Here is a 576716-nt window from a genome sequence, read left to right as displayed (position 1 = left end):
CTCTAGTTCATATCTCATTGGTGGTTTCTATTAGTCTAGATCAGGACAGTGTGGTGGTTTGGAGCTATGTACTTCAGAGAAACATATTCTTAAATTTAGTCCATTCCTGTGAGTGTGGACCCATTGTACGTAAGAGCTCTTCAAGATGTTCCCTCAGTTAAGGTATGGCCCAAAAAATCAGGTTGGGCTTTAATCTGGATTACTGGAGGCCTCTACTAGAAGCAGAGTGAAAGACAGAAGAGACAGAAGGAACCTCCAGAAGTGGAGAGCTAGGGGAACCCAGAAGAAAAGGGAGAGGCCAGGAGTGGCCACCAAGAGCAGTGCCCTCTGGCAGAGGGCCGAGGACCACCAGGGGTCAGCCCTAGGGTGCCAGTGTTCAGGAAGAAAGCATCACTTGGTGACACTTTGATTTTGAACTTCTCCTAGGCTCGAAACCGTGGGCCAATAAATTTCTATTGTTTAATACAGCCCATTATATGGTATTTGCTTTTTTTTTTAAAGATTTATTTTGATTAATTTTTCTCCCTCCCCCCCTGTTGTCTGCTCCTTGTGTCCATTCCCTGTGTGTTCTTCTGTGTCTGCTTGGATTCTTGGCAGCGGCATGGGAATCTGTGTTTCTTTTTGTTGCATCATCTTGCTGTGTCAGCTCTCCGTGTGTGCGGTGCCATTCCTGGGCAGGCTGCACTTTCTTTCGCGCTGGGCGGCTCTCCTTACAGGGCACACTCCTTGCGCATGGGGCTCCCCTATGCGGGGGACACCCCTGCGTGGCAGGGCACTCCTTGTGCGCATCAGCACTGAGCATGGGCCAGCTCCACACGGGTCAAGGAGGCCCGGGGTTTGAGCCGCGGACCTCCCATGTGGTAGACGGACGCCCCAACCACTGGGCCAAGTCCACTTCCCCAGATACTATTATGATCTCCATTTTACACATGAAGAAACTGAGGCACAAAACAGGTTAAGTGACTTGACCACTGTGGTGGTTTGAAGCTCTGTGTTCCCCAGAAAAACATGTTCTTACATCTAATCCATTCCTGTGGTTGGGGACCCATTATAAATAGGACCTTTTGATGAGGTTATTTCAGTTAAGGTGTGGCCTAGCCCAGACAGGATGGAGTTTATCACTAGAGTCTTTTATAAGTGGAATGAAATTCAGACACAGAAAGAGAAAGCCACAGAAGCAAGAAGCAGAAATTCATCAGAACTCGGAAGAGAATGGAGAGGTCAGGAGTGGCTGCCACGTGCCTTCCCATGTGACAAGTTAAGAGCCCAAATTGCCAGGAGCCAGCCCGGAACCCACGATTGTCTTGATGACACCTGGATTTGGACTTCTTCCCAGCCTCCAACCATGAATGAATAAATTCCCATTGTTTAATCTGACCCATTTCATGGTATTTGCTTGGGCCGCCTAGGAAACTAAAATTGCTAGCTATGTGGCTAGTAAGTGACAAAGCAGTCTTGCCACAGAGTATGTGATCTAACTACTCCGCTCCACCATCTCTTGCTTCATTAGCAGGAGTAATTTTGATCCTCTTTGTTATTCCACAAATTTGTGAAGGGTGAGCTTTCCTGAGATGTTGCTCTTCGCCATGTGAATTCTTTCTGCAAATGTCGGAAGAGGAATGCTGCTCTCTTGAGGCATTGTAGTTGTAGGAAAGAAATGTCAGAAACCATACCTCAAAAACAGACTAACATTCAGCAGAGAGCTTCCCAGAAGAGTCTTTTGCATTATTAAAAATTCTCTTTACTCCAGGATTGTTTCTTGCCTTTTTTTTTTAAACTGCACTGTCCAAAAGTACAAGCACATTTGTCGATAAGATATTGCTCCCTTGTCTTTAGAGTCTAAAGTTGTGAAAAAGTCTGCACTCAGCTTGTTTCTTTCTCCTTTGCAGAGAAGTTTCATCTGCAAAGAAGTTTGTAGAATTCTTTTTCGAAATTGAAACGACTTCCACTTTTAAATTTGGTCATACTATTTATTTTGTCCTGAATTTCTCTCCTTAGTCTTGCCAGATTTTCCCCCCTTAATTCTCATGGAGTTTTAGATGACCTATTTTGTGAAGTCCATGTTTAATTTAGTTGAAAGTTTGTAGTAGTTTCACCCTAAAAATTCTTTTTGTATTCTGAAATAAATACTCGCGAGTTCTATCGTCACCTGCTATTTTAAATAGTGTGTTCTTTTTTAAATGTTCCTTCCAGAAATTTCCTGTAAGCCCCCAGTCTTTTTATGTTTTTTCTTGCTTCATTTTTGAATACAGCCCTAATGAGATCTGTGTTTTTGTTTTTTTGTGTCCCCACTTAGAAGTTGAGCTGGATGGCCAGGAGATGGTAGCATTCATTCTCTTTTTATATCTTTGTAGACTGAGAGCCATGGGTGGGTGTAAAGCCATGCTCTGAAAATTTTGCTTTTCTTCCTTTTAAGTTTTCTCTGAATTTGTTTCAATCCCTGTCAATGGGACAGATAATTTTGGTGTGCCCTGTAGTGATGACATTTTAGATGGATTCTTGTTTTCAAGACAGATGATCTCCCTCTTCTTGGTAAGCCATGTTCTTTGGTAAAAAGTTGGAATAAAATGATTCCTGGCAAAGGATTGGCTTTTTATTTTCTTGGTAGGAAGGCTGCTTTCTTTCTAGCACAGGCCCTGATTCACAGTATGAAAATTGGGCTGACATCAAGGCCATAGCTCAGTTTAGGAAGACAGATTTGAAGAATAATCCTCAATCCTCATTATTCACAAGGTTATGTATTTGTGAAATTGCCTACTGGCTAAAACTTATTTATACCCAACCCCCTCTCCCCCCAATCAATATTTGAGTTGTGTATTAGTCAGTCAAAGGGGTGCTGATGCAAAATACCAGAAATTGGTTGGTTTTTATAAAGGGTATTTATTTGGGTAGGAGTTTGGGTAGAAGTTTACGCCATAAAGCGTAAGTTACTTCCCTCACCAATGTCTATTTTCACCTGTTGGAGCAAGATGGCTGCTGACATCTGCCAGGGTTCAGGCTTCCTCGGTTCCTCTGGGCTCAGCTCCTCTGCTTCTCCACAAGGTCAGCTGTAGACTGTTAGGTGAATGGCTCTGTCTCTCTCTCCCTGGGGCTCCAGCTTCAGGATCAAACTCCAATACCAAAATCCAACATTAAGAACCCTCAGCTCTGTCCTTTGCCATGCCTTTTATCTGTGAGTCCCCACTCATCAAGTGGCAGGGACTCAACGCCCTACTTGATTACTTAATCGCGTAAACCTTTGAATCCAATATAATCTCATATGCCCAGAGGAAAAGATGAGTTTACAGACATAATCCAATATGTCTTTTTGGAATTCATCAATAACATCAAACTGCTACAAGGTGCTTCCATAGTGATTCATACATGGGCACAGAGTGGTGAAAATTTTGAGTGCTGTGAAGTACTGTCTTGTGTTCCTACATTCAAGAAGGCTGTGATGTGCCTTTTGGAGAGAACACACGAGTTAGACAAACTTCAATCAGGCACCAGCTCTCATGCTGCTGGCCATGAGCTCATTGATAATGAATCAACACCTAATGAGCTCTAACTACCTGCCCCTCCAATACAATTTGTGATTAGACAGGCTTAAATTTTTTGTTCGGATTTTTGTTTCAACGTTGCTTTAAAATGTTCTGAAGGCAGCGGTACTGTTTCCAGATGGGATTAAATGGGGGCAGTCTCTAAAAGGCTGGTGAAACAAAGAACTATTGAGGGAATCACTGCATGCAAATTTAAGGAGCAAGCAAAAGATATCTTTAAAGAGAAACACACACTAAAAATATGGTTATGATTTGCTCAGTTGAGAAAATTTGTGACCAGAAGCTTACAGCGCTCCAATCCAGTTTTTCCCATAGGGGCAATAATTCAATATTTGATAATTCAGTCAATTCAGTAAACACAGAGACTTTACAGAATACAACTATAGCAAATAACAAGAATCGATTGGGAAGTGGATGTGGCTCAAGCAATTGGGCTCCTGTCTACCATATAGGAGGTCCAGGGTTTGATACCCAGAGCCTCCTAGTGAAGGCAAGCTGGCCTGTGTGGGGAGCTGACCCATGCAGAGTGCTGCCCATGCAGGAGTGCTGCCCCGTGCAGGAGTGCTGGCCCACGTGGAGAGCTGGTACACAAAGATGATGGAAAAAAAAGAGACACATAGGAGACACAACAGACCAGGGAGCTGAGGTGGCACAAGAGAATGATGGCCTCTCTCCCACTCTAGAAGGTCCCAGGATTGATTCCCAGAGCTGCCTAATGAGAATACAACAGACACGGAAGAACACACAGCGAAAGGACACAGAGAGCAGACAAGGGAGGGAGGAGGGGAGAAATAAATAAATAAATCTTGAAAAGAAAAAAAGAATTGACTATGCATGTATATTGTAGGCTATTCTCTAACTTTCCCTTCACTGCTGATCTGTGGAGGGAAAACTTGAGGCTTGCTGGGTTTTTGTATCCTGACCACTTTTTGGGTTATAGGTTTTTGGAGACGAGAGATCAGGGGTAACCTTAAGAGCCTTCTCCTCTTCCTCTGACAATTCCACAAGGTGCTTTTTAACTAGAAGAGGATGGTTTGGCTCTCTTAGCTGTACTTAATTTAGCCTGAATGATACTTGTTTTAGTTTGCCACAGGGCGGCTAATGCAAAGTACCAGAAATGGGTTGGCTCTTATAAAGGGGGTTTATTTGCTGGAAAAGCTGACAGCTCCAAGGCCATGAAAAGTCCAAATCAAGGCACCATTGTGATGCCTTCTCACCAGAGTCCCCTACTGTTGATCCTGGCATGTTGCCACGTGGTGAATCAAGATGGCGGCTGATCTCTGCTGAGGTCCCTGCCTTCCCTCCAGAATCTACTGTCTCCTGGAGCTCGGCCACACGCAGCAAGGAATAGGGTTTGTCTCTTTCCCGGCTTCCTCTTTGGCTCTCAGGGCTTCTTTGCATTTATGTAGCTACGGGCAAATCTAGGGTCCTCTCTTTCATGGTACAATCAAAATAATATGATGGAGCTCTCCTTTCCAGTGAGCATCTCTGTTTATATCAGCTCCAGCAGGAGGGCAGAGGCCCAAGCTGGCTCAGCCTTCTTGACATAGTCCAGTCAAAAGCGCCTCACAGCCATGGGAATGGATTAGTTAGGAGCCAAGAGTGCCTGCAACTGAAAGCAGGAGAATTGCATCCAGCATCCATGTGGAATCTAAGCCCCCTCTTGATATAGATGTGGAGGGGACACCACCATTCCAAGGTCCACAGGATGGAGGAATAGAGTATGGATTAGAGTGGACTTACTGATATTCTATTCATGAACTCTTGTGATTAGTAATTGAAGAAAATGTGGCATTGGTGTGGAGAAAGTGGCCATGGTGGCTGCTGGGGGTAGGGAGTGGGAGGAAGGGATGTGATGTGGGGGCGTTTTCAGGGGTTGGAGTTGTCCTGGGTGGTGCTGCAGGGACAGTTACCAGACATTGTATGTCCTCCCATGGCCCACTGGGTGGACTGTGGGAGAGTGTGGGCTATGGTGTGTACCATTGACCATGAGGTGCAGCGGTGCTCAGAGATGTATTCACCAAATGCAATGAGTGTCTCATGATGATGGAGGAGGTGGTTGTTATGGGGGGAGGAGTGGGGGGAGGGGGTGGGGGGTATATGGGGACCTCATATTTTTTGAATGTAACATTAAAAAAATAAATAAAAAACCCACATAATCTTCCTCTTTTTGGGATTTGTAAAAGAATTTCAAACTATCACAGATAAATACTTCATAAACATTCTTTATAGTTTGTGTGTAAGGTTGGGACATTTTCTGGTGTCAGTAGAGATTGTTTTATTTAAATTTTTTTGTTACTTTAGTTCACTTAATTGGCCATTAGGGAAAGTTTTAAATAAATGTGTTTTTTCCCACCATCCTTCTCGTGAATCATCTGTGATACATTGAAGAGGGCTTTAATTAAAACTTGACAAAATTTTTTAAAAAAAGGTTATTAAGCTTAAGTTATCAAGGAGAAAGAATCATCTTATTTAGTACATTTTGCCCACGCCATAATTCCCTCATTAACTGAGGTATTGCTTTTTTGCATTCTCATCCTTAAGTAAATTTATTATTACCCTTATAAATATAATTTTTAAAAAGTTTTTTTTATTTTTTACTTTTTATTTATCCCCCCCATAAATATCATTTTTATGTCCCCATCATGACCAAAAAAAGATTTCACAAATTCTTAAAATTGTTGTAAGTAGTTTTCTGTTGGCACAGGCCACATGATAAGTTCAAATATGGTACACATTTTTCCTTATTGCTTATCTTTTTACCGATATTTAATTTATTGACTAACTTACCATTATATTTTACAAGTTATGCATTACTGGAGTTACTCTGGATAATAAACTCTGCACAATTCTTCTAATTTTCCATTATGTCATGCTTATTAGTTTTCTGCTTCAATCCTATTCTAATTTTTCTTTGAGTTATTACTATTAGAATTAATTTTGAGGTATTACCAGCCTAATAGTGATACAAAATACTCAAATAATATTCATCATAAATACCAATTTTAAATGAGGTTTACAAAGAAATCATGCAACAAAATATTTTACCTAAAAAATGTTGGAGAAGCCTGCATCTTAATTTATAAGCATTTGAATTAAAAATGGAAAGACTGTCTGATATAAACTGAACATCCAATTTGTAAATCAACATTTCAAATTTATAAAAATACTTTGTAATTATTTGGATGGTTTGACTAAGATGGATAGCTAAATTAGAGAGTTCAAGTTAAAAAGATCTACATTGGGAGAAGCAGATGTGGCCCAAGCGATTGAGTTCCCACCTACCAGATTGAAGGTCCTGGGTTTAGTTCCTGCTGCCTCCTGGAGAAGACAAGTAAGACAGCGAGCTGGCACAATGGGCAGGCGTGGTGAACTGATGCAGTAAAATGGTGCAACAAGGAGACACAAAGATAAAGACAATGAGAGAGACAACAAAGCAGGGAACTGAGGTCACTCAAGCGATTGAGTGCCTTTCTCCCACATGGGAGGTTCCAGGTTTGGTTGCTGATGCCTTCTAAAGAGAAGATGAGCCGACACAGAGAGTGCACAGCAAATGGACACAGAGAGCAGACAGTGAGTGCCAAAACAATGGGGGGGGGGGGGGGAGGAATAAATAAATAATCCACAATGGGATAAATAATATCACAGATGAAATGTTAGTTCAGGCGGAATGAATTCATCTTTCATCTGAGGTAAACCTGTTATTCATGTTTTTCTTTTTCAGATGCTCTTTTTAGATGAAGGGACAGGGAATAAATCATTTGAAATAGGCCACATGGTCTTAGCACCTGAGCCAGGGTAAGCCTGTATCATTGAGTATTGTTTAGCTACTTAGCCATTCTCCCTTCTCTAAAGCTCACTGCCTGGAGATTTCATGAGACGGTAGTCTGATTTTAATGGATTATCCTCTAATGGGCTAAAATACCCCGCCCCCAAAATTTAGCTTTTGTGCATGCAATCAGCTAAATTTCAGAACTGTTTTTGTGCTAAAAAATGAGTTATCCTTTCTTTTATTTTAATGATTGTATTTTCAAAGTGTAGGATGCTGCATTAGTCAGCCAAAGGGGTGTTGATGCAAAATACCGGAAATCTGTTGGCTTTCATAAAGGGTATTTATTTGGGGTAGACGCTTGGCCAAAAAGAGTAAGTTACTTCCCTCACCAAAGTCTGTTGCCACATGTTGGAGCAAGATGGCTGCCGACATCTGCGAGGGTTCAGCCTTCCTCTTCCCCCTGAGGCTCCATGGTCCCAGCTTCTTCTGATCTCAGCTGTAGGCTGGCATAAAGCTCGTCTCTCTCCCTGGGGCTCTAACATCAAAACTCCGTCTCTCCTTGGCCGTGTCATTTTCTGTGTGAGTTTCTGCACACCAAGGTGGTGGGGACTCCACGTCCTACTGATGTGGCCAAATCAAAGCCTTCATCTTGGTTTGATCAAGTAAAAGCAAATCCTCTGAACTTAATGCAACCAAAGGGTATCCCTAGCCCAGAGGGAACAGACTGGCTTACACACATAATCAGTGTTCCTTTTTGGAATTTGTCAATAATATCAAACTGCCACAGATGCTTAGGTCAATGAGTTCTGCTCCTCGTCCTGTGTTCTGTCTGTCCATGAGTGACACCACCGGCCACAGTGTTATCAAGGTGAAGAAAAAGGGGTCCTCCTAAACATCTCCCACCTCTTCACTCCATTTATGTAACTCATCATCAACCCTCGTGGTCTTAGCTTTCAACTGTCTTTTAAATCCAGCCCCCCTCCTGCCTTTTTTTTTCTTTTTCCTTCTTTTTTTTTTTTTTTGCCTAAACCCTGGTCCCAGTTTCCATCATCTCTCATCTGAACTACTGCAGTAGACTCCCAACATGGTCTTCTCCCTCCCCTGGCCTCCCTTCAAACCATTTCCCCCACTCTCCATTTCAGAAACTATGGTGACCTACTAAAAATGTAAAAATGACCATCGACCCAGTGCTTACATCGCATCGGTGGCTTCACCTGGACTGTACGGTAAGGGTCGGAATCTTTAACGTGACCCTCTAGGCTGGAGTTGGCACGGTACCTCTCCTCACTCTCTCACTTTGTGCCTCCAGGTACACAAAACTCCTGCAGAACTGCAGCCACGCCTGCCTCCCACAGACAGAGGGTCTTTTCAACTGTTGCTCCATTTACCTGGACTGTTGCACAGATTTGTTTAATAAATCCCTGGGTGATTACTGAGGTCTTCAGAGAGGAAAGAATATCTGAGCAGGGATACTGAGGATGAATGATGGGAGGTCACTAGGAGACAGGGGTGATGACGGCACTGAATTAGAGCTTCAAGACCTTGGTTAGAGCGTGTACAAAAGTCTGGAGGAGTGAATAAAATTTGCCAAAGCTATATTTAAAAAAAATTAAAATCATAAACAAATAGAGAGTGAACATTTGACAAAGATTTTAATTCATTAATTATTGAGGGAACCAGTAAGACCACAACTGATTCAAAGGAGGATTTAAAAAACATACATATATATAGAAGCAATCAGGGGTGGGGAAATGAATTTACAAATAGTTGCAAAACTGGCTAATGTCCACAGGACAATAATCAACTGCATTTCCACTAGACACAATTAATTTGCATTTCTATAGGTAAGACACCTTTGCATTATAGCAAGTTTTCTGTAACTTACAGAGTTGTGAAATAGCTCAAACGTGATTAAAGGTAAAGAGGATCCAGAAGGGCATGTAAGTCAGGCACCCAGAAATCTTTTTGCCTGTCAGGGCACCCAAAATTTTTTTTGCCCATCTTAAAGTCTTTCACAGTTATTCCCGACGTATTTTAGGTGCAAAGAAGTAAAAATAATGTAAATTTTGTGAAGTATAACTACTGAAGTGAGGAGTGAGAGGAAATAAAATGAGATTTTGACAGGGCTAGCTCATGACAGAACTTTCACATCATTTGAAATATCTTGGATTGTATCCTGAGGATGATAGAGGAGCCACGAAGGATTTAAGTGGTGGGCTTTCTCACATTTTGCTTGCATTTCATTATTTATTTGTTTTTTTAAAAGATCTAGTTTTTATTTATTTCTCTCCCCTTTTCGACCCCCGCCCTCCCAGTTGTCTGCTCTCTGTGTCCATAAGCTGTGTGTTCTTCTGTGTCTACTTGTATTCTTGTCAGCGGCACTGGGAATCTGTCTCTTTTTGTTGTGTCAGCTCTCCGTGTGTGTGGCGCCACTCCTGGGCAGGCTGTGCTTTTTTTCACACTGGGTGTCTCTCCATGCAGGCCATACTCCTTGCGCGTGGGGCTTCCCTACGCAGGGGACACCCCTGCGTGGCACAGCACTCCTTGCGCACATCAGCACTGCACGTGGGCCAACTCACCACATGGGTCAGGTGGCCCTGGGTTTGAACCCTGGACCTCCCATGGGGTAGGCAGACACCCTATCAGTTGAGCCAAATCCACTTCCCCATGGCATCTCTTTTACCACAGTCTGTTCAGAAGTAGCAAGTCACTAAGTTTAGCCACATATAAGAGGTGGAGGATTAGGCTCTACCTTTTGAGGGGAGGTGTTTCAATGCATTTTCAGACATAATTCAAACCTACCACACCTATAACGTATCCTCACCCATTATTTAGATTACCACAGTTGTATCAAAACTGTGCTTATGCATACCTTTTGATTAATTCCTATTTTAGCAAAGAATACAGATTGTTGTTCCCATTCCATGACCACTATGGGTTGACAGTTACAGGATAAATTTATATTGCTATACCCACATAGAGCAATATCCATATTGTGTTTCTATATATCAGTGCACAGGAGTAGGTGCTCCTCTTTTAATTTACAGGAGTGGCAGTTTTATTTACATCAGGTTTAAATTTAGAGCACACTGGAGGTTTTTAACTGCACTCTCTCTCCTGCATACACCATGTACTAAAAATCTATCAAATTCACAGATCTGGCTTTTGATTTCATATTAAAGCTATTTCTGCCACATAGTTGCTTATATAGAGCCCTAAAAGTTAGTAAAATGACTATGCCTGGATTTGGACAGTTTATCTGGATTTTGCTGAAGGAGATTTCATTTTGTGTTGATGTTTGGATGTAAACAGGTTCTCTGTAGGTCCTTGTGTATAGAACTTGTACAATTTCACTTTTGACGTCTCTGTATTAACTTCACAGCTAAAGTACCCTTTTGGAAAGAACTTGCACTTGTTTAATATGCAGGGTTGTTGCAAAACCTCAGCTCCTTGGCTGGGCCTTTATGCCAAGTACCTGTGAGCTTGCTGACAGCGGTTTCCTGCTAGGAAACAGTCTCCTATCCTATTTACTTCGTCTTGACTCAGACCATCCCTCAGAGCAGTAGTTCTAACTCTTCAGGGTGCCCCTAATTATCTGAAGGGATACGTCAAAGTTCTCAAACTAATCTCAAAACAAAAATCTATCTTATTTCACCTTTATTAAAATATTAAGTCGTAACTGTTAATTCAGAAAAGGAGGTTGTTAGAGGGCATGGTTGTCTAAAAACTGAAGAGTAGGGGGTCAACTCTTACACTGTTGGGGATCAGCGCCTGACAGGTGAGGGATGGGCGGACTCCTTGCTTGATAGTGCTCTCTGACTTGTCTTTTGTGGTATTTTCTGGAAGGTTCTAAGAAATAGTTGTATGCATCCACTGTTAAAATCTGAGCAAGAAGCTTTGTTTAATGTTGGCAGATGGATCAGGTGTAATATTGTTTGATAAAATTTTGCAACACCATGAAAATGACACTGAAATGTCCTTGACTTTCCAGGTCTGGAAAAAAGGTTGAACTCCCTGCATGCATACTCACTAGTTAGTACATTGTTGAGATATAATATTAAATACATCTCACAGATGGATCTAAAAAAGAGGTACTAATGTAGGGATTTGATTTTAAAAATTTTATTACTTTGTATTTCAAAAGTTTAAGCCTTTTTTCCTGGAAGCCTCGTGTCTTAATTTTGTCTGATGCTACGTTATGTTTCTTGAGAGGTTCTGAAAATCCCCCAACCTATAATGAAACAAATCTCCTTTCATTCTGAAGTCCCCCCAAATAACTCGCCCTTGAAGCGCTTTTTATTTTTATCACTGATGAAGGCATTTAGATATCCAAGGAAGGAATTAGGGCTTATCAGTACCTCAGTTTGCCTGAGATGCTAGAACAAAGATCACAGACTGGTTTTAGTTTAACAACAGGAATCTACTGGCTCACGGTTTTCATGTTAGTAGAAAACCAAGACGCCAGCAAGGCCACGTTTCTTCCCCAAGGCTACTGCGCTCCCCGCCTGGCGCAGGCAGTCCCTGGGCCTCTTGACGTCCATCCTGGCTTTCTGTCACGTGACAACGTCCTCTCCTTTCTTGATTCTCCATAAGGTCTCCAGGAATCTGGATGAAGAGACCCACCCTCATTCTGTGGGCCAAACTCTAACTAATAGCATCTTCCAGAGGCCCTATTGACAATGAGTTTGTACCCACAGGGACATGGAGTAAGATTAAGAACCTGTATTGTGGGGGTACATAGGTCAATTTACCACCATGTTTATCTGCTTAATCCAAGATCACTCAGGGACTGAAGGGAAGGGGATTGGAAACAGATGGACTTTCAGGTTTCGTTCAGTAGTTTTCGCAAACAGCGAGCTGGTTCCAAGTGTCCTCCAAGGGTGAACATTAGGGCTTTATTTGAACTCAGGTTTAATCACATTGACACCGCTCCATTCTGATATATAATAATTAATATTTCTGACTCCTCATCCACTCCTGTGTGCTCAGAGCGACTGGGCTTGCCTAGCACAAGTCAGATGGGCACCGAGACCCTGAGTCTCCCTTGGCCGAGACCACCGAAGGGTCGTGCTGCATACTGGGTGGAGGAGGCAGTGGGCCGACATCCTGTTCTACTGGCCAGTCAAAACTGCATTCCGAGGAGCATGAAGGGAACAGTTTAGAAGGATGGAAATGTCCTGTACCTTGCTTGTGGAAGAGGTTACATGACTACGCATTTGTCAAACTCATAGAACTGTACCTTTTAAAAGGTGAATTTTCTGGGTATGCATTATACCAGAGAGAAAAATCAATTCTAACTGTGTTTTAATACATATTTTACTCTCTGTTTTCCAGTTATTTGTAATGACACAATAAAAATGGTTATTAAAAGGCTTGAATTTAGAAAAAAGTGCATCCATAATTCTGATTTGATTATGGGAGCTTATCATCTAAAGTAATTTTCTCTCTCTCTCTCTCTCTATATATATATATATACTGCTGAAAATTTGAGTTGGCTGAGGCCCAGTAGGTTCCCAAACTTTGCTGCACATTATAATTTCTTGGAAACTTAAAATCCTGATGCCTAGAATTTCAGGCATCGGGATTTTTTAGAAGATTCCCTGATGATTCCAAGGTACTGCCAAGTTTGTGAACGATGGCTGTAGGCTCTTCATTGGTTCTCAGCATTGGACGCACATTGGAATTACCTGGCAGAGGGCAGGCTTGAAAAGGGACTATCACCTGGGTTGCCTCATCTCCCAGTTAGGATTTAAGTGGCCTGAGCATTGGGATTTTCCAGAACTCTCCAGGTGATTCTAATCTGCAACCAAAGTTGAAAAAAATATAAGTTTATATAATGTGCCCTCTGAGGCTGTGTACAGCTTGCTATTCCCCTGCCACTTTTCTAGAACAGTGGTTCCCGAAGGGTGGGCCCTCGGCCATGAATATTTCCTGGAAACGTGTTCCCAGACTTGTTGAACATGGAGCTCTGGGGATGGGGCCCGGCAATCCGTTTAGTAGCTCCTCCAACGGATTCTGACATACCATAGAGCTTGAGAATCACTGCTCAGTAAGTTTCAGGGGCTATTGCTCAGGGCCTAGCACGAGTTTCTCCACTCCTAAAACCTGGAAGAGGCTTCCCTGTGGTTTTGGCCATTCTAGCATCTGGTATCCAGGTTAGAGAGACTAGACAATTATTTTAACAGTCTTGATAGATTTGATTGATCCTAAGCCCAAGAGGCATTTTGAATGGTGGAGAGTTCTAAGAATGGCTGCCCCCCCCCACAGTCTATTTGAACAGACAATGGAAAATATGAACAATGGTAACTTTTGGAGGCATCTGATTATACCATATTGCTATTAATGTGGCCTTGTTCCCTTTGATTCTGTTTTAGAACCTGTAGGTATACCATTGCTAAACTTGCTTTGATTGAAAAAAAAAAAAAAAGGTGAAAGCTCATCTTGAAAGCAAGCCACATTTGTAATAGAATGTCCAGAGACTTCAATGATTCTTTATCACAATGTTCTCTATGTTAACATTGCCCTAATTTTAGATTTTATTGTGACAAGACTCCATAGAATATTTGAAAAGACAATTTGTCCCAACTGCATTTTACCCTGATTTAGAAAGACATAAATATGTGTATCTTAGCAAAAAGAACTATATAAAAGAATTTTATTTTATGTATGGATAGGATGGGAAATGACTCCAGTCACTTAAAGTCTGTGGTATGAGATGATGGTGGAAACCAATAACCTTGAAGTGGAGCTATCTTATGCTTTGTTAAAAACAGGCATGAATGGTAAAATTGACTAAATATAGATTCTTGATAAATGAAACTCTAATTAAAGATAAAAATTTGAGTATCTCCAATGTTGTAAGTATGATATTTCACCTCTTTCTCCAATCTTAGAGCTACTCAACATTTAATATTTAAAATATATAATTAACAGAATATAGCAATAAAACATTTCTTAGATGTAGTCCCAGCCATGTTCTTAAGTTTGTAGATAAACCACAAAGCCTTTCTTATCTATTTGGACTGGAATTGCCCTAACACAGTCTCATTTCTTTCTTTGCATTTCATCTAATCCTATCTGCTTATTTGTAGGCCAGTAACAATAATTAAAGAATAAAAGATTTGAGTAAAAGACTTTGGTGAATGAGCTGATGATTAAAATAAGGTTAAGTTTTTGAACTGTTGCAATGATCTTTTTAATTTTTATTTTTTAACAAAAAGGTCCTGGAAGGCCAGAGTGTAGAATTTAAATCCTCATGCTCCAAATAGTTTAATCTGAATATTATTTTTGAGCAAATAAGAAAAACTAATGAACAATTAGATTACTTTGTTAAAATAATTCTTTGTATTGAATGGCAGTTGAGATTAAGAAATGGAGGGAGTAGAATAGTTTTTAAAATCTTCCATGGGTGGTAAAATTCAGTTTAGGGATTGTTCGTATCAGTCGGAATGAGAATCTTGGGTGGTGAGAGTTTCTATTCTATTTATTTCTTATGTTGAAAGTTTTCCAAATTTAGTTGAGGGCCATAAGTTTTATAGAAATAGTCAGAGCAACCTGAGAATACCTTCTCTAAAAGGGAGGTTCTAGGATTTGCAGTGGCAGCTGCAACTTTTGGAGGACCTATAGGAAAATTTTGCAGGGAGACTCAGGGTCCTGGCATGGTGGTGGAAATGTGACTATGTAAATAGCAGGTGCAGGATTTGCTGACCCTTCCAGCGCACACAGAATTCAACAGCCCAATTCTGCTACCTCAGAAACAGTTTAATTAGAAACAAAGGGATGCGGGTTGTTTTGTGGAAGCTAAAATAAGGAATGAAGTCAACTTATAGCCTTTGCAATTGGGGATGCTGATTTTTGCTTAAATTTAACTTTAGACTTCCTTTTATTTCAGCATGCTGACTATGACCAAAGAATTTGGATTTTCACCCTTCCTTTGTTGAGCCACGGCTATGTATAGTTGTTGCAAAGAAGAAAGGATGTGTGTGTGTGATGTGGATGTGTGTCTGGGCATGTGGATGTGGACTGTGCAGTTGAATGCTTGACAGGGTAGTGTGAAAAAGAAGAGGATAATGAAGGAATCTGAGAAATAGGACTTTGATAAACTCTGTGACTTGCTTACTTTTTGTACCCATAAATGAGTCAGATAATTTTATGGCATGTGAAATGACTCAGCTACCACATGCATAGAGCTATGCCTGCAGGAAGGAAGCAGTTTGCCGGTGACCTGTTTTATATCTGTACTTCAAGAAGCGCTCACATTGCATTAACTCTTGAAAGGATTAACTCTCTGAAAACAAGAGCTGCTTTTCTGCCCTGTTTTCTGGTGAGATAATAAATTACGTTTATAGAGTCGGGGCTAGTTCCTTTGAAACACTTCTAACATTTTTAGGTCCTAGTTTTTCATGATCTGTGTGTCCACCCTTTTTTATGCCTGTACTTCGTGTCACTAATAACAGATAAACCAAGGCCACAAAGGAAAAACAAAACAGTAAACACTGGCAGTGTACCTCTGAAGTGTGTTGGAAAACAAGATTGGAATACATGTCTTTGCATCATATTTGAGCCTCTGAGAACACTTGGTTATGGGTTTTTGGCTTTTCAAGTGGGCTCTTAGTTATGTGTTTGTTATCTATTGGTGCCTAACAGATTACCTTGAAATTTAGCAGCTTAAAACGATAAGCATTTCTCACCTCGCACCGCTTATGGGGGTCAGGAAGCAGGATTGGCTTAGCTGGGTGGTTCTGATTCAGCCTCTTCTGAACGGCTGAGGCAGGGCTGGCAGCAGGAGGCCTCAGTTCTTGGTCTGGGGCGTCCCCCATGGGACTGAGTGTCCTCATGACATGGTGGCCGGCTTCCCGGAGAGAGCCATCCAAGAGCATTGCAGCTCCCACAGTGCCTTGCATGACTCAACTTCAGAAGCCACACACGGCCATGCTCACAATATCCTTTTGGTTACACAGGTCAACCCTAGTATATGTGGAAGGCTGTGAGTACCAGGAGATGGAGCTCATTGGGGCCATCGTGGAGGCTGGTCATCACAATACTCATTTCCAAAAGTCAGGAAGAAAAATGAAACCGGGGTTGCCCTCAATTGTGGGTTTGGAATCCTCTAACAGACTGAAAAAATTGACTTCTTCTATTTTAGGAAGCATATGATCCTGTTATTTCAAATGTCATGTTTAGGAGTTTGCATTCTATTATGGCTTTAAAATAGAGAAAGGAAGTAGGACATGCATGTAGCTTATCGGTCAAATCATTTAGGGATCAGATGAGAACTAACAATCTACTACAGGTCAGGTACTTTACATAAATTATCTCATTGATTCCTCAACAATCCTTTGAGATGAATGGTATTACTCTCATTTTTCAGATTCAAAACTTATGGTCCAGAGAAGATAAATAGTTTGCTTGCTGCCACACAACGACTAAGTGGTTGAGTCCTTATTCAAATCCAGGTGTGTTTGATACTAAAATTTGTGACTTTCTTATTATATCATATGCTAATGGACGGTATCTTCAGGAGGGAGGGCACCAGTGCCTGCCATCCTCACCGGTGAATGCACAGTACTCCACAGGCACATAGTAGGCAACTGATGAATATTGCTGAATAGATGAAATGAATCAATTCCTGGCTATATTGAAATGACCACCTGAATTGGTCAGCCAAAGGGATGCTGCTGCAAAGTACCAGAAACCTGTTAGCTTTTGTAAAGGGTAAATATCTGGGTAAAAGCTTATAGTCACAAGGCCATAAAGAGTCCAGCTCAAGGTTATTTCCTCACCCAAGGTCTGTTGCCACATGTTGAAGCAAGATGGCGGGTGACGTCTGTGAGGGTTCAGCCTCCCTCTTCCCTCTTAAGGCTCCATACGTCCAGCTTCTTCTGATCTCAGCTGTAGGCTGGCATAGGGCTTGTCTCTCTTCCCAGGGCTCAGCAGCTCTGGTCTTTTCATAGGGTCAGGTGTAAACTATCAGGTAAACGGCTCACCTCTCTTCCCTGGGCCTCTGCATTGTCTACAGAGCTCTCTCTTCCTCTGTGTTCTTCTGAGTATCTACTTCTCTGTGTGTTTGGTCCATTTATATAGCCCACTAAGGAGGTGGGGACTGTTACACTCTACTGACATAGTCAAATCAAATCCCTAATGTTAACATAATTTAATCAAAGACATCTCAGCTGAATCTAATACAATCAAAGGGTATCACACCCAGAGGAACAGACCAGTTTACAAATATAGAATCTTTTTGGAATTCATGAATAATTTCAAACTGCCACACCATCTGAGAGATGCACATGCGTTTTGATCCTCACAGAGGGCGCTTTAAGTAAGTTCAAGGCTTTAGACCTAGCTGAATTGCATCCAAAGATGTTTGAAAAAGTCTGGCTATAATTAGATAAAATAATATAAACATAAACATATCCATCTGTGTCTGACACATATTAGGTACTCAAAAATGGTTTTATTTCCCACCCTGCAATTGTCAGAATTTTGCTCAAAAAATTGCAAATTCAAGAAAACATGTAAATTTTCTAAAAAAATGAAAGATAGGAAAATAGCCTTTTTTTTCCAAAAAGGGGAAAATATTGATTCTGCAGACTGATGGCCAAGTTTGTCTGCAATTTATGGCAAGATTGGAGAGTAGGTGCTCTTAGGAAACAGTGCTTACTGGGAGCCAGCACTGGCATACTGGCAAACACACCCCATCCTGGGCTGCCTGCTTTTTCCAACTTTCCTGTTTTGCCTTCCGCAGCCTTGCCTCTTGCCACATCCTCTTTCACTTCTACCATATCCACTCTCTTCGTAGGTAATCATATCTAGACTCATTGAAGGAGTGAGCAGGTAACTGAGCCTGGGACCCTTAGGTAGAGGTATCCTGCACTAACTAATAGGAAGAGGGATCCTGAGTCAACCAATAGGGTAAGAGAGGTTTCAACCAATAAAATCCATAGCTTTAATTAATAGTCAGCCAATCAGCACCTTTTATAGTCAGCCAATCAGCATCTTCCAGTTAGGCTACTCTATTTACATAATATGCTAATCTGGTTTTCAAACCCCAACCAGTGCCCTTGCTTGGAACCAGTAACTGACCAATCAGAACGTCACATCTGGGACTCCATCCCCAAGGGCAGTCACACAGCTGGACTATATCAAGAGTGGCTCCAAAGCTCTGAGTGTGCATTCTAGCTTTGTCCTGGCCAGAGGAACATCCAGCTGTGAGTGCTGAGCCAAGCTGCTGAGCCGAACTGTGACAATGAACACTGAGCTGTGAGATGTAACACGGGACAACACGACAAGCTGATCTGCAATGACGAACATCAAGTGGCGAGTCGAGCTGCACTGCTGAGCTGTGTGCTTCCACCACTGCCTTGGCCAGGCTTGTGCCCTAGCCCAGGTTGAGCTGTAACACTGACTGGACTTCCCCTGGTGCCTCAGCCGGGCTTGTGCCTCTGCGAGGCTTGTGCAGCAACATCAGGGGACATTTCCATCATTGCTCTGACCAGGTTCGAGTTCAATACTGAGCTATGATTAAATACAGTTTGTACTGAGGTCACGTTTCTTCATTCTGAAGTCCATCTGAACCAGAGAATGAAAGTGGCGACAACGCTCATGAATTTAAATAGTATATCCATATGCTGCTAACTCCCAAAATATGTTCCCATGCTCTCAAGCTCCAGACCCACCTACCCAATTTCCTACTTGATATTTCTATTGGGATGTCTAATAAGCAACTCTAACTTAGCATGACCAAGCAGAGCTTTTGATTTTCTCCCTACTCCTTCCCATCCCCAGTCTTCTGAATATCAGTATAATACAATCAGTACTTATGAAGAGCTAACCACAGGCTAAAACCTGTTGTATTTTATATTTATTATTTAATGCTTACAGCCATTATTTCCATTTTACAGAAGAGGAAACTGAAGTTCACAAGTACAAAGACATTAAATAACTTTCCCCAAATCACACAGGTAGTGAGTGGTAGAGCTGGCTCCAGGGTTTGCAATATTAACTGTTTCAGTATACCACTTCTCAATGCCTTTTTACCATCCAATTAGTTGCTTAAGCCTGAAGCCCATTGCTTTCACTCATCTCTCACATCCAATCCATCAGCATTTGCTGTCAGAATTATCACCAAAAGGTCCTAAGTTCTTCCATTCTGAATTAATACAATTGTCTCCACAGCTGGTCTTTCTGATTTCTCTACTGATCCTTTATACTCCATTTCCACCAGGCCATGGCATTTCACATATAAATTCTTTCACTGGTCATCCAGTTACGCTTACAGCAAAACTCAAACTCCTTTCAATGGCCTTTGTTTTTTTTTTGTTTAAGATTTATTTTTTATTTATTTCTCTCCCTTCCCCCCACCGCCGCCAGTTGTCCGCTCTCTGTGTCCATTCACTGTGTGTTCTTCTGTGACTGCTTCTATCCTTATCAGCGGCACGGGAATCTGTGTCTCTTTCTGTTGTGTCATCTTGTTGCATCAGCTCTCCGTGTGTGAGGCACCATTCCTGGGCAGGCTGCACTTTTTTCGCGCTGGGCGGCTCTCCTTATGGGGCGCACTCCTTGCACATGGGGCTCCCTTACGCAGGGCACCCCTGCATGGCACGGCACTCCTTGTGCGCATCAGCACTGTGCAAGGGCAAGCTCCACACAGGTCAAGGAGGCCCGGGGTTTGAACCCTGGACCTCCCATGTGGTAGATGGATGCCCTATCCATTGGGCCAAGTCTGCTTCCCCTTATATTTTTTTAATGTGACATTTTGTGTGATCTACTTATCTTTTAAAAGTAAATAAAAACTATATTAAAAAAATAAAATAAAAGACCAGCTAGTATCTGCCAAAGGGTCTTTGAGTGTGCTGTCCTTTTGTGGGAACACACTCGATGGTCACAGGCTGATTAGTTCTCTTTAAGGTCTCAGTAAATGATGTCACCTCTTACAAGAAGTCTTCCTTGACCACCAGACTTTGCACACTGACCCAGGCCTTGCTCACTCTTTGACATGGTCTTACATGGTTATAGGATTACTTGTTTACTACCCATCTCCCTCCACAGAATACAAGCTAGTGAGGGCAAAGGCTCAGTCTCTTCTGTTCACCACCACATCTTAGTGTCTAAAACAGCCACTGGCACAAAGGTAGGCATTAATTAAAGATTTGTTAGAATCATGAACTCTATTTCCTTTTAAAAATAGACTAAATAAGCTGATAGTTCTGGAAACTATTATAAGCATAGTGTATTTTATATCAAAATGTATTTGACCAAAGCTCCATCAGTATCCTTGCATCCAAGCATAATGGGTAGAGAATTGATGGATGAATTGCTTTCCCCTGGTGCTATCTGTTAGAATTTCCCTTAGCACTTTACTCAATGAATTCACAGAGGATATGTATGTCAAATTTTCAGAGAAGACAAAGCTTGAGATTAAGATGTTCAGAATTTTAGAAGGTCAAACAGGCAGGAAAATGGACAGACACTGTCGCACCTAAAATTGAATTGGTACAAATTTAAAATTATTGCTCTCATTTTAAAAAATAAGGTTGATGAAGGATCTGATAAAGCTCTATTCTGTAAGGAATGCTTAAGGAAACTGGAGATGTTAAGTTTTGAAAAAGAGAAGATTTCGGAAGATATGATAACTTGTCTGTCAGTCTTTTAAGGAATTAGATTTATTTTGTACAATCCTATCACCTCAAATGAAATCAGAGCTTGGAACTTCCAAGGAAAGCTATACTTTGATCAGGAGGAATAGTCTAACAGAGTTGTTTACAGTGGAATGAGCAGCTTAGAGGTACTGATCTACCTTGTTGCCATACAAAGCATTTAAATCTGCTCTAGGTGACTATCTGCCAGGTAGATTGATGGAAGGTAAACGGCATGCTTCTTAAAGACCTTGACAATCTCAGTCCTGGGAATTTATGAAACTACGGTCCAGTTTCTAGAAGCTTAGGGAAGCCAAGAATCTGACCCCAAAGTAAGATTTGGCAAGGTCAATGATGCTGAGTTTGGCAAAGGCTAATCACTGTGTCTGCAATTCTTTCACACCCCCATCAAAACAGAGACCAGCCTTAGTGAGTCACTCCAAATGAATAGCATGCAGACTTGCCAGGCTAGGGTAGAAGTGGTGAAACAGCTTCCACTTGGCTTGCTCTTGGGATGATCACCCTTGGAACTCAGCCTGGGTACCAGTCCAGAATTATACTTACTGAACAATCTGGGTCAAGGCACTTACCTCTCCTAAATTTGGTAGTCACCTTAAAAGGCCACATGTAGGTGTTTTAGAGACTTCTCCATCTAAAATCCCAGCTGAGGAACAGCATCAATGTCCAGTCCTGTGAGTGAGCCAACCTTCAGATGGTTTCATCCCATTGCCTTTGGGCCAACCAAACTGATGCTACATGGAACAGAGATGGGCTGTCTCCACTGAGCCTTGCCTAAATTGCAAGTTTGTATGCAAATTAAGTACTGACATTCTTTTAAGCCACTAAATTTTGGGTAGTTTTAGTCAATAGCAATAGATAATTATAACCCCCTGACCGTTGGTGACTGCAGAAGCTCACAAAATGGAGAGTCTTCTGGATTCATGGAGAAGTAACTTCTAGTTACTAGAAGAGCTGGTAACTCTGGGGCCTCCACCTAGGGTCCAGGAGAGTCTTTCTGATCTAGAGTTCATATCTAGATCTGATTTCCTGAGCCAGAAGATGGGTCATAAATCCTGGCCCCAAATGGTCTCTCCAGTACTCATGAAGCCTCAAAAGCATACTTTCTATGGGTCTGGAGCAGTAGTGAGAGGTACTTCCTGGGTCTCAGAGGGAAAGACTCTATCTGGGGATGAAGGTATCTGTCTAGTTTGGGTTTTTCTCAAAGTAGAGCCTGAGAGAAGAATTTGGGTGCTTATAGCTTACTTGAGAAGTGTTCCAGGAGAAGGTGTGGGGAGAGACTGACAAGGAAAGAGGAAAATGTAAGTGTTATCAAGATTATTGCTGTAGACAACAAGGAAGGGGTCTTCTGAGACCTTCTGAGAAGCAAACCTTCCAGTACAGTCCTCCTGAGGACAGAAGCCAGGAGCATTTACCAGCCTGCCCTGTCTCCCCTTGGGCTGAGGGTTGCCCCTGAGAGCACACTTTGGGATGTGCTTGCACATGGGGTGAGCAAGCTTCTACAGCATCAGAAAGGCCTTTCGACAGAACACAAAAAGGTGAGCGACATCCTTGTAATGTGAGACTTTGTCTTCCTGGGGAGAGACTGAGCTCACATGGATTTCAGCAGAGGCTGGAGCTCAAGGTCCCCACGAGGATGTGCTGTAGGACAACAACAGATTTCTGCCACAAAATCAAAAGAGGAGAGCACACTGGAATTGGAGTCAAAAGGCCTGGGTTTCCGTCTACAATTATACTTACTGAATCATCTTGGCCAAGGTATTTAGTTCTCCCAGATCTGCCAAATGACGATATTTGAATGGAAGGTACAGAGCCAAGGACAGCATGTCACCAGGAGAGAGGAACTGGCTGGTGGCCATGGGACCTCAGGAGGAGTATTTACCATGGGAAGGCTCTGTAATCTGTGGAGAACAGGGACTTTTAATCCCTGAGAGTGAGGCCTGTTGGCAAATTCGTGGTGACTGATCTATAAATCAGGATGGAAACGTAATATTTAGAATGAGAAAAGTGAAGGTCACTGGAACTGGACAGTGGTATTCTTAGACCAGGGCATAATAGATTTTGTGGGCAAGCTAGTTTGGAAGTTAAATCAAAGTCAGAATGTTAATTGGGAATAGGTTCCAAATAAAGGTAGCTGGTTTTATAGTTGGAATTTTGGAGTATTAGAGTAAGGGTAGTCTAATGTCCCTTTTCTAAAATAGGGATATCCAAATGCCATCATCAGCATTTCTGACTTGTCCAGTCATTGGCAAATGTCTGCAAACTTACTTTATGCATGCTTCGTGTAGCAGTTTGATAAGGTTATGAATTCCCAAAATAGATATTGGATTATGTTTATAATCTGATCTGTACCCTACCCTTGGTGGGTGGGGAGTCACAGATAAAAGGCATGGCAAAGGACAGAGTTGAGGGTTTCTGATGTTGGAGTTTTGATGTTGGAGTTTGATGCTGAAGTCTTAAGCTGGAGCCCCAGGGAAAGAGACAGAGCCATTAGCCTGATAGTCTACAGCTGACCTTCTGGAGGGAGGCAAAGCCTAGAGAGCCTCATAGTCTACAGCTGAGCTAGTGGAGAAAACAGAGGAGCTGAGCCCAGAGGAACCCAGGAAGCCTGACCCCTCACAGACCTCAGCAGCCATCTTGCTCCAACACGTGAAAATAGACTTTGGTGAGGGAAGTAACATGCTTTATGGCCTGTAACTGTAAGCATCTACCCCAAATTAAATACCTTTTATAACACCCAGCAGATTTCTGGTATTTTGCATCAGCACCCCTTTGGTTAATACACTTAGGATTTAGCTGATTTCTATAAATTTGTATATCTCCATGCTATGTATTCTGTTGATTTTGCTGTGTAACTCTCAGAAGCCAAGTTTTAATTAATTATCTTTTTTATTACCCAACTCTTCAGGGTGCAACTCATCAGCTATACTGCCTGACAGGGTTATTGTTGTAAAGTTTAAATGACATTGTTAAATTGATAAACAGTGTTTGTGTTACATCTCATGTGATTGGATCATGGATCCCAGTAGGTAGCAATGGACTTTGTCAAGAGGAGGAGGGAGTTTGACAACCAGTGAAATAGAAAATATATTTTAAAATTTCTGATGTGTTGATGAGTTACGAGTCATTTGTAATCATGAATAGAAGGACTTGCATTATTTTATTTTAAAATAAAACTAATTTTATTAGCCAAATGCTGTGCTTAAATCTAGACTACTGTTGATAAAATGATAAATTCATCTCTAAAGCATTGTTAAAAATTTTGTTAGTCTATTAAAGATAAAAACAAAACATTTTTCAGTTTGGGCTTATTGTATATCAAAGAATAACAATTTTAAGAAGCTACATGTAAAAGAAATAGCTCTACTTTGAAAATTGGGAGGTTTAAGTACTTGCCTTTTTGTACCTGCTAAAATGTTTGACTTGGGCCAGTTAACTTTTCTGGGTTAAAGTTTCCTCTACTGTAAAACAAGAGGATGATTAGATCAGTTAATTCTATGTGACCTCAGTTCTAAAACTTTTTGTTACAAGTAGGTAGGGGTTTTTAAGGGGTGGGAACAATAGGAGTCTGGTAACTATTAAAAATGCAATGAGAGATGGGAAGGGCATGGACCATTAGATAAGGGAAATCAACTCACCAACCTTTATTCCAGGAAGTTGATAGCTTACTAATTACAATTTTCTGCACCTAAATGTAGGGCAAATATTTGAGGAAAAGTCCATGGGAAGGCCCTAATAAAGGTGACAAACCATCCAAGTTTGCCTACGACTGAGAAGTTTCCTGAAATGCGTGGGTTTCTATACTGAAAATGGGGAAAATCCCAGAAAACAGGGACAAGTTGGTCATTCTCCTCCCAATACGCAATCTACATGATTTCATTATAGAGTCCAAGCTGCCCCCACTGTTGATGGAAACCTTAAGCCACACAAATTGTGCTTCTACAAGGCCCAAGAATGTTTAAATGAGGAATACATTTAAAAAAAATATATTTTTATTGCAGAAGTTGTAAACTTACAAAACGATCATACACGTGTAGAATTTCCTTATAACAACCCTTTACCAACATACCACATTGTTGTGGAACATTTGTTACAGATAATGAGATAATATAAACTATTACCACTATGTTCTATGATGTACATTTGTCATATTTTTTCCATATCCCCCAATTATTAACCCAGCACATCTTTGGCATTGATGCAAGAATATTAAAATATTGCTGTTTATTATAGTCCATAGGTTACATTAATTCTAGTTTTTCCTTCCTTCTCCACGTTCCCACCACCCTGCAATAGTGACGTACATCCGTTCTAGTTCACAGAAGGACATTTTTGCATTTATACTATTAACCACAATTCTCATCCACCTCTAGCTTCACTATGTTATTCAGTCCCTAGAACTCTCTAGTTTTCTTTCAATGGACATTTACATCTTTTCAGCCACAAGCCCATGTACAAACCAGCTGCTACAGTGAGAAATACATTTTAAGAGTCACAGGATGGAGAATGTGCAGAAAGAGAGATAGACCAAGAGCTAAAAGGACAGAAACAAGCTTTTCCCCAGTGTTCTGTGTCTACTTACCTGCTCACTCCTGTCTCCAGGATAACTGAGTGCCTTCTAGTGTGAAGCACAGTCCTGGTATCTGGGAATTAAATAAAAACAAACAAAAAACAAATAAAAGAACAGAAACCCCTCTCTCATGAAATTTATGTTAATCTCCGCTGTTACTAAACTCGTCTTCCCATTGCTGCTCCCAAGTGCTGTCCTCTAAGTGCCTCCTGCATCTGAGCCCAAGGCCAGTACTTGGTACCCAGTCAACAAATATGTGTTGAATTGAATTTCTATTCTCCACTTTGTTTTTCTGCCTTTTTTTTTTTAACCTCTTCTCCCTTCATTGCCTCATAGGATTCCGCTAGTATTTTCTCTCTAGGACTCAAAGCACTGGGCAAACATTGCCTGAGCTCTTTGGAATTCCAGAGGAATTTCCCTGATAGCGATTGTGCCTGTCACTGGGGATGGCCTCCCTTGGTTCCCTTACATCCCATTGCTGATGGTTCCTTTGTGCTCCTGCAGCAGATCAAGTCACAGTTTAATAGTTCTCAGGGCTCATTTTGGGCATCTGCGGGGCAGGAGTCTCCTGAAATACGTGGACTTCAAGGGTTCTTATCGGAGGCAAATTCAGATCCAAGTAACCGGCGCAGTAAATATGCCAAGTGCACAGGGCCTCCGAAGGTCTCCTGAGGACAGGGGCAGGCAGAGCCACCTGGACTTGTGATTTTCCAGTCCTTCTGGAAATTTAGGGGAGGTCATTATTGATTCTGTTTTGGAGTTTGGCAGCAGGAAGGGATCTTGGGATTTGACTCTGTCCCAGTGTCATGACATTGAAAATAGGACAAAAACAGTAAGACATTTATGACAAAGCTATTTGCTCTCTGCGCAATGCCTGGAATCGGAAAAGCTAAAAATATTACTAAGTTAAAAAAAAAAGCCCAAACTCTAATTAATTCCTATCACATTCCAGTGAGCTAGATGAGGGTTATGCTAATTCTTTTATATATAAAGGACAACTGAAACCCTTAGTTATTAGCAAGGGTCACGCATCAAATTAATAACAGCCAGACACTCACACAGGCATCAAATATACCTGCCACAAAACATTTCTCAGTCTTAGCAGGTTGTGCACATTTGGAACTGTCTGTCGGACTTTTCTCCAATTATAGGGTCACGAGCCATGTGCTAGGTGTGCTGTTTTATTTAATTTACTTGTCATCGATTGGTTTGACCTGATATTTGCATTGTTAATAGCCCTTAAGTTTAGATCAGTCTAAATGATCGCCCCCATTTAGGCAGGCCATTTGTTGATAGATTGCCTTCCTGAGATTGAGCAAACTGCTGCTCATGGGCAGGAAATGTCCTTCAACTTGGAAATAGCAAGTGGAAAATTAATTATCCTGTTAACAAAGTAATAAAAACAGCCAGTCCTCTAGGGTGTGTGTGTGTGTGTGTGTACATGTCTTTTTTATTTTTTAGGAGGTACGGGGAATTGAATCCAGAATGTTGTACATGGGAAGCAGGCGCTCAACCCCTGAGCTATATTTGCTCCCCAGTGAGAGTTACTTTTTTCATTTCTTTTGTTTTTAGTAGGTTCCAGAGCTTGAACCCGGGATCTCACACATGGAAAGCAGGTGCTCAACCATTGAGCTACAACTGCTCCCCTGTGAATGTATTTTTGAATGTCTGTGTTTTATCACTTAGATTTTATCACGGGTCATCAGCAACTCTTTAAAAAAAAAAAAGAAACTGCAGGGACTTGATAAGAAAGATGCAGTAGGAAGCATTTAGCCAAGATAGAAATTAATCTTACTAGTCACTGCCTTGGAGATAGGCACACTTAAACAAAAGTCAGTCTATCATATCTATCATCTATCTATCAATCTATTATCTATCTATTCTATCTCTTATCTATCTAGCTATCATCTATCGTTTGTATTATACATTCATATAGTTCAAAAACTAGAAAGTATAAAAAAGTTCACACTTACCAGTCATCTTCCTAGTCCTTATCTCCATCTGCCAAGACCCTTCAGTCATAGGCAAGCCACTTCTCTTAATTTCTTACGTATCTGGATCTTCAGTGGTTTAAAAAATTTATATAAAAGCCAGTTAAAATGTAGTTTCTTTTCTCCTCCCTTTCACACAAAAGGTAAGATATTACATATGTAAATATATTTTAAGATTTTTTATTATTTATTCATTTCTCTCCCCTTCTCCCGCTCCCTCCCCCCCGTTGTCTGATTTCTGTGTCCACTCGCCCCGTGTGTTCTTCTGTGACCACTTCTATCTTTATCAGCAGCACCAGAAATCTGTGTTTCTTTTTGTTGCGTCATCTTGTGTCAGCTCTCTGTGTGTGCGGCATCATTCCTGGGCAGGCCGCACTTTCTTTCGTGCTGGGCGGCTCTCCTTACGGGGTGCACTCCTTGTACGTGGGGCTCCCCTACACGGGGACACCCCTGCATGGCAGGGCACTCCTTGCGCGCATCAGCACTGCGCATGGGCCAGCTCCACACGGGTCAAGGAGGCCCGGGGTTTGAACAGCGGACCTCCCATGTGGTAGGCGGCCGCCCTATCCATTGCACCAAGTCTGCTTCCTGTAAGATATTATAGACACTCTTTTACAGCTTGCTTTCTTTACTTAACAAAATCTCTTTTTGATCTTTCCAGGGCAATGTATAGAGACCTTTCTCATTCCCCCTCCCCCAAATTTGTGTGGAACTTCATTGTATTAGATGAGTGTTTTCCAAACTTTCACTGTAACAGAATCACCTGGGGAGTTTATGAAAACAGATTATTGAAATCTTCCCCAAGTCTCTGATTCACTGGGATAGGGTCTGAGAGTTTGCATTTCTAATAAGTTCCCAGGACATGCTGATGCTGCTTGTTGGGGGATCATACTTTGGCAACTACTCTACTCTAGAGATGTTCCATAATATACTTAGTTTATTGATAGAGAATAGGGATTTTCCAATCTTCTTCATTATAAACTCTGCAGCAATGAGTATTCTTGTTCATGTATCATTTCACACAGGCATAGGTATTTCTGTAGGAAGAATTTCTAAAAGTGGAGCTTCTGGATCAAAGGTTATATACATTTTAAAATTTGAGATATAGTTCCAAATCAGTGGTGCTTCCAATTTATACTTCTACCAGCAATATAGGAAAGTGCCTATTACAACACGCCAAAAAAGTTTATCATAAAAACTTTTTTTTCAACTCTGATGGGTAAAAATGGTTTACTTTGCATTTCTTTTCTTCATGTAATTAAGGGCAACTTCTATTTCTTTTTTGAGATGTACTCTCTAGAGAAAGTTATTGAATTACTCTAGAGCTTAGTTTCTTTATCTGTAAAATGGATCTATTAGTAATTCTTAGGAATTAGCCAGCCTAAATTGTTATAACCCTGTAACTTTATTTTGATCCTAAATCACCAGTTCAAATCCACCTCATTCCCCACATGCTTTCATTCATGTTAATTTATTTATTCATGAAATAGTTATTAAGCCGATACACTGTGCTAAAGTACTAGGGATAAAGAAAGAGATGTAAACCTTATCTCAAGACATTCATTTCTAGCAGGAGAGACCAACTTGCAAACGTTAGGCTACTATAAACAATGACTACAATGAAGCTTCCTACAAGCTGAGGAAGGTCACCTGGAAGGGGAAATCTGCTTTCCCTGGGCAGTCAGCAAAGCTTCATGAAGAAGGCAGATTTGAGCTGACACCTAACGATGAGGAAGAGTTTGTCAGATGGATGGAGGGGTCCCAAGAAGAAGGAACAGCCTATAGAAAATCAAAGAGGCCTGAGAGAATAGAGGAATGCAGGGAACCACAGAAATGTTATCACTTAAAGAGACGTAATGGGAAAAGGGTACTCTGATTTTCTGGTTCACAGGTGGGGTGGGAGAAGGACCTCTGTCCTTCTAAATTGGTTCATTCCAAGCCCTGGACTACAGTATGAATGTTTCCCTCATATTTCCAGTATCCAATTTCCTCCTTATTAGTCTTCTTTTTACCATGGCGTTTGTGGTTTGAACTCAAATAGAGATTTATTTGGGACCTTGTTGCATGAGCTTGCCAATTTAATGTTCCATTTGTAGCCACATAATTCTTAATGAGAGAGTCAGAGGTTAATAGAAAAATAACATAGATGGAATACATCTTGTGCTGTAACTTTAAGAATGTACTTCTCAAGGACTATTTGTGTAGGTGAGAAGGTCCCCAGAATGTATTTTTGAGTAAAGAGGACATATAAAGATATAGCAAGAGTTGTTTCTGTTATTTTTCATCCATCTTTGTGGCTATCTATCTGTCTATCCATCTATCTATCATCTATTTATCTGTCTATCATCTATCATCTATCTATATCTGTCCACCCAGCCACCCATCCATCCTATTTATTAGACTATACAATTTATCTCTTTTACATTATTGTATCACTAATATTGAATGATATTTCTACATCATTAAACTCTGAACAGACACCACTTTTAGGCAGCCATTAATGGTTCCATTGGGTAAAAGAATCGCACTTTAGTTGTTTATTCTCCTGTGTTAGACATTTGGGTTTGTGCATTTCTGTGTATCTGAAGAATGATGAAAGAAACAAGCCAAATTATTAACAAAGTTCATCTTGGATAGTGGAATAATGGGCAAAGGTAATCTCTGTAATAAAGAAAAGTTTGATAAAAATAAGCCAGGTGTAAGAAAGATATTTCAGCTACAGTAGCAGCAACAACAATAATGACAATAGGAATAGCTTGTATCCATTTACTATTGTGTCTATCATTGTGTTAACTTCGGGAGTCTGGAATGTTTCAGACATGTACTATTTAGTTTTCCAAGGGACACACTATGAAGTCTGTGCTATTACCAACTCTCTGACATGTAGAGAGAAATTTTACATTTCAATAGAAAATTATAGCATACCCCCTGTGGGTTATATTTTGGTCATGTTCATTGTATTTTTTTAATATAGGTTTATTTTATTTATTTATCTCCCCTTCCCCCTACCACCGCCAGTTGTCTGCTCTCTGTATCCATTTGCTGTGTGTTCTTCTGTGTCCACTTGTATTCTTGTCAGCTGCACTGGGAACCTGCGTCTCTTTTTTGTTGTGTCATCTTGCTGCATCAGCTCTCCATGTGTGCGGTGCCACTCCTGGGCAGGCTGCCCTTTTTTGTGCAGGGTGGCTCTCCTTATGGGGCATACTCCTTGCGTGTGAGTTCCCCTACATGAGGAACACCCTGCATGGCACGGCACTCCTTGTGTGCATCAGCACTGTGCACAGGCTAGCTCCACACAGGTCAGGAGGCCCTGGGTTTGAACCCTGGACCTACCATGTGGTAGGCGGATGCTCTATCAGGTTAGCCAAATCCTCTTCCCTGTTCATTGTTTTTGAACTATTATGCACCTCTTTGTAAATTGCAAATAGCTGATGGGTATGCACATACAATCTCTGTCTTGTCTGATAGAGAGTTAACTGACTTCTCCCACTGTTATCTACCTGTAAATTGGACTGGATCCTGTTACCTTCCTCAAATTGTCAAGGCTTACCAAACTTTTAAATCTTCTGGTTTCCTTCCTTCAATATCTGGCTACAGTCTTACCAAATGAATGTTTCCAGTTTTTCTCCTTCCTTCCTGATTTGGCATCATCAAGAACTAAATCTTGACTACTCAGATTCTTATTGGGACTCTAGGTTGCCTTGTAGCTGGACTTTTCTCCCGGAATCTGAAGATTACACTGTGAGCTAAAGCCTGATGATTTGGCATATACCTTGAAGGTCTCATCACCCTAGCAGACCATGGGTGGGCCAGACTTCTCCCAGGAGTTACTGTCTAGGTTGATAAGGAAATCTGGCAAAATGCTCAAGTCATGCATGCTCTTGTATGAGAGGTAAACAAGACTGGACAATATTACCAAGAGCACTGGCATTATCTTAGCTGCAAGAAACTCCATGAGCAGTGTTGCATCATTAAAAGATTTTCCTCTACTGACCTCTGGTAATCCATGGACTAGGTACCCTCAGGGATTAGCTCTTTAGTTAATACTACCTTTTATGGATATTTCTTTTTTCCATTCTGAGCATCCCTTTTTTAAGAAGGCTGGTTTTTCAGACCCTATAACAACTGACCTTTGCCACCACTTCTCAACAGATGGGTCCGCTGGTTTTGCAAGAACACCACCAAGTGACAATATCTTAGATCCTGCTTCATCCCATTCTAGAATTTTATGATCATCTCTGTTCAGTGATACATATTATTCATTCATCTTGAACACAGGGTGGACTAACAATGTTGAACTTTACTTGAGCCCTGAGCTCCTGGAAAACAGTGGTGGTTAAGAAATACCCCCATCCTTTTGGTTCTGGGAAATGGATTATTGAAAATAACTCCCTTCCCCCATATGACTTAGATAAGACTCACAGAAGACAAGGCCAGACACAGACCTTCCAAATTCCTGCTCTTTATCTCATAAATGATTAACTGAACTGTTTGTCCCCGCTGACCAATCTGAATAAAATTCTTGTTAACTTGACCGAGGTTTCGTCAGACTTCTCTCCTTCCTGCAGGCCTCTGAACTCTGGCTACCCTAGAGCACTGGAACATGGGGTAATTCTTCCTTAATGGCTGACCTTAGGGAAAAACATTCCTTCATCAGCTGTCCCCATCATACCATTGCCTCACCCCACTCCCTCACACCCTCCTCTGTCTGGCCTTGATTACCTCTCCCCATAAAGGAAAGTCCTTTTATGCCTGACTTTGAGATGCTTGCAGATCTCATGGTTGGAGCCTTCTCCCTATTGCATTTGTTGCCCCCACCCTGTCACTCTGTCCTTATTGCAATAGTCATTTTAAAGAAAGTCTCTCCTTTACCAAAATCTGGATTTGTTTTTCATTTGAACCTACAGAAATTTTCAGGAAAAAAATTGTGCAAGACTTTGAAATGGTCAAAAAAAAAAAAAAAAAAAGAAAAAGAAGATTACTGAGTGTCCTGTTAGTACAACTTTCAATTCAGAGTTATCTCTGCCTTTCATTGTCTTTGAGCTAATTAAAAACTTTGTATATTGTAGCAATCTGATAATAATCATGAATCCTCTCCAAAGAAATGCAAGTAAATTGTGTCCGGAATGTAATTGATTATTTCCCTAAGGATAGACCTGTTTTACATCTGTTGTAAATTCAACTCAGCATGCCTTACTGCTTATACATGTTTTGTTCTTTGAATTATCCTTCTAACTGGTTGTTACAGCTTACTGGTTCCTCATTAATTACTGAGTTAAGTAAAAATCTTTCATTTTATGTCAGTGGGTGAGTCATGATTTTGCCGTTTTTGTTTTTTAATTTTCCTTTAGCTGATAGAGGAGTTGGTGCAGCTTATCTTAGGATGCATAGCTAGCAGAGACTTGTCTCGCACACAGGACCATAAAGCTTATGCTCTTTGTCACCTCCACATACTTGGAAGCAAAAAGGTAAAATGGAGAACAAAAACATGTTGCTTTGTTAGGACCAATGCACTCATGGTTGAAGCCATCGTTTCCTATGTGGAACTCAAACTGAAAAGAACAAGTGAATGAGAAACTCATTTACAAAGAGGTGGAAAACCTGTATTTTGCCTGGAATAGGTTCTGCCAAAAAAGCCTCTCCCAGCATTTGGGAATCAGAGCATTTAGCAGAGAAATCAGGTTGCACTGCTGAGCTTAAGGACATTTCCCAAACAAAGTCTACTCTGAATATGGAATTCTTAATTAACATTCAGAGGGGGTGGCCTCAAGGGCTATGTGCCCAGGGTGCTGTAGGAATTGCTTTGTTTCAGTAGAGTTCCCTAGTGTTAAACAGTTGGATATCTGCAGATTAAGTGCAAACAATACTTGGATAGACAATTGAAAAAGTAAGTATTTGATGCTTTCTCCAGCTGCTGCTGACAGATTAGCCGGGATGTTTTCCAGGCTCCTTCACTGTAGCTGATACAACTTTTTGAGAGAGGCACGTGAATTTCTACATTATTGAATGTTGATTTAGCTGGAGAAAGAATGTAGAAATATGGCTGTTCTTCTTTTATTGGTTGTGGGTCTACTGGTCTAGGTTTTGCTTGCTTCACATTGCTCCTGAGGATGAGGCAGGTTAGTGCAGGGAAAGGGAGGACTTGGGCCACAGCTGAAGACCCGGCAGACAACATGGTGGCAGACAACATGGCCGGGAGACAACATGGCCGGTAGACAACATGGTGGCAGACAACATGGCTGGCAGACAACATGGCCGGGAGACAACATGGTGGCAGACAACATGGCTGGCAGACAACATGGCCGGGAGACAACATGGTGGCAGACAACATGGCGGGAGACAACATGGCCGGCAGACAATATGGCCGGCAGACAACATGGCCAGTAGACAACATGGCGGGAGACAACATGGCCAGTAGACAACATGGCTGGCAGACAACATGGCTGGCAGACAACGTGGCCGGGAGACAACGTGGACCTGAGATCCCACCCAGAAACTTCCTGAGGGATCCTGTGAGACCAATCAGGACAGCAAACAGACTTTATTATTATTATTTTTTAAAGATTTATTTAATCTGCTCTCTGTGTCCATTCACTGTGTTCTTCTGTGACTACTTCTTATCAGCAACACCGGGAATATGTGTTTCTTTTTGTTGTGTCATCTTGTTGTGTCAGCTCTCCCTGTGTGTGGTACCATTCCTGGGCAGGCTGAACTTTCTTTCACGCTGGGCAGCTCTCCTTACGGGGCACACTCCTTGCACATGGGGCTCCCCTATGCGGGGGACACCCCTTCATGGCAGGGCACTCCCTGCATGTACCAGCACTGCGCATGGGCCAGCTCCACATGGGTCAAGGAGGCCCGGGGTTTGAACCCTGGACCTCCCATGTGGTAGGCAGACGCCCTAACCACTGGGCCAAGTCTGCTTCCCTAAACAGACTTTAAAAACCCCTGACCTAGGGTCACATGTGCACCTCAACCTGCATTGGGCCCATGGTCCATGCTTCAGACTATGTACTTTTCTCTTTTTCTTGTTTCTTCGAAAGTTCTTTACTCCCTTCCCTACCCTATGGCATGTCCTTAAATTCTTTTATTCACGGTAAGTCAAGAACCTGGAAGACTAGAAAACAGAACCATCTGGTACCATGGGGAGGAAGTAGATTACTACAGAGAGACATTCAGTTAAGAGAAACAGTTCAATCCAGTTCCAACCAGGGTGCTGGATCCATCTTCCCTCAACCGCAGCAGAATAGCCAGAGGGTTTTACCCCTTGTCAGGTAGGGTCTACACCCCCTAACCAGCAGGAAATAGTTACAGGAAGTGACCATCACTCTTCAGCACCCCCTTAAGAATAAGGGTGGAAACCTTCTGAGGGGGAAGTTGAGGCAGGTTAGTTTAGGGAAAAGAAAGACTTGGGCCACAGCTGAAGACTTAGTAGGCAACATGGCTGACAAAAAACATGGCCAGCAGATAACATGGCCAAAAGACATTGCCTGGAAACCTCCTGAGGGAGCCCATGAGACCTTGGAATGAGAATCTCATTTGGAAAGAGAATATCTTTTGGAATGAAAATCCCATTTGGGGTCAAGGGAAAGCCCTGGATATCCTCAAAAGGCTTCACCACTGGCCCCCTGAGAACTGACAGATGGGGCAACCAATCAGAACAGCAAACAGACTAAAAAGGCCTGACCTGGGGTCCCACACGTGCAACTCACGTTGCAGTAGGCCCATGGTCCATGCCTCGGACTGTGTACTTTTCTCGTTTCCTTGTTTCTTAATAAACTCTTTACTCCCTTTCCTAACCCTATGGCATGTCCTTAAATTCGTTCATGGGACATAAGCCAAGAACCTAGAAGCCCAGAATCCAGATCCATCCGGTTCTATGGGGAGGAAGTATATTACCACAGAGAGACTTAATGAAGAGAAATGGTTTACAGTGGTTATTCTGGTTGTATCTGGCATCCATACCACCTTCTTTTGGTCTGTGGCCACCATGACCCTGCCTCTGTCTACTCCCCTGGGCTATGAGTGGCTGAAGCCCTTCAGGATTACCTGCTTTCCCTTGACACACAGATGGGTCAAATGGGGATTTCTGACCTGCTCAGCATGTGGATGTTATTCCCTTGGCAATGTGACTGTTCAGGGGTCCAATCAGAGTAAGTCTGACAGCTTTTGATCAACTTTTGCCCATTCCCTGGATGTGTTTGAGAAAGATCTGTTTCTTTCTGCTGCAGTTTCTTTTATCCACCAGGGAAGCTGTCTTGAAGATCAAGTCCACACAGAGAGGAGTGTTGAAAGGATCACAGCGAAATAAAACTAAAGCCATGATGAAATTGCACTTACAGCCCATTTGACCTCTGGACTTTACATTGACCTGCACCTATAAATTCTCTTTATTGTTTGAATCTATTTGGTTTGGGTTTCTGACTTGCAAAGGAGGATCCTTACCACCAAATGAGGGTCTTTCTGGGGTCCCGGCTGCTTGTTCTTTACCTGGTGCTGCATCATGGATGCAGAGGGAGTGCAGAACATGACTGTGGCTTGAGTCCCATCCTCGCTGGAAGAGCTGGAATTATGCTCACCGATCCTCTCTGGGAGCCCTTGGAATCTGTTCAGTCTTGGGAATTCTTCACCTGCCTCATCCCTAGCAGTCAGCGGCATAATTCCTGGCTAGCTTTCTGTATGTGATCTTCCTAGGCAGGAAACTTCCAGAAAGAGAAAGAGATTGGTCTCAATTTTGGGAAAACTGGAACACTCTGGGCAGATGCTAGTGTTTCCTGAAACTTTCTTTGGGAAACCCAATTTCAGAGATTTGTGGAGGGTCATACTTTTCAATTTTTGTGCATTTTTGCTTTAAGCCTGTCTCCCTTACTAGCTTGATAAGTTCCCTGAGAGTGATACTGAGCAAAAGTGGGTTCCTGTCTCCTGATGCATCTTTAAAGCCAACTCCTGAGACCCTGGGGTTTCAAAGAGAGAAAGCATCTATTTGGTTGTGTAAGAAAAGGAGAACAGTGACCTCATGTCCCCCAAACTTCCTCCCCAATCTGCAGAAATTCCAACATTTTGTAACATTGGGGTGTTAATGAATAACTGGGATGAAACTGGACCCAGGTTCCTTCTTTCATTAAACATGAAGGGGCTGAACATGATGGGGCATAGAATAGCAAACAAGGGTTGGTCACAAAGTTGCAATCATTGTCAGAGATTAAGGATTTGGGTATACAGAAAAAATGTCTGTCACAAGGGTTTTTCATATGACTTTTTATTTAAAAAAAATTTTTTTAGGAGGTACTAGGGATTGAACCCAGGACCTCATACATGGGAAGTGTGTACTCAACCACTGAGCTACATCCGCTCCTCTCATAAGGTTATTAAACAAAGAAGGGTGAACTGGGCACCGTCCCAATAGTAAGGATATATGAGGGTGAGCCTAATCTTTAAACAAGGGTAAGGCCAATCTAGAATTGCCATCACAAAGGTAAGCATCCACAAGTGGGAGGCTAGGTCTGGAGTAACCATAAACAAGCCTACACAACTCTAGCTACCTTCAGTAATTTCTGGTATCAACCTTTGTGTATTTTATAATATAAAGGCATCTATCTGTGTAACGATTTAGTGATCATAATTATTTCTTAATTCTTTTTTTTCAAAAAATATTTATTTCTTCCCCCCCACCCCCCAATGTCTGCTTTCTGTGTCCATTCACAGTGTATTCTTCTGTGTCTGCTTGGATTCTCATTAGGCGGCTCCAGGAACCAATCCTGCGACCTTTCAGAGTGGGAGAGAAGTGATCGCTCTCTTATGCCACCTCAGCTCCCTGTTCTTCTATGGCTTTTGTTGTCTCTCCTCTGTGTCTCTTTTTGTTGCATCATCTTGCTGCACCAGCTCTCTGTGTGGGGCAGCACTTCTGCATGGGGCGGCGCTCCTGCGTGGGCCACTTGCCTTTACCAGGAGGCCCTGGGCATTGGACCCTGGACCTCTTACATGGTAGACGGGAGCCCGATTGGTTGAGCCACATCCATTTCCCCTATTGGTTAATTCCTAACCCTCGGTTACCAGAGCAGTACCATGCTTGTTTCATTCACCCTGCATCCCCAGTGCCTACCAAAATGGCTGGCCCTTCAAAAACACTCCATTTTTATCTATTCAATGAATAGGACAGGAATATAATGGTATAGAATTTTGGTAGGCTACTTTTCATACTCTTTCGGTGGGGGGTTTTCATTTCAGAGTTCATGATTATAATTATAGGTTCCATTGTTTCCCTAAATTAAGCTTGTTGAAAAATTTACCCCCTCATCCAATTCTTTTTTTAAAAATAGATTGTTAATTTATTTTTAAAAGATACATAGGTCACACAAAATGTTACATTAAAAAAATATTGGAGATTCCCATATGCCCCACTCCCCCACCCCAATTCTTTTGTTTAACCCTTTCTTTCCTCTGAGTTCAAAAGGAACTCATCATTTGAATTCTTTACGAGAAGATTATTAAGTTTGTAAGCGTTGACTGAGTGTTGAGTGGATGAAATCTCTGAATCATGGATAAAGAAGTGAACAATCTAAATACCTGGCATCCCATGTTAACTAGACATTAAAACTTCTGTATACTTTATCTAAGATTTATAAACCTACAATATTCGTTGTGGAGAGCTAAGTCACATTGATTCTTTTTTTCTTTCCATCATGAAATAACGTGCAGAGCCAGGCTCTGTGCTTTTGAGCAGCCTACCCACTTTTGGTATTATTGGTTCAGTTGCAAAAAGCTGAACCTAGTAAAGATAGAACAAAGAAAAATGCCCCTGTTAGTGCCTTTTCTTTACTATAGGATATTAGCTGAAATATTAACGTTTTTCCATAGCTGAAGGGACAGAAGCCATGAATCCAATTCTACTAACTTCCTAGGAAGACTAGATAAGAACGGTTCAATTATAGGTTGCTTATTTATCTAACTCTCTTGGCAGGGTTTGCTTTTGGTGAAACAAATCACCTGTTGAAGGAAGAAAAAAAAAAGCCATTTAAGTGATTAAAATCTACTTCAGCTAATTTCCTCTAACTTATTTGGAAGCCTGCAAGAGCTGATAATTGTAATGAATAGACTTTGAGCAACTTCTGCCATCTCAATTCTTTTTGAGGTCCTTTGTTGGGATAACAGTTTACAAGGTAGTCTAGTCATGGAGCTTAAGCATGAGCTTTGATGCTTCAGTATATGGAACCCAACTCTGTCATTACTAGTGCTGTGAAGCAGGACAATTCCTACTTTTAAAAAAACTCAGTTTCTACATTTGCAAAATAATTTTTAAGATGATTAAATGAACAAATACCACATGCTAAAGTTACAAATGTAAAGTGTTTAACAGTGTCCAGCATATGCTTAAACTTAAACACGAAACGGGCAGGTCTCATTATTGAAAAGAAGCTTTGAAATGGGAAAGCTGGTTAGATAAGGAGGGAGTACAAAAACCAAGAACAAAAATAAAAGTTAATTTCCTCTTTTTAAATTAACGTTACCAATTGCTGTAAAATTAAGCATATGAGTAATAGACATCCGCTCTGTCATCAAGAAAATGCTAGAAACAGGCAACTTTTCAAGTTCTTGGTACCAAACAACTTCAGTGTTATATATACGATACACTTGGGATTCTTCTTTATAAAGGGTATTTTATCATAGGGGCAGAAGGTATATTATTTCTTGAATAAGAACATTTATTTCTAGGGAGAAATTAAAATCGATGAATCGAATGCCAATTTATCTTTTCCTCTGGTGTTTCTAAGAATGTATCAGTTAAAGCTGAAAGTATGAAATAGTAAAATAAGTAATTGCAGGCTTGGTGAATGTAGATGGTATAAGAAAATATGTTGTGTGTTTGTGAGAGAGTGAGAAAGGAAAGAGACAAAGATTACTAGCGTCTTGATATGGAGTATATATGTGGGGTGAAATCATATATAGCATTGTTATTTTGTAGGCATATCATTAACCTTCTCAATTTTTGCCATTTTTTGAGGCTTAAGAGTATGAACAACATTCCTAGACGAAAAAGTCAACCTTTCAATTTCTGTGCAGAGGAGATATTGGCCTTTTAATTCAAAACTGAGTTAGGAATGCACTAGAAATTTTTCGTGTGTGTTGAGGGGAGCAAGTCAGTTTATTGCCTCAAGATAATTTGTTCAGGCTAATCTTAAAATTAATTTGCATTTTTGAACACACATCAATTGTTTCTGCCATTAAAAGGAATAATTAAGGCTAAATTAGATGGATTTAGGAGTATGCAAAGAATCTATACTCTATATGGAGTATAATAAAGAAGACCCACTTTTACTTACTCAGTGTTGTGCTTTGAGTTTAGATTTAATCTCGTTTGTTGTGAAAAGCTATGCATTTTCCCCTTGTCTCAAAGGGTTTAACCTAGACGGAAAAAGTAGCCACATGTCACTGAAGGAACACAGTCTGGTACCTCTATTCTCCCTTTAAAAATATTTCTTAATTTCCTAACAATGCACTGATTAGATACCACAGAAGCTTCTCCTAGAAAATGAGGAAACACACTGATTAGAAGTAATACATGGTATGGTCACAGTGGGTGCCACAGGAGTGACCCTCTTGTTGTGTTTTCCTGCTTTATAATTTCTGTTTCTGAAAACACGTGCTTTTAGCCATCATTCCTGTCTTGGCGGCTCACCTTGTCTTTATCTACTTTCCTTTACCTGAGCTCCCTCCGGGCTAGTTTCTAAAATGCCAAATGATCACCAGCATCTTTTTCCTTTGGCTGAGGGGAGAGGGACAGAGAACAGGAGAAAGCAGAGGGCTTTTTATTTTTCTTTCTTTGTTAAGCTAGAATGGAAATGGGCTTAAAGAAGTTCTGCTCATGATTTGAATTCTTGGGTCTCCAATCTATTTAAACTGATGTGTTTCCATTTGGGAAAGAATCCCCTTCTACTGTCCTTCTTCTGGGAAAGAAAGTCATTTAGTGCCTGCTGAATCTATGTCATCAAGGTACTTGAGAAGTGTGGGTATATATGGGGGGTTATTTTGGCTCTTTGTGCCACATGTTGTGAGGGCTGTGAGGAGAAAGAGTAAGAGAAAGGAATTGGGTGCCTGCAGTTTTAATAAACAGCTGGGAATATTGATGTGGGCTATGGGGGGGGGGGTGACTCTTTGTCTCTCTGGAGATAACCTTAACCTAAGCTGTCTGTCTTGACTTGTGGGTGTGGGATGATGAGAAGCTGCAGTCCTGCCCTTGGTGACCATGGCAACGACTCCAGTCCCAGGAAACAGTTTATCAATGCGAACTCTATAAACTTTAAATATTCAGGGGAAATGCAAACCAAATGTGCTAAAAGTTTATCTAGAATGTATGAAGTCCATGCTAAAAGCTTACCTAGGATGTGGAAGATGTATACTAATTAAAGCCTATTGAGAACTGAAACAAAAGAACCATTTGGCCTTTCCTCTCTGTATAAAAGGGATTGAAAAATCTTGTTTGGGCCTTGGGTTTTCAACAGAAAGCTCCCGAGTCTGGCCGGCTGTCAATAAACCATTTTTCCTTCTCAAAATCATTCCTGAGTCCTGGCCTTTCTATATGCAAATAATTGAACCTCTCTCAAATTCTTCAACGCTAGGAATAGAAACTCTTGAAATTGCACATCCGAAAGTAGCATCTGGCATAGTGGGAACAGTAGAAGCTCTGGGCATTCTGGAAGAAGTAAAGGCGAGCTGGTCAGGATTCTTAAAATTTTAACTCCAGGCCTTAATAAGAGAACCATCGACAAGGAGCACTGAGATTTGCTTGAGGCTGTCAAGGAACATGGTCAATAGGTTGTAAAGCCTGAGTGAAAAACATGCAGACTGTGATAGAAGAAACTGGAGTCTGAGATTGCCACAAATTAGCTTGAAAGCAGTGAGTCTAAAAGTATGGTTCCTGGAGAGCAGCATCAGCATTCCCTGGGAACTTGTTAGAAATGCACATTCTTGGTCTTCAATCCCAAACGGCTGAATCAGAAACTCAAGGTGGAGCCCAGGAATCTGTTTTAAGATGCTGTTCAGCTGATTCTGATGCATACTGAAATTTGAGAGCCATTATGACGGGGTATTGGGGTCACTTTTCCTTACTGAGCTCTCAGGTGGCAAGTCTAGGGTTGGTGCAGCTACACAGGAATGTCATCAGGGACCTAGGCTCCCTCTAAGCCTTGAGCTACCTTCCTTAGCATGTGGTTATCATTCTCACGGATGCAAGATAGCTGCTGCAACTTCAGCCATCATATCTTTATTCCAGGCTGGATGAAGGGAAATGTAAAGGAGGAAAGAACAAAAGACTTTCTCCCACAAAGGCTCTGACTTTTTATTCTGGAGATGTTGACTTACGTCCTATTGACCAGAACTGTGTCATTGGAATCACTACCAAATAAGAATAGGTATGGATTGACTTTCAACTATGGGAATGTATTAGTATACAAGCTTAGCGTTCTGAGGCCATAAAAATGTCCAAATCAAGGCACTGTCAAGATGGTACCTTCTTCTTGAAGACCTCTGCCAGCGATCCTGGACTCCTCGTTCACATGGCAAGGCACATGGATCACCTGCTGGTCTCTCTTGTCTCTTCCAAGTCTCATTGCTTCTACCTTCTTGCTTCCTTGCCTTTCTCTCTTTCCCTCTCTTTGTATTCATCTCATATATAAGGCCCACCCTGGGCCATGTCTTAACTGAAGTAACCTAATCAAAAGCTTCTGCTCACAATAGATTTACAACTACAGGAATGAATTAACTTTAAGAACATACTTTTCTGGAGTCCATACAGCTTCAAACCATCACACCTGGTAATAGCAAAATGGTTCCAGGATTTCCAAGTGATTCAATTACACACAGAATTAAAAGAAAGTGAACACATAAGGAAATTTAGGCTTGATTAGACCACATTCATTTAAATGCCCACTTTTGAAACAATCATTATGGCCAGAGTTACTGCTTAGCTTTGAACTGGATTAGTGCCACAGTTGAAAAATCATTATGGCAGGTGGGCTAAAATTGACTTAGGCTAATCATGACTCATTCTAGTATCTTGGTTCCATGCAAACAATAGGACAGGAATGGAATCAACTTTTGGGGTGTGCCTCACTATTCCACATTGGATTTCATTCCAATATTCTCTACTTTCTTGAATAACCTCACTATCTACCCTGATATACAAATTTGAAAGCTAGAAGTAATCTTTTCCACCTCTTTCTCTTTCATCCCTCACATCCAATCCCATCATGATTATATATTGCTGAATATACCTTCTATATTTCTATGCATCTGTTCACTTTTCTCCTTCAGCACCAGTCAAGACTACCAACTTCTTTCAAAAGGACAACTACAATAACCTCGTTGGTCATCCAACTAAATTCTATCCATTCTTCAATCCATTCTCCAAATCTTGACTGGAGATAATTATTTACAAGGAAATCATATTATGTCATTTCATATAAAAATGTTTAATGAATTATATCATTGACATGAGACAGTGGCCATGGGAGTTGCTGAAGGCAGGGAGAGGGAAAAAGAGGTGTGATATGGGGGCATTTTTGGGACTTGGAGTTGTCTTGAATGATATTTCAGGGACAGATGCAGGACATTATATATCTGCTATAACCCACTGAATGTACTGGGAGAGAGTGTAAACTATAATCCATGCTGTGTAGCAGTGCTCCAAAATTTATTCATCAAATGCAATGAATGTACCACACTAATGAAGGATGTTGTTGATGTGGGGAAAGTGGGGGATATGGGGAGTGGGGCGTATGGGGACCCCCTATATATATATTTTTTAAAGATTTATTTTATTTATTTCTCTCCCTTACCACCTCCCCCCTCCTGCCCCAGTTGTCTGTTCTCTGTGTCCATTTGTCTTTGCTTGTTGTTGTCAGCGGCATGGGAATCTGTGTTTCTTTTTGTTGCGTCATCTTGTTGTGTCAGCTCTCTGTGTGTGCATTGCCATTTCTGGGCAGGCTGAACTTCCTTTCGTGCTGGGCAGCTCTCCTTATGGGGCCCACTCCTTGCGCGTGGGGCTCCCCTACGTGGGGGACACCCCTGTGTGGCACACAGCACTCCTTGCGCGCATCAGCACTGCACATGGGCCAGCTCCACATGGGTCAAGGAGGCCTGGGGTTTGAACCGTGGACCTTCCATGTGGTAGACAGACACCCTATCCACTGGGCCAAGTCCGCTTCCCTATATTTTTTAATGTAACATTTTATGTGAGCTATGTATCCTTGAAAAAGAAATAAAAATATATTAAAAAATGTTCAGTGACTGCTCATTTCTCTTAAAAGTCCAAAACTTTAAACATAAACTATGAGATTTTTCAGTGGCCAGGTCTTGCATCTCCAACTGCATTTGAAATCGTGCTGTTCTTTGTCCTCTGTACTTGCTTTCTCTCAGTTACTCTAATGTGCCATGGTCTCTCACAACAAGAATTTGCCTCCTGGTCCCTTCCCAACCTTACCCCCCACATCTCCATCAGCCCTTCACTTAGTCAATTTCCATACTTTTTTCTTCATTGCCTCAAGAAGGATTCTTCCTATTATAAGGTCTCAGGGCATCCTATATTTTCACATTATATTGTTATCATGATTATAAATTAAACATTTATTGTGTGCCCTCTTACTTGCCAACTGAATGCTCATGAAATCAAAGACTCATCTTTTGCTTCTTTTGGGTTTGTTCTCAGTAGTATTTGGAGAGTCTAGTATGGTGTCAGGCACATAGAAAAATAAAGGAAGAAATTATTGGCTGAATGAATGAAGTGTACACATCTTTTAAAACAAGTCACTTCAAAACGCATGGAAGTTTAAGGCCAAGAGGCATATTTGTAGACAGGCTCTGCAATTAGCTCGTGCTTCCCGTGGGACTTTGAAGCACTTCAGGTAGATTTGTGGGGAAAGTGATACAATAGCCGTCTAATGTTAATACTTGGTGTACAGTTATGCTTTGGAGGGGACTACAGGAATGAAAGAGCCCTTTTACTTAATGGGTAATGTTAAAACGTGTTGACAGACATTGGGTAATGTAGTCAGAGAAATCCAGACATGGAGTCTGAATGCTTGTGCTTCTCTGCGTTAAATGCGTGACCTTGTACAAATTGTTAACTGCTCTGGACTTTGGTATCCTCATATATATGATGAATTGTGCACACTAAAAGCAGTTAGTCTCTAATATCTCTTTCCAATCTATTCATTTGACCTCTTAGTTACTAAACAATAATTTAGTCAACATCTACTCTGTGCTCTGGCTTGGCTGGAAAATCTCTGAACAAAGCCAACAAGATCTCCACCCTCAAGAACTTATCTTCTGGTCTACGACTCCAAACCCTTCTTGGTATGGTTTTAGACAATGATATGATAATAAATATTTAACAGCTGGCTCTTGGGGAATGGGGATGACCAACCCTTTGATTTGCAGTGCTTGCCAATTTCTGTGGTGTAAATGCTTCCACCAAGGCCAGTTTCAAACCACCAACCTGAGGCCCTTGAATACAGAGTTGGGAAGAGATGCACACAATTGTCTCAAGAGCCATTGTTGTTTTTTTTTAAAAGATTTATTTATTTTATTTATTTCGCTCCCCTCCACTCCCCACCCCTGTTGTCTGTTCTCTGTGTCTGTTTGTTGCATCTTCTTTGTCTGCTTCAGTGGCATGGAAATCTCTGTTTCTTTTTGTTGTGTCATCTTGTTGTGTCAGTTCTCCGTGTGTGTGGCACCATTCCTGGGCAGGCTGCACTTTCTTTCGCGTTGGGCGGCTCTCCTTACGGAGCGCACTCCTTGCGCGTGGGGCTCCCCTACACGGGGGGGACGCCCCTGCGTGGCAGGGTACTCCTTGCGCGCTTCAGCACCATGCATGGGCCAGCTCCACACGGGTCAAGGAGGCCCGGGGTTTGAACCGCGGACCTCCCATGTGGTAGACAGATGCCCTAACCACTGGGCCAAGTCTGCCACCTAAAGAGCCATTGTGAGCTGGCTCTAGGTCACCCCTGGTTTTAGGGAAGGAATTCTTCCTTGATAGCAGGAAGTGCTGATTCTGTTCTTTATATTCTAATTTCATTTTACAATCACACTGATTGGTCAAGAATACAATATTAACTGCATACTAAGTGTGGCCAGTAAACTTGACCACCTTAAATCTATTTTGGGTATAAGATAGGAATATACAATATACAATTTAACTTTAAAAGTATTTTCCTTTGTCAGTGGGAAAACTGCTTAGAGTGAATTAGGGCTGGTGTCTTACAGTGCCTGTGTGCTTGAAACTGGACTAGCTTAGATGTTGAGATGCAAATGTTCTAGTCCAGATTATGCATTGATTCAACATGGCGCTCCAGGGATTATTTCTATTCAGTGGAGGCGTTTAGATTCTAAATCTGACTGTGGGTAGTAAACTAGTAGGATTGACTTGCTCACCCATTGAAAATGGAAATAATCTTTGAGGTCATGAATAGCCTGCAAATATGCTGTTGAGGAAGATCAATGTGCTTAGCTTTAAAAATATTTGCCATTTTTGGTTAGTAAACTACCTAGAATCCTTTTTGAAAGATAGAAAATTGGTCTTATAATTGCAAGCTAAGCGAAATCCAATTGATATGCAGCCAGGGGTAGCTTTTAGAATCATAATTAGACTTGGCAAAGACCTTTTCATCACCAGGCATTATCTAATCATTTGTGTGTGTATGAGTGTATGTGTATTTGTGGTGATGGCGGGGTTTTGTCATCATGAATAAAGATCCTGCATTACCAAGCTAACAACTCATCTATTAGACAGAAATAGCTTTTAGCTCATGGATTTCATACCCAAAATACTTGAAAATGAGAAAACCATATGATACTTATCCTGTTTCCTTTCTTGAAAAGGAAAGCCCTTAACTCTGAAAGCTTTTATTACTAAAATTATTACTTATTTGCAACGGTCAAAATTGGATGAAAATGATCAGTCTAAACAATGACCAAGTTGAGCCCATTTATATCTGCAGAAGGATTATACATATTTGTGGTGATCTGGGTTATTTTCTGGCCCCTGGGAGTCTGCCATTCCAACTCCGGTTGAGCTGAAGTTGGTTGTTCTTGAATGATAGCCACTGAAAATTCTATCAATAAGAGGTGTCCAGTGTCACAGAGAGTAGTGCAAAACAGGGGCAGGTGGCAACAGTCTGCAGAGTTTGATTCTGGGTAGTCGGAGTTTAAATTTGCCTTAGAATAGAAGCAAATCAGCAACTTGAATACCCAAACATTATACCATCTAGCTGGTAGACTTAGTCAAGGTCAAGCAATTAATATGGTTGGCTTTAGCAGAGATAGGAAACAGAGGGGGTTTTATTCCTTGAAATTTTTTTACATTCCAGCATAAGCAAAGGAAGGCAGGATGGCAAGTGGAGTAAGGAAAATTGTACTAGAGTGAAATGAACCAGTCATTGGTCAAGTGACTAAAGTGAGAGTCTGTAGACTTGAGAAGCAATGTGTGTTGGGAGGGGGATTTCAAATTGCTTCCACATTTGTCTCTACTAAAGATTCAGTATTTTGAATGTGCACCTATCCTTAGGGGAAAATTGGGCTGCTTGGTATATCATCAATCCAGCAAGATGAAAATATCAGGAGACGCATATTATGGTTCATCGTGTTGTTGCTTCTAGTCTTGACCTAAACTAGGAAAAAAAAAGTGAAAAGGAGCAAGAGTAAATTTTTGCCCTTGCTCTTTGCAAAGTCAGTTGGAGTATAATAAAGGAAAAGTAATTATTGACAATATTAGGTTATCCCATTAAATTATAGTCACAGAGTTTCAAGCTGAGGAAGAGGGATCTTATAATATTTTCTATTTTTATATAATACTTCTAGAGAAGCAGCAGAGCAGTAATGGAATGAAAAAGATTAAAAAAATACTAGGAAAATAGGAAATAATGACTTGGTTAGAATCTAGTCGTTTGAGAACTAAACAGTTAAGATATGAACCCATCCAAATAAGAGAATTCAGCCTGTCCATCCAAAGGCAGAAGAATAGGGTTCCTTCTTACAAGTAAAGAAAATTCCAGGTGGTTTGTGTGTTTTAGTTTGTACCCAGAATGACCTGTTTTAGTTGATCCAAAAATTACCCTGTGACTTCCCCAAGTTATTTGATCTTATTTTCTAATACAGCTTTAAAAAACAAATTTTATATTGAGTATCTATTTATTGATCAATGCATGTGATATAGTAGGAATCAAAATTAGGGAACATCTCCTGAGTTTTCTTAAACTCTAGACTGCTGGGAATGAAGTTTGGACTAGACAGCAACGAGAACTGAAGGGAGCAGATGGCAATTTATGTCACATCCCAAAGACCCGCTGCAACATCTTCGGTTAGCTGGTATGTTCCAGACCGCACAGGAAGGAAAGCTGTCCTTGTGCTTCTCTTTCTTTCTGTCTTTTTTTTTTTTTTTTTTTAAGTTTTCATATATTTCTTTCTTTTTTCTAAAGATTTATTTATTTATTTATTTATTTATTTATTTATTTATTTATTTCCCCCCTCCCTCCCCCGGTTGTCTGTTCTCTGTGTCTATTTGCTGCGTCTGGTTTCTTGGTCCGCTTCTGTTGTCGTCAGCGGCACGGGAAGTGTGGGCGGCGCCATTCCTGGGCAGGCTGCACTTTCTTTTGCACTGGGCGGCTCTCCTTATGGGGTGCGCTCCTTGCGCGTGGGGCTCCCCTACGTGGGGGACACCCCTGCGTGGCACGGCACTCCTTGCGCGCATCAGCACTGTGCATGGGCCAGCTCCACACGGGTCAAGGAGGCCTGGGGTTTGAACCGTGGACCTCCCATGTGGTAGACGGTTGCCCTAACCACTGGGTCAAGTCCGTTTCCCTGTGCTTCTCTTTCTTAAACATTACCAGGACAATCTAGAGACAGCTCTTTGCAGCTCGTCCATTGAGAAGAGTGTTTGTGAAGGGTGGTTGAGTGGGGGTTACATAGCATATCTTAGTGGCTCTCTGGGCTTCTAGTGGATTGTAAACATGGCTCCCATGCTTCACCTATCCCTGTATCGACACTCTGTACCCTGGGACTTTGAGTTTTCTCTCTATAAAGAGACAGAATCTGTTTCCCATCAACCTGAGCATGCCTCGTGAATTGCTTTGGATAGTAGAATGCCAAGAAGTGACAGCATGCTGTTTCAAAGCTTAGGTCTACAAAATCATTTTTTTCACGGTGATTTGTTTGTTCTCTTGGGTTCCATGAGAACTCTGCCCAGAAATATGACTGACCTATTCTGTTAGAGGATGAGGGGCACAGACTCGTGAGCCCCGGAGGTATGAGACAGCCAGCAAGGGTTAGTGGAGATCCCTAGCTGACAACTCCAGATGTGAGAGCAATAAATGCTTGATGCTATATGTTGCTGACATTCAGTGACTTCTTATTGCCCAGCAATACTGTGGTAATAGGTGACTGACTCAGGGCCCTAATTTCTAGGCTGAACAAACATATGGAGTTCTGATTAATTCTTGAAAACTGATGCTTTTTTAAAATAAGTGGAGCAGATGTGACTCAAGCAGTTGGGTACCTGCTTCCCACACAGGAAGTCCCAGGTTCAGCTCTCAGTGCCTCCTAAAGAAGATGAGCAGATGCAATGAGTAGACACAATGAGTAGATGCAACAAACACATGCAACGAGCAGGGAGTGGATGTGGCTCAAGCGATTGAGCACCTCACTCCCACATGGGAGGTCCTGGGTTTGGTCCCTGGTGCTTCCTAAAAGAAAACGAGCAGACACAGAGAGCAGACAGCAAGTGGAAACAACGAACAGACAGACGAGAGAGCCATCTTGGGGGTGGGTGGGGAAAAAACAAAAAAGTAAAATAAGCAAGAAGTTCTTGAAGTGACTGGCTTGCATAGCCCAAGAACTTCCCATGAGATGCTTATCAACTGAGTTTACTTGACCCAGGGTCAAGGGTTTCAGCTCTCTGCCTGGTAGCAGCACTATGCAAATGTACTTGTATCTCTCCCAACCTGATAGATGGACAGATACAGAGAGGTTACCAAGTTAATACTTACACCCAGCACCTCCTCATATCAGTATTCCAGAATGCCAGCAAAGACTTCTCATCCCTTGGAGGTAGGAAGTAACTTATTACCGGCCAATGACATGTCTACATTGGTCATAAAGGTGGAATGAACAAATTATTTATAGGATCTGTTTTGGGAATTTAAACACATACTCTTCATTTGCCAGGCTCTGATGTATTTCTGGTACATATCAGGGTGCCATACTGTAAGACTGCCATCTCATTATCTTTTGATTTTATTGTTGCTTGTTTCTTCTTCTTATTGGAGAAAACAATGGAATTTTGTGAGAGCTCCAGGGGGCTCTTAAACTTCAGAGGGACAGACTTTTACCACTTAAGGAAAGGAAATTGGATTGAAAATAGAGGCTACTTCTGATTCATTCAGAGGATTTTTTTTTCCTCTCCATCATCTTATTTGCTTAGTGATTTGCTCCTACATGGCTCTTCAGAACCCACTGTGAGAGGACTTGGCTTCAGCTGCACTGGAGCTTTTTCAAATATTTTTCAAGGGCAAACATCCTCCCCACAGGTTTCCTCAGCTGCAATGATTGTCTTGTCTGGGGATTGTATTCTGATTAATTTAACTTTAGCTTCCTTAGTGCTTCAGTGGGTTCCAAATTTGTCATGGTTTAAAAAAAAATTTCTCCTGGGAAGTTTTGTAAAAGAAGTTGGTGGGAATTGGATTTAGGATTTATTCTGTGGAGTGACCTTTAGAAGGTGGCAGGGGGCTGAGAGGCACAAAGAACAAGCATGGAAGGAATGCCAAATGCCTTCTGATTCATGCCCATAGGTCAGGCATAACTCAGGAGTTTTGCAGAAATTGCGGTGATTGGTACCCTACATGGAGATTTTTTCCTTCTTCCAAAGGAGCAGAAAGCAGTCAAAGGCATGCAATAAATGGAAGCAGCCAGCAGGGGGCAAGAGCACCATGCCACAAGCCACAGTCTAGTGTCGCTGGCACCAGGAATTGTGCACTGTTCAGGAAACCAGCAGGTTCTGAACTCTGTGCAGCACTTCCTCCTAGCTCTTCCAGGACGTTTACTTTCACTAAGTCTCATTTCTGATGGAATGGGCGGCAGAGCCAGTTGGCCTGGATTTGAATCCTGGCTGGCCTACCCGCTAGCTTTGTCACCTCTTAGTGGCTTGGTTTTCCTCATTTGAACAATAGGAAGAGAACAGCTATTGTGAGGATGTAGTGAAGATGTTGTGAGACCAGTTGAGTTAACTTATATAATGCATTGAGAACAGTGCCTGAGACTTAGTCAGTACTTGATAAATATTACCTAATAATAGTAAAGCTACCCCCTTTGCCTTCTGCCTTCCATCTGCCTGAGGCTGAATGTAAAAGTGAATTAATAAGGCAATAGGTTTTCATTCTCCAAAACTCTTCTCAAGGAACCCAACATCACTGGTGTGCTATTTCTGCCCAAATTGCGCATGCCAAATCTAATCATGAGAAAACATTAGACGAACCCAAATTGTGGGACATTCTACTAAATCATAGACGATGCACTTAAAAAATGACAAGGTCAAGAAAGACAAAGCACAGTGAGACAAAGCACTGTCTCAGAGTGTAGGCTACTAAAAAGACATGCAAGCAGCACCTGAGCTGGAGTTTTGTTTTCTTCTGTAAAGTACATATTAATGAAACTTGAATAAGGTCTGTAGATTACCTGGTAGCTTTCTATCAATGCTAATTTCCTGATTTTGATAATTGTAGGTTATGGAAGAAAATATCCTTGCTTTTAGGAAATGTATACTGTAGTATTTAAGAGTAAAGAAGGAATCATCTCTGCAAGTTACTTTCAAATAGCTAAAATACATATGTATAAATATGGATATATATGTGGATACACATATACATGTCTACAGTATACATAGGAGAGAGAGCATACACAGTATACTAACATTAGGGTTAACAGGATGAAGGGAAAATGGTAATTCTTTGTACTATTCTCTCCCCCCCGCCAAGGGGGCTCCCTTCATCTGTCTGCACATTGTCCACTTGCTGTGTCTGCTCACTGTGTCTGCTTGTTGTCTCTGCTCATTTGTCTCTACTTGTTGGTCCGCTCATTGTCTCTGCTCATCATCTTTAGGAGGCACCAGGAAAGGAACCTGGCACCTCCCATGTGGGAGGTGGGTGCCCAGCCGCTAGAGCCGCATCTGCTCTCCGATAATTGTGTCTGCTTGTTTGCCATCTTGTTGAACCAGCTCATTGTGTCAACTCGTTGCATCTGCTCATCTTTAGGAGGCACTGGGAATTGAACATGGGGCCTTCCATGTGGGAGGTGGGTGCCCAACTACTTGAGCCACATCCGCTCCTGTACTATTCTTGCAAGTTTTACAATAAGCCTGAAGTTATGTCAAAAAGCAAAGTTAAAATGAAAAAAACAAAACAAAACAAAACCCTCATTTCAGAAACTTCCCTTTCTAGGAAGTTTTCTTTGATGCTCCCCTGTCCACTCGTAGGTCTGCTGTGGACTTCCTGAGCCTGCTCCCAGCTCTCTGTCTGAGCACCTATCACACTCATTTATGACCATTGGTTTATACCATTAAGCTGCGAACAAGGGCAGGGAAGATGGCGCTCTATCTCGTTGCTCACCTTTAATCACCTGAGCCTAGCCAACACCTGGCACAGAGAAGAAGTCTGTTATGGATTTGCTGAGGGAATAAGGTCGGGGAACTTGGCCTTATTTCCAAGGTTTCATTTTTCCAGGGGACGCATGCGGATTCTAGGCTGGCTTTTTAGGTTTTGCAGCAGGGATGTAGCACAGGTATTGGGAGCCAGCGTACCTAGCTGAAAGTCAAGTTCTGTGCCAGTGTGCATGAGCTCAGCCTCTCTGTTCATCCCTACTTCAGCATTGTGATTCTCTAGCTTACAGACACCGTGTGGATAGAACATGCTCCTTGAAAGAAAGGCAAATATGCCATGGGCTCCCACGATGTAGGCATTTAAGGGAATTCGAAGCTGTAATGGAATTAGTAGGAAACAGCATGCCTGTGTTTCTTGCTTGTTGCCCTTTTTATGGGTGACATTAAGAATTTTTCAAGGGCAAGTTTGTCTATATTTAATGAGCTGATAGAGTGTGACTCCACGAAGGAGCGACTAGCTCCCGTCTTTGCGATCTCCACGTTAATTTTGTCTCCTATGACGGTATGCATTGCAGTAATTGCTCCACCACTATTTTGGGCTAATATTAACATCCCAGCTAGACCTTTTGCCATTTGACAAAGCTCACAATGCAACAGAATCTCAGTTTAACTGTTGTCTTTACCAGAAGTCATAGAAGCCTCACTAGAAAGCCTTTAAATGTGTGCACGTGGCTCTAGAAAAGAAATGCAGTTACACATGGTAAGAAATGCAAAACCCAATCAGTTTTCCACCGAGGTTTTTTATTTATAACTTTGGTGAACTGGGATCGTAGCTTGCATTGGCTTTAGTTCAGGAAGGAATCTCTCTGCGGAAGAAAAATTGGCTGGAGGATCACCGGCCTGTGTGAATAGGTGAGGAAAAAGTGTAGCTCCTCACATCTCAAATATAACATCTCATGCATTCCACCCACCAGAAATTCTAGAAGATACTATCTTCTAGAAGATACTATGAAAGGTAAGCCTCCTACTGCCTATATGTAAGTGTGAATTTATTTAATCAGGGATTTTCGATTGCTTTTCCCTCTGACACCTAATGGAGAAAATGAAACAGTGAGTGGTCTCATTTGCAGGGGGTTGGGAAGGCAAAGGAAAGGATAGTTTTAGAGAAAGGATATTTTGGAAAATGTTCTAACCGGGGTGAAATACTGAAGTCGATGGTTAGGACAGCTGGAAACAATCTCTTGGTTCTTGGAAATTGTGAGATGAATGCAGCGACAGAGGCTGAAGTGGATGAGGTTCCGGAAACAGAAGGATGAAGTGGCAAGACAGATGTTTACCACTCACCATTGGAGCCAGGAGTGCTGCAAAACACCAGATAACTGCCAGTCGCAGTCCTTTACTCTCTGTGCTGGCTTATCTTTGTTGGAGAGAGGAATTCTGGCTTACACATCCGTGTCTATCCTGGAATCGAGTATACCTATGTTAGTCTAAAAAACATTTATTTAAATAAACACACAATATTCCTGCCATCTTTCCCATACTTACCAGTATTTGTTCAGGACTTTACCTCCTAGAGCTCAATGTCCCAACAAAGTTTGCAAAGCACTTGGCTCAAACTAACTTACACTGAACTTTAAAAATAAAATGAACACATTCCAGAGCAACCAACTGCATAATTCTGGTATATGAACCATCACTTTAACTGGCTCATTTATCTAAATGGCACTCAAGCTCACATTGGCACTGCAGAATTTTAAGACAGATGATGGCTATTTCTCCACATCCTAAAAATCCTATAAGAACAGGGAAGCAGGCCAGAATGCTTTCATTCCTGTAAAACTTCCTCTGGACTTCGGGGCATCACAATGGCTGTGTGTCATTGTCATACTCTTCTCTACCCAGCTGATGTGGGCCACCTAACTCCTAATGACCGATTGCAGTTATTCACGTACTTATCTCCCCTCCTAGGTTTCTTCAAGTTGACACCTATTTTATTTATCTTTGTTCCAAGACATGGCACATAATAAGTGTTATGACTGTTTATTGGCTAAATGAATGAGGTTTTCACTCTTAAGTTCCAGGAGTTAGTGATTAGCTCAGTAAGTCAAGCTGGGAGTTTCCTGGGAGTCAACCCAATGCCCAGCACTGGGCTAGATCCCCTGTCAGGGTTGAAAACTGAGGGAAACACTGGTTGGAGAGAAGATTTGGGCAAATGCAAAGGTGGGTTATTTTTGTAGGGGAAAATAAACTTAGAAAGACAAATAATAGCTGGTAGAATGGTGGAAATTACTGAAGAGGGGAGACATTCACACTACTATGGGAAAACATTGTTAGGTTAAGGAACGTGAGTGGGAAATATACCTTTTAAGAGGTGATGATGCATGGGTTTTGGGCTAGAAATGGAATGTATTGAAAGTAGAATTAGATGAACATGAGTCATCGGCAAGAAAAAAGAATGTTGTGCTCAATAGCCACTCGAAGGTGCGGCTTGGTGAGGAGGAAAGAGCCCCATGCTCTAATGATCTGCGAACTACAACGGAGGGGGAGTGGGCGAGAGGGGTGGCATCTGGGAGAAGTGTGTGCAGGGCTCTTTTTGCTCCTCGTTGCTACATATTTTTCACTGTGTCAGGACCCTCCTCCCTACAAAGTGGGGCATCTTTCACTCCATGCAGCAATGATGAGCAATGAAGGTTCATGAATTTTCTATTTAATGATGCGGCAGCAGCTGCTACAGCTAAAGGCTCACAGCTTGGTACTTCAGCTGTGTACCAGTCTTTGACCCAGTGTGACTCTTTAACAAATATTTTATTATGGAAATGCTCAAACACACAAAATGGAGAGATGGTACTCAGGCAACCATGAACGAGCCTTAACAAATACCAACATTTTGTGATGCCTCCTTATCTTATGTATTTTAAAGCAAAGTATTGACATATTTCATGCATCAATCCATCAATATGCAACTCTAAGCAATATAATTATTATATGTTATTATCACATCCAGTATTGCTCTTTTTTTCAGGATTACTCTTACTATGCTCACGAGAAACCCTTCTCTAAGCAGTCTTTTCTACTGTTGTCAGTTATGCTGAGGCCATTGTCTTCCTGGGAGAAGCAGCAGCTACTACACCTGTTCTCTTTGTACTAGCAAAGTCTTCCAATTGCAAAATACTAAAATGAATCTCCTGGCCTTTGCCTTTATCCAGCCCATACCTGATTATCTTAAGTAGCAGAAATATGTGTTCTATCTGTAAACTAATCTAGCATAGTTTTCAAGCCATTTTCCTCACTACTGCGTCATTGGGGTTTTTACATCTCAACTGTGAGTTCTTTGAGACTTCCATGCAGTGAGAACACGCCAAATGTTTGCAGAAACATGTGGAATAGCCTGTTCTGCTTGTCCATTTTAAGGGGGATAAAGGAAGCTCATTCTCCTAGTAGCTTTTATGATGTAAACTGGGATGCTGGCAATCACAGCATCTAGCTTCCTTAGGTGCTCTCTTTGCCCCTCATTTCTTGTAGAGAGTATCAGGCCTATCTGTATGGGATGGGATAAATCCTCCAAGTGAATAAAAGGCATTCTAGTCCCAAGTATTTATGATCTACTTGGCAAGGTCAAGCAGACATGAAAAGATTTAACATTCCATAAGGATCCAAACAGGAATGTTCAGCTGTAGCATTCAAACGAGTGGGAGGCAAAACCAATTGGGAATAGTCCTAGGTGTTTTGGAGGAAGCGAGGTTTTACTTGGGTTTGACAGTCAGTTACAACTGACAGGGGCTATTATGGTTAATTTCATGTGTCAACTTGGCTAGATTATAGGGTTTGGTCAATCAAGCACTGTTGATTTTTACTGTGAGTGTATTTCATAGCTGGATTTAAATCATTGGTCAGTTGCTTGCATCTGTAACTGACTACGTGGACAATGGAGAAAGGAAGTTGCCTTCAGCAAGGAAGAAGTCTTACCCAATCAGTTGAAGGCCTAAAAGGAGGACTGATGATTTCGGCAGTCAGAAAGAAGCATTTCTTTCTTGACTTCAGCCAGCCAGCTTCTCCTGAGGCCTTCAACATAACTGTTACTGGAGTTTCCACCTTGCAAGCTGTCCCATGAAATTTGGAATTGCCAACACCATGGTCATGTGAGCTAACTCCTATAATAAATACTTCTGTATATTCTCTGGACAACCCAGACTAATGCTGATGGGAAGGAAGGTGAAGAGTGTTTGGGAGTGTGATGGGTGGGAAGGAAAATAGGATCTTCAAAGGTGTGAGAGGTGAAAGCACAGACCATATCCAGGGAAGCGTGTATAAATCAGTAGAGCAATCATTTGTGGTGAGCTGACCACATGTCAACACTTTCCCACCTGATTTAAGGGCAGTTCTGTGCATGTTGAGTGTGTCCACCTCACGTGTCAACTACAATGGCCTCAGGGCTTTCCTTGTTACCTAGAAAACCTGCTTGACCCAGAAGGGATTGTTCAGAAGCGTGGTAGAGTCAGTGCTTGTGGAGGCAGCTCTTAACCATCAGGATGGGAGGCAGTGGAACATTGTCTTGTGACAATTCTGAGATGTGTTCTGCATGGTTCCTCAGTGAGTCCTCGCAGCGGTGACCCGCTCACCACACATCTTTGCACTGGCTGCTCCTTGCCCACTCCACCCCATTGTCCCATTTTCCTGCTCTCTGAAGATCACCTCCAACATGAACTGCCAGCACCCAACTCCTTGTTGCAAACTCTGCTATTGGGGGAACTGAAACTAAGACAACTAGACTGCTAGAAACAAGACAATAGTCCAGGGAAATAGAAATAATCTTGGGAGGGTCAGTTGATGTAGACTTTTTATACCTTCTCACTAATTTTTTAAAAAGTTATTCCTATTTCCCTATTTATTTCCTGCTTGCTTTTTCATCTAGAAAAAGTTAAAAGGAAACTCGTATTTTTAGACGCCAATATCCATGGAAGTAGATGTGCCCTCCCGTTTATGGTCCTCACAGATTCTGACTTTCCTCATTTCAGTGGATGGTAACCCAAAAATGTTGCATTCACCTCTGACTCTCATCTCTCTTCACAGCCCACATCTAATCTGCCAGCAAATCCTGGCCATTTCTTTTCTTTTTTTTTTTTTTTAAAGATTTTTATTTATTTATTTATTTCTCTCCCCTTCCCCTCCACCCCAGTTGTCTGTTCTCTGTGTCTATTTGCTGCATCTTCTTTGTCCACTTCTGTTGTTGTCAACGGCACGGGAATCTGTGTTTCTTTTTGTTGTGTAATCTTGTGTCAGCTCTCCATGTGTGCGGCACCATTCCTGGGCAGGCTGCACTTTCTTTCACACAGGGCGGCTCTCCTTACAGGGCACATTCCTTGCACGTGGGGCTCCCCTACACGGGGTACACCCCTGCATGGCAGGGCACTCCTTGCGTGCATCAGCACCGCGCATGGGCCAGCTGCACAAGGGTCAAGGAGGCCCTGGGTTTGAACCGTGGACCTCCCATGTGGTAGACGGACGCCTTAACCACTGGGCCAAGTCCACCACCCAATCCTGGCCATTTCTGACCACGTCCACACTGCTCTGGTTTAAGCCACAGCTCTCCCTCACCTGGATGGTTGCAGAAGCACCTTATCCCGGCTTCGACCCGTTCTCAACAAAGCTGCCAAAGTGAGTCTATGGATGTGTAAATCCGATCGCGTTTTTCTTCTCAGCATCGTCCTATTGTTCCCTTCCAACTTTGAGGAAAAGCTCAAGTTTTAATGACTGAGAAGAAGTCAAGGGTCTTACATTGTCTCACCCCTTTTCTTCTTTGACCTTTCCTCTCACTACCCACCTTCTTGAGGGTTCCATCCCATCGGCTTCATGGTTGCACCTCAAACAAGCCAGCACGCCCCCAGTTCAGGGTCTTTGCCCGGATGTCCTCTCTCACGGATGGGGACAGCCACATGGCACCCCCTGTCCCCTCCCCCCCTCAGGTCTTTGCTCACCTGTCACCTTCTCAGCAAGTTCTTCCTTAGCTTCTCTATCTAAAATTACAACCCTGACCTGGACATTCCCTTCCCCTTTCCCCAACTTTATTTTTCTCTTTAGTACTTTTTTCTGTGTAATAGTTACATATTTTACTTGTTTAATTTTTTTGTATTGCTTGTTTGGAGTAAGCACCATCAGGGTGGATTTTTTTTTCTTCGAGGGGCAAGGGGAAACTCTTTTGTTCATTTTTCCTTTCCAGATCAGAATGGTATATGTGTGTATGTGCGTGTTTGTGTATTTTTATATATGTGTGTGTGTGTGTAAAGGTATGTGTATATACACATGTGCACACTGATGTACGGTGGATGTCCAATAAATATTTGTTTCATGAATAGATTAAAGAATGGATATGTGACCTTGCTTAACCTCTCTGAGCCTGTATTTCCTCAGCTGAAAAAACAATGGGGATGCAATATCTAACTCAGTGGAACAAATAAGACAATGCATTTAAAGCTCTTAGGAGATAAAAGGAGCTTGAGAGAGAGTAGGGATTATTATTTGTCACAACTTCTGTTCTGATTTTTCATTCAAAAACCAGAGTCTTTGGATGTATGTTTTAAGCCAAGGGTGGATCCTTTTAGGAGTTTTATAAATTATGCTTAAGGTAACAAAAAATCACTTCTTTTGCAATTCATTTTTCTCAAGAAAGCATATGGAATCCTTTGGCACTTTTGACTTGTTCTAGGGCTCCAGACTTGCCTACAAGCTCCATACGAACTGGTACCTAACCTATGTCATACACTGCAATGCCATCAGTGCTTGAGCCAGTACCTGGCTTTTAGTAGGCTCTCAATAAATAATCCGCTGAGGAGGCGGGTGTAGCATAGTGGTTGAGCACCTGCTTTCTATGTTCAATGTCCTGGGATCAGTCCCTGGTACCTCCTAAAAGTTATATATATATATATGTTAATGAACAAACAAAGATAATGCAAAGCTTTTCTTCCACTTAGGCCACCCAGGAGGAAGACTGTGATCTAGCAAGATCCAAAGACTGCTTCCCCCTCATCCAGAAACCACAGATGCCAACCTCCTCCAGCATTCCCGACTCACCCCTCCCTGGCTTGGACTCTGTGCTCTCAGCAGCTACCCTGGTATGCTGCTGCCATTCTCTGCACATGACGGACCTAGCACCTGCTCTTCTATTATTGAAGACAGTCCTGGGAGAGAAAGGCAGGACATCTTCCAGCTCCACAATGTCACAGGCTTCCTGGAGGGAGAGATTGTGTGTACCAGGAGGAAGAAAAGGAATGGACTGGGAAGAAGTGTTTGAGATGTTTGTGGAAGAGATGGGGCAGGTATTATGAGTGGGAGAGATGGTTATGTACCACAGTGTCCTCCAGAGTTTTAAGATGAGAGAATACCATCTACTATAATACAAAAAACCCAAGAATTCTTCCTATGGGCGTTTTCTACTTTTTAGAGAATAGTTGCGCGTATTTGTGGATAACATTTAGGGTAGAAACGAAGACTGGTAGTTTCAATGATTATATCTGGCTTGGCTTTCTCTCACATTCTAGGATTTCACTGCTAGTAAAACCAGTAATGTGTGTACTCTGATGAACACCTGCCAGTTCAAATCATTTGTCTATTATTTGGGGGTGGAGAGTGGGGGTGGCTTTTAAAAGGAGCCTATTAACTGCGAATTTTGGAAAGAATGTATCATGATTTTATTGTTAGACTTCATTATATGAAATTACAAATAAAATACGGTTCCAGGCAAAGATAAAAATGGAAAATGTGGCTCCCAGGCTTAGCCTTATAACTTTTTTAGGCCCTGATCCTAACTGATTGTAATTATTACTTTAATGACAACCTGGGTCTTTTTTTGTTTGTTTTGTATTTAGATTTATTTTTATTTAATTCTCTTCCCTTCCCCCCTCCCCCATCATCTGTTCTCTGTACTCTGTGTCCCCCCCCCCCCCCCAGTCATCTGTTCTCTGTGTCCATTTCCTGTGTGTTCTTCTGTGTCCACTTGCTTTCTTGTCAGGTAGCATTGGGAATCTGTATCTTTTTGTTGCATCATCTTGCTGCATCAGCTCTCCGTGTGTACAGCACCACTCCTGGGTGGGCTGAGCTTTTTTCGCATGGGGCGGCTATCCTTGCTGGGTGCCCTCCTTGAACATGGGGCACCCCTACGTGGGGGGCACCCCTGCATGGCACAGCACTCCTTGTGCATGGCAGCACTGTGTGTGGGCCAGCTCACCACATGGGCCAGGAGGCCCTGGGTACTGAACCCTGGGCCTCCCATGTGGTAGGCAGTTGCTCTATCAGTTGAGCCACAACCGCTTCCCAACCTGGGTCTATTGATTAGGGTATGCTGTCTGACATGACCAATAGATCTCAAATACATAATGCCTTAAACATAATAGAAGCTTATTTCTTGTTCATGTAACAGTAGTGGAAATATGAACAAGCCAGCAAACAGCTCTCTTCCATGTAGTCACTGGAAGATGCAGTCTAACAGATGCTCTGCCATGTTTATTATAGAAGTCCAAGGTGACAACAATTTTTTGGGTTGGTTTGATTTTTATTTTGCCTTTTTGTTCAGTTCATAGAAGGGAAAAGGGAAGATTCTTGCATACATAGAAAGTTTTTCTGTGCCAAGTTTGGAAGCAGGGCACATGACTTCTCACATTCCATTCATTAGAGTTCACTTGCATGTCACAGCTAACTTCAAGAGGCTGGAAAACGTAGTTGTGTCACTTGTTGGGTTCCCTAGCAAGAAAAACCCAAGTCAAGGACTAAGTGCTAGTGTTTTTTGTTTTTTGTTAGTTTGTGGTTTTGTTTTTAGGAGTTACCAGGGATTGAACCTGGGACCTTGGATGTGCAAAGCACACTATCATCCACTGAGCTGCACCCACTCCCCCTAATGTTTTATTTGAGATATGTAAGTCTAGGGGAGCAAGAATAAGAGAAAAAGGAAGTGAGGTAGGGAAGGAAGGCAAGCAATGCAAGCTACTGCGTCCGTATGCTGGCTACTGCTTCACAGCAAGCTGAAGGAGAGAGGTCACACATCAGGTGAACCTGTTTGGCCTCACAGTGTGGTGAAATCATGACTCAGAACATACCACTGGAGCAAGGAGAGGAAAGAGAACTTATCCACCTGCACTCTTCATCTTCTGCCCCTCACTGGTCAAAGTTTGCCACACAAGGAGTCAGTTGCTCAGCAACATAGAGTTGCATTATCCAACTATTCAACAGTTTCTCAGAAGCCAAAACCAATACTATAACGTGTGGCATTTCATCTGACTCTGAGTGAGAAAGTGGTGGAAGAAGACAGAGACTCTGGTAAGTGGCTAGTTGGCCTCGTGTAACAAAACTCAGGGGCCTTCCCTGAGTAGGTTGTCTGGGAGGCAGCTGTTTGGAAAACAAGTAAAGTCAATATAATTTAAAAAGTTGTAAAACAATGCATCTTATATAGTCTGTCCTTTGCACCATTCAGACGATTTTGTGCCCATCAATTATATCTTGTTAATAAACTAAAATATTTGAACAACCCTTTTTCTGAGAACAAGAACCTATTCACCCATGTCCTACAGTCATGCCAGATGGCTCTGGAGTTCAGTGCCTTACCACTGGACACTACTTTGGAATTTGAGCTCCTGAGTGTGATGGAAATGGACTCAGATATGACTTCTCTACACATGCATCTTCTGTCCCTTTTATTGAACCTGTCGTTGGTGTATGTCTAGGAGACTTGAATCGCTGCACTGTCCACGTGCCAGCTTGGCCCTGAGCTTCAGCAGAGTTGTAACACTCTCCAGTTCATTGGACTTACCCAGGTCTGCTGAAAGGGAGGGGAGGACGGTCAACCACCACACCAAGGAACCAAGAAAGTCTACAGCAGCAGGCATGAGAGTCCCATCCACGAGCTGTGTGAGATCAAAGCCCTCTCTCAATTGAGAGGTGGAGCGGGCATCACCATCCCAGAGTCCTCAGGATCGAGGAATAAAATATGGACTAGAGTGGACTTACCGGTATTCTACTCTAGAATTATTGTGATTCTAGCAATGGAAGAAATTATGTCATTGATTTGGAGGCAGTGGGCACAGGAGTTGCTGAAGTCAGGGAGAGGGAAAAGGAGGTGTGATATGGGGGCATTTTGGGGACTTGGAGTTGTCCTGAATGATATTGCAGGGGCAGATGCAGGACATTATATATCCCACTGGGTTGGGTTACGGACTGGGAGAGAGTGTAAATTACAATGTAAACTATAATCCATGCTGTGTAGCAGTGCTCCAAAATGTGTTCATCAAATGCAATGAATGTACCACACTAATGAAAGAAAATTGTTGATGTGGGAAAAGTGGGGAGTGTGGGGAGTGGGGTATATGGGAAACTTCTATATTTTTTAAAGTAACATTTTGTGTGATCTATCTATTTTTTAAAAATAAAAAAATAAAAACAGAATCTATTACCTCTTTCTGAAAATGGAGGTAAAAGCAAAACCAGTCACAGAGTCACCTTCAACTTGAAATTTCCTAGAAGAGCTAAGGCATGCGAGTCCTTGAAAATCAATTACAGTCCCTGCTGCTGCAGCTGGTCTCTAGGCTATAATTGATATTCATCATCACCATCCTCCATAATCCATTATAAAGTCCCCTCACTCTCTGCCGGCACTTCCACTGGTAAGCTTGCTTAGTGGAGTGACACACACCTTCATTCTGAGGATTCTGAGCTTTTGCTGCTCTGCTATTATTGGGTTGTAGTTGCTACAATTTTCCAATGACAGATATCACTGGACATGGCAATACTTAGAGATGTCTTAGCGAATCCCCTACACTCACATATATGTGAATGCATTGGGGTAGAATCTCTTCACAGGAATCAGAGTTGATCATCTCAGCCAATAGAGTAATTCAGTTTTTGACTGCCACTGTCATGAAGAGTCTAAACTAGCCAGGTGGTAGATACAGTTTCTGGTTCAGTGGAACCACCATTATGGCCCCTGGCAAAAGGATCAGGGTGGACCTTAGGAGAACCCAGGGTTGAGCGGCAGGAAGGACAATACTGCAAGAGGGTTTTTGGGTTTGATAATGGGAGAGGGGACCTCTACTTCTACCTCGTTGTCCATTTACTTTTTTTTTTTTTAAGATTTATTTATTTATTCATTTCTCCCCTCTGGTTGTCTGTTCTCTGTGTCTATTTGCTGATTCTTCTTTGTCCACTTCTGTTGTTGTCAGCAGCATGGCAATCTGTGTTTCTTTTGGTTGCGTCATCTTGTTGTGTCGGCTCTCCGTGTGTGCGGTGCCATTCTTGGGCAGGCTGCACTTTCTTTCGTGTTGGGCAGCTCTCCTTATGGAGTGCACTCCTTGCGCGTGGGGCTCCCCTACACGGGGGACACCCCTGCATGGCAGGGCACTCCTTGCGGGCATTAGCACTGCACGTGGGCCAGCTCCACACCGGTCAAGGAAGCTTGGGGTTTGAACCGTGGACCTCCCATGTGGTAGACGGACGCCCTAACCACTGGGCCGAGTCTGCCGCCTCCATTTACTTTTGTATTTAAGGTATTGTAGACACAGTACCATGTGCCAACTATTGGTTTAACTCAGACTGCATTCTGGAGTTCTGTGTCTTAAATCTGCAGAATGTTCTTCCTGAGCTGAACTGGCATTTTAGCTTAGCCTTTAACAGACTATTCCACTGTTCTTTTAGGTTGGCTGCTTCTGAGGGATGAGATAAAACACGCGGTAAGTAATTTCCCATCATCATGAGCCGATGGTATCACCTCTTCGATTCAGGTAGTGCTCTGTGGACTACTATGCCTATTGGTATGCCACTGTAAGTTCTTAATGGTGGGGTTGATGGAGGCACTGTGGAAGTGGGGGCAATCCCTTTGGTTATGAAAGATGTTGACTTTAGCTAACTTATACTTTCTTTCCCATGCCCATCTTTCCAATATAATCATATTTTAATTTTTATAAACCCATTTTTTATTATTTCATCATTTTAAGTATGGAAATATACTGTTGAGCCAAGTAGTATAAAGATTTCTATTGCATTTTTTAAAATGCAGGGGTTTTTAAAGTTTTTTGGAGAAAGTTCCCCTTTTTCTTAGTTTTTTTTTTTTTTTTTAACATCTTAGTCTACGCATACCCTTGAACAAGTCTCAAAGAACACACTTCTTAGTATACATTTCCACAGGGTCATACTAGTCATCTATTTTTGTTCTTGGTTATAACCTCTCTTCTACCTTACTCAACTTTTGGCTCCAGTATGGACTTGACGCTCTCCAGGCCTGTTACACAATTTTTGTCCTTAGAGTTTCCTGTGCCATCATGCTAGAATTTCTTTTATCTCCTGTGTTCTTGTCTTCCCCAGTTCTTTCTTTCCCTTGGTTTACTACTTGAGCTTTGTGAAATGTGTTTTACAGGAGTTTTCTGAGAATGGGCACGCATGAGATTATCTTTTTAGAATTTTTTTATTCACCCTTCAAACTTGAAAGATAATTTTGCTGGTTATAGAATTCTCGGTTGGGTTTATCTATGTTTAGAATTCTAGGTTGAAAATATTTTTCATTCAGTGCTTTAAAGACATTTTTATTATCTAGCTTCCAGTGTGCCCTTGAAAGTCTAATGTAGCTGTGATTCCTGATTGTTTGTATGCAACCTGTCCGTTTCTCCAACAGTACCCTCACTGACTTTGTTTTATTTTAAATTTCAGTCATTATGGTAGAAATTTGTGGGTCTTTTCAACTGAGAAAACTACGTCCTTTTGTTCTTGAAAATTTTCTTAAATTCTTTTTTGTTATTATATTATTATTTTTTATTTATTTCTCTCCCCTCCCCCCAGTTGTCTGCTCTTTGTGTCCATTCACTGTGTTCTTCTGTGACCTTCTATCCTTATCAGCGGCACTGGGAATCTGTGTTTCTTTTGGTTGCGTCATCTTGTTGTGTCAGCTCTCCATGTGTGTGGTGCCATTCCTGGGCAGGCTGCACCTTCTTTCGCACTGGGTGGCTCTCCTTATGGGGCGCCACTCCTTGCGCGTGGGGCTCCCCTATGCGGGGGACACCCCTGCATGGCACGGCACTCCTTGCGCACATCAGCACTGTGCATGGGCCAGCTCCACACGGGTCAAGGAGGCCCGGGGTTTGAACCGCGGACCTCCCATGTGGTTGGCGGATGCCCTATCCATTGGGCCAAGTCTACTTCCCTTCTTAAATTCTTATTACATAATTTCTATCTGACTCTCTTCTTTACTTTCTCTCTAGAATATCTATTAGTCAGATTTGTACCCCATGGGTTGATACTTTAATCATCTTGTATTTTATTTCCCATTCTATTTTTCTGTCTTTTTATTCTATTTTATGGGATATTTTCTAAACTTTGTCTTTCAATTTTTACAATGAATTTTAATTTCAGTTATATATAAATTTTAAATTATACATGATTTTTTAAGAGTGGTTGTAGGTTTACAGAAAAATTAAGCAGAAAATACAGTTACTTTATTACCCTTCCCCCACAATTTTCCCTATTATTAACTTTTTGCCTTTATGTGGTACATGTAATTCATTAAACAATATCGAGGCATTATTATTAACTAAAGTCCGTAGTTTACATTAGGGTTCACTCTCTAATTTGTAAAGTTCTGTGGGTTGTGACAGAAGCATAATTCCATCCCCCATTACTGTATCATACACTACAATTTCACTGCCATGAAACACCCCCATGCTCTCCCTCTTCATTCCCACCACTCCCCTCCAATTCCCTGGAAATCATTGAACTTTTTCCTGTCTCTAAAGTTTTGCCTTTTCCAGAATGTCCTTCTAGTTGGAATCATAGAGGAATTATGTAGACTGGTCCATTCACTTGGCAGTGTGCGTTTACCTTTCCTCCCTATCTTTTCATGACTGGAACGTACATCTCCTTTTATTGCTGAATGGTATCCCATTGCATGGATCCAACATTTATCCCTTCACCTGTTGAAGGACATTTTGGTTGCCTCTAGTTTTTGGCAATTATGTTGCTGCTATGAACATTCATGTGTGGGCTTTTGTGTGGGCCTAAGTTTTCAACTCATTTGGGTAAATACCTTAAGAATGTAATTACTGGATCATATGGTACCACTGTCTAGCTTTGTAAGAAACTGCCAAACCTTCCTCCAAAGTGTCTGAACTATTTTGCGTTCCAACCAGGAATGAATGAGAGTTTCTGTTGCTCTATATTTTTGCCTGCATTTTGTGTCACTGTTTTGGATTTTAAGAATTCTTATAGGCATGTAGCAGTATCTCACTGTTTTTTTTTTTTGTAAATTTGCAGTTTCCTAATGGCATATGATGCTGAACATCTTATCATATGCTTATTTTTTATCTTTATGTATGCTTTGATAAAGTATTCATATCTTTTGACAATTTTATAATGGGATTCTTCATTTTCTTATTATTGAGTTTCAAGTGTTCTTTTTATATTTTAGATATTAGTTCTTTATAAGCTACATACGTTATCTGATATGTGCTTTGCAAATATATTTGTCCAGTCTGTTGTTTGTCTTTCCATTCTCTAAATAGACTTATCATATATATTTTATTTACTTATTTATTTTTAAATTTTTAATTTATTTCTCTCCCCTTCCCCACGCCCCCCCCCCCCTCCCCCAGTTGTCTGTTCTCTGTGTGTTCTTCTGTGTCCGCTTATATTCTTGTCAGTGGCACTGGGAATCTGTGTTTCTTTTTGGTGCATCATCTTGCTCATCTTGCTGTGTCAGCTCTCCGTGTGTGCAGTGCCACTCCTGGGCAGGCTGCACTTTTTGTGGTGCCTCTCCTTATGGAGCACACTCCTTGTGCGTGGGGCTCCCCTACGCGGGGGACACCCCTGCATGGCAGGGCACTCCTTGCGCGCATCAGCACAGCACGTGGGCCAGCTCACCATATGGGTCAGGAGGCCCTGAGTTTGAATCCTGGACCTCCCATGTGGTAGGGGGACGCTCTATCTGTTGAGCCAAATCCTCTTCCCCTTATCATATTTTAATCTCTAAGAAACCTTCCTTGATTTCTCATTATTGCTTTATTGTTGCATTTTGTTTTTATTTCATGTATGGGATTGCTTCCCATTTTTCTCCAAGGATGTTAATTAGCATCTTCAATTTTTATTGTTCTTGTTTCTGCATTATCTTTGTTTCTTCTGGGTTTGTAATCTTTATTCTTTTTATTGATTTTTCACCTCTTTTATTCATGTCGGATACTTTTCTCCAATATCCGGTGATACTGGATTTTCTGATGATATTTAAGGGTGGAAACTTTACATAAGTGTGTGAGTGATATAATGTGGCGTCATGTGTGATTGGGTAGCCAGTTAGTTTTTGAGGAAGATGCACAAATGTCACGGAGTGCTCTAGATTCTTTAGAGAAGGCCTGCCCCACGCATCTTCCCAGGGCACCCAGGTTTGGCTGTTGCCTTTCTAGAGCTGAACAGGGGCAGGGGGCTGGGATCTGTCTGGTCAGGGAGTGTTTATTAGTGGAATATTTCTCTTTTCAAGAAAGGATCTTGCCCACACCCTCTTCTGTGCTGTGTGTCCCTTCAGAATCTTGAGACTTTTGGTTTAGTTTCTTCAAACAGCAGATTTCCAGACTCATAAGAGCGTGAAGGGGTGGGAGTCAGTGTGTTAATCTGGGAACCTGATGCCCCTTTTAATGAGTTTCAAACAATCTCTGTTTTTCATGCCCCCTCCTCACTTGTACCGTTATATACCTGCTGCCTCCAATTTTAGGACTATATCAGGGATAGATGGGACAAATCCATTTCCCTTTTTTATTGACGTCCTGTTCCTGTGTGTGTCCCACCCCAATAAATTATGTATTACTCTCTTTTTGTCTTCATATATCTGTTTTCTAATTTTTTTGAAGGTGGATATTTTCTTTCTTTGTTGCTGTCTTTTTTATCTTTAGTGTTAATTCCAGATGAGAAGAGGGCTGAAATGCTTTCATTCTAATATCTTGAAGTTGAAAATCCGTGATAAGTTTGAATTTGGATATATTTGGATAACATTTTTAGAAAGACATGATGATCTTAAAAATGTTCTCCTTAATCAACAGTAAATGAATAAACAAAATAATATGTCAATAATTTAGTAAACCTTAAGTTTTAGCTGAAGAATCTGAATACTATTCTCTTGGAAGAGAAAAATATGATATTTTATTATTGGATAGAAATTTAAGGGATTAACTAATCCAACTACTCCCATTATATAAATTATATAAAAGGAAAATGGAAGTCTGGAGAGAAAGAGTGGCTTAATAGTGGCAATAAACTAATTAATGGCAGAATCTGTGCTAGATTCTAGATTTCTGAAAATTTCCATTATAGTAAGCCACTTTTAAGTAAAAATCAGAGTCTACTTGTAGATGCAAATCAAATTAGGTTCAAGGCTGCAAATTTTGGCTGTTCACCCTTTGCCACTATAAAAGTAGAATTGTGATTTTTTTTTGATCCTGGAAATAGTTGCAATTTTTCATGTAGAAGCAAGGGAAACATTCATCTTTAGGCAATAATTGCTTTCCAGCCCTTCAGGGCCTAGTTCAAGCCTCACTTCCTCCAGCAAGCCTTCTCTAAATTCTTTAGTTTATGGCAAGTTTTACTTCTCTTAACGCCCACAGAAACTATTAGCTTTCTTTTTATTATTTCCACTGCAAACACTTTTTAAGAGAACATAATAAGTAAATGAAAAGAAAAGAAAATCAACTAAAACCCTGCCATTTCAACAAATTAAACCATTTTCATTTTTCAAAATTATATCCAGCTTTTGTCTGCATAAATCTTTTGCACATTGTCGGATATTTTTGAAATTGTGGAATAGATATACTTTTTTGGTCATTTTAATCATTTATAGTAATTTCTCCAGTTGACATCAATGTATAATCATTTTTTCAAGTTGCCACATGATTTTCATAATTGTATTCTAAACTGCTACTCATTGCCTCTTGTATATTTCACACACATTTCATAATCAACGCATGCAAGACTGAACTTAGCTTTTCCATTCAACATTATACAATCTTAGAGAAAGTCTTACTCAATTTTTCTCTCTTTGATTTACTATCTCCCTAGTTATATTCACTCTATAAGTTCTAATCCTTCTAGTGCCTAAATATTTCTTAATTATGAGCTCTCTTTTTCCAACTTCATCACTAGTTCCTTTGACTCACCTGTCCAATGGTAGTATGCTAGCAGTAGGTCTTTACTTCTTCAGTCTTCCTTATGAATACGATGGAATTTTTCTACAATGAAGATTTGTCCTACTGTTTTTACTTCTCTGCTTAAAACATTCAATGAATTCCCTTTGTCTGTGAAGAGGTGGCAAACCGGTGAAGCATGGACTTATTGAAGCTTGCAGATGTGTTTTGTTTGGCTAGCACTGTATTTTAAAATAGTTTTCTTGGTTGTCAGTCTTTAAAACTAAGGCATTTCACATAAAAATATAGATGTCTGGTTTCTCTTGGGGAGTTGAAAATCTGGCCACAAAGGGTTTGAATCCCAGTGTGGCAACAGAAGACAGAGGCTGAGTAAAATCTTTTCCTTTAGACAGGGCAGGTACTCTCCAGTTTAATAGAGACCCCCCTCAATCTGCTTTATTGGTGTCATTTACTTGGCTCCTGTGGATCCACAATTCTCCAGGCTAAAACCTAACCTCCTTTGCATGACATGAAAGAGTCTTCATCATAGGCCCTGCTGCTTTCTTTAGACTTTTTTCTTCTGCTGGTCAAGAAATAAATGGCTCCTCAAATGTCTCTTGGAAAACTCTCCTTCTTTTCATCCCTTATCACCTTATCGTCCTCAGGTCAGCCTTTCCGATCCTGAGCCTAGTGCGTAGCTGAGTGATCTGGAAAGGAATTTCACTTCCCATCCTATTTTATAGCTAGTTTTCTATGCTCAGGCTAGGAACCCAGAGCAGGGAGCATCGTTTATTTATTTAGTTAGTTATGTCTAGTTGTTTCTTTTTTGTTCCTTCTCCTGCCCTTTTTTTGTTTGGCTCACCTCCTTTTTTCCATTTTCCTAGCACATTGTCAGTTTAATTCATTTACAGAGACATTGTTAAAAGCACTGGCTGCTGGAGGGGATTTAGTGATGAGTGAATGGTTCCTGCTGTGATAGATTTTAAATCCTGTTGGGACAAATGGACATCTGGTGATGACAGCAGGACCAGACACTCTCACTGAGGTATAGGCAATGTGCTGTGAAAAGGCAGAGGAGGAGGTGTCTACCAAATTCTCGTAAAGCCTCCTCCTCTTTGGGGAAGGTAATGAGAAGTGATGCTTGTATTTAAAAGGGATTTCTCAAAAGGATAAGGGACTGATATATTTCTCATGACTGTCTTACATTTTCTTCTCATCTCTCTCTACATTCTCTTCTGATCTATTCTGTAGCAGTTTGGTATTACTTCTGAATTCCAAAAATAGATACTGGAGGATGTTTATATACTGGCCTGTTTCTCTTCATGTATTAGATTGTATTAAATTCAGAGGTTTCACTTTTACTTGATTAAATTATGAATTAGAGTTTTGATTGGGCCCCATCAGTAGGATGTGGCCCTAAGAGAAAACCATGGCAGAGGAGAAAGTTGGAGTTTTTTTGATGTTGAAGCCCTGGGAAGTGAACACACAGGAGAAGAACACAGAGGAATAGAGATGGCTCCATAGACACGGCAGAGGCCCCAGGAAGAGAGAGCCTGATAGTTGACAGTTGACCTTGTGGAGAGAGCAGAGCAGCTGAGCCCAGAGAGGTATGAGCCCTGGGAGAAAGACAAGACTTATCCCAGCCTACAGCTGATATTAGAAGAAGCTGGGACCATGGAGCCTTAAGAGGAAGAGGAAGGCTGGACACTTGTAGATGTCGGCAGCCATCTTGCTCCAATGTGTGGCAACAGACTTTGGTGAGGGAAGTCACTTATGCTTTATGGCCTGGTAAGTGTTTCCAGAGTGTGGGAGTCAAGTTGCCTGAGTTTAAATCCTGCACTATTGTGTTATATCTTTGTGACCTTGGGCAGGCTACATAATCTCTCCATGCCTCAGTTTCTTCATCTTTAAAATGAGAGAAGTAATAGTACCTCCTTTGTAGGACTGTTGAGAATGTTAAATAAGATATCCATATAAAGCATGTTGCACATCGCCTTACCTTACAAAGACTATAAGCACGCAATAAAATTTAGCTATTGTTAGCATTATTATTCATTTACCTCCCACATGCTTCCACACCGTGTTGTGGTGACTTCCAAAACTTTAAATGTAACAATTTTAGCTAATATTGTTAAAAGAAAGTATGGTGCAGTAATTGAATGTGCAGATTCTGGAGTGCGACTGCTTGGGTTCAGATCTGCCCCTTCCTTTTCAAACGACGTATCTTCTCTGCATTTGTCCTCTCATCTGTAAGATGGACATAATAGTACTATCTACAATACAGGCTTATTGTGAAAATTTAATGAGGAAATTCACATAAAAAGCTCAGAGCAGTGTTGGTCATGTAGTAGGTACTTGAATAGATATTTTTTTAATTACTTGTTTTAATTGAGCTGGGATTATAGTCTTATACACATTATCTCAGGTATCCTGAAATATCTTTACAACATAGAAGTATAATAAAAAATCCTCATTGTGCAGCTGGGGAAAATGAGGCATGGAGAAGTTAAGTAGTTTGCCCAAGCATTCCCTCACTAAGTCAAAGAGATAGGATTTGGAGCCAGGTATTTCATACGCACCATCACTCTTCTACATACAAAATCCACACATTTCGCTGCTTCGGGGGCATCTCTCAGAGGTGGTCTCCCAAGCACTTTTCATTCAACGTTTCTAAAATCAGCTTCATCTTATCCTCTTTTGAACCTGGCCCCTCTCAGTGCTCTCTATCTTTGTAAAATGAGGGAGTTGTGCTTGATTGTTCCTTCTTATCTACACCTACACTATCAACCAGCAATGCCTGTGGCTCATAACTCCTGAATGTCTCTTGTATACGTCCATTTCTCTTCATTTCCTTGGCCACCACCTTCATCCAAGTTATCATCATTCCTTTTTGAGTGAATGTAATTACTTTCTAATTGAGCAATATCATTGTTTAATGAGGCACAGACAATGATTTTCACCTGGATTCCTTTTAGAGCATGCTCTAGCTTCACTGGAAGAATGACTGGGATAGAGGATACTCCTCAAACTCTCTTCCCACACTCATTGCATCACAGTTATGGGTATTAGGTAATACTGAACCTTAGGGCAAGGGAGAAGGTTTTATTTATGAGCACAGGAAAATAATTTTGTGGTTAAATACCTAGTAGAGAGGGGGGAGAAAAAGAGAGAGAAAAGGGAGGGGGAAGTAGGGGTGGAGAAGCAGGAGATGGAGAGAAGATGGGGATCAGTGAGAATTCATAGGATGGAGACAAGCAGGCATTTTCAAGCTTTAATAGTGACCATTATTTGTATTGCTATGAAGTAAATCTTCCCCTTTTTTTTCCCTTATGAATTTTTTCAAAATCTGTTAAGAACTTTGTAAGAGTATACCTATTCTGAAGGAACTGAGCCCAGAAGGCAGTGGAAGACATGAAAAATAGGCCTGTGGGAATTTTCAGAAATTTTGGAGCTGAGCCTTGGCCTTCTACTAGGCAATGGAAATGTTGGGGCTCAAGACAATTATTCTTACATCTCCAAAGGGACTAGGTGTCCCAGCTGACATCTGATTTATATTTACACACACAGAGTCAGTAATTCCTGTATGAGAAAATGGTATTCCAATAGAGGCCTGTAAGTCTAGAGTTTCTTCTCTTTTTTGGTGTGAAAATTCAGACAAATAATTAATTGCTTTAATTTCAGGATTCAAGGCCTTTAAATGAATCAGAAACTGATTTAGAAATGGCATTCCAAGGTGCAGGATTTTATTTACAATTCTGTCTCCAGCTGGGTTTCCAGGTAAGTTGAAAATGGGAGATAACTTAATTTCTCTGTGACTTTACATCCCTCATCAGTGTGAGGGATTTAGGTCAGCCATTGTTCCCTAAAATTTCATCTATATATAACAATATTTGCAAGAGTTTCCACATTTCTATCCACTTCCCAAGGAGGCTGATAGGTAGGATGACTGTATTCTGGTTCTTCTCTTAGTAGTCCCAGTTTATTTCTGCTTCCTTTCATAATTATTAATAGTACCCCTTTCCCTTTTCACTCTCAAAAATATCCAGGATTAGATGTTAACATTTATAATTACTTTATAATAGAAGTTCCTTGTATAGAATATGCTAAGTTGAATAATTTTAAATAGGTTTCTTAATTTTAAGACATTACAGACCCTTTAATAGACTAATTTACTCCAAAGGAAGAAGTATAGTTTCCAACATTATGCCCTTGAAATTCTTACTTTGCTTCTTATGTCAATAGTTTAAGGGAACTTATTTTGGGAAAGAGTTTTAAGTCATGCTAATTCAACAAAAACTTAAATACTCTATGCCAAGCCCTGGAAGAGGCAATGAAGAAATGCAGAGAAAGGTAGAACTCATCTCTGGCCCAGAGTAGCTTGTGGTCTGATCTGCAAGTGAGATGAATGGCAATGAGGAGTAAGACAGTGCCCAAACAGTTGCAATTCAAGGTCACGTTTCTGCCTTAATATTCTACTGTGGTACTATGTAATTAGAGACCAAGATAAGGCAGAATAAATGGAAATCTTAAATGAGTGGTGTAATCTGTAAGCACTATGGCCTACGAAGTTTTCTTAGACCAGGCATTGAATGGATATGTTTGACATATCTTTCAGAGTATTCATATAATGGTCCAGAGAAGTTGTATTTTAAAAATTTAACTTGAGAAGTAGGTTTACAGAAAAATCATGCAAAAAATTCAAAGTTCCCTTATACCCCATTCGCCTATTATTAACCCACTGCATTAGTGTGGGACCTTGATTACAACTGATGAAAGAATACTATAATTGTACTATTAACTGTAGTCCACAGTCCACACTAGGATATGTTTTTTTCCCAATGTACCATCCTATTATTAACATTATTGTGTCTTGCATTATTGTGGTACATTTATTATAATTCATGAAAGAACATTTTTATAATTACACTACTAACTATACTTTATTTTTTATTTTTTTATAATTTATAATATGAATCACTGTGTTGAACAGTCTTATGTTTTATCTTTTCATTTTTATCCTGGTAATACATATATGACCTAAGATTTCCCCTGTTAACCACATTTACATGTACAATTCAGTGCTACCAATTACAGCGACAATGCTGTGCTACCATCACCATCATCCATTTCTAAAACTCTACAACTAACCCAAAATGAAATTCTGTACAAATTAAATATCAACTCTCATCCCCCACCCCAGCCCAGACCCTAGTAACCTATATCCTAGATTCTAACTCCAGGAGTCTGCTTATTCTAATTATTTCACATCAGTGAGATCATACAAAATTTGTCCCTCTGTGTTTGGCTTATTTCACTCAACATAATATCTTCAAGGTTCATCCATATTGTCGCATAAACCAGGATTTTACCTGGGACCCTATGCTTGGGAAGGAGACAATTAACTACTGAGTTACACCTGCTCACCCATTCCTTTTTAATACCGAATAATATTCCATTTATATATATATATATATACACACACACACACACATACACATATATATGTTCCGTACACTTACCACCTTTTGTTTATCCATTCATCAGTTGATAGACATGTTGGTTGCTTCCATTTTTTGGCAACTGTGAATAATGATGGTATGAACATGGCTGGGCAAATATCTGTTCAAGTCCCTGTGTTCAATTATTTTTAGGTATATATTTAGTAAAAGCATTGCCAGATTATATGATAATTCTATTCTTAGCTTTCTGAGGAACTGCCAAACTATTTCCGATAACAGCTGTATCATTTTACATTCCTACCAGCAATTGATGAGGTCCCTATTTTTCCACATCCTCTCCAAAACTTGTAATTTTCTGTTTTCTTTTTTTTGAACCGTTGTGTATGAAATTGTTTCTCATTGTGGTTTTGATTTGCATTTCCCTAACGGATAATGATGCTGAGCATCTTTTCATGTGCTTTTTAGACATTTGTATATCTTCATTCGGGATATGTCTATTCAAATCCTTTGCCCCTATTAAAAACTGGGTTGCTTCTTTGTGAGTTTTTGTTGTGGTATTTCTTTATATATTTTTATATATTCTGATGTTAAGACCTTATCAGAGAAGTGGTTTCAAAGTATTTTCTCCTATTGAGTAGGTTAGCTTTTCAATTTTGTGATAAGGTCCTTTGATGATGTCCCACTTACTTAATTTTTCTTTTGTTGCTTGTGCTTTGTGTGTAAAGTCCAAGAAACCATGGCCTAGAATAAAAACCTAAAAATGCTCCCCTATATTTTCTTCTAGGAGTTCTAGAATCCTGGTTTATATTTATGTCTTTGTGGTTATTTGAAGTTCTTTTATGGATTTCAAAAAGAAAAAGATTATGTTCTTGAACTAATCCATTCCTGTGGATATGGTGCCCTTTTGATTGGACTGTATTAGTGAGGCATGACTCAGGTTGGGTCCTTACCCTCTTTTGGAGCTTTATATAATTGAAGACACAGGGAGAGAAACACAGAGAAAGTAAGCTGCCATTTTTGAACCTGCCATGTGAGAAAGGAAGAGAGGATCACTAGGTTCCAGAGCTTAAGCACAAAGCCTGAAAGAGGCTTGGCCCACAGACCAGCTCAAGGCTAAAGAGATGAGCCACCTGCCTGATAGTCCACAGCTGAACTTGGGAAGAAAGTGGAGCAGCCAAGACTGAGGGAAGAGCCCTGGAAAGAGACAAGCCCTATGCCTGGTTGCCCACAACTGAGCTCCAGGAAATGGTAGATTCTGGAGGGAAAGCAAGGACCTCAGAGATAGGCTGCCATCTTCAACACAGGGCAGGACACCAGGATTACCTGTAGCTGACTTCGGTGAGAAAGCATCTCTGATGGTACCTTGATTTGGACATTTCATGGCCTCGTAACTGTAAGCTTTACCCCTAATAAATTTCCCATTGTAGAAGCCAACTGATTTCTGTTACTTTTCATCAGCAGCCCTTTGGAAAACTGCATTAGTCAGCCAAAGGGGTACTGATGCAAAATACCAGAAATTGGATGGTTTTTATAAAGGGTATTTATTTGGGGTAAGAGCTTACAGATACTAGGTCATAAAGCATAAGTTACTTCCCTCACCAAAGTCTATTTTCATGTGTTGGAGCAAGATGGCTGCTGACATCTGTGAGGCTCAGGCTTCCTGGGTTCCTCCCTTCCAGGGTCTTGCGTCTTTCTGGGTTCAGGGTTCCTTTCTTCCTGGGGTTCCAGCTTAAGGCTTCAGCATCAAACTCCAATAACAACCCCCCCCAACTCTGTCCTTGGCCATGCCTTTTATCTGTGAGTCCCCACCCACCAAAGGGCAGGGACTCCACACCCTACTGACACAAGAGGTTTACTTGATTAAGTAATATATAAACCTCTGAATCCAATATAATCTCATATGCCCAGAGGAAAAGATCAGTTTACAAACATAATCCAATATTTCTTTTTGAAATTCATCAATAATATCAAACTGCTACACAAACCAAGACACGAATTGTTACCAGAAGAGTGGGCTTCATGCTGCTTGCAATTACCAAAAATGTTGGAACAGCTTTATAAATGGGTGAGGGTGTTTTCTGAATTTTGAAATGCTTGATAGAGAAGACCTAGATTGCTTTGAAGAGACTGTTGGTAAAAATACAGATTCTAAAGAGTTCTGATAAGACCTTAGGTGGAAATGATGAATATGTTATTGGAAACTAGAGGAAAAGTGATATTTGTTTTAAAGTGGCAGAGAACTTGGCAAAGTTAATTTTTGATGTTAGACGGAAGGCGGAATTTGAAAATGACAAGTTTGGACATTTAGCAGAGATTTCCAAAGTAAATGTGGAGCACATGCCCTGGCTTCTCCTTGCAGCTTATAGCAAAAGGCCAGAGGACAGAGAGAAACTGAGAACTGAATTTCTGGGCACAGAGAAACGAGAAACCTAAGTTTTGGGAAATTCCAAGCTTCCAGAAAACAAGTTCCATATGATGACTTATTATAAATAAACATGGAACTAGGCAGCCATTTCCTTGCAATTCATGACTGGAAATGCAGTTATCCAGCAAGGACTTGTGGAAAGTCTAACTGTCTGATGACTTGGACTCCCATTTCCTACATGCTAAACCAACAGTCTTTTTGTGAGATTTGTATGAATGAAATCACTGTTGTCTGGACTAAAAGGGACAGGGAGGGGAGAGACTGAAGGAAAAATACCATCAAGAGGAAAGCCTAGGAATGTGAGGTCTAGATTTAAGGCATCTTCTTGGGCCAAGAAGGGGACCCCACCCATGTTTGTGGAAAGGGTGAGTTTTCCCTGGCATTTGAAGAGGGTAGGTTTTCCAGCCTGTTGTTTAGGGACAGTTTGGCTGCCCCAGTTTACAAAGTGGGTGGAGTACCTTCCCTGAAGATTAGAGAGAGTTAGGTAACCACCCCACTCTTCTGGGGGGCTTGGACTTGTTTACCAGAGATGAGGGAGAATGTTGCCACCACTCAACTGTACTAAGGGGGTCCGAGACAGTCCCATGGTGATTGGGGATATTGTGGCCATACCTCAATATTCTTGGATGTTGAGGTCTTGAATTTGGCTGCCATCTGGATACCTGATGAAGGTGGAACCAAGAAGATGGCCATTGGCAAGTCTGTGGAAGGGGTGGGCTCCAATGAGGCCCTGAGGAGAAGAAGACATTGTTCTAAGGATGAATCTCAGACTTTGAAATCTAATGGAGTATGCCCTGTTGGTTTTTGGAACTGTTTGTGACCTGTAGTTCCTGTTTGTCTCCTAATTTCTAACAATGATAATGCAAATATTTATCCTATGTCTGTCCCTCCTTTGTAAATTGGAAGCAGGTAACTTGTTTTCTAAGTTTCACAAGACTGCAGACAGAGGGGAATTTTGCCCCAAGACAAACTGCATGTATATAGTTGATTTTTTTAATTAGATTTTGTACTTGATATTGCTTCTGAAATTATTTAAGGTTTTTGAAATATTGTGATGTAATGAATATATTTTGCATATGGAAAGAACATGTCTTTTTGGATTAAGAGGGTAGAGTGTGATGGTCTGAAGTTCTTTTATGAATCCCAAAAAGAAAAAGATTATGTTCTTGAACTAATCCATTCCTGTGGATGTGGGGCCCTTTTGATTGAACTATGTCAGTGAGCTGTGACTCAGGTTGGGTCTCCACCCTCTTACAGGAGCTTTTTATAAACAGAGACACAGAGAGAGACACAGAGAAAGGAAGCTGCCAATTTTGATCCTGCCATGTGAGAGAGGACTAGAGGATGTTAGCAGCCAAAGCTTATGCACAAAGTCTGCAGGAGGCTGGGCCTATGGAGCAGCTCAAGGCTGAAGAGATGAGCCATATGCTTGGTAGAACACAGCCAAACCCAGGAAGAAAGTGAAACAGCTGAGACTGAGAGAGGGGCCCAGAAGGTGACAAGCCCTATTCCTGGTTGCCCACAGCTGAGTTGTGGAAGATGTTAGATTCTGGAGGGGAAAGCAGGGACCTCATCTAAGATTGGCTGCTATCTTCAACAAATAGCAGGACATCACTATTACCAGTAGCTGACTTTGGTGAGAAAGTATCTCTGATGGTGCCTTGATCTGGACATTTCATGTCCTCAGAAATGTAAGCTTTTATCTCTAATAAATTTCCCATTATAAAGTCAACTCATTTTTGTTACTTTGCATCAGCAGCCCTTTGGCAAACTAAGAAAGTCTTTGATCCATTTTGAGTTAATTTTTATATGTGGTGTGAGATAGGGGATTCCTTATTATTCTGCATATAGATAACCAGTTCAGAGAACCAGTATTTTTATGAATATGAAGACCATCTTATTTTAAATTCCCATGTCTTAATAGTATCCAGGAAGATATGAGTGATAGGGCTACTTTTAAAAGTACGTAAGAAATATTTCAGAGAAGGACCCTCTAAGTAGACACTGTGATTAGAAAATTACCCCAAAATTAAATTTCCAGTAGACTTTTTATGGTTAATTATGATAGCCAACACTTTTCTGATAAACACTTACATAGTAATTTATTTACATATTAGTTAACTTATTCCTAATAACAATCAGGTTATATTAATATTCTCCATTTTAAATAGAAGAAACTAAAGCCTGAAGAGGTTAAGTAACTTATCAAATATTTCAGAATTGACCAGTTGACCAGGAAATAGAGATTTAAGCTCAGTTGGTTATATTTTAGGGCCTGTATCCTTCTTCATCACTAAACATACATGTCATCATATATTTGAGGGTTTTTTTCCCCCTATAAATAACATGGAAAATGTTACTAGTGTGTGAGAGAGGTGATTGTGCACATAGCTTCCCATTTCTGAGTTCAGTGACCTACATTAGTACCCTGAAATCAGGCATGGTGAGAGTATTTATGCCATGTAAATGAGTAAGTGCTGCGAATCAGAGCTCCCCCACCCCTTACACACCAGTGGTCTACCACCATTTATCAGCACACCTCTGGTTATAGGCACTGTATTTATTTATTTATATACTTTTTTATTTAAAAAATTTATACTTAGATTACATAAATGTTACATGAAAAATATAAGGGATTCCCATATGCCTGCTCCCTAACCCCCTCCCCCAACATTTTCCCACAACATTAACAACATCATTCATTAGTGTGGTACATTTATTACAATTGGTGAATACATTTTGGAGCATTGCCACTAAGTTGTAGTTTATACTCTCTCTCACCCAATTCTGTAGGTTATGGCAAGATATATAATGGCCAGTATCTGTCACTGCAATGTCATTCAGGACTATCCCTAAGTCCTGAAAATACCCCCAAATTACAGCTATTTTTCTCTCTACCTCCCCTCACAACCTCTAGTGGCCACTGCCTCCAGAACAATGATAAAAGTTCTTCCATTGCTAGAATAACAATAAATCTATAGTAGAATAACTGTAAGTGTACGCTAGTCCATTGTTCATTTCTCAATCTTGAGGATTCTGGGATGGTGATGCCCATTCTTCCTCTAATTGAGAGGGGCTTAGATCCCATGGGACAGATGGGTGAGACTGTCTTGCTTGCAGTTGCAAACTCTCTGTTCCTTGAGATGGTCATTGTCCAACATCATCTCCTTATTTGTTGTCCTCAGTGAGTCTAATGAGCTGGAGAGTAGGTACTGAAAATATGTTGAGGTTCAGGGCTCAGCTGGTACCTGGACATGTCAAAGAATTAAGTCTCTTACACATACATTTACCAACTCTAGTACTACCTATAGGTTCAAAGAAGGGGCAGAAGAGCCATATGTAGGGAAACCACAACTGAGTCCAACTCTGTCACACTGGGAGCATAAATTCCAAAGTAAGGCCCATTAACAGGGCACAAAAACTCCTGAGCTGTTTGGAAGTGTCTGGGTGTCTCCAGAACCCTCAGGAACCCCACAATTTGAGGCAATAAGATATTGCTTATAAGATACTGCTGAGATGTACATAAGCATAACCTCTTAAATGACCTCCTGACTCACTTTGAAGTCTCTTAACCATAAAAACTCATTTGTCTTTACCCTTTTTCCCTTTTGGTCAAGGTATTTGCATTGCTAGTTGGTACTTGATAGTAATCCCTCAGTGCCAGGGAGGCTCATCCCCGGGACTCATGTCCCATGTTGGGGGAAAGATAATGCATTTATTTATTTATTTTTAAACTGCCCTTTTTTTTTTTTTTTTTAAGATTTACTTATTTCTCTCCCCTTCCCCCCTGGTTGTCTGTTCTCTGTATCTATTTGCTGTGTCTTCTTTGTCTGCTTCTGCTGTTGTCAGAGGCACGGGAATCTGTGTTTCCTTTTGTTGCATCATCTTGTTGTGTAATCTCTCTGTGTGTGCGGTGCCATTCCTAGGCAGGCTGCACTTTCATGCTGGGCAGCTCTCCTTATGGGGCACACTCCTTGCATGTGGGGCTCCCCTATGCAGGGGACACCCCTGCGTGGCATGGCACTCCTTGCACACATCAGCACTGTGCATGGGCCAGCTCCACACGGGTCAAGGAGGACCAGGGCTTGAACCATGGACCTCCCATGTGGTAGATGGATGCCCTAACCACTAGGCCAAGTCCGCTTCCCAGGTAATGCATTTATATGATGACATTTGAGCAACAAGGAGGCTCCCAGGAGTTAACTCTTAGGCACCCTATAATACTAGACTAAGTTTCAATTTCAAAAGTAAAGGTTTATAAGTACAGTCATCACTATTAGGGGCCGTCAATGTTCCATCCTCCTTCACTAGTCACTGCCTCTGTACTCAAGGGATTCTTGCAGTCCTATTAGAGAATGTGGCAGAGCTCCCCAAGATAGGAATTCTATATTCTTTTTATTATTGTGTGAATCTCTGCCCAGTACGACAATACCCCATGAACACTTGAACATTCGTATGCCTTATAGGCATGCCGCAGGTGAACCTCTTCCCATGCATTCCCCATCTCTGATACCCTACACCAATGATCCTCCCTGCCACAGTTGTAATCCTTCTGTAATCCAAAACTTCAAAATTGAAGCAAAAAAATAACCAAAAACAGTTCATAGGCAAATGATAGTTTTAAAAATAATGAATAAAATATAAAGTAAAAAGTTTGAAACAATAAAAAAATATAAAATATAAAATAAAATTTTTTTTAATGTTTTTGTCTTTCTTCACTGTAAGATCTGTTGTCTTGTATGTATGTATAGTGACATTTACTTCCATTTATTTCCCCAGTGTCTTATTTTTTCGTAGAAGCTTTAGGTTACAGAAAAGTCAGGTACAGAATATAATGATTCCCTTATACCCATCATCCTCTCCCTTTTCCCCTTTCCCCTATTGCTAACATTTTACATGTCGATGATACATTTCTTACAATTGATGTCCAAATATCAAAACATTGCTACTAGCCATGGTCAATGAATTACATTATGGCTTGCATTTTGTACTGCACACTTTTATAGGTTTTGTTGATGTTTAACATGGTCTGAATATATCATTGCAAGATCATGTAGAACAATCCCATCTTCCCCAAAATGCATCTATTCTATTCCTTCCTCCCCCTCCCCTCAGGACCCATGGTAACCACCAAGATTAACTCATTGAAGGAAAAGATTCATAGTTACTTGCAACAACATTGAGGGCTTGAAATACTGGCCTGTCCTCCCCTATTAGGCACTGCCTATGCTCCTGAGAGACTCCTGCTCCTCTATTTGAGAACATAGCAAGGCTCCCCAGGATGGGAGTCCAACACCTTCCCACTCATTATGTGGGTCTCCATCCACTGAAGCAACACACTATGACAAGAACACTATATACTCCCTAGAAGCCTGCCCCAGGTGCACCCTGTCCCACATGCCCCCCACATTCAACACCTTAAACCAGTAACCCATACTGCCATATTTGTTAAAAGAAAATTCCCAACATTGTAGTTTCAACCACATACCTGCAAACTTCCCACAATCTTCCAGTCCAACCTATACTCCCCACCTTTCCCTCCTCACAGAGCAGCACCACCCAGCCCAATAGCATCACTGCACCACTGTTAAGCTGATTCACTGCACAACTACAGCTCTTTGAGCATTGTTGTTAATTACTTGGGGATTTGTTGGCCCTATTTATATCTTGTCTTGGCATTTTCGTTAGATGAGAATCCATTTTGATCTGAATTGGAAGAGGAAATACAAATAAAACCTCATGATTGTTCAATTATTGGATCTCAGCAACTTTTCAGAAAATTCTGGTACTTTTACAACTTTAGGAATGGTTATTGTTCAACCCCAATTCTGTTTATGTTTCTTCTGAATTTCTGAGACCCATTATTGCATATCTCTGATAATAATTCCCACTTGGAATTCCCATTCTAGTTATGTATGTATGCACATTTTCTCCCTATAAGACTATGATATCTATGTCACATTAGCAATACAAAACCTGGGAGTGCCTAGCTTAGTCTTTTACCAAAGTGATTGAATTCAGTGTTAGCTTCAGTTTCCTGACTGTGAAGGCAACTGCCATACGATGGTTTGGCTTAAAGTATGGATTTTATTGGCTCATGTATTTGAGGGTAGGAGAAGTTCAAAATGAAGGTGTCATCAATGTGAGGCTTTCTCCTGAAACCTGTGGCATTCTGGGGGTGGCTGCCTGCAATCCTTTGCACTTGACTTTTCTGTCATGTGGCAATCTACATGGCAGCCTCTTCTGGTCCTTGGTGTCATTGTCTTCCAGCTTCCGGTTGCTTCCTGTGTTTTTCCCTCTGACTTTCTCCAAAAGGCCTTCAGTAATAGGATTTAGATGTATCCTGAATCAGTTGGGCCACACCTTAAATGCAGTAGCCCCATCTAAATGTCCTATATGCAATGGGTTCACATGCACTGCTGTGACTCTAGCAATGGAAGAAAGTGTATCACTGATATGGAGGCAGTGGCCACGGGAGTTGCTGAGGGCAGGGAGAGGGAAGAAAAGATGTGATGTGGGGGCATTGTCTGGACTTGGAGTTGTCCTAAATGATATTGCAGGGACAGATGCTGAGCATTATATATCCTGCCATAACCCACTGAATGTATTGGGGGAGAGTGTAAACTACAATGTAAAGCATAATTCATGTGGTGCAGCAGTGCTCCAAAATGTATTCACAAATGCAATGAATGGGCCACAATGATGAAAGAGGTTGTTGATGTGGTAGGGGTAGAGTGAGGGAGGTGTGGGGTATATGGGAACCTCATGTATATATACGTTTTTTCACTTTTTTTCTCTATTTTTAAAAAATGTTACATTCAAAAATCATAAGAGGTCAATTCATGTAACTAATGAATTTTTTTTTTGAGAGACCAGAGCCAGGGATTGAACCTGGTATCTCACATGTGGGAAGCTGATGCACAATCACTGAACCAAATGGGCTCCCCTGGTTGGTTTTTCAAGTTTTTGCTTGCTGTTTATTTTTTTTTTTTTTAGGAGGTTCCAGGACCTGCCATGTGGGAAGCAGGCACTCAATCACTTTAGCCACATCTACTCCCCTTACTTGTTTCTTGCTTTTATGAGTAGGCTCAAAAGATTTGCCTTCTTTTTGTTTATTTCTTTAATTATTTTTTATTTTTTACTTTTAAAGAAGCTTTAGATTACATAAATGTTACATCAAAAATCTAGGGTATTCCCATATGCCTCATCCTCTCCCCTTCCATACTTTCCCACATTAACAGTATCTTTCATTAGTGTGATATGTTTGTTACAATAGCTGAACACATATTGAGGCATTGTACTAGCCAAGGATTATCTTTTACATTATAGTTTATACTTCACTCTACACAATTTTATAGGTTTTGACAAATGCATAATGGCCTGTATCTGTCATTGCAATGTCATGCAGGACAATTCCAATGTCCCCCAAATGTCCCCATGTTCCATCTATTCTTGCCTTTCCCTCCCCTCAGAACCTCTGGTGGCCACCACTGTTATATCAATGATACAAGTTCTTCCATTGCTAGAATAATCATGTCTACTTTAGTCCATTGTTGCTTTCCACCTTTATGTTTGTTCATTCCTCAGTCTTGAGGATTTGGGGATGATGATGCCCACCCTGTCTCCAATTGAGAGAAGGCTTAGATCCCATGAGGTAGATGGATGGAACTGTATTGCTGGTAGTTGCAGACACTCTTTGCTTCCTGGGATGGGCATTGTCCATCATCATCCTTTTTTAGTTGTTGTGGGTGTGTCCAATGAACAGAGGAGTAGGTTTTACAACTCTGCTGAGATTCAGGGTTCAACCAGCACATAAACAGGCAGAAGATTTAAGTCTCTGGGACATATATTTAATGAGTATAGTGCTAATTATAGGGTCAAATAAAAGGGGCAGAAGAGCCACGTGTACAGAAATTATAAATGAGTCTAACTCTGATATACTGGGGAACATATATTCCAAAGTAAGGCTCATTGGCAGGGTGCCAAATTCTTGAGATTATCTGCCCTGCCTATAGTGTCCAGATGCCTTTAAAGCCCTCAGGAGCTCTGCTGTTTAAGGCAGTCAATTAGATCCTGCTGAGAAATGCATAAGCATATTATCTGGAATAACATCCAAACTCACTTTGAAGTCTCTTAGTCATAAAAACTCATTTGCATTTAATATTTCCCCCTTTTGTTCAAGGTCTTTTTCTAGATTCATTGGTGCTTGGTAATAATCCCTCAGTGCCAGGGAGGCTCATCCCCAGGAGTCATGTCTCACACTGGGGGGAAGGTAGTGCATTTATATGCTGAAATTGGTTGAGAGAGAGGCCACATTTGAGCAACAGTGAGGCTTTCAGGAGGTAACTCTTAGGTAATATGTAATACTAGGCTAAGTCTCAATTTCTTGAGAAAAGGTTCATAAGTATACCTATCAATATCAAGGGTTTGGTGTAATGGTCTGTCCTCCTTAGCTAGGCACTGCCCATGTACTTTAGAGATTCTTTCCACTCTATTAGAGAATGTAGCAGGACTTCCAAGGTGGGAATTCAATATTCTTTCAATTATTTTGTGAGTCTCCACCCACCAAGACAATGCCCCACGACCACTTTTACATATTCATATACCTTAGAGACATGCCTCAGGTGCACCCCTCCCCACACATTTCCCCATCACTAACACCCTGCACCAGTGATCCTTTCTTGCCACAGTTGTGACCTTTCTGTGATCCAAAACTTCTCCCCAAACAAAGCCAAAAAAATAAACAAGTAAAAATAATAAGAAAAAATAAATAAAAAATAAAATAAAATACAAAATAAAATAAAAAAGTAAAATAAAAAATAAAAATAAAATAAAATAATTTTTATTGTGTCTTTCAGCACTGTAAGATCTGTTATCGTTTATGTGCAGTGAAAATTTCTCCCATAGTGTCTTATTTTTTTACACTTTATCTTCAAAGAAGCTTTAGGTTACAGAAAAGTCACATAAAGAATTTAGGGGATTGCCATATACTCAAACCTCTCTCCCCCTCCCTGTCTCCCCTATTAATAACATTTTATATGTGTATGGTACATTTGTTACAATTGATGTACAAATATGGAAGTGTTGCTACTAACCATGGACAATGGTTTACATTATGGTTTATATTTTGCCCAAACACTTTTATAGGTCTGACAAATTTTAAAATGACCTTTATCTGTCATTGCAAGGTCACACAGAACAATTCCATTGCCCTAAAAAAGTCCTACTTTCCATCTATTCTACTCTTCCCATCCCCTCCCCTTGGAACCAGTAAGTTTCAATTTTTTGAAGAATTAAGGTTCATAGTTACATGCAAAAACATTGAAGCCTTGATATTTTGGTCTGTTTTCTTTTATTAGGCACTGCCTATATTTTTGAGAGACTTTTGCTCCTCTAGTTGAGATCATAGCAGGACTCTCCAGGATGGGAGTTTAATATATTGTTGTTTCTTTTTTTTTTTTAAGGTTTATTTATTTATTTATTTATTTCTCTCCCCTTCCCCCCCACCCCCCCACCCCGGTTGTCTGTTCTCTGTGTCTATTTGTTGCATCTTCTTTGTGTGCTTCTGTTGTTGTGAGCAGCATCGGAATCTGTTTCTTTTTGGTGCGTCATCTTGTTGTGTCAGCTCTCCGTGTGTGCGGTGCCATTCCAGGGCAGGCTGCACTTTGTTTCACGCTGGGCGGCTCTCCTTATGGGGTGCACTCCTTGCGTGTGGGGTTCCTCTATGCGCGGGACACCCTTGCGTGGCAGGGCACTCCTTGCGCGCATCAGCGCTGTGCATGGGCCAGCTCCACATGGGTCAAGGAGGCCCGGGGTTTGAACTGTGGACCTCCCATGTGGTAGATGGATGCCCTAACCACTGGGCCAAGTCTGCTGCCATATTGTTGTTTCTTGTGTGGATCTCCACACACTGGGATAACATGCTATGACAAGATGAACACTTTCATGCTCCATAAAAGCCTGCCCCAGGTGTGCCCTAGCCTGCATATTATCCCACCCCCAGTGCCCTGAACCTGTTTGTTTCAAGACCTGTACTAAAGTAACGATTGGTTTGATTTGTGCATCTAGTTTAAAACTATTATCTTTTTGGAACTTTCCTCCTTTAATTTTGACTTCATAAATTTTTTGCAATTCATCATCTTTCTTTTCTCCCCCAGGCACATGACAATTAAAAAAAAACTTTTGATTTTTGAATACTTAGAAGACACCTATAAAAATAACACAAACTCCGTAGAGAAAACTCTAACATATCCCTGCAGCCCAGATACCCAGATGACCAATTTTAACATTTTGATCACATTTTATGTAACATTTAATCTATCTATCCAGCTATCTATTTATGTATCAATCCATTTTCTGAACACTTGAGTGTAGGTTGTATACATCTTGCTCTTTGAACTCTTACTACAGCTTAAGAGCTGGCTTATACCCTTTTGTAACCACCTTAAGTGAAATTATCAAGTTCAAGAAATTTTACACTGATATAAAGCTTACAGTGTATATTCCAACAATTTTTTCATATATCCCAATAATGTCACTTTGAGCCTCTTCTCCTCCCTTGCTAGAGCCCTTCCAGGATCATGTATTGCATTTACTTGTCATTTTTTTCCTTAGTTACCCTTTTTCTTTTAGTTTTGGGACCATACATACAATATGAACTTTCCTATCTCAATCCCTCCCAAGCAAACCATTTGATGGGATTAATCACATTCACAATATTTCAGTACCCTCACCATCTTCCATTACTAAAACTTTTTCACTTCTTCAGACATAGCACCCCAAACCCATCATGCTTTTACTCCCCATTCCCCATGCTCCCCACCCATGGAAACCTGACTTTAAATTCTGTCTCAATGAGCTTGCATTTTCTCTGGCATTTTCTTTGTAATTACCATGGGGCTTATATTTAACACCCTAAATATATAACAATCTTGTTTGCTTTGATAACACCTTAACTACAGTAGTATATACAAACTATTTTCCTCTATCCCTCTGTCCCCCCATCTTTATGTAGTTCTTGCCAAAAAATTACATGCCTATGTATCATGAGTCTTAAATCATTGAGTTATCATTACATTTTATGCATTTGCCTTTTATATCCTATAGGAAGTGAAAAGGTGGCGTTATAAACCAAAATTACAATTGCTCTGGCATTTATATTTATCCATGTCATTACCCTCACCAGAGAGCTTATCTTCATTTGGCTTTGACCTATTGTCTGCTGTGCTTTCCTTTCAACCCGAAGAACTCTAACTCTTTTTTTTAAGGAGGTACCTCATACATGCAAAGCAGGCACTCAACCACTGAGCTATACCTGCTCTGCAAGAGCTCTCCTTAGCATCTCTTGTAGGGCTGGTTTAGTGGTGACTAGTTCCCTCAGCTTTTGTTTATGTGGGAATATCATAATCTCTTTCTCATTTTTGAATATGTCTTACCAAATACAAAATTTTGGGTTGGCAATTATTTTCTTTCAGAACTTTTACTATGTCATCCCACTGCCTTCTTACCCCTATGGTTTCTGATGAGAAATCAGCAGTTAATCTTATTGGGGCCCCCTTGTACATAACACATTGCTTTTCTTTTCCAATTTTTGGAACTCTCTCCTTGTCCTTGACATTTGACTAATTTCAATGTATCTGGGCATTGTTCTCCTTGATTTTATCCTGTTTAGGGTTTGTTGGACTTCTTGAATATATATATTCATGTCTTCTGTTAAATTTAGCATGTTTTCTGCTATTATTTCCTTAAATATTCTCTCTGCCCCTTTCTTTCTTCTCCACCTAGGACTTCCACAAAGCATATTTTGGTGCTATTTTCTTTATACTTCTTTCTGCTCTGCAGATTGAATGGTTTCAATATCTTTTCTTCAAATTCTCTGATTCTTTCTTCTGCCAGCTCAAATCTACTGTTGAACCCCTCTAGGGTATTTTTAGTTTCTGTTACTGTGGTCTTCAGCTCTGTTAAGTTTTTCTTTTCATAATTTCCATCTCTTTATTGATAATCTCTTTGCATTCATTTGTCATTTTCCTCATTTTCTTTATTTATTTGTCTATGCTTTCCTTCAGCTCTTTGAATATATTTAGGACCATTTAAAAAAAATCTGCCTTGAATGTCCCAGCTCTCATGATTCAATCTTCTCCTATGCCTGGGCCATTGTTTACTTTTTCTTTGTAAGTTTTATAGCCTTTTATTGAAACCTGGAGATATTGATATTTTAATGTGTTATTGAATTTAGACTCTGAGGTGTCTGCTCCTTCAGTTTGTATCCACATAGTGTTATGTCAGAGTGTTCCCTGAATGCCAGGACCTTACAACAAAAAAGGAAGAAAAAACAAACAAAACACCTTTCAAAGCACATGGACCTGTGCTAGTGCTCTCTTTCTGTGCTTATCAATAAAGTGATCTACTGAATAGCTCCAGATCAAAGCATAGGGACCTCCCTGGTCCTTTCTGTGTATGCATCTTGTCTTGGGTATGCACTTGTGGCCCTAAGAATTTCTCCATTTTGAATGTCTCATCTTCCTTAGGAGACAGTTTCCTCATGGTCCTGGATACTGCACTGAAGCATCTCACTCCATCATCTTGATTGGGATGGGGGTGGGGCAAATAACATTAAAAAATTTTTGAACATGGATTCTATTTTGGGAGTTTTCTTGGTCTTGATGGTTTAAATTTCCTCTATTTTTAAACTTAAAAAAGTGGTAGATTTATTTTCCTTTGAGAAATAAATATTGAATATTGTTTATAGAAGATATGCTTTAAGAATGGTGACAGGGCAGATTTAGTTTTTTTCCCTTGCCCATAATCCCTCTGCTTACTACTCAGAATGTGTTCCATGGACCAGCAGTATCAGTGAAACCTCAGAGTTTGATAGAAATGCAGTATCTCAGCCCTACCGAGTAAGAATCTGCATTTTAACAAGATCCCCGGGAGATTTGTATGCACATTAATGTTTGAAAAAGGCCGATCAATTGAGCCTTTTTTCCTGAAATTCACCCTGCTGCAAAAGCAGCTGACTATAATGTATTTTCCAATGCAGATCACAGTTTGGGATTCTGATTTGTTTGATGGCTTAATGTTTATTGACTGCACCTGGTGTGCTAGATGCTGCAAAGAAAACAAACCACCCATCCATTGTTCTAAGTTACTTTACTCTAAAAGACACAATTTGCTATTTTTTCTTTCATTTGCACTTAAAAAAAATACACCTGCATTGAAAGAAGACAGGCAGAGGAGACAGTCTGTTCAGAGTCCCATTTAGGGTCCCAATGTTGGGGGGCGGGATGCAGCTCATTGTTCAAATAGGAATAAATGAGGGTTGTTTATATATACAGATAGAAACTGAATTCATCAATCATGTAGATGTTTGGGCTGGGGAAAGCAAGCATCTGGATGGCTGATTGAATTTTGTGTAGACAAAGTATGTGGACAATTCCTTGCATTTTTCCCTTCCCCAGATGTTTTAACATTGTGTTGATGTAGCCCAAGCCCATTGCTCTCATGCATTTCATGAATTCTTAGTAGAAAAATGTTCTGAAAGCATTGGTGTTAAGTCTAGATTCCATTCCATGTGAAAATTATTGTCTTTTAATCCTAATATTTGGTCAAGTTTTCCCTCCTGTGTTAAATTACCATTCTATATATTTGACATAGAAGACATTCTGAGTCACTATCATTAAGATGTGATGACACGAAAGTTAGGATTTGGACTTAAACAGAACTTCATTTTTAAAAATTTGGTAAACCCTTTTAAGAAAAGAAAAGATGGAAGAAAGGAAGGAAAGATATGAAGAAAGATATGAAGCATCAACAGAAATGTAATGAGAGTTTTCAGGAATCAGCTATTTAATCGTCTGTTTCATCTAATCATTACTCCAAATGTCAATGACCACAAGCACACTGTATAGAGAGATTATTATTGTCACACCCTAAGCCTGCAGTGAGGTCACCTGTTGGATCAATCAATAACAACTCTGCTCCATCAGGTAATGAATCTAAATGAGAATTGCCATTGTTAATCAGGTATCTTGAAATCCTTGAACAGGGCACTGTGAGAAATGATTGCTGACTATTCTTTTTTGTTTAACCTCTGTGAGCTTTGTTTCCCCATATTTTAAAATAACAATTTTGGCTCAGGACACTTAAAATGGTCAAATCCTTTCAAAATTCTTCCTACGGAGGTTATTCCTGGGGTAAGGATTAGGAATAATGTCCTTTCTTTCTTTGTAGAGATATACCTAACACATTTTAATTTTTTCTCAGAGGACCATGTTTCCAAAGAAGACTTTGGTTTCAGATTTCACTTAGGACTTAGTTCTTTACCTTGCAGAATGGTAGCATTTAAAAATTCAGCAAAAATATGCAGTGTTCTTTACGGTATATTAAACAAAAGTCAAAGCTATGGAAAATTACAAGTACTGGTGCAAAAGGAGATGTTTTCTGCTTTTTTTGAAAGTTAGTTAACAATGACAAATTTTTTAGGAAAAGATGCTGAGCTAAACTGAGGTGATGGGGAAGTCTTAAAATTTAAAAGGTGGTTTGTACTTAAAAATGACTAAGTTTTTTGTGTTTATGAATATTATTTGTTTTATGTATTTATTATATTATGTATTTTTAAAATGTATTGAGATGTATTACTAATACATAAGCAATAAGTGTATAGTAATAGTTGTGAACTTACCAAAAAAACATATAAAGCATCATATAGGACTCTCATACCTCCCCCTACCACCAATACCTTGCATTGTTGTTAAACATTTTTAACTAATGATTAAAGAGCATTGTCAAGATTAAAGAGCATTACTACTAACCAAAGTATTTTTTATATCATTTATATATGAACCTACATAAACAATAAGTATATAATAAAAGTTGTGAACTTACAAAGCAAACATGCATAACATCACACAGGAGTCCCATACATTAAACATCCACCAACATCTTGCATTGTCATGAGACATTTACAATGTCATGAGACATTGTTACAAATTAAGAAAGAATATTGTCAAAATTTTACTACTAATCATAGTCCTTATCTTACATTTGGTGTATTTCCCCCCCCACTCACCCTATTACTATTTTTCAAATATATTTTTTTATGATGGAAGTTGTAAACTTATAAAACAATCATGCACATGTGAAAAATTTCCAAACAACATCCCTCTATCAACACACCACACTGTGGTGGAACATTTGTTACAGGTAAGATAATCTCATCTGATTATTACCACATCCATAGTGTACATTTGGCACACATTTTCCATACTGCACCATTATCAATACAGCAAATCTTTGGCATAGATGCAAGAATATTACATTATTACTGTTAACCACAGTTCATAAATAGCTCCAGTTGTATTTTTCCATGCTTCTCCATATTCCCACCACACTGCAGTAGTGATGTACATTTGCTCTAGCTCACAAAGGATACTCTTGTATCTGTACCATCAACCACAATCCTTATCCACCTCTTGGTTTACTGTGCTATTCAGTTCCTAGACTATTCTCTAGCACTCTGTCAATTGGCACGTACATACCTAGATTAGCATTTTCAGCCACATTCCCATTTATAAATTAGCTGTTACTCACTATGTGTTACCATCTGCTCTATACATTTTCGTACTTTTACAGTAAAGCTAAGTAAAACTTCTATGTACTTTAAACATCAGTAGTCCATCTCAGTCCTCCTCTTATCTCCTTTAAGAATCCACCATCTACCACCAGGTCTTGAAGATATTTTCCTACAATTACTACTAAAAAACTTTATGGTTCTTGCTTTTATTTTTAGGTTTTTGATCCATTTTGAGTTAATTTTTGGATAAGATGTAAGATAGGGGCTCTCTTTCCTTCCTTTGGCTATGGATATCCATTTTTCTGTTCTGCCTGAGCTGTGTGGGTTTGACAGGCTAGTCAAAAATCACTTAACTGGGAAGCAGACTAGGCCCAGTGGTTAGGTCATCCACCTACTACATGGGAGGTCTGTGGTTCAAACCCTGGGCCTCCTTGACCCATGTGGAGCTGGCCCATGTGCAGTGTTGATGTGCACAAGGAGTGTCTTGCCACGCAGGGGTGTCCCCCGCATAGGGGAGCCCCATGTGCAAGGAGTGCACCCTGTAAGGAGAGCTGCCCAGTGTGAAAGAAAGTGCAGCCTGCCCAAGAATGGCGCTGCACACATGGAGAGCTGACATAACAAGATGATGCAACAAAAAGAAACACAGATTCCTGTGCCACTGACAACAACAAAAGTGGACAAAGAACATGAAGCAAATAGACAAAGAGAACAGACAACTGGGGTGGGGGGGGGGGGAGGAGAGAGAAATAAATAAATAAATCTTAAAAAGAAAATCACTTGACCATACACGTGAGGGTCTGTTTCTGAACTATCACTTTGGTTCCATTGGTCTATGTGTCTGTCTTTATGCTAGTAACATACTTTTTTTTCCTTTTTTTAACCTCTATAGCTAGGTAATAGGATTTAAAGTCTGGCGAATGAGAGTTCACTTTTCCTTTTTAAGATGTTTCTGTCTATTCAGGACCCCTTACCCTTACAAATAGATTTGAGAATCATGTTTTCAAGTTAAAAAAAATGCTGATATAGTTTTTATTGGGATATACGGATTGAATCTGTATATCAATTTGAGTAGAATTGACATCTTAAGGATATTTTAGTCTTCCAATCCATAAGCATGGAATGTTCTTCCAGTTATTTAGGTCTTTTTCAATCTCTTTTAATATTGAGTTGCAGTTTTCTGAATATAAGTGCTTTACATTGTTGGTTAAGTTTATTCCTCACTATTTGAGTTTTATCTGTCATATTTTATTTTCACCACTCTTTTGACACTTTTAGTTACTTTTAATTTTTTAAAATTTATTTTGCTCCCCTTCCCCCCCCCCCCACCCCATTTCCTGCTCTCTGTTTCCATTTAATGTGTGTCTTCTGTGTCTGCTTGCATTCTTGTCTGGCGGCATTGGGAATTTGTGTCTCTTTTTGTTGCATCATCTTGCTGTGTTAATTCTCCATGTGTGTGGCACCTCTACTGGTGGGACTGCGCTTTTTGCACAGGGTGGCTCTCCTTACACATGGGGCACCCCTACTTGGGGGCACCCCTGCTAGGCATGGCAATCCTTTGTGCTCAGCAGCACTGCACATGGGCCAGCTCACCATGGACCAGAAGGCCCTGGGTATCAAACTCTGGACCTCCCATATGGTAGGTGGATGTTCCATCAGTTGAGCCTCATCCACTTCCCTTTAGTTACTTTTTAAAAATATAATCTTAATTTCTAGACTTTTTCAGGTCTCTCTCTCCTGTCTTTTCTTTTCAGGCTCAGCATACCCTTTAGTATTTCCTGAAAATCCTGTCTCTTGGTTAGAGATTCTCTGTTTCTGTTTATCTGTGAATATTCTAAACTTGGCCTCATTTTTGAAAGACAATCTTGCTGGATATGAGATTCTTTGCTGGAAGCATTTCTCTTGTAGTATCATACCACTGTCTTCTTGCCTCCATAGTTTCTCGTGAGAAGTCAGCATTTAATCTTATTGGGTATCCCTTACATGTTATGCATTGCTTTTCTCTTGCTGTTCTCAGAATTCTCTTTTTGCCTTTGGCATTTGACATTCTTAATAATATGTGTCTCAGAGTTGGTCTATTCAGATTTTTTTTTTTTTGGATGGGAGTACATTCTACTTCTTGGACCTGGATGCAGTTTTTCTCTTTAGCTTAGGGCTTCCTGCCCTTTCTCCTTTGCTGGTTGTGCAGTAGGAGCCAAGGATATAGTTGGTGCTATAAGCTGTGGAGACTTAAGCTGCCCTCATTGCACCAGGGACCAATGAAGCTTCTCCCAACTTTCTCCTTTGCCAGGGGTAGAGACAGAGTCACAGCTGTGTGGAATAATCCAAGGCACGCAGGCCTAGACTTCAGTTGCCCAGAGAGACTGATGAAGCTTCCTGCCCCTTTCTCCCCTGCCTGAGGTGGGGATGGAGCTGCAGGTGTGGGCAGCAATCTATGCAGTGTGGGTCCAAGATGACCACAGTTGCCCTAGTAGACTTCCAATTATTCAGTCTGTGCCATCCAAAGGCACCTGCAGTTACCTCGATAGGCTGGTGCAGGGCCCACCAACTTCTGTCTGCCAGAGGTGGAGTTGATACCTAGTCTAGGGCTGCAGGCAAATCTGGGTGAAAGAAACCAAGTTCCTACCATCACTGTGATTTTCAGTCCTGGCTTCCACTCATGCTGGGGGCAGAGTAAAAATGATGTCCACTGGCCTCCTTCTGACTTAGACAGGTTCAAACTTTAGCTGTTCTTAGGGTTATATAATAGCCAGCTGAATTTACTAATCAGTAGCTGAAATCGGTGGCCAACCATCTCCTCCTGGGAAATGGAGCTTCCAATTCTAGCCACAGAATAGCTCCTGGGGTGGCTTGCACTGCCAGAGTAGGATAATCTCTGGCCTCTGTGGCTTGGCCAGTAATTTCACAGAGAATTTGGCACAGGTCCTCCAGCTTCATCCCTGCCAGAGGTGGGTCTGGTGTGTAGGCTACAGCTGCAATCTGATCTGGATGGAAAGAAGTTACTCCCCATCAGCACCATCATTTTCAGTCTGCCCTGCTTCCCCTTGTGCCAGGCACAGAGTTAAGATGGTGGCCCCTGGCCTCTTTCTGACTTGGACAGGCTCAAACTTTAGCTGTTCTTAGGATTATATTTTAGTCCACTGAATTTATTCATCAGTAGCTGAAGTTGTGCCCAAACCATGTCTTCCTCTCCCATTTTTGGGAAGTAAAGCTTCCAGTTCCAGCCACGGAACAACTCCTGAGGCAGCTTGTGCCTCCAGTGAAGGATGGGCACCAGGCTCTGGGGTATAGAGGACTCCACTTACCAATGTTCTCTGCAGATGGGCAGTCTCCTTCTTCCATTCCTTCAGGATGTGGCAGGATGCTCTTCTGGCCACCTGGAGCTCCCAAACAGGTGCTTCAGCTAGCTCCAGAGAGCTCTAGGTGTTTACTAACTGCCCTGTAGCAATAACCAACTCTAGGAACTCCTTACTCTGCTGCCATCTTGCTGGTTGTCTCCTGCTTTTATATTTTTGTGGATTCTGTCCTTTATCATTTTTTAGCATCTAAAATTTCAAAACTTAAAATTTGCCTCTCCCTCACAACACTCAGAAAAGCCTGTGCTATTATTTCTGTTAAGTAATTTTTTAACACTAAACTTGATGTTAGAGTTAACAAAGGTGAGCCATTCACTCTCACTTTTGGTGTTTTAATTAATCTCTCTCATACTCCAAAAATGAGACTATGACCAAGATAGGACAGTCGTAAACTGATAAGATGACTTTTTTTTGTCTTTCTGATTTGACTGGTAAGATAAAAATGTTGTTAAACAACTTAGCCTGTGTTTCAGGATATGTGGAGGAAAAATGAGGAGTCACAGTATCTCGGTTTTGAGTCAACTGTCCATTTCCAGAAGCCTTCCTGTCTGTCCAGATGAGTTCTGTATATCTTCCAGCATGAAAGTAAGTACTTATTCATCTCTTTTGGTTGGGTAAATGTTAGATATTTTCATTGTTACCATCTATGGCATCTATGAACCACCAAGTCCATTTATTTTATTGCTGCAAAACAAAACATCCCAAAATATAGAAATATAAAATAACAACCATGGATCAAGAATTCACACAGGGTGCCATCTCACACAGAGATGGTTTATCTCCTCTATATAAAATCTGTTGCCTCAGCTGGGAAGACTCAGATGGCTGGCAGGGTCTCAAACAAACAGGGGCTGGAATTATTTGGAGACTTCTTCACTCACATTTCTAGTACCTGGACCAGATGAAAACCCAGAGATTGGCTCAGCTGGAGCTGTTGACAGAACCATAAACATGTGGCCTCTCCATATGGACTCGACTTCTCAGAGCATGGTAGCTGGGTTCTAAATGAGTGTGTTCTAAGAGTGAGAGCTCTAAGAGAACCAGTGGAACTGCATGGTCTAGCTACCAAAATCACATGTCACTTCTGCTCTATTCTAAGGATCAAGGCAACCACAATCCTGCCCATATTGAAGGGGAGGTACTATAGATACCACCTCTTGATGGGATGAGAATCAAATAATTTGGAGACAGTTTTAAAAACCACCATGACACCCAATTCATAATATTTTTCTAAAAGACTTTTCCTTACTTATCAACTCAAAACAGCAGAATATACCTGGTACTTTATGATGGGAAACCAAAGAGCTAGAGTCCTGTATTTGATTATAAACTCAAACACAGACTCTTAGCAACAAATTCCTTTGTGTCTCTCAATATTACCCAATTCATCTGCTGTACTGAGGGTTGCACTGCAGTATTATTGATGAGTTCCAAAAAGAAATATTGGATTATGTTTGTAGACTTGTCTGTCCCTCTGGGCATATTAAATTATATTGGATTCAGATGTTTACTTGATTTAGTAATGATTAAGACTTTGATTGGGTGGATGTGTCATGATGATGGGAACGAGTGTTGTTGGGGGGGGGAGAGGGGGGGTGGGGGGGGTGGGGTTGAATGGGACCTCACATATATATTTTTAATGTAATATTATTACAAAGTCAATAAAAAATAAAAAAATTAAAAAAAAAAAAGAAGAAAGATTAAAAAAAAAAAAAAAAAGACTTTGATTGGGCACATCAGTAGGATGTTGCATCCCTGCCCCCTTGGTGATTGGGGACTCACAGAGAACAGACATGGCAAAGGACAGAGTTGGGAATTTTTTGAGCTGGAGCCTGGAATGTGAACATATAGGAGAACACAGAGGAATAGAGATGGCTCCTTAGACATGGAAGAAGCCCTGGTGAGAGAGATGGAGCCATTCACCTGATAGTCTACAGCTGGCCTTGTGGAAAGAGCACAGCAGCTGAGCCCAGAGAGAAACAAGCCCCAGGAAGACAGGAACCCAGGAAGCCTGAACCCTGTCAGACATCAGTAGCCATCTTGCTCCAACACGTGATAACAAACTGGTGAGAAAAGTAATTTTTTGCATTATGGCCTGGTACCTATAAGCTCCTACTCCAAATAAATACCCTTCATAAAAGCCAACAGATTTCTGGTGTTTTGTATCAGCACCCCTTTGGCTGACTCATACACTGAGAGTTCCAAAAAAATGTTAGGAGGTAAAATTAATTGCCAGGAGGATTTCCCATGAATTGTGTTTTTTCCAAGGCTCCTTGTAGTCAATTAGGCTGTTTCATTAGTGTTCTTTCTGATGTAGCTTTCATTAACTGCAGTTCTATTATCTGTTCATTTGTGGCATAAAATGGACCAAATGCAGAGGATTGCTTTTGAACTGAGCCAATGTTTCATGAATATTAGAACACAAATCAATGCATATTGATTGCATTTATATAGATGGATGTAATAGCATTTGACCTCAACAAAATGTGGTTCATTTCTTCAAAAAGGATGTGTAAGGCATAAAGTAAAAATAAGAGGCACTTAGGATTTCAAGAGATTGAACTCTAGATACTGAGCTAATAAGTTCATTTCTTCAATTTCATTAAGCTGTATGAACAGATCCTATACTTTCTAAAGTATTTGCTTCTTTGTAAATAATCATGGGCAGGGGGCCAGAGAAAGATTATAGCACTTTCATAATCATCTCTTTATTTTTCCCCGTTCCCCTCCTTCTGCCCTGCTGTTTTTGCTGTCTGTGTTGTCTTCTCTTCTCATTTTCTCTCCTCTAGGATTCACTGGGATTTGATCCTAGAGGTTTCTGAAGGGGAGAGAGGTTCCCTGTCAGTTGTGCCACCTCAGTTCCTGGTTTCTTCTGCACTTCACCTTGACTCTCTCCTTGTCTCTCTTTTTATGTGTCATCATCTTGCTGTGTGACTCACTTGTGTGGGGCACTGGCTTATCAGGTGGGTACTCCTGCGAGCACCTGTGAAGGCACTGGTTCACCACGCAGACCCTTGCGCAGGCACTGGTTTGCTGTGTGGGCACACTTGCTCTTCTTCTTTTTTCACCAAGTGGCCCCAGGGAATGAGCCCAGTCCTCCCATAAGGTAGGCGGAAGCTCTATCACTTGAGTCACAGCTGCTTCCCCATAATCATTTCTATTGACACTGTCAGCAAATTTGTAGTCAAAGATTATCATCCCAAGTTTACAAATGAGCAAATTGATGTCAGAAATTTTCTGTGACATCGCCAGATTCACTATGTTGCAGCGTGAAAACATTTAGACTCCTCAATCATGATCATCCCTGGAAAGTCACACCTGCTTCTTCCCAGCCAAATTGAAGTATTCCTTCTCTGTGCTCTAATATCTTGAAGTCTAGCCATATCTACAACTTTGTGTTATAATTATAGTCTTATGCATTTGTTTATCCTCATATGATTTGGGGGGAAGGACTTTGTCTCATGTATCTGTACTCACTAAGGATTTGACCCAAAGTGATCAATAAATGTTTGTAGAAATGAGGCATGACTGAAGTCCTGTAACTCTAAAACCCTACCTATGCAGGTGCATTTCAAAGAAGAGGTGTGTTAGTAGCATAAAGTGAAGAAGAGCTGAAATCTATGCATAGGATGCAAAAGAAGGTCTATACTTAAACACCTGTGACTCATCTGTGGCAATGATGTAAGTCAGCAACAAGGCATGCTGGAACCATGGGAGAATGGGCCAGTGAGGCAGAAGGAAACTGACATATATTCATATTGATTCTACAGGGAGACATCTTAGAGTTCAATGCAGAGGGACCTTGGGGCATGGTAATCCTGAGCTTGCTTCTGGCGGGTGCTGATAATGGAAAGCCCTGAATTGATTGGAAAATAGGGTGTGTTAGTCTGCTAAAGGGTGCTGATGCAAAGTACCAGAAATCTCTTGGCTTTTATAAAGGCATTTATTTGGGGTTAAAGCTTACAGTTGCAAGGCTGTAAGAAGAGTCCAATTCAGGGTTGCTTTCTCACCAAAGCCAGTTGCTATGTGTTGAAGGAAGATGGTCATTTATCTTTGGCTGGTCTCTCCTGGCAGAGGGCTCATTTATTTCCAGGCCTTCTGTATCTATCTCAGCCATAAGCTCTCTTCCCAAGGTCAGCTGCAAACTATCAGGCAAATGGCTTATCTCTCCTACGGTCCCGGTCACTCAAGCCTTCTCCTTTCTGCTACATGGCAGGATAAAAAATGACAGAGTTTTTTTCTTCTGTGTATCAGACCCAGCAAGGGGGCAGGGACTCAACCTGAGTCATTGACATGGTCAAATTAAAAAAGCCCTAATCTTAACAGGTAGTCTAATCAAAACAACTCAGCTGAACTTGATGCAATCAAAAGGTATCACACCAGAAGAATAGATTAGTTTATACACATAATCTTTCTCTCTTGGGGGTTCATAAATAAACTCAAACTGCTACATAGGGTAAATCTTGGATGAAACCAGGGGATTGGATATGCTTTTGTTTAATGGATTGTGGTGTCATAGTATTGGTAATTATTGAATTCTGGCCATAATCCCAGACACTTGAATCTATGCCTCATCAACTGCTCTTATCTGCAGATACAAAGAATAGGTTCCATTCCCTCTAACCAACAAGAATGTTAGGACCCCAGCAAAGTACTCTCAATTTCAGTGATTCAGTTTCAGTGAGATGCAGTTCTGAATGGAAGAAACCAGGGCAGAGACCATGTCTATATTGGTCACTGTTATAGTCCCTAGCCCCTATTCCAGAGGTTGACTCATAATGGACATTCAATGAAACCTTGTTGAATGAATGAATGTAGGGTGTGAATGTGCAGTACTCAGGCTTCAGCCCAGATTCTCCAGATGTTAATTTAGTGGCAGTGCCACCCATTTCAAATAGTTTTGTAGTAGTTATTTTATTCATGCCACAAATATTTATTAAGGGCCTACTGTGTACCAGCACATTTCTGATTCGTTGCATACATAAATGAATAAAACAGGCAGTGATGCCCACCCTCATGTAGATTATAGTCTAATAAGCAGTAGAAAGGGTGATAACATAAAAATAAATGAATTGCATAATTTCTAAAAAGTGATAAATTCTACGGATGGGTTAAAATTTTAATTAGGGTAGTTAGACTAGGGGTCATTGTGAAGGGCATCATTGAACAAATACTTGGAGGAGGTGAGGGAGTCAACCAAGTGAATATCTGGAAGAAGAGTGTCCCAGGCAGAGGAATTCCCAAAGCTGGAGTATCTCGGGCATATACTTGAAAAACCGAGGAGTCAGTGTGCCTCAGCAGAGTAAGGGGAAATTATTAGGAATATTAAGCATTGTGGTCAAGAGTTAATGAAGTGGGGCTCAGATCATATAGAGCTTTGGAAGACATGAAAGGACTTTGATTTTATTCCCTTTGATACTGTAGACTTTTATCAGTCAAAGTGATCTTTTTTAAAACCAATGTTGTTGATGTGGGAGGATTGGGGTGAGGGGGGTGGAGGGTATATGAGGACCTCATATTTTTTGAATGTAACATTAAAAAAAAAGAAGAAAAGCAATGAATAAAGACTATCACATGTAGATGACTTTATAAAACAACAACAACGACAAAAAACCAATGTTGAAATAGATATGGATGATGCAAGTAGAATAAGGCAGACTTATCTAATGTAGTGTTCGAGACAGGGATGATGTTGCTAAGACAAAAGTGAGAAGTGGTTGTATTTTGAATATACTTGGAAAATAAGGCCAACAGGACTGATTAGATATGGGGTGAAAGAACAAAAGAGGAGTGAGAGATGAAGCCAGACTTTCAGGCTTGAGCACCTAAAAGATACTACATTTTTAGCTGGATTCTTTTATGTGAAGGAGAGCTTTTTTTTTTTTTTTTTAAAATCAACTGGGGATGAACTGCTCTTTCTACTAAAAGCTTAATTCTTTCCCTTTAATTACCAAGTATCCAAATAAGAAGTTGGTTTAATAATTACTTCTAATTATGGAAACTTTTTGTTTTTCTTAAGAGAGGGTTTTTGTTGCTGTTTGAAAGGAGAAGTAACTGTATGTTTGTTAGCTGAAGGGAATGATCCAGCAGGGAAGGAGTCATTGGTGGTATAGGAAATAAAGGGGAGAACTACTGGATTGAGTCCTTACAGGCGAAAGGTGATGGATTTCAATACACACAGGGAGATTGTACAGAAAATTCATTTATAAACAGAAATGCAGAATAAGGGGAAAGATGCTGGTAGGTGGTTAGATGTGTTTGGGAGAATCTGTGGAAGTTTATTCTGATTGCTTGAATTTTTTGAGTGAAGTAGGAGCAAGGCCAAGAATGGGCTGCACAAAATAGAGACAAAGATGGGGCGAGATATTGGTAATGGTAAGTCCTAGGCAGGAACAGTGGAGCAGTGGAGGGCATAACCTTTGATGAAGAGGCAGCCAAGGCACTTGGAGGTCAAAGTGTTGGAAGGAGTATTGATTTGTACATTGGCACTGGTAAGAAATGAGACAATAGTACTGGGCAGAGGGAGAGTGAACCAGGAGAAGGAAGTGTTACAAAAGGATATGGAGTCACCTGTGGACAGTAGATGACAACATTGAGGCGTACTGTGTGATTTCCTGTGATATAAAATTCAAAGCTAAGGATTTAAAGGGTGAAATGAGAATGAGGGGTCCAGAAATGGCAATGAGAAGCAGAGACACTGCCTCACTTCTAGGACCAGCGAAGTGGGCTGTAGGAAAGCTATTTCCTCAGGAGGGAGCCAAGTGTCTAAAATAATTTCATTAGCAATTTAATTATGATGTGCCTTAGTGTGGGTTTCCTCACGTTGCTTGTTCTTGGGATTTTTTGAGCTTTGTGCATTTGTGAATTAGACCAAATAGTTTTTCAGTTTTTATTCCCTTCTGCTCCTTCAGGATTTCCAATTAGAAGTATCTTAGGCCTCTTGAAGTTTTCTCATGGCTCACCGATGCTCTGTTCTTTTTAGTTTTTTTTTTTTTTTTCTTTTTCCCGGTCTTTTGTTCTGTCTGTGTTTCAGTGTTGGATGGTTTCTGTTTCTACTAAGTCTACTAATCTGTTCTCATTGATGTGTAATATGCCATTAATCCCATCCAGTTTATCTTTCTTTTCACGTAATTTTCATCTCTAGAGTTTGGTTTGTGTCATTTTTATATTTTCCATATCTCTTCTACCACATGGTCTAGTTTCTTGAACTTGTGAAATACAGTTATAATAACTCTTTTAGTATCATTGCATATTCTACCATCTGTGTCACACCTGGGCTAATTTTTGTTGTCTTTTTTTGTCATCACATGTCATATTTTCCTCATTTTCCCAACCTGATAATTTTTTTTTTTTATACTGAGCTGGAAGGTAGGGAGGGGGGGAGTGGACAGGTGTCCAGTCTCAGAACTTCTGGAACTGCTTCTTGGTGCCAGCAGCTTTGGTGACCTTGAGCGCATTGAAGTGTACAGTCTTGCTCAGGGGCTGGCACTCGCCCACCATGATGATGTCACAGATCTGGACATCCCTGAAGCAGGGGCACAGGTGCACAGAAATGTTCTTGTGGCACTTCTCAAAGCGGTTGTTCTTGTGGATGTAGTGGAGGTAGACCCTGTGGATGATGATGGTCCTCTGCATCTTCATCTTGGTGACCACGCCAGACAGGATGCGCACTTGGGTGGAGACATTACCAGTGAACGGACATTTCTTGTTGATGGAGGTGCCCTCAGTGGCCTCCCTGAATGTCTTGAAGCCAGACCAATATTCTTGTAGTAATATGGGAGCTTCTCCTTGCCAGTTTCTCCAAGTAGGGCCCTCTTCTTGTTTTGGAAGATTGTTGGCTGCTTTTGGTAGGCACATGCCATCTAAATGTCTGCCATCTTCCCCGCCACTTGAAAAAAAATGACCCAACCTGGTAATTTTTTATTGTATATTAGATACTGTGAATTTTACCTCCTTGGGTGCTGGGTGTTTTTTCTAGTCACGTAAGTGTTAAGTTTTGTTCTGAGATACGGCTACTTGAAAACAGCTTGTAATTTTACCAGGTCTTGCTTTTAATGTTTATTAGTTGGAACCAGAACAGTGTTTAGCCTGTGGTTAATTTCCCCCACTACTAAGGCAAGATCCTTTGGGGTACTCTACCTGGTCGATGCCCAGTGAATTTTAAAGTTTTCCAGTCTGGCTGGAGGGACCAGGCACTAGCTCTGGCTCTGAGTGATTCTAGGTACTGTTACTTCTAATCTGCAGGTGATTCTTTCCCTAGCCCTAGGTAGTTTCCTCACACGCGTACACTGATTAGTACTCAGCTAAAGCCTGGAGGGGGAACCCTCTGTGGTCCTCCCTCGTTCTCTCTCTGTGTAGTGTTTTCCTTGCTTGTTCTCACCAGGTCCACAGCTTTGTCTCCTCAACTGAGGCAAGCTCTAGCACTCTGCCTAGCCTCTCCCTGCTGTATAGCCTGGAAACCCACTCCAAGCTAAAGGGTGGAAGGGGCAATTATGGAACTTGCTTTACTTGTTTTCCATCTCTCTAGGATCACTGTACTTTGTTGCTGATGATCACTCTCCTGAAAACTGTGTTTCATGTATTTTATCTGTTTTTTTTTTTTTTGCTGTTTCAGGCAGATGGATAAATTCTATTGTGCTGAAAATAAAACAGACTTTAAAAGAAAGGGGTGCAGAGAAAATTTGTGGAGCTATAGTTGCATTAATGCAGGAGTAGCACCAAAAGAGGTTCTACTTGAAGGGGTGAGCTGGGGGAGCACCTTATATGGCTGCTTGAGACAGAGGAGAGGTGTGGGGGAATGGGGAGGGGTGAGGAGACATGACTTAGGGTTAGTGCCTGTGTCCCGTGAGCTGCATGGGCTACGGGGTCTATGGGGTTGTTTGGGCAGGGAGTGCTTGAGGGCCAGTTTATAATCAGCAAGCAGGATGTGGATGGAGGATTGTAGCCATCTGAGGAAGGTCGGCAGGCCTTGCAGGTGTCAGCTTGAACTCTCTGTTACAGTTCTTCCTCTCAGGCTAGGGCAGGCGGTTTTATCACTACTGCAAAGGATTGTTGGTATGCCAGCTTGCTTCAGTGAACCTCTGTTTCTTCTTTATAACTCCCTGGAAAAGATGGACGCTCAAGCAAATCGAGAGGGTTAGTAAACTCATTTACCATTCCAATCTCACAATTCCATCCTTGACCTCTTGGCCAGAGTAGAAGTCAAAGTATAATGACTTTGTTATGGTTCAACTCTTCATTTGCTGAAATGGTATACTAAAATTGTACGGATCAGCTAATTTGATTACCTGACAGAAAGCAGGGTCGTGGGGGCAGGGGACTTGGTAAGAGTAATTCTGGAAAGAAGTGGGGCTAAGGAAGAGGTGGAGGTAGGTTAGGCCAGCCTGAGAGGACTGGAGATTGGGAGAGGGCTGGTAGTCCCAGTCCACTCTGCATGGACCAGCCTGGGGAAAAGCTTAGACTTTTAGATCTTAAACCACTTAAAAATATGAAATTATCAGCATAACAAATAGAGTTGTTCATCTTAGGATGCTCACGTACCTTTTATTTGCCCAGCACAAATCTAGACAAGGATGAACAGCCTGTTTGTTTTGCTTTTGGTGATGGCTACAGTGGGTGTGGTGATGAGAAAGCACTGCATTTGTAATCAATACAATACTTTTATCATCTCTATCCATTTGAAAGAAGCAATTTCATAATTTGGAATAAATGATGGCTTTAAGGGGGTGAGGAAGAAGAGGTTGGATTTTCAGAGGTAGAAACCCAAATCTCAATAGAGAAATAATTACTGGAAAAAAGTTCTACTGACAAAGGAAACTGTCCCAAAGTTCTATAAAGTGTTGCTATAATAGTTCATTGTTTCTGTTGGGATAAAGGACAGTAACCCCTTCCCCCAACCCCCATCTCCAATTACTACCAAGCAGTGAGATTAGGAGAAAGATCAGAACGATTATACAAACAAGGAAGATACATTATCTTCAGTGCTACATGAAAGTATTTGAGGCTTGTACACACATATAACCAGAAGGTTACCCCACATAGGGTAGGATTTTCTTGATTTTTCTCTACCTACATTCTGTTAAGAGTAGAATGCCCTACTCAGATGTTATATATCCTCAGTGAGACTTGGGAACTGGTATCTTCTTTCTGGACATGATGAGCTATTCAATTTACTGTATCAGTGGAGGACTAGGAAAGAAGGTACCAGAAACCAGGAGACTGGATTGAATATGCCCACACATAATCTTATTGGTGCCCTGAAATGTAAGTTAAAAGGAAGAAGTGGGAAGTAGGATTGATTTTCCATTTCATGGTTCCATTCTCCGTGGGTAGAAAGTACTTGGACTGCACAGGCTGGCGCACAGCAAGTGGGATGAACTGGTGGGTGTCTTCGAGTGGTTCTAACTCCCCTTCAGCAACGCAGGTCACATTAAAATAGCTCTGGATGTAGCTGGACAAGTCCTTCAAGCCCACTGACTTGGTCACCCGTGGTCCCCTTATGGGCACCATTCTGAAAAAGACATCTGGGGGGGTGGATTTTTCCAATGCAAAGCTGGCCATATCTGTGCAGGTGATGTCCTCCAGCACATGTGTGCAGGGCTTTTTACTCCAGATGGGCCCAGGGAGGGTCACATCTCTATTCACATATGGCCTATGAGGCAGCGTTCCATGGAACAGAGGCTGGTTTGTATCAAAATCATGTACAATGTGACTTTCAGGCCTGGCATTGACATTATTCATTCTAACATCCTGTACTCCTCATCAGTAGTAGGCATAGGGTTACGAGCTGGCCTGATGGATATTTGGTATTGCTGTGATATCTGATGGGCAATCCTAGTCCTTACGGTGTATCTATGTTGGCATCAACCCCTCTGCCAAGGTCTCTATGTCTGATAGATCATAAAGGCACAATTTGCAGGGACTCAAGTCAGGCATGAAATCCTGAAATATGCTGGAGTAAGCAACATGATGAATGTTTCTTTTTTTTTAAGTGTCCAAAGAAATGTACAAATGAAACCCATGTACAAATGAAAATTCTTGACTCTACTAGAATATTTCTAATCTTTGTAATAAATGCTCTGGGAAGTGCTATAAGAAGTGGGGATTCAGTCCTGGGTAGACCTCAAATGCCTAAAGAGTCTGAAAAATTGACTAGGGTGTTCATTTGGTAGCAGATCAAGCACATGCATGCACACTTTATTGCTTTTCAGTCAGATACTCATTCAGCAACTATTTATCGAGCTTCTATTTTTGTACTGTGCCACATACTTGGGAGTGAAGACGAGTAAGACATTCCCGGTCTTTAAAGGTTTTTATCTAGTAGGATGTAATTGCAGTGGTAATTTTCACTTGCTGTATAGATTTTAAAATTACCTTGGCTGCACGGATCGGATCACGGAAAAGCAGAGCGTGTGAATTGTGAAGTGAGTTTTATTCTCTCCCTTTGGAGAACCAATACTGTGTAGGTAGATCTGAGAAAAGTAAAGGTTGGGAGGCATCTGTGTTATTAAGAAATCGAGTTCTGAGCTACTTTATGCCTTAGGGACACAAGTATTTTGCTTTCCTGGAGTGGGAACAGATCTGCCTTCCACTCTCCTGATTTTTTTTTTTTTTCCAGGCAGTTCAGAACATTTTTAGGTTCTGACTAACACCAAGGTGATGCCTTCACGTTCCTCATGTCATCTGATAGTCACACTGTCCCCCAAGGGAAGTTAGCCAGGTTGTGGGTTTTTTTTTTCTTTTCAGGTAGTGGTTTTATTTCCAAGCTACAGACTTAAGTTCATACACGTTAAGTCCCTTGTCCAAGGTCACACAGTGATGAACTCCTGGAACAAGGACTCAGATTTAGGTCTTCTGAGCCTAAAGCCAACTAGCCTTATTTCAGCTGAAATTGAAGTTTTCTGAGGAAGACGGCTTTCCAATGTTGCCCCTACCAATTTTAGGAGCGGCAAAGAGTGTTGTTCCCACAACCCCCTGCCACCTTCTTTCTCCTCTATAGCAGGCTGCGGATAAGCAGGACGGGCAACGAGAAATGGAGATGACGTGTCCTGTAGTCTCTCTTTCTCTTCTTGAAATTTTGGTTTTGAAGGGGGGAAATACTTCCCAAGCTGTGGTCACCAGAGAAGTTTTTTTAAAAATTCCTTTATCTCACAACAAAGAGATAAATGTCACATTCCCCTTTTACAACTGAGGAAACTGAGTCTTGGAAGGTTGAAATAACGTGCTCCTGGTTCCACAGTGCTCCTGTTCAAGTCACGCTGGCCTTCAAGTGACATACTAGACCCTTAAGCAGGGAAGCTGGAGGAAAAAGGGTAGCTAGGTTAGCAGGGGAAGTGAGAAGAGCCAGGTGAATTAGTAGAGATATCAGAGGGGGAGGGAGAGAAATTGTCAGCGCTTTGCTATCTGTGGATATTTTACTCACTTCTGGCTTCTCCCCCTGGCAGCATCATCTTCTCTCTGTGTCCTTCCTTCACCTTAGAAGTTACATAATTCTGTGCTCTTTATGTGGATACAATTATAGGAAACGTCTTAAAAATACCATTTGCTAGAGAAGAAATTATTTTAAGCCATGTATTTATATAACATACATTACCTTAGTGATTAAGTCCTAAAATTAAAATTCCAAGGAAGATTATTAATTCACAGTGATAGGAGGGTTGATCGCATGGCTGACATCACTTCTAATGTCTTGGATCCACATCCTACCCTTTGAATAAGGAGCTCAAATGGTTCGAGCAGCTGACAGGCTCCTTTTGCTTCCTGGCTTTTCTCCAGCCATGTGACCTCAGCAAAGTTCTTAACCGCCTCTAACTTATATCCTTACCTACAAAACAGGGGTAACTTCTACCTTACAGGGATGCTGTAAGAATGAAGCAACATATGTAACCTGGAGTCTGAGTTAGGACCTTGTGTAAAATAAGAGGTCAGAAACTCTTTTATTCTCTTTCTTCCCTGCAGGTTGGAGGATTGGTTTCAATCTTGTTGCCTCATTTTGCAAATGAAGAAATAGAAACAGAAGTGAAGGGTCGACCAACTTTCCCAGCAGATCGCAGTTCTATTAACTCTCAATTTGTTGTACTTGCTACAGACTATGTTAATCTTGGACCTCCAGGCAACGATAAAACCTTTGTAGGAGGGAATAAGCCTATTTTTAGGTTGTGAGAGGATGCTGATTCTGCGTTTGACATTTTCAGAAGCCCGATGTTTGAGTGGGAAAAGCACTAGCTCTCCTTCCGGCTCACTCACTGGTAAGTTGTGTCAAGTCATTCAGCTACACGGGGCTTCAGTGCTTCTGAACATCTCTTTACAAAGGAGATGTCTTCTTCCTCTCTTCCAGGACTTATTTTCCTTCTCGTTCTATTGTTGTAAACTTCTCCGATTCCACCACTAGACCCAGTTCACCCATATCTTGCACAGTGTCTATTCCAAACCCTCATGTATTGGTAATCAGAAAACTAAACTGGATCAGCTTTGGTATGAGGTGGCATGACGATGTTGAAATTCACGGCAAAGCTATTAAAGACTTACAATAACTGAATGCATACACACGCACTCACAAAATACCAGTCAAAAGAGTGTAATATGATAGTAGGGTTGATTGTGTCCTTCCCAAATGACGTTTACAGGTGGACTCTTCCCAGGCTCCCCTTAAACATGGTAAAAACAGCTCTGGTTGGATTTATTAGTTTGTCACCTCTCTTTTATCCTGGTATGATATTACCATGAGAATTGGAGTCTGTTTATTATCCTGCACTGTTTCCACTGTGCCTAAAAAGGTACCTCACAAATGGTAAGACTTCAGCTTGTATTTCTGAATGAATCATGACTGAACAAAATGTCGTCACTTCCATCATTCTAGTTGCCTACAGAACGAGAACTCCAGGAAGATGACAAGGCTCTAGCAGTTGTCACCAGGAGGTTGCTGTACAGGCCAGATACCAGCTCCCTTGTGGGCATGAGTGGTCTGCTAGAATAGTTAGGTGAGTTGGAGCTCACAACCCCCATGTGTGACCTTCCCAACAGATCGTGGAATTCTAGTAGGAACCATCTTAATAGGTATCTCCCATATTAACACAAGAGTGATGAAAATAGAAGCTTGATGTAATAACGCTATGTCAGAATGACATGGCTCTAAACCAGCATTATAGAGGCAGATAATCAAGTTGCTTTTCTTTAAATTTGTTTCCAGTTTGTCTCCAATTCTGATTGAACCTAGGTGTTCCCTTCCTCTTATCTAAAGCTTTTCTAGCCTTCACACTGTAGTCACCCATGTCAACTTCCATATCTTCTGATTTACCTTATACTCACTTGTCCAGATTTTCTTCTTTTCAGTTCCACGTTACATTCCTTACTTTTTTACTCATCCTGTGAAGATGATGAGCCTCACAAGGTTTTGTCTCTCTTTACTCCCAACTGTTCAAGGCTCAGCTTTCACCTACTAGTTCCAAGAGATATTCCTTCTCCATTTTCTCTAAGACAGCTGGGGATTCTGCACAGTAATTTTCTCTTGCAATTATTTGTAAATAATTTCAAACTATTTACAGAATCATTTATTTCAGATACAGATACTGGATCGATGCAACTCCACAATGAAACCAAAGCTCATTTACACTACTATCCTGAAAGATTGCCCCTCACAGAACACAAGAAAGTGTCTCTAGCTTTCCAACTTCCTTTCATCGTTCTTTACTCCCCATTGCAAAGTAGCTCTCACATTCCCTGTAGCTTCCTGAAATGGATCAAATTTATGGCATAGGCATTTGTTGAAGAGATGGTTGCAGCCTTGATATGATTTGATCAGTTCTGCTGAGAGATAATCTGCCCCCAATAATTCACTCTTATTTTACAGGTCACTCAAGATTGTACCTTTAGAGATATATGACTTTGAAATCTTTAGCAAGTCTCTATTTAACTAAAATTGAGGAGAGGGAAATAATTATTAAAATATTAAGCACTGGAACACTATAAATAATTTTTATATTTTTATACTTCTATAGAAAGACTTTATATGTATTTAAAAATTCATATGGTTTTAAAACATAAACATTTTTCCATATTGTTCTATAGAATGTCATAATCATAATTTTAATGGTCACATTATATTCCACTGAGTGGATTGACTATGACTGAGTTAACCATTCCTTTGTTATCTATTGCCTCCAGTGTTTCATTAATAGTTATGTTATAGTTAACTTCATGAATGTACTTTTCTCCATAGTTTGCATTTTTATTTCTAATAGTTTTATTGACTTTTAAAAAATGATAAATATTCATTAGAAAAAGAAACAGCAATATGGAAAAGTAAGAATACAAGAGCAAAAATATCCATCCCAAATCTCACCACCCTCATATAGCCATTATTAATATCAGGTGAATTTTATTCCAGATAGTTTTCTAGGTGGAGATTCCATTTTATAATGTTAAGGGCCTAATTACCCCATAAAATATGTTTCCATTTGGCTTTCCACATCTAGATTCAGGAGGCTTATGCCTCCAGGCAATCAGGAGCTGAGACCAGTGATTATCAGCCTTAGTTGTATGTTGGAATCTCCTCATGGGCTTAAAATGAAAAACATACTGATACCTGGGCATCTTACTCTCAAAATTTTAATTGCTACCAGGTAAATTGGTCAGCTTTGTACCTCATTGGTGATGTATTTTTAAAACTTCCATAGCAAAACAATAGTTTTGAAGGTTAGGTGATTTTGACAAAGGAGTTTTACCAAGCATTAAAAACCTGGTCTGATGGATTTGATCATTCAACTTTATTTAAAGGAATTCCCACACTGACAACGTTCCGGCTTGGTGGATTTAGGGGAGAGAGGGACAGTAGCTGAGGGAGATTGAAAAAGTACGTCCTCTTCATATTTCCTGATTCCACTCTTTGAGGCTCGATCTTAGCATGAAGAGTGGCTTTAGAAATATCCAGAAATTAGGGAACGTCTAAGGACATCAGGTCAAATTGAGTCACTTCCCTGGAGAAAGTGAGGGGAAGCTTTGGCAGCTGGAAGAACTCTAGCCTTCTGCTCAGAGGCACCTGCAGCACTGTCAGGGAGCACTGGGACAGAGGCGGTGGCAGAAGCAGGGAAATGGTGAGCCTTGTGGAGCTCCTGCTCGCCAGGTTATATGCTTGAAAAGGAGAGGACAGAGACTGCTCCTGGTGCCCTGGGGAAATGATGCAGAGGAAGTGAAAAGACTGAAGGTCTTCTAGGGAAAGAGGCGACCTGACCAGAGGTGAATGGTCTTGGGCTCCATGCTGTGGGGTGGCACAGAGTTAGCTCCTCCCCATCCTGAGGCCAGTCTCACATTGTCCCAGTGGTCAGAGCCCAGGGAAAAGCCTAGTCCAGCTTTTACAGCAGAGTCTTCAGAGAACACCATCAACACCTGAAGACTTCGTCCTTCTCCACTCGCGTAGCCACAAGGTCCCGTAAGCCACTCTTCTAACATACCCAGATGCTGTCTTGGAGAAGAACAGGGGTAGAGGGGCACAGTCCTAAATATCTGAGCATTTGCCTGGATCGTCTAGGCTGGGAGTAAGTATAAACTAATGTTGTTTGCATCATCGAGTCACAGTGAGTGGACTGAGTCGGGCAGTGGGATTGCAGAAGACATTGCTTTGCAGTGCATGGGCAAGCCAACTCCTGCAAAGTCTGCCCTCCATCATAGAGCAATCAATTTTAATCATCAGCAAGTTGACTACTGGAGAGCCTTTCAAATCAGTACATGCAAAGGTCAAAGAGTTTTAAAAATTGTATGGCTATTTCTTCAGTCTGTATCTATTTATTCACAACTTTTAAAAAAGTGTTTAAGCTTCAAATGATGTCCACTAGAAATGAGAGCAATGGATGTTTTCTGGCATTTGACCTCCATAAAAACCAGGATTTTCTTTAAAAAGCTTTATGCTGCACTCTGATACTGTGAGGTCAGTTTCTAATGTGCTAATGCTCCATTTCTTTAAAAACATTAACCACAGAACTACCAAAATACATTAGCTTCATGTTTAAATGTCATCCTCATTCTATTTGAACCATTATCACCATTGAGAGCAAGGGTGATTGTCTCAGCTACTAGACGCTTTCAGAGATCGAAAGACTGGATTTAGGAGACTTTTTCCCCCTTCTTAATCCTTTCCTGGCTGCAAATGTCTACGGGCCATGTGGTTGTTTCTTAACATTGTCTGGTGGATCGATATGATGCTTTTATGCCCTTTAGATTAGAAACTTCTGGCTTTAAATCCCCTAACACACACTTTAGGATTAGAGCTGAAGTTTTCACGTGCAGCCGTGACCACCCCGTGCTGGGCCACGCTTCACAGGTCACACCAGCGATTACTCAGGTGCAGTAGGAGCCTGGCAACTTTAAAGGGTAAGCCACGGGGCCTCTCCATCATCTCAGCAGCCCTGTCCTCCCTCCCTCACCGAGTCAGGTATAAAGCGCGTGTCAATGTAACCACAGCACGCCAGACGAAAGGCTGCCAGGCAGGCATTACATTTAAACCTTTAGGGAGAGCGGAGGGGAGCAGCGTGGTGGCTGCAGAGGCTGTGCAGCTCTTTTCTTTGCAAGTTTCTGTTTTTGTTGCAAAACAGTGCAGGCTGGCCACATGTGAGTCACCCCACCCAGTGCAGAGGACACTGTGGCAATTAGAGGGAACAAAGGCTGCGCTTGTGGTTATGGCTACTGGCTTCATATTGCAAGGCTACCGTGGGATGGTTTATGATAAAGTTCAGATCAGTCCAGTTAAAGACTCCGTGGGGTGCAGAAAAAGGGCGATTTTTCAACACATTCATCAGGCAAGTGACTGAGGGCTGATCCTCTTGACCTTGAGATGGTAATATTTTCCTGGTCGTAAGAGCCGTAAAACTGGACCCTGGATTATCATTGCTTGGTTTTTATTTTTTATATACTTTAAAAAAAAGAGTATATAAACGTTACATAAAAAAATATAGGAAATTCCCATTTGCCCTGATCTGTAGCCCTCCCACATTTTCCCACATTAACAACGTCCTTCATTAATGTGGTACATTTGTTACAATTGATGAACACATTTTGGAGCATTGCCACTAAGCGTGGATTATAATTTACATTATAGTTTACACTGCACAATTTTGTAAGTTATGACAAGATATACAATGACCTGTATCTGTCATTTCAGTATCATTCAGGACAATTCCCAAGTGCCGAAAACACCCCCATATTATATCTATTTATCCCTCTCCTTTCCCTCAAAACCTGCAGGGGCCACTGTCTCCACATCAATGATAAAAGTTCTTCCATTGCCAGAATCACAATACATTTATAGTAGAATACCAGTAAGTCTACTCTAGTCCATCATTCATTCCCCAATTCTGATGATTCTGGGATGGTGATGCCCACTCTGCCTCTGATTGAGAGGGAGCTTAGATCCCATGGGGCAGATGGATGGGACTATCTTGCTTGCCAGTTGCAAGCAACTGTTCCTTGGGATGGTCATTGTCCATCATTATGTCCTTGTTGGTTGACTTGGGTGAGTCCAATGAACTGGAGAGTAGGCGTTGGAACTCTGTTGAGATTAGCACTCAACTGGCACATGGACAGTTTTAGAATATGCTGGGCACATTTTCTTCTGATTTTTAAAAACATTCAGCTCTCTTAAAAATACGTGATGGGCTTATGAATGATTGTATTTATACATGTGGATCGGGCATGTGTGTTTGAAGACAGGGAGACAAGAGAGAAAGCTGATTTAGCCCAGAACGTCATAGGAAATAGATTTTATTAGCATGGATTTAATTTGTTTGTTAATGCTTTGTGTTCTATTACTCTTATATTTTGAATGGCAGGCTTGGGCTTGATAAGCCACCCATGAGGAGGAAGCCCAAACGAACCCCTATGGAGAGACTTCGTGGAGAGGAACTAATGCCCCGCTGGAAACCAGCGTCGACCTCCGCGTGCGAGTGAAGAGCCTTGCAGAGATTCCAGTCCCCACCTTTGGGTTTTCCAAGTTGAACCCCACATGGCATGTAGCAAAGAGACTTTCTCACTATGCCCTGTGTGAATCCTGCCCCACAGAAACTATGGGAGGTACTTTAAAAAACGATTCTTGTTGTTTTCAGCTACTACACTTTGGTTGATTTGTTGCACAGCGCAGGAACTAGGACACCAGAGCTTTATTGAGGCTTCTTTGGAGAACTATGGGTTGCTTTTGACATTTTATTCGCATAAATATCCTTCTTTGTATGGGATTCCTAAGTTGACAAGACACCACTATCCACCTGACCACTTTTTTCCTGTAAGGTTAACTCCTTTTCATGCTTCTAAACTATTTGCAGATAGGACCTTTTCTGGGAAAACCTCCTTAAAACTCTTGGGTTGAATTAGATGCCATTTCTCTGGGCTCCCGTAGCAATCTGCCAACAGTGATCACACTCTGATGTAGTTGGCAGTTTACTTCCTTTTCTTCATACTAGACTGCCAGTCTCAGGCAGCATGGGCCCCTTTCCCTTGACTTTCTTTGCATTTATAGAGCAGAACCCCATTTTTGGCCCAGGTGCTTCATAAATTCTCACTATGGTATTGTGCGGTCAGGACTCAGTTGACATGCCCTGACTCAAAGCATGATGGAAGAGCGGGAAAAAGTTTCTAGAAGTAGGGCCGCATGAAATATTAATTTCTAAATGAAATTCTAGACAGAATATTTTTAACAAAATCCTGAAGTTTCCTTCTTAGAATGTGTGTAAATCTTTAGCTTCCTCCATAGGACATAAAAGAGTCATTACTATGAGTTGGCATCTAGAGGGACTGTGAGGTGTTTGATTGTTGGTGGACTTTCTCCAGAAGCATTAGATCGCTCATAGGACAGTATTACTGGGAGTCAGGAGCAATACATAGGCTGGGGCAGGGGTTCTTAACCAGGGGTTCCTGAGCTTGAAATGAGAAAAATCAAATTATTATCTTTGTTTTCTCTGACCTCGAACTGAAATCTAGCATTTCCTTCACTTATGGATATATGCAATAAATAAATTACAGTAGTATTCATTTCATCTGACTGGCAAAGGGATCCATGGAACAAAAAAGGTTAAGAACCCCTGGGCTAGGGAGAGTAGAATCCCATAATATTGCCTTCTTAACTTTTGGGTGAATGGAAGGCAAGCCACAGTCTTCAGTTCTTCATGATCTCAACACTTCATAAACTTTAGTGTGCCTCAGATGCACCTGAAGATCTTGTGAGAAATACAGAGCCCCAGGTCCAGGGTGCAGACTCTCAAGCATTAGATTGGAGATGAGCCTGGAACGTATATTAAAAAAAAAAAAAAAAAAAAAATTTCAAACTTACAGGAAAGTTGCAAAAATAATACAGAAACAACAAAGAGAACATCAACATACCCTCCATCCAGAAATCCATATTTACCAACTTAGCATTTTGCTACATTTTCTATATCATTCTATTTATCATTATCTATCTATCTATCTGTCTGTCTGTCTGTCTATCTATCTCTATCTCTATCATTTATTTTTTGAACATTTCAGAGTAGGTTGCATATATCAAGCTCCTCTAACACTTAACATTTCTATGTACCTTTCCTGAGAACACAAACTCTCACTTAGTTAACCACTTTAAGAATAGCTATGAAGTTCAGGAAATTTAACATTGATATAAGGTGTACAGTCCATATTCCATTTTTTTGTATGTCTCAATAATGTCCTTTTAGGTATTTCCTCCTACATTTTAAAATCCAGTCAAGGACCTTGTATAGCATTTAGTTGTCATTGTCTCTCTTTTTTATTTTTTTTAAATTAAAAAAAAAATGTTACATTAAAAAAATATGGGCTCCCCATATACCCCCCTTCACCCCACTCCTCCCATAACAACAACCTCCTCCGTCATCATGGGACATTCATTGCACTTGGTGAATACATCTTTGAGCACTACTGCACCACATGGTCAATGGTCCACATTATAGTTTACACTCTTCCCCAGTCCACCCAGTGGGCCAAGGGAGGACATACAATGTCCAGTAACTGTCCCTGCAGTACCACCTAGGACAACTCCAAGTCCTGAAAATGCCCCCACATCACATCTCTTCCTCCAAATCCCTACCCCCAGCAGCTACCATGGCCACTTTCTCCACCTCAATGCTACATTTTCTTTGATTACTAATCACAATAGTTCATGAATAGAATATCAGTAAGTCCACTCTAATCCATACTTTATTCCTCCATCCTGTGGACCCTGGAATGGTTATATCCACTCCACATCTATATTAAGAGGGGGCTTGGATTCCACATGGATGCTGGATGTAATTCTCCTGCTTTCAGTTGTAGGCGCTCTTGACTTCCTGGTGTGGTGGTTGACCTTCTTCACCTCTCTGTTAGTAGGCTGGGGTAAGTCCAATAAACCAGAGGGTAGGAGCTGCAAGTCTGCTGAGGCTCAGGGCCTGGCTATCACATGGACTGTCCAGAGATTCCAGTCCCCTGAGTATACACTAAACCCTAACACCAACCACAAGTCCGGTAAAAGTAACAGGAGAGGCTTGTGAACAAAGATTGCATCTGAGTCCAACTCCATCACACTCAGGAACACAAACTCCAAAGTAGGGCCAACTGACATGGCACTGAACTCTATCTGCCATGACCATAGAACCTGTAGGTCTCTGTAGCCCTCAGAAGAACCAATACCTGAGGTTGTATCTACTTTATCTGTCTCTGGGATTCTGCTGAGGTGTGCATAAGGGCGACCCATCTGATGACCTCCCAGCTCTTTTTTGGAGACTCATAGCCATATAATCTCATCTGTCTTTTCCATTTCCCCCTTTTATTCAAGGTCAAAAAGCATTTTTAACTCCTGATATTACATGTAGGCTGAGATATTCTGCTGGTCTGAGTTGACCCTTTTATTCAAGGTTGTTTACTAGTTACATCATCTGCTGGTACTTGGTAGTAATCCCTCAGCACCAGGGAGGCTCATCCCTGAGAGTCATGTCCCACACTGGGGGGTAGGCAATGCACTGACATGCTGAGTTTGGCTTCGAGACTGGCTACATTTGAGCAACACAGAAGCTCTCAGGAGGTAACTCTTAGGCACCCTATAGCTCTAGGCCTAGTTCTTATTTCAGGCTCACAAGCTTACAAGCATAGTCATTAGTATCAAGGGCTCATTGTTGGACCATCCTTTTTTGTCTTTGCCATTGCACTTGGGAGATTGTTGCTATTCCATTAGGAAATGTGATAGAGCCTCCCTGGCTAGGAACTCAGCACTCCCTCAGTTGTCGTTTTTAACTGTAACCACTATTAAAGTATCCAAACATTTTTATGTACCCTGTATACAAGCCCTGGAGAACTCCCTCCCAACCATGTGCCCCCTATCAATAACATTCCACACCAGAATTCCTCCCCTGCCATTGTTGAGATGGAAATTTTATGTTATATATGTTATCACAATTTTTTAAGCAGGAGAAAGACTAAAGAAACAATGACACACACACACATCAACAATGTCATTGTCTCTTTAGTCTTTCTCTTGTTTAAAAAATTGTGATAACATATATAACATAAAATTTCCATCTCAACAACTACTAAGCATACCATTTAGTAGGATGCATCACATTCACAATATTGTGCTACTGTCACTACCATCTATTATCAAAACTTTTTCTTTACCCCAGATAGAAACCCTGCACCCATTCCTCACCACTGCCTCTCCCACCCCCACCCCTGTATGCTACTTTCTGTCCCTATGAATTTGAATAATCTAGTGGAATTATACAATATTTGTCCTTTTGTGTCTGGCTTACTTCACTCAACATTATGTCATCAACCTTCCTCAATGTTATAGCACATATCAGAACATTATTCCTTTTTACTGCTGAGTACTATTCAATGGTATGTATAAAGCACATTCTGTTTATCCATTTATCTGTTGATGAAACTTAAGTTGCATCTACCTTTTGGCTATCATGAATAATGATGCTATCGCTATTGATGTACAAATATCTCTTCAATCCTGCTTTAAATTCTTTTGGGTATATATCTAAAAGTTGATTGCCATGTTGTATGGTAGTCCTATGTTTAACTTTTTGAGGAAGCACCAACCTGTTTTCCTCAGTGACTGCATCATTTAGATTATAACAATGTGTGAATGTTTTAATTTGCTAAATGCTGCCAAAGCAATATTCCAGAAATGAGTTGGCTTTTACAATGGGATTTATTAGGTTAAAAACTTATAGTTCCAAAGTCATGAAAGTACTTAAATCAAGGCATCATCAAAGGTACTTTCTCATGGATCTACAGGCATATGGCAGGACACAATGCTGGTCAGCTCATCTCCTCTGTGCCTTGCTACCTTCAGCTTTGGGTTCTTCTGGCTGTGGCTTTTCTATTTCCTGGGATCATCAACTTTTGGAGGCTTCTCTCTGACTCTGCAGCCTTCTTTCTATCTGTGGCTTTTTAAAAAAGATTTATTTTTTATTTATTTTATTTCCCCCTCTTACAGCTTGTTTGCTGTCTGCTCTCTGTGTCCACTCACTGCATGCTCCTCTGTGTCTGCTTTTCTCCCTTTGTTGTGTCATCTTGCTGCACCAGCTCTCTGCATGTGTGGGCTGTCAGCTCTCCATGGGGTGTGGGCCAGCTTGCCTTCACAACGTGGCCCTGGGACACAAAATCTGGGCCTCCCATATGGTAGATGGGAGCCCAATCTATGGAGCCACAGCCGCTTCTCTGCCTGTGGCTTTTTATTCCTCCGTTTATAAAGGATTCCAGTAAGAGGATTAACACCCACCCTGGGACATGCAAAGGCCTTTAACTGAGGAATTTAATTAAAAAATTCTACCCACAACAGGTTTACACACACAGGAATGTATCAGCTCCAAGAACAGGATTTTCTGGGGTCCACATATGCTTCAAACTCAATGGGAGTTCCTGTTTCTTTGCATTCTTGTCAGCACTTGTTATTTTCATGTTTGCTAGGGAGTATGTAATTATGATTTTGATTTGCATTCTGGAATGTGCATTTTTAATAAACTCCATAGTTGATTGAGCTACAGATCATCTAGGGGCACAACTTTGAAAAGCAAAACAAAACAAAACAACATAGTAAACTGAAGAATAAAATTTCCTTCCAGGATACATGATGGAAATTGGGCCCAAGAAACTCTGAAAGGTTCTTGTACCAATTAAATGAATTGCCAACAGAAACTAGATCCTTGAATTCCTAGCTGGAAGTATGTTGAAGATTATTTGAAAATTACTATTAATATCTGACTTTTCTGGATTGGATTTAGGATTTACTTTAATGCTTTGATGACATGTAACATATTTAAAGTTTGCAGTGAGAATGAAGAGTGAATTTTGGGTGCATTTCCTCTCATGTTCCCTTTCTCTGTTATCCCTAACCCTGGGTAACTATCTCTTGATTATCTCACTATTTCTCCCTAACTTTAATGTGTGTTTCCTCCTGACTTGATGTTGCCATCACATGATAAGTCCAGAAAATCTCCAAGAGAAATTTAACTCAAGAAAGAAAGATATTGTAGTTTACACTCTTCCCCAGTACATTTAGTGGGCTACAGCAGGATATATAATATCCTGCTTCTGTCCCCGCAATATCATTTAGGACAACTCCAAGTCCCGAAAATTCCCCCACATCTCATCACTTCTTCCCCCTCCCTGCCCTCGGCAACTACTGTGGCCACTTTCTCCAGATCAATGCTACAGTTTCTTCCATTACTAGTCACAATAGTTCTATAGAAGAATACCAGTAAATCCACTCTAATCTATATTTTACTATAATCCATGTGGTGCAGCAGTGCTCCAAAATGTATTCACCATATGCAATGAATGTGCCACATGATGAAAGAGGTTGTTGATGTGGGAGGAGTGGGGGAGTGTGGGGTATGTGGGAACCTCTTATGTTTTTCAATGTAACATTTTTTTGTGATCTGTGTATGTATTAGTCAGCCAAAGGGGTGCTGAGGCAAAATACCAGAAATTGGTTGGTTTTTATAAAGGGTATTTATTTGGGGTAGGGGTTTACAGATACCAGGCCATAAAGCATAAGTTACTTTCCTCACCAAAGTCTATTTGGAGCCAGATGGTTGCTGACATCTGCAAGGGTTCAGGCTTCCTGGGTTCCTATGTTCCTGGGTTTGCTTCTCTCTGGGTTCAAGGTTCCTTCCTTCCTGGCACTGGCTTCTCTTTCCTCTGCATGCTGCCTTCCCGGGGTTCCAGCTTAAGTCTTCAGCATCAAACTCCAACATGAGAAACCATCAACTCTGTTCTTTGCCATTCTAATCATAACTCAATCATGCCCAGGTGCAGATCTGATTAAAAGCATAATCCATTATTTCTTTTTGGAATTCATCAATAATATTAAACTGCTACAATATATCTTTAAAAAAAAAAAAGAAAATTTAATTAAAAAAAGAAGAAAGTAAGAAAGATATAACTGTGATGTCTAGAAGGCTTGTCCCAATCCAAGGGACATACAAAGATTCCTGACCTACAGGACTGTGATTTACAGCATTGGTGCTTTTATAACTTTTTGGCTTTTAACCTCAATAATTGAAAATATAGTAAAAAATCAACCAGAGAAACTATAATTAAATACCATACTTTAGCCCTGTTTTTGCAACTGGCCCTCTGCTTTGGTGGTCAAGACATTTATCATCAAAGTTTTATATTTTTAAATGATGTGATTTATAAATGACTATTCTCTGGTTTCTTGTTTTCATTTAGTGTATTCTAGTTTTAAACTCTATGAATGTGAATATTCTAATTATTTCATATATATGAGATCATACAATATTTGTCTTTTTCTGTATGGCTTATTTCACTCCAGATGGTATCTTCAAGGTTCATCCATGTGGTAGTATATATCATGTGGTATATATCCATGTGGTAGTATATGTAAGTTCATTAAGTTTTATGGCTGAATAATATTCTATTGTATGTATATACCGCATTTTGTTTATTCATTTATCTGTGGGTGGACACTTGGATTGTTCCCACCTTTTAGTTATTATGAATAATGCTGTTATGAACATTTGTGTACAGATATGTGTTCTAACCCCTGATTTTAATTTTTAGGGTTATATACTTAGAAGTGAGATTGATGGATCGTATAATAATTCTATACTTAACTTTCTGAGGTACCACCAAACTGTTTTCCACAGTAGTTGCTTCATTTTACATTCCCACCAACAATAAACATATGTTCCTATTTCTCCACATCCTCTATACACATTCATTATTTTCTTTTTTATGAGTAGTAGACATTTTAGTCAGTGTTAAATAGTATCTCATTTTGGTTTTGTTTTGCTTTTCCTTGATGGCTAATAATGGTGAACATCTTTTCATGTGCTTATTGGCTATTTGTATTTCTTCTTTGGAGAAATATCTTTTCAAGACTTTTGCCCATTTTTAAATTGGGTTGTTGGCCTCTGTGGTTGAGTTGTAGGATTTCTTTACATAGTCTGGATATTAAACCCTTATCAGATATGTGGTTTTCAAATAGTTTTTCCCATTCTATGAGTTTTCTTTTACTTTCATGATGAAGTTCTCTGATACACAAAATGTTTTAATTTTGAAGTAGTTTCTTCTTTCTATTTTTTATTTGATTACTCATGCTTTGAGTGTAAAGTCAAATAAACCATTGACTAATGCAAGATCCTGAAGATGCTTCCCATTGTTTTCTTCTAGGAGTTTTACAGTTTTGGTTCTTATATTTAGGACTTTGAAGCATTTTGAGTTAATTTTTGTATGTGGTATAAGGTAGGGTCAGCCTACATTCTTTTGCATCTGGATATCCAGTTTTCCCAGCACCATTTGTTGAAGAGACTATTCTTTACCAATTGAGTGGACTTAGCACCCTTGTCAGATATCAGTTGGTTGTAAATGTAAAGGTTGATTTCTGGTGCAGTGATTGTTTACTGCTCTTTGTAGTACATTTTAAAATAGGAAAATATGAGTCCTCCAATTTCTTTCTTTTTTTTTGTCATCATACAATTGAGTGTGATGTTAACTATGAAGGTCCCTTAACCTTTCAAATAAATTTGATGATTAGCTTTTCCATTTCTGCAAATAAATCTATTGGAATTTTGATTAGGATTGTGTTGAATCTATAAATTGCTTTGGTTCTAATTGATATTTTTACAGTATTTAACCTTCTAATTCATGAATATGGAATTCTATTCCATTTACTTAGCTCTTCTTTAATATCTCTCAGTAATATTTTGTAGTTTTCCATGTACAAGTCTTATGTCCATGGTTAGATTTTATTCCTAGATACTTGATCTGTGAGTTGCTACTGTAAATGGAATTTTTTTTCTTGATTTTCTCCTCAGATGCTTCATTGCTATTGTATAGAAACACCACTAATTTTGCATTTGTTCTTGTGCCTTACCACTTTGCTGAATTCATTTGTTAGCTCTAGTAGCTCTGTTGTGGATTTTTGAGGATTTTCTTTATATAGGATAATGTCACCTGCAAACAGGGAAAGTGTTGCTTCTTCCTTTTCAATCTGGATGTTTTAATTCTTTTTCTTGACTAATTGCTTTGGCTAGCACCAGTATAATGTTGAAAAATAGTAATGACATCTTGTTTTAGGTCTTTGGGGGAAATGTTTCAGAATTTCACCATTGAGTATGATGTTAGCTGTGGTTCTTTCATATATGTCCTATATCATGATGAGGAATTTTACTTCTGTTAATAATTTTATAAGAATTTTTATCAAGAAGCAGTGCTGGATTTTGTCAAGTAAGTTTTATACATCAATTAATGTCATCATGTGTTTTTTTCCCTTCCTTATATTAATGTGATGTATTACATTAATTGATTTTATTATGTTGAACCACACTTACATACCTGGGATCAATACTACTGGATCATGATGTATACATCTTTTAATGTACCATTGGATTTTGTTTGCTAGTATTGTTTTGAAGATTTTTGCATCTCTATTCCTAGGGGATTTTGTCTGTAATTTTCTTTTTTTTGTTTTATCTTCATCTGATTTATCATTCTTATTTCCTTCTTTCAGTTCCTTTTGCATTCTGTTTGTTCGTTTTTTGTTCCTCCATTTGTGAGGGTAGTTCTCTGATTTGAGATATTTCTTCTTTTTTTAATGTAAGATTTAGAGCTATACATTTTTCTCTCATCTTGCATTTGCTGCATCCCATATGTTTAGGTATGCTGTGTGTGTGTGTTTTTTTAACAAATCAATTTTATTGATGCATATTAATAAAGCATAAATTCATCCAAAATGAACAATCAATGGTATTTGGTATAATCATATAGTTGTGCATTCATCACTTAATAATTTTTAGAGCATTTTAATTATTCTGGTAATAATAATAATACCAACCAATCAAACAAACAAAACTCATCACCTCTCAATCTATGCTTCCCCTACCATACATAACTGCTATAATGTATCCTTCTTTCTAGATTATTTATATTTCTATTTTGTAAAAACAGCCATATATATGAGATATCACACATATTTGTATTTTACATGAGGTTTCACTGTGTTATACAGTGCCATGTTATATTTTTTAGCTTTCCTTCTAGTAATATACATGTTGTATTAGTCAGCCAAAAGTGTGCTGATGCAAAATACCAGAAATCAGTTGGCTTTTATAAAGGGTATTTATTTGGGATAGAAGCTTACAGATACTGGACCATAAAGCATAAGTTACTTCCCTTACCAAAATCTATTCCCATGTGTTGGAGCAAGATGACTGCCTACATCTGTGAGGGTTCAGGCTTCCTGGGTTCCTCCCTTCCAGGGTCTTGCATCTATCTGGGTTCAGGGTCCCTCTCTTCCCAGGGCTTGCGTCTTCCTGGGCTCAAAGTTCCTCTCTTCCTGGGGCTGGCTTCTCTTTTCTCTGTGGGCTTACTTCCCAGGGCTCCAGCTTAAGGCTTCAGCATCAAACTCCAAAGTCAAAACTCCAACATCAAAACCTTCAACTCTGTCCTTTGCCATGTCTTTCATCTGTGAATCCCCACCCACGAAGGGGTGGGGACTCAATGCCCTAATGACGTGGTCCAATCAAAGCCTTAATCGTAACTTAATCATGCCCAGATACAGAACAGATGCAAAAATAGTACAATATCTATTTTTGGAATTCATAACTGTATCAAATTGCTACGCATATCCTTAGACTTTCCCTTTCAACCACTCTCATATCCATATAATAGCTCTGCTAGTCACAAACACCATGATATGCTTGAACCATTTCCATTCATTTCCAAAGATTTACAACCTTTTAACCAATTCGATACAGATTAACCCTCAGTTTTCCATTCTCTACCCTCATTCTATTTTCTGGTTACCTATATTCTAGTTATTAACTCTATGAGTTTACACAATATATTTAGATCATAATAGTGCTGTCATACAGTATTTGTCCTTTGTGTCTGGCTTTCTTCACTCAACTAAATATACTCCAGTTTCATCCATGTTATCATATACTTAATAACTTCATTTTTTTCTCACTGTTGCAAAATATTGTGTGCATACACCACAGTTTGTTTATCCATTCATCAGGTGATGGACACCTGGCTTGTTCCCGTCTTTTGACAATCATGAATAATAATGCTGTGAACATTGGTGTGCAGTGTCTATGCTCTCAGTTCTTTTGGGTGTATACTTTGTAATGGCAGGTCACACAGCAAGTATATTTTCAACTTCCTTAGGATCTGCCAAACTGTCCTCCACTGCAGCTCTACCTACTATATTTCTACCAACAGTGAATAAGTATTCCTACCTGGTCACATCCTCTCCAACCCTTATGGTTTTCTGACTTTTTAATAGTGGCCAGTCTAATAGGTGTGTAATGATAGCCCTTTGAAGTTTTGATTTGCATTTCCCTAATCGTTAACGATGGTGAGCACTTTTCATGTGTTTCTTTGCCATTTGTATTTCTTCTTTGGATAATTGTCTATTCAAGCCTTTTGCCCTTTTTTTAGTTGGGTAGTTTCTCTTTTTAGTGTTGAGTTGCAGTATCTCTTTTCATATCATGGACACTAATCCCTTTTTGGATATGTGATTGCCAAATATTTTCTCCCATTGAGTTGGCTACATTTTCACCCTTTGACAAAGTCCTTTGAGGTGCAAAAGTGTTTAATTTTGAGGGGGTCCCATTTATCTGCTTTTTATTTTGTTGCTCATGCTTTGGGTGTAAGATTTAAGAAACTATCACTTACCACAAGTTCTTGAAGAGGTTTTCCTGCATTTTATTCTAGGAGTTTTATGGTTGTCACTTTTATATTTATGTTCTTGATCCATTTTGCATTAGTTTTTGTATAAGGTGTGAGATAAGGGTCCTTTCTTTCTTTTGGATGTGGATGTCCAATTCTCCCAGCATTATTTGTTGAATAGACTGTTCTGGCCCATTGGGTATGCTTAACAGCCTTGCCAAAAATCACTTGACTGTACAAGTGAGGGTCCATTTCTGAGTTCTTGATTTGGTTCCTTTGGTTAATCTGTCTGTCTTTATGCTGGTACCATGCTGTTTTACTACTGTAGCTAAGTAATGTGCCTTAAAGTCAGGAAGTGAGAATCTTCCAACTTCATTCTCTTTTAAGACATTTTTGGCTATTTTGGGTCCCTTGCCCTTCCAAATAAATTTGGTATTGGCTTTTTGATTTCTACAAAAAAGGCTCTCTGAAGTTGGGGGGGATTTCATTGAATCTGTAAACCAGTTTGGGGAGATTTTACATCTTAACAATATTCAGACTTCCAATCCATGAACATAGAATATCCTTCTATTTATTTAAGTCTTCAGTTTCTTTTAGAAATACTTTGTGATTTTCCAAATACAGGTCTTTCATGTCCTTGTTTAAGTTTAATTCCTAAATATTTGATCGTCATAATTGCTGTGATAAATGGAACTTTTTCTTTAATTCCTGAGACTGTGCATCAGTAATGAACTCACCTATTAATTCCAGTAGCTTTGTTGTGGCTTTTTCAAGATTTTCTAGAAGTAGGATCATAACATTAGCAAATAGTGAAAGTTTTACTTCTTCCGTTTCTGTTTGGGTGCCTTTTATTATTATTTATTTCCTTACCTAGCGTAATTGCTCAAGCTAGAACTTGTAGCCCAATATTGAATGATAATGGTGACAGTGGGCAACCTTGTCTTGTTCATGATCTCAGCAGTAAAGCTTTCAGTACAATGCTAGCTGTGGGTTTTTAATATATGCATTTCACCATATTGAGAAAGCTTCCTTCTACTCTTATCATTTGGAGTGCTTTTATTTTTTTGTCAAGAAAGTATGCTGTATTGTGTCAAATGCCTTTTCTGCATCAATCGAGAAGATCATGTGGTTTCTTCAATTTATCAATGTCGTTATTACACTAATTGATTTTCTCATGTTGAACCATCTTTGCATATGTGGGATAGAACCACTTGATCATGGTGTGCTATTCTTTTAATATGCTTTTGGATTTGGTTTGCAAGAATTATGTTGAGGATTTTTGCATCTGTATTCATTAGAGATGTTGTTTTGTAATTTTCTGTTTTCAGAGTATCTGGCTTTGGTATTAGGATATTGCTGGCTTCAAAGAATGAGCTTGATAGCGTTCTTTTCTGTTCAACTTTTTGGAAGAGTTTGAGCAAGTTCGGTATTAGATAGTTTTTCAGTGATTTGTAGAATTTACCTGTGAAACTATTTAGTCCCAAGCTTTCATCTTGGGGAGATTTTTGATGACTATTTAAATCTCTTCACTTGAGTTTTTATTTTTTTTTTAGGATTTCTATTTCTTCTATGGTCATTGTAGATGGTTCATGTGTTTCTAGGAATTTTTCCATCTCCTCTACATTGTGTAGTTTTACGCATACATTTGTTCATAGTATTGTCTTATATCTTATTTCTAAAGGGTCAGTGGTAATGTCCCCCCTCTCATTCCTGATTTTATTTAATTGCATCATCTCTCTTTTTTTCTTTTTCAGCCTAGCTAAGGGTTTGTCAAACTTGTTGATCTTTTCAAAGAACCAAGTTTTAGTTTTGTTGATTTTCTCTTGTGTTTTGTTCTTGACTTCATTTATTTTTGCTCTGATCATTGGTATGTCTGTCCTTTTGGCTTGGTTTAGGATTAATTTACTGCTCTTTTTTTAGTTTGTCCAGGTGTGCATTTAGAGCTTCAATTTTAGCTCTTTCTTGTATTTAAATCTAAGTATTGAGGGCTATAAATTTTTCTCTCAGCACTGCCTTTGCTGTGTCCCATATGTTTTGATGTGTTGTGTTCTCATTTTCATTCATCTCAAGATATTTGCTGAAATTTCTTGAAATTTCTTTTTTAACCTGCTGATTATTTAAGAGTGTGCTGTTTAATCTTCATATACTTATGAATTTCCCCCTTTTTTGTCCATTATTGATTTACAGCTCCTGTTATGATCAGAGAAAGTGTTTTGTATAATTTCAAACTTTTAAAATTTATTGAGACTTGTCTTGTGACCCATCATATGGTCCATCTTGCAGAAGGATCCATTAGCACTTGAAAACAATGTATATCTTGCAGATTTGGGGTGCAATGTTCTATATATGTCTGTTAAATCTAGTTCATTTATTACATTATTCAAGTTCTCTTTCTTTTTTTTTGACATTTTTAAAATTATTTTTTAAAATATTACATTCAAAAAATATGAGGTCCCATTCAACCCCACCGCCCCCACCCCCCACTACCCCCACAGCAACACTCTCTCCCATCATCATGACACATCCATTGCACCTGGTAAGTACATCTCTGAGCATCACTGCACCCCATAGTCAATGGTCCACATCATAGCCCACACTCTCCCACGTTCCATTCAGTGGGCCCTGGGGGGATCTACAATGTCCCGTAATTGACGGTGAAGCACCATCCAGGACAACTCCACTCCCGAAAATGCCTCCCCATCTCATCTCTTCCTCCCATTCCCTGCACCCAGCAGCCACCATGGCCACCCTTCCCACACCCATGCCATATTTTCTCTGTGGACATTGGATTGGTTGTGTCCATTGCACATCTATGTCAAGTGGGGGCTTAGATTCCACATGGATACTGGATGCACTCCTCCTGCTTTCAGTTGTAGACACTCTAGGCTCCATGGTGTGGTGGTTGACCTTCTTCAACTCCATGTTAGCTGAGCGGGGTAAGTCCAATAAATCAGAGTGTAGGAGCTGAAGTCTGTTGAGGCTCTGGGCCTGGGTATCATATTGTCAGTCCAGAGATTCAAATCCCCTAAATATATCTTAAACCCCAGCACCAACTACAATTCCAGTAAAGTAGTATGCAAGTCTTGTGAAAAGAGATTCCCTCTGAGTCCAGTTCCATCATGCAGAAACACCAGCTCCAAAGAAGGGCCATCTGCCATGGCAGTGAACCCCATCTGCCATGACCATAGAACCCGTGGGTCTCTTTATCTCTCAAAAGAACCAACACCTGGGGTTGTATCTACTTTATCTGTCTCTTAGACTCTGCTCAGTTGTGCATAAGGGAATTCCTTCTGACAACCTCCAGACTCTTTTTTAGAGACTCGTAGCCTTATAAACTCATTTCTCCTTTCCATTTCCCCCTTACATTAGGTCAAGCAGCATTTTGAAGTCATGTTATTATATGTAGACAGGGATATTCTGCTGATCTGCATTGAACCTTTAATTCAAGGTCGTTTTCTAGTTGCATCTTCAGCTGGTATGTGGTAGTGATCCCTCGGTTCCAGGGAGGCTCATCCCCGGGTGTCATGTCCCACGCTGGGGGGAATGCACTGCATCTACATGCTGAGTTTGGCTTTGAGAGTGGCCACATTTGAGTAAAATGAAGGCTGTCAGGAGGAAACTCCCAGGCACAATGCTACTCTAGGCCTTGTTCTTATTGCAGGTGTATAGGCTCACAAGCATAGCCATTAGTATCAGGAGCCCACTGTTGGGCCCTCATTCCTTCCTGGTTGGGAAGTTTTGGATCACAGAGTGGTTCAACAATGGCGGTGGAGGAACACTGATATGGGATGTTATTGACAGGCTATATATGGTTGACAGGGAGTTATACAGGGCATATGTCCAGGGTACATGGTAATGTTTAGATATACTAATAGTGGAAACAATTAAAAACAACAGCTGGGGGGGGTACTGGGTTACTGGCCGGGGGGTCTCTGTCATGGTCCCTGGGGGAGCAGCAGCAGTCCCCCAGGTGCAATGGTAAGAACCAAGTTCTCTGTTTCTTTTAACTTGGCTATGTCCTTACATCTGAGGTGAGTCTCTTATACACAACATACAGATGGCTCTTTTTTTTTTTTTAATTCATTTTATCAGTCTATGTCTTTTGATTGGGGAGTTCAAGCCATTAACACTTAGTGTTATTACTGTAAAGATATTACTTACTTCATCTATTTTGTCCTTTGGCTTCTCTTTAAAGTCTCTCTAATTTGCCCTTTCTAATAATCTTCATTTCTATACTCTCCTTCAAGTCTCTCACCCTTGTTTTTTTCTTTCATGCAGCAGGAATCCCTGTAGTGTCTCTTGTAATTCTGGTCTTTGGTAACATATTCTATCAGTTTTTATTTGTCTGTGAAGACTTTGACCTGATCCTCATTTTTGAAGGACTGTTTTGCCACATACAGAATTCTTGCTTAGCAGTTTTTCTCTATACCTTAAATACATCATACCACTTTCTTCTCAATCCTGTGGTTTCTGATGAGAGGTCTGCACTTAATCTTATCAAAGTCCCTATGTCTGTGATGCTTTGCTTTTCTCTCACTGCTTTCAGAATCCTCTCCTTATCTGATATGTGTCATTTTGAATAGTAGGTGTCTCAGTTTAGGTCTATTTAGATTTCTTTCTGTTTTGTGTGTGTGTGTGTGTGTGTGTGTGTGTTGCCCTTCTTGGATATTGATATTTATGTCTTTCATAAGGATTGGAAAGGTTTTGGTCATTATTTTTCAAATATTCTTTCTCCCCCTTTTCCATTCTCTTTCCCTTCTGGGACACTGATAATGCATATGTTTGTGCATTTCACATTGTCTTTTAATTCCCTGAGACCCTGTTCAGTTTTTTCCATTCTCTTCTTTTTCTCTTCCCTTGTCTTTTGCAGTTCAGATGCTCTGTCTTTGAAATCACTAATTCTGTCTTAGAACATTTGAAATCTGCTCTTAAGTGTCTCTAATGTATTTTTAAACCTCAACATTGTGGCTTTCATTTCAGTAAGGTCTGTTACTTTCCTCTGCAGGCTTTCAAATTGTTCTTTATGCTCACCAGTATCTTCTTAACATCCTTTATCTCTTAAGTCATATTTTCTTTCAATTCTTTGAATAAATTTAGGGTTGCTGTGTGATTATCATTGATTAATTGTCTTAAATCCTGTATCTCTTCAGGGTATTTGGTTTGTTCCTTTGGCTGGGCCTTCTCTTTTTGTTTCCTAGTATGGCTTGTAATTTTTTCAGCTGTCTAGGCATCTGAATATGTTGCTGAATTTACTCTGATGTCTAATTTCTCTCTCTTGCCTATTTTTTTTCCAGAGCTTCTCTTTGATATTTGGTCCAACTTATTCTAAGTCTTTAAAATTGCCCAGCTTAAGTTGTTAAAATTGTGCCAGGTACTCACTAATGGGATGCAGATGTTCTCCCAGGAGTTGGGGCACAGAGAGAACTGAAAGACGTTTTTTTTCCATGAAATTTCCTGACCAAGGGCAGATGGTGTATGTCAGTGCACCTTTTCACAGACATGTTTCAACCTCCATTTTCCTGTGATTTGGTCTGGCCAGAGCTGAGATTCATTGTGGACTTGCTGGAGAAAATCACCTTCCCCCAATTCCTCTTCCCTTTTCCCTTGTGACAGTTGACTGGGAGAAATATCTCTATTCCCCTGTTAGTCAATTGCACTGAGCAGGGTTCTACCCCTGCTTAATATGTTGGAGGAAGGGGAGGGCAACCCTTCCTGGCTACTGCTGGCATTTGGTAACATACGTTTGTTGTTTGGAGTTCTTCATCTCTCTGTCCCTCGCCCTCCTGGCAGTTATGTAGCCCATGCTGGTCTTCTGATCCTCAAAGTAGGGTCCTCAGACAACTTTTGGCTCAATCTCCATTGTTTTTGTGAAAGAGTTCAGCCCTGCCTGCCTAAACTGTTGCCATCTTCCCATAATTCTCCAGCATGTTGTGTTTTTGCTTTCTTTCACCTCAAGATATTTCCTCATTACCTTTGTGATTTCTTCTTTGAACCCTTTGATTGTTTAAGAGTGTTTTCTTTGATTTATATGTATTTGTGAGTTTTCTAGTCTTCCCCCCCATTTATGGATTTCTAAATTTATTTTCATTTTGGATGAAGAAGATACCTTATCTGATTTCAATATATTTAAAATTATTCAGACTTGTTTTGTGACCTAACATATGCTTTATCCTGGAGAACGACCCATGTGCACTAGAAAGAATATGTTTTCTTCTGCTGTTGTGTTAAATGTTCTATGTATGTCTGTTCTAATTGGTTTATAGTATACTTTAAGTCTTCTATTTCCTTACTGATCTTCTGTCTACCTGTCCTATCCATTATTGAATGTGATGCAACAAAGAGTTCTCTTAATTGAGAACCATTCAGTTCCCCTTCACATCTGGGAAGTTTTGCTTAAAAAATTTTTGGACCCTCCTGTTAAGTACATATATATTTATAAGTGTTATATTTTCTTGTTGAATTGACCACTTTATCAGTAAATACTGATGTTCTTTGTCTCTTGTAACAGCTTTTTACTTGAAGTTTATTTTATCAGTTATTAATAGTGACCCTAGCACTCTTTTGATTATTCTTTGAATGAATAATTTTTCTATCCATTCAATTTCAACATACTTGTGCCTTTGAATTTAACATGAGTCTCTTGTAAACAACAAATCTCTGCCTCTTGACTTGAGATTTGAATCCATTTACATTTAAAGCAGCTACTGATAACGCAAGATTTTCTTTGCTATTTTGGCTTTATAAATCTTATACTTTTCTGTCCTTCAATTCTTCTTTCAATGCCTACTTTCATATTTATTTGATTTTTTGTAGTGTGGCATTTTGAGTACCTTCTCATTTCCTTCTTTACATATTTTAAATATCTTTTTAAAAAGTTTTATTTTTTAAAATTTCTCTCCCCTTCCCTGCCCCCACCACCAGTTGTCTGCTTACTGTGTCCATTCTCTGTGTGTTCTTCTGTGTCCACTTGATTCTTGTCAGTGGCACTGGGAATCTGTCTCTTTTTTGTTGCGTCATCTTGCTGTGTCAGCTCTCCGTGTGTGTGATGCCATTCAGGGGCAGGCTGCACCTTTTTTTGCACAGGGCTGCTCTCCAAAAGGAGTGCACTCTGCATGTGGGGCTCCCCTACACAGGGGACACCCCTGCATGGCACGGCACTCTTTGCATGCATCAGCACTGAGTGTAGGTTAGCTCACCACATGGGTCAGGAGGCCCTGGGTTTGAACCCTGGACCTTCTATATGTTGGAGCCACATCTGCTTCCCTTTAATACCTTTTTTGTTGTTATCATGGGGCTTAAATTTAACATCCTAAATCTGGAACAACATTTGATTTGGTACTAACTTAACTTCAATAGCATGCACACACACTGTTCTTATTCCCTTTTGCCCCCTCCCATTTTTTGTCATACTGTCAAATAATTATACCTTGATCATTACCTTTCATGCATTTCCATTTTAGGGCCTGTATGAAGTAAAAAGTGGAGTTACATATAAAAAATATAATATGATAAACCGGAATTTTAATGACCTATATAAGAAACTTTACCATAGATATATATTTATTTATGCTGCTTCAGTCCACTTTCTAGTATCCTTTCCTTCCTTTCTTTCAGTCTGAAGAACTCCCTTATCATTGCTTTTAAGGCAGGTCTCATGGTAACAAAACCCCTTCCTCATTTTTTTTTTTAACCTGCAAATGTTTTACTTAATCTCTTACAATTTTTGAATGACTGATATAAAATTCTTGGTTGACAACTATTTTCTTTCAGCAGTTTAAATATTTTGTCCCACTGCCTCCATGGTTTTTGATGAGAAGTTGGCATTTAATCTTATTGGGTCTTCTGTGTACACATATATCTTCAATTTTCTTATCCAATGTTCATATCTTTCTCCTTGTACTTGGCATTTGAATTTGACTAAAATGTGTCAGGGCTTGGTTATATTTGAATTTATCCTTTTTGGGATACATTGGGGTTTTTGAATATGTGTTTTAATGTCTTTCATTAAATTTGAGATGTTTTATTTCTTGAATATTCATCTCCTTTCTTTCTTTCTTCTCCTTCTGAGCAGCCTATAATGAATATATTAGTATATTCATATTAGTATATTCACTTGATAGTGTCTCACAAATCTCTTAGGAGCTGGCCTCTTCTTTTCCATTCTTTTTTCTTTCTGCTCTTCAGTCTGAATCACTTCAGTTGTGTCATCTTCAAGTTCACTAATCTTCTCCAAACTCTAATCTATTGTTGAAACCTGATAGGGAATTTTCATTTCAATTATTTTGATCTCTAACTGCCACATTTGTTTGTTTTTTAAAAATTTATTTTTTTTTAAGTTTCATATTGTTAATTCATCATTTTCCTGATATTCTTTAGTTCTTTCTCTTTGTTTATCTTTTTAAGCATATTTAAGAACATTTTAAAAAAGTCTTTTTCTGGTATTTCCAAAGTTTGGTCTTCTTCATTGATTGGTTCTGAAGTTTTGATTTGTTCCTTTGGATGGGCCTTCACTTCCTGTTTCTTTGTATCATTTGTAGCCTTTTGTTGCATATTGTACATTTTAATATTTTAATGTGTTAACTCTGGGAGTCATTCTTTGAGTTTTCTATTCCTTAAGTTTATATTCAACTAGTGTTATGATAGAAATTTCCTTGAGAGTCAGGATCTAACCAAAGCAACTAAACCTGTAAAAAACCATACATTTCACAGACTTTGCAAACTGGCTTTTTAATGACTGGTGCTTGCTTTAAAAGTTTGGCTCTCCTATCAAGAATATCAGACTGAGGTGTAAGTGCAACATCCTCTCTGTCTTTTCTGAGCCTGGGAATTGAACTGGCATGTGATTGTGGCCTTAGGAATTCCTAATGCTTCTTTTACTTCCTGTGAAATAGGCTTTTCCCTCTCTTGGGTGATCTATTGTGTGTCTTAAAGCTGGTAATCCTCCGTCCCAGGAAATTACAACTTAGTTGTTTCTTACACTCCTTTAGCTGTCTGCACACTGCTTCTTGCTACAGGACATGTTCTTGGAGTGTGACCCAGAGATGAGTGTCCTGGTTCATTCCTTCAGGCTGCCAGCTGATTGACAGTGATGTAGGTACCCCAGAATGCACATAGGGGCTATTCTTCTCCCTCTGGAGCAGGGTCAGCACCCACAATGGAAGCATAGGCTGATTCCATAACACACAAAAAATGGTGCGAGAGGATCATCGAGAACACCAAAAGTTTCTCCTAATGGTTTTAGTTGCATTTTCTTGATTTGGCACTCACAAAGTTATTGCTACTCTTTAAATGTTTTCTGAAGTTTTTGAGGATGAAGGCTCTGCCAATTTTTGCTACTTGTTCAAAGATTCTATGTGGAAATGAAACCTTGGACCATCTTACACCGCCATCTTGGTCAACTGGATGTCTGTCTTATTTTACATAAGAACCAGTAATAAATTAATGAGAAAATCTTGAAGTGAAAATGATTCTGCCTCACTTTAGTACCTAAGTTTACAAAAACTCTCAATTAACCTTGTAGGGGATTCCTATATGCCCCACTCCTTACCCCTCCAACACTTCCCCACATTAACAACATCCTTCATTAGTGTGGTACATTTATTACACCCGATGAACACATATTGTAGCATCACCACTAAGCATGGATTATAGTATACATTATAGTTTAAATTCTCTTCAACACATTTTTGTAAGTTATGACAAGATATATAATAGCCTGTATCTGTCACTGCAATGTCATTCAGGACAATTCCAATGTCCCCAAAATGCCACCGTATTACACCTATTTTTTTTTAGGATACATTATGTTATATAAATGTTACACACAAAATATAGAGGGTTCCCATATGCCCTGCTCCCCACACTTCCCACATTTTCCCACAGTAACAGCATTCTTCATTAGTGTGGGACATTCTTTGCAATTGATGAACACATTTTGGAGCATTGCCACTAAGCATGGATTAAAATTTACATTGTAGTTCACACTCTCTTCCACCCATTTCTGTAGGTGATAGCAAGATACATAGCTTTCAAGGTTCTTGAAAAGGGGAATCATAACTTGATTGTTGTATGTATTCAAGAAATGTTTGTTGTTGATGAGGAAGAACATGGCTTTCTTGAAAGTCAGGTTGAAATAAAAGAAATAATCCCATAGACTTCTCCTTATCTTAGTTCCCTTCAATTTTTAGAACATTTTATCAAAGTTTGAGTTTGTCTCCAGAACTTTTCCTCAGACATTTTAGAGTAAGGTTTACTTAATTTACTTATTTGTATAAATCATTATTAATTTTTAATAATGTAAATAAATATAATTTATTATTTTAAAAGAAAACAATAGCTCTTTTGAAATTTGTTTCCCTGAGGAAGAAGCAGTTGTAAAGTTTAAAAAAATCCCTGTGTAACTTCATTTATTATGCCAAGAATCCTAGAAGAATTTCTCATCCATTCCTGCTATTGGTGACTATTTACCTGTACTTAAATTAAATGCTCAAATCCCAGTTAAATTATTTGGACCAAGTCATGGAAAAATTGTCATGTTGCCTAAAAATCTATATACATAGCAGATGCTCAGGAAAGTGACTTATATTATTTATAAATACTACCCTTTTTCTAAAGAACTGACAAAATACTATATAACAGATGAAAGTAACTAATCAAGGAAAACTGAGTAAAGATAAGGATAAAGGTATAAACATAAGGTAAATCTAGGGTGAAATTAGAACACAGAGTGTGTACTATAAGATCCTTCAGGAATGTATCCAAAATTTGCCTCTGAGTTTTCTCACTATCAATAAATTAGGAAAACAATCAAGATATGCAATATATGCATCTGTAAGATTAAACAAACCAATTGCTTGTTCGTTGTTTACCTGTAGTAATTTTACCTGTAGGTCATCCTTAGGAGGACATAGCATGAAATTATGAGTGATGTTCTCAACAATAGTCCCATAGTAAAGTTTGTCACTGTGTGTGGATGGGGTAATAGCAGTGTGATTCAGTAAAAGCATCTTTCCCTTGAAAGAGAGTGCAGAGAAAAAGCTGCCCCATTATATAGCTCTAGAGTGGAATGGTTGTATCTGAGGATAAATTGAATGTTAGAGGAGTGGATGAACTACTTGTCCTTCGGATAATTCTCCAAAAATATTATTGAACAAATTTTTTATAAGTCTTGAGTGTCAGTGATTTTGAGATTATGCTCTCTGACAAGCACTTGGACTGGAAATATTCTCTCATGCTTACTGTAATATTAGTGTTCAGCTGTTCTGAGGATAGTGTTGACCTTCTCTTAGGTCATTTGAGAAGCTTGATTTGGAGGAAACCAGACCACCTCACAAGGGTGGCCTATGAAAGTTCCCAAGGCAGGGGCATGCTTTTCTTTTGAAGGGATAAAGGATCTGCTCTAACTCATGAACAAATGGTTAACGAAACCCCTTAGATTTAAAGGGCATGGCAATTTCTAATTTCAATCTGGAAAATATTTCCAAATGTCTACTTTAGCCATAAAGAAGTTTTAGCAAAGTGTTCACAGAATGTTCAAATTTTAAGTGAATTTCTCAATTGAATTTTTCAAAGTAAAGGAGTTTTCAAAATATATCCATTAATAACTGAGTGGGTTGACTTGCTCTCAGGTTTGGAGAATGACTACCTTGACCTTTCGGTTTTTGAGAAATTGGTAACATGCCCGTCTTTCTGACAGTGATTACAAAATCAGTGCAAATGACTATGGAAGTCATGCCTGCATTATAGTAATAGGAAAACATATTCAAATGGGGACTCAACTACTTAATATATGTGCAGAAGTTTTCCACCAAAGAAAGTCTATTTATATCCTCTCTGTCATAGGAAGAGCAGCAGGTACGCTATGTTTATTTTACAGGTGGCTCTTCTTAGGGAATAATTTTTAAATGTGGCTTTTTCAACACAGTTATAAAACAAATGTTTCTGTTTGTCTTCAATTCTTTTTTAAAAGTAGTTTTATTGAGATATATTCACATAGCATACAATCTATCCAAAGTGTATAATCAATGGATTTTCATATAATCACAATGTTGTGAATTCATCACCACAAAAATTTTAGAACAATTTCATTGCTCGAAAAAGAAAAACTCCACACCCTTTAGCAGTCACCTCTCAATTCCACTATCCTTCCCTCACATAACCACTAATCTAATTTCATATTTATAAATTGATTTATATTTACATTTTACATAAATGGAATCATACAATTTGTACAATTTGTAGTACTTTGTATCTGCTTTCTTTCACTTATAATGATTTTGTCTGATAATAACATTAACAAACATTATATCAATATCAAAGAAAAGCCTTATACATGCAATATTATCCATATCCATATTTCACATGAAGTTTTACTATGCTATACTGTCCCATGTTATCACATTTTTTAGTTTTCCTTTTAGTAATATATATGACATTAGACTTTCCCTTTCAATCACTGTCATACCCATGTAATAGTACCAACAGTTATAAACATTACGTTGTGCTTTCATCTTGTCTATTCATTACCAAAGATTAACACACATCCTTTTTTTTACAAATTCTGCACAGTAACCCTAAGCTTTTCAATTCTGTTATCGGTGACATATATATTGCTATATACCCAGTAGTGGTATTGCTGGGCATGTGACAAATCTATATTCATCTTCTTTAGAAACTGCCAAAGAGTCCTCCAGAGTGCTTGTACTATTTTACATTCCCACCAACAGCGAAATAGTGTTCCTATCTCTCCACATCCTCTCCAACACTTGTAGTTCTCTGTCTTTTGAATAGTGGCAATTCTAATAGGTGTGAAATGATAACTCAATGTAGCTTTGATTTGTGTTTCTCTAATTGCTGGTGATGGTGAACATTTTTTTCATGTGTTTTTTTTCTCCATTTGTATTTCTTCTTTGAACAAATATCCATTGAAGTCTTTTGCCCATTTTTTAACTGGGTTGTTTGTTCTTTTATTGTTGAGTTGTAGCATCTCTTTACACATAATGGATATTAAACCCTCATCAATAAGTGATTTCCAAATATTTTCTCCCATTGAGTCAGTTGCCTTTTTATTCTTTTTTTGTTATGGATATCCAGTTCTCCCAGGACCATTTGTTGAAGAAACTCTTTTCTCCCTTTAACATGGACTTGATAGGTTTGTCAAAAACCAGTTGGCCATAGAGATCAGGGTTTATTTCTGGACTCTCAATTTATTCCACTGCACTGATAAGTCTATCTTTATGCCAGTACCATGCTGTTTTGACCACTGTAGCTTTGTAATATGCTTCAAGATCAGGCAGTGAAATTATTCCCACATCACTCTTTTTTAAGAATGCTTTTAGCTATTCAGGGGCATTTTCCCTTCCAAATGAATTTGGTAATTGCCTTTTCTATTTCTGTAAAGTAGGTTGTTGGAATTTTGATTGGTATTTCATTGAAATGCTTTTAGCATTGTTTTGTAGTTTTCTGAATATAGATCCTATACTTCTTTAGTTAAATATTTTCTAGGTATTTTAGTATTTTTGTTTAAATGGAATTTCTCATGAGCAACTAAAGAAAAAATAGGTAAATGGAACCTCTTCAAAATTAAACACTTATACACCTTAAAGGACTCCATCAAAAGGATAAAAAGGCAACTGACTCAATGATTTCTTCCTCAGATTGTTCAATCCTAGTGTACAGAGACTTAATGATTTTTGAGTGTTGATCTTGTACCCAGCCACTTTGCTGAACTCATTTTTTAGTTAGAGTAGCTTTGTCATAGAAATTTTAGAATTTTCTAAATGTAGAATCATGTCCTCTGTGAATAGTGAGAGCTTTGCTTCCTCTTTTCCTATCTTGATGCCTTTAATTTCTTTTTCCTTGTCTAAATGCTATAGCTAAAACTTTGAGCACTGAATAACAGTGTGATAGTGGGCATCCTTGTCTTTTTCCTGGTATTAGAGGGGAAACTTTCAACATTCCTCATTAAGCACAATGTTGGCTGTGGGTTTTTCACATATGTCCTTTATCATATTAAGAATTTTCCCTTCTATTCCTGTTTACCAAGAAAGGATGCTGTATTTTGTCAAATGCCTTTTCTGCATCAATCAAGATGATTATGTGGTTTTTTTTCCCTTTAATTTGTTAATGTGGTGTATGAATTTAATTTCTTATGTTTGAATCACCCTTGCATACCAGGAATAAATCTCACTTATTCATAGTGTATAATTCTTTTGATATGCTGTTGACTTCTATTTGCAAGTATTTTGTTGAGAATTTTTGCATCTAAGTTCATTTTCTTTTCTTGTTGTATCTATCTGGCTTTGATATTAAGGTGATGTTGGCTTCATAAAATGTGTTGGGTAATTTTCCCTTCTCTTCAATTTTTTGGAAGAGTTTAACCAGGATTTGGTGTTAATTCTTGAAATGCTTGGTAGAATTCATGTGTGAAGCCATCTGGTCCTGAAATTTTCTATGTTGGAAGATTTTTGTTGACTGATTCAATCACTTGAAATGTACTGGTTTGTTAAGTTTTTATATTGCTTGTAGCATCAGTGTTGTTTGTGCATTTCTGTAAATTTGTCCATTTCTTCTAGGTTTTTTAGTTTATTGGCATACAGTTTCTCATAATATCCTTTTATGATCCTTTTTATTTCCGTGGGGTCAGTCATAACTTCTCCCTCTTTCATTTTTAATTTTATTTATTTGCGTTTTCTGTCTTTTTTTCTTTGTTAGTCTAGCTAAGAGTTTGTCAATTTTTATTGATCTTCTCAAATAACCAGCTTTTGCTTTTGTTGATTTTCTCTATTGGGTTTTGTTCTCAATTCATTTATTTCTGCTCTAATCTTTATTGTTTCTTTCTTTCTGCTTGCTTTGGAATTGGTTTGCTGTTCTTTTTCTAGTTTCACCAGTTGTTCATTTAAATCTTAGAGTTTAGCTCATTCTTCTTTTTAAATATAGACACTTACAGCTATAAATTTCCCTCTCAAGACCGCCTTCACTGTATCCCAGAAGTTTTGATAAGTTGTGTTCTTGTTTTCACTCATTTTAATATATTTACTAATTTCACTTACAATTTCTTCTATGACTGACCATTTTATTCTTTGGTTTTCATAAGTCATATTTTATTTTTGTCTGTCTTTTTACTCTTTTTGTTATCTTTTCTGATATTCTTTCTTCTATATTTTCCTTCAAGTCTCTCTCCCTGTCTTTTTCTTTCAGGCTGTAAGGCTCTCTTTAATATTTCCTGCAAAGGTAGATTCTTTTTTACAAACTCTGTTTGTGTCTGTTTGTTTGTGAATATTTTTAAGTTACTTTCATATTTAAAGGACAGTTTGCTGGATAAAGAATTTTTGGCTGGTAATTTTTATCTATCAGTATCCTAAATGTATTATACCACTGTCTTCTCACATCCCTGTTTTCTGATGAGAAATCTACACTAAATCTTACTGGGTGTCCCTTGATGTTATGGTTTGCTTTTCCCTTGCTGCTCTGAGAATTTTCTCTTTATCTTTGTCATTTGCCATTCTGAGTAGTATGTGTCTTGGAGTAGGTCTATTCAGATTTATTCTGATTGGGGTATGCTACACTTCTTGAACATGTAAGTTCATTTCTTTTGTGAGAGTTGGGAAATTTTCAGCCATTATTTCCTCAAATACTCTTTCTGCCCCTTTTCCCTTCCCTTCTTCTAGAACTCCCATGACATTTATGTTGTTGAGTATTACATTATCATTCAACTTCCTGAAACCTTGCTCATTTTTTTCCTTTCTCTTTTCTGTTTTCCTCTCTTTTCAATTTTAGAAGTTCTGTCTTCTGTATCATTTAATCTTTCTTTTATAATTTTTGCTCTGCTGTTGTGTGCCTCTAATGTGGGTTTTTTTTTTAAGTACTGAGGATTGAAACTGGGATCTCATACATGTGAAGCAAGGGCTCAAACACTGAACTACATCTGCTCCCCTGTAATGAGTTTTTTTTAACAATCAATTTTATTGATACATTTTAATAAATCATAAATCCATTCTAATCAACAATATCCAGTTGTATTAGTCTGCCAAAGGTGTGCTGATGCAAAGTACAAGAAATCTGTTGACTTTTATAAAGGGTATTTATTTGGGGTAAAAGCTTACAGTTACAAGTTCCTAAAGAGTCCAACTCAAGCCTGCTTTCTCACCAAAGTCTTTTACCACATGTTGAAATAAGATGGGTGATCTCTTCCTGGTGTCTTGGGCCTTCTCCTCTGCTCAGCCTTTCAGTTTTCTTCAGCTGCAAACTATCAAGCAAATGGCCCATCTCTCTTTCCAGGGTTTTAGCCATTTGAACCTTCTGTGTCGCATGCCAGGACCCAAGGACCAAGTTCTCTACTCTTCAGTGTGTATGGAGCTCTCTTTCTTTTCTGTGACCTTTATGGAGCTCTCTCTCTTCCCACATGTCTTCTTGAGTGAGTGTCCATTTATATTGGCCCACAAAGGGAGCAGGGACTCAACCCTGAGTCATACCCTACTGTTGTGGCTAAATCAAAGGCCCTAAATTGATTTTATTAAGTAAACCTAAAACCTTTGAATTTAACACAACCAAAGGTTATCATATCCAGAGGTACAGGCCATTTACAAACATAGTCTTTCTTTTTTGGGGGGATTCACAAACATAATCTCAAACTGCCACAGGTATAATCACATCATTGTGAATTCATCACTTCAATCATTTTTAGAGGATTTTCATTATTCCAGTAATAATAATATTAATACTGAAAAACAAAAAGCAACTAACAAAACAAACAAAACTCATCACCTCTCAATCTCTCTGTGCTTCCCCTGCTGCACAGAGTTGCTGTTCTGTTTCCTTCTCTCTAGTTTATTGGTATTTATATTTTGTAAAAACTTTTATATATGCAATATCACCCATATTCGTATTTTACATGAAGTTTCACTATGTTATAAATTCCCATGTTAAGTTTTTTTAGCTTTCCTTCTAGCAATATAAATGTCCTTAGGCTTTCCCTTTCAACCTCCGGAATACCCATATAATAGCTCTACTATTCACAAACATGTACATTTGCTCAAACAATTTCCAAATTTTTACAAACTACCTTTTAACCAATTCTGCACAAATTAATCATTAGCTTTCCTTCTCTAACTTCATTCTATTTTCAGATGACCTATATTCTAGTTGTTAATTCCATGAGTTTACACAATATATTAATTATTTTGTTCATAATAGCGCAATTGTGCAGTATTTTTCCTTTTGTGTCTGGCTTGCTTCACTCTACATCCAAGTTGTCATATACTTCACTACTTCACTTTTTCTCAGCACTTGATAATGTTCTGCTGTGTGTGCACATCACAATTTGTTTATCCATTCATTAGTTGATTGACACCTGGATTGTTTTCAACTCTTGGGAATAAGAATAATGCTACTATGCACATCAGTGTGCAGATATCTATTTATGTCACTTCGTTCGATTCTTCTGGGTAGATACCTAGTAATAGTATTGTTGGGTCACATGGCAAGTCTATATTCAACTTCTTTAGGAACTGCCAAATTGTCCTCCAGAATGGCTGTACCATTCTGGATTACCACCAACAGTGAATAAACATTCATATCTCTGCATCCTCTACAACATTGACAGTTTTCCAACTTTTTAATAGTGGCCATTCTAACAAGTGTGAAATGACACCTCATTGTAGTTTAGATTTGCATTTCCCAAATAACTAGTGATGCTGAATATGTCTGCATGTGTTTCTTCACCATTTGTATTTCTTCTTTGGATATTTGTCTTTTCAAGTCTTTTACCCATTTGTAAATCAGGTGCTTTCTCTTTTCAGTGTTGAGTTATATGTTCCTTTATATATCATTGCTATTATACCCTTATTGGATATGTGATTGCCAAATATTTTCTCCCCTTTGACAAAGTCCTTGGAGATGCTAAGGTGTATAATTTTAAGGGGTTCCAATTTATCTGTTTTTCCTTTTGTTGCTTGTGGTTTGGGTGTAAGTTTTAAGAAACTGAGTGGGATTTACAGCCTTGTCAAAAACCACTTGGCTGTAAATGTGAGGTTCTATTGCGGAGTTCTTGATTCAGTTCCATTGGTAAATCTGTCTGTCTTTATGCCAGTACTTTACTGTTTTTATCACTGTAGCTGAATAATATACTTTAAAGTCAGGAACCGAGAGTCCTTCAATTTCATTCTTCTTTTTAAAGATATTTGGCTATTTGGGGCCACTTCCCCTTCCAAATAAATTTGATTATTGGCTTTTTCATGTCTGCAAAAAAAGTCTTTTGGGATTTTTATTGGAATTGTTTTGAATCTGTAAATCAGTTTGGGTAGAATTGATATCTTAATGATATTTAGCCTTCCAATCCATGAACACGGAATGTCCTTTGATTTATTTGTCTTCTCCAGTTTCTTTTAGAAATGGCTTGTAGTTTTCTGAATATAGACCCTTCATGTCCTTGGTTAAGTTATTCCTAGATATTTGATTATTTTAGTCACTCTTATAAATGGAATTTTTTTCTGATTTCCTCCTCAGATTTCACATCAGTGGTGTATAGAAATGCTATTGATTTTCTCATATTATTTTGTATCCTGCCACTTGGCTGAACTCCTCTGTTAATTCTAGTAGCTTTGTTGTGGCCGTTTCAGGATTTTCTAGATATAGGATCATATCATCAATGAATAGTGAAAGATTTACTTCTTCCGTTCCTATTTGGGTGCTTTTAATTTCTTTATCTAGCCTAATTGTTCTGGCTAGAACTTCTAGCACAATATTGAATCATAATGGTGACAGTGGGCATCCTTGTCTTGTTCCTGATCTCAGTGGGAAAGTATTCCATCTTTCTCCATTGAGTACAATTCCAGCTTTAGGTTTTTCATACATGCACTTTACCATACTGAGAAAGCTTCCTTCTGTTCCCATCTTTTGGAGTGCTTTTATCAAGGAAGGGTGCTGTATTTTGTCAAATGCCTTTTCTGCATCAATTCAGAGGGTCATGTAATTTTTTTTTTCCCATTTATCAATGTAGGTTATTATACTAATTGATTTTTGTGTGTGTGTTGAACCACCCTTGCATATGTGGGATAAAACCCACTTGATCATGGTGTATAATTCTTTTAATGTGCTTTTTGATTTGCTTTACAAAAATTTTGTTGAGGATTTTTGCATCTATATTCATTTAGAGATATTGTTCTGTAATTTTCTTTTTTCATAGTATCTTTAACAGGTTTCGGTCCTAGAGTATTGTTGGCTTCATAGAATGTGTTTGGTAGCATTCTTTTGTGAACACTTTTTTGGGAAGAGCTGGACAAGATTGATAGTAGATAGTCTTTGAACGATCTGTAGAATTCACCTGGTCCCAGGATTTTCATCTTTGTGAGATTTATGATGACTGTTTCAATGTCTTCAATTGCAATTGGTTTTTTGAGTTCTTCTATTTCTTCTAGGGTCATTGTGGGTGGTTTATGTGTTTGTAGGAATTTGTCCATTTCATCTACTTTGTCCAGTTTTTGGTATACTGTTGTTCATATTATCCTCAGATAATAGCTCTTATTTCTGCAGTGTCAGTGGTAATATCCCCCCTATCATTTAAGATTTTATATAATTATATCTTCTCTCTTTTTTTTCTTTGTCAGTCTAGCTAAGGGTTTGTCAATTTTATTGATTTTTTTCAAAGAACCAAGTTTTAGTTTTTCTGATTTTCTCTTTTTTTAGTGCTAGATTTCATTTACTTCTGCTCTGCTCTTTTTTTTTAATTTAAAGATTTATTTATTTATTTATTTCTCTCCCCTTCCCCTCCCACCCTGGTTGTCTGTTCTCTGTGTCTATTTGCTGTGTCTTCTTTGTCCGCTTCTGTTGTTGTCAGTGGCACGGGAATCTGTGTTTCTTTTTGTTGCATCATCTTGTTGTGTCAGCTCTCCGTGTGTGCGGCACCATTCCTGGGCAGGCTGCACTTTCTTTCGCACTGGGTGGCTCTCCTTATGGGGCACACTCCTTGCACGTGGGGCTCCCCTATGCGGGGGGGCTCCCATGCATGGCACGGCACTCCTTGCATGCATCAGCACTGCGCATGGGCCAGCTGCACATGTGTCAAGGAGGCCCGGGGTTTGAACTGCAGACCTCCCATGTGGTAGATGGATGCCCTAACCACTGGGCCAAGTCTGCCACCTCTGCTCTGCTCTTTACTATTTCTGTCCTTCAGTTTGGCTTGCTGTTTTTTTCTACTTCCTCCAGGTATGCCATTAGATCATCAAATTTTGTACTTTCTCTTTTCTTAATGTGAGTATTGAAGGCTATGAATTTACCTGTCAGCACTGCCATTATGGTGTCCCGTAAGTTTTGATATGTTGTGTTCTCATTTTCATTCGTCTCAAGATGTTTGCTGAATTCTCTTGCAATTTTGTCTTTGACCCACTGATTATTTCAAGGGTGTCATTTAAGTTCCATTTATTTATGAATTTTCTCCTTTTCCATCCATTATTGATTTTAGCTTCTTTCCTGTATGATCAGAGAAAGCATTTTGCATAATTTCAATTTTTAATAATTTATTGAGACTTGTCTCATAATGCAACATACTGTTTATCTTAGAGAAGGATCTGTGAGCACTTGAAAATAATTCATATCCTGCTGCTTTGGGGTGCAGTGCTCTATATATGTCTATTAGGTCTAGTGCATTTATCATATTATTCAAGCTCTCTGTTTCTTGATTTATCCTCTCTCCAAATATTCTATCCAATACTAAGAGTGGTGTATTGAAGTTCCCATCTATGATTGAAGAAACACCTATTTTTCCCATCAGCTTTGACAGTGTGTGCCTCATATATCTTAGGGTACTCAGGTTAGTTGCACAAATATTTAGTATAATTAATTCTTCTTGTTGAATTGCCCCTTTTATTAATAAATAATGACCTTCTTCTTCCCTTATAAGAGTTTCGTATTTAAAATCTACTTTGTCTGATACTAGTATTGCTACTCCAGCTCTTATTTATTACTATTTGTGTGGAATAGCTTTTTCCAACCTTTCACTTTTAACCTGGTTGTGTCATTGTGTCTGAGGTGGGTCTTTTCTAGACAAAGTATAGATGGCTCATTTAAAAAAAAATCCATTCTATCAATCTATGTCTTTTGATTGGAGAGTTTAAGCCATTAACAGTCAATATTATCACTGTAAAGGCATTGCTTACTTCATCCCTTTTGTCCCTTGGCTTTCTATTGTCATATCATATTATTGTCTGTCTTTTTACCCTTTAATTTATATTTCCTAATAATTTTCATTTCTATACTCTTTTCCAAATCTCTCACCCTGTTTTTTCCTTTCAGGCAGCAGCACTCTCTTTAGTATCTCTTGTAATTCTGGTCTTTTGGTAACATATTCTATCAGTTTTTGTCTGTCTGTGAAGAATTTGAACACACCTTAATTATTGAAGGAAAGCTTTACCACATACAGAATTCTTGGCTGGCAGTTTTTGTTGTTCAGTATCTTAAATACATTATACCATTTTCTTCTTACCTTCATGGTTTCTTTCTTTTTTTAAAAGATTTATTTATCTATTTATTTATCTCCCCTCCCCCCCCACCCCAGTTGACTGTTCTCTGTGTCCATTTGCTGCATGTTCTTCTTTGTCTGCTTCTGTTGTTGTCAGTGGCATGGGAATCTGTGTTTCTTTTTGTTGCATCATCTTGTTGTGTCTTGCGTGCTGGGTGGCTCTCCTTATGGGGCACACTTCTTGTGTGTGGGGCTCCCCTATACAGGGACACTCCTGCATGGCTCGGCACTCCTTGTGCGCATCAGCACTGTGCATGGGCCAGCTCCACACGGGTCAAGGAGGCCCGGGGTTTGAACTGCGGACCTCCCATGTGGTAGATAGATGCCCTAACCACTGGACCAAGTCCGCTTCCCTACCTTCATGGTTTCTGATGAGATGTCAGCATTTAATCTTATTGAGGTTCCCTTGTATGTGATGCTTTGCTTTTCTCTTGCTGCTTTCAGAATCCTCCTTTGATCTCTGATATTTGTCATTTGAAATAGTGTCTTTGGGTGAGTCTATTCAGATTTTTTCTGCTTGTGTGTGTGTGTGTGTGTTGCCCTGCTTGGATATTGATATTTATGTCTTTCATAAGGGTTGGGAAGTTTTCAGTCATTATTTCCTCATGCATTCTTTCTGCCCCTATTCCATTTTCCTCTCCTTCTGGTACACCAAAAATGCCTGTCTGTGCATTTTGCATTGCCATTCAATTCCCTGAGACCCTGTTCCATTTTTTTCAATCTCCTTTTTCTCTTCTCCTTTCTATTACAGTTCAGATGTTCAGTCTTCGGTGTCACTAATTCTGTCTATGAGCAATTCATATCTGCTCTTATGTTCCTCCAAAGTATTTTTAATTTCATCTATCATGACTTTCATTCCCATAAGATCTGTTACTTTTCTTTGCAGATTTAAAAATTGTTCTTCATGCTCACCCAATGTCTTCTTAAAATCCTTTATCTCTTTAGTCACATTTTCTTTCAATTCTTTGCATTCATTTAGGAGAGCTGTGCCATTATCATTGATTATTTGTCTTAAATCCTGTATCTCTTTAGGATATTTGATTTGTTCCTTTGGCTGGGCCATCTATTCCTGTTTCCTAATATGGTTTGTAATTTTTTTGCTGATATCTAGGCATCTGAATTTGTTGATATATGTATGCTACTGGCCAGTTGACAGGAAGGAATATTTTTGTTCCCCCCTCAGTCAGCTGCCATGAGCCAGGGTTTTTACCCCAGCGTAATATCTTGGGGGTGGGAATCCTTCCCAGCCTTTGTGGGGATTTGGTAACTCATGTTTGTTGTTTCAGGATCTTCCTTTCCCTGTCCCTCACCCTCCTGGGAATTGTATAGCACTGTCCTGGTTTCTAACCCCCAAAGCAGATCCCTCAGGCAGCTTTTGTCTCTCTCTCTCTTGCTTTCTTTCTTTCTCTTTCTTTCTCTCTCTCTCTCTCTCTTTCTTCCTTCCTTTTTTCTCTCTTTCTCTCTCTCTCTTTCTCTCCTTTTCTTTTTTTTGAGAGATTTGAGCTCTGCCTGCCTAATTCAACACTATCTTCTGACAATTCTCTAATGTGTTTTTAAATTTTACCTATCATGGCTTTCATTTCCATGAGTTCTTTTATTTTAATATTCAGGTTTTCAATTCTTTTTTGTGTTTGCCCAGTGTCTTCTTGATATCCTTTATCTTTTTTAGCCATATTTTCAATTCTTTTTTGTGTTTTCCCAGTGTCTTCTTGATATCCTTTATCTTTTTTAGCCATATTGTCTTTCAACTCATTCATTTGCTTTTGGAATTTTTATGAATCTCATTGGTTAGTTGTCTCAAATTCTGTGTCTCATCTGGGGTTTGATATATTCTTTTGTTTGGACTATTTCTTCCACTTTCTTAAATGGCTTGTTGTTTTTTGCTGATGTCTAGGCATCTGATTATGATGGTGCGTTTACTTGATGTTCAATTTTGGTTTTACAAAATACTTTAGTTCAATTTTAGTTTTACAAACTACCTTTTAACCATCCTACTCTGGGTCTTTATGATTGTGCCTTTCAGTTGCTCACATCTGGGCCCTAGACCCAGTAATGGTTTGCAGACCCACTGCCAATGGCCTTGGGGAAGGAGGTTGTAAAGGCCAGAAAAAGCCTCTCTTATTTACTTCTAATTTCCTAACGTGCAGTTTCTTGATTGGCCAGCAGATGGCGCGCTTCTGCAGGCATCCAGGTGCAATTCCTGGTGGGAGTGTGTTCACTGCAACACAGATTAGATCAATGTTACAAGGGTCCTGCCTGGAGGACAAATTAAACTTTCTCAGATACAGTTCACCAACCTTTGCTGGCAGCCCTCTCTCTTTTCCTGGGAAGAAAATAATCCCACTCCCCTCTGCATACTCAACTACCAGTCCCAGCCAGTTGGGAGGGAGGGTCAGATACTTTTAATCCCATGCTGGCTCTCAAGGCAAACAATGCCGTGGTCCCTCCTGGCAAGGACGGGCTCCTGGGACCCCGCAGACCAACTTCGTGCGTCATAAGCAGAGTCAGCCTTGAGCTGTGTCTCTCTCTCCCCTGTTTCTTGGGGAGGTCAGTCCCTGTAGCCCCCTCTATGTGTAGTCACCAGCCCAAGGTCTGAGAATTCAAAACTGTTTATAGGGTGGGGGAAGGTGCTGGCAGCTGCGGTTCCAGCTTTAACACAGTTTTGCCGTAGCTATTCTTTACCTTTGCCCCTCTCTCTTTGGGGTGCTTTCCAGCCTTCACTTGGTGTCCTAAATCTTAGAAAAAATTTCCCAGGCTGTTTCTACCTGTTCTCTATCTATTTCTTCTGGGAAGGCAGAGAGTCCCTTGCCTTTCTAGTCTACCATCTTCTCAGAAGTCCCTTAGCTTCAATTCTTGCCCATTGATTCTCAAGCCTAAGAGACACTCATAGTAACAGATTAAACAATTAATCCATCAAGATATGCGGGGCTAGATATGGTTTCCATATGTGTGATAGAGGAGCTAGGCTGCTACTATTTTCCTTAATGAAATTAAAACCATATAATGAAGTATATCTATTTTGTCCTCTCTTTACTGGACAACTCTATCTGCTCTTATTTATTGATATTAATCAGCATACCAAGAATTGATATGGAAAAATCCAGATTGGTTTCTATCATTTTCCTACTTCTCTACCGAGTAGCTCAGTATTTAGTCCAGACCCCTTTGGCTATACCTGGGCCTGCAACCAAGTACAATATAATATTTTACTGAGAAGTGTTAGCTGGAAATAGTTTTTTTTCCCTGCCTTACCCCCAAGGGGCGCTAGTAGAAGGTACTAAAAGGATAATTTGGTTGAAGGGTAAGGGGAACTCAACATCCCTGTAGCAAGCTTACTGTGACATCAGCCAGGATGGTCCTGTGTACTCTCTCTACTGGCCTTTCATCCTGCCCATTGCCATCTTCAGTCTTCTTAGTTCTGGATGAAGGGCTGGGCTAACCTTTGTACTCTGTACTCACCCATCTAACAGCCTACCTCTGCTCTTGTTTGACAATGTATCCCTTGAGGATCTGATGGAATGGAGTTTGCACTGTACTTCAAACATGGGAAGGGCACATATATATGTCTGTATGTATATGTGTCTTTGCATTTGTCAAAATATGGTTTAAAAAGTAATGTAGCTTGTGAAATGTGAATATTGTACAAAGACATCAATGGTTATTGGCAGGTAATTAACACTTGAAAAATAAGTTGTTCTGATGTTTTTAGATAACAAAAACCAAAAATAGATGAATTGAAAAGCAAATGTCAGCCTAGAGTTGAATGTCACACCCTGTCTTTCCTCCCTCCCTGCCCATGGTTTTGAAATCTATCACATTTTTTTCTGCCCCAAAACAGAACTGGATATAGGAAAAAATATCTAGGGCATAAGAGAGTCACCGTAGACCTGAAAATTTCCATGACCCAGAAGCAGACTGGACCTTCGTAATTTCTGGGGAAGAGTTAGTATTTGAGAAAGATGTGAAAGGTGGGAATTTCAGGGGGAAGGTAGGCATGTGGGAGCTGTGTGTTAGAGACGGGCTGGAGGAGAGAGTGGCATCTGGCGGAACATTATCCTGCAGGCTAAGAAATGTCTGGTGGGCACGTCAGTTCTGTGTAGTGAGACTTGAAGCTTTTCTACAGGGCAAAAGTACCGGTTAATAACCATTGGGGTCATGAACCCTGACTTTTCACTCTCCTCCAACTCCATCTACTTGGAATTTTAGCACATGAATCCACTTATGGAGAACACCTAGTAAGGGGAATAAATGAGGAAGCTCACTGACTCCCCTTGGAGATTGAGAGCCCATTGTCCAGGCCACTTTGAGACTTGGACAAGGAAGGGATCCCCTGCCTGGGTCCATTTCCTCAGCCAGTGGTTGTCATGAAAAGTTTTTTCTCAATGAAGATTTTCTAAATTGGCTGAACTTTTCCAGACAGTCCCCAAATTAACAGTTGTTCCGCATTAATAAGGACTTACGCTGCTCAAGCATCTCTGTGCACTCTGTCCTTTTTACCTAGCTATGCCATCTGTCACTGTAATACTTGTGTCTTCGAGTTTTGAACCATAATACTTACATCTCATCAGCTTCCAAATGGTTCCGTGATCTGTCAGCAGTGATCAAAACAGTGAAATGAGACATGACAGGACACTTCCAAGGAATTTTGAAAGGAGATTAAGAAGGAAAAAGTTGAACCCTGGGGACATTAAAATCATCCCGTCTTGAGTCACTCTTGCTAGGTCTCCAAAGTTGATGAAGAGGGTTTTTAATCCTGTTTAAGTTAAAGTTCATCTATCTGATTTTAATTTGGTATGATGGGCAGATAGAGGCATACTGCACAAAACTTTAGTACATATACTGCCATGTATCCAGGAAGTTGTCTTCATGTAGGAAACTAAGCAACAGAAGGGATAGGGTGCATGGTGAGAATGGGGATGGAAGTGCTGCGATGTGTGTGTATGAGAGTGAGGAGCGTGGAGGAAAGTTCACCTTGAATAGTGGAAAACTTCAGAAATGTGGGTAAGGTCATTAACATTTATCTTCCAGGCAATAGGCTAATGCTTCCACACATACTATGTTAGTTAACCCTTTAGAGAACTCTATGAGGTTAAGTAGCCATAGGGTAAGTAGCCAGATTCCTATTATTTTTAATAGGTGGGGACATAAACATTTTTAACAGAGAAAGAGTTTAAGCCTTTATTAAGGTCATACATACAATCAGTGGATCAATGATGTGACCTTGGGCAACTCAATATGTGTCTCATTCTAGACTCTATGCTAGTTCCATAATAAATGAGGGATGCAGGTAAGATTTTTAGCTATCTTTTTGCTGAACCCCATATTCCCAGAACAGTTTTTGGGATGGCTCCAATTCTCAGAAACTATTATCTAAATCTAGCCAGCAAAAGCTTTTCCAGCCTTATTTCCTATCATTTGAAAAACATTTATTCTTTCTTTACCGCTGTGGCAGTCTGCCTGGAAATAGGTGCAATGTATCATTTTCCACAATAATGGAGGTGGACTAGGAATTACCTATAATTTGTTTCTCCATCCAGGCACGTCAAACTAAGTTATGATGAAAGTGGAGCAGCAACCTTGATCACCTGCTGTTTTATAGCTGATATGATTGTTTTTATGAAGCCCGTAACGTTGTTGACGCTATGGTTTGTGAGGATCCTGGTTCTTGTCTCAGCAGAACTGTATTACAAGAGTTGAGTCAATTTTGATTGCAGAGGATGGGAGGATGGCTTGCAAGTGACGGGGTTTGAGAGAACTGAGCAGAGCCTGCTCCTGTTGTCCCGCACAGACAGGCTATGTCGGAACCACTGGCCAGTGCTCTGCTGCTTCCATGAATTATTCTGTTTTCTGTTTGGTAAGGGGGAAATGTGTTACAGCCAAGTCATTCTCAGATGTAAATGGAAGATGGAATTCCCTTTAGACACTTTTATTTGAAGAGAAAACAGGGGTCAGGGTAGTAGTGGGCCTCATGATTTGGGGAGATATTTTACAGCAAGATCCCACGACTGTTTTCACTTGGCTGAATCTCTGTAGTAGAAGGCAAGACATGCGGGGAAGCACGGAATAGCATCAGCAGCCCAATCATGGCCCTTAGGTACCTAAGTTTATTTGAACACATATTAAAGAACACCCACATTTGCCAAACGTACGCTCTCGAGTCCACGGTGAAATAAAGATGAGTGAGACACCATGGACCCAAAAAGTTCAGATAGACAGACCCGTACAAATTTTAATGTATCCTGACAAGTGCTATAATAATGTATGAAAATGCAAATGATGGGAATTCTAGGGAGAAATGATCAGGGAAGCTTATCAAGAGGTGACATGGGAAGAGGACGTGACTCAACTGAGAGAACGTCTGCCTACCCTGTGGAGGGTCCAGGGTTCGATCCCCAGGGCCTCCTGACCCGTGTGGTGAGCTGGCCCACAGCAGTGCTGCTGTGCACAAGGAGTGCTGTGCCACACAGGGGCACCCCCACATAGGGGTGCCCCATGTGCAAGGAGTGCGCCCCACAAGGAGAGCCACCCCGTGTGAAAAAAGCACTGCCTGCCCAGGAGTGGTGCTGCACACACAGAGAGCTGACACAGCAAGATGAGGCAAGGAAAAAGAGATGCAGTTTCCCAGTGCTGCCAGATAAAGCAAGCAGATGCAGAAGAACACACAGCGAATGGACACAGAGAGCAGACAACAGAGGGGAAGGGAAGAGAAATAAATAAAATAAATCCAAAAAAAAAAAAAAGAGATGACATTCTTTGAGCTGCTCCATGGTGACTGAGGCATGAAGTTTACCATCAAGACAAGGATGTGAGGTGATAGAAGGATTGAAAGGTAACTGCTAAGGGGTGGGGGGTTCTTTCTGGAGTAATAAAAATGTTCTAATATTGATTTTGGTGATGAATGCACAACGCTGTGATTATACCAAAACCCACTGAATGTAGACTTTAGATGGATTGTATGGTATACAAATATATCTCAATAAAATTGTTAACAAAAGACAAGGAAGGGGATAGTATTCTGAGTATAAAAACCAGCATGGCAATAAGTATAGAGACATGGAAAATGATGGGTGGCACGTGGCAGGTGTTTGTGGGAGAGGTACGGCTGGAAATTAGGCCTGGCAAATTTAAGCTGGAATAATATAGTAAAGTCAGGCTGGGAAGTCAAGATGGAGAGTTTGGACTTGATGCTGTGGCTCATAGGACACAAACTCAATGATCTGAATGGGCCAGACAGGTACCAGCAAAAAGGGAAACTGACCAAGTGGAGGCTGTGGTCACTTGGGCAAGGGAGCTGGGACTCTGTTCCCACAGAGAGTTGTTTTTCGGGCACACAAACCCTAAATAGTCAGGTATCAAAAAATTTTTTGGAAATACCTGGAAGCCAAAGAAATCCAGTCTTAAGATTTGTGTCTGTCTATCTGCTGCTGGTTTGTAACAACAGCTGGAAACAAATGGGAACCACAAATATTTACGCTCAATCCAGTGTGGCCATTCTGGGAATTGACTGGGAGAAGCAAGATGACACTTGAGGCAAGGAGACAGTCGGACAACTGGAGACTGTGGGAGAGGTGGTGAAGCTGTGGACCTCAGGAATTTGCAGCAGGGAAGAAGAGGAAGTGGGATGAGAGCCTTGAGACATTTGGTGATTGGTGGATGTGGGGTGAGGATGTGGATGCCATCAAACATGACACAAGGAGGTAGTGAAGATGTTAACTGAATGGGAAGGCAGTAAAAAGAGCTGCTGACATGGGCCTATTTATTAATGATCTCATTTTGCTTTTTGCCTAGTCTACATTCGTGTTTTTTTTTATTAAAAAAGTTTCTTTTTAACCATATATTCTATTTCGTTTCTGCCTATTATGCCATATTTCTTGAAGGAATGATTTGGGGTGGAGACAAACTAAATTGCCTTTTTGCCTTCTTCCCATTAATATTCCAAGATGAACCATGGGCAATTAACTGCTGGATTTCAGATTCTTTCCTGTATAGGATTAGACATATTGATATGAGTTGAAGCAATGAGCTGGAAGTATTTTAATCATTGATGAGTAGCAGAAGAGGGATTTAAGAGTCTAATTCTTTTTAAAATAAAAGTTAATGCTTTTTGTTTTTCTCACCTCTATTCCCCCCACCCTGCATTTTATATACTGCAACAGTGAGTCAAAAACACTCTTATCTTATTCAGAAGCCCTGATATCAGCAGCAAATTTGCATGAATCAAGAAAGTTATGTCTTAAAATAATACCAATGCTAAAGGTGAAAAAAAGAATATGGGGTTTGGTCTTGTAAATATGAATATGATTAAGCATTTTTTTCTCTTCTTCATTTTTCATTAATAAGGAGACCTTGACTCTGTCATTTAACTAAGCAGCATTCATTTGTGTATCTTTCAGAACACTAGAGTAACAATTGAGTCACTTTTTGAAATTAGATGAGATGGAAGTGTCTGGACAGAACTTTTTTCTTAATTTTTATTTTTTTTTATTTTTAAAAGATACTTATATTACATAAATGTTACATTAAAAATGTAGGGGCTTCCCATATGCTCCACTCCCTACTCCTCCCACACTTTCCCACATTAGCAACATCCTTAGTTATTGTGGTGCATTTGTTACAATTGATGAACACAGATTGGAGAATTGCCACTAAGCATGGACTATAGTTTACATTATAGTTCAGACTCTTTCCCACATATTTTTGTAACTTATGACAAGATATATAATGGCCCGTAGCCATCACTGTCACATCATTCAGGACAATTCCAGTGTCGCCAAAAATGCCATTATATTACACCTATTTTTTTTTTTAATATACTTAGATTACATAAATGTTAAATAAGAAATATAGGGGATTTTCATATGCTCTGCTCTCTACACCTTCCACATTTTCCCATATTAACAACTTCTTTCATTAGTGTGGTACATTCATTACAATTAATGAGCACATTATGGAGCATTGCCACTAAGCATGGATTAAAGTTTACATTGTAGTTTGCACTCTCTCCCTCCCAAATCTGTAGGTTAGGGCAAGATATATAATGGCCTGTATCCGTCATTGCAATGTCATTCAGGACAATTCCCAAGTCCTGAAAATGCCCTGTATTATACTTGTTTTTCCCTCTCCTTGCCCTCAGAAACTCCAGTGGACACTACCTCCACATCAATGATATAATTTCTTCCATTGCTAGAATCACAATAAGTCTATAGTTGAATACCAGTAAGTCTACTTTAGTCCATAGTTTATTCCTCAATCCTGAGGATTCTGGGATGGTGATGTCCACTCCACCTCTAATTGAGAGGGGGCTGTAATCCTTTAGGGCCAATGGATGGGACTCTCTTGCTTGCAGTTGTAGAGTCTCTCAGTTCCTTGGTATGGTGGTTGTCCATCATCACCTCCTTGTTAGTTGTCCTTGGTGAGACCAATGAACTGGAGAGTAGGTGTTGCAACTCTGCTGAGATTCGGGGCCCAGCTGGAACATGGACAGTCAAGGATTTAAGTCTCTTGGACATACACCTATCAACTCTAGTACTTTCTAGATTCAAATAGAAGAACAGACGAGCCATGTGTAGGGAAGCCACAATTGAGTCCACCTATGTCATGAGAGTGTAAACTACAATGTAAACTATTATCTGGGCTGCACAGCAGTTCTTCAAAATGTATTCATCAAATTCAATAAATGTACCACACTAATGAAAGACGTTGTTGATGTGGGAAAGATGGGAGGGGTGGGGAGTGGGGTATAAAGAACCTCCTCTATTTTTTTTTTAATGTTTAATACATTTTTTTGTCTTTATTTTTTTAATATTACATTCAAAAAATATGAGGTCCCCATATACCCCATAATCCCCTAACCCCACTCCTCCCCCCATAGCAACAATATTCTCCATCATCATAAGACATTCATTGCATTTGGTGAATACATCTCTGAGCACCGCTGCACCTCATGTCAATGGTCCACATCATAGCCCACACTCTCCCATGGTCCATGTATGGGAGGACATACAATGTCTGGTAACTGTCTCTGCAGTATCACCCAGGACAACTCCAAGTCCTGAAAATGCCTCCACATCTCATCTCTTCCTCCCATTCCCCACCCCCAGCAGCCACCATGGCCACTTTCCCCAAACCAATGCCACATTTTCTTTGATTACTAATCACAATAGTTCATGAATAGAATATCAGTAAGTCCATTCTAATCCATATTCTATTCCTCCATCCTGTGGACCTTGGAATGGTTGTATCCACTCCACATCTATATCAATATAAAGAGGGGGCTTAGATTCTACATGGATACTGGATGCAGTCCTCCTGCTTTCAGTTGTAGGCACTCTTGGAACCATGGTGTGGTGGTTGACATTCTTCAACTCCATGCTAACTGAGTGGGGTAAGTCCAATAAAGCAGGGTGTAGGAGCTGAAGTCTGAAGTCTGTTGAGGCTCAGGGTCTGGCTATCATATGGTCAGTCCAGAGATTCAGGTCCCCTGGGTATATATTAAACCCCAGCACCAACTACAGATCTGGTAAAAGTAACAGGAGAGGTTTGTGGACAAAGATCACATCTGAGTCCAGCTCCATCACACAGAAACACAAACTCCAAAGAAAGCCAACTGACATGGTACTGAACTCCATCTGCCATGACCATAGAACCTTGGGTCTCTGTAGCCCTCAGAAGAACCAATACCTGGGGTTGTATCTACTTTATCTGTCTCTGGGACTCTGCTGAGGTGTGCATAAGGGCAACCCCTCTGATAACCTCCTGGCTCCTTTTGGAGACTCATAGCCATATCAACTCATTTGTCCCTTCCATTTCCCCCTTGATTCAGGTCAAAAAGCATTTTTAACTCCTGGTATTATATGTAGACTGAGATTTTCTGCTGGTCCGAGTTGATCCTTTTATTCAAGGTCATTTTCTAGTTAAATCATCAGCTGGTACTTGGTAGTAATCCCTCGGTGCCAGGGAGGCTCATCCCTGGGAGTCATGTCCCATGCCAGGGGGAAGGCAACACATTTACATGCTGAGTTTGGCTTCTAGACTGGCACATTTGAGCAACACGAAGGCTCTCAGGAGGTAACTCTTAGGCACCCTGCAGCTCTAGGCCTTGTTCTTATTTCAGGTGCACAGGCTCACAAGCATAGTCATTAGTATCAAGGGCTCATTGTTGGACCTTCCTTCATTTTTGGTCTTTGCCGCTGCACTTGGGGGATTTTTGCTGTTCCTTTAGGGACTGTGATAGAGCTCCCCTGGCTAGGAACTCAGCACTCCCTCAGTTGTTGTTTTTAATTGTATCCACTATGAAAATATCCAAACATTTTTATGTACCCTGGATATATGCCCTGGAGAACTCCCTGCCAACCATGTGTCCCCTGTCAATAATTTCCCACACCAGTATTCCTCCCCTGCCATTGTTGAAGCTCTCTGTGATCCAAAACTTCCTGAAAAGTGAAGCCCAATATATTGCCAGTTCCATTAATAGTAAAATGGAATATAGCAATGAGTTTAAAGGTTAGATAGAGAATACATATTAATTTGGAAAAATTAAGGTAAAAATAAATTGGGATATCAAAAAATTAAAAAATGCAAAAGCTTTTATTTGATATTTTGCCTTCCATCACTGCAATAAGTGTTGCCCTGTATGCAAATTGGCAAGGCAACTACTTCTGTCTTTTCCTCAGTGTCTACATCCTATCTTTTTCTTTTCTTTTTTCTAATTATTAAGCTTATCTTCACAAGAGTTTTAGATCACAGTAATTCATATATACAATATACAGTATTCCCACATATCCAACATAAAACCTTTTCCCTTTCACAGCAGTAATCTTTTTACATATTCATACTACATTTACTGAAACTGATGTACAGATATTGAGACAATAGCTTTCAAACAAGGTAACATTTGTGTTTACATTACAGTTTATATTTTAGACTATACAATTTTCTAAATTTTTAGTTATCTTATGTTTTACATTATGATTTACATTTCAGCCTATCAGCCCCTATATATTTTTGGTTTAATTTTACATGTCTTATATCCATCCTTGCATACTCTTGTGAAACACTTCTATTGCCCACACAGTTACATTGGTTCCATCTATTCAATACCTCTTTCCCCCTCCCCTTAGGGCCCACAGTGACCGTCAATCTTCCTTGCTTGAAGGGCCATGTTCAGAGATACTTGCAACAGTGTTTAGGGCTTGACATGCTCAACTGCCCTAATGCACTGGGAACCACCATTTCTCTTGAGAGATAATACAGTTCCCTCTCTTTGAGGGCATCAGTCCTCCCCAGGATGTGGGTATACCTTCACTCTCATTATATGGGACTCTATCCAATGATATAACCCACTATGGGAAAATGAGCATTCGCATATTCCCTAGGAGCCTGTCCTGCATCAGATTATCCCATTTAAGCATCTTAAACAGGTAACTTTCCTTATTATATTTTTAAAAAGGTTTTCTCAGCATTATACTCTCAACCAAATACCTGACAATCTCCTAAATTCGTATGTTGCCCCACCCTCCCTGTAATTTCTTGGGCAATATTACCCACCCACCCATCCCTAGCCCCCTTCAAGCCTGCAAAGCTCCACCCAAAGGTAACCCTATGCCCCCATTTTATCCCTTCCTTGTACAAATACTTACCTCCAGTTATCATAGATTTCAGCCATGTAGGTGTCAGCTTACATCCTTCCTCTGCCCCCCAATTTCCTGTAAGCTTATCATCCAGTCTCTAGCTCTCTGAGGCAGCTTGGTTTAATTATTTCATATCATTGAGGTCATGTAGTATTTGTCCTTCTATGCCTGGGTTGCTTCACTCAACATAAGGCTCTCAAGATTCATCCATGTCATCACGTGTGACTGCAGTGTATTTGTTCTTAAAGCTGAGTAGTATTCCATTGTATGTATATACCACATTTTATTTACCTATTCATCTCTTGATGGGCATTTGGGTTCATTCCAACTTTTGGCAATAGTGAACAATGCTGCTATAAAAATATGGAACATTTCATGAATTTGCGTGTCATCCTTGCGCAGGGCCCATGCTAATCTTCTCTGTATCGTTCCAATTTTAATATATGTGCTGCCGAAGCAAGCACCTCCTCTATTTTTTAATGTAACATTTTGTGTGATCTATATATCTTTTAAAAATAAATAAAAATATATTAAAAAAATAAAAAGGAAGCCAATAAAATAGCCAAATACAGTTAAGAACATGAAATAATGATAGTTTTTAAAATAAGAAAATACAAAATTTTTTTTTTAAATTTTAAAGAATTGGGAGAATAGAAACTAATGAAAAAATATTAAAAAAAAACCTTTTTGACATTTTGCCTTTCATCACTGTAAGATCTGTCATCCTTCATGTACAGTGACATTTTCTTTCATTTATTCCCACAGTGAATACTATTTACATTTTGTCTTCAAATAAATTTTAGGTTACAGAAAAGTCACATACTGAATACAGGAGACTCCCATATACCCCAAACCCTTCCTTTTTACCCCCTCCCTCTATTAATAACATTTCATATGTGGATGGTACATTTGTATAAATGTTGTGCAAGTATTGAAACATAGGTACTGAACATAGGTTCAGTACCAAAATGCATTATGGTTTGCATTTTGGACCATACATTTTTGTAAATTTTTATGTGATTTAACATGGCCTTTATCCATCATAGCAAGATAATGAGAATATTCCCCCCCCCCCCCCCAAATGCTCCCTCTTTCATCTATTCTATTCCTCCCTCTGCCTCCCCTTGGGATGGACAGAACTTTTTAGGGGTAATGCTTCCATAACTTGTTGAACCGCCTTTTTCTGATATTTTAGTTTGTGAATTTGATATAAAGTTAGAATAAAAAAAGGAAGTGATGCCTCTGTATTATTTTCTTCCATTTCAAGAGTTATTTTCTTGCAATGAAGATTTTAGGTAGCTTCTCCATTGGAAATTCTAATTTTGCAGGAGTCTTTTGTATATGTTGATTTGCTCATAGGACCATTGTGAATATAAGAGAGTCTGGTTTCTTGGATGATGGAGTTGTGACATGGAGAAGTGAATGGGTCACTTTCACACTACTTGGTGGATTTATGGAAAAGCTGAGTCTACTAGAAGATCTCACCTCACATACTGAATTTACTAGAGAAGAACTTCCCAAACGTCTCCTATGCAGAATGTTGTTTGTTGTTATCTAACCAAAGTTAGGTCCTCGTGTCTGACAAATCATCAAAGGTCATTCCTACTTATCTTGGCCTGTTGCGTCACACTTAGGTTTTTAATGCTGCACCAACTAAACTGGGTAAATTCTCGTTATAGTGGGCAAAATCCGATTATGCTGAAGTGTGGTGAATTCAGTAGGGTTTCCAGGTAACTATGACACCAGAAGTAAGCAGAAGCTCCAGCCTTCTTTTTTTTTTTTAAGATTTATTTTATTTATTTATTTCTCTCCCCTCCCCACCCCCCACCCCAGTTGTCTGTTTTCTGTGTCTATTTGCTGCGTCTTGTTTCTTTGTCTGCTTCTGTTGTTGTCAGCAGCACGGGAATCTGTGTCTCTTTTTGTTGTGTCATCTTGTGTGCCAGCTTTCCATGTGCGCAGTGCCATTCCTGGGCAGGCTGCACTTTCTTTTGTGCTGGGTGGCTCTCCTTATGGGGTGCACTCCTAGCGTGTGTGGCTCCCCTATGTGGGGGAAACCCCTGCGTGGCACGGCACTCCTTGTGCACATCAGCATGTGGGCCAGCTCCACATGGGTCAAGGAGGCCTGGGTTTGAACCATGGACCTCCCATGTGGTAGACGGATGCCCTAACCACTGGGCCAAGTGTGCAGCCCAGCTACAGCCATCTTTACAGATCCTGTGAACAGTCACAGGATCCTGCTCCATGGCTGTGTTTCTGAGATGGTCCAGCAAGGATCCCTGGGATATGCAGGGATCTCCATGATCTGTGCCAGCATTATCTTCCTCCTACCCTGGCAGGAAAGAAGCAGTTACTCAGGAAGTGTGTGTGTAGGATATAACAGAGCCTACATGCACCTGGAAAGACGATCAGGTCCTAAACGCTTTTAGTGCCTTCAGTGCTGGGTCATTGGTGATTTGGCAGAGAATGGAGAGCAGAGTCCATTTTTTCTCTTGTAATGGGACTGGTGCTCCTTTCACATTTCCATTTTAAAAAAATTTTAAAGTGGTCAACGTTGAATATTTTTTACCAGGCAATATATATACATGGTAAAAATTCAAATAATACAAATGATTTTTTAGTGGCAGGAGCCCTAGAAAGGGAGAAGAAAAGCGAGATTTTATTCCCGGTTCTGCCACTGACTTATTTGGTGGCATTTGGCCAATTCCTGGGCATTTCTGTACCTCAATTTCTTTACCTGAAAACTAGAAATGGGAATCTTTGTCTGATAATCCCATAAAATTGTTGAGAAATTCCTTAATAATCTGATGTGTGAAAATGTGTAGGTGCATAGAAACAGATTAATTTTTACTGTGATCTCCCCTTGTCTCACTTAATTGAGTACGAAGCTAATGTTTACTGCATACTTGGTATAGGATGGCATTGGTCAAAGGGCATTAAATTGTTGACTTTGTTCTCAGAATAGTTTTACCAGGTATTATTACTTCAATTTTACAGGGAGAAAATTGAGGCACAGAAAAGCTAAGTAACTGGCCAAAGTTGATTTGGACCCCTCTCCCTGTCTCTTTCTCTCCTCTTCCTCACTCCCTTTCTTTCCCTTTGTCTTTATATGTATGTATGTGTATGCTCATATAATATTTAATATAAACATATTTATGAACGTAGCCTGTTCTTTTACTTAATATTTTATGCGTAGCGTGGTGTTTATGTCGTTATATGGATATGATCTTTTTTATTTTATTTCATTTATTTATTTATTTATTTGTTTGTTTGTTTGTTTATTTATTTATTTATTTCTCTCCCCTTCCCACCCCCACCCCAGTTGTCTGTTCTCTGTGTCTATTCACTGTATGTTCTTCTGTGTCTGCTTCTACTGTTGTATTGTCAGCGGCACCAGGAATCTGTGTCTACTCTTGTTGTGTCATCTTATTGTGTCAGCTCTCCATGTGTGCAGCGCCATTCCCGGGCAGGCTGCACTTTCTTTCGCGCTGGGCGGCTCTCCTTATGGGGCGCACTCCTTGTGCGTGGGGCTCCCCTATGCGGGGGACACCCCTGCATGGCAGGGCACTCCTTGTGCACATCAGCACTGCGCATGGGCCAGCTCCACATGGGTCAAGGAGGCCTGGGGTTTGAACCATGGTCCTCCCATGTGGTAAACGGTCTGCCCTGTCCGTTGGGCCAAGTCTGCTTCCCTGGATATGATCTCTTAAAACACATTTTCTAATGATTTCAAAATGTAAGTCTGTGTGTTACTTAACGATTCTCCCCGGCTATGCATTTGTTTCCTTTTTTTTCTTTTTGTCATTATGCATACGCCAAATTTCCTTTTACATAAATCTTTGTGGGCAACTGTGATTATTACCTTCGTGGAAAAACCTCAAAAATGGAAAAAAGTCAAAGAGGATGGACATTTTTTAAGGTCCTTGATAAATATTGCCACCTTGCCCTCTGAAAAAGTTGTGCCGATTGATTCTTCTTCCAGAACTCTATGTATTCTATTTTCATGAAGATGACAAAGCAGGTATGGAAGGCTAGATTAAGACGGAAACCCGCAGGTCCTCCTGTTCAGCATGTGTGGCGGTGTGTGCTGGGCTCACCAGCACCGTAGACAAGGAAAGAAACGGCGGCCTGCTTGTCCAACGGCACAAAGAAAACTAATGGCTAAATCCTAATCTTTCCATTCCTTCTCTGGAGTTCTTTCCAACGTAACGTAGCAAATAGTCCATGATATTTGTTAATGACAAGCAGTAGATGAGGCTGGAAATAGCAATGGGGGGTGGGGTGGGAACATTATCTTTCCGCCCTTTTACAGAGCTGTCACTAAATGTTACTCTTCCATTTTCTGATTGCTTTATTCTGATGTCCTCAGGAGCTACCACATATCATTAGAACTGAATTAGTCTTGTGCCAAGCAGCAATTCCAAGCAGCAGTGGGAAAACTGAGAGGAGGAAGATGGGGAGATTTCAGGCCACATCTATAAAATTCCCTGTAACTGTCTTCAGTGGGATGAACACCAGTTATTTACAAATGACAGTTTGCTGCACAAGCAACCTAATGCATCATTAATGCAAATAGAATTTTAATTTAAAAAACACCTATAATTCTGCCACTACAAGTCAAATTGTTTTTATTTTTTCATTTCATATGAAATACACTTTTTGTATATGTTAATATATTTTAATGATGTCCTAGTTAAATTTTGTATTTTTTTCCACCTCACAAATCATGTATTTTTTTACATATTGCTACTTTTTCTGCAAAATTATATATTTATATAACTGCCTAAGCAAGTGCCCTTCCGTAATTTAATTGTGTTCTCCACTTTTTAGCGATTTAAGTTATTGCCAGATTCTTGGTATCATTACCTAATGCTGCTAAGATATATAGATCATGTATACATATTTCCTTTTTTAGTTACGTCTTTCGTAACTTCTCAGAAGGAGGATTACTGTGTTTAAAAGTCTGAACATTTGTGTGGGCTTTAAAACATACTGGGAAGTGCTTTCCAGAATGGTTGGATAGCTGGATTATGTCAATGCATACTACAAAGCATTTTCAGATACAGCACAATACTCAATGATTTGTTTTAAAATGTTTAAGCCAGCAGGGTTGAAATATTTTCAAGCCATGTGCTAGTCGGCCTCAGGAGCCATGGCCGCCAACGCCACAGAGGTGTGCTTGCAAGCGTCTTTAGACAGGTGACTTGTCATTTTGCCCTGTTTTGGGGAGGATGCTACAAGAGGAATGGCTGTTTAGCCAGCTCCGTTCCCAGATCTGACTGGTTCTTAGCTGACCTCCAAGCGGGTTTGGTCTGGACTTGTTTTTCCTGGACTTCCTGCTTTGCAGGAGCTAGGGGAAGACCTGCTCAATTCATGTACGTACTTGCCTGCCCTCATCCTGGGCATCGTTTGAAGTCTCCTGGCTATTTGATTTGGAATTAGTTTAATATTTCCCAGGACCATCCTGCATTCAATAAATGGTTAATGATTAGCTCACCGGGTAGCCATTCTGATGATTTCTCTGGTGTTAATTAAGTAGTTTTGATGAGATCCTTTTAAAAGAACGTAATAGTTTCCCAAGCACATTTTACCAAACTGCCTCACTGAGTAAATACTATTAATAGATATTGGAAGATAGGGATACTGGGAAGAGAAAACGAGCTCAATTTTGGCATTCAATTTGAGATCCTAGGAAAACATCCAATGGAGGTGCTAGGCATGTAAAAAGCAGGCTTGATGCCTTGTAAAGCTGTGGTGAGAAAAATGGGATTTGGAATTCAGAGAGAGATGGTAGGTAGAGTAGTTGTGATACTTTAAAAGAGAGAAAAATTAGATGGCATAGAAGTTAAGAATGTGAGCTCAGAGGTTAGATGGACATGGGCTAACATTTTGATTCTGCCTTGGGCAGCTTACGTAACCTTCAAGCCTCAGTTTCTGGGTCAACATAATGGATTTAATAACATTTACCTCATAGAATGGATATGAGGATATGAGAATTGAATGACATGTTTTTTACTAGGAGTTAATAAATATTAATTATTGTTATAAGATTGCGGACAGAGCCTTTGTAGCTTAGCATAGGAGGATTCAACAAAATACATAAGGAATAAATGATCAGAAAGAGAGAAGAAAGTCGGTCTATTCCAGTGTACAGGGAGCCAGGGAAAGAGAGACTCTTAGGAAAGAAGAAATGAATAACAAGGTCACACATGAGAGAGAAGCCAAGGAAGGTCAAGTTCAGGAAGTTCTTGGATTTGGTGATTACGAGGTCTCATGACTTCCAAGAGAATGGTTTTGATTGAAAAAACTGGTAATAAGTTCTATTTTAGGGCATTAGTTAGCAGTAGGGAATATTTCCTAGGATCTATTGGACTCACAAAAAGTTAAGATATATTGCAGAAAAGAGAAGACAGGTCAAACCATTTGCTTTGTGAGTATCATTTGATGGTCTGTGGACCTGGATTTTCCATGTGCTGTCTAGTCCTACATATACCAAAAGATTGTGACCTCCATGATCATAAGAAGCTGAGATGTACTACTGGGTACAGGCTGCCTCATAGCCTGGCGTTACATCAGTTTCTGATTTAGCTGCAGATAGATTTTCTCTCTTTGGTCACATTTCAGCTGCTTATGGGAAAACAGGGAAGAAATCAGCAGACATAGGTGGGGCCAGTTCATTTAACAGAGCGCTGGTAGCGCTTAGCGTTTAGGTATCTACCATACATGCTCTTCTTAGAGCCAGTTCACCTGCAATTAAAAGAAAGTTAAGTTAAATTGTTCCAAACCCCTCATTCTGTAGGGCCAGTTAAAAAGTTATCTGTTGGAAGTGGTTTTCAAACCTCTTTGCTCTTAGTTTTACTATTGCTCTGGTAATTGCAAACATTTTGCTGAAAATTCTGGTAGGACAAGCTCAGTCAACTCTAAATGGGAATGAGAGGTAAACTAAAAGTGCAGGCTTTTTTTCACATGACACAGGACTATGGCAGGTATAACATTTTTCATAATTTTGGAGAATTTGATTTAATCAGAAATAAATAAGTAACCAACCCGAAACATAACAGCATTGGAAAACAGATGATTTCTCTGCTCTTTCTCTCTCACTCTTGCTTTCATCTTTGTCCCCATAATTCGAACCTCTTTCTGAGGCAAACTATTTCAGATGTTGGACACTTTTTTTGTGCTAACATTTGTTAAAGAAATGCCCCCATTTTGGTTGTTTCTGGGTCTTTTCCATTCTTTTGTTGCTGACGACTCCCCTGAGCATAGCATACATTGCAGTTCAGATGTTAAGTCACCTAACAGAAGCACAATAAATGTCTGATACTGACAGACATATAATTAGTATATCCCTGAAAAAGAACATCGATTCACATTTTCTGCACGAGAACGAGTGCCATTTTGGAGGGAAGTTGTGCCTCCTTTAAAATATAGGAAAGAGAATTCAGGTCTGGCATTAGAGAAGATGCTCAATAAATTTTGTTTTAGTTCTCTCTATAGAGCTTTGTATCTCTACAATTCATTTCAGATGCAAGTGACAGAATATTTGATTGAAAGGGGATTATACGATGAAGAATATTTATTATCTATCACAGTAAATTCAGAGGAAGCCTGTTTCAGGACTGGAAAACTCAAAACCTTGAGGATGTCATGGATGTATGTCAGCCTCTCTTCAATGACCATATTCTCAAGATGGCTGCAGCAGTTCCAAGCATCATAGTCTTATATAGCCAGAACAATAGGCAGGGAGAAGAAAGGCTTTGAACTGGGGTTCCTTTTAAGAAACAGGCAGTGGGAAGAGGATATGGCTCAACAGATAGAGCCTCCGTCTACCATATAGGAGGTCCAGGGTTTGATACCCAGGGCCTCCTGGCCCATGTAGCAAGCTGGCCCACGTGGAGTGCTGCCACATGCGATGAGTGTCGTCCCACACAGGGGTGCCCCCATGCAAGGAGTGCAGGTCCATGCAGGAGAGCAGTCCACCCAGGAATGGTGCCACCCACACAGAGAGCTGACGCTGCAAGATAACACAATGAAAAAGAGACACAGAGAAGAGGCAATATGAGATGCACTGAACTAGGGAACTGAGGTGGAGCAAGAGAATGATGGTTTCTCTCCCACTCTGGAAGTTCCCAAGATGGGTTCTCAGAGCTGCCTAATGAGAATGCAATAGACATAGAAGAACACATAGTGAATGGACAGAGAATAGACAATGGGGGAGAGGGGGGAGAAATAAGAAAAGTAAAATAAAAATAAAATAAAATAAAATGTGTTGGGTAATTAAAAATAAAAAAGAAATAGGTAAAACTTTCCCAGAAGATTTTCCTTTGTACCATTGGCCACGGTAGAGTAGCATTTTTCTGTTTAAGCCAATCCTTATTAATGTAGATGAAATCAGCATGATTGGCTTAGATTTATTAACTTTCAGTTTTTGGAGCTGGAGGAGGAGTCACTTTCTTTGGACATATGGAAAAAAAGTGATGGTGGGAATGGCTGCAGAGTAGTCAACCAGTAGGATCTTCCACATGATTTCCTAAGAAATAATTTGTATAATTGCAAGTAACTTTTTGAGTAAATTCTAAATATTGATCTCTTTTGTTCTTCAAGGTATATTTGGTAAAAATTGAGGGGCATGGATTTTCACACCTGCATATCCATAGCGGCATATGGTTGAATGCTTTTGAAATGAGTTAAGATCGGTTCCATTTTTGGAAGAGTTGTAAAATGTGATTCACAAGAGAGTCATGATGGAAAGACCAGGAATTGTGTTACAAGAAGAAGGTTAACAAGCCCAATAGTCAGAACTAAACAACCACAATTAAAAACTGGATGATAAAGATAAATGGACTGTTTGCTTATTTCTTCTCAAAGACCATCAGAACACATTTCTAGGCTCCCTCTGCCTAGAGGAACCCATGTCAAATCTTGGTGTGTATTTCTGTCCTTCTCTCCCATTTCTCAGCAAGCTCTGTTCTTTCCCCCCATTTCCCAATAAATTCTCTAATTCTTTTCACTGGCCTAACTTAAAAAAAAAAAGGAACACATTTCTTGATTTTGTATTCTTTTATTTCTTCCAGTATTACAAGGTGAATTAGGTATCACTTTTTCCATGTTGCTAAGCTGGAAAGAGTAGTAAATGAAATGGAAGGAAAGTACTGCAGTTTCAGAAATGATCATATTTTTATCTAAACTTATAATCCATTGTTTGGAACTAGAATAATAAGAAGGGAGCACAGATCTGTAGGGGAGAGGGAATTTTAAAAAGAATGTTGTTTTAATTGTCCTTAGGAAAGTTAAAATATGTAGAATGTATTATTTTGAAGACTGCAAAGTATGATGCATCACATTTCTTGTCAGATATTAGTTTAAAGAATGTTTCATTTTCAGTGCGTCTTTGAGTTAAATTGGTTGAACATCAACTATGAGTCTGGAATTCACAGGAGGTCTTTGGAACAAATTAAAAAATTAGGAAGTAGCCCCTGATTTTAATGTAGAGTCTTGAGAATGGCAACATTAAGTAGGAAATCCAGTTCTGGGACATTTTATTGCCTTGTGGTTTTGAGACTGAGGTTTGCAGTCAGACGGCATGGGCTCAAACCTTGGTATTGGAATTTTCTTACCAGCATGTCCTTGGGTTTGAATTCTGTTGTTCAGTTTCTTTATCTGTAAGCATATAATAACAGTATCTCCTTGATAGGGTTATCTCTAGTTGGAACACTTGCTATTTCATAAATAAAGGGAGATAAACTGAAGAAATGTACGCTGATAATACCACTGAGGTGGCAGGAGGAAAAAACAAGGGAGAGGAAAGGAGAAATGGAACAGTGGGTCACATCATATTTTTCTGATGAAATATATCATTAAGCCACAGAATATTAGACCTTAATATTGTGGCGATCAGCCTCTTTAGTTTAATGATGAGGCATGAATTTACTGTCTTATTTCTCCCAAAAGGGACTTGCTTCACAATTTCATAGCCTTCTTCCCATAGACTCTCAGCCCACCACGCAGCCGTTGGGTGGACTAAAATGAGATGATGAACATAAAAGTTTCTTTACATAGTAGGTCTTGGCAATAGAAGGTGATAACAAAGTATTCCTCTTACCTCCTTCCCTCTCTCACTTCCTTCCTTCCAGTTAGTGAATATTAATGTAAGGAAGCCACTCCGTGTTAAGTATTAAATCAGTCAGACCTTTTCCCCTGCAGATTACAGGGGGTTAGAATTTCACACCTCTGCCAACTTCAATCGGTCTTGGTAATATTAGGCAGCTTCTTTTATTTTGTTTTAGAGGCTTAGAAAAACTTCCTTGTCAGTGCATTTTTTTTTTGCTATGTCTTCACTTAAGCTGGGCCAGAAACTTTATCCAGCACTTCCTAAATGTGGAAAAAGAGAATAGTGTGCTTGGATGGAACAGTTCCAGATGCCATCTGGCTAATTTAGAATGTTCTGTCTTCAAGAATGAGGAATAAAATCGCCTTCTCACGGAGCTACTGGGACTCTCTTAGAATGTTTTATGCAGGTGTAAAGATCCTTAGTTTTGAAAGCAAAATGGACCTGGTTTTGCCTTTTGCCTCTAAATAGTTTCCAGAAGGGCTGCGGTATTAGTTTGTTAAGAGAAATCACTGGCTAACTCCATCAAGGTTGTTGATGGGCCTGTTTCCCAGCAGTGTCAGAGACATTTACTTCTTCCCAACCCCTTTCCTTTTTATTTATATTGAAGCTTTGGTCTATTTAGGGAATATGGGAGATGAAGGAAGACATCTGGCAATGTCATTTCCCAGCAAAGACTGAGAATTTCATCCAAGAAATCTTACTAGCCCAGTTCTGAACTGCCTATGTCCCCTCTCCAGGAGCAGACATTCTCCAGGGGGACAGGAGCCAGCTGTAGAACCCTTCAGTCCGTATTTTATTCCTTTATGAGGCCTCCTTTCATTTTCAATCCAGGCAGAATTTAAGAATTTCTTGCATGCAGAGTCAGCCAATGAGCTGAGTAAACAAGTCTACAAATCCTACCTTGTGCCCTGCTCATTCAAGATTATAATTTTTATGTTGAAAGAACTAACTCTAAGGCACTATATTATATATTGTGAAACTATCATTCCTTGCTCTAACCTACTATCTCAGGAAGTAGACTGATGGGTCAATTAATGAAAATAAACTTCTTTGCAGGGATGGAAAGGAGGGAGTTGGGAGGGAGATAAAGACAAAGGAAGAATCCGAGACTAGAAAGCAAGATGGACATTTCCGTTTTGGAGCTTGAAATGTGTCCTAAGCTTGGCTGCATCAGCCTTTAAGCTCTGCTATTATATGACAGAATATAGGAAAGATAGTAAAAGTGAGTTCACGGACTGTGCTTGCAAAGGAGATGAGAACATGGGTCTTTTTCAAATATTACTAAGAAAATATGTCATGAACACCAAAAGTTTGGGGCCTAAAAGAAGTTAGGAAGAATCAAAACATAGCACATTTTAGATAACAAAAGAAGTTAGGAAGAATCAAAACATAGCACATTTTAGATAACCAAAAATTTAGTGGATGTAGAAAACATGTACGCTGGTGATGAATATTTTCTGGTGAAATGTGTGACAAACTGGAGAACCATTCGTTAAATTATCCATAGTGGTGATTGTGATTTTTTTTGCCACTTCAAATCCTCCCCGTCCTACTTCTTACTCCAGTCACTACAGTGGTGATCAGGTTGACGCAAACTTTGAATGATTTCATGAAAGAGTAACCTGACAGTGTCTTGTTATGGGCCAATGCTATATACTTCTCACTTCCTTTTCTGGAGATCCTTTAACATCAGTGGGGCGAACAGCTGATCAGCATTCTCCTATGTGCAAAGTAGAAGTGCAGCAGAGTTATTACCCACAGGGCCATCCTTGACCAATGTGGAGGAGCTGCTGGGTAGTTTCTTACCCAGGCAGACAGTTCTAAGATGGATTTCATAAATGTTCTCAGAAGGTCCCAGAGAATTGAACACCTGTTGTCCATAATGGTGGACAACAAAATAGCACATACTTGCATTGACTTAATCCCTCCTTCTGTGTCCCCAACCCCTTCCTGGAACTTTTGTGCTTGCTCTCTGCAATCAGTTCCAAGATATACTACAAAATTTTGCTTTGGGTTCTTCTTTCTGGGGAGTCCATGAAAAGATGATGTATCAATGGTGATCTTTAGGTATATGTTGTGTCCCAGGTGCTTTACAACCATTTTCTCATTTTGTCTTTACAGAGTCCTGTGAAATAAAATGAATTACCAATTCATAGATAGGGAGGTTCAGAGTTTAACTGTCAATTATTGAGACACTGCTAATATGTGAACTTAGGAATCAGATCTTCATTTTTGTAGATCCAAAACTTGTTCTTGTTCTTTCATGTAGACGTTTCAAAATCAAATGCCTTCAGGGACCAGAAATGTAATAGAAATGTATGAAAGGATTTGTGTTTAAGACAATAAAAAATGGCAGCGATCACAACAAAATGAAAAACATATGCCATATCTAAATGTCTTTATTTATTTTAATTTTTAAAATATGTATCTTTTTAAAAATACTTAGATTACATAAATCTTACATAAAAAATATAGGGGATTCTCATATGCCTTACTCCATACCCCTTCTACATTTCCCCATATTAATAACATCCTTCATTAGTGTGGTGCATTTGTTACAATTGATGAACATATTTTGGAGCATTGACACTAAGCAGGATTATAGTTTACATTGTACTTTACACTCTCTCTCTTGCACATTTTGGTAAGTTATGGCAAAGTATATAATGACCAGTATCTGTCATTGAAATGTCATTCAGGACAATTTCCAAGTCCTGAAAATGCCCCCAAATTACATCTATTTTTCCCTTTCCTTGCCCTTAGAACCTCCAATGCCCATTTTCTCCACATCAATGATATAAATTCTTCCATTGCTAGAATCACAGTAAGTCTATAGTAGAATAATAGTAAGCCTACTCTATTTCATTGTTCATTTCCCAATCCTGAGAATTCTGGGGTGGTGATACCCACTCACTCTGCCTGTAAATGAGAGGGGGCTTAGATTCCATGGGGCAGATGGATGGGAATATCTTTTTTTTTTTTTAATTGACAAAATTTTGGAAGTTCAACTCAATAAAATATAATATAACCTCCAAAAATCTTTCAGATATTCTGTTTTTTTTTTAATTATTTATTTATTTTTAAAAATTACATTAAAAAAAAATATGAGGTCCCATTTAACCCCACCGCCCCCACCCCCCACTCCCCCCACAGCAACACTTGTTCCCATCATCGTGACACATCCATTGCACCTGGTAAGAACATCTCTGAACATCACTGCACCCCATAGTCAATGATCCACATCATAGCCCACACTCTCCCACGTTCCATCCAGTGGGCCCTGGGGGGATCTACAATGTCCCGTAATTGTCCGTGAAACACCACCCAGGACAACTCAACGTCCCGAAACCAGCTCCACCTCTGATCTCTTCCTCCCATTCCCCAAACCCAGCAGCCACCATGGCTACCCTTCCCACACCCATTCCACATTTTCTCTGTGGACATTGGATTAGTTGTGTCCATTGCACATCTATGTCAAGTGGGGGCTTAGATTCCATATGGATACTGGATGCACTCCTCCTGCTTTCAGTTGTAGACACTCTAGGTTCCATGGTGTGGTGGTTGACCTTCTTCAACTCCATGTTAGCTGAGTGGGGTAAGTCCAATAAATCAAAGTGTAGGAGCTGAAGTCTGTTGAGGCTCTGGGCCTGGGTGTCATATTATTAGTCCAGAGATTCAAATCCCCTAAATATATCTTAAACCCCAGCACCTATTACAATTCCTATAAAGTAGCATGGAAGTCTTGTGAAAAGAGGTCCCCTCTGAGTCCAATTCCATCACGCAGAAACACAGGCTCCAAAGAAGGGCCATCTGCCATGGCAGTGAACCCCATCTGCCATGACCATAGAACCCGTGGGTCTCTTTATCCTTCAAAAGAACCAATACCTGGGGTTGTATCTACTTTGTCTGTCTCTCAGACTCTGCTCAGTTGTGCATAAGGGCATTCCTTCTGACAACCTCCAGACTCTTTTTTAGAGACTCATAGCCTTATAATCTCATTTCTCCTTTCCATTTCCCCCTTACATTAGGTCAATCAGCATTTTGAAGTCATGTTATTATATGTAGACAGGGATATTCTGCTGATCCATATTGAACCTTTAATTCAAGGTCATTTTCTAGTTTTATCTTCAGCTGGTATGTAGTAGTGGTCCCTCTGTGCCAGGGAGGCTCATCCCTGGGTGTCATGTCCCTCACTGGGGGGAATGCACTGCATCTACATGATGAATTTGGCTGTGAGAGTGGCCACATTTGAGTAACATGAAGGCTGTCAGGAGGAAACTCGGATGGGAATATCTTGCTTGCAGTTGCAGACTCTCTCAATTCTTTGAGATGGCCATAGTCCATCATCATCTCCTTGTCACTTGACCTGGGTGAGTCCAATGAACTGGAGAGTAAATATTGCAAATCTGTTGAGATTCAGGTCCCAAATGGTACATGGACAGCCCAAAAATCTAAGTCTTTTGGACATACACCTATCAACTCTAGTACTAACTATAGATTCAACTAAAAGAGACGGTAGTGCCATGTGTAGGGAAACCACAACTCAGTCCAACTCTGTCACACTGGGGAGTATAAATTCCAAAGTAGGGCCCACTGGCAGGCCACAAAACTCCCAAGCTGTCTGCCCTGCCTATAGTGTCTGGATGTCTCCAGAGTCCTCAGGAGCCCCACAATTTGAGGCAATATTTACTTTGGCAGTCAATGAGATCCTGCCAAGGTGTGCATAAGCATAACCTCTGGAATGACCTCCTGACTCACTTTGATGCTTCTTAGCCATATAAACTCATCTGTCTTTACTCTTTCTCTCTTTTAGTTGAAGTCTTTTAACAGTTGCATTGTTAGTTAGTGCTTGGTAGTAATCCCTTGGTCCCAGGGAAGCTCATCCCTGGGAGTCATGTCCCATGCTAGGGGGGAAGGTAATGCATTTATGTGCTGAGTTTGGCTTAGAAAGAGTCCACATTTGAGCAACAAGAAGGCCTCAGGAGGCAACTCTTAGGCACTCTATAATATTATGCAAAGTTTCAATTTCAAAAGCTAAGGTTCATAAGTACAGTCTTCAATATCAAGGGCCCATCAATGGTCTATCTTCCTTCACTAGTCACTACCCCTGTACTTGGGAGATTCTTACTGCCCCATTAGAGAATGAGGGAATTCCCCAGGTTGGGAATTTGGTATTCTTAGGGTTATTGTGTGAATCTCCACCCACTGTGACAATGCCCCAAGAACACTTGAACACCTTCATAAGCCTTATAGGTATGTCCCAGTTGAACCTCCTTCCATGCATCCCCCATCATTGACACCCCACACCATTGATCCTTCCCAGCCACATTTACAATCTTCTGTGATCCAAAACTTCTTCAAAAATGAAGCCAACAAAATAACCAAATACAACTAATAGGAAAATGAAATAATAATGATGGTCTTAAATACATATCAGGGAAAAAAGCTAAACAACACATGTAGACTGGAGGTTACATGTTTCCTACTTCTGTACTTGATTCTTTTTGAGGGTAGTAGAATAAAATGAAGGAATCCCAGAATTTAATGAATATTTTTCGGTTTTAGAATTATGATTAAACATAATATTATTTTCTAAAACTTGCTTCATCCTGTATAGCTAAACATGGCATTTTTTAGTGTTGTTTTTAGAATCCACCTATTTTTTGATACAATTCTAATGTGGATATATACAACCATTTTTAAGTGTATAAGTCAATGACATTAATTACATTTAATGATGTGCTACCATCATCGCCATCTATTATGAAACCTTTTTCATCTCCCCAAACAGAAGTTCTACGCACTATTCTTGCTTGTATACAAGGAGGGGGAGAGGAATGACATTTTTGAAAGTGCAATTGTAGTCATCTTAACAACATATTTTCAACTAGAGCATAGGGAAGGCAGTGAAAAATACCATTTTCTTTAAGGTCTAAAATGTTAGTTTAGTGTTCCAGTGTCTTTCTTATCTTGGATCTTATCATAAATAAAGCATATCTTTTTGTTTTAATCCTTTCTATGAATGAGGAAAGGGCATAGACTCCTGTGAGGAAGAGGTAAAAATGGACAGTGATCAACATCAGGATAGAAAAAAAAAAATCACTGCAGGGAATTAAATATGTTGATATCTCCCCTTCCGTTTCCCATGGAGCTCTGGGTAAGGCACTTTACCACTTTGGCCTTTGCAGTTACTCACTTGGAAGAATTATACCGTTCTCCACATATGTTGGGATGCCACCAAGAACTACTGTCCTTGCTATTGCAAAGAGGAATGAGTGACTGCATAAACACATGCCTTACATACAGCTATTATGCTGAATCTCTCAGCACATTTCTGAGCCTTTCATTTATTATTTGTTTATTGATTTGAACTTTTTTTCTAAACTTGTAGATATCAAAGGTAGAACTTGACTTTCTCTTCATTGGATGTACTTCATCTGTTTAAAAGTACGTGATTTAGAGGATTGGAAATTTCAAAATAATTACAAAGGAAACTAAGTGTCACTTTCTTTGGTCATTTGGTTAGGTACAGCACCAGAATTTCAAAACAATGGTTGTAGTTTAGCTTAATTCTCTATAGAAAGTATTTCTGATCTTTCTTATAAAATCTTTTACCAAGATTAAGTATAAAACTTTCAAATATTACAGTTAATGTTGTTGTGCTTTCTCTTATCTGATACTGCATCCATACATTTAACAGACATTTAGGTAGTTCCTATTATGTGTCTTAGATTTGCCTGAGCTGCTATCAGAAACACCACAAATTGGTTTTGGCTTAATAACAGGACTCTATTGGCTTAGATACTGAAGCTAGAGAAGTCTAAAATCAAGGTGTCAGCAAGGTGGTACTTTTCTCCCCAAAGTCTGCAGCATTCTAGTGCTGGCTGCTGACATTCCTTTGGTTTCCTTGGTCTATTTCAGTCCTCTGTCACATGGCAATGTCCTTTCCTTTTTTTGCATCTTTGACTTCCAGGCTCTCTTTAAATGGTAATGTGGATTAAGATACACCCTCTTTCGGTTAGGCCACACCTTTACTAAAAATAACATTTTCTAGAGGTCCTATTACAATGAGTTCACACCCACAGGGATGTGAATTAAGAGGAAAACATGTGTTTGTTGGGATACATAGTTCAATCTACCATCTATATGTTGCATGCTATGCTAGGGTTTAAGATGGAAAGGTAAGTGAAATGCAGTGCTGTTATTTAAGAAGTTTAATGTTCTGAGGAGAAGAAAGACCTCCACTCTTATAAGAGAAACAAAGTTACACTGCAAAATGGGAATCAATGGGTTAAAGTTTGCTTGTTCATTTTTGGGCATGCAGATTTTTAAAAATAATTAATATAGATACTTTATATTTGCGGCTTGTCTTCAATCCATGACGGTCCTCACCATTCCTTAGCTCTTGCTTTACCCTTAGTGCTTCACTCATTTGCATTTCTTGTCTTGCTTCTCTGTTGTGAATTTCTAACCCCTGGGTGCCATGCCAGAGGCCATTACAGGATGTAGTGGAGGAAGGGATGGCAGAGCGGTCATTACTCCTATTGTGTATCAGAAATGGCTTCATCAATGACACAACAGCTGTAGTGAAAAGAGTTACAAATTGGTAGGTAAAGACATCTGGAGAAAATGAGAATGGTATTCCAGCAGAGTCTAAAGTATGAGCAAAGTCATGGAGACTTGAAGTAGCAGAACCTTTTGGACTGATTAGGAGTACTTCTGTGAGCCTGAAGCACAGATAGACTGATGTGGTGAGAGAAAGCCCTGGGTAGGTGGCGCGAGGTCTAATCCACGTATACCTGCCTTTGTAGAAGCATTTTATTTCTGGTGTTGTGTTATAAGCTCTCTGAAGGCAGGGATTGTATTCTACACACAAGCTACCTTCCCCGAGGTGGCTCATTCAAATAAAAATCAGGTGGTCGATCAACATTATGAAGGGTTTTACTCACTTAGATGGATACCAAGAAAAGGGGGTAGAAATGTTGATATGGGCCTTTTGGTTTTAAAAATACAGAGAAGTTCAAAGAATAATGTAACAAATATTGTTCAGGTAATTATTTGTAAAGAACATTTTGAGGAAGTTCTCTTTAAAATTCAGGGCATAGTAAAACAATGAGAGACTTAGTCAAGACCTGAATCCATTCTAATAAATTACATATTTTCTAAGCAGCTAAACTGAGAATGCATAGAACTAGACCGATTTCAGCATCCATTTACTCTACTGCAGTTCCAGGAGGCATGAGAATGCATTGAAGTCCTTTCATGGGCCAGAATACCCAAAGAAGAGTTTCGATTTGGTATTAATTAGCAGCGCCTTAACCAGGTTATGGATGGGAAGCTATTAGTGGGCTGATAAAGTCTGGTCTGGACCAGGTACCCCTCTTCATCCTGTTCATTTAACATCCCTTGCCAACACATTTTGTGTTGGTCGAGATCGACTATAACTGAATAAAACACTTTTTAAAATCAAACTTATGTGTCAACTCCAGAATATATGTGTGTGAAATGATACCAAGTTCAGTAAAGGTCAGTGATGGGTTTTACTCACTAGACAGAACAAACCAGGTGGATATCTTTAGTGTTATCTTTCTTCTCTCCTTTGGATTATGGTACAAAATTGTCCAATGCGGAGTTGAGATTTCTTGCAAGCAGATAATTTGCCAAGACCCTTTGTAAATTGTGTAAGGCCTGCAGCTACTTTCTCTAATACCCCTTCTACATTTGTAATAGAAATGGGTTTACGGACTCATTCTTCTCTCCATTACCTAAATTTTAGGCAGAGGAAGTATACTTTTTTGGTGTGAATGTGACCTGAAACACATTTTCCCCATTGCATAACTTTTTCTTTCTCTCTGGTTTCTTTCTTGCCTTCCTCTATCAAGGATTTTCTTTCAACTGCTAGAGCAGAGTTAAAAAACTTCCCACTTACTGAGAGTTTTGCTTTATAATGGTTTCAAACCCACTACATGTTGGGGATTGTATCCTTCCAAGTCAGCACTCACTATGCTTTTTACTTCTTGGATAACTGGGTGAGCAACACATTTAGGAATTATATTCGACAATCATTTGAATGAACTGGCCTAATGAAAATAAAGCATGAGAAAGTCATTTGAAAAATAAAAAGCACAATGCAAATAAAAGCACCAGTTTTAATGATAATAATAATCACTGGCATAAGATATGTTTAAGTATATATCTAAAATCACTTGTTCTTTGACTTTTTAGTGTGTCCAGTATACAGGTAGCATTTCCGGTATTTATCTTCTGAGGTCTCAAATGCCTTACTGTTAATCGTAAGAGTAAAAGTACTGGTTGTTATTGTCATCATAAAAGTTTAATGAATCTACAGGATGCAAAATAGAGCCTTTTACAATTATGAAGGTGGTAATTTGAAGCCAGAAATACCAGTGTTGACAGTTCCGCCTCTTTGACAATACATGGAACTTGTATAACAGCTGTTTATTTGTCCTCTTTTGAACTGACATGATGGCAATACATAAATACCCCTGCTCTTGCCTTACTTTGAAGACTTTAATAGAATCTAAAACACAGCTGACATGAAGGGAAGCAGACGAGGAGCCAGAAGAGAAAGCACCCAGTTTCTTTAAGATGTTTCTTTACAGATGACTTGCTGGTGATTGCCACCAGAGAATTTCAGGGCAAATAGACTCCATTAGCATTATTTCAGAAGAGCTGAGATTTGACTTTGTGATTTTATGTAACTTTTAGAGATGAAGGCTATAGCAGAAAGAGTATAGATTTTGGAGCCAGACAGCCCTGAGTTGAAATCCTAGTTCTGCAACTCACTACTGGTTGACCCTTCAACTCCCATACTTCCTGAGTCACTGAGCCTTCCACTTCCTTTGTTCCTGTTCCTTCTCCTTTTTAGCATTTTCCTTCACTTTCAGGGTAGCTGGGACCTTGTGATGGAGTGCTTTAGTCAATATAATCTACCACCTACTTAACCTCCTTGTACATTCACCCTGTGAGCATAGGGCCATTCAGACCTTCACTTTTGTGCTCCTGCAATGCTCACTGTAGCTGGAGGAAAGCACCCCAGAACAAAACACAGAGCTTGCTATTAACCTCTTCTCCTCCCCGATTTCAATGGGGCTCCCAGGATCACTAGGAAATTCATCTTCATGCTTGTAGTCAGTTCCAGCCAGGAGGTGGCTGTCCTAAATCTTTACTATTCTTGAATTTCCCATCACGCCTGCTTCAATCTCAGCAGATGATCTTGTCTCTTACAGCACAGAGAGTATTGTGGGTCTTTCAGGTGGAAACTCTTTAACCTTTAAGTGAAACACTTGAAAAATGTTCTCCCCTCCTTCTTCCCTGCCTCAGAGGATGAGGTAGGCTAAGCCCTTGCATGCTCGCCATCTGATCTTCTCCTCTTGTCTTCCAGAATCATGTTCCTTATCCTTCTCTCTCCCATTTTTCGATACTCTCTTTCTCTGAGGGCATTCGCTTCATAGCCTAAACCATATTGGAACAAAGAATTCCTCTATCAACTCTATGTTCTGCTCTAGCTGCTGCCCCATCACTCGCCCTTTGGTCCCTGCTGAGTTTCTGGAAAGCATTGTCAGTTCCAAGAACACCGTCTCCAATGTCCACTGGAGACCAGACAGGTAGTCGTGGACACTGTGCTCCCCAGAGCACTCCTTTTCCTGAAGCTGACACTGTTCTGCTCTTCTTTGCTGTCATATGGGAATGGAGGTCCAGTTTGGCCAAAACTTCTGATATTTTTCCAAGGAAAGCAGGAAATCGTAATTTCTGCTTGCATTTCCCAATGTTCAAAACCCATCTGTGGGCTGAATTTGGAGTATGAGTCCTTAGCTTTTTTTTTTTAATACTTGGCCTACATTAACCTTCTTTATGTCTCATCTTATTGGATCAACCTTTTGCAATCAGTTTTCTGCCCCTCACATTCTTTTGAAACTGCTTTAGACCAGCACTTTTGAAAGGCTGGTATGCCTATGAATCCTCTGGGGATAAGATGAAAAATGCAACAGTGAATTCTGAGTCAGTACTTCTAAGGCAGGATCTGAGATTTTTGCATTTCTAGCAAGCTTCTCACAGCAGCTGATGCTGCTGGTCCGTGGACCGCACTTTAAGTAGCATGACTTTAGAGGATCTGCTCATCTTCAAAGATTTATCTCAAGATAAGCCCTTTAAGTCTTAGCCCTGCCCTCACCACTGGTGGAATTGACCCTTCCTTTCTGTGTGCATCCACTATATCCAATCTGACCTCTATAAAGACGACTGTCATTTTTTATTTCATTTACGTGTTTATGTGCCTACCGATTGGTCTATAACCTCCTCATGGCAAGGGACAGGTCTTGCTTCTTTTTTCCCCCAAGTCCCACTGCAGGGCTAGGAACATGGTAGGTAAATAATAACTTTGTCATTTGCTCTTATTTCTCATCAGGAAGCCTCTAGGAAGGTATGTGTGTGTTTCTTCTCATAGGATTTAGGTTACTGTGCATAGGGTTCATTATGTCAAAGTCTTTTTCCATGAAGGCTTACAACAGGTTCCCAAAGAAAGATATTTTGATATATTATTCTTCATACAGACCTCATAATGTCATCTTTTCAATTTGTGTTGCCAATTTGGAAAAAAAATATTAAATTCCTTCAATTTTTATCTTTTGAGTGTTTTCAGAATTTCAATTGGCCAATATAAGGGACATCTGGAAGTTGTGTGTTATCTCTTATTAAGGTTTGGTAAATATCATCCAGGGTTTTTCTTCTCTAAAAGCAACCTGGTAGCTGTTTGAAAAGACTGGGTCTTGTTTAGCAGGAGGAAACCACAGGTAATGGAGGATAATGGTGCTTAGTATCGAGTATGAATATTGTTGTATTTATAGACATTTCTTTACTGAAAACAGGTTTAAACAGGTTCTCTCTCCAGTGGTTTAATACAGTGCAGCGAGGTTCAAAGATTCCTGAATCTTGTGTTATGGACTGAATCCTGATCCCACAAAGACACATTCAAGTCCTGACCCCTGGCCGTGTGGATGTGAACCTACGTGTAAAGAAGATCTTTGAACATGTTATTAGTTAGGATGGGGCCAACTGGAAGCAGCCTGGGTCTTAGTACAATCTGACTGGAGTCCTTATAAGTACAGGAAATTTAGATGTGAGGAGACAGATGGGGAGAGAAGTGGCCATGTGATGGGGGCAGAGACTGAGTTAGGGGTTTCTGACAAGCCCCCACCAGAATGCTACATGTTTCAGAGAGAGCACCGTCCTTCCAACATGTTGTCTGGGCCTTGTAGCTTCTAGAACTGTGAGACCATAAGTTCCTGCTGTTTAAATAAACCTGTCTATGGATTTGTTAGAGCAGCCCTGACAGTCTGAGACAACTTACCTCAGTCAGACTCATCACGCCAATCAACCACTTAGTACTCATGTGGATTGCTTAGCATGGGACGAACACTGTGACAAATACCAAAATGGTATTTTTGAATGCCTTTACAAAGTTTTCTATCTACTAAGCATATAGGCAGTATCATAAAGAAACCAGCCCTGAGCTAAGGGAAGAGCCTTAAATTTGTTGAGGATCTTCTATGTGTTGGATGCTATTCAAGGAGCGTGATAGATTTTATATTATTTAATTCTCACTCCAAAGCATTGGCAGGTAGGAGTATTAGCACCATTCAACAATGGAAGAAATTGAAACTCTAAAGAAGTTAAATAATTTCTCCGAGCTCCCAAGAGAGTAAGTAGCAGAGCCAACATTTCAACACAATTCTGCCCATCTCCAGAATAAGAACATTTTCAATTATAACAGGGATACTAATAAAACTTGGCATGGGAAATTTAATCAAGTCTTCTCTACCTTCCAGCTTCTTTCCATATTTGGTTTCTAGGCTCAAATGGGAACTAGATTTTCCTGCTGTCAGCAGTGGATAGGAGAAGGGGGAAAAAAAAAAATGGAAAGGGACTGTTCAAAAGTGGAATGATGGCAAGAGATTTTGATTTTTGAGGACTGCATAGTAGTCTAGCCCAGGGTTTCACGATATTAGAAAGCCTCAGAATCATCTGCAGAGCTTGATGAAATACACTTTCCTGGGTTCCATCTCCAAAGACTGATTTATTAGGTCTGGGCTGAGGGCCCTAAATTTGCATTTCTAACAAGCTCCCAGGTATTGCTGATGCTACCTGTCTGTGGAGCTCACAGACTCATTTTTAAAAGGAACATTTACTTATATATTCAGCTAACAAATATTTATAAGTTTTTACAAGCCAAGTATTGCAACGGATACAGGCCATAGGGCTTGCCCTGGCCAATTCCTTGTTGTTGGCTAGTAACGTCGTATCTAATTTCTCAGGAATCCAGTGATGTAACTCATTCACTCAGCACTTCTGGATGTGAAATCGCCTCTTCCAAGGGAAAGCATTTTTAAGGATTGTAATATGAATTTACCGAATTACCTTCCAGAAAGAATTTTCCGATTTATTACCCAAGAGCAAGGGATGAGAATGCTTGTTTTAAGAAACCCGCATAGCCATTGGGTATTATGATTTCTATTTGGGTGCTTGTTTCCTTCCTATTGATTTTGTAAGAGTTCTTTATCTATCATGGATATTGACCCTTTAGGCCTAATGATTTTTGAAAACTACATCTAAGTTTGTGCTAAGTGACCTTGAAAAAATTGCCTTGTGACTTCCCAGATCACAAAGAGCACCTCAGCAGCTCTTGATTGCCATCCAAGAGAAACAAGGTACTAAATGATTTTTAAAAAATGAACTCTTAGAGAATGTACTAACAAATGCTAAATAGATTTTGATGGTCGTTTCAATCTTTGGGTCACTTCTTTTTACCTGCCGCACTTTGAATGGAAAATGTACAACACCTTAACACATGGCAGAATAGAATACCAAGAGGTCCTTGCTGACAAACCGAAACACCGGGAGAGTTCTTTTCTGTTTATATTCAGTAATGCAAGCAAACTGAAAGAGACAGCCCGCACTGACACTAATGCATCATTGAGCTGTTTTGTATTCATAACTTTTCAATGATAGCACCTTTCTTTAATGCAGTATTGATTCAGCCAAGAAATGTTACTCGATTACTTTCCTGTGCTGTTGAATTAGGTTAAAAGGACACCGGTATAGTTTTGAACTGGCGATTGAAAATTTTGTAAACTAGTAGCCCTTAAAATTTTCCAAAGGTTACTCACCAGAAAGTTGACTGTTGGTAGGTGGGGACAGTTGAGTTGGCTACCAAGTACAATGGTATTTTATAGTGGAGAAATGCTTGCGAAGCAGGAAGCCTGTTGGTAACTCTCGAATTTACAGAAGCAGGCATTTGCCAATTCTGTGCATTCCAAATTTGACTCATTTTCTTATTGCCATGAAATGTGCCAGAAAAGGCAGAACACAAAACTCAATACCCAGCAGGTTGTTACAGTCCCAGAAGCAGGGATTGTGACTCGTTTTCTCTCAAAGTTTACTTCTGCTGCATAACACTCCCTGAGAGAGCTCTACGATGAGTGAAAAGAAGGCTACACTAATGTGATAATGGATGTTCTGATGAAAAAAGTACTGGTTTGGTAAATGCAAATCCACAAAATGATGGCAAATATTTATAGTTTCCAGCATAATAATATTTTGTGCAATGGGATTTCAAGTGTAATATATGTACACTCGAAGCTGTTCCATAAACATAATTTCCTGGTAGCTAAACCACATTTTTGGATACTTCCCTTTGCTGACCACAAATAATGGATTTGTTCGGAGCCCGAACCCTGTCTTTTCTATGGGAGGTTTTCATCTCAATCCAAAGATTGTACTTATTTACTCTTCAAATGGAGAGACAATTTCCAAAGACTCAGAAAGCTTGTTGGGCAATAAGCCATGGTCATACCTTGTTGTTGCAATAATGACTTGTGATGCTTGTTATTTTCATAGCTTGATGCATCAGCATACCTTTCTTTTCACTTTTTCTAGTGTTTCCTTTGTCTCTAAGTTAAGTGAAGAGAACACAAAGGTGGTTCTAGAGCAATTTTCCACGTGTGGGGATGATATACCTATGCTCCCGGCATGCCTAGGTTTTCCAGCTCTTCAAGAAGACTTTCCTTTACCAAGACATATTTGTTGGTGTTGGCATTTAGAGTATCATTCTTCTGTGTTGAATCTTAAAATCAGATACTTCAGAAAGAAGTTGGAGTACTATTAGACATTTGCACTTTAGCATAAATCAATTTGTCGGTCATCTGTTCCTGAAAGGGGCTTTAGAAGTTTGTGGAAACCCTTCAAGGCCCAGTGATCTGGGGTGGGAGGAAAGCACTGGAGGGGGATTTTAATGGTGGTGGAGGAGAATATATCTGATATTGGAGGGAGGTGGTATTTGGAAGACTTGGACACAAACTTTATATTTAATTTTTCCTAAAATAATTTCCGAAGGGAATATCTCAGATTAATAGAAATGCCCAAGGCAGAAGGTTAACAGTCTTGACTTTCACTCCTTGTTCTATTGTCCATGAATCTTGAGGCACACAATCTAACCTGTCTCCGTTTACGTAGATGACAAATGGAATAATTTGTTCACTCGGCTAGCTTTGTTTTCTGTTTCAAGTTCCCTCTTTTCTACCTGCATGCTGTTTTCAAATGGAGTTTCTAAAATGACTTCAACTATGGTACTCTCCTACACTAAAAAACCTTTAGTAGATTTCAGTTGCCTGGAGATCACAGCCCAGACATTTTAAACAAGGATAGAGGGTCCCCTCCACCCGTTGCCAACTTTGCTTTAGCCTCCCTTTCCAGACTTATCTCCCACTCTGCTCTTACTCAGAAATTCCCATTCTCAACCCCGTCTAAATGGACCTGCTCTGTGTCAAATAACCTTGTATTTTCTGGCTTCCACATCTTTCTTCCCCTAGTATCTTGCCTCAGGATGCCTCCTCCTTACATATCACAGTTTTACTTATCCTTCAAGCCCAGCCAGGTCCACCTCTTATCTGAACACTTCACCTTGACATGACCTTCTCATTTAGGCTCTTGGCTCCTTAAGAGAAGGGAGACATTTTATACAATTCCTGTCTTATCTAACAATCGGTTGATGATAAATAAAGACTGCAACACTATTTAATGAGACTCTAATTTATGGGGATACTATTTTCAAAAATATTAAATCTGCATGTCTTTCACACCTCATAAGTCATATGGCTCCTCACTGTTTGAAAAATGGAATTCACTGCTCCTGGGTAGGGTAGCTTCTGGTTCATACAAAAATATCTTGACTCAGCTTTGAGTATCAAACTAAAATTCCCAGTGAGAGAATAATCACGAAAGCTTAGTTTTGTTGGAAGATTAAAAACAGTGTTCTTAGTTACTAAATTTTCCAGTTACATATAAAGAGTAAAGCTTGGAGGACTTTGCAAAGATGCTTAATTGAAAGTGCAAACAGGATCCAAGATATGACATAAAGGAATTTCTCTTTCTGCATAAATAAGGAAAATCCTATGTAGCCTAGGGGTGGAGGCTAAACCTGAGAAAACGCTAGAGATGATGAGACCAGGTTGAAAATACTATGAGGGAGGAAACGATGTGGGCCATGGGTGGAGGCTGTTGTCTCTTTGTAGATAATTTAAGTTGTCTGTGTCCTGACTTGTAGGGGTGGGACAATAAGAGGCTGCAGTCCTGCCCTTGGTGACCATGGCAACAACTCCAGTCCTGAGATACAGTTTATCAATGCAAACTCTATAAACTTTAAATATTCAGGGAAAATGCAAACCAAATGTGCTAAAAGCTTATCTAGAATGTATAAAGTCCATGCTAAAAGCTTACCTAGGATTTGGAAGAGATATGCTAATTCAAGCTTATTGAGCACCGAAACAAAAGAACCATTTAGCCCTTCCTCTCTGTATAAAAGGAACTCAAAATTCTTGTTAGGGGCTCGGATTTTGGAATGAGAAGCTCTGAGCCCGGCCGGTCATAAATAAATCATTTTTTCTTCCCCAAAATTATTCCTGATTCCTGGCTTTCTATATGCAAATAATTGAACCTCTCTCTACTTTTACAGCATTTGAGATTGAGAATTCACATCTATCCCTTTCGAGGGCCACAGCTTTATCTAAAATTTATTTTTATTATTTGCTACTGATATTTTTTTTGTCAGAAGTTTTACAAAAGGTGCAAACCATTTTGTTTGTTCAATTTAGCGCCTGCATAAGAGAAAGCCATGAACTTGACAGTGACATTTCAACACCAATTAACAAACATGAATTCCATTATTTGACAATAAATACCTAAATTTGCATTCTAGCACCCCGTAAGTCTTCCACTTTCCAAAGGGTCATTCGTCTGTAGCCCTTTGAATTTTATAACATTCTATCTTCGTGATTCTAACAGCCACCCCAGCAGTTCTCCCTCTCCCAAGAAAATTTCCAGTAAGGCACAACCTAGAATGGCTTTTTCTGACTCAGGGTCATAAAGCATCCCTTACTTGGACTACTCCTTTAACAGAGGTATTTCTAGTGATGAGGTATTTAGAACATGGTTTTTGTGGTCCTTGGATTACATATTTTCCCTGACTAAATACCTTCTTTTGTGTGCTTTTCAGGCAGGAAGTGTCTAGATAAACTGACCTGTATTGTCCTTTGCCTGGATGAAGCAAGAACATTGGACTGAGGAGTCTATGAGGAGGGTAGTCTCAGAGATAAGCTTTCTTTTTTTAATTTTTTGTCCCAGGAGGGCTTTCTGTGTGGAATGGTGGGAAGAGTTCTCCAGTGAGACGGCCCTTCCTGGTCTGCTCCTGTGTACACCTGAGCCATTTTTCCCTGAGGGCTAGAAAATCCAGCTGTGAAGGCAGCGCTCTGCTTTCAGTGAGCCGTGCTGCACCCACACATGGGAAGAGCACGGGGTTTGAGACCCTGTGAGGAAGGGTACCCAGGTGGGCCTCAATCTCCTGTAAGAGGAAAAAGGAGAAGCAATAGCAGATACCGAGCCACCTGCCCAGTCTTGTAAGACTGTCCCAGGCAGTGAGTTCCTACACCGCTTCCTTTAACGCGCTGAACCCAAAGCACCCACACAGAGCATTTTGTAGCAATAGGAGCAAACGGAGTGGGAGTCATTCTGCACCTGTAAGGAAGCTGCAGCCTTGTGAGGCTGTCCCCTGATAGGAGGAGTTTCAAGTATGAGGAAACAGAGTAAAAGGACAGCCTGCGATTGGGTTGCAAACCGTAGCCTGGAATGTGATTGGTATTCTTGGTGAATTTTTCTCTTTGTGTTGCAACAGCCCAAAGTAAACGTTCGTGGGAAGACTTGGTTTAAAAATCAAGACGGCTGCAAAGAAGCCAGAACAGATTTGTAGTTGGTGCCGTGAGCCCCTTGTGTACCTGCATCAGGAAACTTCTCCAAAGGGCTGTGTTCAGCTGAAGGTCAAGTAGGGTGCACCCATGGTGCCTAAAATACCTCTCTTCACCCTTTACGAGGAAGGGTGACCCCGTGGAGAAGCCAGGCTAGTGGCAGGGAGGATTTTACAAGGAAAGAGGTGCAGGGGTCAGGCAAGGGACTGCTCATCCTGGGCTGACTTGTACAGCCTGGATTATTATCTGGCATGCACAACCTTCACGTCTCCAAAACCATGATCTCAAACTCAGAAACCAACAAGGTAGATGTCCAAATTAGGATTTTCCTTTCAAAACATTGTCTATTATAAAAACATGTTGAAAAACAAGCCAAAAAATGTCCTGAGTGTGACCCCCTTGCCGAAACCTCAAGGTGTCGTGGAAGCAGAGAGATTCAATGATCGTGTATTGAAGGCCAGGACTCAGGAATATTCTGAGAAGGAAAAATTTAATATGACCAGCTGAGCCTGGAGACTCCTGTCCAAAAAGCTGAGCCCTGAATAAATTTCTGGGTCTCTTTTACACAGAGGATGTAGGAGCGGGGAGTCAAATGGTACTTCTATGAAAAAAGAACTTTTCTTTGTTAGCTTCTTAGAGTTTTAAGTGTTTGTTTGAATACCAGATAAGTTTCGAATTAACATATTCCCCACATTCCAGGTAAGCTTGAATTAACATATCACCCACATTCTGTCTGGATGTAATTTTAAATATACATTCAGTCTACATCCTTTCTGAATATTTAACACCTATAGGACCTATATTACTTAATTGGCTTTCTAGAAACTAGGCACACCTGGATACAGAATTAGATAATTTTGAATTCATGCACAGGCTATATTGAAGTTTTAACCAGGAGGGGCACAGTTTTTACAACCTTTTTGATACAGCAGGATGGTCCACCTGTTGTCAATGTACTGGAAAAGAACATCAAAGTGCAAAGAATTTCTCTTGAATTGTCTTCCTATCTTCATCCAAGAAGTATGTGGTGCTCTCATTATCATTCTATTGTAAAAGTTTTCTGACTTCTATAGTTCTTTTCTCTTCAGTTCACAAGTTATTTAACAGTATATTTTAAAGTTTCCAGTTTTTAATTTTCACTATTTTCATTATTAATTTCTAACTTAACCATGTTCAATTCAATTATATGGTATCATTTTCCTAAAAATATTGTAAGAATTCCTTTGGGACCTAGAAAATGGGTATTTTGTAATTGTTCCATTTGTACTCTAAAAGAAGATATGGCTTCTTGGTATGTATGTGCATGTGTCTAAATAAACAAGCATATATGCACATACGTGTATCCCCAAGCTTGGTGAACTAGGTGATTTTGTTGCACAATCTTCTATACACAAGCTACCTTTTTTTTAAAAAAACAAAAATAGCTTGAACTATCAGTTTCTGATTGCCTGTTTTAAAATCTCCCTGAACAATTTGGATGTGTCAGTTTATCCTTGTAAGTATGTCTGCTTTTAAATATATATATTTCAAACTCTGGTTTTTGGTAAATATGAATTTATGATTGCTAGATCTTCCTGATGGACTATTCATTATTATGTAGTACTCCCCAATTTCTCTATTGATGTTTTTTTCCAAAAATTCTATTTGTTTACTGCTAATACTGTTTCCACTTTGGCTTTCTTTTGGTTACTATTTGCAAGATACATTTTTCTATTCTTCATTTTGAATTTTCTGTGTGGTTTTATTTTTGATGTTGTGCTTAGAAGCAGCATAAAGCTAGGTTTAAAAAATCCATCTTATACATAAAATTTTTCTTAGATTGAAAACAAGTTTGCCATCTATTTGCTCAACAGTCCTTCCTCTTATAAAATTAACTTTTTAAGGTATAACTTAAAATCAATAAAATGTGCACATATTAATCACGTCTAGTTTATTGGCCTAAAAATAGACTGAGCTAAATTGTTTGGCCATTAAGATAGCCAACTTAGTATTATCTTCCTTTTAATAGGTCTAATAATGGTTTTACATTTATTTTAATAATTGGTATCTTTGATTTTGTTCTTTTTTGGTTTCTGCATACTTGCTTTCTTTTTTCTTTTTCCCCTCCTTTCCTGCCTTTGATCAGATTAAAAACACATCTATGTCTCCACTTTTATATTCTCTGCTAGTTTGGAAGCTCTATATTTTATTTCTATTCTTTAGGTAATTACTCTTAAATGCCTAACGTATGCATACATATATATATATATGGATACATATACACCTATTTTTATATTTTTTGAACAAATTCTAAAGTTATAATCTCTTCTTGAATGTAAAAATGGCTTTGGTATGCTTTACTGCCCTTCTTACACCCTTTTTGTTTTTATTGACCAAGACTGGATTTATAAGAAACAAAATAAAAAGCCACACACATTATTGATAGCTAGTTCAATATGCTGATATGATTTGTCAATTTCTGTGCTCACCATTTGATGTGGCTTTGACCGGAACTCCTGATTGCTCTGGCTGCTTGGGTTTCCCATCCAATGGTCACTGGAGACTCTTCACAGATCCAGTCACCAAGACCTTTAACTTTCTTTTGAACTTGATGGTTTTTTAATAGTTTTGATATTCTTTCTATTTTATCTATCATTACTATATGCTTGAAGTAAAACATTTGCATCAGGGTGGGCATTTTCGATGTCATCTTGGGCAAAATCCTCTGTTGTCTAATTTGAACATGTATTGGGGTAGCATTAATTCTGCCTGGGGAAGTATTAAAAGAAGCTAAGCCGTGAACCTAAGACATTAAGAAGTCAGATTCATATCTGAGTTTTCCTCCTTCATTCATCAGCTCAAGGAACTTGAATGTGAATTGGGGGTGATCCCATTGAAAGGAAAATGTAAATGGCCTGATTCGTTAGAGCTTAAATGGATCATTGTGCTAATGGGGATAGTTTTTCATCTTTTTATCTGAACTTTGTTTCTTCCTACTGCTGCTTTCAGTGTTTAAGGCAAGATAGGACCATTTTGAATAATCAGAATCACCAATATGAAGGGGATTTTCTATTTTAGTTTCAATGAAAGCAATCAAGGATAAGGTTTCAGGTCCCACATAATTAATCGTTTCTTTTTCTTTATTGTTATCTCTTCTTAAAAGTGCTTTGTAAAATAATCATCTATATTAATGGAACATCTTTCAAAAGAGAGGAAATAAAAGAATATCAATTTATATTCTAATGCTAAATATCCTGAAACCTATCACTATCCCACTCAGGGAACCATCTCCAACTATTGAAATTCATCTTTCAATTCATGCTCTTTGGGGGGATATATTAACCCATAATGGAAATGTGCTCACCCTGACGGCTACAACTTCAGTTCAGCATCAGCAAATTTGGGAGCCATCTCAGTGAAGGACTGCAGTAAGAGCAGGCTTTGACCTTGCTTTATGAATGACATGTGCTCTATAATGAGATGCAAAATGAATATTTGTATATTTAATCATGACATGAATTTTTACTGCAACATCCGTGATGTGTTCCTAAAACATTGGCTTCAACACTAATAAAACATTAAATGCAAGAGTCTCAATATCCAGGTCAAGGATCAAGAAACATGTGTCAAGGTACTGCTGAAGTGCATTTATGTCTCCTCAAACACCTATAAGAAGTTAGTCAGATGGCAATCAGTCCTTGCAATCTTTTCACATTTACATGTTATTAAAAGACCACTAGTTTAATCTCCTTTACTATTGGGAATTATTGGTGGGACTTGAAAGTTTAAGCATCATCCTGGTAAGGTCTTTGATTTCAGGCAAATATCTTTGAAAGGCTTTCAGATCACTGGGGCAAAGTGAAAGATGACCAAGATCCACTGCTAATTCTCAAAGTGCAGTGATTCAGTTATAATTGAGAGTCCATGGTATCAAAAACTAAAAATCACATTCTACCTACTAAAGAAGACAGCTTCTCTCTGTAAGTTAAATTTCAAAAGTTTCTTTGAGAGTTGTTGGCCTTTGTGATTGAGTATGAAGGAATGTTTGCTGATGGACTCTTCTACAAATAATTCTATGCTTCCTCTAGGGGTGTGTTTGGCTTCTGGTCAAAGACCTTGAAGGGGAGAGAAAGGGAGCAAAGAGCTTTGTTCTTCTCTCATGTTTAAACATTTTTTTTTAAAGTTAATAGAGTTAGCTGAAATACATTAGGGCCAGGCAGATATAACTTTCTTCAGGTTGTCTTAATTTTCTGTATTCTGTTTGTGTGCATTAAGAGGAAAATGTATAAGGAAGATATTGGACAGAGGTTTAAGTTAACTCTGTCTCAACTCCTGAGTTGAGATGATAGCTCAGTTGAACTATCTTTCATTAAATTAATTGCGCTAATGGGGCAGGAACTGTGCTCAACCCTTGAGTGATGTAAAATATGAAAGACAAAGTCCCTGGGTCTAGGCAAATTCAATCTCTCGAGCTCTTACAACCATGCTCTCACAACCCATAGAACAAATGTTTGCAATTTTCTCTGTCACCTATACTTATGAGCAATTATATATGATATATATGTATATATACATACATGTATATGTATATATACATATATACATACTGGGGGCCTGATTTCTTCAGTGTTAGGATGGTTAGTTTCAATACATCATGGGAGTAAGATCGGAACAAGAACTTTGACTTATTAAATCGTTGCTGGTAGTTAAGCCATTTTGCTGCATTGTTTGGTTCACTCTGGTGAACTCATCTCCATTTTCTAGGCTGTTTTCCTAGTTCTTTTCTTTCCTATGTCCAGCTACTCAGCTCTCTCTTTCTTCCCACAATTTTCTGGTACTCGCCTTAGCTGGATCTTGGACTCAGGCTGTTATTTACTCACTCTTTTCTGGTGTAAATTCTGCATACTTTGCTTTCATTTATTCTTACTCTCAAACCCCATCTCTATCTTTACCTTTGAACTGAGACTGGTGATATAGTGAATCATAATAGGAGAAGAAAGAATGTGGTGTCTTCATTGACTTCTTTTTTTTTAATATATATTTACTTATTTATTTCTCCCCCACTCCCTCCATTGTCTGCTCTGTGTCCAGTTGCTGTGTGTTCTTCTGTGTCTGCTTGTGTTCTCATTAGGTGGCTCTGGGAACTGATCCTGGGACTTTCCGGAGTGGAGAGAGGTGATCATTATTTTGCACCACCTCAGCTCCCTGATCTGCTATGTCTTCTTATTTTCTCTCTTCTGTGTCTCTTTTTTGTTGTGTCATCTTGCTGCATCAGCTCTCCACGTTGGCCAGCACTCCAGCACAGGGCGGCACTCCTGCATGGGGCAGCACTCCTGAGCAGGGCAGCACTCTGCATGGGCCAGCTCGCCATGTGGGCCAGCTTGCCCTCACCAGGAGGCCCTGGGAATCGAACCCTGTACCTCCCATATGGTAGATGAGAGCCCAATTGCTTGAGCCACATCTGCTTCCCTTCACTGACTTTTTTTTTTTTTAATTCTAAGTAGAAAATACTTCAATTATTAGTTCTATAAATTTTCTGGACTAGGTGGGCCCTTTATTTTTTCAGAATGAAAATTTTGTAACCTGGAGTGAGCAATACCAGAATTCTATCTGAACAAAGCATATAACACTATGTCACTGTATGTTGCAAATGAATTTCATTTCTTATTTCTGGAGCTATTTGAGCAGAAATTGGCCATCCGTCAGTGATGCTATACAGAAGACTTTTTCATAAATGAGTATTTTGGCTGGATCATCTGTCACTGAATCATCTATGAACCATGTTCTCCTTCCCTTCCAGTTTGGACTATGGCATTGAAACTATGGAGAGATTTGTTTAATTCAGGCTGTGCTTAGATGATAGAGTACATCTGCAGTATTATATCATTCTTTTCACCTTTTCTAAACCCTCCTCCCTAAAAATTTTCTCTTTTTCTGTCACCTAGACTCTGTTCTAGCCCCCAATTGTGCTCTCTGAAAGTACATAGGAGTCAGAAGGATATTCAAAACATGTAAATAACTCTCAACCTCTCGTGTCAAACCTTTAATGCATTCTCCTTACATTTCGATTAAAATAGAAACTCCTTATCATAGTCTAGCAAAGGAGGCAGCAAACTTTTTTCTGTAAGGGGCAGAAGATAGCATTTTAGGTTTTTAAGTTCAAGAGGATATCACATTGGCACTTACATAGTTACCAAAAATGCAAAAGCCATTCTGAGCTATCCCCACAGGTCTAGTAGGTCATATATAACCTTGCGTCCCCCTACCTCCTGGAATTCATCTATGATTTATATTTCCCTCTTGCTCACTATCTCCAGACATGCTGGCCCTTTTATGTGGTTCTCAAACATTTCAAGCTCACTCCCATCTCAAGGGTTTTGCGTCTGCTGGTTCCTGGGTTAGGGATGTCCTTCTCCTGACCCTTCATGTGAACTTTTCCTTGCCATTGTGTCACCTGCTAGATGCCCGGTCATTAGAGAGACTTTCCCAGGAAACCTTACTTGACGTTGCTCCCTCCCCGGGCTTCAGTTACTTTCTACCAAATCATTCTGAATTTCATATATACTATATGAATGTGTGCATGTATGTATAATCTAGATCCTTAGCTGCACTTATCACTATTGGAAATGACCTTGTTTATTGTATTTTCTGCCCCTAGAATGTGGCCACCATGGATGGAGGTACCTTGGGCTTATTCTCTGCTGTGAACTCAAAAGTGATTAAAAGCGGTCATTTTGGGAAGCAGATGTAGCTCACTGGTTGAGCGCCTGCTTCCCATGTACGAGATCCCAGATTTGGTCCCTGGTACCTCCTTAAAACAAAACAAAAAGAAACGAAGGAGGGAAAACAAACAAAACCCCCCAAATCCTACCTGAATTGGGGAGTGGATATAGCTCAGTAGTTGAGCACCTGCTCCCCATGTGTGAGGTCCATGTTTGAGCTCTGCTACCTCCTGAAAACAAAACAAAGACAAACAAAACCCCAGTTCTCACTGGGGAGTGGATGCAGATCGGTGGTTGAGCACTTACTTCCCATGTATGAGGTCTTGGGTTCAATCCCCAGTACCTCCTAAAAAAATACATTGTCATTTTCAACTATGACCATGATAATGCACCTTCTCCTTAGAAAGCTGGAATAATCAATGACTTCTAGAAACTCTGGAGTGTGAAGTTTGTGGTTTTGGAGTATTAATCTCAAATGTGAAAATCATAACAGCTTTTCCAGGTGTACTTCCTCATTCAGCATATTTAAAATGATACAATATAGAAGAGAAATATTTAAATAATAACAATAAATTGCCCTCTTGGATTATACCATAGCCATGTTCACACAATGCCTGCTGCCTATAGGCTCCATTTTACATTTTATTTTGTATATTTAATAACTACTGTTCATATTGTTGGTTGCCATTCATCTGCCCTTCAGTTTCTGAAGATAATTCTTTTTCCCCTGTGACTTATGTGTATATGATTGTGCCTTAGTTTGATGTAACATTCTAGCAAACAGCCCCAAGAACTTATCCAGGTATAGAACTGTCAAATACAATCTTGGGGAACAGTGAAGAGGCCAAGAGAAATGTTTCTCTCTTCAACATTGGTGAACCACAAATTTCATGTTTGCTTCAAAAGAGAAGATAGGAAGTTACAAAGACACATGGGTAAGGATGTTTATTGAAACATTGATTATGATAGCAAAAATTTGTAAAGAACCCCAGATAGCTATCATTAGGGTGTATGGTTATATACTTATGTTATGGTGATATAATATAATGCTAGGCAGCCATCAAAATGTTGATGTCCATTTATGTTATTTATGTGGAAAATATCCACTACATATTATTAAGGCAATAAGCAGGTTACACAATCCCTATCTACTACGATCCTGTTTTGTAAAAAATTAAAAAAAAGATTATAATTCCAGAGGCCTGTGTATATATAAAGAAAAAATATACAAACAATTATACTCCTATTCCAGCATTTTAACAGTGATAACACTGACTGGGTAGTTTTACTGACGCTCTTTTTTTAAGTATTATTTTTGCAACAACTATTTCTTACTTTTATAAGTAGAAATAATGAAGGTATAAACATACAATAATGTAGTTGAGCAAAAATATAAAAATGAAATATTCTGTGAATTAAGCCAAAATTTCTCGTGCATGCCAGAGACGCCCAATTTTATTAGATGTCTATTTGGAAGCTAAAGGATTCCCTTGTAGGTTGAGAAGGGATAAATTGGGGAGCGTGTATTTAGGCAATTTTACTAAACCCAATACTTAGGTTATGTAAGGAAGGAGATTCAGTGAGCTTTGCAAAAATTATGCTTGTCCCAGGGAAATGCCCTCATGGTTAAATTGACTTTTATTACTTATTTCTTTTATAGTGTAGTCTTTGTGTACTTAAGAGTTCTCTGGTCTGTGCTTTTGTTCTAGGTATTTATTAGCATCATGTTGATTCACATCCATAAAAGTAGGTTACTGGATGAAGCTTCTTTTTTTGGTCCTCATAATTCACTCTTTCTTGAGCTCAATTACAATACCTTTTCAATACAGTATATTGAATCATGTCTCAGGAGAGAAATCTATCTCTGATTTATATATGCATTCCATTTTTGTTGTTACTCAAATGCTGAAATATCTATCACTGCATTTCAGCCTTTATTAATCTTTTTTTGGAAAAACTCCATTTCAGTGGAATTCTCTGCTTCCTGCACATATAAATGATATTGAATGGTTTATTCTCTTAGGAAGCATCTTTAGCAAGGTTAGAAGGCCTGAAGGTGAGGAACGGGGGTCAGTCAGATGGAGAAGAAGGAAGAGAGACAAAAATCCACAGTAAAGGGCTAGATATGATTTTTCTGGCTCTGTTTTATTTTATTTTATTTTGTTCTTTACTTTCATGGCCTTTTATCATTATGTATTTTTTTAATGAAATGTGATATTTTGAGGTGGCAGTTCCTTTTATCTTTCAGTTGAAAGTCTTTTAGTTTAGTCTTGATAGTAAAAATTTTGGATATCTCTTGTCCCCACTGAAAACTGAAAATTCTTTTCTTTCAAAATAATATACATTTTAATTATTCTATTTCCTTTTTTGTTCTTCAAGATAGTGAGAGCTGCTTGTTTTTACAAGAAGATTAACCATGTTTATAGGATGCTAGGAATATCTTGAGTAACAGAAAATTGACACTTTCTTTTACATTAAAAAGCTGGTTTTATTGAGGAAAAAGTAGAGAGAGAGGCAGCAAGGAGTGGGGAGAGAATTTGAAAATGTCTCAGGATTGGGAAGGGAGTAAGAAGAAAGAGAAAGCACAAGACAGATTAAAGTGTGTTTTTCTGGTTGGTCTTAACTTCTTAAGAAGCCGAATTAATCTCTTCTGAGACATCATTGGGTGGCTGTTAATTAAATGATACTACATCTCCTTATCTTCAGACTTTCATAGCTCTACAGCTAAGTGCTGAACTTGCTTTTTAAACAGATAAGATTTTCCTTTGGCAGCTACCTGTAAATTTCGATGAAAGCTTAGCGCTTCAACTGCTTTAAAGTTCTTTTTTTATTCACTAGCCAAGCAAATAAAAGTTGCTTAATTTTTCGGACTAAGATTGTTTAAGCAGTAATAGAGAAGATTAGGAGCCATCTTCTGACTCTCCACTTTCTGCACATTTCAAAGAATGAGATTTTAAAGGTTGTATGGCCATGTCAGTGGGCCCTACTTTGGAGTTTGTGTTCCTGAGTATGATGGAGTAGGACTCAGATATAACCTTTCTACATATGCCTCTTCTGTTACTTTTACCGGACCTGTGGTTGGCGTTTGGGTTGGTGTATACTCAGGAGACCTGAATCTCTAAACTGTCCATGTGACAGCCAGGCCCTGGGCCTCAGCAGACTTGCAGCTCCTACCCTCTGGTTTCTTGGACTTACCCTGGCCAGCTGACAGGGAGGTGAAGAGGGTCAACCACCACACCAGGGAGCCAAGAGTACTTACAACTGCAGGTAGGAGAATTGCGTCCATCATCCATGTGGAATCTAAGCCCTCTCTTGATGTAGAGGGGAACTGGACATAGCCATCCAAGGTCCACAAGATGGAGGAATACAGCATGGATTAGAGTGGACTTACTGGTGTTCTGCTCGGGAACTATTGTGATTAGTAAGGGAAAAAATTGTAGTGGTGATGTGGAGAGGGTGGCCACAGTGGCTGTTGATGGTTGGGAGAGGGAAGAAGAGATACGGTATGGAGGCATTTTCAGGATTTGGATTTGCCCTAGGTGGTGCTGCAGGGATGGATGCTGGATGTTGTGTGTCCTGTTGTGGCCCACTGGGTGGACTGGGAGAGAGTGTGGACTACAATGTGGACCACTGTCCATATGCTGCAGCGGTTCTCCAGAATGTATTCGTCGGGTGCAGTGGATGTGCCACAATGATGGAAGAGTTTGTTGATATAGGAGGGGTGGCATGGGTGGGGAGGGAGGTATATGGGGACCTCATATTTTTGGAATGTAAAATTTAAAAGAAAATAAAGAAGAAGAAAAAAAATAATGGAAAAAAAATAAAAAATATAAAGGTTGCATGTTATTCTGCAGTAAATTCTAAGCCAGGGCTCCTTGATGTGATTTACAGTTGTTTGATGTTTACTTTTTTTGTTTGTTTCTGTTTGATTGACTTTTATTTAATTTTGCCTTCTTCCATGTTTCCTCTGCACTTTTGTACCCATCAAGGATTTAGACAATGAGGCACTTTAAGATATTTGTATGTGATTCACTTCTAGGCAATGCCATCACTTAGGAAATCCTGTCTTCTCCAACTGGTTTCCTCTGGGTGTCTATGATCTTGTCTGGGTGATCGAGCCACAGGAGTGGAAGATAATTAATTAACCCACTAGTGAGGAGGCGAGAATGAGAATGCAAAATGACTGCTGGATACTTCCTCTTTGTTTAGTTGAGAAATTGGAACCCACACTTGGAAACGAGAATCATGTGCAGTCGTTGGTGACAAGGACCTTGAAGGACTGAGGGCATGTTCTCTCACTTGTCCTTGAATCACCTTGTCTAAGGTACCTACAAGATACCAGGCAAAGGCTGAGAGAACCTGGATTCTCTGCCCCATCCATGTCTTACCATGAGCTCTTCTTTCCTTTCCATATTCTCAAAATTTGTTTCAGTGGTTTTCCGCCTAAATTTTGGTCCATGGCCTCATGCTATTCTCTTGTCCCTTCCTTCAGTGAATTCCTCACCCAGGAAGCTTTTATACTAAGATACTTTGTTTTGGTGGTTCAGTTTAAGTTCAGCAGCTTAATTGAGTGCGACATCCCTATGCCATCCGTGCTTGCTTACCCTTGTCTTCTTTGAGGTCATGTCTTTATAGGACTCACTTACACACACACATACACGTTTCACTGTAATAAAGGCGTGTTGTGATAAGCCATATGCTAGATTTAGTCTTGGGTAAGGAGAGATTAAACTGGGCTGCAGAGAAGAAGAAAAATTCACCAATTAATGTTTTTTACACTTTTAGTATGGCAGAGTGAGTGAATTACTGTGGAGTGGTGAGTAAACCAGTGAACAGGGGATATTCTGATTTAAAATTCTCTCAGACAAAATGCAGGAAGGGTTTCAGAAATCTTGATTGCAATCCCAGAGAAAAATCATGTGAGAACCGTATCCTTGACATCACCGTTCAGTCTCCTTACCTGGGACTCTTTCTATATTAGTGGCTTCAGCCCAAATTCTGCACAAGAGAAAAACCTAGCTGCTAACTTTGGTCCTTAACATGAGGAACGCTTTTGTGGATTGCCAGACATTTTCCTGCATGGGTTTGTTCTTCAGATAACGGTCTTTTGACATCTGACTCCCAGTTCTCCTGGGTGTATGCAGTCCAAATGGTCTGTAGTGGGGGTATAGGTTACTTTGAGCAGGACTAGAAAGAGAGAGGGAAGGTGTGTTTTTATTTTATTTTATTTTAGATTTATTTATTTATTTATATTTCTGCCCCCCCCCCCCCCCGCCCCAGTTGTCGGTTCTCTGTGTCTATTTGCTGTGTCTTCTTTGTCCGCTTCTGTTGTTGTCAGCGGCACGGGACTCTGTGTTTCTTATTGTTGTATCATCTTGCTGTGTCACTTCTCCATGTGTGCGGCACCACTCCTGGGCAGGCTGCACTTTCTTTCACGCTGGGCGGCTCTCCTTACGGGGCGCACTCCTTGAGTGGGTCTCCCCTATGCGGGGGCACCCCTGCGTGGCAGGGCACTCCTTGTGCACATCAGCACTGCACATGGGCCAGCTCCACACGGGTCAAGGAGGCCTGGGGTTTGAACCACAGACCTCCCATGTGGTAGATGGATGTTCTAACCACTGGGCCAAGCCCGCCGCTGGAAGGTGTGTTTTTGTAAGGCATCCTTTGAAACAGTCCTGTGTGACTTAGAAAGGATGTGTAGGAGAAACAGAGGGGCTCAGCCTAGAGGAAAGACCAAATGCATATTCCAACATGGGAGAGAGCTAAAGACAAGACTATAGAAAGGAAATGTATTTGGCAAAGGTCTGGCAGACTATACCAAAGAAGAGAATGGGCACTTTTCCTTTGGGGGATAATATCCACCACTGGAAATGACTTAGCCAAATCATTGTCCTGGGGCACGAGTTTATGTCTTTGAGATACCAGCAATCTTGAGTAATGGTGAACTCTAATGCTGTTAAAAATATGTTTGCTGAGTCCAATGAAGCATACATAGTAAGTTGTAAGCAAGAGGAAATGCACTGAAACATGAGCAGAAAATGATTTGCAATAAAAGCCAAATATGCAGCTCAGGAAAGAAATGCTACGTGAGGTGAGGCCAAGTGCAGTGCCCCATCAGTGGAAGCAGCTATGGGCACAGGGCAACATACCAACTAGAATCAGTATGGGAGCTATTATGTAAAAGTCTGGCTATTTGGCACCTTGCACGTAACATACATAATTTGCATCTTACACATATTTCAGTTTAGGTAATATATATTCTTTAATCACTACGACCCCTGAGGAATACACTATTCTATCTTTCTGGGAAAGATTCATTTGAAATTGAACTTTAACAAATTTGGTAATTTCTTTACTTGCTTTAGTATCTTAGCCTGTATCTTCACAATTTCAAATCGTTGCTTTTTAAAAATGTGCATTTAAAACATTGCGATTCAAAAAAGCATTTTTTTGGAGCAGTTCCTTTACTAGCTGCATTGTAGGCAGTATTTTAAAAATCATAGCAACAAGACCGTGCAGATGAATAAACTAAGGTGTTTAGGTTAAATAACTTCACCAAGGTTAGATATTACGGGACAAATTCAAACACAAGCCCCTACCTTGAACCCCGTGTTTTAATTAATACGCTTTTCTGCCTTTGACAAAACTAATAGTAGATGCGCTTGTGGAGTCAGTTATGTCTTTGTCAATGTTAAGGAAAGGTTGTAAACCGATAAGCTGCACCTGATCCTTAAAGATGTTTGTTGGCCCACACTGATTTTTTTTTTTAATTAATTGTTGATGTTTCAAATCTATGCAGGTACATAAAAATCTGGATTCTAAAAATCTCTTGGAAAATCAGAATATTTGGTTATATATGCACACATTCTTGTATGGCAAGATTTGTTTGGAACCGAGCAGCGGCTCTGGATTCACCACCACTTTTCTATCTATCCAAAAACTCCCTCTGTTTTTGTTACCTTTTTGACCCATGAAGCTATCTTAATTTAAGACCCCTGACATAAAGAATGCTGAAATAAAAATATAAGGACTTGTAAATGATGTGTGTGCACAGACACTGACGCCCTGAACTAAAGATGAGCTCTTTTCTATTCTCATCAGTAAAATGGACTGATGATATTTTCATGGCTGTGAATGTAAGGATCATCTCTCATTGCAGAAGAAAATGGGATTAAAGGGTTTATAGAGCTTTTTATTATGCTTTGCTCTTTCTGTGGAGTGAAAGTGGAAAAATTGCAGGTGGCTTTGGGATATGCTCAGCTGGTCTGGGAAATTCAGGCCAAAAGCTCATCTTTGGATTACAAATCATTCATCAGAGTGGCCTTCCACTAAAGGGAATCCATGTAATTGAGATAGGTGGGCTGTCTACACTGCTTGTGCTTCCTGAGTGAGTTACACCTGCCTTTCCTGCACAGGGCAGTCCAGGATAGAAAGTGCAGTGATGTGTTTGAAGCCATAACAGGACGTGTCCTCTGAAGCCAATAAAAAAGAAGAGCCCATGGTTCCAACCTCTGTTCCACAGGGCTCTGATCACTTGTAAGTAAATTGGTGTTTCGAGTGTCACACAGCTGGTCCAATTGTTTTGAAATCTGGAAACACTTTTTTAGAGGAAGAAGGGAAGGGAGAACTGTGGGGCTGGAAACACACACAAGCATTTGATTTGCTCAGATACTTTTCTCCCAAAAGGGCAGTAAACGTGCTCAGCTTATTTTATGGCCAGAGCCTTTTTATGCTTGTGCAACTGCACTTTCGGCATCCCCCTTGACCCGTAATTCCACTCTGTTCCACAGTAGCCAGGAGGTGCTGCTTGGAATGATGTTGATGCTTCAAACAGGATGATTTGGTTCCTGTGTTTGTAGCATTGTCAGAGTTTCCCTTCCAGAGAAGGGGATTCTGTGGGATTGGGCATCACTCCAACGTGTTATCTGTGTTGTGTGCATTTGGAAATACGGCCCAAAGTTTGGATTCCCTTATGAATGTGGGCTAGAGACCTAAGTGAATTCTCTTCTCTTACAGTTTCCTTCTGATTGATTGGACTTACTATGCCACGTGTTTTCATCTGACTGTCCTTCTTTGTGTCCCACAAAATTCCCCAAGAGAAGATAACATGAATGCATCAGCATTAGCCCTTAAAACACAAGATATTGGGTTATTGATGTACCATCCATGAAATGATGTTAACATGGTGCATTTTGGGAGAATGAAAATAAACTCCTGGTGCGTTTCAATCTGAAGAGCACCTGCCCAGACTATTTCTTCCAAAACCCTAGGAAAGTATCATCTACCCCATATACCATGACTGGGATTTCCATCTCTACTGTCTCATTCCTTTGGTATGGACAGTTGCTTGCCTTGGTAGCTAGCATCTTCCCTTAGTATTCAGGCTCCACTCAACATAGGAAAAAAGTCCATTCCTCTCCATTTGTAGGCACTCTAATTCTGTGGACTAAAATGTTTAATGACTAGAATACAGTCTTAGCAAAGATTAAATTTGCAGCCTTCATAAAGCTGGTGATGAGTCCTCACTTTCCCAGTCACATGCATATTAACCTAGATCACTCCCAGTTTCCAGAATGAGGACAGTGGAATTTGGTGTAAATTCTTCCCTCCCACTTTTGCTAAAATGAACTGCATCCATTTTCTATTATCAGGTCTCCTCTTGGGCTTAGAGACCTCTTTGTGAGAACTTCCTCAGGAATTTATTCAAGTTTATCCAATCTTTTCTCTATATTCAGGTCAGAAAATTATGTCCCAAAAGTCAAATCCATCCCACCACCTGCTTTTGTAAACAAAGTTATATGGGAACAGCCACACTCATTTGTCTACATACTGTCTACAGTTGCTTTCACTCTACAGTGGTGGAGTTGGAAGTTGCTATAGAGACTGAATGGCTCTATATGGTCATTTGCAGAAGTTTGTCAACCCCTGAACCAAGCATTCATTAAAAACACAATTACTGATACTGTAAATTGTGCCAGTTTCCACTATGGGCTGGATGCTATAGATAGAAGGATAAAGGACATTAATTTGTTCCTTCAAAGAGCTCACAGTCTTGTGGGAGAGACAAACACATCAGCAATAGCTTAACTACAAAATATAGTCAATGCTTTAAAAGCGAATTTAGTAGAAGCTTACCAAGTATAGAATAGGGAACAAATAACTCTGCTGGGAGGGCCAGAAGAGGTGGTCTGGAACAGGGCTTCAGGAAGAGGCAGTCTTTGAGTTTTTGACTTGCAAGGCAAAGAGAAGTTATCCAGCTAGAGGTGGAGACACCTGGGCTCCATTTCTTGCAGAAGAAGAAAGCTGAGAAAGTCACACATGAAGGAGAAAGCAAGACTTTTTGGATAACAGCCATTAGCTCAGTTTGGCTGAAGTCAAGGGTGAGGTGGGAAATAGATCAGATCTGGAAAGATACATGGAGCAGACTCCAAAGGACTGTGGCCAGCTAAGAAGCTTGTACTATGGGGAGCCATTGAGTTTTCTTAAATGACATAGTGGAGAATAGATAGAAGGGACATGAAACTTGAAGCTGCTTTATCTTGCTTGTCTAAATAGTCATGGGACATCTTTACAAACCCTTCTTTCTTTCCTTGTCTAGATAGGCTGTCATCTTATCTACTTATTTCCTGGGAAGCTCTTTTCTTTTAGGCTAAGCAGAGAGAGAAAACTATCTGTTCAGGTGAAATAATTTTATTTCACTTCAAGTTGGCATGGATTTTGAGGGTGGCATGGGGTGAGTTGATATTTTTAGTCTATGTTGCAAGGTAAAGGCAAGAATGGTCTCCCATTTACCTCCATTAAAAACCTGTCACAGTGAATAAAGAGCCCATTAATGATTTTAATGATTACTAAAAGAGAGAAGTCAAATATTAATTGGAGGTGTTACATCAAGTGGCAGGAATAGCCCTTACATCCATTGACCATTTTCCTAGTCTCTTCAGTGCTTTTTTTTTTTTTTTAAGATTTATTTATTTATTTACCACGACCACCCTCGTTGTCTGCTCTCTGTGTCCATTCACTGCATGTTCTTCTGTGTCCGCTTGTCTTCTCTTTAGGCAGCACCGGGAACCAATTCTGGAACCTTCTGGAGTGGGAGAGAGGTACCTAATTTCTTGTACCACATCAGCTCCCAGGTCTGCTGTCTCTTATTGTCTCTCCTCTGTGTCTCTTTTGGTTGCATCATCTTGCTGCACCAGCTGTCCGCTCGAGTCAACTCACTATGCAGGCCAGCTCGCCTTCACCAGGAGGCCCCAAGAATAGAACCCTGGACCTCCCAAATGGTAGAAGGGAGTCCAATCACTTGAGCCACATCTACATCCCTATTTTATTTTTTTCACATATAAGGCATGTGAAGAATATTTTGTAATATATAATTCAAAATGACTGTATTGTATATTCTGAACACATCTGAAAACAAGTAGAATATAAAAGGAAAAAAAGTCCAAAGTTCCTATAGGGAGTTTTAACACACATACAACCAGCTCCCCCCAAAACCGAAAAGAAATAGGTGAGGATGGCAGGGAAGCTAAGTGAATGGAAATTCTTTGTTGTTACAACAAAGAAACAAAGCTTTACGCTGGATCAGAGGATGAACCACCAAACTGCCTGATTAGGTTCTAAACCAGGGGTCCTTAACCTTTTTTTTCTTCCAAGGACCCCTTTGCCAGTCAAGTGAAAATCATGGAGCAGCAGATAGTTTTATGACACTCAACATCAGAGGTCAGAGAAAATAAAGAAAGTAAGTTGATGATTTTCAATTCAAGCTCAAGGACTCCCTGAAATCTTTCCACGGGCCCCTGCTTAAGAACCCCTGTTCTAAAAGCTTTCTCAGACCCACGTAAACTAAGAATGATCATTACATCATAGAGGCTGAACAAGGTACAGGAAAGGCCACTGATATCCTTAGACCAGCTCCCACTGCCTCTTCCAAATGTCATTGAGTAGCTTACCTTTTATTTGCCCTCATTGCTGCCCACATAGACTCACCTTAAATTCTGTCTTCCCTCATTCCCCACATTTAATCCACTGCCAAATCCACCTCCTCTGATGGCCGTGAGTCCTGCCAATTCCTGAGTTCAGGCCACCATATTCCTTTAGTTTCTGTTCTGTAGCCCTTCCCTTCCCTCATATTATGTCTTTTCAGCGCTATTTGTTACTTCAAATAAATCTTTTTTCATATGTTAGTAGGGATTAAATAAACTGAATTAAAATAATAGACTTTTCCATAAAAACTACTCTGACTTTGTTTCAAGTATATTATTAATTAGTAGATAACACTAATGAAGATTAAGACAGTCAGTCAATTTATTTTTCCTTCCTTCAGAAATGATGGTTTTAAACTTCATACTGTGGTATTTATCTTTGTTCAACTTCAAATCCCTCTCATCCCTCTTTGAAGTCTTAAAGAATAGTGTTGCTCTCACACTTCAGAGCCCAGATACATTCTTCCAAATCCCTGATCAATTGAGTTATCTGAAGGGTAATAATAACTAGCATTTTCATAGGACTTTCAGCATGGAAAGGGCCTTTCCCCTAGGTTAGCTTATTTTACCTTCAAAATCCTGTGAGGTAGAGGCTTTCCTTACCATCTCATAAATTGGAAACCAAGGTGTTGTGAACTTGACTATTTCCCTCAAGGTGTCATATTCAGTAAGTGGCAGAGTTCAGAATCAAAACTCTGACTTCAGAACCTGTGCTTTTACAATTCTCCTGGACTGGTTTATATTTTCTGAAGTAACGTATAGATGTAACCAACAGCCTCAGAAGCAATGATTCTTTTTATTATTATTTTTAAATTTTATTTTATTTTTTAATTGTATTTTTTTAAAGTTAATACATCACAGAAAACGTTACATTAAAAAACATGAGGTTCCCATATAACCCACTCCCCACCCCATGTCACCCCCATCAATTTTTTTAAATTGTGTTTTTTTGAAGATACATAGATCACTCCCTGGCATAATTCTCTCTCACCTTTTTTGGCCCCTGGAGGCTGAGCCCTATCTCTATACTTGCAAGGTCTTGAGTCCCCTTGGGTATTTCTTTTTTTTTTTTGTCTTTATTTATATTTTTTAATATTACATTAAAAAATATGAGGTCCCCATATACCCCCCACCCCCTCACCCCCCTCCTCCCCCTATAGCAACAATCTCCTCCATCATCATAAGACATTCACTGCATTTGGTGAATACATCTCTGAGCATCATTACACCTCATGGTCAATGGTTCATGTTATAGCGGACACTCTCCCATGTTCCATCCAGTGAGCCCTTGGGTATTTCTTTACTTGAATGACCTCCACAAGCTTGACCAATCACTCAACAATTGAATAAATCAGGTGACCTTTCGTGAGCATCTGTGAAGTGTTAAAAACACTGCAAAGTCCTCCAGATAAGGAATTATATAAAACACTAGGCTTGTAGGAGGCTCTTACTATTTAGAAAACTCATATTCTTAGCTGCCCCTGGTCCTGGACTCTCCTGGACAACCCTTTCCTGTTCTGATGTAACTCTTCTGAAACTCCTGGGAAGACTTGGTGCAGGTGTGGTACTATGGCTGCCATCGAAGCAAGGATTAAAAATCTGTAAGAATCGCATTGAAAATGATCTCCAATGTCTGAGGAGCATTCTTTGGGAGTAAGGAAAAAGCAATGGGATGATGATATGAATGAAAGGAAAAAACAATGGGGTGAAGATGTGAATGAAAAATAGCCTCTCACTTTCAATCTTTCCTCTGTGGTCTTTCCATCTTGATTTGATAGCTCAGTGGTTCCCAAGTGCTAGTTTCTGGGACAACACTGCTCTGTGACCAAATGATCTGAATCTCAGCAAACTGAGGAAAATATATTTATAACCATTCTTTTAGGAAATGATGGTGATGATCAATGGCAGTTTGAAAAGAAAACAATTGCTTAGCAAATTATTTTTTACAATCCTTGTAGATTCATTAAAACTTTTGAGGCACTTTTCCTTGTCCATTAACTACAACTAAACTATCTGGACACTGCTGTACTAGTTCCCTAGACTTTAAACCGACTAGATTGGATAATTATTCCTGCCCTAGAGTCCAGGTCCTAGGCATACACAATGATTATTTTCCAGCCTTGAGGACTTGACTTTATTACTTTCAGACATCACAATTGTTGTCAGGGATATCATGAGTTGTTGGCTTGGTAAAGACTGCAGAACTACAGGTCGTGCATCCACATGATCATCTATTTTAGTCTATGTTAATAGTATCCCTGGAGTTATGTTGTGCACAGCCTGTCCAACTGTATGTGGCAGTCTTGATATTTCTGGGGACATTCTGCCTCTGGTATGATTTTCATCTCCTCCATGATCAGCTCTTTCCTGAAACTGGTACTGCTTGGTGCCCTTTGCGCTTGATGATGCCTCCTAGGGCCACTTTATTCTTATGACTCTGCAGGATAATGAAAAACTTGGCTGGCCTTTGTCCACAGTTCTAGGGGATGAAACCTCTGAATCTTTGGAATTCCCTGTGAGAAGGAGTCTTTTGTTCTTCTTGGACCCAGGGCCATTCCTAATAGTTCATATGCTAATATGTTGACAGGGAATGGCCTAACATACCTGCAGTTCTAGGGTAAAGGGTGGCTCCACCAGAGAGACCACCCATGTGATTAGGGGGTCAGGGCTTTGAGCCAGGTATCAGCCCCATCTCCACAACCTTTGGGAGGGGTGGGTGTACAGACTGAGCTCTACTTCATGACATTGATGCTATCAAGCATGCTTATGTAATGAGCTTCCGTGATTGAGAAAATAAATACACAGCTGCTGTGCTGGGAGGGTGATGCTTTCTGACTCCACATGGAGAGGACATAGCAGCTTGTGTAGGACACCCTCCCAGACCTCGTCCTATGTGAATCTTCTTTTGGCTTCTTCTTATGTGTATCCTTTTACTATAACAAGACTGTAATCATAAATAGAACACTTGCAGTGAATTCTGTGAGTTGTTCTAGTGAATGGTTGAATCCACGGGAGTAGTGGGAACTCCTGAATTGTAGCCAGTTGTTCAGAAGTGTGGGTGGCCTGGGTCTGCAAACTTGTGATTTGTGTCTGAAGGACAATTTTGTAATGGATTGTCCTTAAACTGCGGGGTCTGCTAGAGTCACAATTGAATTGGATTGAGTGACTTGGCCGTCCTTGAAATTGCTGATTGAGGCGTTTTTTTGTTTGTTTGCTTGCTTTTTTTTTAAAAGGAGGTACCACGGATTGAACTTGGGACCTCGTATATGGCAAGCAGGTGCTCTACCACTGAGCGACATCCACTAACCCATTGAGGTTCTTGATAACCCATACTTACTCATGTAGGATCCAGTGTTTGCTCTCCACTTAAAGATGATCTAAGGCTTTAGATCATGAAGAACAAAGGAGAGAGATTGTACTTTGGCGTTGGATATGATTATCACACTATTTAATAAATGTTTAAAGGTCAGTCTTATGACCTCAATGATATGAAATAAGTAAACCAAGCTGCTTCAGAGAGCTAGAGACTGGATGATAGGCTTAAAGGAAATTGAGGGGTAGAGGAAGGATGCAAACTGACACAAACATGGGTGAAATACATGATAAGCTGGAGGTAAGTATTTGAACAAGGAAGAGATAAAATGGGGGCATAGGGTTACCTTTGGGTGGGGCTTTTTGCAGGCTTGAGGTAGGCTAGGGATGGGAGGTTGGGTAATATTGCCCAAGAAATTGGGGGGAGGTTGAGAGAACATACGAACATAGGAGATTGTCAGGTATTTGGCTGAGCGTATAATGCTGAGAAAACTTTTTCAAAAATATAATAAGGAAGGTTACCTGTTTAAGACACTTAAAGGGGATAATCTGGTGCAGGACAGGCTTCTTGGGAGTGTGTGAGTGCTCATTTTTCCATAGTGGATTCTATCACTGGACAGAGACCCATATAATGAGTGAAGGTATACCCACATCCTGGGGAGGACTGATGTTCTCAAATAGAGGGAATTGTATCTCTCGAGAGAAAATGTGGCTCCCAATGCATTAGGGTAGTTGAGCATGTCAAGCCCTCAACACTGTTGCAAGTATCTCTGAACATGGCCCTTCAAGCAATGAAGATTGACTGTCACTGTGGGCCCTGAGGGGAGGGGGAAAGACATATTAAATAGATAGAACCAATGTATCTGTGTGGGCAATAGAAGTGTTCCACAAGATTATGCAAGGATGGATATAAGACATGTTAAATTACACCAAAAATGTATAGGGGCTGATAGGTTAAAATGTAAATCATAATGTAAAACATAAGATAACTAAAACTTTAGAAAATTGTATAGTCTAAAATATAAATCACAATGTAAACCCAAATGTTACCTTGTATGAAAGCTATTGTCTCAATATCTGTACATCAGTTTCAGTAAATATAGTATGAACATGTAAAAAGATTATTGCTGTGGAAGGGAAAAGAGTTTTATGTTGGATATGTGGGTGTACTGTATATTGTATATATGAATTACTGTGATCTAAAACTTTTGTGAAGATAAGCTTAGTAATTAGGAAAAAAAAAAAAGAAAGGACGTAGACACTGAGGAAAAGACAGAAGAAGTTGCCTTGCCAATTTGCATACAGGGCAACACTTATTGCAGTGATGGAAGGCAAAACTTCAAAAACAAAGCTTTTGCACTTTAAAATTTTTTGATATCCCAATTTATTTTTTACCTTAATTTTTCTAAATTAATATGTATTCTCTATATAACCTTTAAACTCATCGCTATATTCCATTTTACTATTAATGGAACCTGGCAATATATTGGGCTTCATTTTTGAAGAAGTTTTGCATCACAGAGAGGTTCAACAATGGCAGGGGAGGAATACTGGTGTGGGATGTTATTGACAGGGGACACATTGTTGGCAGGGAGTTCTCCAGGGCATATATCCAGGGTACATAAAAATGTTTGGATATTTTCATAGGGTTATAATAAAAACAACAACTGAGGGAGTGCTGAGTTCCTCACCAGGGGAGCTCTATCACATTACCTAAAGGAACAGCAACAATCCCCCGAGTGCAACGGCAAAGATCATAAAAGAAGGAAGGTCCAACAATGAGCCCTTGATACCAATGACTATGCTTGTAAACCTGTGCACCTGAAATAAGAACAAGGCCTAGAGCTTCAGGGTGCCTAAGAGTTACCTCCTGAGAACCTCCATGTTGCTCAAATGTGGCCAGTCTCGAAGCCAAACTCAGCATGTAAATGTGTTGCCTCCCCCCCAGTGTGGGATGTGACTCCTTGGGATGAGCCTTCCTGGTGCCAAGGGATTACTACCAAGTACCAGCTGATGATGTAACTAGAAAATGACCTTGAATAAAAGGGTCAACTCAGACCAGCAAAATATCTCAGTCTACATATAATACCAGGAGTTAAAAATGCTTTTTTTTTTCTCTACTTAACTACTTTATTTTTTTTTTTGAAGCTAACTAGATTTCTTTTTTTTTATTGATTTTGTAAAAATATTACATTAAAAAAATATGAGGTCCCATTCAACCCCACCACCCCACCGCACCCCCCCCCCCCCCCAGCAACACTCACTCCCATCATCATGACACATCCATTGCATTTGGTAAGTACATCTCTGGGTATCTCTGCATCTCATGGTCATTGGTCCACATCATGGCCCACACTCTCCCCCATTCCATCCAGTGGGCCCTGGGAGGATTTACAGTGTCCGGTGATTGCCCCTGAAGCACCATCCAGGGCAACTCCAAGTCCCAAAGGCGCCTCCACATCTCATCTCTTCCTGCCATTCCCCATACCCATCAGCCACCATGTCCACTTTTCCCACTCCAATGCCACCTTTTCTCTGTGGACCTTGGATTGGTTGTGTCCGTTGCACCTCTACGTCAAGAGGAGGCTCAGATTCCACATGGTTACTGGATGCAATCCTCCTGCTTTCAGTTGTAGGCACTCTAGGCTCCATGGTGTGGTGGTTGTCCTTCTTCAACTCCATCTTAGCTGAGTGAGGTGAGTCCAATAAATCAGATTGTAGGAGCTGAAGTCTGTTGAGGCTCAGGGCCTGGCTATCTTATTGTCAGTAAAAAGATTCAATCCCCTAAATATATCTTAAACCCCAATACCAACTACAATTCCAGTAAAGTAGCATGATAGTCTTATGAAAAGAGATCCCCTCTGGGTCCAGTTTCATCACGCAGAAACACCAGCTCCAAAGAAGGGCCATCTGACATGGCAGTGAACCCTATCTGCCATGACCATAGAACCCGTGGGTCCCTTTAGCCCTCAAAGGAACCAATACCTGGGGATTGTATCTACTTTATCTGTCTCTTAGACTCTGCTCAGTTGTGCATAAGGGCAATCCTTCTGACAGCCTCCAGACTCTTTTTTTTAAGAGACTCATAGCCATATAAACTCATTTCTCCTTTCTATTTCCCCCTTACATTAGGTCAAACAGCATTTTAAAGTCATATTATTCTATGTAGACAGGGATATTCTACTGATCCACATCGAACCTTCAATTCAAGGTCATTTTCCAGTTGCATTATCAGTTGTTAGTTGATAGTGATCCCTTGGTGCCAGGGAGGCTCATCCCCGGGTGTCATGTCCCATGCTGGGGGGAAGGCATTGCATTTAGATGCTGAGTTAGGGGGAAATGGAAAGGACAAATTAGTTTATATGGCTATGAGTCTCCAGAAAGAGCTGGGAGGTTATCAGAAGGGTCGCCCTTATGCACACCTAGCAGAGTCCCAGAGACAGATAAAAGTAGATGCAACCCCAGGTATTGGTTCTTCTGAGGGCTGTAGAGACCCACAGTTTTTATGGTCATGGCAGATGGAGTTCAGTGCCATGTCAGTTGGCCCTACTTTGGAGTTTGTGTTTCTGTATGATGGAACTGGACTCAGATGTGATCTTTGTCCACAAACCTCTCCTGTTACTTTTATCAGAACTATAGTTGGTGCTGGGGTTTAATGTATACCCAGGGGACCTGAATCTCTGGACTGACCATGTGATAGCAAGGCCCTACGCCTCAACAGACTTGCAGCTCCTACACTCTGGTTTATTGAACTTACCCCACTCAGCTAACATTGAGGTGAAGAAGGTCAACCACCACACCAGGGAGCCAAGAGTGCCGACAACTGAAAGCAGGAGAATTGCATTCAGCATCCATGTGGAATCTAAACCCCTTCTTGATATAGATGTGGAGTGGACATGGCCATTCTAGGGTCCACAGGATGGAGGAATAGAGAATGGATTAGAGTGAACTTACTGATATTCTATTCATGAACTATTTTGATTAGTAATCGAAGAAAATGAGGCATTGGTGTGGAGAAAGTGGCCATAGTGGCTGCTGGGGGTAGGGATTTGGAGGAAGGGATGTGATGTGGGGGCATTTTCAGGGGTTAGAGTTGTCCTGGGTGGTGCTGCAGGGACAGCTAACAGACATCGTGTGTCCTCCCATGGCCCACTGGGTAGACTGTGGGAGAGTGTGGGCTATGGTGTGGACCATTGACCATGAGGTGCAGCGGTGCTCAGAGATATATTCACCAAATGCAATGAATGTCTCATGATGATGGAGGAGGTTGTTGTTATGGGTGGAGGAGTGGGGTGAGTGGGGACCTCATATTTTTTTAATGTAACATTAAATAAATAAAGACAAAAAAAAAAAAAGGTCAGTCTTGATAGAGGCAGCATGGAGGTTGAGACCTTGGAAGAAAAGATTGCTAAATGTTTTGTGTTGGGCAAGATGCTTAACTTGTTTAGAGCTTTAATTTATTCTATGCATAATGGAGATAATGATGTGTATTTTGTAATTATTTTTATTTTTATGAAGATTAAGTGAAATAATGAATGCAAAGTGCCTGCTATATGGTTTAACACATAGTAGCAACTTATATTAGCAATTTAAAAATTGGAAGTTATCTTCTCCTCATCTTTTTCATCTTAATTTTGAACATCAACTTTAAAGATTATTATGTTTTCTTGGTGAATTAACCCTTTTATCTCTGAGGTAATTTTCTTTTCTCTGTACTTTACTTTTTCTGATATTAGTATAGCCACTCAGGTTTCTTTTGATTTGTGCTTGTATGGTGTATTTTCTCCAACTATTTTCTTTTAAGCTATGTATATCAGTATAATTGAAATGAGTTTCTTGTAGACATGTAGTCTGGTTATAAATATTTTTTCTCCATTCTGCTAATCTCTGTCTTTTAGTTGGTGTATTTTAACCATTGGCATTTAATGTACTTTTTGATATGTTAGGATTGTGTGTGTTTTCTGTTTGTTCCCTTTGTTTTCAACACTGTGCTTCCCTTTCCTACCATTTGGTGGTTACTTGAACATTCTTTAGTTTACATTTTGCTTTATTTCTATTGTTTTTGAGTATATCCCTGTTAAAGAAAAATGATGCTCACTGGGACATGGAGACTGACAATTGTAGGCAGAAAGTTTATTGGGAAGCTCTCCCAACAGAGGGTTTCTGAAGAATAGACTTCACCCCTCTGCTGGCATTGTGGGTGTCTGAAGAGAGACTTCAGCCTACCTCTGGCAGAGGCCGTCATACAGTGCACCTATAGGCAGGAAAATGCTTAGTCAGTGGGAGGCTGTTGGGGCTTGGGTAAAACCCAAGGGCCAGTAGGGATGGCGAGGGGTGGTGGGCTAGAGGTAATGAATTCTAGGGATGCGGCGGGGGTTGGTGGTGTCATGTGGCTGTTTTGTCTATTCTTGTGAGGAAATGAGCTGTATCTGAACACATAGGCTCTGGATGGGGGGCTGCTATATGTCACAGGAATGTCACTGTAAACCATTGTAAACTTTGTGGTCAGTTAATCATTACAAACCTTATAAGGGAGAAATCTCTAACATTCTCTTTGTATGTTTTGATGTTTTTTTTCCCCAAGAGAAGTTGTGAGCTTATGAAACAATCATACATAACATACAGAATTCCCATGTATCACCCCACCACTAATACCTTGCTTTGTTTTGGAACATTTGTTACAGATTATGAAAGAACATTATCAAAATTCTACTGCTAAGTATAGTCCATAGCTTATACTTGTAGTTTTTCCATAATCCACCCTATTATTAATACCATGTATTAGTACTGTACATTTGTTATAGTTCATGAGAGAACGTTCTCATATATTTGTACTGTTAACCACAGCCCATCATCTACTATATAGTTCACTGTGTTATAGAGTTCCATGCTTTGTATAATCCAACCAAAGTGTATACTCAGTGGCTCTTAGTTTCACCACAGAGTGTGCTGGCGTTGACCCAGTCAGTTTTAGAGTGGTTTTCCTTACTCCCATAGAAAAAATCCATACCACCTTATAGCCCCCATTGTTGATGCTTAGCATCGATATAGTGCCTTCTTGGCCATTTATGCAAGAATATTACAATGTTACTATTAACTATAGTCCATAAGTTATGTAAATTATACTTTTCCCATATATCACCACTGTACTAACACTTTGTAATAGTGATGTAAATTTTTGTAGTTCATAGAAGAACATTTTTGCGTTTGTACTATTAACAATCCTCATCCACCATCAAATTCACTATGTTGTATAGTCTCTAGATTATTCTCTAGCTTTCTTTCAATTGACATGTATGTCCCTAAAGTACCCCTTTCAGCTATAATCATATTTATAAATCAGTTGCATTAGTTCTACTCACTATAATGTGTTACCATCAACTCTATCCATTTCCATACTTTCACAGTCAAGTTAATTAAAACTTTTACATATGTTAAGCATCAGTCTGCCCTCCTCAATCTCCATCCTATCTCTTAGTAACTATACTCCAGGTTTCAACTCCATGAGTTTACTCATCATATTAGTGACACCATACAATATTTGTAATTTTGTGTCTGGCTTATTTTACTCAACCTAATGTCCTCAAGATTCATCCATGTTGTCATACGTGTCCTGAAGTGTATATATTATGTACTTGAGTGCATATTTTAAATTATGAAAATAATATGACATTGTAAAAAAAAAGTAGAATTCTTTACCTCAACTTGCCATTCTCTATTGGTTATACATTTTTTTAGATGTTCATCCACGCAGAAAATCATATAGAGATTCTTCCCATTTTTTAATAGGATTTTTTGTTTGATTGCTTTTCAGTGTCCAAGAGCTAGGGCACTGGAAGTTTTATTGATCAAATTTTAGAAACCATGCCAAATCTTGCATCAGAATTCATTTCTCCCAAACACAACTTACTACAAAACTTCCCCTGGATTTTGTAGCAATTGCTTCCTTGCTGTTTAAAATCTCACTATTTATTTGTGTTTTCCTAAACAAAATTGTTCAGGTTTTGCTTTCTTTTGAGCTTTATATAAACTGAACTTTGATATCTTGAGGCTTTTGCTCACAATTGTGGTTGTGAAATTCATTCAGATATTTTGGGTAAATACAAATCGGTAGGAAAACACATACAGCCCAAACAAAAATTTGGAAAAAGACTTGAACAGACATTTCACAAAGGAGGCAATTCAAATGGCCAAAATCCTATTAAAAGTGCCCAATCTCATTAATAATCAGGAATGTGCAAATTAAAACTACTAAGTATCGCCGCCTTTTACCCATCTGAGTGCAAAAATAAATAAATGAAAGTATGACAATGAAATATTGGTGAGAATGAGGAAGAGTAAGAATTTTTATACACTAATTGGGGGTGCAAAATTTAGCACAGTCATGTTAGAAAAACTGGCACTATGCTGGACAAAATGACTACAATTCCACTTTCATATATATAATATAGAAACACTGAAGCACATGTGAACCAGGATTCTTGTACAAGAAAGTTTGTAGCAAGATTGTTTATATGTTACAAACTGGATAGAACTGAAGTTGTAGCAGATTCATAAAATGAAACACTATACAACAAAAAATGAGTATAGCTACATTCACTTTATATTTCAGTGATTCAACATTGTCTATTTCTTTTCCACTTAATCAATTTTCTACTTTGTCTAATGCTATTTTGGAACTTTCCTTCAGCTAATGTAAACTACAGAAATGTTTCATTTTACATGTTGCATATTGCATATTTATACTTGCTTCTTATACAAATCAAATCTAAATGATACGTGTCATTTGTTGCAGTTCAAAGAACAAGGAAATGGAGAGGAATATGGAGCTGGGACCCTGGTTCTCAAATAGGTTAGCCCACTGCAATCCTTCCTGCCATGTACTGTGGTCCCTAGCATTCGAAAAAAAGTCATTGGGAAGTTCAGAAAACAAAATGCAGGCCATATATCAATCTAGCAGGAAGAATGCAACTGAAATGGAAAACTGCAGCCAATTTGGCATTATTTTGAGAGTCTACATCTGGGACCATTTGAGAATAAATTGGTTTTCAGAAACATGTGATAGGATATAAATTCTGGGGAGTGGATTTTACCATCTCAGTGTAGACTCTTTTTTCCTTCTTTAAACCACTAGGAGGAGTAGAGAAAAGGTATGAGCTGCATCCTTAGACCCTCAAAGTCCTGGATGAACTCTAATCATTCTACAGCTGCTTCAGGCTTAGAGGGCTTCAATTAAAGCTTACCGAAAGTAACCTTCTATTAAACCACAGCTCACACTGCTTTCAAAGCAGGATGTATTTTCAGGGCTGATTTTATGCAACCAGGCACTGCAATCTGGCAAAGCCCTTATTCCGTGGCTCCTCAAGTTAGTCCTTCTCCCATCAGCAGTGGGAGAAGCAATCGCAGCCATTCGCTCACCTGCCTCTGATGGCCTTTGCTAAGTCTTCTAGGCATTAGAAACAGTCTTAAATGGCAGCATACCAAGTTTACAGGTACACTGGAGAATTTCAATTATATTTCCAGGGAAGAATTTGGCTTCCAAACAAAAGATCCCTTTTGCCTCCAGCTATAAAATTACTGCACTGCAGAGTAAATGTGTCATGGTGGATTATGCAGAAGCAGCAAAATAGGTGATTTAATGGAGATTCATTGAAGTGTCTACCAGGAGACACCCCAAAGGTCTAGTTTAATCCCCCTACCTTGGTCCACTTGAGATCTAGCCCATGACTGGCTTGGCTGAGGCATCTGTAGCTAATCTGGCTTCTCTCAGTGCTCTACTTCTGGAATGGAAGATAAAGCTCTTAACCTCCACTTACAGAGTTTGACACTGATATTCATGGATAAGCCACCTGCAGTCTGGAAGAAGTTTCCCTAGAGCTCTAGTGCTTGGTAAGTGTTGGATTTGCAGCCCCTGTGCCCTCCCTGGCCAAATAGTCTGACAATTACTTTTTGTCCTCTGGATATTTAGTTTTCTCATCTGTAAAACGAAGGAATTAGATTAAATGACTCTTGTATCTAAATCGATTATCTTAGACCTAAGCTTGCCTTTAGACCTAAACTTGACTTCAGACATGGTGCACTTTACCCCGGCCTTCAAGACAACTTCTTAGGTCTCTTCAGCCTAGAAAGTACCCCAAAGGGTTAAATAGCCTCATATTCAGTCTAGTCTTGGATAAATACATCATTTAATGAGGATTCAGCAAGCTTTGCACCAGAGGCCACTCTGCATGTTGGCAAAGACAACCAACATGGGCCACTGTTTAAGAAAAGTTATTGCACAGTAGTTTTTTATTTTATTTTAAAGATTTATTTCTCTCCCCTTCCCCCCCCCCCATTGTCTGCTTTCTGTATCCACTTGCTGTGTGTTCTTCTGTGTCCATTTGCATTCTTCTCAGCGGCACTGGGAATCTGTGTCTCTTTTTGTTGCATCATACTGCTGCGTCAGCTCTCCGTGTGTGCGGCATCACTCCTGGGCAGGCTGTGCTTTTTTCCTGTGTGTCATGGCACTCCTTGCATGGCGGCACTGCGCATGGGCCAACTCACCACATGGGTATCGAACCCTGGACTCTCCATATGGTAGGTAGATACTCTATCAGTTGAACCACAACTGCTTTCCCACAATATTTTTAAGACCAGAAGTTCTTAACTTTATGCCCAGGACCCCTGAAAGTTAATGTGTGTGCATGTGTGTGCACACATCCTTCTTCATTTTCTTTTGAAATAAAGCTCGAATGCCTTTATCAGATTCTTTACTCTGAAAGACTTGAGAACCTCTGTTTTGAGGTGTGAGCTCCTTGTATATTAGAAAAGCACACATTTAGGCAAATTTCTAAATGTAATTGATGTACTGTTCTTTGAGCATGTGATTATACATGTTAAGTAAACATCTTCCTGCTTCTTTCTTCTGAGACGTCAATATCTGAATTTTAATGCAGGATATCATAAGCAAATACGCCTATGATAGCTTTTCCCTCCATCTAGTAGGTTTCCATCCTCACTCCTCTACCTTCCCCTTCTGTCCTCATCTCTTTCTTCCTCTCCCTCTACTGTTTCATTGTCCTCTTTCTCTTTCTCCCCCTCCTCTAATTTTATTATCTGTATTCAAATAGTTTTAGGAAAGAAATGAGGTCTTCTTCAGCGTTGTATTCCCAGGCTCCAAGAGAGCTCCTGACCCACAGTAGCTGCACGATGAGTCTTGCTGAATGGATATCTAGAATTGATGTTGTGCTAATTGTGAGGCTATAAGACTGAGCCTAGGGGAATGTGGAAAGAGTTCATCAAGAAGAATTCTGGGGGAAGCGGCTGTAGCTCAATCAGATGAGCTCCCGTCTACCACATGGGAGGCCCTCGGTTCTCGTCCTGGGGCCTCCTTGTGAAGGCAGGCTTGCCCATAGACTCTGTGGAGAGCTGACTCACAAGGTGATGCAAGAAAAAGAAGGGAGACGAGCGAGAACACAGAAGAGCTTGCAGGGAATGGACACAGAGCAGACAGCACACAAGCCATAAGGGTGGTGGGGAAATAAAAATAAATAAATACAGACACGGAAGAATTTACAGCGAATGGACACAGAGAGCAGACAGCACACAAAAAGCTGCAAGGGCAGGGGGAAGGGGATGAAAAAAAAGAAGAATTCTGGGTGGTTTGTGGATCAGAAAGTAAGATTTGCTAAAAGTAGTGAGTCTTCACAAATATGAGCAAGTCCCTTGGTTTCCAGAATTTCCTTGGGGCAGGCAGTGGCGTCCAGCCCCCGCTGCCTCCCTATGCATGCTTGTCTAGTCCCCTTCTCAGTGCACCAGGGTTGGTGTGTGAAATGATGGCCCGTCACTTCTGAGATTGTCGGTGAAAACTGTAGCTTCCGTCTTGGGATCTCTCTCGCTCTTCCGGATCACTTGCTCTGACGGAAGCCCAGATCATGAGCAGCCCTCTAGGGAGACCACGTGAGGATGAATTGACACTTCCCCTTCCTGGCCGTGTGAATGAGGCAGGATCCTTTAGCCCCAGGCAAGCTGTAAGTGACTGCAGTTTCAGTTGACTTCTCTTCTTGTTTCCAGCCTCCTGAGAGGCCCTGTGCTGGAATCACCCAGCTGAGCCTCTCCTAGGTTCCTGACCCACAGAAACTGTGAAATAATAAATATTTGCTGTTTCAAGCCAGTGAGTTTGGGGTAATTTATTATACAGTGAAAGATGACTAATACAGTTTGTCAAAGGACACTTTTGACTGGTTTTAGAGAGAGTTAATGAGTTGCTATTAGCTAATGAAGCTGAACAGCATCTACTTTTGTCTCAATGATTAATAGCCAAGTTGGGGTAGACCTAGTGCTTACATCTAGGTTATGACATTGAGAACATAACTTTCCTCTTTGGAATTCTTTTTTCTTTTTGGAATTCTTTTTGTATTTGTATCATATGTAAAATAAATTGATACTCAGTATAATCTTTGTGTGTGAAATTAAGTCCTATGACTCAATGTTGATATAGTTGAATTTTTCTTAAGGAGAACATTTCTTTCCATTTAACTGTAGATATGTTACCTTACCCTCTAAAATAGACTTTATTCCATTTTTGAACTAGGACAATCAGTTCCTCAAAGGTAGGATGATACCATATGCATTCTTATACCTCATCTTCCTAATATACTAATTGACATATTTGGGATTTAGCAATTATTTGCTGAAATACTGAATGGCTGGAATAGAAAAGCTTCTCCTCTAAATCGCTATTACATCCATTGGTAGTGAATCTAAATCTCAGATCTGGGTTAATAGACTTTGAGAACTTTGGTTTGAGATCTTAATGAATCTCTTTTTGCTGATTTTTTGACAGAATCATCCTGTTTAGACAAAAAAAGGTAAAGAAAAGAAGAGACAAAATAAAGATGAATTGGCATTTGGTTGATCACACCATTTTGTGAGTTTGAGTGGTTTGATGCTTTATTTTATCTAGGTCTCTATGCACATCTAGTCTGCCTTAGAAATTCCCATCCATTTAAGGTATTATTTTTATAATCTCTCTAATATAGGAGATTTCTTCTAGTCTTCAACAGGCGACCTTTGTGTTGGTGACAGCAGTTAATCTGCTACATTTTAGGACTCTTTACCAGAATGAAGCCTCTATCTACTATTTACAGATAAACAAATCAAATGAACATAACTAGGAACATAATTTTTTAAAATTTGAAAAAGCCTTATCAATAAGTGATATCGTTGTCAGGGAATGTGTGCAGTGTAAATGCATTTTCTGCCAGCTATACATTAGACTCTCACAAGGGCAAGGGAAATTGAAACTGTCTTTCTAATGGGTCATAAATCTTGGAAATGATTTGAATTCATGGATTAAATGCCAGCTTTCAAAGCATTTGCTGATTTATTTCAGATCTTAAAAGAAAGAACATTTCTATGATACATCCAATTAGTGCATATTCTGTATTAGTTTTTTAGAATAATATTCATCAAAGAAATAATATGGCATGTGGATAATTTTTCTATTAAGAGAAGATTTTTAAAATTATTTTTTCTGCTAATTAGAAGACCCTTAAAGATTGATGATATGAGGTGTTGTGCTAGAATGTAAAGATTATTGGCACCACAGAAATACCAATTGAATCAGCTAGTGTGTTAACTGCATTGGTGTGACTGGGGTAAAATGAGTTCTTATATAATTTCTATAATATTCTCCCTCTCTACTTACCATTTGTAAGGGAAGATTGTAACTATTTTCCTGACTTGGCATCAGTTTGGCAATTTTAACATATCCCTCCTTGCCTAAATTCAAATTAAAAGCATTCTTTTAAAAACAACAACAACAACAACAACTGAACAGCTTCCTCTTTTTGGTCCAGGGAGTTACTCCAGGTGCAACTTCCCATCCTTTAATTAGAACTCTTTAATTCTCTTTTCTGTTGTGTGACACCTATATACCATCATCTCTGATCCCTGCAGTTTAACGACTTATTTTGATGTGCAGCCTGGTTTTTGACCAAGGTTTTTCCGAAGACTCTTCTTCCAGTTTCACCCTCCTTTCCCTTTTTGCTGCCCGAGGTAAGGGATGCCTCCTCCATGCCTGACAATTAACCCAGACACTTTTCATAGTCAACCAGTATCCCTGCCTCCAGTTCAAATGAGAGGATGAATTGGGCTATTGAGTTTTGTCCCATGGCCAAATGGTCACAGTGCCATTTTAAGGAAGACTTAAGGCATGATGCACATTTCCCTTGATAGTTCACAAGGCTTGGAAATTGCATATTTTCAAGGTCATTAGTTTTTATAATAGAGTCTAAGGCTCATGAAGTTAGATGTTTTGTGGGATTTTTAAGGAAAGAGGTCTATTTTGTCTAAAATTGGTTGTAAAAGACCACGTTGGGCTGGCTATACTTTCACATTTAATGGTGGCATAATCAGCTGTCTACCCTGCAAGAGAATGCTCCTGTTCTGAAACTCCCACAGGAAATGGTTTCTGTTGTTTTTTTAAGTAACACTCTCTTAATTTGTTTCATGCCTTATAATGTTCACATATATGCTCCCCTGATGACAATGATATATTTTTGCCTGGTCAAGCCACAATGGCACAGCTAATGGATTTTGTTTTCCTCAATACCTGAATTCATCCTCTGATGTTTAGAAAATTGTAAACTACGCATTATTTTCTTGGTTTACTTGAAGAGTAGACGATCTGACTAAATCACCCTGTGTGCCTATATTGTTACAGAATCTCTCTGTTATTCAACGTTCTATTAACAGGAACTCTTTGATAACCAGCATTTCTACTTCACTGTTGTACAGGGAGACTGATTCACAAATGACTTCTTGCAGCTAGCCTCCTTATACTCCATGCCACTCTATCTCAGTCACTACTTCTTCATTCATTTGAGGCACCATTCTAGGTTTTGAGAATGGAACAGTGAATAAAGCAGATGGAGCCTGCATTTTAGTGCAGCTTTGACTCCTTAATCCCATCCTATGTGAGACAGCCTCTCTTTTGTCCTGGCCCAAAAGTTTCCATTTCCAACCCTTCCTAAAAATTCTAACCTTTATTCCTAGACATTCTTTGAGAGTATCCTTTTTTCTACCAGGCTGGCCATGCACTCTGAAATGTCAGGTAGGGGCTCCTGCACCCACCATGAGAGTGGGGGGATGGCAGGAAGAAGGGAGAGATATGCCCCTGGTGTCTCAGTTTACCTATTTAACGCACACTTTCTTCAGAGAAGAATTAAAATCACTGGGAGGATCTTTAGTACTATTAACTTTTTTTTTCCAGCTACTTTATGGGCAGCAAATATTTGTATGGACTGCCTAAGGATATATGTACATCCCTGGTTTCCAACCAGAAATTTTACAAGCAGATTGTTGGCACCCAGGTTTTAAGTTGGAAGTTTCTCACACAATTTTGATTCAAGGTTGTGAGGATGAACTTGAGGCGCAATAAGTTCAGAAGTGGCCTCCGAGTGAACCAAGAATGATGACCTTTTCTGTTCTCTATTTTTAGATTTATTTTTCTCCATTCAGTTTCTTTGACGTGAGCATCTCTACAGTGTGGTATGATAACTCAGTTGATTTCCCCTTTCCATTAACAAAACCTCTGTCATTTGACCAGCAGAGAGAGCAAAAAGTTTACTATCCTCAGGAGCCTCCTTTGTAAAAGAGAAACCTATGAGTCTAGGTTAGCTTCGAAGCCTGGGGAAAGTAACAGAGATGAATGGCTTCATCTCTCTGTCCAAACAGCCTCTTAAAAACAATAAAACATTTTTTGAGAAATGGGATAAAATGGTGTCCAGTGAGTCACGGTTTGAGGGTTAGTGCTCCGGGATCACCTACTGTTTGCATCTCAATTAGCAGGAGGGGGTTCTTTCAGTTCCCTGCATGTAGCCCAATTATGTCACCTAATCTGTTCGGTGGCCTCAGAGGACATGAGCTGAAGGCGATTACTACCTAAGACCACACTAGGAGCAAAGGATGTACAGAAAGGTACAAAGGAGGTAGAGCAGGCTGTACCACCCTGGGCACTGGGCAAAATGCCCTCTGAACTCAAAACCACGATGGCTGCCCTCAGAATTTCCATTTCTCTCTGTATTTAGACCGCAGGAATCTGTGTAGAGAACATTCTTTAGGGGATCATGACCTGTATGAAGGAATACAGGTTGATGATGGCACCCGAACTTCAGGGTCCTCTTCTTTATTTTTGTTAAGCTTTCCTTAGCGAAAGCTTTGGGAAGGCTCAAAGGAAGGTGGAGGCTGCAGGGACCGAAATCTATTTTACTGGGGCTATAACATGTCTTCTTGCAGGCTGCAGTCTGGTGTATAATTCTAAACACAAAGGTTACAGATCTTCTGTAAAGGCACCTTTAAGGTGGGCACATGATTTAGATGAGAGGAATTGTGGTTCTTGGAAAGAAAATGAGATCTGGAGTCAGATTCTGAGTAAATCCACTTCTAAAAATATATTCTAAAGAAATAATACTGATGTGGGTTAGGACTATGTGAAAATATTTAGAAATACTGCCAGGGGATGACAGAGAGTGCAGTGACTCAGTGCTTGCCCTGAAACTGGGATGTCCAGGTTCAGCTCTTAACTCCACAATTTACTGGATGTGTGACCATGAGCAAAGTATTTTACTTCTTTTTGTTTGACTTTCCTCAGTTTCTAAAAGAGGCTCATCACCATATCTATTTCACAGAACTGTATGCATTAAATTAGTTAAGAGTTGTAAATTCCTTAGTACAATGTCTGCAGTGAATACATATTATTATTATTACTATTAGGCTGTTTATCATAGCATTGCTTATAATGTGAAAAATTGGAAGCAGCATAAATATCAATTGGCAACTGATGAATTAAAGAAACCATTATGTTTCAATATAATGTGAGAACATAGAGCGATAAAAATGATGTTTCACTCATGAAAAACATAAGTATGGGTGATATTGCATATATAAGGCCGTTTTTACAAAATATAAATACAAATATACTAGAAAGAAGGAAAAAGAATACAGCTCTGTATGGCAGGGGAAACCTAGAGAGATTGAGAGGTGATGCGTTCTGTTTGATTGTTTCTTCTTCTACTTATTATTGGAATAATGAAAGTGTTCTAAGAATGGTTGAAGTGATGAATGCACAAATATGTGATTACACTGAATACCACTGATTGTACACTTTGGATGGATTTATGCTTTATTAATATGTATCTATAAAATTGATTTTAAAAATTGAAAAGAAGTTACCAGCAAAATCCCCACAATTTATTGCAATGTATCATTCATACATGAACATACATAAGCAATAAGTGTAGAGTAAAAGTTGTGAAGTTATAAAACAAACATGCATAGCATTATACAGGGCTCCCATACATCAGCCTACCACAAATACCTTACATTTTATGAGACATTTGTAACAAATTGTGAAAGAATATTGTTGAAGTATTACTAGTATCTTTAAGTGATTTTTGACAAGGTTGTCAAGCCCTCCCAGATAGGCCAAAACATACTAATCATCAAATGGTGCTGGGAGAACAGGGTATCCATATCCAAAAGCCAGGAAGAGGACCCCTACCTCACACCTTACACAAAAATTAAGTCAAATGGATTAAGGACATATATATAAAAGCAACAACCATAAAACTCCAAGAAAGTAATGTAGGAAAACCTCTTCAGGATCTTGTGGTAGGCAGTAGTTTCTTAAACCTCACATCCAAAGCATGAGCAACAAAAGAAAAAAATAGATAAATGGGACCTCCTCAAAATTAAGCATTTTTACACCTCAAAGGACTTTGTTAAAAGGGTGAAAAGGCAGCCAACTCAACAGGAGAAAATGTTTGGCAATCACATATCCGATAAGTGATTAAATAGTCATTATATATTAAGAGATACTATAACTCAACAATAAAAAGACAAACTACCCAATTAAAAAATGGGGAACCAGCAAAATGGTGGCAGAGTAAGGAGCTCCTAGAGTCACTTCCTGTGACAAGGCAGTTAGTAAACATCAAGAGCTCTCTGGAACTAGCTGAAGCACCTGTTTCAGGGCTCCAGGAGACCAGAAGATCATCCTGCAGCATCCTTGGAATGGCAGGAAAAGACTGCCCATCTGCAGAGAAGACTTGGGAGTAGAGCGCTCCATGCCCCAGAGACCGGTGCCTATCCTCCACTGGAGGCATGAACCACCTCAAGAGCTGTTCCAGGCTGGAGTTGAAAGCTCCACTTCCCAAAAATGAGGGAGGAAGAGAGGGTTGGACACCAATTTCAGCTACTGATGAGTAAATTCAGTGGGCTACAGTATGATCTTGAGAACAGCTGAAGTTTGAGCCTGTCCAGGACAGAAAGAAGCTGGGAGCTGCCATCTTAACTCTGCGCCTGGCATGGGGTGGACTGAAAATCCCAGTGCTGGTGGGGACTGGCTTCTTTCCATCCAGATCAGATTGCAGCTCTAGCCTAGGCCCCAGTCCCACCTCCAGCAGGGAGGAACCTGGGGACCTGTGGCCAGCCCCTCCAGGAAATTACCAGCCAAGCTGCAGCGGCCAGTGATCATTCTACTCTGGTGGTGCAAGCTGCCCCAGGAGCTATTTTATGGCTGGAAGTGGAAGCTCCATTTCCCAGGGACAGGGGAGGAGGAGATGGTTGGCTACTGATTTCAGGTACTGATTGGTAGACTCAGTTGGTTAAGATATAACCCTGAGAACAGCTGGGGTGTGAATCTATTCAAGTCAGAAAGAGGCTGGTGGCTGCCATTTTGACTCCACTCCCAGCCTGAGGGGAAGCCAGGACCAAAAATCACAGTGATGGTAGGAACCAGTTTCTTTCACTCAGATCAGCTTGCAGCCTTATCCTAGCCTGCAGTTGCAGGGAGGAGGCTGGCTAGCTCTGCACCAGCCTATCCAGGTAACTGCAGGTACATTTGGCTGACACAGACTGAATAATTGGAAGTCTACTGGGGCAATTGCAGTCACCTAGGACCCACACTGCATAGATTGATGCCCACATCTGTAGCTCCATCCCACCCCAGGCAGGGGAGAAAGGGCATGGAGCTTCATCAGTCTCTCTGGGCAACGACGGTCTAGGCCTGCACTACTTGGATTATTCCACACAGCTGTGAATCTGTCCTACTCCTGGCAAAGGAAAAAGTTGGGAGAAACTTCATCAGTCCCTAGGGCAATGCAGGCAGCTTGAGACTCCACATCTTACACCACCAATTTTATCCTTGGCTCCTAGTGCACAATCATCAGGGAGAAAGGGCAGGAAGCCCTAAACTAAAGAGAAAAACTGCATCCAGAATAAATACTCCAGTGAGTAAGATTCCAAGACACCAACAAAAAATTACAATCCACACCAAGAAACAGGAAGATATGGTCCAGTTAGAGGAACAAGATAAGCCTCCAGATGACATAAAGAAGTTGAGACAACTGATCAAAGATGTTCAGACAAATCTCCTTAATAAACTCAATGAGATGCTTAAAGAGATTAAGGATATTAAGAAGACATTGGATGAGCACAAAGAAGAATTTGAAAGCATACATAGAAAATAGCAGATCTTATGTGAATTAAAGGTGCAATAAGTGAAATTTAAAAAAAACAGTGGAATCATATAATAGCAGATTTGAGGAGGAAGAAGAAAGGATTGGTGAGCTTGAAGAAATGACCTCTGAAAGTGACCATATAAAAGAATAGTTGAAGAAAAGAATGGGAAAAATTGAACGTGGTCTCAGGGAACTAAATGACAGCAAAAGGCATGCAAACATACATTTCATGGGTGTCCCAGAAAGAGAAGAGAAGGGAAAGGGGACAGGAGGAGTATTTGAAGAAACAATGGTGGAAAATTTCCCAACTCTCTTGAAGGACATAGATATCCATGTCCAAGAAGCATAAAGTACTTCCATCTGAAAAAACTTTAATAGACCAATTCTGAGACACATACTGATCAGAATGTCAAATGCCAAAGACAAAGAGAGAATTCTGAGAACAGCAAGAGAAAAGCAATGCATAACATATAAGGGACACCCAATAAGATTAAGTGCTGATTTCTCACCAGAAACCATGGAGGCAAGAAGACAGTGGTCTGATATATTTAAGATACTACAAGAGAAAAACTTCCAGCCAAGAATCTTATATCTGGCAAGACACTCTTTCAAAAATGAGGACAAGATTAGAATATTCACAGATAAACAGAAACAGAGAATTTCTAAGGAAATTTAGTATTTTCAGGAAATACTAAAGGGTATGCTAGAGCCTGAAAAGAAAAGACAGGAGTACAAGGACTGGAAGAGAGTCTAGAAATGAAGATTATACCAATAAAAGTAACTAAAAGTGTCAAAAGAGTGGTGAAAATAAAGTATAACAGATAAAACTCAAATAGTCAGGAATAAACTTAACCAATGATGTAAGGTACTTGTATTCATAAAACTGCAACTCAATGTTAAAAGAAATTTAAAAAGGCCTAACAAACGGGAAGAACAGTCCATGCTCATGGATGGTTAAATATCATTAAGATGTCAATTCTACTCAAATTGATATACAGATTCAATGCAACCCTGATAAAAGTTCCACCAGCATTAAAAAAAATTGAAAACATAATTATCATGTTTATTTGTAAGGGTAAGTGATCCTGAATAGTTAGAAACATCATAAAAAGAAAAAGCAAACCCTCATCTCCAGTCTTTAAATCATATTACCTAGCTATAGGGGTAAAAACAGCATGGAGCTGGCATAAAAATAGACACATAGACCAAAGGAACCAAATTGATGGTTCAGAAACAGACCCTCACATGTATGGTCAAATGATTTTTGACTAGCCTGTCAAAGCCAAATAGCTCAGGCAGAACAATCCATTCAATAAATGGTGCTGAAAGAACTGGATATCCACAGCTGAAAGAAGGAAAGAGGACTCCTGTCTCACATCTTATCCAAAAATTAACTCCAAATGGATAAAAAACCTAAAAGCAAAGAACCATAAAGCTTCTGGAAGAAATTGTAGAAAAATGTCTTCAAGAACTAGTGGTAGGTGGTGGATTCTAAAGGAAATAAGAGGAGGACTGAGATGGACTACTGATGTTTAATGTATGTAGAAGTTTTAATTAACTTTACTGTAAAAGTGTGAAAATGCATAGAGTGAATGGTAACACATAGAACACAATAGCACAGTAAAGCAAGAGGTGGATAAGAATTGTGGTTTACGGTACAGAGGCAAGAATGTCCTTTGTGAGCTAGAGCAAATGTACATCACTACTGCAGGATGTTGGAAATGTGGAGAAGCATGAGAAAAATACAACTGGATTGACCTATGGACTGTGGTTAGCAGTAATAATATAATATTCTTGCATCTATGCCAAAGATGTCCTGTGTCGATAAGAGGCAGTATGGAAAATGTGAGCCAAACGTACACTATGGATGTGGTAATAATCAGATGATATTATCTTATCTGTAACAAATGTTCCCCCTAAGTGTGATTTGTTGATGGAAGGGTATTGTTTGGGAATTCTGCACATATACATGATTGTTTTATAAGTTTACAATTTGTCACAAAAATATATTTAAAAAATAATAATGGGGTGGGTTGGGGAAAAAATACACCAAATGTAAGATAAGGACTACAATTAGTAAGATTTTGACAATATTCTTTCATAATTTTTTTTTTTTGCAGTGTTCTATGATGTGTTCTATTTTACAAGTACAGTTAAAAACATAAAAAATTGTGGGCAAACTGGGGTAAAAAACTTACATCTCATAATATGAACAATCGACGAATTTCCCCCAAACATAAACAGCTCTTAGAAATGGCTAAAAAGAGCAACAACCCCATAGGAAAATGAAGCAAGGATATGGACAGAGTGCCCAGAACATCAAACACAATTGGCCCTTCAACCAACAACGGGCTCAACCTCATTCCTAAAATAAAAGCAGGTCTCTTCACAGTATCTTTGAAAATTCCCAGCCAGACTTTTTTTCACTTCCCTTAAACATCTACGAAGGTGTTAGGTTTGTTCATTTATGTGGTCTCATACTCTCCTAATCTATCTTCCATCAAATTAATTTTTTTTTTTTTCAAATTCAGTTTTGAGGAGCTAGAGAACCCGTCCATTCCTCTTTCACTCTATAACTAAATCACAGCCCATTTATCCACAAGCCTGTTCTGTTTCTGGTCCTTCACCTGCCCACGAGAGTGTCCTGCGCCAAGTGAGCCGAGAAGTGATTTCAAACTGGTTTTGTGACTCGTTTTGCCACTTGCGAGTTGTAAACATGCAGATGGGGAAATTTTAAGGAGGGTGGAGTAGCTGTGGTGGGGGAAGAGCAATCTGTGAAGGTAGAAGGCAGAAGAGCAGAGCAGCAGGACACAGGTCAGGCAGCCCCTGGCTCGGACAGCCCGTGCCTCTCCTGAAGAACTGGCTTCCACCCCAGCGCCTCCGGGTCTGGAGCCTGGCCATAGCTGCAGCCAGCTGCACGCCCTCACTGAAGCTGGCTTGGGCGGGCCGCAGGGTGCGAGGAACCAGGATCCCCAAACAGTTCAGAGGTCCGGGGGTGCGGGGAGCCCTGCCTAGGGCTCAGGCTCTGCGGGGCTTAGCAAGGCCCTTGAGCCTGCGCAGAGCTGCCTCTCAGGGCGCCACTTCCTCCTGGGTCTTGGGCGCAGGCTCTCACCACCCAGAACGGCTGGAGTGCGTCCTGGGCTTCGCCGGTGCGGACGCAGACAGCCCCTTGAGCCTGCGCAGAGCTGCCTCGCTGGGCCCCACCTCCTCCCGGGTCTGGGCGCAGGCTCTCACCACCCGGAACGGCTGGAGTGCGTCCTGGGCGTCGCCGGTGCGGACGCAGACAGCCCCTTAGGCCTGCGCAGAGCTGCCTCGCTGGGCCCCACCTCCTCCGGGGTCTTGGGCGCAGGCTCTCACCACCCAGAACGGCTGGAGTGCGTCCTGGGCGTCGCCGGTGCGGACGCAGACCCGAGGCTCCACGCGGCACGCGTACTGAAGGGGCCCTACCGACTTGGCACCCGTGGCGTGGCGAGCCTTGGAGAGCGAGAGCCCGCTCTCCTCCACGCGGGCGTTCAGCGCGGTGCGCTTCGCCTCCAGCTGCTCCAGGGCCTCCAGCAGGTGCAGCAGCAGCGAGTCCCGCTTGGCAGGAGGGTCCTGCCCGGCCACGGCCCAGCGCGCCCAGTCCGCCACCGCCTCCCTGGCGCCCCCAACCTCCTCCCCGGAATTTGTAACAAAGTCTCACGACAATGCAAGGTGTTGGTGGAGGGTTGATGTATGGGACCTCTGTAGGATGTTATGCATGTTTGCTTTGTGGGCTCACAACTTTTGCTATACACTTGTTTCTGTATGTTCATATATAAACGATATAAAGATAATAATAATAGGGTGGGTTGGGGGAAAATACTTTGGTAGTAATATTTTGACAATGGTCTTTAATCATTGGTTAAAAAGGTTTAACAATTCAAGGTATTGGTGGCAGGGTTAATTTTTTGAGAGTCCTGTATTATGTTATATGTTTCTTTTGTAAGTTCACAACGATTACTATACACTTATTGTTTATATGTGTTTATGTATGAGTGATATACTTCAATAAATTAATTTTTAAAAATGGGGAAAAGACTTGTATAGACAGTTATCCAGAGGAGAAATACAAATGACAAAGAAACACAGGAACAAATGTCCAACATCACTAGTAATTAGGGAAATGCAAATCCAACCTACAATGAGATATCACTTCACACCTATCAGAATGGCCACTATTAAAAAGACAGAGAACTACAAGTGTTGGAGAGGATATGGAGTGATAGGAACACTTATTCACTGCTGGTGGAAATGAAGAATGGTATGGCCACTGTGGAGGACTGTTTGGCAGTTCCTAAGGAAGTTGACTATAGACTTGCCATGTGACCTACAAATATCACTACTAAGTATAGACCCAGAAGAACAGACAGCGGTAACATGAACAGATATCTGCACACAGATATTCATAGCTGTGTTATTCAAAATTGCCAAAAGATGGAAACCATCCAGATGTATACACATGAAGCTGTAAGAAGAAATGAAGTTGTGAAGCTTACGACAACATGGATGAACCTGGAGGACATTATGTTCAGTGAAGCAAGCCAGACACAGGAGGACAAATACTGCATGATTGTGCTGTTACAAACTGAATATATTGTGTAAACTTAAGGAGTTAATAACTAGAATGTACAGGTCACCAGAAACCAGAACCAGGGTAGAGAATGGAAAGCTGAGGGTTAATCTGTACAGAATTGGTAAAAAGGTTGCTTGTAAATTTTTTGAAAATGAATGGAAATGGTGAGAATACACCGTGGTATTTGTAGCTAGCAGTGCTATTGTATGGATATGATGGTGGTTGAAAGAAATCTAAGGACATGTACATTGCTATTATAGAAGGAAAGCTAAAAATGTAGCAGAATTGTGTAACAGTGAAACCTCATGTGAAATATGAATTGAGTATATTGCATATGTCTTTTTAGAAAGTGTACATACAAATAAACTAGAGAGATGGAAACAGAAAAGCAGTTATATACAGCAGGAGAAGCCTAGAGAGACTGAGAGGTGATGAGTTTTTCTTGTTTGTCTATGTTTTTGCTTATTATTATTATTGGAATAATGAAAATGCCCTAATGATTGAAATGATGAATGCACAACTATGTAATTATACCAAATACCAATGATTGTACACTTCGAATGGATTTATACTTTATTAGTATGTATCAATAAAGATTTGTTTTAAAAAATTATGTTAATGGTAGACTCTAGCAGTTTGATATGGTTATGAATTCCAAAAATGGGTGTTGGATTATGTTTGTAATCTGGTCTGTACCTGGACGTGATTAGGTTTTGATTGGGGCTTTGATTGGGTCACATCATTAGGGCCCACAGATAAATAGCATGGCAAAGGACAGAGTAGGAGGGTTTTCTGATGTTGGAGTTTTGATGTTGGAGTTTGATGCTGAAGTCTTAAGCTGGAGCCCCAGGAAGTCGGCATGCAGAGGAAAGAGAAGCCACCCTAGGAAGAGAGGACCTGAGCCAGGAGAAGAACACAGAAGAATAGAGATGGTTCCTTAGATACAGCAGAAACCCTGGGGAGAGAGAGAGAGCAATTCACCTGATAGCCTACAGCTGACCTTGTGGAGAGAGGCAAAGTCTAGAGAGCCTCATAGTCTACAGCTGACCTTGTCGATAAAACAGAACAGCTGAGCCCAGAGGAACCCAGGAAGCCTGAACTGTTGCAGATGTCGGCAGCCATCTTGCCCCAACACGTGAAAACAGACTTTGGTGAGGGAAGTAACTTATGCTTTATGGCCTGGTATCTGTAAGCTCCTACCCTAAATAAATAACCCTTATAAAAACCAGCCAGTTTCTGGTATTTGCATCAGCACCCCTTTGGCTGACTAATACAGAGAGTATATGGGAATTCTGTGTTTTCTGCATGATTTTTCTATAAACCTACAACTTTTCTAATTACAAAATACTAAACATAATTAAAAATTAAATCATCATAAAAATGATGTTTCAGAAGACACTTTGATGACATGGAAAAATATGGTTCAATGGAAAGAAAACAAATTACAAAATGTTATGCATAGGATAATTTCTTTTGCTAAACATGTTATATGGATATATGCAGAAAGTGTACCAAAAGTGTACACATAAAATGTTAGCCACGGGATCAAGGATGCATTTTCTTTTTTGTCCTAAGCTGCATTTTCTTGCATGAACAAATGTTATTATATTTGGAAACAGAGAGTACATAAGTTTTATTAAAGCAACAACAATTTGGCTCCAGTAACTTAACCATAGTGGTTGTAATATGAGAGTAAAAGCAGTGCCCCTGAATGGGAGCATTGTCATTGTTTTCAGCAAATTGCCCCTCCTTAGCCCTGGTCTGCCCTGACCTGCCTGTGACCTGATAGAATTAGCACAGAAGTCATATTTTGTCACATTTCTCCACCTTATTTGCCTCATATCATTTACCCCTTCTGAAATTTACTTGTGTACTCGTTTGTATTTTTTCTTCTTTCCATATTTTCCTCTCCAGAGTGCAAATTCATTATCTGTGGAAACTTATCTGTTTTGCTCACAGCTGAGGTGCTTAGAATTTTGCCTGGCAGCTCAGGTATTCAATAAATAATTGTTGAATGTATAATGGATGTCAGTAAGTTTTGAAAAGTGCTCCAGATAACTTTAGCTATTGTTATTAGAGATGTATTTCACTCCCAATGCCTAAAAAATGAATTAGGTCGAACTGCTTGTCTCCAATGCAGTGAACATGTAAAATGCTATATCAAGAGCTAGAACTCAGATAGGCTTACTGTGTGCCTGGCTTTGTTCTCAGCGTTTGCCCTGGGTTCCCAGGATTAAAATAGTTACTGAGTTTAATGAGTTAACTACTTTAGTTCAATCCTTGCAGCAATATTGTGGGTGTTACTGGCCTCGTTTATAAATTATCCTGAAATTTTGCAGATAAGGTAAATGAGGCGGAACTCTCCTGACTTCCTCAAGGTTGCACAATTAGTTGGGTACAGAACTGGGATTGGCACCCAGGGAGTCTGGCTTCCCAATTCGTGCTTGCTAGCACCACACTATGATGCCAGCACTAAGGAAGTCTAAAAATGATCTACATATGAAATCGTGTCTACATTATTGTATGGAGACTCTGCTGCAGCAAAGCCAGGCATTCTGAACCACAGAAAGACCTAAAACCAGCTCTCAGGAGAAGTGGAGGAACAGATTTATTATGCGCCGGCCCAGAGGAGAGTCAATCTTCAAATTCTGAGCCCCGTTTTTTAGTTTTCATAGGTTTATATAGGATTTCAGGTGGGATCAGCCTAACTTTTGTTCATTGGCTAATGTGTTGCTAGGCAAAATTTTCCAAGCAAGGGGGTTACAGAGGCAGAATGCAGGTGCAAGGTTGTGGGCTGATTTACAGAAGGGGGGGATGTCACTCGTTTGATATCTTCCTACTGGGTCATGTTTTCACAGGCTGATTTATAGAAACAGGGGCAGGAGTTATTCACTTGATATTCTCCTGCAAGGCCATGCCCTCTCAGGCCGATCCACAGAAGCGGGGGCAGGAGTGACTTGTTAGATAGTTTTGCAAGGTTATGCTTTTTATTCCTCAACAACTCAAGTACACAGGAGATTGCCACCTTAGTCTGAAGTAGAGCTGCTCAATAATCTGAAGAGAAAAACAGAAGATGCAGAGAACCAAAATTAGAAGGGAAAAAAATCAACAAAACTTAACTCTAACATTTATGTTTAAAAGCAACTTTCACAAACATCCTCTCATTTTATTCACCTCAAATGTCTTGAATTTGAAGTTAATCATGGAAATATTCTATATTCAATAGTTCTAGCATATATGTAACACAAAAATAAACAGAAATATTACTAACACTCTAAATAGAAAAATGGGAAATAGGCCTAAAAATTCATATGAAAATAAGAAATGCAAATGACTTTTAAATACAAGAGAAAATGATTATGCTGGCCAATAGTAAAAAAAAAATAGCAAATTAAAACAACACTGCAATGCCATTTTTTGTCAAAGAAATTCTGAAATATTAATAAAAGTATAATTCTTTATGATAGCAGGGAATAGGGCATGGTACTCAAATGAGCATGTGGGAGTATAAAGTAGTATAGACTTTGTGGCAAGTAGTTTGTCTTGTTACTTTAAGAATCCTAAAACATTCATAACCTTTGCTTCATTCTTCTAAGAAACCATCAAAGATAAATTTCTGTTCATCCAACTATTAGTAAAAAAATGAGAATCCTCTATTTATAAAATAATAGGGGAATAAATAAATAAAATGTATGTGCTCTAAAGGATATATATATATATATATACTTTTAAGATTTATTTTATTTTATTCCTCTCCTCTTCCCCACTGTTGTCTGCTATGTTCGTTTGCTGTGTGTTCTTCTGTGTCCACTGGCATTGTCCTGCGGCACTGGGAATCTGTGTCTCTTTTTGTTGCGTCATCTTGCTGCGTCAGCTCTCCATGTGTGCGGCACCATTCCTGCACAGGCTGCGCTTTTTTCATGCGTGTGGCAGCAGCACTGTACGTGGGCCAGCTCACCACATGGGTCAGGAGGCCCTGGGTTTGAACCCTGGACCCTCCATATGGTAGACGGATGCTCTATCAGTTGAGCCATGTCTGCTTCCCAGGATATTTTTAATCTTCTAGAACAGTACTCATAATAAAGTGCTGTTTGAAGACAAACACAGGGGGTCGAATATTAAAATCACATTAAAATGCAGATGATTTCCTGGAAAAAAGTCTGGATGGATTTTCAACAAAGTGGTCACCTTAGTTTTTGCTGAAAATGAGATTAGGAGTGCTTTTATTTTTCCTCTTTTTGCTTTTCTGTATTTCCTACAGTTTTAAACAATAGCCAGAAAAAATTAAGCATTCCTAAAGTTAATCACACAGCCCCAAAGGCAGCATAAGAAATTACTGATTTACCTCAGCACAAAACGCAATTTAACAATAGCTTTGTACCAAGCAATGGAACTTTTGCAAATACAAATGGGGAGATATTAGACCTTCAGATGCCCTTCAATCAGAACTTAATTATTCAAGATCTAAAAATGACGGTCGAATCCCAACATTCCAGAGGCACCCAGAAGTTTATATAAGTGTTAGGGGTAAATAAATGACCACAAATAAAGAAATAAAGTCCTCGTGGAATCTGCAGAGAATTTTGTCGTGCAGTCTTGTTAGATAGTAAATAGCTACCGTATTGGGGGAAAAAAATCAGTCCATTATTATATCTCTTTTCTGCCTCATTGCCTTTCTTTTTAAAGCTTCATTGCTTTCACGCTTATAGTTTTAACCACTGTTGTTACCTCTATTCTGCCAAAAATTAATGCACCGTTTATACACGATTTCTTCGTGTGGCCTGCCATTCTCCTTAACTGCACAGCTCGTGAGCTGACATTCCATCCACATTGCTCACATCATCACCTCTTCCAGTTTTCTGCCCCACTGCTCCTGAGGGGCTGCATTCTCAGTGTCCGTGTTTCCTTCTTACATCATTTGAGTTTATCCTTTTAAAAAATAGTCTGTACTATGGTAAAAAATGTTTTGAGGAATAGGGGAGGGAGAATGAGGTCCATGATTTTCTCCACGTTTGCTTCAGTTAGGATAGGGTAGGCTAACTTCAGTGAGGTTATACTGTTGTAACAAACAGCCCCCAAATCTCAGTGATGTCAAACAGCAAAGGTTTATTCTCGCTTCTGGTTCATGCCTATTTTGGCTCAGCAAGGGTTTCTGCTGGTATCATCACAAACTCCAGATCTAGGTAGATGGAGCAGGCACCAGCTGGAATATCGCTGCTTGCTTTAGCAGAAGGAAAATAAAGCTTTGGAGTCCCTCACACCAGCAGTTAAATGCTCTGGCCCCTGATACACCCACTTTTGTTCACACCTACATGGACAGAACTGGTCCTATGAGTCCAGGCACTGGCGGGGGTACGAAGATTCCAGCAAGGTAAGTGCTGGGAATACTTAGGAAACAAAACCAACAGTTCCTATCTTCTCCTAAGGGAGTACTTTTGAGGCTTTGTTTTGGTAGTTCCTAAAAGCGAGCTATTCCAATTAAAACAAGCTTATGCATGCCAGAATTTAACTGAATCAAAAAGCATTTTAGTTTATCTGCTGTGTGCCAGGCACTATGGTAGGTGCTGAGGACACACAAGTGAGTATGATGGGGCTTTCAGTTTTAAGGAAGTGGGAAGCAAGACATAACGTTACGTACCTACGAAGCCATATACGCCGAGTGCTATAAAAGAGGTGTGAACCACATTGTGTGGAAGCACCAAGTGCTGTGGAGCCCACATGAGCTCCATTCACCCAGCTATTGAAGTCAATCAACAAACCTATAAAGGAACAGGGAAGGCTGAACAGGCTCCTTAGCCCCTACTGTCACTTCACCACTTTCTACGTGTAACCTACAAATCAGTTGGGTGTCCCCTTGAGAAGCATGTAGTTTGACTCAATCCAACAATTTTGCATCTGGTGGAAAGGCCAAATCCCACTACTCTATTTCTGTTTCTTCCAAGGGGTCTTACATTCCCCTGTCCCGGTTTTCCTGGGGGATTCTGCTTCCCACACTGTGTTCCACAGTGGGTTACCTCTAGAGGTGGACAATCCATTGATGTCCACCAAAGAAACAACTCGCAGCAAATCTTGGTCACGCCATTGGTTTCACGGAAGATTGGGTTGGAGGAGCAGCGGCAAGCGTTTTGCTGCAGCAACCCAACTTCAAATAGAATTCTAAGCCATCCTGAAAATGCCTGAAAGTCAGCACGTCACAGACGAGAGCCCCTCACCCTGCCTATCTCGGCTACTCCCCGTCTTGGAGCCGTTCTTTGATCTCCGTTCTTTTCTCCTCTCTTTCTTATTTCTTTGCATCAGTTAGAATAGCCTAGATTATGCTGGGAAATAAACCAGACCCCAAATCTCATTGGCTTAAAATAACACCATGTTGTTTCTTGCTCATACTATAAGTCAATTGTAGATCAGCAGGTATCTCTGTTTCATATCATCACTGCACATCAGAGGAAAAAAAATATTCTTCTTCTTATCTTATAGGGCAAAATTTCATGCTTATCTTTTAATTGATTAATTAATTAATTTTAAAAATGTTAAATAAATTTTTAAGGTAAATAAATGTTACCTTAAAAAATTCCCATATGCCCCACTCCCCACACCTCCCTCATTTTCCCACATTAACAACATCTTTTGTTAGCGAGGCACATTCATTGCAATTGATGAACACATTGTGGAGCATTGCCACTAAGCATGGATTATATTTTATATTGTAGTTTACACTTTCTCCTGCACAGTTTTGTAGAGTATGTCAAGATATATAATGGCCTATATCTGTCATTGCAATATCATTCAGATAATTCCCAAGACCCAAAAATGACCCCATACTACCCTATTTTTCCCTTTCCCTGCCCTTAGAACTTCCAGCAGCCATTGCCTCCACATCAATGATATAAATTTTTCCTTGCTAGAATCACAGTAAGTCTATAGTAGAGTACCAATTAGCTTACTTTAGTCTATAGTTCATTCCCTAATCCTGAGGATTCTGGGATGGTGATGCTCACTCCACCTCTAATTGAGAGGGGGCTTTAATCCCATAGGGCAGATGAATGGGGCTTTCTTGTTGGCAGCTGTAGACTTTCTTGGTTCCTTGGGATGGTTGGTGTCCATCATCATCCCCTTGTTAGTTGTCCTGGGTGAGTTCAATGAACTGGAGTATAAGTGTTGCAACTCTGTTGAGATTCAGGGCTCAGCTGGCACATGCACAGCCCAAAGATTTAAGTTTCTGGAAGGTTCACCTATCAACTCTAGTACTAATTATAGGTTCAAATAGAAGGGTCAGAAGAGCCATGTTTAGGGAAACCACAACTGAGTCCGACTCTGTCACACTAGAGCATAAATTCCAAAGTAGAGCCCACTGACAAGGCACCTGACTCCTAAGCTATCTGCCCTGTCTATAGTATCTGGATGTCTCCAGAGCCCTCTGGAGCCCTGCTATTTGAGGTAATATTTACTTTGGAAGTCAATGAGATTCTGCTGAGATGTGCATAAGTGTAACCTCTGGGATGACCTCCTGACTCATTTTGAAGTCTCTTATCCATATAAACTCATTTGTCTTTACCTTTTCCCCCTTTTGGTCAAGGTCTTTTTCCAGCATTGCTAGTTGGTGCTTGGTAGCAATCCCTTAGTGCCAGGAAGGAACATCCTTGGGAGTCATGTCCCATGCTAGAGGGAAGATAATACATTTATATACTGTTTGGCTTAGAGAGAGGCCACATTTGAGCAACATGGAGGCTCTCAGGAAGTAATTCTTAAGCACCCTATAATACTAGGCCAAGTTAGAGCTTATTTTTTGATGCTTGGATTTTAGCCAAACCTATATTCTATATCGTGAGAGGATACTACTTTATCCTGACTGAATTATCATAGTATTTTCTCAAACAGTGGATAGTTAAATCTTTGAGGGAATTCTGGTACTAACTATATATTTTTTTTTCTTGTAACCAGTATCTATTTATAATATAAACACACTTATTTATAGGACTGCTACAGTCCCCTCTTCTGGTAATTTGGGAAGGAGACTTGAACTAGAAGAAAGCAAAGGTTAGCAGGTCAGTTAGTGAAATATGGATGATAATACACCCAATAATATGTCTTTCCAAGTACCAGGCCTTTGCTCTTACAGATTTTTCAACTTGGAATGATCTTCTACTTATCCCATGATTGGCTTTTTCTTAAAGTTGAGCGCAGTCTCAGCTCAAACATTGCTTGCTCAGAGATGTTTTTCCTGGCTGTTATATCTTTAAAAATGTCCTCTTTCCCCACACATAAAGTATCCCAAATTATCTTCTTCCAGTCACTTATTATTACCTGAAATTATATCATTTTTTTTTCACTTATTTACTGTCCATTTTTTTCCAACTAAAATAAACTCCATGAGGACAGGGAATCTTGTTCTTACACACAACTGAATTCTGGCCCATAGCAGGTATTCAATAAGTGGGGCTCCTCTTGGTAGACCTACAATCAAACTGTATGTGTCATGATCACTTTTTTTGTTTTGTTTTAAAACGAAGGTTTCTCCCTCCCCCTCCTTCCCTCCTCCTTTCCCTCCCCTTTCTTTATCTCATTTTCTTTCCTAATTTTTTCTCTCTTCCTCTCTTCCCCTTTCTTCCTCCTTCCCTCCTTTCTTCTTGTCTTCCCTATCTACTTATCTATCATTCATCAGAACTATTCTGAAATTTAATTATTTTTCTAATCCAGGAAGGGAGAATTGGCTCATTGTTCTTACCCCCAGAAAATTAATTCAAGAAAAGAACGAAGATGAAGAGGAAAACCTGCTGGACTGGGAATTAGGAGTCTTGGCTTCTAGTTCTAAGATTTCTGATCGGATGACTTGGGGCATATCACTCTTTGGGTCTCAGTTTCCTCATGTACAAAAGGAGGGTATTTGAGATCCAGTCCATCTCTTTGAATCTGTAAGTCTATGAATCTTTTAACAATTTTTTGAGTACATTAACCTTTGCATTTCTAAGTTTCAGTATTTTAAAATACTACACATACAGGTAGTTTCAGTGGAGTATTGCTTTGTGTTCTCTTTCTAAAATTCTAAAATACATCAGGGACAATACAGTAACACATTGACATGAGCTCAATGAGCCTTCGTATAGCACAGTCATGTCTTGTATAAATTAATTCAGAAAAAAACTTGTCTTGTTACAGACATTGGCCTTTCCTTACTGACTACAAATTTTGAGTCTGGAAAACTTGCAATGAATTGGTGGGAGAAAGATGCATTGGTGGCTTAAAATAAACAGAAAGCTGTTTTTTGTTTTTTGTATTTTGTAAAAGAGATTGGATCTTTCAGGTTGTACATGAAATAAACTTAGCAATGGATATGATTCTAACAACGGAAAAAGTACAGTAAAATTGCCAGTGAAAACCACTCCACGGCAAACTGTCATGAATAAAGTATCTGGCTCTTTAAAACCAAAAGGTTTTTGCTAAAAACTCAGCACCAGTCAAATATGCCTTCACTTGTATAAGAAGGAGCTGGCCAAATAGAGAAAACAGAAAGTCAAGCAGGTTCACAGAAACATTAGTGAGGGAAAAAGCAAATGCCTGGCAGCTACGTAAGAAAGATAATCTTTCCTCCTGATAGGAACATGTCCAGAAATTTCCTTCTTATGAGTCATTTTGCAAAGCTCTCATTTTTAGTCTTTCACATTCATGTGTTTATGTTGAAACCTGGAGTTTGTAAATTTGGGAATACTGGAAATGTCCTCCATCAGCAACCCATTAATTTGGGTTCCCCAGACCCAGCCATATCTAAATGGGGAATGCATGACTGTGTCTCTTCTAATGTTTATCTAACCTAGTGAATATCTAGCCCTGCATTAATACATATTTTCATGCTAAATGGCTGAATTAAATTTTTCCTACCTAGTGAAAAAAGTAACGTAGGTTTTTCCCGGGACTTGAATTAAAACAAAAATTCCAGGGAAGAATATTCAGGAATACTGACAGGAAATTTTAAAACTAGGAATTAATATCATTTAATTTAAACAACTTTGCAACTGCTAGGAAAATTCTTCGATCAAGCCTCCTTTTGTTGCATTGGGCATAATATTTTTATGTTACAACAAAATTTTCTGTAGCTTGGCCAGTGTTTTTCTGGTAGTTATTATAGCAAGGAAACAATAGGAATAGTAAAAAGAACTCCGTCAGGCTTGTCTAAATATTTTTGTTTTCTTTTGTTTTTGTCCTGCTCATTTTGCAATGGCTCATAGTCAATTTTAGATTGTAAATTGTTTGTATTAAATTATTATAATGCATATTTTCATGTTTTTAATCATTCTTTTCTCCCCTAAGAATAGAGGAAAGGATGCTAAGTGTTCTATTGAATTCTTATAGATAAAATTTAACATCTATCTTCATATTTTAAATGGATCTCTACATTTGTGTCTTTATAAAATGTTCCTGTTATCAGAAATACAGTTTCAATCCAAATATTCCAACGGCATTCTTACAAAATTTTTTACTTATTTTGTTGGTATAGTTGAAATATTCTGATGGCCCAAATCAGTGTGTATGTTCATGTGTATGTATGCATAAGTGTCTGAAGTTATTGTTTGTGGTGATTTTAAATTATGGTTGCAAATTCTTGGACCCTTCTCTCCCTGAGAGGTCATACTTAAGCCCCCAGCTTTTGACTCTGCACAGGCTTGTGGCTGCTTTGACTGGTTGAGTGACCTGGAAGTGACATTCTGTGATTTCCAGTGTTAGGTCATAAAAAAACATGCCGTTTCCACTTGCTTGCTGGACTACTTGCTCTTACAGCTTTGAGCCATGGTGTAAGGAGTATGACTTCCTAGAGGCCTTCAAGGGGGAACCCAAGCCACAGGGAGAGACCACAAGAAGGTTGATACCAATACTAGTGGGATCTTGTCTTCGGTACAGCCCAGCTCAGGCAAGAGGCAGGTGAGTGAAGAAGGCACCAGATTATTTTAACTCACATCCATTCTAGTCATCCTCAGTCATTCAAATCTTCCCAACTCAGACATCAGAGACAAGCTACCCCTGCTAGGTTTTGTCCTGAATTCCTGACCCACAGAGTCTATGATCCTCATAAATGGTTGTGGTTTAACACCTCTAAGTTTGGGTTGGTTTTGCTATGCAGCAAAATTCATTGTAATTTTTGGGGGGCATTATGTACTTCTTTCTATTTTCATTATAGCTTGAATTTCTAAAATAGACAGCAAAAAATAGATAATTCGTACTATAACATGAAAAAGCAGAGTGCTGCTAATTATGCGATCCAATTAATCCTCAAATCTACATTTCTCTCTGTTCATCAAAAGATATATTCCTAGTATATCCAGAGTATAAAAAAATTGCATTAAAAGTTTTACTTTCTTGGATGTTTACATTAGCATCTGGAAGAGCATGTGACAATCTTCTAGGGTACATGAAATACATCAGCAGTTTTCCGAAATTTTTGAATGTGTCCCCCATTATTATATACATGTACTACTATACTAATATATTTGGTATATTCTAAACTTCACAAAAAAAGAAAAGTAAAAGGATGAGACAAAGTCGAATAGAAAGAGAAATTCACAAAATTTTGTTCTACCCCACGATGAAAACAATAATGGAAGTGTTTGCGTTCACTTCGGAGAGCAGTGACAATTGGTGGAAAGGATAACCAAATCCAGTTGCATTTACTTGCAAAATGGCACAAAACTATAAATTAACTGCTTGGGCTCATCACCATTTCCCTTCTCACAATTATTCATCTATTGACTTTTGTGATCATCAAATCCATTATTTTACGAACTTAGCCTTCAAGACAGAATAATGAATGGATTATTGACTGAACTGTGGTCAATAGACTATTATAATTTCCCTTAAGACAGCAATATTGAAGAATTCCAGTTTGTTTGAAAGCATACAGTTGCTGAATAACTGTAAAATAGATATGCATAATGATGAAGATACTGAGAAACCTAAAGACCTCTAAAAACTAGTAATTAGAAAAAAGTACCACAAAAAGTCATGAAACAGGAAAACTACTTTTAAGATAAAGTTATTTTGAGATTTGGTTAACTTTGTGTTATAGATATATTATATACACCTATATAATTTATTTTTACTTTGGGTAAAATATACATAACATAAACATCATTTTAACCATTTTAAGTACACAATTATTTGATATTAAGTATATTGACAATACTGTGTAACTTTCACTACTATTTCCAGAATATTTTCATTATCTTAATTTGGCAATAACGCTCCATTCCTTCCTCTCCCACCCGTGGTGAGCCCTATTCTGCTTTCCGTCTCTCTGAATTTGCTTATTCTAAGTAGGTAATACATGAGAGATCATACAATATTTGTCTTTTTGTGTCCGACTTATTTCACTCAGCATGCTGCCTTTAAGGCTCATGCATGTTTAGCATGTACCAACTCTTCACCTCTTTTTATAGCTGAATAATACTCCATTGTTGGATAAACCACCTTCTGTTTGTTTATGGACACTGGGTTGCTTCTACTTTTTGACGATTGTGAATAATGCTGTAATGAATATTGGTATACAAATATCTGCCTGAGTTTCTGCTTTCAGTTCTTTGGGGTACATCCTAGGTGTGGAAATGTCAGACCATAGGGTAATTCTACGTTTAGCTTTCTGAGGAATCGCCAGACTGTTTTCCACCATTGAACATTCCCACCAATAATGAATGACGGTTCCTAATTCTCCACATCCTTGCCAACACTTGTTATTTTCCATTTTAAAAATAATTATCTGCTTTTCTGCAAACTTACGTATAGCTTTCTTATAGATTCTTTGGGATCTTCTACATAGGATCATATCATGTGCAAATAAGGATAATTTGGCTTCTTTCTTTCTAATTTGGGTGCCTTTTATTTCTTTCTCTTGCCCAACTTCTCTGGTTAGAATTTCCTGAACAAAATGTGCTATATATTTTTGAGATTTAATTAGATTTCCAATGCAACCAACATTTAACTTTTGTTTACTGTATACCAAACATAGTAGATACTTTCTCTCAGATATACTTTATCTCCTCAGCCTTTTTTCTCCCTAATCTCTCCAATCAGAAATCATTTATATTGGGAGGATGCTTATAAACAAGTTAAATGAGAGGGATATGTTACATCTACAAGGGAAGAGCTTTTGTTTTCTCCTCTGCACAATTCTTGTTTGCTGGTGCTACACTGGCCTCTGTGGCTATGTATGCTTGAATGGATTAACAGCATTGGTGGGCTGAGCTGCCAAGGTGGAATGTGTCCGGTTGGGTTTTTTCTTGGAGTGGCCTAAGCAAGGCACGTGGAGTGGGTGTCAAGCATTGAGCCAAGGGGAATATCAAAGGAGTATCCCTCACTCTGGAATTGTAAGAAATATGTACACTGACAGAAAGGAGGCAATGTTAGAATTCAGAAGTCAAGTAAATGAGGACTATTTTAAGACCTAGTGAGTGCTTGGCTCGTTGAGATGAAACTCTGCTGGATGACACAGCGCAGGGTCCCTGGACTTCCGGTCGTGGGGTGTTGGCCACAGGCATAGGGCAGAATGCCTTTGCTGTTTCATTGCTCGTCTTCCAAGCCATGAAATCAGGCAATTCCATTAGTTATTGCAAATGGAACTGTGCTGGGACAGATTGTATTTAAAAGCCCATGCAGTCTGACATGCCTATTTCATTCCTATCATATGTGGGGGTGATGGAGCCAGTTGCCCTACCAGAAAGATGCTGGGAACAGAGCAAGTACTCAGGATATGTTCACTAAATTAATAAAAATAGTTAACATGATATAATCAGTGTGAACACAGTTTAATCAAATGTTCCTTCCGTTATTGTCACAAAGGGAAAGCATCCTGTAAATAAAAACTCAATCTAGATTTCCACTTGGTAGATTATGCCAGTCCAGTTTAAATTCAGACTGTTTTCATGCCTACTGTGTTATGGGAATAATTAAATCAGGTATTTTTTCTGAAATGCAATTTTATTATAATATTAATCCAGCAATGCCTGATGGAGAAGTTAATCGCCTTAAAAAATAGCCTTTGCCTTACTTTTTACCTAAGTCATGTTAGTGCACTCTTAACACACATTCAACCGCAAAGGAAATGAAAGGTTCCTCTGAATAGTATTTCATTTTCGTAATACATGCAAGTATGTTTTTTTCTTCAATAGGTTGGGCAGTGGAAAATTTCAAAGGGGCAGAAACCGACTGCTGCATCCCTGACTGAACCCACTCTTGAGCTGTTAGCATGACCCACCAATCTCTGGAATGCCTTGGGTCAGAGATGAAGAATTTTAGGTAAGGTTATGCTACCAGAGAAGACTGAAGATCTTTCTTTCCCAGGACCAAAGGGGCTTAATTCTAGACTCTGGAATTTAAAATGTCAGGAAACTCTACCTCACAATTACTTGTGAATCATCTCCCATTCTCTGTCTCATTCACAAACATAGACTTCAAGCAATTTATTCAAAATACCACTAATCAGGAAGGAAATGAATTATTTCAGGAAGGGAGATGTTAGTTGTGCCACTGATTGCTGTATAACTTTTGAAAAATCACTGCCATTTTAAGTAAATGGGTTTTAAAGTCACAAAGAAATGTAAGGGAATGGTGGCAGAGGACCAAGGAAATTTAAGATATACTATTGCCTACTTTTGTAAAATATAACTGAAGGACTGGGTAGTCATATTACAGAAGAACTTCAAATTCTGCAAATGTAATATATTATCAATCCTCTAATACCTAAGAAAGTGGCTGCAAATGCTTTAACAAAATTTGCTTAGACTGTCTAGCACTCAAATTAGGAAAAAAGTAGATTTGTATTGGAGTTTTCAAAACTGCATGCATATTGTATAGCAATTCACTGCTACTGAAAGGATTATTATCTTATTGGTCCAAGGTCTCTCCAGCAGATGGGAACACTTGAGAGTTAAATAAAAGGCAATTTGCCAAACTGTGTTAATAGGATTTTGACCGTCCAGTTTCCATATGCTTGTCCGAATACCATCTTCGATACCTTTAGTTCTTGGTATTTGTCAATCTGAGAAGCAGAGAATATAATCACATTGACATGTTTACTCTTACAGTGATTTCCATCCTATCATATATAATGAGACACACTGTTTTTTTCCCTTCATTAGTAATAATGGAACAGATTGGTAGCAACTTATCATTAAAGCATTAATGTGTAATGACTTCCGATAGGGTCTGCAGAATGGATGTACGTTAACCAGCTTATGAAGAGATTACTCTTAACTGCTGTTTTTAAAAAATCACACTGTTCTTGTCACACCCCCTTTCAATGACCTAACCTACATATTTATCCTCCCTGTAAAAAGTAAACACAGAAACACACAACAACATATATGCCCACGATTTTGCCTGCAATATCAGTAGTTTCAAACTCCCTGATACAAAGACCTTGGGCTGTCTATGAACCCTAGCCCGAGAGCTGCTGCTTTACGATAGTTTGATCTTGATATGTTAATTTTCTGGGGGTTACTTATAGTTTTCCTCAATTTTCATTTTCATACTCTCAATAATATCAGCAGAAGCTAAGAAGGTAGGCACTCATTTATTTCATATTGACATCTTTCTACACTGGTATGTTGGAAATAGAAAAAAAGCAAAACCTTTGTGGGTATGATTATTTTAAGAGAAACAAATTAAGCATGGCTAATATTTAATGTCTGGGTTGACCACTGCCATCATTCAGCATATCTGCTATGGGAATGGTTGCAAAGCCTAAGCAGCGGCTGCTAGCTCTTCTACAAACCTGTTTCTTCCTCTCGGGACAGGCTGACTACATTGTAGAGAATCCTGTAGTTGGATTTGGTCATTTGACTGAGCTCTGGCCAATGGACTGCAGAAGTGAGTGATGCCCATCATTCCCAGCCTGCTGTGTAAAGACCGCCTCTGAGTGATCTTCATGACTTTATGGAGATGAACCTGGAGACCTCAGAAACCACATGTTGGAGGTAATTAAGGCATAAGATAGAAGGTGCCTGGATCTCTTAACCACCTGTTGGAAAGGACCTGCTTCTGGATGACCATTTTCAACTTTTTTCATCAAGTCAACCAAATTTTGGAGTGTCTCTGTAACATCAGCTGAAAGAACCTGAACGACTACGCAAGGTTCACTGAATAATTCAGTGTTGAAAACCACAGGAGTTTGTCGACAGTGTTGGCATTCAGTTTATTTTCAGCATTTTGTGACACATGCAGTTTACTTGTGACTATCTGGGTGGACTATTGCGTGATGTTATCTAGTTTTCACTATGCTAATCCTTAATAGTGGGCAAGTAGTTTAAAAAGTTTCCTTCAGAAGAAAACGTGGTGTGAAGAATGTTCTAATAATGCAAGCAGATGTGGAAATGGAGAAGCAGAGCTGTGTCTTCTCTAAGACCTCATGAAGGTCTTTAGCAGCCCCACAGGGAGTGAAAGCAATACAGATGTAATGGGATCTGGCAAGATGTTGTGAACCAATGAAGAAGGCTACTTGAGTTACAAATTTACTTCCATCATTTTAAGCAATACGCTTTGCCTTAAATTGTACCTTGAGATATTAGGTAGTAACAGCAGTATATACATGAAACATATTTTAAAAAATGATAGAAAAGTGTAATCAAAGTCCTTTAGAGTGCACTGGTCCGGAAACTCAGAGTCCTGTGTTTCACCACCCATTGTACGGGGGTATGAATTTTCCATGATCCCTTGGACACTGGAGCTCTGGGTACAACTTTGAGATTAACCTAATGGACAAGTCAAAACTCTTGAGACTAAGGATATCCCCGTTTTGAGCTTCAAAAATTAAAAAGAGTTTGCAATTTATTTACTTATTTTAAACAAGCTACCAGAAATGTTCTGTTGTTTTCTTGTTCATGTAGAACTACCAGGCTGGCTTTTTATACTGAATTCTTAATTTGAATATAGTCATCCTCCGGCCCACCAGGATTTTCAGGTTGCAATAATCTATGACTTCAATTTCAAGATTAAAGTGGTAATACTTTGATCTGCAAAATAATGTAAAATAATCTTGAATAAATTGAAAGATGTGTTATAAAATAGAAATGATTGAAAGCAGAATTTATCTTGAGATTCAGATTTCTAGTTTTCATGACTTCAGCACAGGTTTTTGGATGATTCACCCAATGTCTGAATACTCCCTCTCCTGTTTCTATAGGACTATCATAATACATGTTTAGGAAATCAGTCATTCTTAGGAGTTGTGGATCAAATCTCTTGGTTTTTAAATGCTAAACTTTTTTTTTTGTATTATATATGTATTTACATTAAGCAAACAGAAATGAGAGAAATATATAAAGAAAAAATACAACACATGATCCAGAAAGTCCCCCATATTTACCATTGGGCCCTGTTGTAGTTTCTTGGCTGCTTAAACAAATATCATACAATGGATTGACTTCAACAATGGGAATTTATTGGCTCATGATTTTGAGACTAGGAGAAGGCCAGACCAAGGTATCATCAAAGTGATGCTTTCTTCCTGAAGACTGGAGTTCTGGCACTGGCTGCCTGTGATCTTTGGTCCTGGGCTCCTCTGTCACATGGCAATGACATGGCAGACTCTGCTGACCTCTTCTTTCTCTTCTATGTCCCATTGAGGACTGAGGCCCAATTTCTGGCTGATCTCTCTGTGTTTTTCTCTTCATCTATCTGCAGGTCATTCTGCTTATAAAAGACCTGAATCTCTGGAGTGACCATGTGATAGCCAGGCCCTGAGTCTCAACAGACTTGAAACTCCTACACTCTGGTTTATTGGACTTTCCCCACTCAGCTAACATGGAGTGAAGAAGGTCAACCACCACACCAGGGAGCCAAGAGTGCCTACAACTGAAAGCAGGAGAATTGCATCCAGCATCCAGGTGGAATCTAAGCCCCCTCTTGATATAGATGTGGAGTGGACACAACCATTCCAGGGTCCACAGGATGGAGGAATAGAGTATGAATTAGACTAGACTTACTGATATTCTATTCATGAACTATTGTGATTAGTAATTGAAGAAAATGTGGCATTGGTGTGGAGAAAGTGGCCATGGTGGCTGCTGGGGGTAGGGAGTGGGAGGAAGAGATGTGATGTGGGAGCGTTTTTGGGACTTGGAGTTGTCCTGGACGGTGCTGTGGGGACAGTAACCGGACATTGTATGTCCTCCCATGGCCCACTGGATGGAACGTGGGAGAGTGAGGGCTATGATATGGACGATTGACCATGAGGTGCAGTGGTGCTCAGAGATGTATTCACCAAGTGCAATGAATGTCTCATGATGATGGAAGAGGTTGTTGTTATGGGGGGAGAAGTGGACTAAGTGGGGTGCGGGGTATAGGAGGACCTCATATTTTTTGAATGTAACATTAAAAAAATAAATAAAGACAAAACAAACAAACAAACAACAAAAAAAGAATCTCTCTTAAAAAAAAAAGACTCTAGGAATAGGATTAAGATCCATCCTAATTGAGTTCAGCTCCACCTCAACAGAAGTAACCTCATCAAAAAGTCCTACTAACAATGGGCTCACACGCACAGGAATGGATTAAGTCTAAGGACATGTTTTTCTGGGGCTCATGGCTCCAAACTACTACCGGCCCATATTATATATTCAGGTCTGTACCCCACACTTTCCTTTTAATATTATTTTATAAATGTATCATATACTGTAACCTACTGTGGCCGTTTGATATAATTGATGAATTCCAAAAAGAAATATTGTATTATGCTTGTAATCTGATCTGTACCTCAGCATGATTGAGTTATGATAGGGCGTTAAGTCCCCACCCCTTGGTGGGTGGAGACTCACAGATAAAAGGCATGGCGAAGGACAGAGTTGAAGGCTTTTAATGTTGGAGTTTTGATGTTGGAGTTTGATGCTGAAGCCTTAAGCTGGAGCCCTGGGAAGTAAGCTCACAGAGGAAACAGAAGCCAGCCCCAGGAAGAAAGGTACCTTGAAGCCAGAGTAAAGCAAGTCCCAGGAACGTAGGAACCCAGGAAGCCTGAGCCCTCGCAGACGTCGGCAGCCATCTTGCTCCAAATAGACTTTGGTGAGGGAAGGAACTTATGCTTTATGGCCTGATATCTGTAAGCTCCTACTCCAAATACATACCCTTTATAAAAACCAACCACTTTCTGGTATTTTGTATCAGGACCCTTTGACTGACTAATGCACCTACATTATTCTATGTTTTAAAAGTTACTTCTAATTATTTTCTTTTGTGGCTCCAATTAGTTAATATTGTGAAAGCCTCATAATTCTTTTAAATATTTCATTATTGCTGTACATTTAGATCAATTTCAATTTTTTTCTATTTTAAATAATGCTGTGAACAACTTTCCACATTCATCATTTGATGCATTTCTGTAGTTCCTCAAAATACATTCTTAGAGGTGGAATTATACTGAGTTAAAATATATGAACATTTAAGAGGTTCTAATTATTTCATTGTAATACCACCAGAATTGATTACTATAATTTTTAAACATTATACTACTGTTGTTTTCAGTACTTTTTTGCCACTGACTGATTAAAAGTTAAAAATGGTTTCATATAAGTACTAGCTTTGTAGTTCTTTTTTAAAGTACGTTTCCCTTTTATCTGATATAAATTTAGACTTAAAGAAAAGTTGTTCAAAGAGAACAAAGCAGGCCTGTATATTTTCACTCAGATTCCTAAGTGTTGACATTTTATCTATCTGTGATTATATCTTTGGGGAATATTTAGAGAAAGGAATAATCAAACAAAATTTTGGTTAAATATAATAGATTTCCAGAGGCTAGCTCAAATTAGCCTGCTTTCCTGTTCCCCTTTATTTTTCTGAGTAGTGACTTTTCCAATTGGTTTGTGCCTTTTTGATCAGCCTGAGCAGCCCAGTGACCTTCAGCCATCCCTTTCATATTACAGAATTCTAGAGTCTCCTTTTTCATTGTGATATTAGTTAAGTCATAAGTATAGTTTTTTTTTTTTCTTCCGCACCCCAGCTCTGGTAGGAGTTTACTATGATTGTCATTACTATAGAGGAGATGGTAAAACAAAATCTTTGGGTGGGAAGACATGTGTAGAGAGAAGTTTGAAAATTTTCTAGGCAATTCTGATATTTTCTTCCCACTACATTTAAGAATGATAGTCATATGCCATATAAAATTTAAGTAACTTTGGCATGGGGGTTTTTAATTTATGCTTGGTGTAACAGTTTGATAAGGTTATGAATTCCAAAAATAGATATTGGATTATGCTTGTAATCTGATCTGTACCTGGGCATGACTGAGTTATGATTAAGGCATTGCATCCCCACCCCTTGGTGGGTGGGGACTCACAGATAAAAGGCATGGTAAAGGACAGAGTTGGGGATTTCTGATGTTGGAGTTTTGATCTTGGAATTTGATGCTGAAGACTTAAACTGGAGAACCTGGAAGTGAGCACGCAGAGGAAAGAGAAGCCAGCCCCAAAAAGAGAGGAACGCTGAGCCCAGGAAGAAGCAAGCCCTAGGAAGAAACGAACCCTGAACCAGAGAGAAGCAAGACCCTGGAAAGAAGGAACCCAGGAAGCCTGAACCCTCACAGACGCTGGCAGTCTTGCTCCAAAACATGAAAATAGACTTTGGTGAGGGAAGTAACTTATGCTTATGGCCTGTTATCTGTTAGCTCGTACTCCAAATAAATACCCTTTATAAAAACCAACCAGTTTCTGGTATTTTGCATCAGCACCCCTTTGACTGACTAATACACTTGGTTTGGGAAGAACATATTTGGTTGTTGGTAAAGTATCACTACGGCAAGAAATCTGGAGGCCCATGTCTAAAAGGTGACTTTTGTAGTCATGAGGGGCCGGAAAATACCAAATCTGCAAGGCTACGTATAAGCAGGAGACATACAAGGGAAAACCTCCCCATGTGGAGAAAATTCAGATGTTCAGGTTTGTATAGTTCATCTTCTGTTGTTTACTAAGGGACATGCCTTGGTGATGGAAGAGGCATAATAAGGGAAAATGTCGGTTGGATAAAGATTTGTTTTTTCATATTTAGTTAGGTGAAAATTGACTTTTTTTGAGCTAAGCTTTAGATAGTTCATTGTCCTCCTTATCAAGAGGCATCACAAAGTCCTTAAAGTAGCTCAACATCCACATTTCTTTTGCTTATCCCAGTGACTTCTGGGAGGCCTCAGCCACCAGAAGAGATAGGGGTGGAGTGGGAAGTTGCGGAGCTTCTTTTCCATTCCTATCTTGTGGATTTTGGTTTACAGAATTCAACTGCCAGAAATTTAGTCTTTTGTGTTGAATTTTGCAAGGAAACAGCTTTTGAATTTATCAACTGTAGTGTTTTCTGTTTTCAGATTAATTTCCCTACATTTATTTTCTTTTTCTTTTCCTACATTTTGAGTTAAAACGATAGTTTATTTTTATTCTATTTTGTTTAACAACGAATCAATGAAGATTATCATCCTATTCTTTAAGAACAACTTCTTTATTTTTTTTCTTACAAAAGTATACATATTGATATTGAATGCACAAAATCTAAAAGTATAGATTGGGAAAACAGACACTTTGTACAACTTTACCTGTCTCCCCATAAGCTTTGACATGGAGTGTTTGTTTTGCATTTTTATCTAAATAGATACTTTCAGTTTTGAGTCTTTTCTTGCATGTAAAGTTAGTTTGTAAAGAGTTTTGCATTTTTAGGTAACAGAGGTTTATTTTGTTTATATTGTTATTATTGATCATCATTCTTTTTTGCATAGGGAGAGAGAATGGAGCTTTTTTATTTCCTGCTCTTTGTAATTTATTAAGATTTTGTTCTGTGAGAGTTTGGGGCTTTTAGTGAATCCCAGAGAAGATCGTGTTCTTGGAGTCGTTCCATTCCTGTGGGTGTCCCTTTGGATCACTCCAGTGAGGCATGACGCAGGGCGGGTTTTGGCTTTTTTGCTGGAGTCTTTTATAGATGGAGGACTGAAAGGAGAGGCAGTCACAGGGAAAAGCAGCAGAGCCAGAGAGACCCGGGGAGGCTGGAATGGGCTGAGCACAGAGGCGTGGAAGGAGGTCCCTGAGAGGCTGAAAGTGACAAGACCTGGAGGAGAGGGGAGAGAGGAGCCATGTGCCAATGGCCACAGCTGAGCTTGGGAAGAAAGTGAGCCTGGAGGGGAAGGCAGAGCCCAGCAGAGACCAGAGCCATATTGCCTTGTCGGTGTCTAAGATCATCAGCGTCGTCCTTTGGTGAGACAGCATCTCTCGTAACACCTTGATTTGGACATTTCACAGCCTCAGAACTGTAAGCGTTTAACCTAAAAAATTCCCATTATAAAATCCAATCCATTTCTGGTATTTGGTGTTGGCAGCCTTTAGCAAACTAAGACATCTTCATACCCTAATTTTTAATGATCAATTTAGGGAAACATCCAACAGTACTTATATGTAGGTCAATTTTGATTTATAATTATAATTTAAAGCCTACTCTATATCATTCAGATTCTCTGAATTTGTATTTTCTTCCTGTGGGCTAACGAGAGAGACATGAATTAAATTTCTTACAATCATATTTCTATCAAGTTATTCTCAAAAATCTAATCAATTTTGTTAAGTATATTTTAGTGCTGAATTGTTTGGAGCACAAAGACTGTGACTCTTCTGATTTTATTGTTTATGAATCCCTTTAATTAATATAAAATTACTTTCTCTATCTCATTAATGCTTTTTGTATTTATTTTTATTTTTTAAATATTTATTTAATTTATTTATTCCTTCCTCTTTGCCACTTGTTCGCTGTCTGCTCTCTGTATCCATTTGCTATGCGTGCTTCTGTGTCTGCTTGTCTCCCTTTGTTGCGTCATCTTGCTGTACCAGCTCTCCGCAGGCATGGGCTGTCAGCTCTCCATGGGTGTGGGCCAGCCTGCCTTCACAAGGAGGCCCTGGGAAGCGAACCCACGGCCTCTCATATGGTAGACAGAAGCCCAATCAGTTGAGCCACATCTGCTTCCCTTTTGGTATTTATTTTTTTATTCTTTATTTTTTTCTTTAGCAAATCAGTTTTATTGATACATAGTAATAAAGATTAATCTATCCGAAGTGCACAATAAGTGATGCTCATTGTAATCACGTATTTGTGCATTTATCACTTCAGTCATTCTTAAAACACTTTCATTAATCCAATAATAAGCATAATAAACAAAAAGAAACAAACAAAACTCATCACTGCTCAACTTTCTATGTTTCCCTTGCCATACATAGTGGCTATTCTATTTCTTACCTTCTAATATATTTGTATTTATATTTTGTATAATGTCATAGATGCAGAATTGGTAAAAAGGTTATTTGGAAACATTTGGAAATGAACAGAAATGGTGAAAACATATCATGGTGTTTGTAACTAGCAGTGCTATTCTATGGATAAGACAGTGGATGAAAAGGAAAGTCTAAGGTCATGTATATTACTAGAAGGAAAATAAAAAACTGTAATATGGGAATGTATAAGACTGTTAAATTTTTTGGTATTTAATTTGCATTTCATTTTTTTCAGCATTGTTTGTTTCATAGATTACAAATAAAATTGTAATTCAGTACTTCCCTCCTGCAGACTTCTCCACCTCCAATTCTTGTAACCTAGAGCAGCCACTTTGAATGATTTTGGCTATTTCTCCTGAAATTTACATACGTATCACTAAATAACACTTTATACTGCTACTGTCCTCCCTTTTTCACCTCCTCCCCCTTTCTTTCATTTTTCCCTTTCCAAGCTTTATCTATTAATGAATATCAGTCTAGTTCCATGTTAGTTATAATTTAATTTAATCTCTATATAACAGGAAAAAGCAAACCTATAAGTGATTTAAACAAGATAGAAATATATTTTTCTCTTGTGTAGTGTAAATATCTGAAAGAAAGAGACCAAGGGCTTACATGGCAGCTTCATGGAATTATCAGAGACCCTGGTTTCCTAATATGTTTTTCTAGTACAAGTCTTTCACCCTCTGCTCACCTCTCTTTCAAGATGGCTGCTAGAGCCCTACCCACTGGCATCCATGTTACGGACTATGGGAAAGAAGAAAGATGGAAGTGGGGAGAGGGGTTGCTCCCAGCTGAGTCAGCTTCCTTTGGGGAGTCTTTGTGTTAGTCCTACATAGTATATACACCTATATTTCTTTGACCAGAATTTCATCACATGGCCACCATCAGCTTCAAGGAAGGATAGGAAATGTGGCCTTTTATTCTGGCAATAGTGTCAGCAAAACATCAAGGTTCTGTTCCTAAGGAAAAAGGGAAGAATGAATGTTGAAGTAGCATCTTATAGCCATGTAAATTATGATTTAACTCTTTCATTCTCTTCTGCTCTTGCAACGAATCTTCATTTTTCCTTAAAAGCAAATATAATTCTATCTCAAGTTTTTGTTATATCAATAATCAGTGTATATATTACTGTACTTGTATTATTTCTCACGTCTAAGCCATGTGCTGTACTGACAGCAACCCCGTTTTGTGTATGTCTTAGTGGTTCTGGCGCTGCTATGACAACATCACACAATTTTTGATTAAAGAACAGGAAATTGTTGCCTCTTGGTTTTGGAGACCAGAAGTCCAACATTGGCAACACTTGCTTTCTCTCAGAGTCTGTAGCATTCCAGCAATCCTCTGTCACATGGGGCTTTCTCTCTCCTTGCGTATACCCTGATTTCCACTGATTTCTGGCTTCTACTGACTCCTGGCTTCTACTGATAGAATGCATCCACATTTTCTTTGCCCACAAGACTCCAGTCACAGAAACTGCGGCCCACCCTGATGCAATGTGTCCTCATCTAGATATGGTCTTTGAAGATCCTATTCACAAATGAGTTCACACCTTAACTAAGGTTAACATCTTCAAAGGTCCAATTTCAAATGGGTTCACACTCACAGGAATGTGAATTAGGACCCAAACATGTCTTTTGTGGGGGACATAATTCATTTCCCAACAGTGTGCATTATTTTGCTTTTCCAGTTGTAGCTGTTTTAATCACTCAACATCTATTCCAAACCCCTTTTTTGTTTTCTTTCTCTAAAATAGCAAATGAAAAGATGAAATTTGTTTCCCAGATTCCCATGAAGCCAAGTGTGGTCGTGGAGCATGATTTTGGAAGAACTTCCCTTCTTCCTTTTTTCTCTCTCTCTTTTTTCCATGCAGTCATACTGTGGCCATAAGGGAAACCCCAAGAGAATCATAGAGACATTGGCCGACAAAAACCAGCAATCACCCATCTCCAAACTTCTTGTAATGTGAGAAAAATGAACTCTATTTATTTAAGTCACTCTTGTCAAATGCTCACATACTCAGAACCAGAAGCTATCACTAATTAATATACCTAGAGTCCATAAAAGCCTTATTGTTTATTTAATTTCTATCTACTTTTAGTAATGAAAATTCCTCCCAGATTTAGATATCACTTGACAATAAATCTTAGTTTTCATTTTTGCAAAGCTTGTTTACTGTCCCTTCATTTCTACTTTATTATGAATTTATAAAATTCATAAATAGAAACTCTCATCTGGATGCCACTTAAAATACCATCATATCTTAAAAAGTGAACTTTTTTGTCTTTGATTCCTTGTTCATTTCTGAACCTTGACTTTTAAAATATAAATAAATATGGCAAAGACAAATGAGTTTATATGGCTAAAAGTCTTCAAAAAAGAGTCAGGAGGTCATCAGAGGGGTTGTGCTGACAGACACCTCAGCAGGACCCCAGAGACAGCCAAAGTAGATTCAATCCCAGGTACTGGTTCTCCTGAGGGCTTCAGAGACTCACAGGTTCTATGGTCATGGCAGATGGCTCTGGAGTTCAGTGCCTTTTCAGTGGGCCCTGCTTTGGAATTTGTGTTTCTGAGTGTGATGGAGTTGGACTCAGATATGACCTTTCTACACATGCTTCTTCTATCACTTTTACTGAACCTGTGGTTGGTGCTAGGATTGGTGTATACTCAGGAGACTTGAATCTCTGGACTGTCCATGTGCCAGCTGGGCCCTGAGCCTCAGCAGAGTTGCAACTCCTACTCTCTTGTTCGTTGGACTTACCCAGGTCAGCTAACAGGGAGGTAAAAATGGTCAAACACCACACCAGAAAACTGAGAGTGCCTACAACTGCAAGCAGAATTGCATCCATCATCCATGTGGGATCTAAGCCCCCTCTCGATATAGAGGTGGAGTGGACATAACTGTCCCAGGATGCACAGAATGGAGGAATAAAATATGGATTAGAGTGGGCTTACTGATATTCTACTATAGAACTATTGTGACTAGTAATGGAAGAAATTGTAGCATTGATGTGGAGAAAGTGGCCACAGTAGTTGCTGAGGGCAGGGAGAGGGAAGAAGAGAGGTGATGTGGGGGCATTTTTGGGGCTTGGAGTTGTCCTAAATGATATTGCAGGAACAGATGCTGGATATTACATATCCTGCCATAACCCACTGAATGGACTGGGAGAGTGTGTAAACTACAATGTAAACCATTCTCCATGTGACCCAGCAGTGCTCCAAAATGTATTCACCAAATGCAATGAATGTGCCTCAAAGATGAAAGAGGTTGTTGATACGGGAGGAGTGGGGTAGGGGAGTGGGGTATATGGGAACCTCTCACATTTTTTAATGTAACATTTTTTTGTGATCTATGCATCTTCAAAAAAATACAATTAAAAAATGATGGGGGTGGGGGGTGGGGAGTGGGGTATATGGGAACCTCTTATGTTCTTTAATGTAATGTTTTGTGTGATCTATTAAATTTTTAAAAAGATAATTAAAAAATAAAGTAAAAAATATGTAAACAAACAAAATAAATAGAGTAATAATTGGATGTCAATGCATCAGGTTCCAATACTGCCTACTTCTTTTTTTTTTAATTTATTGAAATATATCACTCATACATAAACATACATAAACAATAAGTGTATAATAGTTGTGAACTTACATAACAAACATATATAAAATCAAACTATATAACATTTCATCCTACCACCAATAACTTGCATTGTTTTTAAACCTTTCTAACTAATGATTAAAGAACATTGTCAAAATATTACTACTAACCAAAGTATTTTTCCCACAACCAATCCAATTATTATGATCTTTAAGAATATCATTTGAACTTGCTTTCATGTATAATAACTGGCGGGCAGAGGGAGAATCCAACCAGGCAAAGAGAAATTTGGGGTCAAATATGACACTTTTTGGCCCTGTGTAGTAGTAACCTTAAATTTATTACATGTTTAGAGCATCTAACTTGATAAAGGTGATTTAGCAAGCAATAGGAGTAGAGGGTGGGGTTGTTTACTGAGGAGCTGTTGGTGACCTTAGCACACCTTTTCCCACCTTCCGTTTCTCAGTGATCCCGTTTTGGGAACTTGGCGGGAAGGAATATAGTGCAATCCATGTCTTCACCCAGACTTCACATTTCTAAGCAGTGATGATTTCAAGCTTGCTGAACAGAAGATCAAAAACGTTGTAACTGACTCCACTCCCCTTTTTGGGCTTTCACCCTGAAGAATGAACAGCCGATGGAGCAAACTGAGCATGGACCTTCGCTCGCTCAGTGATTGGCTAATCCAGAGGTTCTCAAAGTCTGGTTCCAAGACCAGCAGCAAGAGCCCTCACCTGGGAGCTTGTTAGAAATTCAGATTTTCAGCCCCACCTCAGAGCTGCTGCACAGAACCAGGAGGTGGGGTCCAACAGACTGGTTTAACAAGCTCTCCAGGGGATTCGCATGAATACGCTAACTTTAATCGTTAGGATCAGAAAAGAAACACAAGCTCTGATTAGCCCAGAAGGGTTCAATGAGTTCAGCTAGCAATCTGAGGATAAAAGATAAAAAAGACAGAGGCAGGTTTTCTTCGTCAGCAAGGACAGCTGGTTCCAGCCAAGACAACTCATTGATAAAACAGTGTTGGCCGTGAGTCTTGAGTAAAGGCGTACACCACCATCTTTCATTCATTCTTTATTACGTTGTTATTTATTTACCAGATGCCAGGCGTAGAGCTCTAGTTAAGAAAAGATGCAGGGGTGTTTAAAACATAGAAAGGAACCCTTAAAGAATTTATATTGTGTATGGAAGGAAGCAGGAGGGAGAAGGAAGGAAAAACAAAACAAAGTAAAGCAAGCAATTTAAAGAAGTACAAATAATGGGCTTTGAAAACACACAGGAGAGACTAATTAAAACAACAACAAATCACCTCAGATAGTGGAAATGAAGGTACAGAGTTTGACACTGTTATACCTTAACAACACTTTACATTTATATACTCCTCTGCAAGAGAGATGTGAAAAGAACACAGGCCCAAAAGCACGCTAATGATGGAGATAGTGTGCATTATTGCATCAGTAATTTATGACCCAGGAAATCTGCCGGGAAAAGACATAAACATAAAAATAATCACAATACTTGGCACCAGTCTTTTCGTCCTCTGAGGTGAGCCCACTTCAACTGGGAAAACAGTCAGCCTGTCTAAGAAATACAGTGATGTGACGAAGGAACCTCAGTGACCCTGTAACCACAATTGAAGGGCACAGCAAGAATAACATTTTGGGAAATCTGATGAGATCTAGTCAGTATAGATTTTGACCCGCCATTTCAACCTGATCAAATGCAGCTCACTGCATCCTAATTGTTGAAAAGGAGAATTGACTGAGGAGAAAAATCAACTCCCACTATTGTTCCAGAGGCGTTTTCCAGCTAGGAAAGAAGTCAATCTCCCAAGATTTGGCAAAGGCTGGTGTGAGGGAACTGCTTACAAAGCTCTCTCTCTCTGTGATTTCAAAGCATGAAATAACCTCATTTCAAAATAGAAAGTCTTTTTAAAAAATCCACATACTCTTATCTGTCCTCACAGTCTGGATTTTGAATCAGGCTTGTTTGGGCTTAAGCAACAGAGTCTACGTGTGTGCCCAAATATCTGTTATCAAAAGCCTGAAGGGTGTTCAAGTTTTCAGGACAATTTCTGTAGGGAAACAAAACAAATTCACAAGAAATCCATTTGTACTTTAAGCAGTGGAGTCCTGGTGTAAGCAAATGGGTGTGCTTACAAAAGAACTGCTCTTAAGGAATAGCTATCAATATTGCATGATTGTAGGGTGAGATCCTAAACGACAGTTCCATCTTCGCTCTTTGTGCTCCCATCCTCCTTTGCTGCACTTGCAACAAACTAATTTACATCTATTTCATTTATGAGACAACAGTGAGGACACCTTTGGGTCTTTGGTGGATCTAAATAACTTTTGGCTATTTGGGTAACTCATATGCCTGCATTCCAGAAGGAAGTCCATAAAACTCAAAATAAAAGGTCTTTACACAAAACGTCACTGCATCGTGCCTCAGAGTTGCCTACTGTAAAGTCAATAAAACCATATTGATTTCTCCGGGGTCATGCAATCTATTTTGTAGAATTTTTCTCATCAAGCTCAAATCCCTGCATGGATCTTCAGGGTAACTGTTTTCAGCATGACTGAGAGCAGGCCCAGTTAGTTGGAAATGCAGGTGGCTACCATGCAGATATACTCCGGCATTATTTATATTGTTCAGGCATACAGTCAAACGCAAAATCTGCACCCCCCCCTTCTCTCCCCCCCCCAATCAGGATGGCTGTAAGGCAAAAACTGCCAGCTCCTAAGGTTAAGGAGAAAGTTTAAGAAGGTAGCACAGAAATGTCTGAATTACCTACACATATTACAGATGATGACTTTCCCAAGGAGAGCATCAGACAAGCAATAGCATTTACTGAGCTTCTCTCCTAATCTTTTGCTTCTACCCAGTATCAGTAGTGTATAGCCTTTGATCCCAAGCCATGCTACCAGGGGAATATACATTGCATTCTGATATTAAGAAGATGAAGAAAGAGATGCTTGTGCTTCTTCCTCTCTGTGGTTTGTGCTGCACTTACTAATTCTTCCACTTACTTATTAGACCATTTATTGAGAGCTTACAATGAGCCAGGCTGTATGGAATAAAGACATGAATAAGACACAGCTTGTACCATGGAGAATCTCAAAATCCACTGGGAAAGCTACGGCATGACATCAGTATACGGACCCAGGCCAAGTTGTGATAGGTAGGTGGACAAATACATAAAGGCTATTGGTGGGTGATAAATAATAGATGCATGGGATAGATAGATATAGATGATAAATGGGAAGATTCATAAATGGATGGCAAGTAAGGTAGGTAAAGATAGCTATAGATAGACAGATAGATAAATGATAATTAATTAAGTAGATAGAGAGAGATCAATGAATTAGATGTCTTCAATCTCTCTCAGAGTACAAGAAAAGCAGGGCCTCAAGGCCTACATGGTTTAGTCTTCTACCAACCCCTGACACCATAGCCTCATATTCTGTCCCTTTCTATTGTTCATGTTTCAGAACGCTAACCTCCATCCTGCTGCTAAAATACGTTTAGTATACACTCTTTAGGTTGTTTGCATTTTCTGTACCCTCTGACTGTTGGAATTCTTTTCCCTGAGATATACTCACAGCTCTCTCCTTCCCTTAATTCAGATGTCTGCTCAAATGTCACTTTGTCAGAGAGGTATTCCCTGACCACTATCACTCTTTCTACCCTTGCCTGACTTTGTTCTTCTTTGAAGCTCTCACTACCTGTCCTATTATACATTTGTTGATTGCTTTCTCTCTCATCTTGAATGTAAGCTCTCTAAGAATGTGAAATTTGTTGGCCACTATAAGCCTGTGCTGGAGTTGTAGCCGACATATAATCAGTTGTGATGGTTAAGTTCATGTGTCAAGTGGTCCAGGTTATGGTTCCCAGCCGTTTAGTCAAGCAAGCTCTGGCCTGGTTGTTATTGAGGGGACATTTTGTGGACTTAAATCATCAGTAAGCTGATTGCATCTGTGGCTGATTACATCTACAATCAACTGAGGATAGTGTCCTCAACAATGAGAGACATCTCATCCCATCAGTTGAATACTTTAAAAAGAAAAGTGATGATTTCAGCAGTCGGGAGAGAGAATTTCCATCTCCACTTTAGGCAGCCATCTTCTTTTGGTGGATTCACCAAAAAGTCCTTACTGGAGTCCCCAGCTTGAGGCCTGCCCTATGGAATTTGAAATTGCCCATCCCCACAATCCTGTGAGATAATTTTTATGAAAATCTCAGAATATTTACAGCTATCTCCTGTTGGTTCTGCTTGCCTAGCGAACTTTGACTAAAACCTAAGTACTCAAATAATTGTAGGTTGAATGAATGAATGACTAGAAAACGATGTAGCAGCAACATATAGGAGATCACAGAGGACTTTGAATTTTGAGTTGAATTTAGGCTTCATTTGGTAGGTGTATTATTTGGCTAGTGCTGCAAAAATGTGGGCACACTCATACAGCAATAGACTTGTTTCTCATGCATCAGCAGGTTGGCTCACTTCAAGTATCTGTGTCTGTAGCTACTCTGGGTCTATAGCTGATCTAGGGCTGAACTTGGCTTAGCTCTGTGCCTCTTTTCTCTCATTTTCCTTCCAGGACCAGCAAGGCTGTTCTTTTCAGGGTGATGACAGACCCACAAGAGGGAAAAGCTGCTTGTGCCAGAGCATCTCAAGCCTCTGCTTGCACCTTTTCTGCTAATCTCCTCTTGGCCAAAGCAAATCACATGGCTAAACCCTGAGTCAAAGAGCAGAGAAGTTACTCTGTCCACAAAGAAAGGGTAATATTTAAATCTAACCCACCACAGTAGACAAGCTTACTTTCTGGTTTTTAGAAGTTCCATGTTCCTTTTCAGTTTATCATGTGATATTTAAAAGTTTACCATAAGAAGATATATTATTTGGGGCCAGTGTTGAATTAGAATTAATGAAAGTGAGGCACTGTCCAATCTGTCAATTAAAAAATAAACAGTTCCTAACATGCCTATGATGTTGGGCATGGTGTGGTCTGATCATAGTGTGCTCAGTAAGTCAATAACTTATGCTCTTCAGAGATAGTTTGTCTTATACACAATTTATTTCCCCACTTTTATCCTAGAAACAACTAAAGGCTCCCTCTGCTCCCATCCAATTTCCCCTTCGTAGGAATTTAATTTATAAGATTGCTGACTTTAATTACAGATGGAAGCATGGAACTGTTCTATCAAGATGTAATTGACTGTCATAATAGTATGGCTCTGAGATTTTCTTATTTTCCTCTTCCATCTAAAAAGAGTAGGCTCTGGAGATTAGAGTTAATGATGCTGATGGTGTACTGATTGCCGGATTATTTGTTTTCTTTTTTCTTGCATTAGGGACTAACCTGATTATTTTAAAGACATCTGGAATTCTTTAGCAAACGCTTCATTCCAATCAGGGGAATCTGCTATCAAATATGTGGCGACTATAATATTCCAATGTTTTCCCAACGATGACAACAATATTGTGCTGATTTTTCCTAGTAGGAGGAGCAGCAAATGTCTGGGAGTTAGGACATTTGTCACTGGCAAATTCAGGTTAAATGGAATTTCTAGTTCGCATTCCCTAGAAGGACTATAGGTGGGTCACTGACATTCTAGAGGTGAAAAGGATATGGGGTGTTAAGTTGCTGAGGGTGATTTATATTCTTGGAGATCTTCTGGTCATAAGCCAGACCAAGAAATCCTTACTGGCTGCACACTACTTTCAGAGATCCCAAGCACTGATGAAAATTCTTAGCAACTGCTATTAACTGGAGCCAAAGTGGAGTGAATTTCAGAGAGGTGAACCTTTTCATTTTATGAACAACGTTGTCTATTTTCTTTGGCCAAGTGAAACTTCACTGTCATAGCAGAAAAGACCCTGTGGTTTCTGATTTTGCCTCCTATGCTAAAATGGAATAGACCTATCTGCTTGTCTTCTTTTTTTTACGTCTTTTTGCTGTTTTGAAAAATGTCTCACGCCAAAATCTGCCCCCAGTTCTTCACTTTGCCAGCCTTCTGAAAATGATTTGGTAATTTCTTCATTAGTTTTCTTTGACCCATACCATGAAGATAATTAAAGGGCGAACACGCCAATAGAGTCTTACCCCGAAGGGTCCAAGGGTCCCCTAAGATGGGAAAAATGAAGCAAGTATATTTTCTGAACTCATTACATCACTAAAATAATACTTGAAATGATCTCTTTTCAAACTGCCAGTATAGTTCAATATTTAAACAGACTAAAGAATACCAAACCACGTGATTATCTTAACAGATTCCAAACTTGATAAAATTAAATCAGTGGCGTTAGTATATGCTTTTATAATGAAAACAGTAGTATGCTGAGCACACTTACCTCCAGCTTATTTGCTCATTTATGCCTCACTTTATAATGGAGATAGTATCACATGATACACAGAGATACACTTTATTTTCAGTGACTGGAGAATAGTACGATTATAGTTGTCCAATGCATTGAAGCAGTTTCCTACTGATGGACTTGCAGGTTGTTTCTAGACTTTACTGTTATTCAACAATGTTGCTTTGACCTATGCCTTGTTTATGCATTTTTGATTAATCTGGATAAATTACTGGGACTGATACCACTGATTAAAGAGCATGTGCACTTAAAATTTTCTTAGAGATGGGCTAATTGCCCTCCAAAGTGGGTGTGCCATTTCACCTTCCCACAAGCAGTGGGAAGCAGTTTCCCCCACATTCTTGCTAAGTGTGATTGGATCTCATCAGATCTTTTCCTAGGATCTGAAGGACCTTGCAATTGAGAGAAATGGGGGTGCTATCCTGTGGGGTGGGGGAGGAGAGGGAGCACAGAATCCAATCAGGTCAGCAAGAGGCATTATGTGGTGAAGCAGGCACTGGCAAATGACACATTCTTCTAAATATTTCTTATTGTTAAAATAAAAATATTTTATACACAGTGGAGTGAATTTAGGGCTTTTGAGAAAAATCTGCACCCTTTGGATTGCAAAATTCCCTAGAAGGGCCAAAAACGTCCTTCCTTAAGTAAAACGCTGGAGAAGTGATCAACATGAATTATAGGTAGATATGTCACTTGTAAGAGGTGACAAACCGGTGGCCCCCAGACTACGTCCAACCCACAGACGTATCTGATCCACACAACCTTAGAACTGTGAAATACTTGCCAACATATGCCATTTGGAACTCTTCCTATTTCTGAAATCCAGTGAGGCCCCAGCAAAAAGTGTCCAGAGCCCAGCATTTAAACTTTGGTGAGAGAAGGGCCAGGCAGAAGAAATGCTATTTTAGAGTCATGGTTCTCAAAGTCTAGTGCCTGAGCAAGCAGCACCAGGGACTACATCATAAACACAAATTCTCTGGCCCCAACCCAGACCTCATGAATCAGCAACTTCAGATGCGGCAGGACCAATCACCTGTATTATTTTTCTTATTTTAAAACCTTCAGTTTTTTAAAGAGAAGTTATGATTTACTGAAAAGTCATGCATAAAATACAGAGTTTCCATATACCATCTTATTATTAACACCTTGCGTTAGAATGGTACCTTTGTTATAACTGATGAAAGAACTTTTTTATTCTTGTACTATTAATAATAGTCCTTGGTTTACCTTCTAGTTCACTGTTTGTGTTATATTGCAAATAGTTTTTTTATTAGAGAAGCTTGAGAACATATCTAAAAATAGTTGTGGTTCAACATGGGTTTTTACTTAACCTTTGGATAGTCTAGCTGCCTGGTGGTGGAAGGAAGACAAATTTCTGAAATATCCTTCACTAAATAACATAATATGAAATTATTTTTTGAGATGGAGCCAGGTATATTTTGGAGATGTAGGTATCCACTTACAACCTTTCACATAATGACTCTGAAAAGTCATATTCTGATGCAGTCCAATTAGCAAGTAATACAGGTTATTTATTAAAATAATGGAGATTACCTTCCAATGAACTCTACTCACCTGGGTAAATGACTACATAAGAGTGAGTTAATCGAATGCCTTTCTTACGTGTTTTTTCTAAGTGTGGGAGGTTTTGGCAGGTAATTTGGCTTTCTCTGATTTGCAGCTGCTGTCATTGTTGCTATATGTGATTGATATGTCTGCCTGTACAGATTTACAGCATGACACTAATGCTGATGAATGGTTTAAAGATACAGAATTATTGGTAATTTCAGAAAGTACTCCTGGAACTGGATCTAAGGGGCTGATTTTCCAACTTGCAACTTCATGTTATGGTGACACTGTTGAGGCAAGACTTCCTTGTGGGAAGTTTTGAGTTAAGCCTCCTATCGGAGGTGGTAAAAATGCAACTCATTATGTTGTGAATTTTCTCTAAAGGAACAAGTTCCAGCTTTTGCATTGGTATTGGGCAAATATGTCTTCACAGAAAATGGATTTCTTTACAGTTATCATGTCTTGTATTGCCCTGCAACTCCTTTATGAAGTGATGTACCATTTTTTCTTACCTGCTGCATCATGTTTTGTCAGAGACATGGAATGTTAGACCTGTGTGGGCTGTTAAACATCATTTCATTTAATATTTCCCCAAATCCCTTCAATGTCAAAGGAATCTGGAGGGAGGAAGTAAAACAAACAAACAAAAATGATTTGAGATCATAAGATTTTGAATCTTCATCCATCACATACCCATGATCACTGAATTAAGATTTCAGCTTTGCTGATCTACTTTGTCTGTGCAAATTAAATAAAAGTGGCCTAGAGTTCCCATCCCAAATCCTTTGGGAATTCTAAGGCCTTTCTCAAGATACTTGGAAATTCCTAGGTGGTATGTTCTCTTAATCACCTCTCTCACTAATTTCCTGTTTCCACTGTATTTTCAGTCTCATTCTCCTCTCTGCAAGAGCAGGAAAAGTTCCCCTTTCTCCATCTTCCCATCATTCATCTCATGGAGTTTATTTCTAGGAATGCCAGGCCTTGTTAAGAATGCTTGTGTGACAAAGGGGTTACTTCACAGCACCACAGAGCAAACAACTTAAAAGGAAATGTTAGTCATCCTTGTTCTTGAAAGTCCTTCTGCTACTTCTGCTGTCAGCCTCTTCTGCTTGGCTAACATTTATCAGTAAGCTGCTCTTCGGCTAGGCATTGCTTATTCTGTCACTCACTTTCTCTCCCTCCACACTCCGTTCCTCTCTGAATTCTGCCGCAACTTTCTGCTAATTTCTTATCCAAAATGGTTTAGCTATCTCTTTGTCAAGCCCCAGAAAATTCAGGCTGTTCTACTCAGTACCTATTCACACACACAAAAATATTCACATCAAGGTGTTTCCTTGTGACAGATTGTTTTACTCCATAGAAGATCTCTGTAAAGAATTCCCTCCTTTCTTCCCTCCATGTTATATTAGTTTTAATTTTAAAAGTTTTGTTACACTTAAATCATTGGTACATTTTCTGCTTCAACAATATATGACCACTTTTCATCTATAATTGTGTATTTTTTCTTATATATCCTAACACTTTTTAATTTTAAAAGTTTTGTTACACTTAAATCATTGGTACATTTTCTGCTTCAACAATATATGACCACTTTTCATCTATAATTGTGTATTTTTTCTTATATATCCTAACACTTCATTTTGAGAAGAGTGGATCTATCTCCTGACACAGAAGTACGGGGCTCTCTCAACCTCTCTCCTGTAACAAATGAGAAACGAAATGAAGGGACAGTATTATGGGTTGAATTAAGTTCTGCAAAAAAGATATGCTGAAGCCCTAAGCCTCAGGACTGGTGCCTGCGACCTCATTTGGAAATAAGGTCTTTGCAGATGAGATCCAATTAAGAGGAGGTCATTCTGAGTTAGGGAGGGACCTAATCCAACATGATGGAGGCCTTATAAGCACAGCAGAAGAGACAGACAGAGAGGAGAAGGCCAGGCAGTGATGGTGGCATGCCGGGAAAAGCTGGCTCTGAAGAGGGGCAGAGATTGGAGTAAGCTACCATGAACAAAGGAGCACCTGGCCAGGAAGAGACAAGAAATCATTCTTCTCCAGAACCTTCAGAGGAACATGGCCCTGCTGACTCCTTGACTCTGAACTTCCAGCCTCCAGAACTGTGAGAGAATACACCTTTGTTGTTTTCAGCCACTCAGTCTGTGGTACTTTGCTAGGGGAGCCTCAGGAAACTAAAACAGGCATTAAGTGATTTTCCTAATTGCCACATAACTCAAAACGTTTAACAGGGAATAAAAAAAAAATTTCTCTCTCATCATTTAAGGTAAAGCAAGTTTCACATTATCACTGAAATTTGTCAAACAATGAATCACTACTTTCTAGTAGGGTTGTTTTTTTTTAACGGTGTGCTTAATTTTTAAATCGAAAATATAGTATTGAAAAAATAATAATAAACCCCTTGCCTCTTTAATGACCTGGGTTTTCCTTTCACCTGGATGTGTATTGACTTGTTTGTGATTTCGTTTTGGGAATATGACCTCCAGGAAAATTCAGTGTTAGTCTAAAAATTTATAACTAGGTGGGAAGTTTTGTCTACATGTTTGATCCTGCCAAGGTATTTATGTGTTTTCCTTTGTTCTGGTGGTGAATCACCTGATTATCAAGGGGTAGAAGGTCTTAAAGACTGCTGTTTCAGAACAGTGGGCAAGGCTTCTAATTTGGTTCTCTATCCCTTGGATTTTGTCTTTCAAGTGTTGGGACCTTTAATATACATGATTGACTACATGTATAGTACTTATCCTTGTGGGTACAGAAACTTGTACTCGTGGGTGTCTGTAGGCATAAATTCCTGCTATGTACTTTAAACTAGGCAAGTTATATTCAGGGATGGAAAAGAAGTATATTTATATTCCTTGGTGCTACTCTCAAATTTTATTTGGAAAGAGGAAACAGATACATGTAAAGTTAACTAATAATATAAGATTTAAATAATATTTATAAATATCGTAGAGTGCAATATGATAGGTTGCAAATTAAAGGTATATACACACAAAATTTAACATGTTTTTGTTTCTTTGACAATCTGCTGAAATTTATGAACTCTTCCCCCCAAAATGCACCTAGGCATACACCTCAATTGCCTTACCATTTCATTGGGTTCATCGGCTTAGGCTTAGTGACATATATCCTTAAGCAATATGGACCTCAGGTTAAGAAAGCCTAGAACAGGCAAATTCATAGCAAAGGAATGTAAGGGCATGAACAATCCACTCTAGATAGACTCATCAGGGCAGGATTCTAGAAGGGATTGAAGAGAGATCTTAAAAGATGAGCACTGGGAAGAAGGGCAGGGCGTGACTTAGTTGGGAAAACCTTGGGCAAAATATTAATACTCCTGAAGGCAGGACACTAAAAGCATAGTTTTGAAATTGTTAAACAAGACTGATTGGAGTAAAAGAAACATTAGAACAGGAGGATGAAAGGCTACAAAGGTTGGCTCCTTTTGGATTTCAGAGGACCTTGGATAAAGGTACAAAGAAGAAACTATTTATTTATTACAAAAGCAATGTATATACACTGTAAGAAACATAAAGTGAAAATCATTTCTTTCAAATTGTGTAGAATCACAAGCCCACACTAAACAAGCTGCTTATGACCTTTTTCTTTTAGCCACGAATATATGATGGCTGTCTTTCCACATCATAGCAAAAACATCTACCTTGTTATTTCAATGTTTTCCCCATGTTATTTACATAGATATACCACAATTTGTGTAACCAATTTTCCTATTAAGCTTTTCCTTTATATTATTAGTATAAACATTACTACAATAAACATCTTTATTCATATATTTTGGGCAGTTTTCTGATATCTCATTAGATCAAAGCACTTGCATATTTTAAATTCTAATGCATATCACCAGATTGCCCACCACAAATTCCATCTCCATCAGGAGACATACAGATTTCCATTTTCTCACCCGTTTGACTGCAAAATTGCTGATCTCTTGTTCTGGAGCACAGTTACAGTCCCATGGCAGCAAACATGGTGGCATCTCCTCCTTTCTCTCCTGGGTTCCATTGGCTTGCAGCTTCTGGCTGCTCCTTGTGGTTTCCTCTCTCTCTTTCTGTCTGAATTTTATTCTCTCACAAGGGACTCCAGTAATATGGATTAAAGCACAACCTGCTTCAGTTAAGCCACATCTTAACTGAAGTAATATCTTCAAGAGGTTCTATTTACAAAGGACCCATAGCCATAGGATCAGGGGTTGAGACTTGAACATGCCTTTTGTTGGGGACATGATTCAATCCCCAACATTTGGCTTTAATAGATCCTGTGTCCACAAATGAACACATGGTGTGGTTTGTTTTCAGAGAGATGTGACATGAGGCATTGCTTGCCTAAGAAATCAACTCGCCTTTATTTCCTCTTACGCCTCTTCATTTTTCTACCCCTTGCCACATATTTGATTTACTAATTCTACTTTCCTTCAGTCTATGCTTTGTTTAAATTAAGCCTCCCTCTAGGAAATCAGTGCCATCCTGCTTCTTCCCTCTTCTGCTCATTTTGATTCAAGAATTGCTATTGAATCAATTGCTATTGTTAGTACTTCACCATAAGGTCCAGTCTATTTTATGTTTTCCTGGATTATCTGTAGCATAAACCTTATCTCACACTGTGATCTAAAACAGGGATGTGGAATATTTCTTTAAAGGGTCAGATGATAAATATTTTAGACTTTGTAGGCCACATACGGTTTCTGTAGCATATTCTTTGTGTTTTATTTGGTTGTGTTGTTCAGTTTGTTTGCATTTAACATCCCTTTAAAAATGAAAAAAACAAAACAAAACACAACTCCTAGCTTACAGGTCATCCTGAAAAGAGCCATAGATTTGGCTTATGGCCATAGTTGGCTGACTCCTGGTCTAAGGAAACACTGCGGCACTGAACATTTTCCACTTACAGAAACACTTGCCAAGGAGATGGCAAAACTGAACATTGTGTTTCACTACAATTTTTCTCAGCATCTAAAGATTTTAAAAAATCACGAAGTTTGAATGAGCCCCCTGTATCAGACTTTATTGGGTGTAATTAAAAACTCATTTTTGGCCAGTGAACAAGGGAATTGTTTTAGCCATCTGTATACAGGCCTAAGGACTCATGCCACACTGCCCTTCCTGAGTGCTAGCACCTTCCTCGAAATCTCTTTTGTCCCCTCACTCCCTCACAAGCAAACTACTCTGAATTTTTTTTATCCCCCGCCCCCATCCTTGTGGCTTTTTGTGTGCTGTCTGCTCTCTGTGTCCATTCGCTGTGCATTCTTCTGTGTCTGTATTTATTTATTATTTTTATTTCTCACCCCGCCTTGCGGCTTGTTTGCTGTCTGCTCTCTGTGTCTGTTCGCTGCGTGCTCCTGCTGCTTTTTTGCTTGTCTCCCTTTTTGTTGTGGTACCTTGCTGATTCGGCTCTCTGCAACACCCGGGTGGGAGGCTCTCTGCAGTGTGTGTGAACCTGGACACGAACCCAGGGCCTCCCATATGGCAGACGGGAGCCCAACTGATTGAGCCACAGCCGCTCCCCTACTCTGTGAATTTTGACATTCTCTTGCCCGGCAAGTTAATAAACTCACCTTTTAAAATTCTTCCTGGTAGTCTTTGTTTGATTCATTGACACTTCCTTATGTAAGAAATTCAGTCACCAACCAACATACTGGGAAGTTCTTTTGGGTCCTGAGAAAGGAAGATTTTCCTTATGTTCTTGAAATAATGATCATAGAGAGAATAAAATTTCATCAGCTTGTGAAAAATGAGAGTGGATCAGATAAAGAGATCTTGTTTGTGTGCAAAGGGTGGAGAATATTATTTTGTATCTTTATTTAGCAAAATGGAGCAAAGATCTTTTCAGGAGAAACAGTGAAAGTCTTCAAAAGTGGTAAAAACGATGCCTTTAAACTGTAGAAAATTGATAATAATGCAAATGATGCTTGTTCATTGAAATGCAAATGAACCATATCCAGAAAAATAAAATTGATTATTGCCCTGTGGATATTGACCAATTTTGCATCTATTTGTGAATTAAGCTAAGCATTCCTGATTGACCATATATGTTCATTTTTTGAGTTCTCCTTTGAACCAGTTGTAACATCTTAATGGTTCCTTCATGAATTAATCAGTTAAATCAAATCTTTGCCATGTAATCACTCACATTTGCATGAAAAGTATATTTATTTATGAAAACTATATTTTAACAATCGGAACATCTCACAATTAATTTCATTATAACATATGCATGCATATTATTTGTGGTATATATATATATTTAATATTTTATAAATATAAAAAATATGTATTTGCCTGCCATCAGAAACTTTGCTTTAAAATGTGATGCCTTCCTTGCCCTTTCTGTTATTTGTTTAATATTGAAGAATGCTGATCAAATTAAAATATTTATGCCTTGCCTTGTATTTGGCAAGCTGATTCAAAAATGCCTTTGGATATTTAATTCAATTTTATTCATTGACTCTTTCCAGATTTCATTTCATGTCACAAACATTGTGCTAGGTGTTTTGAAAAGCAACATAAATAGGACAGAAGAAGAAAAAATGATGAGAGTATAGGGTTCTATGTTTAATAAAAAAAGTATATACAAAGAAGGCAGTCATCAGATTAGAGGGAATGATTTGCACTTGGAATGAAGCAAAGCAAGAAAATCTTTAAATTATGGACTAGAAATCAGGAAGAACTGTAATTCAAAGTGCATATATTGAGTTCTTATAATTTGGTGAATATTAGGTAAAGCTATTTATATATGCACATATACATGATATATATGTATATAGGTGTCTAGGTGTATGTGTATATGTATGTGCATCTGTGTGTATGTATATTTGTATGTATGTATATACACACATATGTACACATGTACAAATAATAAGATATAAACCATGGCTCAAAAACTCATAGTCTATTAAGGAAAGCAGAAAAGTGGATGGGTAATTATAATACATTATGAAAAGTGGTGCACTAAGGATCTGAGTCAAAACCCATCAGAATATGAGGGGCAGTGGTGAAGGCCGGGACAAGAGGATTGGAGAAAGCTTTTTATGGGGAAACTTGAGCCTAGAGTGGACGGCTGTGTGGAGGGAGACAAGGAAAATAAGACAGGCATGGAATGAGTGCTCTGGGAAGAGAGGCCTGTGTATGCAGGGGCTCAGAAACCTGAGACCGAGACTAGCACTTAAGAGAGTGTGACGTGAGTTGAAGGAATGGGAATGGCAAGGTAAGACTCAGTGCTGGACAGGTAGGTAGAGAGTCGTCTCAGAAGGCCTTGTACTTTAAAATATTAAAAAATAAATTAAGGAGGAATCTTTGAAGTGTTACAACAGGATGATCAAATTTGCCTTCATAAAATATTATCCTAAAAACAGTGTGGGGAAGCGGATGTGGCTCAGGTGATAGGGCCTCTGCCTACCATATGGGAGGACTGAGGTTCCATCCCTGGGACCTCTTGGTGAAAAAGAAGAAGAGAAAGCATGCCTGCACAGTGAGCCAGTGCCTGAGTGGCTGGCCAAGAACCCGTGCAGTGAGCCAAGAGCCCATGAGGTGAGCCGAGTGCCTGCATGGTGAACTGAGTGCCTACACAAATGCCTACATGGAGAGCCAAGTGCCTGTGTTGTGAGCCAAGTGCCCGCATGGCCAGCTGAGTACCCGCATGAGTGCCCAAGTGGTGAGCCAGTGCCCAAGTGGTAAACCAAGTGACCATGCAGTGAACCAGTGCCTGCACAAGTGAGTCATGCAGCAAGATGATGGAGCAACAAAAGGGAGATGAAGAGGAGAGTCAAGGTGAAGTGCAGCAGAGACCAGGAACTGAGCCGAGTGCCCATGAAGTGAGCCAGTGCCTGAGCAAGTGAGTCATGCGGCAAGATGATGCCCCATCAAAAGGGAAATGAAGGGTAAAGTCAAGGTGAAGTGCAACAGAGACCAGGAACTGAGGTGGCACAATTGACAGAACCTCTCTCCACATCAGAGGTCCCCAGGATGGAATCCTGGTGAATCCTAGAGGAGAAAGATGAGAAAAGAAGACAAACAAAAGAGAAATAGATACAGAAGATCACATGGTGAATGGATACAGACAGCAAAAAAACAGCAAGGAGGGGGACGGGGAGACGGAAGGGGAGGGAAAAAAAGCAGTGTGAAGAAGTAGAAGATAAGATTAGAGGAAAAGAGAAGATAAAGTTTTCTACAGTAATCTGGATGGAAATGAACATGTCCTGAACTTAGAAGTCTTGGGTATGGAGAAGAGTCAGAACATATTAATTAAGTAGAATAAGACTTAGTGATGGGAGGGTAGCTCAGAAGGAGAGGTCCTGGATAGCACCCACACTTCTGATTTTTCCTGAGTTATTTTCCTGAGCCATTTCCTGAGTTAGGGAATGATGGCAGAGGATTAGGGATGGGCACAGTTTTGCAAGAAAGATGTATTTAGTTTGGAGTTTTAAAAAAATAATTAAGATGCTTGTATGATCCAAATAAAGATGTCAAATGGGCAGTTGGAAAATTAAAGTTTGGAATTTAAGACAAATCTGGGCCCAAGGTATATAAATGGGACATATCCCTATATAGAGATAGTTGAAGAATTGGATGAAGTCACCACGTAAAGAGTAAATAATATTGGACTAGAGATGGATCCCCAGGCATCTTCATATGTAACTGATGAATTGAGGGGGAAGAGAAGCCCCCAAATGACATGGAGACTGAAACTGGAGGAAAACCAGGAAAATTTGGAATCACAGAGGCTGAGTGAAGAGGCTCCAAAGTGCTGGAATGGCCAATAGTCCATGTTCCTGAGAGGTCAAGGGAAAGCAAAAGGAAAAGCAGTACATCAAGCCTAAAACAATAACCAGATTGAAGCAAAGCTGTGGCCAGTTTTGGTGACGTGATGGGGCCACACAAGGATTAAAGTAGAATGGAGTGGGCTGTGAAATGAAAGAGATGAAGGTGGCGGTGCATTATTTGTACAAGATACTGGTCTCTGAAGGGAAAGTCTTGGTGCTTCTAGAGAAGTGGAGGGTGACGTTAGTCTAGTTTTAAAAACGTAAAGTCCTTGAAAGCAGAGGCTACTATGCGCGCTGTAAACTGCTTGAACAGTGACTGGTATATGGTAGACCCTCAAAAGTTTTTTGATGAATGAATGAATAAACAGGATAGGAGAGGGTTGGGGCTGCCCATATATCAATGGGGAAAGAAGACGAAGTCGGTAGGGGCTTCACTATGGGAGCGTGGACTGCCAGAGAGCCTGGGGTTGAGAAGATCGTGTGGCTGCGGGGAGGAGCAACTCTGAGCCTGAGTTGGAAGCCCACCTTGGAGTGAAGACTCTTTATCCCCTGGCTTGACTAAATAGGAAGGTCAATAATATTAGAACATATCAGTGCAATCCCACCAGGAAGTTGGGGAAAGCAGAGACCTCTTCAAATTCCCAGGATTTTGTGATTACAAAGCCAGTGCATCCTGGCCAGAATGCCCCTTTATAAATGGTGCAAATGACTCGGCTAATTATGTGTGTAATTGAGGCGAAAGGAGCTAAAGTATTTGAAATGTTAGTCTTGATTCTGCACTTGACATGCTGAGGGAGAACTGGTTTTCATTTACAAAGTGATCTGCCTGGCTCCATGTTAATCATACTGACTGCTCCTTTCAATCCCTCTTTGAGGTAAGTTAGCAACTCCAATTAACTCTAATAGAGAAAGTCCATCTCAGCAGGAAGGACACCAAATGAGAAACAGAGAGAGAGTCCAACTCAGGCTGTGCAGCTGCCCAACCCATGCACCTCCGTGAGGGTCTCATCATTCTTCTCTGAAGATGAAGAATTCCAAGGTTGACATGTGACTAAGGGTTGCGCAAGCAGAGTATAGCTCTATTGTGATTTATAGCCACAAGATTTCTGGAAGGAACATGTATGCTGTGAGAACTGCCTTGATAAGAGTCATTTTTAAACAGCAACTTGGTCATGAAAACTACCACTGGCTAGCTTCCATGCCACCTCTGAGCAAGTTTGCAGAGCAAGAAAGGCAGGTAAACAACATATCTTGCAATCGGCTTTAGGTTTAACTTTTTACTTTAAAATACTTTCAAACTTACAGAGGAGTTCCAGAAATAATACAAACCCCATACAGAGAACTCCAATACACTCTTACCCTCCCAGATACCAGATCCATTTTGCCCCATTTGCTGTATCATTCTATCTATCTATCTATCTATCTATCTATCTATCTATCTATCTATCTATCTATCTATCTATCTATCTATCTATCTATCTATCCATCCATCCATTTATATATCTCTCTATCTATATCATCAACCTATTTTCTGATCATTTGAGTGTAGATTGTATATATAATATAATGTTCCTTGAATACTTAATACTGCTTTGCACATTTCCTAAGAACAAGGCCACTCAGTATGTAACCACTGTAAACACAATTATCATGTTCAAAATAATAAACATTGAAATAAAGCTTATGGTGTATATTAAAATTTTTTCACATTTCCTAATAATGTCCCTGTATTATTCATGGTTCTCTAGTAAAACAGAACTAGCAGGAGATACGTGTAAATATTATGAGATTTTTATGAAATAGTCTCATGTCACTGAGAGGATACACAAGTCCAAATTCCATAGGGCAGGTCCCAAGCTGGAAACTCCAATGAAGGTCCAAGAATTCCCCAGGAGAAGCTGGCTGGCTGAAGTAGAGATGGGAATTCTCTCTTCTGACTGCTGAAATCATCACTTCTTTTAAAGCCTTCAACTGCTTGGATGAGATGTCTCTCGTTGTTGAAAACAATCTCCTCACTTGACTGTAGATGTAATCAGTCACAGATGTGGTCCAACTTACCCATGAGTTAAGTCCATGAAATGTCCTCACAGTAACAATCAAGCCAATGTTTACTTGACCAAAAAACAGGAAACCATAGTCTGGTCAAGTTGACACATGAACTCCACCACCACAGTCCCTTTGAGCCTTTTCTCCTCCCTTGCAAGATCCCATCCAGGATCATACACTGCACTCAATTGTCATTGTCTTTTTAGTTGCTTTTTCTTTTTCTTTTTTAATGGTGGGAACGTCTATACAACATACACTTTCCCATCCCAACCACTGCCAAGTCCACCCCTGAGTGGGATTAATCACATTCACAATGTTGTAGTACCCTCACCACCTTCCATTATTAAGTCTTTCCCATCTCTTCAAGCAGAAGTCCTATACCCATTATGCATTAACTCCTCATTGCCCTGACCCCTATCCTTAGCATCCTATATTTTTATTTCTGCCCCTATGAGCTTGCATATTCTCTGATATTTTCTTTGTTGTTACCATGGGGCTTAATTTTTCCCCCCACCCCGGAACATACATACTTGTTTGTTTGAAAAATTAAAAAAAAATTTTTAGCAATTACATAAATGTTACATAAAAAAATATAGGGGATTCCCTTATGCCCCACCCCCTCCCTCTCCCACACTTTCCCACATTAACAACATCTTGCATTAGGATGATACATTTGTTACAATTGATGAACACATATTGAAGCACTGCCACTAACCATGGACTACAGTTTAAATTATAACTTAAATTTAACATCCTATATCTATAATGATGTAGTTTGCTCTGATACCATTTTAACTTCAATAGTACACACCAACTATGTTTCTATACCTCTCCATCCTCCCACTTTATGTAGTCATTAAAAATTTTTTTTCTTTTCCCCGTATGTATTCTTTTTTTCCTTTCATCTACTTTTTTTTTTTTTAAATAGAAAAGTTGTGAGTTTCCAAAACAATCAAGCACAAAATACAAGGATTCCTATGCACACCACACCCAATTCCTTGCATTGGTGTAGAACATTTGCTACAATTGATGATGGCACTTTAAAAAAAAAATTGTATCCTTTAACAGTAGTTATCATTGTTACAACTATTGAAGGATTATTGAAATAATTCTGTCATTCATTATTTACATTAGGTGTATTTTTCCCATTTGCCACCCTATTATCATTCATTATTTTTATTAGGTGTATTTTTTCCCATGACTCACCCTATTGTTACTATCTTGTATTAATGTCATACTAATGTTTGGGTCCCAAACCACTAATTTATTACATTTTATGCATTTGCCTTTTAGATTCTATAGGAAATAAAAAGTGGAGTAACGAACAGAAAATACAATAATACTGGCATTTATTTTTCTCTATGTTTTCACCCTCATTATGTATCTTTATTTCTTCATGCAGCTTTGATCTATTGCCCGTTTTCTTTCCTTCAACCCACAGAACTCTCTTTAGCATCTCTTTTAGGGTTGATCTAGTGGTTATGAACACCCATAGCTTTTGTTTATTTGAGAATATCTTGATCTTTCCCTCATTTTTGAAAAAGAGTATTGACAGATATAAATTTTTGGCTCGATAATTTCTTGCTTTTGGCACTTGCATTTTGTCATCCTTCTTGCCGCCATAGTTTCCAGTGAGGAACTGGCCCTTAATCTTATAGAGGCTCCCTTGTATGTGATACATTGCTTCTCTCTTGTGGCTGTGAGAATTCTCTTTTCCTTGGCTTTTGGCAGTTTTATTAGAATATGCTGTTGCATGGCTTTATTTGGATTTATCCTGTTTGGAGTCCATTGAGTGTCTTGGATGTGTTTACTATGTCTTTCATTAAATTTGTGGAATTCTCAGTCATTATTTCTTTGAATATTCTCTCTTTCTTTCTTCTCCTTGTGGGACTCCCACAATGCATCTATCGGCTCACTGGATGGGGTCCCACTGGTTCCTCAGGCTCTGTTGACTTCTCTTCATCTTTCTTCCTTCTGCTCCTCACACTGAACGATTTCACTAGTCTTATCAGCAAGTTCTCTCTTTTGTCTGCCAGCTCTTATGTACTGATGAATTCCTCTGGGGAATTTTAAATCTCTGTCACTGTTGCCTTCAGCACTGTTAGTTCCATTCCAAAATTTCCATCTCTCTGTTGACATTCTCTTTGTGTTCATGTATCATTTTCCTTTAGCTGAAACCTGGGCATTTTAATATTTTAACGTGTTATTGCTGGAATTTAAACTTGAGGCATCTGGTCCTTAAACTTGTCTCCAGCTAGTACTGTGATAGGACTTTCCATAATTGCTAGGAACTAACAAAAAAAAAAAAAGAGAGAGAGAAAAAGAAAATACCCTTCTTAGTCTTTAAAGGTAGACTCATGCCAAGGCTCAAACGAGTTTAGAAAATAGCTCCAGTCCAAAGCTCTGTGGCCTCCCTGATTATTTCTGTGCATGTTTCCGGTCTTGGACTTGAGTGTGGCCATTGACACGGTTCTGAATGGTCCCTCTTCCCTAGAAAAGAGCTTCCTCTCAGTCCTAGGCCCTGCAGTGCATGTCCTCCAGCCTGCAATCTCTTCACCTGGACTCTCCCACAGCATCCTGTAGGAGGGTTCCGTGATCTGCCTTTTATACCCAGGGCAAAGTTCTGGGGTGGTGAGTCCCTCAGGCGACCACCAGCCAGTGGGTCCAGACACACGTGCTCCCTTTATGGGCCTTTGGGTTACTCTGTTCTCTCTAGAACCAGGACCTGGGAGCTTCACTGGAAGCGTGGACCAGCCTCATGCTGAGCTGGTGTTGGGCCAGCCAGGGCGCAGGAGACCCTACCACGTTTCAGTAGCTGTTATCTTGATTTGGCACGCATGCTGCCCCTGTAGTCCTCTCACTCTTTTCTGGAGCTTTAATAAAGATGTTTTTGCCAGTTCTCACTGGTTGTTCAGTTTCTCTGAGGATGTGGAAGCTTTCATAGGTTGCCATATTCTTGCAATAGAAATTTGCCCATAAAATGGGTCCAACTTAACTTTCTCCAGCCCTAGCTTTGAGTCATGCCAAGGATAACTGCAAAGGTGTCTGGAAATCTGCACTCCTATTGTTGGACTGTGCGTTTTACCAGCCACATGACTGCTTTTGTATTCACAGTGGGGCTGGAGCAGTGACGTTGAACTCTGACTTTAAGTAAAGACTGGCCCCGTCCATCCTCTGGGATCTCTCTTTCTCTCTGACAATTTAGTTTGAGCTCATAGTACCTGGTTGCATGAGGTCAGGTATGATTACAAGGTAATCAGATGAATTATTCTTCCATTGTAAGTCTTTCTTTTGTTCTTTTCCTTTTTTTCTTTTTTTTCAATTAAGTGATTAGCAATGAGTATTCTCTTCATTTCAGGTCAGTCCTGAAAGATGAATGCCATCATTTCACTCTTTTACTTTTTAAAGAAATTAATCAGGTGAGTGGGATGAATCATGCAAGTGCAAGGAGGGATTCCTTGTTCATTTAAAATTTTGGTATTTTTTTCACCATGATTTTTTTGCACCGATTTTGGTTTTGAAAGAATCTTACATTATCATACTATTTATCGTGCTTACTGAGGTTTTGGGCACTCCCTTTCTTAATTTGTGTACCTGAGGAAAGCGCTTTACTCACCTCACCACTAGAACCGGCTCCATAACTGGATAATATTGGTAAAGGTAAAAATTATAAAGATTTTTTTTGATGTGGAATGCGAAGAATCTCTGAAGGTAGTTGAAAGAAATAACATAAGAGGTTTATGAGCGCAGGAATGTACTGAATAACATGTGACCTCTAAATTTGTCACTCTAAAGATCCATTTTGGTTGTTAATGTTGGGGCATATTTGTTCAAAAAGTCTTGTGCGGTCACCCCTCGGGCTGAAGTGTGGTTTGCTGGCCTGTCGGGGGAGCGGCCGCGGTAGGCCTAATTCCGCTGCCCCCATAATAGGGTGGTTGGTCGGGCCCACCGCCACCCCTGAAGGGAGCTCGGCATGGGCGCAGAGTGCCCTCGGGTCTCCCCTTCTCGGCAGCCATGCTTCCGTGGCCGCCCCTCCTCCCGGATGGCGCCACACGATGCCTGTGGGGCGGCACCCTTCTTCTTCTTTCTCCCTGCGCAGGCGCAGGGCGGAAAATTCCAGTCTGCCCTTTTCCCCTCCCCCGACAGCAGCAACAGCCAGGCATGGGCGGAAAAATCCAGTCTGCCCTTTTCCCTCCCCCCGACAGCAGCAACAGCCAGGCGTGGGCGGAAAACTCAAGTCTGCCCTCCACCCCAGCAACAGCAGCCACCAATCCCTAAACCCTGCCCCTTCCCCCAGCAACAGCAACAGCCAATCCCTAATCACCACCCCTCCCCCGTCCAGTACCTCCCACTGACCTTTCTCCGGCAACCAATCAGAACAGGGCGTGGCTTCGACCAATCAGCCTTCCCCAGCCCCTATAAAACTGTTGCCTCTCCCTCAATAAAGTTGGACTTGCGTGTTTACCTTGTCTCCGCGGTAGTTCTTCTGCCGTGCGCCCTCCAGTCCTGAGAGCCCCCGACAAGGGCCTGGCCTCCCTTGTCCCCAGTTCGTCGCCTGCTTCTCCGGGCGACCCCTTCGTCGCCGGCTTCGCCGGGCGACCCCGTCAGCCGAACCGTGCAACCCCTGTGAGACCGACCCCTCGTCTGCTGCCGGACCGACCGCTCGTCCCAAGTGGGACCGACCCCTCATCCCAAGTGGGACCGACCCCTCGTCCTAAGCTGGACCGACCCCTCGTCCGCAGCCAGACCCCACCTCTACCGACCGAGCAAGCCGTCGCAGTCTTGCTATTTAGTTTTATACTGTATATATATATTTTTTAAAATATTTTTTTCTTTATTTTTAAAGGAGCTTTAGATTACATAAATGTTACATCGAAAATATAGAGGATTCCCATATATCTCACCAACACACCCTCCCACATTTTCCCCCATTAACATCGTCTTTCATTAGTGTGGTGCATTTACTACACCTGAGGAACACCTATTGAAGTTTTTCTACTAACCATGGTCTATAGTTTACATTACATTTTACACTTTGCATTGCACAATTTACAGGTTTTGACAAAATGTGTAATGGCTGGTACCTGTCATTGTAATATCATGCAAAACAACTCCAATCTCTCAAAAATGTCCCATGCTACATCTATTCTTCTCTCTGCCTCCCCTCAGAACCTCTGGTGACCACTGTCTTTTTCAACATTATAAGTTCTTCCATTACCAGAATAATAGTAACTCTACTTCAGTCCATAGTTGCATTTCCCTGTTACATTTGTGCATTCCTTTATCTTGAGGGTTTTGGAATGGTGATGCCCACTCTGTTTCTGATTGAGAAGGGGCTTAGACCCCATGGGGCAGATGGATGGGACTGTCCTCCTGCGGTTGAAGACACTCTCTGCTTTTTGGGTTGAGCATTGTCCATCAACCTTCCAGTCTGATGAACCGGAGAGTAGGTTTTGGCTGCAACTCTGCTGAGAATCACGGCTCACCAGGCATATGAACAGCTGGGTGTAGTGCTGACTATAGGTTCCAATAAATGGAATAGAAGAACCATGTGTAGGAAAACCTCAGATGAGTCTATCTCTGATACACTCGTGGAGATGGACTATCATACTATCATATACTCCAAGGTAAGGCCCACTGATGGGGTGCCAGTCTCCTGGGGCAGTCTGCCCTGCCTGGAGTGTCTAGATGTACCATACATTTTGATGAATGAAATTTGAACCTGTAACTTTCCCATTATTCTGCCCGAAAACATATATTTTTAAAATAAAGGAATCTACTTATTGTGTTGATACTTAAACTGGATATATATTTCTTAGAGAATAATGTCTGGTCTGTAGATTTTCCATCCACTGCTCCTGTTATTTATTTATTTTTTAGATTTTATTTTATTTATTTATTTATTTCTCTCTACCCCCTCATTGTTTGAACTTGCTGTATGCTGTGTCTTTAGGGGCATCAGAAACTGAACCAAGGACCTCCAATATGGGAGGGAGGCACCTAATTGCTTGAGCCACCTCTGTTTCCTACTTTGTTGTTGTGTTTCTCATTCTCTTTTTTATTCTTATGTAATCTTGTTGCATCAGCTTGCCATGCTTGCCCATTCCTCCAGATTGCTGTCTTGCTCATTTTCTATAGGAGGTACCGGGAACCTCTGCTCCCTGCTTTATTGGGTCTATCATTATGTTTTTCTTTTGTGTCTCTTGTTGTATCATCTCGTTGTGTCAGCTTGCTGTGCCTGCCTGTTGCACCAGCTCATTGTCTTCTTTAGAAGGCACCAGGAACCGAACCATGAACCTCCCATGTAATAGGAGGGAGCCCAATTGGTTGAGCCACATCCACTTTCCTGCTCCTGTTATTTTTTTTAAAAAATCCCCCACAAGTTTCTATCTTAGATCTTTGTATGTGGCCATATGCCTTCATGCTCATGACATGTCTGTAGTTCTATGCTTATTGTTAATTTTGAGGTTGTAACATCTTTTCGACTGAAGGCCATTAAGAATTCCTGCAATATTTATTTCAAGAAAACAATTGCAGACTTTTCCTGTTCTCCTGGTATCTGCTAGCAACCACAGTGGTTACCCAGTCATGACCACATGTGGCAGTTCCAACCTCCAAGTTGACATTTTTTTCCCATTTCTCTTGATTAAATACCTAGGTGAAGGGTGGCTGGGCCATGCCCTGTGGTAAGTCACTGTTTACAAGAAGCTGCTAAACTGTTTTACAAAATGAATGTGCCATTTTTTATTCCCACCAGTAATCGATGAACGTTCTAGTGACTCCCAATGCTTGCCAGCACTTTGTAGAGCCTGTTTTTTTTTCCCTTTAAGTCTTTGCCATCCTACTATGTTTATAGTACTATCTCATTATGATTTTAATATCTATTTCCCTAGCCACAGAGATATGAGGATTTTTGTTAGTCAAGAACACTTACTAATAGGAATGGAGATTGAAGTAGGCTGCATTCTAAAACTTTTGAATTTGGTTCTTCTGAAATTCTTTAGTCACCTTATGTAAAGTAATGCATATCAGTTATTATCAGGAAAATAACTTTGCACTGTCTACTTAAGTAGATAAATGTTATATTTCTTAATTTCTTTGAAATCAATTCTGTAATTTAAAATTGCAAACCAACAATTTGGTTGGTGATTTTGTTTTCTAAGAAATAGTAAGTCAGAACTAATAAACATCTACCATCTACATTTGTAATATCAGTAGCAATTTATATGCAATATTATGGATTCCAAATATTAATTTTGTTCTAGTATTCATAAAGTTATTGTAGATTTCATTATTGATTATTATTATTTTTCTTTAAGCAGTCAAAGCTATTCTTTTGTGATTTTCAGTGTACTTGGCTTGAAGGATATACTGACTGCCTAGGAATTTAGCTCTTCTCATACTTCAAAACACTTTAAATAAATGGTAAGTGCTTTTGAAAATACTCTTCTGTGCATGTTTTGATGGCTTGGGACTGGTAATAACTTACGTGCCCATGTCAAGTGCAGGTCTGGTGTAGCATTATTATCAACTATTTTGATAAATGATGCAATTTACTGTACTCTCCTGATTTTTATAGCATTACCATTGCCATGTAGAGTACTTCAGCTATTTTCTTTTTTTTCCAGTGGAGGAATTGACACTTTAAAGTACAATGGATATACATAAGGTTGAGGAGATTTTCATATATAATTCTTGATATAGGGTAGATGTATAATTTTTGATATTCTGATTTTTCCAAATTCTTTTCATGTCAATTATATACAATATCTCTTCCCATGAATTTGTAAATATGACCAGCATTCATCCATTTCATATTGCTTATGAAGACTACAGTCCCATGTACTCAAAATTAATAATTTTAAGAAAATCAAATAAAGAACGGGGAATGGTGAAAATAAATCCATTATTTTAAAATGGATTTATTCATCCTTATGAAACAATGGTGGTGTTCTGCTCCAAGTATAAATTGTAGAAGGGTGCTGGTCCTTAAACTGTAATGAGTTTGCAAATAAATATGTACAGAAATTGAAAGCATATACTTTGAAACTTTTTAAAGCAATTTGACTTGTCCATGACTTCCAAACACAGCAATATGTTAACATAGGTCCATGATGACTTGGGGGGTAAAATAAACTGATCCTTCATTATAAATATTATTTTGATCTAAACACTGATTTAAATTGCATTAGTCAGGGTTCTCTAGGAAAACATAACTCAGAGGAAATATTTATAAATATTAGGAGACTGTGGGGATGTGCAAATCCAAATTCCATAGCTCAGGCCACAAGTTGAGAATTCTGAGGATGAAGGTTTTTTGATGAATTCCCTAAGAGAAACTGGCTGGCTGAAGTAGAGATAGGAGTTCTCTTTTCCAACTGCTGAAATCATCACTTCTCCTTTTAAAGACTTCATTTGATTGGTTGAGACTTCTCTCATTGTTGAAGACAATTTCCTCAATTCCGTTGATTGTAGATGGAATCAGCCATATTGCAATCGACTTACTAATGACTTAAGTCCACAGAATGTCCTCACAGTAGCAATCATACCAGTGCGTGCTTGACCATACACCTGGGCAATAAAACCTGGCCAGATTGACAGAGGAACTTAATCATCACATAAGTATAGTAGCACTTCTCTGGAATCCATGACTGTTATTTTTTAATATACTTTTTATTTTTAAAAAAAGATACTTTGATTATGTACATATTACATAAAAAATATAGGGGATTCCTATATGCTCTGCTCCCTAGCCTCTCACATTTTCTCACATTAAGTACATCCCTTATTAGTGTGGTACATTTGTTAAAATTGATGAACACATTTTGGAGCATTGCCACTAAGTGTGAATTATAGTTTACCTTGAAGTTTGCACTCTCTCCCACACATCTTTATAAGTTATGGCAAGATATATAATGGCCGTATATATCATTGCAATGTCATTCAGAACAATTCCCAAGTCCTGAAAATGTCCCCAAATTTTTCCTATTTTTCCTATTTTTCCCTCTCTCTCCCCTCAGAACTGCCAATGGCCACTTCCTCCACATCAATGACAAAAGTTCTCCCATTGCTAGAATCACAATAAGTGTATAGTAGAATGCCAGTAAGTCTACTTTAGTTCATAGTTCATTCACCAGTCCTGAGGATTCTGGGATGGTAATACCCATTCCACCTCTAATTGAGAGGGGGCTTAGATCCCATGGGGCAGGCAGAAGGAACTACCTTGCTTTTAGTCGCAGACTCTCTCGGTTCCTTGAAATGGTCATTGTCCATCATCACTCTCCTTATTAGTTGTCCTGGGTGAGTCCAATGAAATGGAGAGTAGGTGTTGCAACTCTGTTGAGATTCAGGGCCCAACTGCTACATGGACAGCCCAAAGATTTAAGTCTTTTGGACATACACCAGTCAACTCTAGTAATAGCTATAGGTTCAAATAGAAGGGGCAGAAGAACCATGTTTAGGGAAACTACAACTGAGTCCAGCTTTGTCACTCTGGGGAGCATAAATTTCAAAGTAGGGCCCACTGGCAGGATGCCAAACTCCTGAGCTGTCTGCCCTGGCTATAGTGTCTAGATGTCTCTAGAGCCCTCAGTAGCCTGCTATTTGAGGCAATATTTACTTTGGCAGTCAATGAGATCCTGCTAAGATGTGCATTAGTGTAACCTTTGGAATGATCTCCTGATTCACTTTGGAGTCTCTTAGCCATATAAACTCATTTGTCTTTACCCTTTTCTCCCTTATGGTCAAGATATTTTTCCAGTTGCATTGCTAGTTGGTGCTTAGTGGTAATCCCTCAGTGCCAGGGAGGTTCATTCCTGGGAGTCATGTCCCATGTTGGGGGGAAGGTAATGTATTTATATGCTGAGTTTGACTTAGAGAGAGGCCAAATTTCAACAACAAGGAAGCTCTCAAGAGGTAATTCTTAGGCACACTATTATACTAGGCTAAGTTTCAATTTCAAAAGTAAAGGTTCATAAGTACATTCATCAATATCAAGGGCTCATCAATGATCCATCCTCCTTCACTAGTCAATACCCCGTACATGGAGAAGTCTTGATATTCCATTAGAGAATGTGCCAGAGCTCCCCAAGTGGAATCCTTGACCTTGAAATATAACTTTTATTGGGTGTTTACTATGAGTCACATAACATTCCTATCAGAAATGCCTCAGGTAGACACATTTTGCAGACAAGAAAACCAAAATACACAAACATGTCTTACTCAATGTCACATAGCTAGTAAGTACACAGGATAATTATAAGGAATAAGGTGGCTTAAGGTTAAACTGATAATTTTTGACCTTGCAAATGCAACTGCAGCAGAGTTAGTAATGAATCTAAATCTGCGTCATAGAACTTTTTGACAGACATGTTGCCCCTTTTTTTTGGATGGGTGAATGGACAACCAACCTGTATAAATCACAGCCTTCCTATTTCAGGAGTGAGAGGAATCTTCCTCTGTCTTAAAAAGAACACTTCAGCTCTGTGTTACCACAGGGAGAACATAAAACTCAACTGACCAATGAGACTGCTCCTTGCATGTTGGTCCTACTCCTCTTTTCTCCATTGGGATCTCCAATAGCAGGCACTGCTGTTGTGACCTCCCTGGCCTTTCCCATCTGTCTTCTTTTGTCAGTTCTTTATGAAACTAAGGATATTCAGTTATATTTGCAATTGTCAAAGGTTAATAGCAAATATCATAGTGAGGTGGTAATGGTGAAAGCAAGAGTGGGTTGGGACTAGAGGAGATTAGGAGATGGAAGAGTAGCTAGTGGGGCACTGTCTTTTTTTTTTTGCATGTGATGCCTGTTTCTTCTGCATTTATGCATAGTATACATTTTAGTCCTTGTCCAAACCAAAGCCATACTCAGCCCTTCTTCAAGTCCATCAAAATATTCTCTTTGTAACAAATTATCAGTAAGTCAGTGATCCCCTAGAGGAGATGGAGGAAGAGGTTTCCAATGCACACTCTCAGTAGATAATTGATTATTTGAAAATGCCTCAAAAGACATACAGCTTCTCTGAAGTCTTTCTTTCCAGGTCCAGGGCTCTGTCACCTTCTTCCCACTGGTCTCTGCAGTTTTTGCTCTGGGGCCATCAGTTCTCACCCTTTCTTATGCAGCTGTTTATCTTAAAACTTTCACACTCCCAAAGGCCAGTGGAGTTTAGAATGTTCATTTTGTTTACACTCAGAAAACCATAAGATCCTTTAGTTACTGGGACCCTCCTAAAAGCTCAAGAATCATGCCAACAGTAATAAATACTAGTGTTCTGTAGCTTCAGTTCTCAAGAGAAAGGACCTATTAATCCCAATGTACTCTTCCCTACATGTTCTGATTCTCTGCTTTAAACAGACCCTTTTCCTCCTGGGAGGAAGGAGAGTTAGGTTATGCCCATTGATTGGCTTCAGAATCAAGCAGGTTTGAGTCTAGTTTCACTATGTTCTTCCTTTGCGACCTTAGAAAAAACTTGCTTTATATCTCTGAGCCTCAGCGTTTTTTGCTGTTTATTTCTTATTATCGACAAAAGGGCCCATACTGCCTGTGTTTACTATAAATATTTAATGATATACTGTGGATGAAGCACTTGGTACTGTACTTGGCATAATGGAATTTTGAACTAAAATTCCCTGTTGTCTACATAGTTTTAGGTGACATACTTGAGCCAGAAAGAAAACTTCCTATGTGATTCTTTGGCGTGGCACAATTCTACAATAAAACACTGAGTACACGGCAGGATGAATAAATGATATGGTAGGATTAAATGAGCTTTTAGAGTCAGACTGACCTGGGTTCAAATCATAGTCTAAATACTTTGTGGTTATGTGATCTTAGGCATGCTTCTTAGCCTGTAAGATCTTCTGTTTCCTCATCTGTAAAAGTGAGAATAATAATGATCTCTGGAAGAAAGGTAGGGGACTAAGTGTCTGACATATAAGAAATAGTCCAATAAATGCTAATCTCCCTATTTCTTCTCTAAGCCTCATTTCTTCCCCTATCAATATTAATAAATTGAGGTTGATGGATTGCTTCCTTATCTCTATGAATTCCAATTGTTCTTAGAACTTCTCACAATTTTGATGATAATAATGTTGGTATTAGTCAATGCAGAATAGTTTGTGGTACACAATGAATTTTCAATCTTTAGTTACTTGATCATGAATTAGTTTGATGGCTTTTACTTCTGTAGATTCAGAGTGAGTAAGGGTCAAAACTATTTTATTCACTAAAATATTGGCTCTTTGTTGGATGGCAAGTGTTGTTAAAATTTACTGAGTTTCAGTACAAACACCTCTAAATATGAAAACATTCAGGATCAACAGTGGCATATAAGCAATTTTATTTCAAACAGTGGATATATTTCTGCTTCTTCAACAATTAAAACAGAAGCAACATATGTGTAATTCTTACTTTGGGATTATTATTAAAAAATCTGCACACAGCCTGCAAACATAAGAATATTTATCTTTTCCTAAAAATTAAAATATTCTTTCTTTTGTCTCACTTTAATGTTATTCTTGTTCTGCAGTGTATCTCCCAGATATGGAAAATTTCTCTTCTGGAGGAAGTAACCACTGCCTAACACAAGGTTCTGAAGGTGCTTCCCTATGTTGTCTTCTAGGAGTTTTATAGTCCTGGTTCTTATATTTAGCTCTTTGATCCATTTCGAGTTGATTTTTGTATATGGTGTGAGGTAGGAGTCCAGTTTTATTCTTTTACACATGGTCATCCAGTTTTCCAAGCACCATATGTTGAAGAGATAATTCTTTCCCAATTGAGTGGACTTGGTGCCCTTGTCAAAATTCAGTTGGTCATAAATGTGAGGGTTGATTTCTGAACTCTACATTTCCTTCAACTGATTGGATAAAGTGTCATTCATTGCTGATGGCAATCTCCATGACTGATGTAATTGTAATCAGCTATCTATGATTTACCACTACAGTAAAGTCAATGGTGACTGAAGTCCACAAATGCCCTTGTATTCCAGTTAGCCCAGCGCTTGCTTGATCAAACAACCGGGCACAATTACCTGACCAAGTTGACACATTAGCCTAACCATCACACCAGGTGACAAACTAAGGATAAAGGACCAGTAGCAACCAGCTCCAGAACGCCAGTCTTTAGGAAGAAAGCACTGCTCTGTTGATGCCTTTATTTGAGCTTTTCTCTGCCTCAAACATGAGTGAATAGTTTCCCATTGTTTAACAGGACCCATTTCCTTTGCTTGAGCAGCCTAGGAAACAAAAACACCAATAAAATAGTCCTGGGCATGTCAACTCCCTCCATTTCTTCCATATTCAGATTCAATATGGTCAAAGCTATCATCAATATTATTTTTTCAAATGCAATAAATGCCAAACATGTTCTGTGCATAACTTTACTACAGTAAATATCAAAATGTTTGTTTCAAGGTAAAAGATAATATTACTAAGCCCTACTGTCTAAGGTTAGCTTTTCCTTGCTCCACATAACCGTGTGAATTGAACAGGTGCAGCTGTAGCTTTCAGTATTATAATGATCACTATTAATTCCTTCTGGAAAATATAGCCTTTGGGTATCAGTGGGTTGGGAAAAGATGATCTAATCTGAAATATTGGAGGTGATGAAGGGAGAGTTTCTGGGGGAAAAAAAATGGTTCTTCACCTGCTTTTTCATTACAGTTTTAATACTGAAACTCCATCAGCCATCTGAGATTGCCGATGCTTTGGAACTCTGTTTATTTGTAGATGGGTGGGCAGAGAAAGATTTTGTTTTGTGTTTAGTTTTACTGGGTATCTCTTGACATTCTGGGAAGCATCAATTGGCAAAGGTGATTAAGCAATCAATAGGACAGTAGAATAGCTCAAGGGCTTCAATTAACATGTTATTGTACAAATCAAGGGAACAGTAAAAGGCAATTTTGTTCAAACCTGTGACCAGCCCTGGACAATCAGTGTGAGACAGTTGGGGAGATGGAAAATCAGAGTGGAAAAGAAAGTAAGTCAAAACACTCAGGCTTTTGTCTTCTGTCTTTGCAATTCAGTATCAGTCAATGGACCTGAGCAGCCACTTTACAATAGGTGACAGAGATCAATAATGTATTGTTTCTTGTTTTTTTGAGTGACTTTCAGAAGAAATTTGAATAACCTACTAGTTTGGATGTTAATTTTATAATGTCTGGTTTCGCCTACTATCTCATTAATATGTATGTAGAAGTTAAGATCGTTAATATAATATCTCAACCCGGATAAAACTTCAGGTTCTGCCTTCTAACAATGTCCCGGTACAAAATATCTAAATAGTTATCTATTGTCCTTTATAAAACTCACAGCAGGTTACAAATGTTCACACAAATTGTAGTACATTCCAGAAAGCAATCAGTAGTGATCATACTATAAATCTTAGTAAAATTTATTTCTGCTGGATAAAAAATGGAGACTTTAATAAAGTCCTCCTTTATCTCATTGGCTAGGTGTTTATGTAAAAAAAAAGGAAACTCATTCTATTCTGAAAGGGCATACTATTGGATACTTATAACCTTATAAAGCACTTTGCTTCGCATGCTTTTATTTTCTCACTGTCTATAATACCTACTGGATGTTTAAATAATGCTGTGAGTTCCATTCCCTGGTCCTTAAAGCAGAAGAAGCAACACTAATCAAATGACTTAGTATCCAATTGTGAGCAAATATTCATATACTTACAATATGTGTATACAATTGTGTTTTGTACAATTATATAATACAATACATTTGTTAATGATATTATTCATTCATTCAATAAACACTCATTAAATATTTATTTTGTGTCAGGCATTGGGTTATGTACCATAATTTTTTTTTGACAGAAAAAAATATTTTCATAATGCTTTGCAATTTAGCATAATGATAAGAAGGGAGGTCTCACATCAGACTGTCTGGGTTCAAAATCTGCCTCTGTCACATACTGGCTGAATAACTCTGGGAAAGTTACTTAAACTTCTCAGTAAAATAGATGTAATACTAGTATTCACTTCTTGGAGTTGTAAGGGTTAAATGAATTAGTATACATAAGAAATTAGAATAATGCCTGAGACAAAGTGAGTTTGTGTAAATATATGTAATACATACCTATTGTAATCATACTATATTATTTCATTAGATACAGTTCTGACCTTAGGAACTTGGTACAGAGTGGAGAAATAGATGCCATCCTAACTCTATGATTTCTTAGATGTGGTAACACAATGCTAAGGAAACATAAAAGTGAGAAGAATTTTTCTGAGGCTTTGATGGAGGTGGTGTTGATGCCAGAAGTTTAGGGGTTTTATGGGAGATGCCAATTAAAACAAAACATGGAGAAGAAAAATAATTCACCTTGAGTGCAAGGAAAGAGAGCATCTTCTAAGTGGAGGGCCATCATGAGCCCAATTGCTATTGCCCAAAAGTGACCAGTGCCTTAAGGTTATGGAGGCAATTCAGACGAGGAAGTGATGGGGAAGAGGGAGAGGAAATGTCTCTCAAGGTGGGGCCAGATTGTAAAGGATTTTTAAAAAATCTATAGCTTTGGGAAGCAGATGTGGTTCAAGTGATGGGGCCTCTGCCTACCATATGGGAAGTCCTGGGTTTGATCCCTGGGGCCTCCTGGTGAAAAAGAAGAAGAGAAAGCATGTCTGAGAGGTAAGCCAGTGCCCGTGTGGTGAGCTGAGTGCATGCGTGGTGAGCCAAGTGCCCACGTGGTGAACCAAGTGCCCATGTGGGTGTCCAGATGGTGAGCCAGTGCCCATGCAAGTGAGTCACACAGCAAGACGATGGTGCAACAGAAGAGAGACAAAGGGGAGAGTCAAGGTGAAGTGCAGCAGAGACCAGGAACTGAGGTGGCACATTTGACAGGGAATCTCTCTCCACATTAGAGGTCCACAGGATCGAATCCCAGGAAATTCTAGAGGAGAAAGACAAGAAGAGAAGACAAAAGGAAAAATAGACACAGAAGATCACATGATGAATGGACACAGACAACAAAAACAGTGGGGCAGGGGGAGAGGGGAAGGAAAAAAAAAGTCTTTAAAAGAAATCTAGAGGTTAGAATTTGTCCTGTAGATAATTGGGAGTTATTGGAGGTTACTGATGAAGTTGGAGATAAAAACAATCAGGTTTTACTTAGTTTTACTTAGAAATATTTCTCTGGTAGCAGGATGGTGGTTAGATTTAGCCAGGGAGAGACATGAGGTTGATGCAGTTGTGAAAAGGAAAGCGAATGAGTGCTTGAAATAATTTAGTAGCAGTGGTGATGAGAGAAAGAAATGGATTTTACCAAACTTTCTGGATAGAATTGTCAGACTTTGACTGAGGGAGCTGAGGAAGATAATGAAATAAAAGAACATTCGCAGTGGATGGGGGTAATTGTGGTGCAGTGATGTGATTGGGTTCCACAGTGATGGAAAGTGGGGGTAGTAGGATGGAGGGTTGGGTAGGACTACCCAAGGAAATGGGGGGAGGACTGGAGGAAGGAACAGTTGAACTCTGGGAACTGGTAGATCTGTGGTTAAAACTACAATGGTGGGAATATTGTTTAGGCAAATATGGCAGGGGAGGGTTACTGGTGTAGGGTGTCAGGGGTGTGGGGGGTATGCAGGATAAGGGCACAGCTGGGGCAGACTTTTATGGAATATGAAAGTGTACATCTTGTCATAGTGTGTTATCTCAGTGGATGGAGACCTGTACAATAGAGAAATGATGAAACTCCCATTCTGGAGAGTTCTGCTATGTTCTCAATTAGATGGGCAAGAATATTTTAAGAACATAGGCAGGGTTTAATAAAAGAAAACAGACCAAAACATCAAGCCCTCAATATTATTGCATGGAACTATGAACCATACTCTTCAAAAATAGAAACTTAGTGGTTACCATAGGTTCTGAGGAGAGGGGGAGGGAAGAATAAAATAGATGGAACATAGTGCATTTTTAGGCCATTGGAATTGTTCTGCATGATGGATACAAGCTATTTTAAATTTTGTCAAAACCTATAGAAGTGTATGATGCAAAATGTAAACCATAATGTAGACCATTAACCAGCAACGCTTCAATATTTGTACATCAATTGTAACAAAGCTACCATATACATGCAAAATGTTATTAATAGGGGAAAGCGGGGGAATTCCCTATATATATATTTTTTGAAGATCATTTTTATTTTTTAGTCCCTTTATTTTCTATGTGACTTTTCTGTAACATAAAGCTTCTTTGAAGATAAAGCAAAAAACAAAGAAAAAAAAAAAAAAAGGAAAAGACACTGTGGAAGAAATTGTCACTGTACCTAAAAGATAACACATCTTATGGTGATGAAAGACACAATGAAATTTTTTTACTTTTTATTTTGTATTTTATTTGTTATTTATTATTACTATTATTTTATTTTCTTAATATTTTTATTTGTTTATTTTTTGGCTTTGTTTTGGGAAAGTTTGGATTGCAGAGGTGTCACAACTGTGATAGAGAGGGTCAGTGGTATGGGGTGTCAGTGATGGGTGGATGGGTGGGGAGAGGTGCACCTGGGGCATGCCTTTATGGCATATGAATATGTTCAAGTGGTCATAGGGTGTTGTCTCAGTGGTTGGAGACCCACAAAATAACTGAAAGAATATTGAACTCTCGTCCTGGGGAGTCCTGCTACATTTTCTAATAGAATGACAAGAATCCCCTGAGTACAAGGGCAGTGCCTAGTGAAGGAAGATTGACAATTACACCATGCCCTTGATATTGATGACTGTACTTACAAACTTTGTCTTGTGAAATTGAAACTTAGCCTAGTATTATATATTGCCTAAGAGTTATCCCCTGAAAGCCTCCTGGTTGCTCAAATGTGGCCTCTCTCTAAGTCAAAGTCAGCATATAAATGCACTACTTTCCCCTCGTGTGGGACATGACTCCCAGGGATGAGCCTCCCTGGCACCAAGGAATTATTACCAATGGCCAACTAGTGATGCATTTGTAAAAGCCATGATTAAGAGGGGGAAATATTAAATGCAAATGAGTTTTTATGATTAAGAGATTTCAAAGTGAGTTGGGAGGTCATTCCAGATGTTAAGCTTATGCTGTGATGCCAGAAGATCACAGAAGGATCTCATAGACAGCCAAACTAAACAATGCTTCAAACAGCAGGGCTCCCAAGGGCTCTAGAAACATCTAGACACTATACACAGGGCAGACAAGCTCAGGAATTTGGCACCCTGTCAGTGGGCCTTACTTTGGAATATATGCTCCTCAATGTAACAGAATTAGACTCATTTACAATTTCCCCATTCATGACTCTTCTGCCCCTTTTATTTGAACCTATAATTAGCACAATACTCATTAAATATATGTCCTAGAAACTTAAATCTTCAGTCTGTTCATATGCCAGATTTGCAACACCTACTCTCCAGTTCACTGGACTCACCCAGGACAATTAACAAAATGATGATGATGGACAATGCCCATCCCAAAAAACAGAGACTATCTAAAGCTGCAAGCAAGATAGTTCCATACATCTGCTCCATGGGATCTAAACCTCCTTTCAGTCAGAAACAGAGTGGGCATCACCATACCCCAATCCTCAATACTGAGGAATGAACAACAAGGGGGGAATGGAACTGTGGACTAAAGTAGACTTTATTATTATTATTATTCTAAGAAAGGAAGAACTTGTATCACTGACATAAAGGCAATGGCCACCAAAGTTTTCGAGGGGAAGGAGAGGGAAGAATAGGTGTAACATGGGGCATTTTTGGGAGACTGGATTTATCCTGCATGACATTGCAATGATGGATACAAGCCATTATACATTCTGTCAAACATATAAAATTGTGCAGTGCAAAGTGTAAACTGTAATGGAAACTATAGACCATGGTAAGTAGCAGTGTTTCAATATGTGTTCAGCAATTGTAACAAAGATACCATACTAGTAAAAGATATTGTTATTAGGGGAAAGTGTGGGAAGAGGAGAGGGTGAGGTATATAGGAATCCCTTTATATTTCCAACATAACATTTATGTAATTTAAAGCTTCTTTCACAGTAAAAGAAAAGAAAAAAGAAAATAAAAGTAAGTTCTGAATTTTTTGGCTTTGTTGTCTGGGTAAATAACACAAAATTAATATTTATGTTTGTGAGGCTATTGTTAAGCATTTATTCTGCACAGCATTGCAGAAGGCTTGGGATGTACACTTTGGAAACTACTTTGATTACTATAAATTCAGCTCATCACATAAACACCAAAATGTATTTCATAAATATGCACCCAAATTCAAGGACACATTTCAAAAAGCAGTAGAATCATTGCTTTGAGAAGGGGACATCAAAATGAAAACAGGTAGTAAAAGGAAATATGTCAATTCATAAAACAAGGGAGACATGGACCAATGAGGATGGTTGGTATAAGCCAATTAGTATGATTACTCAACCCTATACACCCATGATACGAACTAATTAGTATATTGAGGTCCTAAACAACTGAGTAATAAAAATACATTTAGCATACTTTTGACAGTAATTAACATTTATTAAGCATTTATCATATGCCAAGCATTGTTTTATGTTCTTTATGTGTCTTTCATTTTTCAAATCACTTAAAAGCCCCATTGGGTGGTTCCAATTATTACTTCCATTTCCCTGTTGAGGAAAATGAGGCACGGGGAAATTAAGTAAAATGCACATATTCATAAAACTAGGAAATGGTAGTCCATGAGATTTAACCCAGGCAGTTTAATTCCAGAATCCACATCTTTTTTTCTTTTCTTTCCTTTTTAAATTATCTTTTTAAAAAAGTTAATAGATTATACAAAATGTTACATTAAAAAGCATAAAAGGTTCCCATATATCCCACTCCCCACCCCCCTACCCCCATCAATTTTTTAATTGTGTTTTTTTGAAGATACATAGAACACAGCTTTAACCATTTTCTTTGCACATATGGAAGAGCACATTCTATTCATAAACAGTAAATGCTAACTCTCTTTTAGTCTTGTAAGGCCAACATTACATTCCTCTCATGCACCAGCAATTCAAGGGATACCTGAAATAAATTAAGCCAGATTCCCAAGTAAACATGTTTTTAATTCCCAGCACTTCCTCTGAAACCTTTTTTTAAAAAATGATTTTATTTTATTCACTTCTCTCCCCTTCCCCCTGTTGTCTACTCTCTGTGTCCATTTGCTGTGTGTTCTTCTGCATTCGCTTGCATTATCTGGGGGCACTGGGAAACTGCGTCTCTTTTTTGTTGTGTCATCTTGCTGCGTCAACTCTGTGTGTGTGGCGCCACTCCTGGGCAGGTTGCTCTTTTTTCACTTGGGGTGACTCTCCTTACGGGGCACACTCCTTGAGGGTGGGTACCCCTATGTGGGGACTCCCCTACGTGGTACAGCACTCATTGTGTGCAGCAGCACTGTGAGTGGGCCAGCTTACCACACAGGTCAGTCCTGGGGATTGAACCCTGGACTCTCCATATGGTAGATGGATGCTCTATCAGTTGAGCCACGACTGCTTGCCTCTGAAATCTTTTAAATTACCATCTTAAACTCCATATCAGCATATTATCTTAATAATAGCTGTTAGTTGTTGAAGTTTTGTGTCCTTGCTGTCACAAGTTATATTTCTGAAGTTTGGGTGCATCTGCACCAAAATATTCATATAAGTATAAAAGATTTAGGCATTTACTGCAGGAAAATGAAGTATCAGTGACCCTGAAAGGCTGTGTTTTAGAAGCTGCCTTGTTCTGCCTTATGGTCTAAGTGAGATTACCACCATTTCCAAAAGTGATTAAACTTAGTGAAAATGGTGCATGGACCCAATTGCTCTTTTAATACTTTTCTTTTCCTGTGAAAAAAAGCCTCTTAGCATTGCTTCTATTATGTTCACTTTTCATGCTGGAAACATTTTGCAGATTTTATGGAATTCTCCACTGAGGAAAATGAAATGCTGATTTTGGATTGCCCACATTATAATAATTGAACAGATACTCAGAACATTGTAGTTGTTGAATAAAGCCTTGTTACAAGGGGAAAAAATATGTTCAGCATATTTAATTTCAGACTTTGCACTACATGAATGCCATTCATTACCTGATGCAAAGTAGGGGATATGAAAAAATACAAGTAATTAATTCCAGTTACAGGGTACAGAGTGCCTTATTTTTTTTTTTTTTTTTTTTTTTTTAGCTGTTGGCGTTGAAAAATCTTAAATCAAGAATATTGTAGAATTCATCGGTACTATATTATGTGGGATATACCAAAATTAGCTAACATTTTTCAGGGCTTAGATATTTTAGACATGTTCCATGTGCTTTATGTATTAATTAATTGAATCCTCACAGCAGCCCAAAGAGGAGGGTACTACATTATTCCCATTTTATAAGTGAGGAAAGTAGGTAGGTCAGCAACAGGTAACTTGGCCAATGTCAAACAGCTAGGAAGTATAGGAGTAGTATTTCAGTACTTGTGTTCTTACACGTTGCACTGAGCTCAGATCTTTTTTCTGTGGTGTCTTCTGTTTTTTGACATCATGTATTCTATCAGGAGGACAGAAGTATCTGAATTGCATGATGAGTCCTTGAATTTGAACTTTTTCAGACCAGAGAGCCAATAAAATTAGTTAAAATGGGAACCCAGAAAGGTAAAAAGATATGGAAACTGTTTTTGCCTAGAGAGCATATGCTGATTTGGGGAAATTAGAGCTTTCTTTCTGATGGCCTTGCTGGATTAAGAGGCTAGAAATCAATGCCCAAAGTTCACAAAGTGAGAGGAATCAAATAGGAGACTCTTCCCACAGTGAAGTGAAGACTTAAGTTTGGAGTGAACCATCCATGTTCATAAAGTCTTCATGTTCTGACACCTATGGGTTAACCTTGATTTAAGATGGTTGTTGATTGTTGTGACGAAGGCATTTGTGCCTCTGGAAGAAGGTACATTTATCTTTGACTTCAAATGACACTTAGAAACAATTTTCAAGTAGGAGTATTTCTACCCAGTCAAACATAATCAGGCACTCAAAGTAGTTAAGATACCATTTATAAGAAACAAGAGAAGACGACAACAAAACTAAGTTACAAGGATGTTCCATATTGGAATTAACAGATAAAAATTGTTTAACTGTGTTTATTGTGTTTAAAGGAATAAAACACAAGGTTTAAATATCTTCAGAAAATAAACTATTAGAAATGATGTAAAATCCATTAAAATTTGTAGAGATGAAACAAATGAAAATAAGATGGTAGTTTTAATAGTGGACTAGACACAGCCAAATGAGAATAGTTAAATTAAAAGATAGAATAGACTAATTTATTCATAATATATTAGGAAGTGACAAAATGACAGAAAAGAAGAGGAGGTGAAAAGACATCAAAGAAATGTGAAGATGTTTATATGTTTAAATCCATCTTAGAAGATGAGGAAAAGAGAATGAATTACATGTAGTATTTGGAGAGGTAATAACTAAAAATTACCGTAACTGATAAAAGAAACAAATCCACAGATTTAAAAAAGTGCAAAGAATTCGAAGCAGAATAAATAAGCAGAAATCCACACCCAGATAGAGAATGAAACTGAAGAAAATGAGAACAAAGAGAAAATATCAAAGCAACTTCAAAAAAAGGTCAATTTTCTTTAAAGGAGTGAATGTCTCAAGAGCAAAAATGGAAGCCATAAGATATTGAAATTATATGTTTAACAAGGTAAAAGGAAATAAATGAAAATCTAGCCTTCTATGTCTTATGAAAATGTAGTTCCAAAGTAAAGATCAAATAAAAACATATTCCAACAAACAAAAACAGATAAAATTTGCTACAGGTGGCCTGCAAAGGAAATTTTTATAATATACTTTAGGTAGAAGGAAAAACAATTAGATTGAGTATCTGAGATATGAGTAGAAATAAAAACCAATGAAAAGTGATAGTCTACAGGTAATCTACATTAATGTTGCCAGTATTTAAAACCATCAATAATAACACTGTTTTGAGGGGAGCTAAAATGTATGTATATATGTATGTAATATGGAGAGAGAGAGGGAGAGAGAGAGAGAAAACATTGTGCATAATTGCATATTACTTTGGAGAGAGTTACAATGTTCTAAAGCCATATGCTGTCAGGGAGGAGAATAAAGCTGTTTATTTACCTTAGATTGTGATAAATTATAGAAGCATGTTTTAATTTCTAGGCTAACCACTTAAAGAACATTTTATAGTTTTCAAACTAGTAGATAGGAAAAACTGGAATGACAAAAACAATACCCAATCAGTCCGAGAAGAAGGCATAAAAAGAGAAAAGGTGGTTCAAGCGGAATATAGAAAAAACAATTACAAATTTAAGACAAAACAGGTTGTAATTATATTAAATGTAAATGAGCTAAAATGCCAGTTAAAAGACAAAGAGATTAGCTTTCTGAAATAAGAAAAAACTCTAATTACATGGTGTTGAATAGTCATCTAACATAAAAGTATACTGAAAGCCTAAATTAAAAAGATGAAATAACATAAATTATTTAAATATTAATCAAAAGAAAAATTGCATACTATATTAGTATCAGATAAAATAGACTTTGAGGCAAAAACTTTTTTTCTAGAGATAAAAAGAGTTACTTTTTATCCTCAAGTAACAGAGAATGCCTGACCAGATCCTTATACTATCTTAGAACAATTTTCATTTTTTTAAGTATGTAAAACAAACTCAATTCAATAGTGGGTTGTTGGATGTAAGTTTACTATACATGGAAGGCTGATGTCTTTTGAATTACTATCCCCAACTGTTTTAAGACATACTTATATGTAGAACCAATTGTCTGCAAAGATACATCTAGTATTGTATTTTCCAAACTGTGTCACAAAGAACCCTTATTCTGTGTGATAGTAATAGGAATTCTGTCAAAAGTATTTCATGATGAATTTAGTTTGGGAAATTATTAAATCTTGTGTCACTGTCTTGGAAGTTTATAATTCTGTTAGTATGTTAAGATGTCTGACCTGTCCTGTAGTAAAAAACACTTTTAACTTTGTTTGGGCTTTCTTTTTCCAAATGCATTTGATGACAAATCCCTTTTCCAAGAGATACTTTAAGTATTTCACAAAATTAGAGTTTTTTGGAAGACTCTTTGAAAATGTTGCTTCAGATAATTTGGAGTTGGCTTTTATTGCATTATTTTATTTATTTTTTTATTTCCCACCCCCCCCCCACCCCCACCCCCCCCCCCCGTTGTCTGTTCTCTGTGTCCATTTGCTGCATGTTGTTCTTTTTTTGTCCGCTTCTGTTGTCGTCAGCAGCATGGGAATCTGTGTCTCTTTTTCTTGTTGCATCATCTTGCTGTGTCAGCTCTCCTTGTGTGCAGTACCATTCTTGGGCAGGCTGAACTTTCTTTTGCACTGGGTGGCTCTCCTTACAGGGTGCACTCCCCTATGCGAGGGACACCCCTGCGTGGCACAGCACTCCTTGTGCGCATCAGCACTGCACGTGGGCCAGCTCCACATGGGTCAAGGAGGCCCGGGGTTTGAACTGCAGACCTCCCATGTGGTAGACGGATGCCCTAACCACTGGGCCAAGTCCGCTTCCCTATTGCATTTTTATAATATAATAAATTCTATACCACCATGTTTTAATAAACCAATTAGTTTATTAATTATAATTCTATACATCTTAGTTCAGTCTTGCCATTTTTTCTACTGATTTATATCCTGAAAAAGTTTTAGAATTATTCTCTTTAGCTTGCTTCAAGAACCAAAAGCCTTCTCAAGTACTTCTCATTTTCTAACATTTTTCTGAGGGTGAATCATCAAAGAATTTTACAATATTATATCAGGCAATGACTGAGTGATAAAGTACATTTTCAAGTGCTGGAAACGCATGGGCTCTTGTAGAATGACCCAATCTATAGTATGTTATTCTATTCAGGCCAGAGGTAGAGTTGGAGAACTCAGTGTTGGGAAGAATTGATTGGTTGAACAATTTGTATTGTTATTTCAACACACATTGTTGTACAGTAGTAATATTACCTCCACCCCAAAATCACCAATTACCTTAGGAAGAAAAATGAATATTAAATCTAAAGGGCAACCTGTGAAGAAACAAGAAGGTGAGACTAGGGCAATTTGGGTAAGAAATCAGGGTTTAGTTTTTACTTTGCGTACTACATAGAACCTTGCATGAAGCCAGGCACACATACATTCTCTGCTTTGGTCATTTGGCTATTGCTTTGGACACAAGATAGGATTATATTTTTTGCCCATGTAATATAAGGTATGACCATGAGACTTCCTTTTAGCCAAAACGTTGTAAGAACTGTGGTGTGGTTTTCTGCTAATGCATATGAAGAGATGGAGCATCCATCAGCAAGGAACCTTAACCACGAACATAGGCTCCCCTGCTAACATCAACAAGATAAACACTTGGCTGTTTTGAACTGCTGAGGTTTTTCAAGATGTTTGTTCCTGCAACATCACTTAGCCTGTTTTGACTGAAACAATATTTTAGTTTTTATTCCCATTCCTGTCGCTAGTCGTTTGGGATATCCAGCATAAGTTTTTTTCATTTTAAAGTCATAAAGTTGCTTTTGACTATGTCTGCGGTCCCTTCTAGTCCATGGATATTAGGATGCAAGTCCCAAGTATGGTTGTGGTTGTTTTCCTCTTTGCAAAGTAAATGAAAGCACATAAGGCACAAAGCATTGGTATGTCCTTCCTGAGGCCGGCCACAGTCAGGGAACCTCTTACGTGTGTCCTTTGGCACAGTAAATTGTGAGGAGTATGTCTGCCTTTTCTTTTTTTTTTAAAGATTTATTTATTTATTTAATCCCCCCCCCCCCCCACTTCTGTTGTCATCAGCGGCACGGGAAGTGTGGTCAGCACCATTCCTGGGCAGGCTGCACTTTCTTTGGTACTGGGCGGCTCTCCTTATGGGGCGCACTCTTTGAATGTGGGGCTCCCCTACGCAGGTCGCGTGGCACGGCACTCCTTGTGCGCATCAGCATTGCACGTGGGCCAGCTCCACACGGGTCAAGGAGGCCTGGGGTTTGAATCGCGGACCTCCCATGTGGTAGACGGACGCCCTAACCATTGCACCAAGTCTGTTTCCCAGTCTGCCTTCTCTTGAACCTGTGAGCTCCCCACGAGCAGAAGCTGCACCTTCCTCATCTCTAACCTTTCAGTGCATTGTCATGAATTCACTTCTCTTAAACAGTTTAAATGACTTGGATCTGGAAAGCTGTACCCAAAAGTCTTACACAATTATCTCTCTTAATTTTGACATTAGACACGGAACACTAATTGGTACCAATCATTCAGGGTTAAGCGTTGATTCATTGGCTTGGGACTTCCCGTACTCTAACCACTTAGACTAAAACACACACCATGACTAAATAGATGTGCTTGAGAGTGCCTACAAAGGCTGCTTAATTATTTTTGTGTTCAGAGGAAATGAAGAAACATAGGCATGTTACAAAACCTTCGTTTGATGAGAACCAGTAATCAAAGTGTCTACTTGTATATTCTGATGTATACATTCAAGTGCAGTTTCACCCTTGAGACATCTTATAACAAGAATTCAGTGAGTCTTAATGAGTTTCCACATTTAGTCCTCTATATCTGTTCAGGCCTGTAATGAAAGTATCAAAAACATTCTTTTAGGTTTTACTATTTAAAGACTTTCGGGGAGAATGATTCTTTAATCTTTTGTGGTATCTTTGTTAGTCATTTAATTACCTATATAGATAAGAAGTTTTTTCCCTTAGTTTAACTGTTCACATGCTATGGTTTAATTTGGCTGTTTCTGTCAGTTTTGTCACTACTGGTCAGCATTCTCTTTCAAATGACTTTTCACACAATTGAGAGCATCAGATAATGAGGTCAACTTAAGAGTGTGTAAGCTACCTCTTATAAGTGGTACCACTTAACCTTTGCAGTGGACAGGCCTTCTAATTATTGGTTTCCTGCAAGTTGGTCAAAGCTGCTGATTTAAGTCTAAATGGGGTCCAGTGCTAGGATGATCTTTGGTTTAGCAGTAATATGTCTATTTTGTGGGCCTGGGAGAATACCACATTTTTTTTCCTCTACAAAAACCCCAAAATTTCAGTATGATTTCTATTGCTTCAAAAGGAAAAGGTAACTGAGGTTGGAAAACACTAGAAACTGATGAGAGACATTCTTCTTCTTTTTCTTTGAACAAATGGGCCTATGCCTTGTTTTTAATTTCCTAGCTGTTAGAACAAATACCACACAATGGGTTGGTATAGCAACAAGAATTTATTGGGTCATGATTGCAGAGCCTAGAAGGCTTGTTTCCTCCTGAAACCTTAAGGACTTTCAGTCATTTTAGAACAATGCTAAATACAAAATCTTATCAAGATCAGTTCTGGATTAGGTCAACCTGAGAGTAAAATTCCTCTGTCTAATGGAACTATGAAACCTGGAAAACTACTTATCTGCTTCCAATGTACAATGAAGGCATAGGGTAAACATTCCCATTCCAGAAGGGAGAAACTGGAAGAAAAATGGGTCAGCGTTCCCAAACAAGTCCAAAACCCTGAAGGACAAACTGCACTAGATTTCAAGGTCTGTGGGTCAGGTGTGGTTTGACTTTTTGTCCTACGGGCTGTATGGAGCAAGGGCCCTACCTGTTCCAAGTGCTTTTGTGGTGGCCTTGCTCTCCCTGAACCCTGGGGTATAAGCTCTACCCTCTCCAAGCATCAGAATGGCAGCTGGGCTCTCCACCAACACTGGGTACACACCCCACCCTCTTTGGCATTGGGGTGGTGATACTCTCCTTGAAAAACATGATACAAGCTCCAACCCCTCCAAGTGCTATTCCAAGTGCCCCTTCCAGTGCAGGGGCAGAATTGTGCTTTCCACACACATGGACAGACCCACTATCTTGGCTCAAGGAGATCTTTTGAGCCCAGACCTTTGCTTCCATGATTCTGCCCTTGAAGTCTTTTTGTTTTTCTTCAATTTGTCCTTTCTCCATTCCTTTCAGTTTAGGCTGGCAGTTCATACAAATTTTGCAAAAATCTTGTTTGCTTTGAATGCAGTTCAATGGAGTCAAACCATCGGACAATAGAACTTACCACAAATCCTTCCAGGACAACTGCATTTCCAATCCTGACTTTCACTGAAATTGCTGATTGAATCCTTGTTTAACTATATCTTCTTTAGCAAAGGATTGTTGAGTCAAGCCTTCACATGGAACTGTGTGCTCTGGGAACTCACTTCCTGAAAGCTTAGGAAGATCCCTGATAGAGCTGCTTCTGGCTCAAGTCTCAGAGCCTGCTTCCTGGATAGGGTGAGAATTTTCCAAATCAAAATGTGTGGATTCTTTGTGCTTGAGAGTTGAATTCTCAGCTTATCCTTTTCTGCTTGCATTTTACTATAAACTGCAAGGAGAAGCCAGGCTTCACCTTCCACACTTAGCTTGGAAATCTCCTCAGCTAAACGCCCAAGTTCATTGCTTTCAAGTTCCACTTTTTTTTTTTCAAATTCTACTCAATTTATTCATTTTTTAAAAAGATATTACATTTTAAAAAAAATGAGGTCCCCATTTGCCCCCACCGCCCCCACCCCACCACTGTGAGTACATCTCCGGGTATCACTGCACCCCATGTCCCGTGTTCCACATCATAGCCCACACTTTCCCACATTCCATCCAGTGGGCTATGGGAGGACATACTACATCCAGCAATTGTCCCTGGGGCACCACCCAGGACAGCTCCAAGTCCCGAGAATGCCTCCACATCTCTTCTCTTCATCCCCTTCCCCGCACCCAGCAGCCACCATGGCCACTTTTTCCACATCAATGCCACATTTTCTCTATTATTAACCACAATAGTTCATGAATAGAATATCATTAAGTCCACTCTGATCCTTACTGTATTCCTCCTTCCTGTGGACCTTGGCTTGGTTGTGTCCATTCCACATCTATGTCAAGAGGGGGCTTAGATTCCACATGGATATTGGATGCAATCCTCCTGCTTTCAGTTGCAGGCACTCTAGGCTCCATGGTGTGGTGGTTGACATTCTTCAACTCCATGTTAGCTGAGTAGAGTAAGTCCAATAAATCAGAATGTAGGAGCTGTAGTCTGTTGAGGTCAGGGTCTGGCTATCTTATTGTCAATCCAGAGATTCAAATCCCCTAGATATATCTTAAGCCCCAGCACCAACTACAATTCCAGTAAAGTAGCATGAAAGGCTTGTGAAAAGAGATCACATCTGAGTCCAGCTCCATCATGCAGAAATATCAGCTCCAAAGAAGGGCCAACTGACATGGCAGTGAACCCCATCTGCCATGATCATAGAACCTGTGGGTCTCTTTAGCCCTCAAAAGGACCAATACCTGGGGTTGTATCTACTTTATCTGTCTTTGAGACTCTGCTCAGGTGTGCATAAAGGCAATCCTTCTGACAACTTCCAGACTCTTTTTTAGAGACTCATAGCCATATAAACTCATTTGTCCTTTCCATTTCCCCCTTAATTTAGGTCAAACAGCATTTTTAACTCCTGGTATTATATGTAGACAGGGATATTCTGCTGGTCCACGTTGAACCTTTAATTCAAGGTCATTTTCTAGTTGCATCATCAGCTGGTACTTGGTAGTGATCCCTCGGTGCCAGGGAGGCTCATCCCTGGGTGTCATGTCCCACGCTGGGGGGAAGGCATTGCATTTACATGCTGAGTTTGGCTTCGAGACTGGCCACATTTGAGTAACATGGAGGCTGTCAGGAGGGAACTTCTAGGCACAGTGCTGCTCTAGGCCTTATTCTTATTTCAGGCATATAGGCTCACAAGCATAGTCATTAGTATCAGGGCCTCACTGTTGGACCCTCATTCCTTCCTGATCCTTACCGTTGCACCTGGGGGACTGCCGCTGCTCCCCTAGGGACCATGACAGAGCCCCCCCAGGCCAGTAACCCAGTACCCCCCCAGCTGTTGTTTTTAATTGTTTCCACTATGAGTATATCCAAACATTTCCATGTCCCCTGGACATATGCCCTGTATAACTCCCGGTCAACTATATATCGCCTGTCAATAACATCCCATACCAGTATTCCTCTGCTGCCATTGTTGAACCACTCTGTGATCCAAAACTTCCTGAAAAGTGAAGCCCAATATAATGTTAGGTTCCCCTACTAGTAAAATGGAATATAGCGATGAGTTTAAAGGTTAGATATAGAACACATATTGATTTGGAAAAATTCTACATCCTATCTTTTTCTTTTCTTTTTTCCTAATTATTGAGCTTCTCTTCACAGGAGCCCTAGATCACAGTAAATTTTAATCTGACATCAGAACACAATTTTGCCAAGTTGTCTGCCACTTTATAACAAAGATTTTCTTTCTTCTCATTTCCAAAAACATATTCATTATTTCCTTCTAAGGCCCATTGGAAGTAGCTTTTAACATCCGTATTTCTACCAACAGTTTCTTTAAAGCAATCTAGGTTTTTTCTATTGAAAGCTCACAATTCTTCCCACCTTTAACCATTACCCAATTCCAAAGCCGTGTTCAAATTTTTATGAATTTGTCATAGCAGCACTCCACTTTTCAGTAACAAAATGCTTTTCTTCTAAGCTGCTAAAATAAATACCATACAAAGGGTTGGCTGAATAGTAGGAATTTATAGGCTCCTGGTTTCAGAAGCTAGAAGACTTGCTTCCTCCAGGGTCAGTATCTTTGTGCTGGCTGGCAATTTTTGGTGTTCCTCAGCTTTTATGTCACTTGGCAATGCACATCATAGTGTCTTCTCCTTTCTCTTCCAGGTTCAGTTGACTTCAAACTTCTAGTTTTTCCTGTGACTTCTCTCTGTTTGTCCAATTTCCTTTGCTTATAAGAACTTCAGCCTTATCAGATTATGGCCTACCTACATTCAGTTTTAGCACACCTTACCTAATAACATTTGCAAAGGTCCTATTTACAAATGAGTTCACAAAATCAGAACAGGGCTTGGGACCTGAACTTCCCTTTCATGGGGGACATGATTCAATCCCCATCATGCCTTGGTTAGTAGTTGATGAGTATTTTTTGGTAAGGATGGTAATTTTATCCATTATGGCTGGCCATTAGCTTGATAGGGGAATATCCTTGGCCACTCACCTGCCCACTTGATCACTGTTAACAACAGAAACACAGAAGTAAGAAAAGATAATTTTGGGTTGGGGTGGACCCTTCTCCCAAGGTAAGATGTGTTCATGGTCCAAGAATTCATTCTTAGTATGGGTGCTGCTGGCACTGGATACAGTTTTAGAAGCGTTCCTTAAGGCATCTTTTGAAATGTTCAGGTGAGGTGTCAGGATAGCATTGATTTTATTAATTTCTACTGTTGATTGAGATTCAAACTATTCTTTCTTCCCCATTTTAAGAAAGGTCACCTTCTTCTTGTCTTCTCCATTTAAGGAAGGTTACATCTTCAGTAGCCTAGTTATTCTGAGACTGTTATATCAAGGGTGAGAATTTACTTTTCTTTGGTTTAAGTACTCCCAGAACATGTTCACAATACTGAAGGACCAAATTATTATAGAACAAATTACTTTTTATTGCTTACTTAGAGAAAATTAATTCTAACTATCAAATAATTTCTGTAGGCAAGAATCACTGACAAACCCAACACTATGTCTGATTCATGTATTCAAAGTAGTACATTTTAAAACAAATTCTGTTCAAATTTGCTCCATGTCACCTTTTCCCATGGCTGAATTTATTCCACCTTGATCTCTAGAAATACCCACCTTTCATTATCATGTCTTCAGGATATAAATCATCCACTCCTCCTTATTGTTACTGTTCAGCTTCCAGGGTCAGTCTCCTTAGGTCTACATTTTTTGAGTTTGGCTCACTATTGCCCTCTATAACCCTACTCCTGTTGTTGATTTTAATTCTGTTGATTTTAGTACCTACATACATTATCCCTCCAAAACCTGAATTCTCAGTTCCTTAATCTCTTCCCCTTTCCCTGTCTTACCTGCTCAGTCCCATGGTCATTCCTTGGACCTTGCATTTACCAATGACTGTAAGTTCTCTATAATCCCAGTCTCATTTTTCACTCAACCTGACCACCACCGTCTATCTTTCCAACATACTCCCAACTCCTTCAACTTTCTTGGGTCCTCCAATCTACTCATTCTACTGATTTTCATAATCCCTAACTTCTCTGATGTTTTCATTTCTTTCCTTATGGCTTAAATTTCATGGTCAATAATTATATTCAATCTCTTCAACATGTATAATTTCATTGTCCTTTCTATTGCTTTGTGGTACCTTTAGGCAAACTCGCAAACTTGGTTAAATCCCTTTTTCTCCATATAATACACCTGAAACCAAAGTAGCAGAACATGGATGCAGAAAAAATATACCATGTTCATGGTCTGACTAATTTCACAACCGTGAGCCTTGTGTGAGCCATCAATGATGCTTGAATATCCTACTTCTTTACTCTATTTTCCATTCCCTTTTCACATCTTCTTGTCTCTCCCCAAATATTCAACTCCTCCTTCTCAAATGAACTATTTGTATTTCTATCTGAGACCAATTTCTCCAAAGAATCCATATTTTCTCTACTCAAGGACATCTTTCCTTTGCTTCTATTTCTCCCTACCTCACTACTTTACCCCTCTAGACTGAAATATATTGTCCATCTGAAAAGCCTTGTTTTGTCCCTACTTCCTTCTCTAGTTACTGGTCCATTACTCTGCCCCACTTTGTAGCAAAATTCCCTGAAAGCATGGTCAATACTAATTGTCTCCATTTCCTCTATTTCTACTTTTTCTTAAATCCACGTTTGCCCCTGCTACTCCATCAAAGCTTCTCTTTTCAAGACCACCATTGGCCCCCATGTTTTAAAATCCAATAGTCAGTTCTCAGAATGAGTTTACATGATCTTTTGCTAGAATTTTACTTTTTGGTAGCAGCTGAACATGCTCTCCTCTTTTGAACTCTTTATTCACTTGGCTTCTAGGGCACCACACACTTTGGTTTCCTTACTACGTCATTGGTTCTCCTACTTTATGTCTTTTGCTGATTCTCCTCTTCTTCCTAGTCACTAAATGTTGGAGTGTCCCAGTGCCTGTCCCATAGATGGTTCTTTTTGTTTACTCTTACTTCCTTGGTGAGCTCATAAACTTTATGAGCTTAAATTTCATCTATATGGTAATTACTTACAAATTTCTATATCCAACCCAAATCTTTGTCTGAACTTTGACTTGAATTCCAAAGCTTTATCAATATTTCCACTTCAACATTTCTACTCAGTGTCTCAAACTTAAAATATTTAAAATTAAATTCGTAATCTAAATCTAATTTCTTTAAAAAACATCTCTTCTATTCAGTTTTCCCATCTTAGATTAATTAATGATCTTTTTTACTTATTCAGGCCCCAAAACCTGTTATGATCCCAAATCCATTATTTCCTTTTTTTCTTACCCTCTCAAATCTTCTTCAGGAAATCCTGCAGGATCTACATTCAATATATTTACATATTCAGAATCTGACTGTTTCACATCACTTTTATTGCTCCCAGAGCAATCCAAGTCACTGTTACTTCTTGTTTTCTAGTTGCTTCTCCTGCTTCCTCATTTGACTCATATCAGTGTATCTTAAAGTGAGAGTGATCTGGACAAAATCTGCAAAGTTCCCTGGCTTTTTCAAGATTAAAGCTAAGTGCTGAAAGAGGCTGCATAACTCCACAGTCTTGCCCCTATTACTCTCTTGACCTCTCTGCCATTTCCCTTACCTAGTGCCAGCCACATTTGGCATCCTTGCTGCCCCTCAAAGATCGTAGGCATGCTCCCTTCTTAGAGGCTTAGTCTTAGCTGCTTCCTCTGCCTGTAACATTCTTCCATCAGATATTTATGTGTCTAATTCCCTTGTACCTTAAGTCATTTCTCAAATGGAACTTCATTGATTAAACCCACCTTGAGTCTTCCATTTGAAATTGCAAGCTACTCTCTCACTTAGCCCCATACTTCCTGACTTGCTCTGTATTTTTCTCTGGCACTATTGCCTTCTAACACACTTGTGTAGTATGGATTTTTTTTTTCATTTTGTGTCCTATGCTACTGGACAGTTCTTGGCATATAGTAGATACTCAGTAAATATTTGCTGAATGTAGAGTGAATTATTTGTGTGCCTTATTTTCTCTACTATTTTCTCTACTTATTTTCTCTACTAGTAAATTCTTTTCTTTCCTTCCACAAACAGGTATATTGGAGTGTTTCCTAGAAATGTTGAAGGGAATTCAAAAATGAATATGATGGTCCCAGTCTACAGGGAACATGAAGGTTTACAGACTAAGAATTTTATCGTTATTAAGTACAATGCAGGGAAGCAGATGTGGCTCAGGTGATAGGGCTTCTGCCTACCATGTGGAAGGACCCAGGTTTGATTTCTGAGGCTTCCTGGTGAAAAAGAAGAAGAGAAAGCATGCTCATGTGGTGAGCCAAGTGCCCACGTGGTAAGCTGAGTGTCCACGTGGTGAGCCAAGTGCCTGCATGGCAGGTCAAGTGTCCATGTGGCAAGCTGAGCACCTGCACAGTGAGCCAGTACCTGCGCAAGTGAGTAACGCAGCAAGGTGATGATGCAACTAGAAAGGTGAAGGGGAGAGTCAAGGTGAAACACAACATAAACCAGAACTGAGGTGATGCAAGTGACAGCTAAACTCTCTCCACATCAGAAGTCCCTGGGATGGAATCCTGGTGAATCCTAGAGGAGAAAAAATGAGAAGAGAAGACAAAAAGAGAAATAGACGCAGAAGATCATATGGCGAATGGACACAGACAGCAAAAACAGCAAGGCAGGAGAAAATAATAAAAAAATAAAATAAAAATAATAAAAAAAGTACAATGCAGAATGTGTGATACCAGCTCTGAGAGTAAGAACCTGTGCAAGGAATTTTTTCTATAAGACATGATATATTAAATAGATTTGAAATATAAGTTAGAGTTTACCAGGTAGGTCAAAAAGTAAGGGATTTTAAAGTAGGAAAAATGTCCATTTATATCATATCCTGCTTATCTAAGTAGGATGTAAGAGTGCATTTTAAAAATTAATGAAGGAATGATATCCTTTTACACTTTGAAAATACATAACACATACACGGAGGTGGATTTACCATGAAGCTAGTGAGGCTCAGATATCAGCACCCAGAAGAGACCATGGTAAATTTATCGACATGTATGTATAGTAGAAATTGTGAGGGTAAGTTAGGACTGATGTAATTTTTCTCTCTGCCTCGTTTTCTTTTCCTTTTTACCATTTGTTTGGTGGTGGTGGCATTGAAGTGGCCACAGGCATTTCTGCGATGTGACTGAGGGGTGACAGAGATGGGGTTCCAGGTAGTTTGTCTTTAGTGTGACATATTTGTGTGGTTGACTGTGACATATTTGTGTGGTTGACTGTCACATCTGTGTATGGCTAAGTTATTTCATGGGTGCTCCCAATTCCCCTTATGCCCACTCTCTTGGCAATGTTGAGGAATGGGCAGGACCCTGAGTGGTAAGTCAGCACTTACTATATCGTGCCCTGTCCAAGTATGGGTGGTGGAGGAGAAATCATGGTGTGAAACATACAGAATCAGCTGGTGGTGTGAGGAAAAGGTTTCCATTGGCCAGATGTGCAAAACAGTAACTGAAACACTTGGTTCTCCTGGTAAATATGGAACTTATCACTTTCAGAAAAAAAAACACAAAATTTATTATGTTTTTACAATAAGAGCATTGACAAAAACTGGATAATAAGTATTATCACATACAAATATTCTATAAGAAAACTGGAAATTACTGTAATCTTACATTCTGTGTGCAAAAGGAACTTGGTTAGGGGTCCATGACATTACCACTAATGAGTATGAAACTTAAAGAAGCATTTTAAAACATAGTAAGAAGCGTTGTTGTTAACCACATTGGGGTAAAGATTGAAATATTGTACTATTCTTTCTATTGAAAATGATATTTCTAAATTTTTGTTATATAAGAGAATGCAGTAAAATTGTAGGAAAAAGTTTTATAGGTTTATTAAGCAGTTAAATAATAAAATTTTAGGCCATTCTGGATTTGTGATATTTGTGATAAATAAAACTTTAAAAATGTGCTAATTGTAGCTTTTATCATTTTAACATTTGCTTCCATATATAATTATACATTTATAATTTTGCACTGTTTTTCTTAAAGGATATCTCAAATTGTGTATGCTTCAGGGCCCACCAAACCCGGAGTGGCCTCTGCACAATTTTTTAAAACTTTATTTCAACTTAAAAAAAAAAATAACAGATACAAGATGGCTTAACAAATGATGGAAGCATTACTTTAAAAAATCTTGTCCAGGCATGTTGATCTTATTTAATCCAAAACAAAACAAAACAAAACAACTATTGTTTCTCTAGTGTTCCAAAAGATGAATGAATGAGCATAGATTGGTTAAATGACATGACCAAAGTCTACTAGTTAATGAAGGAAATGAAAAAAAGAAAAAACTTGATCATATTTACATCTCATAAAACTAAATTCCATATTCTTTTCTTTGACCTTTAGCATTGATATAGTACCTTCTTTGCCTTTGCTACAAAAATATTGCAATATTACTATTAACTGTAGTCTAAGTTATATTAGTTGTATTTTTCCTATCTGTCACCATACTCTTCACACCTTGTAATAGAGGAATATTTCTGTATGTATTATTAACCATAATCCTCATCTACCACTGGTGTCACTATATTGTACAGTCCCTAGATTATCCCCCAACTGTTTTTCAGATAACATTAGCCTCCAAAACTACCCCTTTCAACCACAATCACATTTATTTATCTACTTTTTTATCTTTTTAAAAAACATACATAGATTACATAAAGTGTTACATTAAAAAATATAAGAGGTTCCCGTATACCCCACTTCCCACACCCCCCACTCCTCCCACATCAACAACGTCTTACATTACTGTGGTGCATTCATTGCATTTGATGAATACGTTTTGGAGCACTGCTGCACAGCATGGATTATAGTTTACATTGTACTTTACACTCTCCCCCAGTCTATTCAGTGGGTTATGGCAGAATACATGTCTTGCATCTGTCCCTGCAATATCATTCAGGACAGCTCCAAGTCCTGAAAACACCTCATATCATACCACTTCTTCCCTCTCCCTGCCCTCAGCAACTCCCATGGCCACTGTCTCCATATGATATACTTTCCTCCATTACTAGAGTCACAATAATTCTATAGTAGAATACCAGTAAGTCCACTCTAATCCATATTTTATTTCTCCATCCTGAGGACCCTAGGATGGTGATGCCCTCTCCCCCTCTGAATCGAGAGGGGGTTTAGATCCCACATGGCTGATGGATGGAATTCTCCTGCTTGCAGTTGTAGACTCTCTTGGTTCCTTGGTGAACCACAATCACCTTTACATATCAGTAGTGTTAGTTATACTCATTATAATGTGTTATCATCAACTCTATCCATTTCCACATTTTTACAATCAACCTTATTAAATGTTCCACATACATTCAGCATAAGTTCCCCCTTTTCAACCCACATTCCTAGTAACCTATATTCTATTGTTTAACTTCATAAGTTTTCTCATCATATTTAGTTCATATCAGTGAGATCATACAATATTTGTCCTTTTGCGTCTGGCTTATTTCACTCAACATAATATCCTTAAGGTTCATCCACGTTGTCTTATGCATTCCAAGTTTATTTCTTCTTACAACTCAATAGTATTCAATCATATGTATATTACACATTTTGTTTATCCATTCGTCAGTTGACGGGCACTGGGTTGTTTCCATCTTTCAACAATCCTGAATAATGCCACCATGAATATTGGTGTGCAAATATCCATTCATATCCTTGCTTTCAGTTCTTCTGAATATATTCCCAGAAGCAGAATTGCCACATCATAAGGCAGTTATATATTTAGCTTCCAGAGGAGCCGCTAAACTATCTTCCACAGACAAGATCTGCACATTTGTATGGAAAACTCAGTCAAAATATTGGCATCTCAGAAGAAGGTATCTGCCCATAATGACCTTCTTTTTAAACACTATTTCCATTCTTTCTCTAATCTCCTTTGGTTGAAACACATGAACATAAAAATATCCCCAAACCTATCCTAAGAGTTTGGCCACTTATTTAAATTAAAGGTCATCAAATTTTAACAAGTTAGTTTCTTCTTAGCTTACCTCTGAAAGGGCAGAAAAAAAATATTTTGACTCTATTATTAACCTAACAGGAAAATGTTAGGATCACCTCAAGATCAGTGAACTTGTTTCATTGTGGATTTCTCTGGGATCCTAGAAATGGACTATAAACAGTAGCTTCCTCAAAGCATCTAGAACTTCTAATTATTTCCCACTTTCTTTATATCAGTTTCCTATAGTGAAGGATATTCATGGTAATACTAGAGAAAGTGAAGATGGTTTTGATTCTAAGACAGTTTTTCTTTTGCAAAGAAGCACATGAGTTTACTTTGCTCTGGCACATGGCTTTGTGGTTTTAGGTGTTGTTGAAGACTCTGTTTTCAAGCGGGAACCAATTTCAGGCATTTGAAGTTGTCAGTGATGTTAGAAAATGTTGTACCTGTATATTCATGTTGTAATTGTATATTTATGTTGTACCTGTATATTTCCATCAGCAGGAGACAGAATGAGAGAACCTACTTTCTTGTTTCTTCAGAAAATCCACCTCTATCTGTACGGTAAGTAACACAGAGATAATTTATTCTGTCATTACAATGCCAATATCTGTTAACAAAACAAAATTTCATTAAGTAATCTTATTGATTGAAAGTGAAAGTAAGAAAAGAAAAAAAGAAAAAAAGTGAAAGGAAATATCTTTGTTAGAGTGCACTAGACTGTATGATCTAATTCAATTTTGGAAATGAAGCTTAAAATCTTTACTAGAGACTTTTAAATTATATGGAAATATATGATGATTACCTCATTTTGCAGGATCTCTTTATTACTGCTGTGTTGGCTAATTAGTAGAAGTTTTTTTAAAAAACATTTTAAAGAGCCTTAATTTTCATTTAAAAAATGCCACTTTTTTTTTTTCCGGGTCTTAAAGTTAAAATCTATGGTTCTATGTCAAAAGCAGATACAAAGATAAAAAGATAAACTATCTCCTGTTTCTTTTATTATGCTATTCACCTCATACAATGTATGCATCTAATTAAAAAAATGAATGGGATAGAAATTATATAATATTAAGAGAAAGTTTCCATTCATAACCAGGGTCCAAGACTCCCAGAAGAATCTTCCATGATAAAATGTATTGCCCATGAGGTAACTCCTGAGGATAATTTGAAAACAAGAACTAAACTCACTGGTAAGTTATTTTCCAATTAGAGAAATTCCCTGAAGGGTCAGAAACACATTGATGCATTGTCTTCAGTTCAGGATGCAACCAGGTTGGTTGAGTAGCAACAAATTAGTTAAAATACTCGTATTGCTAATTTTATACATCATTTTCAGATTGGTTCTGACCTCTTGGCTCTTCCTCAGTAGTGCTTATTTATTCCTTCTTTCATTGCACACTTTGGGTAAGACTGAATTCATTTCTCCTTAAAATTAAGTGTCGTTGAAGGTGCTATGACAATTTTGTCAACAGCTCCCTTTTCAGACTCACAGTCTAGACTCGAATTATAAATCTTTGGTAAGGAATATTCTCAAGCAGATTAAAAAAACAAGTAAGATATTTTTCTTTAAAGAACTAAACTAAAAGTTTCAAATATTTCCCCTCATAAACTTTAAAACCAGAAAAAGATTTCACAAGATGCTGCAAGATAAATTATTAGTAATCTTTTGCAGTTTATATCAAATCAATTTTGTCATTATAATCAAGACTAATAGTAGCAATTAAAACTTTTTCAAAAAATGTTAAACTCTTAATTTTATGCATTTTGAAGGAACACAGACACAATTTTTTCATATGTAGAAACATTTTTGAATTTTTATTTCAGTTTATATTCATTTTTTACTGTAGTTTTTCTGCTAAGTCAACATAGAAAGCATCATCTCACTAATTCACTAAGCAGCAGGATAATAAAACTGCCAGCTTTGCTCTTCATCAAGGGGTTGGTTTCACTATTTAGAACTGTACTGGGAAGGTATTTCATCCATGTGTTTAGAGACAGCACTAACCAGGTATATCCTGCTAGCTGAAATGACCCAATCATTTCTCCTTTACAGGTCAAACTATCTTGTTAGATGATTGATTGTCATCTTTCTCATTTTTAGTTAAATGCACACAATGTCGTTATTCAAATGTTGCTACATTTTAACTGCTTTAGAGTCTGTATAAGGATTTATCTATGTGTTATAATTACCACTTGTATTATGTGTTGGTTGCCAGATGTGTATCAATAAACTGTGGTCACAATAATATTGGGTAACAAATCACCGCAAACCCAATGGCTCACAACAAAACATTGACTTTCACTTACACATCTCTGAGTCCGGCGTGGACAGGCTGATCTAGATTGGTCTCAGCTAGCCCTGGCTCCAAACTGCAGGCTGAGCTAAATCTACTCTGTGTGTCTCTTACCCTCCTTGGAAGAATGGACAACTCAAGCATGTTCTCCTCATAACAATCCCAAAGCCTTAGGAGGCAAGTCCCACTGCAAAAGCACATGCTTTTTTCAAGTCTTTGCTTTTATCATGTCATGAAAGCAAGTCACATGGCCAGGCTCAATATTAATGAAGCGGGAACGTGCACGCTGTTCATAGCGTGAAGTGAGGCCAGAGATACCCTGTCATACACTGGAATTTCATTTTTAAAACGTTGCTAGTGAATTCACTAGTAGAACCTATCCTTGGAGGCTTGGTCTTAGAAGAACCTCAAATATCTTCATATAAAACCACCTTAAGGGAAACGGACTTGGCCCAGTGGTTAGGGCGTCTGTCTACCACATGGGAGGTCCGCGGTCAAACCCCGGGCCTCCTTGACCCGTGTGGAGCTGGCCATGCGCAGTGCTGATGCATGCAAGGAGTGCCCTGCCACGCAGGGGTGTCCCCCGCATAGGGGAGCCCCATGCGCAAGGAGTGTGCCCTGTAAGGAGAGCCGCCCAGCGCGAAAGAAAGTGCAGCCTGCCCAGGAATGGCGCCGCCCACACTTCCCATGCCACTGAAGACAACAGAAGCTGACAAAGAAACAAGACGCAGCAAATAGACACAGAGAACAGACAACTGAGGGAGGAGGGGAATTAAAAAAATAAATAAATCTTAAAAAAATAAATAAATAAAACCACCTTAAGACATGTATCTGTAAGCAATATCTCAATGAGGCTCCACTGAACCTAAGATGCAGATTTCAATGAAAAATGATAAGCAGCTCAGGTAGAACTTGCAACATGCGCAAAGAAGCATGTTCAAATCAAATGCTCAAATTAATGGCATATGCACAACTTGCTGGCATTCCACCTTACCCCTCCACATATTTCTCAGCTCTTTGGAACCAAAGTAATAGGTACTCTAGACAGAAAATTCACTTTGTCCAACTGCTCAATTTTACCTTAAATACTCCCTCTTCCTTGTCTTTTTTCATGTGTATCCATGCCTCATAGCTCTGTGACTCAATTGGAGAAATCTTTTTAGAAAATAACATAATATCGATTTTATAGCTGTGTGTACAGGAGCAAGGAAAACAAGATGAAGGGAGCTGCTTTGTGGTGATCAGGATTTCCCTTTTTTTGCCATGGTTAGTAGTGGTGAAGGTTTACATTGAGACATTGTTGCTTACAACAGCTCATAGATAGAAGAAATGTTCCCATGAGGGAAAAACAGGTGTTTATTTTGGATGTGCCAAAGGAACTTTCTGCTTGTTGAGGAAATGGAGCTGTGGAGCTCCATTCTGTGGAGCTACTCACAGAATTCTCTTTTCTCAACAAATCTGATGTAACAGATAGCCCTAAAACCCTTCAACCAGTTTGTGACTTCACTGCAAAATCCATTGCTTGAAAATGTGGGAATAAAAATGATATCTTCTTTCTGGAAGTGTAATAGGCAAGTGAATTACTTAATACATTTTCTACTCCCTTTCCCTTTTCCTACGCATACACACACTATATTAAATTTATATTACCTAAGTGAAAGAATGATCCTGCCTTTAGCACAAATGAGAATTTTAGATTATAAATGTCAATGTTTATTGCAAGACATAATGCATGTAAAGCTTTTGCAAGGTTGTTAAGTGTACATGAGATAAATTTTGTAAATCATATTTTGCTTTCTTCCTCATTTTAATCCAAAGAAAATGCTACATGTGAAGAAAATAAAAAAGTGAATTATGTCTTGTGCTGGGCTAGATTCCTTGAGAGCATATTGATTGTGTTTTAACTATGTCAGTACATACTTATGCATGAACTGCATCACTTATGAGATGAATTTATTGAAAGGAAGGTCAACTCATTATGTCAGGATGATGGGTATTGCTAAAGGGGAGAAAATCCTTTCCCGTGGATTTTTTAGGACCCTCACTGGTTATAATTTTCAGCCTCAGGGATTGCCTTTGGTGATCTCTTGCAGAGTTCAGAGACTTTTGGTAAATCAATTTTAAGAAATTGCATCTGTCTTTGAATGGTTTGACAGCAGCACGTCAGCTTTTGTGTATTATTAAAATGAGAACCCAACCTAACCCTAAATTTCCCACCGCAAGAGTTTAAGATACTCCTAGAATTTATTTTAAATTTGCATCATGTCTTAATCACCTCTGCCACCAATTTCAAAAATGCACTGGATGGGACAGCGTGGTACTGGCTGATACTGAATGGTACATTAAACACCTGTGTGTTTAATGGACTAGAACTTTCTGTGCTTTGCAGTCCTTATCTGAAAATAGGTAACTTTCTTATCTTCTATGGTTGGGGTGAGAATTGAATAATTCAGCAAATATGAAACTCTTTGAAAGAACGAAATGCTGCACAGACACATTCGAGGAATCTAGATTATTCTTCATTGTACGCTGCAGTTTTGGGTAAAACTTTACCACAAAGGTGCATTTTGACTAAAAAGATCTGGCACCATATAAATATAATAGAATTCCAACAGAGTCCAACTTAGGTCTGACTTATGCCGCTGAGGATTTTCTATTCTTTTTATTTGTTTCCTTGGGGGTGCCGATATATGCAGTCTATCCCCAGCCACAGTAGCAGAGTTTATATTTTTCTAAGATAATTATTGTGGTAGTTTGAGCCTTCTGTGGACACCAGAAAATGATGTTCTTAAATTGGTCCATCCCTGTAGATGTGACGCTATTGTGAACCTGTGATTAGAGTAGACTTAGTTAAGGGTCATTTGATTAGATCCCTCCAGCCAGGCATAGCCCAGAGTGGGTTTTAATCCTCTTGCTGGAGTCCTTTATAAATGAAATGAATATATAAAGGGCCACAGACACAGAGAAAAACTCCTAGACACTGAGATAGGAAACCTTGGAAGCCAGAAGCTGACATCAATGGAATCCAGGTGAGAGAGAAAGCCACAGGAGCAGAAAGAAAGCTGGAGGTAGCCAGAAGCTGAAAGCAATAGTGCCTGCAGGAGACGGCAGAGAGCAGCAGGCATTGCCATCGTGTTCTGCCATGTGCCTGCTTGCCCACAGCTGCAGCTCAAGGAGAAAGCTTCTCCAGATGATGCCTTGATTTGGATATTTTTCTCAGCCTTGGAACTGTAAGCTTATAAATTAATAAATCCCCTTGTAAAAGCCATCCTATTTCTGGTATATTGCCTCAGCAGCCTTTGGCAAACTAAGACAATTAGGTATGGTGATCTAATGCATGGTGTATAAAATGAAGAAAATGCAGGTAAACGAAAAAAGGAAGAAAATAAAAACACCTATAATCCCATAACATATTCTGAGGTCTAGCCTCCCACTTTTATTTTATTAAAATGTGTTTGTATGTGACCATGCACAAAATCATGCTCAGTTTTTTAAACAGAAACTATTTTGTGACTTGCTTTTAAAAAATTTACTGACCGCTGCGAACATTTTTCCAAGTCATGATATATTTTTCTTTCATGTATTTTATGACTCTTCATACTGTATAATATGGCTATACTGTGCTTTATTTTACCTATTCCCTGTTGTCAGATATTTAGTTGGTTTCCATATTTATTTTTATGATTAACAGTATGGCAGTGAAAACTTTTACAGCAAGTTATTTACCAGAAACTTGATATATTTCTACATTTATTCCAGTCACCTTTTTCATTTCTCAGTGAAGTTTTATAACTTACATAGGACTTGGATAGTACTTATTGTTTTGTTCATTTTAATTAAACTCTCTTATTAGTTCTAAAGGGTTATTCCAGGCTCTTTAGGATTTTCCAGGTAGCTAATCAAGCCAAAAATGGGGTAACTATAGACCTTTGTCTCTTTTTCCTATTTTTTACCCTTTATTACATTAGCTTACACTTCCAGGACTATGCTGAATAATGGTGATAGCAAGCACTGTCAGGTTGTTTTCATCCTTTATGATCATGCTGCTATTAAAATGTCAGCTGCTAGTTTGAGATTAATATTATTTATCATGTGAAAGAGGTTTAGAAATCAATTTTTTTAAAGTAGAGAGTATATGTGGGAGTTTATCACATGCCTTTTTTGGCATGTATTAGAATAATCATATAGCTTTGGTCTTAATGAGATTAGTTTTAATAAGGGTTCAGTTCGTGTTAGAGTTAACTGTCAAATAGTGAAATGAAAACTATACTCAGAGAGAGAAAACAAGGCTGGGAGAGAGACCTGATTCTGAAGCTTATTAGAAAATAATAAAAACATATTAGAAAATAATAAGCAGAAAAGTCATTTATCTGTTTTGAAATTTAGTTTCTTCTTTAAAATGGAAGCATTAAATCTCTCAGAGGATTAATATTATGGATGTGGAAGTGCTCTTTAAACTGTAATATTAAAATATCAGGACATTCTCTCTCATTTTAATTAGGTACAAACCTACTCACCTTTTGAAGTCCAAAGAGCAGCACTCTGTTGCTACTTCTTTCCTAGGGGTCCTGTTTTTACTTCATTTTTTACCTCCACAGATTTAAGAAAAAGTTTACCTAAGTACAACCTACATACAGAAAGGTGTACATATCTTACATGCTTTTTAAAGCTAGATATTTTGTCATCAAGGGGACAGTGTTGTGTGGCCCCTTGCAGTTCAACAGCACATTACCAGTTTCCTAAAAGTGTGAGAGAGGATTCCAGTCTTGAAAAGCTGATTTTCACCTGATTTTTTTAGACTCAGGTCTAAGGACTGTGGGGCACCTCTCATCTGCATGATTACAAAGGCAGCGTTTTGTAAGAAGCAATTTCAGTAGCAGCCGTCATTAAGCACTTTGAATTATGATACAAGGATTAATCAAGCACAAAGATGCCGTGGTCATTTCTGTGATAAAGAAGGGTCTCCTCAAAAGTTAACTCTTTTTTGGTCATTTTTCAGCCAGCTTATTGCTTTCATTTTAAATCCCTGATGAAAACAAGAGGACACAGTAGTGAAAAAAATTAAAGTCACAAATTGGTAGATATGAAGACATACACTGTCATTTTGAGATTTAAAAAAAAAAAGTTCTTGCAATTCTAATTTAGATAATTCAATGTGCTTGAAGTTTTTCGGAGAGTTATTACATTTCTTCATTTCACCTTCATGTGAAATAGCCAGATAAATTTAGAAGGAGAAATCAAGCTCCAAAGAAACAGATTTGTATGAGGGTCACATATCTAGGCTCCTTAAATCCTAGATGAGTATCCTTTGCAGAGCTAGGAGCTCTGTTACTCTTTTGAAAGTTCCATATTTTTAATTTGTAGCACAAATTTCCCTTTTAAACTCCATGAAAGAATGCTAACATCTTAGTGTGGAAGGGTGAATGGGAGACCCTTAAGAGCCTTAATTCTGCGCCTCTGTGTACAGCAAAACAGGGAGGTAGCAGGATTCAAGGAAATTGACCAGTGCGTCTTGGAGAACAGCAGAGGAAGTAGACTGCAGCATGCCTGAGTCCCACCAGGCAGATGGAGATGAAGCATTCAAAATAAAGGTGCGTGATTGCTACTGAGGAAAGCAAGGAACCCAACAACAACAACAAAAAAACATTATTACTGGCTTAATAGGTACAAATTTCAAGACAGAACTTTTGGGCATATAAGAAAATACAACATTATTTTTTTCCTAAATGAACTTGGTTCCTAATGCTAGCTTCAATCCCTTGAAATATTGAAGTCTTTAGTTTTGCCAATGCAGGGTCAAGCCAACTTGAGGATCTTCCTTTCCTCTCCTTCTTCCAGAAATTCTATGTTCCTGAGGAATACCGTTTTGACATTGCGATGACCAACTGGTTTCTCTCTTTTCTGCTCAAGCAATCCTTTTGGGAATGGGCATCTCTGATCACAGGGTGTGGTGGGGAGGTAACAATGAATGTGGGCATGGATGCAAAGAGCTGTGGGTACAAAGAAACTCCGATGATTTCCTAAAATAATTATTCTATCCCCCAAGGATACAAGGCCAAATTACTATTCACAGACGGTAGAGCAGAGATTCTGCTCCAAAGTGCTGAAAAGAAAATGTTATTCTTTTCATTTTCTCTTTTCCTCAATCCCCACCCACTAACAGGTGAATAATTAGGCTCATTTCCATTTAATAATGCACTGCGTGGGAATAGATATGCATTTGGAGAGTGATCAACGGAGAATCTTGACATGTTGCTTCTGGGAAAATAATGGCTGAGGATTTAGCAGACACCCAGAAAACTACATTTATTCCAAATTCAGTCTGGGAGCTTAAAATACTCCTCCAGAGCAGAACAGCTTGGCTTCTCTAACCAACCTCTTTTGGCAATATTAAGTTCTCTGTCCTAAATGATGCTGGGCGGAATAGGTGGAGAATTTCAATTGCTTAGAAGACGTGAGCAATAGTGGACTTCTCTGGTCTCTCGTCTATCCTGGACCATGTAAAGGTTATTTCTCTGCATAACACAAGGTAGAGGTCACTGGCAGAGCTTCACATGATCCATTCCTTGGACTCCTGTGTCACTTTCATCTTTTGTTGGTTCATAAAAATGTCAGCAGATTTGAGACTAAACTGAAGATTAAATTTAGCAATTGCTTGAATTATAATTGCATGGGATTTGAAAATATTGAGGCTGTTCTATGAATATAATTGCCACCATATTTTTAGTCACTGCTGGATGAAATGATATTTTTGTCCCTTACATTACAGGTTAGTACTATAATTATAGGTTTCACAAATGTTGACTTTGACATTTTCTCTTTTTAAAATTCCCAATAACTTATTTTCTAAAAAGGGCTGACAAAAAAAGAAGAGGATAAAAAAATTAAGTGGGGTTTCTTGGGAGGGGGCTTTTATTGAGATGTATGAATGATTGTGGATGAATCATTTTAGAGCTGAAAAAGAGTTTAGAGAGATCATCCAATACAAATGCCTCATTTTAATAAAGCATATTCACACTACACTGTATGACAGTTAAACTAAAACTCCAAAGCACAGCATATCTCATATAAACATTACATGTAGAGGAAAGTAATAGACACACTATTTTCTAGTTTTAGAAACATTTGGTCTGCACTATAAAGGATTTAGTATCTCAGAGAAAAAAGTTAATATTCCTTGGACATCTGTATTGAAAATAAATGCCTTCAGGATCATCGCTCTGGGGATGGCTGATAGTCGTTTTTTATTGAATTTTTGGTGTTTGAATGGTCCCTTGCATTCTTGTCCCAAATGGTCCTCAGGTATTCATAGTTAGAGAAAATATGGAAGATTAAGTTTGAAGCTCTACAGGTTAACTTTGAATAAGAATTGACTCTGATTTCCTTAGAAATTAGGACTTCATTGCCAATTATATTTACAGGGTGAGATTTGGTAAATCAGTCTTCAGAATATTTAAAAATTCCAGTAGAATGAGTGGACTTCAATGTAACTTATACCTGCAATGAGTCTGAAAGGAGCGTCATGTTGGTTTTTGCCACATTTTGTTAACTTGGACAGGTTAAGGAATTCTTTCTTCATAAGCATTATGGAGGTACTTTCCATAAAAAAAAACAAAAAAAATTTTTTTTTGGAGGACATGACCTATTGCTTGGAAAAAGTGTGGATTTATAAGTGTTTTGTGACTGAGTGTCTGTGATTTGTCCTTGCTATTTTCTGGTGATAAGTCTCAGCCAGTGTATTCTCTGAACACCTCCTGAGGAAGAATATCTGTGTTAAACTTCCCTTTTCTCTCATGAACCCCCAATCATTTACTCAATCATTCATTCAGTCAGTCACTCATTCCCATGAATAGATTAAATTCCTTTTCTATCCCAAGCATTGTGTGAGTGACTACTGGGGCACAAAAGTGAACAAGATACAGTCTTTCCACCAAAAACTTACACTTTATGAGCAAAGATGAATCACATGCCTAAGAAACTAAGATGCAAGGTCTGCATTGCAGGAGGGAGGGAGACTGTGATAGATGGAATTGTGTACCCTAATTTAGACATGCTCTTGGTCTTGATCCATCTTCCTGTGGGTGTGAACCTGTGGTATATATGATCTCTTGAAGATACTGCTTTAGGTAAGGTGTGGCCCCAATGAATGATGATAAGCCTTACTACAGAATACTAGAGTGGAGAAAAGCCAATGCAAGAATCAGAAGCTGAATTCAGGAGGAACCCAGCGGAGAAAGGAGAGGACATCACCACATGACAGGGAAGTCAGGGAATCTCAGGGATCACTTGCTGGAATGCTACCAGTCTCAGGAGAAAGTACCTCTTCTAGCTTTGGAACTGGGAGCCAGTCAATTCCTGTTGTGTGAGCCAACCCTGCTATGCTTGTCACAGCAGCCTGGGAAATGAATACAGAGATGCTAACCCCAGGAAGATATTTGTGGATGCTGTCTAAGTGTATGTATGTGTGTGTGTGTATATAGTAGGACCTTGTTTTACAGTCACTTGACACACTTGAATTCAGGGATATGTGATTGGCAGTTGAAAAAAATCAAGGCAGAGAGAGAGTGACTATTGTTACTAGTGTTTATTGGCCTTATTCATATTAAAAACATGTGATTGGTATGTTCACATAAGAATTACTTATGAAATAATGGGGTTCACAATTATGTGCCATTTTCAACTTGCATGAAGGGTCTTAGAATGCATTGGTCATGTAAAATGAAGTCCTACTGTATATATATATAAGTGGATATGCATATTGTATTCCAAAGGTAATGCTTTTGTTTTAAAGATTTATTTCTCTCCCCTTCCCTGCCCTCCCGCCCCACCCCCGCAAGGTGTCTACGCTCTCTGTGTCCATTCACTGTGTGTTCTTTTGTGTCTGCTTATATTCTTGTCAGCAGCACCGGGAATCTGTGTCTATTTTTGTTGTGTCATCTTGCTGCATCAGCTCTCTATGTGTGTAGTGCCACTCCTGGGCAGGCTGCACTTTTTTTGTGCTGGGTGGTTCTCCTTATGGGGTGTACTCCTTGCATGTGGGGCTCCCTTTCAAGGTTGACACCCCTGAGTGGCACAGCACTCCTTGTGTGCATCAGCACTGCGCATGGGCAGCTCATCACACAGGTCAGGGGGCCCTGGGTTTGAACCCTGGACCTCCCATGTGGTAGTCGGATGCTCTATCTGTTGAGCCAAATCCATTTCCCCACCATTTTGTTTTATTACTGAAGTTTTGTATTTAAAGAGTTTCTTCAGCCACTGTTAGAAGTGACTGAATTAGAGAGTTCCTAAACCTATGAAAGTCTTTACCCAACACACAGATGTTCACACCGGCAGTATATACAATTGCTAAAAGATGGAAACAACCTACATGCTAGTCAACTGATGAATGGATAAACAAAATGTGGAATATACATATGATGGAATACACTTCAGCTATAAGAAGAAATGAAGTTGGGATGCATAAGACGTGATGGATGAACCTTGAGGATATTATGTTGAGTGAAATAAGTCAACACAAAAGGACAAATATTGTGTGGTCTCACTAATATGAACCATTTATGATGAGTAAAGTTAGGGGGTTAAACTATAGAGTAAAGGTTAGTAGGAAACAGAATGTGGGCTGAGAAGAGGGAGCTGATGCTGAATGTGTGTAGAATACTTAATAAGGTCAATTGTAAAGATGGGTAGTCTAGGGAAGTTTATGTTAAATGAGAGACAGCTAGAGGATTATCTAGGAACTGTATAACATAGTGATGTTGGTGATAGTTGAGGATTGTGGTTAATAATACAAGAATGTTCCTCTATTTACAAGATGTTAAAATATGGTAATACATGGGAAAATACAACTAATGTAACTTATAGACTATAGTTAACAATAATATTGTAATATTTTTGTTGCAAAGACATAGAAGGTACTATGTCAAAGCTAAGGTAACAAAAACAAGAATACAGGATTTCGTTTTATGCGATATGAATATGATCAAACATTTTTTTCATTTTCTTCATTAACGAGGAGACCGTGTCATCTCACTTAACCAATCTGTGCTCATTTATTCATCTTTTAGAACATTGGAGAAACAATTGAGTTTGTTTTTAGGATTAAATAAGATAAATGTGCCCGGACAGGATTTAAAAAAATAATAATGCCACCATAATTTATTAAACTGCTTTTTGTCTGTTATTTTATTTTTTGAAGCTGAAAAATATTATGTATCCAAAATTCCATTGCTTAGCTCTACATGCAGAAGTGCTGAGTTTCTTTTTTGTTCTCTTTGTACGCTCCAGGATGACAAGTACTTTCATTGTTCTGTAAACTGTAATCTTCTTATCTCTAGAGCCTCCACAACCTAACAGATAATTAGAAAATACCTGTTGAATGAATTTACTTGGGCAGTTCAGCTAAGTAGTGCCCTTCTGTTAGTTAGAGATCACTTTGAACACTGTAATAAAGACCCCAAATAATACTGATGTAATCAAGATAGAAGTTTATTTCTCTCTTATGAAACACTCTGGTATAAATAATATTGGTCTATTTTTGCCTTTTCACAGTTTTAGGGAAGCCTTTTTTGTTTTTATTTTTTACATTGCTTTATTCTGTCACCATCTATACCATGCTGCCATTATTTGTTTGGCATAATTTAACTTACAGTTCTATCTAGAATCTTGTCTGTAGGATGGAGGAAAGGGGAAATGAGGACTCACTGTTCACCTGAGGACTACAACCTGGAAGTAGAAGTAGCACAAATCACTTCCATTCTGTCCTGTTGGTCTCTGTTTATCACGAGGCCATAACTAACTGAAAGGTGGGTGGGAAATGTGGGCATTCGTCCCATAGCCCTGGGTAATTGGATCCAGTTAGCAGATTCTGCTATAACTTTTTATACAGTGATATAAGAGTAATGTGTACTCTAATGTGATTTTACTACATTTACCTTTTCCTTTTAGAATCTGCCAACTCCACTCCATTTGGAGGAAGTTGTTTCCGATGTTGGCTGGATGATCAAAATTGTGGTTATTACAGGAAATAGCCTCATTTTAGAATTTCCATGTATCTTTTCCAAGAAAATAGTTCCTGTCCATGATAAATTGCCTCTCACTCCTCCCACTCAGGGATAGGACTCCAATAGTACAGATCACCTATATTCTTTAGTGAATGTTCCAGACTGTTAATGCACCATCCAATAGGAACTGTGCCAAGTCACTGAAGTCTGTTGAAAGAAGGGTTACATATATTTGGTAAAAAATAGGCGGGGCTTTCTCTTGTATACATTCCCCTCCACTTTAGCAATTTTTACAACATTTGATGGATTTTTAAAAATTAAAAGCATTAGCTTCATTTTAGAGGAGGAGAAACTTCAGAAAGGTAGTATGGACTGCTAAAGCTCATGGGGTAGACTTCTAACAGAACAAGACACTTGGGCACCTGAACTAAATTGCATTCCTTTCTCTATTTGTCATATTTATTTAACGTCAAAGAGTTGAGGGAGATTTCAGGCACATATGGACTTTTTCAAGTTCTTGACATGATTGGGCTGCTTTGGGACTATTTTGTGGTTATTTCCTGTACCAAGGAACTCAGAGCAGTTTCTTGGCTGCTCTGAGATCTAACTCATTGAAACAAGTTTTCTTAGCAGGTGGTAGAATCAAGGAAATGAGCATTGACCAGACCAATGTTTCTGTAGATGATGAATTTATTCTTGGAGGTAAAAATGAATGCGGACCTCTAAAGTGAGATGATAGGGTTAGTTATTTCTCCCCACTCTGTAGAATTTAATAAGTGTCATGCTCTTAATGATGGCACATGCTTTGTATCCTGATTCCCTGAAGGGTAAACATGGGTTGTGGATTCAACTTCTACTGCAACTCAGAGGTGTAGGAAAAATGAAATATCTTTATTTGGTCTATAATAAATCTTGTCTTTCTCCTAAGTCTACACTTGGCAATTAGCTGGAAAGAAAATTTACTTCTAGTCCTATTCAGTTTATAATTTAGCCCAGTCATGTAATGGATGGCATACAGCCTTGCTTAGATCAAATTGCTCTGCTGTCCAGCATTTCTTCCTAAAATGGCATTTAGCAGTGTGAGGGATTATGTATCCTTGGTGGGAAGGTTGCCCCTTTGCTTTCTGCTGCATCTTCAGTGGGCACTGGCTGGCAAATGCTACTGGGTTTCCCGATGTACCTTGGCTTCCCTTAGCTCCAGATCTCTGAATTCCCCTCCATGTCTTTCTTTCAGCCATTTCCCTAGTGGTGTCTTAGTGTACCATGGAGGTCCCCACTGCAACTCAGTTAGCTTTTACTATGGCCCATTGGTGGAGAGAAGGAGTAAAGAGAGACACATCTCTAGGCTTTCCTCTCCCTGACCACTCAGACTTTCTTGGCAGCAAACGAACAAGGGACATTAACTCCTCTTTCCCACAGTCATTAGTAGGGGGCAGGCATGTCTCATTTGCAGTATAGGAGAATGCGATGAGTTGAACTGTTGACGTTGTGAAGTTGGAAGCAAATATTCTGGAAATTTCTTTCTCAAGAAGCTTAAGTTTACCTGAGTTGGTCGCTAACAAATTCTAATGGACTTATATTGAGGTTGCTGGAAAATGTGGTGGCATCAGCAAAGCACAATAGAAATGCAGATTAAGAAATACATATGTTTGACCCTCATTATACACTGTTTGAAATGGGACTCCTTGTGACCAATTTCAGCCAAGACGTGGACTCCACTTTCCTGGTTTGCTTCACCCATATGACAAATGAGTTTTTTTTCCCCTTACAATATTACATCAATGATAAGTTAAAAAGATATTTGGTTCACTCTTTCTCCAATTATCTTCCTAAACCCTTCTCATTCACACTCCTTGAGGAAAAGGCAACGTGACCTTTTTGTTGTTTTCAAGTCTCCAGTAGTGGACATAGAGAAAGGACAAAGTTTATTTTTTTGGTGTAGATTTTAGGAAGACTTGCATAGATAAGTACACTGTGAAACAATTACAAAAGCCAGATTTGCTTCTCTGGGAAGAATGGTGTATACTGTATCTAATCATCTTTTGCATGATAACCATAGTACAACAGGTCTGAGTGATAGTCTGTAGAAAACAGGCTGTGTGGTCAAAGGATTTTGGAGATTTGGAATGCTGCATTCCTCTCTTGGAGAGGGACAGTGTAGATTAGCATGTGAATGGGGTCCTGCTGTGAAGTCACCCAGTTCAGCATGCTGCTGTCCATGGATATTGAGCCCCCAAACATTGTACTTTAATTAATTTTGTGTGTGACATTTTATAGCATCGTGCAAGAAATGTTGGAATCTAGAATACAATTCAGGAAATGCTGATTTCGGTACTAATACCTTCAAAAAATATTTTTTCTTTTTGCAAAACTGGAAAATATTTTAAAACTTGTTAAATACATATTTTCACATTAAGAAAATTCTTCGATGACTGATGACATATTATCAGTTGGATGTATGTGTGTGTCTGTATAAAATCACCTCACAAATAATACCACTTTGCCCACTGAAGAAATGTTTATTTAGGTATTTCGTTTATTCTGGAGTTATATCATAAAGAAAAGCCATGGTCAACAATGATAAGTGTCCTTGCAATTTTCTCTTTCAATAGTAAATGCTATAGCATCCCAGCCTTTCCTAGGCAGACTTGCCTGCCTACTCACATATGAAGAAAATTACAGTATCTTCTGGTTGCCTGATAGCCTATTGTTTTAAAGTCTTATGTAATTATTTCCATCAGATTATTTTAAAAGTCAATTGAAGAGGATACCTTAAATTTTTTTCCACAGCAAACACCTCTCCCAGAACTTTGTTGTAATATCACTAAAACCAAGTTAAAAAAGCTCCTTAAGAAACTTAAGAAGATTTTCTTTTTTTTAAATAATGCAAACCATTTTGAAATTCATGTAATTGTTGAATTTAATGTCAGTAACTTTGTAACTGTTTTTTCTCTATCCAGTGTTGCTCACAATTCTGATTTTTCCCCGGAGGTTGATACTTATGTTTTTTCATCCTGGCCTTGTTCTCAGGGCAGGCTGCTGCTTTCTCAGAATTATTGAGGCCAGAACTCTTCTGGGCTTTACCAGATGTGTTGAGCTTAGCCTTTAGCAAAGCAGTATTTGATCTTCATCAGCATATGTCTCCTTGTCAGAGATAGCAGATGAGAGGTTGTAGAGCAGCTTGAATCTCAGCCATTTCCACTAAAAGCAGCAAATAATGGATATTAAATACTTAATTAAACAGGGAACATTCCAGATTGGAAGGGATTCAACCACAGCTTTGACAGTGAGTATTCAGTTTGCATCACCAAGGGAAAAGCATTATTAAGTGGTCCTTCTGTAGATGATGAAGAAAAGCCATTTTGTTCCACAAAATATCTTCCGAACACCAAACATATAAATCTATATGCTGGAGAATTTGCCACTCTAGTCTTCAGATAAAATCATGAATGAGTCTTGCAGGCTTCCCTCTTGGTCAAATGTTGATGAATAAGGTTTGGATGGAGTCACTGCGTGAATCAATAGAAGTCACTGGTATGTGGGAAAATGAGATGGCTTTGAAAGACAGAAAACCTGGATTCTTGCACCAGCTCTGGCTCTAGTTAACTGTGCCACCTTGGAAAAGCCACAACTGTCTGAGCCTTTGTTGGTTCATCTTTAAATTGAAGGGGATGGAAAAATTAACTTTGCAATCACACTAGTCAGCTAACATTTTTGGATTTCAAGATTCTTAATACCTCACGCACCTTTCTGTAGACTTCAGATTCTCTCCTTACCCTCTGTCGATGGGCCTAGATAACGCAGCTTGGATAAGGCAACCTCATGATTTATGATAAATACCAGCCTGAGCAAAATGTATAGATGAAACAATATAGATAAGCATGGCATTGAGAAGTCTTTTTGAACAGTTTCAAGTTAAACCTTTTAAATAATTAAAAATACGTCTCTCTTAACCTCATCATTTGTGGCCCAACTTTATCTTAATCTCTCTCCCAAACGGAAAGTCTGCCTCTATTTGTAATGACTTCTTAGCTGACGTTCATGTGATGTTTTTTCACTTTAATGTCGATACTAGAAGGTCAGGTTCACAGGCAGAGCAGCTGGGCATGGAATTCAGGCACAACTGTCAACCCTTCCCTGGACCTTAATTAGGCTTTCAGCTTAGTTAAATACCCACTGTTCTTGGCTTACCTTTCCCCAACAAAGAAAACAATGCATCCTCCATTCTGGCCTTTTTTTTTCTTCTTTCTTTCTGTCTGCCTCAAAGGCCCCTTTCTACATTTGCGCTTGAGCTTACTGACATAACTCATTTTATTTCTAATAACTGACCATGACATTTCTCTGTTCCCCTTGACAATGGATTTCTTTGAATTCCCTTTTTTCAGTATCCCCAACTTAACATCATTCAAGGTCTTTTGAATATAATTGGTCCCCAGAAGTATTTAAATTAATGGACGAGTGTGAGAAGAACATCATTGGTGCTTTGGAAAAGGTTTTAAGATAATGAATGTGAAAGTATTTTTTAAAGGAGAGTGAAAATCATGTCATAGTGAAGCCAGGATATATTGGGAGAGACACACAAAATACAGCATGTCTAAAAACTCTGGAAATACAGGTGAATATATAATGTCATCAAGGAAATCTTCAATACATTATGAAAGTAATGTACTATCAACCTTGGCAGGTTCAGTGGACAGCCTGTAAAGGCAATTTTGTGATTTAAGGTGTTGGCTAGCTTTTTAATAGAATTTTTTTTTTTTTTTACTATTTCAATCCTTCCTCCCTCCCTCCCTCCCTCTCTCCCTTCCTCCCTCCCTCTCTCCCTCCCTCCCTCCCTCCCTTCCTTCCTTCCTTCCTTCCTTCCCTCCTTCTCTCCCTTCCTCCTTCCTTCCTTCCTTCCTTCCTCCCTCCCTCTTTCTCTCATTAGAGATATTGTGAATTTACAAAACAGTCATGCACACCATATAGAATTCCCATATACCCCCCACTGCCAACACCTTACAAGGTTGTGACACATTTGTTTCAAATGATGGAAGAACACCATTCTAATATTACTGCTATCTATAGTCCACAGCTTTTATTTGCTGTATTTTCCCCACAAACCTATCCTATTAACACCATGTATTTATACTGTATATTTACTAAATTTCTGGAGAGAACATTGTCATATTTGTACTGTTAACCATAGTCCATCATCCACTGCACTGTTTACTGTGTTATACAGTTCCCCTACCATATACAAGTCATCCAAAGTGCACACTCAGTGGCTCACAGTTTCATCAGAGTTGTGCTGTCATCACATCAGTCAATTTTAGAATGTTTTCATTACTCCAATTGAAAAACCCATACTTTTTTACCCCATCTCACTGTCGACCCTTAGCATTGATACAGTATCCTCTTTGCCATTGATGCAAGAATATTACAATATTACTGGTAACTATAGTCTATATGTTCCATTAGGTGTGTTTCTGCCATGTATCACTATATTCTTATCACCTGGTAAGAGAAGAACATTCTTTTGTTTGTACTATTAATCATAATCATTATCCACCATCAGAATCACTATGTTATACAGTCCCTAGATTATCCTCTAACTTTCTTTCAAATGACATTAACCTCCCTAGACTACCCCGTTCAGCCACTATCACATTTATAAATCAGCAGTGTTAGTTATACTTATTATAATATTTTACCATCAACTCTATCCATATCCAACACATTTACAGTCAATCTTATTAAACCTTCTACATACAGGGGGAGCATCAGCTCCCCCTTCTCAAACCCACATCCTGTCTCCTAGCAACCTATATTGTACAGTTTAACTCCATGAGTTTATTCATTGTATTTAGTTCATATCAGTGAGTCCATACAATATTTGTCCTTTTGTATCTGACTCATTTCATTCAACATAATGTCCTCAAGGTTCATCCCTGTTATCCCAACTTCATTTCTTCTTATAGCTAAATAGTATTCCATCATATATATATAAAAATATATGATATATATATCATATATATATAAATATATATATATATCACATTTTGTTTATCTATTCATCAGTTGACAGCACTTAGGCTTTGTCCATCATTTAGCAATTATAAATAATGCCTCTAAGAACACTGGTGTGTAAATGTCTGTTTGCATCCTTGCTTTAGTTCTTTGGAATATATTCCTAGTATGAGGATTGTCACAGTTCTATATTTAGCTTCCTAAGGAACCACCAAACTGTTTTCCACAGAGGCTGTGCCATTTTACATTCCTACCATCAGTGAAGTTGTGTTCCTGTTTCTCTGCATCCTCTCCAGCACTTGTAGTTTTCTGCAATTTTTAAAAAATTCTGTAGGGCATGAAATGATATCACATTGTATTTTTCATCTGCATTTCCCTAATATTTAGTGATGTTGAGCATCTTTTCATGTCCTTCTTAGACATTTATATTCCTCTTTGAAAAAAATGTCTGTTCAAATGGTCTTTTGATCATTTTAAATTGGGCTGCTTGTCTTTTTATTGTTGAGTTGTGTGATCTCTTTATATAGCGGGAAAATCAAATTCTTATTGCATATGTGGTATCCAAAAATTTTATTCCATTTAGTAGGTGGCCTTTTCACCTTTTTGACAAAGTCATTTGAAGCACAAAAGTGTTTAATTTTGGGGAGGTCCCATTTATCTGTTTTTTTTTTTTTTCATTGCTCATGCTTTAAGAAACTGGTACCTACCAAAAGATCTTGAAGATGTTTTCCGACAGTTTTTTTCTAAGAGTTTTATGATTCTAGCTTTTATATTTAGGTCCTTGACCCATTTTGAGTTAATTTTTGTATATGGTGTGAGATAGGTTTCCACTTTCTTTCTTTTAGCTATAGCTGTCCAGTTCTCCCAGCACTATTTATTGAATAGATTGCTCTAAAACCCAACTGGATGGGTTTGACACTCATGCCAAAAATCACTTGCACATAGATATGAGGGTCTATTTCTGAACTCTCAATTCAATTCCATTGGTCAATTTGTCCTTGTGCCAGTACCATGCTGTTTTTACTACCATACCTAAGTAATATACTTTAAAGTCAGGAAGTGAGAGTCCTCCAACTTTGCTATTCTTTTTAAATGTTTTTGGCTATTCTGGGCCCCTTACTCTTCAAAATAAATTTGATAATTGGCTTTTCCATTTCTGCCAAAATAGCTGCTGGAAATTTTCTTGGGATTGCATTGAATCTGTAAATCAGCTTAGATAGAACTGACATCTTAATGCTTTTTAGGCTTTCAATCCATAAACGTGGAATATCCTTCCATATATTTACATTTCCTTTGTTTTTTTTAGGAATGTTTTGTAATTTTGAATATAGGTCCTTTAGTCTTTGGGTTAATTTATTCCTAAATATTTGATTCTTTGAGTTGCTATTATAAATGGAATTTTTTTTTTCTAATGTTGTCCTCAGATTGCTCATTAGCAGTATATAGAAACATTACTGATTTTTACATATTAATCTTATACCTGGCAATTTTGCTGAAATTGTCTATTAATGTTGGCAGATTTGTATAGATTTTTCAGGATTTTCTAGGTATAGGATCATATCATCAGTGCATAGTAAAAGGTTTACTTCTTCCTTTCCTATTTGGGTAAACTTTATTTCTTTTTCTTGCCTAATTGCTCTAGCTAGAACTTCTAGCACCATATTGAATAGCAGTGATTACAGCGTGGAGTCTTATCTTTTCCCAATCTCAGCAGGAAAGCTTTCAGTCTTTCACTATTGAGTATAAGGTTAGCTATAAGAGTTTTTCATACATGTACTTTATCATGTTGAGAAAGTTTCCTTCTATTTCTATTTTTGGAGTGATTTTTATCAAGAAAGGATGCATGCTTTGTCAATTTCTTTACTGCTTCAATCAAGATGATCATGTGATTTTTTCCCTTCAATTTATTAATGTGGTGTATTACACTGACTGATTTTCTTGTGTTGAACCACTCTTGCATGCCTGGGATAAAATCCACTTGATCATGGAGCATAATTATTTTAATGTGTTTTTGAATTCAGTTAGCAAATTTTTTTTGAGGATATTTGCATCTACATTCATTAGTGATATTGGTGTGTACTTTTCTTTTTTCAGAGTGTCTTTATTTGCCTTTGGTATTAGGGTGATATTGGCTTCATAGAATGAGTTTGGTAGCATTCCCTCTGTGTTAGTCAGCTAAAGGGGTGCTGATGCAAATTACCAGAAATTGGTTGGTTTTTATAAAGGGTATTTATTTGGGGTATGAGCTTACAGATATCAGGCCATAAAGCATAAGTTATTTCTCTCACCAAAGTCTATTTGGAGCAAGATGGCTGTCTATGTCTGTGAGGGTTCAGGCTTCCTGGGTTTCTATGTTCCTGGGGCTTGATTTTCTCTCGGTTCAAGTTTCCTTTCTTCCTGGGGCTGGCATCTCTTTCCTCTGTGAGCTGACTTCCCAGGGCTCCAGCTTAAGTCTTCAGCATCCAACTCCAACATCAAAACTCCAACATCAGAAACCCCTCAAATCTGTTCTTTGCCATGCTTTTTATCTGTGAGTCCCCACCCCTTGGTGGGTAGGGTCTCAAAGCCCTAACCATAACTCAATCATGCCAATGTACAGATCAGATTACAAACATAATCCAATATTTCTTTTTGGAATTCATCAATAATATCAAACTGCCACACCCTCCTGTTCAGTTTTTAAAGAAGAATTTGCATAAGATTATTATTAGGTCATCTTTGAATGATTGGTAGAATTCATCTGTGAAACCATCTGGTCCTGGGTTTTTCATTTTTAGAAGGTTTTTGAGGACTTTTTCAATCTTTACTTGTGGTTGGCTTGTTGAGGTTTTCTATTTCTTCTTTGGTTAGTGTAGGGTATACATGTGTTTTTAGGAATTTTTCCATTTCATCTACATTGTCTAGTTTGTTGGCATACAGGTTTTTATAGTATCCACTTACAATCTTTTTATTTCTGCAGGGTCAGTGGTAAAGTCCCCCCTCTCATTTCTAATTTTATTTATTTGCATCTTATCTCCTTTTTTCTTTGTCAGTCTAGCTGAGGGTTTATTGACTTTGGTTTGTTGATTCTCTATTGTTTTTTTTTTTTCTTAGTTTATTTTTACTGTATTCTTTGTTATTTCTTTTGTTTTGTTTCCTTAGGGATTACTTTGCTTACCATTTTCTAGCTCCTTCAGGTGTGCAGTTAGGTATTTCATTTTAGCTCTTTCTTCCTTTTTACTGTAGGCAGTTAGGACTATAAATTTCACTCTCAGCTCTGCCTTCACTGTATCCCATAGGTTTTGATATGTTGTTATTTTAGTCTGCCAAAAAGCACTGCCATTGCAGGATACCAGAATTGTGGTGACTTTTATAAAGCATATTTATTTCAGGTAAATGCTCACAGTTCCAAGGTCATGAAAAGTCCAAGTCAAGGCACTATAACAGGTGCTTTCTCATGCAAGTCAGCTGCCATGTGTTGAAGCAAGATGGTGGACGATCTCTGCCTGGTCTGTCCTCTCCTCCAGAATCTACCATCTCTTGGAGTTCAGCTCAGAGCAACCAGCATAGGGCTTGTCTCTTTCTGGGACTCCTGTATTAGTCTTGGTTGTTCTGCTCTCATCCCAAGTTCAGCTGTAAGCTATTAGGCATATAGCAGAGCTGGTTTCCTCTTGAGTTGCTATGTGGGCCCAGCCTTTTTGAGCCTTTGGGGGGGCTTCTGTTTTCTTTCAGACCTCTTTCTTACACTGTAGAATCAAATTGCTGGCTCCCTTTTTCCTGTGTCTGTCTCTGTTTTTTATTGGACCCAGCAGGAGGCAGAGACTCAACCTGAGTAACACCTCACTGACTTAGTCCAATCAAAAACCCAAAAGTGAGAACAGAAAAACAATAGACTCAACTTAACCAAAATTTGGCTCTTTGAGAAGATCAACAAAATTGATAAACTCTTAGCTAGACTGAAAAAGAAATAAAGAAAGATAACATAAATAAATAAAATCAGAAGTGAGGAGGGGGACATTACCACTGACCCTGCAAAAATAAGAGAGATCATAAAGAAATTGCCTTGCCACTGTACATACAGGGCAACACCTATAGCAGTGATGAAAGGCAAAATGTCAAAAACAAAACTTTTTCATTTTTCATGTTTTTCATACCCCAGTTTATTTTTCCTTTATTTAATTTTTCTAAATTACTTTGTATTCTATATCTAACCTTTAAGCCCATCACTATATTTACATTTTTCTATTAATGGAAACTGGAAATATATTGGGCTTCATTTTGAAGAACTTTTGGACTACAGAGAGGTTCAGCTATTGGCAGGGGAGCACCACTTGTGTGGGGTGTTATTGATGGGGGGCACATGGTTGGGAGGGAGTTCTCCAGGTCATGTATATGGGGTACATAGAAAGCTTTGGATATTTTCATAGTGGTTTCAGTTGGAAACAACAGATGAGAAAGTGCTGAGTTCCTGACCAGGGGAGCTCTATCACATTCCCCAATGGAACAGCAAAAATCCCCAAAGTGCAATGGCAAAGACCAATAAAGATGGATGGTCCAATGATGAGCCATTGATACTGATGGCTCCGATTATGAGCTTGTATGCCTGAAATATGAACAAGGCCTAGAGCTGCAGGGTGCCTAAATGTTACCTCCTGAGAGCTTCCATGTTGCTCAAATGTGACCACCCTCTAAGCCAAACTCAGCATGTAGATGCATTGCCTTCCCCCCAGCATGGGACATGACTCTGGGGGATGAGCCTCCCTGGTGCCAAGGGATTACTACCAAGCACCACCTGATGATTACTACCAAGCATCGGCTTAGAAAAAGACCTTGAATAAAGAGGTCAACTCGGACTGGCAGACTATCTCAGTCTACATGTAATATCAGGTGTTAAAAACTGCTTTTTGACTTTGGATAAAAGGGGTAAATGGAAAGAACAAGTGAGCTTATATGGCTATGAGTTTCCAAAAGAGAGTCAGGAAGTCATCAGAGGGGTGATGCTTATGTGCCCCTCAGCAGGGTACCAGAGATGGCCAAGGTAGATGGAAACCCAGGTACTGGTTCTCCTGAGGGCTGCAGAGACCCACAGGTTCTATAGTCACGACAGATGGCTCTGGAGTTCAGTTCCACGTCAGTTGGCCCTACTTTGGAGTATGTGTTCCTGAGTGTGATGGAGTTGGACTCAGACATGACAATTCTACACATGCCTCTTCTGTTACTTTTACCAGACCTGTGGTTCGCATTTGGGCTGGTGTATAATCAGGAGACCTGAATCTCTGAACTGTCCATGTGACGGCCAGGCCCTGGGCCTCAGCGGACTTGCGGCTCCTATCCTCTGGTCTCTTGGACTTACCCTGGTCAGCTGAAAGGGAGGTGAAGAGGGTAAACAACCACACCAGTGAGCCAAGAGTGCCTACAGCTGCAAGCAGGAGAATTGGATCCATCATCCATGTGGAATCTAAGCCCCCTCCTGATGTAGAAGGGGACTGGACATAACCATCCCAGGGTCCACAAGATGGAGGAATAGAGTATGGATTAGAGTGGACTTACTAGTGTTCTGCTAGGGAACTATTGTGATTAGTAAGGGAAGAAATTGTAGTAGTGATGTGGAAAGGGTGGCCACAGTGGCTGCTGATAGTAGGGAGATGGAAGAAGAGATATGGTGTGGGGGCATTTTCAGGATTTGGAGTTGTCCTAAGTGGTGTTGCAGGGATGGATGCTGGACATTGTGTATCCTGTTATGGCCTACTGGGTAGACTAGGAGAGAGTGTGGACCACAATGTGGACCAGGTGCAGTGGATGTGCCACAATGATGGAAGAGGTTGTTGATGTGGAAGCGGTGGGAGATGTTATGAACTAAATAGACCGTGTAAACTCTTGAAATTAAAAATTAGAATATAGTTCACCAGAAAATGGAAGGAAGTTAGAGAATGGAAAGCTTAGGATTTTTCTGTGCAGAATTGGTAAAAAGATTGTAAATCTTCAGAAATGAATAGAAATGGTTAAAGCATATAATGGTATTTTTTAAATTTTTAAATTTTTTTTGTCTTTATTCATTTTTTTAATATTACATTTAAAAAAATATGAGGTCCCCATGTACCCCCCATCCTCCTCATCCCACTCCTCCCCCCATAGCAACATTCTCCTCCATCATCATGAGACATTCATTGCATTTGGTGAATACATCTCTGAGCATCATTGCAGCTCATGGTCAATGGTCCACATCATAGCCCACACTCTCCCACGTTCCATCCAGTGGGCCATGGGAGGACCTACAATGTCCAGTAATTGTCCCTGCAGCACCACCCAGGACAACTCTAAGTCCTGAAAACACCCCCACATCTCATCTCTTCCTCCCATTCCCCACACCCAGCAGCCACCATGGCCACTTTCTCCACACCAATGCCACATTTTCTTTGATTACTAATCACAATAGTTCATGAATAGAATATTAGTAAGTCCACTCTAATCTATATTCTATTCCTCCATCCTGTGGACCTTGGATTGGTTGTGTCCACTCCATATCTATGTCAAGAGGGGGCTTAGATTCCACATGGATGCTGGATGCAATTCTCCTGCTTTCAGTTGTAGGCACTCTTGGCTCCCTGGTGTGGTGGTTGACCTTCTTCACCTCCATGTGAGCTGAGTGGGGAAAGCCCAATAAACCAGAGTATAGGAGCTGAAGTCTGTTGAGACTCAGGGCCTTGCTATCATATGGTCAGTCCAGAGATTCAGATCCCCTGGGTATATATTAAACCCCAGCACCAACTACAATCTGATAAAGTAACAGGAAAGGCTTGTGAAAAGAGATCACATCTGAGTCCAGCTCCATCACACAGAAACACCAACTCCAAAGAAGGGCCAACTGACAATGGCACTGAACTCCATATAATGGTATTTTTAAATAGAGTGATATTGTATTGGTATGACAGTGGTTGAAAGGGAATGTCTAAGCTCATCAATATTATTAGAGAAAGCTAAAAACTGTATATGAGAGTAAAACCTTATGTACAACATGAATATGGGTGATATCGTATTTATAAGACATTTTACAAAATATAAATACAGATATACTAGAGAGAAGGAAAAAGAATAGCAGCTATGTATGACAGGGAAAGCATAGAGAGATTGAGAGGTGATGAGTTTTGTTTGTTTATTATTATTATAATAATGAAAGTAAGAATGATTGATGTGATAATGCACAAATATGTGAGTAAACCAAATACCCTTGATTGTACACTTTGGATGGATTCATGCTTTATTAATATGTATAAATAAAATTGATTTGTTAAAAAAAAGTCCTAAAGCAATCTCATCAAGTAATTTAATCAAATGCCCCCTCAACCAAATTCAGTGAAATAAAAGAGTTTCATACCCAGAGGAAAAGATTAGTTTGCAAACATAAACTTTCTCTTTTTGGGATTCATAAAATAATCTCAAACTGCCACAGTTGTGTTCTCATTTTTGGTTGTCTTGAGATATTTATTGATTTCTCTTGCAATCTGTTCTTTGATACAATGATTATTTGAGAGTGTGCTGTCTAATTTCAATATTTTTGTGAAGTTTCCCTTTTCCTGCCTGTTATTGATTTCCAGCTTCATTCCATTATGATTAGAGAATATGGTTTATATAATATCAATTTTTAAAAACCTTTTAAAATTTATTGATACCTGTCTTGTGACCCAACATAAGATCTACCCTGGAGAAAGATCCATGAGCACTTGAGAAGAATGCATATCCTGCTGCTTTGGGGTAGAATGTTCTATAAATGTCTGTTAGTTCTAGTTCTTTTATCATATTTTAAAACACTCTGTTTCCTTATTTATCCTGTGCCCAGATGTTCTATCCTATACTAAGGTAAGGTATTGAAGACTCCAACTATTATTATAGAGACAGCTATTTCTCCCTTCAGTTTTGCCAGTATGTCTCATGTATTTTGGAGCACCAGGTTAGGTATATAAATATTTGTTATTGTTATTACTTCTTTGTGAATTTTCCCTTTTATTAATATTTAATGATCTTCTTTATCTCTTATAACAATTTTGCATTTAAAATCAATTTTGTCTGATATTAGCATCACTACTTTATCATTTTTGGTTGATATTTGCATGGATTATCTTTTTCCAACCTTTCACTTTCAGCCTGATTTTATCCTTGCATCTAAGGTGAGTCTCTTGAATTCAACATATACGTGGCTCATTTTTAAAACCCATTCTATCAGTCTATGTCTTTTGATTGGGGAGATAAATCCATTAACAGTCAATGTTATTACTCTAAAGGCATTACTTACTTCATCCATTTTATCCTTTGCCTTTTTGTTTTCATATCTTACTATTGTCTATCTTTTTACACTTTTAGTTAAAATACTAGTTTGCCAAAGGACTGTTGATACAAAGTACCAGAAATCTGTTAGCTTTTATATGGGGATTTATTTTGGGGTAAAATTTTACAGTTCCAAGGCCAGGAAATGTCCAAATTGAGGCATCAACAGAGATGCTTTCTCACCAAAGTCAGCTACTGTTGATCCCAGTGTGTTGACTTGTGGAGAAGCAAGATGGCAGCTGATCTTTGCAAGGTTTCAACCTTCCCCTCTGTGCTCATTTTCTCCTCTTGAGTTGTCAGCCTTTCCCTCTGGACTCATCATCTCCTCTTGAGTTGCTACATGGGCCCAGCCTCTTGGGGCTTCATGCTTAACCAATCCTGTAGTCCTCTCTCTCTCCTGGCATAGGGCTTGTCTCTTAGGGATTCTGTCCTTGCAGCTGGGGGAAAAATTGGAGTCTTTTCTTTCACATGACAGTTCCCTTTTCTCCTCTGTCTGTCTGTCTGAGTATATTTATATCAGACCCAGCAAGGGGGTGGGGGACTCAACCTCAGTGATGCCACCATGACCTAGTCCAATAAGAAGCCCTACAACAATCTTCACAGGTAATCTAATCAAAGTCCCCTTAGTTGAATTTAATGCCATCAGTTTTTGTTTTTCTGTGTGGACTTCATACTCAACCTCATTTTTGAAGGACAGTTTTGCTGGATTAAGAATTTTGGGATGGATGTTTTTCTCCTTCAGTATCTTAAATACATCATACCACTACCTTCCTGCACCCATGGCTTCTGATGAGAGATAGGTACTTAGTCTTTAGTTTCCCTTGTATGTGATGCATTGCTTTTCTCTTGCTGCTTTCAGAGTCCTTTCTTTTTCTGAAAAGTCTCACAGTGGGTCTATTCAGATTTATTCTGTTTGGGTTCCACTGTCTTTTGGATATTGATATTTATGTCTTTCATAAGGATAGAGAAATTTTCAGTAATTATTTTCTCAGATATTATTTCTGCCCGCTTTCCATTCTCTTATTCTGGGACATGTATAAAAGTTATGTTTGTATGTTTCCTATTGTCATTCAATTCTCTGGGACTCTGTTCAATTTTTTCCCATTATCCATTATTTTCTCTCTTTGTTCTTCTGTCTATTCCACTTCAAATGTTCTGTCCTTGATATCATTAATTTTGCCTTGGAGCAATTCAAATCTGCTGTTATATGCATCTAATGTGTTTTTAATCTCATCCATTGTGTCTTTCACTCCATTAAGCTCTATTACTTCTCTTTGCAGACTCTCAAATTGTTCTTTATGTTCAACCAGTGTCATCTTAATATCCTCTATCTCTTTGGCCATATTTTCCTTCAACTCCTTGAATTGCTTTAAGAGATTTGTATGAACAATATTGACTAGTTGTCTTACACCCTGTGTCTCATCAGAATTTTTTATTTATTCCTTTGCCTCGGTCATATCTTCTTTTTTCTTAGTATGACTTGTAATTTTTTGCTGATGTCTAGACATGGATTATGTTGATGATTTTACTCTGTTGGTTGATTTGTTTCTCTTGACTAATGGTTTTGTTACATGGCTCTTGTTCGACTTTTGGTTCAACTTTTCATAAAACTTTAAGAATGCCTTGTTTAACTTATCAAAACAGGGCCATGAACCAACTAATGGGGCACAGACCATACCCATGGATTCCTGGGAATAGGGCCAAGAAAAACAAGCCTTATCTTCCTTCACTTTCCCAACTTGCCAGCAGATGGCATTCTGAAGCAAACCTTTCTACAGAGTGGCTCTTTCAACTTCCCCTGGCTGGAGGTTTCTAGCCAGCTGGAGCCACAGTTCAGAGCTGGGCCCTACTGTTTAAAGTTTCAGAAAATAATCCACATTCAGTCCTCCAAATCCTCCCTCTTTCCAGAGAGGAATATGCCCATTCCCTTTTCAGTTGGCTGCCATCAGCTGAGGGTTTCACGGAGGCTGTGGGTATGGGAGGGGCACCATTCCCATCCACTGGGCTGAGTAACTCAACAGTTTTCCTTTTGGTCTCTTTGTTTCTCTGTCCCCAATCCCTCCTGGATGATACATGAAGTGCTCTCCTGGTCTGCAGATCCCTAAAACAGTTCCTTTGGACAGTTTCTGCCCTTCCTTTCCTGTTTTGTAAGAGCATTGCTCCCTGCCTGACCTACTCCAGGACTACCTGTTAATAGAATACTTACCTTGAATTGATCATCTAGGTCCAGCTTCCTATGGGAAGAAAAAGTGTGACTTAAACAAGATAGAAATATATTTCCCCCTTAAATGAAATATACGTGGAGATCAGTACCCCAGGGCTGAGATGTTGCCTCCACAGTATATTCTGGGGTTGATCTCTATCTTTCTGCTCTACCATTCTAGCATATGGCTTTAATCCTTTGGATCACTTCTTAATAAAAAATGGCTGCTGAAAGAGGGAAGACAGGCATAAAAGCAAAAAGGACAGTCACTAACCAGCTAAATATGTTTACTTGGGAGTACCATGCAGTACTTCTGCTTGCATCTGAATAAGTAAATCTGGGATAAAGCAAGAGAGACTGGGAAATATAGTGTCTTATTTCTGTTGGTAACCTACTCAGCTAAAAACAGCTTTCTTTTACTAAGAGGGTGGGGAGAATGGATCTTTGGGTAAAGCCACAAGAAACTTCTACCATACAAATAAAAATCACATTTTATAAGTGAGGAAATTAAGACCTGCTGATATTAAGTGATTTACTTGAGTAAATCAGTGATACAGATACTAAAATGTGATATATAGGAGAGGTGGTGTCATCTGAGGAAGGCTGGCTGGCCACTTAGGTCCCTCCTGAAAGGTGGCATTTATCCTATGTAGTACTTCTTAATTGTGATGCCTGAACCACCACCATCACTCTCAGGCTTCACTACAGGTCTACAGAGTCAGAAATCCTGAGGGTGGGTGCTGAGGATGGATTCATGCCTCCCGCAAAGACATGTTCCGGTCACAACCCATATTCCTGTTAGTGTGAACCCATTTGTAACTAGGACCTTTGGAGATGTTATTAGTTTAGGTGTGCCCAAACTGAATGAGGGTGGACCTTAATTCAATACGGCTGAAGTCCCTAAAGGCAAAGGCAATTGGACAGGTAAAAAGAAGCTGGTGGGAACAGCCAGAAGCTGGGAGTCTACGGAACCCAGAAGAGAAAGGAGAAGAGAGCGCCATGTGCATTGCCATGCAATGGAAATGCCAAGGCACCCCAAAGATTGCTGGTCATCCACAAGTTACCAACCTTGGCATAAAGCAAGACTTCTAGCCTCTGAAACCATACATCTTTACATTCCTGTTGTTAAACCAACCCATTTTATGTTATCAGCTTTAACAACCGAGCAACTAACCCTGTGAGCTTCAATGAACCCTTCAGGTGATTCTCACATATGCTAAAGTTTAGGAACTACTATCCTTCATGATTTTACTATGGCTGATAAACTCTGTCTGCAGAGTTCACTCAGAGATGCTGACTCATGATAACGGCAGTCACAAAATACTGATTAAAAGTTGCCCTTTTATTGATTTACCACCCAAACCAGAACTGACAGTCAGAAAGGAAATTCACGTCATTTTAACCAGCTCATTCTTTACCTGCAGATAATTTTATGGGAGACCAAATTATTGGATTGAAACTTCAAGAGAATTTCCTAGATCTACGTTTCTGGACTATAATTCTAAATATTTTCTCCTGTTGGAGACTGTTAATATTGATTTTTATAAAGTCTTAGTAAATTTACAAGAGTAAAATGCCAGGGGAATTGGGGGCAATATCCCGTGTCATCTAGAGTAAAATTGTCCAGTAGAAATGTAATGCAAGCCATAAGCATAATTTAAAAAATTTTTAGTAGACACATTAGAAAAGTAAAAAGTTGCATGCAGTGAATACTACCAATATTTTTAAAATATACAATTGTTAATGAGATATTTTCCTTTTGTTTTACTTAGTCTTTTAAATCTGGTGAATATTTTATACTTTCAGCACATTTCAATTCAGACTAGTGACATTTCAAGTGCTCCTTTGTCATATATGTCCAGTGGCTGCTGCATTGCATAGTGCAAGTCCAAACCACTGGTTTCCAAATGTCCTGTTCTGGACTGATGATCATTAAGATCTCTTCCAGTTTTATTCAGAAACCAGTGTAGTGAGTAATATCAACATTACTATTTTTTATTAAAGAGAATAGAGTAAGTTGGAACAGACTAATACAGAGTGGAAAATATTAAGAGTATATTTCTTTCAGGAGTATACGTATGGATGTGTGTTCTAGGTCATGATGCAAAATGTGTTTTTTTAACTGTGAATCACATTTTAAAAGTTTGAACATACCCAGTAGGATGGCTATTATTAAAAGAATGGAAAATAGGAAGTGTTCATGAAGATGAGGAAAAATTAGAACACTTGTTGGTGGAAATTAAAGTGGAAAATGGTTTGAAGATTCTTCAAAAAAGTTTTATATAGAATTAACATAGGACATGGCAATTCCATTCCTAAGTATATACCGCCAAAATTTGAACGCAGGAACTCGAACAGATACTTGTGCACTAAGGTTCACAGCAGTATTATTCACAATAGCCAAAAAGGTGGAAACAGTGAAGTGTCAATTAACAAATGAATAAAATGTGGCATATACATATAAGAGAATATTTTCAGTCATATAAAAGGAATGAAGTTCTGAAAGATGCTACAACATGAATAAACCTTGAAATCATTAAGGGAAATAAACCAGACCCACAGTAACAAATACAGTATGATTCTTCTCTTGTGAATTACCTAGAAAAAGCAAATCAATAGAAACAGAAAATAGATTAGAAATTACTAGGGGCAGGGGTAAGGAAAGAATAGGGAGTTATTGCTTAATGGGTACAGAATTTCTGCTTTGGGTGATTAAAATTTTGGTAATGGGTGGTGGTAGTGGTAGCACAACATGATGGATGCAATTAATATTACTGAATTTTATACTTCATAATGGTTAAACTCGGAAATTGTGTGTTATTTACATGTTACCATAAGTTTAAACATGTTCAATTTTACTTCTCTATTTCCCTATTGACAGATTTTTAAATTGTTTCTCCTTTCCCCCTTTTACAGAAAATGCCGCAAAGAATGTTTCCTTGTACACTTATCTTACTGATTCTTTTGTGTAAATAATTAGGAAGTATTGAATTATCCTTTCCTCATTTCAATGTCCACCACTGCAGTTTCTTTTTTCTTTTTCTTTTGTAAAGGAGGCCTGGGGTATTGAACCCAGGACCCCCACATGTAGAAAGCTAGTGGCGGCCACATCTGCCCCCTACCTTTGCAAAAGAAATTAAATGGGAAATTTTGGAGAGTTTTGTGGAAGCTGCAGATGATAGGTAAAGGTCAGCAGATGACATAGAAAAAGTTTAGAAACTTAGAAATGCATAAAGTATCTGTATAATATGGTATATAACACATTTTACCTTTAAGCACTATAAATATACCAAAAATTTAAAATAAAGTACTGTAACCACCCCATAAAAGAAAAAGAAAAAAAATCAGACTCCTTCTCTGATGCAAAGGTGGAATAAAAAATTGTACATGGATTTTACAAATTACAGGAGTGTGGCACTTCCAACCCCATAATGTGGAGGGGCAACGTAACAGTTTGATATGGTTATGAATTCCAAAAATAGATATTAGATTATGTTTGTAATCTGGTCTGTACCTGGGTGTGATTGAGTTATGATTAGGGTTGTGATTGGGTCATGTCATAAGGGTGCTGAGTCCCTGCTCCTTGGTGGGTGGGGACTCACAGATAAAAGGCATGGCAAAGAACAGAGTTGAGGACTTTTAATGTTGGAGTTTTGATATTGGAGTTTGATGCTGAAGTCTTAAGCTGGAGTCCCAGGAAGAGAGAGATAGAGCCATTTGCCTGATATCTACAGCTGGCCTTGTGGAAAGAGGCAAAGCTTAGAGAGCCTCATAGTCTACAGCTGGCCTTGCAGAGAAAACAGAGGAGCTGAGCCCAGAGGAACCCAGGAAGCCTGAACCCTGGCAGATGTCGACAGCCATCTTGCTCCAACAGGTGAAAATAGACTTTAGTGAGGGAAATAACTTTGTTGTTTTTGTTTTTTTTCATTTTTCCCTCTTGGGCTGCTTCTATAGATTATTTTATTTATCACTTCATAAATAAAAGGAAACCTATAAAGATAACAATCATTTTTATGGAATCATTTTAGCAAAATGAGTGTTTATTTCACATTCATTGAATCTACTTGTCTATTCATTCAACAGGCACAATCAAACAATAGTTAAATTTCATAGGAGTAGTAAAATTAGTAATAATGGCTAATGCATATGGCACCTCCCGATGGGTCAGGAATTGTTCTAATTAACCTCTAGTCTCTATACAACAATCATAGTGAATCTAATATAGCCTCAGCGAGATGGTGCCTCCGCTTGGTTCAGGACCTTCCGGTTGCTTCCCAACTCATTCAGCCTCTCACTGGAGTCCTCACTGTAGCCAACAAGGTCCTCCATGACCCAGCCCTCCATTTTCTCCTTGGCCTCATTTCCTACTTCTCTCACTCTGAGCACAGTGGACTTCTTCCCATGCTTGCAACAGCCAAGCACGCCTGCCTTGAATCTTTATAATTACTGTCCCCTTTGCCTAGAAAAAGTCATACTCCAGATATCTGAATGATCACTCCTTCAGTTCCCACAGATCTTTACTCCTAAATCATTTCCTCACCCCTCCTTCTCTGTCCACCTTATCTAAAATTGTGAAACCCCACTTGACCATTTCAACCCCCCTTCTCTATTTTATTTTCTCCTTAGAATTGTTAGCACACATTTTGTTTTTCTTGTTTATTTTCTAGCTCTCCACTGGAATATAAGTTCCATGAGAGATTTTGATTTGTTTTATTCACTGCCATGTCCCTAATACTTAAAAAGGATGTGGCATACAGTAGGATCTCAATTAGTGAGACAAGGAATTAACCTTCATCACTTGCTTTTAAAAAAAATTATTTATTTTCCTCATATAACCCACTCTCTACCCCCCACCACATCATTTTTGTAAATTGTAGTTTTTGAAGATATATACATTACATAAAAAATGTTACATTAAAAATATAAGAGGTTCTCATATATCCCCCACCACCCCCCACCCCACTCCTCCCACACCAACAACCTCCCCCATCACTGTGGCACACTCATCACACTTGGTGAACACATTTTTGGGCCCTGCTGCACTACACAGATAATAGTATACCCTGTAGTTTGCACTCTCCCCCAGTACATTCAGTGGGTTATGGCAGGATATATAAAGTCCAGCATCTGACCCTGCAATATCATTTAAGACAACTCAAAATCCCAAAAATGCCTCCACATCACATCTCTTTTTCAGTGAGGGAAGTAACTTATGCTGTATGGCCTATTATCTGTAAGCTTCTACCCCAAATAAATACCTTTTATAAAAACCAACCAATTTCTGGTATTTTTCATCAGCACACCTTTGACTGACTAATACAGAATTTGGTACCAAGAGTGGGGTACTGCTTTTGCAATTACTGAAATGCTGAAACAGTTTTATAAATGGGTAAAAGGTATTTTTTGGAGGAATTGTGAGATGCTTGATGGAAAAGGCCCAGATTGCTTTGAAGGGACTGTTGATAACAATATGGATGCTAAAGAAACTTTTTATGATGACTTAGAAGTAAATGATGAAACTATTATTGGAATCTGGAGGAAAGGTGATCCATGTTTTAAAGTTGCAGAGAACTTAGCAAGATTAACTCCTGGTATTTTATGGAAGGCAGAATTTGAAAATGGGGAGTCTGGGCATTTAGCTGAAGAAATTTGCAAAGTAAGCCCAGAGAATGCAGCTAGGCTTCTGCTTTCGGCTTATAGCAAAATGCTAGATGAGAGAGATATGCTGAGGACTGAACTGTTGGGCACAAAGAAAACAGAAACTGATTCTGGAAATTCCAAGCCTCTGGAAATCAAGATCCCAGATGAAAGTGCCCCACTGGAGGACTTAACTGACCTTGGAACTTGTAAATGCAGTTAACTCGGAAAGACTTGTGGAAAATCTTACTATCTGATGCTTTGAACCCACTTCTTGCATGCTAAACCAACAAGGTTTTTGAAAGAGCTGTATGAGCAAAACTACTGACAGCCTGGAATAAAAGGGACATAGAAAGGAGAGATTGAAGGAGAAACAGCTTTAAGAGGAAAACCATGGAAGTTGAGCTCTGGAATTAAGACATCACCTTGGGCCAAGAGAGGAACCCCACCCATGTGTACCGAGAGGGTGTTGAAGAGGGTGGATGTTCCCATCTGAAGTTCTGGGAGAGTTTTGCAACCCCAGGGTATAGAGAGGGTGGAGCACATTCCTCAAGGATTATGGCAGTTAAGGTCAGCACCCCACAGGTCTGAGAGGGGTGGATCTGTCCCCAAAGGTTAGGGAAGGCCAGGTGGTCAACTCATTGCTCCGAGAGGGTTGAGCCTGTATGCCAAAGTTTAGAGGGAATATTGTCTTCACATCACTGTACTTGGGGGTTAAGACTCTAACTCTAAGATTGGGTAAAGTGTGGCAATCACCCCAACACTCTTGGAGGGTGAGGTCTGGAGCTTGGTCAACACCCAGATGCTTGATGAGCCATTGGCAAGCATGTAGAAAGGATGGGTTACCATAAGGCACATAGGAGAAGACTCCATCATCTTAAGAATGACTATCAGACTGAAATCAAATGGCTTTCAGGTTTACTGAACTGTAGAGGAGGCGTGACTCATGTTTCCCTCCCAGTTTCTCCTTAACGTAATGAAAATGTTTATCCTTTGTCTGTCCATTTGTGTATTGGAAGATGAGTTGTTTTGTAAGTTTTAGAGGTCTATAGCAGACAGAACTTTACCCTGTATTTCTTTAAATTGATCGTGATATGATTTAGTACTTGAATCATTACTGATTTAAAGTTTTTTTGAATATTATAATATCCTTTTTGAATTCAGAGGGTAGAATGTAGCAATTTGATATGGTTATGAATTCCAAAAATATATATTGGATTATGTTTGTGATCTGGTCTGTACCTGGGCATGATTGAGTTATGATTAGGGCTTTGATTGGGCCACCTCATTAGGGCATTGAGTCCCTGCCCCTTGGTGGGTGGGGACTCACAGATAAAAGGCATGGCAAAGGACAGAGTTGAGGACTTTTAATGTTGGAGTTTTGATGTTGGAGTTTAATGCTGAAGTCTTAAGCTGAAGCCCCAGGGAGAGAGAGACAGAGTTGTTCACCTGATAGTCTGCAGCTGACCTTGCAGAGAAAACAGAGGAGCTGAGCCCAGAGGAACGCAAGAAACCTGAACCCTTGCAAATGTCAGCAACCGTCTTGCTCCAACAGGTTAAAATAGTCTTTGGTGAAGAAAGTAACTTATGCTTTATGGCCTGGTATCTGTAAGCTCCTGCCCCAAATAAATGCCCTTTATAAAAACCAACCAATTTCTGGTATTTTGCATCAGTACCCCTTTGGTTGACTAATACAGGCTAACTGTAATTAGTATATAAAATTTTAGTATATCTAGGTTTTCAGGTTTTTTTTTTAACATCATCAAATTGCTCTCCAATTTGGCTTATAATCTTATTCCTTCAATTGAAGTTTATAAGAGTATATGTTTTCATGATCGTAAACAACGCTGATAATTTCTGTTTTTAATTTTGCAAATCTGATTGGCAGAGCAGTATCTTGTTATAATTTTCATTTCTCCCATTTTGGTGAGGTTGGACCAACTCTTTATTACACATATGTTTAGCATTTTTAATAAAGTTATACATGAACTTAAGGAGTTAAATAAGGAGTGTTACACTTATGTATAATCTTAGGGAAATCTACCACTTCCTTTCCACCATTTTTGTCTCCATGACTGCAACAACTCCCACATTTTTCATCTGTTTACTTGGTATTTGCCTTTATATATCTTAATAACATGTTTGAAATAGCCTCTTACAATCATGAAGATTTAGCTCTTTTTCTCCCCACTCTCACCTCCACTCTATGTCATACCCACAATTCTACATGTATTTCCATCCTCTGAATATCATATTTATTAATATATCAGGAGTCAGTGCTTGCATTTTTTATCACTGTGTAGCACTATTAATGCACAGTTAAATATTGGCTTCTTTTTTCACTAATTTTATATTTACATACTTATTAACTCAGCCTAAACTTTCAACAGTTGTCTGAAAAAACAAGACTTTTGGATGCATTAGGGATCTATCAAATTTGTCTTCTAGGAAATCTTTCATAAAGTCTTTTGTCCTGCTCAGATATAGACTGTCTCCAATATCTGGTGATTATGTCTCATCCTGAGAAATTTTTCTTGTTTTGCTCCTTTTTTGAAACTTATTTTCTTTATTCCTTCCTCTTTTTTGCTTTATTCCTTTATGTATATTAAGCATGGTGGTTTCTTAAGAAAAGGTGAATGGGAGGAATCTTTTGAGAGCTTGCAGTCTTGAGTATATTTTTTATTTATCTTGACATTTGATTGATAATTTGATTTGGTATAGAATTCCTGGAGGGAAAGCAATTTCCTTCAGTAATTGGAAGACATTACTTCATAGTCTTCCAGCTTCCCCTGTTGCTGTTGAGAATCCCAGAGCCATTTTGAGCCATGATCATTTGTAATCCTCCTTTTCCTTTTATTTTCTTCTTCTGCAGTTCTCCATTTCTGGGATTCTTATTAATTGGTTATTTTTCTATTGGAAAAAATTTCCAAATTTTTTTGTTTCTCTCCTGTTTTCCATCTCTCTGCTTTTTGCTTTACTTTCTAGAAGATTTTCTCATTTTTATTTTCCAAATTTTGATAAAGTTTTAATTTCTTTTAGCTTATTTCATTTCCAGTAGATCGTTTTCCTCTAGATTTTACCTGTCCTTGTTTCATTTTTAAAATGTCTCTCATATTAATATCATTCATATTTTCTGACAATATTAATAATCCGTTTTTGTTTTTTTAAAGTTTTTCTTAACCATGGTAGTCTCTTGACCACTTGTGCAGACTGTTCATGTCAAAGAATTTCCTCAGAAATCTTTTGTTCCTTGATTTCCTACATATTTTGGAGAATGAGACACTAAAAAGCCTTCTGTAAACACTGAGCTCACTCAGGTTAGGGTTTGTCAACTGTGAGCTTCTTCTTACTGCCTTTTTTGTGGCAGAAACTTCAACATCAGCATTTTAGGTCTTTCTTCTGGGACTGCAGAGAATTTGCAGCAAAGAGAGTTCCTATTTCCTACCTAGAGTGCTGATTTTCAGAATTTGGGGAGCTAAGATGCTAGGATTCTTATTTTTACTAATACACATATGTATTTAATGCCCCTATTTTCAGTAAGATGCCCTTACTTAACTATATACTGTATCTCCTAGCCCAGAGGCTCTCTCTTTTATCTATTTCAGAGATTAGGATTCTCTTTTATGTCAGGGTGTGGGACCAGCAATGGTTTGACTGCTGGAGCCAGGGAGGAGATTTGGGGAACAAATCGCATCTGTTTTAGTTTGCAAAAGGGCTGTTGATGCAAAGTAACAGAAACCTGTTGGCTTTTATAAAGGGGATTTTTTGGGGGTAAAAGCTTACACTTTCAAGGCCATGAAAAGTCCAGACTGAGGCACTGTCAGAGATGTTTTCTCACCAAAGTCAGCTACTATTTCCTGGCATGTTGCAGCATGGCGAAGCAAGATGGCCACCAATTTCTCCCCAGGTTTCAGCCTGCCTTTCTGGGCTCACCCTTTCCTCCTGAGCTTCTCCAGAGGTCCAGCCTCTTGGGGCTTCATGCTTAAGCAGTCCTGTGGTCCTCTCTTTTCTGGCATAGGGTTTGTTTCATTCTAGACCTCTTATGTTTAAGCCTCTCCTTTCTGTCATATGGCAGGATCAAAAATGATAGAGTGGACAACCAGCAAGATGGCGGCGGAGTAAGGAGCTCCTAGAGTCACCCCCTGCTACAAGGCAGTTAGCAAACACCTAGAGCTCTCTGGAGCTAGCTGAAGCACCTGTTTGGGGGGCTCCAGGAGACCAGAAGAGCATCCTGAAACACACTTGAAGGAGTGGAAGGAGGACACTGCCCATTTGCAGAGAAGACTTGCCCCAGAGGCCAGTGCCCATCCTCCACTGGAGGCACAAGCCTCCTCAAGTGCTGTTCTGCGGCTGGAATTGAAAACTCCACTTCCCCAAAATGGAGGAGAAAGAGACAGTTGGGCACCAATTTCAGCTTTGATGAGGAAATTCAGTGGGCTACAGTATGATCCTAAGAATAGCTAAGGTTTGAGCCTGTCTCAGTCAGAAAGAGGCTGGGAGCTGCCATCTTAATTCTGTGCCTGGCATGAGGGGAAGCGGGGTGGCCTGTGGATCCCAGTGCTGGTGGGGTCCAGCTTTTTGCTATCCAGGTCATACTGCAGCTCTAGCCTAGGCCCCAGTGCCACCTTCAGCAGGGAGGAAGCTGCGGGGACCTGCGCCAACCTCTCTGGGAAATTACCAGCCAAGCCACAGAAGCTGGTGATTATTCTACTCTGGTGGCACGAGCCACCCCAGGAGCTGCTCTGTGACAGGAATTGGAAGTTCCATTTCCCAGAACCAGAGAAGGAGGACACGGCTGGCTGCCAATTTTGGCTACTGAATGGGGGACATGGCTGGCTAAGAGATAACCCTGGAAACAGGGGGGTTTGAACCAGTCCAAGTCATAAAGAGGACAATAGCCACCATTCTGACTCCACCCCAAACCTGAGGGGAAGCTGGGCTGACTGAAACTCTCAGTGTGGCACTGAAAGAAACTCTCAGTTTCTTTCATGCAGATCAGCCTGCAGCCCTCCTAGGCTTCAGCCCCGTCTCTGGTGGGGAGGAGTCTGAGGAGCCCTGCACCAGCCTATATAGGTAACTGCAGGGAACTTTGGCTGGCATAGACTGAAAACCAGAAGTCTACCAGGGCAACTACAGTCATCTTGGACCCACACTACACAGATTTCTGCCCATACCTGCAGCTTCATCCTTGCCCCAGGCAGAGGAGAAAGGGATGTGAAGCTTCATCACTCTCTCTGGGCATCTATAGTCTAGGCCTGCACATGGATTATTCCACATAGCTGTGATGCTGTCCCTACCCCTGGCAAAGGAGAAAGTTGGAGGAAGCTTCATTGGTTCCTGGTGCAATGAAGGCAGCTTGAACCTCCACAGCTTCCAGCACCAACTACATGCTTGGCTCCTACTGCACAACCAGCAAGTTAGGAAGCCCTTAACTAAAGAGAAAAACTGCACCCAGAATAAATACTCTAGTAAGCCAGATGCGAAAACACCAACAAAAATTGCAATCCACACCAAGAAACAGGAAGCTATGGCCCAGTTAAAAGAACAAGATAAGCCTCCAGATGACATAAAGGAGTTGAGACAACTAATTACAGGTGTTCAAACAAATCTCCTTAATAAATTCAATGAGATGGCTAAAGAGATTAAGGCTATTAAGAAGACATTGGATGAGCACAAAGAAGAATTTGAAAGCATACACAGAAAAATAGTAGACCTTATGGGAATGAAAGGCGCAATCAATGAAATTTAAAAACATTGGAATCATATAATAACAGATTTGATGAGGCAGAAGACAGAATTGGTGAGCTTGAAGAAATGGTCTCTGAAAATGAACATACAAAAGAATAGATGAAGAAAAGAATGGAAAAAATTGAACAAGGTCTCAGGGAACTAAATGACAGCAAAACACATGCAAACATACATGTCATGGGTGTCCCAGAAGGAAAAGAGAATGGAAAAGGGGCAGAAGGAATATTTAAAGAAGTAATGGTAGATAATTTCCCAACCCTATTGAAGGACATAGATATCCCTGTCCAAGAAGCACAATGTACTTCCTTCCAAAATAATCCAAATAGACCAACTCCAAGACACATACTCATCAGAATGTCAAAGGTCAAAACAAAGGGAGAATTCTGAGAGCAGCAAGAAAAAAGCAATGCATAACATATAAGGGATATCCAATAAGATTAAGTGCTGATTTCTCACCAGAAACCATGGAGGCAAGAAGACAGTGGTCTGATATATTTAAGATACTACAAGAGAAAAACTTCCAGCCAAGAATCTTATATCCCAAAAGACTGTCTTTCAAAAATGAGGGCGAAATTAGAATAGTCACAGATAAACAGAAACTGAGAGAATTTCTAAGCAAGAGACCAGAATTTCAGGAAATACTAAAGGGTGTGCTAGAGCCTGAAAAGAAAAGACAGGAGGGAGAAGCCTGGAAGAGAGTCTAGAAATGAAAATTATATCAAGAAAAGTAACTAAAAGTGTCAAAAGAACAGTGAAAATAAAGTATGACAAATAAAACTCAAATATGAATAAACTTAACCAAAGATGTAAAGCACTTGTATTCAGAAAACTGCAACTCAATGTTAAAATTTAAAAAGCCCTAAATAACTGGAAGAACATTCCATGCTCATGGATTGGAAGATTAAATATCATTAAGATGTCAATTCTGCTCAAATTGATATACAGATTTAATGCAATCCTAATAAAAATTCCACCAGCATTAAAGAAAAAAATTGAAAACACAATCATTAAATTTATTTGGAAGGGTAAGGAGTCCTGAATAGCCAGAAACATCATAAAAAGGAAAAGTGAACCCTCATCCCCAGACTTTAAATCATAATACCTACCTATAGCAGTAAAAAGAACATAGTACTGGCCGAAAGACAGACACAATAGACCAATGGAACCAAATTTATGATTCAGAAACAGACCCTCACTGTTAACGGTCAAGTGATTTTTGACTAGCCTGTCAAACTCACACAGCTTGGGCAGAACAATTCATTCAACAAATGGTGCTGAAAAAATTGGACATCCATAGCTGAAAGAAGGAAAAAGGACCCCTATCTCACACCTTATCCAAAAGTTAACTCAAAATAGATTAAAAAAACTAAAAATAAAAGCAAGAACCATGAAACTTCCAGATGAAATTATTGGAAAATATTTTCAAGACCTGGTGTAGGTGGTGGATTCTTAAAGAAATAAGAGAAGGACTTAGTGGACTACTGATGTTTAATGTATGCAGAAGTTTTAATTAGCTTTACTGTAAAATTTTGGAAATGTATAGAGTGGATGGTAGCACACAGTAACAACTAGTTTATAAATGGGGATGTGACTGAAAATGGTAGTCTAGTTATGTAAATGCCAATTGACAGATGCTTGAGAATAATCTAGGAACTGGATAGCGCAGTAAACCAAGAGGTGGGTGAGAATTGTGGTAGATGGTACAGATGCAAGAGTGTCCTTTGTTAGCTAAAACAAATGTATATCACTACTGTAGGGTGATGGGAATGTGGAGAAGCGTGGGAAAAACACAGCTGAAGTGACCTAGGACTGTGGTTGGTAGTAATAATATAATATTCTTGCATCTATGTAAAAAATGTACTGTGTTGATACTGAGGTGATATAAAATGTGAGCCAAATGTACACTATGGACATGGTAACAATCTGATGATATTATTTTATCTGTAGCAAATGACATACCAGATTGTGGTGTGTTGATGGAGGGGTGTTTGGGAATTCTGCACATGTGCATGATTATTTTATAAGTTTACAACTTCTGTCATAAAAATATATTTAAAAAATAATAATAGGGTGGGTTGGGGAGAAAACACACCAAATGTAAGATAAGAACTATGATTAGTAGTAAGATTTTGACAGTGTTCTTTCATAGTTTGTAACAAAGGTTTAAAAACAATGCAAGTTATTGGTGGTAGGATGAGATGTTATATGTTTGTTTGATGTTATATATGTTCGTTTTGTAAGCTCATAACTATTATACACTTATTGTTTATATGTTTATGTGTGAGTGATATATTTCAATAAATTAATAAAAAAAGAAAAAGAAAAAGAAAAAAAATGGTAGAGCTCTCCCTGTGCCTGAGTGTCCATGTATATCAGACCCAGCAAGGGTGGGACTCAACCTAAGTCATGCCTCACTGACATGGTCCGATAAAGCCCTGTAGCAGTCTTATCAAGCAATCTAATCCAAGGTCCCTCAACTGAATTTAATACAGCCAAAGAGTTTCAGACCCAGCAGAATAGATTAGGTTACAAACATAGTCTCACTTCTTTTGGGATTCATAAAATAATCTCAAACTGCCACAGCATCCTAACTTGCAACCAGTTGCCTATTTCAGCCATCATCCTTCACCTCTACTTCCAGAAGTATGTTGCCATCAATTTCTGAGCCTTTGGGGGATACTATAGCATAGACCGGACCTATTTCTCTGTTTTTTTCAATTGTACTGATGGGGTCGGGTTGCATAAATCATTGTTTCTTAGCTTTGTCACTCAGAAATGTATTTCTAAGATCCGTTTATGTTGCTTTGTGTTCATCTACATAGTATCACCATGTAAGACTTCATGGTGTCCATCTACTGTAATTTATCCATTAGACTGTATATATGTTATACAAATCATTTGTTTTGTAATTTTATTGCATCTTTTATTATTTAGGAATTTAAAGTTTGATGCACTGAAATTTTCTTTCACTTATTTTTACATTTTATTACTTATGTATTTAGTTTAATTTTTTCTAGACAATTTTTTTGCTCTCTAGGTCTTCAAAATTATTTATGTAAAGTTGTATGTAGTATCTATTTTAATGAAAATAGATCATTTCAGTAGGTTTTATTCTCCTGTTTTTCTCCTAATGTCACTTATTTGTGCATTTTCTGTTTTCCTTGATCATAATTGGCAAAGACTATTATGGTTTATTGATGTTTTAAAAAAACAAGCACTTAATTTTATTTTCAACATATTTATTTGTTGTAGTTACAACTTTATTAATAACATGCTTTACTTTTGTAGATGATACTGGTTAAAACGTATGTTCTATGTGGTATAAAAGAGTTGAATACAGGGGTTATCAAACCTTTTGCATTCTTATTTATTTTTAAGTCTACTTTATTTATTTCTAAAATAATTACATTAAACTCTCCTAAAATGATTGTGTAGCTTTAAATTCTTCCTGCTATACCCCTGTAAGGTTTTTCTGACTTTTTTCTCTCAATATAATATTTTTTAGACTCACTGACTTTGTTGCACATATCAATAGTTTGTTTCTTTTTATTGATGATTAGTAATTAGCAATTTACATGGTATGCTATACTACAATAATGTTTATCCATTTTCCTATTGATGAACATTTGGTTCATTTCCTGTTTTCTATCAATTATTTCTAATTTTGTACAAGTATTTTTGGACATATGTTTTCATTTTTATTGGGTAAATACCTAAAGTAAACATTCAGGGATATAAATTAGGTATGTTAAATATGTAAATATGTAAGTGATTGTATCATTTTATACCTCCACCAACAATGTAGAAGAATTCCAGTTACTCCATATCTTCACCAACATTTGATATTGATAGTCTTTTAAATCATGTACAATTTTGAATGGGTAGAGTGGTTTCTCATGGTTTTGATTTTCATTTTCCTAATGACTAATGATGGTGAGCATCTTTTCATATACTTTCTGTCATTCATATATCTCTTTTGTGATGAATCTGTTTCAAGTATTTGCCCATTTTTATTGACTTATTTACCTTTTGATTATTGATTTATAGATTTCTTGATATAGATCCTTTTCCAAATTATTTTGCAAATATTTTCTCCCTAGCTATGACCTACCTGCCTTTTCATTGTATTAATTTATGGTTTCATGAGAAATATTAAAATTTTATGAGATCTTGTTAACAATTTTTTTCTTTCATGGCTGCTGCTTTTTATGTTTGTTTTAAGAAAAATCTTTGCCTATCTCAAGGTCACAGAAATGTTCCTATATTATCTTCTAAGAGCCTTATAATATTAGTTTTACTATTTGGATTTGTGATCTATCTCAAGTTTCTTTGCATAGATCAGGTAGTGTAATTTCTTCAACTTTGTTCGTTTTTAAGATTGTTTAAGGGATATAGCTTCAACTGACAATTTTTTTGGGAGCAATTCTCTTGGCATATTTCTGGAAATATTAATTGTATTTATTCTAAAGTCTTGCCTTTATTTTTCTTTATTTACTCTGTTTTTTTGGGGTGTCTGTTTTTTTCTTTTGATAGGGTTTCTCTTCCATAGTGATACTGTTTCTCAAGTATTTGCGTGGTTCTTGTGTGTGTGCTTCTCTTTGGATTGGAGGCTTTTTCAGACTATTTGCTTTATGCGTTTGTTCGGTCTGCTTGGGTAAAAGGACAAGATATTGCAACCTGGGGTGATTGTATAGTCTCTGCTTTAAGCATCAGTGTTCCTAGGCAAGCTAGCAGCCCAGGGCACTGACATGCCTCTCAGAATCAACTTCTATATGCAGATGCATCTGCCTGTAGGGGTCTCCTGGGTTACTGTTGACTTGACCAAGGAAGTTGGCAGCATACAAAGGGGTTGAGTGTCTGGCTGCCCCTGCTGGGACATCCAAAGTAATCCCTGCCAATTCCTCCTGCGCCACCTCTAGGCACATAGCTATCTGGGTGCTACTTTTATCTTTTGTAGTAGTCTTCTAGGCTGTGATTCCTCCTTTGATAGTATTTTTTTTACCTTACCATCTTCCAGAGATGCCCCCCATGGGTTTTTCTGTGGATTCACCTTGTTTTTCAGTGCAGTTATGTGTGTAATTATTTATTTTTATATGTTTAATGCAATTTCTTGATGTATGGATTAAGAATGGGGAACTGAAGTATAGGTTCATTCTTCTTTCTTGACCCTGTCATGTATTTTGAATGTGTTTGCTCATAACCTACCAGTATTTAAGGATTCATTTTTAACCTTTCCCATAGAAATGAGCATTGGCCTAAATAAACAATTTTGTTTATAGATTATCTTCTAGAAAACTCCCAGTTTCATGGAACACAAATTGTAAATACATTTTATGTAAACTGTTCTTATTTATATAATTCTGTTCTTATTAGAAAATGCACTATGTAGTGCATGACAATACCTAGAACCATTTTTTAAAAATTTCATATTCTTTACTTCTTCCTATTACATTCTCATTTGCTGCATTTTCGAAAAATGAAACTTTTCAAGGAGTTCAAATGTCCAGATTTTTAAATGTCTCAAACCAGTAAACTTGCCAAGATAAATCTGAGAGTTTGAGGCCAATTATAACACCCCCTATTGCTACACCTCAATGGCACAGCTCTATCATTTCTTCTCAGCCCACTTTCAGTGTGTGGGTATGGAAGAAATGCAACTACTTTCAGAACTGCTTGAATATAACATTTATAGAAAACAAATATTCTAACATGCCTTAGAATCCCTGAAATCTGCTCTGAGGAGTGGGTTTCTGGGCCATTGATGATGAATAAATCAGAGAGGAAATAGACAGTAGAGCTGAAAGAAATTGTCACCAAAAGACAGTTTTGAGCAGTAATAAAGGTCTTCTAGGAAGAATGTAAAAGGTTCTTATATCAGCTTTAAAAGATATGTCAGGTTCATGGTATCTGGCTTTCAGCTTAGATGGGAGTCAGACTATGAGCCTAACTAAAGTCTTTCTTATACTGCTTTTTGTACCACTTTGGGCTAAGTTATTTTAAAAATGTTTTAGTATCTGAGTTTGACTCTATTGGCACATTTCCTTTGTCTTCATACCTTTTGGCATTTCAAATTTTTCCCCCCTCGGTTTTCTAATCATTGGCACTCTTAAGGGCAAAAAATATATATTGTAGACCTGCTTGCTCAACTAAAAGCAGGCTGCACCTTAAAAAAGATGATTAGTTTAATGAAGAAGCTATCTAATGATTTGTCTGTTCAGAAGTTATGGGAAGGATGAAGGGAAACCAACAAGATGTAATGAAATACCACAGTGTAGACAATAGCAGGAAACTATTATCATCCTGAGAACTAAAGAGACAAGAGGAGTAGGAATTACTCGAACTAATGAGAGCTGTAGCTACAAGAGGGAGTTTGCCTGGCAGAAACTGTGGCTTTTGGTAGAAGTACACAACCCCTGCCAAATTGTGGAACTACTGAGGAGGAAGCAGGAGAATAAATATCTCCATCTTTCTTTCCTTCTGTTTTCTGACCCACTGTAGTTGCCTTCAATGGCTGAACTCAACCAGAAGTTAGACCTTGGAGCATTGCTGGTGTGGTGATAAAGATCAGCTCCTCAGGGTACAGAGCTAGGTAGGGAACGACAGAGAGTGCTTCAGAGAGTATCCCGTCCAAGACAACATTTATTCTGCATGAATAAACATCTTATTCTGCATGAGAATCTTTTTATTAAACCTCTATCCTGATGTTCTTTTACAAAGGATGCATTTTGCATGGGCTTAGAATCATATGCGATAACAAGGGTAATACCCTGCCTGCTCATATGCTTTAGGGAGACTCTCTTTTTTCATGTTAAGTTGATTTGAAAATGTTTTGATATAAACTTTTTCTAGAAAAAAAGCAACGATTTCAAGATCCTGTCCAGTTGGTAAAGTAGAACTGGCTGCTTTCCCCCTCTTTCAAAGTCAGCCCAGGGGAAGCTCTTGAAGAAGGACAAAAATATGGATACACAGAACCAACAATAAATATCAAAACCCAGAAGAAAACCTTGGTGAGGTTGAAGTCTGTCTTGAATTAGAGAGTATGTGTATGTTTGTTTATGTGTGCATATTTGTGCATGTGTATTGTATGTGGGAAGGTGAGTTTTAGAACTCAAGGAGGCCAGAAACCAAAGGAAGAAGGTAGGGTGGAGGAAAGCTTCATATTTTCTACTTTTGACATCTTCCCTCTATTCCCCTGAACAATTTTGCTTTGCCGGTCACTGATGAAATCAGTTGTAACAGATAAGATCAAGAATAAAACCAATGGAAAAGTTCCTATGGGGATGAAGAGGTAATGCAAGAGTAGACTGACAAATCGCCCTCAAACATCTACGTATGTGTTTGTTTCCTTCTAGCTTAAAATGAGTTCTACCTACAACTTCCTATTTGAAAGGTGAAACTTTTAAGGTTGCCTGGTAAGAGGACATTAAATTCAACTTTTCAACCAGGTTTCTGTAATGATTTTTCTTCCATCCTTTCCCTTCTTTTTAAACACACTGGAACTGGTGCAGATTGGGTGTTATCGCCTTGTTATGAGTTATGATGCATATTACCTGACTAAGTGCCTGATACCTCCCTAGGAAGATGAGCTAACAAGGTAAAATAATTAGACCTCTGGGGAGACTGATAACTTTACAAAGAAAGACAATACATTAAAGAACAACTTAACCAGAAACAGAATTGTTTGAAAAGACCGGCAGAGAACTTAAGATAATACACATATTTTAAGAGGTAAGACATTACAAAATTGATTGTCTAAGAAGCAAACAAACAAAACACCAAGTGCATATTTTGGGCATGAAAAACATAAGAGGTGAAATAGGGACACTATAATTAAGATAAATAGCAGGCTAGATTACAATTAAGGAATGAATTAGTGAATTTGAATATCACATTGAGAACTGTTCCAGGAAGCAGCTCAAAAGATGAAAGTGGTAGAAAATATGACTGAAATGCTAAAAATATGAAGGATTTAAATAGATGTTCAACATTTGTTTAATAGAGTTGCAGAAGGAATTTTTAAAAAATGGAAAGTGGGAAAAATTCCAGAAAAAAAAAGGCTTTGAATTGGAAGGAATTATTTGGTATTCAGTAGAAGATATTAGGAAGAAACTGCCATCAAGACACATTATTGAAATTCAGGAATATCAAAGATGAAGAGAAAACCCTAAAACCTTACCAGAGGATAAAAACATCATCTGTAAAATGCAAGAATCATATTGCTCTCCAACATTTCAGCAATCTTGGGTCCAAGAATAAAATGAACTATGTTTTTAAACTATTAGATGAAAAGATCTTTGATCTAGATCTATAACCAGTCAAATTTTCACTGAAATATGAGGACCTAATACAAATATTCTTAGATGTTCCAAAGCTCAGGAGATTTGCTACTCAAAAACCCATGATATGAAAACATTCTTGGAAGAAAAACTCAAATCAGGAGGAAAAAAAAATTCACGAGATTCTGGATAAGATATGCATAATGAAGACAATCAAATACCGTGGATAAATATCCATATAATAATAGAATGACTTGGAGAAAAAAAGAGAAAAAGATAAATACAGAATCAATTCCAGACACCATCAGTATGTTGTGAGTTTTGACCAAATGTTCAGGAGAGCATATTAAAGTCTAGAGGGGAAGCTGGATTTCAATAAGTTTGAGAATACAGTATGGGTACATAAACATAAGTGTGAGCATTTAAGAGCAACCCATAAAAGAATAAAGAACAATGTGTAACTTTCATTAAATAAGAGAAGAAAATTATCCAATCTAACAGAAATAAAAAGATACAAGGGAAAGTACATTAAATGGGAAAAGGGAAATGAGAAATAATAGAGCACTTATAAATTTTATCTTTATATATCCTAATATACCAAGAATTCCAGGGAAAATATGGGTTAACCTCACCAAATTAAAGATATAGTTTTCTTAATTGTATAAAACTGAGACTAAAATATGATGTCAACAAGAGATATACTTAATACAAAAATGAATATAAATATGAGAATAAAAGTATAGAAGAAATGATTATCAGGAAACTAAGAATGAAAAGAAAGCTAATGATAAATGGTGGAAGTTAGGAAAATTAATCCTTTGGTGCTGAAATGTTTGTATGTTTAGATTCTCTGGAAGAGAGCATGGTATGTCCCAAGGCAGAAAACCTCCATGTTTCTCACCATTTCCCCATCGTAAGATTCTATTTCTCAAAGGCTTAATAATTGTTTTATTTAAATGTATTTTGGTCAATCCTATACCTATACATTCTATATTTGATTTCATAAACCCAAATATCCCATCACAATGTGGTCCAATTAAACTTGAAAATTTGTATCCTCAGGAAAGTGTGGGTATTTTTTATGACATTCCATAAAGCATAACAATTTATCAAGGACACTTTGGTTTTTTTAACACTGCCTTTACATTTCTTTTTGATTCTTCTCACTGACATTTTTCTCTCATATTCAGGTGCTAACATGATTCTATCTGAAAGTCTTCCTAATAAGCAAATACTCTGCAACTGGCCAGTTTTATTGATTCATTTATTTATTTATTCACTGATTAATTCACTCCAACAATATCTGTTAAATATTTAAAATGTGCCAGGAAATATGTTATGCATACAGATTATGGTGGTGAACAAGAGACACTGCTCCTTGTCCTTGCAGAGCTCTTAGTCTAGGGGACGATTAAGACCTTAAGCAAATGATTACAGAAGACAATATAGAATTGCACATTATGAAAGAACTAAGAAGGAAAATGGAGCATATGGTAGTTGACCCAGCACAATGAACAGAATTCTATTGTGTACATGTGTAGCATGGGTTGGGGTGGGATCATAAAAGGCTTCCTTGGGGAAATGATCCTTGAGCTGAGTTTGGAAGGCTAGGTGAGGGTTCTCCAGTTGAAGCAAGGCAGGAGAGCATTCCTTACAGATGAGCCAGCATGGACAGAGCTCCTAAATTTGAAAGAGTTTGATAATTTCAAATAAACAGAAAGTCTCAACGACAGGATTCCCTAAATTCTGAGTGGCACAAGATGTGGTGGGGAAAGCCAGATCAAAGACAGTTTAGATGCCTACAGGCCATGCTAAGTATTTGGCTTTCTTTCCTGAGCAAAAGAGGAAGTCATTGCATAGCTTTAAACTTGGATGGGGACAGCATAAGGTACATATTTTGTTTCAGATTTATTTTTTATTTATTTTTCTCCCCTTCCCCACCCCCACCCCCACCCTCCAGTTGTCTGCTCTCTGTGTCCATTTGCAGTGTGTTCTTCTGTGACTGCTTCTATCCTTATCAGTGGCACCAGGAATCTGTGTTTCTTTTTGTTGTGCCATCTTGACGTGTCAGCTTCCCCACTAGAGGAAGACCATTCTTCAGTCAAGGGTATACGAGTAGCTGTGCTCCCCTGTTAGATTTTAAGAAGATCATCCTGGCTGATTGTGAGAGTATAAGAGTGAAAGCAAAATATCCAATTAGAAAGATATCAAAGGTGTCTAGACAAGAGATGATGGTGGCTTGGATTAGGAGGTAGTGGTGGAGATGGAGCCAAATTGATAGATTTGGGATATATTTTAGAGGTAATGTTTTCAAGAATTGGAGATAGATTGGCTGGTGAGGATTAGAGTGTATTGGGGATGATGTGTTGTTGTTGTTGTTTTTTATTTGTAACATGAGCAACAAATGGACTGAGATGGGAATCACTAGAGTAGGTATAGTTTGGAAAAGGCAAATACAAAGGATTTAGTTTGGTTCATATACAGTTTAAAATGTCTTTAAAGTCCATGGTTAGTAGCAATGCTTCAATATGTGTTCGTTAACTGCAACGAATGTACTACACTAATGAAAATGTTAGTAATGTAGGAAAGTATGGGAGGGTGAGAGGGTGGAACATATGGAAATTCCTATATTTTTTATGTAACATTTATGTAATCTAAAGCTTCTTTAAAAATTAAAAAAATAATTTAAAAAATGTCTTTAAGATTGACAAGAGGTATTTTCACATAGATTGCTGGAATGCCTGAGAACAGAGCTCAGAAAATTCAGCTTGGCTAGAGACATCACATTGAAAGCCAATGGAATATACATGATATCTAGCACCATAAACATAGATGGGACAATTTAGAAGAGAATTTAGAGTAATCAGGGAAATAGTTTCTGCATGGGAACTCAAATATATAACAACTGGATAAGGAAGGGAAGAGGCAGCAAAGAGACTTAAAGGTGGATATAGATAAAGGAGAAGAAATCATGGAGAACTTGGTTTTCCACAAGTCAAGAGAAGGAAATGCTCCAAAGGGAAGGGATAGATCAATCATGTGGGACATCACTGAGAGATCAAGTACAGACGAGGTCTCAGAAAGGTCCTTGGAATTTAGAGACATAGAGGTCAATGGTGACAGTTCTATTACTGCTACAGAAAGGAACCACCATTTCATTCAGTCCCTGAATTCTGTTGGTTAAGGATTCAGATAAGGCATGGGGGATTATTGGACTCTGTGCCTTGATGTATGGAGCTTCCACTGGGAAGCCTTGAAGGCTGGGATTGACTCTTTGATCAGGGCTGGATAATCTGAGAACTCCCTCACTAAGGTATCAGGTGCCTGGGCTGGTAGGACAGCCAACCCGAGTGGCTGCACATTGACTCTCCTTGTAGATGGACTTGGCATCCTCATAGTGTATTCTAGGTAAATAGACTTAGATGGTGACTCGGAGCTCTAAGCTCTTTGTTTCAAAGAGCCAGGCAGAAGCTGCATCACCTTTTCTGACCTAACCTTGGATGTCGCCATATTCTTTTCCATACAAGTGAGTCAGATGCCTGCTCAGATTCAAGGGAAGGAGTCATAGCCACAACTCACTGTGAGAGGAGGTCAAAGTATTGGTGCTCATATTTTAAAACCCTTATCACCTCATCAGGAGTTTAATAACAGTCTCAGTGGACATGGACAGGAATTGCAGAGTGAGTAGCAAGTGAGACATTCCAAAGGTTAATTTTATATTTACAAATTAATATAGAAATTTTTTGAAAAAAACTCATATTAGATATAAAGAGGATGCAGGGGATAAGAAGGGATTTTAATATCCCTCAAAATTGGGACAGCTGGTTTGAGTCTGGATTTGGAAACTAACAGCATACTCAGCCTTTGATTCAAGTATCTTAAAATATCGCCCAAGTAGTTTTTTAATGAAATGACAAACTCTTGGGCGCAGCAAGTGGAAAGGACTATGGCACCCTTTTAACAGATGGGGCACAAAGAGGATAAATAACATTTCTGTGGCTTCTTTGTAAGGCTCTTGCAGTGTGAAAAAATAAAAGCAATACTTCTTATTAGTCTGTCTAGTCTTTCCATGTGGACAGATATGTGAATGGAAGGCAATCAAATATCTCTCATAAAAGGTTTGGTTTCAACTTCCTCAAAAACTTCAAGTTCTTTCTCTAACTTTAAATTCTGTTTTATCTTAATAACAGAAAATTTGCATGTACAAATATATATTATACATGTATTTATATATCATCAAAACTCTGTTGACATAGTTATAAATATTCATTCAATATTTTGCATCTTGAAAGAAGCAGCAGAAATTTGCAACATAATAACTGCATCAACATCTTTAAAACTAAGCAATTATTTTTCCTTCCATTGTTTAGTTAAAGCCCCCAAAGCTGAATTAAGTAAGCAAATGTTTTCTGTTTATTTGCTGTAAAATTTATCTTGAACCAGGTTTTCAACTACTGGTGATTATGACCTTAGCTAATATTTGGCCCTGGCCATTATTTACTAATTTGTCCTTTCATTCATTTATTCACCCATTCATTCATCCACTCAACAGTTATACATTGCATATTTACTCTTTTTTTAGTCTTCTTCCCCTCTAGTTTTTAAAAATTACACTTATTTATTTTAAAAGAGCTTTGGCTTTATAGCCAACTTCTATAGGTAGTAGTCATATACCTTGTACCCAATTTCCCCTACTGTTAAAATCTTACACGAATCTGATTCATTTGTCATAATTAATGAGCTGACATTGATACATTTTTATTAACTGAGGTCCATCCTTTACTCAGATTTCCTAGTATTTTACGTAGTGTCCCTTTTTAACCCCAGATGCCACATTACGTTTAGGCATCATGTTTCCTTGGGTGCCTCATGCTATGAAAGTTTCCAGGCGTTCCTTGCTTTTCATGACCTTGACAGTGTGAGGAAAGCTGGTCAGATCCTTTGTAGGTGCCTCTGTGTTTGGATGGCTGACGTTCTTCCATGACTACTCTGGGGTTACGGGTTCTTGGGAGGAAGAGCAGAGAGGTAGAGTAACCTGTGCATAACATCCTGTCAAGGGAGTGTGCTCTCGATATGACATACCACTCAAGATGTGAAGCTTGCTCACATGGCTGGAATGGTGTTTGTTAGTAATGCCATGGCCACATTGCTCTTTTTTCCCTCCTTTTCATCCTGTAGTCCTTCAGAGGATGTCTCTCTGTGGAGCCCCCACTGAAGGGTTGGGGAGTTATGCTGGACCTCCTTAAGGGGGCAGTAGCTACCTAAATCTTAGCCCTGCCTGATGCTCCAAGGAACCCGCTTACTCCAAAATTGAGTTAATTCTTACAAAGCACTTCGTATTGTGACTGGTAGATAGTAGGTCCTTAAAAATTAGATTTCTTCCCTCCTCCAAGAAGTATATATTCTAAAATAATCCATTTAGGCAAGTAACATGATATAGAATTTAAAAGCAGAATTATGTTTCCCTTTTTATTATGAACTATTTCAAATGTATAGATAATTCTTTAAAATGTCAAATTATAGACAATTCTAGAAAATCATAAAAGGCCAAGAACTAACAACTTTAATAGATCTTTACCTTTTGCCATATTTTCTGAATATCTTTTTTTTTTCTTTAGTAATAATGTTAGGGTTAAAAGCACCAGAATTTCCTCTTTGGATCTCTGATAGCATCACTTTCTCTATAAATTAGAAATAATCACTTTATTTAAATTGATGGTTTTCATCTTTGCATATCCCATTAAATTATTTCTAAATATCATCTGTGAACTCAGAGAATTTTACTTCTTCCTTTACCATTCATATGAATTTTAATTGTTTTTTTTTTTTTAATAGGAAGATTAATTTGAATTCAGTTGTTAAATTGATTGGAAAGGGGAGAGACCAGCTGGAAATCGATATTAAAATATGGGTTATGGATATACGAAGATGTAAGTCTGTTTTTCTAACAGTGAAAGAGATCACAGACCTGCTTTACATTCCTAATTTATTTAGGCGAGGACACAGCTGTGAATCAAGGTCTAGATGGCTATAGGCAGGAGGAGGAGCTGCAGCTGGTTTTCCACTGGGTGCTGGTTCCCTATCAGCCATGCTGCTGGGGTGCGGTGGGAGAACAGTGGGCCAGGTGGGAACCTGTCCCCCGCGCAGTGAGACGTTGAAGTAGTGCTGACCAGCTGCCCTCCCAGGAGGGCTTACCTCACACCTCCACAGAACTTCTACTAACAACGTAGGTAAGTGGATCTCAAATTACATAGTGCTTCAAAGCCACCTCGGGGCCTTGCTAAAAATTCAACTACTGAGTTCTTCTCCGAAGAGTCTGACTCAGTCCCAGTGTGTTGATTCTGCAGTTGGCTGATTCTGATTCATGGGTTATGAGGACCACTCTTAGAGAAATACTGATCTGGATGTTTCTGCTTAAAGGGCTATTTACATCTGTCAAGTCCTCCTGGTTTTTGAGGTAAACTTACCATGAACAGGACCACATCCTTTTCTGGAAAGACAAATGAGATCCAACGTCCTGGTATTTTTGGACAATATCTTTGTCTTTCAGTGTCTCCCATTACTACAGAAAGCCTATGTATCTGCAAGGTCATAGTAACCAGGACCTTGACTATGGCAGTGGGGCTAAAAAGAAAGGGCCCCAAAATGACAGATATTGTAGAGGCAACTTGGTAGTTGATGGCTTGTGAGGGCTAGAAAGTTGGTATCAAACATGAGAGTGTGTTTGCTGGCCTTGTGCTTGGGAGGATGCTAGTACCACATTCTTCGTTTGCCACACACTGGCTGGCTTAGCAACGGGAATTTATTGTCTCTTGGTTTTGGAGACTAGAAATCCAAAATCAAGATGGCAGCAAGGCCATGCTTTCTTCTGGAGTCAGTAGGGTTCTGGAGTAGTGGTCTTCCATCTCATGGCGATCTCTCTCTCTAGTTCCTTCTTTCAAAATTTTTAAAAATTAAAAAAAAATTTTTAACAAATACATTTTATTTATATATATTAGGAAGGACAAATCCATCAAAAGTGTACAGTCAAGGGCATTCAGTACAATCACATAGTTGTGCATTGATCACCCTATCCATTCCAGATCTAGTTCCTTTTGCCTTCTGGGTTCTTCTGACTGGCTGCCTCTGAATCTCCTTTTTTCTAAGACATCCGGTGATGTGATTAAGACCTATCCTGATTCATATTGGCCACACCTTAACATGCTCAAAAGGGCCTCTTTACAAATGGGCTCACACCCCCAGGAACAGGGCTAAGATTTGAAGATGTCCTTTGTGAAGGACATGATCAGCCTCCCCAAACCACCAAGAATAACTAATTCTATATTTTTAAAATTTTTAAATGTTATGTAAATGTAAGGGTTAGCTGTAAAACAGATAAGCACAAAATACCCTGCTGTTGATGTGACTTGAAAATTCATGTAAGAGCAATTTCTAATTCCAAATTTTATTTTTAGGGAATTTATGAGTCTCTTAGGGGAAAATATTTGAAATGGTAATATAGGTGAGATGGACTGGATTATAATTTAATGGACTGAATTATAATTTAATACACATGATTGTTAAATCGCCACTTTGAAGCATGAACCACATCACTTTATTAAACGAATGACAATTCTAGATCTAATGTTTTCTTATGCAATTAAACATATACTTGTTTTCCTAAATAGTGGTTGTTTAGAATTTAGGGAGGAAGACAGAGGGACAGAATGTGTTTGTATCAGAGGCTGGGTGTTTTCTGGGAAGGAATAACTAAGACTTCTATTCTTTTAGCTCTTAGCAGGTAAGTATTCTGAGGCGCTCTCTAAAGAAGGTAAATTGAGGGAACTTAGGGCTATGTGTCTTTGAGAAGTTTGGGGAGGCCAGAAAGACACTGTTTTTTGCAGCTAAAATAGCAAAGTAAACTCTGGTATCCATTGTTAATATTCCCTCCTTAATCCCCTGGGATTTCTTGATTAAGAGAAAAGCTATTTAAAATGTTGCAGAACCTTAGAAACTCAATTCTCCCAGTTATACAAGATAGTGGTTAAGGTGACATGCAGCACCGACCAGAATGGCTAATTATGTCAAATTACAGCTTTTAAAATACCAAATGAGACCTTATTTCAGATTAAGTCCTGTTCAGGCTTCAGCTGGGTTTCTAGTAGAAAAACTCACTCTAAATTAGACTTGAACTTTTAACTAAGGAAGAAAATAGATTGTGTTGCTGCAAAAGGACCTGGATTAATATCAGCTATGTGACATAGTCTCTTATAAACATACATGTCTCACCAGCAGCTATTACCAATTCGTGGTCTCCAAGAAATAACTGCAGAATCCATTGTGTAAGAAGGGCCATTTTCATTCCTGTACCCAGGGAATAAAAGTTTCTGTCCAAACTTTACCTAAGGTTGGCTGTAGGTAAATAGTGTGTCAGTTAGCTATTGCTGTGAAACAAAATTTAGTGCCATAAAACAACAATTGTATTTATTTCTTAAAATCTATGGTACAAATGGGTGATTTGCTGAACTAGGATGGGATGCGCTGGTATTGTCAAGCTCCATTTCTGTGCCTGCTCTGGGATGGAAGTTGACTGGCCTAGGAAGGCTTTAGCTAGTATGACACGACTAGGTTCTGTGCCATCCAATAGGTTGGCCTATGCTTGTTCCGATGCTGGTGGAAAGAGTCCAAGAGAGACTGTGAAAGTGCACAAGACCTTTTGAAGTCTGGGTTTGGAATTGGTACATGGTCACTTCTGGTGCTTCTATTGACCAAGGAAGTCACAAAGCCAGCTCAGTTCAAGGGGTAAGGAACAGATGCTACATCTTGATGGGAAGAGATGCAAAGTCATGAATCAAGGGAAGATAAAGGGAAGAGCAGAGAACTGGGATAAGTTTTTTCCAGCCTTCCGAAACACATGCTCCTCCAGACCTCAAACTGCCCAGTAACAGGTGAGGTCTTTCGATGCATCCTTTACTTTTTTTTTTCACAGGTTGTTGGTTTGCCCAGCTTTCTTTTCATACTCTCTCTCACAGATTATAATTTTTCACAAATCACTTCAGGCCCTTGCTTTTATTCTCGAGAAAACATTTATGATGATTATCAACATAAGCCCTCCACTTTCCATTGCCATCACTTTCAAGCTGAATAAACAATCTCTCGACTATGATGAACACTCGCTTGACATTCCTAAGCAGGTTTACATTAATTTTAGTTCCCCATTGAATTTCAAACAGGAGCCTCCACACTGACATTAAAAAATATTAACATTTGCTGTGGCAGCACAATCTGCTGAGGCGTGGATTGTTGCTCTGACTTGCCTCATCTTTCCTGTGCTCTTTTTTTAGAAAGAGCCAAGCCGAGGGATTTGGCAGGGCAATTCGAGCTGTCACTCAGAGCACTTGCAGGGAAGGAAGGCTTACTCAGACCACATTGCCTTCTAGCTGGCAGCAGACCCTTCGTTCAAGGTCTCGCTGCAGAAGGCAGCACTGACTGGGCCCCATTCCCTCATGCACGTCTGTCCTGTCCTGTTAGAGATAACTTCCCAGCCACCACACGGCAGCTGCTTGCAGTTTTTCTGAATGCTTCTAAAACAGCTTCCCTTTAACTTGTCCTCTTGACCCCAATAAGACCCCCCCTTTGTTGTTTGTAATACCGGAGTCAGTGAAAATACGTCAAGGTTCTGATTGAGCTACAGTGGGATAAATTTGTTCATAACTTTTTTTTTTTTAACTGAGCCTTTTGTGCCCTTCACGGGCAAGGCAACAATCAACCGGGGATACTTTCCTTCCGAAGCTATTTCCACCACCCTTCCAGCCTTGCTTATTTTTACCATGTCCCATCACCATTATTACCCATTATATTTATATCTGCGTTTAGCAGGCAGACTTGCTCAGTGTCTATAAAGGTGTAATGAGCAATTTGGGTTAATGATTTTCTGCAGCTGCTCAAACATTTGGTACTAACGTCATCGTTTACGCCTTCCAAAAGAAATCTGAGCTAGGCATCAGATGTGGACCAAATTGGCTTTCCTGTTGAATGGAAGAAGTAGAAGCGACGGATGGGGGTAGAATGTGTGTGGAATAATAGCTCATGCATCTTTCATTCTCCAGTCGTATGGCTGTTGGCAGTGAAGCAGCTCTCAAAAAGGAATCTTTGATTTGGGGAGGAAAAAACCCGATTCACAACCAACAAATGTACTTGTGTTACCGTCTTGATTAAAGGGCATGGCTTTGAGAGAACTGAGAAAATTAATTCTTGCACCGTTGTGCAATTTATAGACGGACATCGAAAATACGTAAAACCAACGCTCTTGCCTTTCTCTTGGCCAGTGAAAGAGGCTGTTTGGTGCAGAAGAAAGAGCATTGGATTGGAAATAAGAATAATGAGGTTCCATGTCTCTACTCAGTGATGTATTAGCTGTGGGACTGTAGGCAATTAGCTTAAACTCTCTGAGACGCAATCCCCTTTTCAGTGAAACTGGAGATATTGAATACCTCATAGGATGGTTTGAGGATGAAAAGAGAAAATTACCCGAAAGCACGTTGTCTAATGCCACGCAGGTGTTAGTTACCAGCACAAATTTTCAGAAGTCTTTTGCAATAGGTCATGTACCAAAATATAAATCAGAAAGCTTCTCCACATACATAAAGATCATGTGACCTCTCTTGAATTTCTCAGCACATTATCTATTTAAAGGCGACTCCTGCTGATGTTAATTCACACTTTCAGCCTTCCCCTTTTCTCAGTTCCTGACTCCTCTTGGCATGACAGGTGCAGTGTAACCTAACAGCTATTTTATACTGCGTTGGTTAACTTCATATGTTCGAAATCCAGAGCTTGACAGGAAAGTAATTTAAATCCGGCAGCCTATAAACTCACATTGGGACAGTCCTAGACAAAATTTTGAAAGAGAAATTGGCCTTCTGCACTTCCTCCCAGGGCTGTTCACTTTTTGCAAAAATACCTGTGTTGAATCCAGGTTGTCCAGTTCCTTCTCTTTCTATACCTGCCTTCATCCCCTTTATGATATTTGGACTTCTGAACTCTACTTGGCTTGCTTACACTGTAAACCCACCAACATGTTCTCTGATGGTAGAAAAGATGCAAGCCCATCTGCAATTCCAGCCTATTGCCCAGTGCCAGGCATACATTGGGTCCATATTCCTGCTTGTTAAACGAATAGATGTGGCTGTAAGGAGATGGCCAATCTGCTCAGTTAATTGGAGCTAAAGGGTTAATTAGTGTAAATGAGTTCATGGATCGTGTCTCCCAGACTTCAAATTTGCCGTCTGTCTGGCACCTTGCAAAGTCATAATCTGTGGAAGCGCCAGATGGTGGGGAAGCTTTATGACCCCGGGGCAGGCCCTGGGTGGGGGACGTTTCTGGACATGTCACCTGGATGTGCTGGTCTCACAGTTTTGTGAATACTGAAGGTATACACTATTACTTCTTTAGTTGAAGAGATGGAAATGAATGCCTCCCATCACCCCAACATTTGCCTACAACATTTCATTTTATGAGTGCTTTGCAAACTCATGACTACTATTCATTGAACCCTGCTTTTAGCAGACACTAGTGAAAGAGGTTGGCATGTGTAATTTCATTTAATCCTAGTAAACAATCCTAACTGTAGGTGTTATTTTTAATTTCTCCTTTATTGCTGGGAAAACCGAGAGAGAAGAGAGATTCATATATTGTATAAAGTCACAGAATTAGGAAATGGCAGAAACAGGAATCAAAGCCAGATATTTTGACCCTGGACTCCATGTTGTTAACGACCACTCTATAAAGGAGAAAAACAGAAAAATCTGCAAATTTTCAGAGGAGGCGAAGCTAGCCGTTTCCTGGCTAGGCGGAGAAGAAAACAGAATGAACGGTGGATTGCTAGAGGCCTTTGTGGCAACTATGGGGAATAGATCATGAGAACCAGGAGAGCTGGGGTACCTGTCGATATAGGAAGGACCTGGGTATTATTAAAGGTAGCTTCCTAGAGACACTGCTTCTGCCTTCCACAAGGCAGGAATGTCAGGTTATCCATCAAAACATACTTGTGGTGCAGTGGAGTTATGTTAGATAGCCAGTTGAGGGGGAAGTCACCTCAGTCATGCAAACTGGAGATGGGGTTGACTTCCTTACCAAAGTAGAGAACTTGGCAAGACTACGTACCTGAATAAAAGGCCCACTCTAGAGCACGTGGTATTTGGACGAGGGTGTTTCCTCAATTAGGGTCAATATCCCCCTAAAAAAAGAATTATGGGTCTGATCTGGCTCACACATGAATGAGCAAGAGAGTCCCCAGGTTCCTTGCCATTAAGCCCGACGACAATTACTTTTACCTGGAAGACTGTTCTAGTTACTATGGCTGCTAACAAGCCACCCTGGAACTTACTAGCTTCAAACAGTAATCAGCATTTAACTTTCACGTCCTCTCTGGGTCAGGAATTCAGGTGACTTGGCAGGTGGGAGCAGGATCTCTCAGGAGGTTGCAGGCAGATGGCAGCCACGCTGAGGTCATCTCACCTCTTCACTCTCCTGCTGATCCAAGGTCGGGAAGATGCAAAGAACTGGATTTCGAAGAGAAAACTCCCGATGAATGGGAAGTAGTACTGCTTTAAATATGCCCATTAAATATTTGGTAACTGTAGGGCCAGAAGCATAAGCTTCCAGAAGATCGAAGTTCCTTAGGTCAGGCTAAGTTACTGCTGTCACAAATATTTCCCAATCTCAAGAGCTTAACCAAATAATAGCTTACTTGTCTCTCTTATTGTTGAGGGAGAAGAACTTGGCTCCACACTGTCCTTCAGGGATCCAGGCATCTTTCATGCTGAGGTCCCACCTCTCTACCCCATGGCCTCAAGGTTGCTCAGTGTCATCAAGTAAGCGGATGGGTAAAGGACGAGGGAGCTTGACAAGGTACCCCCCTCTCTTTACTGCCTTAGAAACAGTTAACTATTGCTGCATAAAAAATTATTCCAGAATTTATCAGGATAAAGCAGAACCTGTTATCTCACAGTTTCCATGGGCCAGGCATCTGGGCATGGCTCAGCTGGATCCTTGGCTTCAGGATCTAGTTCAAGGCTGCAGTCAAAGTGTTGCTCTTGGGAAGGCTGCAGTAGGAAAGAAGTCTTTCCCAAGCTCACTTACACAGCTGCGGGTGGAATTCACTTCCTTGAAGGATGTTGGGTTGAGAGCCTCAGCTCCTTGCCACATGGGTCTCTCTGGCATGCAAGCTTGCATCATCAAACCAGCAAGAAAGAGCACTCACTAGCCAAATGGAATCCACCATCTTATAAAATGTGATCATGGAATTGCTATCCCAACATCTTTATAGTGTTCAGTTTGTTAGAAGAAGGGCACTAGGCCACTAAAGAGGAAGGAAGTAGATGGGCCATGAAAACCAGGAGACCGGTATCATTGGGGCCTGAGTGTCTGCTTGCTGCAACTCACTGGCCCAAAAGTAAGACATTCGAATACATTTCATTGGTATTGAAGTTGTGACACTGGCCTTATCTAAAAGCCAGGGCACGAGAAAGGTAACTTGTTTCTGTGCTCATGTAGAAGACACACGTTTGATGAGCATATACCCAGCCTCTCCTGGGTAGCAAAGGTTCCTAGAGCACAGAGTTTCTTGGTGACTGGGTTTGAAGTGGATTAAAGAAAATAGGAGGTTTGAAACCTGCCCTACTCTTGGAGGCCATGAAGCAACTGCTGCCACTGCCTCTGTTATCACTAGTGTTTCTTTAATACCCAAACAGTAGAAAATTAATTCAGCTATATTATAAGCTGAACTTATTTTGCTTATTTCCTGAATAATTCTATACTGTGGACGATTTCTTATCAGGTTTTGAAATACATTTCCATAGAAAGATTCTAGAAGATCATCAATTTGAAAAGTGCCATTTTTTTTTCTTTTTTAGACAGAGGGGTTTTTAAAAATAACTTTGATTTTACCCATAAGTGTTTCATTTTGCCTAAGGGAGTCCCAGTGACAAGAGAAGGGGTATTCTTTATTTACCATGCCTGTTACTTAGATGCAATCTCTTCTAAAAGTATAGAAAATTGTCTTAATCTTAGTTTACAAACAAATTCAGATTGATTGAATGTCAAAAGATTTGTTTTCTAATTGCAGATCTTCCATTAATTAGCTGTGCAAGTTTTGACAAGTCCGTTAACCTTTCTAGATCTTGGTTTCTTTACTGCTTCACTTGATCCTTGAAAATCTCTAAGTCCCTTCTAGTTTTTTATTTCTTTGACTGCAAGAGTAAAACCAGAAAATCTAATAACTTTAATTAATGTAAATATTCACAGTTTTCAGCCCTGTGTTTAATTGGACAACTGACTTGAGATTAAAGTAATTTGTGTTTTGTCCATCTGTTGCTGTGCTAAGCAACTGAGTGGCCTAAAACAAAAATCATGTCATTATGCTCACAGATTTTGTGGCTCGAGAATTTAGAGAGAGCCCTGTGGGGATGGCTTTTCGCTGTTCCACAATGTTTAGTGTCTTTCCACGTGACTTGTATTTCTCATAGCATGGAGACTGGATTGCGTGAAGGAGCACCCTACGAGAGTCCCAGAGAACAAGTCTTCCAGAAGCAGAGAGCAGAAACTTTGTGACTTTTTAATACTTAGGCTTAGAAAGCACATGGCATCACTCTAACCCTACTCAATGGTTTGGGTCAAAAACAATCTGCCCCGATTCAAAAAGAGGGGCCATAGACCACATTCTTTGTGGGAAGAGCATCCAAGAATTGAGACTATATTTTAAAACTGCCACAATTATATGTCATTTGCCATGACTTTTATCTCTATTTTAAGTGTATTTGATTTTTGAGGGATTGGATGTAAGGGGAATGCAATGGGTTATGTATTTAATAACACTTTACATTAACAGACACTTTTCAAGTAGTTAAAAAACAGCTGGTTAATACAAAAGATCTGCTTTTTTCCACTGCTCTGTGAGGCACAACAGTCTTTTAAAAGGCATTATAACTAGGTGGTTATTACCTTCGGTCAAAATAAAAGAAAGTTAGTACCTATTGTCTTGAGCATTTCCTTTATTTATATTACCTTGCTGGTCCCTGAGGAGACATTAGAATTCTGTTCCTGGTCTCTGTAACATACATGGTGCTTTTATGTATAAGACATGATTTCTTTTCACAATAGCGTTGCAAAGAAAAGAATTCTTAAGCCTACTTAAACATGAGGGAACTCAAGCTCGGAGGGTGTGTCTTTTATTCCAAGGCTAGCTGCTAGCTGAGATACAGTTGTTTTAAAGATTAGTTTATATGGGTATCAGTTAGGATGCATTATTTGGAAGAAACAGAAAAAAAATTGCTGTCACAGCTATTAAATAATCCAGAGGTGGAGCAGCTTCTGGATTGATTGATTCAGAGTTCCAATGGCTCAAGTACCTCATTAATTTCCATGTATTTTTATTTTCCCAGAGGCTGGGAAAGGAAATTTCTTCAAAAAGGTCAAGGAAAATTAATAGATTATTTTATCTTCCCTTTGCAAGATATATATATGTTTATTTCCCTTGGACATTTACAAATTATTTTAATGATTAATGCAGGTTATAAATTCCAGGCAAACTGAAAAAGAAAGTGATACCATGAATTAAGTCAAATGGCAGATCATTATGAAGGTCATCGTCACAAAAGCCAAAGTTCGCATGGGAAGCCATTCCATATTTTACATTTAAGCATTGGTAAAAAGAAAATGATAATTTTTGGGGGGAGTTGGGGGCAGCCACTCTGGACTCATTCTTCTTTTATTCGGTCATATTTATTTTACTGTTTGTAACTTCTTTCTCAATAAATAATAGAGGGAAAACACAGGAAAAGGAATAGATTCCAAGCCTAAGTCTTTTATATCAGAGACTAGCTTGATTACTTGAATGTTTTTTTAAAGCACTTAAATGAATACAGATGTTCTAGAGTATCTGTACCTTTAAAAGGCAAAACAAAAGAAAAACATTTGCTGGACATCTAGCTGTTGAAACATGCTGGAAGCGATTGACTGCAAATACAAGACAACAGGCCTAAATAGTTTTTTAAAAATTATTAACTCATTTTCTGCATTGGTCCTTTCTCAGTGTTTTTGGCATTTGACCTGACATGTATACTCTTCAGTATTACTTCTCATGTTTGTTGGAGTGTTAAACCTGATCTTAAAATTTCATCTCCTCTCTAGGCTTAGAGCTTAGTTGAATATTTATTTCTGCCTGGCTGCTCCTTCAGGGCTGAGCTGTTGGGGAACATGACAGGGATATTTCCTAACTGAACTGGACCTCAGGACCTGTGCTTGGCTCGGCACCCGATGCAAATGATGCTCTCTCCTGCGGCTGACTTAAGTTAGCGAGAGTGGTTTTTTATGTTAGTGTTTTGGCTGCTTGCCTCTGGCTTTGTCCAAAGAGCTTAGATTTCTATTTTTGTTCAATTTGTGACCTACATTCTCAAGAGAATCAAGATCCTCTTTTTTATTTAATGAATGGTTACAACATCCTTTTTTTGTCCCATCACCCTCTTTGTTTAAAACGTTTCCCACGCTCAAGTGTGTGAACAGCCCAAGTTATTAGCAACCCAAATTTATGTCTATGATATCTCTACTCTCCTCCCTCTCTCTTTTTCATGTGGGTGGCCACTTTAAACGTGGTCTGTTGGTTTCATTACCCCAGGATCTCTTTTTTTTCTAGGAGTCTACAAAAGTTGCAGTATGTGTATTGGGTATTATTTGGAGATTAACACAGAAAGTACTCTGATTGGCAATTAGCTGCAACTCAGATTCTTCCCAGAGTCCTTGAGTGCTCATGCATTCATTCAAGCAATACTTTTATAAGCAGATACTATATGCCAAGCTGGCAGTCAATGTAGCAGTTTTTGAGAATGGGAAGAGTAAGATAAGACCAAAGATTTTGAGGGTTTCACAGTTTTGGGTAAGAAACACAGTGCAATGTGCTTCATGCTATAAATGGGAGCATACGATGCCTCAAAGAAGACATCATCCCTGTCCGTGAGGAGTGCAGTTTAGTGGACAGAAAAGAAGCAAAATGATATGTCTATAGAGTGGTGCCTGGAACAGAATACACAATCCATCTTTGCACATATAGAAATGCCATGTCTAAGATAGGACCAACAGGGCAGTCGGAAGAAATGAAATAGGGGAGGGTCAAGATTGAAGGGAGTAGATGTGGCTCAAGTGGTTGAGCACCTGTTTCCCATGTACAAAGTCCAGGGCTCAATGCCCAGTACCTCCTAAAAACAAACAAACAAAAATACTAACTCTCACGGGGGAGTGGATGTTGTTCAGAGGCTGAGTGCCTGCTTCCCATGTCCAAGGTCTCGGGTTCAATCCCTGGTATCTCCTGAAAAAAAAAAAAAGATAGAGTCCTGGTGGTATCATGTGAGTCCTTGACTAAAGGCAGTTGTCTTTATGGTCATGTGGATTCCAATTCATCATTTTGCTTAAGTCAGTCTGAGTATGGTTTTCTGTCCCTTCTGCAATAGAAACTTCTACTTGGCATAAACAGGAACTTGAAGTTGAAATCACTCAACCTGCTGGGGAGAACACTGCACACAGGAGGAAAGTCTCCAGCTGAGAGTTCGAAGATGAGCAGAAGTTGTCCAGATGGGTGAGGAAGAAAGTATCATCCTGGCACATGAAACAGCACTCACAAAGTATAGAAATGAGAAGAGCAATGCCATCTTGCTTCTGATCCTTGAGGCAGAAGAGCTTTTCATATTTCCAATGCCTGATTCCGTAGGTCTTCTCTCTTCCATTCACAAAATTAGATGTTTTTAGAGAAAGAAATGGAGCTATGCTAAACGTACATGAAAATAGGCAAGTGGGTCCCCGGGTGGCACAAATAGAATTGGTATGGGGGTATGTCGGTTAGGATTCTTTGGCTATAAGTAACTGAAAACCTGACAAACACTGGCTTAAAACACGAGAACACTCCACAACACTTGTGGACGTGGTGGTTCCGAATTGGATAGGAAGTGTTTAAGGACTTACTCTTCTTTTGTCTTTCCACTCTGCCTTCACAGCATAGTAGTTTTGTACCTCAAGCTTTTTGCTTCATGATTGACAGATGGCTACTACAGTTCTAATTGTCTCATTTTACCAATAACATCGAAAGCAAGAAAACATGAGGGAAAACAAAGAGCCTTCTGCATTTGCACCTCCCTCTATATTTTTTTTTATTGGAGAGGACATGTCACAGATGCCCCCTCCTGCCAGTACAATTTTCCTTAAAGGTCAGGACTAAGTTACATGTTACTTTTTGAGGGAAATGGGATTAAGAACAATTCATCTCAGGAAGCTGGGAACATTACCACTCAAACTGAAATCAAAGTTCTGTTAGCTTGGGAACAGAATAGTTGCTACCAAGGAAATCAACAGAGTGCATTGGAAGGTTGTTCTGGATGAGGGGTCTTTAGAAATACACCCCCTGTATTTGTTTTGAGCTACTTCTTTTAGGGAACTGCTTCTCATGGTCTGAATTTTACAGGGCAGTCTTAAAACCAACACCATTCTTGGCAAAGCCTATTTGGAATCTGGCAGAACGTTTAAAGTCTGAAAAGTACTTCATCCTTTTCCAGTAACTTGCGCACATATTTTAGAGCCCTCACTGCCCAAAGCATGGTAGAAAAAACTATCAATAATAAAAGCACAGGAGTTAGCCGTGCACAGTGGCATTGTAGATCTGTGTTTTGACTTTCCTTATCAAGCTGCAGGCATAAAAATTGTTTCATTTCATCTGTACAAAGACACCTAAGTGGTAACTTTTCTTTCTTTTTTTTTTTCAGTTTTACCAATGAAGAAGTTGAGATGCAGAAAGTTTAAATTAAGTTTTCAAAGCTGTACAGTGAGTCAGAGTAAAAGCCAGGTCTTGAAAGTACTTCTTCCTCTTGTGCCTTTTCTGTGATTTTCCAAAGCCTGCAGATGCCAAATCTATTCTTTGCTCTAATTATCCAACAACCTTCCTCCTGTGGGCTGAAGGTGGTATTCACAAATGTGGAGCTATACAAATATTTCTTCAGCCAGAGCCTGTGTTGATTTTAATATCCTGATGGCGAATACAGACATCGTCATGTCATTTTGGTGATGTTCTGGTCTGGTGATGGGAACTCTTCAGTCTTCCAGAGCATCTTCTCTCAGAGACGCCCTGCCCATTCATTTGCAGGAGAATTTTAAGGGCTTCTAGGCATCCTGGGGTCTGATTGCAGAACCTGAAAGAAGCAGGTGTAAACACCCTGTCTTTACCATTTCCAAAATCCCTTCATTTACTACCAACTGCTTCGTATAACACCAGATGTAAAGTGCCACATGCATTCTAGGTATTTTTATTTTGTTTCGTTCGGTTCGAGAAGTGTAGCAGAAATAAACGTGATGTAGTGAAAAAAGCACTGGGTTTGAGGTAGAAAATTCAGGTTTGCGTTTTAATGGGGCATTTTGTAAGTGCCTTGGGCAAATCCCTTGTCCTCCATCAGATTTTGTTCCCTCCGTCGTTTAAATGGAGTGATGAGGGGATGACAGTGATGATGCTTTCTTACCGGTCATGTTTGTTGTGGAGCTGGAAAGGCAGTGAATGTGATTGTCAACTAAGTTTTATTTTTCCTCACAATTTCCATTGTGTTATTTCATCCTTGAGATCTCATTCTTGATTTTGTAAATTTGGAATAAATTCTGGTTTTGTGTTCCCAAGGCCTTATGAGGTATTTCTCCCTGGGCTGTCTATTTTTGAGAAAAACTTCTCATCTCCCTTACTTGGGTTTTCTTGTTTGTGTAACTCAGGGCTTCTTTGTTTTTTGTTTTTTTTTTAAGATTTATTTATTTTATTTATTTCTCACCCCTTCCCCATCCCCCCCCCCGGCTCCAATTGTCTGTTCTCTGTGTCTGTTTGCTGCGTGTTCTTTGTCCGCCTCTGTTGTTGTCAGCGGCACCAGGAATCTGTGTCTCTTTTTGTTGCGTCATCTTGTTGTGTCAGCTCTCTGTGTGTGTGGCTCCATTCCTGGGCAGGCTGCACTTTCTTTCGCGCTGGGCGGCTCTCCTTACGGGGTGCACTCCTTGCGCGTGGGGCTCCCCTATGCGGGGGCCACCCCTGCGTGGCAGGGCACTCCTTGCGCGCGTCAGCACTGCTCATGGGCCAGCTCCACAGGGGTCAAGGAGGCCCGGGGTTTGAACCGCGGACCTCCCATGTGGTAGGTGAATGCACTAACCACTGGGCCAAGTCCACTTCCCCGTCTCAGGGCTTCTTAAGCCATTTTAGAAAAGATAACACTGACCTGTGCATTGTAGGATGTCTGCCAGCATCCCTGGTGTCTACACACTAGATGCTAGAAATATTCGTCCCCTCTTTCTTCTCTTATCCCTGACTTCTGACTTCCTCTCATTCCTCCTTACAGTCATTGCAATAAAAATGTCCCCAGACATTGCCAAATGTCCCCTGGGGAGAAAAATTCCCACCTGGCTTAAACTACTGACCTAACATAGTGATCTCTATTTTTTTCTCCCAGATTCAGAAAACTTGTGTTTATTTAATTCAAATTCAATAATGTCACTTATATGATTTGTTTGAACAGTGTTTGCTTCAAAATTGATGAACAAGATTTTAAATTAGTTCATATTTCAAGAGGCTATGAAATTATGCATATTGGAAGTACAATATAATTGAATCTTAAAACAACTAATCAGATTTTTTTTTTCAATCAAGTAAGCTTGATTCTCTTAAATCTGAAAATTCTTGTTTGAAAAAATCTCTATTTTGTTTATCAAAATATAAACCTGATTTTTTTCACACTGCAAATGGGAAATCCTTCTCATGTAAACTTTGCTAACATGACAGATGACATTAAACTATGATGGTTTCTATTTGTACTCAAGAGGAGATTATAACAGGGTAGACATTTAAAGGACATATGCATTTGATCTTGAAAATTTTGAAAATTAAAATTAGTGTGGGTTTAACAAAGAAGTGTACTTGAAAATCTAGATGTCCTGGAAAAGAGACTATAAAATATTCATGAGAGAAAAAAAAATGAAACTAAATGAATTTAGTAGTTATCTTGGCTCTTGAGGAGCAAAGCAGTTTTCTTTCCCAGAGACATAAATGTCCCTTGCTACAGACTGATAATAATTTCATTGTTTGACATGGTAAATAGGCCCACTTGGCTGATACATTTGCAGGCCCTATAGCTCTGTCATTTAGGTTGATATTGAAAAGTGATCCCTCCTCAAACTTTATACAAGTAGGGGAAATTTCTGTTTGGCCAGAGAGGCCAAAATGGCCAAAGTAAGTACTACAAAATGACTCACGCTGACCTTGTGTATACAGTCTCACCAGAAGAAGCATTTGTGTTCAAAGGCCCTTATGAAATATTTATGAGAATATTTTGAATTAGACAGCCAGCAGAGCTGCGTGAAGGAATGTCTGAATCTCGGTACCTTGATTTCTAGCTCTGGTCACGTTGCTGGAAGACTTGCCTTAAAAAGAGATTGTCATGTCATCACCTGATGCCTGTGGCTCTGGCCCAGGTTTAAGCAAAGAGAAATTATTTGTGGTTTTGCTTCTAGAATCTGTTCTTTTTCTCTCAGACTGCTAGCAATCACACAGTTGTCTTCTCATAACCTTCTAGATGTTATGTAGTTTGGGAGGGTGTGAATGGATAAGCCTAGGAAAAAAGCATGAAGATCTTAATTAGAATCCAGGAAGGGCTCTTGGAATGAGATTTCATTTGAGTGACTAGAATCTTCTCACCTCCACATTTTCCATGACTAAGGTCTCTGAAGTCCCTTCCCTCTTGTTTTATGAACATATTCCTCAGCCAGTCGATATATTTTGTCAAAGTTCCTCTCTATAAGGGAATTTCTCCATCAGAAAATGATCCATAATTTCCTTTCCCAGCTTTCCCAGCAATTGGAACTCATCAGAGAACGCAAGTGGATCTCTGGGGGATCACTTAATTTTCTCAGCTTTGAGTTCTTCAGCTTCCTGTTACTCTCAGAGATTAATGGTTGCCTATGGGCTGGGGTAGTGGCTTCTCACTTTGTCAGCAGTGCTATGACTTAAAGCCAAATAACTCTGGTTGCTCTCTGGAGATCAATTTGAAAACATCAAAACATATATTGGGAGATCTGTTAAGAAACTACTGCAGTTGTCCAGGTGGGAGAGAATGGTGAACAAAGAAGGTGACAATGCATAGGAAAAAGAAGAAAATAGTCAAGAAAGAATTTGGAGGCAAAACCAATAGGACCTGATAGATTTGATGGTGTATGAGAATGTATGAAATCAAGATGGCACGTGGGTTTTTGACTAGAGCAATGGGATGCGTCATAGTGTCATTTACTAACATAAGGATCACTGGAGAAGAAACAGATTTTGGAAGAAAATGAATACTTGAGGTTTAAGTGTATGAATCTTGAGAGGCCAAGGAGACATGAAAAGTATACAATTAGATTTTTGTCTGGAGCTCAGGGGAGAGAATTGTTTCGTATTTTGATGAGATGATGTACTCACTCCCATGTAACTTTTTATCACATTTGGTGAATAGAGATTTTAGTGGAGGAAAGTTGGCTTTTTAATTCAACTCTGCTTTAAAAGACCACAAGGGCAGTGTTAAAGCAGAAACCTTCTCTGATTGGTGTTGGTGCTCATGTTCCATTGATGATAGCAATATGTTTGTCTTCATGGTAAACGGAGTGTCAACCTGGGTATCTTGGATCAGAAGACTCCATCGTCATTTAATCTCAAAGCTAAAAATAAGATTAATGGAAACTGTCACAGTGATACATCCCATGCTTAAAATCCAATAATTTCATTTTAATCAGTTGCACATTGTTGGTAACACTGAATCATAACATTGTTTGCTTTTCAAAGATATCATGACCTTGCACAGCTGTGTGGAATGAATTTAAAAATCTGGATCTAGTTAGTACATTTTATTAGAACTGCTGATCTTCTTCTTCTTCTTTTTAAGAGGCCCTTTGTGCCTTTAAATTATCCACAAACTGTCACAGTAAAATAAAGCAAAAGTAAACAACTTTACTTGAGGGATTATCTAAGGATCAGACAGATTTGCACAACCTGGTGAGTATAAGTGACTCCAGAAAATACATAATCACTTCCATTTTCTTTATTCTTAAACCCCAGTCTATATTTCAGGAGGAATTCCGTATTGACATCTCAATATGAAATCTTAATTCATTTTGGATAACTCAGAAAAGAAGGCTATCATTTGCTAACAGATAACTTACACTGTAAAATTTATTCCGCATAATATATTTTTATGAAAATTGTGAAATTAGAAAGTGACTATATCTGGCATCTTTTCCTGCATAATGTATCATCTCTGAATCTATTCCCTGGTATGTTTGCACTCCTTAGACGTGGTAGGATTAGTACTGCAAAAGTAATGGTAACATTCTCTTTGATAATATGCAAAGGGAGAAGAGCAGTCTCTTGTCAGAACACATAATCAGATGGTTCAGGTTAGAGAAGGAAAGAAGTTTGACACTGAAGTATTCTGGAAGTATCTCAGGACACAATTAACTAAGTATTTGCATTTTTCAAAAGCAAGTTTTTGTGTGTTTTAAACAACTGACACAATTTCACTGCTATTTTGATATATATTTTTGAAGCTCTGACTTCTTTTTACTGTATCAGAAAGTAGAACATGATTTATTTGTATAGATTGTTTTCACAATTTCATAGAAACAACATGAATAGAGAGAGGACTTGGCTGAATCTGAAAACGAAAGCTTATCTAAGCCCCAGCTCCAGGCTGAAACTAGCTGCTTTTCCTCAACTACTTTTACCTGTCAATAACATTTTAAAATCTAGGAACTACTGCTACTACTACTACTGCTTTGTTATTATGTTTCAGCTGGTAGTCAGGGTCTGAGTAAGTAAAAAAACTTTCAGCTTTCTTGTGGAAGAAGTGGTAAAAGTAAGATTTGTGTGCCTAAGTTCCCAAAACCTGTACTGGATCTCTGCATTTTGTTTATGTGAAATATCCAACTTGGTTTTCACATGTATTGGTGGATACTGAAAAGAAGAGATGGTATTACTTGAAGAAAGTCCAATTTATTCCCTGAAAGGCAGTGCTAAAGTACTTCAACTTCAATATTGGAAGACTGTGTTTGAAGCCTGTCTTTTCCATAGATTAACTCTGTGATGTTGGGCAGGTTATTTAACCTCTGAACCTCAGTTTCCTCATCCATCAAACCATACCCATTTTATAAGGTTGATGAAATAAAACAGTGCCTGAATAGTGCAAGCACGGAAGAAATATGTATCTAGCCAGCCCATCCTTCTTATAGATTTTTCAATAACAAAAATTAAATCATTATAAAGAAATAGTTGGTGTCTAGGAGAACTTGAATTTTGTTGATCTAAAGATCACCTATTAAAACCACGCTATTGGACTCATTCTCCCAAAAGTTGTTTTAGAAAGTATTTTGAAATTAAGCTCATAAATTTATACAGTGAGAAAGGCTCATTGATCATTTAGCCCAACTGTTTACTTACAACTAAAGAGCATGAGTTGCAGTTCCCTCAAAGTCACATAGCTAGTTAAGAGTTACTATTATTACCCAGGCCTACTGATTCCCAAGGTCATGTTCATTTGTTATTATACGCTGTTAGAAGCTGTCATTTGTTACTACGCGCTGCTTCATCAAGTCTGATGTGACTTGAGAAGTAGGTAACATAAGAATGTGTTGAATGTCTAGGAATTTGCCCAATGACATTATTTGCCCAAATTGAGGTTGCAAATAATGTCATTCTAGCTTCAATACTCATTTGCCAGATTAACAGAAGTCTAGCAGCTCCTTCTTGGGGCTCCCTTTCCCCTTTTTACATGCCCAAGTACCTCAGAGTTTATGCAATCTGGAAGAAAGCGTCTTGGCCCTGCTTGTGCATCTGAGCAGAACAGGAAGAAGCTAAGACTTCTTCAGTCTGACCTGTCCCTCCTTCTCAAGACCAAATTGAATTTTTGTTGGCACTATAATGTGACAAAGTTCAAGAGACAATGCTTGTCTTCTGCCACTCCAGAATTTCTGAGGGAAGACCTCCAGAACAACGTATCTCCAGGAGAGAACCATCCCACCACTCTCTTGCTTCTGAGTTAGATTAGGGGACTTGCTAGCTCATGTTTCAAAGACAGCGATTCTTGTTTGTCTCCTTGTGCTTCACAAACAGCCATTCCCTATGGTGCCAGCTACTTCAAGTGCAGAACTGTGGCTTTCTCTTTCTCATCCTTGTTACTCACACAGCAGAAGTCGACCACGTTTTCTTTTCAATCCCAGAAACAGAAAGGTTTATTATAATCTTCTGAGACAATACACCCATCGCTCCATGCTTACATTGCTGGCTACCCTCATTGTCTCCATGGAGGTCTTCTTGTTTTCATCTTTGGGGAGTGGACCGATTCCAGAGACGCACCCTCCTCTGTAGAGCAAGAGGAAACTTTGGCACCTCTCCTCAGAGTAGGGGAAGACGCATGGCCTAAGTCTGGCACATAGGAAACCCTTTATGAATATTTATTGAAGGAATACATTTTAAAAATGTGAAATCTGTATCAGAGCTTCGCAAGTGATACAGTTATAAAACCTGAACATTTATTATGCATATTTATAATTTCAGTTATTTTGTTTGTTTTTGCTTCAAGTCTTTGGTTTGTTTCCAATTAACCTTTGTCATTGAATTTGCATTTAAATTCTTTTCTAAAGATAATTTCTAACTATATAATCTGCATTCTAAATGCAATATGTATGTTTGTATACATATATAAAGCATAAACATACATTATTTGGATTTGGTAATGTTTTAGGTGATTTGGGGTCTTTTAATGATTTCATTTTGGCAGCACTCGTAAAAAATAAAAATACAAATGCATAATAAGTCTATGAGTCTTCCCATTATCCAGCTGCAGCTTTAAAACATGCTGTAGTTGATAAGCTTCCAGAATTGTTTTAATAGCAGAGGCTTATCTATGCAGCCAATTTGTATCAGAAAACAATTCCTATTTCAAGTGTTTGGCCAATAAAGGGAATAAAGTGGGTGATTGGGGGTCACCTTAATGACAGCCTTTCATTATTTTGTCAGACAAGAAAGGCTGAGAACTTCCTGGAGAGGCTGTTATGTTCTCTTGGGCCTATACTTCCCTAGAAGAGAATACAGTTATTTGAGAGGTCTATTCTAAGCAGGAGGCTGCATAAATGGAGAATAATTCATCTTCTTCATCCTCATCATTATTATTACTATTATTCAGTTAGTATCTAGAATTGACATTGAAGGCGAGATGCAGGTGCTAATTGTCTCTGAATAGATGGACGTTAGCCTCAATATTTCTAGCACCTTCCTTGACCAAAGGTGACTTGATGGACTTGATAAATATTTGGTTAGGGTTAATTTGAAACTCAGAAATGCACAAATATTACCCTCTAAAAGACAGAAGCAAGCTTTCTGTGAGCAGGCCAAAATTCCAAAGTCATAACATCAGCTTTTTTGGTGTGAGTGTTTGGTTCCAGACATTTGGACTCTCTTCAGTCAACTTTCGAGTGCTCCAGAAAGTTTCCTGTAAATATAATACGTTTCATGATTTGTTTTCAAAGCATATATTTAATAATACCCTAGAAATTTCAGGAATACTCTGATTTGGAGGAAATAAAAGCTGTTAATTGAGAATAGAAGAGAATAATGATTTTGAGTTACTTATTATTATGAATATAATTTTTAATACTATTTTAAAAAATAACAGAAGAAATTGATGAAAAAATAGCAATTTTATCTTCCTGGAACTGGGTTGAAAAATTAAGTCAAGGCTTAATTGTGGACCTAGCCATCATTCTTATTCTGGGCCCTTGTAGACGTGTCTGTATGTACTAGTTTTAATTCTCACAGCTGGAGGTGGGAAAATGAGGAACAGTAGGCTTCTCATGCATGCGTAGTCCAGTCTTTTATCGGTGTTCTGAATTGGTTAACATGGGAGTGCTATGCAGTAATTAATCAAATGGTATTTTGACTCTCATTCTACCTTACACCTTGTGTCCATAATTACCTTGGACGCATTCTTTGGGGGAAAGACATGATTTGACAGGACAAGTTTGAGGAATTTATGGGTCCCCTTTTTTAAAAAATATTGTTTAACTCTTACTCTTAATGATTCATATTAATCTATTTTTTTTTCTATTTGCTCAGCCTTTCCCATCACCTTCATATATCGTTTCCCCTAAGGTACTAATTATTTCTCATATCATTTGTGTCTCCTTTCAAACTGGAATTTCTTCCATCAATTCTGAATCCTTCTTTTGCTTGAAAAATAAATTAACTCAATGCCATTCATTTGACCTTGATGTCCTTTCTTTTCACTCTCTTATTTTTTTGTATCTCAGTCATACTTCTCAGATAGGATTTCTCTAATGATGACCCTTTCCTTACCACTCACTTAACCTTATTTTGTCTCATGATCTAGTTGTCGCTCATTTGGATTCTAAAAACCCTGACTTGTGATTTGATTTCTTGATGACGTAGTTCAAGGAGAAGCAGAGAAAGAGGCAGAAATATCTACTGAGTCCTTGTAATAATGGCTCGAGCAACTGAGAAACTCTTTTTTTGTTTTGTGTTGTTTTACTGAATTTAAATTTAATTTTGAAACTGATACTTGATTCAGTTAATGGAAAACTCTCCATGCACATGTCCGTTTCACATGTCGACGTGGCTAGGTTACAGTGTCTAGTTGTTTGGTCAAGCAAGAACTGGCCTGATTATTACTGTGAGGATATTTTGTGGATTTAAATCATCAGTTAGTTGATTGCATCTATGAATGATTACATCTACAAAAACAACAGAGATAGCCTTCAACCATGAGCGATGTCTCATCCAAACACTTGAAGGCCTTGAAGGAGAACTGATGATTTCAGCAGTCAGAAGGAAGAATTTTCATCTCCACTTAAGCCATCGAGCTCCTCCTAGAGAATTCACCAAAAACCTTCATCAGAACTCCCGGTTTGCAACCTTGCCTATGGAATTCAGACTTCTCTATCCCTACAGCGGTGTGACCAATTCCTTGTAGATTCTTTTTCTCTGGAGGACCCTAATACAAACTGTAAATTTTACAAAATCTAAATATAGGCCAATTTTTTTCTGATAAATCTTCAGCATCTGAATTAAGTAGTGCTCTAAACATAAAAAGCATGACAAATTTAGATAATTTAGCAAAAGAGAGAACGTAAAATAAATTAAGAATATTTTTTTATTTATTTAAGTCACACAATGGAACAACCTGGAGGCGTGGAAAGTCTATTTCATAGGGAGTAGAAGAAGCATTAGAATTCCTAAAAATGGGGGAAATCCCAAGGTCACAGGCAAGCACAAGCACTCGACAAGAGGCAGGCACTGAAAAGATGAAGAGGACCCTCCACTTGACATCCCCCTCAGTCTGATCGTAACGGGAGAGCTAAACTCTGAAAGAGAGCATCAGCCAATGCAGAGCCAATCTGAAAAGACTATGAAAGGTATTTCTTTGTGTGTGGGTTAGTTTCTTTGTTTTTATTAATTCCTGGCACTCAAGGAAATGTCTCTCATATCACTAGATGGATACAAACTAAAGGAACAGATATGTCCGAGGCCAAATCCCACACTTACCAATTCAAAGTATTAAAATATACAGTGTATACCAAAAACTTACAAGATAAACAAAGAAACCGAAAATGATGGCCCATCCAAAGGAACAAGATAAAAAATCCAGAAACCATCAACAAAGATGAGGAAGCTTTGACATACCAGACAAAGATTTAAAAACAAAAAAAAGATCCTCAATATGCTCAAAGAGATAAAGGAACACCTGGAGAAAGAACTAAAGGACACTAGGGAATCAATGAATGAATAATTGAGACTCTCAATAAAGAGCTATAAATTTTAAAAAGTAACCAAACTGAGATATTAGAGTTGAAGGCCACAGTAATTCAAATGAAAAATTCCTTAGAGGGTTTCGACAGAAGATTGGGGCTGGCAGAAGAAAGAATCCGTAACTGAAGAAAGCGAGAATTGAACTGATGGCATGAGCTTATACATAGAAAATCCTGAAAGAGTATACAACAAAACTATTAGAGCTAATAAACGAATTCAGCAAAGTGGCACGGTACAAGATCAACCTGCAAAAAATCAGTAATGTTTATCTATTCTGTTAATGAATAATCTGAAGAGGAAAGACAGAAAAAAATCCATTTACAATAATGATGAAAAGAACTAAACATTTAGGAATAAATTTAACAAAGGATGTAAAGGACTACAGATGGAAAACAAGAAAACATCGCTAAAAGAAATGAAAGAAGATCTAAATAAATGGAAGGCCATTCCATGTTCAAGGATTAGAAAACTAAATATTGTTAAGATATGGTGGTTTGAAGCTATATGTATCCCCCAAAAAACATGCTCTTAAATTTAACCAATTCCTGTAGGTGTAAACCCATTGTAAGTAGGATCTTTTGGTAAGGCTACTTCACTTAAGGTGTGACTCACCTCATTCAGAATGGCTCTTAATCTCCTGGTTGGAGTCCTTTTTAAGTGGAATGAATACAGAAAGAGAAAGAAAAAAGCCACAGAAGCAAGAAACTTAGAACAATGAAACCTGGAAGGAAGAGCCCAGCAGATGCTGCAATGTGCCTTGCACGTGGCAGAGGAGCCAAGGATTGCTGGCAGCTGGTTTTTGGGATGAAAGCATAGCCTTGATGATGCTTTGATTTGGACATTCTCACAGCCTCAAACTGTAAGCTAATATAATCCAATTGTTTAAAGCCAACTCATTTCATGGTATTTGCTTTGAGCAGCCTAGGAAACCAAAGTGGCTGTCAATTATTCCCAAAGTGATTTACAGATTCAACACAATCCCAATAAAAATTCCAACAGTCTTTTTAGCAGAAATGGAAAAAACAATCATCAAATTTATATGGAAGGTTAAGAGGTCTGAAATAGCCAGAGTCATCCTGAGAAAGAGAACAAACTTGGAGTACTCACATGTCCCAATTTTAAAAGTTGTTATAAAGCTACAGTAAAAAAAAAAAGCAGCATGGTACTGGTACAAGGGCAGACATTTAGATAAAGGGAATCAAACTGTAAGTTGAGAAATAAACCCCACATCTATGGCCAATTGATTTTTGACAAGGATTCCAAGTTAATTGCAAAAGAATAGTGTCTTGAAAAAATGGTGTTGGGAAAACTGGATATCCATATCATGAAAGTAAAAGGATAACACACAGAATGCAATTTTTATTTGGAAACTACATATCTGATAAGGGTTTAATATTCAGACTCTATAAAGAAACCCCACTCCTCAACAACAAAAAGACAAACCACTCAATTAAAAAATGGGCAAGTGACTTGAATAAACGTTTCTCCAGAAAGGGTATAAAATGGCTGAAAAGCACAGGAAAAGTTGCTTAACATCATTAGCCAATAAGGAAATGGAAATCAAAACCACAATGAAATACCATTTCACACCATCTAGAATGGCTACTATTTAAAACACAAAAAATAGCAAGTGCTGAAGAGGACGTGGAGAAATAGGAACACTAGTTCATTGTTGCTGGGAATGCAAAATGGTGCGGTTGCTATAGAAAACAGTTTAGCATTTCTCAGAAAGTTCAGTATAGAATTACCATATGACCTGCCTATCCAGTGTCTAGGTACATCCCCCAAAGAATTGACAGCAGGGACTTGAACGTATATTTGCACGCTGATGTTCTCAGCGGTATTATTCACAATTACCAAAAGGTGGGGCAACCCATGTGCTCATCAGTAGACGGATGGGTAAATAAAATGTGGAATCTACATACCATGGAATATTATTCAGGTAAGAAAGAATGAAGTCCTGACGCATACAACATGGATGAACTTGAAGACATCATGTTGAGTGAAATAAGCCAGACACAAAAGGACAAATATTGTGTGATCTCACAGATATGAGATAATTAGGATGAGCAAATTTAGAGAGTCAGAAATTAGAAGACAGCTTATCAGGGGCACAGTTGAGGGTAGGAAATGGGGAGGTGATGCCTAACTGGACAGAATTTCTGTTTGGGGGATGAATTTCTGTTTAGTTGGTGGCAATGGTAGCATCCCGTTTTGATTAAAAATGAAATAAAACCCAGGACTATACAATACAAGCAGTGAATCATAGTGTAAATGATTGACATAGGAAACCCATCCCTCTTAAAGTGAGGCCTAAAGCTTTCAGTCTTTTTTGCTCTCTCTCTCTCTATTTAGTTATTTATTTAAGATTTATTTTATTTATTTCTCTCCCCTTCCCCCCCATTGTCTGCTCTCTGTGTCCATTCACTGTGTGTTCTTTTGCGTCCGCTTGCATTATCTGGCAGCACTGGGAGCCTGCGTCTCTGTTGCCTCATCTTGCTGCATCAGCTCTTTGTGTGTTTGGCACATTCCTGGGTGGGCTGTTCTTTTTTCATGCAGGGTGGCTCTCCTTGTGGCGTGCACTCCTTGCACTTGGGGCTCCCCTACGCAGGGGACAACCTGTGTGCCATGGCACTCCTTGCACGCATCAGCACTGCATGAGGATCAGCTCCACACGGGTCAGGAGTCCTTTGTTTGAACCCTGGACCCTCCATATGGTAGGCAGATGCTCTACCAGTTGAGCCATGTCCGCTTCCCTCTTTATACAGTTATACTAGTTATAATTCACCTGGAAGCATATCTGTGATCCTCAAGGTCCCCTTGACATAAAGAATTGCTTTATCCTCTAACAAGAACTCTTGAGTAGAAGTCCATGAGGCAAAACTGGGGAGTTCAAATATCTTTTGTACTTTCTGTGTTACCAATAATAGCAACTAAACTGGAATTTCCAAAAATGAGTACTAGGATTAAGCAGTGTTGGTTACACAGCTAGGACCAAGCCAAGGGGTTTGCTTGAGAACCCTGCTGATCCCATCCATTGCCAGTGTTTCGAATCTGCCCGGCCCTTTGCCAGTTCCAGGCTTTCTCTTGCAGGAAGAAGGGAATAAACATTCAAAGTGCACATCCAAGCCTCTGGAATATGAGACCTGGCTTTGCTGCTTACGAGATGTATGACTTTGAGCAAGGAATTTAAGCATCATGGCCTTCAAATCCTTCATCTGTAAAATATGGCTAAGACAAGGTTTTCTGGGAATTAATAGGATAACACGTACAAATGTCTTATCACAGTGCTAGTAAAAGCACAGCAGATGTGACAACTTTGTAATTATTATCTGATAAACACCATGTTAGATATTTTACATTTTATCTCCTTTGATCTCTACAGCAATTTGGGGAGGTAAGATTCCTGGCCCCCTTTCATGAGTGAGAAAGTTGAGGTTCAGAGACATTAAATGATTTGCATTTGAATGCATGGTAAAAAGCAAGGTAGTTTAAGAGCATAGACAAATCTTGGAAGCTCTATGAATGGAGAAGTTTTGGGGACTTTCTGTGGCTCAGTTTCCATATCATAAAATTAAGAATAATTGTATCTACCTCATAAGATGTTTAAGATGTTAAACGAGTTAATATTTGTAAACACTTAGAACACTGCCTGGCACATCCTAAGTGCTATATAAGATTTGTTACAAAAAAATTGTTATGTGTTACTTCTATTTCTGACTTGAAAAAGAGTCAAATGGCCTAAGTTCTCGCTAAATATTTCCTTTAGCCTTAGATAAAAATGTGGGTGCTTCTTGAATAGAGCAGCCCAATTGCCCTCTGCGGCTGCACAAATCTGATTAAAAGCCACTTTGCACACTCGTTTTTATAATGACGCAGGTGAACAATAGTAAATCTATTTTTTGATCCACAAGCAGTGGCAGCCTCTCTCTAGACCATTGTGAACCTGGCAGCATGCCTCTTTCGTATTTCTCCTGCAAAATGCCAGCCTCCCCCGTGGCTGGAATTTGTATTCCATATGACTGACATCTAACACATGTTGTGCTGCCAAATGCACTCTTTTCCTTGGCTGGGCATCTGGGTTTGGCACCGTTTTCATTTCACTGGAGGATTGTGGTGTCAATCAAGACTGCAGTGCTGGGTGAGATAAGTGAGCAGAGAACACATTTTAGAGGCCAATTCACAGAGCTTCGGGATTGTTCCTGGGCTGGGAGATTTAGCAGAGAGCTCTTCAGGACTTCCTTGGCTCCATGCTGTGCCTGTGTGATGTATTACAGGGTGGTTTTCTTTGCCTTTTAAATTGTGACCTTTTAAAGGCGGAAGCCTTGTCTGGATACTTGAGCAGATCTGTCTCAGGGAGGGCATCAAAATGATCAACAATATATAAATGATACACTGGACCTATTTTGAGAGAATTCCTCGTAGACTAGGTTCATTCTAACACTGGATATGTGTTTCTAGCTTGCCTATGCTGGCAGGGAACAGAAAAAAAAAAAAGATTGGTATTCAAATAATTATAAGGCAATTTCACTTTAAATACCTGAGCCTTTCAACCACCGATTTAATTTTTTTTTTTAAAAAAGGCAGCCCTCAGACTTTCCATATTTCTGAAAGAACTTTTCGAAATTCTGCTCTTGGGGTCACGTTGCTGTATCAAAACTGCCCGCCGCCTCTCTTTGTAAAGTTCCATTGGCACACAGCCATGCTTTTTCATTTAGGAATTGTCTACGGTTGCTTTCATATGACAGTGGCAGAGATGAGTGGTGACAGAAACCATATGGGTAATGAAATTTAAAATATTTACTATCTGCTCCTTTACCTCTACCCAACTCTGCCGTAGACAACATGTAAACAAATGGGGATAGGTGCTCCAACAAAACTTTGTTGATAAAAACCAAGAAGCAGGCCAGGTGTAGCCCACAGGCTGAAGTTTCCTCCCCACTGGAGAAGTAGGAACAGAAGGCAGATGTATCAGTTAGGTGACCCAGGAAACAATCCTCCCCCTCTTTGAATCTTTCAGTTTGCACGTCTGGAAAATGGGAATATTGATGCTCATTTCACACACTGTGGTGAGGATGAAACAAGAAAAATAAGACAATGTGTGGTAAGGCGCTGGCATGTGTGAGATCCTCTCTGTTCATTCCCTCCTTTTCATTTAACACCTGATTCACAGGTTGTCAGGAACCTGCCAGTTAAATTGCAGGAAGATATCAGCTCCACCCGGCACTAAGGAAGGTGCTGGTTTCACAGAAATGGGGACAGAGAAGATGTGGGGACATGGGAAGCCTGCTTCCCCCTCCCATTAGTCATTTGTGTAGATTGCTGGAAAGGGTGGGGTGCAACTAGCCAGACACCCGACCCTCTCAAGAGAGGGGACAGGATGTCCAACCTGTGTTTGCGCAGGTAGGCTGTAGTCAGGTTTATTATTAACTGTACCTGTTCTCATTGTATGCCACAAAAACGGGCTGTTCCCCACTTGCGGTACACCCCTCTGTATAAACCTGTAGCCCCCCAAAGGCGGCGAGGAGCTTTTCCCAGGCACCGTGGTGTTACCTGAGTAATCCTGAGAAATAAAGGCATGGGCTCCTGTGTGGTTTCTCTGGAATAGTGAATTATTTGGTCATCTTTCCAGGGCTTGGCCTCCTGTGTTACAGGAGATTTTAAAGTTTAAAAAATAAGTTAAGTTTCATTTAAGAACTTTAGTGGAATCTCTGTGAACATTTACTGGAAAAGGGGGAGAAGACGAATATTTAAAGAGCTATTTTATTTCAACATCGAGGACCTCTCTGCTTCTAATGTAACCCTAAGCTTTGAAACACACACTGTTTTGGATAAATCCCATGCTCTTAACACTCAAGAAGTTAATGTAGTTTAACATTGCCTTTCATGTTTCTTAATATTCAGAAATATCTCGGCCATGCACCGAGCCAACTACTCCCTAAAATCACTTTTAAGAATTAAGCATCCAAGACTGAAAGCTGGAAAAGCATCTGTATGCATGTTTTAAGCCAGTGAAAAATGGAAGTGTTATAAGCAAAGGATGCCCTGGGGTCATTGCAGGAAGGTTGCCCTTGAGCATGATCCATCACCAGCCCTGGATATGGGATTGCGGGATAGCGCGGTTATATTAAGCTAACAGAAGAAAGAAAGAAAAAAAAGCCCCTTACTTCTATTTGTTGGGTCCTTACTTTCTCCTCTAAGTATAATCCAGTCTATTTCCTTTACCTCCATAAAAACACAAGCATCTGGTGCAAAAATAAAACTTCGATTGGAGTATTACGGGACAGATGGGAAACCGTGAGGCATATCCTTGCTTCCAGGTTGGCTGAATTCCTCCTTTTGTGGCACAATCGTGTACAAGCCGCTAAGCTTTCTGGTCCTCCAGTTCCTTCATATTTATTGGGAGTAAAATGGACACTAGCTATTAATGTAAATGTTAATGAAATAATGAGCATAAATGGGCCACACAGTGGTGTGGTAGGGCTTCATGAATCTAATTCTTCTACTATAGCCATGTTATTTTATTTTATTTTTTTAAAAGTCATTTTTTTTGTCTTTTTTTTTTAAATATTACATTAAAAAAATATGAGGTCCCCATATACCCCCCACCCCCCTCACCCCACTCCTCCACCCACAACAACAACCTCCTCCATCATCATGAGACATTCATTGCATTTGGTGAATACATCTCTGAGCACCGCTGCACCTCATGGTCAATGGTCCACATCATAGCCCACACTCTCCCACAGTCCACCCAGTGGGCCATGGGAGGACATACAATGTCCAGTAACTGTCCCTGCAGCACCACCCAGGACAACTCCAAGTTCTGAAAACGCCCCCACATCTCATCTCTTCCTCCCATTCCCTACCCCCAGCAGCCACCAAGGCCACTTTCTCCACACCAATGCCACATTTTCTTCAATTACTAATTACAATAGTTCATGAATAGAATATCAGTAAATCCACTCTAATCCATAATCCATACTTAGCCATGTTATTTTAGACAGAAGGGTATAGAGCTGTGATTCTTAAATTGGGAAGTGGGGACAAGAACGTCTTCAACAGGCAGCCAGGTGTACTTGAAGCCCCAGGTCAGACCCAGGCATCTTCTTAGAGTACCAATTGTACTCCAATTTTTAAATAGAAAGCTTAGTAACACAACTGAGAAGGAATTTAAAACACTTTCATCTGGAAACCAAGAGAATCTTCTTTAGGAAGAGCATATGAAATGAACGTAAACTTGAAAGAGAATGTTTAAATTCCAAAGAAATTAAAGGGATTGTTTTGATGGATGGGCAGATTACACTCTGTTGTCAGGGTCCCTCAGTGGACATGTCATGAAAAGCTTTGGGAGAAAGAGTGTGGGATTTAAAGCCTGAAGATGAATATGTGAGGCCTGGTTCTGCTAGCTTCTTGTCTTGAGACAATTAATAAGTGACTTTTGTCTTTCTGAAGCTCAGATTTTGCACCTGTAAATTGGGACTCATATACACTTAATAGGTGGCTTGAGGATGAATGAGATTGAATGAAAATACAACCGGAGGGAATTTCTAAGATTTTTGTGAACAGTAAAACTGTGTTAAGGTGTATGTTTTGTTGGTATCTCCTGTTGAATCCTCCATTTTACCATTAAAATGGACTAAGATTTCAGACTTAAGGAAAATCTTCTCTCATTGAGAAGGCTGTTCTCTGCCTGAAGACATATTTGAACCCTGTTTTAAACACATAAAATACTCTTTACTAATGAGAAAGAAAATTAAAACTCTCTTGATCTCCCCATGTGTAAAATGAAGAAAACATGAATAACTATAGATTTGTGATAAAAATTAATAGGATATAATGCATATGAAATTATCCTGAAGGGGGCTTAAAGACTGGACTCTCAAAACTGTAAATTCCTTTCTTTTGCTCTCTTTTTCTACCCTTAATTTATCTATTGCAAATTTCTTCCACTTGAAGAGAAAACTCAGGAGTCTAAATTCTACTATAATGGATTTTGACTATAATCCTGGAAACTTGTTTCTAAGTGGCATGGCTGGAAAAAAATCTTGTTGATAATTGTATATTCACCAACTACTTGGGAGAATTTTCTCTGATCAGCTCTTTCATGAGGCTGTAAAACAAGGGGATTATAGCAAGGGCACTGAACACTTCACCCATGCCCTTCATAGCATGAAGAAATTGATTACTTTTTCTGATTGGGAATTCTGAGTATCTGAAGTTTATACTGCACTTGTTTAAAAGGTCATTAGTATTGTTTTGTTATTTCTAAACACACATCAAGAAAATTTAGCAGTCTCCAAACCTAGCATTTTCAGGTTTACTGATTATTAAGGTATCATCATTTATTCTTCGATTTGCATTACATTGTGACTAGAGCTTAAATTTGTAAACACTACCAAACAACTCACTTTTGCAGGCCTGGCTGGATTATAAACTTTTTAGACTTTTCTATCAATCACACATGGCAATGAAGATGATTTATAATTGCTTTCATTACACATATTTATAGAAGCGGTTCCCTCTTTTTCCCTTCTGACTAAAATTTATTGAGTATTCTTAGTAGGTGCTAGGCAGTCTACAAAGTATATTTTTTGCATTTTGTTATTTGATTCCTCAAAATAAGCATTGAATAGGTAGAGTTATATAATATTTTCTTTATAGAAACTGGGCTTCAGGAAAGCTCTGCTTAGGAAATAAACGTTTTATAAGGTCATACAGTTAGTTAATTATGTATCTCAGAGAGTGACAAAAATTTACAGCTGTGACAAATCCTTCATTTGGTCAAACTCTTCAATTGCCTCCATTATACATTTTTTCATAAATTTTTTGACTCAAAATATAGAAAACCAGGCCCAATGCCACCCACCTTCCAAAAATGTATGGAAACCCAAAAACAAGACATCAAACTGAGATTCAGGATTTTACAGGATAAATGGCATCTCTAGTTTTTACAGCAAAGAGTGGTAACTGTGCCATATCTCCCATTATTTAAATACAAATCCCATAAAAAATGAGTTTACCACATTCCAGGTACCAAATCTGAAAGAATCTGTTACTGACAAGGATCCTTCCATCTAGTCTAAAGTCTCAATGCTGGGTTCCATTTTTTTATTTTTTAAGAAGCTTTAGATTACTTAAGTGTTACATAAAAAATAGGGGATTCCCATATGCCCCAACCCCAGTCTTTCCTGCACTTTCCCACATCAACGACATTCCTCATTAGTATGGTACATTTGTTATATTGCTGACCACATACTGAAGCACTGCTATTAACCATGGACTACAGTTTACATTATAATTTACACTCCATCCAGCACAATTTTGTAGGTTATGGGAAAATATACAGTGACCTGTATCCATCATTACAATGTCATGCAGGACCAATTTAATGTCCCCAAAATGTCCTCATATTGTACTGATCCTTTCCTCTCCTATCCCTCAGAACTTCTGGTGCCCAGTGCCTTTATATCAATGATAAAAGTTCTTCCATTGTTACAATAATAAAAAGTCTATAAAAGAATAAAAATAAGTATACTTTAGTCCATTGCTCACTCTCCATTTGTGAGGATTTGGAGATGGTGATGCCCACTCATTTCTAATTGAGAGGGGGCTTAGGTACCATGAAGCAGAAGGATGGAACTATCTTGCTTAAAGTTACAGACATCTCAGTTCCTTGGGATAGGCATTGGCTATCATCATCTCTTTGTTAGTTGTCCTGGGTGAGTCCAATGAACTGAAGATGTTGCAGCTCTGCTGAGATTCAGGGTTCAAATGGCACATGAATGGAACAAAGATTTAAGTCTCTGGGACATATATTTAACAAGTATATTACTTATTATAGGTTCAAATAAAAGGGGCAGAAGAACCTTGTTTAGGGAAATTATGAATCCAATTCTGTTACATTTGGGAGCATATATTCCAAAGTAAGGCCCACTGACAGGATACCAAATTCCTGAACTTATCTACCCTGCTGATAGTGTCTGGATGTCTCTAGAGCCCTCAGGAGCCCTGCTGTTTGAGGTACTGTTTACTGAGGCATCAATGAGATCCTGCTGAGACATGCATTGGTGTAACCTCTGGAATGACCTCCTGACTCACTTTGAAATCTCTTAGCCATAAAAACTCATTTGTATTTATTATTTCCCCCTTTCAGTCAAGGTCTTTTTCCAGATGCACTGTTAGTTGGCATGTGGTAATAATTTCTTGGTGCCAGGGAGGCTTATTCCTGGGGGTCATGTTCCATGCCGGGTGGAAAAGGTAGTGTGTTTATATGCTGCATTTGAATTACAGAGAGGCCACATTTGAGCAACAAGGAGACTTTCAGGAGATAACTCTTAGTCAATATATAATACTAGGCTAAGTTTCAGTTTCACAAGAAAAGTTCATAAGTACAATCATCAATATCAAGGGTCTGATAAAATGGTCTTTCTTTCTTCCTGAGGCACTGCCCTTGCACTTAAGGGATTCTTGCCATTCTATTAGATAATGTAGCAGGACTTCCCAGGATGGGAATTCAATATTATTGTGTGGGTGTCCACCCAATGAGACTATACCCCATGAACACTTGAATATATTCATATGTCTTAGAGATTTGCCCCAGGTGCACTCTTCTCTACACATTCCCCCATCACCAATACCCCACATCAGTGATACTCCCTTGCCACAGTTGTGACCCTTCTGTGATCCAAAACTTCTCCAAAAATGAAGCCAACAAAATAACCAAATAAAATTAATAAGAAAATGAAATAATAATAGTTTTAAAAATAATAAAATACAAAAAAATGGAAATAATATCAAAATTTTTCATTGTGTTTTTCATCACTCTAAGATCTGATGTCTTATATATATACACTGACAATTTCTTCTGTATATTCCCCAGTGTCTTGTTTTTTCCATTTTATCTTCAAAGAAGCTTTAGGTCACAGAAAAGTCAAATAGAAAATATCGGTGATTCCCATCTATACCATGCCTTCCCCCTTTTCCATTTTCCCTTTTAATAACATTTTGCATGCAGATGGCACATTTGCTACGATTGATGTACAAATATTGAAGCACTGCTACTATGGTCAGTGGTTTACATTATGGTTTACATTTTTTACTGTACACTTTTATAGGTCTTGACAAAATTTAAAATGGCCTATTTCCATTAGTGCAAGATCATGCAGAACAATTCTAATACTCTAAAAATGCCCTATGTTTCACCTATTCTATTTTTCCCTCCCCTTCCACTTAGATCCTTAGTAACCACTAAGTTTCAATTTTTGAAGAATAATATTCATGGTTACTTGCAAAAATATTGAAGGCTTGAGAATAAGAGAGGATCACCATTTCATGCCCTGTACAATAATTAACTCAAGATGGATCAAAGATCTAATTATAAATGCCAAAAACATAAAGCTCCTAAAAGAGCATCTATGAGCTCTTGTAGTAGGAAATAGTTTCATAAGCTTTACACCCAAATCATGAGCAATGAAAGAAAAAATAGATAAATGGTTCCTCCTCAAAATTAAAAAAACTTTTGAGTTTCAAGGAGTTTGTCAAGAAAGTGAAAAGGCACCCTAGTCAATGGGAAAAATATTTTTTAACTATCTATCTGGTAAGGCTCTAATATCCAACATATGTAAAGAAATCCTACATCTCAAATATAAAAAGACAATCCATTTAAAAAATGGGTGAGAGATTTGAATAGACACTTCTCCATAGGAGAAATATGTCTAAAATTTAGCACAGGAAAAGATGCTCAACATCACTAGCTGTTAGGGAAACGCAAATCAAACCTACAATGAGATATCATCTTAAACCTACTAGACCAGCTGCTATTAAAAAAACAGAGGACTACAAGTGTTGCCGAGGATGTGGAATAGTGTAGCCATTGTGGAGGACAGTTTGTTGGTTCCTCAGGAAGCTAACCATAGACCTACCATATGATCCAGCAATCCCACTGCTGGGTATATACCCAGAAGAATTGAAAGCAAGGACACAAACAGTTATATGCACACCAATATTCATAGCAGCATTACTCATTATTGCACAAAGTGGGAAACAACCCAAATGTCCATTAGCAAATGAATGGATAAGCAAACTGTGCTATATACATACAATAGAATATTACTCAACTGTACAAAGGAATGCAGCATTAGTACAGAGAATAACATGGGCGAATCTTGAAGACCTTATGTTACGTGAAGTAAGCCAGGCACTGAAAGACAAATCTTATATGACCTCACTGATAAGACTTAAGCAAATTGAGCAGACTCACAGAGCTAGAGTCTGGAAGATAGGAATACAAAAGACAGAAAGGGAGTAGAGCAGGGGTTCTTAATCTTTTTTGTTCCACAGACCCCTTTGCCACATGTGAAAACCACGGACCTCTTCTCAGAATGTAGCAGCAGATAGTTTTATGACACTCAACATTGGCATGTCTTATTAAATTTTAGGATTATTCAAAATTATGTTTTACAACTTTCCCATAATTTCAATACCTGATAACCTAACACAGCTCAACATCTGTTCAGAATTTCGAGTTTTCCCATGGTGTCATAAAACCATCTCCAACATCCTTACCAACCTTTCCACAGGCAGTTATCCACTGCTCTCAGACCATGCTATATCAAAATAAAAATCATACTAAGTCCACACTATGCAGTGTATTATTTAATAAATATATCACACATGCACCAACATGTCCCTACAAGAATAAAGTTCTTTTGACTGTTCAATTCAAACTCATGGACCCCCTGAAATCTTTCTATGGACCCCTGGTTAAGAATCCCTGGAGTAGAGGATAGTGAGCCAATGCCCATATGGGCAAAATCTACGATAAGGTGAAGGGTGTGGTTGGGTAGGGGAAGGGTGTTAGAGTGGTGCAGTGATGTGATTGGGCTCGGCAGGGCTGGTCTGTGAGGGGGAGTAAGGAGGAGGGTTGGAGTGGACTATCTATGGAACTGGGGGGGTGGGTTAGAGGAAGGAGCAGGTGAACTCTGGGGATTTGCAGGTCTGTGGTTAAAACTACAATGTTGGGAATGTTCTTTTGGCAAATATGGCAGGAGAGGGTTACTGGTATGGGAGTTGGGTGCAGGGGGGTGTTCAGGATAGGGTGCCCCTGGGACATTCTTCTATGAAATATCTAAGTGTTCATCTTGTGTTCTCAATTAGAGGGACAAGAATCCCTCAAGAACGTAGGCAGTGCCCAATATAAGAAAACAGACCAATATGTCAATCCTGGATTCTTAAAGATACAAGGGGAAAAGATGCTAAAGCTTTCTCCTACATACCCACCAACTACAACAGGTTTATGTCAAGTTTAATGAGGCATAATTAACAAAGAATGACCTTCATCTCTTTTGGTGTGCGGATCAGTGAGTTTTAACTAAGGTACAATCATGCAGCAACCACGACAATCAAGATTTAAAATATTTCCATTGGCCCCACATGTCCCCCTGTGCCCTTTTGTAGTCAATCCCCTTCTCTAGTCACAGTCCCTGGAAACTGCTAATATGAGTCTGTCCTGACAATTTTGCCTTTTGCAAAATTTTATAAAAATGTAATAAAAATTGCATAGCCTTTTGAGTCTGACTTGTTTAATTTAGCAAAATGTTTTTGAGGTTTACTTATTTTGTCACATGTATCAGTAGTTCTTTTTATTGCTGAATTATATTCCATCAGATGGATGTAAAATTATTTATGCAACCATTAGTTGATAGACATTTGAATTATTTCAGTTTTTGTTCATTTGTTTTTGCTTTAAACATAGATAGGAAATTTTGGGGATATATGATAGTGCATAAAAGCAAGATTGCTGGCAATAAGGTAAGATTGTTTTCTAAAGTGGCTGTTATTATTAATTTTGCATTCCAGCTAGCAATGAATGAAAACTTGATTGTCTCCACACTCACCAGTACTTGATATTATCAGGGTTTTTTTCAGTTTTGTTGTTATGCTTTGTCTTTAGCTGTTTTAATAGGTGTGTGTTGGTAATTTATTGTCTTTTGAATTTGCATTCTCTTAATTCATCTTTTTATGTGCATATCTTTGTATATGCATATCTTTTTTGCATTTCTTTCTTTCTTTGTCTCTTCTTTGGTGAAGCATTGACTTAAACCTTTTGTCCATTTTTTATTTGGTGGCTTGTTTTGTTATTGAGTTGTGAGAGTTTTTTATATATTCTGAATACAGTTCCTGTATCATATACATGGGTTGAATACATTTTCTCCCCGTTTGTAGCATGTCTTCTCTCTTCCTTAACAATATTTTTCAAAGAGCAGAGGATTTAACTTTGATGATGTGCCATATTTTGGGATTACATTGAAACTATAGATCAATTTGGGGAAAATTCAGATTGTAACAATGTTGACTGTTAAGCTTCATGAACCTGATATATCTTTTTATTTATTTGGATTTTCTTTGATTTATTTCATCAGAGTTTGTAATTTTCAGCATATATTTGTTTGATGTGTCCTTCAGTATTTCCTTTTATGCTATTGTAAATAGCACAGTTTTAAAATTTCAGTTTCTGATTGTTCATCAGTAGTAGACACAGCCTTGCAATTAATCTCTATATATCTATATTGTTTCCTTCTAAACACATTTATTAGTTATAGTAGCTTTTTTGTATTTTCTGAGTTTTTCTACCTGAACCATTACGCTGTCTGCAAATAAAGAAAATGTTATTTCTTCATTTCCATCCGTGTGCTGCTTGTTTTTTCTTGCCTTCATACACTACCGAGGACCTCCAGTTTTGAGATCGAGTCGGAGAGGGGAGAGTGGACATCTTTGATTTTTTCCTCATCTAACAGGGGAAAAAATTCAGTCTTTCACCATTAATTATAGTGTTAAATACAAGTTTTATTATTTAAGTGACTTCCTATCTGATCCTAGCTTGTTGAATTTTTATCATGAGTAGAATTTTGTCAAGTGGTCTTTATTCACCTATTGAGATGGTCAAATAATTATTCTTTTGTATTCTGTGGATATGGTGCATTATATTTACTGATTTTTTTTTTTGTCTTTCCTTTTGTATTCTGTGGATATGGTGCATTATATTTACTGATTTTCTTTTTTTTTGTCTTTCCTTTTCTTTTTCTTCTTTTTTTCTTTTTTCTTTTCCTGTTTTTTTTCCTTCTCTCTTCATTTTTTAAAAAATGTTACATTCAAAAAATATAAGAGGTCCCCACATTGATTTTCTAATGTTGAACCACACGTGGTCATATTGGATTATCCTCTTTATGTATTACCATATTAGATTTGCAAATGTTTTGTTAAGCATTCATATGTCCATGTCTCTGAGGGATATTGATCTACAGTTTTCTTTTCTTGTGATACTTTGGTCTGGTTTCAGTATTAGGGTGATGCTGGCCTTACAAAATGAGTTAGGAAGTGTTTTACAATTTAAAAAAATACCACAACAATTAAGATTGAACTCAAACAACTGTTTTGAGTTTCCTTTCCTAGTTCATTTGTTATTCCTTCCTCCCTTTCTGCCACTCCATAGATTCTAAGCTAGGAGAGGAAACTAAGAACAAGGAGGGTTTTGCAAGATAATATATAATTTGGCAAAATGAATACCTTCAAACAACAGATATGTTTATAATCATACCGGAGAGAAAAATAGAGAGATAAATGAATAATTTGCCTTTCAATGCTAAAGCAGGAAAGATGCATATTCCCACTAGTGAATCTATATTTTTTGCTTTAGCAGTAAATTGATGGAGGACTTTGAAGCTTTCATTGAGACCTCCAACAACAAAGTATTTACACTAGTAAAATATGGGCATGACTTATTGAATAGGATATGGGGAATTAATTGGGATAATATGGTATCTTTTTTATTTTAACTTCCCCTTTTGCTCAGTTTTCAGTTAGATTAATTCAGGAAGACTTAATCTTGGAAGAAGTTTGGGGACTTGTCCATGACATAATATCTGAAAGTCCTTCGAAAATGTTATGACAATATTGCCTTCAAATTTTAAGGAACAATTTAATGCAGTCCTTGGGAAGCAAATTATTTCCCAAAGATTTTAAATAGGTTTCATTTAACTCCTTTGTTTGTTTCTTCATTCATTTACCATTCACCCTGTCATTATGATTAAAAAAAACTTGTATTGAACAAATACTGTATGTCCATAACTATGTAGGTTCACTCTCTAGCAGGGGTTGTAAGAAAAGTGAAAAATAAAAATCTGTTGGTAATAAAGGTAGGCACAGAGTGACAAGGAAATCCTCAAAATGAGACCTAACCCTGCTCCATGCGGGATTGGAGAATCAGGAAAAGTATCAGAAAAGAGGTAAGGAAGATTGGCTACAAAAATGGAGCTGAATTTTACCTCCTTATATTTATATCCTTTGCAATGTAACTTTGCAGCTCCTCCTATCTAGAAGTAAAATCTGTTTATCCATCCTTTGAGTCTGGACTTTATGACTTCTTCTGGCAAACAGAAGGCTGCAATAGTGATGGTATGCCAATTACAAAGGTAAGCTTCAAAATGCCCTGCATGATCCACTTTTTCAGTTGGAACATTATTCTGACACATGAACAAATCATAGATGGTTTGCTGAAGTATGAGAGGCACATGTTTAGTTGCCCCTGTTGTCATAGCCCACAGCTGGCCAACCTCCAGAAGCAGGTTCAAAATGTCCCAGGGAACCCAGCTGAGCCCAACCTAAACTAACAACCCATAGACTAAGGAGTTGCTGTTACAAACCACTGAATTTTAGGATGGCATGTTACACAGCAACAGCTAACCAATGCAGGAGGTTGCCCCTGTACCGAATCTGAGTCATAAAGAATTTCTAGGACTTCAAGTTTACTTTTAGAAGATGTTATAAATATATGTTAGACTCCCAGGTTAGCCCATGAAACATTAACCAGGACAGTACATAAGATATAAAACTACCCTTGCTTGTAATATTTATTCTATGTATTTCATATCTGCTCCACTTTCAGTTTAAGAACTTCAAGATTTCTGAGCAGCACAGAGGAAATTATAGGTAAGAGAAAGTACCTGACATTCCCAATGACAATGGGGAGTGTCCACAAGTATCCACAGAGGGGAGGAAAGAATGGGGAGAATTTCTGCACTCAAAGAAGGAAGACATGTTCCTGGCCACAATGGCCATTCAATGTGGGTGGAGAACTTAGACTTTGGTGTCAGCTCAGAGAAATGAAGGTAAATAAAACAAGGTTGATGGCCTAGAGGGTTGTGGAAGATGTTATATTATACAAGGTTGTTGGGGAACCTCTTTCTGATGAAGTGATATTGGAACAGAGAGTTTAGAAAAGGGAAGTGGAAAGACTTTGGATATCTGAATTTGGATTCCCAGCAGAAAGATCAGCAGATATAGTCTCTGGGGTAGATGCATGGTTGGCTTATTTGAAGAAGATAAAAGACAGTAAAACTAGAGCTAAAGGAATAAGGTGGAAGTGGCAGTAAATGAGGTTAGAGAGATAGAAGGGGGCAAACCATGTAGGGCTTATAAGCTACGCTAAGGACTTGGGATTTTACTCTGAATGAGATGGGGAACCTTTGAAATAGTTTAGGCAAAGGAATACATGAACAAATAAATGGTAAAAGTATTATTCTGGCTTCTGGGGAGAGATAGACTAGCCGAATAGGATAGAGGTTGGGAGATAAGTTAGCGGGCTATTTCAGTAGCCCCAGCTACATATGATGGTGGTCTGAGCCCAGGAAGATGTGATGGAAGCGTATGGTCTCTGGATTTATTTACAAAGTAGAGCCTAAATTATTCATAGGTAATTTGACATGGCTGTGTGAGAAAGAGGAGTCAAAGATGACCCTAATGTGCTCGGCTGATAAACTAGAAGAGAGGAGATACCAATTACTGAAATGAGAAAGACTGGGGGAGGAGCAAATTTTTGGAGAGGGCACCATGAGTTATTCTTGCATATGTTAAGACTGAGACACCTATTAGACCTCCAAGACAGTTGGCTATCTGAGCAGGTGGATCAAGGAACACGATGGACTGGATATATGAATTTGGGAGTTGACAATATGTAGATGATACTGAAGAAACGGGAAAAATCTAAGCATAAATCTCAGTAAGATGCCAAATTGTCCTTCCTTCATTCAAAATGGCCAGTGAACATGAATGAGGTAAGACTGACTTAAACCAGAAAGACCATTTCTGTCTCTTTTCCCCGAGTTTAGTTTCCTTTGTGGATTAGCAAAGTCACTCCTTGACTTTGGGCTTCCTTGCAGCCTGCAATACAGCCACCTCTGGGAGTTGTTGTGAATCTTGGTTTATTAATATTTGTAAAAGTGCTTTCGGGTCCTTTGTTGAAAGGCATTATAGAGAAGCAGAGAGTTATTATTAAGGATGACATTTGCTCATTGTGATTAAAAATGACAAAATGAAATTTCAAGTGCAGAAGTCAACACTGCAATTTAACGTATAAAGGTGTCTTTGCGCATCGACATCCAGCCAAATGAGGTCCATCTGTATTACAGAGATTTTTCTAGTTTGCTTTCAAATGAGGATAGGTTTTCAAGTGGGGATTGAATGTAAGCAGACATCATCAGAGGCCAGAAATATACCGTTTCAGCTAATTGCATCCGTTTGCACAATGTTTTCCCCCCAATTTATCATGGGCTGCAAATGGAGCCCAGAGAACTGTGCATTGAGGTTGCATCCACATGGTTTTATTTACCATTGCACACAGAATTTTACTGGGCTATAAAATAAATGGATTTCAGCTGAAGCAATTAGAACAGTACTTTCTAAGGCCACCGTGCAAATTTGCACATACCCATGGGCCCTTTCCTGGAAGAAACCAACATTAGGCACAGAAGAAATGGGGTAGGGGATTGAGGGGAATTGTGGGAAGTTTCTCTACGACCCCCAGGTTAAACCTGTTGCAGGCTACATTGCAATCAAGGACATCTGACATACTTGGGCTTAGAAATATCCTTTGCTGACATTATGTTTGAGGGAAAACTGAACTTGCTTTTGGATGAAAATTGGGGAGATAAAAAGGAGACTATAGAAAATCCATTTGCTGAATTTTGAGTCTCTCTTCCTTTTCACCTCCTAAGCAAATTCTCTAAAGTGTTTTTGATCCACAGTTTGTCCTAAATGCAAAATGCTAGTAGGCTCCTTGGCAATGATTTTAAGGCCTGTTCCATTCCCTCTACTTCTCCACCCCCCAAAATGCTCTATAAGGTTGCTCAGTTACGTTTGAACCCCTTCACCAGATGAAGTATTATAAATAAACATGTTTTCAGATTTTTGAGGTGACTGGCAAAGAAATTGTTTGAAGAGAGCTACTGCTGAGTCTATACTATTCTCCCCACCCCTTTGGCGAGAGCATTATTTTGTTACCTTTTAACCTCAAGTCTAGTGAGGGGCCTCAAAGGGTCACTCAGAGATATGGACATCTATCACCTACAGCCAAGGACTTATGTCAGAGAGGGCAAAATCAGATTGTGGGGTCAGATCTGACTGTGCCTGGATCTCTAGGGGAAGAGGCGGCTTCCACATAGGGCCTGGAGAGTATTGCAGTTTTGGGGTCATCCTGTCTTCCTGGAGTGTATTTGGGCCAGAGATGTTTAAGGGTTCCTGAGGACCACTAGACCTCATGGAGAGAGAGCAAAAGCCAATAAAGTGTATATTAGGTCCCTCCCCTTGGGTAGCTTTGGTGTGCGGACCTCAGCAGAGGGAAGATGGCGATGTACCACTGGATGTCCAATAAGGGATGAGGAGAGAGATAGCGGATTGGAAAGATCCTCTTTGGAAAGGTCTCATTGCTGGGAACCTGTCTTTTATAAATTCCCTGTGCCCAAGCAAAGGGACACCCAAAATAGCAATGCCTGTGTCCAGGAAACTAAAGTAGATTGAGCAGAATACTTAGGGTCCTGCTGGAATTTTGTCATCCAGAGACAGAGTAGAGCATCCCTTCTGAATTTTAAAGAGATGGTGAGAGAGATGAGTGAAGTTGTTTTTAAAATCACATTCCATTTGTTTTGTTTATTTGACCCAATTGCCTATATTTGTGATGAAGTCAGTGTAATTTGGTTAAATCAGACTAATGTATGATGCAATGTGCAAAGTTAATTAATGTGCAAAATCCTGGAAGACGTAAAGATGAATAAGGCAAGTTGCCCTCGTATGTTATCTCCCAGTCCTGTTTCCTTCAGATCTACCCTTGCTCTGCTCTGCGTTAAAGGGGGTTGATCTCTGCTGCTTGCATTTCCCAGCTTTCCCCTGAGAGTATGGTCAAAGACAGGCACTCTTAGAATATTAGGGAATGTGGGAGAGGGAGAAAGTACTAGAGCTTTTAATATAAAACTTACCTCCCTTTTTAAATGGGGATTTGTAATCTCCTTGAAAACCAAGACTGCTGTATTCACATATGCAGGGATGGCAACATAATTTGTAGGGCCCGATATAAAATGAAAATGAGGGGCCCTTATTCAAAAAGGAGGAAAAAAGCTTTTCCTTTCTATGCAATTCATCTCGTCTATATGGGAATACTCAATGGCAAGCATAGACCCTCACAGGTGTCCACGGGCCCCAGCCTACAACTCAGTGGGTGGTGTACCCATTTCATGATTTGGGAGACACAAATGTTTGCGTGTGGCTCACTGGTGGGATTCCTTCCACCAGTTCACAGACTTATACCTCCAAAACTTCAGCCCAGAATCTTCCCTTCCCATGAGCTCATGGCTTCAACCCACTGTGGACAGGTGATCCCCAAGATTATTGCAACAGCTGCACTGAGATGCACCAGGAGGGCCCCTGCCACATTGTCAGCTGAATGTACCATGGTACTGCCATCCCAAGTCATGTGCCATGCCCAGTCTGAGATGCTGCCAGGCATGAGAACAGCCTCAATCCTCCCCATGTCTTATCCATTATATATATTTTTTAGCAAATCAATTTTATTGATACGTATTAATAAAGCATAAATCCATCCAAAGTGTACAATCAGTGGTATTCAGTGTAATCACATAGTTGTGCATTCATCTCTTCAATCATTCTTACAGCACTTTCATTATTCCAGTAATAATAATAAACAAAAAAACAAACCAAACTCATCACCTCCCAATCTCTATATGCTTCCCCTGTCGTACATAGCTGTTCTCTTTCCTTCTCTCTCCTATATTGGTATTTATATTTTGTAAAAACAGTCTTATATGTGCAATATCACCCATATTTGTGTCTTACATGAGATTTCAATATCTTATATAGTCTCATGTTACAGTTTTTTAACTTTCCCTCTAGCAATATACATGACCTTAGACTTTCCCTTTCAACCATTGTCATACCCATACAATAGTACTGCTCGTTTTACAAACTCCATGGTATGCTTTCATCATTTCTATTCATTTCCAAAGATTTACAAGCAACGTTTTTACCAATTCTGCATGAATTAGCCCTCAGCTTTCCATTCTCTACCCTCCTTCCATCTTCTGATGAACTATAGTGTAGTTATTAACTCCATGAGTTTACACAATATATTTAGTCCATAATAGCACAATCATACAGTATTTGTCCTTTTGTGTCTGGCTTGGTTCATTCAACATAATGTCCTGCAGGTTTATCCATGTTGTCATATGCTTCACGACTCCGTTTCTTCTTAAAAGCTGCATAATAATCCATTGTGTGTGTACACTACAATTTCTTTATTCATTCATCTGTTGATGGATACCTGGGTTCTTTCCAATTTTTTGCAATCTTGAATAACACTGCTATGAACATTAGTGTACAGATGTTTGTTTGTATCTCTGCTCTCAGTTCTTCTGGGTATTTACCTAGAAGAACTTCAACGACCTTAAGAACTGCCAAACAGTCCTCCAGAGTGGCTGTACCATTCTACAATCCCACCAACAGTGAATAAACATTCCTATCTCTCCACATTCCCTCCAACATGTAAAATTTTCTGACTTTTTAATAGTGGCCAGACTAATAGATGTGAAATGATATCTCATTGTAGTTTTAATTTGCATTTCCCTAATCACTAGATATGTTGAACATTTTTCATGTGTTTCTTCGTCATTTCTATTTCTTCTTTGGACAGTAGTCTTTTCAAGACTTTTGCCATTTTTTAATTGAATAGTTTGTCTTTTTATGGTTTAGTTGTATGATCTCTTTTTATATCATGTATATTAAACCCTTATCAGATATATGATTGCTAAATAATTTCTCCCATTGAGGTGGCCGCCTTTCACCCTATTCACAAAGTCTTTTGGGGTACAAAAGTATTTAATTTTGAGGAGGTCTCATTTATCTACTTTTTCTTTTGTTGCTTGTGCTTTAGGTGTAAGGTTTAAGAAACTACCATCTACCACAAGATCTTGAAGATGGCCTACATTTTTTTCTAGGGGTTTTATGATTGTTGTATCATTTTTTAAATTATATAATTTATAATTTAAAAAATGTGCTTTTGGATTCTGTTTGCAAGTATTTTTTTGAGTGAGGACTTTTGCATCTATATTCATTAGAGAAACTGGTATGTAACTTTTTTTGCAGTTATCTTTACCTGGTTTGGGTATTAGGGTGATGTTGGCTTCATAGAATCAGTTTGGAAGTGTTCTTTCTTGTTCAGATTTTTGGAAGAGCTTGAGCAAGGTTGGTGTTAGATCGTTTTTGAATGATCAGTATAATTCACTTCTGAAGCCATCTGGTTCAGGCTTTGGGAGGTTTTTGATGTCTGTTTCAATCTCTTCACTTGTAATTGTTTTTTTGAGGTCTTCTGTTTCTTCTAGGATCAGTGAAGGTTGTGTGTTTTTAGGAATCTCCTCTACATTGTCTAGTTTTTTGGCATAGAGCTGCTCATCGTATCCTCTTAGGATCTCTCATTTCTACAGGGTCAGTGGTAATGTCTCCTGTCCCTCATTTCTGATTTTATTCATTTGCCTCTTCTCTCTTTTTTTCTGTATCAGTCTAGATAAGGTTTTGTTGATTTTATTGATATTCTCAAAGAAGCAACTTTAGGTTTTGTTGATTCTCTCTATTGAATTTAAAAACTTTTTTAAAATTAACTTTTTATTTTAGATTAATTGTAGATTCACATGCAGGTGTAAGAGATAATACAAAGAGATTGCATGTATCTTTTACCTTGTTTCCCCAGTGGTAAGTAACATGGTACAAAACTATAGTACAATAATACAACCAGGATATTGGCATTGATATAATCAAGATACAGAAGGTTTCCTTCACCCCTTGGATCCCTCATGTAGCCCTTTCATAACATCATCCACCTACTCTCCTACCCGTTCATCTGGCAACCACTAATCTGCTGGCCATTTCTATAATTTTTAAAAATGTAATTAAAAAAATTTTTTAAAGAGATACTTAGATTACATAAATGTTAAATTATGTAAATGTAGGGGATTCCCATGTGCTCCGCTCCCTACCTCCCATGTCTTCCCACATTAACAACATCCTTCATTAGTAGGGTGCACTTGTTACCATTGATGAACACATATTGGAGCATTGCCACTAAGTGTGGATTATAGTTTACCTTATAGTTTAAACTCTTTCCTGCACAATTTTGTAAGTTATCACAAGATGTTTCTATTGTTTTTTAGTTCTTGATTTCATTATTTCTGTTGTGATCTTGACCATTTCTTTCCTTCTGTTTAGTTTGGATTAGTTTGCAGTTCTTTTTCTAGTTTCTTCAGGTGTGCCGTTAGATTTTTAATATTAGCTCTTTCTTCTTTTTTAATGTAACCATTGAGAGCTACAAATTTCCCTCTCACTACTGCCTTTGCAGGGTCTCATATTTTTTGATATGTTGTGTTCTCATTTTCATTTGTCTCAAGATAATTTGCTGAATTCTCTTGTAATTTCTTCTTTGACCCACTGATTATTTTAAAATGTGTTATCTCCATGTATTTATGAATTTTCCCTTTTTTCATCCATTATTGATTTCCAGCTTTATTCTATTATGATTAGAGAAAGTGTCTTGTATAATTTCAATTTTTTAAATTTATTGAGACTTGTCTTAAGACCTGCCATATGGTCTATCTTGGAGAAAGATCCTTGGGCACTTGAAAAAAGTGCGTCTCCTGCTACTTTGGGGAGCAAAGCTCTGTAGATGTCTGCTAGGTCTACTTCATTTATCATACTATTCAAGCTCTCTGTTTCTTTTTTTATCCTCTGTCCAGATGTTCTATCCAATACTGAGAGTGGTGTATTGATGTCTTTAAGTATTATTGTAAAGACATCTATTTCTTTCTTCAATTTTGCCAATGTGCCTCATGTATCTTGGGGCACTCAAGTTAGGTGCATAAATATTTAATATAGTTATTGCTTCTCGGTGAATTGTCCCTTTTATTAATATATAATAACATTCATCTCTTAAAACAATTTTTCATTTAAGTCTGTTTTGTCTGATGTTAGTATCACTACCCCAGCTCTTTTTTGTTTACTATTTGCAAGGAATATCTTTTTCCAAACTTTCACTTTTAACCTGATTGTATTCTTATGTCTGAGGTGGGTCTCTTGTAGACAACATATAGATTGCTCATATTTTTTTATCCATTCTTTCAGTCTATGTCTTTTGATTGGGGAGTACAAGCCATTAACATTCTATGTTATTACTGTAAAGGCATTACTTCATCCATTTTGTCCTTTGGCTCTCTGTTGTCATGTCATTCTATTGTCTGTCTTCTTACTCTTTAGTTTATCCTTCCTAATAATCTTCATTTCTATACTCTTCTTCAAATCTTTCACCTTTGTTTGTTTGTTTGTTTGTTTTTCCTTTTAGGCTGCATCACTTCTTTTCATATCTCTGGTGAATCTGGTCTTTTGGTAACATATTCTCAATTTTTGTTTGTCTGTGAAGACTTTGAACTCACCCTCATTTTTGAAGGAGAATTTTGCCAGATACAGAATGCTTGACTGGCAATTTTTCTCTTTCAGTACCTTAAATACATCATGTTATTTTCTTCTTACCTCCCTGGTTTCTGATGAAAGTCATTACTTAATCTAATCAAATTTCACTTGTATGTGATGCTTTGCTTTTCTCTTGCTGCTTTTGGAATCTTCTCTTTATCTCTGATATTTGTCACTCTCAATGGTGGGTGTCTTGGGGTAGGTGTATTCAGATGTATTCTGTTTGGGGTGTGTTGCCTTTCATACATATTGGTATTTATGTCATCCATAAGTGTTGGGAAATTTTTGGTCATTATTTCTTCAAATATTCTTTCTGCCCCTTTTCCATTCTCTTCTTCTGAGACACTGATAATGCACATGTTCATGCATTTCTCGTTGTCATTCAATTCCCTGAGACTCTGTTCCATTTTTTCCATTCTCTTCTCCTTATGATCTCCTGTCATTTCCAGTTCAGTAGTTCTGTCTTCAAAATCACTAACTTGTCTTCAAACACTTCAAAGCTGCTCTGATGTGCCTCTAATGCATTTTTATTTTTTATTTATTGTATTTATTTTTTAATTTTTAATTTTTAAAGAAGCTTTAGATTCCATAAAATGCTATCTAAAAAATATAGGGAATTCCTAAATACCACACCCCCTCCCCTTTCCAAATTTTTCAGCAATAACACCATCTTTCATTAGTTTGGTACATTTGTTAAAATTAATGAACACATATTGAAGCATTGCTAATAACCATAGACTATAGCTTGCATTATAGTTTGCACTTTGCCCTGCACAATTTCATAGGTTTGACAAAATGTATACTGGCCCTTATCCATCATTGCAATGTCATGTCAGACAATACTAATGTCACAAAAATGCCCCCATATTACACCTATTCTTCCCTCTCCCTCTCCTCAGAGCCTCTGGTGGCCATGCCTTTATATCAGTGATTTTTCCATTGCTAGAATAATAATAAGTTTATAATAAGAAGAATAATAAGTCTATTTTAGTCCATTGTTCATTCCCCAATCTTGAGGATTTGGGGATGGTGATGCCCACTCTGTTTCTGATTGGGAGGGGACTTAGATCTCTTAAGCAGATGGATGGAACTATCTTTCTTACAGCTGTAAAAACTCTCTGTTTTGTGGGTGGGCATTGTCTATCATCATCCTTTTGTTGGTTTTCCTGGGTGAGTCCAATGAACTGGAGAATAGGTGTTGCAACACTGCTGAGATTCAGGGCCCAACTGGCACGTGAATAGAATGAATATTTAAGTATCTGGGGTGTATATTTAATAAATGTAGTGCTAATTATAGGTTCAAATAAAAAAGGCAGAAGAGTCATGTGAATGGAAATTATAAATGAGTCTAACTTTGTTACACTGGGGAGCATATATTCTAAAGTAAAACCCCTGACAGGGTGCCAAATTCCTGAGATTATCTGCCCTGCTTATAGTGTCTAGATGTCTCTAGAACCCTCAGGAGCCCTGCTGTTTGAGGCACTGTTTACTCTGGCTTTCAATGAGATCTTGCTGAGACATGCATAAGCATAACCTCTGGAATGACCTCCTGTCTCACTTTGAAATCTCTTAGCCATTAAAACTCATTTGTACTTAATATTTCCCCCTTATGGTCAAGATCTTTTTTCAGATGCATTGCTAGTTGGCACTTGGTACTAATTCCTCAGTGCCAGAGAAGCTCATCCCTGGGAGTCATGTCCCATGCAGAGGGGAAGGTAGTGCATTTATATGTTGAGTTTAGTTTACGAAGAGTTCACAAATTCATGCAATCTCAGTAAAAATTACAACAGCATTTTTTTTACTCAATTAGAAAAGATAATTGTGAAATTTATTTGGAAGAGCAAGGGGACCTGAATAGCCAAAGACATATTGAAAAATAACATAATGGGAGGAATCACACTACCTGATTTTAAAGCATACTACAAAGCATCATTGATCAAAACTGCATGGTGTTGACACAAATTAGACACAAGTTTAGACCAGTGGAACCTTATTGAGAGTTCTCATATAAATTCTTGCATATATGGTCAACTGCTTTTCAACAAGGCCACCAAGCTGGGACAGAGTGGCCTCTTCAGCAAATGGTGCTTGGAGAACTGGATATCCATATATTCTAAAGAATGAGAGAAGATCACTTATTTCACAGCCTATGCAAAAATAAACTCAAGATAGATCAAGATCTAAATATAAGAACCAAAACCATAAAGCTCTTAGAAGATAAAGTAGGGAAGCATCTATGAGATCTTGTAGTAGGAAATGTTTTCATAAACTTTATACACAAAGTGTGGGCAATGAATGAAAAAAAATAGATAAATTGGCCCTTCTCAAAATTAAAAACTTTTACACTTAAAAGAGTTTGTCAAGAAAGCGAAAGGCATCCTATTCAATTGTAGAAAATATTTGGTAACCATTTATCTGATAAGAGCCTAATATCCAGGATATATTAAAAAAATCCTACATGTTTAAAATAGAAAAAACAAATGACCCATTTAAAAAAGGTCAATAGATTTGAATAGACACTTCTCCAAAGAAGAAATACAAATGGCTACAAAGCACATGAAAAAAAGGTTCAACATCACTAGCTATTAGAGAAATGCAAATCAAAATTACAATGACATTTTATGGTGTACCTACTAGACTCGCAGATATTAGAAAAACAGAGAACTACGAGTGATGGAGAGAATATGGAGGAAAGGGAATGCTCATTCACTGCTTCGTGAGAATGTAGAATGGTGCAGCTATTGTGTAGGAGAGTTTGGCAGTTCCTCAGGAAGCTACCCATAAAACTCCCATATGATCCAGCAATCTCACTTGTGGATATATACCTAGAAGAATGAAAGTAGTGACACAAACAGATATATGCACACCAATATTCATAGCACCATTATTCACTATTGCCAAAAGTTGGAAGCAACCCAAATGCCCATCAGCAGATGAATGAGCAAATTGTGGTATATTCATACAATGGAATATTACTTAGCTGTAAGAAGGAATGCAGTGTTAACACACAGGATGACATAGATCATTCTTGAAGACCTTATGTTGAGTGAAGTAGGCCATTCACTGAAGGACAAATATTACATAACATCACTGATATGACTTAAGCAAATATCTAATGTATTTTTTAAAAGATTTATTTATTTATTTATTTATTTCTCTCCCCTTCCCCCCCCCCCCAGTTGTCTGTTCTCTGTGTCTATTTGCTGCGTCGTCTTCTTTGTCCGCTTCTGTTGTTGTCAGCAGCATGGGAATCTGTGTTTCTTTTTGTTGCGTCATCTTGTTGTGTCAGCTCTCTGTGTGGGTGGCACCATTCTTAGGCAGGTTGCACTTTCTTTCACACTGGATGGCAATTCTTACGGGGCGCATTCCTTGCACATGGGAGTCCCTTATGCAGGGGACACCCCTGAGTGGCGTGGCACTCCTTGCGCGCATCAGCACTGCACATGGGCCAGCTCCACACGTGTCATGGAGGATGGGGTTTGAACTGCGCACCTCCCATGTGGTAGACAGACGCCCTAGCCACTGGGCAAAGTCTGCTTCCCTCTAATGTATTTTTAATCTCATCCATCATGCCTTTCATTCCCATAAGGTCTGTTATTTTTCTTTGCAGGCTTTCAAATCATTCATTATGCTCACCCAGTGTCTTCTTAATATCCTTTATTTCTTCAGTTATAATTTCTTTAAATTCTTTGAAGTGATTTTGGAGAGACGTGTGATTATCACTGATTAATTGTCTTAAATCCTGTATCTCTTCAGGATATTTGGTTTGTTTCTGGGCCATGTCTTCCTGTTTCCTAGTATGGCTTGTAATTTTTCCTGATGTCTAGGCATCTGAATATATTGCTGAATTTACTCTGATGGCCAATTTCTCTCTTGCCTATTGATTTTTTTTTTCTTTTTTACAGTTCTTGGATATATGGTTCAACTTACTCTCATCTTTAAAATTTCCCACCTTAAATTATCAAAATTGGGCCAGGAACTCACTGATGGGTTACAGATTATCTCCCAGGGATTAGGATACAGAGAGAACTTGAAAACAGTTTTTGTCCATGCAATTTCCAGACAGGCCAGCAGATGGTGCTTGTTGGTGCACCTTTCCATGGAGGTGATTCAGTCTGGGCTTTCCTGTGTTCCTGTGTTGAATCTCCAGATTGGAGATTCAAGGTGGGCTCTGCTGGCCTAATTCACTGAAGAAATGCCCCCTGACTTCCCCTCACTTTTCCCTTGAAACAGTTGACAGGGTGGAAGATGTCTGCTTCCTACTCAGTTGGCTGCAGTGAGCCAGAGGTTTTACTCCAGCTTGCTATCTTGGGGGTGGGAGGAGGTTGTGCCCTTCTCAGCAGCCATAGGTTCTTGGTAAGTCATGTTTGTTGTTTTGGCTTCTTCATCTCTCTCTCCCTCACCTTCCTGGGAATTGTGTAACACTGTCCTGATCTGCTGACCCCCAAGGTAGGTCCCTTAGACAACTTTTGGCTCTTTCTCCATTCTTTTTCTGAGAACATTGAGCCCTACCTGTTATTCTGACTTCATCTTCTTACCTGCAGTTCCGTTACATTTTTAGCTGCATAAAATTAGGTGACCTTCAGGGGAGGTAAATTGAGGCAATAATACCTATTGCTTATTTACTATATGCCAGACATTTTGTTGGATACTGTCAAGCAAACATCCCAGGTTATCATGAGGGAAGAAGGCCCATCACATGTAGAATGGAAAAGATATGCCACCCATCAAAAGCATATAAAATCTTCCCATACTTTTTAAACACTTCTGCCCACTCAGTGGTACCACAGTAGCCATGGAACATAGATCACACAGCACTTGTTGGAGAAATATTTTTGCTCACATAGAAAAGAGACAGAATAGAGTCAGCTTCAGTAGTGGGTCCAGGTCCCCCATTGCCAGTGGGTCCTTCCCAGCAACCAATGTAGGGTGATCGACCATACACACACCTCTAAAGCTGCAGTAGAAAGACCCTATTCCCACCCATCTGAGAATAGAGACACTAGTGAGTTCAGCTAAGTGCCATATGATGCAAACACTTAAGCAAGACAAAGAAGTTCACTGTGCACCTGCAACAGGGGAAGGTCACTCTAGTGGAAGAAGAATCTGGGCCAAGCATGAGTTCACTGACCAGCCTCTGAATAGGGGAATGTTCCAGATCAAGGGTTTTGATTGAGTAAGCCTGGAGAGCATGGCAGGTCACATGACAGCTTTTCATATGTTATCTTATTAAATATTTACATCATCCAAGCCTATGGGATAGCTATTAGTGTATCCAAAACCAATGAGGAAATAGGGTTTTAGAGAAGTGAAATAAATTGATTTAAAATCTCTCACTTGTAAATGGAATACTGGATAGTCCAAATCTGTTAAATTTTATTCCAAAGCCCTAAAATCCAGGTTCTTTCTACAACTAATTGAATGAATGAATGAATGAATGAATACATAGTTTAAAAATAACTTTATTTGATTATATTTGTTTTGTTCTCTTTTGACACAGGCAGAAACACATAAAAAATCTTTGAGGTTTTGGGTAGCTCATTTTTAAGAAAAGTAAATGATAAGGTTGTAGTGAAAGACTAAATGATGCAATGATTAAGATATCAAAAATTTCAAGTTTCTTGAAAGCAATCATTAGGAACACTAACATCATCTGAACACTGAACACATTTAAAGAAAGTATTTTTAAAAATCTGTAACCTCCTTTTTTTTCCTATTTCAATAGAGTCAGAATTTCTTCCTTTACTATAATAATTACTGTCTTTTATCCTCTCAAACCTAGGTGAATAGCACCTCCTAGGCGTTGTGAGAAAATTAGATACACAAGTAGTAACGAATAACTTCCCCTGTTATATTTTCTGGGCTTAGACTCCTGCCTGATAGATTATAGTATGGGTTAGTTTTACCTAAATACAGTTCTTTTTGCTTTTATAAGAAAAAGAAGAATATGTCTTTCTTATTTTTCCAGAACTCAGTTTTGGATTATGATGTTAGGAATGGTTTCATGTTTCCACCTTTGCCGCTGACAGAAAAATACGATATCTCTGTATTGTTTTAATCAGCCCAAGCTCTAGGTATATTGGAATAAAACTATTGGAAAAGTGTTGATCACAACAGTTTTCCTTCTTAAGCATCCATCAGAAAGTCCTGTGTTGAGATGGTGCCAAATAAATGAAAATTCCAGAAGATGGAGTAAGGGGGAGGATATATTCATTCACTAACTAATATATTCCTAATGTATACTCATTGAGCAGCTATCATGTAAAAGGCACTAAACTAGATACTAGGGATGGTGTGGGAAGTGTGGCAGACCTGATGTCTGCTGTCATCACATATACATTCTGGATGTTGGCTATTGTACATGTGGTCAATGGACTTGCAGCATTGCATTACCTAGGAACTTTTTAGAAATGCAGAATCTCTGACTGCCCCAGACCTACTTAATCAGAATTTGCACTCTAACAAGACCCCTGGATGGTTCATATGCATATTAAATACTGAGAATGGATTTGTAGCCCTATATATAGCCAAGTAATTAGTCTGCAAGGTAGTGTGTCTTGGTCAAATACTCAAGATAACGGGGAAAGTGTCTTTTCTTTATTGAGAAGGTATATGGATTTTAAAAGAAATTTCACTTAAAATGACCATTTGAAAGGAAGGGTTAAATCAAAATATAGAAAATGTGAACTATATAGAGGCTGACAAAACTGATGAGATTTCCTGTTTTAAGTGGAGCTAAGAGAGATACCTTAGGGTGCCCCCAGCAGCCTAATAATTTGGGTCCCTGGAATTAAATACAATCAGCTTTTCTCTTTCCTTGTATTGAATCTGACCTTTGTCAATCTAATCTTTCACAAATATTTTCCATTTGACTTAGTTTACTAGGCTTCTAAGACAAATGACACACAATGGGTTGTTGGCTTAACAATAGGAGTTTATTGGCTCCTGGGTTTGAGGCTAGGAAACTTGCTTCTTCTTGGTATCAGCAGTGTTTTGGCTGGACAGAAATTCTTGGGTTCCTTGGCTTTCCTGACACATGGTGATGTCCTCCCCTCTCTCTTCTGGATTACCACTGACTTCCAGCTTCTCTCTGTGGCCTTCTTAGACCTGGCTTCTGATAAATTTCTCTTTATGAGTCCTCTAGCCATCAGATTAAGACCAGACCTCATGGATCACACCTTCACTTAAAGTAACATCTTCAAGAGATGTGGATTAGGAACTGCCTACAGGAATGTGGATTAGGAACTGCCTAAATAGGGGTACCTAATTCAATCTACCACAACATCCTAAAGTGACTAGCTCAAATGATACCTACTTATTGGAGTGTCAATACCCCAGCTGGAGCTGGAACGGATCTCTACCTCCTTAGAATTACCCTAGCAATTTACCTTTACCTTACTTATCACAGTTACATATTTCTGTTTTTAAGGAAAAGGGTTCATGACATATCCCTACTGTATGTAACATTTGGCTTATCATGCACACAGTAGGCTTACAACTATGCATGTATGAATTGAGACACATAAATCATCACTTCATTTTTTTAATAAGTTAAAATAGCTACCCAAACACATTAAGAGGCCTTGGAAACTGGTGGTAACAGTGTCTTTAGTATGGGTAAGGTTTATACCAAAGGCTGTGCCATACACAGTGGAGTTAAAAAAGAAGTTTGTAACGTTTTGTAATCTAGTTGGGGAAGTAAACCATTTTTATTCTAAGGAACATTTAACAACAGCAGAATGAAGAACATAATAATGTTACTAATTTAATATAGTCAAATGCCAAAATTCAAAATAAGGACTATGAGAATTCTGGGGTAGACAGAGGTAGGCAAGTGTTGGTGAGAGTTTCCCAAGTAGATTAGGTGAGGCTTGAGTTGGGATTTTAAGAATAGATAGTATTGAGCTGAAGAATAGAGGTGAGTAAAAACTTTGCATGCAGAGATTGTAAGTGTGGAAAGAGAAACAACTTCTCTGCAAAGGAGACTCAAAGTTATGTCTTAAAAGAAGACTCTTATATCAGATTGGGATTTCCAAAGAAAGCCACAATAAAATCTTTCACCTCCCATGCTCCTCTGCAATGTGACCTGTCACTCACCATCTAAAGAAAGGACTATGTCTCCTTCCCATCAATATGGACTGGCTTTGACCATTGGAGCAGGGTGGAAGTGATGCATACAATTTCCAAGGTCCGATTCTAAAAGGCCAGGCAGTTCCTGTCGGTCTTGTGTAGTGTTTGCTCTGGCACTTTCTCTTGGTGTGTTGTCTCCTGGAATCCAACTGCCAGGCTGTGATACCCACAAGACAAAGCAAATGGAAGGGTCATGTGCAAGTGCACCTGTCACCAATTCCAGCTGAACCCAATCTTCAAGGCATACCAGGTCAGGTTCCACATAGATATGTAAAGAAAAATCCTTCAGATTATTCTGCCCCACCCCTTAGCCACAGTGAATTACTCCCAGCCCTTTAAGTCTCCTCAGCTGAAGCCCCAGGTACTGTGGAACAGAGACAAGCCATCCCGACTGAGCCTTGTCCAAATTCCTGTCTCAAAGAGTCTGAACGTACAATGAAACATGTTTTAGGCATGCTGCTAATTAAAAAAAAACCAAACAAACTCAGATAACTGGAAAAACCCTACTTTCATGTCTTTTAGGGACACTATGGTATGGTGGATGCTTAAACAAGCTACTTCAAAGAGTTTCAGGGACAATTTCCTTGCCACTAAAATGGGAATGGTAATACCAATATCACAGAATCACTGGCAAAACTCAGTGAGATAAAATTTTTAAAAGGCTAGAAACAGATAAATAGGTACCAAATGACTTGTAGGTATTACTACTAGTATTTAAAACTGACAGTGCTCTTTCCATAGGGATCAAAACTGTGTACGTGGGGCCAGCTGTGTGAAGCATGCATGATGAAGATGCATGCAGAGAATTCTGTGGGTGGTTGATGAGGTCCCTTTCCCTTGTAAGAGTTTGCAGAGAAGCTCATAATTTATGCAAATAATAGCACAACACCAGCAACACTAGATTTAAATAATGCATTTCTATTTATGTAGCACTTTTACAAATGGGACAGTGTTGGGGAGTCTTACGACGAAGGTGATCAGATTATAGCCATTTTGTAGATGCTTTAAGAAGCAGCAGCTGTAGGTTGGTAATTCAGCGCTTAGATCATGATACTAGATTTTCTGAGCTCAAATTCTGGCTCTCCCCCTCATCAACCAGTGGACATTAAACTCTTGTCCCTCAATTTTATCATCTACAAAATGCTAGTATTACACAATTTGCACAGGTTTGTTTGAAAATTAAATGGGCTCACAATCATAAAATACTTAGAAACGGTGTTCAATACCATGTTATCATTACAAATTGGGCTCAGGGAGTTCCATATTCTAGGGTCACAAAGGTTTATAAAGAAGAAATGTCATTGAACCCAAGCTTTTTGCTCTAAGTCTTATACCACAATACTCTTCAGTATTTTAAGATTTTTCTAGGGTCAGGTTAACTAACATGGCTGTTGGCATTTGGCCACTATTTAGAAAACTCTCCTTGTTCTTATACTCCAAAGGTTCTTAGGGCACCCACGTGTGCAAGATTGGACTCTATGCCAGTACTGAATTTTGCCCATCGTAGCTCCTGTGGTTTATGTCAGCACAATGCATAACTATCGGGATCTATTTTTTGAGTGCCTTATCTTGTTAACAAACCAAAAGACCTTTTTTGATTCCTAAGGATTTGGGTCATCCTCGCCTGTCCTGCTGACAGTCTGTTCTTGAGAATACCTTGTAGGTCATCTAGGTAAAAAGCAGTTCCTTCAAACAAGCTTTTTGTCAACTCTATTGGCTTTGAGTTTAGATCGTCATCCATCTCTGAAGTCTTTTCAGTCACTGGGTTTTCAACGGACATTTGCAACCCTATTGCACAGAACTTTCTAGCAAAACTTAGTCCAATTTCATCACCATCATAAACAACTCTAAGAAGAATATCTCCTCTCTTTCCCTTTTATGCTTACTTTCACTCACAGTCTGTTTTTTTTTCCCTGAGCAACCATTTAATTATCTCTCAGGTTCTTTCATTAAATAATTCTCAGCTGGTATGTCAATAACCTCTTTATCTTCCCCTTTTTGTAGTGTTTTCTATTATGTATGGCTTCTCTATTCTTGTGCTTTCTTGTTTTCAGGTTGTCATATTACCTGTCAGTGGAATGGGGTGCGAATACTTAGCTGAAGGTGACTTATCTCAGACCTTGCTTCTCCCACAAGAGCGAGAAAAATCAGTCTTTTAATGAACTCAGTGCTAAAGTAGATTAGCTATTTTCTTTGGGTAAGATGGATGATGCTATCAATATTATTAAGTCACTAGGCCTGAATTTCTCTTTGTGCAAATCCAATGTAATAAGTGCTATTAAGACCCCTGTCAATCCATCTCACTGACATAATTTTACTGTTTTGGCCAAAAACTAAAATAATATCAGTCCTGAATAAGCAGTTTACCTCATTATCCATTCAGTTTTCTTTTTTCCAAGTAGTTTGGCCTTACCTTGAGTCATTGGCAGTGGGTTTTGTTTCCGAGTGATTTCAGAATATCCTAGATGACATGTCATATGTCCAGTTACCTAAAACAATTCAAATAGCTTCTGATTAATGAGAAAGTCCTTTTATGCACCCTAATTTTAAGGAATTTGGTAAGGGCTTTTGTTTATATATACAGGGGAAGCATCACTTAAGCATTTTTTCAGCTCAGGGTAAAATTTGTAAGGAGTGTTATAATGGCAGGTGTTGATGGACTGGCCATGCCTCTCTAGAAGACACTGTGGAGGTATTTGTCACAATTATAGGACCTGTTCCTGCAAATCTCTAGACCAAATTGTAGAACTTGTAAATTTAAGCCATGTGAGAGGGTGTGCATGTGTGAGGGTGAGGAAGTTAAATTTTCCAAGGAATCTAATAATGAAAAAAAAAATTAAAATTCAGAGAAAAATCATGTAGAGCTTTGCTGGCATGTGAATTATTTCATCATTCTGCATATGGAGATATGCTAGTGTAATGTTTTCCTTTTAATAGTATTTGAACACCCTAAGGTCAAATTTCTTTCATGTAAATTTAAACAAATTTTTGCCTTTAGTTTTTTTTTTCTTTTGGTTTGAATCCTCCAGTCTTTGATAATTGCTGAGAGCCAGTGGGTACTTACTGACCCTTATTTGCGGATATTCATGAGCTGAGGTGACCCCTGGTTAAATGAAATTAGAATTGGACTCTTCCGATTTCTAATAGGAGGCAAAAGTTGAATATTTGCAACAAAATGTCATTTCTTTCACTAAAGAAATGTACTTATGTTAATATATGTAGCACAGAATTCTTTTATTATTATAAATAGACTGGGTGGAGAATAAGGAGCAAAAAACTAAATGGAAAGGTAGAGAATTGTTCACTGACTCGTTCTTAAATTTACCTTCAAGGGGAAAAATTAATGGAAATCAGTATTCTTTTATTGTGTTTCCATTCCTCAAAGAAATGATGAGCTGAACACAGACAGAAAAAATGCTTGCCTATATTTTATCTGCCATTTATATACAAATAGGGTTCTGATTAAAATACATTTTGGTGGTTCTGACTGGGGCAAATTTATCTTTGAAAAAAACTTGAAAAGGATAATGTTTTATTGTTTGGTATTATCAATGCTACAACTCAAATTCTTTATAGAGTTCACTCCTGTATAGATTCTGTAGCATTGCTAATACTTCCTTATGTGGCTCACATCTTTACAGGGAAACTTAATCTGAAGTTCTGCATGCTCTTTTCATCTATTTTCGTGTATTACAATTCCTTTTAACATTTTGCTCTTTTCCTCCCTGAGCAAGAATTTTCTCTTTTCTAAAGAATTTCAATCCCTCGAGGTCATAAAGCTTCTTTCATGCCTTTTCTAAGCTTTAGGTAAATTTAGGGTGCAGATTTTGGGAAGGAGAGTTGTAGGAAAGATGTTCCTTGCCATCTATGGGCAAGTGGGAAGTTTTGAGGGACAATTACACCAATGCACAAATGCCTATATGATCTAATGGCCACTTGGTGCTGTACAGATTCAAGGTGCCACCCTCAGTGCTTATCTAAACAGTGAAGGAAAATAGAGATGTTAGGTGCTTTTGCCCTGGGTGGGAATTTCTTGGCTTAGGAGGCATTGTGTATTAATAGCAAGTATGTAATCTAGAGACTTGCCACTCGAAATGTGGGCAATGGACTAGTAGCATTGCCATCACCTTGGAGCTTATTAGAAATACAGAAGTCCCTGTTCCACTCTAGATCTACTCAATCAGAATTTCAGCAAGATCCCCAGGTAACTGATATGTGCATTAAAGTTTGAGAAGCACTACTCAAGAGATATGTCTCCCTCACCAAGTTCCCTTATCATGATAGCTGTGATAATAGCATTAATGATAGCTCTACACAACAAGTCATGCTGGATTAGTCTGCCAAAATGGTGCTGATGCAAAGTACCAGAAATCTGCTGGCTTTTATAAAGGGTATTTATTTGAGGTAAAGGCTTACAGTCTCAAGGCCATGGAAAGTCCAATTCTAGATACCACAAGAGGTACTTTCTCACCAAAGTCAGTTGCCAATGTTGAAGCAAGATGGCAGGTGATCTCTGCGAGGGTTCAGCCTTCCCTTCTGGGCTTCCTCTCTCAGACTCAGCTTCTCCACTTCTTATCAATTTCAGGTGCAGGCTGGCATAGGGCTTGTCTCTCAGGGATTCCTGTAAGTCTCAGATGTCCCACTTTCTTCACAAGGTCAGCTGTAAGATATTAGGCAAAATGTCCCATCTCTCCCCGGTGCTTCAACTCTTTGAGCCTTCTCCTTTCTGTCACATGGCAGGATCAAAATTGACAAAGCTTTCTCTTCCTGTATGTCTGTCTGTCTACATGAGTGTCGGTGTGTATCAGACCCAGCAAGGCACGGGGACTCAATCTGAGTCGAATCAAAAGCCCTAATCTTAACAGGTAATCTAATCAAAGACAACTCAGTTGCACTTAATACAACCAAAGGGTATCATGCTCAGAGGAAAGGAGTAATCTACAAGTATAAATTTTCTCTTTTGGGGATTCATAAAACACTCTCAAACTGCCACACATGCTAAGATCATTATACTGCATCATTGCATTCAATCTTCACATCTGACTTGAAAAGCTATTTCTATTATTACTCCTTGACCTTTGTGGCACTTAGGCTCAGGGAAGTGAAGTTGCTTGCTCAAGACCACACTGGGGTGAGGGCATGAATTCATGAGGTCATTGAGAAACAGAGTATTCTCCACAATGGCTTTTGTCTGTGCCTATTGTGATGATCAATTCCTCAAGAGATCCACACCAGGCTCTCCAGGAAGTAACTTAGAAGTAATACCAGCTTAGCACTTGATAATGAGGAAAATTGCCACATGGACCAGACCTTTGAACCTCTGACCTGGACATGCTATGACAGTCTCTACCTGTTGGATACCCTGACGAGAAGTCAAGGCAAAACCTAAAGGTTGTTTGATTAGTTTGGAATTAAAGTGAGGGGAATTAACTGATGGTAGGAGATTTAGGTAGGATTTTATTGTGTAGTGTTATCAAGCAGTGATACCTTCACTGTCTGCTCCAGGGCCATACATATGCCAAGAGCCCTAGGCAGCTTGGCCTTGACTGATTGTACCGCTTCCCCTCGATGGTTCAAGGCCTAATCCTAATCTAGGACAAATCTTGTTTTCATGTGGATAATGCCATGCCGTTGCCCAGTTAATGCTAAATCTTGCTCTTGTGGATTTGACTCATGCCTATTCTTGATTGAGTCTTTCTGAGCTGATTTTTCAAACATGGATCTAGTACGCTATGGCTCAATGTTTTGTGAATTTTTAGAAAAGAAAAGGCTTACAAGTAAGTGTTTGCTTGGTTAGGTATTTTGAACAGCTTTGGCATTGGCCTGCTTAAGACGACATTGGACATGGTACACACATGTGTGCTAACATGCATGTTACCATATATGTTATTATGTAACTTTATTATTAATTACAAACACAATACATACATTAATTACAAACACAATAGCTACTATTTAACAATAGCTACCAATAATAGAAAGTACAAAACATGTAGCATACGGTATGTCATTGACTCCTCATAACGTCCGTATGAGGTAGATATTAACATTCCTATTTTACAGAGATGCAAACTGAGTTAGACTGAGATTAAGTAACTTGCCCCAGTCACAGAAATGATACATAATGGATATATATTTTGAAGTCTATGATGGAAAAGCTCATATTCTTTCCAATTCACTACCTTAACTTCCATACAGAACTTTATTATGAATGTAGTTAGTAACAATTTACTGTGGTTAGGATTCTATTAGAAATACATAAACTAAGTAAAGGAATTGTTACTTATGGAAATATAGATGACAATTAATCTCTAGTAGAAGAAAATCTACCAGTATGCCACTCTAACAGTGGCTTGATTGAGAATTCCCATCCTGTTTTCAAAGTTTTAGTGCTCTAATTTTCTCTCATCAGGGAAACTATAATCCAATTTAAACAACTTTAGAACATTATATAAAATAACTACTCCAATTATTTTTATTTACTGTATTGGTCTGTATGTACTACAAAATTCTATGAGTTTATCAGCAGCAGAATCAAAGTACTTTTTATGCAGTAATATGCTTTATCTTCCTTAATAGGAGAAATGATCACACTCAAATTCAATTGTGTAAGGAATAAACAGAGCTGCATTAACAGCATTTCCATTCTCTTAATAAGAACCAAGATTTTTAAAAGTGTTATCCATTCAACAATTACATATAGCTGTCATTATATGTCTAGCTCTTTCAAGCACATAAGACACTGGGTGTACAAGGATCTTTGTCCTCATGGAACTTAAATTCTTGGAAAAGGCTATAGAAAATAAAAATAAATAAATGAACATAACTGAGGAAATTACGTTGGAGGTTAAAACTCATTAAGTGCTATGGAATAAAAATAAAATGGAGGGTAGCATTTCCATATACCGTCTTATTGTTAACACCTTGTACTGATGTGGGACATTTATTATAATTGATAGCCCATTTTTATAACTGTAATATTAGCTATAATCTATGGTTTAACTTAGGGTTCACTATGTAGTGTAGTTATGTGAATTTTAATAAAACTTTTTATCCTGTTATCATTTTTACAACCTAACGTTTCCCCTTTTAATCACATTCAGATCTATATTCAAGTACTGCTAATTATGTTCACAATGGGAATCCTGTATCTTATACATGATTGTTCTGTAAACCCACAATTCTCTAATAAGGACAAAAAAGGAAGACAGGGAAAGGAAAAGTAGAAATGCTGGGAAGACGTGAGACACAGTCTTAAGTAGGGCGGTGAGGGCGGGCCTTACTGAGAGGGAGAGTTCTGAATAGAGAAAGGAGGAAAAGGCAAATATCTGGGGAAGAGCATGCCAGATACATTGTAGTTAAACAGCCCAGCCCCAAAACAGGAGCGAAGAACAGCAAGGAGGTCAGGGTGCTTGGAGCTGAGGGACAGAGAAGTAGGAGGTAAATTGAGGAGATGACAAGCACCAAGGCCTCTGTGACCTTTCAGGCTCTTGTAAGAATGTTGCCTTTTACTCTGAGTAAAATAAAGGGTTATTGTGGTGGGCAGGGAGGAGGAACACAATAGGATCTGACTTATAATTTTAAAAGATCACTATAGATAATGTGTTGAAAATAAACCATAGAAAGTCAAAAGACAGGAAAGCTAGGAAACTACTGTAACAATTCTTTTTTTTTTTAAGATTTCTTTATTTATTTAATTCCCCTCCCCCCTCCCCTGGTTGTCTGTTCTTGGTGTCTATTTGCTGTGTCTTGTTTCTTTGTCTGCTTCTGTTGTTGTCAGCGGCACTGGAAGTGTGGGCGGTGCCATTCCTGGGCAGGCTGCTCTTTCTTTTCACGCTGGGCGGCTTTCCTCACGGGCGCACTCCTTGCGCGTGGGGCTCCCCCACGCGGGGGACACCCTTGCGTGGCACGGCACTCCTTGCACGCATCAGCACTGAGCATGGCCAGCTCCACACGGGTCAAGGAGGCCCGGGGTTTGAACCGCGGACCTCCCATATGGTAGACGGACGCCCTAACCACTGGGCCAAAGTCCGTTTCCCCGTAACAATTCTTGAATGAGGTAATGATGACTTGGATCAGAGAAGCAGCAGTAGAGGTGGGAGAAGCTGTCAGATTACTACTGTATTTGATGGTGGTGCCAACATAATTTTCTGATGGATTGATTGTGGGACATAGACAGGTTTTGAGCCTGAACAATTTCAATGATGGCATTATCAACTGAGATGAGGAGTATAAGATGGAGAACCTCAGCTGTTTTTAAGTGAGCATAAAATATTGTTGCAGGAGAGGGGGAAAAATGAGATGTGCAGTTTTGAACATGTTGAATTTGAGACATTTAATGTATATTCTAGTGGGGGTATATAGCAGTTGGATATGCGAGTCTGGAATTTTGGAAAATAATGTGCCAGAATTTTAAATTTGGGTTTTATGGGTATATTGATGGAATTTTAAGTCCACAAGGCTGGATGAGGTTACCTAGGGAGTGAGTGTAAATGGAAAAGAAAAAAGAAAAAAGGAAATCTATCTCAGATGTTCTAATATTTTAAAAATCAGGAAGAAATGATAACAACAACAAAAAAAGACAAAGAAAAATCAGGAAGAAGGGGAGGAGTCATCAGTGGATACTGAGAACACCCAGTACGGTAAAAAAGAAAACTGAGATATTTTGGTGTCTTAGAAGCCAAGTATAGACAGTGTGTCAAAGAGAAGGAAGGACTTCCACTTCTGGTTGTGATGTAGAAAGTTGCAAAAGACTGTCCCTTTCAGTTTAAAAAAAAAAACAAGCTACATAAGGTACCAAAATCATATATTAGTTTAACTCATCAGAAAGCTGAGGATATAAAGAAACTTAATTGTATTAAATTCTAGAAAGTTAGGAGTCCTTCATAAGAGAGAAAAGACCCACAGTTGTCCTTATCACCAAGAAAATGGAAGGAGGAGGAAGTATATGTCATATGAGTGCATACAGATAGATAGGCTGAGCTTTAACAAACTCCTGTTGGCCACTTGGCCTGTCTGATGGGGATTTTGAGGAGCCCAGTCACAGATCAAGTCTACATCCACTGGTCAACCACCTCCCATCTACATCCACTGGCCAGCCACCTCCCATGGGCTTTCTGTGAAGTGCACAAGGGAGTACGGCAAAGGCTGGACTCGTGGAAGGAGAGCTGAGAAAGAGCTCGGCTGCTGATGGTTCATGCTGTCTCCCGAGGACAAGGCAGTCACATGCTCTTGGCTGGGAGTGTGGGAGCAAAGCAGAGAGAAATCCATCTGAGGCAATTTGGTCTTTGGGCTATCAAGATTTGGGACTGAGAAGGAAGGTAGAGTGAATGAAACCTCTCTAAAGCGTTCTGAGATACCATGGATGAAAATCCAGGCTCTGTCTATAGGCTGGAGGAGGTGCAGTAAGGCTAAGAAAGATTTCCTGAAATACAGAAGACTGGGGACAGTACTAGAGAGCAAAGAGAATTCCACAGCGACCCCCCAAATTTGGTAGACTACCTTCATATTATCTTTTAATATCTCACAAGGTTAATGTTCTTGCCAGTCCAGTCTTCCTTTCTCCAGGCTAAATAATTTAAGGAAGTATGTAGATAATATTAAGGTAGGCTGTTATATCCCATTGTCCAGAAATAAAACAGAAGAGAGGATAAATTAATTTATTTTGTGGATTATATAAATTCTAGTTGTTTGAAAACAAGGGTATGGGACAGATCTGTATCCAATGGAATATATGTCTCTAAGACTTTTCTTCTAGTTAAAATGTTCAATCAACATATATTGGCTTAAAACGCAGTATAAATGAGGAGTATTAATAGTATTAATATTGCCTTATATGTACATTAATATACACTAATATGAACACAGTCTAATTAAAACCCCCAAAATAGAATTGGTATTCAAAGTTTTATTCTATGATTAATGAATATATGAACAAAACTGCTAAAAAGCTAGCTGGCTCTTTTGCAACTAAATGGTATCATTTTAGCATCACTTTTATTTTTTTATTTTTTTTTTCTTTTTCAGGCATTTTTTTTAATTGATTTTGTAAAAATATTACATTAAAAAAATATGAGGTCCCATTCGACCCCACCACCCCCACCGCACCCCTCCCCCCCCAGCAACACTCGTTCCCATCATCATGACACATCCATTGCATTTGGTAAGTACATCTTTGGGCACCTCTGCACCTCATGTCATTGGTCCACATCATGGCCCACACTCTCCCCCATTCCATCCAGTGAGCCCTGGGAGGATTAACAATGTCCAGTGATTGCCCCTGAAGCACCATCCAGGGCAACTCCAAGTCCCAAAGGCGCCTCCACACCTCATCTCTTCCTGCCATTCCCCATACCCATCAGCCACCATGTCCACTTTTCCCACTCCAATAGCATCACTTTTACAGGATAGTTTCCTGCTTTGTCTTTCCTCAGAGATTAGAAGACTTTGGTATATGGTAGGAAGACAATGTTGCCCATTCAAAATTCGTAGCTGTGATAGCATGTCCTAGGAGTCCGTGCAACTGAGCTAGCCTCGAGAGCGTTGTTAAAGGACGAGGTTGCTTTCCCTCCATTTTTGTCATCAGATGTAATCTTAGCCTTGAGAAACCAGCATCAGAGTTTTTACAGCTAATAAGTTCCATGAATGAAAGCTGACTGCTGTAATAGTTAAAAGTATTTCAATACTATGTTTTCACAATAAATTGGTTGTTATTTTTCTCTTTTCTCTGCTGGTAAAAGTGTTAATAGTAATAATAATTAATAGTAAACTATTAATAGTAAAAACTGTTAGTATGAGAAATAGGGTCATCCAGTGATTGCACCTCATTGTAATAGGGATGTCAACACATGAGAGAGAGCAGACATGTTTCAAAAAATTGAAAAGCATGGGAGGAGGGAAGGGAGGAGGGAGGGAGACAGGGAGGAAGGGAGGGAGGGAGGGAGTGAGGGAGGGAGGGAGGGAGGAAGGAAGGAAGGATTTGTAGGAACAAAACAAGAGAAAAAAAAGTAAGAATTACCTTTTTAACATTTGAGGTAGAATGAATGGAAAATGTGACTCCCCAATCTTTGAAGAACTGTAGTGTTTTAATTGTCATGTCACAGTTTGATAAGACTTTCCTGTCCCTCTCTATTTTCATCTAGATCTTCCTTTCCATGCCAATCTTTCTCTTACTTTAAGAATAGTTATTTAAAATAAACTTATAAAGAAAATCTGTTCTGTTCAGTATCCTTTCTTTTAAATTTTTCATTTTTTCCCAATATGTAGTAATTATTTTCTGGTTTTCCCTAAACTATTTTCAATTCCTTTTTTCCATTTCCCCACAATTTATCACTCTCCTTATTTATAATATCCCCCATCTCTAGCACCTGTTTTTTGCAGTGTATTAGAATAATTCAGGCATAAACAGTATCTTCATGTATATTCAAAAGGTGTTTTTATTTCCAGATCTGTAAAAAATCAGTCTTTAAAAATATTCTCTTCTCACTTCTTCAAATGTTCACTTGATTAAACTATTTGAAGGAGGCAAACAATAATTTTAAGGACCAGTTGATTGTAAAGTGTTTTATATCGACCCTTCTTCAAGTTCCTAACCAGCGATTCCTAATTTATTATCTATCTATTAACCTCCTGGACCAGAAGTAATTTGGAACCAGGAGGATTAAAAAGGAGAGGATTATGTTCTCTTCTATCTTTTTCTATTTACTTTTCAATACACCTTTGGGGAATTATATATTATTGAGATATTGATTAACTTAAAGCAATTATGTTTAGGTCTATACTGCTATTGCGTGCACTGTGGTATCATTCATTTGCTATCATTGCATATCATAATATGAATCTTGGAATAGTTTCTTATACATGGAATTAAAGAAAGTGGAAACTGGCACTATGATTATTGGCTTCCATATTTGTTCATATTAGCATAGATTAAGTTTTCGTGCCAAGAAAAAAATATTAAATTTATGCATCTTTGGTTTAATTTCTTTATCCATTTACTCCACAAACATTTGTTGAATGTTTGTTGTATACAAGAATTTACCAAACTGACATGGCCCCAGCCCTCCTATGAGCAATGATCTAGTAGAAAATGCAAGAAAATAGTAAACAGAAAAACTAATAACTTCATAGATATGACTTGAAATGTAATAATGATTATATTTCCACGAAGGAAATAAATAAGGTCCAATGAATGAGAAAAAATAAATGAGAAAACTACATCTTTGATGAAGATAGAAAGAAATATGTCTATGTATTTGAGAGTTACCTTGGAAGCAAAATTTTTCCAGTGAAAATCTGTAGTCAACATAGTTGAAGGGATAGAATTATAGAGATAGATTGAGCTGTGTGGATCTTTTCATAAAAATGTGTTACAAAAATCCAGGGTTTTACCAAACTAAACTTGAATTTTCTCTTCCATAGATAACCTTATATTGAAGCAGCCCATAAGGATCACACTTGAGAGGGACCTTGATAAAGGAGTGCTGCTATATGCAGTCAACTCACTGATGGTTTAAGTCCATGAAATGCCCTCACAGTACAATTGGCCAGTGCTTGCTTGACCAAGAAACTGGGCCCCATTACCTGGCAAAGTTGACACATGAGCCCAACCATCACAGTTCACCCCTTGTCACCTTGGGAGCCATACACTTCACCTTAAACCACACTCAATCTCTACATAAAAACAATAACAGACATATTTTTTGCCTAACAATACTCAACTCTCCTTTGTACAACCAGAAATGCCCTAAATATCTCTAGCATGGGGTACAAGTCTTTAGGTAATATTCACTCTTAAACTTGACATCCTATAATGTAAAAATTATGACATGAAACTAATCCAACTTATGTCATATGAGAAGAAAACAAAAATATTTGTTTTATGTACATAGGCAAACATACTTACAACAGAGCAAGGAGTAAATATTCATGACCATTACAGTCCTCAGTTCTGTAAATTGTCACATGGTTGAAGTTTGTATTTATCACTACCTTCTCACACGACCCATTTCATGTTCTCTTTACCCTCAGCTGGCCATGGTACTTGGCCTGGTGGGGTGACCTAAACAATTCCTGAAGTTTCTGGGCCACCGTTAGTCCTGCCTGGATTGGGTTGTTGTAGTTTTCCATTGTCTTTAATCAAAGGGAATGGTAGTGCTAAGACATGTCCTAGGGAATCTCCTGTTTTTGGACAAACTCTTTTTACCTCCATTGTGTCATTGCAGTCTTATTTTCCCTTGATTGTCAGGATCGATCACCCCAGCCAGGACAGTAATTCCCTTCTTTGCCTGTTGATGTTGAAACATGAGGATCCCAAAGTGGCCAGGTGGCTGTCTTAACTTCCAGTTCAATGGAATCATTGTTGTGTCCCCTGGTGGAACACTCCTCCTTTTGGAGCTAAGACCAGTAGACCAGCAGAGGTTAATGGTGCAGGAACAGTAAGGAAAATTTTCCTCGTGGATCACTAAGGGTAATAGTGAGTAGTGCCACTCCTATTTTCACCCCTTGATTCCTGGACCCATGAATCCTGGCTATGGGAGAAAGAACACCACAGAGTGAATATTGATTTAGAGCATACACAGCCTCCTGGGGAATACTGTTCAAGTCCTGCAAGGTATTGCCACCTAGTTGGCACTGTAATTGAGTCTTCAAAAGGCCATTCCACCATTCTATCAAACCAGCTGCTTCAGGATGATGGGGGACATAGTAAGACCAGTACCAGTGAATTCCATGAACATGTGCCCATTCCTGTGTATCATTTTCTGTGAAATGGGTTCCTTGATCAGAAGCAATGCTGTGTGGAATACCATGACAGTGGAAAAGGCAATGTGTAGGTCCATGGGTGGTAGTTTTGGCAGAAGCATGGCATTCAGGGAAGGCAAGCCCATATCTGGGGTATTTTTCTATTCCATTTAGAACAAATCACTGCCCCTTCCATGATCTAAGTGGTCCAGTGTAATCAACCTGCCATCAGGGCAGGCTAATTACCTCAGGGAATGATGCCTTCTCAGAGGATAGGTAAGTGTGGGTCTCTGCTGCTGTCAGATTGGACACTCACAGTGTAGCCATGCCAGACTTGGTGAGGAGAAGTCCATGTTGCTGAGCCCATGCATAATCTCCATCCCTAGCACCATAGCCACTTTGTTCATGAGACCATTGGGCAGTTAGGGGAGTGTCTGGGGGAAAGAAGTTGATTGATATTCACAGAACAGGATATCTTATTCACTTGATTATTAAAATCTGCTTCTGCTGAAGGAACCTTCTGGTGAACATTCATGTGAGACACAAATATCTTCATGCTTTTGCCCACTCAGAAAATTCTATCTACACACTTCTTCCCCAGACAACTTGGTCACCAATTTTCTAATCATGTTCCTTCCAAATGCCTTACCATCCTGCTAAACCATTGCTGACAGCCCATAAATAGTGTGCAAATGCACTTGCAGCCATTTCTCCTTCCAAGCAAAATTAACAACCAGGCGCACTCTTCAATATTCCACCCGCTTGGAGGAATTCCCCTCACAACTGTCTTTCAGATATATCCCACAATGGAGCTGCAGTGCTGCAGCTGTCCACTTTTGGGTGGTACTGCATATCACGCAGAACCATCTGTAAACCAGGCCTGAGTTTTCTCTCCCTCAGTCAACAAATTGTTAGGAACTCCCCAAGAAACCATAGCTGTGGGTGGGGGAAGAGAAGGTAATGTGGCTGGAGTGGTGACCATGGGCATTTGGGCCTTTCTTCATGCAAATTATTTGTGTCTTCAAGACCCACTTGAGAACTATCCCGTATATACCACCTCCATTTGGTGATGGTGTGCTGCTGTGCATGCCCAACTTTATACCTTTGCAGGTCAGAAAACATCCAGCTCATGATAGGCAACTCAGGTCTCATGGTAACTTGGTGATCCACGGTTAAGCATTCGATCTCTACTAAGGCCCAGGAACAGGGAGAATAGTTATATGCAGAGGATGGCAGGGTTTTGCTCCAAAATTTTAAGGGTCTGCATTGTAATTCTCCTATAGGGGCCTGGCAAAGGCTCCAGATGGCTTCTCTATTTGCCACTTACACTTCCAGCACCATTGGATCTGCTGGATTATATGGCATAACTGGCAAAGCAGCTTACACAGCAGCCTAGACCTGTCACTGAGCCTCCCCTTGTTCCATTCCCCACTCAAAACTAGTAGATTTTTTGGTCATTCAATAAATGAGCTGTTGTGGTACACCTAATTGAAGAATACGTTGTCTTCAGAATCCAACTAGGACAAATAGGTGTTTTGCCTGTTTTTTGGTCATAGGAGGGACCATATACAACAGCTTTTCCTTCGTTTTAGAAGGGATAACTTGTCATGCCCCACACCACTGGACATCCAGAAATTTCATGGAGGTAGATAACCTTTGTGTTTTTGTTGGTTTTATCTCCCTTCCTCTGACGTCAAAACACCTTGCCAATAGGTCTAGTGTAGTTGCTATCTCTTGCTAACTAAGACCAAACTACATATCATCAATATAATGGACCAATATGATATCTTGTGGGAAGAAGGGATGATCCAGTTGCCTGTGGCAATATTATTACATTGGGCTGGAGAGATTATATACTGTTGATAGTTGATATACCAAGGCAATTGAGGAAAAAGCATTTGTCAGATCAATAGCTGCATACCAGGCACCAGGGGATGTGTTGATTTTCTCAAGTAATGGTACCACATCTGGAACAGCAGTTGAAATTGGAGTCATCCCCTGATTAATTTTATGATATTCCATTCTCATGCTCAATTTCCATCTGTTTTCTGTACAGGCAAAATAGTAAGGATGAATGGGAATGTGGTAGAAATCACCACCCTGCATCCTTCAAGTCCTTGATGGTGGCACTGATCTCTGCAATCCCTAAAGGAATCTGGCATTGCTTTTGATTTACTATTTTACTAAATAGGGAAAGTTCTAGTGGCTTCCACTTGCTGTTTCCTAACATAATAGCCTTCACTCCATAAGCCAGGGAACCAGTGTAGGGATTCTGCCAGTTGTTGAGTATGCCTATTCCAAATATGTATTCCAGAACTGAGGGAATAGCCACAGAATGGGCTTGGGGACCCACTGGACCAACTCTGAATCAGGTCTGAGCTAAACCTCCATTGATAACATGAACTACATAGGCCACTACTCTGACTGTTGAACCACAGTGATGTTTTGGAACTCCTAGAATTAATGTCACTGATCCTGTGTCTAATAATCCTCAAAATGTCTGATCATTTATTTTTCCCCAATGCACAGTTACCCTGGTAAAAGGATATAGGTCTCTTTGGCCTACAGAGAACAACCACACATCTCTTCATGGAAAATGGAGTTAGTCTCACAAATTTATTCTTCACAGTCCTGATGAAAGGTGTGTCCTCTAAACATTCCTGGGATGGGTAAGCAGGCCTTACATGCTAAATCAATTCTAACATTCCTATCTCTTTAAGCCTTGGGACCCCTCATCTACAGTATACCAGGACAGTTCTGGCACTTTGACTTCTGATAATGTTGGCATCTTTTGATCCATGTTTCAGTTAGTCATCCAAACAATCTGTTAAAGCCCTTTCTAACCCATTGAGCTACAAAATTGAATCCAGAGTCTCTATCTATCAATAAATTCAGCCTGATCAAACTTTATATTTCTTCCACCATTATCCCACACCCTTAATATCCATTCTCACAAAAATTGACCTCATTTCTGTCTATATCAATTGGAAAACTCATGCAGTTATTTGGGAGTATAATGTAGTTCCTCATGGGTCACAATTTTCACCTCATCTTTCAGGATTTGTTGTGACTTTAGTCTAGTTATAGGTCTGAAAGTAAAGAGGGGTGGTGGGGGTGAATAACAAAAAGTATTAGAAGTGTCTTGCAAGCCAATTACCTGTGGTCATTCCATTGCAGGTGAGACAGAATTAATCTCTTCAAATGGAGGCATATTCCTTGAGGCAGACTAGAGATTGAATGGTTCTTTCCTCAGGGCAGAACATTAAAAGTTTATCTGGCAAAGACTCAGCAGAATTTAGGGTTTTCAATGTCCTCACTGCCATCATTATCAACCCATATATCTCCACCCCAATTTTCAAGATTCCATTTCTTTCCAATCAGTGTCCTCATTTTAACAGCAGACATCTTGCAAAGCTGAGATTTTAGTTTCTGGTGTAACTCTGCTACTCACACAATGAGACTCTGGGTCTGATTTTCAGACATCTCAAGTCTGTAGCTGCATGAAACAACATTTTCTTTCAGGACACACATAGAAACTTTCACATCAATCATGCATTACTTTACTTGCAAATGAAGCCTTCAGCTCATCCCTTTCTCTTATAACTGTATCCAGTGATTTTAGGAACAAAGCCAGCCAACATCATTGTACCTTTTAACTCCACAAAATTCTGTTAAGGTGTCAAAAACACTCTTACCCAGAGTCTTTGCAGGGAAGTAGCAGTGTCCAGAGGTGACAGTTTGTGTATCTTTATTGCCAACTCATGCCATGGACTATCGGTGGCCTCTTGATTATTGAAAGCAGAGTAATTAGTGCCTTTGAAACTTATCAGTGTAGAAAGCCAATTGCAGAAACACCTAGAAACAGTTCAGAAATCCCATTTTTAAAAAAGATTCTGTTTCTCCAGAACCAGTCCTGGTACAAAGCTATATTGGCCAGATTTCTCTAGGGAAACATAACTGAGAGGAGGTATCTATAAATATGAGATTCATAAAATTGTCTCCTGTGACCATGGGGATGCATGAGTCCAAATTCTGTAAGGTAGGCTGCAAGCCAGGAACTCCAATGAAGATTCTCAATGAGTTCCCCAGAATAAACTGGCTGTCTGAAGTAAAGATGGAAATTCTCTTTCCCGACTCTGAAACCACTTGTCCTTTTAAGGCCTTAAACTGATTGGATGAGACACCTTTCATTGCTGAAGGCAATCTCCTCAGTTGATTATAGATGTAATCAGCCTTAGATATAATCAACTCATTGATGATTTAAGTCCAGGAAATATCCTGACAATACAATTTGGCCAGTGCTTGCTTAACCAAACCACTGGGCACCATTACCTGGCCAACTTGACACATGAGTCTAGTCACCATTATCTGGCCAACTTGACACATGAGTCTAATAATCACACTTCTTTTTACTACTGTCAACCTACATATAATCTTAAGATTAGTTGGAAAATTTGCATGTGTAATTTTGTAAACCTCATTACTTTTTAAATTTTTGTCATACTTTTTTAATTGACTCCCAATGTATGATTAGACTTTATCTTATAACTCTGATGGATAAGTTACCTAAATATTTTCAGTACCATCTATCTATTACTGAGCAATGATCTTACTGCCCGATATGCACAAAAGCCAATACCATGACACCAGGATTTTGAAAAAAAAAAGAGTTTTATTTCAAGGTCAACCATCAAGGAGAAAGGGGGCAAACTCAAGCCTGTCTCCTTGATCTAATAATTAAGGGAGATATGTAGGATGGAAAAAAAGGGATGTGGGAATAGTGATGTGGATTCAGGATCACATATCCTGATTGGTTGCTTATTGGACTGTCTTTATATGATTATGCCTGGGCCAGATCTTATGTTCCTTGTTGAGAAATACTCTCACATGTCACTTGCCTCCTATGACTCCTCACCCCCATAATCCTGGTTCCAAAGAACGTGATTTTTGTTTCTGGCATCTCAGGGGTTGTTCAAAGGGCAAGAATCTGTGTCAGCACATACTCCAATTTCCCACTTGTGGATAAGTTTGACTGCCTATAATACAAACTCAGGAAAGAATTTTAGTTATGGGAGAGGAAGAAATCCTGATGAGTAGGTTTTGGCCTGAATCTTGATCTTTAGTTAGTACTCCTGGCTATCTTGTAAACTCACCAGCTTCATGATGTGTTTGGAAATTCTTCATTTCTGAGAATTTGAACTGAAGTTAATGACATATACTTTTATCCTGTTTCCCTTAACTTTTACTCTTATTTGAGGTTGAAAGAATGCTGACATTATTTTTCTAATTTAGTCACCTCATTTTTTATACTTGGTTTGGTGAAAATCAAGGAATAGATCATCAAAGAAAATAAAGGAAACATTTATTTAATTAAAATAAAATGAAAATAGCAGCCTTTACCTAATGTCCACTCTGGGCTGAGACTGAGCTAAATATTTGCAAATATGAAATTATTTACTATCTACAACAATTCTATGAACTTGCTCTCAGTTTAACCCTAGAAACTGAAGTTTGCAAAACTGAAGCAACTGCCAAAGGGATATGGCTATAAAAATCCAGAAAAGGACTAAAAGCTGATGTGTCTAATCTAAAAGGCCATGTCCTTATCTACTAAATTATGGTTCTTCCCAACATCAATTCAATAATCCATCTGCCATATCTGCGTGGTAAATTTCTCTAACATTTCTTCCGGAGAGAAAGGGCCCTTGGATTCTTGTTTTATTTAGTCAGTTATCATCTATTTCTATCATAGTTTGTTTTGATATTCAAAAGGTGATTTTAATGGATAATAAAGTTTGAAAAGCTTTGTACTAAGTCAGTTACTCTCTTCCACCTGTTTCCATTTTTCATGATTGGCTTGTAGAGTCTTGTTTGCTAATGTCTCTTCCTGCATTCTCTTTTACTCGAGAATTTTTTCCAGATTTTTTTCTTTACTCTTATTTTAGAGGGATTTGGGGAGGGAATGGTGATAAGTGCTGTATTTAATCTGCCATGATTAACCTAATGACTTTTTTTTTTTAAGATTTATTTTTAAATTTATTTCTCTCCCCTCCCCCCAAGTTGTCTGTTCTCTGTGTCCATTTGCTATGTGTTCTTCTGTGTCTGCTTGTATTCTTGCCAGTGGCCCTGGGAATCTGTATCTCTTTTTGTTGTTTCATCTTGCTGCATCAGCCCTCTGTGTGTATAGCCCCACTCCTGGGCAAGGCTGTGCTATTTTCACACAGGGTGGCTCTCCTTACAGGGTGCACTCCCTGCATGTGGGGCTCCCCTACATGGGAGACACCCCTGTATGGCACGACACTCCTTGCACGCATCATCACTGCATGTGGGCCAGCTTCATGGCACAGGGTTTGAACCTCCATGTGGTAGGTGGGTGCTCTATCCATTGAGCCAAATTCACTTCCCCTAATACCTTTTGTTATTTAAAAAAATAACTTTCGCCCTTCTTGTCTGAGGGAAAAGATATGTGCTTATATACACTATTAATCTTAAGTTAGTAAACCAAATGTATACTGGATTTGCTTTTACAATGATACTTTTTAAAAACTATATATAGTATTTTGCATCATACACACATTTATACAAATTATGTATATGTATATATTTGAAATTTACAGATTTATCATGTTTCACCATTTCTTATCTAAAGCAGAGAAAGCATTGCCTTTGTGTAAACTACGTAAAGTGCTTATAGGGGAGACTCACCAAGGCTTATCTGCTAATAAAAAAAATCCGAATTCCATTTGAGACTCTGGGGTTGGTTGTAGTTCAGATCTGCTTTACAAAACCTGGTAGTAAGCCTTTGATGTGCCTGAAATTGATCAACCTTAGCTCCTGGATGATGTCATCTGTTTATTGTCACAATTCAGTATTTAAATAATGCAATGAAAAAATCCCAGAATAACACTAAAGGAAAGTAAACCAGCCAGAGACTTCCAATAATAAGCAGATTTCCTCTCTCTTTCTCCTTTTTCTAATTCCATTTTCAAAATTGTAATAATAAGTGACCTGATCTATATACCATCACTATAAATTTGTAAATAATTAAACAATATTTACTATGACAGTTTTCAAAGTATAGTTGTATATTTTGGAAGAGGTTTCTAATGAGCTGAAATGATTCCTCAGAGGTCAACTTATGATATTTTGGTGGTAACGTAGTAGAATCTTTTGACTTGAAAGTTAGTTGGCAAAATGCTGAGCCACTGAAAAATTCACATTGACTTTATGATGAATGGTTAAATCTCCCAAAGATTCAGCAAGCCAAGAAATTCCCTACTGAGAGCTTGTTCTGACAGTTCTTATGCAGGCAAAATTCTTTCTGAAATCAATGTCCTTCGCCAATAGAATCCAATTCCTTTCCCTGTCAAGTTAATACTGACAATGTTTTCCTTCCTGCAATGTGTAGATCTGATAGCTTTTTGAATATAATGTCCTTGTAGTGGATGCTTCCAAAATGAATTTTATTCTGACTTCTCTATGAGCATTTGAAAAGTCTTTCTCCCCCTTACTTCCACTCTACTTTCCTATTCCAACCATTTAGGAAGTATCATCAAGGTGTCTAAATGATCACCATTTTTGTACAGAAGAGTCAATCATAGATGCTTTGGTCTTAAATTCAGCTCTTTGTGCTGTAAAGGAGAGAACATGGTGTGATTGCAAGAGCCAGTATTAGGGTGAATATAAAAGAAATTAAAATAAATTAACACATGCTGATTAATCTGGGCAGGAGTTTAAGACTGGGAGTGAGTTTGAGATGGGCAGCATGAAATGATGCTTTCAGTTTCTTTTTCCCTGATTTTTCACAGTGTAAGTACAAGCAAAGCTGAAGCAGACCATATTTAGAGGCAAAGGTTTTAGGAAGAATGGGTGAATTATTTTAAGACTTCTCTACTACTGAACTACACAATTTTTAAGTGACTGGCAAAGTGTTAGATCCTTAAAGAAGAAATAGAAGAAATAAGATCTGTAGAGAAATGAAAGCCAACAAAGACTGGAATTGATATTATCTTCATAATTATATACTTGAAATTGCACGTAGTGCTCTATATTACCAAAAACAAAAACTAATGACAGCAAAAAGGAAGGAAGACCCACCAAGTTGTAATCTTTGAAAATTCATTTGAGTGTTCCAAGTAGCTAAAAATGAAAATAATTTATGTTTTGAAGACAGTCCCTATGGGATGGAATTTCAAAATGAGTTTATAAGTTTGCTAAAGGATTTTCAAAAGTTATTTTAACAATACAGAATTTTTATCTGGTATGCCAAGTTTAGAATCAAATATTTTATAAAGAGATAATTTTCATAAAGGAGTGAAATTGTAAATTTCATACTGATATAAAAATGAATATTTGTTAAAGATCTTCTTCAACTCAGTGAGGAAACCAGGCAGATGTTATAACCAATTCAAAGGAGAATCCAAAGAACAGATAAGAAAATTGAACTGAATGTGAAAATGGAGGCAAAAGTGGTTTTACTATCATGTAAGACTTGAGGGGGAGGGTTGTTTGTCCACCAGATATAATTCATTTCATATCTATAAGAAAGAAGTATTTTGCATTGCTTTCAGTTGTCTACAAATTCCAGAGTTTTAAAGAGCTACCATAGAATCAGAATCAGATACTGCAGAGGGGTGTGTTATAGTCATTGCATAGTTTTCCGAAGAAATACACATTTTCCCCCAAACTGTAGTGTGATAAAGACTCCCTTTGCTGTATAGTCTTGATTGCTGTTTAAATGAATGCCTCCTGGGTGGGGGATGAAATAAAGAATTATACGTCCTTTTGCTACTGGATTCTGTTTAGGTTCTTGGCTATGTTGCAGAAATGAATTTCAAGAGCATGTCAGGTGAGTTGGGCCAGGAATTTATTAAGGTAGGGAGGGAAGAGAAATGGGAGAAAATAACAGAGCAGGGGTCGCAGGTAGAAAGGAAGCGGCTGAGAAGTGATACAGTGGGTCGATTTACAGACTACAATTTCCCATTACAGATTAAAAATGCACAGGTTTTACCTGCATGGTAACCATGGCACTGGGACAGGCACCAGGACAGGGTGAAGGCAAGAGAGCGTTCAGGCCATGTGCCTGCTTTTTGAACTGTTAATTTTCCATCCCCTTGCTAATGACAGGGGAGGAGTTCCAGCCGTTTGCTCTTTTGATTGATTACACCACCCATCACTCCCTAGGAGGGTCCAATGATAAAGTCCTTGAGGAATATCAGGGTTTCACCTGGCTTCTGGAGGAAATCTTATTCTGAAATGCAGAATCTTGTGGGGCATCTTCCAGCAGCCATCTTGGGGTTATTGATGTCCACATGGACTCTTTGCCAGGTTCCAGATCCATCTATTGATTTCCTATCTTACTAGCTTGCTTTATTTTTTCTGCAGCCTAGGTTTTATAAAACTTAGGGGTTAAATGAGGATACCTGCAAATGTGGTTACGAACAGAAGCACTGATGATTGGGGAAAGGGCAAAGAATGGGTTCCCTGGCCTTATGGAGGAGGCTTACCTTTTTTCCTGAAATTTTGTCTAGAATTATTGTGTTTGTTATGGTTTTGGGCACCCTAAAGTATATTTGGATTTTACTCCTCTCATTTCGTATTTGAAGGTGGGTACTTGCATCAAGATTTTTGCATGGCTCAAATGACCTATTTTACACACAAAAAAGCTTTGCAAATTAAAAAATGTTAAATAAATGGAAAGGGTTACTACGAGTAATATATGAGCACAGTGAATGCCTTAGCGAAGGGCCTATTTTTTAAATTTATTTTTGCATCTCTCCTATACCATTCCATTACGGTTTAAATCACAACCTAAGTTCTTACCATAGGTGAAGTAGCTTGTTTGCAGAGGCCACCACTGCCTCGTCCCCACACCTCACCTCTTAACAATGTGACCTTGCCACTCCCACTTCAAGAGGGGTAGTTCGTTTCCTCACATCTAGGCTGGACTTGTAACTTACTTTGAATGGAACGCAGCTGAAGTGTCATCACACCACTTCTGAAGGAGGTCTACACAAGTTCCCTGGGTTCTTTTGCCCAGCACAGAGAATTGGAGTCTAAACCAAGGTTTGATCACACCAAAGAGTTTTATTAAGCCAGTGGAAGTCAGGAGACAGACAAAGTCTCCAGTCTGCCTCTCTGAACAAAGAGGGATAGGGTTTTCCTGATTTTCAGACCAGGGGATAGGGGTGTGAAGGAATTGCTTGATTGTTTAACTGAAAGTGTGTAAGAGAAGGCCCCAGAGGTTGGGAGTGGTGGGTGTGTGTGGGGGGTAAGCATCAGGTTGCAAGTTAACTGGGTTGTAAATTGCTTATTTAACAACCATTAAGAACTGACAAAGTCCTGCTAGGTAATACATAAAGCTGTAAACAGTTCAATCTACATAAGATAATGCTAAACTAAACAAAGTTTGGCTGAGATAATACATGAAGTTGTAAACCCCTTAATAAACATAACTATTAAACAAAGGGGACCATCAAGCATTGTTAAGGTTTGACAAAAATTCAGGCATGGTAAGATAAGGGAGTACAAATGGAGGTAGTTATGAGTTAAAGTGTACACAGTTATAAAAATAAAGCATAATGTTTAAAATCAAATAAATACTTTTCAGAAATTTGTTTCATTACTTTTAAAATTAAATTAAAATTTAGTAAAATTTAATAAAATTAAATTTAATAAAATTAAATAAAATTAAATTAAAATAAATTAAAATTTATTAATTAAATGCCCATAGTTATTTGTTCCCATTCTGATTGTAAATTCCTCATTCTTACCAGGATCCAAAGAGAAAGGAGTGGAAAACAGGTATTTGCTAGGTGTAGATAAGGGAAAGGAAAACAGGAAATTACTGTGTAACTACAGACGGTTTCTCAGTAATAAGTAACAAATGCACATCTACATTGCTGTGAGCTACAAAAGTGAGATTACATAGTTAAAGTTAAAATATCATTTATTGGCTCAATCTAAAAATTAAAGCTATAGTGTAATATGTCATATGATTGCTTTGGTTTCTTTCACTTCCAGCCTTTTTTTCTTACAAAAGCCCAGCCTAGCCTGCTGGAAACACTTGGCCATAGTGACAGCCAGAACCTACCACCGTTCATTTCCAATTAAGTCACCAGATGACTTGTAGCATCAGGAGTCACACCAAGCGACACCAAGAGACATACTGCTCAGCTGAACCCAGCCTTAATTGATGAGGAAATACATTGATAGTTGAAGCACTGGTTTTGGAATAGCTTGTTTCACAGCATTAGATAACTGAAGCAAATAGCCTTAAGATTTTTGCATAGTCTAGCCGGTCTCTTCCTTCAGACTCATCCTCTGTATTCTCCTCCTTTCATATGAAGCTCCACCCACATCAAATTTATACTCTTTTTGATCTTAAAGGTAATCTTAATTTGCTCTTCTGCCCATTGCTGGCTCAACCCCATCATTGCACATTCTTATTCATAATTCAGATGACAGTCTGAATATCATTTTTTCAAAGCTGCTTCTCCTAACCCCAAAAGAGATCGTGCTCCCCATAATTATCTTAGTCTTAGTTCTTTTCCTTTATAGCTATTATCACAATTACAATGTCAAGTTATTTTAATATTTTTCTTCTTCAATTTATAGGGAGTTCTATGAGGGCAAGGAAACGTCTGTTCCTTCTGGTGGCACTCCCAGCACCTGTACAATGCCTGCAGTACAGTAGGTTCTTTACAGGTATTTGTACTTTTTAAATAAATAAATGCTTCCCAAGTACTATGAATAAATTTTTTCTTATTATTTCACTTACTATACTTTATCCTCTGAAAATTGATTTTCTGTTCCGGATAAATTCAGTGTGCTATGTATTGTGTGGTTCTGCAAACAAAGGCAATGATTGAAACTTTATCAATATACATTTTTTTCCTCCAAAGGAAATTGGTAGTTCTATCCTATTAGTTATTAGCTATTCAAAACTAGAATTAGTTGGGTTTTTTAAATGTGTGTGTGGGGGGAAGAGGATCACCAATACTAATATGAAGTAATTTATTTTCTGCCAAAAGATAAATGATAAGTTTGTCAGGACATTAATCTGGAGGAGAGACAGTTCACGGTTTTTCCACCATGCACAATCGTTGAGACTCAAAGGTTGGGGAGAGATTATTATTTAGGTTTTGTAACAGGAATATACAGGTATGCCACAAAAACTTTCATTCCCAAACAGTGCTGCTTGACGTGTCACTATCTTATTGATATATGTCTGAGCTTTAAAAACTGCCTATATATATGGAAAACGAGTATGGAAATGGAATTTCATAACCCTCAAGTCTCCTGTGAATTGCCAGGGCAGTGAACTCTCCTCACTTTTCATCAGATTGGCAGTTGTGTGGCCTCTTGACAGTGTCATTTATGATACTGAAGAAAAGACGGCAAGTATGGCTGGCTCAGGTCAAGGATCTTAAGGTATTTGTATAATGCCAAAGTGGTGAATAGGTGTATATTTTTATTTTTAAAAATGTAGCCTTCTAAAATCTCCAAAGGAATGGGGGAATTATAACACTGATTCTAACTTCTGTACTAAATCTGATTTTGGGAAAATCAAGTTTTCCTACCATTTGATGTATTTATTTCCAAACTGTGTGGGATTGTGTTAAATGATGGCTAGGGCCACGTCTAGGTGTAATGGCCATAGGTCATACAATTCATAGCCATCTATAAATGAGAGCTCCTGCATCTAGTTGGTGACAGATGTTAGTATGCAGCACATGCATGTGACAAGGATGCAGTTGTGGGAGACAGGTAAAGAATCCAGAAGATCCTGTTGGCTCTAGATCTGCTGCTGGAGTCTGAAGTCCACAGATGAGGCAGTCAGTGAAGAAAGATGGGTGTGAAGTCAGGGGAGAAAACACAAACTGGAACCTGTGAGGCTGAGCTGAAACCCCTGAGGAGGGATTGGAACCCCATCATCCTCTACCTCTCAGCACCCACCTTCGATGAGGAGGAGGGGACCTGCAGGAGGAGCTCTTGCTCTTTGTCATGGGGCTGAGCACACACTGTACCCCAAGGCTGAAGATGTGGAGGGAGAAGATCTCGAGTAGGGGTAGAAGAAGCTGTGAGCCTGGTGGCTGCCCAGATCAATCGGGTCACCAGGCATATAAGTGACAATGAGCATGAGCTATAACAACATCCAATGCTCTCCACCAAACTTTCGAATGCGAAAATACTAAGTAAATAAATGGCTGCTTCTTTACTTTTGTCTTTCAAATTTGGTGCAAAATATCTCATGATCAATACTAATCATGACATTCAGGGTAGGAAATTCTGAGAATGTAGCTAAGTTGACCCAATGCAAATCTAGGACAGCTTCATGTCAGGATCTAAGGCAGGAAAAGAAAGAAAGTAGAAAGAGGGCAACCTCCTTGAGAAATATGAATTATCTCTACGTTAACTGAAATTTTAGACTAATTGTTGTGATGTGCTTGCAGAACAAGGAGTTACCTGGTGGCAATTGCACTAATCATATGGTGTGAAATTATTAATAGAAGGTAGGCTGGGGGCAGATATGGGATGCCAGGCAGAGAGAATAACATGAGGTTATCTGTATTGACTTAGGAAAATGTCAGTTTTACCTCTGAAATAGCAAATTGCACTTCACTATGTCCTCAGTTCTGCCTTCTGTATGCCACTGCTTCAGCTCAGGCTCTGCTCAATGTTTATCTGACACATAGTGGGTAGCAGATAACTATTTATTGAAAAAGGGAATGATTAAACTGTAACAAATGCCTCTTATTGGTTTAGTCTCCTACTTTAAAAATACTTGGATGTAGCAATACCAGCACTTGAACTTCAGGCAGAAAGATTTGGAGGACATGCTTTCAACCATGTCACTGTGCTGTTCCTTGATCATTAGTCACTTTTATTGCCTACGTTATAGACTTGAGGGACATGCCTTTTGCAGCACCTCTAAGGAGCTTTTAATACTTTAGATTAATTATTTGTAAAATTCAACTTTCTAAAATATCCATACTCCATTTGGCTGCCGTACTGCAATTGCCTATGTAAATGGATGATCATATTTAATAACATTTTTTTGTCAAACTCTGGCACCCAATGAATGCTTCGCCTCTTCTCTTTTTTTTTTAAATCATGAGTTTGTTCTGAGGGATCTTTAAGAGTTGAAATTCATGTCTAAGAGGACAAGACATGGAGTGACTTGACAACCTGCTCCTGTCTGGGCTTTTTCAGAAATTGTTCAATCATTCCTTTGGGGAAAAGAAAGATGTTTACTATGTCCTTGTATTTCTATAATGTTATACATTCTCTCTTTTACTATTCCTGTGGGCTAAAACTCAAACTATGCTACTGATGGGGTAGCTGCAACTAAGAAGAGGAAGTAAACACCTGAAGTTAAAATGGGTGATTAAAGAAAATCGAGAACCTGGATTCCTAGCATAGCAGAACTGCCTGCCTCTTGTATACCCACCTTCTTCTGAACTATTATTCTGATAGAGAATGAACTCTTACGGCATTAGATGGGTCTAATTATTTATGTACTACTTTTTAAATTTAGGGCCTCTATGAACCTCAGTTTTCTCATCTGTGAAATAAAGAAATGATGCCATGCCTTAAAATATTTCGGTGGTGGTTTAAAGCAATGATTCATATGAACCATCTAGCACAAAAGTTTCTCAATAATGTTCTTTATTTTTCTTCTGATTGTATTTATTTAAGCCTCTTTCAGTTTGGGGGATACCTGGAGTATCGTCTTGCTATACTTAAACTATATAATATCTCTTTTACAGAGAAGGAAGGATTTTTTAAACTTGTGTTTCAGATAGTGTTAATTAATAGGAAATTCTCTGAGGCTTTCAGGCTGATGAGGAAAAAAATATGAGTTGAAATACATGATGGCCATTTCTTGGTTCTTTCTTTTCTCTCATATCATGAATATCAAGCTTTGGAAGAGTGTATAAAGAGAGGGGAATTGGCAGTATAAATGATCATTTCCTGAGGACTGACATCACAGCTACCCAGAGTGCTTAAAAAACATCATTTCCAAATGGCTCAATAGCAAATACAAAATGATACAGACTCCAGGTTTCTATGCATGATACAATCTACCCCTTGATGAAATTTTCTTTCAGCTTTATTGACAGGGTCTTCTCTTAAGGATTTGCTGTGTTAACAAGGGAACTCAGTATTGATCAGAGCTAATCTAGTAGTCTAGTTGACATCTCAACTCCGTCTACTTTATTTTTCATTCAAAGAAATGTTTCGTAATCTAGCTACTTCCCACTTTCTTTTTGATCAAAGAATCTCTGGGGAAGATGAAACTTGAATCAGCCTGAGGAAGTGTGATCCATGTAGGATGACCTGAATTCAGTATTACAAGGAGAAATGGACAAATTATATTGCACTATACAACTTTTGATGACATACTGATACATGATTCCTCTGTTTGAGGAAGGGCACAGGACATAGATGGAAAACTGTCCTCTGGGATCAAACAAAACAGTTCAAAATCTGGTTCTCCAGTTTACTAAAACTGAAAATTTTCAAATGTCTAAATCTCCATTTCCTCGTCTTTGAAATGGGGAATGGTAATATCTGAACACTGAGGATAATAGTATCTACCTTGAATTATTGTTTAACATGGGTTAAATGACCCAGTGTATGCAAAGAATCTGGAAAAGAGTAGTCACTCAAAGGGTAGGCATTATCTTTCTTCCCAAATCATTTGTAATTGAAGCACTTCCTATTTACTTAAAAAATTTTTTTATTGTCTTTTTTTAAAAAGTACATAAATCACACAAAATGCTACAATAAAAAATATAAAAAGTTCTCATCTACCCCACTCCCCACACCCCCCACTCCTTCCACATCGACAGCTTGCCTCGTTAGTGTGGTACATACACTGCATTTGATGAGTACATTTTGGAGCACTGCTACACAGCATGGATTATAGTTTATGTTGTGGTTTACACTCTCTCCCAGTCCATTCAGTGGGTTATGGCAGGATATATGATGTCCTGCATCTGTCCCTGCAACATCATTCAGGACAATGCCACGTCCCAAAAGTGCCCCCATATCACAGCTCTTTTTCCCTCTCCCTGCCTTCAGCAACTCCCATGGCCACTGTCTCCACATCAATGATATAATTTCTTCCATTGCTAGAGTCACAATAATTCTATAATAGAATACCAGTAAGTATACTCTAATCCATATTTCCTTTTCCTTAACTTTTTAAAATTGAAGTTTACTGTACAGACGCGAACATCCATAACCCATAAATGTACAGTATAATTGGGAACTTAAAAAACATGCATCTCATCATACAGGGCTCCCATACGCTACCCCACCACCATCACCCTGCATTGTTGTGAAGCAATTGTTACAAACTGTGAAAGAACATCATCAAAACCTTACTACTATCTATAAACAATACCTTACATTTAATGCATTTTTCCCCCAACCCACCTACGGATATAACTATTCTTGTTATAGTTCCTGAGAGAACTCTCTTCTTTTCTAACTATGGTGATTTGGAGACTGGGGAAGGAGTGGTCTTGTTCAGAGTCATAGACTTGGAGAGCTGCTAGCCCCCTCTTAACATCAGCTAATGATATTGGGAAAGAGTCTCATCAACCTTCACTTACTGCTGTTCTTCTTTCTTTATTATAAGAACTATATAATAAATCTATTTTATTTATTCCATGTAAGAAATATTTCTATATAGACAAACCAGAATTTATTTAAGGTGCTGTGCACTGGGTTTTCTCTTATCTGCTCCTACAAGTATTTCTAAATGAAATAGATTTAGTAGGAGGGGAGAATGAAACAACTTTTATTGAGCATATACCATGCCAACACTAGGCTAGGCCATTTACAAGACACTACTTTGATCATCACAATAACCTTTTTTATTACCATCTTATAGCTGAGGGAAGTTAAGACCTGGCTCCACTCTTTCAGTTCGTCAGTGATAGAGCCTGTGTATGAATCTAGATATTTTTCTCTAAAAATCAACTCTGGTTATTTTCTTATTCTATTAATACAAATTTATGAAACATTTTCTATATGCCAAGCATTCTGCTACGCACTCAGGTTAGGAAGAGAATGATAAATAAAACAGAGTCCTTGTTTTCACTAAATAGTGGGGAAGATAGATATAAGCATAATTTAAGAGATAGTGTTTGTAATTCAAGCATTCATGTCAGATACTGTATGTCATACAGTTACTGTATGTCATACAGTTACTGTATGTCAGAAACTGTGCAAGACACTGGAAGATCACAGAAGTCTAACATGTAGTCCCAGTCCATGGGTGTTTGCCAATCCACTAGGAGAGTCAAGCCCTAAGCAAGAAATGACACTAAGACTTGAGATACATTTTAAAGTGTCTTAGTTTGCCAGGACTGCTATGACAAGTACCAAAGAGGGATTGGCTTAAACAACAGCAATCTATTGTCTCACAGTTTTGGAGGCTTGAAGTCCAAAGTCAGGGTTTTGGCAGACCATGCCTTCTCTGACTTCTGTAGCATTCTGGTGGTGGCTTGCTGGCATTCGATCTTGCCTTGGTCACATGGCAGTCTGTCTCCTTTGGTTTCTACTCTTCCTAGTCAGTCATCTCTGTTTAGAGTTCCTCTCCTTATTGGGAGCCACCATGATTCAATTTGGCATCATTTAAAATATCCTATTTATAACTGAATCTGCACCTACAGGACCAGGGCTAAGGGCTTAAGCATGGCTTGTAGGGGACATGATTCAATCCCCAGCAAAGAGGTAGGTGCAAGGCACTGAGTGGCCGTGCATGAGGGACTGGGCAGTGAAGAATGAATAGGCAGAGAAGGTCCTGGCATTACTGGCATCGAAAAGTCATATGAATATGTATTAGAAAGTGAAAGGACATAGTACCTTTTGGTACTGGTAAGGATCTCAGTAGAATAGGAAGTTCCAGTGTGAAAAAGGGGTGCTGAAGTTGGAAGGACAGGTGGGGCTCAATAGCAAAAAATCACATGAATCATCTTAAATGGTTTGGGCTTCTCCTGTAAGGCGAGAGTGTATTTGATATGTATTTGAAATGATCATATTTGGTTTTAGAAAGATCACTGACAGTTGCAAAAGGGAGCAGACATCACTGGTTTACCTCCTTGTGCACTGAATATCCAACTTTTTATGTACTTCAGAGTATGATCTTACGTTAGCCATTCTTAATTTTATTTTTTAGGTTATACTGAAGGAACTGAAGTTTCTCCTTCAGGAGGGAGGTGAAAAAATTCTGCCCACTACATAAACATTGGAAAAATAGCATTGCACTCCTAAATTTTCGAACCCATGTTTTCTCTGAAACCTATTAATACGTGGTTCTTTTTTCCTGCAGAAAAGTGATCACTTAGTTTTGTCTAGATTTAAAATGGGTCAATCAGAATATTTAGGGTAAAGAGACAAGCATCATTCCTTGTGTACAAATGCTTTATGCTCAGTTGGAGTAGCTTCCTAAATTATAATCTAGTTGTTTTTCTCCCAAATGTTTAAGTATGTAATGAGTGTATGATGTGCTTGGCAACAGTGATAAAATGCAGTATGCTAGGACTATTATTGCCTTCTCATGTGAAAAAGATAAAATATAAACAAAAGGAACCTCATGCATTTGAAAATATCAAGGCTCATCATTTCAGTTTTACTCTCACCAGGTAATTTTCCCAAGTCCTGGTTCAGCTGAGATTTGCCACTCTCCGTTATCTCCTTTTATGAGCATCAGGATAGCTTTATTGCTGCAGTGCTTGGCAAAATACTTCTCTTTTACAAGTAATCTGGATCCATCAAGCTGTCTAGTTCTAGTACATCAGTCACTGCCTTATAGTTGATTTGGTGACAATGACTGCCAATAAAATAATGCTGTAAAATATTCCAGTGTGAAGAGGCTAATTCAGTGTAGGTGAATAAAGCTGCCGTGATTCATCTTGCCACGTGGCTCGCTTTTTATGCTGGGTTTCTTTTAGGTGGATGTGCAAAATCACCTTGAGCTTAGCTGGAATTTATGCCACATGTAGTGGTTTACTTAATTTATATACTTACTTTCTTTCGAAGCTGTGGTGTAAATAAAGTATGCACGCTTTTCCTTGAAATGATGGAATGTAGACAGGGGTGATTTCTGAACAGGCTCTTGAACTCAGTTAAAACCAGAGGCAAAGAGGCAACTGTGACAGCTCTGGCGCTTGCTTTATTATGGCTTCTCTCTGAATCCATGCAAAGCAGAATGACACCGAAACCCTTTCGGTGAGTATGTAAGCAGGCTTTCTGCGAAGCCTGCTCATGAGTATTTTAATGACCTCAGTTCAAGCCAAGAGCAATAAACATCTCTGAGAGAGGCTGTTAATTGAAAAGACCAGTGATTTCAGAGGGATTAATATTACTGTCAGACCTGGCTTGCATTTTCTCCCTTTTAATTTAGCCTTCTGTTTTAATTTATAAACAGCTATGCAGATTGGAGCCTTGAAAGTAAGAAGGGGTAGTGGTAAGTAGAATACATTTGGGAAACCGTGGGCCTGAGTTCGAACAGTAACTTAGAGCGCTAGTCTCAGCTCTGCCACTGTGTGCTTTAACCATAAACTAGGGAATCTCCAGTGTCTTTTAGAATCCCAATAACTTGGCTGTCGAGGTCCTTAATCTAATGGATGGTTAAGTGCTCAGTAAAGCATAATAAAAAATAGAATAAATAGAAGTAAAATAAATAGATATAACGTGCAAACTTTTAAAAGATTTTATTATTGTAATATATTTAGTCTTGCCAGTCTGGGATGCAAATATGTTAGATCACTTTTATTGTTTTGAACTACCATAGACTATTAATAAGTAATCCAATGCTTCCTTCTTGAGAACCTCCTGCCTCTCCCAATCCTCAGTGATGTAACCTCGGGATTAGCCCGGTCTAATGGAGCAGATGCCAGGCCTAGAGAATTGAAGAATCTGAACAGATGTCCTCCTGCTGTGGCTTCTGCTGCTATAGCAACATGGGGTCACGCATCTTGCACAGTCCAGATAATGATCACTGCTGCAATGTCTTGTTCATCCAGTTCTTTGAACAGGCTGCCACAGTTCCCCCGACCTACGCTCCCAAGTTACAGCTGCTGCAGCTCTACATTCATAGCAAAGCCACTCTTTGCATGGGCATCATGAAAAGGAGAGCATTAACCAATAGGGCTTCCTGCCCCAGCCCACACCCTGTGCCCATGGGCTCAGGTGCTGCAAATACTAATTTGTCCTCAAACTCAGTTATTGGAAAACATTCAAAACATGTCCATAATGACATTGCAGGATGGCCCATCTTATCAAAGGAGAGTACATTCTAAACTTGCAGTCATTGGACTCCATCCCCCTCTTGTAACTGACTTTACCATCATCTCTAAGTTCTACATCCCAGACCAGCTGGATTCTGACGTGGAAGACAGATCATTTCTGAGGTCCCTGTGTGGCTCTAAGAGGTAATCTATGGACCCAAAGTAAGGTGAGTCCAAATTAGTTCATACTAGGCAGCTGAGGAAAGATTGGGAAATTGGGAAGGGAAAACCATTTGTTTGGGCTATATTCACAGCATTCTCTCTCTCTTTTCCGTTTTTTCCTTCCAGGAAACAGAAATGAATGGCATCCTGTGTCTTAGAGTGTGAACTCTACCATTTACTTGGCAAGACCTTTAACCTCCATGAGCTTCAGTTTTCTCATTTATATAATAATTGGAATACTTCTATTCAACTTTATCTACCTTACAGAGTTATTATAAAGTTGTATATATGAAAGCCTTTTTTAAACCACAAAGCACAATGAACAGGTAAAATTTTCCTTTTGTGAAAATTCCTTCCTTCCACAATGTTTCAATGACTTTTAGAATATAGCTTAAGGCATGGACTGTCTTTCATGAATTATGTAAACTGGCATATAGAGCAGGATAATAAAGAGTAAATAATCACAAAAAAAGTGTCTCACTAGGTAAATTTGGCCCCCAGATGTGCCTTTTGCATAGCCAAATGTTGCTTTTTATCCAAATGTCTCACAGCCTTTTGCAGTTTACCTATGACACATACCAAAATCATTTTATATTGACACCTTTCTAAAAAACAGTTCTTTAAAACCCCAAGCTACCATCAATCAGAAGTGCAAATAAAGAATGTTTTCAACTTCTTGAAAATGACTGCAACAGGAAACTAGTAACCAGCTAATACGAGAGCCAATTCTTTAACAAGAATTTTGTTCCAGATGGCATGAAGGATTTCGGAAGCATGTGACATAGCTTTGTGAAAAATTTTGGTCACATCCTTATTTTGAGATAGTAAGAAAATTGGGGGTGGAGGGAGAAACTGTCAATAGGAAGGGCTAAAGAACAGCTGGGAGATAGTGTAGCAAAATGGCTTCAGTGTACTAGGAATTGTGAGCCACTGAACCTAATGCCAAGGTGTGCCCAAGGTAGAACTCCTGGGTTCATAGCAATGCCGGAGTGATTATACCAGCATCAAGGATCAAAGTTGAAGGTCCTCCCGTATCTCAGAGGTAGTTCTGAAGTTATTTCAATTTAAATGATGTCCTGAATTCTTGCTGCTTGTATAAAGAAAGATAATCCTTGTGGCAGTTTGATATGGTTATGAATTACGAAAACAGATGTTGGGTTATGTTTATAGTCTGGTCTGTACCTGGATGTGATTAAGTTATGATTAGCGCTTTGATTGGGCCACCTCATTAAGCCATTGAGGCCCCACCCCTTGGTGCATGGGGACTCACAGATAAAAGGCATGGCAAAGGACGGAGTTGAGCATTTTTGATGTTGGAGTTTTGATGTTGGAGTTTGAATCTGAAGCCTTAAGCTGGAGCCCTGGGAAGTGAGCTCACAGAGGAAACAGAAGCAAGCCCCAGGAAGAGAGGAACCCTGAACCCAGAGAGAAGCAAGGCCCTGGAAGAGAGGAACCCAGGAGGCCTGAACCCTCGCAGACGTCGGCAGCCATCTTGCTCCAACACTTGAAAATAGACTTTGGTGAGGGAAGTAACTTATGCTTATGGCCTGGTATCTGTAAGCTCCTACCCCAAATAAATACCCTTTTAAAAACCAACCCATTTCTGGTATTTTGCATAAGTGCCCCTTTGGTTGGCTAATACAATCCTCAAGGAAAACCTGTTTTATTTTTATTTTTCCAGGAGGGAATAAAATAGGAAGTGAATAAGAGAAAAGGTAAATATCTCTGATGAACAATTTGCTGAGACAGTTCTCCAACTTTCAAGAGCCCTTTCCTGTCCTTAACCCCTCCTTGGACAGTAGTTAGCACTGGTCTCAGAGGCTGCAATAGTTAGATCAGTATTCTCAAACATGAGAGAGCATCAGAATAACCTGGAGGGCTTGCTAAAGTATAGGTGTCTGAGTGGGCTGGATCCCATCCCCAGAGTTTCTGATTCAGAAAGACTGAGATGGGGCTCAAGAATTTGCATTTCTAATCAGTTCCCAATTGCTGCTGCTGCTGGTCCTGGTAGCATACTTTGAGACACACTGATTTAGAGTCTCCCTGAGCAAATCATAGACTTTTCTTTGGGGATAAGATGAATATATAATGAACTGACTCTGGAGTTTTCTCAGTAACAATCTCAATTATATAAAGATAACATTGGAGGGAAACGGAGTTGGCCCAGTGGTTAGGGCATCCGTCTACCACATGGGAGGTCCATGGTTCAGACCCTGGGCCTCCTTGACCCGTGTGGGGCTGGCCAACGCGTGGTGCTGATATGTGCAGGGAATGCTGTGCCACGCAGGGGTGTCCCTGCATAGGGGAGCCCCACAGCGCAGGGGGCTTGCCCTATGAAGAGAGCTGCCAGCGCGAAGGAGAGTTCAGCCTGCCCAGGAATGGCGCCACACAGATGGAGAGCTGACACAGCAAGATGATGCAACGAAAAAACACAGATCCCCATGCCGCTGACAACAACAGAAGTGGACAAAGAACATGCAGCAAATAGACACAGAGAACAGACAACTGGGGTGGGGGGGATAGAAATAAATAAATAAATAAATCTTTTGAAAAATGAAAGAAAAGAAAAAAAGATAACATTGGAGGAGTGAACAGTAACCCTATAGGTTAGTGGAGTTTGACTGAAGAAAAACTTATGAAAATAGGAAGCAATTGACCTGTTGTAGCAGTGAGGAGAGCTTTTCAATTCATGCTACAAGAGGTCCTTTCTTCTGATCCTATCTATTTTGTCTCAATTCTGGAATATTCCCATAGAGCTTTTCCATCTTGAATTTGCTAATACTCAAACCATTTCCTAATGGATATCATTCTGTCCTCTAGGTTTTACATGTGCAATCTCAAAGCCCACTTTTAGAGAAAAGGGACACTTATTTCTTTTTGGTCTTTCCCACAATAATAGACCTTGGGAAATGGAAAGAGACTTAGATATCAATTAGTTCAAAGTTTTTCAAAGTTGTCAAAAAGAGAAATCCTTAGTTACATAAAATCTTTCTCAAGACCTGAATACTAACAGGAGGTCATTGCAGGATTGCTCACATAAAGCAAGTAGGCAAAAAGAACACTTAATCATCCTGGACATATTTATAAGCAAATGATACCAGACAACTTGCACACAAGACACCTAATCCTCACAATAGCTAAGGACTTGTCAATGTTCCAGAGACAGCGGGAAACCTAGGGAAATCTTGAAGCCATGATCAAGGTTTCTTTGAATGATGCTGCTCTTGTCTTTCCATACTTGATTAGACATCGAGATCAGCATTCTCTTGTAGCTACCTCCCCAGGGCAATAACACCCTTCCACAAAGATGCCTAGAAGGAAGACAGACACAAGGGAGAAATTCAGGATCAATTTCCAAAGAGGCTGCTTTCCCCCTCCTCTGGTCATGCTCTAGAGAAGGGACCAACAGACTTTTCTGTAAAGGACCAAATAGTAAATATTGGAGGCTTTGTGTACCATAAAATCTATGTAAATTCTACTCATCTCTGATATTTGGCATGAAAGCAACAATAGATAACATGAAAACATGGCTGTGCTCCAAATAAAATTTTTCACGAAAACAATTCATGGACTGGAGTTGGCCCATAAGTCCTAGTTTTCTGATTCTTGCTCTAGCACAAGACTTCTAATTGAGAGGGAGCTTAGATTTCATGGGGGCAAATGGATGGAACTAACTGGCTTGCAGTTGCAGACACTCTTTGTTCCTTTTGATGGATGTTGTCCATCATCATCTCATTTTAATTGTCCTAGGTGAGTCCAATGAACTGGAGAGTAAGTCTTGCAACTCTGCTTAAATTCAGGGCTCAGCTGGCACATGCACAGACCAAAGATTTAAGTCTTTGAGACATATTTGTCAAGTATAGTGCTAATTATAGGTTCAAATAAAAGAATCAGAAGAGCCATGTATATAGACAACCTATAAATGAACCTAACTCTTTTACACTGGGGAGCATAAATTCCGAAGTAAGGCCCACTGACAGGGTGCTGAATTCTTGGGCTGTCTGCCCTAATTATAGTATTTGGATGTCTCCAGAGCCTTTAGGAGCCTCACTATTTGAGGCAGTTTACTGTGGCAGTCAATGAGATCCTGCTGAGACTTACAAAAGTGAAACCTCTTGAATGACTTTCCAACTCACTTTGAAATCTCTTAGTCCTAAAAACTCATTTGTATTTACAATTTCCTCCTTTTATTCAACGTCTTTTTCCAGATGCTGCTAGTTAGTGCTTGGTAATAATCCCTCAGTGCCAGGGAGGCTTATCCCCAGGAGTCATGTCTTGTGCCAGGAGGGGTGGGCAGAAGGTAGTATGTTCATATGCTGAGTTTGGCTTACAGAGAGGCCACATTTGAGCAGCAAAGACACTCTCAGGAGACAACTCTTAGATATTATATAATACTGGGCTAAGTTTCAGGTTCACAAGAAGAGGTTCATAAGTACAATCATCAATATCAAGGGCCTAGCATAATGATTTGTCTTCCTTCACTAGGCACTGCTCTTGAACTTCTGGGATTCTTGCTGTCCTATTAGAGAATGTAGCAAAACTTCCCAGGATGGGAATTCAATATTCTTTTGGTTATTGTGTGGATCTCCACTCACAAGAAAATGCCCCATGAATACTTGAACATATTCATTTGCCTAGAGGCATGGCCCAGATGAACCTCTTCCCAGACATCCCCCCATCACTGACACCCATACCCATGATCCTCCCCTGCCACTGTATGACCCTTCTGTGATCCAAAATCTCCAATAATGAAGCCAATAAAATAACCAAATAACCTTAATAATAAAATGAAGTCATAATTTAAAAAATAACCAATAAAAATTTTTTTAAATATCTGAAATAAAAAAACTTTTTAGACATTGTGTCTTTCATCAATATAAGATCTGTTGTCCTGTATGTACAGAGACATCATCTTCCATATATTCCCCCAGCATGTTATTTTTATCTTCAAAGGAGCTGTATGGAACAGAAAAGTAACATAGAGAATATAGGCGATTCTCATATATCCAGTGTCCTCCCCCTTTTTCCCTCTCCCCTACCAATTACATTTTACACGTGGACGGTAAATTTTTACAAATGATGTACAAATATTGAAGCATTGCTATATGGTCAATGATTTACATTATTGTTTACATTTTGGATCATGCACTTTTATAGGTTTTGACAAAATTTGGGGTGGCCTCTATCCATTACTGCAATGGACCAATTCTAATACCCTAAAAATACCCCGTGTTCCATCTATTCTATTCTTTCCTTCCTCTCCCCTCAGAACCTATGGAAACCAGTAAGTTTCAATTTTTGAAGAGTAAGATTCATAGTTACTTACACTACTATTGAGGGCTTGGCATACTGGTCTGTTTTCTTTTATTAGGTCTGTGTTCTTGAGGGATTCTTGTCCCTCTAATAGAGAACACAGTGGGACTCCCCAGGATGGGAGTTTGGCATTTTCTTGTTTATTGTGAGGGTCTTTACCCACCGATATAACACTCTATGACAAGATTAAAACTTACATATTCCACAGCAACCTGTCCCCAGGTCACCCTGTCCCATTTATCTGCCCTCCCCATCCAACACCCCACACCAGTAACCCTACCCTGCCATATTTGCCAAAAGAACATTCCCAACATTGTAGTTTTTAACCACAGACCTGCAAATCCCCGTAGTTCACCTGCTCCTTCCCCTGACCTTCCCCCCAGTTCCATGGAAAGTCTAACCCAAACCACCACTACTACCCTTCACAGAAACCTAATCAAATCACTGCATTACTGTTAGGCCAATCCACTGCACTGCTACACCCTTCCACCTTATCTTAGATTTTGCCCATATGAGCATTGGCTCACAACCTTCTTCTCCTTTTTGTCTCTCGCAAACCTGTCTTTCAGATTCTTCCTTTTTGAGTCTGCTCAATTTGTTTAATTCATACCAGTGAGGTCATATAATATTTGTCCTTCACTGCCTGGCTTACTTCACTCAACATAAGGTCCTCAAGATTTATCCATGTTATCGCATGTGTTAATACCGCATTCCTTCTTATAGTTGAGTATTATTCCATTGCATGTGTGTACTACAAGTTTGCTTATCCACTCATTTGTTGACAGATAGTTGGGTTACTTCCAACTTTCGGCAGTAGTGAATAATGCTGCTATTATTGATGTGTTAACTTAAATATCCAAATGTGACTGGTTGCTACCTTATTGTACAGCACAGTCCTAGACCACGTGCTTATACTAAATTTTACTTAATACTATATGCTCATGTACCTAACTTTTCTGAATCACAAAACTTTTTAACTCAGAATACTGAAAAGTCATATTATTCATACTTATGATCAAACTTCATTTGTGTTGGGGTCTAGTGATGATCCAGGAAAGATTGTACATATCAATTAATTAGTGACTTTCCTTAGTTACATTAATGAGCAATATCTTGGAACTGAATCAAAAAGAGCATCATTCATTATTTAGCAAATACGTTATTCGAGGTTTTTATGTACCAAGCTTTGCTGGGTTCTGAGCCTCCAACAATCAGCCAGGTGGACATGAACCCTGCCTGTACAAAACTTTAAGCTTTCAGGGACATAGCATATCTTTCAATTTATTGTCTCATTCACATCTGTCAGTATAGTTCTATAGTTTTCTTCATAAGCATCCTTTATATTTATTGTTGAACCTTTCCTGAGGTGTCTTGTTTTTGCAATTGTAAATAGACTCTTTTTCATTTCATTTTTCCTATGGTTTATTGCTTATGGTATATAAGAAGGTATTAATCTGTGATCATTTTAGCTCACATACGATCATCTGACTAAACTTGCATCCTTTAAGGATGGGTAAAGTTCAGTTATTAAGACCAAAAGAACATCCTTTTAACAGTGGCAGACATATAAATAATCCATTTCTATATAACTTGAAACAATTTGTTGGTTTCTACAAGTTTCCAATTAGGAGAAATACAAAGGCATGTGAATTGTTTAAAGCTTCTAAGAAGTGAAATATCCATTTTTAATAAGTAAAAAATTAAAGCATATCACCTAGAATAAAATAAAAATTGGGCAAGGACGCAGGTATGAGTTGTCTATTGGTTAAAATTCAGAGCACTGTTGTACTATATTGTTTAAAAGAGTTTTGATAAAGCCATGACAAAGGCCAAATCCGCTACCCTATTAAAGGAGAAGGAATTAAAGGTTCACTCAGGTTACAACTTTGAAAATATTAGAAACAGAAACAATAAAATAAATAGTAACATAAATATGCACGCAAAGGAAGGAAATTATTCGCCTTAAGTTTGAAAGTGTGGCGCCTATATCTGATTTACTGAGTTCATCACTGCCTCTAGAGACACTTGGAAATAACTGCCATGACTCATATTTACCAAGTCAAGTAACATGTTGAGAGGTTACCAATACCATGATGAATGATCACCAGATCCTTAGGGGTTTGTTATCTCAACTCTGAATTTTGAATACATGCATACTATTTGAAAGACATTAGCCTATTTTCAGGATGAGAGGTTTTTCATGTTTTTCTTTTATTATCTTCACTATTAGTTTAATAGAATTTGTGTTTTTGATTTTCAAAAGACTCTTGTATCTTTATAAATTACTTTTCTTTTAACCCATTCCAAATAACACTTCCTTAGAAGTTAGTCATTTACGAATAGATTTGAGAGATATGGTGATTTGCAGCTGTTTCTTCTTAGCAATGACTTCTTTTAAATTTGTTTTGCCAAAACGTTCATTCTATTTTGCAGGAATACTCTGAACTTCTAAGGCCTAAAAACGCATCTGATTTGAGGGTCACTTTTTTCAAACCATCTCTGGAATAATTTATGCCTCTGTGCGTTTGCACATTTTGCATTTTTTGTCTGGTTTGCTTGGCAAACCCCTGACCAACCTTCAAAACTCAGCTAAAACATGGCCCATTGCATGAAATTTTCTACAGAGACAAACTTGTCTTCCAGGGTTTGCTCTAATTCTTGCATCTTGAATGAACACCTAACTTAGGATGCTAAAATGCAGGTTTCCTGGAAATTTGAAAATTGGGACATGATCTCTGTTGGGATTCCATGCTTAGAATTGACATAAATCAGGGCAGTGATGGTCATGTTTGCTCAGACCCAAATGCATCAGGAAAAGTGGTTATCAGAAAAAGAAAAGGGGAAGCAGACTTGATCCAGTGGTTAGGGCATTTGTCTACCACATGGGAGGTCTGTGATTCAAACCCCGGGCCTCCTCGACCCGTGTGGAGCTGGCCCACATGCAGTGCTGATGTGCTCAAGGAGTGCTGGGCCACGCAGGGGTGTCCCCTCATAGGGGAGCCCCACGCGCAAGGAGTGCACCCCATAAGGAGAGCTGCCCAGAGCAAAAGAAATTGCAGCCTGCCTAAGAATGGTGCTGCCGACACAGAGAGCTGACACAGCAAAATGATGCAACAAAAAGAGACACAGATTCCTGTGCTGCTGACAACAGAAGCGGACAAAGTAAAAGACGCAGCAAATAGACACAGAGAACAGACAACCGGGGCAGGGTGGGGGGGAAGGGGAGATAAATAAATAAATAAATCTTAAAAAAAAAAGATAAAAAAAAGAAAAGAATTAAAGACAACATGCAGTGAGAAGCAGAAGATAGACAATCCGAGTGAGCTGGTGAACAACCAAGAAAGAAGCACACATGATATGGAGAGAGGCTGCCTCAATTCTTGAAGGCCTTTCAGAACACTCATTCGGTGACTTCTGAGTTGCTGCCTTCTTACACTAAGCTTCATAAAGTGGTCTTTTCCTCCCAATCAAGATGTTTTGTTCAAGCTAGCTTGAGTGCTTTTTCCTGGAAAGTAAATCTCCCACCTGGTAGAGGAGGAGCTTCTTCATTTCTGCTACTTGGGCTTCTTTGATTATGGTGCATGATCTGTGCTTCTTTTATTACTATATTCTGCTATAATTATTAACTAATCTTTTCTCCCATCAATTTATGGCATCCTCAAACTCAAAGATCACAACTCCTTCATTCTTACATTGTCAGCATCTAACACAGCTCCTGACCTTTACTATTTACTCAATCAATCTTTACTGAATGAATGAATAAATAACCTATTCATCCTACAACAAATTTAATTTTTTTAAGGAATAAAATAATAGTGGCCTGTAATTAATCATAATGAAGCCTAGTAACTTAACAACAGAAAGCTCTTCCTCCCCTGAATTTTCTCAAGCTCTGAATGTCTATACAATTGCTTCACAGAGTTCCTGTGAACTTCCACCCCCCACACACTGGTTTTGTAGATCCCAGGAATAACTTTAGATTGTCACTGTTAACTCCTGAATTTTCCCCTTGAAATTTTTCTATGCAAACTTCGAAGTATAATGCAGAAGTGTTCATGGTGAAAAACCTGAGACAACAAAGGAGAGATTAGATGAGCATGGAAATCTTTTGCCTGCCTCATTAAAAATACAGTTGATGGGAAGATATTGGAAAATTCTTCTAAAGGATACAGTATTTGTCTGAGCTTTCCTTTCTTAGTTAGAAATGGCCTTGAGCAGGCCATAGGCCAATGAAGTGTTGCTAAAAGTCCTGACACTCTCTTTTTCCTCTCCTCTTCATCCTGCTATTCTTTTCTTTCTCTTCTTTCTTCCTCATTATTGTAGTATGCTATCCTAGTCCCTGGTCTGGAGGATGTGAACCCATTTGTAAATGGGACCTGTGAAGACATTATTAGTTAAGATATGTCTAGGTTGAGTGAGGGTGGGTATTACAATCCAATAGGGTTGAAGTCCTTATAAGCCAAAGAAATCAGGCACCGAAGAGAAAGCCAGGAAGAGGAGCGAGAAGCTGGAAGTCAATAGACCCCTGAAGATAAAAGGGAAGCTATTGCCATGTGATGGGAAAGCCGAGGAACCCATGGATTTCTGGTCAGTTGGAACACAGGGAGGAAGGAAGCCTCTAGCCTCTGAAACAGCGAGATAATAAATTCCTTTAAGTCAGTTTGTAGTATTTGTGATTGCAGGCCTAGCAAAATGAAGACAAATATATATGTATGAACTTGTACATATCATAAGTGTAACCCTCAAGGACTTTGAACACCTTGTGTGACCAGCATGAGAGAAGCCCCCTCCTCCCTCTCCCCCTTCCCAGGGTCCCTTTCTTAATCATGATCACCCCACCTTCAAGGGTGACCACCATCCTATGTCTAATAGCATAGCTTAGTTTTGCCAGGTTTTGTACTTTATATAAATAGAATTATACAGTATGTATTCTTTTGTGTCTGGCTTCTTTTGCTCAACGTTATGATCCTGAGGTTCATCCATGGTATTGTGTGTAGAGTGATTGTCTGTGTTCACTGACCTCAAGTACTCTCTGTGAGAATTTGCCATGCTTCATTTATTCATTCTACCATTCATAAACTTCATGGAGATATTATGATTAATACTGCTACAAACAGTTTTAGTAAATGTAGCAGTTTGATATTATCGATGAATTTCAAGAAAAATATTGGATTATGTTTGTAAAGTGATCTTTTCCTCTGGGCATATTAGATTACATTGGATTCATAGTGTTACTTGATTGATTGGATTCAAGTTTTACTTGTGCCAATAGGGCATTGAGTCCCCACCTACCACAGATAAAAGGCATGGCAAAGGACAGAGTTAAGGGTGTTTGGTGTTGGAGTTTGATGCTGAAGACTTAAGCTGAAGCCCCAGGAAGAGAAGAACCTTGAACCCAGAGAGAAGCAAGACCCTGGAAGGAAGGAGCCCAGGAAGCCTGAACCCTCACAGATGTCTGCAGCCATCTTGCTCCAACATATGAAAATAGACTTTGGTGAGGGAAGTAATTTATGCTTATGTCCTGGTATCTGTAAGCTCCTACCCCAAATAATTACCCTTTATAAAAACCAACCAATTTCTGGTATTTTGCATCAGCACCCCTTTGGCTCACTAATACAGTAAGCTTTCTCTCTCTCTCTCTCTCTTTTGGTTTGTTTGATTGTTTGTGTGTGTGTGCTTTATGCCTGACTTTCTTTAAATTTACCTGAAGTACCCCAAAAGTTCTCACCTGTCAGAGGCATGGGAACTAGTAGTCCAAACACTTGGAGTTACCATAATAACCATCATAGACAAAACGTGCAGTAGATGGTTACTTAGAGTCCTCTGAGTGAGATTCATTGCTTGAGGAAAACTTTGGTTCAAAATCTGTCTCAGTCAAGGAAAAAACTGTGCCAGATTCTAATGTGCCACTGAAGAATTCTGCTACCCCCAAATCACCCTTGCAGAAGATGCATAAACTGATAAGAGAAAAAGAAAGTGCTTCGCATGAAGCCAGATTATCTGTGGGTGAAAAAAACAGGCAGAATATGACATTTTAGGAGGAGTGGGGATTTAGATAAGGGAATGATCTGTGATTCCTGCCTGCTACAGGAAATAAGGTTGAGCTCCAACACCTCTCCCTGTTATCATCTCTCTCTTCCTCCAACACTTGCATCAAGTGGGTTCCAGCAAAAACAAGGATGGTCTTATGATTTTCCTATCATGGCCCTTCTCTCAGCCTTTGTATTAGTCAAAGTTCTCCAGGGAAAAACAACTGACAGGATATGTGTAAGTGTGTGTGTGTGTAAAATGTAAATGTTTTGAGATTTATTACAGCAACGGGCTCACATGCTGGGGTGGGGTGTGGTGGGGAGGATGTGTAAATCCAAAATCTGTAGCTCAAGCCACAGGCTGGGAACTCAGATGAAGGTTTTCAATAAATTCCCCAGGAGAAGTTGGCTGGCTGAAATACAGATGGAATTTCTCCCTTCTGAATGCTAAAATTATCACTTCTTCTTTAAGGCCTTCAACTGATTGGATGAAAGTGCTTTCATTATTGAAGACAATCCCTTAGTTGATTGTGAATGTAATCAGCATCAATGCAATCAACTTACTTATTATTTAAGTCTATGAAATTTCCTCACTGTAACAATCTGGCCAGTGCTTGCTTGACCAAACAAGTGGACATGATACCTAGGCAAGTTGACTCATGCCCTTAACCATCACAGCTCTTAGCTGTGGATGCAATTCTCCTCTTTCCAACTCTTGTTGCATTAGGTTATGAGAAGAGGGTGAATTTTTTTAAAGTAACAAATATAAAATTTTGAAGGTAGACTCCTGCAGTGTCCACATTGTGATGTGGCATTATGGCAGATGTTATGGGACCAAGGCCTTGTACTAGAAGCCCTTGAGCAGTTTGCTTGAGATGCAGATTCTGGATTCATCAAGGACAATAGGAATTGTGCCCTATCCTTTCCACCCCACCATCCTGTCTCCAGTGCTTTCTTCTGCCTGAACTAGTTCTAGGATTTCTTCGGCTTGGACATCCACTTTTGGCTTCATGCCAACTACGATACTACAACCATCAAGAATGCCATTATCCAGTAGGAGCATCATATTGTCCACAATTGTAAGCCACAGATATAATTTTAAATTTTCTAGTAACCACATTAAATGAAAGTAAAGAGAAACATGTAAATTAATTTTAGTCATATATTTTACATAACCCAACTTATCCAAAAGCTTGTCACTTAAGTATGAAATAAATGTAAAATTACTAGTGAGATAATTTGCATTCTTTATTTATACGAAGTGTTTGAAATCTGGTATGTATTTCATACTCATAGAAAAAATCAATTCAGAGTAGTCACATTTCAAGTGCTCAATAGCCACCCAAAGCTAGTAGCTACTATATTGGATAATATAGATCTAGAATATTCCCTGGCATGAGTAAGTGTTCCAAATAATCAAATAATTTAATCACTTAAGAAATAAGTGAATAACTGAAAGTAGCTTCTCTCAGGATCTGTTTTCATTATTTACCCTCCACATGCCCTCAGTTAGGGGTTTGGTCTATGTTGTATGTATGTGGGGGAAAGAAGGATAAAAGCAGAAAATGCAACCAAATTTTCATTCTTCAAAACTGCTAGAGATTGCCGTTTTTTGTGGTTGTTGTTTCTTAACTTTTTCCTTAGGGAATGAGAAAAGAAGGAAAGCAAAGGAAGAAAAGAAATAAAAAGAAAGCAAGAAAATAAGCAAACAAGCATGCAAACAAGAAAAAGCAAGAAAGCATAAGAAAGGAGGAAAGGAAGGAAGGAATGAGGGAGGGAGGGAGGAAAAGAGGAACTTTCACTAGAAACTGAAGGAAGACTTATTTTATTTAACCCAGTTTAATTAGAGCAGAGACTTTCCAACTACAGCATGCCCCAGAATCACCTGCAGAATGTGTATAAAATGCAGAATTCTGAGCTCCAACCCAGAACATAAAGTTAGTGTTTTAGGATTGGGAGGGGTGTTTTTACAACCCCCCTGGGCAATTCTGATGTTAGTTTTTCAGGCCAGAGTTTTATGAACATCAGTTTAAAGACAGACTTTAGGCAAGTACAGGAGAATTCATAAATCCTCAGTTATGAGGTTATTCCATGCTGACGACAGTATAGCAGCTATTTTCAGATGAAGCAAAGAGCCACAATTAGTTGGAAGACCACCTAGGCCTACTGTTAGTGGGACAAGACAAACCTTGAAGAACTAGGTTATACTTGTTATTGCCCTGCAAACACCATCAGAGAGCAAAGCTTCTCAGTAAGATGTGTTTGGTAAGGAAATGTTCCTGTTGAAGCAAGAGCATTAATTCCAAGTTCTATACACTGAAAAATGAGAAGCCTCCCACAAGCATCATGTCTCACATAGGAAGCTTACTGAAAAACATCAGGTACACTTCAGTCCTGGCAAACAATCAGAGATATCAAAGTAAACCTCCCATAACCTCAAAAAAGAAGTGAGAAGCCTGGACCATTGTGTGCCTTTGGTTTCACAGTGTTACATGCTTCATAAATGCACATGTCGTCTCTTCCAGTTTGCTAGGCTGTTGATGGCAATATACCAGAAATGGGTTAGTTTTTACAATGGTAATTTATTACCTTACAAACTTACAGTTCTGAGGCCATGTAAATGTCAAAATCCAGACATCATCAAGATAATACCTTCTTCCTGAAGACTGGCTGCCAGCGATCCTGGGCTCCATTGTCACATGGCAAGGCACATGGTGGCATCTGCTGGTCTCTCCCTTCTCTTCTGGGTTTCATTGCTTCCAACGTCTTGCTTTCATGGCTTTCTCTTGCTTTGTCTGAATTTCATTCTTTTTTATAAGGGATTCCAGTAAGAGTATTAAGACCCTCCCTGATGAGGTGGGTCACATCTTAAGATCCTACTCACCAAAAGATCCTACTTATAATGGGTCCACACCACAGGATTGGATTAACTTTAAGAACATAATTTTCTGAAGTCCATACAACTTCCAACCATCGCACTATCCACCAAACTCTGATTCAAGGCAGTACATAGACTGACTGAAATGGACAGAAGCAAATAGAGAATTCTGAAGGTGCAGGAGGGCCTCCTTGAGTAGCCTCCACTGGAGCTATGCCCTAGAGGGTAGGGAAGATTTCATCAGGCAGAGACGAGGGAGGATGTTTCAAGCAGATATTTGGCAATAGAGGTATGTCTGATTATTCTGGACAAAGTGGTCAGGATGGCAGAGAACCACATGAGAATTAAGTTCTAACTTACTGTAGGGAACTGTCAGATTGTTCTCAGGTTTTCTGTCTTGGGTCCATATTTGGGGAAAGATATTACACAGATACAGGAACCTGTGTCTCAGTTTCTACCTGCAGTCCTTTATGCTCTCTGTCTTGGTATAATTATGAATTGCCCCTTCACTCTTAAAAGGGTCCCCCTGTATATGTAAATTATATACTCATTCTACTGAGACGTAAGAATTGTCGGTCTAGGAGCAATTAGCCAAGGCAGAGAAAGGGAGGAGTTGGTTGCTCAGCCAAGAGGATTGGAAATACACTTAAACCGGTCCTGTTGTCAACAAGACAAAGGAGTTGACCCTTTTACAAATACTTTTGAAGAACAAACTATTTAATCTCTCCAAGCCTATTTATTCATCCTTAAAATTTAGAGAATGATATCACAGGCCCACAATCTTTTATCCATAAATCTTGGGGCCAAGCATATTTTGAAACTTAGAATTTTCCATCTTTTAGAAAGGTAATATAATGCAGAGCTGTTAATTACATACCCCCCTCCCCAGCACCCTGTAGTCATCACAGTACTACTTCTGTAACAAAATGTATGAAAATCTACAGAAAGTAGGATAAATAATTCTTTTGTATTCTCACATTAGTTCTGATCATATTTTGCATTCAAATAGACTTCTGCAAACTTGGGGGAAAAGGTTTCTTTTTTGGAAGCCTCTTTTGATGCCAGAACTGCTGATTGGGAATTGTGAATATATTGTTCACTTACAGAATGATAAATACATTAAATCAGAATTTCCCTGTAGAACCTGCTTAACAGAATGTTTGAGGAATGTAAGCTACTAATGATGATGATGATTTTCCCCCCTTGAGATCCCATAAAGAAAGTTTCACAGTTGCTGTTGAGCTGTTCCCCAGTGACAAATACTGCTCTCTGTCTCTGCACAGGATCATAGACTTCTCAAGTAAACCCTGTCTTATAGCTCCATTATCCATCAAATGGGAGAAACACTGACCCTCAGTGGTTTCTGTGAGTCCAGACTCCCTTATGCAATAACGAGGAAACAAATAAGGCCCTATGCAAATTCTATTAAAATCTAATCAAGGAAAATAAATTGCTGGCATCTGCTCTTCCCTGCTAGTGTCATTTGAATGTTTGTTTTTTCTCCTGGTCTTAAAACAAAAGCAAGAACAAAACAACAACAAAAACAGCTTATTTTTCTTGAGTGCCTGCCAGACTAGCATTCTAGCATTTGATCCACTAAGTAATTATTTGAACAAGAGGAGCAGAAAATAAAGAGTGAGGTGAAGGACATACTGTCAGTATATTATCTGGCTCTTGTCTCTCCTTCAGAAATCTATTGTTTGGTGGACTCATTTTTCCTTTGGATAACCATAAAACTAAATTGTGTTTGCAGTCTTTTTGGAGATGATGGCCCACCTTTGTATATTTTAGCAGTTTGATATAGTTATGAATTTGAAAAATAGATATTAGATTACATTTGTAAACTGGTCTGTACCTGGGCATGATTAAATTAAAGTTAGGACTTTGATAGGGTCACATTAGTAGGGCACTGAGTCCCTGCCCCTTGGCAGGTGGGAACTCAAAGATAAAAGGCATGGCAAAGGACAGAGTTAGAGCTTTGATGCTGGAGATTTTTTTTTTTTCCATTTTTTTTTAAATTTTTTTATTTTTTATTGACTTTGTAATAATATTACATTAAAAATATATATGTGAGGTCCCATTCAACCCCATCCCCCCACCCCCCCTCTCCCCCCCCCAACAACGCTCGTTCCCATCATCATGACACATCCATTGGATTTGGTAAGTACATCTTTGGGCACCTCTGCACCTCATATACATTGGTTCACATCATAGCCCATACTCTCCTCCATTCCATCCAGTGGGCCCTGTGAGGATTTACAATGTCCGGTGATTGCCTCTGAAGTACCATCCAGGGCAGCTCCATGTCCCAAAGACGCCTCCACCTCTCATCTCTTCCTGCCTTTCCCCATACCCTTCGTCCACTATGTCCACTTTTCCCATTCCAATGCCACCTCTTCTATGTGGACATTGGATTGGTTGTGTCCATTGCACCTCTATGTCAAGAGGAGGGTCAGATTCCACCTGGATGCTGGATGCAATCCTCCCATTTTCAGTTGTAATCACTCTAGGCTCCATGGTGTGGTGGTTGTCCTTCTTCAACTCCATCTTAGCTGAGTGTGGTAAGTCGATGCTGGAGATTTTGATGTCGGAGTCTTGATGCTGGAGTTTTGATCCTGGAGCCCAGGAAGTCAACACACAGGAGAAGAACCGAGAGAAATAGAGATGGCTCAATAGATATGGCAGAAACCCCAGGGAGAGAGACGGAGCCATTCACAAGGTCTACAGCCGACCTTGTGGAGAAAGGCAAAACCTAGAGAGCCTCACAGTCTACAGCTGACCTGTGGAGAAGACAGAGGAACTGAGCCCAGAAAGAAATGAACCCTGGAAAGAGAGGAACCCAGGAAGTCTGAACCCTGGAGTCCTCTGCTAGTCTAGCCTAAGGTGTCTTCCAATGGGCAAGGGATTGAGCTAAAATAACTTGTATTCCCCAGTGCCCATCATCTCTCTTTTATTTACAAGACTCAAGACTCAGGTGGAATAGATTAATAAAATGTATCCATTTATTTATAAGACTTGCATGAACTTCTTGGTCTGCCATAGGGATAAATGTGGGTCATTTTATACTTTATTTTAAGGAGTTGATAATTGAACACAATAAGTTTTGTGTTTGAAAAGAATGGGATTATTAATTATGTTTATAATGAAACATAAACAGATATTAGCATACCAATAATATTTTAATAATAACCATTAAAAACTTTTCAGATGGCTTATGCTGTGCTGAATAGAGCTAGTTAAATTTAATAGCATAATGTGGATAAATCAGCAAAACAGAAAGGCAAACAAAAAACACGAGTATTCATTTAATAGTTGGATTCTTTTGTACCTAAATTATTAAATTACTTGCCCCAGTTCACCAATTTGCTTCTTCTGGGTAAACATATTCTTTGTCAAAGCAAATGGCCTGCCAAAATGTGAATAGTTATAAGTCCATTTAGCAAAAATCCTTTGTAAGGACTTAATAACTGGTTTCCTTGATTGTTGTGCAATTGGGTAGAATAACCCTTGTCTTTCTCAGTCCCCCTCAAACAAAGTGCTAGTTTGATGCTATAGATGGGAGTGGGGTGAACTTCTACCCCCAGGGAACATCTGGCAATGTTTAGAGATATTTTTATTGTCACAACTGGAGGGCGGTGATGCTGCTGACATCCACATCAGATGTGATCTTTGTCCACATGTCTCTCCTGTTACTTTTACCGGAACTGTAGTTGCTGCTGGGGTTTAATGTATACCCAGGGGACCTGAATCTCTGGACTGACCATGTGATAGCCAGGCCCTGGGCCTCAACAGACTTCAGCTCCTACACTCTGGTTTATTGGACTTACCCCACTCAGCTAACATGGAGTTGAAGAAGGTCAGCCACCACACCAGGGAGCCAAGAGTGCCTACAACTGAAAGTAGGAGGATTGCATCCAGTATCCATGTGGAATCTAAGCCCCCTCTTGATATAGATGTGGAGTGGACACAGCCATTCCAAGGTCAACAGGATGGAGGAATAGAGTATGGATTAAAGTGGATTTACTGATATTCTATTCAAGAACTATTGTGATTAGTAATCGAAGAAAATGTGGCATTGGTGTGGAGAAAGTGGCCATGGTGGCTGCTGGCGGTAGGGAGTGAGAGGAAGAGATGTGATGTGGGGGCATTTTCAGGACTTGGAGTTGTCCTGGGTGGTGCTGCAGGGACAGTTACCAGACATTGTGTTTCCTCCCATGGCCCAGTGGGTGGACTGTGGGAGAGTGTGGGCCATGGTGTGGACCATTGACCATGAGGTGCAGCGGTGCTCAGAGATGTATTCACCAAATGCAATGAATGTCTCATGATGATGGAGGAGGTTGTTGTTATGGGTGGAGGAGTGGGGTGAGGGGAGTGATGGGTATATGGGGACCTCGTATTTTTTGAATGTAACATTAAAAAAATAAAGAGAAAAAAAAAAGAGAGAAAAGGTTATCTAGCCCCAAACATCAAAAGTGCTAAGGTTGGAAGCACTATTATAGATAAATGAAACAAAACATATATCATTTCCATAGCTGGTTTTGTAAGCAAACATTAAAAGAATACGATGGCCTCCATCTGACACATGGCTCTAGGTTAACTCAGTCTTCTTACAGACAGAACAGAGACACAACAGTTAACATAATAGCTTTGACTGTGCAGTGCAAGAAGCATGCTGCGGTGTTTTCAAATCTTCCCTTAGTAATCCACATTGCTCCAGGGCAGAGGCTGATATTGCCATCATTTTACAAATGAAGAAAATGAGGCCCAGAAAGATTAAGAAATTTGCCAAAGTTCATCGTAAGTAATTGGCAAATTCTGTTTCTGAGGATTCTGCCTTCACCCACTAGGCTGATTGCTGTGTATCAGCAGGGGAGAATAGAGTCACCCGATTCTGGTGAGATGTGTGACTAGGATGCTCCAATTTCCAGCTCTGTGGGACATTTGTCCAATAGCCTGTGGGATCAAGGGGACTTGCTTTTGCCATTTTTGTGAAAGAGGAGGAGGTGTCATTGACTTATGACACTTTGGGGAACTCTGCTTAATTGCCTAGCAGTGTAGAAACACACCCCTTTTGCCATTCTCAGGTCACTGTAGAGTAGGGGGTAAACAGTAGGTTAAGGATGTCATAAAAGCTGTTTTAATGGTAATTCTACTAAGCAGGTGACATTTGAATCATGATATTTAACCTATCAGAATCTAATTTTTCTTATCTTCAAACTGAGATTAACAACCACAAGTACTCATGTTGATGTTGATTCATGTAATGTAAATAAAGTGCCAGCCTTTCTCACCCAGGGTTACTCATCTGAACCACAGAACACTAGAACTTACTTGAGTAGCTATTTTCTCTCTTGTTTAAAGGATGTCACAAAACGAGTACCATTCCAGATGCACAGTGGAGAAATTAATTTATTACATACAATGGATGCCTTAGGGCAGTGGTTCTCAAATTTTAGTGTGCATCAGAATCCCGTGGAAGGTTTTGTAAAACATACCTGGCCACCTTCCCCATTTTCTCAGTTTCTGATCTGTAGACCCGGGTTTGGGGCTGAGAGCCACAACCTTAGCACATTAGGATTTAATTTTCCTGTAGCACTCCAGGTGAACACTCAATAGACTACAGCTGCTATTTTTATTCTTTAATAATTATGCTACAAAGCTCACTATTCATATTTATTTATTTCCTGCCTCCTTGATGAAATTTTGTACAATTTTATTATCCTATCAACTTGCGTCTTTGCTTTGAATGTGCTCTATATGTTTGAATCTTGGGGCCAGTGCTGTGAATTGTCCACATAACGCTGCATGTTTTACCTTTGGAGTATTTCTCTTCTTGCGTTGCTCCTTGCCAACTCGGAGAATCTATGATCCATTTGCTAGACCACCTGCATCCTGATCACTGTTGAGGCTGGCTCTAGAATGTACTTGTATCAGTTGTCCCAGATGTCTTCAACATACTATGCCCATGAGCCCCAAATTCAGGAAGTACAGAAGGCCCAGTCACATGTCAGTGCCATATACATCTTTAGCATCACCTGCCACCTGTTTTTCAGAGAACCTGAGACAAATTCCTCTTTTGTTTGTACTAATAATCCCTGAGCAAGGAGAGAGATGAGCCTTGTCAGACTGTCTTCCTCTTAGTAGCTTAATAGAAAAGGATATAACCAAAACTCAAAGTGTTTTTTCATTATAAGAATGACTGATCACCTTCCCTGTTTGCATGGCAGTCATGACTGTGAGAGAAGGAGAGCAAGGCTGAGAGCTGCTGTAAGACTACTGTAGCAGTTTGATATTATTGATGAATTCCAGAAAGAAATATTGGATTGGATTATGTTTGTAAACTGATCTTTTCCTCTAGGCATATTAGATTATATTGGATTCATTGGTTTACTTGACTAAATAATTACATAAACCTCTTGTGCCAGGAGGGTGTTGAGTCCCCATCCCTTGGTGGGTGGGGACTCAAAAATAAAAGGCATGGCAAAGGACAGAGTTAAAGCATTTTTGATGTTGGAGTTCGATGCAGAAGCCTTAAGCTGGAGCCCCAAGAAGTAAGCTCACAGAAGAAAGAGAAGCAAGACGATGGAAGGGAGGAACCCAGGAAGCCTGAACCCTCGCAGACGTTGGCAGCCATCTTGCTCCAACACGTGAAAATACACTTTTGCGAGGGAAGTAACTTATGCTTTATGGCCTGGTCTCTGTAAGCTTCTACCCCAAATAATTACCCTTTATAAAAACCAACCAATTTCTAATATTTTGCATCAGCACCGCTTTGGCTGACTAATACAACTACCCGACTTCACTTTTTTCCCCTTGCTGTCCACCCAATCCTTCCAGGTCCAGCAGAAATTACAGGACACCTTTATCAATCAGGATCTTGCCAGGAAAGTAAAATCCACTATGCCAGAACATTGAATAAAAGGAAAGCAATGTGAACAATTAATAATAAGGTGTTAGAAGAGAAGAAAGAACACAACAGGGAAGGACAATCAGCCCATAAAATAGCAATTTCTGGAAGCTGCTGTCAACTACAGGGCTGGAGGCACAAAGGGAAGAGATGGTGTAATCATGGGTTAGAGCCACTTGGAAAAAGCTGAAGTTTGGTGGAGTCACAGATGCTACTGTAGATGCTGGTCAAAGAATGGAAGGGGGGGGGGGAGGAAATAACCTGGTTTCTCTTTTTCTTCCACCCTCCATCCACCATTGAGTACTTTCCATTGGCCCAATTTAGGCAGAAAAGGAGACTGGGAAATGTAGTTTGCAGGGGCAGTCATCTTCAGTGTAAAACAAGGAGAGGTCAAAATAAAGCAATGTAATAGATTCAAGAGCAAACAGGTAAATGAATGTCACAATATGTCACTCCATCAGCCATGCATATACAACAGCATGCGAAGCATTTGTTACAGCAGTGTTTTAATTCTTTGTGATCAGTTTGGCGGTAACTCATCTCTTTGCCATTGGATTTTATAAAAGGTAGCAGTGCATAGTAGGCGTGATTCTATGACTTGGGCCAAATAACCTTTTGAATCTCTGTTCCACCATCTGGAAAACTGAAGTAATACTGTTACCTACCTCATAGGTTTTTGGTGAGGATTAAATAAGTTAGTGTTCATAAGGCAATTAGCATGATGTCTGGCACACACATTGATTATTATTGAGTGGACAGACTTTGTGTCATTCATTTTGTTTCTTACAGTACCTTGGCACATCTCAGACACTCAAATATGTATCGATGGCCCAAGGCAATTATCAGTGCTAGCTGCCTTTCTCCTTATACATTATGACTAATTGTACTCATTTTAAGCTGATGGGTTCTCATTCAAGAGGAGTTGGGATGGAGAAAGGAACTTGGAATTTTTCATAGTTGGATGGTCTTTGATGAGGAGCTTTTATAGCAGTTCCTGTGAAATGTGTCACTATGTTACCAATTATGTTGTCATTGCTCTTATTTCTTTAGAAGGAGGAGTCAATTTTCCTTTTGTTTGTCCACAGGAAGTGCCAACCAAGTCAAGAGGGTCACTGCTTTGTGCTATTTTGTTTGAAAAATGCACAGTGAGCCTCTTTATGAGGCAAAACAATGAGAACTTCTAATTTCAACTTCCTGTTGTCCCAGGGTGTCTGCTACTGTCTAAGGTCATGTCAATTACACATTTAAGGCTGGCTGTCAGTTTAAGAAGGACTGAGGAAACTTTCTTATTTTTATAAAGATACATTAAAAGCAAGAATGATCAAGATTACCCATTCTTTGCATTTGGGCAGATCCTGGAGTCACCCATTTTGCAGCAAGTTCGGGAAAAGTCAACTCAATTTTGTTGTTTTATGGCCAATTATTGGAAGCCTAATGGTAAATGGATGGGAAATGTCACTGCAAAACCAAAGAGTAAAAGTTGAATTTTAGGTTGTTGAATTATAGTAATTATTAAGATGAATGCTATAGCTAAAACATTTTACTTTCATTTATATTACCATATTCATCTAGGTCAAAAGCTCATTTTTAATTCTCAATATAACATTTTAAGAGACCATATTTGGCAGATATATAGGAAGGTCATTTTAAGTTGGAATAACCTGTAATTTGGAGAATGCACTGCTAGAATTAAAAAAAGACATATAAAGTTCCTGAAGTCTAGTTGAAACTCCCTTGATGCCACAAATTCAGAATCTAGCTTGCATTTTACTTGCCGTTTGGTGAGAGCAAGTTCCTATATTTGAACTTAGATTCCACAAAAGCATGTGTGATATTTTACTATTAGAACTTGACAGCCATTTTGCTTTTCTTGATCTTTTGTCTCTTCTTACCACAAAGGGACTATCAGGCTCCCCATGGCTTAGGTCCAAGGATCCACACAACACAAAGTACACTGAGCATACCTGGACCACTCCTGATATAGGCTCTGATGCCAAGAGTCCAGTTTCCTGTGCTAGATCATAAGCAGTCACCTTGCAGTTTTGAAACCATCGGTGAGATAGCCACGAATCAAGACTAAAAGTCAAGATTCAGACCAGACCCTGCTTATCAGACTTTCTTCTCTCATATCTAAACTTCTGAGTTTGTTTTACAAGAGGGCAAACCTCAGCTCTAAGTGGGAGACTAGAGCATATGTAGAAACACTTGTCACTTGAAAGAACCCTGCGGCACTAGGAACAAAAATCATCTTCCTTGGAACCACGATTATGGGAATGAGGAGTTGTCAGAAGCAAATAAAATGCAAGGGGTCCCTCAAAAGCAAGATAAAATACAGCATGTTGGCCTCTTTTGACCATATACAGAAAATCCAATAAACAACCAATCAGGATAGGACAATCTGAATCCCCATCACTATCCCTATCTCCCTTTGTTTCCATCCTATAAACCTCCCTTAATTCTTGGATTAGGGAGACAAATTTGAAAGATTACCTCCTGTCTCCTTGCTGGTCAACTTCATAATAAAACTCTTTTCTCAAAACCCTGGTGTCATGGCATTTGCTTCTGCACACATTCATTAGTGAGTGCATTGCTTGGTGACAATTTTGCTACCAGATGGGACTTCAAGGTCTCATGACTGCCTGCCAAAGGCACTGCAATTATATTTATTTTGTACAGAGGAAGAGATTCAGGATGAGATCTTATTGATCCTGAGTGGCACCACCTGTACCCGTTTGTCTGGAGGCTCATCACTTGGGGTCCTTACTGCTCCAGTCCAGGATTTCAGGCCATTCAACATTTCATTTTAATTTTAAGGAAAGAAATGGCTCCAACAACAGATGTCTTCTGGGTGAGTAATCTTGTATGAGCACCTATTCTCCTTTGCCTAGTATTTGCCCAATAGGATTGTGGGTTCAAGTCTCACCCTTTTAGTGTAAGGTCTGCTTTTGGGGTTTGAGTCCTCTATTAAAATGCAGAGTTTGAGTTTCAAGAAATAGCTGATCTTGATTGCTGGATTGCTGGACTAAGGGGTATCTCTAAATTAGAAATGTCTATGATAGCTTCACTTGATTTAAAATGGAAGTTCTGTTCTGGCTGTGAGCAATAGAAACTTGCTGTTGGTGGGTACAAGTCACATGGATAAATGTTACTAGAGCACCTGCCACCTTTTTAATGGGGAGCCTCAGTTTCCAAAGAAGAACTCTGCTGTGCTAGGATAAGGTGGTCACAGACAGGCAAGATTGACAGTAAGTCACCTGCCACCTTCAAGACCATTTCCATGCAACAAGGAATCCCTGGTCATGTGCTGGACAAGAACACAAGCTATCCACCAGGTAAAAGAAGAGCAAGGCACTCTGTGAAACACAACAGTGGCCCAAACCCTGAAACATTCCTGTAGGGTGTAAGGTTTTATCTGATTGCTCACAGAGAGATACAGACCACACCTAATACTAAAAGCAGACTGCATCATTTGGAATACATTTTGCAAAATTGGTCTATGATCAGTTGTGAGCCTATGAGTAGGAAAAGGATGATCTTTTGTAATACAGCCAGACTCCAGTATACATTAGAGGTAGGGGAATACTGGCCAGAAAATGGATCTTTAAATGATCACATTGTCCTGCAATTATATTTGTTTTGCAACAGGGAAGAGATATGGCATGCGATCCTGTATGTTCAAACTTTTGTGCCTTTGAATCAAAATAAGAACTTGCAGAAAAAGGTATAAAATTATGATTCAGAAGGAGGATACTCAGGTAAAAAAAGGTTAAACCTAAGGCACTGGATTCTGTGAAATCTCCAAATTTGTTTTGTTGGATTCCAAACCAGATGATTATTTACTCCTGTCACACCTCATGCCTCCTTCAGCACCCTTACCATATATGCAAGGGAAGCTGAAATGAGACCTGCAGAGGAACTGACTAATCCTCCAGAGGTTCAGTCTTAGACCCATCACTGCTTACTAGTCGAGAAGGAAGGGTCACACTGTCCCACAACAGACAGGTCACTCAGTTCGGCCTGGGTAATGCTCAAACCCAAGCAAGGCAACGCACCCTCAGACAAGTCCCAGCAGGGCCGGATGACCAAGGCAACCCTAAAGGGTTTTAAAAATGTACATTTGCCCTTCTCTACTTCTGATCATTAACTGGCAAAATAATATGCCTTCTTATCCAAACAAACTTAAAAAGATGGAAAATCTCTTTACTTCCATTTTTGCCCCCCATGACCCTACCTGGGAAGATATTCAGGCCTTTCTGAACACCTCATCACCTCATCTGCAGTTTTTTAAATTAATTTATTGAAATAGATCACCAACACACAAACATACATAAACAGTAAGTGTATAGCAATTGTTGTGAACTTACAAAACAAACATATATAACATCATACAGGATTCTCAAAACTCACCCTACCACAAACACCTTACATTGTTGTCAAAACTTTTTAACTAATGATTAAAGAGCATTGTCAAAATATTACTACTAACTGAAGTATTTTTCCCTAACCATCCCTATTATTATCTTTATATCATTTATATATGAACATACATAAACAATTAAGTGTACAGTAAAAGTTGTGAACTTACAAAGCAAACATGCCTAACATCATACAGGGGTCTCATACATCAATCCTCCACCAATACCTTGCATTGTTGTGAGATGTTTGTTACAAATTATGATAGAATATTGTCAAAATCTTACTGCTAATTATAGTCCTTATCTTACATTTGGTGTGTTTTCCCCCCAACCCACTCTATTATTACTTTTTAAATATACTTTTTATAACAGAAGTTTTAAACTTATAAAACAATCATGCACATGTGCAGAATTCCCAAACAACACCCCTCTATCAACATAACATGCTGTGATGGAACATTTGTTACAGATAAGATAATACCATCTGATTGTTAGCATGCTCTAGTGTACATTTGGCTCACATTTTCCATACTGACCCATTATCAACACAGTACGTCTTTGGCATAGATGCAAGAATATTATATTATTACTGCTAACCACAGTCCATAGGTCAATCCAGTTGTATTTTTCCTATGCATTCCCAACACCCTGCAGTAATGATATACATTTGCTGTAGCTCACAAAGGACACTCTTGCATCTTTACCATCAACCGCAATTCTCATCCACATCTTGATTTACTGTGATATTCAGTTCCTAGATTACTCTCTAGCATTCTGTCACTTGGCATTTACATACCTAGACTAGCATTGTCAGTCACACCCCCAATTATAAACTAGCTATTACTCACTATTTGTTACCATCCATTCTATACATTTCCACATTTTTTCAATAAAGCTAATTAAAACTTCAACATACATTAAACATCAGTAGTCCATCTCAGTCCTTCTCTTATCTCTATTAAGAATCCACCACCTACCATCAGATCTTGAAGATATTTTCCTACAATTTCTTCTAGGAGCTTTATGGTTCTTAGCTTTATTTTTAGGTTTTTAATCCATTTGGAGTTCATTTTTGGATAAGGTATGAGACAGGGGTCCTCTTTCCTTCTTTTGGCTATGGATATTCAGTTCTTTCAGTACCATTTGTTGAATGGTCTGTTCTGCCCGAGCTCTGTGGGTGTGACAGGCTAGTCAAAAATCACTTGATCATACACGTGAGGATCTTTTTCTGAACCATCCATTTGGTTCCATTGGTCTATGTATCTGTCTTTATGCCAGTACCATGCTGTTTTTACCAATATAGCTAGGTAATAAGATTTAAAGTCCGGAGATGAGGGTTCACTTTTTCTTTTTTGTGATGATTCTGGCTATTCAGGACACCTTACCCTTTGAAAGAAGTTTGATAATCATGTTTTCAATTTTTTAAAAATGCTGGTGGAATTTTTACCGGAAATGCATTGAATTTGTATATTAATTTGAGTAGAATTGACAGCTTAATGATATTTAGTCTTCCAGTCCATGAGTATGGAATGTTCCTCCAGGTATTTAGGACTTTTTAGATTTCTTTTAACACTGAGTTGCAGTTTTCTGGATACAAGTGCTTTACGCTGTTGGTTAAGTATATTCCTGACTATTTGAGTTTTATCTGTCATATTTTATTTTCATCACTCTTTTGACACTTTTAGTTACTTTTATTGATATAATCTTCATTTCTAGACTCTTTTCCAGGCTTCTCCCTCCTGTCTTTTCTTTTCAAGCTCCAGCACACCCTTTAGTATTTCCTGAAAATCTGGTCTCTTGCTTAGAAATTCTCTCAGTTTTTATTTATCTGTGAATATTCTAATCTTGCCCTCATTTTTGAAAGACAATCTTCCTGAGTATAAGATTCTTCATTGGAAGTTTTTCTCTCATAGTATCTTAAATATATCAGACCACTGTCTTCTTGCCTCCATGGTTTCTGGTGAGAAATCAGCACTTAATCTTATTGGGAGTCCCTTATATGTGAGGCATTGCTTTTTTCTTGCTGTTCTCAGAATTCTCTCTTTGTCTTTGGCATCTGACATTGTGATGAGTATGTGTCTCAGAGTTGGTCTATTTGGAGTTTTTCATATGAGAGTACATTGTGCTTCTTGGACATAGATATCTATGTCCTTCAATAGGGTCAGGAAATTTTCTACCATTATTTCTTTAAATATTCCTTCTGCCCCTTTTCCCTTCTCTTCTCCTTCTGGGACACCCATGAGACATATGTTTGCACATCTCTTGCTGTCATTTAGTTCCCTGAGACCCTGATTAATTATTTCCATTCTTTTATTCATCTGTTCTTTTGTATGTTCATTTTCAGAGGCCAATTCTTCAAGCTCACCAATCCTTTCTTCTGCGTCCCCAAATCTGATATTATATGATTCCAATGTTTTTTAAATTTCATTTACTGTGCCTTTCATTCCCATAAGATCTGCTATTTTTCTATGCATGCTTTTAAATTCTTCTTTGTGCTCATCCAGTGTCTTCTCAATATTCTTAATCTCCTTAGCCATCTCATTGAATTAATAAGGGGATTTGTTTGAACATCTATGATTTGTTGTCTCAACTCCTTTATGTCATCTGGAGTCTTATCTTGTTCCTTTAACTGGACCTTATCTTCCTGTTTCTTGGTGTGGATTGTAATTTATTGTTGGTGTCTTGGCATCTCCCTTACTAAAGTATTTATTCTGGGTTCAGTTTTTCTCTTTAGTTTAGGGCTTCCTGCCCTTTCTCCCTTGCTGGTTGTGCAGTAGGAGCCAAGGATGTAATCGGTGCTATAAACTCTGGAAGCTCAAGCTGCCCTCTTTGTCCCAGGGACTGATTAAGCTTCTCCCAACTTTCTCCTTTTACAGAGGTAGAGACAGATTCACAGTTGTGTAGAATAATCCAAGTTGTGCAGGCCTAGAATGTAGTTGCCCAGAGAGAATGATAAGCTTCGCATCCCTTTCTTCCCTGCCTGGGGCAGGAATAGAGCTACAGGTGTGGGCAGCAATCTATGCAGTGTAGGTCCAAGATGACCACCGTTGCCTTGGTGGACTTCAATTATTCAGTTTATGCCAGCCAAAGGTACCATAGTTGCCTGGATAGACTGGTGCAGAGCTAGGCATCCTCCTCCCTGCCAGAGGTGGGCCTGAAGACTAGGCTAAGTCTGCAGGCTAATCTGGGTGAAAGAAACTGGTTCGTACCATCACTGTGATATTTGGTCAGCCCGGCTTCCCCTTAGGTTGGGGGCGGAGTCAAAATGGCGGCCACCAGCCTCTCCCCAACCCGGCACAGACAGATTCACACCCCAGCTGTTTGTAGAGTTATTCCTTAGCCATCTGAGTCTACCAATCAGTAGCTGAAATCAGCAGTCAACCATCTACTCCTTACCTATTTTTGATAAATAGAGCTTCCAATTTCCAGTCACAGAACAGCTCCTGGGGTGGCTTCTACCACCAGAGTAGGACAATCACTGGCCTCTGCAACTTGGCTGGTAATTTCCCAAAGAGATTGGCACAGGTTTCCCAGCTTCCTCCCTGCTGGAGGTAGGACTGGGGCCTAGGCTAGAGCTGCAATCTGACCTGGATGGAAAGAAGTAGGTCTCCTCAGTCCACCCTGCTTCCCCTCACGCCAGGCGCAGAGTTGAGATGGTGGCTCCTGGCCTCTTTCTGACTCAAACTTTAGCTGTTCTCAGGATTATATTGTAGTCTGCTGAATTTACACATCAGTATCTGAACTTGTTGCCCAACTGTCTCTTCCTCCCCTGTTTGTAGGAAGTGGAGCTTTCAATTCCAGCCATGGAGCAGCTCTGGAGGCGGCTCGTGCCTCCAGTGGAGGATGGGCACTGACTTCTGGGGCATGGAGCCTCTACTCATGAGTCTTCTCTGCAGATGGGCAGCCTCCTCCTTCCATTCCTTCAAGGATGTTCCAGGATACTCTTGTGGCCTCCTGAAGCACCCAAACAGGTGCTTCAGCTAGCTCCAGAGAGCTCTGGCTGTTTACTAAGTGCCCTGTAGTAGGAGCTGACTCTAGTAGCTCCTTACTCCACCTCCATCTTGCTGGTTGTCCACAGTGTGGTTTTTCCAAAAGTCCGCTAGGAGGCCAATTGATGGCATGAATGGAAACTCAATAATCCAATTCATATTCAGCAACCTTAGCTGTCCCAGGGATGGAGCCTAGATGGGGTCTTAATAAACTCAGCAATTGAGCCAAATTAGGTCATTATAAGGGGTGCATCATAGTAGGGATTCAGAAGGGAGGCCCATGACAAAACAACTTTTATAATCTCAAGAAATACAGCAAAAACCAAAAGAAAACCCTTTCACTTTTCTTGAAAGAATGTTTGAGGCATACAGGAATACATTGTCCTGGACCCAAACACCCATACAACCTGAGACTATTCAATGTGACCTTCATCAGTCAAAGTGCTCCAGATGTAAGGAAAAATGTACAAAAGTTGGAGCATGTATTAGGAATGCCCATGTCTTTGGTTGAGATTGCCTTTAAAGTCTTCAATAACCGAGACCAGATCCAGGAGAAGCAAATGAGACACCAAGCTGCACTGCTAGCTGCAGCCATAAACCTCAACTTGACAAGGCTGAGAAGTCTTTGAGGAATGACCAATAACCACAGATAAGACCTTGGGCCCCAGGCCATTCACTGAGAGTCAAGCCCCCATTGCCTGCTGCAAACCCGAGGGGCACTGGAGATGAGAATATCCCAACTGCCTGGTGCATGGGTACCAAGAATTGTGCTCAAGTCAGCCTATCAAATGCCCCATTTAACTGGAAGCAGGAGCTACTGGGGCTGATAGGGCTTAGGTGCACCTTTCAACCCTACTGTTTGTATCAGCATTTCCCACAAGGAGCTGTGGGTAGCTGTCATAGTGGGAAATAAATGTGTTGATTTTCTGGTAGACACTGGAGTTACTTACTCTGTGTTAAATAAGCAAACAAACAAGGATCTCTTTACCCAAAATCTGTAGCTATCACTGGGGTCTCTGGAACCATAGCCTATATACCTTTCCTACAACATCCCCCCAAATGCCAACTGGGGGGACTCTGATTTAAAGCACAGCTTCCTTTATACCCCCGAATGCCCTATGCCACCACTAGGACAGGACCTATTAACCAAACTAAAGTTTCAAGTGACTTCCTCTTCAGAAAAAGTAAACATTGAAGTATGCCCCAATCAAGCATGTGATCTTCAAGCTGCCTTAATACACTTAGAGAGACCCAACTTGAGATCCCAGAGCCTCTTCACGGTAAGGCTAGAAGTATGAGCTGAAGGGATGCCAGAGAGAGCTGGAATTGCTGAACCAATCAAGTAAAAATTTCCTCCTTAATTTAAAACAGTTCACCATGAAAACAGCGGTCAGGGAAGGCACAGAAACCTTATTAGAAATTTTTCTCTGAGATGAATTAATTGGACCTTGCCTATCTCTATACAATAATCCTATTTTGCCCATTCAAAAACCCCTGTACTAATGAGTACAGATTCACGCGGAACTTGATAGTTATTAATCAAATAGTAGAAGGCATTCGCTCAGTAGAGCAAACACACTTTACTTACCATCTTCTCTGGGAATTTCTACTGGTTCATGGTAGTGGACTTTAAAAAGATGCCTTCTACTGTGTGCCTCTGAGTGCAGAATCCCAAGATCTATTGGGAAGATACCAAAATCAATGTAAAGCTATAATATTGCTGGACTATGCTCCAACAGGGATTTAAAAATGTTCCCACTCCATTTAGAGAAACACTAGTTGAGGATTTAAGAGTTCCAACTGCAAGAAGGAAATTTACTGCAATATGTAGATGATACCCTGATTGCCAGGACCTCTAAGGAAGCTTCAGATCAGGGTACTATCCTGACTCTAAACTTTCTGGCGGACCAAAGATATGAGGTCTCCAAGGAAAAAGCCTGAATCTTATAGCCTACTGTGAAATGTCTTTGAGCTGTCAAAAGGACAAAGGAACTTGTTGAAAGACAGAAGAGAGGCAGCTCTGAGGGTTCCTAGGAATAGCTAGATTTTGCTGTATTTGGATTCCAAATTATGGACCTATAGCAAAACCTCTGTACATGGCCCTTAAAGGAAAAGGTGATGAGCCCTTAAGTTGGACTGCTGAATGTCAACAGGCATTACATACTATTAAGAAAAATCTTTTAACAGCACCAGCTGTTAACCTCCCAGACATAAGGAAACTTTTGATCTATTTGTGTACAGCAAGGAATAAGCTTTAAATAAATAAAATTTAGGCAACACATGAAGGTCTGTTGCCTACGTCTCTAAACAATGAGATATAGTGACCCAAGGATGGCCAACATGTTTCTGAGCAGTGGCTGCCACTTGCGACCTGCTCCAGGAAACCAAGAAATCTACTTTAGGACAACCAACTACATTACACACCCCTCACTGTGTAATAGCACTCACTGAACAAAAAGGGAGATATTGACACACATCTGGGAAGCTAGGCAAGAACGAGGCCGTATTAATAGATAGTCCTAATGTTAAATTGAAAGCAGTTTCTTCTTTAAACCCGCCCACCCTCCTTCCCGTTACAGAAAAATAACCTAATCATGATTGCATACAAATAATTGAAGAAGACTAGTCTAGCTGACCTGACCTAGAAATGTACACTGACAGGAGCAGCTTCATGGATCAAGGACTCTGAAGAGCTGGGTAGAACATCTCCAGGATGTTCTAGAAGTGAATGCCCTTCCTCCAGGTATGTCTGCTCAAAGGGCAGAACTTATAGCCTTCACCAGAACTTTACATCTAGGAAATAAGTCACCATTTATACAGACTCAAAATATGTCTTGGTAGAAGTCCACATCCATGGAGTCATTTGAAAAGAGAGGATTATTAACTTCAGGGAAGAAAGACATTAAACATGCAAAAGTCATAATTAGCCCTGTTAGAAGCCATTTCATTGCTACAAGAAATAGCAATTGTCCATTGTCCAGGGCATCAGAAAAATGATAGCCTGATAGCAGAAGGAAATGATTTAGCTGACCAAGCTGCTAAATGAGCAGCAAAAACCCAAAAGCCTAACAATAATATTTTGGCCCTGATACCCAGCATGAACTCAGATTCATTTAAGCCCCAATAGTTAACATGGACTTGGACCAGGATGAAGGATGGGAATTTTGTATAAGCCCCCAAACCTTGTTAAGGAGCCTGGTAGAGCCATCAAGGAAAGGTGGGTTTACAATGAACAAGCAATCATATTAGTACCAGAATATTTAATGGAAGAGATCATCACATTTATATTGAGGAACTGATTATGGAAGGGATGCCATGTACAAAAATTCATAGTTGGCCTGACAATGCATAAAATAATACAAAATGTCATCCAGAAGGGCTTAATCTGTGCCAAAAATAATCCCCAAACAAGAACCCATTCTCCTGGTGGGAGGTCAGACAAGAGGAACAGATCCAGGAAAGGACTGGCAAATAGATTTTATCATCATGCCAAAGACCAGAATAAATTATAAACATCTAATATGTTTGAGGACATCTTCTCTAGATGCATAGAGGCCTTTCCTTGTAGAGCATAGAAGGCCTCAGAAGTAACCAAAATGATTCTAGAAGCAGTTATTCCTAGGTTCGGGCTGCCATATTACATACAGAGTGATAATGGAGGTGATTTGATCATTAAAGTAGCCCAGGAAGTAGCCAGACCCCTTGGAGTACATTGGAAACTGCATGTTTCATGGAGGCCACAATCCACAAGGGAAACAGAGAACATGAATCATACATCAAAGAAGACTTTAGCAAAAAACTGCCAAGAAACTAAGCTAACAGGGGACAGAACATTGCCAATTGCACTGCTTAGGGTAAGAGTGGCCCCTGGAAGCAAGATCAACTGAGCCCTTAGGATATGTTACATGGGAGACCTTTCCTCAAGACTAAGCTTTATTGTAATCTAGAAAACAATCTAGACACTGTGAAGTGCATGCAAGCTTTTAGTGCTACTTTATCTACTGTTTGCCAATATGTTTCTAGTTGCCTTATGTTTCCATCAGATGTACCTCTCCATTGCATAAATCCAAGAAATTGGGTGCTTCTTAAAACCTGAAAGAACCAACACCCAGAGGATCAAATGAGCCTCAATAGAATGGGTCTTATGAAATTTTATTGATTATTCACTCTTCCGTTAAGTTACAGGGTGTGAAACCATTTACTCACCTTTTCTTAGTAAAATCGGTGCCTATCAACTGATCGATCTATGAGAACCAGACAAGAGGCAGATCCCATGAACAGTGAGAATCAGCAAAACCAAACTGTCTGGACACTGAATGGTCCAAGAATACCACTGAAAACTTTACATCTCCGAATACATGTGTGAGTGCACAATGACCTAAATCTACTCTTTAAAGGGGACCTGCCAGATGAGTAATGATAGATCTTTGGTGTCTTAGCCTAACTAGATTTGTCTGTCTTGTTATCATTTTTTAATATATTAATGACCTTGCGTAATCTTATCTGACAGGTTTAATCACTTTCTCTGTAGTCACCAGAACTATTAAAAACTTGTATTCTTTCGAACTCCTTTACTATGTACTCCATAAAAATTTAAAAATCTATACTCCTCATTAACTACCTTTCACATCTCATTTCCAGTCACATACCCCCACATACCTATCAAGAATCAGTTCAAAAATACATGAAGTAGCCAATAAATCTCAGTGTTGGTTTTGTTTATATAACAACAACTCTGAACCAGAACCTACCCTTATTGTTGACCCCGGGCCTTCAGAAGGCTGGCTACTTTTCAACCACACCTGGAAAGTCTACAATTCTTACTCATGAGAAGGTCCATCCACTGGAGGATGGGCCAAAATCTTTCATGATTCAGGAACTCCCTCACCCACCGAGTATCAGGGGGTTTTCAATAAGTAATGTTAAGAATCAGAAATTTCACTTTGCATCTATAATGTTGCTCATAATCTCTGCTTATCATTTCTCCAGTGGAGAAATGAATCCTCCGTTCCTTTACCTGTGGGTCATCCAAAAACTGCACCCACCTGAAAAGTAACACTTGGGCACATTCCTATAAACTTCTGCAGCTTTACTCCAAAATACTGGAGCTGGGAATTTGATCACTCTAAAGCTGTTTTCAGTAATGCCCCTTAGAATATTCAAATTACCCCTGCCCAACATTGATGGTAATGATGGATAGACCTTTCGATTTAATGGTGAACTTGCCCTCTTATGGCCCTGCTCCAACATCAATTCTACCTATTACTGCCAAAACCTGAGGACCCCTCCCACAAGCTATAAATGTTAATTGTTCACCTTGTTTGTATTCCAGGATTTGGGTAGTGCAAGAAGTATAGTTTTTCAATTCCTCCTACTGAGTAGATGTAACTAAGCGGAAATCCATACCACAATCTCTCCCTCATGGGAGAATGCTTTTCCAACTCTCTGAATGTAGATAACCCCAATGACTACACTGGCATAAGCCTATTATCTTAACTCTTTAACTTACTGGCATGCCAACAGAGAAATATTTAAACCCCATGTGAAACAATGTGGATAAGTGCTTTGAGCTCCAAATCTCAGATGTTTATGCCTCTTTCTTTGTTCTTAGAGGGCACAGGATATTTCTGGTTATGTGGATACAAAATACATATATAACATTCCCTTGCTCCTAGCATGAAACTTTTGGCTTTGTCCCACTAATGCTTAACATACATTATCAGAAAGTACTCAAATCATCTCTAATCCTAAATTCAGGGTCCCTCATCTCTTAAGAATTTTTCCATCTGAGATGACAGAAGCATAGCATTACCCTCAGCACACTTGAGTTAAAACGGGGCACTGGCTGTGCCATCCTATGTCTATTCCTTCCTATTTATGGCTACTTAGACTTAGAAACAGCCATTAAAAATATCTTGCGGAGGGTCTTTAATTGATTAAGCTAGTCCAATCTGGCCTACTTGGACTGAAAATACTGGTAACATTTTTAGCCAAAATGGTTCTCCAAAACTGAAGAACTAAGCTCTGAGAAATTGCCACCACATTCCAAAATTTGGGATTTTCTAAATCATCTTGGGACCCACTCACATCCTTTACTGTCCTTTTCTCTTGGTTCCCTGATAACCTAGGCAACGTCATCCATCCTATTCTACAAGGTCTGTTAATTCTCTTACTCTGCTTTCTTGGACTATTCCTCTATTTCAAGTTAAGCTCCCAACTAATTACTTGATGCTCCTCTCAGGTGACTCACTACATACTGCTCTCCAAAACAATCTCAGCTCTAGGAAACAATGAGTACCTCCAACTTCATGCCAAACAATTCCATTCTTTAAGCTCCAACAATGCCCCTAATAAGCATGAAGCAGCCAGAGCAGTCATCACCCCAAAACCCTCATGATTGAGGAATATTAATAACTCTAAGGGGAAGTGAAATTATGGGCAAGATAACCAGAAGACACGACTAAACGTCAAAATTCAGACCAGACCCTGCTTATCAAGATTTCATCCTCTCTCATATCTAAAGTTCTTTCTGAGCTCATTTTACAGGCAGCCAAACTCAGTCATAAGCTGGCAGCCAGAGCATGTATAGAAAAACATGTGTGTGTATTTTATAGAAAATCCTATAAAAAAATCAATCAGAATATGTTAACCTGAATCCCCATCAAAATCCCCACCTCTCTTTGCTTCCATTCTATAAATGTCCTTTAGTTCTTGGATCAAGGAGACAGATTTGAGCTTGTCTCTTGTCTCCTTGCTAGTTGGCCTTGCAATAAAACTCTTTTCTCAAAACACTGGTATCATGGCATTGGCTTTTGTGTACACTGAGCTGTGAGCCCATTGTTCAGTTAAAATTTGAGTTTTGCATCTTTTGGAGGATATTGTACTCTTTCTCCACATGGGATTTTACCAGTGGAATCATCTTCATCAATGTCAGATACTCTTTTTTTCACTAGTCAAGATCCTTTAAGACTTAAACCGGTCTTCTTGGAGAATGATTGATTGGTTCACATGAAAGACAAGATTAAAAGTCATTATTCAGCAAAAAAATTCAATTTGACCAACAGTTCTCCTTTGTGTTTTCTTGTCAGAGTGACCATCCTGTGTTAGTCTTCTGTAGTTGCCTAAGACCTTGTTGGGTCTGGTTTAGCTGGTATCAGACCTTACCCACATCCTATGTTATACTGAGCATTACAGCTTATACTGACCCTGAATCAATTTAGTCCTTTACAACTATGCATTAGTTCATCTAAGCACTTACCTCCGTATTAATGAATTAATTCATTCAAGCATTTGTTGAATCACATTAAATACCAAGGTTTTTGATAATACTCTTAGACTGAAAAGCAAAACCAAATACAATTTCTGCCCTCAGGAACCTTATACTTTATAGCAGCTGACATTTTTAATGAAACAATCTTATGCACAAACATAAAACTCTATTAAAGAAAGGAGATCTTTTTAGTGCTGTGGAAACAAGATTAGGGGAATATGACCTAGCCAAGGAAGTCAGAGACGATTTAGATAACAAGTAAGTAGGTGATAACAAGGTCTATTGAGAGGAGAGTGTTTCAAGTACTGCGCAAGGGCCTTTGATGGGAAGTAACAAGACTATTTCAAATAACCAAAAAAAGGCCAGCAGCCAGAGCACCAAGGTTGAGGGAGCATAGGGTAGATGACTCTGGAAAGAAAGACGGAAGTTGGACCAAGAACGACTTTGGAGGAGGTCGTGTGGGGTTTTCAGCTATTATTCCAAGACCAATTGGAGGTCATTGGGTGATTAAAGTAAGGGGTGATAGAGAGATGGGCCAGGACCATGGTGATAAGGGGATAGGAGGGCACCATGTTCAGATCTAAATTTCAAAAGGAACTTGTTCACTGCAGTGTAAAGAATGGATACACCAATGTGGAGGCTAAAGCAGTTGGATGATAACAAGGATGACTTGGAGCAAGTTTTAATAGATAAAAGCAAGGATTAAATAAAGTGAATATGGGAGAAGCAATTAAGGGTGGCTCTTGGGTTGTGGCTTGTGTAAGTGAGTACTTGATGATGACATTCACTTAGAAGGATGACAGTGGAAGAGGACTAGGATGATCTTGCTTGTCTGCTTCCCTTTTGTCAATATGGTATATCCACCACTGCCATCTATACATCCACATGTTTTCAATAAAGAACATTATGAAGGCAAGTGCAATGGCTGGTGATATAGTCTATAGTTGAGACTGACCTGTGCCACTGATGTTGCCTCTGCTGCTCAAAGTGAGTTTAACTTTTGTAACCAGCCCGACTAATGTGATGGAAGCACAAACTTTGTAATTACACACACTTGAGTTCAAATCCTACCTTTCCACCACTTAACTATGAAACTGTGGACAGTTTATATCAATGTTTCTCCACCTTGACACTACTGACATTTTGGTCTGGGATAATTTTTTATCATGAAGCCTATCCTGTATATTTTAGGATGTTTTTTGGAAATCTTAGTTTCTCACCACTAAGTGCCAGGAGCCTACCCACTTCTTTTGACAACCAAAAATGTCTCTAAATGTTGCCAAATATCACCTGGGGGACAAAATTTCCTCTGGTTGAGAACCATTTTAACTTCTTGGCATTATAATTGTATTAATGAACGAGCAAATATCTACCTAGTTTATGAGCTGGTATTTTCTTGATACATACAAATTAGAAACATAAAACTGCCCATGAAAGTGAATATTTAGAATAATTAAATAATCATAACAAATCACAAATTTTAAAAAGCTGACGAAAGTCACAAACATCAAAAGGTATGAAAATATTTTCCTTTTACTAGGCTCCCACCCAGGGACTTAGAACAGGGTCCTCCACAGGGAAAGGGCCCCAAACTCCATGAGCTTCATTGAAGGTGAATTTCTGCACAGAATTTATCACAACTGAAATATTAAAATGGAATTAACATCAAAGTTTTTGACTGTAAGCCCTGCGTGGTTCTTCTTAGCAGGAAAAAAGAGGTAAAAATGCTCTTCTGTGCTTGTTCCCTCATACTGTGTGCTGCAAGCAGCTACGATATTTTCATCACTATAAGCAGTTATTATAAGTTAGAAAAGAATAAAACTTCTGTTATCCCATCTGTCTTTTTAAAAGGACTTTCTGTTAACATAGAACTTAATTATCAAGTGACAGTTTATAGGGCTGCCTTAAAAGCCTGTTGATTGGAAGATTGATAGTTCAGTGACTGAATAAGCAAAGGACAAGGAGGCAAACACTATGGGCCTCATTTTAAAATTTAACACTGATCTTTTCACCTTAGAAACCACTTCCTCTATAGCCTCTTTATGGGATTAATTGAAGAAATAATTGCCTGTTCTGAAACCTGTTGGAATTAGCACCAATATCTAAAGATCTATTAAGAGATTAAGGTTCCAAGATTAGGCATCTACTGGCTACCAAGCAAGTTTATAAAACTCTGTTTGGTCTGAGACTTGGTTACCATAGAAATGACCTCTCTTTCAGTGTATATAAAAGAAATTTGTGTTCATATAGTTTTATCCTTCAGGAGAACTTTCTTTTTTTTTTTGGAACAATTAGATTTATGATAGTCCATGGCATTAAAATTATTTTTTTTGGTTAAATAGTGGTTATATTGAATCCTAATCTCCAGCTGCTATTTTAATTCAAAATAATAATGACAGCACCCCTGATACTTAGACGGAAATTAGCTGTTTACAAAACACCTTCACATATATTATTTCAATAGACTCAATGCCTTTAAAGGCTCAGTAAGCATGACAAGGAGAAATCCCATTTCCCTGCATTGCCTGGGAAATATATATTTTTCAAATGCACAGTTTAATATAATGTAGACCCAATGCATGCAGCATGTAGCAAGATTTTCTGTTAAATGTAGTGTGGTCCCTGGCTGTTTGGTTTCTAGACCCCACAGAATTGCCTCTTCTTTTAAATGGGAGTACTTTTTTATGATTAGGGCAGCATATTTTTAGTTTCTTTTGCCTTTATGAAAGCTCTGGATTTTGTCCAGTGACGCAATGAGCAACTATTATGACTGCTTAGACTAAAAAATGATCAGTGTCTGAGTTGTTCAGAATATGCTAAAGGGCTTGTTGTGTACCTACCTAACTTTAAGGACAGGTATCCCTTGCAACTTTCACTCTAACGTTCTGAATATTTGTTATAACAGCTTGTAAAGACTTTTAACTGAAACTCATCAAAAAATATGTAAATCTCTAATAACAAATAGGTATATGTGCACTACTAAAAACATTTAAGTTACACATGAGTTCTAAGTAAGAGGATGTAGAGTGCATTGAAATTTTATTTTAGCAGTTTTTCTAAACTGATTTAATGTCTTATTTTAGTTGTTCAAATGTATTGTACATTATCACCAGCACCTTTCCTATATTCAAGTGACTATATCTTCTAAGAAGATAAAAAGTTCTTTAAGAAAGTAGGTGAGCTTAAGAAATCTAGAAAAGCCATGGATTAAAAGGAAAATTGGAAATGATAAGAGCTATTGAGAGAAGTGTGAGCATGAAAGTTATTGAACCAAAGAAAAACCCTTAGATCTTGCTAAGAAGTCTGGATTTAGTGAAGTGGACAGATAAAATATTGAAGAACTGTTGGCATCAAATAGAAATCACTCCTTTGGGAATCACTCTACTAGATTCTCATCATTGCTCTGAGGAAGAAGAAGATGAAGATCTTCCAAAGTTTTAAAATAATTTTTAGGAAATGCAGACAAAAGGAGAGTTGTCAAGTGTCATCATGCCCTGTATAGAAGAATCACATTAAAATATTGCAATTACATGTGTAGCTTTGGCTTATCAGAACCTAAACAGATGTCTATTTTGAAGACTTGTCATTTTTTTTTGTTTGTTTGGTCATTGTTTTGACCTTAGGTTTGGTTAAAGGTTTATGACTGTCTACTCCCTGAGTCTTGAGAATCCAAGAAGAGAAGATGACTTCTTTTTTCTTAGATTCAGATATGGATGAGCCTTGGGAACTTACTGTTTTCCACTTCTTTATTGATTCAATCTCACTCACATTTCCCCATCACTAAGGAACAATTATGATCAGCCTCTGAGCAAGTCTTCTCACTACCAAACCTTAATAGGTAAACACTTCTGTCAGTAGGTTAACTACTTAAAAAGTGTTTTGCAAAGGGTTATTTTTCAAGCATTATCTGTAACTTATTACTTCACTGTTTATTTTGTATTACAGTACATTTTTATTGCAGTGTAGATGGAAAATACAGTTATGTCTGCTTCTATTGAAATGAGTTGTCTTCATGTTAGATAATTAGGAATTGATATTTTAAGTGCTTTAAATGTTTCATAAATACCTGGTGGGTTATTATTTAGGTATTTAAAAGTGATGTGGTGAGAACTGGAAAATGATTTGGGTTTTGGATTGACCCACAAAATCATTAATTCTTCTCATCAAAATAATATCCTACAGATTCCCACCTTTGGAAATTTACTCTCCAACACAGTTTCAGGAACAGATTCGATTCTAATAATGAGATATGACTGTGCAAGGGTTCCCTGAATTACAATACCTTGCAGTGGCATGGGAATAGAGAAACACGAGGGTAGTGTAAACTTTGAAAAGCTCCATCCCTCTGGCACTCTCTTCCCCCTACAGAAGACTGTAGCCCAGCTTGTGGCTCCCTTATCTGAAATGTACTTTGGTAATGGGTGTACGTGCTCCCAAGTTTACAGCTTAAGCATGTCCTACAATATTTTTCTTTCTTCCACCTGCTGACTCCAAACCTTCTCTCTCAGAGGTTTGCAGGGAACAGGGTGGCAGTAACCATTTGAGCATATTTACATTTCCTGGACCTACTCCCACTAAAATGTAAACTCCATGTTTATAGGAATCATGTTTAGTGAGTTTACATCAGCATCCCCAGTATTCAGACAAATGAATGAATGCATGCATGAATAATGAGATAACTTGCCTTCCTTAAGATGGCAGAGTTCAGGCTACCTGGGAGCTTCATCATTACATGGAAATTTCTTACTATGAGAAAATGTATTCAGAGTTACAAACATCTTTCAGATAAACTTTGGGACATAAAACTGGGATGCTGCTCTACTCCATATCAGAATCTTCCTGGTAGAGATTTCTATATATGTCCAGATTGCAACCAATATTTGCTCTTCCTACCTTATCATTAATTGCTCATCTTAGTGTCTTGTACTTCAGATGCAGATTTGCTTTTACCCTCCAGCTGGAACTGCTCCTTTTGGAACTGTGTCTGATGTGCTATTTTACATGCTAGAGGGTCATATAGCCATAGTCTAAGACAATAGTCACATGCAATTTCATGCTGTTCAAATGGCTTTGAATGATGGTAGTGGAGCTCTTAGTCAACTCCACAGATTTAGCCACTTCTGCTTTGGATCCAGCTCTGCCTGCTTCTCTCCCCATGGCAAGTGCACCATTCTCACACAGTATAATAAGGACAGCTGATAATGAGGCTCTTTCTCTGCGCCCAGTGCCAACATTATGGGGTGGTATCACTTCATTTCCACGTGCTTTGTTCTCTCGAGAATTTTTCTGGTAAAGCGTAACTAGGAGGGTATCTGCTCATTAATGTCACTGCAGCATCTGGTAAATATTTTTCCCTTCCTGTTAGGGTTGAAGGTGAAAATTGTCCCTGAGATTTGCAGTACAGTAAAAACATTTTTTAAGACATTCCTGGAACGGTTAATAGACTAAACTTTTCAGGAAATATGGGGTGATGTTGACTTCTTTCTATTTATTTTTTTCTTATTTGGTTTCAAGGAATGTAAAGCAGTAGAGATGAGGGTGCTTACCATGGTCACAGCAAAATTAAGTACTTTGAGTATGTCTTGCAGTTTTATGCTTTTATCTCCATTTCTTTCCCTCCAATGAACTTGGGAATTATTTTTCATCTTAAATCACTTATGCAAAATCTATGTATTTCTGTCCATTTCATTTCTAAAGAACACTACCATTGACCAAGGACCTTAAGAAGTAAATAGAAATCTATATTGCCCTTGTTTATTAGGAAAGGAAGTTACTTCAACTTGAACACAAATGGCTTCTGTCAGTGTCACCATATATTTTGAAATTGTTCATCCAAACGAACTTAGAAACCCCTAATGACATTATGAATTTCAACAATGATTATCATCATTTTGTAATATCACAAAAAACCCACAATCAGATACTGAGTACCTCCTGATAGAACATAATACTATCTTTGAAATATTCTTGCCAAAAAAATTAAATCTGAATTTAATCCAAACTACATCTGTCTAGCACTTTCCAGGAAATCCAGGGGCAAAAGGATATGCTCATACCACAGGAATGCAATCAGCAAAATTCAGAACTTATTATTCAACAAATAGTTTGCCAACCTACCCTTGACTGGATCCTGAGAGGCAGCATTAGAGTTATTGCTCAAATTCTTCATTTGCCTGATGAAGGAATAAAGTCTTAGAAAGGTTAAATAACTTGGCCAAGATCATACAGCTATGAGAACCCTGGCTGTCAAAGTTGTTTTGTTCTGATGCTATATCTTAACAATATGGAGTATTTCGCAGTATATATGTGGGTTAGGATTTCTGACTCAAGTAGAGCTCAAACAGGGAGTAAGTAATGGAATAAAAATTCTATTAGATCATCTAGTAGTAGTAATATCCATCTTTATTATTTTGCATTATATTATTGGTCATGAATAACATCTATTACATCTATCATAAGCCACATTTTAAATAATGAATTCAAATACAATGGAAACATGATAACAGCTCACATATTCTTTCCCTAAGTTTGAATTTACTCTTTGCACGTGCTTGGTATTAGCTAAGGAAGATATCCATACAATGCTGAATTTGCTTTTGAACTGTATTTATAGTAAATCAAAAGTATGCAATAAAAACGAAAATAAGTTCATTTGACTAATGCTCTTATTCATGAACTAGAATTAGTGTAGACCCGAACTTTCTTAATTCTTTTTCATATTTCAAACGTATTTGAAAGTTATGTCATAGTTTACTGTATTTAAAGACAAATATTCTCTGCAATTAACTGAATTAAGATGGAAATAAATCTCTTATGGAAGATCTCATTACTTATACTTCTGATGAGAGTGAGCAAAAGGACTAAATAAACACTGGAGAAAATACGCATGCTGGAGGAAAGGAAGATATAGTAAGGGATCTACTTATATATATATGTATACATTTCATATACATGTACATCATATATATGAAGATGCAAAGTATGAATAATAAAAGGGAGATTTTGAATGCTTTAACATATGGGCAGAAAATAATATATTTATAATATGTTTCTTAAGCATGGAATAGTTAAGGTAGATTTTTTTTTAAACCATGTTCCCACATACTCTGCAATATTGCCATGCTTTCTTTAGCATTTTTTATTTTTAAGATTTATTTATTTCTCTCTCTCCCCTTCCCCTCCCTCCTGCTATTGTCTGCTCTCTGTGTCCATTTGCTGTGTGTTCTTCTGTGTCTGCTTGTATTCTCATCAGGTGGCACTAGGGCTCTGTGTCTCTTTTTGTTGCGTCATCTTGCTGCATCAATTCTCCATGTGCATGGCACCACTCCTGGGCTGGCTGTGGTTTCATGCGGTGCAGCTCTCCTTGCATGGTGGCCACTCCTTGCATAGGGGGCACTCCAAGTGGGGGCTGGCACTCTTTGCATGCAGCAGCACTGTGCACATGGGCCAGCTCACCACATGAGCCAGGAGGTACTGGGTATTGAACCGTCGGACCTCCTATATGGTAGGTAGACACTCTATCTGTTGAGCCACATTTGCTTCCCTCCTTAGCTTTTGAAACTAATGGAATGGCCATAATTATATTATATATTGACAATATAATGGTAATAATTGTGAATTAGTACAAGAATAAGGCATATTAGTCCATCAGTAATGTTGGGAAGATGGCTGCCAATAGATAGCACATGACCTCTTGAGTATAAGGATGTGATTCTTTGGTTGAACAATTCGGATGGTTTATCTTAATTTCTGTGTTTTTTGTTTGTTTTTGTCATGCATTCAAGAAATTATCACTCAGTGATAAACTGCTAAATCAGAAAATCTGGAGTGATTTTGAAGTAAGTAAATGACTAAATATTTATTGAATACCTACTGTGTACAAGCTAGGGCTTTGTATTCCCTTTTCAGAAATTAAAATAAGACGGAATGTCAATCCCTGATGTGTCTATCATCCAATAAGTATGTTTTAAACCACTTTTTAGAGAATGAACAGAGTTATAAAAAAACATCTTCCAATCATATGACTAAATGTATTCTCGCTTCACATTTAGACATGTGGCTATCATACTTTCAGATTCAATAGAGAGCACATGATCTAATAACAAACATAATATTGGAAATCAAGACTTGTATGGAATCTCTGGAACTCATTTCTGCAGAGGAAATTCAGTCCATTTGTCCATTACAAGTTTTTTACCTTTGTCATTTGGGGCAGTTTTTTCAAAGAAGCATGTCAAAGATGAGACAAAGTGATGGAGGTCTGCAGAGCTCCATATTGTGTAGAGGGATCAACCAGGAATATTTTTTCATTGGACTATCAAATATGTGTTGAGTCCATTAAAAGGCATATTTCAAATTGTTCTTCTTTCTACATATTACACTACATTTTTAAAAGTATAATTATCTACTGTGCAGGCTATTAAAGGTTTATAGTGAAAGGGATAATTCCAAGTATCCAATATAACTCAAAATAGCTCAATATAATTAGCACTCTTGTTCATAAACCAGAATTAATATAGACCAAAACTTACCTAATCCATTTCCATGAGCATATTTGAAAGCTGTCATAGTTCTCTATGTAAGGAGACAAGTTGATTCACTCATTCATCAAATATTTGAGTTACTATTTTATGCAAAGCACTTCATATTTATTTCTTTTCTTCTTCCATCATTATCATTTCCCTCTCAATTGGATTCTTGTTTGAAGAATAAAATAATTAAATTTTACCTTACCTACTTTAAAAAAATCCTTGATTTCACATCCCCATCTGCTTTCCTATTTATCATTCTCCTTGCAAACTTTTTAAAAAGTGTATTTCACTTATTTGTTAACCCATTGCAGCCTGTCATTTTTCTTGACACTCTCCTGAAATTGATGTTGCTAAGGTAATCCATTATCTAATTATTGTTCAAATGAAGAAAAATATATCCTCTCTGCAAGATTTGGAACTATCAATCATCTCCCTCCATTGATTTTTGCATTAGAAAGGACGGAATGAAAGCATTTGGCCTATAATCCAATACTCCATCCATTAATGATGGAGGAAGGAGGGATACTCCTGGGGAAAGAAATAAGGCAGATGACCTATTCAAATATCCTGATAAACATGATAACCAAACTACTGGACAAATAGACAATTGATATTTGCTAGGAGGAGACTATTTATGAAAATCCTTTATTAAGGTATCACTGCTCCAACATTGCTATGACTCAAATATCTAAAATCTAGACTGTATGGCCACCTGGAAAATATCACATAATCTAGTTGACCATTTGAAGTATAAAATGGAAATGTTTTGTAATCTAGACTCTCCCCAATGTGTGAGGTACCATTGTATATCACTTAAAAACCTTATCCACTTAGGTTTGGAGAGTGCACAACCAATGTGGAAAGGACATAACGGAGCCATCTTTAGTGTTTCAGACCTCTTCCTGCTTGCATGTGCCTCTGGTTTGACTGCCCTTCAAAATATTAGTAAAGCCTGATGCTGGGAAAACATTAGTAAGATTTGCTAACCCAATTCTTTGTAGAGCAAGAGCATTCGTGCATTTACTGTTTTCCTCCCAATTGTTAAAAATTCTTAATGTTTGCATTAACCAGAGATTTTTTCTTTATTTATCACACAATTATTGGTCAACCTCAGTCCAAAACAATGTCATTGAATAGCCACTGAACGTGTTTGCTGGTTTTCCCTAACCTAATAAATTAATCCAATATCTATCTACCCAGTCAGAATCTTCTTTCTCACTTTTCACATCCATGAAGTTCCTAAATTATGGAAATACTACTCTCTCATAATAATTCTATTCATTCCATTCCTGATATCATTAGTTTAGTTCAGGTTTTGGTCACTTCTTCCACACATTAATACAATTATCTCCTACTCTCTAGTTTCCTTGCTTCTCATCTGGCTAGTCTACAGTCTGTCTTCTGCTGCTGGAATAATCTCACTAAATGCCAATCCAAACAAATCACAAAATCCATTAATGGTGATCTATGGCTACAAAGATTAAGTTAAAACAAGGTCCCTCATGATATGGATCCTCTTATTTTCTGCTCTCATATTCCAAAACTGGCATGCATTCCTGTCAGTCATTATGCTTGCAATTTTATAAACACTTCTGCTATTTACCATCTGTGAGCTCTATGAACATTTACAATATGCCTTTTACCTTCTTTTGAGATAATTGCTTTATTTTTCTTATATTGCCTATTGTTTTTATGTATTTTATCCTATTAATAGATTTCCTAATATCACAACTACTTTCTCTTCTAGAATAAATCATTCTTGGCTATAATGGATAATTACTTTAAAGTTTTGTTGAATTTTATTTATTGATGTTTCCTCATGTAGTTTTTGTTAGTCTGCATCTATATTCATAAGAGAAATGGACATACAATTCTCTCTTACTTTGTTCTTATTTCTGGATTTTGTCTACTATCCTATTAATGAATTGAAAACGTTTCTACTTTTTATACTATGATATACTTCACATTATGTTAGAATTAGCTTTTCCTTTAAAATGAAAAAAAGACAAAACAGCCCAATATAAAATGGTCTGACACTAAAGCTTTATTTGGAGTAATTATTTGATAACTTTTCAATTTCTACTTATATCACTGATATTCTTTTCAGATTATTTCCTTCTTTTAGAACAATTTTGGAATTACATAGTTCCAAAAATTGTTCACTTCATGGAGATTTTTTTTAGCTCTATTAACTTACAATTTAACATATTATTCTCTTATATTTTCAATTTCCTTTGTATCTACTGTTATATTTCCTTTATGAATTCTCTTTCCTTCATGAGTTTTGTCAGAGATGTGTACATCCCTCCACCTTCCCAAAAAAAAAGCTCTAAAATTTACTTATAGCTTCCAATTATTTGTTCGATTTTAGTGATTAATTACAAATTCATTTATTAATTTATTATTTTATCTCTTCTACCTTTCTTAAGCATTTGTTTCCTTTTCTAAATTTTCAAATTAGATTTCTAAGATAACCAACAAAAATAAAACTGGAATGAAAACCTAGAACAATAAAATAAAAGACAAAAAGAAAATAAAAACATGTTGGGAGAAATATATGTATACATAAAGTAGCCTAAAGAAATATAAATGGAATTAACTCACTAGCTAAAAGACAAATTTGTTTAGAATGTCCCAAATATAAGGTTACAGAAAGACAGAAAGTAAGAGGATGAACCAAGATAAATTAGGTAAATGCTAACCAGGAAGAAGTATATTTAATTATTGGGTTGTCAGACTAAATGCATGTTAAAATAATTATTGGACATAACAAAGAACATAAAAGACAGTAGATCTTACAGTGATAAAAGACACAATAAAATTATTTTTCTATTTTATTATTTTTTATTTTTGAATTTTATTTTCATTATTAATATTTTATTGTCTTATTTTTATTTTGTTTTATTTTTGGCTTTGATTTTCATAAGGTTTTGGATTGCAGAAGGGTCACACTCTGGTGGGGAGGATTGTTTATGCAGGATGTCAGTGATGGGGTGTGTGGGGGGAAGGGTGCACCTGGGCATGCCTCTATGGCATATGAATATGTAAAAGTGTCATGGGGTGTTGTCTCAGTGGGCAGAGATGCACACAATAACTGAAAGAATGTTGAATCTCCATCCTGGGAAGACCTGCTACATTCTCTAATAGAGCAGCAAAAATCCCTCAAATACATAGACAGTGCCTGGCAAAAGAGGATAGAGCATTATGTCAGGTCCTTGATATTGATGGTTGTACTTATGAACCTTTACTTGTGAAATTGAAACAGCTTAGTATTATATATTGCCTAAGAATTACCTGTTGAAAACCTCCTTGTTGCTCAAATGTGGCCTCTCTCTAAGCCAAACTCAGCATATAAATGTACTATTGTCCCCCTGGCATGGGACATGATTCCTAGGGATGATCCTCCTTGGCACTGAGGGATTATTACCAAGTACTAACTAGTGATATATCTGGAAAAAGACTTTGACCAAAAGGGGAAAATATTAAATACAAGTGAGTTTTTATGGCTAAAGGATTTCAAAGTGGGTTGGGATGTCATTCTAGTGGTTACGCTTATGCATGTCTCAGCAGGATCTCGTTGACTGCCACAGTAAACAGTGCCTCAAATAGAGGGGATCCTGAGGGCTCTGGAGATATCTAGACACTATAAACAAGGCAGATAGTATCAAGAATTTGGCACCCTGTCAATGGGCCTTACTCTGGAATATATGCTCCCAAATGTAACAAAGTTAGACTCAGTTATAATTTCCATAACATGACTCATATGCTCCTTTTATTTGAACCTATAATTAGTATTATATTTATTAAATGTATGTACCAGAGACCTACATCTTCATTCTGTTCATATGCTGGTTGAGCCCTGATTCTCAGCAGTGTTTCAACACCTACTCTCCTGTTCACTGGACTCACCAGGAAAACTAACAAAAGAATGATGATGGACAATACCCATCCCACAAAATAGAAAATATCTACAACTGCAGGCAAGACAGGTCCATTCTTCTGCCCCATGGGATATAAGCCCCCTCTCAATCAGAGACAGGGTGGGCATCACCATCCTAAAATCTTCTAGATTGATGAATACAAATATAAGGAGAAAAGCAGCAATGGACTAAAGTAGATTTATTATTCTAGCAATGGAAGAAGTATATCATTGATATAAAGGCAGTGGCCACTAGAGGTTCTGAGGGATGGGAGAAGACAGGGGTATTTTGGGGACATTGGAATTGTCCTTCATGACTTTATGATGGAATTAGGCTGTTATACATTTTGTCAAAACCTATAAAATTGTGCAAGGCTAAGTGTAAACTATAATGTGAACTACTGTCCTTGGTTGGTACAGTGCTTGAAAATTTGCTCATCAATGTCAAAGGATCAAGTTTTCTTTCAAATTATCTTTTCTCCATAAAGCGTGTATCTTTCATCTCTCAGGAAACCAGATCTAAGAGAATCAGTGGACTGCCCTCATCACCACTGGAGAGGATCTTTTGTCTTTGAACAAAAGACAAAAAAGTCCTGCAGTTGTCAGGGAGAGGGTAGCCATCCCTGGAGTGTTATGCCTGGGACCCACAACCCATAGTTCCATTTGGATGGACCCCTCAGAGCACCCTCACAGACACAGAGATTGGAATTTTATGATTTTAGTTTTCTGCCCTAGACAGAAACAATTTCCAGGAGCCAGAGAGTTTAAAAAGGGAGTTTAAAATGGCCACCCTGATTTGATTTGCATTATATGTCTCCTTTCACTGAGAGATGGTAAAAGCTTGGTGTTGGCTTTGCCTCCCAGCTGGAGGGAAACCCATGTCTCTTCTCCTTTCTTCATTATATAGACATGTTCTGGAACACTAGTCTGCCATGATACTCAAGAAATGAAGCGAAGCTCATCTTATAGATAAATAAGCAATCCAAGGCAAGCCTTTGTTTCAGCCCATGCTTGGACCTGACATCTGAACTCTCTATACCTCCTTGGGCCCTTCTCATTGACCAGAATTCTAAATCTCTAAATCCGTAGGTCAGTCAAGTCTCACTGAGATTGCAATTTGTGTGAACCTGTTCAATCCTAAATATGGCATACACTTGGGACACAAAGGTAAAAATTAAAAAAATAAAAGAAAAGAAATGAAATATTCGATTAGAATATAAGCAAGCTCCAAAATGCCACTGGATTTGCTCTTTTGTTACGAAGGTCATTGTAACTCCCATGGCATTTCCACTGGCTAAGAGCTATCAAGTATTTTCTGTGTTACAATAGAAAAATTGTACAATGGGAACAATCTGCTTCACTGTAATAAAACCATGATGGTTTCCTGGGGTGGTACAAAGTGTTCATGATTCCATTTAATCTGCAAGGAAAGAATAAGGATGTTTGCATAAATTTAAAAACCACACAGTACAACATATGTAATAGCAACTAGAATGTTGTGAAACAATTGGGGCTTGAAAGTTGTTAAGAAAATCTGACACCATCTCGATGCATGTATTAAGCACGTATTCTGTGCTTTGCTAAGTGTTTGTTAGGTTAAAAAAAAAACAAGTTCTTTTGCAATAAGAGTCAGAGAAACAGGCCATTATAAATGGACTATGTTATGTTATCCATTCTAGGGTGGAAGTATACCTAGAGTACTTTGAGAACATATATATAGAAAATATTTATCTTCAAGGAGGGGAAATCAATACAAAAAATCATAGAGTGGGGTCAATATTTGTATCAGAAAAGTAAGATGAGTAAGGTAAAGAAATACTAGAATGTTAGCATAAAGTTATATGGCCGTAAAAAAGTAGCAATGAACATATAGTAAAAAGTCCCACATACATTTATTCTTTATGTTAATGATTGGATCTATACAGCACATACACCTTTAAAAAGCATGGAGCATCTCACTTGTTTCTGCCTATCACTCTGGGCAGGCAGCCATGTGATATCATCATTAATAATTTACAGATGAAGAAACTGAGGTGCAGGGAGAGTTCACGACTTCTCACAAAGTATTTAGGAAACAAGCAAATAACGAGGATTAGAAACAGTGCTCCTTTGCCATCTTGAAGCTTGATGCTTTGTTCTATTCCCCTTCTACTTCACACAATTGGTGTTTTCCCCGAGGAACTTTAGGACACAGTTAATGACAATTGCTACTGATGCCATACACACTACAAGTGGAGATATAGCAATAGCCATGTACATTTTGTTCCTATTGAGAGTTCCTGTATGTCAGAGAAAAATCATTTTATGGCCATATACATGAAGCAACTGATTGTAGAATTTCGTTTTCCTAAACAGAATACTGGAGAATATTTAGTTCACCTGCTTTACTTTTTTTTCTTGAATTATAACATGTAAATAAAGTGCACAGATCATGTGTTCGGCTACATGAATTTTCACTAAGTGAGCAACCTTGTGTGATGAGCAGCCAGATCAAGAAACAGAACTTAATCAGCACCCCAGAATCCACACCACATGTTCCCTTCCAGTCACATAAAAGTAATAATTATTCTGACTTTTGACATCACAAATTATTTTTACTTGTTTTTGAACTTAATGTAAATGGAATCATTAGCTATGTCCTCTTTTGTACCTAGTTTCTTTTGCTCAACATTATGCTTATGAGATTTATCCATATTGTTGCATTTAGATGTAGTTCATTCATTCTCATTACTCTTACGAGATTTATCCATATTGCTGCATGCACTTGTAGTTCATTCATTCTCATTACTGTCAAGTATTACATTGTACAAATATACTAGAAGTTGTTTTCTTTCTACTGTTGATAAACATTTGGATAATTTCCAGTTTGGCTCTATGAATAGTAGGATTATTGTACTATTTTTTTCTTCTCCTGATTTTTAAGTTATGTAGAAAGAGATTTATTCTGTAAGTTAAAAACGTAAAGTTCAACTTTGAACCATTTTTGCAGTTACTTCATATATAGAAATAGAAAGGGAAATGATGACAAAAATTGAAGGGAGAGAAGAAGGAGTAAAAAGGAGAGATCCCCTCAGTAATGTTCTCCCTGATTTACAATTGTTATGATAATTGTGATGCTGATGCTGGTGATGATGATGATGATGATGATGATAATTAATCATTTTTGAGCATTTGGGAAAAATCATGCTCTCCACTGAGTGTTTCATATCTGATGTCTCATTTAGTCTTCAAAACAAATTTATGAGAGGTTCACAATGATTATCCACATTTTATGGACAAAATTGAGGCTTACACATATCAAATTACTTGCTCAAAGGACACAACCGTGTTTGAGTTAAGCATTCTGTCCCTAAATTCAATAAGCTTAACTTTACTCTTACTATACTTCATAAAACGTAGGGAACCTTATCCCTATTTTACATCTAAGGAAACTGGCTCAGGAATTTACCTTGCCCAAATTCACAAAAATAGGAAGTGATAAAACTACAGCACAAAAGATAGACCTAAAGGTACATATTCTTTTAAAATACAGTGATAGAAAGGAGACAAAAAAAGAGGAAAGAAATAGAATAGGAGATAAAAGTACTTAGAACATTTGTCAGTCAGGGTTCAATCTGGAAAAGAGAAATCACTCCATTTAACGTGATAGAACGTAATACAGAGAATGAGTTGTGAGAATGATGGGAAAACTGAAAGCCAAGGGTAGACCATGAGGAAATACTGAGATGAGAAGCAGTAGGAAGTCAATCTGCATTTGTAGGCTGGAGGGACACAAGGAGCAAGGACCAGATCTCGGGGACTTGGGTCACCCAGTAGAAGCTGGAACAACAGGGCCTGTTTGGTGGAAATGGATGGAGAAGATCAGATATAAAAAGAGGACATGCTGGATGGAGAAGACCTGAGAACTACCAGAGAAGCCTCCAAGGCTGAAAGAAGAATTTGGGTTTATGGGAGCCTCTGCTGGAGGAAGAATCTTTAAATGAGTTACTTGGATAGTAGAATGTGATGGTTTGAATTATGTACCTCAATTTATATATGTTCTTAATCCATTCCTGTGGATGTGGAACCACTGAAAATAGTACCTTTTGGGAAGTGGATGTGACTCAAGCAATTGGGCTCCCATCTTCGTTATAGGAGATCCAGGGTTTGATGCCCAGAGCCTCCTGGTGAAGGCAAGCTGGCCTGTGTGGCAAGCTGGCCCACTTGGAGTGTTGGCCTGAGTGGAGTACACACAGGGTTGCTGCCCCATGCAGGAGTGCTTCCCTGTGCAGGAGTGCTGACCCATGTGGAGTCAAGATGAAGCAACAAAAAGAGATATAGAGGAGAAATAATAAGAGACACAGCAGACCAGGGCACTGAGGTGGTGCAAGAGAATGATTGCCTTTCTCCCACTCTGGAAGGACCCAGGATCAGTTCCCAGAGCTACCTAATGAGAAGAACACACAGCGTATGGACACAGAAAGCAGACAATGGGACAATGGGGTGGGGGTGGGCGGGAGAAATTAAAAATAAATAAATCTTAAAAAAAAATAAGAAAATAGGACCATTTGAAGATGTTTTTAGTTAAGGTGTGGCCAACTGAACCAAGGTAAGAGTTAATCCTGGAAAAAAAGAAAGGTGCAGGGAGGAGTGAGAAGCCAAAAGTCAGCAGAACCCCAAAGGGAAAGCAAAGGACAGCACCACTGCTTTCAAGTTTTGCCAGCTAGTCAGATTGCTCCCAAGCCTGTAAGGAAGCAAGTTTTCTAATCTCTGAAACCATGAGCTAAAAAATTCCTGTTGTTTAAGCCAACCCAACATGTGGTATTTGTCATAGCAGCTGCAAAACTGTCTAGAGAGAGTAGTAGAAAGAAACAGTGAAGGCCTATGTGGCAGTTTGAGATTGTCTACTAATTCCAAAAAGATGCAGATTATGTTTGTAAACTGGTCTGTTCCTCTGGGCATGATAACCCTTTAATTGTATTACATTCAGCTGAGATGTCTGATTAAATTATGTCAAGATCAGGGCTTTGATTCAACCATGCCATTAGAGAGCAAATCAGCATTAAGTCCCTGCCCCCATGGTGGGCTGAATAGAACAGACTCTCATACACAAAAACAGATACCGAGAAGAAGAACGTAGAGGAAGAGAGACAAGTCATTGGACATGGTAGAGGCAGAAGAAGAGAGATGAGCCTCTTAGTTTACAGCTAACCTTGTGAAGAGAACAGAGCAGTTGAGCCTGGAAAAAAATGAGCCCCAGCGAGAGATACGAGCCTTATACCAGCCTACAGCTGAGAGCAGAAGAAGCTGGGATGATGGAGACTTAAGAGGAAGACGTCAGAGACGTCGCCCCCCATCTTGCTTCAACATGTGGCAACAGAGTTTGGTGAGGAAGTAACTTTGAGTTGGACTCTTTAGAGCCTCGTGACTGTAAACTTCTAACCCAAATAAATACCTTTCATAAAAGCCAACTGATTCCTGGTACTTTGCATCAGCACCCCTTTGGCTGACTAGTACAGCCTGTTAAGAATAAAATGAAGCCAAGCAGTTTTGATTTTTAAATGTTGCAGTGTTCCAGCCCCAAACCCCTTAAACCCAAGCACAGGCATAGAAATCACTTTGCGGGCTTGTTGAAGCACAGAACCTGGGCTGCCACTGGAAATTCAATGCAGTAAGTCTGGGGTGTGGCCTCAGATTCTGTATTTCTGACAAGCTCCCAGAAATGCTGACCAGCTGGCCCCCAGATGGTACTCTGAGTAGCACCGTTCTACCATTTAAATGCACACTTATTTACTTATTCATTGAGACTATTGATTGTTCCAATGCATAGGTCTTCAGGGGTCCTCTGATCACATGGAACAGTACAGATAGCTTTAACCAAACAAATACCACCCCCCCCCCTTATCACAGCCCACTGCCTTGGTGGCCCAAGGGTTGCCCAAAGCTGGGGCATACATATTGAACTAAGCTTGGGTAGGTGGTCTCTTCTTCTGTGTCATTTCAATATCCTGCCCACATGAGTCAACAAACTATAGCACAATGATCTGGCAATTTTTTTTTTAGTAACTGCTTTTCTCCCACCAGCCTAACGTCTCCTTGAGAGCAAGAACTCTACAGCACTTCTGTAGCCTTGTGTCCCCATGACCTAGCTCACGGCTTGGCACACAGTAGAAGCTCATCTGTGCATTCGGTACAGATAACTATATCTGCCAGCCAAAACCTCATTTCAATAACTTATTTCACTTGGAAATGAAAACAAAAGTTAATTGACCATTACTTCAAAGTATTTTCATGAGCACCTTATGCAGTTAGAAAGAGCAGCCTTAATTTCTCAGATTATGATGTGGTAGACACTGAAGCATGATTATTTTATTAACACTGACCTAACCTAATTTCTTAATTTAGGACTTGACACACAGATAGGCAAGCAGTGATGTTCAGTGTTTGCATACTGCTTCCGTGAAATACACCTATGGCAAATGCACTAACATTTATTTTGTACTAAAAGAATCCATCTGGTGCTTTTAAATGCATGCTTGTTTATTTACAGTCATGCATTATTTCTTCTCCCATACACGATCCTGACTCCACTCAAATGGATAAATACACACTGCCACAATCCGACAGCCACTCAGACATACATATTTTATGACTTAGAAAATCTTAATATACAGACACCATTTCTCCTTTCCTCTGAGTTTTCATTTTCTTGGTCTCTCCTTCACAGGGAAAGACTCTAATAATTTTGTTCCTCCTGCAGTGACTTTTTATTTATAAGCATTTGAACTTCTCTTGTCATTTGGTCAGGGCCCTTTAAAAGGTACAGATCTATTTTGCATCTGCAACCCAAGCTTTAGATTTCCTTTCCAAATTGGGAGGCTATTCAGTTCCTTAATCATGTATTCTTCCTAGGACTAACATCCATTTGTTTCCTGTTCTGTTTTCTCTGAGCCAAATTTCCAGTTTATTTTATGATTGTGCTTGAGAGCACAGACATTGGAAATATTTATGCAACATGTGCTGTACTGGAAATATTCTGGTTTAACAAGAAATCGGTTATTTTCAAGTTCAAGTTGTCATAAACAATGAACATTAAACAAATATAGTATCCCCAAATATAATCATTCGTTACTGAAGTGTTAAATGCCAGATCTTTTTTTTGGGGGGGGTGGGGGGTGGGGACTGTGAAAAGCTCAGAAATGTAGAAGCAAGTGGTGGATACTGCAGGAAAATTCTATATTGGTTTCAAAAGGAATGTGAAAAATAGATGATTTAGCAGGAAAATAGGATGTAAGGAAGGCATTCACCTAGAATGAGTTCTATCTCCTTCAGGTCACTAAAGCTACAGTTCCCATACAAACTACTCTTAAATTTCAGAAGGACATGCCCTCAGAAATGACTGAATCTCCTCCTGTCTTTGGGCAAGGAGATATCTAGGCCAATTCAAAGAAATAAGCCCTCTTCTTAAATTAAAATTTCCTGGAAAAAAAAACAATAGGCTCTGCTGTCTCTTTTACCATCCTCAGTTCAATACTTAGGAGCTCTCTCTCTTCTTCCTTTATCATTGACCCTGCATTAATTTTCCATGCATACGTAAGCTTGGTGCTCGCTGTGCCTTCTAGCGTGCTTCACCTGGTTGATTGCATTTCCTCATACTTTCTATAATATGGCTAAACTTTAAGGGAAAGGCACTGAAGATGGGACTTTAAGTCTGTGTGATAGATAAACAGAGTAGAATATGGAGCAGTTGCATGCAGTAACATGAGGACATAATTTTAGAGTCGGTATCTTTGTAGCCAGATTCCTCACTTCAAGGAATCAGAGAGCTGATGACCAAGAAACTGAATGTTTGCCATCACGTGTCGGAAGTTTTCAGTTGGTTTAAAAAGTTTGGATATTCAAGAGAAGAAACTGCCATATATTGGCATAGCTTCAGAGGTGGGAGATAACTAGGAGGAGGATAAACTTGGCAGCTGTCTTGTGGACAATCAGCATGCTGGTCATCTTGATAAGGTCACTCCTCGCCGTTTGCAAAGAGAAGCAGCAGACACGATTGGAGAGGCTGAGAACAATGAGATCTGAGAGATAAAGGGACAATCAGGCTAGTTCGTGTGAGGACCTTGTAAAGGCACATGCAAAGGAGAGAGACCCCTCGAGTGACAGGAAAGTAGAGTGGCATGAGGAAGGGCACCTGATGCCTGGGATAACTTCAAAACCCACAGCTGCTCAAGTCCTGCTGTGAACTGCATCGCTGTTTTTCCTGCTCTGGAATTGAATTGACTGACCTCCCTTTGGTGTCAGAAAGTGAATTCCATAAGTACAGAAAGTATATCTGGTTCTAGATGTCTGCATGTGCTCCATAGAAGATATTTTCTGGGGCAAGGTGAGCAAAGAATGAGTTAAGCAAAACAGTGATTTCAGGAGCTCAGGAGGTGGAGAAAAGACTTATCTTGACCCTTTAGATCAATACCCTGTGTAAACTAGTTTTCTGAGGGCAAGAATCAATAACTTTTTAAACTGAGATTCACATAAAATCCCCCCTTTTAAAGAATATAATTCACTCTTCTTAAGGTTCATAAGATTGTGCAACCATCACCACTATCAAGATCGAGAACATTTTCATCACTCTCCAAAAAAAGTTTATCCATTAGCAGTCACTCCCTATTTTCCCCTCCCGCAGACCCTGAGTTTGCTAATCTACTTTTTGTCCCTACAAATTTGCCTATTTTGGACATATACAAATGGAATCACACAATATGTGGACTTCTGTGTGTGGTGTATGTCACTTAACACAATGTTTTCAAATTTGTCATGTTGTAGCATGTATCAGAACTTCATTTCTTTTTATAGTCAAATAATATTCCGTTTTATAGACGTATCACATTTTGTTAATCCATTCATCAGTTGATAAATATTTGGGTTGATTCTGCTTTGGGGATCTTATGAATAATTGCTGTGAACATTCATGCACAAGTTTGTATGTGAACAGATGTTTTCAATGCAATTGGGTATATACCTAGGCATGAAATTTCTGGGTGATATGGCAACACTATAGGTAATTTTTGAGGAACTTCCAAATTCTTTTTTTACAGTGGCTACACCATTTTACATTCCCTCCAGCAATGCATGGAGGTTTCGATTTCTTCACATCCTCACCAATAATTTTGTTTGTCTTTTTTATTATAGCTATCATATGGATGTAAAGTAGTATCACTGGGACTTTGATTTGCATTTCCCTAATGACTAATGATATTAAACATCTTTTCACATACTTGTTGGTGATTTTCATATCATTTGTAAAATCTTGTTATTCTTTAACATACATACAACCTGAAATTTCCCCTTTTAACCACATTCAAATATATAATTTAGTGCTGTTCATTATTTCAATGTTATGTCACCATCACCACTATCTATACCCAAAACTCTTCCAGAAACTACAAAATCTAAGCATTAGCTCCGCATTCCGCATCCCCATCCCAGTCCCTAGTAATCTATATTCTAATTTCTGAATCTTTCACTTTACTTATTCTATTTATTTAATATTAGTGAGATCATGAAATATTTGTCGTTTTGTGTCTGACTTATTTCACTCAACATGAGTCTTCAAGGTTCAACCATGTTGTATGTATCAGAACTCCATTCATTTTAATGGCTGAATAATATTCAATCATATGTATATACTTCATTTGTTTTATCCATTTATCATTTGATGGGCATGAGTTGTTTCTATCTATTGATAATTGTGAATAATGCTGCTTGCAAATATCTGAGTTCCTGTTTTCAATTCTTTTGGATATATACTTGGGAGTGGGATTGCCACTTAAATAATTTTGTACTTAACTTTCTGAGGAACTACTCAACTGTATTCCATAGCAGCTGCACCGTTTTACATTCCAAACAACAATGAATGAGTGTTTCTATTTTTCCACATCCTATCCAGCACTTTAATTTTCCATTTTTTTAATAGCAGCCATTCTAGTAGGTATGGAATGGTACCTCATTGTGAGTTTTTTAAAATACATTTTTTCTTTTTTTTTAAAAAAAGATACTTTAGATTATATAAGTATTACACAAAAAATATTAGGGATTCCCACATGCCCCACTCCCTACCCCTCCCATGCTTTCCCACATTAACAGCATCTTTCATTAGTGTGGTACATTTCTTACAATTGATGAACACATAATGAAACATTGCCACTAACCAAGGATTATAGTTTACATTAGAGTTTACCCTCTGTCCCCTGCAATTTTGTAACTTAGGAAAAAAAATATATAATGACCTGTATCCATCATCGTGGCATCATTAAGGACAATTTCCATGTCCCCAAAATGCCCCCATATTACACCTATTTTTCCCTCTCCCTCCCCTCAGAAGCTCTGGTGGCCACTGCCTCCACATCAATGATAAAATTTCTTCCATTGCTATAATATCAGTAAGTCTATAGTAGAATAATAGTAAGTCTACTTTAGTCAAATGTTCATTCCCCAATCTTGAGGATTTTAGGATGGTGATGGCCACTCTTCCTGTAATTGAGATGGAGCTTAGATCCCATGGGGCAGATGGATGGGACTGCCTTGCTTGCAGTTGCAGACACTCTCTGTTCCTTGGGATGGGTGTCATCCTTCATCAATTCCTTGTTAGTTGTCCTGGGTGAGTCCAATGAACTGGAGAGTAGATGTTGCAATTCTGTTGGGATTCAGTTCCCAACTGGCATGTGAACAGACCAAAGATTTAAGTATCTTGGACATACACCTATCAATTATAATACTAACTGTAGATTTAGAAAGAAGAGACAGAAGAGTTCTGTGTAGGGAAACCACAAATGAATCCAACTCTGTCACACCGGGTAGCATAAATTCCAAAGTAATGCTAATTGGCAAGGCACCAAACTCTTGAGCTGTCTGCCCTGCCTATAGTGTCTGGATGTCTTTAGAGCCCTCAGGAGCCCTGCTCTCTGAGGCTATATTTACTGTGGCAATCAATGAGAGCTTGCTGAGACATGCATATGTATAACCTCTGGAGTGACCTCCCAACTCAGTTTGAAATCTCTTAGCCATAAAAATCCACTTGTATTTACCTTTTCCCCCTTTTGGTCAAGATCTTTTCCCAGATGCATTGCTAGTTTGTGCTTGGTAATAAACGCTTGGTGCCAGGGAGGTTTATCCCCAGGAGTCATGTCCTACATGGGGAGTGGGGAGGCAGTGTGTTTATATGGTGAGTTTGGTTTAGAGAGAGGCCATATTTGAGTATAAAGGAGGCCCTCAGGAGGTAAGTCTTAGACAACATATAATACTAGGCTAAGCTTCAATTTCAAAAGTAAAGATTCATAAGTACAATCATCAATATCAACAGCCCATTGCAATGGTCTGTCCTCCTTTACTAGGTATTATCCCTGTACCTGGGGGATTTTTGCTGTCCCATTAAAGAAGGTAGCAGAGTTCCCCAGGGTCAAAATTCAATATTCTTTTGGTTATTGTGTGGATCTCCACCCACTGTGACAATGCCCCACAAACACTTGAACACATTTGTATGCCTTAGAGGTATACCCCAGGTGAACCCCCTGCCATGCATTCCCTCATCACTGACACTCTGCACCAATGATCCTCCCCTGCCACAGTTGTGACCCTTCTGTGATCTAAAACCTCTTCAAATTGAAGCCAACAAAATACCAAATAAAATTAATAATAAAATGAAATAATGATAGTTTAAAAAAATAAATTACAATTTAAAAAATTTTTTTGAAATAATAAAAAAATTTAGACATTATTTCTTTCAACACTGTTAATATCTGTTGTCTTGTATGTACAGTGACATTTTCCTCCATATTATTGATTTCTATTTCCCTAGTGGCTAATGGTGTTGAGCATCTTCTTTGGAGAAATGTCTATTCAATTTTTTTTTTTAAGATTTATTTATTTATTTATTTCTCTCCACCCCCCACCCCGGTTATCTGTTCTCTGTGTCTATTTTGCTGCGTCTTCTTTTTTGTCTGCTTCTGTTGTCGGCGGCGGCACGGGAATCTGTGTTTCTTTTTGTTGTGTCATCTTGTGTCAGCTCTCTGTGTGTGCGGCGCCATTCCTTGGCAGGCTGCACTTTCTTTCATGCTGGGCAGCTCTCCTTATGGGGCACACTCCTTGCCCGTGGGGCTCCCCTACACAGGGGACACCCCTGTGACCCTTGGCACTCCTTGCGCACATCAGCACTGCGCATGGGCCAGCTGCACATGGGTCAAGGAGGCCCGGAGTTTGAACAATGGACCTCCCATGTGGTAGACGGACACCCTAACCACTGGGCCAAGTCCAACGCCTCTATTCAATTCCTTTGCCCAATTTTTAATGTGTTGTTTGTTTTTTGTTGTTGAATTGTAGGATTTCTTTATATATTCTGGATATTTAACCCTTATTAACTTTGTGGTTTCCAAATAGTTTTCTCCCATTATGTAGGCTGTCTTTTACTCTCATGATTAAGTCCTTTTGCACAAAAGCTTTTTTTTTCTTTTGATGAGGTAAAAATTTGTTGCTAATGCCTTGGGTGCTGTTTTATTTTCATGATAAATTTCCTTCAATGAACAAAAGATTTTAATTTTTATGAGGTATCACTTATCTATTTCTTCCATGGGGGGTTGTAAAGTCTAAGAGACCATTGGTAACACAAGGTCCTGAATATGCTTTCCTATGTTTTCTTTTAGGAGTTTTATAGTTCTGAATACTTTATTTATGTATTTGACTCATTTTGAGTTGATTTTTCTAACAGCCTCATCTGTTAAAGAGACTCTTCTTTCCAAATTGAATGGACTTGGCACCCTTGTAAAAAAATCAGATGGCCTATTTGCAAATCTTATATGGAGAAATATCTATTCAAATCCCTTTCCCACTTCTAATTGGGTTACTTTTCCTTTCATTGTTGAGTTATAAGAGTCCTTTACATATTCTGAATACTAGACCCTTATAAGATATATGATTTACCTATAGTTTCTCCCATTCTGTGGTTTGTCTTTTCACTTTCATTAGGTGTCCATTGAAGCACGAAAATTTTTAATTTTTATGCAGTTCATTTTACCTAGTTTTTCTTTGGCTGCTGGTTCTTTTGGTATCATAGCAAAGAAACCATTACCCGATCCAAAATCATGAAGATTTACACCTTTGTTTTCTTCTAAAATTCTCTAATTTTAGCTATTATATTTAGGTCTTTGATGCAGTTTGAGCTAATTTTTATATATTTTGTGTGAGGTAGAGATCCAAATGTATTATTTTGCATGTGGCTATTCTCTTGTCCCAGGACCAATTGTTAGAGACTATTTTTTACTCATTGAATTGTTTGGCACCCTTGTTGAGATCAATTGACCATAAATTAATCAAACTATGGTAGATTGTGAGTTCCTCTCTCCATGTGGCAGCAGCTGGCTCTATCCCCCCTCACTCACTGCAGACTACCATGGGGTCCAGCCCTGGCTGCCTCACTTATGTCAAAATTTTTAGATTACTTATTGCTAGTGTATAGGTATATATGCTATGTTTATATATTGATCATGCATTCTGCAATCTTGATGATTTTTTTATTAGCTCTAATAATTTATTTTATGGATTCTTTAGAATTTTCTAAACACAAGATCCTGTCATCTGTAAATACAGCTTTACTTCTTCCTTTCAAATCTGTGTTTTTATTTCCTTCTTCTCTAGTTTCCCAGCTAGAACTGAGAGTAGATGTGGCAAGAACAAACATCCTTATCTTGTTGATTGAGCACCACTTCTTACAAAGCAAAAATCATATAGATTTATATTCCATAAACTTTTCTCACTCCTCATAAACTTTCCTCCCCACTAAACTTAATTGTAACTTCTGACACAGAATAGCATTAATTTAATATCATGGAGAAGGATATATGATAAAATGTAAAACTTATCTTTTCTCTAAAAAAAACTGAATTCTTACTGGGAAAAGAGAGCACACATAATGAATTCTTAAAGAAAGTAAAAATGATAAATGCTATGAGAATTTCAGGTAAAATACTATGGGCTTTCCCAGAAGACAATCCATGAGAAATCACAGAAGGCACCAAGAAGATGCTTGGTCTGGGTCTGAGTAGAAAAGTCAGGACTAGGAGATATGGTGACTGGAGGATTTTTTGTTTTCAGTTGAGGAAAAATGTAAGAAAAATTATGGAAGTGGGGAAGCAGGAAGCATATTCAAGGATGTCTGAGTAGTTCAGTTTTTGGAATCTTAAATCGTCCCAAGGAGGTAATGGAAAATAACATGTATCAGGAGTTTTAGAGAAAACTAGATCATGAATGGAGTGTGAATGACAAAGATTTCAACTTTTAGATAATGCTAGTCACAGATTTTTGAACTGGAAATTAATAATAAGATCTAGATTTTAATGGGGCTCAATATATCCAAGGTGTTGATCCACACAGCATGGTAGAGCTGACCTCATCCAGAGCTTCTCTGGATCCGTCCACCTAATGGATTTCCCTCTGCCTCCAGGAGTCCACCAGGCATGTACACAGCACAGATTTGGGCAGTTACTATCTCTGGAAGCCATTCTCCACCAAAGACAGGTAAAGAATTTCTGGCTGATACTCCAGCATCCTTGGACTTGGTCAGGAAAATTCTGAAGCGTGTTCCACATTGCCTCTCTACATTCCACAGTGGGCTCAAACTCCAGGCCACGTCAGCAACTGGCTTCATGTCACATCCAGCTGGCTTCTTTCCCTTCCCCAACTCACTCTCCTCCTCCACTCTGTTTCCTGGAATTGCTCCCCAGATAAAGTATGTGCACTTGACTCTTTGTCTCAGGGTCTGCTTCTGAGTGGGCCCATCCTAGAAAACATATGCTACTTCCTTTATTACTCCCAATACCCCTCAATGTGTTTTTATTTTATAAAACAGGAAACTAAATATAGAGAAGTTAGGTAATTTGTCTAAGGTCACAAAGTTAGAAAACAACATGGACAGGATTCAAACCCCACATTCTGATTCTTAACTGCTATTTTTTTTTCAAATTCAAAAAAAATTTTTTTAATTAAATTGTCTTCTTTTTTTAAAAAGATACATAGATCACAAAAAATGCCACACTTAAAAATGTAAGAGGTTCCCATATACCTCCCCCAACCCCCTCACCCCACTCCTCCCACATCAACAACCTCTTTCATCATTGTGGCACATTCATCCCATTTGGTGAATACATTTTGGAGCACTGCTGCACCACATGGATAATAGTTTACATCGTAGTTTACACTCTCCCCCAGCACCACGCAGGACAACTCTAAGTCACAAAAATGCCCCCACATCACATCTCTTCTTCCCTCTCCCTGCCCTCAGCAACTACCATAGCCACTTTCTCCACATCAATGCTGCAGTTACTAGTCACAATACCTCCATAGTGGAATATCAGTAAATTCACTCTAATCCATATTTTATTCCTCCCTCCTGTGGACTCTGGGATGATGATGTCTATTTCACCACTGTATCGGAAGGGAGCTTAGATTCCACATGGATTGAACAGTATGGTCTTCTCTCCCACAAAGTTCTTCGGATCCATCCGCCGCCACTGTATTACTTTGCAGTGGCTCATGTGTCAGCAGTCCGGGTGGAGCAACCAGAGGTTTGTGTGTAGATAACAGAACCAAGACTCACTGTGAAACTCACTGAAAAGCCATGTTTTAGCCCCCCCCCCCCCCCGACTCTCCTGCTGCTCAACAGACAGGTACAGCAGGGTGAGGGATGGGGGGCGAGGTGGGTTTATCATAAATCCTTCTTTGATTCCTCATGAAGGACTAGTGGCCAAATCCAAGGGTGTCCACGTCCCTGCAGAAGGCGACTGAGCTGAACTGAGATGATCATTTCCACCAGGCTACCTGACCATCCCAGTTTCTTCCATCCACAGCAAATGGGTCTTTTCTTCAGCTTTGTTTTCTGACCTAACAAGAGGTATCTGGGAGCCTTCAGGCTGTTGCATTATGAAATTAGAAGGTGCAGTGGTAGCTTCAAGAAACCAAGTTCTGAAAGCCAAGTTTTCTGAATGTTTCTAAAATAAGTACCCTCTGCTGCACTTGGGACCTGCCTTAGACTTTGTAGTGATGGCAAACACGTTGCAAACCTCAGAAGGAGGCTTGGAAACACATTGTGTCTTGTAAGGCATAGAATACTCTCATTGTCTTGGTCAAGTTATTTGACATATCTGTGTCACAGACTCTTCATAAGTAAAAAGAAAAGAATGTGTCAGATGTTACTGTTCTTGACAGATAAGAGCATTTAATGTGTTTTCGTTCAAGCCTTATAAGTTTAGAGGAAGCACTTACTACTATTATTATTTTTTCTTGTAGCAGTGTTTTTCAGAGGATGCCTTTCTCAGAAATGTTCTAAGAGATGGCAAGAGAGAAATGTATTCTAGGGTCAAAAAATCAGGAAAATGCTGCATGGACTATGATCCTTCTAGGGTGTTTACAATACACATTAATGTTCTGGAAAGTCCGGCATTAAAGAAACCCATTGAACATAGTATTTCCCAAAGTTATTTGACCACAGGACCTTTGTTCACCTAAGGACTATTCACATTACACAGGACTCACGGCCTCTGAATATATTTTAGGAAATGTTATTCTAGCACAAGGAGTAAGTTAGGAGTTTTCTTTTAAAAAATGTTTAAATTACTTGCACTATGATGCATGTAGATCTAATGGGGAAAATGCAAATGACTAGAAATATGGCTTAATGAAAAACAATAATGCGTGTGGCAGTTTGAGATTCTTTATGAATTCCAAAAACAGAGATTATGTTTGTAAACTGGTCTGTTCCTCTGGGCGTGATCCCCTTTGATTGTATTAAATTCAGCTGAGATGTTTTGATTAAATTATGTTAAGAGAAGGGCTTTGATTTGACCAAGGTATAACTCGGGGTTGAGCCCTCGCCCCCTTGGTGAGTGATATAAATGGACACTCACTCAAGAAGACCTTTAGGCTGTGTCCTCCGAGTGGGTACTTTTCCCTTTCTTTCTAGGCTTCCAATTCATCCTTTCCTAGATTCTCCTACAAAGTTCTCCCCTCTACCAAGTTGAACAATTCTGCTCTTCCCTTGCTCCTCCTCCAGATTTGTATATCTTAGTCAATCCATGTTCCTAGATGCCAGTACATTGCTAGTTACTATATGCAGGGGTTCTTAACCTTTTTATTCCACAGACCCTTTGTCAGTCAGGTGAAAACCATGGACCCTTACTAAGTCCACACCCTACTGTGTATTATATAATAAATACATCACACGTGCACCAACACATCCCCACAAGAATTTTTTTTGAATTCATTCAAGCTCACAGACATCTTTTTAAGAACTCCTGCATAATTCTTTTAATGTGGGAAACAATGAAAATGGCCTTCTTTTCTATTTAAGTTCTTTAGGATCTCAGCGCCAATTAGTTAATCAAAGTACTTATTCTCGGGAAGTAGACTTGGCCCAATGGATAGGGCATCTGCCTACCACATGGGAGGTCCACGGTTCAAACCCCGGGCCTCCTTGACCCATGTGGAGCTGGCCCATGTGCAGTGCTGATGCGCGCAAGGAGTGCTGTGCCACGCAGGGGTGTCCTCCGCATAGGGGAGCCCCACGCACAAGGAGTGCGCCCCATAAGGAGAGCCGCCCAGCGGGAAAGAAAGTACAGCCTGCCTAAGAATGGCGTCGCACACATGGAGAGCTGACACAAGGTGATGCAACAAAAAGAAACACAGATTCCCAGTGCCCCTGATAGGGATGGAAGTGGTCACGGAGGAATGCACAGCGAATGCACACAGAGAGCAGACAACTTGGGGTGGGGGGGATGGGGAGAGAAATAAATAAAAACAAAACAAAACAAAAACCCAAAGTACTTATTCTGAACACACACGATGATGCCCTCATTTTACATTTTTTTAAAATGAAATTTTCTCTATTTGATTTCACCTAAAAAATTAGGAGGTTCTACTTGCTTCCAGTTTCTACTATTGCCCTCTCATCAATTCCCTGGCAAAAAGGCTTTTACATTGCTCTTTATAAAATAAAATGGAAAGTATACTTCAATTAAAACTTTGATGTCTCTAAGAATTTTCTATTTAGAACTGCAGGAATCCCTAAGAAAACTTTTTAGGGATTCTACTGAGATAGGACTAACAAGGTTTGTCCAAACCAACTCTGGGCTAGGACTCTATAACAAACACTGAATCTGACAGCTCTGCATCTCTCTCCTGGTAGCCAGTGTTAAGCTGGCATCTCAAAGTACGAAGGCCAAGAAATGGAGAATATAACCCTTTTAAAAATTAGGAGCTTGAGCAAAATGTTTATTAGAAGAAATGACCCATTACTAAAACCTGCATTCTTTATACCATTAATACTGCCATTGTTAAAAGTACAATAACATGCTTATATGGACCAGGGATATCACTTCCTCTTAGACATATGGCTCTGGTGAATGAAATTTCTGTAATTATATATTGCTTTGTATAGCACCTATTCAGTAAAAACATCGTCCAGTCTACAGATATTTGTTTAGTAATTAGTCTTCCTCAACCACACTCAAGCAACATTTCTGATATGAAAGTGAGGACATATGTGTATTAAGGCATCTTTTTACCCAAAGTTAGATTAATGTACCTTTGAATAAAGAGCATTGGAGTAATAATATAATCAAATGTTTTTTCCTCCTAATTTCTTTTTGTGTTGTTATTCTCATGGGTAAACCTCATTGTTTATTATTTCTTCCCTAAAGAATGGGATCTGCTGCACCCTATACCAGCTGGATTAACACCATTTGAGAACCTGCAGGGACCAAACTACAATGAGAGCAGTTTTAGCAAGGCATAAAGAAGGCATGACACAAATGTGAATGGAGACACGTCTTCACGACAGACCTGCATAAGTATTTAGACTTCCTATTTCCAGATGTCAAACTGGTAATATATTCCCTTCAAAATCGTATTATAATTACCAAATGTGTCAGTCACTCTTGGCAGCTGGTGGGTAGGTACATTGTGTGTTGATCTAACTTCTGATAAATATAGGGAGTGAATAATTATTCATTACTTGAAGACTGAGTGAGTTTTCCTAAAACCTGCCCAGTTTTGCTTTTCAGAAAAGTTACAGGAGATAGATTAAAGAATGAGTACTCTTTGGAGTAACACTACTGATGAGCTAGATGATGTTTTAATTGCAAAGGTGCTTTATAGAGGTAGGTTGTAATTGCCCACATCATAGCTAAGGCACAAAGACCATATATTTAAATGCTAGATGAATATTAGATGCACCCAATATATTTTTTAGTAGACGTCTTCTTCCTCCGATATCTTCAGTCACTTTTAAGAGAATGTTAATCTCATGATTTTTCCTCCTGAGATTCATTACCTATCCATTCACACTTTCCCCTGTATAAAAAAAGAAAGTACATTTCAGAAGCTCTGGGGAAAAGATACTACAATGTTTTCCTCAGTATGAAAATAGGAAAACAGGAATACTTTTTCACTGTCACTCCTATTTAGCCGAGGGTTCAGAAGTCAAATGAACCTGTGCTTTTGTCAGGACTAGAAAACAGTCTGCTTGTAGCCTTAGAATTCTTTTACTGGGCAGATATGGGATTGGGAAGCTTTCAGCAGTGATCTTCCTAGGGTCTCAACTTCTTAATTTGTGAAAAAACTAAATAAATTTGTCCATTAGGTTTTTCTTCTATAGAAGCAACAGCTATTATTTATTTCCTCAGGCACTCTACTTTTTTGACTTATATGCTCCCTTATATTCTTAAATAGAAAGTCCTCTAGCCACATGGTCTTCTTGCACAGTAAGAGTCCTTCCCAGTGTCACACATGGTTGCCCTCTTGAACCTTATCTCACCATGTATTCTGTTTCCCAATTTGTTTCTGGAATGCTTAAGCTCTAGTCTCTGGGGCTGCTTCCTTACCTCCACCTTCCTCTATCCCCCTTAGACCTACTAAAAAGAACCAACTAAAAAGGTTAGTGCAAATTTACTTCCTTACAATGCTTGTCAGAAAGTCTGCCAAGTAGGTTGGATTAGGTCGTGGGTCAAGTGTATGTTGCAATTTTGTATTCAGGTTCCTTACCTCCAAGTTGACAGAGCTCACATCTTTTCTGCTCCCCTCATTCAGAGGGTTTTTTCATGGTTCTATCGGTATACAAATGGAAGAGAATAACTCAGCGATGGTTAGGAAGCTATCGGTGGCACGCTAATGTAGAAATCACTCAGATTCAAGGTTAGAGCATCTGAAATTTTAATCTGGACTTGTTGCTTCCTGGGATCACTGGGCAATCTTTGGCAAGGATTTTTGAACCCTCAGAATTTCATCTATAAAGCAAAAGCAATATCAGCAATGACAATATTACCTAGCACACAAGAGAGTTGTGAGGAATCAAAGAAAACTGCTATGTAATCATGATATATTAAAGAAATCATTGACAACAGATTTATAAATTAATAGTCTTGATTTCTGTTCACTTCACTTCCTTCTTCTAAATGGTAACCAGGAAGGCATTCATGTGAACTACCTCATTTTAACACCTTCTCACTTCCCCTTAGACAAGAAAGATCTGATGATATTGCCTTCTTCTTCCCAGATAAAGTGGGAAGTGGCTTCTATTACTTCCAACTTGGGGTGCTAAGGGTAGCTTTTCAACTCGTGGCATCATGGGTAAGTAGCAGCTTTCCCAACAAGAATTGACATGAAAGTACAGAGAGATAATAACACGGCGAATCAGATCTTATTCAGGAAAGAGCACAAGCTTTAGAGACAGACAAATGTGGATTTGAGGCCTGTCTCTCTGCCATGTACTAGCCTCCTGTGTGACCGTAGACCTGCTACTTAGACTCTCTGAACCTCAGTTTCCTCATTGACCAAACAGAGAGAATCAAGTCCACTTGTAGAAAAGCGTATTGGACAATCAGCTAATGGTGAATTTATTCTCATTCATGGACTGTCTCTTGAGAAAATTTGCCAGAGGCTTTTATTAGCTTAGTTTCGTAAGGGGTATCTTACTTGGAATGAGTTAAAGGCAGTAGGAAGCCTTAGGGCTCTCATGGTTAGTAGTTTGTTTTCCTGAATAGACATGAATCAGAATGAATCACTCAGGATTAATGGGCAGTGATAATTCAACTAACACCTTAACATGTGGGTTTGCCAAATGTTTCACTTTTTAAAGGGCATATGATCCTCCACCTTCCTTAACAAATAATAGAGACCAAGATTGAAGCTTTGGGAAGCATACAGGGGGTTGACTTGAATGCAAGAGGCTACCAATGTTTAACTGTCAGATGACAGAGGAAGTGAGAAAGGAAACTGCCTTGTGGAATTAGCTTGTTACCTAAGACGTCTAGATTTGGAGTCAGAAAATCTAGATTTTGAATCTGACCTTACCACTTACATGTCTTTTTTCCCTTGGGCAAAAACTCCTTGCACTCCCTGAACCTACAAAAGGAAAACACTACCGCTTACAACAATCACAATGATAATACCAACGCTAATAATAATCATAATACTAAGTCATAAAATTAATCCTGGGATTACAATAGCTATAGGATTTAAATTTGCTTTGTAATAGAGATGAAATTGACAACAATATTATACATCGATGATCTGAAAATACTGGCTGTGTTGGTGAGAAAAGGAGAGTGCACTTAATTTTAAAATGCATAGCCTTAGGGATTTTATCTGAGTGTGCAGGGGAGAAGATCAAATATCTGATCAAGCAGCAAGATGCCCTCCTGGGAAGTATTCAAGCAGGTATTGGATGACCACAGACTTTGGTTTTGGAGTAAGGATTGCTGCACTTGTAAGCGTTTAGTCTAGATGGATATCATGGCATTTTTCAGCATATCGGTAAACTGGCTTTATTAATGCCTTTTACTGGTTTTATAATTTCTTTTTGTCCTGAGGACTTTGCCAATACTTGGAGACAAATCATTCCTAATCACATAAGCAGGGGGAAGAATCTGTTTCTGTTTTTTTTTCTTTAGCGAGATCACAGTGACATAAAACCCTTGGCAAACACATTGTTTCTGGCACCCAGTAAATTCAAAGAGATTTTGTGAACAGAACAATTCAGTCAGCTGGGAATGAAGAACAATGCTTTTTAGAATACCCAAAAGCCAGATAGAGAAGGCAAAATGGACTAGTTTGTGGATCTCCTCAGTACAGGGCGGCTTTGTTCGAAACAGATACCAGGAGTGCAGCGGATGTGAGGAGATAAGGTGGCTTTCCTTCTATTGAGCATTTCCATTGTGAAGGCAAGGCCAGATATTCTAAGAAAATGCAAAAACCTAAGTCAAATCAGGTGGATTACAAGGGCCTGTTCCCGGATGCTAATTAATGTCATCACAGGTGATGATTAGCATGAGAATATCACCTAGTGGTTAGTTTTTAGCATATGCTAAAATCATACCACAAGGAAGGAGTTTCCTGTACTAACATTGTGTAAAAGAGATTGTCACTAGCAAATGGTTCATGGTAAAGCGTTTTCTACATTACGTATAAACTCTGGGAGATGTGACTTAAAGTATGCCATGAATCTTTGAAAGAAAATCATTTACACAAGACAAAACTGTGATGGGAAACCCGTGTCTTTTCTTATCATCTGTGTTGAATGTTGGTGTGAGACATTTGAAAGAACATGTCCCACTGAATTATTATGCCATAATTTAGTTAGTTCGGCAATGTATGTGTCTACATTTGCTTCCGATGTTAGCCAGTTTTAACTCTTCTCAGAGTTGCCACCTCCAAAGGTGGTCAAATTATTAGCTGCATGCTGTTATGTGAAACTTAAAGTAGGTTGATTCATTGATATAATTCCTGGAAGAGCCAAGAAAAATCTCTCTTAATGATTTTAGAAAGAGACCTAACTTTTTAAATTACAAATTCGATCTTTATTAGATTTTTCTTAAGTAGTTGAGAGAGAAGGAGAGGAAGGTCTTGGTAAGATGGAGAAATTAAAAGAATGCAAAAAGCCCTACAAAAATAATGGTCAGCAAAAAAGAAAAATATTTAGAGGCTGATACAGAAGTTCAAAGATTGTGTCTCAAATTTAAATCTCTAAACTGTATAGAGGTAAATTTACTAATATCTTTCAGTGGTCATAACCTGTAGGATTCATTTAGTAGTAATTATGAAAAATACTAAGAATATACCTTTCCATTATCTTCCCATTCTCTGGTTCCAAATCTGTGAGGAGGCATCCTTCTAATTTTTTTCCCTCCTTAACTCTGTTTGACCAACTAGTGAAGCTCTACATGTTCTTTCACTGCTGTTTAAATGTCCATTGACCATTCCTCCTGTTATTATCCTTGACCTTGGAAACCTCGCCCTTATCCATCTCATGTTATATTATTATTTCTTGCTTACTCTTCTATCTCTTCTACTAGATTGTGAACTTCTCCAGTCCAGGGAATGTGCCTTGATTAAAGTTCTTTCTTCAATGCCAAGTTTAATAGCCAGTGTACATAGTTATTGAATAAATAAATGCAGAATCCTAACTGCTCTCTTGGTCTCCAAATTGCTTGTATGCTACTAAACTCTCACCTACCACATCAGTTCATCCACATCATCATTGGAATTTAGAGTTTACATAAAATGACCCTACTTTCCAAATCTTATTTACTTCCCACTTCTTCCTCACAGGCCATAAAAATTTTGAAACAGCTGACCTGGCATGATCATTCCAAACATGAACTCTGGCCTTGAATCTGTCAGTTTACTCACCATTTTTTGATGAGGCCGTGGGTATGGTATCCAACCGTTCTTTGAAAATTTTCATTATGGCACATATAATATGTAAAAGCATGTATAACACATGGATACTTTTCAAAACAAACATAATAAGGCAAAAACTCACTTACTCAAAAATTAGAACTTTAGGAAGTAAGAAAAATTATTAACATATTTCAAAAATAGACGTAACATGGGGGCATTTTTGGGACATTGGATTTGTCCTGCATGACACTGCATTGATGGATACAGACCAGAATACATTTTGTTATAACCTATAAAACTGTTTTGCAGAGTGTAACTATAAAGTAAACTATAGACCATGGTTAGTTGCAATGCTTTGGTATGTGTTCATCAATTCTAACAAATGTACCACACTAATGAAAGATGTTGCTAATGTGGGAAAGTGGGGGAGGGGGAAGGGTGAGGCATAAGGGAATCCCCTATATTTCTCTATGTAACATTTATATAAAGTTTCTTTTAGAAAAATTTAAAAAATTAAAAAACAAAACAAAAAACCTCTGAAGGCCTCACTCAGGTTTTAGTGCCTTCCTCCCACCTCAGAGATAACCAACAGCCTGAATTTTGTGTTTATTATTCTCTTGCTTTGTTGAAAGTTTTCAATATTTAAGTATGAATCTTTGCATAATATATTGTTTAATAATATCTTTTTCATGTTTTGGACCTTCATATGAATAAACACATTCAATGTATTTTTTTTAAACTTTTTCTGGTTCCATATTATATTTCTAGAATTCAGTCATGCTGTAGCTATGGTTTCCTTATTTTCACTTTTGTATACTTCCATTCAATTTATGTATATAATTTTATATAATGTGGAATATTTTTATATACTATATTACATAGTATATTTTATATAATATGTTATATATATAAATATATATTTTAAGCAGGATGTTGATATTTAGGTCCATGAATAAGCTTGTTCTGTACCTTTTTTTTTTCATATGCCTTTCTCCTGATTTGATATATGTTATGTTAACATAAAGTAAGTTAGGAGAATATTTCCTTTTTTCTCTCTCTGAGAAGAAAATAATTTGTTTCTTGAGTTCATTTCTAATTGAGTTTACCTTTAAAACCATGTAGGTCTAGTGTTTTAATTTGGGAATGATTTCAACTGAAGATTTAATTCTCTTAGTAGCTATATGACTACTTAATTTCTCTACTATATCTTGAGTCAGTTTTTGTAATTCATATTTTTCTGGAAATTGTTTTATAAAAGTTCCCAAATTTATTTGCCTACTTACTTCATAATATTCTTAATATCTCTTTAATTGCTTCTTCATATTTTTATATCCACATTTTCAAAAATTAGCCCAGAGGCTAGTTTATTAATCATTCTCAAACAACTAATATTTTTCTTCATTCATCCTATTAATACAATTCAATATCATTTGTATTTATCTTTACTATTTATTTTATTTTGATTTTTCTAGACAAAGAACCTACCACTTTTATAAAATTCTTTATTCTTTGACATCAATTTTAAACATTTAGAGGTTTTATTTTATTTTTTTAATCACCCCCCCAGATGGCTTCCTCATCTGTTTGCTTGTTGTTTCTGCTCATTGTTTGTACTCATGTCTGCTCGTTGTCCCTGTTTGCCATCTGCTCTTTGTTTTTGCTCATTGTCTGCTCGTTCCTCTTAGCTAGCTGTCTGCCTACTTTTTCTTTAGGAGTCACCAGGAACAGAACCCAGGAACTTCCATGTGGGAGATGGGTGCCCAACTGCTTGAGCACTCCCCAGAGGTTTTATTTCTAACTTACAAATGTACAGGTATTAAGAATTAAATTTATTCAGAATGTATTCCATTCCATCAGAGAATGTGGTCTTAATTTCAATTTTTAAAAAAATTTACTGAAACTTACTTTATGGTCTGGTATATGTACGATCTATGATATAATTTTACAAATTATCCATGAGTGCTTAAAAATGTCAGAGCTCCTTTTGGATCAACCTGGTTAATTGCATTGTTTGAACCTTCTAAAATTCTACTTGTTTGAATAGTTTAAGTCTCCTATTTTGATATTGAACTTACTTCTTTCCCCTTTTATTAGGTGTTTTTGCTTCGTATGTTTTAGTTATGTTATTAGAAGCCTGGTGAAGAGAGCTTTGAGAGACTTCCGGGAAGGGGTGCCCCTCACTACCTAGCACTCAATGTTTGAGATGAATAGCTTCATTCTGTAATGAAGAAATATGCTCCATGGAGTGACTTGAAGTTCCGTCACCTCATAAACAAATTCCACATGCTGTGATAACTAACATGTTGCCTCTCCCAGGTTACACATTGCACATTAAAAGAAATTATTTCAACACAATGGCCTTGCATGAAGCAGATTGTTGAAAGTGTGGAACTGTCAAGCACTCCAGCAGAAATTTACCTGAAAAAAATGTATTTGATATTACTCAAATCATGCCTACTGGATAGTCAAGGATAAATCCAGTCCACAGAAATTAGTGCCGAGGTAGAAATACCAGTATGTCTGAACCTGTGGCCAATGAATTTTGAATAATCTTTTAGAAAAGGTGCTGGGAGCATCATCCTTTCAACTATTTCCTGGAATTAGGGACCATAGTAGGGTATCATTAAAAATATGATATTATAATTGGTATATAAAAGACAAATTAAACAAACCAAATTAAAGAATTACCATTGCAATCATTTTATTATTCTCCCTTTATCGATCTCAAGTAAAATGAAAATGCTTTCTTTGCCCTGAGAAGGTAAGTGATTTTTTACCCCTTAGTCTGAATACCATGGCACTGATGAACAGCTGTGAACAAATAAAGTGCAGTGGAGAAAGAAAAGACAGCAAATGATTTTTAAGCTCAGCAGTCCATGAACAATAATGAAAATTAAACTCAATAAAGAATAAGAAAAGAGAAAAGATGCCAAGTGAAAAACAACACAGCAGCAGCCAAACAACCTGTAAAGACAGAGGGAAGCCAGAAGAGCACAAGAAACAAAGAAGTCACTTGCTTGGCATTCACCATAATTGATGGTTTTATATGTCAAATATCCTTTTTCCTCCATGGAATCTAAGGCCACAGTCATGGCCAATATGCCCTTGAATATATTCACGGAGTTTTGGAATGTATAACTAAGGGCTGGAAGAGATCAAGTACAACTCAAATTTCTTTCATCTCTTTTTTTTATTAGTCATTTTAGCAGGCAATTTTCTTCATTTAATGGGAAGACAGCACCTGAAAGTGTTTTACTAGGATAGTTTGTCATTTCCCGTGATGGCCCTCTCTCCTTCTTATGCAGCATGCTTGACTTGGCATTATTTATCTAGTGTTTTTCTCACTGGTCTCATTTTCTAGTCTTCCTGCTATTTTTTTGTAGAATAGGCCTGACAGTTCATTGACTGCTCTTACAGAATCCGATCATTATTTTACCAATGAGACATTTGGAGCATATCGTGGAGTCACAAGAAACATGCACACAGCAGTGCAGTTTGTTCCAGAAGAAGGCAAGGAAATAAAAGTCTAACAGATCAATTTAAGTGACCACTAATATCTTATTAAGAGGAAAGAAAAAGATTTTTATGTTTCTGATTTTTTTCCCCTTAAAAAACCATATTTTCCCACCATAAGGCTGATCAATTCCAGGAAGCTCTAATAAGCTCGCTGCAATTAATGGGGCGTGTGAGAAAGATGTGAACAAAAATCAAATCAATGTAATGCAAAGGGTGATGACCCTATTTTGTTCATACGTGCTAGGAAATAAAAACCGACTTCTCTCTTTTGTGAAGTATATTGAATAAAGTCATTTTAAATTAGCCAATAATAATCTCTTTCTGATGTGGTCATGACACTTAGCAGAAATGATATGGAAAGGGATTCAATCCAAATTGAAAATGGTCTGAACAAAACAGTGTTTGGTTGATATTGAATTTTCTCATTTGCAGAAGACTAGCTCTCAACGCTACAGTATCCAGAGTACAGTTCCTCTTTTTGTCAGGGTTTTAACATCCTTTTGGAGACATAGTACAATGAAAAGGTCTTCCAAGACCCATGACCCCATATTCAAATTCACACGGACCCTGGATGACTCTAGTAAATTACTGACAATCCCTGAGATTCTTGTTCCAAACATGAGAATGTTTTTCACTATTTATGAAAAGTATGCAGAGGATGCAAAATCACAAATAGTTATATAGTTTATATATAGCATATAGCATAGGACACATATAGCCTGTTAAATTCCCTGGCATATAATAGATACTCGACAAATGTTAAGCCCCAATCTTACTCCCTTTCTCTACGTCATTGTAACAATAACCATTTTTATGTCCCAAATAAATTACTCTTGTTCTTTCATTTATTACTCAGCACTATTATTTTACTCATTTTAGATATGGGGATACAGACCGATTGCTCTAAAGATACTTGGCCAAGGAGCCACTGCTCCTAAGTGCCAGAAGGATTAGAACTCAGGTTTGTCTGACTTGGGAGTCCATGTTCTTAGTCTCACTTAAACTCCTTTACTTTCCTGACAGGCTAAAAAGAAACAGCAGAAGGTTTGCTGCTGCCACAGCTACTCTCTTTGTCCTGAGCAATGAGTTTGCCCCACTCCTGGCCTCCGTGTTTGCCATCTTGGCTCTCAGCCCATCTAACACCTGCATTGGCTAGCTATTGCTGCCTAACAAACTACCCCCAAACCGAGTGGCTTAAAACAACACACATTTGTCATCTCCTGGCTTCTGGAGTTCAAGAATCTGAACGTGGCTTGAGGTCTGCAATCTTATCTGGAAGCTCAAATGGGATGGAGCTGCCTGCAAATGCAGGCAGAGGTTGGTGGCACCATTTGGCCCCTCGCAGGCTAAAGGACTGAGAGCTTCAGATCCTCACTAGCTGTTGTCTGGTGTCCATCCTTAGTTTCTTGCCATGTGGGCCTCTCCACATTGGCAGCTTGCTTTATCAGAGCGTGCAAGCCCATGACCTGTTTGAACATCCCCTACCAAAGCAGGAGTCACAGCACTTGGAACTTATTCATGAAAGTGACTTTGCCTCAAAGGTACTTCAGTATATTGGTTAGAAGCAAGTTACTCAGAAGAGGGAGCCTCCACAAGACTATGATGACCAGGAGATGGCGGCAGTGGGGACCACCTTAGAAGTCATCTACCACACTCCCTGACTCTTTAGAGGGACACCTGGATTTCCGGTTATTTCTGCATCACTTGGGCGCTGACTGCAGCTCTTGAGAGCTAACCAGGTCCTCTTTCAAGCTGACCGTGGTATCACTCCCTCTGCTTTGTGGTATCTGTCTCAAGGGGTCATAGGAGCACCCTGGACAGGGGTTTCTTCCCACAGTTCCAAATGAGTACTGAGACAGAGGCCTGCCTTTACTTCCTTTCACTCTGACCATGCATTTTCCTTCTTTTGGACTTCAGCCTGGGCAGACCAGGTTAGGAAACATTTATCAGTCCCTCTTTTCCTCTCTCTCCTTTTTCCCTCCTTTCAATTGGCCCGGGCAGCTTCTACTCCTTTCTCTTCTGTTTGAAAAATTGACAAGGCTGCCCTCTTGACATTTTAGGTGGGAGTAAGGAGATAAGAGAATTAAAGCAATCCTTTTTTTTAAACAAACTATCGTCTTGCTGTAGACTCTAATATTCAAACTGTAGATGGCAGGAGCCAAGTCTTAACAGCTGTAAGTGTTGTTACGCCCTCTTGGCTCTTTTCTGACCCTTGACCTTGAAGTAAACACATGGCTCAAGATGAGTGAGAAAGAAAAGGCACATATGAGGATATGCAAAGATAAGCACATTACTGTTTTAAAAACATTATCTGCTACAAGGGTTTTCTTGTGTAGGGAAGGCGGAAAAGATTTATAACCTAAGGAATTTGTCTAATTCTCCTTTGTGCACAAAGCTTTTCTCTAACAAAACAGGTCTGTGTGCAGGGCACAGCTTGGAGCTAAGCCAAACCACTCTGATTCTGGCAATATGTCGCAGTACATCTGTTCCCAGGCTAATAGAGGGACTTGTGAAATTGTGATTTCATATCTGAATCCATTTCAGTTTCTTAATCAATGATTAGGAGAAGGAATGTCAGGATTTTGGTGACACTGTTTCAGAAAGTGCCGGAGTACATGGTCCCCCAGGCCAGATGGAGGTGAGCCAGAACTAGCAGACTGCCCATTACTTAGAATATTCTGGAATAGTCACAATCACCTTGGAAGTACAGAGGATGGAGCACGTGACCAACTCAGACTGCATTGCTTTTGTGTCAGCTTCCTTACAGATGCAGAAGCAGGCTGAGCATGTGTTGGCCTGCAGTCTCAGGGGAGCTGGGAGATTTTTTTTTTGCCCAGAAACAGGATCAAAATGAAAATCATATCTTGGGAAGATCTCTGGAGAGCTTATCTTAGGGAGTCGATCTTTCCATTATCTGCTGAGTTTGTAACTCATTGCTTGACTCAAAGCCTCCAAACTTTTGTTGAACCTCTGGGGCACAATGGGGAACTGGCTCCTGGGATCTGGGTTAGGAGTGAATGTGACATATAGACATACAACCTCATGCATTAAAGATCAGAAAGTATGAATCTAGTTACACTGTGCTATGGGAATGCCACATATATTATTACTCTATGTTTCCATCCATCCAAGTAGAATTCAATAGAATATACAATAGAATATATTTGCCTTTCTTGGGATTTCAGGAATACATCTGTGTATTATTTCAGAGAGTGCCGATATTATCATGGTCACATGTATCCTTTCTACCATTCTACATTCAGCAACCATTTACTGAATAGTAACTATGTTCCAAGCACTGCTGAAGACACCAAAAACCGAGGTAGATATGTGCTGCGTAAGAAATCTGGTAGACTATAGAGAATGCATATGGCCTACTTTATCCCAAAACCCGATTTCCTACAAAGCAAGTTCATTAAGTCACAAGCTAATTAGTTGCCAACAAGGGAGATGGCAACTATGATACTGAACTTTTCTCTGTCAGGAAATTTTAAATAGTATTTGATGTTGGTTATATGAAGATAGATATTTCTACAGAATTCATCTTTCCTAAGAGAATCTTAGAATTGGAAAGGCCTACAGTAGAATTGGAAGGCAACTACATGGACACGGTAGCACCAATTGGTTAAAAATTCATTTTTATTAAAATGGTCTCATAAATTTTATGAAAATGTTATCAAAATTATAAAGACCCCAAGGCTCTGCCTTGACCCAAAGCATCTCAATCCATAGATTGTTCATCACCAGCATGAATATGAAATCATGGTTTCTAGAATGGTAAAAGGCAATGTTTTCAGTATGTCAAGCGCTCAATGTTGTTGCAAGAACTATGAATCTTGTTCTTTAAGGAGTGAAGCCTGATGATTGCTATGGGCCCTGAGTGGATGAAGAGGGAGGAATAGAATAAATGGAACATGGGGCATTTTGGGGGCACTACATGGTCTTGCAGTGATGGATACAAGCCATGTTAAATTTCATCAAAATTTATAGAAGTATATGGTCCAAAATGTAAACCATAATGTAAACCATTGACGATGGTTAGTAGCTATGCTTCAATATTTTTATATATCAATTGTAACAAATGTACCATTCACATATGAAAAGTTATTAATAGAGGAAAAGCGAAAAGGGGAAGGATGTTGGGTATATGGGAATCCCCTATATTCTGTATGTGACTTTTCTGTAAATTAAAACTTACTGGAGGACAAAATGAAAAAAGTAAGACACAGGAAATAAATGAAAGAAAATGTCACTGTATGTTCAAGACAACAGATCTTACAGCGATGAAAGACATAATGTCAAAATTTTTTAAAAAAATGTTTCATTATTGTTTATTATTCCAATTTTTTTACTTTTATATATTTAAAAATTTAGTATTTTATTTCTTATTTTTAAACCTATTATTATTTCATTTTGTTATTAATTATATTTGGCTATTTTGTTGCCTTCATTTTTGAAGAAGTTTTGGATCACAGAAGGGTTACAATTATGATAGGGGAGGGTCATTGGTTTGGGGTGTCAGTGATGGGGGATACATGGGAGGAGGTTTAACTGGAGTATACATATAAGGCATAAAAATGTGTTCAAATGTTCATGGGGCATTGTCACAGGGGGTGGAAATTCACATGATAACCAAAAAAATATCAAATTCCCATCCTGGGGAGCTCTGCCACACTAACTAATGGAAGAGCAAAAATCCCTCAAGTACAGGGTCAATGACTAGTGAAGGAAGATGGTCCACTGATGGGCCCATGATACTGATGACTGTACTTATGAACCTTTACTTTTGAATTTGAAACTTTGCCTAGTATTATAGGGTGCCTATGAGTTACCTCCAGAGAGCTCCCTTATTGTTCAAATATGGACTCTTTCTAGGATGAACTCATCATAGAAATGCATTACTTTACCCCCCAGCATGGAACATGACTCCAGGGATAAGCCTCCCTGGCACTGAGGGATTACTACCAAGCACCAGCTAGCAATGCAACTGGAGAAAGACCTTGAACAAAATGGGGAAATGGTAAAGGCAAATGAGTTTATATCACTCAGAGACTTCAAAGTGAGTTGGTAGAAAATGACCTTGAATAAAAGTGTCAACTCAGACCAGCAGAATATCTCAGCCTACATGTAATATCAGATGGCAAAAAAATGCTTTTTGACCTTGAATAAAAGGGGGAAATAGAAAGGACAAATGAGTTTATATGGCTATGAGTCTCCAAAAAAGAGTCAGGAGGTCATCAGAGGGGTCACTCTTATGCACACCTCAGCAGGGTCCCAGAGACAGCCAAAGTAGTTACAAGCCCAGGTATTGGTTCTTCTGAGGACTACAGAGACCCACAGGTTCTGTGGTTATGGCAGGTGGAGTTCAATGTCATGTTAGTTGGTCCTAGTTTGGAGTTTGTGTTCCTGAGTGTGATGGAATTGAACTCAGATGTAATCTTTGTTCACAAGCCTCTCCTGTTACTCTTACTGGACCTGTGGTTGGTGCTGGGGTTTGGTGTATGCTCGATCCTGAATCTCTGGACTATCCATGTGACAGCCAGGCCCTGAGCCTCAACAGACCTGAAACTCCTACCCTCTGGTTTAATGAACTTACTCCAGCCAGCTAACAGGGAGGTGAAGAAGGTCAACCACCACACCAGGGAGCCAAGAGTGCCTACAACTGTAAGCAGGAGAATTGTATCCATCATCCATGTGGAATCTAAGCCCCCTCTCAATATAGAGGTGGAGTGGACATAACAATCCCAGAGTCTACGGGATGGAGGAATAGAGTATGGGTTAGAGTGGACTTACTGATATTCTATTCTGGAGCTATTGTGATTAGTAATGGAAGAAAATGTAGCATTAATGTGGAGAAAGTGGCCATAGTAGCTGCTGAGGATAGGGAGAGGGAAGAAGAGGTATGATGTGGAGGCATTTTCTGACCTTGGAGTTGTCCTGGTTGGTACTGCAAGGACAGTTGCTGGACATTGTAGGTCCTGCAATGACCCACTGGGTGGACTGGGTGAGAGTTTAAACTACAACGTAAACCACTATCCATGTGGTGCAGCAGTACTCCAAAATGTATTCACCAAATGCAATGAATGTGCCATGATGATGAAAGAAGTTGTTGATGTGGGAGGAGTGGGGTAAGGGAGGTGGGGGCTATATGGGGACCTCATTTTTTTTAATGTAACATTAAAGAAAAATGGAAACTTGGTCAAACTGAAAAATAAATAAATAAATAAAATGATATAAAACAAACAAACAAAAAAAAAAAACAAAGTGATTTGGGAGGTCATTCCAGAGATTACACTTATGCACATCTCAGCAGACTCTCATTGACTGCCAAAGTAAATGCCACCTCAAATCGCAGGGCTCCTGAGAACTCTGGAGACATTCAGATACAATAGTCAGGGCAGATAGCTCAGGAGTTTGGTGCTTTGCCAGTGGGTCCTACTTTGGATTTTATGCTCCCCAGTGTGACAGAGTTGGACTCAGTTGTGGTTTCCCTATATATGGCTCTTCTATCCTTTTATTTGAACCTATAATTAGTACTAGAGTTAAAAAGTATACATCCAAGAGACTTAAATCTTTGGACAGTCCATGTACTAGCTGGGCCCTCAGTCTCAACAGTGTTGCAACACCTACTCTCCAGTTCACTGGACTCACCCAGGACAACTAATAAGGAGATAATGACAGACAATGACCATCCCAAGAAACAGAGAGAGTCTACAACTGCAAACAAGAGCGTCTCATCCATCTGGCCTATGGGATAGAACCTCACTCTCAATTAGAGCTTGAGTGGGCATCACCATTGCAGAATCCTCAAGATTGAGAGATGAACTATAAACCAAAGTAGATTTACTTGTGTTCTAATGTAGACTTATTGTGATTCTAGCAATGTAAGAACTTATATCATTGATGTGGAGTCAGTCACCACTGGAAGTTCTGAGGGGAGGGAGAGGGAAAACAGCTGTAATATGGGGGCATTTTCATGACTTGGGAATTGTCCTGAATGACACTGCAATGACAGATACAGGCCATTATATCTCCTGCCATAACCTACAGAATTGTGTGGGAGAGAGTGTAAACTACAATGCAAACTATAATCCATGCTTAGTGGCAATGTTTCAGATGTGTTCATCAATTGTAAAGAATGTACCACAGTAATGAAGGATGTTTCTTTGTGGGAAAATGTGGGAGGTGTAGGGAGCGGGGCATATGGGAATCCCCATTATTTTTTATGTATCATTTATGTAATGTAACTATTTAAAAAAACAGCAGTGTTAATTGAATGTGACCAAAGTTTCTTATCAAGTCCTTTTCACCTTGGTTGGTTTTGAGTCACCATCTTCTTTATTCCAGGGATGATTGCTTCTAGCTTTCCTTAGACCAGGTATTCTTAACCATTTTTGTTCCATGGACCCCTTTGCCAGCCAGGTGAAACTGATGGACCCCTTACTAAGTCCACACTTTGCTGTGTATTACTTAATAAATATATCACATCCGCAATGTCCCCACAAGAATGATGGTTCTTTTAAATTTAAATTCAAGTTCATGGACCCTTTGTTAAGATGCCCAGCTTTAGACAATAATCTAATTTGTGCTCAGAGTTGGGTTAAAATTCCAGTTTAGAAACCTCTCCCTCCATATGACCTTAGGCAAATCCTTTGGCCTCTTAACTATTGTGATATTTATCTAAACTAAGGAAGGAAAATTCTGCCTCCAATGTATTTTGTTAATTCTGACTTAGAGTTTGTAATTGAGATCTTAACATGTAAGCTTTTGAAAAGGGGGCTTTACTGTAAGACTATTGTGCACATTGAATTTGGAATCCAACAGGAAATAGTGCCTTCTCTTTCTTAAGCACCTGGTATTCTGCTTCGTATCATTGCTTATTTACCATTGCTTGTTTGCTAAATTTCCTTCTCTCTACTTATCGGTGAACCCCTTCATGGTGGTTCTTGTCAAATTCCAGTGGAGGTTAGCTTTCTTGACTGAGTTAATGACCTTGTTGCCTTTGGGAACAGTGACCATGACTATTTATCCCACCGTTGTATTCTCAGAAAATAACATGGTGCCTGAGTGGGTGTCCAGTAAATACTTGTTCACTAAATGAATGAATAAATGAACGAAATATGGGTGTGGAAGGAACCATGACCAAATTACCTGATATTTGTTACTTTTAATGGATTAAATGACTTAATTTATGAAAGCATTCCAATTCTAATCTTAGCACATAGTAAGAGCTCAAAAGGGGAAGCAGATGTGGCTCAACAGATAGAGCATCCACCTACCATATAGGAGGTCCAAGGGTTCAATACCCAGGGCTTCCTGGCTCGTGTGGTGAGCTGGCCCATGCGCAGTGCTGCTGCATGCAAGGAGTGCCTGCCCATGCAGGGATGCACGGGCATAAGGGCGCCCCCTGTGCAAGGAGTGGCCTTTGCTCAAGGAGAGCTGCCCTGTGTGAAACTGTAGCCCACCCAGGAGTGGTACCACACACGTGGAGAGCTGACACAGCAAGATGACGCAACAAAAAGAGACACAGATCCCCAGAGTCACCTGATGAGAATACAGGTAGACACAGAAGAACACACAGCAAATGGACACAGAGAGCAGACAATGGGGGAAGGGGGGGGGGGAGAGGGGAGGGAGAGGGAAATAAATAAATAAATCTTTAAAAAGAGCTCAAAAGATATTTGTTCCCTTAGTCACTCCTTAGTGATTTAAAAATTTATGCTGGTTAATTTTTTCCTATTTAAGAAGTTCTAGGAATAAAGAAAAACATGGGAAATATGACTTCCTGATGCTTCTGAAATATACCATATCGGTGGCCACCTACTTTCTTACAGAATCAAAAGAAATTGAAAATACCTGCTTATGGAGCAAGACTACTTATTTTTGTGGGAAAAGAGGCTTCTGTGATTCCGTATCCCTTTTAGTACTTTAGTTGGCATTCAGTTATCATCTTTAGAGTAGTGTGCATTGCTCATTTTCTTTTTTTATCCTTTTTTTTCTTTTTTTAAATTAAAAAAAAATTTTAATTAAAATTAATAGATCACAAGGAATGTTATATTAAAAAACATAAAAAAACAAGAAACATAAGAGGTTCCCATATAACCCACTCCCCACACTCCACCACATCATTTTTGTAATTGTAGTTTCTTGAAGATATGTATTTTGAAGGTATATCACAAAAAAAGTTACACTAAAAAATATGAGCTTCCTTTATACCCCCCACCCCCCCACACCCCACTCCTCCCACACCAACCTTCCTCATCATTGCGGCACACTCATCGTACTCTGTGAACACATTTTGGGGCACTGCTGCACTACAAGGATAATAGTTTACCTGTAGTTCTTACTCTCCCCCAGTACATTCAGTGGGTTATGGCAGGATATATAAGGTCCAGCATCTGATCCTGCTATATCATTAAGGACAACTCAAAATCCCAAAAATGTCCCCACATCACATCTCTTCTACCCTCTCCTTACCCTCAGCAACTACTGTGGCCACTTTCTTTACCTTGATGTTAAAATCCTTCTATTACTCGTCACAATAGTTTTATAGTAGAGTATCAGTAAGTCCACTCTAGTCCATATTTTATTTCTCCATTCTGTGGACTTCTCTTAGGTGAAAAGGGAAAAACTAAGAGTGTAGCATCCTAAAATGTCTATAATAGACTAACTGGAAAATAACATACAATTGTATCTTCTGGGGGTTGGTAGATCCCCTTGTCATCTCTGTCATCAGGATCTTTGGAGAACTTCATGGGAAGGCCAAGATGGAATTGTGATTTTTATTCTTAGTGGTGGTGATTGCTGCACTAGATGTTTTCTATGCTCTTTCTTTATTCTGTAGTATGTTTCTGGCAGAATCTTTGCTTTCAGAGAAGTTGCGTTCCCTTCTTAGGGAACTGTATTCAAGTTTGCATCTGGAAAGTGCCAAATAAAGATTTCTTGTTAAGCCAGTGCCATTTGCATTTGAATTTTCTCCTTTGGTTTTTCACTGTCCTTCTAGCAGAGCTTTGGAACTGACCTAGCATGTCTTGCAAAAAGTGGCAGTTATAATTAGATCGTTCTGTAAGTTTGTAGTTTTGCCTTTCTTAGTGTCCTTAAAGACACACATACAGAGAATTTGGTGAGATTTGGTGGGAAAAGTACACTTGTGTCATTTTTCCACATTTGGTTTCTAATGCTGGCTATTTATGTTAATCAATATTTAGCCTAAGTAGTAGTAATTTTAAACTGAAATGGTATGGTCACATGTATACTAATTGTTTTATCAACCACCCTATATGTCTGCTCAAGATATGGCAATCTGAACACCCAACATTTTACTCTTAGACGTTGTATGTTGTATTGCTGAACTTGGAAAAGAGGGATAACACATATGAGGCAATCATTTTACAACCTTATATCAGCTATGAATCTGCTATCTAGGAAAAGAGGTTTTGGATAAATGGGTCCCAGAGAATTTATTTGGCATCATAGAAAATCTCTAAATTTTAGCATTATGCTCACTGTTCTTCTGCATCCCCCAAATCCCTTGAATCAGCTTACTCTCATAAACCTCTGGGGGAAAAGTGTACATGAGACTGAGTACACAATGAATTTTGGATAAAGAATTGTAGAGTCCCCCAAATAAAACAAATCTTATTCATGTACAACAGTATTGCTATTCAATAAAGTTTACCGATGCAGAAATAAGCAAGGACTCAGCATTTTTTCACACTGGTCAGTACGTGTCCTGTACCATCTCATCACCACCAAGGAAGAGAAGAGTTTGACTTCCACTTTTGCAATGTACTGGTCTCTTTACAGGTGGCGTAACCCAGACCTGAGAAAAGAATTACTTGAAAGGTTAGAAATACACATTTCCCCTTTTCAGCTGAGCCAGTGAGAGGAACGAAGATCCTAAAAAATTAAGAACATTCCAATGAAGGTAGAACTAGGGGGTGGAAACTGGTGGTAGGTGGTAGTAAAAATTCTGGGCAAGATTGTGGATTATGTTTGATACATACTGTGACAGTTTGTATGAACCCCAGGAAAGTACGTTCTTAAAGAGAATCCTTTCCTGTGGGAGTACTCCTATTGTAAGTAGGACATTTCCTTTTGATTAGGTTAATTCAGATAAGGCAGGGTCCAGGTGGGTCTTAATATTCTTGCTGGACTATTTTATAAACTGATGAACACAGAGAGACAGAGAGAAAGTGACAGAAGCAAGAAGCTGGAAGCAAAAAAACCCAGGAGAGAAGGGAGAGACCAGCAGACGCTGCCATGTGCCTTGCCATGTGACAGAGGAGTCCAGGATCGCCGGCACCTGGTCTTTGGGGAGAAAGCATCACCTGATGATGCCTTGATTTGGACATTTTTCTCAGCTTTGAAACTGTAAGCTTGAAACCTAATAAACCCCCACTGTAAAGGCCAGCCCATTTCTTCTGTTTGCATTTTGGCAACCTAGCAGATAAAACAGGGAGCAAAGACAAGTATTTGGCTCAAAGACATGCACATAATTTTTGTCCACATTTTGTTACTCAGAACTAGTTCTATAGCTACAATTAATTTGAAGGGTGCAGGAAAGTGTAATCTTCTATATACCCAGACGAAATGGAGAACTGGACACTGGCAAGCCCTAGTAATATCTACCAATGCCCCTAACAATTAAATTCTCACTGTTAAAAGACAATCCATTGTATGGTATCTGCTTGAGTAGCTTTAGCAAACTAGAACATATGCACAGAAGATTATCCCAGTAAACCTCACTTACTTAAAACTAAGGTGATATAAATTGGGTTCCTGAGAAAAGAGACTCTGATAGGGAGATACTCATGATTTGAGGTTGACTAGGAACAACATCTTTGAGAGCATGGAAGATGTAGGATTGTGCAGAGAGAGACATTGCACTGCCATGTAGAAGCAATGGAGCCAATCCTATGGACCCTGGTGTGGAATGACCTTTTAAAAAGGTTCAGAATTGTGCACTGCTTTGGCCTGTCTTTGTTGTCACACTGCCAGGGAGAGGGTATGACCTTGTTGAGGCAATCTCCTCCTACAGAGACAGCTGCATCTGTGTGTGGTCAGCAGCTGGGATTCCTGGCAAGGAAGGAGCACCCTGATTCTGGGAGAGAGATATAGATGGGATGGGTGTTACCACCAGCATGCCACACATTATGTCTGTCCATAACTTTTACTGGTTAAGAATACGTTTAGATGTGAGCATATGCTTGAGATGTCCACTTGATTCTATAGGCTCCCCGTCATCATCAGAGAAGAAGGGGCTGTTTACAGGGGTTTGTCCTTAACATTAATCTTCACCCTCAGCATTTAAAGGTCAAATGAATGAAACTAGGTCTTTTATCTTCAAAGCTACTCAGAAAAGAGACTAAAGAGAGAGATGTTCTCTGTTTCTACCGAGACAGACAGGCATTGGTGTCCTTTTTCCCTCCCAAGGATTTTTACTCTGCACTTAACAATGGATGACTGTTTATCCTTTGCAAATTTGACAAACATGCCTTCCACTGGGTTTTACGTATGACGGATATAATTAAGACACATATAGATAAAGACATAAGATTAGATATACACATATATACATTGTCAACCCTTAAGTTATGCAATTGTGGATGTGAACTTTCTATCCTACTCAAAATGCACATGTTGGAAATGTGTATGTGAACGTGACATATAATGATGTCGGTAACATCCACACTCCGCGCTGTACATAAAATGACAATGATCTAGAATGTTGAACATCACCATTTTCTCTTAGCAACACTATTCCATCTCTGCCTGTGGAACTTGTCTGAAATAATAACACACTTTGAAAGTCAATTAGTAAGATACATGTGAAATTACTATGTTCTTGGCAGATCAAATAAAGATAATAAAATTAATGAGAAGGTGCTTGGGAAAAAATTGGGTTTTGAGCCCACTGTATTTCTTCTTCAAAACAAAACAAAGCAAAAAGACTTAGAGTATTCTGAGTATTCTGAGATGCTTTGAATGGAAACACTTCAATTTTTATTTTAGTTTTTAGTTTTTTTACTGGATAGACCCTGATTGGCATATTTTCCCAAACCAGACCTTTCTCAGGCTCATAAAAAATTTTGTTCTGGCAAGACTTGCCTCTCTCTTCAGTAATAGTAGCCAACAATTTTATGGAGTCTTCTACTGCTCCTCCACAGTGAAAGCTTTTATAAAAGTTTTGTTATTATGGAATATAAAATACACAAAGATATTGACAACATAAAGAGAGAGAAGGGGGAAGTGAAAGTAGTTCAGGGGATAGAGCCTCTGACTTCCATAAGGGAGGACCTGGGTTCGGTGCCTGGGGCCTCTAGGTGAAAAAGAAGAAGAGAAAGCGTGCCTGCGAGCCAAGTGCCCATGTAGTGCGCCAAGAGCCCGCATGGTGAGCTGAGTGCCCACATGAGTGCCTGCCTGACGAGCCAGTGCCCGCCTGGTGAGCTAGTTCCCATGCAGTGAGCCAGTGCCCACGTGGCGACCTAGTTCCCATGCACAGCAAGCCAAGTGCCCACACAGTGAGCCAGTGCCTGCACAAGTGAGTCACATGGCAAGATGGTGACAACAAAAGAGAGACAAAGGGGAGAGTCAAGGTGAAGCGCAGCAGAGACCAGGAACCGAGGTGGTACAATTGACAGGGAACCTCTCTCCACGTCACAGGTCCCCAGGATCGAATCCCAGTGAATCCTAGAGGAGAAAGATAAGAAGAGTAGACAAAAAAAAGAGAGAGAAATAGATACTGAAGATCACACAGCAAATGGACACAGACAACAAAAAGAGCAGGGTGAGCATGAGGGAGGGGAAGAAGGAAAAAAAGAGAGAGGAGGGTAAAAAAGAACCTTTTTCTACTTGCTGTGCAAAGTAAAATAGGTTGTGCATGTGTATGAGCAGTTGAATAATGAGATAGTCATTCAATACATACTCCCGTTATTTTTCAATGGGTTACTTACTGAAGTGAGACCATTAGTAGCTAATATAGTACATAACCCAAGAAACACTGAAATATCTGTGTGTGTATGACTGAATACATTAAACTATATAACTCTGTATCCTAAAGCTATGGAGTAAATACTTTATTTTGTTCACATCAGAGAAGAAAAATTAGGAAACACATGACTTGTAGCTGTATCTGCATATCTTATGCATTCTAATAAACAATGTTTATTAAACGTTTATGTGCTAGCACTGTGTGCTGGCGATTACAATGGTATCAGAAGGAATCTGGCCTCTGCCTCAGGGATTTTATATGCAAGGGTAATGTCACACTTTTGACTTATTAGGGCCCTTAAGAAACAAGGAAAAAAAGGAAGTATTTTATGATAATCTGTAGGGACTCCTTTCGTCCTACAGCTTCACATGGGAGATGGTGAGCCAGGAGAAGTGGTAAAGGCATGGAGACGGTCAGAACACACCAGGTCCAATGCTTCTCTTCTCCTTTTTCAGGTGAACAAATTCAGGTAGGTTCATGCGACCTTCTGAGCCTCAGTTTTCTCATCTGAAAAGAGGTAACTACTAATATCTATGTGGGTGTATTATTCTGAAGAAAATGTGATAAGGAATTTGAATATGTAGGTTATTCTTTAGAGTCCAAATATGTGTGTTTTCTATGTATTTCTCTCCCTTTCTGCTATGCCAAAGCTGGTTTCTGAGCTATTTTTCTTTTTATGCTCCTCCAGAGGCAGAAAAAACACTCAAGAAATGTTTGGCTTCAGGGCTTAGAAAGAAAGATTTGAAAACGTGGTGGCAAAGTAAGTTTGTCTGCTCTTAAAGGCTAGATAATAAAAAGGTAAAAAAAGTGGTGGTAAAGTTGGTTCCATGGTGTGATTGGAATGATTCAAATCCTTGATGAGATTGATGAGAGGAAGATATTTTGTCAGAAGGATCAGGGAAACGGTAGAAAGAAATCAGAGCCTCCCTCGTGAGACCGTTGCCCCCATTCCTGCAGCCCATGTGGCCAGCTACCAGTCCTGGACACCTGTAAACCTCCTTAAACAGAAGGTGTGAGAACTGGCATCTTCTTGGGAAAATGAAAGGAAAAACTTTTTCTCCTGACCAAGGTAGAATTCAGAATCTTCTCTTTGATCTTTGGCAATGGCGGCCACACTGTAAATGGTATAACTGGATTACTAAATTAATAAATATATTTTAAATATCTTGATAACGTTAATATTGCTTGGAATGGTGCCTCCCCTGCTTCATCCACCACCCCTCCCAACTCAGTCAACACTCTGCATTTGTTTATCCCAGCTCCTCACAAATTATGACCAGAAGCACAGTTCACAAATATGCTGCTTGTTCTTCCCTGTTGAGGACATCTGCCATGTTTGCTTTTCACCGGGGCATCCGTGTCCTCACGTGGATGGGGTCGCAGTGTGAGCAAGCCATTTGAGCGTCCCCCCTCAGCGATCATGGAGGCTGTGTGGAACATCCAATTTAGCAGTGGCCGTCCCTGCCTGTCATTGAGCCTGCCAACAGGAACAGATGGAACATTCTACAGCCCAGGTGGCCTGCCCTACACAAATATAACTTAAAAGGTTTTCTCTCGGAAATGTTTGTGCATTGCTTTCTGCAAAACTCAGCTTCAGGTGAGGAGGTGTTGCAATCCGGATGATGGAACCTTCCAACAATTCTAGTAACTGGTCACATTGCTTTTCCTTTTCTCAGAGGAAGGACCCACCATCTGTTTTCATGGAACAATTATAAGACAAGAAAGATAGTAAACAAAATGAAAAAAAAATGTATATATATATGCTAAGCTTTACATATTCAGAACTTCTTGTTTCCCTCAAAAGCATTGATCTCCAATATCTTTAATATAGCCTGTTTTATGGGGTATATTTTGAAATTGGTACTCATTTGAAAAAATTTATTCTTTGGGTCTAAGCTTATCATGTGTTTTTACCTCCTATAAACAGAGACAGTAAAAGCATGAAACTCAGTGGGGAAATAATTTTTAGACTAAAACATCGCAGCACTGAAAATCAGGCTGTGGACTCAGCCCTGGCTGGTCTGGATAAAGAACAAAGCTTTTGTTAACATCTATTTGCCAACTCACATAAGGACTTTGTAATGACATTCTTGAAACCCATCTGGTGATTTAGCCAAGGCTGCTGAAAAGCTTCAGTCAAAATTCTGAAGAAGAGTTATAAAGTTTCGCTGAGTCAGAGGACTCTGCAGTGAGTTCTTTTTTTTTTTTTCGCCGCACTCTTTTGGGCAGGAATTATATGATAGAACTTGCTAGAAATTGGATTGATAAAAGAAGTGGCTTTATAATTGCTTAAACTGTATAATCTCCCCTCCTGACTTTTATTTCCAACTCTTATCACAGCCCTCAGACAGACTTGTAGATTTTAGATGAGCCCTTTTAGTGGTGAAAATAGAAAAAAGGAAGGTAAGGCTGGATTTACACTTACAGTGGGATTCTATAAAGGAGCTTCCTTTGAGTATCATCTTGACAGCAAAATAAAAGTAATACCCCACTAAAACTAATGGTCAGAATGAACACGATGTACTTCTTTCTAAATTTCCAGCTTGTAGAGCCCACAGTGTTTGTTGTTAAACTGTCTCTGTTTCATACCAGTTCTGTGACTTTAGAAAAGTGAACTCTTTCTCAAATTCCTTCTTGTAAAACTAGGTGACACATAAAGTCATGGTTATGCAGGAGTAATCTAAGTCATGGACTAATGATAAGAAGAATTCATTTTCTCCCAAAATGTGAGGATCTTAAAGAATAACCCTTAAAGATCACAATGATGGCAGAAGTTTAGGATTTTTTGACACCAATATGGAAAAGAGTAGCTCAGTTGAATGAATTCAAATGGCGTAAAAATTCAATTTGCATTTTAAAAGTCTTCTTTTCCTCTATTCAAAACTTTTAGTCCTTCCTCAACACTTCTCTGCATTTTCAGGTCATTTTGCTTCCACTTCAGGAGTAGAAGATTAGATGTCTACAATAATCTTCTCTTCAGCTACGTTGTAACCCTTTGATGTCAGGAACCAAGGCACAGTTTTCTTTATATCCACAACTGGCACAGTAAACAGAAGGTAGTAAGCACATGAACAATATTTATTGAAATAAACAATGCACACATTTATGGAGCACGATTTGCTCCCAAATTACAGTGAGGATAAAAGGCAATGCGAGACAGACATCTTCTCCTAAAGTAGCTTACGGAATAAAACACACCAAGATTTTATAAATATCCTCTGGAACAGTGCTTTGAATCTGTTTATGGTTTTGACATTTTTGCTCTTCCCCTGTCTCTTTGTTATTGCTTATTTTTCTGTTGGTATTTGGTAATGCTCTAGGCGCTGCTCCTGAGGTAGCCTTTTGCTTTTCCTTTTTTTCGCCATCATTTCCTCTCTTTCTACTCTTCCTTGACTAGTTGCTTGACATCACAACTTTTGTTCTCATCCCGCTTTCTACCCCACTTGTCCTTACTTTGCTATCTCCCTTCCTTATTCTTCTTCAATGACCTTGTCTTATTTTTTCTTTCTTTCCATACTCCTCCTCACACCAAATATTGCTTTTTTAAAATTATTCCTGAAATTCTATTTCTTTCCATGAAACCCTTCAATTAAACCCCCACTAGATGTTAAGGAAAATGCCTTAGTCCTAGCCACACTTCTGTTAGATCCAAGGCTTCAGGAACTGCTTGCCTATTGGAGTGATTTACTAAGGTAATTAATTAGAAGTCTCAAGGCTAAACTTGCATTTTTTATTTCCTGGCTCTCTTTGCTCATCCTTGCTAGTCTACTACTTCTGGCTACTTGGTCCTCTTTTATAAAGCCTGTGTCTTCTATTCTCTTCAAGAGATGCATTTTTAATTTCTAAAATATCAAGTTATTTTAAAAATTTGCATAGCCAGTCTTTTCTAGAACTCTGTCCTTTTCTAAATTACGTTCCTTTTTACTTTAACCTTATAAATTTTATCCCATAGGAATAATCCCATGTGGATTTCCCCCCTTCATTTTATATATAGGAAACTGTGGCAGTTTAGGCTTTTATGAATCCCTGAAAAATCATGTTCTTAGAGCTAACCCATTCCTGTGGGCGTGAACTTATCGTCGGAGGAAACTTTCGATTAGGTGACTAGAGTTAAGGCCTTTTGATTAGGTTACTTCAGTAAGGTGTGACCCTGGAAGAGTCTTAATCCTCTTAATGGAGTCTTTTATAAAGGATATGAACATATAGAGAGAAAACCACAGAAGCCAGGAGAGAAAGACACTAAAGCTGGAAGCTGAAGCAACACCTGGAGGAGACTAGCAGACACTGCCATTGAGGCTTCCATGATAGAGGAGCCCAAGGGTCACCGGTAGCTGATCTTTGGGGAGAAAACTTCCCCTGATGATGCCTAGATTTGGAGATTTTCCTCAGCTTTGAAACTGCAGGCATGCAACCTAATCAATCTCCGTTGTAAAAGCCAACCCGTTTCTGGTATATTGCATTCTGGCAACGTAGTAAACTAAAACAGAAGTTAATCCTGATCTAGATATTGATTGCCCTTGAGTAAGTTCATTGCTCCTTTTATGATGTAAGTTGGAGATTTTGTTGATATGCAGACTCCTTAACCCAGTTACAGTGTTTGTTATCACTTATGCTTCTCAATTTAATTTCATCTGAACTGAAATTGTGACGATTCTTCTACACTCTTCTGAGCCAATTTCAGCGTGGATGAATTAACCTGAGAAATGCATACATGAGACTTATTGAAATGGACACAGAAAAGACCAGAAGCTGGTCTTCCCACAGAGGCATAGGCATTGATTTTCAAAGTAGGTGCATAATTTTTTCCTACATTTTCCTGACTATTTTAATGGAATATTGGCTGAAAACTCATGATAATAATAACAGTTAATGTTAATAGAAAGCTTATCATTTGACAAACACTGTGTTAAAAGCTTTGCAAGTGTTTTAGTTGGTTAAAAGTGGCTGGGAGCAATATACTAGAAATGGGCTGGCTTTTAAAATGAGAATTTGTTAGGTCAAAAGCTTACAGTTCTGACACTGGTTAAAATGTCCAAATCAAGGTATCATCAGCAATGCTCTTTCACTGAAGATTGACTGCTGCCAAATTCAATTAGTAAAAAAAGGAAATAGTAATGACAGGTTTAAAGATTAGAAATAGAATACATAATAATTTAGAAAAAATAAAAAACAAATTGGGGTATTAAAAATGAAAAATATCATAAAACTTTTTTTTGACCTTTTGCCTTTCATCACTGTAATAGATGTTGCCCTGTATGTACAGTAGAAAGACATTCTCTTCCATTTCTTCCTCAGTGTCTACATCCTTAAAAAAATTTTTTTTTATTATGTCTTCAAAAAAGTTTTAGGTCAAAGTAAAGTCACATATAGATTATGGGGGACCCCTGTATACCCAACATCAAACCCTGTTCCCCCTTCCCCAGCAATGATCTTCTTACGTGTGGATGTTACAGTTGCTACAACCGATGTACAGATATTGAAACATGGCTACCAACCATGGTTCCTGAACTCTTGCCATGTGGCAAGGCACAGTGGTGGCTCTGCTGGCCCGTGCCTTCTCCTCCAGGAACACGCTCTCCCTGAGCTCAGCTGTGGGATTTCAGGCACATCCCTGTGTCTGCTAGGCTCTCCACATTCCTCCAGCCCTCATTACTAGTTCTGCTTTGGGCACCTCTGTCTGTGGACTTTCCTTCTCCGGGATTCATTGACTTCAATTTCTGGAAGCTTCTTTCTGTCACTGCAGTTTTCTTTGTGGCTGTGGCTTTTATTCCTCCACTTATAAAGGACTCCAGTAAGAAGATTAAGTCTCTCCCCACCTTCTCCAGGCTATGCCCTACTGGAGCAATCTAATCAAGTGGCCCTTAACTGATCTAATTAACCAAAGGGTCACAGGAGGCTCAACTTAAGAACATAATTTTCTAGGGTCCACACTAAAGACTCAAACCAGCATAGCAAGCAACACTTTCTTTAGTCTTTATAATAATCCTCTGTGTGAGCCATATGGCTACTGCTAGAACTAGTTCCAATGCATAGATGAGGAAGCTGAGACATTAAACATAAGTAATTTGCTCCATCTCACTCATCAATTAGCAAATGGCAGAACTCTGGTTAATCTTATTCCAGAGCTGCCTTTTTTAATCACTGTAATCAACAACAGAAAATATTCATTTAATACCAGATCGAACTAAATATTTAGACCATATTCAGTGCTGCAGACTTTTCCTCCTTGGAATGCAAATACCATTTAGAAATGAAATTTAATGGAAAAGATAAGACATAGCAAGGGACTGTTTCAGACAGAAGCAAAAAATATTCTTTCTAATCATTCCATTAGTGTTAAAAATACAAAGAAAGAGACACGAAAGCTGTAAAGTTACAACTGGCTCAGCTGCGGCAGGTTTCATTCAAAAGAGCAAACCAGTTTGTCCACAAGTGCAAGTCTGCAGCCATAATGATTGACTGTTAGATGCCAGCTTTTAAGAGGTTGAAGGGAATGACTTGGGTTTTTACTGATGCTGTCATTCTTTGCAATCAGTGGAGGGCAACCTCTTTCCTTTGAAAGATGATGAAAAGCTTCCGCTCATTTCCATGTCTTATTTTCAACTTACATTTTATGTCTTTGTTGGTTGAAGAAGTAAACATGCGAGATTTGAGGGTTAATAAGTTTCATTTGGTTTCTTTCACTGTCAAGTATTTTCTAATGAAAGCTGAAAGAATACATTTTTTGCGCATTTCACAAGCTAAATCCTTTTTCCCAGATTACACTTTTTCCCAGATTAAGATACATACTTTTTCCCAGATTAGTTTCACTTCCATTATTTTTACAAGAAAGCAATTTTATTTTGAAATAAATTTCAATTTAATTACTATATCCTGATGATCTACTATGGCCTGAATGTTGTGTTAAGTAGATAAGGTACCATGGAATGGAGGGAGTACTGGGGGGAGCAGGTGAACACAGGAGATTGTTGGGTATGTGGTTGAAACTATAATGCTGAGAAAACTCTTTAGAAAATATAATAAAGAAGGATTACTGGTTTAAGGTATTCGACAGGAGTCATCTGGCACAGGGTGCACCTGGAGCAGGCTTCTGGGGAGTGTGTGACTGCTCATCTTGTCATAGTGTGTTATGTGAGTGGGTGGAGACCCATACAATGAGTGTGAAGGTGTTGTACACCCACCCTGGGGAGGCCTGATGTTCTCAAACAGAGGGAATGGTGTCTCTTGAGAGCATTGGTGGCTCCCAATGAGGGAGGACAGTCTAGTGTGTCAAGCCCTCAGCATTGCTGCAAGTATCCTGTGAATCTTGCCCTTCAAGCAGTGAAGCTTGGTTGTCACTGTGGGCCCTGAGGGGAGGAGAAGAGAGGAACAGAATAGATGGAAAAGGGGTACCTGGGGGGCAATGGAAGTGTTCCACAACATCGTGCAACAACGGATACATTCCATGTTAAATTTCACCAAAAATATATAAAAGTGAATAGTCTAAAATGTAAGCCATAATGTAAACCATAATGTAAGCAAAATTTTATAAAAGTATATAGTCCAAAATATAAACCATGATGTAAACCATAATGGAACCATGGTTAGTAGCTATGTCTCAATATCTGTACATCAGTTGCAGCGAATATGACATCCACATGTAAAAAGATCATAGCTGGGGAAGGGGGAGCAGGGTTTGATGTTGGGTATATGGAAGTTCCCTATATTGTATATGTGACTTTACTGTGACCTAAACCTTTTTTGAAGACATAATAAAAAATTTTTTAAAAAAAGGATGTAGACACTGAGGAAGAAATGGAAGAGATTGCCTTTCTACTGTACATGCAGGGCAACATCTATTACAGTGATGAAAGGCAAATGGTCAAAAAACGTTTTATGATATTTTTCACTTTTAATACCCCAGTTTGTTTTTTATTTTATTTTTTCTAAATTATTATGTATTCTGTGTCTAATCTTTAAACCTGTGATTACTATTTCATTTTCCTGTTAATTGAATTTGGCAATATATTAGGCTTCATTTTTGAAGAAGCTTTGAATCATAGAGAGGTTCAACTATGCCAGGGGAGGAGTACTGGTATGGAATATCATTATGGGCGATGCATGGGTTGGAGGAAGTTGTCCAGGGTATGCATAAAGGGTGTATAGATATACCCAGATGTTCATTGGGTATTGTTATATTGGGTAGAGTTACACACAACAACTGAGGGAGTGCCGAGTTCCCATCCTGGGGAACTCTGTCACATTCCCCAATGGAGCAGCAACAATCACCCAAGTGCAAGGGAAAGACTAGTGAAGAAGGATGGTCCAATGATGGGCCCTTGATACTGATGACTATGCTTATGAGCCTGTGTGCTTGAAATTTCAACTAGGCCTAAAGCTACAGGGTGCCTAAGAGTTACCTCCCAAGAGCCTCCATGTTGCTCAAAGGTGGCCACTCTCTAAGCCAAACTCAACATGTAAATGCATTACCTTCCCCCCAGCATGGGACATGACCCTGGGGATGAGCCTCCTTGGTGCCGAGGGATTACTACCAAGCACCAGCTGGTGATACAACTAGAAAAAGACATTGAATAAAATGGGGAAATGGTAAAACATACGAGTTTATATGGCTAAGAGATTTGAAAATGGGTCAGGAGGTCATCAGAAGTGTTGCGCTTATGCACATCTCAGCAGGACCCCAGAGACAGCCAAAATAGATACAACCCCAGGTAATGGTGCTCCTGGGGGCTACAGAGACACACAGGTCCTACAGTTATGGCAGATAACTCTGGAGTTGAGTGCCTTGCTATTGGGCCCTACTTTGGAATTTGTGCTCCTGATTGTGATTGGGTTGGACTCAGATGCTACCTCTCTACCCATGCCTCTTCTGTCACTTTTACTGAACCTGTGGTTGACAGTAGGATTGATGTATACTCAGGAGACTTGAATCTCTGAACTGGCCATGTACCAGCTGGGCCCTGAGTCTCAGCAGAGTTGCAACTCCTACTCTCCAGTTCATTTGACTTACCCAGGTAAGCTAACAGGGAGGTGAGGATGGTCAACCACCACACCAGGGAACCAAGAGAGTCTACAACTGCAGGCAGGAGAATTCCATCCATTAGCTATGTGAGATCTAAGCCCCCTCTCAATTTAGAGGTGGAGTGGACATCACCAACCCAGGGTCCTCAGGATGGAGGAATAAAATATGAATTAGAGTCAATGTACTGGTATTCTACTTTAGAATTATTGTGTCTCTAGCAATGGAAGAATTTGTAACACTGATGTGGAGACAATGGCCAGTGGAGTTGCTGAAGGTGAGGAGAGGAAAGTAGAGGTGTGATATGGGGATATTTTCAGGACTTGGAACTGTCCTGAATGATATTATAGGGACAGATGCAGAACATTATATATCCTGTCATAACCCACTGAATGGACTCAGGGAGAGAGAGTGTAAATTACAATCTAAACTATAATCCATGCTGTATAACAGTGCTCTAAAATGCATTTATTAAATGCAATGAATGTGTCACACTAATGAAAGAGGCTGTTGATGTGGGAGGAGTGAAGTAGGTTGGAGAGTGAGGTATATGGGAACCTAGTGTTTTTTAAATGTAACATTTTGTGTGATCTATGTATCTTTAAAAAAAGACAATAAAAATATTTTTTAAAAAGTAGATATGGCATCAGTTTGAAACACATCCAATTTGAACCCTAGTGCTGCCATTTCATAGCTGAGAACTTTTGGATGCCTTACTTATCCTCATTGACCCTTCAATTTCTCATTTCTAAAATGTAGACTAAAAGATTTTCTTTTCAGTGTGGTTCTAAATTAAACAAGGTATGTGTAAAGATATTGGCCTATAGTAGAAACTCAGTAAATGTCATTTGTATTTTTTCCTCCCTCCATGCCTTGTGCTATTGGGAGCTATAAAGAGGTATTTTGTAGTCAATATATAAAATGTTCTACTATTGACTTGTGAAAATAAATAATTTTCAAGATATATCTTTAAAACAAATGAGTTTTTTAGGGAACTAAAATTGGTGAATATTCACTTTCTGTCCAAGTTTGACAAAAAGTGTCCATCTGCTTTTTATATTAAGGTATAAAATATATATAAGAATAGCAAAATTGACTAAAAGAAAAGTTGAACTGGAACAATTTTCTCACTGACTCTTTAGAGATATCTTTCAGTCGAGTCACATAGTGCAAGTAGCAATTTTTGGTTGTTTATCCATAACAATTTCTCTTCTTCTTCTTCCTTTTTTTTTTTTTTTTTTAAGATTTTCCTGTTTCCGTGCTGCTGTGGACTAGCGGCAATGTTTTACAGCCCATTCAATTTTTACAGAATTCCATCATATTCCAGTTGACATCAACTATTCAGGGAAGTCCCAGGAGTTCATTTTGAGCTGTAATACATAATCTGAGCTTGACAAGTCTAGTTTAACACTGTCCCAATCAATCTAAGAATTAAAAGGAGTTTGAAGGTGTTAAATCAACAATAGTTTTTACCTAGGCAGGGAGATGAAGATGAAATGAAAGCTAAAGGGCTGTGTGTTTTTCAAGGCGACACAGTCAATTCCACAACAGAGCATTTTTGTCACATAGAATTCTCATTGACCAAGTTATCGACCCAAGGGGGAGAGCATTGCGAGTTTCCATTCAGAGGATTCACTTGCCATTTTTTAGGCTGCTGGAATTCCAACCATTTCAGTGTAAGTTTTAGTTGGTTAAATACATGGCATAGTGGAAACAGCTTCATCTAATACTCACCATTTCTTGTTACGTTTCTTCCCCACACAATCTCATTCATAACATTAATTCAACACATCTTCCTCTTCTGTAAATTGGCTGAACTAAAGCCTATCACGGTACTGTGAGGCTCAAAAGGAATAATAAATGAGAGAATGAATGGAAAAGTGTTCTAAAAATTTTAAAGTAGTCTATAAATATGTGTTGTAAAACTTTTGCACAAAAAAGCAAGCTTTGAATTCAGGTATATGCAGGGATGATTTTAAAAATTCCATGTTTGAGTTTCAAACATGGGTCAAGAAAAATATAGACAACATATTCCTCATTTGGGTGTGTTATGCCAGCCCATTTAATGACCAAAAAGCTGCTTGTTTTGAGTGGGGACCAGAACAAGAGGAGGCTCTGCAACAGGTCCAAGTGCACTACCACTTTGTCCATTTGATCCAGCAGATCCAATGGTGCTGAGAATATCAGTGGCAATCGAGATGCTACCTGAAGCCTTTGGCAGGCCCCCATTGGATAATCACAATGCAGACTCAAGATTTTTGAGCAACGCCCTGCCATCTTCTGCAGATAACTACTCTCCTTTTGAGAAATAGCTTTTGGCCTGCTACTGGGCCTTATAGAGACTGAAAGCTTAACCATGGGCCACCAAGTTACCATGAGACCTGAGTTGCCTACATGAGCTGGGTATTGTCTGACCCACCAAAGCACAAAGTTGGATGTGCACTGCAGCACTCCATTATAAAGTGGAAGTGGTATATATGAGATAGGACTCAAGCAGGTGCAGAAGACACAAGTAAGTTACAGGAGGAAGTAGCCCAAATGCCCATGGCCCCCAGTCCTGCCACTTTACCTCTTTCCCAACCCATAACTATGACATCCTGGGAAGTTCCTTACAATCAGTCGACTGAGTGAGAAAAAAACTCAGACCTGGTTTATAGATGGCTCTGTTTGATATGCAGATATCACCAGAAAGTGGACAGCAGCAGCACTGCAGACAGTGGTGAGGGAAAATCATCCTGGTGGGCAGAACTTCAATCGGTGCACCTAGTTGTTTATTTTGCTTACAAGGAGGAATGGCTGAAAACGCATTTGTACATTGTTGCATGGGCTATTGCCAATGGTTTGGATGGATGGTCAGGGACTTGGAAAGAATATGAATGGAAAATTGGTAACAAAGTCGTCTGGGGAAGAAGTACATGGATAGATCTTTCTGATGTGACTAAAACATGAATATATTTTTGTTTCAAGTGAATGCTCATCAGAGGGTAGCTTTAACAGAGGAAGAACTTAATAATCAAGTGAATAAGATGACCTGTAGTGCAACTAGCTGTCAGCCTCTTTGACCAGCCACTCCTATCATTGCCCAATGAGCTCATGAACAAAGTGGCCATGATGGGAGGGATGAGGGTTATTCATGGGCTCAGCAACATGGACTTCCCTCACCAAGACCAACTTGGCTACAGCCACTGCTAGTGCTCAATCTACCAGCAGCAGAGACCCACATTTAGCCCAATATGGCACAATTCCCTGAGGTTATCAGCCTACTATCTGGTGGCAGGTTGATTATATTGGACCACATTTATCATGGAAGGAGCAGCTGTTTGATCTACCTGCAATATATGCATACTTCAGATTTGGGTTTGCCTTCCCTTCACACCATGCTTCTTCCAAAACTACCTGTGGACTTACTAAATGTCTTTTCACCACCATTTTATTCTACACAGCATTGCTTGTGATCAAAGAACCCACTTCTCAGAAAATGAAGTGTAGGAATGGGTACATGCTCATGGTATTCACTGGTACTGGTCTTACCATGTTCCCCATCATCCTGAAGCAGCTGGATTGATAGGACAGTGGAATGGCCTTTTGAAGACTCAATTATGACATCAACCGGTGGCAATATCTTGCAGGGCTGAGGCAATGTTCTCCATGAGACTGTGTATGCTCTAAATCAGTATCCACTCTATGGTGCTGTTTCTTCCATAGCCAGGATCCATGGGTCTGGGAATCAAGGGGTGGAAGTGGGAGTGGCATGACTCACTATTACTCCTAGTGATCCACTAGGGAAAATTTCCTTCCTGTCCCTGCAACCTTAAACTTTGCCAGTCTATAGGTCTTAGCTTCGAAAGGAGGAGTGCTTCCACCAGGGAGCATGATTCCATTGAACTTGAATTTAAGACTGCCATTTGGCCACTTTGACCTCCTTGTGCTTCTGAATCAACAGGCAAAGAAGGGAATTACTGTCCTGGCTTGAGTGATTGATCCTGACTATGAAGTGGAAGTAGGAGTGCACTTACACAATGGAGGTAAAAAAGAGTTTGTCTGGAATACAGGAAATCTCCCAGGGCATCTCTTAATACTTCCATGCCCTGTTATTTAAGTCAATTGAAAATTGCAACAACTCAATCCAAGCAGCTCTTACAATTCCGCTGAATCTTCAAGGATGAAAGTTTGAGTAATCCCACCAGGCAAGGAACCACAGCAGTTGAAGTCCATGGAATGGGTAGCACAAGAAGGTAGAGAGATATATGAACTCTGACCACAGGCTCAGTTACAGAAATGAGGACTGTTATGGTCATGAATATTTCTTTCTTATTTTGTTGTGAGAGTATGTTTGTATATGTACATAAAAGGAATATCTTTATTTTATTCCCTAACCTTTCTTATCATATGACGTAAGTTGCATTACTTTTATGTCATAGTATTTAAGGAAGTCAAGTTTAAGAGTGAATAATACCCAACGACTTGTTCCCTGTTCTGGAGGGATTTAGTGCATTACCTGTTGAACTCAGGACAGTTGAGTATTGTTAGGCAGAACACATATATATGTTATTGTTTTTATTTAGAGTCTAAATATGGTTTAAGGTCATGTGTTTGGCTGCCAAGTTGACAAGGTGTAGACTGTAATCATTAGGCTAATGAGTCAACTTGGCCAGGTAATAGTGTCCTGTTACTTGGTTAAGCAATCACTGGGCTAATTATAATACAAGGGTATTTCCTGGATTTTAATCATCGATGAGTTGATTGCTTAGATTGCTGGTTATATCTACAATCTCCTGATGATATTGCTGTCAACAGTAAGTGACATCTCATCCAATCAGTTGAAGGTCTTAAAAAGGGAAATGATTTCAGCATTCAGAGAGAGAATTCTCATTTCTACTTTGTACAGCCAGCGTCTCCTGGGCAGCTAACCCAGGACTTTCTTCGGAGCCCCTGGTTTGCAGCCTGCCCTATGGAATATAGACTTGTGCATCTCCATGGTTGTGTGAGACAATTTTACACAATCTCATACTATTTACAGATATCTTCTATCAGTTCTGTTTCCCTAGAGAATCCTGACTAATACAGCACATTAAGTGCTACATTGATATATGATCATAGAAGAGATGAGTTTAACCAGTTATGCTGAGGATGGACTGTAAAGTGCCCAAATGACCAGTAAGTGGGTAGATTCTGTGCAGTAGGCGATGGGGTGTCATATGATGTTTTTGACAAAGAAGAGGAAGATGCAAACAGTAAAGAAAAAAGTATAGACATTCAGAGGCTGGATAAGGAGTGAATCTAGATTCAGAGGCCAGTTAGTAGACAATGGTCACAGCTGGGTATTATAATAAGGGTCTAAATTATGGATGGAAAGACATAGATGTAAGAGCTTCCAAAGGAAGATGTCCCATGATTTTGGCCAGCTTTAGTTTAGGGCCCTTATATATGTTTTTTACCGCTGTATCCCCAGTGCCTTGGTTAGTATCCAACATACTTGTACTGAATGACTATGTGTTTAATGAATCAATATAGATACAGGTGAAGACGTGAGAAGGGTAAATGGTCGTCCTGAGATGTTCATCTTGAGAAACTCAGAAAACATTGGTACAACAGAAAAGAGTCAACAATTCTGAAAGAGAAATTAGCTTTACAGAAAGGAGAGCTTGATTTTAAACGTTGCATTTTACATCTGCATCTAGAGTAAAACAAGAAAGTAACTGAAGATGTAAAATAGAAGCTTGGGGTTGAAGTTTAGGATTGAGATATAAAGGACATTCATTGAAATGACAGATGTAGCCCACAAAGTCTTTTTCAAATTCTTGGCATGCACACAGGAGCGCGCACACATAGGCTAATGTGTCATAGGTTTGCAGAAGCCTTTAAGTAACTTGAATAAAAGTAAATCTTCCTGCTTTTGCCTTAGGCATACCTCAAGCCTGTGAAAAATACCCTCAAAAGAAAACCAATATTGAGTCTCCAAACCCTTGAAACTTTTCTTGAGGGAATGGCAAGGGGGGATTATATTCAGATATACAGAGCAGAACTCCTCAAATGGTTCTTTTCACCCATTCCTTTCCCTAGTCCCACATAACCCAGCACTATTTCAATTTATTTTTCCCCCTCTGCAAAAAGTTCTTCTCTTGCTGACTCTGCCAGTTCTGGGATCTCTTCTTCTTCACCCTTCCATTCCCCACATCCCAATTCTATAGAGATTTTTTCAGTTCTTCAATATTAGAAAGATGTGCACAGTAAATTCAGTGCTCAAAACAAAGGATCCTTTCCCTTTATGGAGGTGGAAAAGTGAGAAGACTGTAAATGCTTATGGTTTGATATATTTTCCCTGCCATGATTAAAAATCCCAGGATAGCACATTACCCTGCTGTATGCAGTGGTGAGACTCAACGAGAAAAAAATGAGATGATCATTAAACTTTCAAAATTTTATCATGAAAATGCTTTGGTTTGAGATCAAAGAGTCAAGGGAAATGGGTGCTTTAGCAAAAGATAAATGAGATGATTGCTTGATCCTCTAAAGCTGCTTGGAAATCTCATCTCTACTTTCTGGAAATCTTGGAATCACCATTCAATGTTGTAATGACTGTAGCCAAAGCTAGACTTAACCTTTAGTCCATCCTATAGCTGACAGCTCTAAACTCCCGATTGCTAATTATTACAAGAGCCATTCTCTCTTATGTTTGATAAGTGAATAAATATCAATGAATCAATAAAATAAAATCAATAAAGAGACGATCAGGGACTTTTTTGAAATGTGAATTTTCCATTGCTTGGCATTACCGGAGATGGGAACTAAGCATCTCTTTGTCACATCATCTTCAGTGTTCCGGCCTTTGGGTCATATTTTAATTTTTTTATGCATAGTTGTCTTTGGAAGTCTGAGTTTTCCTTTTAAGAATAATATTTTAAGTGCACACTATAAAATGCATGGCATTTTAAATAAAACCAATTATATTCAAATTTAATTATACAAAACTTTGTGTGTCTTATACTAACTAGTACATGTATTTCATTACCACGTTAAATTGCAAGATTTAACAATGGATCTAATAACTAATGTAAATTTGAAGTACTCATGATGTATTTTGAGATCGCTATGATGACTGTAAAGTGATATGCAATTGTTTGTGACTTTTATTGGTGACAAAGACCTGGATGCTATTCTGTATCAATGTGTTTTTCTCCCACGTTCAAGACTAAAGGGAATGTTATGTATTAAATATATTAATGAAAATTAAGATGTGTCTTTTATCCCATTCAAGTTGGTGAACCCCCTGAGTTCTCTCCAAGGATTCTTGGGACCCCAAGAGAAAAGCCCTGCTCTCTTTTATTTCTCAGGTGCATTCTAGAAGCTAGAGGCTAGAGTCGTGATCACTGCAGCAGTGTCGCAAGGTGCTTGTTGACACACTGAAGGAGGCCACCATAGCTGGGAACCATGCTTGGTTGCCGTGTAAATTAGTCCTACGATAACAGAGCACAGCAAGTAAAGATGAACGCTTTCACCTTGATCCGGTTCATAGAAAGGAAAAGTGGACCTGTGTAGTCTAGAAAGGAGGCACAGGGGTATCTGAATTACTACAACTCAGGCCATTCCTATAGCATTTTAGGGTTGGCATTTGTTTATTCCATCTTACCCAGAATCGAGGCTATCCAATTATGAAAATAATTTGGAGACCCCAAAATCGTTAAGTGACTTTAGGGGAAATATGCCATATTGACGCATGCATGTATTTATGAACTAGACTTACATAGTTTGAGATACGGCTTTCTGTATATTTGAAAATTGCATTATGCCACCAGTTTTTAGTGCTGGACACAGTATTTACTTCACAGGGTTGAGGAACCCCTAAAGTGTGATACTCTACACGTAGCATCTAACATTGTGCTGGGCATTTAAATGGCACTGGTTAATTATTACTGTTCACGTTTACATAAATAATTAGCCAACTCAACCCTTACTGAGTTCTTATTGTGTGCCAGTAACTGTGCTAAGCATCAAGAGCTTCTTTGTTTCAAAAATCTTAAGAAATAAATCTATAACTAAAGTACATATAAGACATTTGAGGTTTACAACTACAAAGAAATTAGCTTAAATTTAAATTGCTAACTGGAAAGTACTAAAATCAGAATTTAATCTCATGTGCTTTGCTCCTAAATTCCACACACTTAAAGTCTATCCTCCCAGTTAATTGATTGAAAAGCTGAGGGTTAGTCTGTGTGGAATTGTGAAAAAGGTTGTTTGTAAAACTTTGGGTATGAATAGAAATGGTTAAAGCATATCATAGAGTTTGTAACTAGCAGTGCTACTGTATAGGTGTGAGAGTGGTTGAAAAGGAAATTATAAGGCCATGTATATTTACTAGAAGGAAAACGAAAAACTGTAATATGGGTCTCTATAACATAGTAAAACCTCATGTAAAACACACACACACATACACACACACACACATACAGAAAATCCAATGACAGAACCTGAGTCTCCTAACTCTTAGGCACCTAATGTTCCACAGATAGCTTAATGCTTCATAAGATGTAAAACTGTCCTCCACAACTACTTATTTCAAGTTAAGAACACGCTATATATTTGAACTTGCTGTTTCATGCCTGTGTTAATGACAGGGTATGTATGTGTCTTTTTTTTTTTTAATTTAGTTTTGAAACTCATCCCACAAATGAATTTCATTTCTTAAAATGTTAAGAGCAAGCTATTCTTTTGGCTATTGACATTCCATTTTGGATTTCACAAAGGACTTTAAACACAATCCCTTTTACATGCCTTTGATGCAAAGCAAGTGACTGTCTAATGTTATTAAGCAGTTGAAGGGCAGGTAAATTGGCTGTGTTTTCTAAAAATGACTTTCATTTCCATCTAGAACATGATTGAATATTGTAATGCTGCACAATGAATAGTCTAACACTGAAAAGATAAGCTTTAGAGCAGAATATAAATTTTTAGACCACAAAGGCCATGGTTTTAAAAAACGGATAAAAAAATACATGTCAGAAGAACCTTTCTACTACAGCACTGGAAAGAACTTTGCTGTCTCCTTGGTACTTTCAACTTTTTAAAGCTCATTTAATTGCAGCATTATTTTATTTAACAATTTCCATTGAGCAGATTTTTTAGTTTAAAAAATGTGACTACTCTGAGAAATGAAAAACATGACAAAAAAAGCTCGACTAGAGCTAGAGGTCATAAATGTTGTTCAGCAGTATGTTTCATATTTTGTACAACCTATAATTGATGAGTGATAAAAATCACAAAGGTTCTTACAAGGGTAGAAAGTCACTTTTTAAAAAAATTGCTAAAACCTATTGCTGTTTTTAAAAATAATTCCTGGTTCTTTATGCTCATGAGAAAACTACTGTAATTCCATAGCTTCAAAGAGAAAGCCTAACCATTAATCATAAAGCCAAATATTTTAGAGGAATGTAGGAAAATGCAGTTTTCAACAAGGACATTCTTTTTATTATTATTATTTCCTCTTGTTCTCACTCATTAGCCCAAATTGCCAAGGCAATTTAATGGGTTCTTAAATTTACTTGAAAAGCTAAAATTGACATATCAGTGAATCAAATATTTCTATTACATGTGTCTGACTGAAAATAAAATGATTGTGCTAATCATATCATCACTTGCCCATCCTCAGCGGGAGTCAGTGGGCCTGGAAAAAGCTGCTGTTTTTTTTTTTTTTTTTTTTTTTACCAGAAGTATGTTTTATTCATTTTGTTGTTTTTTTTAGGAAGTACCAGGAATGAAACCGAGACCTCCCGCATGTGAGGCAGGCACTCATCACTTTAGTTATACCAGCTCTGCTGCTTATTTATTTTTGATAGAGTCCTAGGAAAACTTAGATTAGTGCCAATCTCCTCAAAGGTGAGGACAATATATGATGCCCATCTCCCACCTCATTTTGGTACCCCAGCAGCTTTATTGGTTTTCAAAGGCAACATTTATTCTGAGAATAATTATGGAGCAACATCTATGCAAAATACTGAGCATTTACCTTCACGGAACTTACTGTCTGGTGGGAAGGGCGGTAAGGCAAACAAACATTAATAAAACAGTAAACCAAAGATGGAAAATTATAACTTTAACAAGTGCTGCAAAGGAAAGAAGCAACGGCGCTATGATATGGAGGGTTGGTTGGAGGATGGCCCTTCTGCCGTGCGCCCTCCAGTCCTGAGAGCCCCCGACAAGGGCCTGGCCTCCCTTGTCCCCAGTTCGTCGCCTGCTTCTCCGGGTGACCCCTTCGTCGCCTGCTTCTCCGGGCGACCCCTTCGTCACCTGCTTCTCCGGGCGACCCCTTCGTCGCCGGCTTCGCCGGGCGACCCCGTCAGCCGAACTGCGCAACCCCTTGTGAGACCGATCCCTCGTCTGCTGCCGGACCGACCCCTCGTCCCAAGCGGGACCGACCCCTCGTCCCAAGCGGGACCGACCCCTCGTCCAGAGCTGGACCGACCCCTCGTCCGCAGACAGACCCCACCTCTACCGACCGAGCAAGCCACCGCAGTTGGCGCACAACGTGGGGCAGAGCACCCCCACTGCCACCGACTGAGCAAGCCGCCGCAGTTGGCCCCCAAGGCTGCGGCGGCTTGCTCGGTCGGTAGAGGTGGGGTCTGGCTGCGGACGAGGGGTCGGTCCAGCTCTGGACGAGGGGTCGGTCCCGCTTGGGATGAGGGGTCGGTCCCACCTGGGGCGAGGGGTCGGTCCGGCAGCAGACGAGGGATCGGTCTCACAAGGGGTTGCGCGGTTCGGCTGACGGGGTCGCCCGGCGAAGCCGGCGACGAAGGGGTCGCCCGGAGAAGCCGGCGACGAACTGGGGACAAGGGAGGCCAGGCCCTTGTCGGGGGCTCTCAGGACTGGAGGGCGCACGGCAGAAGAACTACCGCGGAGACAAGGTAAACACGCAAGTCCACTTTACTGAGGGAGAGGCAACAGTTTTATAGGGGCTGGGGAAGGCTGATTGGTCGAAGCCACGCCCTGTTCTGATTGGTTGCCGGCGAAAGGTCAGTGGGCGGTACTGGACGGGGGAGGGGTGGTGGTTAGGGATTGGCTGTCGCTGTTGCTGGGGGAAGGGGCAGGGTTTAGGGATTGGTGGCTGCTGTTGCTGGGGTGGAGGGCAGACTTGAGTTTCCCGCCCACGCCTGGCTATTGCTGCTGTCGGGGGAAGGGAAAAGGGCGGGCTGGATTTTTCCGCCCACGCCTGGCTGTTGCTGCTGTCGGGGGAGGGGAAAAGGGCGGGCTGGATTTTTCCGCCCACACCTGGCTGTTGCTGCTGTCGGGGGAGGGGAAAAGGGCGGGCTGGATTTTTCCGCCCACACCTGGCTGTTGCTGCTGTCGGGGGAGGGGAAAAGGGCAGACTGGAATTTTCTGCCCTGCGCCTGCGCAGGGAGAAAGAAGGCATCGTGTGGCGCCATCCGGGAGGAGGGGCAGCCGCGGAAGCATGGCTGCCGAGAAGGGGAGACCCGAGGGCACTCTGCGCCCATGCCGAGCTTCCTTCAGGGGTGGCGGTGAGTTCGACCAGCCACCCTATTATGGGGGCAGCGGCTTGGCCTACCGCGGCCGCTCCCCCGCCAGGCCAGCAAACCACGCTTCAGCCCGAGGGGTGACCGCATGGCCCCAATTTTCACCCCTTCCCACATTCGGGCATCTTGCAATGTGTCTTTACAGCTCCTCCCAGTAAAGAGGTCAAGTCTATTTCCCTATTCTTTGATTCTGTACTGGCTTTGACCAGTGACTTCCTCTGGCCGATAGAAAATGACAGTTCTGAGCCCAGGCCCCCCCAGAGACTTTGTGATTGTCAGCTCTTTCTTGTTCTTCTGCCTTCGTCATGAGAACATGCCTGCGCCACCTGCCAGATGAGCTATGTGGAACAAAGCGGAGTCAGCCCATGTGTCCCAGCAAAGACCTTGGACACACGAGATAGCCCAGACAACATCAGCAAAACTGCCCAGCCAGGTCGCAGCTGATCACAGATGGACGTGAGTGCCCGGCCAAGCTCATTCCCCATCAGCACAACTGCCCTGCTGACCCCGAGGCTGGCAAACAAAAATATATGTTTATGCTGGTCTGCCACGGAGATTTCCCGGTTGTTTGTCTTGCAGCGTTACTGTGGGAATGGGTCTTTGGGGGCTTTTCTACATTTGGTGAGGTCAGGAAAGGCTCTCCTGAGGGAATTTATACTTGTGAAGGGAAAATAAAAAAGGCAAATGAAACAGAAAAGAACATTCAAGGTAGAGGATTGCATATCAAAGACTCCTCTCTTTATTCTAGCTCCTTGCCCAACGTACCATCAAGACGATCCTCCAGTCTGCTCATTTATTTATTCTTCATGACTCTGCTCTCTCTCATCTAAGCTCATGTTGCCTTCCAGGTAATGTAATACTTTGAGAAATCTTTTGTAAAAGATAGTACAACGGCATAGCTATGATTGTCCTGACAGAAGTCACACCTCCTTGGTCAAACAAGTCCTGATTATTCCATATCATTTTTCTCTAGTGCACCGTAGTAGGTCCCTGCCACATAATTATCACGTTAGTGCATGTCAGCTCGGATGCTTGTGCTGCACCTACCAGACAGCCTCCTTAAAGCAGCTTAAACTGTACAGGCCTTGTATCACATAAATAGAAATACCACAGTAGGTAGAGTCAAGGTTGGATCAATGTAATCAAAGCTTTACGTCGTTATTTCTGGAATCCTCTTGACCCTTCTCCCCTGAGTTGCAAGACGTCTGCAACAGTCACAAGCAGCATGCCCCCTCCTAAAAATGCCCAAGGCAGAAAGTGGGCAAATACTAGTGAACAGGAGGAAATCTTTTTCACAAATTCCTAGTGGATATCTTTTTATGTCCCATTGGGCAAAAGTAGGTCATAGGCAAAACTACAATATCTCACAAAGGAGAATGCAATTACTCAGACTGGCTTAGTCCAACTGGGAATCAACCTCTTGGCTGAACACACTGGAGATCCTTTAGAGGTGGAGGCTTGTCGTTCATGGCTTAATGGTCGGTTAGGTTCAGATCCTCCAGCTCAGCTCCAGCTTCATCTCCCTGTGTGCTCTTTGGACTTCAAACCTCCAGTCATGGCAATTTTTTGTAGCTCTCAGAACATGCACTGGTTTATTTCTCTGCACCTTAGCACATGCTATTTTCTCTATGTGGAAAGCCAAACTTTTGCCCATTTCTTGCTACCTAGAGAAAGACTTGACTTTTAAAACTCAATAGGATCATCAGTTTCTCTCTAGAGTTTCATTGAAACCCAGGGGTATATCTAATCCATTGCCTTCTTTGTACTAGCTCTGTTTCTTGTATACACCTGCATTGTTTTGTGTATCATGCTGCATTAGGATTATTTATTTACATGCCTACCATACCTCAGTTCTCCTACTCCTGTGATTTATTTGTCCTTTTAGCACAGTGCTTGGCACATACTATGTCTTAAATTTAAAAATACTGAATGGTACTAAATCTAAAATACCACATCATTTAGCTTTATAATATTCCATGTCACTTCATGTGTGCCTCCTCTCTACTTGATGTCAAAGACGAAATGATACGCTTATCCACAATTAAAATGGTGCCAGGCAATGTAGCACTTGACGTAATTACTTTTCCACTGGTAGCTGCTTAAATAAAAAGGAGAGAAAGGTCAGCTGCCCAGAATTCAAAATGACTGGGGGGGGGGGCTACCGATCATGAGGAATGGAATGGACAGCGTTCCTCTGAGAGGCAGGTGAGTATGATATTTTGAAAAACACCTCTATAAGCCTTGCTGACCTGTAATAGATACTTCAGTTGGGAAATGTGGGAAATTCTGGGCATAACTGGATGGTTAAGAAAGAATTTAGGGAAACGGACTTGGCCCAGTGGTTAGGATGTCCGTCTACCACATGGGAGGTCCGCGGTTCAAACCCCCGGCCTCCTTGCTCCGTGTGGAGCTGGCCCATGCGCAGTGCTGATGCGCGCAAGGAGTGCCAGGCCATGCAGGGGTGTCCCCAGCGTAGGGGAGCCCCACGCGCAAGGAGTGCACCCGTAAGGAGAGCCACCCAGCACGAAAGAAAGTGCAGCCTGCCGAGGAATGGCGCCGCCCACACTTCCCGTGCCGCAGACGACAACAGAAGCGGACAAAGAAACAAGATGCAGCAGATAGACACAGAGAACAGACAACCGGGGGAAGGGGGGAATTAAATAAATAAATAAATCTCAAAAAAAAAAAAAAGAATTTAATAGGAATTTAGTGTTCCACAACATTGTCATGTGTTGGTGTGTGTGGGGGGGAGGGGATTATGGAAATTTTGCATATTTGCATGATTGTTTTCTAAGTTCACAACTTCTTTAATAAATAAATAAATAAACAAAAAAATAAATAAATACATAATTAGGGATTTGAGCCGATAGCTAGATTGCTGAGAAGAATGACCTTCAGGGGGAGAAAGACGCCTTAGAGGACAACAGTAAGACGGTCCAAAATGGCAGCAAGATCACGAGCATTCCTTTTGAACCGGCAATGATATTACAGGATGTGATGTTTAATGTAAGTTGTTTTCTGTACCATGTCATGGTGAAATCATTCACCCTTAACCTAAACGTAAAATAACCAGTGGTATTATGGGCACATGAGGAAATCAAGGACGTCATGATGTGGGTGAAGAGGGAGGGAAGTAGTTCAGAATCACAGAAGCCACGATACAGTTCATAGATGGGGCTCTTCACAGAGCAGTAGAAGGCATATTTCTTATAATCTAAGCTAATCTAATAGCCAAATTAATAAAATATCTAGTAAGTGCTACATCCCTTAATCTTTTCTTCTGGGCTGTGACAGGAAAGTAGTTGTTGGTCGGGAGAGAGAGGAGAATTACCAAGAATGAAGCAACTTACTTATACATCAAGGGACAGTCAAAAATGGAATTTAGACTTTCTGATTCAATTTCCCTTACTTTCCTCAGGATTATTGCAAACTAACAACAAAACTTTATTTTCTTTTTTACTCTGAAGATGCTTCTGTCTTTTCCTGAAAAGTTCTTAATATTTTACAAGCTTACCTAAAGATAC

The 576716-nt window shown here is 39.1% G+C and overlaps 1 long non-coding RNA gene, 2 other non-coding genes and 1 pseudogene across 4 annotated transcripts; 1 reads left to right on the top strand and 3 right to left on the bottom strand.

Annotated features, from left to right (window-relative positions):
- Window positions 1–103499: 103499 nt before the first annotated feature.
- On the bottom strand, window positions 103500–103975 carry LOC101425656 (small ribosomal subunit protein uS17-like; annotated as a pseudogene).
- Window positions 103976–160769: 56794 nt separating this feature from the next.
- Window positions 160770–160876, bottom strand: LOC111760029 (U6 spliceosomal RNA). The gene has a single exon (XR_002793832.2). It is a non-coding gene; the product is annotated as a U6 spliceosomal RNA (small nuclear RNA).
- A 93913-nt stretch (window positions 160877–254789) lies between these two features.
- Window positions 254790–543829, top strand: LOC101412545 (uncharacterized). 2 transcript variants are annotated; one of them, XR_009184189.2, is made up of 7 exons: window positions 254790–255174; window positions 285914–285989; window positions 317141–317203; window positions 317739–317832; window positions 453343–453432; window positions 462324–462523; window positions 539682–543829. It is a non-coding gene; the product is annotated as an uncharacterized lncRNA (long non-coding RNA). The 2 variants fall into 2 exon arrangements; XR_009184190.2 differs by lacking the exons at window positions 462324–462523; window positions 539682–543829 and having other exon boundaries at window positions 453343–453471.
- LOC111760030 (small nucleolar RNA SNORD2) lies at window positions 281889–281957 on the bottom strand. The gene has a single exon (XR_002793833.1). It is a non-coding gene; the product is annotated as a small nucleolar RNA SNORD2 (small nucleolar RNA).
- Window positions 543830–576716: the final 32887 nt, after the last annotated feature.

The sequence above is a fragment of the Dasypus novemcinctus genome, chromosome 31, assembly GCF_030445035.2.
Source record: "Dasypus novemcinctus isolate mDasNov1 chromosome 31, mDasNov1.1.hap2, whole genome shotgun sequence".
Taxonomy (NCBI): Eukaryota; Metazoa; Chordata; class Mammalia; order Cingulata; family Dasypodidae; genus Dasypus; species Dasypus novemcinctus.
The sequence above is the reverse complement of the archived record's forward strand: the minus strand, read 5'-3'. Positions and strand labels throughout refer to the sequence as shown.